The 576716-nt window shown below is 42.5% G+C and overlaps 8 protein-coding genes and 4 long non-coding RNA genes across 40 annotated transcripts in view; 6 read left to right on the forward strand and 6 right to left on the reverse strand.

Annotated features, from left to right (window-relative positions):
- Window positions 1–17671: 17671 nt before the first annotated feature.
- LOC120401380 lies at window positions 17672–36627 on the reverse strand. Its single transcript, XR_005596419.1, has 3 exons — window positions 36557–36627; window positions 18858–18977; window positions 17672–18138 (listed from the first exon to the last, which is right to left on the reverse strand). It is a non-coding gene; the product is annotated as an uncharacterized LOC120401380 (long non-coding RNA).
- A 1155-nt stretch (window positions 36628–37782) lies between these two features.
- On the forward strand, window positions 37783–289556 carry MCF2L (MCF.2 cell line derived transforming sequence like). Of its 19 annotated transcripts, none has more exons than XM_039531149.1 (36): window positions 37783–37801; window positions 54108–54306; window positions 181958–182041; window positions 194256–194370; window positions 219192–219305; window positions 231025–231115; window positions 246741–246860; window positions 248157–248273; window positions 248786–248935; window positions 251361–251485; window positions 256931–257045; window positions 257688–257807; window positions 258567–258758; window positions 259046–259237; window positions 260729–260888; window positions 261034–261110; window positions 261597–261673; window positions 264395–264461; window positions 265288–265403; window positions 267167–267236; window positions 271193–271285; window positions 271404–271496; window positions 272798–272923; window positions 274744–274965; window positions 275727–275819; window positions 277217–277295; window positions 277413–277479; window positions 278659–278774; window positions 279866–279958; window positions 281134–281193; window positions 281552–281626; window positions 285811–285891; window positions 287088–287215; window positions 287912–288030; window positions 288176–288279; window positions 288399–289556. In XM_039531149.1, exons 2-36 carry the CDS (start codon window positions 54129–54131, stop codon window positions 288476–288478), a joined length of 3909 nt encoding a protein of 1302 aa, XP_039387083.1. In that variant the 5' UTR covers window positions 37783–37801; window positions 54108–54128; the 3' UTR covers window positions 288479–289556. The 19 variants fall into 19 exon arrangements, 18 of the variants coding, with proteins under 18 accessions (XP_039387083.1, XP_039387093.1, XP_039387075.1 ...); XR_005596398.1 differs by lacking the exon at window positions 37783–37801 and adding an exon at window positions 38798–38949 and having other exon boundaries at window positions 287912–287918; window positions 288399–288426; XM_039531159.1 differs by lacking the exon at window positions 37783–37801 and adding an exon at window positions 38805–38949 and having other exon boundaries at window positions 246741–246854.
- LOC120401385 lies at window positions 170824–176980 on the reverse strand. The gene is made up of 3 exons (XR_005596422.1): window positions 176719–176980; window positions 175700–175846; window positions 170824–171642 (listed from the first exon to the last, which is right to left on the reverse strand). It is a non-coding gene; the product is annotated as an uncharacterized LOC120401385 (long non-coding RNA).
- Window positions 274764–308685, reverse strand: LOC120401375. The gene is made up of 3 exons (XR_005596418.1): window positions 308406–308685; window positions 278492–278681; window positions 274764–274892 (listed from the first exon to the last, which is right to left on the reverse strand). It is a non-coding gene; the product is annotated as an uncharacterized LOC120401375 (long non-coding RNA).
- A 6086-nt stretch (window positions 308686–314771) lies between these two features.
- Window positions 314772–328702, forward strand: F7 (coagulation factor VII). Its single transcript, XM_039520378.1, has 8 exons — window positions 314772–314881; window positions 317767–317927; window positions 318281–318305; window positions 318397–318510; window positions 321712–321852; window positions 325428–325534; window positions 326637–326757; window positions 327841–328702. Exons 1-8 carry the CDS (start codon window positions 314779–314781, stop codon window positions 328380–328382), a joined length of 1314 nt encoding a protein of 437 aa, XP_039376312.1. The 5' UTR covers window positions 314772–314778; the 3' UTR covers window positions 328383–328702.
- Window positions 328703–331569: 2867 nt separating this feature from the next.
- On the forward strand, window positions 331570–351136 carry F10 (coagulation factor X). Of its 3 annotated transcripts, XM_039513478.1 has the most exons (8): window positions 331570–331738; window positions 335525–335685; window positions 338023–338047; window positions 342149–342262; window positions 343566–343697; window positions 344831–345126; window positions 346549–346666; window positions 350096–351136. In XM_039513478.1, exons 1-8 carry the CDS (start codon window positions 331660–331662, stop codon window positions 350641–350643), a joined length of 1473 nt encoding a protein of 490 aa, XP_039369412.1. In that variant the 5' UTR covers window positions 331570–331659; the 3' UTR covers window positions 350644–351136. The 3 variants fall into 3 exon arrangements, with proteins under 3 accessions (XP_039369412.1, XP_039369422.1, XP_039369430.1); XM_039513488.1 differs by lacking the exon at window positions 343566–343697; XM_039513496.1 differs by lacking the exons at window positions 335525–335685; window positions 338023–338047.
- A 6434-nt stretch (window positions 351137–357570) lies between these two features.
- On the forward strand, window positions 357571–384819 carry PROZ (protein Z, vitamin K dependent plasma glycoprotein). 3 transcript variants are annotated; one of them, XM_039509775.1, is made up of 9 exons: window positions 357571–357652; window positions 367492–367695; window positions 369595–369758; window positions 371523–371547; window positions 372660–372773; window positions 377100–377231; window positions 379338–379426; window positions 382171–382294; window positions 382750–384819. In XM_039509775.1, the coding sequence occupies exons 2-9, from the start codon at window positions 367626–367628 to the stop codon at window positions 383265–383267; spliced, it is 1236 nt and encodes a 411-aa protein (XP_039365709.1). In that variant the 5' UTR covers window positions 357571–357652; window positions 367492–367625; the 3' UTR covers window positions 383268–384819. The 3 variants fall into 3 exon arrangements, with proteins under 3 accessions (XP_039365709.1, XP_039365716.1, XP_039365722.1); XM_039509782.1 differs by having other exon boundaries at window positions 357594–357658; XM_039509788.1 differs by lacking the exon at window positions 357571–357652 and adding an exon at window positions 366848–366903.
- A 627-nt stretch (window positions 384820–385446) lies between these two features.
- On the reverse strand, window positions 385447–405982 carry PCID2 (PCI domain containing 2). 4 transcript variants are annotated; one of them, XM_039509737.1, is made up of 15 exons: window positions 405857–405982; window positions 405166–405252; window positions 403057–403146; window positions 400070–400143; window positions 399379–399444; window positions 398789–398830; window positions 398151–398205; window positions 394179–394282; window positions 391896–391971; window positions 391641–391782; window positions 390001–390101; window positions 388129–388202; window positions 387851–387976; window positions 387505–387628; window positions 385447–386360 (listed from the first exon to the last, which is right to left on the reverse strand). In XM_039509737.1, exons 2-15 carry the CDS (start codon window positions 405199–405201, stop codon window positions 386271–386273), a joined length of 1200 nt encoding a protein of 399 aa, XP_039365671.1. In that variant the 5' UTR covers window positions 405202–405252; window positions 405857–405982; the 3' UTR covers window positions 385447–386270. The 4 variants fall into 4 exon arrangements, with proteins under 4 accessions (XP_039365671.1, XP_039365692.1, XP_039365678.1 ...); XM_039509758.1 differs by lacking the exon at window positions 405857–405982 and adding an exon at window positions 405694–405738; XM_039509744.1 differs by lacking the exon at window positions 405857–405982 and adding an exon at window positions 405510–405664.
- A 3941-nt stretch (window positions 405983–409923) lies between these two features.
- CUL4A (cullin 4A) lies at window positions 409924–490805 on the forward strand. The gene is made up of 20 exons (XM_039509724.1): window positions 409924–410691; window positions 412372–412487; window positions 429251–429354; window positions 435550–435619; window positions 437057–437130; window positions 437387–437549; window positions 441930–442019; window positions 442895–442977; window positions 445013–445080; window positions 454221–454339; window positions 456697–456889; window positions 458384–458488; window positions 467656–467766; window positions 468676–468761; window positions 469753–469860; window positions 472753–472866; window positions 474166–474271; window positions 483599–483771; window positions 484953–485105; window positions 489287–490805. Exons 1-20 carry the CDS (start codon window positions 410535–410537, stop codon window positions 489380–489382), a joined length of 2289 nt encoding a protein of 762 aa, XP_039365658.1. The 5' UTR covers window positions 409924–410534; the 3' UTR covers window positions 489383–490805.
- On the reverse strand, window positions 487409–498349 carry LOC120388180. The gene is made up of 3 exons (XR_005590513.1): window positions 498135–498349; window positions 488565–488670; window positions 487409–487699 (listed from the first exon to the last, which is right to left on the reverse strand). It is a non-coding gene; the product is annotated as an uncharacterized LOC120388180 (long non-coding RNA).
- Window positions 498350–498596: 247 nt separating this feature from the next.
- LAMP1 (lysosomal associated membrane protein 1) lies at window positions 498597–527320 on the forward strand. The gene is made up of 9 exons (XM_039509762.1): window positions 498597–498754; window positions 513899–514017; window positions 517793–518012; window positions 518151–518309; window positions 521337–521542; window positions 523815–523937; window positions 525031–525100; window positions 525300–525470; window positions 526320–527320. Exons 1-9 carry the CDS (start codon window positions 498706–498708, stop codon window positions 526457–526459), a joined length of 1257 nt encoding a protein of 418 aa, XP_039365696.1. The 5' UTR covers window positions 498597–498705; the 3' UTR covers window positions 526460–527320.
- Window positions 527321–534088: 6768 nt separating this feature from the next.
- GRTP1 (growth hormone regulated TBC protein 1) overlaps window positions 534089–576716 on the reverse strand; it is a 75913-nt gene continuing 33285 nt past the window's right edge. For all 4 annotated transcript variants that reach the window (XM_039518734.1, XM_039518747.1, XM_039518742.1 and 1 more), the window contains exons 4-8: window positions 572409–572533; window positions 567677–567773; window positions 541939–542111; window positions 540918–541103; window positions 534089–534569 (exon numbers count right to left, since the gene is read on the reverse strand). In XM_039518734.1, the coding sequence (XP_039374668.1) occupies window positions 534465–534569; window positions 540918–541103; window positions 541939–542111; window positions 567677–567773; window positions 572409–572533 (686 nt within the window). In that variant the 3' untranslated portion in view covers window positions 534089–534464. The remainder of the gene's footprint in view (window positions 534570–540917; window positions 541104–541938; window positions 542112–567676; window positions 567774–572408; window positions 572534–576716) is intronic.

Below are 576716 nucleotides of genomic sequence, written 5' to 3' on the forward strand. Positions count from 1 at the left end.
CATAACCAATCTTTTATGCTACTCAAATAGGATTTTTTTTAATATCTCCATTTTTGGTCTTTGATTCTTATTTTAACTTAATGGCTAATGGATCCACTATATGTATCTTATTATGAAGAAGCCAGTATACGTTTGTTAGTCTTTTGAGACATAACCACTAGATGGCATGTGTCTATTACTGTGGGTTAAAACATATTTCTGGTAGAAATGAGTCTGACTACAAGATGTATGAATTATTTAAAGCATTACAGCCAGCTTGTGTTTCCAGTTTCTCTGCAGCATTAATTTTACCTTGCACTGGTTTTACTTAGATATGTATTTGCTTGTTTTTTGTCCAGTGTTTTATTTGGGGTGTAAAAATGCCTCAAGGTTTAATCTAACACTGATAAATTTTAATGTACCCATAGTTAATAACAGATTAATAAGCATTTCCATGAATGCTTCTGGCAGGCCATTAGTTAAAAGTTTATTTCTAAATGGAAACTAAGTTTTTGGGATGAGAGCTGCTGCCTTTATTAGAAAACTTGGCCAAGGCATTGTTTGCAGACTTTGTAATGCTGTAGGTAAGGGGAGAAAGGGGAGGCTTTCATTTTTCTGTAAAATAACTTAGAAGTACATGTTTTTTTTAAAAATAAAAGTAAAATCAATTCACTAGGAAATGTTTCACACAAACATTTCCAATGAACTCTTCATAAGAACCAGTGACCTACTGTTAAGAAACACTAGGAAAAACAGCTAGAATTTTTAAAAAGTGAATTGTGAAAACTTCATTATACCAAAGATTAGAGAAAAGTCTGACAACCTCATTCATTGTCCTAAAGAATGATATTAGGGCATCTTTACCATTTAATATGTAGCAGTTTTCGGTTTCAAACAATGCCATCATATTGGTCACATACTGTAATATTATTAAATATAAATATATTTATATTTGCCATTGCATACTTGAATGTCGGTCAGTTAGAACTGTCCCCTACATAAAACACTGGTGTATATATTTTTTAAATAATCTTATATGGGTATAAGTTTTATACCAGTAGTAGTGACAAATTTCCTGTGTGCAGTTAACAAATTATTTGTATTGTATTTTTTAGAAATCTTAAAATTGCCTTTGCACTGAAATATTTTTCATACTGTAGCTATTTATAGATCTGGTTTATGCATACATCTGTTAACACCATTTTTATTATTTTTAAATATCTGTTTTGAAGGCTCTTTTATATTTATGAGTTTTGGCCACTTAAATTTTAGCTGACAGAGGAATTGTGGCTGAATGTTAAAATTCTAAAGAATGTTTAAATTAGAAATTTAGGTCTCTTGCTCTATCAGTCTCACCCAAACTACTGATGCTATTTATTATAGTAGTGATTAGTGTGATACATTTTCTGCTTATATACTATTACTCTCACTTTTTTTATTCTGTAAAGCCTCATCCTTTTTGATATTTTTCTCATTTCCATCCTTCAGCCTTAAATAAGAAGACTCTTGCTTGATCTTGAAAATGCTTCATTCCTGCACTGCTTACTAACAAAACAGTTTAGCAACCTTCTTCCAGCCCAAATCTTACCTAGAAATCATTGACAGAGATTTTATATAGGCTGAAACACTTTGTGTTTGGGGAGTTGTTTAAAGGACAAAATAGTTTTATTTAAATATGTCATTTTCAGGAGAGAGAGAGATGTTTTGCATTTACTAAGTCAAAGCAGAAATATCTATTTAAAACTTTTAATTAAATAATTGTACTATATTTATCTGCAAAAATAAGCCATCTAAATGAAAAAGGCATATGTTCTCAAAATTAATTGACACTTGATACATCTTTGCTTCAGTCCCTTGTTACTATTGCCAACCTACTCCAGTGCAGCAGATGTTAAACTCAAGAGTTTCATTGTAAATGGATCAGATAGGACACACACATGTAAATGTAAGTTATATCTAAATAACATTAGAAGGTTGTATTATTAATGGGACATGGTCATTTTATGGACTTTTGTATGATGAAAGAAATTTCAGGAAGAAAATAAGAACAATCTATATAACTTCTTCACTTGCCTTGTTTAAATTGTTGCAGCTTTAACAACAAAATATCTCCATAACTGCTTTTATAAATGTATTGGAATTGGTAGGCACCAATCAAATGTTTGTGAAGACTTAGAAAGTATTTCAAGCTTCTTAGCGACTGAAGTTCATGTATTCCTGCAGTGAGTAGTAGCAAAATAGTGGAATCATTTTCATTGTATGGCACACAATAATTAATATTGTTTGTTCAACCGCTTAATATAAAAGCTTGCAGTTTACTTTCTTGCTTGCATTAGCCTGTTTGTCTTGATCCCACTGGCTGCAAGTATAAAAGGAAACAAGTTAAATTGAGGAACTGCCCTATTTTGGAAAGCCAGTGGGATCATTGTGATCATGCTATTGTCTGTTAACAAAGCTTTAATGGAAATTTGTCAAAGTATTATGAAAGTGTAAGTATACATGATTCTACTTTGCAGAATAATCTAAAAATCAGTTTATGTAGCTTTAATTTTTTACCATATGAAAATATACAGACTTTAAAATGTGGTGTTCTGACTTGTTATATTGTATGCATATACTGTCACTTAAAATGTCCTCATTATATAATGTAAAGTAGAATCTGCAAAAGTGCTGTTGGGAATGGGGGGAGTTATCAGTGCATTAAACATTAAAGATGTCTGTAGTTATCTGCACCAAATACTGACATTTATTTTTAATTGTACAATGATAGGTGCATTTATCTGAAAATAAATCAACCTTCAAATCTAACGTTTAGATTATCCTATAACACTTCATTCACCTGAGCTAAACAGTCAAATAATCATACATTACTGTAAAGTTTATTTTCAATGCTATTTTTAACTTTCATTTCTATAGATACCCACACATAACTTGTTTATGTATACTCATTCATATTTTGGACATTTCCATAGACTATATAAGCAGGAGATACAAATCTGTTTGCAATAAAATAAAAATTAAAGACTGGTTTAGCTTGTTGATAAGCAATTAAAATCATTTAAGGGTCAATATGAAATGATTTCTTATTAACCTGTAATAAACTGTAAGTAGATAATAGAATAATAAAGTAGTGTTTGAATCTGTTACTGATATGTTTGTACTCACATTTTATTTTAGTCATCTGATTGTGCCAGCTTCAGTGAGCTTTGTTCATCACGACCAAGACTTTTTTCTTTCGCAGTAGTTTGAAAAAGGTGTTACATTTTTAGGAAGTGTATGTAGCCAGAGGAGGAGCAGAGTGATAAAAGTGAGAGTTCACTCGAGGCTTAGGTTTAAACACAAAATCACTCACTCTGGATTGGTTTTATTGGAGAGGTTCTGGGTTAATACAAATTGGCACCAGTTTGGCAAAGCTTCGTTCCTTCCATGCAGTTTTACAGCCAGCAAGCTTAAAAAATATTTGAAACCGACAAAAACTATAAACCCCACACCATGTAGCATATATTTTTCCCTAGAATTCCTTGCCCTGGAAAATGCCAGTTTTCTACCCCATGAGTAAAACCCTTCTTTTAAGATAGGTAGGGTACTACCAAATTCATGGTCCATTTTGGTCAATTTCACAGTCATAGGATTTTTTAAATCATAAATTTCATGATTTTAGATATTTAAATCTGAAATTTCACTGTGTTATAAGTGTAGGGGTCCTGACCCAACTCTGAAGGCAGGAGCACAGAAGTAAGGGTGGCATGGTATGGTAATGCCACCTTTACTTCTGTGCTGCTGCTGGCAGAGGCTGCCTTCAGACCTGGGTACCCGGCTAACAGCTGCCACTCTCCAGCTGCCCAGCTCCAAAAACAGTGCAGAAGTAAGGGTGGTAATACTGACTCCCCCCTAAAATAATCTTGTGAACCCCCCCAACCCTCTTTTGGGTCAGGACCCCCAGTTTGAGAAACGCTGGTCTCCTCCGTGAAATCCGTATAGTATAGGGTAAAAGCACACACAACACCAGATTTCATGGTCCGTGAGGCGTTTTTCATAGCATGGAATTTGGTAGGGCCCTAGATCAGCTGCACTTAATTAGCTCTCAAATAATAGTTCCTCCCTGAGCTGTTTCTGAACTATGGTTGGGAATTAACCCCTGAAGTCCCAGGCCATTGTCTGGCTTGTCAAGGACTCCTCTGCAAAATGCTCCTAGGGCAGACAACAGCAGGGACTTGAAGTTCCTACCCAGGACCACCAAATATTTTTATGCACCATCATAGTGTAAGGTAGAGAATATGTTTGTAGACTGCTAGTGTTAAAATAGGTGTATTATTATTATAGCCATGACATCAAAATAGCTCATTGGAAGTCTGAAAGACAATGATTAATGAGCCAACAGCAGAACGTATGGGTCACATCAAGTGTTCAGGAAAACTTATTTTTATTGATTTATTTATCATGTCAGAGGGTATTGTTAGGACCATTTCTTCTCTTTTGATCAGATTTTACTTCTGCATAACATTTAGTCATAATCCTGGACAGTAAAAATTAGAGATTTTTATGAAAGCTGAAGATTTCCCTCAACCCCATCACAAAATGTGAGGTCAAGAAATCCCATAAAAGTTTTATTGTAAGACACAATCATTCAGAAATATTCATTAGTTTAACTGAACTGTTTCTGTTGCTGACCCAAGTTTTAAAGAAAAGCTACATCATAAGACTTCATCTGACGGTACTTTAGATTATAGATATCCCACTCCTTTCTTCAAAATGAAATCTTGGTAAGAATGAATTAAATACCCAGCTAAACAGAATTCTTACTGAAACATTTTAAAGATCAATATTTAATATCAGAACAACAGAAAAGTAGAAGAGCTGTCTAAAAACTGTAATTCTCAAAACAATACCTAAATTTTTCATAAGTATTAATATTGCATAAGATACAATATTGTTTAATAATGTCTAATCTGCCTAGTCTTTGTTTCAGTATTTATGCACACTGAGCTGTGGAGAGGCTAGAGTAAAAATCATTATGCAAACTAACTCCCTGATTGTAGTCATTCACAACTCTGAAACTTTTACCTTTTGATGTTGATATTTTTTGTACTAGGTCGCTGCCTCAAAGTGAATTTATTTAGGAAACTTTGAGCAAAAATAATTAAATTTTTCAATAGAAGGGGAACGGAAAAAAATATACACTTCTCCCATTATTTTATTTTTTTTAAATTTTGTTTGACTTTGTTTTGAACAGAGTTACAGTCAAAATGGCTGGGGCTGAAATTTGGAATAGAAATAGTCCTCACTGAAAAGAAGTGTTTTTGTGTTCTGCAAAAAATTGTGAACTTTCGTAAATTGCATACTGAGCATATGCAGTAGATATTTTTGCTAAGTTGGTAAAGTGCAGAAAAAAATAAAAGTTCACTAAATGTATGTATGTTCCTAAGTTAGCTAGAGAATGAAATGTGTCGTGAAACATTGCTTTGTATCAGCAGGGACACCTATAACTGACACTTCATAAGTTATGCAAAATCTCCTTGTAAGGCATGCAGAAATGATGGAATTCTTGGAGAATGAAGTTCCTTTTTGTTGTTTTTTAAATCTTTTTGAGTTAAAACCCTAGGCATTTCTGTACCAAAACTGTTATATATATATGTTAACAGAATATTAGGGTTCAGTTATGATTTATGGCCACAGTAAGCAGCCCAGGCCCCCTCTTGGCCGTAGACCAAATTGTTCCCATAAACCCCCATGTTTCCATTCAAACAGTTTGGGCTGTTCAGGGTATCATGGCTTTGGATTCCACATGTCCCCCACCCCCATCCCTTTGCTAGGGGAAGTTGGAAACTGAAATACAAAAAGTTAAGATTTTCTTTGTAATGTTACTTTGGCTAATTTGTGGTATTTTATAGGCCGATAGTTCTTACATATGTATCTTAATATATTGTTTATATTTTAAATCCCTAAATTATAAGATGCAGAATACAGCAGAGGTAACATTACTATGAGAATTTTTTCATTTCCACATTTCTGTGTATTTAAATTCATAAACATAACACTGGAGTCCCAGACAAAAAGTATGTTAAGATAGAGTTATGGTTGAGGGCACATGTTCATATTTTAGAATACAACACCAGAGTAGAGTATTTTAATTATCCCATAACAAAGCATTAGAAGCCTAGGAAATTCAGAGTTAAGGTTAAACCTGAAAGAAATTATTAAAAAAAATATAAAGGTATGGTATGCTTAGTTAAGATACATGTGGTTTTCCTGTCCCGTGAACATTTTTGAGATTTCAAAATTTTTCCCCTTGAGCACTGGGGCCCCTGGTGGCAGATAATTTTTCTCTGACCAGAAGTTCCATCCTGGACCTAAGAAACCTGCCACCAACATTTTCTATAAAAAGTTTCAACAGATCAGCATTTTCTGCCATCCATGTGCTAAATTACTTGGCTACAACCTGTATTTGTTTCTGCCAAACATTTGAAATGCATTTTACTGCTTTGATAGTGTTCTGACTATTGGGGATGATGAGGTATATCTACTTAGCGTTTCAATTGCTTTTAAACCTCTAACCAAAGGGGTTTACTCCATAGGAAGAGGGAAGAGATCATCACAGTGTATAAATGAAGGAGCTTCCACTGCTACATAACTGCACTCCAGAATAGATACATTTTGTGCTTTGCTGGAGTATGTTTAACATAGAAGCTCAAGAGGAAAGAGCAAAATATTAACTCCTCCTCCTGCAGGTATCACAAACTAAAAATGGTTGTATAAGGATATAACAAACTGCAGCAAATAGGGATGTTGGGGGCTTCAGTAAAGACTCGTGCATAAGCTAGATGGAATTATAGCCTCATCCTTCAAAATGTGGTTTGTTGGACTGCTGGTCATGTATTCCACACGTTGGTACACATGTGCTTCATGCACCTGAGACCAGAGATTTGTAGCAAATAGTGTCTGTTGGTCTGGGCATCTGCAGTTGCTCTCTGAACCAAGGGCATAAACAGTGACACAGACTGATGCCTCTTCAGTCCCTTCTTACCACCACCTGGTCCGAGGATTCTCTGTGTCCATTTCGATCTTCCTCTGCTTTTAATACCTGTAAATAGTTTTTAGTAAACTATAGTATTTTTATAGTTGGTATAGTTAGTTCTCCCTGCCTCAGGGAGCCTCTCCCCATGGAGGATCATGCCAAGACTGTATCTCCTGCCCCTGTTCCTTCTCCATCTGTGATGAACACCACCGCTGCCTTTACTGCCTTGGAGAGCTCACACTGCCACCAAGTGCAGCATCTGCCACTCCTTCTTGCCTCAAACCCTTGAGGGATGAGAGCTCCACCTGCAGAAGCATCTCATGAAGAAAGCCCCGAGACCCCAGTCGGAACCAGGCCAGAGAGACCTCCCAGGACAGTGGCCTCAGACTGTGAGTAGCACCCTTCTGAGCACAAGTTCCAGAGTAGACACCAAAACAGTTAAGTCTAAGAAACTTTCTCATGAGAGTAGGGGGGTGACCATAGCAATAAGGGCAGATCCCAGTACAGCTCTGCCTGTAAAATAAATAAATGAAAAGGATCCTTCCTCATTTTGGTCCGAGTCAGGTGAATCCTTGTGCACAGGTCCTAAAGAATTAGATCTGGATAAACCACCTGTCCAAAAAGGTAAGGTGCGGATGAAGAAGCCCATAGTTCTAGCTGCATCCCACAGGCCAAAAGATCAGTGCCCACCAGTCCCATCTGGGAGCTCCATGTTGGACCCCTATTCAGAGGTCCCAGCATACTCTGCGTGGGATCCTCTGCAAGCTCCAGGAAGGACTGAAACCTTTATCATGCTGGAGCATATTTTCACTCTGCCTTATCCACAGTCTTCTCTTCTGTCAGGCCTGGTCCTCCTTAAAGATATTTCAGTGCCATAATCCACTTTAAGAAGAGGATCCTCCCCTACCGCGTGCAAAAGTCAGAGCATTCTTCCACTGGTACCAATGGCACCACTGGTAGAACAGGAACCTACCTTTTCATTGGACGTATCTGATGCTCCAGACTAGTCTCCCAGGCCCTCTAGGGAAACAAGCCCCAATAGAACCCATGGGCAGTCTTGGACCATCCTCCTTCTCCAGGTTATGACTATTTAGGGGGACTGTTGGTACTCTGTCGTGGGAGCCCCTCTGAATGCTTGATCCTTCCTACTGGCCTTACTGGGACCCAGGGAATCTATATCACAGACAACCCAGATCCGTGCAAGAATTGCACCAACCATCTTCTCCTAGCTGATACCAGCTATCAGAGTTTGCAGAGAAAAAAGTCAAATGGGTCCTAACGAGTGTCATTCTCCTGACTTGATGAGGCAATTGCTCCATCATCTCCCCCCGCCCCTCTGATGACCATAGGCAATACCAAGAATCATTACAGAAGGTGGCAACTGAGCTCCAGGTAACTCTTGAGGAGGTCCAAGACACACAGCATGGTCTACTGGACATTCAGCAATCCTCTGGCGCTAGTAGTGTGGCCCTCCCAGTCAATGAGGCCATTATGGAACCCATCAGGTCTGTGTCATACCCCTGCCTCCTCTGCTCCTACTGTGAAAAAGGCTGACAAATGTTTTCATGCTGACTAAAGGGCAGAGGTTTTTAGTTACACAAACAGTGCCCAAATCCTTAATGGTGCAATAGTTACAGATGGGTCCAGGATGCGGCACCCCAAGACTGCTCCAACTGACAAGGGTGCTAAATGCCTTGATCTCTTGTGGAGGAAGGCTTTATCATCAGCTAGTCTCCAGTTCACAGTTGCTAACTACCCTTTGTACTGTTAGCAAAGTACAATTTCCTAAATTATTCTAAATATTTGGAATTCAAAGACAAACTTTCCTAGGGAGACATGGCTCAGTTCCAAGCCCTCATTGATGAAATCAGGTTGATGTCTAAAACATCATTCCAAGCAGCAGTGGACACAGCGGACGCTACATCTAAAGCCATTGCCATAGTTGTAGTCATGAGGTGCGAATCATGGCTTCACTCCTCAGGCTCCCTATGTTGGGCTAGATTAGGCCCAGAGGCCCCTTCTGGAGGCCTCAGGATCCTACCATACCCCATCCCAGAAAAGAGGAGTAGAGATGTCCTCCAAGTGGCCTAGAGTGGCTGGGGAGAAGCAGCCACTCAAGCTGCAGGGAGTAGCCAACCAGGGCCCAGGAAGGCCATATAAAAGTCACTGCAGAGCTGGAGACAGTGAGTTGCTGCCTGGAGCTGGAGGAGTGAGGCCTGTGTTCCTGGCTGGCTGGCTGACTGAAGGAGCAGCAGGACCATGGACAGCTTAGTGAGGGCAGGGACCAGGGCAGTGAAAAATTGCTCCTGGCTGGCTGCTGGGCCTGAACACAGAAGAGCACTGAGTGAAGGGTGAAGCATCAGTGAAGGCCGGGACCAGTCCAGGCAACTGAAGGCAGTTTTGTTAAAGGGACACAATGATGCATGGCTGCTATTGTTAGGGTCCCTAGGCTAGGATCTGGAGTAATGGACAGACCTGGGTTACCCCCATGGGCCACTGGGAAAGTGCCCTGCAATTGGACAGTGATAATTCCCCAGAAGGGGATCTGAACTACTTAGTGACCCAGCTGGAGAGCTGGGCCCAGAGAGGGCAAAACTGTTGCCTGCAGAAGAAACCCTGATACAGCCTGACACCAGGGCCAGAACTGTTTAAAGATTTCAGGCACACCCAACCCAAAGGAGTGCTTGCAATAAGTGCTTGCCATGCTGTTACAGTTGCCCCGGGCGGGGGGGTCCAGAATACCATCGAGGAGTTGCCCTTCGATAAATTTAATTTCTTGAGTGAGAAAACCAACAAGTCCCTAGATTCTCTTAAGGATGCTAAGACAACTCTCCACTCAGGCATTTGCACCTTGTCCCAAAGAGAAATCACCACAAGGAAACCTACAGATCCAGCTGTACCCACCAGGCATTTTATCACCAGTGCCCTTATAAAACACCACACAAACAACAAAGGGTTCAAAGACCCACTTTTGCAGCTTCCTCTGCTTCCATGACTGCTGCCAATCCGCACACGCTATCCAATGGTTTCTTTGAGGGATGCTCGAGAACCGCATATTGATATTGATGCCATGCCATATTGCCCCCCAAACCTTTGGCTACCTAACCCACTTTGCACACAACTGGAGGGCAATAAAATGGGTACTAGAGATCATCCACTCTGGTTACACAATCGAGTTTATCTCATCTCCCCACCACAAGCTCCCCTCCCGGCCTCTTCTCAAGGATCACTCTCACAAGGAGATCCTTCATCAGAAGGTGAATTCTCTCTCCTCCAGTGAAGGTCTATTGAGCTAGTTCCATTCCAACCTTAAAGGAAGGGGTTCTACTCCTGCTATTTCACAGCTCCCAAGAAAAATGGAAGATGGAGACCAATTCTTGATCTACACCAACTAAAGATCTTTATTTGCAAATCAAAATTTCTCATGGTAACACTGGCATCAATAATTCCCTCCCTGGAGGAGAGCACATGGTTTGCAGCCCTGGATATGAAAGATACTTGCTTTTATGTGGCTATTCACCACTCCCACAGAAGGTTTTTCAGATTCATGATAGGACAACAGCACTACCAGTTTGGAGTACTCCCATTCAGGCTGGCAACAGACCCGGGTTCTTCATGAAAGTGTTCTCTCTATTGGCAGCCCAAATAAGAGGCAATGGCTACACCATCTTCCTATATGTGGACGACTGGCTACCAATGAGCAGATAAAGCTAATAGGTCCAGTCAGCAGCCCTATTCTTACTCCACCTCTGACATCACTGGGGATTTGTATAAACAAAATTCCACTTTGACTCCCATAAAGACTATAGATTTCATAGGAACAATCTTAGACTCATCCTCAGGAAAGGCCTACTTCTCTATAGGTAGATTTCAGACTGTGGACATATAGATAAATCAAGTCACCCTCAAACCACAATAAACATCTGTCTTTTCCTCCTAGGCCATATGGCTGCATCTCATACATAACGCTGTTTGCCATGCTCCATCTCCATTGCCTGTAGGCCTAGGTTTGGTCTGTTTACTCATTAGACAAGGAAAACATGAATCCCACAGAAGGTCAGAGCCTTTCTCATATGGTGGACAAAAGTGGACTAGGTGTGAGTGGGAGTTCCCCTTCTTCCAACCATACCCAACACCAACCGTAATTACAGATGAATCCCTCATAGTATGTAAAGCCCATATCAACAGTCATACTGCATATGGTCTCCCTGGGAAGCCAGAATGCATATCAATCTGCTGGAGATGAAGGCAATTCACCTACCCTGTAACACATTCCTCCCCCTCATATGGTTCTGGCACATCCAAATGATGTCAGACAACATGGCAACAGCTTTTTATATAAACAGGAGGGATCAAGATCTAAGGTAAATTAAGTTTGAGACCCCTGTGATAGCATCTAGGAACCCTAGTCCCAGACCAGGACCCCACTGTGCTACACACTATACTAACACAGAACAAAAAAAACAGTCTATTAGATGTCTTCACTCACCAGGGAGTTGTGTTGGATTCTGTGTAGCTGCTCCAACTCCACACATATAAACACTAACATGCACATATTCTCTCTCTTTCTTTCATTCTTATGGGTCCCTCAAGAAGAGACACTGCCTCCTGTAATGCTGCAAAGAATTTATTGAGTGGGGGAATGGAAAGGGAAGAGTAGCCCTCCATGCTGCCTTCACTCACTCACTCTCGCACACACAGCAGCAGGTGCTGGGAAAAGTCCTCAGGAAACTTTCAGGGACAGATCTCTTCCTTACTCCCTACAGCATAGTTGTAAGTATCAATCCTAGCATATATTTGCTGGGAAGCTCATGGGTGGAGAAGCCTTTTGTGATGGTAGGGGCTACCTGCCCCTGCTTGGTTCCTCAGTGATTGCAGTCGGACTAGCTTCACACACGTGTGTGTGCTGCCACAGAATTTGGGGTGCAATCCAGACCAGTAAGGGGTTGTCACCTCTTACCCTGTAACCTTGAATGCCTCACAGTGCTTTGCTACTGTAGCACCTGCCCTGGGACACTAACAGTCAGCAACAAACATGCAGGTCACACCGCGTGTCTGTGTATGACTGCACCCCTAGTCCAGCAACTATGACCCCAGCAGTCTGCCAGCAACACACCCATCACTCTACTAGCCTTAGTTTTACTACTTGCAGGGTATCCCCAACTCACTCCCAGTCCCAAATTTTCCCAAATGTGCTCTAATGTCTAGTCCTCTCCTGGACAGTTTGTTCCTCAAAAGGCACACAAGCACATCAAAGCTTATTAACGTCACTTAGTTAAATACACCCTTCCATTTAAACAAAGCACTGAGTTAATTTATAGTAAAAATAAATGTATTAACAATAGGACATAGGTTAAGTGATGCCAGGTAAAAGGAATAAAGTCAGAAAGGGTTGCAACCAAAATGCATCTAATAGTCTAAAACTTAATCTAGCAAGATATAGCCTTTATCCAAGATGATTTATCTCACCAGTCATTCTTCTTCCCAGCCATGACTGACTTTGCATCAGTCTGGACCTTCCACAGAAGTACAAAATGCTGGTTTCCCCTCTCCGTTCCAGGTGAAAAATCTTTCCCTAAGCAGGGTTCTGACCTATTTTCAGTTTCCAAAGACTTCAATCCCTCCTTGGTTGAAGGAGACCATCTTTCTCAGCTTGTCTGATGCCAAAGATGGCTTCTGTCTTTGCTCAGACCTTCTTAAGTTCAATTACTTTATTCCAAGAGGCAGGATGATCTCATGCTGTTCTTACCTTCCTGTGGACTTCTCATCCCTTTGCTGATTTCTATGTAAATGAGGTTTCCATTGTTTTAGTTTACACCTTGCTTAATCTGACAGGAGGGAACCTGTTTGGCCATAGACTTTAAAACATAATATTATTAAGTATCCATAGTTCAGCGTATAGTGTTCATACGAACATTTCACAATGATATTAACCACCAGTATGGCATTAACATTCAGAAAACACTGCACTCTATACATTTTTATAACACAATAATATTGTATACAATCAGTTGGTTCTATTGCTTATCACTTGAGGTTCAGCCTCCTTGTCTTTTATAGAGCAATAAACCTTTGCAATATATTCTTTGAAAAGTAAAACCTAGACCAAGCTCTTCTCTCCTGCTGGGGCATAGACGCCACGTCGTCTCCTCCCTCACTTGTTGGCTTGATAACTTTGTTTACCTAATATGTAAAAATGGACCTTCATTGTCTTTGCCTGGAGACTGGGCTAGTCAGGGAAAGAAATACACATTCTTCTTCGAGTGCTTGCTCATGTCGAATCCATTCCAGGTGTGCGCACACCCACGTGTGTGGTTGTCAGAGCTTTTTACTTAGCAGTATCTGTAGGGTTGGCAGTGGTACCCCCTTGAGTACCGCACTCTTGCACCAGTATATCAGGCACCACTGACCCTACACCCTCGTGGTTCCTTCTTACCATCTGTGGTAGTTAGTTGGAGCGCCTTCTCTTGCATTGCAAAGGCTAGCATTTTTTGTCTATTTTCTTTGAGCCTTAGGGCCTTGTAAATAGTTTTGTTCATAGTAGTTAGTGTTAAGTAGTTAAGTGTAGTCAGTAGTTAGCAGTTAGGGTCCCAGCAGGGACTTCTCCCCAGGTGAGGCATGCCCCGGTCTCCTGGGTTTAAGTCTTGCGCAGACTGCAACAGGGCAATGCCTGTAAATGACTCCCATAGCAGCTGCTTCAAGTGCTTGGGGGAATTGCACGTTACAGACAAGTGCCGAATTTGCAAAAACTTCTGGTCCCGCATGCAAAAAGAGCGGGATATTCGGCTTTGGGCTTCTCTTCATGGACTCTGCCCTGAGCCCGGCCTCCATGCAGCCCCACCAGGACTTGCTGAGTGCCTTGGCCTCACTGCGCAGTGTGCCCCGTCACTGGGCTCCGTGTGACACTGTTCCCAGTTGTCGGTGCCCAAAATGACGAAAAACCTGGCACCAAGCAAAAAGGGACATAGGGCAAAGGACCCACTTCGGGCCGCCCAGCTGCTCCAGAGCCGTGCACTCGCATCCCTCCAGCCAGGGCCACCCAGAGAATTCAGGGGGCCTGGGGCAAAGCAATTTTGGGGGCCCCTTCCATAAAAAAAATTGCAATACTATAGAATACTATATTCTCGTGGGGGCCCGGGGCAAATTGCCCCACTCCTCTCCCCCCCCCCCCACACGGGCGGCTCTGGGAAAAATAAACCTTCTGCATCTTGGCACAAACCCAGTTTTGAGAAAACTTCTTTACGAGGTATCACTGGTTCTCAGCATCAGCTAGTGCTAAAAGGCACAAAAGCTCATTAAAAGGGTTGGACAAATATTTTCCGTCAAAACTTTTTCTGGATTGAAAACTAGGGGTTTTTAAAAAGCAGAAAAAAATCACGAACAATGTCTGCTTTCCTTCAATATTTGTTGTGGTTTTTTTAATTGAAAAGCTGAAAATAGTCTGCCAAAACCTGAATATGATTTGGGGTTTCAGAAATGTGTTGCCAAATATTTGCTGCTTGCTGTGTGTGTTTGTTTAAAGAAACAATTAAAAAAATCTGCTTAAAAAAAATTCAAAACTTTTGAACCACCTCAGCTTGTGACCAAACACCTGAGCCCATCCAGTCAGAGATTTTTCCAGGTTTCTGATACTCTGCTGGCTTCCTTGACTCATATCTGTCTCCATAACTTTGGGTTCATTTAGGTTAGAACATAAGAACAGCCACACTGGGTCAAACCAAAGGTCCATCCAGCCCAGTATCCTGTCTACCAACAATGGCCAATGCCAAGTGCCCCAGAGGGAGTAAACCTAACAGGTAATGATCAAGTGATCTCTCTCCTGCCATCCATCTCCACCCGCTGACAAACAGAGGCTAGGGACACCAGTCCTTACCCATCCTGGCTAATAGCCATTAATGGACTTAACCTCCATGCATTTATCTGTTTCCTAGAGACTGGCTCCATGGGGTCCCTCACAAACTGGAGACGGTTCCTGTGGGTTTGTCTTTAGTATAGCTTATGCACATACTCCACGAACTGAGCATTTGAGCTTGTTCCAGAATCTTGGATAAGCCTATGTTGTGAAAACCGAAATGCTCAAAATAGCACATGCATGTGAATGGACACAGGGTGCGAAAATTAAATTAAGCCAGGGGTTCTCAAACTGGGGGGTCAGGACCCCTCAGGGAGTCACGAGATTATTACTGGCGGTCACGAGCTGTCAGCCTCCACCTCAAACCCCACTTTGCCTCCAGCATTTATAATAGTGTTAAATATATAAAAAAAGTGTTTTTAATTTATAAGGGGGGGTCATACTCAGAGGTTTGCTACGTGAAAGGGGTCACCAGTATAAAAGTTTGAGAACTGCTGAATTAACCCCTCTGGAGCCTCAGGGAATGTAGGGGAGGGGGGTCTCCTTTGGTAGGGTTGGGAAGGATATTGCTCTTCTCATGTGATCCCTCGCCCAATGGCTAATTTTAAATGAAGCTACCCTCCCCTGACATGAATCTCCCTATGGCACTGAAATTAAATATAGACTATAATTTGGCATCTGAGAAGTGAAAGGGATGGTAGCCCAAATGGAAAAGTTAACAGCTTGGCTCTTCTGCAAGCCTCAAACTGCTGAATGAGCTTTAGGGTAGGGAAGGCTGTACCTCCCAAACAGCCTGGCCCTGCCCCCTACCCGACCACCACCTACTTCCTGCCACCCTCAGAATCCCCGACCCATCCTGCTCCTTGTCCCCTCACTCCCCAGAAACGTCACCCCCAACCACCACCCCGGGAACCCACCCCTGTCCCCTGACTGCCCTGACCCCATCCACCTCCCCCCGCTGAGTCCTGACAGACCCCCGGAATGCCCACGATCCAACCCCCCATTCCCTGTCCCCTAACCACCCCCCTCACCTCTGCCCCCTCCTTGTGCCCTGAGTGTCCCCGGGACTTCCTGCCCCTTAGCCAATGCCCCCAGCCCTGGCCCCTTACCCCCGTCTCCTCCCTCACCCGGAGCCTCAGTGCATCCAGGAGCATCCCTGGACAGCGGCAGCGTGGCTCCAGCAGGACCCCTGAGCTCCTCCCCGCTCAGAGCCGGGTGGTCAGGGGGTGGGGCTGCGAGCTCCAGGCTGAGCGGACGGAACTCAGGCCCCGCTGGAGCTCGCAGCCCCGCCCCATTACCACGTGGCTTTGAGCGGGGCGGAGCTCAGGGGCCCCACCGGAGCCACGCTGCAGCTGTTCAGGGACACTGCTGGATGCACTGAGGCTCCGGGAGAGGGGCGGACACGGGGTCGGGTGGAGCCAGGGAGGGAGACTCAGCCATTCTCGTGGGGGCCCCTGTGGAGCCTGGGGTCTGGGGCAAATTGCCCTACTTGCCCCCCGTCTGGGCGGCCCTGCCTCCAGCCAGGGCTCTTAGTCCCATGAAAGGTCCACCACTGACTTCCAGGAGCAGCAGAGGGCCAAAAACCCTGGTGGCACTGACCCCTTCACAGGCTCCCGCAGCACCAAGAGCACAGGCCACCCATGCCACCAACACAGCATGTACCCCAGGAACTGGCAAAGGCTCTCCACAAGGACAAGCCAGCCACTAAGACTCTTCAGGGGACAGTGGAGCACCGCTGATCCTCCAAGACGAAACAGTACTCTCCACCTCTGCGCTGCAAGTCACCGGAGCCGCAGCCCAGATGCTCAGGGGCTCGTCCTCAGTCACTGGCACCACATTCCCAGTCACCGCTGTCTCATCGTGGAACTTGTAGAACAAGACACTGGTCTATGTACTACCCATGCCACTTACCCTCCCGTAGATTGTCTTCTAGATGCAGGTCCTGGTCACCCGTATCATGGGAACACTCCCCATCACATCTGTGGTTCCCCTGATACCAGCACCCATCACCTTGCTCCTGGCACCGCTTCCTGATGGCAATGGGCAGCAAGCAGACCCAGGCATCAAAAGCCCCACCGTGGTCATCAGAAGGGGAGTCCTCCAGCATGGAAGCCCAGTTCAGCCCCTAGCCTAATCTGCAACAGTGAGAATGGGCACCCGAGGCTGCATTGACATCAGCACTGACTTGGCAGCACGGCCAGTGGCTGCCGCGGTAGCCTTATTGGGGTGCACGGGGAATGCCACTTGTGGCAATGCCCCCTTCTCACCATTCATTGGCTGCCGCCTCAGAGCAGCAACTGACGGCATTGGGCTCCACGCACAAGCCATTGCCCAGTGGTCAAAGCAGAGGGAATGGTGGCCACCCCTAAGCCTCCCCATCCTCATGGGGGAAGATGCCCCGGAACCTCCGCCGGAGGTATAATCATCATCCTCTTCCCCGGATGAGGGGGTTGCAAGACCCTCAAGGGCAAGCCCATGGGACAATTTCAAAGAACATCAGCCTCTGCTGAGTCGGGCAGCTGAGAACTTGGGTCTGGAGGCAGAGGAAATGGATGAACAGACAGATACCTGGTTTAACATTCTGTTAGCCTCCACCCTGACCCGTGTCACACTACCAGCGTCCTTAAGATTGCCAAGCATCTCTGGCAAAACTCCATCCCTCCCACCTCAAAGAGGGCTGAAAAGAAATACTTTGTTCCAGGCAAGGGGTTTGAGTACCTCTATATTCCCCTCCCCCGGGCTCACTGGTGGTCTCTGCAGCGAAGGAAAGAGACAAACGGGCATACCAGTTCGACTCCCAAAAATAAAGGCCAAATGGTTGGATCTGTTTGGGAGAAAAATTTATTCGCCGTGCAGTTCCGGGCGGCGAACCATCAGGCCCTGGTTGAGCTGTTACAACTTTAACTTATGGGACTCTCTCCATAAGTTCAAGGAGTCCCTTCCACAGGGGTTGGCCCAAGAATTTGGCATCTGATGGAGGAGGGCACTGCAGCTGCCAGGTGCTCCCTCCAGACAGTGTGGGACATGGGCTTGGCATCCAGGATGGTCGCAGTGGTGATGAGGCACAGCTCCTGGCTTCAGACTGCAGGTCTCTCCCAGGAAATGCAAATCTCCATCCAAGACCTCCCATTAGATGAGAATGGTCTCTTTTCAGACCAGACTAATGCAATGCTGCATGGGCTGAAAGACAGCAGGGCCACCCTTCGCTTGCTGGGAATGCATTCACCACAGCCTGCGAGGAAGCAGTTCTGGCTGCCACTGCTGCCTAAGTCTTGTCAGTCTCACCAGGCACCTGCAAAAAAGAAGGGACAGAGACCCTAATTTCAGCTGCCATTGCCCTTCTTCCTCCTGCTCACCCAAGCAACCCAGCCCAGCAAAACATTCTGGGAGCCAGAAACGCTCATTTTGAGGACTTGGTTGAGAGTGACACCCCAGTCACCATCCAGGATCCATCCCACTCTTTCTTCACCCATCTGCATCCCTTTCATTCAGCCTGGTCCCAATTCACTTTGGACCATTGGGTGCTGGACATAGTGTCTCACGGTTACACTCTGCAATTTTGGGCCGCCCCTCCCTCCCGTCCCTCTTCAGGGACCCTTCTCATGAGCAACTCCTCGTTCAGGAGATCAAGAACCTCCTGCAGATGAGGGCAGTGGAAGAAGTCCCACAGGACATATGGGGAAAGGGGTTCTACTCCTGCTATTTCCTAATCCCAAAGGCAAAAGGGGGCCTCAGACCCATTCTGGATCTCCAATGCCTCAACAAGTCTCTCAAAAAGTTGAAGTTTTGCATGGTCTTCCTGGCCTCCATCATCCCTCTCTGAATTTGGGAGACTCGTATGACGCCCTCGACTTGAAGGATGCCTATTTCCACATCGCCACATTCCAAAGTTACAGGCATTTCCTCCAGTTTACAGTGGGCGAATGCAATTTCTAATTCACAGCACTCCCCTTTGGCCTTTCATCAGCTCCAAGGGTTTTTACCAAATGTATGGTCCAGGTGGCCATTTACCTCAGACGTTGAGGGGTCCAGGTATTCCAATATCTCGACAACTGGCTCATCTAGGGTAGGTCCTGGAACCAAATTCAGAGAAGCCTTGATCTGGTGTGTTCCACCTGCCATGACCTGGGCCTGTTGATAAATGAGAAAAAATCCTCCTTAAGGCAGGTCCAGTGCATTGAGTTCATAGGAGTGGTTCTTGACTCCACATGAGCCAGAGCCTTCCTCCTGGAGGCTCATTTTCAGGCCATATCAGATCTAATCTCCCATGTGAGGAGCTGCCGCTCACCACAGCTCACATCTGCCTGCAATTGTTCGGCCATGTACGTGATCAGTGATGCCCGGCTCCACCTCCAGCCTCTGCAAGCGTGGCTGGCATTGGTTTACACCCCCCAACAGACATGATCTAAACTGGGTGGTCAGGGTGCCGGATCACATCCTGTCATCCCTGGATTGGAGGTTGGACACTGAGGGTCAGTATTGCAGGGAGTCCCCTTCATGACCTCCCCAGGGGCCCTGATGTACGCCTTCCCGCCAGTGCCACAGAGTCGTAGTGAAAATCAAGCGGGCAGGGTGAGGGTTATCCTGATAACTCCCGAATGGCTTGCCAGCACTGGTTTGGCATGTTGCTCGACCTTCTTCCTGCAAAGTGTCTGAGCTCAGGGCACTTATGTCAGAACCATCCTATACAGTGTTCTACAAGGACAAGCTCTAGTTGCGGCTGCACTCGGCATTCCTGCCCAAGTTGGTTCCCAGTTTCATGCCAGCCAGGACATTTTCTTCCCTATCTTCTTTCCGAAGCCACATAATTCCGATCAGGAGCGCAGGTTACACGCTCTGGATGTCTGGAGAGTGCTGGCCTTCTATATCAACAGGACACAGCTGTTCCGTAAGTCAACACAACTGTTCATTGCTGTGGCAGACAGGATGAAAGGTCACCCAGTGTTTGTTAAAAGGATTTCATCCTGGATCACAACCTGCATCCGATACGGCTAGGAGCTCGTTCATGTACCTCCGCCGGGGATAATCAGAGCACACTCGCCTAGAGCGCAAGCATCATCAGTGGCTGCCTTGGCTCAGGTCCAATCCAAGAGATCTGTAGAGCTGCTACCTGGTCGTCTGTCCACACAATTACATCATATTACGCATCAACCCAGCAGGCCCCTGACAATGCTGGCTTTGGCAACGCAGTGCTGCAAGCTGCAAAACTGTGAGCTCCGAGCCCATCTCCATTGGCACTGCCTGTGAGTCAGCTAGAATGGAATTGACATGAGCAAGCACTCAAAGAAGAAAAAGCCTACCTTTTGTAACTGTTGTTCTTTGAGGTGTGTTGCTCATGTCCATTACCTTCCCTCCTGCCACTCTGTCGGAGTTGCCAGCAAGAAGGAACTGAGAGGGCATAGGGTCAGCGGCACTTGATATGCCGTGCTCATGAGCACGGCCCTCAAGGGGGGACCACTGCTGACCCTACGGATACTGCTAAGGCAAAAATATCTGACGACGGCACACGTGGGTGCACGCACACCAAGAATGAAATGGAATGGAGCTGAGCAACACATCTCGAAGAACAACAGTTACGAAAAGGTAGGTAACTGTTTTTTCCTTTGTCTAAGGCAGACTGCTTGCTTGCCAAACACATTTTAAGAATATAATTCTAGCACATATTCATAACTTTTTGTACACACCCTGTGCATACATCATATAAGAATATTAATCTGTTAGTTACTAGTTTTCCAATCAGATTTTACATGACACCTTTTAGATGCAGTTTATAACCATAGTGAGTTGGGGTACAATGTGTTGGTCGGGCCAGCTGAAACTCTTTACTTGATAAAAGTGAGCCCCTTACCCTGTAGCTCTGGGATGCTCTTAGTCACAAACACCCCTGTTGACAACAGGGGGCACTACTACCCCTGAAATGGATCTTTACTGGCTCCCGGTGGAGCAGATTACTGTCATACCAGTGAAAAAGGTCTACAGTAACTATCTGCAATACACAGCAGTTTATTGAGAAGGAATTACACAAGCAGTAAAGGATTTTGGCTACTCAGTTTAGCAGCATTGCTTCTTCAAGCGTCATTTAAGGAATCCCAACCACGGTAATTTACTTTGCTTGATTCTTATACTCTTTCTTCCTCAAAGGAGTCACATGTCTTAAAAGCATGCCTAGTGGGTGTGTGGTTACTAATTTTTACCTAATTAGTATTTTAGAACGGGGGCTGGGGGTGGTGGTACCGAAGGAAGATCACCCCACGTTTACTCACTCAGCAATCATTCACTCTGGCTCTCTGCCTGGTGTCCTTGCTGTAAGGTTGCTAAAACCATGTTAACCTGTGCTTCATGCTGGAACTTTATACATGTGATATTTACTTTTGCATGGGCCCATATTTGCCGACCAATTGGTTCAATATCGATCCTACACGCAGACTTTGCCAGTTCTTTATCAAATTTGCTTCTGCTTAAAGGGAGCCTGTAGTGCAATCTCTATTCTGAAAAATGTAACTTACAAATGAGATTTTTTTTTGTTACATAATGTGAATAATTTGATCAAGAGTATTGTCAAGCTTATTCAATGTTAGGCCTAAAACTTCCAGAAGCCTCAAAGATCAAGCATAGCAACCAGAGCGAGTGAAGCAAGTTCAAACTAGGAAATATTGTAGACTTGTGGTCAGCTTCAAAAAGCAAGCTTTACAGAATTAGATACGGACTTGTGGTCAAGGTGTAAAGCAACCAAGCACTTCTTTAGACTGATTCAAATGTTTTGAGTCTGACACATTAACCACAATTAGGACAATTGGCTGTATTTGGTTAATATAAGCTGTGCACCTGTGCATAGATCATAATTTCAAAGTAAACACAACTACCACAGTGAACATTTGGCCTAACCTGATTGGTTGACCTGCTTCAAAATACAGTGGGAAGATGAGAGAAAATGTGTAGAGCCTCAGATGGGTTTGTGTGTGTGTCTTGGTCTAAGAGGTCATTCTCTTTGATCGGTCTGACCCACACCCCCTGAACTGAGGAAACTTGAACTACACCAACTATCTGTACCTGGCCAGTGCAAAGAATGGTCGACTAAAGAGTAACATATTCTCAGCAGGGTAAGGTTTTGAAGTAAAAAAAAGTCTGGTTACATGCAGTATAAGGTAATGGAGTAAAGAAGTCTGGGTTGCTCGAGCTGATTTGATCTCAAGTTGTATCGGTGCTATTGTGTTAAAAATAGTAGCGTCGAGCCAATTTGATCTCAGGTTATATCAATGCTGCAGTATTAAAAGTAATATTAGAAGTTTAATAATAGTATCAAACTGCTTAGGAATAGTAGTAAGTTGTTAATATATAAGGTCTCTATTTTTACTTGTGCTTACTGAGGGCCGGGACAGTACATGTTAAGTTAGTAGTCAATAAATAATAGTAGCTTTGTATGCACTCATGCCTATCATCAGTATAAACTGCCAATGTCAAAGACATGATTTTATAGTAGTAAGTAGCTAATGCATAATATTACCTGTACTTGTGCTTGTTTGCAATATAATTTGTCATTTATATAAATCCTTATTCAATGATGGTATCTATTTCTCCTTTTCCTATTGTCTGTATTGCATTTATAGCTGTAAGTCATTAAACTCCTTTTTTAAGGAATAATCAGTAGTCTTAGTTTTCTCTTATATGGACACTGCTCAACCTCATTACAACTGTGTTGGGTGGTGGGAAGGAGCGATCACCCGGGGCCCCACTGGGGTCCTGACGTGTGCCTCCTCCTTCCTTTATCTCCGCACATAACTGCGCTCAAAAACAAAACCATGTAAAACTTCAGAGCCTACAAATCCACTCAGTCCTACTTCTTGTTCAGCCAATCGCTAAAACAAGTTTGTTTACATTTACAAGAAATAATGTTGCCTGCTTCTTATTTACAATGTCACCTGAAAATGAGAACAGGCATTCGCTTGGCACTTTTGTTGCTGACGTTGCAAAGTATTTACGTGCCAGATATACTAAACATTCGTATGCCCCTTCATGCGTCAGCCACCATTCCAGAGGACATGATTCCATGTTGGTGGTGGTGATTAAAAAAAACAGTGGGTTAATTAAATTTGTGACTGAACTCCTTGCAGGAGAAATGCATGTCCTCTGCTCTATTTTACCCACATTCTGCCATATGTTTCATGTTATAGCAGTCTCTGATAATGATCCAGCACATGTTGTTCATTTTAAGAACACTTTCACTGCAGATTTGACAAAACACAAAGAAGGTACCAGTGTGAGATTTCTAGAGATAGCTACAGCCTCGACCCAAGGTTTAAGAATCTAAAGAGCCTTCCAAAATCTGATGAGTACGAAATGAATTCAAATTTATTTTATTCAAATTTCCTGAATCGAGTTCATACATTCGATGTTGTGTGTCCCCACTAAAGCGCGTTAATTCAGCGGAGTGCATTCACAGTACCGAGTCTAGCATTGAATGGCGGAGCATTGCACTGTGGTAGCTATCCCACAGTTCCCGCAGTCTCTGCGCCCATTGGAATTGTGGGTTAAGCTCAAAAACATGGGCAAAAACATTCTCACAGGTTTTTCTCGGTGTGTGCCGTCACTCGCTCCTCCCTCCGTGAAAGCTACGGCAGACGCCATGCTGCCAGCAGACAGTGCAGCACAGTGCACCGCCTATCTGCTGGTATGTTGAATCCACTTTGAATGTTCTCTCCTCTTTCTATCTACTCTTTCATCTAACCATTCCCCACCGTTTCTCAGCCATCGTGAACAGAGCTGCACAGCTTCCGCTGCTTTTTCCATGTTGTCTGTCCTGGGCTTCCATGGAAGCTACAGAAGACAACTATTTACTGTCTTTTATCAGCCATCTTGAACCGAACAACTCATTTCGTGCCCTTTTTCAAGGATTACCCGTGTAGACGTCATTGCGCGGCAAACATGGAGCCCGCTCAGATCTCTGCTGCAGTTTTGACCATTGTAAATACCTCGCACATTATCCAGCAGTATGTGCAGTACCTGCAAAACCGGGTGAGGAAGCGACGACAGTGCAATTACTATACTGATGAGGATATGGACACAGACATTCCTAGATGCACGGCATGTGGCGATTGGGAGATCATGGTGGTATTGGGCCAGGTTCATGCCATGGAACGCTGATTCTGGGCCCAGGAAACAAGCACAGACTGGTGGTATCGCATAGTGTTGCAGGTCTGGGATGATTCCTAGTGGCTGCGAAACTTTCATATACAGAGGGCCACTTTCATGGAATTTTGTGACTTGCTGTCCCCTGCCCTGAAGTGAAAAGACACCAAAATTAGAGAAGCCCTCACCATTGAGAAGTGGTGAGTGGTGATAGCCCTGTGGAAGCTTGCAAGACCTGACAGCTACCGGTCAGTCAGGAATCAGTTTGGAGTGGGCAAATATACTGTAGGGGTTGCTGTGCTGCAAGTAGCCAACACAACCATGGAGCAGCTGCTATCAAGGGTAGTGACTTTGGGAAATGTGCAGACCATTGTGGATGGCTTTAATGCGCTGGGGTTCCTTAACTGCGGCAGGGCGATAGATGGAACATATAGCCCTACCTTGGCCCCGGCCCACTGTGATGGCCAGTACATAAACCGCAAGGGGTACTTTTCCATGGTGCTGCAAGCACTGGTGGATCACAAGGGATGTTTCACCGACATCAACGTGGGATGGCCGGGAAAGGTGTATGACACTCACATCTCAGGAACTCTGGTCTGTTTGAACAGCTGCAGGAAGGGACTTACTTCCCAGACCAGAAAATTACTGTTGGGGATGTTGAAATGCCTATAGTTATCCTCACAGACCCAGCCTACTCCTTAATGCCATGGCTCATGAAGCCGTACACAGGCACCCTGGACAGTAGTAAGGAGCAGTTCAACTATAGGCTGAGCAAGTGCAGAATGGTGGTAGAATGTGTTTTTGGATGTTTGAAAGCACACTGGCACAGTTTACTGACTCAGTTAGATCTCAGCACAATCAATACTCCAATTGTAATTGCTGCTTGTTGTGTGCTCCACAATATCTGTGAGAGTAAGGGGGAGACTTATGGCAGGGTGGGAGGTTGAGGCAACATGCCTGGCTGCCAATTTCTCACAGCCAGACAACAGGGTGATTAGAAGAGCGCAGCAGGCCACACTGTGCATCAGAGAAGTGTTGAAAGCCAGTTTCCTGACCAGCCAAGGTATGGTGTGACAGTTGTGTTTGTTTCTCTTAAAGTTACCCACACCCTCTGTATATAAAGTCAAAATTGTTTAAAAACTGTTCATTATTTTATGCACAATGCATTGAGAGAAATTATAAAGGTATAGGGGGGGGGGGGGCGGGTTGGGTTAGGAGGGTGGAGGAGGAGGGAAGGACAAGTCCAGAAACCAAATCAAAAGTTCACATATGCCAGCTTTCTGGTGCTTGGGCGAGCCTCTGGGGTTGAGTGTGTGGGTCCCATAGCTTCCCGCCTCATGTTCTTGGGTGTCTGGGTAAGGCGGCTATGGAACTTGGGGAGGAGGGAGGGTGGTTATTCAGGGGCTGCAGCGGAAGTCTGTGGTCTTGCTGCCTTTCCCACAGTAGATCCACCATACAGCAGAGCATATCAGTTTGTTCCACCATGAGCTTGACCATAGCATCCTGCCTGCTCTCATTGCGCGCGTTCCTCCTCTCTTCATGTTCCTGTAATGCTTTACGGGACTCCACAATTGTTTGCCTCCATGCATTCAGCTGGGCCCTATCAGTGCAAGAGGGCTGCATGAGCTTGGCAAACATGTCGTCCCGAGTTTGTTTTTTCCACCTTCTAATCTGGACCAGCCTCTTGGACGGAGTAGATAGGGGCCATGTTGAAACATTTGCACCTGTGGGAGGAGAAAAAGGGAGGGTAGTATTTTAAAAAATACATTGTAGAGAACAAAGGGGGCACTTTGGTATGAATAAGCCATCACACAGGACCGAGCAACAGAATTCATCTTGCAGGCAACCCCTAGGGGCATGTGAGGTTCTGCTTTTTCTACATTAATTTCAATGCTTTCAAACTGCTGGGCCCTCTTTCCCACAGCAAGCAATGCCTGGTGAGTTTGCCATATAAAAGGAGGGCCTGAGGGCTCTCTGGGATGATCACAACACCCCCCCCCACACACACACACACATCAGGCTCAGAGCAGGGATGAGCCATTTACTCTAAAACACAAACAACCCAGTGTGGCTGGGTTCCACTCCTCTTCCCCCCACCGTGTGGCTCCGATCAGGCTCTCACCAGAAGTACCTTCTCCAGGATCATGGAACAGGAGCCTGCCTTGGGTGTGAGGGGAGGCTATTGGATCCAGCGTTAAGATTAGTTTCTGGCTAGGGGGGCAAAACAGATTCCCCACTTGCTACCTGTGCACTGTCCTCTTCCTCCAATGTCTCTTCCTCCTCACTCCATGCAACTCCCTCTTTGCAGGTGTCCATGGACAGTGATAGGGTAGTGGTGGTGTCACCCCCCATAATTGCACGCAGCTCATGGTAAAAGCAGAATGTATGGGGCTGTGACCCAGAGTGCCCATTTGCCTCCATGGCTTTTTGGTACGCTTGCCTGAGCTCCTTGATTTTTGTACGACACTGCTCGGTGTCCCTGGAGTAGCCTCTTTCCATCATGGTCCTGGAGACTTTGGCATACGTATTTGCATTCCTTTTTTTGGAACATAGTTCTGCCATAACACACATCTCCCCAGCATGCGGTGAGAGCCAGTACCTCCCGTTCAGACCATGCTGGGGCTTGTCTGTGAATCCGGGACTGCGTGATCTCCTGTGTTAGTGGACTCTGCGTGGTTGCCTGTGATGGTGGACTGTGCTGATGATCACCTGTGCTGCTGGTGACCAAACAGGAAATGAAATTCAAAAGTTTCCGGGGCTTTTCTTGCCCACCTGGCTAGTGCACTGAAGTTGAGAGTGTTGACCAGAATGGTCACAAGGGAGCATCCTGGGATCACTCCCGGAGGCCAAATAACATCAAATTGCAGCCACAATACCTTTAACCCAGGATTGTGATTGCGATTTAAGCACTACTTCACTTGCCAAGGTGGAGTACAGAAATCAAATTAAAGGGCCCTTTAAATTGAAAAAACCATTTGGTCATGTGGAGGGGATAATTTTTTTCCTCAAAATAACTCGTCTAGTTCTGAAATAACAGGCTACCGTAGACCAGGCCTGAGGGGGACGAGGTATGGAGAATGCTTTCAGAAGTCTTAAAAAAGCAACACAATGTTGCAGAAACTACACAACCCAAACCACCAAAAGAGGAAATCATCCTTCTGCTGGTGGCATCTGACTCAGATGATAAAAATGAACATGCATTGGTCCACTCTGTTTTGGATCTTTATGGAGTAGAACCCATCATCAGCATGGATGTCTGTCCTCTGGAATGGTGGTTGAAGCATGAAGGGACATAAGATATTTACGTGCCAGATGCACTAAAGATTCCTATGACACCACTTACAACAGTGCAATGCGAATGCCTGTTCTCACTTTAAGGTGACATTGTAAACTAGAAGCGAGCAGCATTATCTCCTGCAAATGTAACCGAACTTGTTTGTCTGCGTGATTGGCTGAAGTAGGACCAAGTGGATTTGTAGGCTCTAAAGTAGGGCTGTTGATTAATCAGTTAACTCATTTGGTTAACTCAAAAAGTAATTGTGATTAATTGCAGTTTTAACAACACTGTGAAACAATAGAATACCAATTGAAATTTATTAAATATTTTGGATGTTTTTCTACATTTTCATATATATTGTATTCTGTCTTGTGATTGAAATCAAAGTGTATATTTTTATTACAAATATTTGCACTGTAAAAATAAGAGTATTTCTCACTTCACCTCATTTCAAGTACTATAGTGCAATCTCTATCCTGAAACTGCAACTTACAAATGTAGTTTATTACATAACTGCACTAAAAACAAAACAATGTGAAACTTCAGAACCTACAAATTCACTCAGTCCTACTTCTTGTTCAGCCAATCGCCAAGACAAACAAATTTGTTTACATTTACAGGAGATAATACTGACCTTATCAGAAAGCAAAAACGGGCATTTCAATGGAACTTTTGTAACCAGCATTGCAAGGTATTTATGTGCCAGATATGCTAAACATTCATATGCCCCTTCAAGTTTCAGCCACCATTCCAGAGGACATGCTTTCATGCTGATGACTCTCGCTTAAAAAAAAAATTGCATTAATTAAATTTGTGACTTAACTCCTTGGAAGATAATTGTATGTCCTCTGCTCTGTTTTACCCACATTCTGCCATATATTTTGTTATATCAGTATCTAATAATGATCCAGCACATCTTCGTTTTAAGAACACTGTCACTGCAGATTTGACAAAAAAATACAAAGAAGGTACTAGTGCGAGATTTCTAGAGATAGCTACAGCATTCGACGCAAGATTTAAGAATCTGAAGTGTCTTCCAAAATCTGAGAGGGATGAGGTGTGGAGAATGCTTTCAGAAGTCTTAAAAGAGCAACACTCCAGTGTGGAAACTACAGAACCCAAGCTACCAAAAAGGGGAAAAAAAATCAGCCTTCTGCTGATGGCATCTGACTTGGATAATGAAAATGAACATGCATCGGTCCGTACTGTTTTGGATTGTTATCGAACAGAACCCATCAGCATGGACGCATGTTCTCTGGAATGGTGGTTGAAAAGTGAAGGGACATAGGAATCTTTAGTGTATCTGGCACAGAAATATCTTGTGATGCCAGCTACAACAGTGCCATGAGAACACCTGTTCTCACTTTCAGGTGACATTGTAAACGAGAAGCAGGCAGCATTATCTCCTGCAAATATAAACAACCATATTTGTCTGAGCGATTGGCTGAACAAGAAGTAGGACTGAGTGGACTTGCAGGCTCTAAAATTTTAGAGTGTTTTATTTTTGACTGCAGTTTGTGGTACATAATTCTATCATGAAAGTTGAACTTACAAATGTAAAGAGATTGCACTACACTACTTGTATTAGGTGAATTGACATACACTCTTGCTTTTTACAGTGCAAATATTTGTAATCAAATATAAAGTGAGCACTGTACACTTTGTATTCTGTGTTGTAATTGAAATCAATATTTGAAAATGTAGAAAACATCCAAAAATATTTAAATAAATGGTATTCTATTATTGCTTAACAGTGCAATGAATCACGATTAATTTAATCACTTGACAGCCCTGAAATATATATGTGCCTATGCACGTGTGGGTATAATATATGCAACATAGAATCATAGAAGATTAGGGTTGGAAGAGACCTCAGGAGGTCATTTAGTCCAATCCCCTGCTCAAAGCAGGACCAACACCAACTAAATCAACAGTGCATATGCATATATGCAGTAGTAGTAGACTGGTTGCAGCTTTCCATCTCCCAGAATAAAGCAAATAACCTCTCAACATTCAGTTTCTGAAAGTGACAATCCAAACTTAAAGATTTGGAATGAAGTGAGAGCTCTTGGGCCATGCAACTAAACTGATATTTTACTGCATATCTGTTCTGTTTTTAAAATTCATGCCTGTATATTGCTTTTTGTTTGTGAAATGGGGTCAGGAAAGGCATTTGAGGGCAGTTTTCACCGCTAGGTTTTGTTCTTGCAACTAATCAGTTTATTGTAACCCACTGATACATTTGAGTCAATTGTCCATTTGATTCTTCCACTCACAGTGCACTTCAATACCATAACAAATCGGATTGTAACGTCCCTTGTTTCATTAGGGACTTGCATGGGTACCAAAGCAGTCTGGTGAAACACCAGGGTTGTCCATCTATAACAAGTTAAATCTTCAACAGCACCCTCTTGATGGAAACTAATTTACTATAGGCTAGAATGTTTACTATAGGCTATTATAGTTTATCTGAGTCATTCAGTCTTGAATTACTCAGCTTTAGAGTAACCCTGAAATCAAGAGCCTCCATTATTAATAGAGAAATGGCAGTTATTTCCAGTGAATTCTCAGGATTCATATTCTTTTCTTTGTAGCACCCTGTACAGAAGCTCAAAGGCTAATGTTTTCATCCCACAGAAAGGATTTCTAGAGTTACTTTGACCCATCAGAGAGCAGTGCATTTATTGTATGGTGCCTTCTAACCCTGTGAGTCATGTTTGTGCAGCATTCTAGTACATTGTTTAATAAAAAGGCAGACTAGTATCATGATGAAATTAAATTTTGTGCACATCTTGCTTAAACATAGGGATTTCAGGCTAGAATGTTCTATGAGCAGGATTGTCTGTGAGGTCACTTGTTTTTCCTCTTATTTTGCTGCCTTGTAGTGATTGTAGCTGCTAATGCATCTTTCATCTAGTGCTGCATTATCCATCTCTCTTTTGCTTGTATTTTGTTACTTTCGGCTTATTGTTTAATCAAAAATAATTTGATGCCACTTACTAGTAATAATTTCTCTTATAAAATCATATCACTACTCAAAATCAATTCACAACTTAATGAAAAAGAAATTGATAATATTTTAAACTATAACATAGAATCATAAGCATGGGAGAGACCTTGAGAGGTCTTCTGGTCCAGTCTCCTGCACTCAAAGCAGGACAAAAGTATTATCTAGACCATTCCTGACAAGTGTTTATCTAACTTGCTCTTAAAAATCTCCAATGACAGAGTCCACAACATCCCTAGGCAATTTATTCCTGTGCTTAACAACCTTGATAGAAAGTTTTTCGTAATGTCTAACCCAAACTTCCCTTGCTGCTACTTAAACCCCTTGCTTCTTGTCCTATCCTCAGAGGTTAAAGAGAACAATTTTTCTCTCTTCCTTGTAACAACTTATGTTTTTGAAAAAGTATGTCTTCTCTTCTCCAGACTAAACAAACCAGTTTTTTCAATCTTCCCTCATAAGTCATGTTTTCTAGACCTTTCATCATGTTTGTAGCTCTTCTCTGAACTTTCTCCAATTGTCCACATCTTTCCTGAAATGTGGCACCCAGAACTGGACACAATACTCCACTTGAGACCTAATCAGTGTGGAGTAGAGCCAAAGAATTACTTGTTCTGTCTTGCTTACAATACTCCTGCCAATACATCACTGTGGACAGTCATTAACATTGACCCTCTCATCCTCAAGTGTTTCAACAAAACAAAATCTCCCGCACACACCTTGGTGCTTGTTTCATGAAAAACTGATTGTTGCCTTTGTTGCTTAATTTTCCTGTTACTCTTCTCCTGTGTACTATGAATTCTCTGGTATATTGGCTCTTCACTGGATAATAATTACAAGTTCCAGTAGTGTGATAATGCTCTACAGTTATGGTTGTATGGCAGATGGGCAGTTTCTGGTTTTGGACAGGATGTAAAATAATAAAAATTATGTCTGAAGTCTGCAGACAAACATATTTCCTATAATTTCACTTGAAAACAAAAACTTAATATCATAAATTGTAACACCAGTGATGAGAGAAGCTGCTTTTTATTCCTATCTTTGTTTTATAGCCTATATGCTATCCATTCATGGCATGTTGGGCTAGCCCTACTGATTTCAGCAAGCATTGTTTACATCAGGCTTACCTTTCAACTAGTCAGGTTTCACATGGAATGCAATGACCTAAAACAAGACTTAACAGATACAGATCACACTAACAGAACTTCTTTCCTAGACATCTTAATTGTATAAGCACCTTACTAATATTACTAATTCCAGCATGCCTTTACAACGTATGCTTTTGGAATTGTACCACCTGGACAGCTAAAAATACAAATATACTCTTAATGTATTATAACATTGTAGACTACACCTCTAGAATATTTTTCTTGCTCCTTATCTGTGTAACTGAGCTTTATTTTTTTCAGATGAAGGAATTCTCCAAACTTCTAATATATTTAATTGCTCATTTCCATTTTTGCAGGGTCCTTTTTGTGGTAATGTAATACATACCTTGTTTTGGCCCTTTTAAAGTCTACAGAATTGTTGCCATGGACTTCAGTGTTGTCTGGTTTTCTCCATCCTCTTCTTATTGCAGCTTAACAGCATGGTGAGATTTTGACTTCTGTTTCACATGCTGCAGACATGTGCATCGAGATATCGGGCATATCTACAGTGACTTCTTGTCTGTTTACTTGAGAGATCACAGTTAATGCAGAAACCTCCTTGTACAGTTATTTGAAATTGCTTCTTCCGACATGATTTATCTTGCACTTCTGTCAAATTTCATCTGCTGTCTTGTTGCCTAATTACATATTTCTTTATTTATAAAGAGATTTATGTTGCACCATTGTCACAGTCTCTGGACACATTTATAATATAAAACAATACTTTCTCCCAAAGGCAGCTATAATCATCAGCCACCTGCTGATTAGCCACCCTCCAGGCTTGAAAACACAGCACTCTAATCCAAATTCCTGAAAATGTGTGGGTAAAGAGGCCAGCATTGCATCAGGCTCTGGTGGCTCAACAGAGGAAGTTAGTGCTAGAGCTGAGGCCTCCCCACTGGAAATACTGCTGCCTGTCCTCTACCTCAAAGAAAAGGCCTAGCAGCAAGAGTACATCAGCTGCTTTCGAACAGTTGGATGGCAGAGTGCATGTAAAGTCTGTACAATAGGTGGGCAAGTCCATCATGGTGTGTTTTTTAGCTTTGTCTGAAGGTTCTCACCCTTATCCTAACTCTTGGTTGTGCTAAATAATTCTGTCTTCTGCAAAAGTCTGACGTCTTGTTCACCAAATTTTCTGTTAATTAATACAGATATCGAACAACTCCTGTCTTAGTAATAGTGCACATCCCAATATTAACCTCTTTCCACATGGAGAATTAGCTATTCGTGACCACACTGTGTTCCTTACCTCTGTTTAGGCTAGTGTTTGAAAGGACTTTACCTCTCACCATGTAGTAATGATATTTAATAATACTGAGTACTTACAATGTTTATGTTTAAGAGTAAACAGCTATCAGTTATTGACTTCAGTGCAGTGTTATGAAAATCATAGGTAAGTATCCTGTTCATGGCCCTATATATTCCATGGCAGCAACCCCTAAAATTTGTGGCAATGTACAATTATGCTATGGCCATGAAATAACCTCCAGTTCTAATCCCAAAGCTCCACACAAACACACACAGCTAGGGCGAATACTCAAAAATACTCAACATAAATGTTGATTGTTTCAGAATGAGTTTTTTGTTACACTTCCTATGCAGCCTGGCTCTATGCCCTGAGTCTCAACTCTCACAATGTAACCAGTTGACCCAATTGAGAATCATCTTCCTCATGTTTTTCAGGCATGAGGAGCTTGTAGCTGGCCAGGGCAGCTCATCTCGCTAACTCCTTTGACCTAGATGGCTTTGCTGGTCCCCAGACTAAAACCAGCATTTATTTCTGGCTCCCCCAGTTTCCTGTTTGCATGTTAGATTATTCCAGTTCAGGCTCCTCAACCACTTGCTGCCTATGTCCAAGGAATGGTGCAGAGAGCATGGATTGTGATCAAATTAACTCCCGGTTGTGGGGAAAATGGGAGAGCAAGAAGCAGCTGTAAACAGGTCTTGGCAAGACAAGGGAAGAGCAAATAAAATGGTGACTGCATGGCTGAAGCAAAATGGTGAATTTAGCAGGTGTAAATTTATATTCCGATTCCTGATGCAGAGTGACTCAATTGCTCACTCCTATCCCAGCTCAGGTTCAAGAGCAGCTGCTTTTGTCTTCCAGAACAAGCTTTTTCAAGAAGAAATAATTTGATAGTGAGAGATTGTTTCTGTTCTGTCAGGGAATAGTTTACATTGAGTCACTTCAGAGTAGGAGAGTGTATGGATAGTTGTTATGAAAACATCCTGTGCCATTCAAATACTAACATTGGTTCCTGGTGCCCCCTCAAACTAAGGAGTGGAGGGTGCAAAGAATGCCTGTGTAGCTGCTTACTAGCCAGAGAAGCAGCTTGAGTGAACTCATGCTGCCCAGTCATAGATGTTATAATTTTTAGGCTCTGGAGACTTTAGTACATTCTGGAATGCTATTATCAAGAGGTTGAAAATTTTCAACATGAACATGTGATCCAGTAATCAGACATTTAAAACAACACTATTGGGAAGTGAGTAGGGAATAATAAGTCTGGAAGCAGGGCTGGATTAGTGATTTTGCCACCCCTAGGCCCTGAAATAATTGTCACCCCGCCCACCCCTGGCCCCGCCCTGACTCCACACTTTCCCCACCCCCATTCCAACCCCTTCCCCAAAGTCCTGCCCCAACTCCACCCTCTCCCTGCCCCTATTGGATCCATTCCCCAAATCCCCACCCTGGCCCCACTATTTCCTCCAGCACGCCGTGTTCCCCCTCCTCCCCGAAACAGCTGTTTCACGGCACAAGCGCTGGGAGGGAGGGGAGAGAAATAGGAGGCAGCAGCACGCTGGCAGAGGAGCTTCTCCATAGGTGCTCAAATTTGCTGCCCTTGGCCTAGGCCTTGTCGGCCTAGGCAATAATACGCCGCTGTCTGGAAGGCTGCTGGGCAGGAAGACTGATTTTTGATAAGTATGTACTTTCTGAGCTACCCAGACATGGTCAGGGCCCCTCTCCTGACATATTTAGTATGTAGTTTTCAAATATTCATAAACCAATACGTTCAAGCTTATGAAAGCATGTACTTTTTACTGAAGACTTTCATTTACATTCAGCAGGGTTTGGATCTTTAGAGCTACAGCATCGGCTTCTACCATTTGAGCTAACAGAGTAGCTGGTAGTAGTAGAAGGCTATCTTCTCTGTGAACCTGCCACTAGGAGGAATGTGGTCACATTTTCCAGCAGGTTTCATGGATATTTGAGAGACGGCAAATGAATGATGAGACTCTCAATGTCTTAACGATTCCCTCCAGAATCGGAAATTTATCTACTGGTTACAGACTCTGCTGTGCCTGTCCCCCTAGCCTCTCCTGCTCCTATCCCCAGCTCTTTCCCTGCCCCCCACCACCTTCTGCTACCCACTTTTGGCTCCTGCCTGTTCCCTTCTCCAACACCTGTCCAATCCTTTGCCCTGCTCCTATTCCCCACCATTACCTGGCTCCTGCTCATATTCCCCTCCTTTGCAGCTATCACCACCAATCCCTAGCTCCTACCCCAATCTTGTTTCTTCCCCCCCTCTGCTCCTAATCTCTCATCCCCTCAGAATGCCATTTGTCATGTCCTGCATCTCTCCCCTCTCTCAATCCGATTTCTTAACCTCTGCATGCTGTCACTCCTCAGTGCCTGGGCACTAGCAGGAGGCACTGAGAGCAAAAGGTGAAAATCTCCCTGTTCTCAGTTCTGGTGCCTAGTGACATAGCAGCCTCAGTTGCCAAGTGAAGTAATTTCAAGGAAGTTCAGCTGTATGTCCAGGATTGGGCTATGGTCAGTAGCATGAGGATGGTCCATGCGCCTTCTGGCTGCATGTAGGAACTATGAGGGGGGCGGAGCATGCTCAGTGCAGATGGAATCTTCAGAGAACTTAGTTAGCAAACTCCAAGAAGTTTCTGCTGAGCTTGTGCAAACAGATATTTTGGAGGCTTGTAACTTTCCCAAATGTAGTGAATTTTCATGTGGCTGGCAAAAGGCTGACACTTGGATAAATACCAAATTTCAAGTCCTTGCTCCAAAGCTGGGAGGCACTAGAACATCATCAAAAGATGTAGGTAGTAACATGGACAAAAGGTATCTTTCCCTCATCTCACAATACCTAGGGCTAAACTATTTTAGCTGAAAGGTCCTTAAAATATTCAGCCTAAGGCAAACATCTGGCATGGAAAATATCAACCTGCACAATTTAAGTCTGGCAAAGTTACAAGCAACTTTAAGAAAGATAGGTATAATAAACCTCAGTTACACAGATTACTCATACCACCTTTCTTAAGGTTCTTTGGATACCAATTGCTTACCCAAATTAAAAGGACACGTGATTTGATTGTATAGAGTTTTATCATCTGCCCCTAACAGCAATCATAGTATAGGATAAAAAAAAGCAAAACAACATTGGATTATGATTGGACTAATATATACTAGAAAAAAAAACTGGTAAACATGATAACCATTCAGCCTTTAAGAATCTCATAACACAACCATGAAAGAATACACCATTACTATTCAACAATTATCCTGAGAAAAAGTGACCTTGTTTGGAATTTTGACTGAGCCCCTCAGAACAGATCCTCACTTGTGCCAATTAGTTATAAATGCCAGTTATTTAACACAGCAGAGGAAAATACCCAAAGCTAAAGCATAAGTCAGTGTGGTCAATTACTCACATGCCACTTCACCAAGATTGCCTTCCCAATGGATTTATGATTTGTGTATATGTTAAAAGGGTCGACTACTATATTATCCCCAGGATATGGTTAACACTCTTAAATATCTAACATGAACTTCTATATTTTATTCACAGATTCTATACACAGTGCAGTTAATGAGGTTTTCACACTTAATCTTAGTTTATGTCCATATATACTGTGACAAAATTCCTCCTCTACCTTGGTTGGTCCTGCGCTTATTGGCGGATTTGCTCACCTCAGTGATCTTTCCCTCTGGTAGAACCCACAGTCTGGGTCAACTCCTCTTGTGTTGAATCAGGAGTTGGGAGATTTGGGGGAAACCTGGGCCCACCCTCTACTCTGGGTTCCAGCCCAGGGCCCTGTGGATCACAGCTGTCTATAGTGCCTCCTGTAGCTATCATACAGCTATTACAACTCCCTGGGCTACTTCCCTATGGCCTCCTCCAAACACCTTCTTTATCCTCACCACAGGACCTTCCTCCTGGTGTCTGATAATGCTTGTACACCTCCATTCTCCAGCAGTACACTCTCAGCTCCTCACATATGAATCTCACTGACTAACTGGGAGGCATTTAACTAGTTCCAGCCAGCCCTTGATTGGCTTCAGGTGTCCCAATCAATGTAGCTATCCCCACTGCCTTCTACAAGGATCTTAATTGGCCCCAGGTGTCTTGATTAACCTGGAGCAACTGCCATTTGGTTACCATGGTACTAGGGATTCTTTACTGTAGCCATCTGGCCTTGCCCCATCACAATACCTAGAACTCAAAATACAGTATCTAACCCTTAATTTATAATAGACACGTGGACAGTTTGTTACAATCCTAGTTAACAATAGTAACTGATTCAGTTTTAAACTTCCTCCATAACAGTCTTGATTGGAACCTGTTACCAAACAACAACACTGACAATCCTTAAAGCACCTACACAAGCATGTACATTTCCTTACTAATTAGGCACCTGATTTCAGGCCCTATTCAATTGACTGATCTAGGTTGCCACCCAAGAGAAAGTCTGCATCACCAGAACTTTGATCAGCCATTCAGATGAGTATCAGGAGGGGGTAGTGTGGTAGTCTGTCTAGAGAGCAAGCAAGAAATCCTGGCACCTATAGACTGTTAGTCTATAAGGTGCCACAGGATTCTTTGCTGCTCCATTCAGATGAGTTAATCCTGCAAACACACACTTGCAAGCTATCTAAACTGCTGGAAAAAAAGACAAAGTTACCTATTCACGATAGAATGCATCTGACAAAGTGAGTATTCACCCACGAAAGCTTATGCTCCAATACATCTGTTAGTCTATAAGGTGCCACAGGACTCTTTGTTGCTTTATTCAAGATAGGTACTTGGTAACACCAACACACTTCCAGATTGTCAGCCCAGGACCTCAGTCTTCTCCCTTTGCTTTCTGAAAGTAGAGGACCCAGTGTGCTGAATGAAACAGGTCATTTTATCCCATTCTGCTGAGCAACATAACTTCTTCCTGGAGAAGCTGGTGTATCTAAGACTGACCCATACGCTATTGTAGACTTGAAATGTCCAACCCAAATGATTGTTGTGTCATCTCCAACCATCCAGCCAGAGAATGAGGCATCATTTTTTAATTCTTACAACTGTCTTTTGAAAATTCTAGTCTTTTTGTGTAAAAGACTTGTGTTATACCAGTTTGTGGAAGAGGAGGAACAGGACTGGCAACAGCTCTGATCATGGTAAGTATTAGGCAATCTCAGCTATAGGTGGTGCTATCTATAATAAGTAATAGTAACAGAAAACGTCAGCCCCAAGCACACTCTTCAGAAAAGTTATGAGTGACTGAGTTTGGGTTAGAATGGAAAACAAAAACTTATCACCATCCACCTGTCCATTTGTTCAGCTATGTAGAGCTAAATCTAAACAAAAATCCAGAAGCCTTTCAACAATTTTAAGTTTTGGCCAGACTTTGAGACAAAAAACCCCACGAGATTATCTTCTCCCACTGATCATGCCAGGGAGTCCTGATGGTTCCGTGGTTTCCCTGGAGCATTAGAGTGTTATAACACAGCAGGTGCGGTCACAGGCCCAGCAGCAAAGCAAGGGGAAAGGAAGTTTGCACTGACTTAAGATCTTTTGTGTAAGGAAGGAGAAGCTGCGGCGATTGTCAGCGCAGCGCAGCGTGGGTGGCTGAAGTGGACAGACTACGCTTGCAACCAGGGCGCAGGCTGGCGGGGGGGTCCAGGGCTGCGAACAGGAGCCTGGGACCTATTCCCCGCGAGCTCGGTCCCGGCTGGCTGCGTGACCTCAAGCAAGCGGGAGACCTCTCCCCGCCTCAGTCCCCCTCCCCAGGGGTCCGCCCCACGGCAGTGCTGGGAAGGGCCCCAAGAGCCTTGGAGGACAGACGGCAGCTGATGTGCCTTTGTACTGTTCTTATTCCTGTCACCAAGGGAGCCCACCCCCGCGACTGGAGGCGGCTGCGTTACCGGGCTGGCCCAGGTGCGCCAGCTGCTACCCACGGCAAGTGCCTGAGCCACGGGCCGGCTGGAGCGCGCCCAAGGCGGGGGTGGGCGGGGCGGCTGCTCCCACCCCGGGAACAAAGAAGCGCGGCCGCCACCCCCGCGGCGAGGGGCGGTAGGGGGCGGAGTTGCTGCTCTCGGCCAGGCGCCTCCCGGGGCTGCCCCCGCCCACCACGCCCCGCCTGGGCGGGGAGGGGGCGGCCGAGAGCGGCGCTTATTTCCCCTCCCTCCCGCGCCGGGGCCGCCTGCCCGCTGCCGCCTGCGAAGCGCTGACACCAGCCGCGGGCGCAGGGGGACGCGGAGCCGGGCGGGTGGGGTTGTGCTCGGCGCTCAGCCCCCGGCAGCAGCAGCACTAGCCGCGCTCCCAGGTGAGTGTGCTCGGGGCGCGCCCCCTCCCCGTGCGCCGGACTTGGGGCTGGTCCCTGGGGGGCAAACAGCGGAGCCCACCTCCCCTCCCCCCCTTGTGGCCGCGCAGACCAGCCCGGGGGGTTAAAGCCCCGCCCTTGGCTCCCCTCCGTGGGGCAGGAGCCGCCGCTGCGGGGATGTGCTGGGGGCTCCCGGGATGAGAGGCGCGGGCGAGGAGCCGCAGCGCACGCCGAGGTCTCTAGCCTGGGTCCGGCCCGTTCATTCCCCTGGGAACACGGCAGAAGCCTGCAAGTGCCCCAGCCCGGCCCGCGCTGCCCCTTTCGGGGCTAAGGGCGCTCCGCCTGCCCCTGGATGGAGCTGCCCGGTCTGAGCTGTAGCTTAGGGTCAGGGCTGGGACCAGCGCTTCATCTCCGGTCGTGGTGTGGGTTAAAGCAGAAGTGTGGGGATGGTTCCGGGGGAAATCTGATCGATATTGCAGGGTGTCCTCTTTTCAGTGAGAAGAGTGAGAGTGCTAGGAAAAAACAAGCCTTGTATTGCTTTTTCCGTAGTTGAAAAGAACAAAGAATTTTTCACATCAAGGGACACTTAGATTAACATTTATATTTAAAAAATCTCTTTCGTGGTGTTGCTAATAATACCTGATATTACTAAATGTGAAATAGATATCTGTCTAGATATAGAGATGTCACTTTTTTTTTTTACTGCTTGTGCTAGCTGTTTGCATTTTATATTTCACTCAGTTTCAGTTTGGACTTTCAAAATAGATTAGCCAGGCTTCCTTTTGTTTGTAGCCCTTTTCTAATGAGTGTTTCATTCTGGTTTCCATTTAGGAAAAGGGTTATTTACAACCCAAAGACTACAGGGAAAGATGTGTTTTAAAACACCTTTTACTGACATGTTTTTAAAAAATAGAAAAATTTCACCTGTTAGGTGTTGCAAAAGATTTGCAAGTCCTAAACTTTGGGCCTATATAGATCTAAGTGTCTCTTTTAAGGCCCCAATCCTGTAAGTAATATGTACCTGAATGAAAGTACTGCATTGCTAGTGGGTTCAGTGGAATCAGCATTGCCAACTCTTGCAACATTTGGTTCTGTCTTAAAGCCCCAGTCCCTGGATTCATTAGGTTCATAAGGTTATGTGATAATCTCAGTTTTTGTTTATTGTTTAAGTAAATTTCTAGCCCTTATTATTGCAGAGGAAAGGTTGAAAATGTGAACCATTAAGGTAAATAGAACCCAACATTTATTATTTAAACACAATCTCATGGTTTTTAAGTCAATCTCATGAATCCTTTGAATGGTTGGGGCTAACTACTGGGAAGTATTTGAATACATAAGATTAATCACATGGCTGTTTGCAGGATCAGGGTATGTATAAAGAATAACTCATGACAAACAAAATACATTGCTAATGTCAAATACTGTAGTAAAAGACAAAACCAACTACTATTGATTTAATTCACAATTCAGGAACATACTTGAGCACTGGCTTAAATCTTGTTTATTTCAATGGGATTTAACCTCATGTATAACACTAAGAATATGCTTGTGTTCTTCCTGAATTGGCATGCTTTACTGACTCAAGAATCTACTGTACAAGAACAACTGAGCATCCATAGAACCTTTTTTTTATTGACTTCTGTATCTTTGGTGGAAGAAGGGCCCACCTATGCAACACTGAAGGAAGTTGCATATGTGAGTAGCTGGGGGAGGAGGGGGACCCACAGGAGATACTAGGCCAGGCATGGCCAAACTGGCTTGTGAGCCGCATGCATCTTTTACAGTTAAAGTGCAGTTTGTGGAGCCACCCCCCACCTCCTTTCTCCTCCTACTGGGTGGGTGGGGGGGAGTGAGAAGAGGGAGGTGGCAGGGCTTGTGGCTTCTGCCCTGTGGGGAGTGTGGTTTCGGGGCTTTAGCCTTGGAGGGGGCATTAGGGCAGAAGCTCCGTGCCCCAGCAGGTACCACCCAGCAGCTCTCAAACTTCTGAAGATATTGTATGCAGCTCAGAGGGTCAGTAAGTTTGGCCACCCCATACTATGCTGCAATATTGTAAGCTTATTAATTTGAAATGTTAATTTTCCTAAATGCTTTTAAGTAATTTCTGTAGTTCTATTTTAATGCTGAAAAAATGTTGTCAATTACCATCTGTTACAAGGTAATAGAACCTGCCTATTAAATCTACACAAGTTTCCTAAACAAAGTGTTCAATATCCAGTTACTTAATTGAATTGAAAAAAACAAGCAGATCAGAAATCAGCTAACTGATTTCTTCCTAAAGGAGCAGAGTGCATGTTTTCCTCTGATCCTGCTACAGCAGTTGGATGCTGTCGAATGAACTTTATGCAGGGGAGGGTCCCTGACATTCAAACTTAATTTTTCAAGATAAATAATTCTGATATCTCCACAATAAGTAAAATACCAGTAATAAATAATGCGATATATACATTAACATTAAGGAAAGCAGAATACATTTTACATCAGCGTATTCAATAGGCAGACCACAGGCAAATCCAGACTGCCAGATGGTTTTGAATGGATCGCAAAATCTTTTATTTACTTCTTATTATCGTTGCTGTTGTTGTTGTTCTATTTTCTCGGGATTCCACCTCAACCTAGAAATTTGGACTTTGATGAAAAATAATTGGTTACCCTTGCTCTATGTTCTAAACTGAAGGCAATCTAGTCTGGTTTTTAGGATTCACGTACTTAGCCATTGGTGAGCCTGGGTTAAACAAATCTGTGTATAGAATATTGGCAGCATCCTATTTTGGGTATTATGTTTGTCATATTTTTTACATAAGAATAATGTGCTATTGGTAGAGGTGTTCTTATGACAAATTATAACTCCTATCTGGAGACTTATCAGTGTTTCAGACAAGTGTCAACCAGCCAACCCACTTGATTTACTTAATTGATCTGCATAGCAAATTCAAATTCTGCAGTATTAACGTTTACTATTTAAAATAAGAAGTAAATTTCTAAGCCTCCTAGTTGTCAAGATAATGTCCAAAATGTGAACCAAGTGTAATCTGATAGTGTTTATCTTCCTGAGTCTACACACAGTTTTAAAGAGAGACTTGTAGAGGTTTAAACCAATGGTGGGCAATCTGTGGCCTGCCTTCCGCATGTGGCCCGTCAGGGTAATCCACTGACAGGCTGCAAGACAGCTTATTTACATTGACTGTCTGCAGGCACTGCTGCCCGCAGCTTCCACTGGCCAGAAACGGCGAACCATGGTCACTGGGAGCTGCGGCGGTCAATGTAAACAAACTGTCTCGTGGTCTGCCAGTGGATTACCCTGAGGGGCCACATGAGGCCCGCAGGTTGCCCACCACTGGTTTAAACTGTCTTCCTCTTTCATCTCATTGGGGTGTAGACTCTGAAACCTAATGCTATGTAAATATCAGTGCAAACTATTTCATTGCTAATAGATTTTTGTGGGTGAAAGGAGGTAGGAGTGAAGTCTGTGAGGTGGGAATTGGACAGAGTTGCAGAGAATAAAATAGAAGAAGAAAGGAGACCAAGAGGGGAAGGGATCAAAAAGGAGGATGGGGGAATAAAGAGAAAACAATGGGCCAAAAAAAGCAGCACTCCTAAAGGGAGAACTCATTTTCCCAATGAGTGAGGAGGATGTGATGCTTTGGGGGTTCACCCAGATCAGTAAGGGATTATGTCACTACCTGCCATGTAACCCTGGCTGCTTCTCTGCTGTGCAGCTTTGGCTCAGAACACAATGGCCTCATCTTGGTTTTCACAGCCTGGTTACTCCTTGCCGGGTGGCCCCAAAAGCCCTTCCAGACCCAAGTTTCCCCCAGATGGTTTCCCCTGAAGTGTTCAGTCCCTCTCACTGGACTCTCACAGAAGTTATTCAATTTGCTGTCTCCAAAGAGACACAGAGGCAGGAAGGTGTCAGAGGGAATGGACTGAACAGAGCATTGAGTGATCCATCCCATCATCCACTCCCAGCTGCTGGCAGTCAGTTTTGGAGACCCCTGACACAGAGCATGCATTTGCATCCCTGATCATCTTGGCTAATAGTTGTTGATGGACCTATCCTCCATGAACGTATCTAGTTCTTTTTTTAACCCCATTATACATTTGACCTTCACAACATCGCTGGCTAGGAGTTCCATAAGTTGACTGTGCGTTGTATGAAGAAGTACTTCCTTACATTTGTTTTAAAGCTGCTGATTATTAATTTCATCGGGTGACCCCTGGTTCATGTGTTTATGTGAAAGGGTAAATCGTACTTCCTTATTCACTTTCTCCACATCATTCAAGATTTTTATAGACCTCTATCATATACCCCCTTAGTTGTCTCTTTTCTAAACTGAACAGTCCTGGTCTTTTTAATCTCTCCTCATATGGAAGCTGTTCCATACCCTTAACCATTTTTGTTGCTCTTCTCTGTACTTTTTCCAGTTCAATATCTTTTTTCAGATGGGATAAATAGAATTGTATGCAGTATTCAAGATGTGGGCGTACCATGAGTTTATATAGTGGCATTATGAAATTTTCTCTTATCTATCTCTTGGTTCCTAACACCTTGTTTTATTTACATTGGAGATAGTCAAGCCTGAAAAAAATAAATTCCTTTGTCTAGGACCAGTTGGGCTTATGCACAGTCTGCCAAACTCATTTGAGGATCATATTTCCAGCAAATATCTATAATTATTTATACATGGCCCATAGATACATCACATTATAGTATTAATTACCATTCTGTTACCAATTTTCTAATGAAATATTATAAGACAACAGTAAGCTAGTCAGGTCAGCTGAGACTCACTGCTACATACCAGGGAGCCCTTGCCCTCTGGCATTGGGGTGCTCTTAGGGTCACAGATGTATGTGACAATACTGAGGAAATCGTTACTAAGTTTAGTTATTATGTAACTAGGTCTTTCTGCAAATCTCCCATTGGCATCAGTGGAAGTTCTGTTTATGGGTTGTGGTTAGCAGGTAGTCCGTAAAGTATACCACAACCCTGAACCATAGTTAAAGATGGAATTTGGCCTTCTCCAAGAAATTAATTTGGTGCCCCTTCTCTAATGTTTTAGGGTGGGTACAAGCAGCATACTCCACTCAGTGTATGCAGGTAACCTTTGTTAATGTTAGGAAATTGCACAATAAATTCACAACTTAGCACACAACTTTCCTGTGAGGACAAGCCCTAAGTTTTTAAACCAATATATTTATACTGGTATAAACCCCATTTAGGCACGTCTATTCCAGTGCAACAGCAGGTTTTGTCAATTTAGCTTATGTCTTTTGGGAATGGGTTTAAGTTAAGCTAAAATAAGGTACTCTTATACTGGACTAAGGGTCTTCATGGGCTGGGTGGGGAAATTATACTGGTATAATTGATGAAAACTTTCCCATCGTTTCTTAAATTTTTAGAATAGTTCTGCATGGCAGGATGCAACATGGTGGAATTCTAGTGTCTGTCAAGGTATTTCAACATTTCTTAAAGATCTATCCATGGAAAGTGAATTTTTTTTGGTAGGAGACGGAGGGCATTAGGCAGTGGGGGCACAGCACATTAGGTTTGTTAATAATGCTCTAAAGGTAAGTACAAATATTTGGCATACCCAACAATTTAATTGGTATATGCCAGTTCAAGTCCAAGCTGCTTCTGTGACGCACTTGTGCGAGTGCCACAAGACCCACACGGGTTCTACAAGAATGAAAATTAACACAGATCTTGAGGGCAAGCTCTCTCCTTGAGCAGCCACCTCTCATTTACACATCGATCAAATCTCCTTTTTAACTAAGGGGCCCTGATTTTTTTTTTCCCCCTCTGCTGGAGCCATGAAGAAAATATTTCCAAATCTAGAGATCAAGCTTGCGAGGGAGTTAGGGTCAAATTCATGTAAGGCTGCTTGGGAAGTGGGCAACTTGTTTACATAAACTCACTGTCACCTGAGCAGTTTTGCATCTCCTACCTGCATGACAATGTTGATCCCTTTTGTGTTTCCCTTGCCTTGCGCTCTAAGCGGACTGTACTTAGTCACATTGTGTGTAGTCAGTTTGTGACTGTATAAAATGGGTGCATGTTTTGACCTCATATTTTCAGTTCACAAGCAAATTATTTCCCTAGCATATGCACTATACAAATGGGTTTCCCTGAATTCAGAATGTGCATGTCCATGCTCCTGTGTTGTGGATGTTGCATTAAAAAAAAATTCTTCTCCACAATTTTGTAATAGTTTGTCAGGTGTCTTAAACTGTCATATTTTGGATTAATTTGCAAAACATGTAATTCGCTTGTGGGGCTGTCCTCGCTAGGTAGGAGGAGAGACTGAGAAATAATTTTAATGTATAAATATTGTCAATTTTCATACTAAAAAGAGGCAAGGCTACCTGAAAGATGAAAAGATTAGCATGAGAGAAGCTTTCTATTACACACAATTACACTTGATTATCTTAATCCCCTTTGAAGACTTGTGGGGTCTCAGTTTTACTCGCCCTGTAGCTGAGACTGCTCTGAGATTAACTTTCCCTTCTTAAAATCATAATGGGAGGTTGATAATCCTCTACAGGGGATTTTTTTAATAGAAGTTGAAGTTTATCTTGGAGGACTAGAAATCTCTGGTAGTTAGATTAAAGTGATGATCACAGTAAACTTCTGAAGGAGAAAAAGCTCTTCAATCTTAAAGTATCCTACACCTTTTAAAATCAATTTAAATATACCTTGGAGATAAAATATGCTCTTGCCCCCCCCCCCAGAGCAAAAAGTAAAATAAATATCCTTAGGAAGAAGGTTGAACTTAAGAAATAAAGCTTTCCAGTAGTTTAATTGGCCTCTTTTTGCTAATAGTTCTAAAGTGCATTACATTCCTTATTGGAATTACTACAGAAAGATGACTGACTTTTTCATGTATGTCATACTGCATTTAGGCAGATAGTTTCTATATTGTTTTGTGTACAATGCAACCTTCCTAATTGAGAATCATGATTTGTAGACCCATTGTAAGGAAGCAAACAAATATGAATGTGAAGGATATTGCATCATGTGTTCATTAACTTATTTTGACAAGTGTACTTCAGTTTTATTTATAATGCTTCATAGTTTTAAATAACAGTGAATGTACTGGAATATATATATTGGAATGTTAGTACTGTTAAACCATGTTCCAGCAATGTACTATTAAATCTTTGCTGAAGATTGGGTACAAACTCAAAATTATTTGGGAGAATTACTGGGTTTGTAGGCTCAGCGGGGAATTAGACACATTAATACTTTAAGTGTAAAATGTTGCACTTACATAGAAATAATGCACAAAATAAATGTCATCAGTGAAATAGCTCATGCAATATAGATCAGTTCAACATGAAACAGCAAACAAATCCAATAGCATGTTGGCTTGTAATAGGAGGGATATTATGGAGTAACATAAGTGATCCATCCCCTGTCGCTTATTCCCAGCTTCTGGCAAACAGAGGCTAGGGACACCATTCCTGCCCATCTTGGGTAATAGCCATTGGTGGACCTCTCCTCCATTAATTTATCTAGTTCTTTTTTGAACCCTTTGTAAGCACTATATCCAGATGTACACATACCCTTTTCTTAACCTGTGTACTATATACTTTTTTAACATTTGCTTTAATAAAGTCACAGCCAATGAAGGTTGATGACAATAGAACATTGAGTTATGTTAACACACTGAAAGACCATTCAGATTTCATTTACCGTCTGGGTAAAACAGACTGGACCAGCTTTACCTCTTTGGGTGAGGATTATGAACTCTCATGTGTCCTATCCACAGTGTGCAAGTCTTTGAGCACAATCTTCATTAACCCAAGGTGCACATACCCACATTTTCTCTCCTCAAAGCATACTGTATATAACTTTCATATATCATATACCTCCTGCAATAAACATGTTACATATACCCCCAAAATACTTGCATTCATTGCACACCTTGCTGCACATCCATTATAAATGCTGCAGGCTGGCTTTCTAGACAATGGGCGTGATTCACACATTTCTTGACACGGAGATGGAGGTGCAATTTGCAGCTATGCCTTCGGGGATGGATTCATCCCCTCAGGTTTGCACTAGGTGGAATGGTTAACCAGACCTCACTGCTAACCCCTGCTAGCTGCAGGGACCCCAGCCCTAGGTTGGGGCTGGTCCAGGTGGGACCCTAGCCAGAGCCATCCCGGTTAAACAATATAATTTTAATCGTTTAACCGGTTAAGTTTTTTAACTGGTATTTACATCCCTAGTTTGTACCCTTCTCCTGGGGTTCTGCCAGGGAAAAGCAGCCTTAACTTATGGTTAGGGCTCTATAGGAGCTCTACGAGCAGTAGTGGTGCACTGAGTCATTGCGTCTTCTGGAAGCCCTGGCTATGTCTCTTTCCCAGCCAACAGAATCCACTTACAATCTCTAGGTAACCTTGTTAGAAGACATTTATATTCTGATTGTTTGACTGATCCGAGAACCAAACTTTTATTGTGTTGCTTCGTTGACACATTGACAGATGGTTCCAAATTCTGCCCAGACTTCTCCCATTTGCAACAACATTGAAGTCAATGGGGTTGTTTGCAACAGTAGACAAGTCAGGGCAGCATTTGTATGTAGGAACTCAGAGGGCAGGCAGAACTTTGGAAAGTGGAAACGTTTTCATTCTATTACATTGTGTCACGAAACAAAAATCACATATCACAGCTGGTGAGTACTGAGCTGAAAATTAGTTTTTTTCCAAAATGATAATCTAGTTTTGTGCCACTTTTCTGGGTTTGACTAAATCCCAAAACTGTTATGAACACTACGTGACTGGGGATACTTCAGTATCTTTGGAATGACCCTCATGGACCTCATATCTGCCAATGGCACAGTGAATGATGCAGGCAGATGATAATAGCTCTAACGTCCCAAAGAAATTGCATGTCCCTTTTCCTCCCTTCTGCCCTTTCCAGTCCACCCCAAATCTCTCTCCAGCGTACACATGACCCTCCACCAGGGCTACTTATCCCTCCATGAACTACATCCACCTAAACTGTTGAAGCCCACACTTCCATCTCCTTTAGTCCCATGGTTATGCTTCCTTCCACTACAACTTCTCTGCCTCCTGAGTCACTGAGCCCATAACCCCCAAATTAAGTTTACATTACTTACTTTATGTTGTTTAAAATAAAATAAATTAACTGGGCAAACAACTTCATTAAGGTGAAGTTAAGGTTGTAAATGTGTATCTCTTTAGAAGTTTCTTTTTTTAAAAAAAGGAAAGGCAAGAAATCCAAAGTGAAGGTTAAACTAATATTTATGAAGTAATTTCTGATCACTGAGGTGTAACCGTGACACTCTGTCTCTCAGGGGAACACCCTACACCCCCATGTTGATCCTTATATGATTGTGTGATATCTAATGCAAAGTTTGTCATGTTGTGTCTTCGGAAGGCTCATGGTGTACTGAGCATTGTTATAGTAATGTTATAGGTTGTAATTTCATATATATAGTTATGAGGCTGAAAACGCGTCCTTGTGGCTTAAAGCGAGTCCAGGCAAAAACTCTCTAAGAGCAGAAGGGCAATTCACACCTTATCAGGGCATGTATGGGACAAACCCAGCCCAGCCTCACAGGAACAAAGGACATTGGCCTAGGCAGCAACCAAGGATCTGTTGGACTCTCCCCCCCCACCTTCCTTTGGTCAGTTTGGGATTTCAATGAGGTAATGCTCACCTGACTCTGAAGGTGGGGGCAAAGCCAAGAGGGAAGAAAGAACATGATAAAAGGGAGAGATGTTTGCCATGCTCTTTCTCTCTTGTCTGCCTAGGGTGACCAGGTGTCCTGATTTTATAGGGACTGTCCCGATTTTTGGTCCTTTTTCTTATATAGGCTCCTATTACCCGCCCACCCCCGTCCTGATTTTTCAAACTTGCTGTCTGGTCACCCTCCATCTGCAGACATCACCACCAAGCAACTGAAGCACTGACCAAAGGGGAGAGCCTGGCTGAAGGGCAACCAGACAGCCTGTGGTGAGAAGAATCTAAGTTGGTAAGGACACGAAGTGTCAAGATCAGCTTAGAATGTGTTTTGCTTTTGTTTCGTTTGACCATATCCGACTTGTTGTGCTTTGACTTATAATCACTTAAAATCTATCTTTGTAGTTAATAAATTCATTCTACCTCAGTGGTTCTCAGACTTTTGTACTGGTGACCCCTTTTGCACAGCATGCCTCTGAGTGTGACCCCCCACTTATAAATTAAAAACACTTGTTTATATATTTAACACCATTATAAATGTTGGAGGCAAAGTGGGGTTTGGGGTGGATGCTGACAGCTCATGACCCCCCACGTCAGGGGTCTGCAACCTCTGGCACGCATCTTGCCAGGGTAATCGCCCTGGCAGGCTGGGCCAGTTTGTTTACCTGCTGCATCGTTAGGTTCGACCGATTGCGGCTCCCACTGGCCACGGTTCGCTGTCCCAGGCCAATGGGGGCAGCGGGAAGTGCGCGGGTGAGGGATGTGCTGGCCATGGCTTCCTGCCACCCCCATTGGCCTAGGACGGCGAACCGCGGCCAGTGGGAGCCGCGATCGGCCGAACCTGCTGATGCAGCAGGTAAACAAACTGGCCTGGCCCGCCCGGGTGCTTACCTTGGCGAGCCGCATGCCAGAGGTTGCCGACCCCTGCCCCATGTAGTAACCTTGCGACTCCCTGAGGGGTCCCAACCACCAGTTTGAGAACCCCAGTGCATTTGGTTTGAAGTGTGTCAGAGACTCCCCTTGGGATAACAAGCCTGGTACATATCAATTTCTTAGTTAAATTGACAAACTCATAAGCTTGCAGTATCCAGTTATGCCTGATGGACACTGCAAGACGGAGGTTCCTAGGGTTGTGTCTGGGACTGGACATATTGGCTAGTGTCATTCGGTTACACAATTCAATGAGCAGTTTACTTCCCAGAGGCTGCACGTGAACAGCCCAGGAGTGGGGGGGTTCACAGAGCAGGGTAAGGCTGGCTCCCAGAGTCCAGGATTGGAGTGACCTAGCGGATCACCGGTCTGGATAACACCAGAGGGGAACATCACAGTAACTCTACTTCATTTCACTTCACTTTTGAGAAGGAAAAACTCTGCTCTGTGATGGTGTCCTCCTCAAAGGATTTTTTTTTAATTTCTCTTGATTAGAAAATTCCAAATATTAGCCAAGAAATGAGGGAGAAATATTTCCTTAAATATACCCTGTGAGATAATCAAGAGAAACAATGAATAGTACCGTATCAACAAATAAAGTACAAAATGCTGTTACACTTTGTAGTATTTATCTTCTGCTAAACTTCCAGCATTATATGTTACATAGTTATCTCTGCATGTGTAGTCTCTTGTTTTCATTGTTGCCTGTGATGGTTTGAACACCTGCAGAGTTAAATACAAATTAATTTATCATAATATTCATTTTTGTGTATCTCGCTCTTGTAATGCTGCACACGCTACAATAGAGATCTCCTAGAGAGGAACCATTTACTTGTATTCTTTTACCGGTGGGAATGGCTTATTGCTTTTTAAAAATGTATTTATTTCTTGCTCTCGGAGTACAAAGCATATGCAGCTTCCATTAAAGTCAGTGGGTGCTATGGATGCTCAGCACCTTAAAAAATCAGGCACTCTGCTTTTTATTTTAAAAGTAGACTTAAAAGTACAGCAAAGCCTATAATATTTAGAAATGAGGCAGGGGTGGGAGAAGGGGAGAGTTGTCATGTTGGCTGCAAATAAAACTGAGAAAATACAGTTTATAACAGTGTTTAGAGCAGAAGGGCTTCGGTAGGAATGGGAGGGGTGTGGGGGTGTGTGTGTGAGTGAAGTATAGTAATTAACTCTAATTAGATAATACTTAATCCTTCTCGGACTGTTCCTGAAGGATTCATGGTTAAAACATTGCTAGTTTCATTCTTTATTTACAAACAATCCTTTTTATTCCAAGCTACACTTGCTGAGTCAGTTTTCTTTAAATCAGTAAGATTGTCACTTGCACATATAATGCAGATAATCCCTAAGTATACCAGTACTACCATCTATACTCTTGGATAATAATTTTATTCTGAGGCAGTCAAAGTCAGCATTTGGAAATATGGAGAAAGTTAAAGTAAAAGAATCAATGAATATTTTCTTGCTGTAAGTGGAGAGTAGAATATATGGCAATATACCCATCTCATAGAGCTGGAAGGGTCCCAAAAAGGTCATCAAGTCCAGCCCCCTGCCTTCACTAGCAGGACCAAGTACTGATTTTGCCCCAGATCCGTAAGTGGCCCCCTCAAGGATTGAATTCACAACCCTGGGTTTAGCAGGCCAATGCTCAAACCACTGAGCTATCCCTCCCCAGTAATCATCATAGGTCACATCCTTGTCCAGTGCATACTAAATGTGAGTGGAGATGTCATCACATGTCCCTTCTTCCCTCTTGTTCACTTGCACAGAGTTACTTAGCAAAGCTATTTGGGTCTCCAGCAGCTTTGTTCCCTGTATTTTCTTTGGCCCTATATTGACTTAAATCTGCAAAGGTGTTTATTAGACTGATAGGAAAAGTCTGTCTCAGGTTGCTTCGCTGGTGTAATGTGATGGATGTTGACAACAGGGGGCTTTACTACCCCTGAAATGGATCTTTACTTGGCCCCGGTGGATTACTGTCATACCAGTGGAAAAGGTCCACAGTAATTATCTGCAATACACAGCAGTTTATTGAAAAGGAATTACACAAGTGGTAAAGGGTTATATTAAGCATATAACTCCGTGTAAGACATTAAGAGCTATACATTCCTCTTTTCCCCATGCTTATTCCCCTCCACAGTTCCTCACATCTCCTTGTCAATTGCTGGAAATGGGCCATTTTCATTACCACTACAATTTTTTCTCTCCTGCTGATAATAGCTCACCTTAACTGATCACTCTCCTTATAGTGTGCATGGTAACACCCATTGTTTCATGTTCTGTGTGTGTGTGTGTGTGTGTGTGTGTGTGTATATGTATATGTATGTATATATATACATATATATATATATATATATCTTCCTACTGTATTTTCCACTGCATGCATCCGATGAAGTGGGCTGTAACCCACGAAAGCTTATGCTCAAATAAATTTGTTAGTCTATAAGGTGCCACAAGTACTCCTGTTCTTTCACAAACATACACAATCAGGACCTGTGCTAGCCTCCCACACTTCCTGCTTGGCAAACAGAGAAGGTGGTTACCAATTTTATAGACTGCTTCTTTCCTCCTGGTCTGTTTTTCTTAGCCCTCTGGTCTTTCTTGGATTCCCTTTGAATCAAGCCTTGATTGCCTTGAGACCCCTCTGTTCACAGTCTACTCGAGCTCACAGAGCAGAATTTTGGCAACTGTCTAGCAGCGTTGCTTCTTCAAGCATCAATTAAGGAATCCCAACCACAGTAATTTACTTTGCTTTATTCTTATACTCTTTTTTTCCCTCAAAGGAGTCACATGTCTTACAAGTATGCCCAGTGGGTGTGTGGCTACTAATTTTTACCTAATTAGTGTTTTAGAAGGGGGATGGTTCCGAATGCAGATCATCTCACATTTACTCAATTAGTCATTCACTCTGGCTCTCTGTGTGGTGTTCTTGCCGTAAGGTCACTACAACCATGTCGACCTGTGCTCCATGCTGGAACTTTATGCATGTTATATTTACTTTTGCATGGGCCCATATTTGCTGACCAGTAGGTTCAATATCAATCGTACATGCAGATGTTGCCAGTTCTTTATCAACATTTCTTCTGCTGAAAGAGAACCTGCTCCCAGCATCCTCTGCAGCCATTCAGCCATGTTTAAGTCATGTCAAGTTAAGCTCACACCATTCATTCAGTATGGCCACACCAATCTGGCACCATCCCAACAATGGAGGGGAAACTTCCTCTTGCTAGAGCCTTGTTTCTTTCTAGACTTTCTCAATGAAGAGCTCTGTGGAGGTTGAGTACTTGTCTTTTTCACTAATGGAATTTGGTCCAATAAAAGGTATTAACTCGCCCACCTTGTGTCTCATATCCTGGGATCAACTCTGCTACAACACTACGAACAAATAACTTGGCAGTTATAAGTCTCAGGAACTAAGAGATGTCTCCCGCAAAGTTAAAAATCCTATATGAAATAATATAGCTTTATTCCCCAGTTAATGATGATTTATCTTTGATTTCAAGAACAAGTGACTTTGAGGTCAATACACATTATTTCCACTCATCTATTTCTGTAAATGCACAAACCTGTCTCTCTCTCTCTCTCCCATCCATAAACACACAGTTAAAGCTCTCACCTTTTGTATAGAGAATTAACTTTTACATCTCTCCCTGCCCCCCAGTTCTTCCCTTCCAGGAGTAGGGCAGCCTCAAGAGGCCCATACCCTGTGTTAGAAGCCAAAACAAGTTACTTATATAGCATTTTTTCTTCCCTGCCTTGGTCCTCCTCCCACCACCAAAATGCCCTCAGAGTTAATTTGTTTCCTAACACGTACTTTTCAAATCTGTAACAGTCATTTTACCTTTCCATGTTGCAGGAAATATTTAAATATTTATATTGTTTTGCTTTTTGCAAATCTTGTATTCCTGGGCCATTTTCTTTTTTATCTAAGCTACCTTGTTCGAGAGATTTTTATATAAGCATTGGTCTCTCACATTGAAAGTACCCCTCTACCCGGATATAACACGAATTTGGATATAACGTGGTAAAGCAGTGCTCCGGGGGGGAGGGCACGACGACGACTGCGCACTCCAGTGGATCAAAGCAAGTTCAGTATAACGTGGTTTCACCTATAATGCGGTAAGATTTTTTGGCTCCCGAGGACAGTGTTATATCGGGGTAGAAGTGTATATAGAAGTATCTTTGGCTTTCATGCACTTGTTTATAAGGTTGTATATTGTTTTCCATTAGGATGTTACAGTTTGTAGTTAAATTGACTTAATCTGTCTCAAGGCCTCTGGTTCAAGACTCAGTGAAGGGCCTTTTCATACAAGGAAACCTGATGTTACTTTTGGATGAAAGCTAGTTTCACTCATCTGATATCCTGGATACGCACCTGTCCTCTTAAGTATAAAGTAGCTTTGTTCTCTTCCAAAAATCAAAGGTGCTGGTAATGTGTGTAACTATCACTGTTTTTAAACTTACCTTGAATAATGCTAAATGTTTTAATTTGTCTCACTTTTGGCAGAAGTCAACATAAGGCATTTTAATGTCTGTCTATTGGCACTGGAGGGTGATCCTATGTAAGGAAACTGGCAGCTGCAATTGTTTCGTAACAGAGAGCCAGTCGAATGAGGAGAAAGAAGAAGATATTGAGCCACAAATTGTGGTATCGGACATCATCCAGCTTGTGCGAGAGAAGCAGCAGGTGCCAGCAATGCACGCAGGTGAGAAAATCTACCAAATATTGCAAATGTTTCTTGCTGGTGCCAAGCTGTTGAAAGCCTTCATAACATACTAGCCAAGTGTTGGCTGGTAGGATGGCATAGCTTAAAAAATTGGTCGCGTTCAGCAAGGATTCTTCTTCAAGGGTTAGTATTTATTTTTTAAAAAAAAGTTAATTCTGGAAAGTAGACTGGAAAAAATATCTAGTCTGGGGTTCAGCTTGACTGTCCTATGAGCTGCCACTTTGTTCTCCAAGCAGTCAGTCTGAAAGCTCTTCCTCTCAGCAACTGCTCACAGCATTTCCTTGTCGAGGTCCACAGTAAGCAGGATCCAGTCGATTTGGTTAACTGGTTGCAGCTTTGATTTCCCCCAAAGGGTAATCAGAGGGAACATGCTGAGAACATAGGTGCATTGTACCCCAATGTGTGATGATGGTTAAACTCTGCCCACACTCGAGTAGTAGACACTCATCTTAATCATACCATGAGAAATATCCCATGCACTTGGCAATATTCCTCCACTTAACATCCAGTGTTAGAATGCAGCCAACAAACGGATCACCAAAGCACAGCAAATGCCACGCGTACCACTGTTCAGGGATATACCCCACTACTGACTGCATAGCAGAAATCCTGTCTGGGCAGGGCTGCCCACTTTCCATCCAACTAATAACATCATCAGTTCTCAGCGATGGACAGAATAGGAGAGAGCCTCTGCCACTCCAGGAACTCCAACATCACCACCAGGCTGCATGAATGGCTACCTGGTACTGGGCTCCCACGCCACCTCTGGAGCCAGCTTAACAGGTTCAGGTTGGTGTGGTTCGCTGTGCCAAGATCAACCACCATGTCCGGGGCATTCACAACAGCCCCCTGTGCACCTGTGGTTCTGTGGAAGATGTTACATGCATGCTGTATGGTGGTTCTTTGTGTTGGGCTTCCTGGAGGTCTTCCCAAGCTGAACACTGCTGACTCAGAGGCCATTGACTGGTTCAAGACCACTTAGCTGTTTTGTTTTTGTTTGCCTTGCTTGTCTTTTCCGCACGCAATTGAATTATATGCTGCTCAAGGCAAGTGAGAGACTGAAGTGATATTGACTGTTCACCAGGTAGAGCCCCTGCATCCCTCATCCCACTTCAATTACAGTACTCTGTGTCCGCTCTGTAGGGAATGTTGTAGCTAATATCAACCTCTAACAGAGTGAGACTAGGAAAAAACTTTCTCTGACAGGTTATTTTATAATTAGTTTCTTGTACCTTGTTCTGAAGCGTGTGATATATTAAGTTAATTTTAACTTTAAAAGCAACATTTTTTCTTAAAGAAGAGCCTACTATTTTACTGAGAAACCTAGCTTATATGTGCTGCTTGGCTGCAAGACCTAAAGGATTGTAAACAAACATTAAGTGTGGGGTGATCAGGCTGGGGCAGGAAAAGAGAAGAGAGGCAATTAAACATTTTCTCTACCCACTGTTTTTTGTATTTGTTACTTTTACTAGTCTAGAAGTTTTTATAAATTACTATTAATTTAAAATGTTTAAACGTCAATTTCTAGTAATTTTAAGCAAGAATCTTATGCTAGGTTTGCACAGAATACTTTTGCTTTAAATATCTTGTTAATTTCCTAAATTGAAACACTTCATTGGCTTCAAGCCTGGTGGGTCGGTTTTTGGTTTTTAAACAAGGCTTCAGAGATTTCTAATTGTTTCTGATCCTTTGGACACTGTGGATATCCACAATTGCATATACCGATGTCTGGATATCTCTGCTTGGTGTACTTAAGCCAGTAAGGAAAACTATGTACTGTGCATTCAAGACCTATAGTAATTTCAGTTGTTAACATTGGTTCCAGTGCTGCACTCAGTGACGTTTAATGCAAAATTCCTACAGACTTCAGTGACAGCAGGACTGGGCCCTTCTTCATCAATATTGTCAGTTCAGTACATAGCAGATTCTTCACTGAGGACTATAGCTATCCCAAGTTTGACATGTGAGTTCCAAACTATTAATCACAGTGCAAAAAAAGCACCTTAAAATTCATAGTTGCAACAAAAATTGTTTTCATTCTAAAAAGTCAAAAGATGTAGGAACGTATTTTCTTGAAACTAGATGGTGGGCACAGCCATTAACTTAATTTTTTTTGGAGGGCGGAAGTTATAAGATTATAAAACTAAGAGCTCAGCATGAAAGTTCCTTCTCCATCATAACTAACAATGTTGCTGGCAACACTAATCAGACCAAAAGAAATTGGATCATTTGTGTTTGTGGCCATTTTTAGTGAGTTTTTATTTTAATAAATTAGCCTCATTGATAATAGAGTTCTATGACTGTTGTCAAGGGATTGCTTAAAGATCAGTTCTAGAAAGAATGACAATTGCATAATATTTTACATATTTAAAACTAACCGTTTTTATATAGTGAGTGGGTTGCGTAGGAGGTGGATGATGGATTAGCAGTTTCAATGCTTGTTCAAATGATTTCTTCAAGACAAATTAACCTCATCCCTTCGTGAGTTCTGCTTTTAAGAAAAGCAGTGTGAGCATAGCCCATTGAAACTGAACACTTTTTGGTCGGGGAGTGGGGGAATAGTGCTATAAAATATTGCTGTGGGGAATAAATTACAGAACTTGTGATGCAGTATTCGCTTTTCTGTGGCCATTTTTTGGTTCTCATAACACATCAGGTTTTTAAATCTCTCATGCAGCCTAGTAATCTGTGATAGATCACATTAGAGAGCATTCTCACTGCCTTTATTTGTTTAACCATCTGAGGGTAGTGTTTTAACCTCCTGCCTCTCTTTCAAAAGTCAACATCCCTATTGTATTAGGCATTATTTATATTGGAATACCTCCCAGGAGACCCAGTCAGGATTGGGGCCCCATTGCGCTAGGTACTGCACAAATGTAGAGCGAGGGACAACTTCCGCCTCAAAGGGTTTAGAGTCTAGATTAAGATGTGACGTGGGGAAACAGTGGCAAGAATAGAGGGCAAGGGTAACAAGGACAGAAGTGACGTCACACAGACAAGTTGTGTGTACAATTACTTTGAAGTAGCATCTGTAATACTCCCTCTTTCCTCTGTTGCCTTTAGAGCTGGTTCTGGGGAAAAAAATCATGATTATTTGTCCCTGTTCTTTTATGAAAGAATTTCAAAGCTTTCAACCGATACTAGTCAACCTGCCTCCTTTCCCTTAGGGCACAATGTCTTTTTAAAATGGCACTGCCTCCTCCCACTGCAGCTCAGCCTGAGTCAAGCTCCTGAGTGCTGTGCTTGCAGGTGAGTGTCAACTGCCGCCACCTCCTGCAAATTATGTTCCAGTGTATGCTCATGTAGCAATGGTGTCTTTTGAGCAATGGGCTGATCCAGCTCACTTCTGTGCCCGCAGGCTTTCTGGAGCCTGGTCTTCCTGCAGTTTTTTTGTCCCAGTCTCCTCCTATGACTTAGTGAGGTCAAGGTGGCTCTAGAACTTGCAGAAAGGTAAATGTGCTACTATGGCATACTGGTGATAACCATCGTGAAAACAGCAAGTAGGAATGCTGTGGCAAGCCGCATCCAAATGAGGGTGCTACAGACAAAGCTTTTACCAAAGTTAGGACCTAAGGACAGCTCAGCTCGGGGGCTTAAAGAATCAAAACAAGCAAAGATCTGGAACAGAAAATAAAGCTTGAGAAATCCGTCTGGTGCAAAATTAGGCAATAAGAGATACTTGCCAAACAGAAAATACTTTTAAAATGTAAAACTGAATAAAATGGGTTTATTTTCTGTTAGTTTTTATGTGGAAAAATTACAAGAGAACTGCAAGCAGCTGAATGTACGTGTGTATCAGCAATTCCTATAGAAGCACAAAAACTTGTTACAAGAGTAATTAAAAACCAATTTAACGATTGTTGTAAAGCTGTAATTCAGACTCTTGAAATGCTCAGCTGTTACATTCATAAACTCTTTGAAGAATGTTTCTTGGCCTCAACTAAAAATGTTAAATTGCATAGCTTTCTGTGCAATAGTTTTTCAGCCTTAGATTGCTGAGATTGCTTGCTTTGAGATGTTCTAGCAGGTGTAATTTAATAAATCTGAAACAGATTTTCAGCTAACGTTGTATTACCAAACCACTGGTATGTACTCATCTTAATAATAGCCTAATGGAAGTACAAGGCCCCCCCCAAAAAACATATACCAGTTCTACTAAGCATTTATAAATTCTGCTAAATCTACTTATGCATTGCACTCAAATCATTCACCAGCAGCAAAATCAGGATAAATGTGAGACGTGGTAATGTTTGTTGTTGCTTACTAAATAGTGATCTACAACTGTTTTACCTTATATTATCCAGAATTGACTTCCCTCTCAAAAAGGGATGGGAAGTAATGCATTTGGATTAAATCCATTCTACTTTTGAATGTCCTGAATGTAACAAATTTCCCCCACCACTTAAAAAAAAAAAATATAGAATTGGAATGCTGAGTGTGCAGGAAAGATAAGTTAGCCAGTCTAGCTAATCCTTTATTTGTTCTTGCACTTTACTGGAGAACATCTCCCAAGAAACTTTCGTGGAACAGGTGCTATTCCCCAAGAAGCTTTACCATACTCAATATTTCATTGGCATTAACCTTGGTTTTATTTGGAAGGCTGCAGGGGACAATCTGAAAGTTTTTTTCAAAGGGCTTATTGCAACAAATACAACTGGCATGTTTACAGAGAAAATATTGATTAAAAACAGTAACCAAAATGGATGACCACTTCCTCGTATATAGAAAGAAATGTAAAATTTGTATGTATGTCTCAAAACTGTTGACATTTGTGGCTTGGTTTTATATTAGAAATCACTATGTGATATGGCATAGCAGCAAAAGGATTGTTTTTACGCTGATGAGTAGAAAACTAAGAGTACCAATATATTGGCCTTTAATTTGGCCTTTCACACTCGTTTAAAAATGTTGGCATATCTTTTATATAACAAAACAGGTTTGTGTGTGTGGAGCTGTGCAGATAAGCGCTTATAAACCTAGGTACTGTAGATGGAAAATATCCCATTTATATTATTTATATAAATTTTAAGACTAGAGGCGTGTGCAAATATCTGTGGGTGAAAATATCTCTCATCTCCCCCACTCCACTTCATCTGTGTGCCAATGATCTGTCCTTCATCTAGGAGTGGTCGAATTTCATTGGTGAGACTGTATGTATGTACATTGAAAAGTTTGATAATTTGCATTAATGACTAGAAGACATACTGTGGATAACTGAATCTGGTAAGTGAACAAGTTTGTAGATTTGGGGCAATGGTGATTGACTAATCTGGCCACTGGCATAACACAGGGCAGAGGGACTAGCACTGAGCCCGGTGCAGGGTAGGAGCCACCAGGTAAAGCTGGGGAGAGCCAGGTGCAGAGTTGTGAGGCTCAGGGGAGGCGGGGAGCGCTCTGGATATGGATGCATGGAAGTTAGGTCTGACCCAGCATGCTGAGGCATCCCCAGCCCTGCCCCCCGCCCCCCAGGTAGTGATTTACCTGTTTGCCAGCTGCTCTGTCTGTCTGCAACAATGCGCCTGTGGTGCTGGGGAGAGGGGCATCGCCTCATTTGCAGTTTCCCTTTGTTTTCCTGTCAGTCTTTTTTTGTTTTTTCTGTGGGGAAGCAAAGAAATCTGTAGTGGACATGAATTCTGTGTGCATGCATTGATGCAGAATTCCCCCCGGAGTAAGCCATTGGATCTTATTACACCTTTCTGTGTTTAGATTATCAAATTTCAGTTTCCTGTGTAGGTGTTTCTAGACCGTAATCCACTCATCCCTGAACCTTCTCTTTGATAATCTAAATGGATAGGCTCCAGGAGCACAGTTTTGCTATAAGGCATGTTTTCCAATCCTTTAATCGTTCTCGTGGCTCTTCTTTGAATCCTCTTCAGATTATAACTATACTTCTTGGGTATCAGAACTGCACACCATTTCCCACTAGAAGTTGCACCATTGGGGGTGAAAAAGAGGCAAATAGAACTGTAATGGGGAGCACAAACCCCACACAGGCTGGGAAAAGGTAATTGAACTGCAATGGACTCATTAAGCCCTGTCTTGCTACACCTGCAGTAGGTGTCAGGCTTGGAGGGAGGAGTTTAAGGGGGGATCCCAGCTCAGTTGGGGGCTGGCTGGGAGGGAGAGTAGACTTCCACCTCTCACTCTGTAAGAGGAGCCTGGCAGGAGTCAGGAACTAACTACAGACTGCTGCCTGCCAGAGCATCCATGAGGAAAGGTAGGCTTGACATGGGGCTACTGTTTTGAATTTGCTACCAGCAACTTGTCTTGTGTTGCTGACTGAGTGCTGCAGGTGTTGCCCTGCCTGAAGGGGGTGGCACTTGAATAAACTACTTGTCTTTTTGCACCTGATTGGGGATGCAGCAGTGGTTTGTTGCAAACTCAGGACCAACCCTGTGACAATAACATCTCTCTTTCTACTCCATATTTCCCTGTTTATGCATCCAAGGATCACATTAGCTCTTTTGGCCAGTGTTGCATTCAGAGCTCATTTTCAGCTGATTATCTACCATGGACCTAAAATCTTTTTCAGTGTCACTGCTTCTCAGGATAGTGTCTCCTGCCCTGTAAGCAAGGCCTAAATTTTTTGGGCCTAAATTTATGACTTTCCGTATGGCAGGCAGTCCTTGACTTTACGACACTCGACCTACGATGCTTCTGAATTGACACCCTGATTTGACTTATGACAATTGGTTTAGACTTTACGATGCTCGGTCCTGCAGTGGAGTGGATTGCAGTTCCAAGTTACAACGTTTCGACTTAAGACGCAATTTTCAGGAACCAATTGTGTCGGCAGTCCTCGGACTTCCGTGTATTGAAATGCATGGTAAGCTGGGCACAAGCAAAGAAAGTGATCCAGATACTCTGGATCACTATCCTATCCTCTTCACTATTTACTAGTGTCCCAATCTTTGTGTCATTTGCAAACTTCTAGTAGTAATTTCCTCCCTCCCCACCAAGTCATTGATAAAATTGCTAAACAGTGGTAGGGGCAAGAACCGACCCCTGATGAATCCCACTAGAAACACAGCTGCTCAACAGTGAATCACTGTTAAATTATCTCAATGTAATTATAATTTTGCTAGTTTTAATCCATTTAATGTTAGCCATATTGATTTTGTATCCTCGTTTATGAATCAGGATTTCTTGCAGTACCAAGTGAAATGCGTTACAGAAATCTGTTGCATCAAAACTATTACCTTTATCAACCAAACTTAACGTATTAAAGAAGTTACTTTGGCAAGACCTATTTTCCGTAAACACATGCTGATTGACATTACTTATATTATCCTCCTTTAATTCTGTATTAATTGGGTACCATATCAGCTGTGCTTTGTGTGGCATGTGCGCATGCAAGATCCTATATATGATATATACATACACATTCATCATACACACAATGTACAGGTGGAGTTGGTGGTTTTCTAGAATATTATGAAATGTTACATAGAGTGGTGTGATATATTTATAGTAAATATATAAGTCATAGTAATATGAAATTCATTCTTGTTCTCTGCTAAATCTTTACTGTGAAGCTGGGTGATAACATTAGGTTTTTCTTGAATTTTAGCAGGTTTGCAGACTAGTGAAATGACAACTAGCAGGTCACATCTGAGTATTTTAGGATCCTTTGGGCATGAGAGATGCAGTTTTTAACTTATATTACACTCATATAGCAAATAGTTATAATTTATGTCCTGAATAATTCATAAAAAATTAAGTTTAAAGGAAAGAATATCCTATTTCCTTAATAGGATGCAGGTTTTTTTTCTTTATTAAGATATTCTCATGAAGACGGTGAAGAGAAGTGCCAGTTGGCTGACTGTTAGTGGACTAGATTATGTCTTTTGATATGTCTATGAAAGCTCTTTTCAAGTTGGATTGGAAGCGTGCTTATTTGTCACTATTTATCTTGAGGAAGGTGGCAACACTTTTATTGAAAGGAGATCTCATGACACAATGATGAATTCTAAACTCTGCCACTAAGAGTGGTTTTGTACTGATATGTTTGCAGCGAAGTCTGGTAGCAAAGTAGCCACTTTTAAATCTTAAAGACATAATAAAGAATTGAATCTGGAAACTCGTTACTATTTAAAAAGCTGTTTGTTAAAGTAGGACTACAAATGTTGTTTGTGCATCAGCCAGTGATGTCGTTACCGACAAAACCCTGTCTTCACAAGATTAAAAATACATTACTTTATTAAACTGTGCAATTTGACAAATGATGAACTTTTATCTGGTAAAAGCTTTGTTCTGCCAAATAGATGTATAGTAGAAGCTTATATCTTCAGTTAGAGATATTGTTACGTTACATTAATAATGCATTTTTAAACCATTGATTGTGGCTGAGATTTAAGAATTATACATCACTTCTGAACGTATTTTTGTCACACGGCTCAACATTATTCACATTTTTTCTCTCTCTCTCATATCTACAGAGCTTGTTTTGTTTGTTTGGTCCCTCCTGCATGGGTATCTCCATCACAGAGGTGCTAAGGCCTTTTTAAAAAAAACAAAAAAAGAACTTACTATACTTGCTTAATTCTTGCTGAATAAAAATAGCCTCTTAACTAGCCTGTTCCTTTTTTGGTATCAATTTAGGATGAAATTCACCCTGGTGAAGAGGGCCTCTTCACCAACATCTTCCACAGTTCATACTACTCAGTCCCTCAAAGTGTGTGTGTTTGTTTTTTTGCAGATGGATCAGCTATGCATGTATCTGGCTTAAATGTAGGTAAAGTGAATTTCACCCTTAGGAAGGTGCACATACCACCTTTTGTAGTGGAGTATGTGTGATGCTAACTCAGCTTCTAATGAACTTCACATTACCTGTTGGTATACTGGAAGTTAAAGGAAGACATATTGTGTTTTTAAAATCTCCATGCCCAGCTATCAGTTTTAAGGCAATTGCACCTGTATACCTCTTCCATGGTCCACCCAGGGTACCCACTTCTAGATTTCTGGCTCCTTAGCTGTCACTCTCTTGGGCAGAGACCTGCATCTCTCTCCCTTCTGACTGGGTTGTTAAGGCTGCTTAATGTCTTGATTCATGCTGTGATATTTCTAGCAAGCCTGTCTGTCTAAACAGGCCAGCGTCTGCACTTTGCTTTCTCTCCAGAGGTTATGAATAGGATAATTGCAGGCAGTTAGGAGTTTCCACACAGGTCTTTCTAAGCAAGCACATTTATTCTTAAGGTGAAAACATTACAGGTCTGTCACATCTTAGGTGCATTTAACATGCATGATTTCAGCTTTATGCGGTCAGCAAAAACAAGAAAAACAAAAAAAGAACAATTTAAATACTGTTTCCGTAGTGCAGGTGATTCCGCCCGCCATTACACTCAATGTAATTTTGACTATACACGATTTTTGCTTTATGCGCTGACTGTGGAATGTAACCCCAGCGTAAGACGAGACAGACCTGTACAGAGAGAACCGCTGAAAACAATAAAAGAATCTACATATGTTAAAAAGCTTCCCAAAGGTCACTCCAGCTCCAACCTTGGGGTCTTGTAGGTGTCAGTCCTTCAAATCTACAACTGGGTTTTTCGCATGGTTACAAGTTCATGACTGTCTTCAGATTCAGAACCAGAACCCAGACTGAGCAGATTGGCAGGTTTCTTCATGTAGCTTGGGCCTTTGAACTCTAACCTCCAGGAAGAGGTAATTGGCAGACAGTCCCCCTCATCTCAGCCCTTACACAAAAAAAGCCTTTTGAAGCTATCTGGAGAGGGGAAGTACCTCCACCTAGGTATTCCCCAGGAAATACACTTTATTCTTATTATCCCAAAAGTCCATTCTTGTCTGGCACAATGTCAGTTGAACTCCCTGGCCTAACATTACATTACCCCCTAGAGAGGTTACATACAATCGCAGCCCGCAATAATACATAAACTTTGTATTTAACTGTTACATGCCAGGGTGCTATCAGGACCAGTGGGAGGCTGTCTCACCCCTGCCTCGCAGCCTTGGGTGCGTTACAATGCCTTGCTGAAATAGCTTGCACCTGGGATGCTCACAAACAGCCTTCTGGCATGCAAGCTACACCCTGCGTGTTTGTGGGTAACTGCAACCTGCCAGCCACATTTGGGTTACACTTTGGATTTTACCAGCCTGGGTTATACTGCAGGGTGATGCCAATGTATTCAGAGTCCCAGGTTTTCCCTCCCAGAAATGTAAGTCTTATGCTGCACAGCCCTCTCCTGGACGGTCCAAATATACTAAGTCCTATTATTCCTGTAAGTGAATAATACACAATAGTTTGTTCCTTCAAGTGGAGGTACCCAAACACTTCAACTTGAACACACTGGATTAGATAAAACAAGTTTATTAATTACTTGTACTCAATTTCGCTTTGTAATGATCCATAAAAGTCAAAAGTGGTTACAAGAAAAATAAAGATGAAAACATTCTCTAGTGCTTCACTTTTAACAAACTATGTTAAATTAAAGCAGTTTCTCAACCCATGCTTCGAGTAGCATTACTAGCCAAACTCTTCAGATCAGGACCCTTCCCCCAGAGTCCAATGGCTGTTTCCTTTGTCTTCTCAGGTACAGAGAATGAGATGGGCGGGGAGAGAGAAGGGGTTGTCTTGGGGTGTTTACTCCTCTTTTAAAAAAAACACAAACCCAAACCTATTTAAAAAAAAAGTCCCTCTTTGCAAAGCATTTCCAGCTGAGAATCAGGAGACAGGCAGTCTGCTGGAAGGAGGAGACTCCATGCTGTTTCTTTGCCAAGATGCAGCTCTCTTTGCCCTGCCCCCCTTCTTTGCCAAAGAATGGCCACTTTGTAGGTAATGGCCCGTTAGCTTTGTTGACACTTAGCTGATTGTCAGCTTGTCTTTTGTCTTTGGGAAACTGGTTGAACCAATCCCCAGACTTACCTGGAAAACATGCTTCAGTCATGATTTCAGCTTGTGTTTATAACATTACATCTGATGTTGCTATATGCATTTTACCCAGATAGTACTGATCAAGTTGTGAGTTTTCAAATGGTATTACTCACATGGTGCACTTTGTACAAAGATTATTACAATAGCGTGTAGGGTGTGAATATGGATGTATTGTCACATTAATACAATAAAGTTTTTCAAGGATATTGCGGGAAATTGCCGTATCTCACTAGGTACCCCTTTGAAGGATCAGGGCTCCATTGTACTTGGCATTATACAAAGAAGAAAGTCCTGAATTACAGAGCTTGTAATAAGTATGTGTTTTTGCACAGACTCTGTGTGCGCATCAGGCATGCTCTCTTCTATATTCATCATAATATGCTGACAGTCCTTTATTATAGGTACTACTGACACTATTATAAAAAGATTCTACAGTCAGTAGTAAAGGGACAGACTTTATAGATTTTTACCAGTCTGTTCCTTTACTGACTATAGAACTTTTCTGTAATGGTGTCAGTAGTGCCTATAGTTTAAGGAGTTTGTCAGCATGTCCATTATGAGCCAATATTTTCAGAAGTTTATCAGCTAATGGTTTTTCTGCTGTTTAGTATAAAATAGTTTAAAATTTTGGAACATTCTTAAAACTCTAGATCCTCAGGGTGAGACATGCTTACTGGCTAATTGGAGCTATGTATTTAATCATATGGAAATAGACCCACCATATGGTTAGTCTGTGTATTGTCTCATTGCTTCAAATAATAAAAAAGGTTGAAATCCTGGTTCCACTGAAGTCAGTAGAACATTTTTTTGACAGGACTTCACCCAGGATGTTTAAACTGTGCAGGTTAAATCACACCTTAAAACATGGTTTTCGAACTTTTTTTTTTCTGGTGACCCATTTGAAGAAAATTGATGTCCGTGACCCAATGACACTGGGGATGAAGGGTTTGGGGTGTGCGAGGGGATCAGGGCTGTGGAGTGGGGCTGGGAATGAGGGGTTCAGGGTGTGGGAGGAGGCTCTGGGTAGGGGGTTGGGATGCGGAGGAGGCTCTGGGCTGAGGGTACAGGCTCTGGGGTGAGGCCAGGGCTGAGGAGTTTGGGGTGCAGGGGGGGCGTGGGGGTGGGTGCAGGCTTACGGTGGGTGGCTCCCAGTCAGTGGTGCAGTGGGGGTGCTAAGGCAGGCTTCCTGTGCTGCACCCTGTAAGTGGCCAGCAGCAGGTCTGGCTCCTAGGTGGCGGCAAGTGGCTCTTGCATGCCACAGGGCTCCGCACACTGCCCCGGCCCCAATAAAACTAATAAATAAAAAATGAAGGTTTCTGGTGCATCAGATGCTCTTAAATGTCATCTGTGCAATTTCTTGTCACTTTTTTCCTGAGTGGTAGATCAGCACTTATAAGGGTATGTCTTCACTACCCGGGTAGTGGTCGATCCAGCAGGGATCGATTTTTAAATCAATCCCTGAGCGCGCTCCCGTCGACTCCTGTACTCCAGCGCCATGAGAGGCGCAAGCAGAGTCAATGGGGGAGTGGCAGCAGTCAACTCACCGCGGTGAAGGCACCACAGTAAGTTAATCGAAGTACGTTGACTTCAGCTACGTGAATAACATAGGGATCTAGTCTCCTCTCCCACCCCCCCAGTGTAGACCAGGGCTAAAAGAGGCTAATGAGGGGGAAGGTCCCCCACTATATCTACCTGCTCATTTCAAAGGCAATAGTTTAAAATGCTCTGTCGTCACTGATTCAGAAAGGGGGTTAAACATTTCTGGTTTGCTTCAAAGTTGGCCTAGGACAGAATTGATTGAAGGTTATCTGATTACTGCTTGAAATGAGTTTGTTGTCTTGAACTACTTCCTCATCACATAAAAACCATCAGCACAATTGGAGTCCTTGTTAGAAGCATCAGTAGAAAGACAAATACTGAATTGTCTCACTCCTGCAGGCAAATTGGGAAGGTCACTGCCTTGGGTGTGGCCAGGGACCTCTGAGCTGTGGGAGCTATTAATCCAGCCACTGTCGCATGTGCTAAAATGTTAAGAAATGCCAGTTTATTTTTTTTTTAAATCCTGTTGTTTTATACCAATTTGGCATAAAATTTTCCTTTTTAATCAACTTTAGGTATAGCTTTCCTTAAGTTTCTTCATGTTAGAGAAGTAGGTGGTTCTTTTGTTATGTACTGTATAAAATATATATTTTTAAATGTGGAAGGAAAAAAGCAAGTCATTTTCTTATGTAAACTGGTGTAGCTTTCATGGCAGCAAAAGCTACTATAATTAAGATTACAGTGCAATTTCTGTTATAACCCTTCACTTTAATTCACTTATCAGTTTCTCAGATATTCACCTTGTGTTCTGAAACTTTTGATGCTTGTTCAGAGGTGAAATAGGAATATTTCTGGAAGCTTTACCAAATCCATGTAGCCACTTGGCCAGATTTTCAAAGGCATTTAGGCACCTAAAGGTGCCTAGTGGGATTGATAAGTGCCTAAGCAGGTTGTGCCTGACTCCCATTGATTTTCAAATCTGTAAATCTGGCCCACTGTCTACTTTTAGAAGGCAGAGGAACCCATTCTTTCTTGTTCTAAATTTTTATTTTTGTGAATGCGTAACGTATAGAACTTTAAAACTTTATACCTCAGATGTGACTCGTCTATAATGACAAATAAGTACATGGTAAGTTTAGGATTTTTGATGTAGTTTATTAAAATTAAGTGATTAAAAGTGGTTTCTTTGTGTAGATTGAGTTTTATTATTGCTTAGGAGTTGAAACAGTGTGGTTTTTTTGTAATTATTTTTTTAAAAACTCAGTGAAATACACTTACATAAAATTTATAATACTAAGGTTACAAACTTGGGCCCTAATCCTGTATCTATTTGCTGGAGTGTTCCTGTGCAGCATTCCACTAAGTGACATGAGTCAAACTCTCACCACCTAAAGGGAGAGAGAACTATATTATATAAAATGCTATTTTTGTTACGAAAATAGGAAAGAGTTGTGTGGAAAAACTATATTTTTATAGTTGAAGATTGATAGTTCTTTTTTTTCATCCTGTTGGACAAACTCCAGACAAAATGCATCATTGAGTTCTTTGTCTCTTAAAAATATATGCTATAGGTTTTTTTAGAATTGTAGTTTAAAAAATGGTCATATGTCAAATATACTTTTTGCTAGAGGAAAATGTTTTTTGTTTTAATTGTTAGAAGTTAAAAGCAGGATATTTAATCTGCAGAGTCATTTAGTGAATTGTATTATTTTTTCAGATCAGTTTATCAGATTGGTTTGAACCTATTTGATTATAAGGTACATTAGAAAAATTGTGATTCTTTGAAATTAGTTTAAATTGTTCATAATTAAATTACTGTTTTCTTAAAATGCAAGCTAAGCTAATCAGTGAACAGGTTATTCTTCAAAACAGATAAGTTTAGCAATTGCACATGGAAATATATTTCTTATGTGGAGGAGATCCTGCTCATATTATATCTGTTGTTTTGTTGATTAAGTTTAATCCTGTCAAAAGTGTATGACCTGTTTTTGAAGAAGCTCACCTGGTGAGAAGTACTTTCATAAATTACTAAATGCATTGGAAGAAAAAATAATCATTGTAACAACCCTCTTTGTGTGTGATTTTCAGTCAGGAAGCACCTCAAGGTAGAGTTGTTCCTAGCTATTGCCATGGAGATGGTGATTCATTTCTGCTTTCTCTTGGGACCCTGCACTAATAAACGATGGGTCCATGCTGAACTGCTGCTGGATGATCCCGAACTCCAGCAATCCAGAGAGGATTGTCGATGATGTAGGGTGGTGAAGGCACTTCTTCGGTGCTGCCAATTAAGTCTGTGGGAGGTGGAGTGCTGGTCCCTAAAAGACTGGGCAGTTGTGCTGGTAGAGGTTTCCCCAGTCATGCCTCAACAACTGATGTATGATTGGGCTGTGTGTGGAGGTGGTTTGGCCACCTTTGACAGATCTCAGTTTTTACATCTGAAGGATCCAGAGGCAGACTGACCCATCTAATATAAGAAAAGCCATACTGGGTGAGACCAATGGCCCGTCCAGCCCACTGTCCTGTCTTCTGACAGTGACCAATGGCAGGTGCTTCGGAGGGAATGAACAAGTAGTAATCAAGTGATCCATCCTGTTGTCCTTCTGGCAGTCAGAGGCTAGGGACACTCAGAGCATGGGGTTGCATCCCCAACCTGGCTAATACCCATTGATGGACTTAACCGCTGTGAATTTATTTCATTCTTCTTTGAACTCCATGATAGTTTTGGCCTTCACAACACTCCCTGCCAGTGAGTTGCACAGGTTGTGTGAAGAAACACTTCTTTTAAATCTATTGTCTATTAATTTCATTGGGTGGCCTGGCTCTTGTTATTTATTCTGTTGCATAAAACATGTCCTGACTCACTTTCTTCACACCATTCATGATTTTATAGACCTCTGTCATATCCCCTCTTAATCATCTCTTTTCCAAGCTGAAAAGTCACTTTTTTTAAATCTCTCTTTATATGGAAGTTGTTCTACACCCCTAATAATTTTTATTGCTCTTCTCTGTACCTGTTCCAATTCTAATATATCTTTTGAGATTGGGCCTGGATGTACCATGGATTTATATAGTGGCAATAAGACAGAAAATATAATCTATCCCTTTCCCAATGGTTCCTAACATTGTTAGCTTTTTTGACTTCTGTTTCACATTGAACGAATGTTTTTAGAGAACTATTCACAATCACTCCAAGATCTTTCTTAAGTGGTAACCGCCAATTTAGAGTACATCATTTTGAAAGTTTGTCTTTAGTCATCCTTTATAAAGGGCCAGGGGTGACAGATTCTTCCTAAAAGTGGGGGGCCATGAGGCCCTGGCCCCTCGATGGCCCCACCCCTGCCTTTCCTCCCCTCCCTTCCCCTCCCCTCCCCTCGTTCTCCCTCCCCCCCCCCCCCGGTCCTGGCCAAGCAGGAAGCTGGAGTCACGCCGGGGAGCTCAGACCTGTTGATGTGAATTTGATGGGTTAGTTCACGGTTTCTCAAACAGGGGTCGCCGCTTGTGTAGGGAAAGCCCCTGGCAGGCCAGGCCTGTGTGCTTACCTGCCCCGTCTGCAGGTCCGGCCAATTGTGGCTCCCACTGGCTGCGGATTGCTGCTCCGGGCCGCTGGAAGCGGCAGCCAGTAAGTCCCTTGGCCCGCGCCACTTCCAGCAGCTCGCATTGGCCTGGAGCAGTGATCCGCAGCCAGTAGGAGCTGCGATCGGCCAGTCTTGCATTCAGGGCAGGTAAACACACTGGCCCGGCCCGCATGGGGCTTTACCTACACAAGTGGCGAACCCTCTTTGAGAACCCCTGGGTTAGTTGTTATGGCTCGCCACTGATCACATCTGACCAGAAGATTTACAGGTTCTTGTCCAATTCAGTCTACAGAGTTCAATAACTCAGAGAGCTCTGTATCGGGAGAGGACTCTCAGGGTGCTTGGCAAGAATACATACACTGAGGACAATACCAAATTGATAAAACCTTTATTGAAATGAACATAAAAACAAGGAATGCAATGAAACTTATAACTGCAAAACAGTAAAAATTCCAAAACTGCTGGTGGTAACATTTCTATTAGAAGTACCTTAACCTAACATACTCACACCCTTCCTTGAGGACCCAGTAATAGGAGGTGAAGGACCAGCCTCACTCCTGGCATGCCCAATTACGCGATGGTGCTGGCTTCCCCAGTGGTTAGGAATGTTGAGTAGTTATACTATACTGCACAAGCTGAGCTGATAAGAGGATAGAATAGCCTATAGAGTATAGGAGAACTAGAAAACACTCAAAGAAACTGAAGCTTCAGGAGTTAGAGCCTAGAACAGCCCTCTTACAAGGTATTTTATAGGATCCTGACCTAAGTAGGTTGGGCCTGAATTACAATATCCAAATTTTATTTCCGTACCCTAAGAAACTTGTGGGTACCCTTCTCCTATAGGTTAGTGGATTATGACACTTACTTTCTAAATATACTAATAAGGATGATCTCACTCCAAAACTGCCAACCTAGGCTCTCTTGGTGCCTTCCAAGTTGTGGTGTATCCTGCGGTTACCAACTGGTTGTAGATGCCAGATAAACCTGTGATGTGATGTGGATAGTCCCTCCCTTTGGTTCCCCAAAGTTCAGGGATTATTCTTATCTGTGCCAAAGGTTGCCAGCTTTTATGCTGACATTCATAACTGATTATACTTTTTGCTATATAGCAGATCTTACAGGCTGGTAGGCATCTTGCATTTCAGCAAATCTTATTAGGAAACATATGCCTCAACCCATCCTAAATTCCAGGGAATTAATACTAATGAAATATAAGAATAAAATGGATTAATTTCAGAAAAAGAAACATTAATTAATACCGCTGGCTGAATTAGTAGGATATAATAGCTAGCAAAATAATCTTATGGGACATGCACACAGAGAGAGAGAGAGAGAGAGAGAGAGCAGGTGGAGGGTCTGCAGCTCCGCACAGCTGCCTGCACGGCTCTACCCTGGCCTGGGGGTGGGATCTCATGGGTTAGAGATGCAGCCTGGCTATGGGCCGCCCCACCCTGGGCAGGTGGAGGGTCTGTGGCTTCTCACAGCTGGCTGGGCTCCCCAGACCACTCTTACCTGGGCCAGGCTCTAGCCTCTGGTCTGGCCAAGGGGTTGGGCTTCAGGGAAGAGGAGGAGTAGGGGGCGGGGCCTATGGCAAGAAGTGGACAGGCTAGGCCCATCCACTTTCAAAAGTGGGAGGGCCATGGCCCCTTGCTTCTCTGCTCTCTTCCCCCCCCCCCCCCTTTGGTTCCGGCATGCCTCTGAAAAGAATGTAAAGAGCAAGCCTCCAAAAATAATGCCCTTTTTTTTTTTGAGAGAGAGAGCTTGTTCATTTTGCACATAGGGAAAGAAACACTCATCTCAGGCATTCTGCTGGCATTGCAAGGGATGTTAAGAGGTATGCTGATAAAGCGGCCTCCTTTGTGTGATCTCATTTTGAACAACATTCCTTGTATTTCATACCAATTTGCTGTTCCTTCTCTTCTGTTGTTGAAAAGTATTTTAGAAATAAAGAATTGTGAAAGTGACGTTATAGAAAGCAGCATTTACACTAAATGAATGCATCCCACCGCTTTTAAATTTCATACTTAAATATTTTCTCTGTCCCTTATTTTGGGGCTTTTTTCATACATTATAGCCCATATTTGAGCTTTGGCACGTGACAAGTTTGTCAGTTCACTTTCTACCCCCTTCAAGCAGTTAGCCCTTAATGGACCTGCACATAGTGGACTTGCTCTCTGAGATGTTTGAGAACCTTTACTTGATATGACGGCCTGTAGTTGAGGCTGTACTTTTTGTATCACTGTCATAAATATAAAGGGAAGGGTAACAACCTTTATGTAGGCAGTAACATAAATCCCTCCTGGCCAGGGGTAGAGACCCCTTTTACCTTTAAGGGGTTAATCAGTTCAATTAACCTAGTTGGCACCTGACCAGAAGATGCTTTCAAATCTGGGGGTGGGGGTGGGGGGAAGGTTTTATTTGTGCTCTCTTTGTTGTTCCTTCTGGATAGAGGGAGAGACCAAGCAGGTAATCCATCTCTTGAAAAGATACCTTGAAATGATCTGTCTAAAATTACAGAAATTGTAAATAAAGGCAAGGAAATGTTAGATTCTTTTGTTTTAGCTTGTGAATTTTCCCTATGCTAAGAAGGTTTATTCCTGTTTTTGTAACTTTGAAGTTGAGCCGAGAGGGGAATCCTCTGTGTTTTAAATCTTTAAATCACTGTGTAAAATTACCTTCCATTTTGATTTTACAGAGGTGCTTCTTTTACTTTTTTTCTTGATTATAAAGTTCTTCTTTTAGGAACCTGATTGATTTTAGTGTCCTAAAAATAAAGGGTCTGGTCTGTACTTTTATTAAAGGCAGTTGGTTGGTATATTATTCTTAAGCCTCCCCAGGGAAAGGGGTGAAGGGGCTTGGAGTTCTTATTTCCCCAAAATATCCCCAAGTGGTCCTTTTCCTGAATCTTTGTCTAAATCACGTGGTGGTGGCAGCAATCTCATCTAAGGACAAGGAAGAGATTTGTGCCTTGGGGAAGTTTTAACCTAAGCTGGTAGAAATAAGCTTAGGGAGTCTTTCATGCGGGTCCCCACATCTGTACCCCAGAGTCCTGAGTGGGGAGGGAATCCTGAGAATCACCCATTTAATTAGCCTAGCTATGGGGAAGTTGAACTGAATAGCTAAAAGGAACATAATAGTAAAGCTCTCCATTGCCTACAATGGAGACTGTTCAAATTTTTCTATTTGTGCAAAGTTCGCAGGTTCTGCTTAAGGACAATATTAAGGACCAATGGGGATAATTCATTGCACTCTTTGCATCTGGATATGAAGAGTCTGGGGGCTTAACCATAATTCCTTCTCATTACTCTGAATGCAAATCTCATAGCCCAGCAAATCTATCTTCCTAAAATCTGCACTGAGTGTTTTTTTTTTTTCAGAAATTGAATCCTACTTCTGCTCAGCCAGTAGGTGTTGCTGTTGAATCAATAGGACTGAGGCAGTGTAAGGGTGATAGGTTTTGAAATACTCTGGAAACTTGGATTTAACACAAGGGGGGAGAGAGAGTGAGAGAAGGCATTACTGTAAAACAGCAAATACAGTGTACATAATGTTTCCAGTAAGGTATGAAAACATAGCAGATTGGGGATCTGTTTAAGACATCTGCAAGTATATTTATGGAATTGAGTTATGAGCTGAATGCCCCAGCAGTAAGATTGAGCGGTTGTGGGGGGGGGAGAGAAAAAATAACTTTAAATTTGCCTTCTTACTGTATGATAGTTTTGCCAAAATTTTAAAATTATATTTACTTGCATCCTAAGAAATTCAAATGTTTCCTCACTGATGATGACTAACCTATGAAACAACACAACTTTGCAAAACAGTCCAGGGAGATGACCGATGAATCTAGGAAGCTGAGTAGCACATACTGTCTCCTCAGCTGCCCCAGAACCCGCGTGGCATAAAACAATAAGCAAAAACTTTTCTGTGCAAACCCTGCAACTGGCATCTGGCGTCGGCAGCTCTGCTGGGGGGTGGGCTTAGCTTGCCGGGGGGGATTATACTTGCTGCTGTTTTCAGAGCTGAAGTTTTCAGAGAGCTATCCACACATGTACTTCAAGATCTTTACTGAGTGGTAACAGCTAATTTAGAAGCCATCATTATTTATGTGCAGTTGGGATTATTTTTCCAATGCACATTACTTTGCACTTATCAATGTTGAATTTCATCTGCCATCTTTCATCTCGTCACCCAGTTTTATGATATCCCTTTGTCACTCTTCACAGTCAGCTTCGGATGTAACTATCCTGAATAATTTTGTATCATCTGCCATCTTTGCCACTTCACTGTTTGCTTTCTTTTCCAAATCATTAATGAATATTGAACAGCACAGGTCCCACCACAGATCCTTGAGGGCAGGGCCGGCTTTATGAACTGCAGGGCCTGATTCAAATACCCGGTGGTGGTCCAGGGCTTCAGCGGGGAGTCAGCTCCGGGGCTACTGTGGCACTGAAGGACCCCCTGCTGCCAAAATGCCGCCGAAGACCTGGAGTGGACCTCCCCTCCCCCTGCCGAAATGCTGCTGAAGACCCGCCCCAGGGGCAGATGGAGGTTTAAAAAAAAAAAAATTAAAAAGGCGCCTAGGATGCGGGGCCCAATTCCGAGGAATTGGCCTAAAGCCTGCCCTGCTTGGGGGATCCCACCGTTCACATCTCTCCATTGTGCAGACTGGCTCTTTATTCCTACCCTTTGCTTTCCTATTCCTTAGCCAGTTACTGATCCATGGGAGGACCTTCTCTCTTAACCCATAAGAGCACAGGAGCCACTTCTGTAGCTAGCAATGAAAAGACACCAGTGTCTAAATATTATTTACAAATTCTTGTAGACCCTGAATGAAGAATTGTGATAGAACATGCATGTTGATTAATTCAGGTAAGACATTTTATTTTTTAATTCCTCCAAAAAATTCACTTCTATCAACTTTTACCTAAAATAAGAGAATACGTTTTCTAAAAATACTATCCATCACACTGCAAATCACCAAGTTGACATTCTGTATCATAGCCTTTCTTTTTCTTGGCACAATTCACGTCAAGAGAAACAAAGTATGCTGCTCCTAATTACAAGGTGTAAAAGTGAAGTGATGAATTTGGTGCTCACGACAATGAAAGGATGTAAGGGTATGTTTATGCTGCAATAATAAACCTGCAGCATGAAGCTTCAGGGCCTGGGCCAGTTGATTTTGGACTCAGGAAGCTCAGGCTGCCTGGCTAAAAATAGCTGTATAGATGTTTGGGTTCAGGCTGGAGCCCAAGATCTGAGACCCCTCTCTTCCTTGTGGGGTCTCACAGCCTGGGCTCCAGCCTGGGTCTGATGTCTACATTACACTTTTATAGTCCCATGAGCGAGCCCCATGAGCCTGAATGAGTTGACCTTGGCCAGCAGCCAGGGCGGTGCTGCAGGTCTTTTGTTACAGTGTAGCTGTACTCTAAAGTACATCAGTGTCTTTGTGCTGTTCTGTGTCTGCAGCACTGCCTGCAATCTGCAGAATGCTGCATGCTGCAGCTCTGCCTCTTTCAGGACCCCTACTTCACGGTTTGTTAGGGGATCCTTCCAATGCCAGATGGAGTGGCATAAAGGGACCCTAAAAACACTGCATGCCTTTTACCCAGAGTAATGAAGTCGGAGCGAGGATGAAGATCTCTCCCTCAGTGATTAGGGTAAATGGTGTTTGCAAAAAAATGTTGCAGAATTCTGTTTTGCAAGTAAGCAAGGATCACACTGCAGAAATGTCTTTCCCTGTTGAATGGCAAAGCATCTGCAGCCATTGGTTTCTCTGGAAACCTGTTTTTCTGGGAACGCACTGCACTAAACTGAATTTGTCAGTTTTACTGAACTTGAGATTTGTGTTCTCTGGAGTTTAACATTCCTGCATGGAGCTTCTTACTTCATTTGGCCCTCAAACGCTGTGTATTGTGCTTTTTTTTAAAAACTTACGAAATAAATGGTCAAAGGAAGAGATTAGCTAAATGCTTGGCATTTGTGACAAAGCAACAAGACAGGTTGGTAATTATGAAGCTAAAAGTTAGGGGTGTCTTGTTTTGGACTGACGGTTGCAGAAATATATTTTTGACTTAACCACTAAGTCAAAAGTTGCTTCTGTGTTAAACGTAAGTTAATTTTTTCTTTTTAGCAATATTAGTTTAATGTTGCTATTTGTACATAGCTATAGCTGCTTTGCAGAGTTTGGTATTGGAGAGTTGGTGGAAGAGTTATTAATGTGTTTGTTTCCTAATAAGATTTTGGCAGGAAGTTGGTCTGAATTGTAATTTGTTCAGATTCATTCAGCGTGAACTGCACGCACATGTGCTCTGACAGAATGGTATTTTGGTGTTGGTTGTAATGTAAGTTTGATTTTGCATTTCAAATAATGCTTGTTGCAGAGACTTATTTTGGCTTGGAAATTTGAGATGGGTAATTTATAAACACTAAAATATGCTAACTGAATTAGTGCGGTGTATTTTGCTTGACACTAAAAATATGTCTTGCAGAAGCTAACAAAATGAATAAAAATTGTTTTGAGAAGAGCTTGAAGAGTGAGTAATTGTATTTGTTTGTATATTCATGTTTTGACTAGAACATTTAATGTAGCTTCATGTGAATTACTGAGTCAGGGATATATGAGGTGGAAGTCAGTTTTGCTAACAGGAAGACAGACACAAATCTGTTTCCCATATGTAATTGGAAAATACTGCACAGTACTGAGAAAAGTATCCTCTCTATAGAAACACTTTCATAGATATGTTGATAAAACATTGGTTACAGCTTGGCAAATATGATGGAGGCACCTGGTCATAATTTCATAGCAGGGGTTGCATTTTAAAGTAGGCTTAAAATGGGGCATACATTTCTAGTTTTCTTTTAAAGGGGGCAATCAGTCAGTGTGAAATGTCACAGACGGTTAGTTTTTGTGCGCTTTGAACTTTTTTTTCTTTGTAAACTTTTAATAGGAAGCCTTTGAACTTTGGGTTTAGGCCGAAAATTTTCCTTGACCATTCCCCCTTTCATTGTTGATGATAGCTATCTCTCTAAGTATTGTCTGTCTACAAAGGACTTGATAGAGTAGTTGAACTGTTGCAATGGGGATGTGTGGGTTTTTGTGTTTTGTTTTTTAAATGTTTGGATTTAGGATTTTGGCAGTTAGTCATGTTACAGCTGAAAGGTTGTGTGCTTCGTGATTGTGTGGGTGAGGGTAGAGGGGAGGGTACACATGAAATCTTTTCCATAAGGAGCTAAACTTTTCTGTCACCTTCTCCTATGACAGGGAAGGATTCATGGACAGCTGCTGAGACATTTTAAAAAAAATATATTCTCCCACTGCACTTCTACCCCCAGGGCTAGTCTGTCCCCATCTCATCCAATGCCCACTATCAATTAAACATTAAAAAAAAAAATCAAATGTAATCGTGAAGCAAATAGTGTTGCTACACACACACATGGCTTACACAAATCCACAAATGTAATGAAAGGCCAGATTAGCAGCGCACATCTCTTCCATCCACAAGTGCACACCTTACAGTTACCACAGCTATCATACTATAGACCCTAGGCCTCAACCGTAACTGTCCCCCAGGAGTGCCAGCCTTCCATCGCCCCCTTTAGCTGCCCTTCTGCAGACAACCATTTTCCAATCTACTTTGTCCCAGCACAGCTAACTGCTATACCAGACATCCACAACTACTATTGTAGGTGAGGGCAAATGTTCTGGTGTACGAAGGGTGAAAACTGGGTGGAGTTCCTATGAGGAACAAACTGTTGGAATGGATATCAAAGTATCTGATCTCAGCTTTTAAAACTTTAGTTTAAGATCTTCCTTTCTAGGTTATTCACCTCTTTCCTTTCTAAAGTTTCTCTTTATGCCAGATTTAGAAACAGATAAGTGGTTTCTGAAGCAGATGCTAATGTACATCTGTACCTAGAGACCAAGCAGGTGACTGTCCTCTTAAATGATTTTATTACCTCAGTACAAATTCTGTGCATTTGGGATCCTGAGTTGTGCTTCCCAGTGCATTAATCAGCATCATCAAGCCCATCGCTGAATTTTTTGCCTTCATGATCACAACTTTTTAAATAGATTTTACGTTTGGAATCTCTTGAAAATATCTGCCCATGTTGTATTGTACACATTAACAATATCCAATTCTGAAAATGCTCTAACTCTTCCAAACCTGCAGCAAATTCACAGAGGAGCATGCCCTGTGTCTTGTGTTCTGGTGCAGTAGACAGGAAGCACCCAAGAGAGAATGCATTACCAGATAAAATTGATACGTGTCAGCTTCTATCATAGCTGTACAATAGTGGCACTTATTATGGATGAGGATGTGCAAAAAGGAGTCTGGGGGCATGCCCTCTGTTTGCCTCCTCCCAATAGTTCTTTTCTCTTTCCCCACACACGGTGGCCCACAATTGGTGCAATCACCTGACCTTCATTTTAAAGGATAGCTTTTATTTCATGTATAAGGTAAAGTCAATATAAGAGACATTTTTGCATGACTATTGCCATAAGTCATATGCTGAGATACAAATACATGTACCATGAAACATCATGATATATTTTATTTTGTCCTGTATTTTTCATACGGTTCTCTTTCATTTCATTGGAATGTAGATGGGCTTCTGCATATTCTGGTAAATAGTACTTGCAGGGCTGGCTCCAGCTTTTTTGCTGCCCCAAGCGGCGAAGCGGGAGGGGGAAAAAAAAAGATAAAGCTGTGATTGGTGGCACTTCGGTGGCAGCTCTACTGCGCTGCTTCATTCTTCGGCAATTCAGCAGCGGGTCCTTTGCTCCCAGAGAGACTGAGGGACCTGCTGCCGAAGACCTGGACGTGCCGTCCCTTTCCATTGGCTGCCCCAAGCACCTGCTTCCTTTGCTGGTGCCTGAAGCCGGCCCTGTGTATTTGATGAGAAAAGGAGTAAAACGAGCACTAGAAATATGCCATTTGGACATGACACAAATCCAGTGTTGTGTTGGAAGGAAATCATGATCTAGCGATAAAGTATGAATTGCACCAGAAGAAATGACATGACTATGAACTGTACTCAAAACTCTGGGTAAATAGTTTAAAAATTAACAAAAATAAATGTCATTTCAACCTATTTAAAACTAGACACCTTGAGAGAAAAAACTCTGTGCTCGCAAACCTTACAAAAAGAACAGAGACAGAGTTTAAATATCTGTTCAAATGGGAAAAAAAAGCTCCAGGATTGTGCCCTGGAAATGAAAACTTCAGTGACTTCCATAGATGGATTAAGTCTTGGTGGAAACACACACTGCCAAACTTTGATTACAATTGGACAACTAAGTTCAAAGGAGATTCCTCCACAGATATAGATATTGTTATCCTGTTTACAACAATATGATCTGAGACTGGAATATAGCCCAGGCAACATGTTGTTCATGGCAGCTAGCCTATCACAGACATTGCTCTCTAAGGGTACGTCTACACTACGGGATTATTCCGAATTTACATAAACCGGTTTTGCAAAACAGATTGTATAAAATCGAGTGCGCGCGGCCACACTAAACACATTAAATCGGTGGTGTGCGTCCATGGTCCGAGGCTAGCGTCGATTTCTGGAGCGTTGCACTGTGGGTAGCTATCCCGTAGCTATCCCATAGTTCCCGCAGCCTCCCCCGCCCCTTGGCATTTCCGGGTTGAGATCCCAGTGCCTGATGGGGCAAAAATCATTGTCGCGGGTGGTTCTGGGTACAGCCTCACCCCTCCCTCCCTGAGCAGCAGACAACCGTTTCGCGCCTTTTTTTGCTTGGTGAACTGTGCAGACGCCATAGCACAGCAAGCATGGACCCTGCTCAGCTCCATACCACAATCGTGAATGTTTTAAACACCTCGTGCACTCTCGTGCAGTCTATGGTGAACCAGGACCTTCAAACCGAGGCGAGGAGGAGGCGGATACGGCAGCGCGGCGATGACAGTGATGAGGACGTAGACACAGAATTCTCTCAAACCGCGGGCCCCTGTGCTTTGGAGATCCTGATGGTAATGGGGCAGATTCTATCCATTGAACGCCGATTTTGGGCCCGGGAAACAAGCACTGACTGGTGGGACCACATTGTGTTGCAGGTGTGGGACGATTCCCAGTGGCTGCGAAACTTTCGCATGCGTAAGGGCACTTTCATGGAACTTTGTGACTTGCTTGCCCCTGCCCTGAAACGCCATAATACCAAGATGAGAGCAGCCCTCACAGTAGAGAAGCGAGTGGCGATAGCCCTGTGGAAGCTTGCAACGCCAGACAGCTACCGGTCAGTCGGGAATCAATTTGGAGTTGGAAAATCTACTGTGGGGGCTGCTGTGATGCAAGTAGCCAAAGCAATCACTAAGCTGCTGCTACGAAAGGTTGTGACTCTGGGAAACGTGCAGGCCATAGTGGATGGCTTTGCTGCACTGGGATTCCCTAACTGTGGGGGGGCGATAGATGGAACCCATATCCCTATCTTGGCACCGCAGCGCCAGGGCACCCAGTACGTAAACCGGAAGGCGTAATTTTAAATGGTGCTGCAAGCACAGGTGGATCACAAGGGACATTTCACAAACATCCACGTGGGATGGCCAGGAGGGTTCATGACGCCGCGTCTTCAGAAGCACTACTCTGTTTAAACGGCTGCAGCAAGGGAATTACTTCCCAGACCAGAAAATAACAGTTGGGGATGTTGAAATGCCTGTCGTTATCCTGGGGGACCCAGCCTACCCCTTGATGCCATGGCTCATGAAGCCATACACAGGCAGCCTGGACAGTGGTCAGGATCTGTTCAATTACAGGCTGAGCAAGTGCAGAATGGTGGTGGAATGTGCATTTGGCCGTTTAAAGGCGCGCTGGCGGACATTACTGACTCGCTCAGACCTCAGCCAAACCAATGTCCCCTATGTTATTACTGCTTGCTGTATTCTCCACAATCTCTGTGAGAGTAAGGGGGAGACCTTTATGGCGGGGTGGGAGGCTGAGGCAAATCACCTGGCCGCTGATTACGCGCAGCCAGACACCAGGGAGATTAGAAGAGCACACCAGGAAGCAGTGCGCATCAGAGAAGCTTTGAAAATGAGCTTCATCAATGGCCAGGGTACAGTGTGACTGCTGTGTTTGTTGATGAACACCCAACCCCCTTGATTGACTCAGTCCCTGTAAGCAACTCCCCCTCCCCCTTCGAGTACAGCTTACTTATGCAAATAAAGTCACTCTCATTTAAAAAGCATGAATTCTTTATTAATTCATTATAAAAAGAGGGAGAGAAGTAAGGGTGTGGTTTGGGAGGAGGATAGGAGGGATGGAGAAGGCCATTAAAAAAAATTCACAGTAACGACAGCCTTCTGGTTGGGCTGTCCACGGGGGTGGAGTGGGCGGGTGCACGGAGCCTCCCCCCACGCGTTCTTACACGTCTGGGTGAGGAGGATGTGGAACATGGTGAGGGTTGAGGGTGGTTATACAGGGGCTGCAGCGGCACTCTGTGATCTGCTGCCGTTCCTGAAGCTCCACCAGACGCCGAGCATGTCAGTTTGATCATGCAGCAGCCCCAGAGTTGCATCCCGCCACCGCTGATCTTCCTGCCGCCACCGCTGATTTTCCTGCCGGTCTTCCTGCCGCCACCTCTCATCTCAGTTGTCCCTCCTGTCCTCACGTTCATCCCTCCTGTCCTCACGTTCACTGGCCTCTTTCCTGTAATTTGATACCACGTCCTTCCACTCATTCAGATGAGCTCTTTCATTGCATGTAACTTCCATAATATCCGAGAACATCTCATCTCGCGTCTTCTTTTTCCTCCGCCTTATCTGTGCTAGCCTTTGGGATGGAGGAGGGATGGTTGAAAAATTTGCAGCTGCATGAGGGAGATAAATATTTAGAAAGATACATTTTACAGAACAATGGTTATACTCTTTCACAGTGAACAGCACTATTCACCTAGCACATGTGATTTCCCTACAAGGTCGCATTTTTCATCTTAATAGTGAGTGCTTGCAGCCCTGGAGTTACAGATCTCACAGACACAGGTCCAGGCATCAGAATTCAGCTTGCATGCGGCCATGGTAAGCCACTGTCTTTCGGCTTCTGTAGTGATTTACCCCTCCCCCCCAACGCATGGCTAATACCACGCTAGCTCTCTGCTAATCAACAACCTTCCCACCCCCCCACCCACTGCGTGGCTGGTAGCTTGGGGAAGATCGCCGGTTACCAAACACAAAAAAGTTCATCGGCATTTCACTCCTCCCCTCCCCCCGCTTCGCTACGTGCAGGAAAGGTGTTTTTTTAAGCTGCTGCAGTCCACGAACCCAGTAGTAAAATCGCCACCCCCCTTACTTAAATTCCTGATTTTTAACCAGGTTATCCTGAACGATATCACTTTGCTGAGGATAACACAACAAGATAAAGAGCGGATGCTTCTTGAATGCCAGCAGTCACCAGGACCATACGCTGCTATGCTTTGCAACGCAATGATACCTGATTACTTGCTACATGCATGGCGTGGTAAAGTGTCCTACCATGGTGGGCGGAACAAGGCTGCCTTGCCCAGAAACCTTCTGCAAAGGCTTCTGGAGTACCTACAGGAGCGCTTCATCGGGATTTCCTCTCAATCCCCGGACATGTTAACAAACTTTTCTAAGTAACTATACTGTCTGCGAATGCATCCCAAGTCCTCAGGACAAATCAATCATTAAAAAAGGCTTGCTTAAAAAACAATGTTTGCTATTTGCAAAGGTACACTCACCAGAGCTCCCTTCCATGGCGTCATTGTCTGGGATAGTTGCTTGGGAGGGCTGGGAGGAGGGTAATTCCGTCAGGGTGATAAAAAGCTCCTGGCTGCTGGGGCTCACGGAGTGCTGTGTGCTCTCTGCTAGGTCTTCCTCCTCTTCTTCATCTTCATCTTCCCCGTCTGCATAATCCTCAGCCATGGCAGAGATTACAACCCCCACCTCGGAATCCACTATCAGGGGTTGGGTACTTGTGGCGCAGCCCCCTAAAATTGCATGCAGCTCAGCATAGAAGCGGCATGTTTTTCGACCTGCCCCGGACCTTCCGTTTGCTTCTTTGGTTTTCTGGTAGACTTGTCTGAGCTCCTTAACTTTCACTCTGCACTGCACTGAGTCCCTGCTGTGGCCTTTATCCGTCATAGCCTTAGAAATTCTTTCAAATACTTTCATTTCGTCTTTTGGAACGCAGTTCTGTTAGCACTGAATCCTCTCCCCATATAGTGATCAGATCCAGTACCTCCCGTGCAGTCCATGCTAGGGCTCTTTTTCGATTCTCAGGAGACTGCATTGTTACCTGTGCTGATGAGCTGTGCGTGGTCACCTGTGCTGATGAGCTCTCCACGCTGGGGAAGCAGGAAATGAATTTCAAAAGTTTGCGGGGCTTTTCCTGTCTACCTGGCCAGTGCATCCGAGTTCAGAATGCTGTCCAGAGCAGTCACTGGTGCACTGTGGGATACCGCCCGGAGGCCAATACCGTCCATTTGCGGCCACACTAACCCTATTCCGATATGTTAATACCGATATTAGCGCTACTCCTCTCGTCGGGGAGGAGTACAGAAACCGATTTAAAGAGCCATTAAAATCGATATAAGGTGCCTCCTAGTGTGGATGGTTGTGGCGTTAAATCGGTTTTACGCTCCTAAAACCGATTTAAACGCCTAGTGTAGACCAGGCTTAAGACAGGATCAAGGCAAAGAAAGGGGAAAATAAAACAGCAGTGCAGTTAAGTCTTAGTGACAGAGCAATGTTTGTTATGTGATGAAAGAAAATTTGCACCACAAGGTGAATTTGTTGGTGAAAGGAATTAAACCATAATTCTATCTTTCTTAAGATAATAGGTTTTGCGACATGGACAAGGACATAACAGTATAGGGAAAACTGATTGATTGAGAATCATGTATATAGACCTAGCTTAAACAAGAAGATATAGTAATGCTACAAGAAGAATAATTCAAAAATTCAGGGGAAGAAAAAGCAAAAAAGCGAAATTCTCTGCTCTTCCAACAGAGTTGTGGCAGCATGGGTAATTTGGAGACCTGCATGCCTATTAATTATGGGGTTGTTTTCAAATTTTCTTGAAGTAGCAACATTACCAGATACCAGCACAAAAACTCTCATTTTATAACCCACGTTTGCCAGACCTGGTGTACCATAGTAATTGTTGATAATGGACCACTATTCGAAGATCCATAAGGAATAGCTGACAAATGAGAACTCCAACAGCTCATTTCAAGTTAAGGCTGTCAGCAATCAAATGGATTGACAGTGTGTGGAATTAAAATAGTGAAACATCTCCTCAGAAAGTCTCTAGTTAGGTGGGGGGAAGATCCATACCTATGTTAAAGATTCAAAGCAACACTTTTTCAAAAACAGCAAACCTTCAGACTGCTATTTTGAAAGAACTCGAACAGTGAAGCCTGTTAAAACTCCCTGGGAGCAATAATCTGATTTTCTACTAAAAATGCAAGGCACAAAGTAGTGGTTGAGTGTGCCTTATATCAGGGGTAGTCAATTCCCCCCCTCCCCCCTGGTCCAAATTTCTTGGTCAAGGTATTGTCAAGGTCCAGACTCCAGAGAAAAAATTTTCACACCACAATAATCAAAAGTTTTCGTGGTCCATTCAAAAAGCATCTGGTACAGAATTGGCCTGCAGTCCACCTATTGACTACCGCTGCCTTATACTGCAAAAGAGGAATAAAGACATTTTTTTTTTCTTGAAAGATCTACAATTATAAAAATAGAGAGAAACTGTAATGTGATGAGCAGTTTCTGTCAGGGACATTTAGTAGGAAAGGTCTAGTGGTTTTTTTTTTGTTTGTTTGGCTAGTTGAAAAATGGCTGTTTTCTCCACAAAAAATATCCATCGAAACAAATTTCATTTCATATGAAAACTTTTACAGATTCTTTGATTTTTTTTAAATTCAGTTAAAATGAATTTTAGTTCTGAATTGAACACCTTAATTTTGTTTTGACAAAAAATGGAAAAATTTGAATTTTCTGCAAAAACAATCATTCCCTTAAAATGATTTTTTTAACCAAAAAGCAAACAAACAAAAAAAACCCCAAACCTTCTCCCTACCTTCCCACTCTGACCACCACACCTATTTGGACCGCATGTCCTGGCCACCGGTCGGGGGGGGGGGCTCTGCATTTTAATTTAATTTTAAATGAAGCTTCTTAAACATTTTTAAAACCTTATTTACTTTACATACAACAATAGTTTAGTTATATATTTTAGACTTACAGAAAGATCTTCTAAAAACGTTAAAATGTATTACCGGCACGCGAAACCTTAAATTAGAGTGAATAAATGAAGACTTGGCACAGCACTTCTGAAAGGTTGCCGACCCCTGACCTAGTCTGTGGATCCAGTGGCACATTTGTCCTTGTAAACAGCCGAGGTATTGCCAAAACTAGAATATTGCCATCGCTGTTTATGAATCCGTTTGAAAATAACATCCCAGTTTCTTTTCATAATAAAGCCAAACAGGGCTCAGTGCCAAGAGAATTCAGTTATTCAGAAAAATCAAGGGGGAAAAACCAGTTCCATGAAGGAAGAGCTGGTGGCTAAAGGAGGCTAAAATGGTTAGAAATGTACCAAACCATATTATACCACAAATGTAGTTTAAAATATCTGAAAGCTTATATCTTTCACATTGTGATCTTTTCCCAACCTAGAGTTAGGAACAAATATTGATGTTGACTAAGATGTGTTTTGGAGCTTGTGTTGTAAAACATGCCACAGGAAGAGCAAGGACGGTCCAGTGGTTTAGGCTTTAACGTGGGACACGTGAGATCCAGGTGCCATGTGACCAAAGGCAAGTCAGTTGGTCAATTTGTGCCTCAGTTTCCCATCAGTAAAATAGGGATGGCAGTACTTCTTTGTCCTCATATGGGTGTTTTGAGGATAAATATGTTAAAGATCGTGAGACACTCAGATACCATGTTAATGAGAACCATGAAAGTACCTATGATAGGGCTGCTCAAAGTAAAATTCAATCTAGGCTTGAGCCTTTTATGTCTGTGAAAGCGGCTTATGTCTTATGTTTCTTATATAATTTCATAGATTTTTTTTTTTAAGGCCAGATTGAACCAGTATGATCATCTACTCCTGACCTCCCGCATAACAAAGAGCAAAGAACCTTGCCCAGTAATTTCTGCATCAAACCTATAATTTCTGTTTAATCTAGAATATATGTTTTAAAAGGAGATTGTCTTGATTTGAAGACTTCAAGTGATGGAGAATCCACTAAGTCCCTAGATAGGTTATTCCATTGGATAATTAATGTCACTGTTTACAAAGTTGTGCCTTATTTTAATTTTTGTGTTAAGATAAATGTAAAAAATATCTTATATTAATCATAGCTTCGTCCATTGCTGCTGCTACTACTAACAGCTAATATAGGTTTGCCATTATATATTGCAGCTTGATAAGTAGAACTGTTTTTAGATCTGTGGGTCTCTTGTTCATTTTGCAGCAGGATGAATTCCTATCACTTGGCAGTTTATTACATGTGTGTGCAGTGCCTATTGTCACAGTTCAGGGTAACTGCACCTGTGTTCCCCCTCTATATGGTCCACCAAGGCCATTTACTCTCAGGATTCTGGCTCTCCAGCTATCACCTCTCTTGGCGGATGCATGTGTTTCTCCTCCTGAGCAGGGTATTTCCAGGCTTCATAGTTGTCTGTGTTGTGGATTCCCCAGCAAATCAGACTGCCTCAGCAGGCCTGGTTTGCCTTCCTTTTTCAAAGGCTATAAACAACCTAATTGTCTAAAGTTATAAGCTGCTGCACAGCTCTTTCTAAGCATGCACATTTATTCTTAAGGTAAAAGTATTGGAGAAAACATACTTAAAAGAACTTACACACGTACTAATAAGCTTACCAGAGATTATCCCAACTCCAACAAGGACTCTAGCAGGTGTCGGTTCTTCAAACACCACCAAGGTTTTTTCCCTGTGGTCACAAATTTGTAGCTCAGAACAAGCACCCCATGGGTCTCATATTCTCCTTCATACCGTTTGGGTTCTTGATTCTTAGAGACCGTCGGTTTCTCTTCGAGGCATAGCTTCAAAATCTTGTGTTCAAGGTGGGGCATCTGTGCATTCCCTTCTCCAGGTATTTTCTAGGAAATCCATTTTACTTGAAAAATTGATATTGTTTCAAAGAGTTCCTTGAGGCTCATAACACTTCCCAAGGTTTATATTAGTCAGGTCTCCTCCCTGGAGAATTTACGTACAATCTCTCAAGAATACATCAACATTTGCATTTCAATACAGTGAATTCCTAAAATACTTTAATCTTAATTCAGTAAGATTTGTCCAAGATATTACAGGAAAATGCCATATCTGTCATCTATCAGTGGGGCCATCAACTCTGATAGTGGTCTTTAGGTGCTGCCGCAATATATATACTGAATAATAATGATAATACCTAAACCCTAATTTCTGATTTGAATCCTTTTCATTAAGTCTGATGCAACTTAGTAGTTACTGCAGAAAACATTATCACTTCTAAAGATGGACATAAACTGGAGCACTTGAGTCCAGGCTCCCTTGAACTCTGGGGAAATTAGGTTCTGAATTTGGAGACTTGGACTCTAGTTAGAACATCTCTGTTGTTGTGATTTTTGAAGCTGAATACTTGGTTTAAGTGTGGGAAATACCTGATGTTATCTCTTGGAAGTAGATAGAAGCCTGTAAAGAGGACCTAAGTGCTGCTACTGCGGACAGATAATGGAGGTGGTTCCTCAGTTCAAGTGGTAGCAGTGCAACTGTTGAGCTTATATTTGAGGATCAGCAAATGTGGGTCCTGCAAGGCTATAACCCATACTTGGTCAGTGGCTTTTAAATAAATATTCATTTCTATATGCCAGCATTTCTGTCTTTGCATATTTGAAGTTCCTGTAATGTAGGTGCCATACAAAGTTCATATATAAAAATAAAATCGATGAGATCTGTCCTTTTGATTTAATTTCTTTTGCACTGGTTCTCTGGGGAATGCTGTGATGAAACAATGTATCTTACAGCATGATCTGAAGATAGTGAAGGACTCTTTCTGATTTCCTGGGGGAAAGCATTCCAGAACTTTGGGCCTGTTGTTGACGGCTTCCTGGAGTCTACATCTGAGCTCTTTCAAACAGTGTGCTGGGTAATTGCAGATACCATGGTGGCCCTGGAACAAGAGGTTGTTACTGAGATAGCATGGGGATATCAAGTGAAGGGCTTGGCAAATCCATATCAGAACTTTGAAGTGGATCTGGTAATACACTGGCTCTCCATACAAGTTGTGACATGCCAGTGAAATATACTCTTCAGCTCGCTCCGTTTAGAGGATGGGCTGCAGTGTTGTGTACCAGCTGCAGTGTCCTTGTGTAGGTTGAGGAAGAGTCAGTTTGACAGTCCAGCCTGGATGAGATTGAAGTGTGAATTACTATGGGTAGGCCATGATACAAGTGGAAGAGGTGGAATTGTCTTGCTAACCAGAGATGAAATCAGAGCCTTATGATGCAGGATCACTGGGTCCAGCAAAACCTGTGGAGAGCAGATGCCCCAACTTGGGGCAAGGTGTTGGTGCTTGTTGATTCCTCAAGTTAGAGTGAAGAGAAGCAAAACCCTGTATAAAACCACAGAACTTGTCCGTCCCATTGCTTATCTGCTAGTGCTGTAGGGCATGCAACTGTCGCTATTCTTTCTTCTCTAGCTTTTTGTCAGAGAAATCTTGGTGCTCTGAATGAAGAGCAAGAAATATTGATATTTCCTACATGTTTGCTCAGACAATCCAAATATAAGGATGGGAACATGGGATTGTAGCTAAAAATCTTAGATTATGATTTAGGAAATTTGGTTTCTGTTCCCTGCTCTGCCATACTCTTCCCGTGTGATCTGGGGCAAGCCACCTACGCACTGTACCTCTATTCACCATCTGCAAAAGGAGGATGACAGTACTTCCCTACCTCACAGGGATTTTGCTGCCTAAATAAATGAATACTTGTGAGGAATCAAAATACTATGGTGACAGGGGTCATCTAAGAACCTAGATAAGGTCAGATATGAGAGAGCTTATCTACAGAGCAGATGGAGGGTGAAATCCTGTCCTTACTAAAGTCAGGGCAAATCTCCCTTTGACTTCATTGGGGCCAGGATTTTACCTAAGTTTTTAGATATATTGTGGTTATGATTTTATTCCTATTCAAAACTCTTTATTCATGAACAGCTGGGTTCATAATCATAGTACCTTGTGTGACCCAAGGTGCCTATGGATGTTCTGATGTACATAATGGTTGCCAAACATTTTACAGGTTTTCCATGATCTCCCTGAATTCAGGTGAAGGCTTCTTACTAGTAGAAAACTTCAGGGATTCCTGGTTGCGCAAGAGTCTGATTTGAAACAGATGTAACTTCTCAAAGGGCAAGATATCACTCATTGCCTGGAACCATGTGAAAATTAGGAGGTGGTAACACACCTGCATTTGCACATGATCTACAGATGTATAAGCAAAGCTATAATTACAAATTGAATTAAATAGTGTCAGAGTGTAACAGGAAAGAACGGTACTAAAGAAAAGTTGATGACACTAATCTATGGCTGACAGGGCTCTTCAAAAAGTACCAATACTACTCAATCTCTATAAACTATGCAAGCTATTGTGCTGCTTCTTGAGTAAGCCAGTGCAGAGCCAGATGGAAAACTAGTTAACTGAACAAATTTTTTTTTCCCCTCAGCCCATTTTCAGCTCTAAGGAATAAAACTGCATTATAACGGATGCCGAATCTGTGTTTGTAAACAAAAGTGAACCAAAATACAAAGTAGGTGTAGAAAAGCATTGATAGGAAAAACTAATTCTCTTGCTGCTTTGAAACTCCACATAGCTTTAAGAAAAGTGTGTGTAAACCTGCAGAAATTGGGTCAGACGTAGCCCTCTGATGGCGGATCTCATTAAGATCAGCAATATTTTTTTTTATTCCTTGCTTATTAATTTTGTTGTTTTCCCTGAGAGTGTAGGAAATGGGAATGTAGATTAGATAACAATGTTTTCTGTCCACACTTACCAGCTAACAGAGAATGAAGGGCATATACTGCAGCGTACTTCATGTAACTGGCATTTTCTTGTGTAGCACAGCAGTTGGAGATGAATCCCCTTACTCTAATAGTCTTGCACAGGAGTTGTTGAACCTTTCTCACTAGTGGTGATGATGCACAGATTGGAAAGGATCCAGCTAAGCTCTCATAGCCTGGGCTGAGTTTGCAAGGCAGTCTGTTTTTTAAAATAATTTTAAACTTGAAAACAATACATTTGATCTGAAATAATTGAGAATGTGGAATCCCACAATGCCACTTTTCGGAGTAGAACTGCTCATTAAGATTTCCTTCAGACCCCAAATTTTGATATACAATGAGACCCGCTGAAGAATGAGTAAAAATACTACTAAATCAATGTTCTCTACTAGTTTTGCACAAGTGGAAACAATTTCACAAGATGCATGGCAGCAGTGGAGAATCAGGCCCATTATGTTTACTGACTCTGCCGAGAGCTAAAAAGTAACTTGTAAGCTGAGGGCAGACAACATAAGAGAGAGCCACTGCTGAAACAGCATGCTCTGCTCCTGTAAATGATTGTGAAATTGTGTACGTGTATCTTGCATTTCTTGCTACCCAGGAAATGGCGTAATCTCTAGGTGGCCTTCGTTGTTCAGTACAAACTATGATTTCTTATTCCTTTGTATCTTACTAGAAGGAGTCAACAAGTCCATCTGATCTCCTGAAATCTGGAAATCCTCATAGAGAATTTCTTGGACATGGTGTTCCATGGCACATCCTGTTTCAAAACAAACTTCAGATGTTAACAGACAAGCTGCGTGTGTGTTGTGTGCTCTAACTCATGACCTAATAAACTCAGAAACAGAACTGTTACAGAATCATACTATTACTATGGATCTTTTTCCCCTTGCCAGGGTACATTCTTAAATGGATGTCAGATATATGAAATATCTATCGTACAGCAAGCTTTATACACACAGTATTTATAATATAAAATCTTGCTACAAAAACTTGATAAAGGGAATAAAGTTAATCTGTTTAAATAAATAAACCCAAAGCATACATAACAAATTGAGATGTTGTAGGCCTATTGAACTTGGAATTTCTATATGCTGTTAAACTTTGAATAAATTTAATATCTAAATAAGGGGGAAAAAAATCCATATGACTGCTGAGAAAGACCTGATACATTGAGGGATATCTCTTCTCAATTCATTTTATTACTCCATGCCCTACTTACCTTTGTTGTATTAACTGATTTGTCAACACAGGGATCCGTGTATTTTCCTGGAAAGGCCAATTTTCTTCTTGCCAGCTACATGGTATTATAGAAATTAAATTATTTAGCACTTTGCTTGTGCTAAATAAATAAAATAAGCCACTTTACAAAAATGAATGTTTATTCTTTACTTATTATTTTTGAAGCAGAAATTTGAGAACCATTTTTTAAAAAAGTAGTTAAAATAACATGAACATTTTTGAGATACAGCAAAAAAGCTGGACATTCTCACTCTTATGAGAATGATCAGGTCACTGTTCTACTTTTTACTGTTTATAGAGGATCACATGAATGGCAATATCTAGGCAGTCGAGTTCAAGGAGGATGCAGTAACAGCTTTAATTCTGGGGTGTTCTTGCTCTATGTATAGTTAAGCCAGATCTTTACCACTTTAATTATTAAAGATCTTATATTTAATATTTAATGTTTTTACATGTGCAAATATTAGAATCTAATAATATTTTGCTCTTGCATAGCACTTTTGATCCATAGATCTCAGACTTTATAAAAAGAAGGTATCATTATTTCCCTTTCCTAGATGGGTAAACTAAGGCATAGGGAGGTGAAGTAACTACCCCCAAGGTGTTGTGTGTCAAAGTATGTCTAGAAACTAGACTAGTACAATGGGGCTGATCCTGGCCCAATGAAAAGCAAAACTCCCACTGATGTCAATAAAAGCAGGATTGAGTTCAGTGGAAAAAATATGGAAATTATTATATTTTTATTTGATTTTTATATACATCCATCCTAAAAAGTTGATACCCAGCTGAGAGGAATGCATTAAGCATGATGTATTAGTTAAAAAATGTGGTATGACAGTCACCTGCTTTTTCTTCAGGAACCAATACACCTATACAGATTTTCTTTAAACTGCAGGCATATGTGTGAATGCGATAAAAAGCAACATAGGTCTGGTAAAGCACATCCTATTATTACAAAGCAAACTTCAATTGAAATGTATCAGAAAAACTGGGAGAAAGTGCTAGTAGGTAATCTAGCATTTCTCATTACCAATGCAGAATTGCTCCCTTCAGTATATTCTCCAGCACTTTTGCCCCAGTTTTAAAAATGTCAGGTGATCAGGCATCTATCGTTTCCCTTGGGAGACCATTTCAGTTGAGTAGATTTCACCATAAGGACACCTAAAATAGGTGTTTGTAGCCTGAAAAACTTGCTGTGCAATATAAATTGTAATGTTGACTTGACACACGCTAAGGGCCTTATTTTGCATTCCTTGTGCAACCCAAACTCCTATTAGTTTAAGAGAGAAGCTGCCAGAAGCTGGGAGCAGACAACCGGTGATGGGTCTCTTGCCTGTTCAGAAAGAATGAACAGAAGCACCTGGCATTGTACACTGTAGAAAGACAGGATACTGGGTTGGATGGACCATTGGTCTGACCCAGTATGGCCATTCTTATGTTAGGAGTTGTTGCTCTAAGAATGTGCTGTCTCATCCTTATATTTTATAAAGTAAAGTAGTAGCTGCATATGCTCGATATTTTTTTAATAGTAGATTGAATCCCATTATGCACAATCTAGTCTTTTCAGAGTTAAGGTTGAAACCATGTTATATTATAAGCGTTAGTTTTAGCTATTCCGTCCCCAGCCCAATTGCTTTGGTTAGCAACATTGTTTTTGACTGAAAAATGCCAGATTTGCTCCAACTGCTAAAGAGAAATTCTCTGCAAAAATTTAAATAAATAAATAAAAATTGTGGTTTAGAAGACAACAGACTAATCTCATAATGATCAGAATTGGGGACAATTTCTTACTGATCTAGCTATCACTTCTAAAATAGATCAAAGATAAGAAAGACCCAGGGTAATACAGAAGTTTTATTGTAAAACCAGTACAGTATACTGTAACTTGAAATGAAATATATATTTTTTTCTCTGTCAGGAAAATATAAGTATATAAACAAAATTTTGAGATGTCATTATTGTCTTATTATTGTCTGTAGCTCAAAAGTTGCTTATTACTATTCCTTCAAATTTTCCACACAGCTACATCTCCTTTTATAATTATTGTATCTGCTTGTAGTTAATCTTTGAAAATAAGACTTTTAAAAAAAGTATCTAAAGTTTTAGGTCCCTCTACCCTTTAAAGAAATAAGCTTGATTGTAAAACTTCAAACTTTACATATTTTCAATAACATTAAAATCTAGGACATACGTTAATTGTTGTTTCTAAAATACTTATTTACGAAATTTGGTTATAATTTGGCACACTGACAGGTATCTTAAGTATCCTTAGGGCTTTATATGCAAAGCAAAGAGAAGTGGAGAAAAAATGTATCTACTGCAGCCTTTATGCAAGTTGATCTTTGTCCAGCTAGCTGGAAGAAAAGAGGCATTGTCCCTTTAAGGGCTCCCTGACAGCAGGTGGGGAGAAAATGCAAAGTTTATGGGGATGGACAGGGTCACTGCATTGCCCTTCCTGTTGACCAGAAGAGTGGAGAGGTATTTATACCCCATGTAGCCACAAAGAGGCCCTCTTGAGCAGGAGCAGGATTTGGCACACTAACGTATCTTACAAAACCCCAGGTCTTTATAATGCTTATGCAGGGCAAGGAGAAATGAGTCTTGCAAACAATTCCAACGCGTCACAGAGCAGTGAAAAGGCAATAGGAGCTGAAGGAGAGAGGACTGGAGAGAGAGATCAAGCCAGGAACTCCATGAAGATTTTAAGTTCTACACTGGGCCAGTAGTTTTAATAATAATGTATACAAGGCAATAGACTGAAAAATATGAGTAAAAGTTAAGGTTGCTACTGTGTGTGTGCATATACTGAAGAATGTACAGTTGGGGAGTGGAAAAAGCAGTTGGTTGGAAATGAACAGTTAAGAAAAGGCTGGTAAATATTCAAATGCACCATTAGGTCAGCAATCTCTTAAATGTACATATGTGAAATACTGTGCTGCACATTCCAAAAACCACCTAACTCTAGCCCCTTATAGCTACCCATTATCCATTTATTAGGGTTCAGTTACATCATAACTGAATACAGGTTGACTCCTTTCGTCTTCCTGTGGTAAATAAGTAACTTGATTAGACAGGCACTAAAGAAAAGCATCAAATACTTGTGATGGCACAAAGCAGTATACTTGCAATTAATAGGATGAAAGTAAGGAGCGAATTTAGCTGAATATCAGCAAAAGTAAGCATTCTGACAGTGAGATTTATTAAACTGTGGAATAGTCTCCCAAGGGAAGTAGTGGAAGTCATTGCTTGTGACCTTAAAAAGAAGACTGGATACATGCACCAAAAATGAATTTCAGGGAACAACCATATGGAGGTAGTGTAATGGACTAGGTGACTTAGATCTTGTCCACCTCTAACGTCTATGAATCCAGTGCCATAAAGTCAGACATTTTGGATTCCTGAAAATAGAGATGTAGAGGATAAATGGGCTGTTACAAACAGGATTTTAAGAGCTAAGCTCATCCAAACTATCTTGAAAATGGTTCTAATATCATTGGGGATTTTTTAAGCAAACAGAGGACGTCAGGCACAAATGCAAAAAGTAGTATTTTTAACTATAGAAGAATGTAAATATATTGTGGAGGCTAGTAAAATTTTATTGCCCTTTTATCTGCAATGAGTGAATTTTCCTATGTAGCAGTTGAATTGGCAAGAGGGTAAAATGAAGACTAATGCTCACTTAAGAAAGAGGATACTGCTTTGTTCAGGTTTGCTGAATTGCTTGTTTAAGCTCATAAGGCTTGCTGTTTCCAAAATGTGCTGTTGCTTCACTGAAGCTCTCCCCAGTGCTTGCTTCAGTCTGATGTAGAGATGTGTGCTACTGTCTCATCAGTGCTTCACATTAATTTTGACATTTAATAGTGACGCTGCAGACAAGCCAGTGCACAGAAGAGAGAAGTTTTAAGTGATCCTGAGGTAATTAACATTCATGGCTCTGGTTTTGAGCAGCATCCGCCAAGCCTGTGCGTTGCAAGGGGGTGGGGGAGTGTGCACTCACACCTCCTTTTGTGCTGATAGGGGATCTGTGTGGAGTAATTGAAATGCAGGGCTGTGAAGCACTGCTGTAGTGCAGGGTTTTTTCTTTTTTTTTTTTTAATTTCTGGAGCAGGGGGAAACATGTTTGCTGTGGATCTCTTTTGTTTTACCAGAGAATATGTTTGAGAACTGAAGAAATGGCCCTAGAAGAATTGGTGCAGAGATTAAATGCGGTTTTCCGGTGCACTGGTAGGAGGAGCTGCTGGTCTGAAATAATGTTTTGTTGATGCTGTCAATGAATTTATAGGTTTTTAGTAAATCCCTGTGACTTGAATAGCTTTATGTTCAGCTGTGTTAATGAGAGAGAAAATGTTTGAGTTATTCATATAAGACTAACTTGTGTTTACATTGACACTCATTATTTTTAGTAACATTTCATTGTGTTTAGAAAGGTTTTAGTTATTGGAAATTAATGAAGCCAGGTTTAGAAAGATCCGTTGAATAGGTTCCTATTCTTAGATAACTGCTAGCACAGTCAAATAGTATAAACCAGTCTTGAGTCTTTTGCAGTTCAGACCAAGCTGCAGCCACAGAGTGGGGGGAGCTGTAAAGCTGGCTTTAGAAAGCTGATATGTGAAACGAAAATCTAAGGCACGGCAACCTCTATTTTAGGTAGTTCTAAATTGCACTTCCAGGAGGATGAAGCCATAACTCCATTAGTTATAGCAAATTCAGTGGTGCATCTGAATAGGAATAAAACCTGAAGCAAATATCTGTACGTGGTTTTTAGGGTTATAAAAAGATTAGTATGATTTCTGACAATTGCTTAGTTTCTAAAGGTATCTGAAAATTTAAATATTTAGAGCTGAGTAGCAGCATATAATGTTTTGATCTGTGGTTGGCTTGAGGTCCAGGAGAACTTTCATGGGCAATTGTTTATGCAGAAATGTGAACACATTATAGAATCTACAGCATACACCTCTCCATAACAGATGTAATGGTTATCTTGAAAGTGCAGGGAAATATTTTTTACATCCTTTGAAAATACTTTTTTGCTAGGCAGTTGACAGATGTTGCAAGTTTTGCATCTCCTTGTCATCCAAAGTATACTGGTGGGTTCTTGATACAGAAATTTCAAAGTATCATTCCTTGCAAATATTCAAATTTGGAGGATTTATTTTCTTGGGATAAACAACACTCTCTCATTCCCAAGGAATGAATATAGTATTTTTCATTATTGCATATTGTCCTTTTCACTTTTAATCTGATAGTAGGAGATAATTTTCAAGATGGCTGACACTGTTTTCCAATGAAGAGATGAAATACCAAATTTGAAATATACAGATGAGCTGCATCAATTGTATTGACTAGAGGGAGTGCTAGTTTAAGGGAAAGATGTTTTGTGCTCATCTTATTAAACTATTACATTATAAGGAAATGTCACTATACCCATTGTTTTCTACTTGGATTGCTTTTCACATGCCTGTTTCCACCACATATCTTTATCATTTCTCTGTTTGGAAAAACTGGGTTCTCTCTCAAATTCACAGGTATTTCTTTTTTATTGCCTCTCTTGATTTAGTGGGGGGGTTTGATAAAAACAAAAAGCCTGTGACTTATTTTTGTGTACTAGTCATCTAATAGCATAAGATGCTATGCAGTAACAAAACTGTTAGCTTGAATAATTCCTATACTAAAAATGTTTCTTTCCCTCTCAGCTGTGGCTGTACTTTATCTAGGGTATGACCAGCTATAAAGCATACCTTACATCAGTGATGCCCAATGTTTACCAATATAGGTAACAGACTTGTGACTTGTATGGGAGGTTTTTCTTCCTGAACTTCTTTGAGTCTGCAGGCTGGGCGTGGGCAGCCTGCACACACTGACAGGCACATCTCCCAACCCTCCAGCTGTGTTCACCCTAACCCACAAGACTACAAGCCCTAGTTTCTCTCACTGGGGCAGGCACTGACTTGTGTTGCTAATAATTATTTATGCAAATATATATAATATCTCAAAATGGGGTGATACGTTGCATAGAATGACATCTTAATGGTTATATGATTTAGCTGTACTTGTGTGTGCGCACGGGTGCTCTCTCTTCCCCCTCGCCCCCTTCCATTTCTAAAGTGCCAACCATGGTAGTATCTAGGAACAGTCTTAGCAAAAAATACCCCTGCATCCTCTTTTCTGTCTGCCATGAGACTGCATTTGTAGTTAACTTTACTTCAGCTGTAGTACTATTTAAACCAAGCTTTGATTTATTTTTTTCATCCCCTTTTTATTTTTTCCTTGAGACTGATTTATTGTAGCCTTCTCGAAGGGCTCTGTTGGCCACCTCCTATTTTTTTGCATTGTGCTGCTTGAGTAAAGTCAACCACTCACATGACTTCCACTACCACCCTCTATTCACTGACAAACTTCATTACTGCAGAGTTAAGGTTGCACAGTGGTGGCTCATGCCCTTTCGGGAAGTCAAGTTCAGTAAAACTCAAACTTCTGTAAACCCGGAAATCTAAAGTTATGGTGCATACCCACGTAACTGTAACTCTGCCCCCTAGAGCTGGAAGTAGTCACCGGGAATTTATCGGCATCCACTCCAGCTACATTCACCATAGTAAGTGCAAGTGTATGGAATGGTGGAGGGATTAGCTGGAGCAGCTTGGAAGAGCTGTAACTGTGATATGAAGCAGTCTGGGGGATGGGGAATGTGAGGCCCTCTGTCTGACCCCTCTGTTTGTGATCAAAGGAAAGAGGTGGAAGTGTATCTTGAGAGATCTAGTATACCTTATTTCAGCACTGTTGTGTAGGTTGTGTCAGTAGCAGGGCACAGAGGTCTTCTTTCCCTGGGGATTGTCAGCAGTGATGTGGGTTTAATGAAGGGTAAGTGAAAGTATAGTGTTAGATGGCATCATGTCCCAAAGGGTGAGGGAGTTGTAAAATTTTGCAGATTTGGTGGTCTTTTTGTGGAGTAAGCTAAGGGAACGTCTACACTTCGAGCTGGAGGTGTAATTTCGAGCAAAGGTAGACATATGCATGCTAGCTTTGGTTGAGGTAACATGGTAAAATTACCAGCGTAGCTGCAGCAGTGCAGGTGGCAGGATTGGTTAGCCACCCCAAGTACAGTCCCACCCAGGACCCTAGGTACTCACTCAGGCGGCTATCCCATCCAGCTGTGTGCACTGCAACAGCTATGCTTCTGTTTTTAGCAAGTTAACTCTGTCAAACCCAACGTGTGCACATTTATCTAAGCTGAAATTTAGACCTTCACCTCAGTGTTACATACAATAAGAGTTGCTTGCACCTGTGGGGGTGCCCTGCCAGGCATCCTGACCCTGGAGGCTTCCACGGAGGCCTGGTCTTGACTTGCTGGGAATGTGGCCTGCATATCCCTGTCAATGAAAGCCAAGCAGGGGGAACCACCATGTGTGAGAAGTGTGTCTGTTGGTGGAAGCAGGCAAGAGAGCTGCAGGAAGAGGTGGCTCGTCTGTGTGGCATCTGGGAGTGCCAGGACTTCATCAACAGGACACACATGGAGACATGCGGGATGGAGGATACTAGCTGACTATAGATAGCTACAGCAGCATCAGAGGAGGAAGGAGAACTGTCTGCTTTGCGAGGAGGAAATCAGCTGCTGGTCACCTCAAACAGTAGACAATTCTCCACCCCACACTCAGGTCCCCTGTCCATCAAGGCGAAGGACTGTATGCCGCACTGGCAACAGGTGGTGAGGAGCAGACCCATTAGCTGAGGAGGAGGAGCTATTTGCCCCCATGACTGGGAGTCTGATGGCTGCTGCACCCAAGGGGAGGAGACAGGGTGCTGGTGGTCGGTGACTCCTTCTGAGGAGAATGGAGGCATCCATCTGCTAACCTGATGTGATGTCCCAGGTAGTGCACTGCATGCCTGGAGCCTGCATCCAAGATATTACAGAAAGGTTGCCATGGCTCATCCATCCCTATGATCACTACCCCATGCTGCTCACCCCCATGGGTACTAATGGTACTGCTAGGTCTGACCCTGAGCAGATTGGCAGTGACTATGGCCTCTGAGCTCAAGGGTGAAGGGGTCGGGGTGCAAGTTGTGTTCTCATCCAGGCCCCCAACTGCGGGTCAGGGCCCAGGCAGGGATGTGCTCATCCTGGAGGTGAATGCATGGCTGCACGGATGGTGTCTATGGGAGTGATTCAGCTTCCTCAACCATGAGATGCTATTCCAGGAAGAATGTCTGCTGGGAAGAAAAGGGGTCCACAAGACCAAGACAGAAAAGAGCATCTTCATGTACAGACTCGCCAACCTAGTGAAGACGGCTTTAAACTAGGTTCAAATTGGGCAGGTAAATATAAAAAAGGTTACCTTAAGAGAGTGTTCTGGTGATAAAGAGAATATGCATATCAGATAACAGAGAATCAGTAGGAAAGCGTAATCTTCAAGCCCTGGGCAAAATGTAGAATTTACACTGGCAGCACTCTCTTAAAGGCATTTATCTTAAGCTGACAAGCCAAAGGGAGCTAAAAGTAGGAAGAGTTCAGAAGGGACATGTGACATAGTGAGATGGAATAGACATACAATTTTGTTGCTGATGAGTCAAGACTTTTCTGTACAAGATTTTCAGGTATCTGAAACAATACATTTAAATGGGAGATTTGAACCTGCTTCATAGAATCTGTGACAAGTGTGTGTGTTTTTTTTTTAGTTCATGATTTCTTTTCTCTCATCCTACTGTGCCAATAAAATCCGCTTTTAGGACAACTTGGATACTGTTAAGTGGATCAGTCATTGGTGGGTCTCGTGGAGAGTGACTGAACTTAGACTTTGGGAAAGACAGAATCAGCAATGAGTTTTGGCCTGAGTACAAAGTCAGGAGCAAAGGGTTTTGTGATGTCCAACCCCAAACCGTGCTACCGTATATGGAGGCTGGCACTAGCCAGTGAGAGTATGGAGAGATCCAAATAATCTGAATAATCCAAATCTAGGCCAGAGTGTAATATTTCTAAGGTGCAGGCAGAGATTGATAGACCACTTCCTTGCAGAATGTCTTCCTCAGATAATGACATAACATTTAATGTAAGAGTAACCACTTTTGAGGATTACCGTTTAACTCTTTTTCTGTCAGTAGCCTGATTTCTTATTTAAATGTTGTACCTGGAGTAAAATAAGATTTGGAGAGTAAAACATGCTAAAATGATTGGTGTCAGTGAACAGCATTGTTACCATAGAGCACCTAAACTCAATCACCTTTTAGTCTTTGGGCTTTCAGTGTGCTCCATTTTTGTTGCAGTCACTGTATCTACAGCACTTCTTGTAGTGAGCCCTGCTTCCACATTTATGACTGACAGTGCAAGTTGGTGCCTTTTTATTCCTCACCCACCTCTCATCAGCAATTTTTCTCACACCCCCCCGCCAACAACTGTTCATATCCTGATTCATTTAAATGGAGGATTATTTACAATAGAAATTAGAGACAGAATCAAACTGAAGTGAAATGAAGCAGAGTAATAAACTTGTCTGATTCTAGAAATAACACTCACCAGTTAAATTCTTTGCATTTAAAAACATTACTTACAGCATGTCTATAAACATCCCTGTCTGACTTCCAGAGTGAGCAAAGTCCCTTATTTTGATTAGTATCTTATCCCAGCCAGTCTCATGTCTATCTGTGTATTACAATCCTTTAACCCATGCCACACCTCTCTTTCGCAGGCTGCTTTTCAAATCCAGTTTCAAACCATATTTTGGGCAGTGTAACGCTCTTGCAAAACCTGTTCAGTAGGTAACTCCTATCTCTCTTCTTTCTTGGTATTTCTACTGTACTCAGCACTATGGTGCCTGAGCGCCCTGCTGCTATGGTGGGAAAGCTATGCCAAAAATAAGGGTCTTGTATCTTGTCAGGAAGACAGCAAGTTTTAGTGATCATTCTTAGCATTCACATGAGGGAGTTCCATAGCCAAGCAGAGGCTCACTCTGCTTCCATTAATCTTGTTGTCATGGTCCTTTTTCTCTCCTAACTCTCAGTGCTTGTGCACCAGGAACCTGGCCAACCATCTTCTGTTAATGTCAGTGCTGAGATTAGCAACCTTGCTAATTCTATCTTGCTACTTAAAATCCACTGACAATGTTTTTTCATTTTTCTTTGCAAGAATTATGGGTTTCCATTATTTGTCTGCTCAATCACAGGTTTTAAATTTAAAAAAATGTAAACCAACACATAATGATTCCTAAGAGCTTAATATCTGGGCCCATTGAATTAAATGTTCAGTGTTAAGCTTCTTCTCTAGAATCTCCCCATCCTTCCCCCAAATTTATACAGTGCTTGATTTTCACTTTGATTTAGAAGATAATCCTATCTTTCTCTGCCTCAGTAGCATTATTTTCTCTTAATCAGTTTCTTTGAAAACTGTAGACTCTGAGCTGCTCTGAGAACAGACAAGACAGGAAGCAAGGTGGTTATTTTTAAGAACAGCTCCTGTCCTGTGCTGCTGGGGTGGGGGGAGGAAAGGAAGAGTTGTCTCAATATGATGGGTGAAGGTATCTTTAAATATAGACTGATTTTTTTTTTTAAATTGAGCGGTATGACAGGAAATTAAGAAGATTGTGTAAGGAATACAGCTCAAAGAAGAACACCATTATTTTCACATCAGGGGAGTGGAAACATTTACCAATTTCTATGTTGTTAATTTTGCACAGTGTGCTTCGCTGATTTCCAATTGATTGTATCAGTGAGAGATCCCTTCCTCCTGTTAAGAACTGACGGCATAGGGAACAAACGTTTCCTCCTCCTCCTCCTCCGATCTAGTATTTGGACACAAGAATGATTATTTTAGGGCTAGACTGATGTATTTAACTTCCTTCTTTATTTTTCTTTTAGTTAGCCATTATAAGGTGCTGATCTAGTACTGAATTAAATAAACACTCCAGCTGGCATCTGAGACTTTTTTTTTTTACGGCCCTGGAAAAATTGTTGCTCGGGGCTTATGTGAGCCCTATGTTGTAGAGCAGAATTCATTTAATCATCATAACTGCAAAGTTTTATGTAGCTCCATGTGCCACGTATTATGCAAGTTACTTAATTAGCTAATTTGCACATTTTGTTAAATTTGACTATGACCACAAACATCAGTGTTGAAAACACTGGATTTAGTGGTGGTGAGAGGGTGTTTGAGACTACATTTCCCGTACAGGGTTTCTCCCAAGAGATAGAAGCCGGTGTGGGGAGGCAGGACCTTTATCCTTGCCCCACTAAGTTTGGACAAGGATTTGAGGAGAGCCAGAAGCCGCTTGGGGGAGAAGTAGCAATAACTAGGGCAGTCTGATGCAGGGGAAGCACAGGTGGCTGCTGAACTACTTCCACAAGTAGTCCTTCATCTCCCCTCTCCCTTCCCCCCGCGTTGGGTCATTGATGCTGCCACTATGCCACCACCTTCTCTTGGCTGTTCCACGTGGACAGGAAAGTCAGGGGGAGCGGAGAGCACCAGAGGGGAGGCAGAGAAGGTCTCTGGACTCGTCTGGTGCCATATCAACCCCTGCTGGTGATCAGGCAGGACTGCAGCCCAAAACTGACTACTAGCTGAGTATGTGACATCCATCGTGTGCTGCAGGAATGATATTGGGGCAGCCTGCATGTCATTCTCTCACCAGATGCATGACACTTGGCAGGTCTGTTAAATTAGCCCTATGATCTTTATTAGGGACAAACCCAGAACCTAGAACTCTGCGCCAAAAAAAAAAAAAGGCATGTGGAGTGGGAGGGAGGGAGGGAAAAAGACACTCCCTACTGAAGGCAACAGAGCAGCCATGGAGGAATTCCATAGAGACTGCTTCAAGTCAATAGCTGAAGTAGCCTGTGTGGGGCCTTTAAAGTATGTTTGCACCACAACTTGAGCCCAAGGTTTGAACTCAGGCTCAAGCCTAACCCTCCCTTCCCTCTACACACAAATTGCACCAACCCAGGGCTCAAACCCATGGTCCCATGACCCCATGGGGATGGAGAGGCCAAGCCTGAGTCAAGCCAGGTCCCAGGATTCAAGTCCTATTGCTTTTCAGTGTAGACACAGCTCCATTGGACTCATGCTCTGGAAGTCCGCCCAAAGTATCTCTCAATCGTATGGGCCAACTTTTGGACAGTCAAGTTTTGTGGACAGTCAGATTTTCCCCCACTGCACCATCACTTTGCATAAAGAACCCAAAACTCGCTGTGCTACTGATTTATATTGGAGTATGAGTTAGTAAGGAAAAAGTTGTTAAAAGTGTCAAGGTTTGTTCTCTGACACCATTACTGTTGAAACAGAAGGCTGTGAACATGATCATTAAATGTATGACTTCCTAATTGAAACAGCTTCGTTTTAACCCTATGTAGCAATAAAAAAAGGTAGTGATTAAAGGATGTTCTCAGGATAAAATCCTATTTTAAAAAATATGAATGTGTCACAAATAACACATTAAATGAATTTTTTTTAAAAATCTTAATTTGCTTTTCACTCTTTGCTTGCTATTAGTTTGCATTTTGTATTTTGTGCAGACTGTAAACTAGGATGACCTGTTTCTAATTATTTTTGCTTTGATTCTGTCAACGCTAGATAATATGGGCATTGCCAGCATGGTTGCAATTGCCTAGCATGCTGTTAATGCACCATGTGTCCACATGCTGGTGTGTGCATTTGACTGAAGTGGAAGGAAGTGGTAGGGAGCAAATGACTGAATTCATGGAAGTACTAATAATAAAAGATAATTGTTCTAAAATTAAATGTGCATATGGTACGTGAGAGTGCCGGGACTAGAATTTCCTGAGGCACTAGCTCTTTCTCTATCCCTCTCCCCTCAAAGGGGGTACACAGGAGATGGGGGGTGATAGCTTTCCATCCCTCACACCAGCCAGTGGAGTTAATTACCATAGAGAGGACCGCTCACTGCATCCTTTTTTAAGGTTGCACAGCAGGCATGAACTACATGCTGGGGAGATTTGCAAGGCATTTTAACTAGAGCTGGTCAAAAAATGAAAAAACTTAACATGAAAATGTTTTCCTTTTTATTTTTATGTCAAAGGAAATTCCAAATTAACATTTTTATTTTATTTTATTTTGGACCTGCTGTAATTGTGACCTGAATGCAGATCAGAGCATATGTGGCACAATCCAGCTCATAAATAATTTTTTTAGTATAGCAAATGCTTGACTGACTTTACGTATGATATACTACCTGTCTTCCTCAATTTGTTACCTTTCCCCTGCCATGACTGTCCACTATGACCCGGGCACCTCAAGATAGATGTCCCTATTAGGTTAACAATTTAAATAACCAGGATTTTCAGGCAAAATGAGAAACAAATAAAAAATAATGGTATTATCATTCCATATGGGGTAGGACTTTCATAATGACTCACTTGAGACACAATTCTGATCCCACAGAAGTTACTGAGAGTTTCATCATTGATCTCATTGAGAGCAGAGTTGCACAAAACTGGAGCACTTGAAAATCCCATGCATTGTGTAATAGTGTGTTGTACATGTCATATTTACTCAGACAATTTATCACTGCTGAGTGCTGTCATCCACAGCATTATGAATATAGGGACCGTGTTTTTATACATAATTCTGTGTGTGTGTATTTTATATATTATGCATGGTACTTTCAAGATGAGCCATACTTGACAGGAAGGAAATTGAAATCTAAATTAGACACAACAAAAGGTGAAAACATCAGACATGTATGGTCTGGAAATGTAGCATAGTCGTCACATAAAATAAGGTCACGAGCATTTGATTTTACATAATATGCATTGTGATTTTGGTTTTAGGGTTTTATTTTTGTGAGGGTTGGAGATGGAAGGCTTCCTGAGTGAAGTGGGTTTCAAACAGGTATTTGAAAGATAAAAGAGAAATTAAGTGACACGTGGGATTAGGGAGGTCTAGGAATTGCAGTGGGCTACAGGGGATTAAATTATAGCAGTACCTGAGTAAGGAGGAGCCAAAGGAACCATAAAAGAAAAGAGGCACGGTGAATGTGTATGTCAAAAGATGAGAGGGGAAGGAGTTTAGGTAGCCCCACTCCACATCTTGGAAGTGGGAAATATGAGGGACATCTTCTCTAGAAGCACAGGATGGAGGGTTGGGAGAAGGATAGGGAAAAAAAGAATTTGTCAGTTTGTTCCCCTACCATCATAAAGGCCAGGTCTAGACTACTGTGGTAAATTGATCTAAGCTATACTACTGCATTATGTGAATAACGTAACTGAAGTTGACGTAGGTAGATCAATTTACCACGGTGTCTACACCGCGCTATGTCAACGGGAGATGCTCTCCCACCGACTTCCCTTATGCTTCTCAGGGAGGTGGAGTACAGAAATAGATGGGAGAGTGCTCTGCCATCGACTTAGTGGGTCTTCACCAGATCTGCTAAATTGATGCCGCTGCATCAATTGCAGTAGCGCTGATTTAGCTCCATAGTGAAGACATGCCCAAAGAAACTGATAAGCTCCTATCCTAAGGTGGGGAGGGTACAAGTGGATAAATAGCTTCAGCATTTCATGCTCTTTGTGGTAGTTCCTTTTGGCTCTGTATAAAGCTGAATAAAATAAAGAGTTTGTTGATATTGTCACTGTTGTGTCATGCCCCTTTAGGTTCCTCTTTATGTCCTCATTAGTCTTTCCATGACACCAGTTTGATGAAGATCACGTGGCCTAAACTGTTCTCTGCCTCGCTCAGGGTTCGAGTTTGGTCTTTCTTTGTCATCTTTAATAAGTCATGAAATAGAATTTTTGTTCCAATATTGCTATGCTATTCACCTTTGTGACACTTCTTTATAAAACTGAATGGAAAATGGCATAAAATAGCACCTTTTGAAATTGCTCAGTGTGATTTTTAGTACAACGTAGAATGGCCGGGTACAATGTGCTTCTGAAAATTTGGCCACTTCATTTAGGTTTGTAAATATGAACTGTGCTTTTTTGAAAATCTGGGTCTTGCAATCTACTTGTGATAATGTGCTAATGTGATCTACTGAATTTTCTTTAGCTAGCAATTAGTAAATCTAGAGAACTTTGAGGGTGGTAGGAAGAAACTTGTATTGCATTCAGTGTCCATGGTCTATAATGTTGCCTCTATTATCATAGAATCATAAAAATGTAGTCCAGCCTCCTGCTCTGAGACGAGGCCAAATGAACCTAGACTGCCCCTGACAAGTGTTTTGTCTAATGTATTCTTAATAACCTCCAATCATGGGGATTTCCCAGCCTCTCTTGGAAGCCTGTTCTAGTACTTAACTATCCTTATAGTTAGTTTTTTTTTCTAATATCTAACCTAAATCTCTCTTGCTGCAGATTAAGCCCATTCCTTCTTGTTCTACCTTTAGTGGACATGGATAACAATTGATCACATCCTCTTTATAACAGCATTTAACATACTTGGAGACTGTTATCAGGTCCACCCTCAGTCGTCTTTTTTCAAGACTAATGTTTGCTTTTTTAACTTCTCCTCATATGGCAGGTTTCCTAAACCTTAAATCACTTTTGTTGCTCTCTCCAATTTGTCCACCTCTTTCCTAAAGTGTGGAGCCCAAAACTGGACACAGTATCCAACAGAGGCCTCACTAGTGTCAGGTAGAGTGGGACAGTTACCTCCTATATCTTATTTACAACAGTCCTGTTAATACACCCTAGAATTATATTACCCTTATTTAGCAACTGCATTGCACTGTTGACTCGTATTCAATTTGTAATCCACTATAATGCCTCCCACCCCCATCTTTTTCTGGAGTACTGCTAATTGTCTAGTTGTTCACCATTTCATAGCTGGGCATTTGATTTTATTTTTCTTCCAACGTGTAGTACTTTAAATTCAATAAAGACAAGTTCAGTCTTGAGTAACTGGAACTGAGATTGCATGAAAGACTACTATGTCAAAAGATGTACAATTAAAGGAAAGAACAATGTAGATGGTTTGTTTTCTTAAGCACTTGGAAGAGAGGAAGGTGATCAGTGACAGTCAACATGACTTAACCAAGGGAAAGTCGTGCCTGACCAACCTGATTGGCTCTGTGGCTATGGGGAAAGTGGTGGACATGATATATCTCGACTTCAGCAAAGCTTTTGATAGTCTCCCACAGTATTCTTGCCAGCAAGTTAAAAAAGTATGGGCTGGATGAATGGACTATAAGGTGGATAGAAAGCTGGCTAGATTGTCGGGCTCCACGGCTTGATGTCTAGTTGGCAGCCAGTATCAAGCGAAGTACCCCAGGGGTCGGATCTGGAGCCAGTTTTGTTCAACATCTTTAATGATCTGGATGATGGGATGGATTGCATCCTCAGCAAGTTTGCAAATGACAAGCTGTGGGGAGAGGTAGATACGCTGGAGGGTAGGGATAAGATACAGAGGGACCTAGACAAATTAGAGGACTGGGCCAAAAGAAATCTGATGAGGTTCAACAAGTACAAGTGCAGAGTCCTGTATTTAGGACAGAAGAATCCCATGCACTACTACAGACTAGGGACCGACTGGCTAATCAGCAGTTCTGCAGAAAAGGACCTGGGGATTACAGTGGACGAGAAGCTGGATATGAGTCAACAATGTGCCCTTGTTGCCAAGAAGGCTAATGGCATATTGGGCTGCATTAGCAGGAGCATTGCCAGCAGATCGAAGGAAGTGATTATTCCCCTCTATGTGGTGAGGCCACATCTGGAGTATTGCGTCCAGTTTTTGGACTCACTACAGAAAGGATGTGGACAAATTGGAGAGAGTCCAGCAGAGGATAACAAAAATGATCAGGGGGCTGGGGCACATGACTTATGAGGTGAGGCTCAGGGAACTGAGCTTGTTTAGTCTACAGAAGAGAAGAGGGGGGGGATTTGATAGCAGCCTTCAACTACCTGAAGGGGGGTTCCAAAGAGGATGGATCTAGACTGTTCTCAGTGGTGATAGATGACAGAACAAGGAGCAATCGTCTCAAATTGCAGTGGGGGAGGTGTAGGTTGGATATTAGGAAAAACTATTTCACTAGGAGGGTGGTGAAGCACTGGAATGGGTTACCTAGGGAAGTGGTGGAATCTCCATACTTAGAGGTTTTTAAGGCCTGTCTTGACAAAGCCCTGCCTGGGATGATTTAGTTGGTGTTGGTCCTGCTGTGAGCAGGGGGTTGGACTAGATGACCTCCTGAGGTCTCTTCCAACCTATGAATCCTTCCCATATTTAATTGGCAGGCTGAGTTGTTTGTGTGGTTAACTGGATTTTTGTATGGCTTGTAATGTAGTTTTTATTCTCTATGGAAGCTGTTTAACTCTGTTTCAGAAGAGGCTTTTTATTTTCTTGGTTTACATTAAAACCTATACATTAGTGTTGTGTTGTATTTTTTGGTTTTTAGAGCTGATCTCATTTTCTTATTGCATTTAATATAGTGATTTTAGACCCAAATATTGCAACAGGCTCCGTGCAAATGGACTTCTGTGCCCACATGAAGCCAGTTGTGAGATCAGGGCCTTAGGCTTCTTTACAGTGCCAATCACTGGAAGGGTCCAATTCAGCTCCCATTGAGGTCATTGAGAGTCTGATGATCAACTTTGTGGGGAGTTGGATCAGGTCCTAAGTGCTTCCCTGGTAAAATAAATTTGCAACATGTGGACTTTGAGTTGTCTTGTTTTCTGCCAAACCTTTACGATTGAAGGAGACTCTAATTTTATAAGATAAAAGATGTCACTTTAAAATCATTTGCATTGGGATTTTATATCTTATAAACAAGATTTAACTTTAGTGTTACTGTATAAATTAATAATAGCTTGTTTTGTATAGCACCATTTGTCCAGAATCTTCCCAAAGTTCTTTACGTACCTTACACAAATACACAAGGGCAGTGCACTGTTTAACATCTCTGGCAACACTCTAAAGCTGGCTGTGAAGGTGAGTAACTTGATTCATTGAAATTACAGGGAGAATTTAAATGAACAGAATGTGGTTACCTAATTTTGGAATTTGCTAATTTACAGATTTGTACTCAGTGTGTGAGTAAATAGTGGGTGGGTGTAACGAGTAAGCTGCCTACTTTGGGTATTGTGCTTCAGCATCAGTATTCTTATCTGACAATCGTGGAGAATCTTAAATGACCTTGGATAAGGCACATTTGAAATCTTGTCTGAAGGAATACATCTGTGACAAGATGGTGATCCATGAAGACATGGCTGAAAGCTTTTGTACAGTGTTAGTAAATGCTTTATTTTTAGTAAGCACAATTTATTTATTTTTTTGTTCTGAGCCAGTAAGTTTCGCCCTCTTTCTCACCCAGTGGTGCTATTGTTTACGTAAACAGAATTTGTACAGATTGATACATTATTCCAAACCACAGAGATTTAATGGGAGAGAGAAACCTTGAAAGCATTAACGCCTAAAAAAAAAAGGTATAATTAAGAGTGGACATTAAAGTGTCTAATTTATTAAATTAGATATAACTTTGAAATTCATTTAAGCAAAAATGATCCTTGTGGTTTGAGATAACATGAAGAGGTATCTTGTTATAGAGCATGGTGGTAGTTGTTTCTATGTAACTCTGGTGCAGTCACACCTGCCATACCAATGCCAAAATGCACTGCTGTTCTGTCTGTCTTCTATGTGGGTGCAGGGAAAAGGCTGTCTTTAAACAGTATTCAGAGTACAGTATCCTTCCCACATGTCATTCAGCTATACCAGGTGACAAGTTTCTGAAAGCTTCGGTACATCAGCAGTAAATGAATATTCTTTAAAAGTCTGAATTTGTGAGAAATCACAGCAGGGGATCCCAAGCACGATAAAATCTCTTAATGAGAGAGGGATGAATTAATCATTACTTTTTCCCAGGGTCTTGAGAGAGGCAAGATATTTTTTGTCAAGGTGGTTTTTTACAAGGGGGGCAGATACCTACTCATAGAGCTGGTTAAGAAACTTCAGTTTACCCATATTGTGACAGAATATACAGTTCTTTTAAAAAGAAAAAAAATATGCAATTGGGTCAATTTCACCAGAATTTCATTTTTTTGAAGAAAACGGGAGTGAAAAGTTGTGACAACACTGAAACATTCCAGAATGGAACATTTTGATTCATTTTGAAGCTACTGTACATACTTGTTCATAAGCAGATTTTTTTAGTAAAAAAAAAAAGGGGGGGGAAGCACCAGAGAAGGGGGTTGGCTTATGAACGGGTATAGAGAGGGAGAGGTGGGACACAGCCCCTCCCCCCCCCAACAGAGGGAGCAAGGAGAGGTAACACAGCGAGAAGGGAAGAGTTGGGGCCAGAGTCGCGCCGCTTCTGGCCACTCTGCTCTCCCCCCAGCCTCTGAAGCAGCTGCAGCTCTGGGGCTAGCAGGCTGCAGCTGTGCCGTTCGGCCCCACCTCCCAGAGCAGGCTGTGCCCATGCCACTGGAACACGCTGCAGCCGTGCCACCCGGCCCAGCCTGCTGGAACATGCTGTGGTTGTGCCGCCCAGTCTGGCCCACTGGAGCAGGCTGCAGCTGCGCTGCCCAGCCTGCTGGAGCAGCTCCAGCCAGGTCAGAGACATCCTCCCTTAGCCCTCCCCAGACAACGTGGGAAGGGATGGGATGGGGAGAGTGTGGGGGTCCCGGGCTAGGGGTGGGGTCATGTGGGGGGTGGTCACAGAGGTTACTCCCCTGACTCCCAGCTTCCCCGCACCAGTTGCTGTCCCGGCCTGTCAGGGTAAGCAGCTGGCGAGCCAGGACACTTTGTTTACTTAGGTTTGCCTCCATGCCTATGGATGCTCGAGGTAAACAAACCATCTCGGCCCACCAGCGGCTTATCCTGATGGCCTGGGAGCCAAAGTTTGCTGACCCCTGAATTATAAGGTCGGCTTATGAATGGGTTATAAAAAAAAATTTCCATTTTTACTTACCTATCTTGAGGGGTGGGGGGTTGGCTTATAAATGAATCGGCTTATGATCGAGTATATATGGGTACTTATTTATTTGAATTTATTAAAAATGTGTATTATATTACAATACAAAATAAATAAAAAATCAAAACATTTTAGTTTTGTCACAATTAAATGTATTGATCAAACTAAAACTTTTTTCCCAGAATTTTCTTTCATGGAGAACTTTAAAATTTTTGTTTCTTTAAGTGCTTGCTTGTGTCAATTCCACGTTAGGTGTGTGCATGCTGCGTGCACTGTTTCCAGAGATTTTTCCCTCAATGGTACCTGTCAGGCTGGCTGTAGCGCCCTTTGGTGCTGCATGCATATGCATTGGTATAAGGGGTGTCACTCACCACACTCTGTCAGTTCCTTCTTACCACCCGTGACCGTAGCTGGAACTACTACTCTTCAGCAAGCCTTCTCAGTGGTTTTTGGACTCTGTTTTCATAGTTTAAATATAGTTTAGTGTGTGTGTGTATATATAAATAATATTGTTCATATGGAGAGGGATCTCTAACTATTTACATTAACACTATCGTTGAGGGGCTCTTTGCCCGCAGGGCCAGGCATGCCCTGGGCCTCAAACCTTGTCTCTCCTGTGGCAAGCCTAAGCCCATGAGTGACCCACACTCCAGTTGTCTGAAGTGTTGGGGAGAAACTCACGTGAGAGACCGGTGCCCGATATTTGTCAGGGCTTTCAACCCCACAGAGAAAAGGACAGCTATAAGACTGAAGGCTGTCCTAATGGAAGCCTCTGTCAGAGCCAAGCTGCTCTGATTCTGCACCGAGCACTTCAGCCTCGGTACAAAGTGCTCCTCCAGCACTGTGCATTTTCCAGCACCGTTCCCCATCTCCAGCGTTGAGGAAGAAGTACAAAAAGCAGCGCACTGACGGAGGGCGCTCACTGGTGCAGAAGAAGGAGAAACATGGGGAAGGCAGTGGAGTGCAACCCATGCTGGGCCACTCCTCCACCCCCGGTCCCATGGTGGTATTGTCAACTCTGCCCAGAGTGTCAAGTCCAGTACAGAAGACCGCCAATGCCTGGAAGAACCATGGCACCAGTGGATTGCTGGTACCATCAATCCCAGAGGCCTTTGTAGCAGCCAGGGGCTTATTGACACTTCCACTCCCACCGATTCTGATGGAACAGCCACTGGCTTCAACCACCATGAGCGGAAGAGTGTGGGGCTCTGAGCACCGGCACTGGGCCTTCCAGGACCTTCTAGGAGCAAGCTGACCATGATGCTATCTTCGATACCGTGTCTGATCCACTGCCTGCACCAAATGGAGGTAGAGAGGGGTACCACTCTACTGTGGTCACCCTGGGAGGACTCTTCATCTGAGTCTGAGGTGGCATCCTACAGCCAGCCTAAGGGCCACCACCGGTACCTGTCCTATGTATGGCTGTACCTCAGTATGGGTCCTCCTTGCACCTGTCCAAGTGGGCAGTGGCCATACTGGAACCTTTGGGGGTTTTCCCCCGGTACCGGGTCCTTCCTCCCTCTGGTCTTGCTCAGTGCCTTCTGAGAGGCGGGCTGCTGCTCCTCCCCACTTGGCACCAGACCCCGACTCTAGTACCAACACCAGTACCAATGTTCAAGATGTGGCGCTCTCGACATTGAGGCTAAGGAAGAGGAAGAAGTCCCTCCTCTGGTACAAGCCTCTTCCTTTTCCTCCCCGTACAAGGACATTTCGGGGCTGAGTAGCTCACTTCCACAGGACGACTTCAGGGTCCATCAGGACCTTCTGAAGCAGCTAGCAGCTAACCTGGGGTTAGAGACTGAGATCCTTCAGGAATCATCCCACCAAGTTAACATTCTGGCTGCAGCAACTCCTTCTTAAGTGGCCTTACCCATTAATGAGGCTGCAGTGGGTTTGGTCAAGGCCCTGTGGCAAACTCCTTCTCTGCCCCCCCCCCACCTCAAAGAGGGTGGAAAAGAAATATGTGCCAGCCAGCAGGTCTAGTCTTCCACCCGCCTCCAGGGTCCCTCATTGTGTCAGTAGCCAACAAACGGGCCAGACGGATGCTACCCTCCAAACAAAAAGACATGTAAAAACTGGATCTGTCTGGGAGGAAGGTTTATTCAACAGGTAGTCTGAAGCTGCATATCTCAAACCAGCAAGCCCTACTGGGGAGGTACAACTACTATCTGTGGGACTCCTTGTCCAAGTTCAGACTCTCTGCCTCAGAACTCGAGACAAGAATTCTCTGCCCTCTTGGTGGAGGGCAAGAACGTGGTTACTAACCTTCTCTATCTGTTGTTTGAGATGTCATGTCCATTACATGACCCACTCTCCAACCCCTCTATTGGAGTTGGCGGGCAAGGAGGAACTGAGAGGGTGTGTGGCTTGCAGGGGCGGCTCCAGACCCCAGCATGCCAAGTGCGTGCTTGGGGCGGCATGCCGCGGGGGGCGCTCTGCCGGTCGCCAGGAAGGCGGCAGGCAGCTCCGGTGGTCCTCCCGCAGTCATGCCTACAGAGGGGCCGCTGGTCCCGCGGGTTCGGTGGAGCATCCGCAGGCATGTCTGCGGGAGGTCCACCGGAGCCGCGGGACCGGCGACCGGCAGTGTGCCTCCCGCGGTGTGCTGCCGTGCTTGGGGCAGCGAAATCACTAGAGCCGCCCCTGGTGGCTTGCACTGCCCCTACCGGTGCATAAATGCTTTGCACCTGAGAGTGCTAGAGCTGGCCCGACAGATGCTACTGATAGAAAAATTTCCAGCAACGACGCAAGTGGTGCACGCACACCGAACATGGAATGGACATGAGTAACGCTTGAAGAAAAACAGTTACGGAAGGTTAGTAACAGTTTTTTTTTTAATTGCTTAGATATGAAATGAAGCCACGTTTTGAAATCCTTCACAAAACAGAACTTCCATCCTCTAGTCATCTCTACACATACCCCTTTATAGTAGTTCCTGAAATGGGGCTTTCTTATGATATAAAAAGAGTAACATGCACAATTGTAGAAATTTTAAATTTCTACATCACATTATACCATGATTGTTCTTCTATTGAAGATATCAAAATCTTTATAAGAGCCAAGAATATCTTTTGTATTTACTTCACAAATAACTTATTGTACAGTCATTGATATGCACAATTAATTTGCTTTTATTTTAGGTGTTTAAATAACTATTTTATGCTGCTCACCTGCAGAATCTCTGTTGGGTCCAAAATACTGTATTCATAGGATAGAATGTAACTTCAGCAAGAAGTATTTTAAAGGGATGCTGTCATGTATGTTAAATATAACGTGATTTGTGTTAGTTTAGTTTGTTAGAAACCATTTTGGATTATCATCCTCATTCTATCTCCCCTACCGCCTTGTTTACAAAAATAAATCAATACATTTCCAAGAGATTGAGGAGAAAAAGCTCAGACCTTGCTCTCGCTGCAAGGTTTTGAATCTGGATTCCAAAAGAAACTACTTCAACAATTTGGGATGTTCAGGTCCAGAGTTCTAGTTTGGGTCAGCGTTTTTAATTTTTTTTAAATCTTCAAAAAGAACATAAATACTTTGAATTTGCATAGCATCTTCCATCTGATTTACTTTATAGTACTTCTAACCATTAATGAATTAATGCCGCAGTAATTCACACCTTATGTATGTTGATTCTTGGTTGGACATTAGCACGGTTGTGGAATATTTTGGAGCTGTGCTGTTGAGTAATATATCAGTTATCTTTATTAAAATATTAATAATCTGAAAACCAGTTTTATGCCATTTCTGACAGCGCCATTGTTTGTGTTTTAGTCAGATAGAAATTGCATGGATGTTTTTATTGAATTGTGCCCTTAAATTTTTTTATAAAGGTAAGACAGCACTGTTGCGGGTAAAACTCTGTCAGAACTGTACTAAAATATATGCTTTAGTTCAACCAGAAGTTATGGGCTCAATATAGGAATTACTGGGTGAAATTCTATGACCGGTGTTATGCAGGAGGTCAGACTAGATGATCATAATGGCCCCTTCTGGCCTTAGCATTTATGAAAAGCTTCGATTGTTTATGAAGGCCAGGGAATAGCTAAGAGCTAACATCATGTGCATCAGACATGTGGATGTTTAACAGCAAGACATGTAAATTAAAGGGGTTTTGTATCTGTAAAGGTTTAATAGATTTTTGCCACGGAGTTTCTAAAAATAAATGCTACTCTGATGCACTCTACTATAGAGGAGCTCACTTCAGAAGAGAAAGGGGAGCTTGTTCAGATGATCCTTTAATGGAAGTAGGGGTGAAGGCGCTAGATAGCCAACTGATTGTTCACAGAAGGGCCTTTGTGTGGAGTTTGCAACAGTATATATTCTGAAAGATTAACAGACACTTAAGAGGAAATATTTTTTTAAAGCAAATTTCAAGTTATAAACCAGCAAATTTATATGAAGCGGTATTTTGTTCTATCCCAGAGTTTTATTTTGTATTTTCAAATAAGAATTCTTAACAATTTCAGATCTGTTTTCTGGTTCTTAACTTTATTTTTGGTTTAATTGTATGAGAGAAAAAGCTTGTTGAACTGCATGAATTTAAAAAAAAGACTAGCTTCATAAAGCATTATAAGGGTGTTTGTAAGGGGCTGGATATTGAGTAAGTCTGTTCCCAGCATTTGTCTGCATCATTTGTAGAGGTTCTTTGACTTTGTATGGAAGTTCAACAATTGCCTATTATTTCCTAAACCTTTGTTTCCAGAAAACTGAAAGAAGAATACATAATCCTGATGTTTAAGCAAGCTGAATGAAGTTGGTAAATGGGAGAGTGAGAGAGCAGACTTTGCATCTGCTCAGTATTTTATAGCGGTATCCATCCATTACAAATGAACTTTGAATTTACTCCTTTTATCTTTGATAACCTAATCAGCTGCTTGTGCTTGTTAGTACTGAGCACCAGTGACTTGTTCAGCTATGTTCCACTGAGATACTGAATAGAATCTTAATTGACTGTAGTAGAAAATTCTTCCAATAGAATTGTAAAATCCCATTACTTTACTTCCAGACAGAATTGTGTTTATAGACTAGTAGTGTTGAAGTTGGCTGTATATCTGCACTATCATAAATGCATTTTTCCGGCTCTTGCTAGTGTATAAGCTAATACACATCTGAAGACCATTTTTGTGTCTTTTGAAGGAGTTTGGCTGCCATGCTTAGAAATTGCTCTGTTTGTGACCAAATTGGTAAATATTTCATGATATTTCTACAGTGTGTATGCAAATAATTTAAATATTTTATTTTTCTACTCTTTCCTGTTATGTCACTCTAAAGTAAACAAGATATAATTTTATTAAATTATTCAGGGAGAAACTGAAACAGCCAAATAGCTAAGGGCCAAAAGTTTCTCTCATCCTTCTCTGTGGATGCACAAAACCCTGAATTCAGCTGGACCATAGTGGTACTGGTACATATGTGAGGCAGACTGCCTCTTCCCACCCCTTCCCACTCTACATCTTCTATCAGCTTAGGGCAGGGGACTCAAACACGCGGCCCGCGAGGTTATTTTGTGCGGCCCGCGAGCTCCTCGTGGCCCCCCCCCCGCCCTCCCCCAGCATTTACCTAGAGCGGCTCTGGCCTGACGCACCTGCCTGCCCTGCCCCCGCATTGCTCTGGGAAGCGGCTGGAACCTGGGGGAGGAGGGGCACAGGGGGTGTGTGTTGATGTTGCTTCAGGCACTGCCCCCAGCAGCTCCCATTGGCCGCGGTTCCCTGTTCCTGACCAATGGGAGATGCTGGAGGTGGTGCCTGAAGCAACAGCAACACCACCACCCCCGTGCCCCTCCTCCCCCAGGTTCCATCCGCTTCCCAAAGCGGGGCAGGGCAGGCAGGCAGGGAGCCCACCTCCAAGCCCCTCCTGCAGTCGAACCCTCTGCCCTGAGCCCCTTGCCACACCCTGCACCCCGACCCCCTGCCACAACCCTCCTGCACCCCAACCCACTGCCCTCAACCCCCTGCCGCACCCCGACCCCCTGCTGTACCCAGCACCCCTTCTGCACCCCGACCCCTGCCCTCGACCCCCCTGCTGTACCCAGCACCCCTTCTGCACCCTGACCCCTGCCCTGAGCCCCCTGCTGCACCCCGATCCCCTGCCCTGATCCCCTGCCGCACCCCTCCTGCTGCCCCTGGGGGCAGGGAGGGGCAGAGTTGGGGTGGGGATTTTGGGGAAGGGGTTGGAATGGGGGCAGGGAAGGGGTGGGAAGAGGCGGGGCAGGGGTGGGGCCTCAAGGAAAGGGAGGAGTGGGGGTGGAGCTGAGGGAGTAGGAGGGAGGTGTTAATAATGCAGCCCTTGGGCCAATGTACTAGTCCTCATGTGGCCCTCGTGGTCATTTGAGTTTGAGACCCCTGTCCTAGTTCAAATGTTTGAAGAGGGGGAAAGACATATTTGATTGTGGTAGAGGATGCTACTGTAAATCTTTAGAAATGTCCAGTACAGCAGCAGTGTCTGTGTAAACAGATAGTTAAAGAGCTAAAATGGGCCTGAACCAAACCCCCATTTCTTTGTACCTGGATTTTGGAAGAGTTTTTATCTAGATCTGCATTATGCAGACAAATTATCAATAAATCAGCAGTCTCTGATTTTTTTCTGATTGTGTATTAGCCACAAAACTTTTCCCAGCATGATGTTTGTTTGATTGATTGGGATTCACTGTACTGTATGTTGAAAACATACAGTCTGTATGTGGGCGCAAGCACGCTTATAATTACTGGGTATCTGTCATGGGAATTGCAACTTCGGTGACTTTCCCATTTCCCTTCCCTGCTTGGATACAGCTCTCCGGATGGATGAGGAGATCCAGTCTGATTTTGTAACGGGGGCAGGTCAATAGGTGTAGTGCTCTCCAGTTCTATTTTCTGTCTCTAGGGGTATAGAGCAGAGGTATTCAATGCAGTAATGCTCAGAGCTAACGGAGGATCCCCATGGTCACTGTCTCCATTTGTTACAAATGGGAGCAGAGACAGCTGATATGGCCAAGTCTGACTTGGGCTTTCTGATTGCACAATGCGGTGGAGGACTATTGCCCATCCCTGCTTCTCACATGATGCTTACGGCACAGCAGGGACGGCTGACACGGCAGTAACTTTGACTCGCAAATGGGAAGCACCACTTATAATATTGGAAAGACAGTCTGGACACAGCAAATGTGGCAACTCCCCTATAAGGCCTGATTTTTGCGGGGAGGGAGATATTTATTGGGATGGACCCTTAGTTTATGAAGATCTTGGGCATGGAGGTTCCCAATTTCCATACCATTTGTTTGTAGGCATTACTCATGTGAAGGATCTTACAGTAAAGTGTTCTCTTAGGATGTAGGATAAGATTTTTTTTGTAGGGATTCATGTTGTCCTTTCTTTATTGTTGCTCTCATCTTGCCTGCAAGGCTTCTTGCATAGTGAGGTCATTGTCATTTCATCATCTCCTATGTGCATTCAGTGTGTGTAGTTTATTGGTGTCCTTCAACATTCTTTGACTGGCCATTGTGTATGGACTGAGTAGTACAGCAAATCACTTAAGTGCACTGAACATCTGGGTTCTGGAAATGCCCTGGCACAGTCATAGACCGTGCTTAAACCTGATCTAGTGAATCTCTGAAGAAACCTCTCTCTAAAAAGTCAAAAATCCAAAGCCAAGAATTAGTGAAAGCACCACTGAATGCAAGAAAAAATTATATAATGTATTCAACTCTGGGAAATCAGTAGTCTCTTTATGTATCCAAAAGCTTGGCACATGACATCGAAACTGGTTGAAATGTGTTATGTTTGCTTACTGAATTAAAAAAAAAAACCCAAAAAACAGCACATGCAGGCAAATAATCCACTAAGGATAGAATGAGCTGCTCACTTTTTTGAAGAATTGTAACCATGGTAACAGCATCATAATCACATTTGTGCCAGGCTTTGAGAGATAGAAAGATGGCTATTGATTCCCAACTGTCAGAGCTTTTCATTTTTACACCTTGACTTAGTGACAATTCCAGATGATCTAAAAAGGCCTAGTCTCTTACTCTGTTCAGATCTGTTTGTGTGAATACCTTTCATTACCTATGTTTTTAAGAAGTGACTATGATAGTTCTCTAACTGATAAGCAGGCTGGAAAAAAAATTCTGATCATGCAGTTTAGAACTAAAGTTTGCTTGTCTGACTAGTAAACTGGTAGACCTCACACTGCAACTCCCTCCTTTAACGTTTCTCACAATTTTGTTTAATTATATGTTAATTTGCATAAAGACCCTGTTGGAGGACCACTTGAGTGGTGATTAAAATGAGCAGTTCAGAATGAATTCTGTGTTCATTATATTATGAAAATCTCATCCTTTATTCAAAGTTTTACATAGCCCTTTATGTCATTTGTCAATCTTGCATCCCTATAGACATTGCCCAGTGGAAGGAAAACACACAGTGCTGCATTATAACAATGAACTAAGAAATTCTTTTGTCTTCTGACAATTCAGAGATTTTCTTAGGATTTCCTAAAGATCTCTAAGATATTATTTATAACATGACCTCTTTATAAGATATTACAAGTAACACTAATTCTGTGAAAATGAAATATAGCTAATATTATACATTTGCAATCAATGTAATACTTGAAAAATATGAAGAATTTCTAAACATATACTTTAATCTAAAACAGTTGTACCTAACAATATGCCAGATAAAACAAGGGGGAAAAAAGAGGATGATTATTAAATGCAGGGAAAGGATTAGGACAGACAGTGGAAGAGGTGTGAATGGAATTCAGGCTCACTTGACTCCTAGGTCAGTGTATATTGTCCTACCGGTAACCAGAGGGAACATTTTTCTGAAGAAAGCAATGGTAGCAGCAGAAGCATCACTTTTAATACTCCCTGCATTTAGCAGCGAGTCCTGACCTGATTGGAGTAATTCAGCTGACTGAGAGGGAGAAACTAACTCAACTATGTACATAGCCACAAAGCAGCCATCCTCCACTGCATACTTTATTTGTGTAGATTTATACAAACAAAACCTATCCCAGATAAGGTTGCCAGGCGTTCACTGCTGACTGGGCCATTAAAAGTCCAGTTGGCAGTCTGGTGGGGCTAAGGCAGGCTCCCTGCGGCTCCCGTAAGCAGTGGCATGTCCCCAGGGGGACATGCTGCTGCTTTCGGGAGCCACCTGAGGTAAGCACCACCTGGAGCCTGCCCCCTCCTACACTCCAGCCCCTGTCCCAGCCTTGATCCCCCTCCCACTCTTGAACCCCTTGGTCCCAGCACCCTCCTAATCCCCAGCCCCATCCCTGAGTCTGTACCCCCAGCCGGAGCCCTCAGACCCCCACACCCCAACCCCCCCGCCTCAACCTGGAGCCCCCTCCCGTACTCCGAACCCCTCATTTCTTGCCCCACCTTGGAGCCCCCTCCTGCACCCCAACCCCCTGCCTCATCCCGGAGCCCCCACCCACACTCTGAACCCCTCATTTCTGGCCCCACCCCGGAACCCGCACCCGCAGCCCAGAGGCTGTATCCCCTCCCACACCCCTGCCTCAGCCCAGAACCCCTTCCCATACTCCAAACCCCTCAGCTCCACCCCCAGCTCAGAGCCGCCTCCTGCACCCCCAACCCCTCATCCCTGGCCCCACCCCAGAGCCTGCACCCCCTCTTGGACCCCAACCTGCTGAATCATCTTGGTGAAAATGAGGGAGTGAGTGAGGGTGGGGAAGAGCGAGCAACAGGGGAAGGGCAGATGGAGCGAGTCGGGGCAGGGCCTTGGAGGAGGGGCAGGGCAAGGGTGTTCAGTTTTGTGAGAGTAGAAAGTTGGCAACCCTATTCCCAGGCTCTAGGTGCTCCTGCCAACTATTTAAAAGTACAGATCCAACAGCAATCTACAGTATATACACCAATAACTAAATCTTACAGCAAAATAATTCTCTCCCTTCATAGTTATTACCCTCAAGCAGTATCTCTCTCCTGAAACCCCCTCAGATAATGATGGGCTTTGCAGTGTCCCTGACGCCCAACAAGTTTAGGCTTTTCAGAATAACTGGGAAATGTGTTCCAAAGTTGCCCTCATGGAGAATGCTTCGCCTCTTTTTAAATGAAGGAAGTGCCAGCTTGAGTTCCCTCACTAATCTCAGTTGTGACAGAACAGTGTGAGGAGAGAGGCAGTATCTTATCAAGTTTTACGAGCTTAGCAACAAAACTTGTGAAAGATGTTCTGTGCACCTGTTAAAAGCTTATAACTGGAACCTATTTACTTCAGAACACTCAAAGCCCCTTCTCTCCTGCTGTTTGTGTGTCAAAATTTGGCGTTTTGCACCCATCTTGTCCTGCGTAGTGCTGTTTTGGGAGGGTCAGAGAGAGTTGTTAAACAGCCTTATCTAGAGTGGCTTGTGACCAGTGCCTCCATTAGTTTGTGTAATAAATAATCTCCTTCAGCCCATCTCATTTCCTGTGTGACCAGTACGAACTGCTACCCATGTGCCATCTCCAATCATAGCATTAGCACACAGGTCATAACTTTCTTTTTTTAATCCAATACAATGCTAGAACTGAGAAATTCAGACCTACAATATGAGACAACTTTCAAAAAAGTTTGACAGCCTTTACCTTTAGGTATTATTTCAAGAAATATAAATATTGCCTGGTCTCTCTAGGATACTGTAATCTTTTTATGGCTAGAAGGGAAGATATATGATGGAATTGCATAACTTATGAAATATTTTGCTTCTGTTTTAAAACAAAATCATTAAACTGATCTTTAGTGATTTTTAGGGCATGGCTAAACAGTAATGTGATTTAAAAAAATAAAGTGAAGTGTTTTGAGAGCGGTAACTATTTAAATTCCTGAGAGAGAGGGATTGGCTGCTGGGCTATAGTGCATGTATAAATAGACATGTCAATTTACCTCAGTCCTGAAGGGCTTGTATTCATCTGCTATAACAGTCATGGTCCACCTTTAGGGATAGGCTGTCAGTTAGGACTAAGATTGGACAACTAACCTAATTTTCACATGCAACCTAATTCAGGGTTTGTCTGGTTTTCTAATGAAGTCAGGTGGTGCTTTAATAATATACTTTCTAACCTCCAATATTTACTGGCAATGTATCGGGGATTTGTGATAAATGAAGGGGTGGGGGGTAGCTCCCTTTTATGGACCCACCCAGCCAGTTAGCTATAAAATCCCTCTTAGTAGCTGTTCTCCACTTCCTTTACCTGTAAAGGGTTAAAAAGTCTCCCTGCATAGGTAAAAGGAAGGGAGTGGGCACCTGACCAAAAGAGCCAATGGGAAGGCTCAGAACTTTTTAAAATTGGGGAAAAAAGTCCTCATTTTCTGTCTGTGGTGTTCTCTCGGAAAGAAGGGTCAGAACAGTTATGCTGTAAGAGCTTGGGCCAGGTATAAAAAATCATCAAATCATACCTAGAAACTACTCATTAAAAATCCCAGACATGTAAGTAGATCAGGAAATGTCTAGGAAGATGCGATTTGGTTTATCTCTGTTTGTTTATTTAGGGCTCATGGACTCCTCTGTGCTAACCCCAAATGCTTTTCTTTTCTTGTAACCCTTAAGCTGGGTCTCAAGAAGGTTATTCTTGATGCTGAATTTTTGTCAGTGGGTTTTTTAAATCTAGCAATAGCCTAAGTTTTTTTTTTAATATTTTCTTTTTGTTTTTAATAAAATTTACCTTTTAAGAACAGGATTGGATTTTGTGTCTTAAGGTTTGTGCACATGTTTAATTATCTGGTGGCAACAGCTGATTTCCTTTGTCTTCTTTCTCAGCTCTTCCCTGGAGGGGGGGAGGGGGTGAAAGGGCTTGAAGGTACCCCACAGGAAGGAATTCCCAAGTGCGCCTTCCTGGGTTCTCAAAGGGGTTTTTGCACTTGGGTGGTGGCAGCATCTACCCATCCAAGGTCAGAGAAAAGCTGTAACCTTAGGAGTTTAATACAAGCCTGGAGGGCCTCTCTCAACCAATCTTTTGCCTATGGTATGTGTTCATCTTGTGAGTTTATTTAAAAAATATATATCTCACACACACACACACACACACACACACACACACACACACACACACACACACACACACCATCCTTTGAAAGAGTTATCACACGTATTTATAAAACAAATACAGCACAATGCAAGATAATTTACAGGCTCTATAGATAGCATACCTATATTCAGACACCTGAAACAAGTAAAAAATACGTAATAGGAATCACTTTACGCTAAATTTCATACATACATGCGATGGAACCAACTTATTGGATGATATAATAATTCCAGCTGAGATGTTTTTATTTGTATGTTGGTTTTTCAGCAAGATCAATGATCATTTGTGTGCTGTGAGCTAATTAACAGCTTGAGCTTTTTTTAATAAACATCTGCCCTTGTGTTGTACTTTCTCCTCCAGTTCATTGGTTCCTGATCTCATTGATCATGTGCTGCTGTTGAGGGACACACATGGCACCTTAACATTTTTTTTTCCAAATATACATGTAAACTGGCGTACACCCTTTAATTTAGAGTGATTGCAAAGCTGTGCTTGCAGCTCTGTCTGCAGAAGCACCTAAGGTGTCCCCCCTGCAGGAGGAGTGGGAAAGAAGATGGACTCATCCATAGAGCAGCAGATCCTTAAGCCCAGCCCACCACCTGTGTGCTGGGAGCTGGAGGGCATATAGGGTCTGTATGCCTCCTGTGTGCCTTGCATCCTCTTGTGCACCAGAACTGCACTGATGCTGATACCAGAACTTTCTGCACTCATGGAGGAGGATCATTTTGTGCTACATGTGAACTTTTCAGAGCTATGTAGTTAATACAAGGTTGTAGGAAATAACTTACTCATCAGTGTTGGGAAAATGACATCAGGGATTTCAAGATGTTCAGCAAGATAAGACACCTGTATGCACACACAGGTGAAGGAAATAATGAGTGTGTCAAACAGCAAATTAATTTCATGAGCTCAAAGAGAAACCGAACTTATTTTACTGGGGGGGGGGGGTGGAGGAGGAATGCTTGGACAGTCATAAATTCTCAAAGGAAGATTCAATGACAACTTATAAAATGCAAATTAATGGAATGGTAACATTCTTGTGTGCAACCGAAAGTAGAAATTTATTCAAATAAGTGGAAAAATTAAACTTGCTCCATTTCATGATTTTTTTTTGGTTCCACCACTCTGTGCATAGCCATTAAATGTAGTCACAGTGGTGTTCCCCTGTGCATGTTACTGTTTACGAAGTAGAAAGAGGGGATCAGGTGCCGTCTAGTTAGTATTGCCAATTAATGTTCAAAGAATATTGCTATCTTTTCAAACTGCTAATTAGCTTGTTGTTGCAGTACAGAGCACAGAAGAAATCCTGTCTGTGTACTTTTTTGTTATAGTAACCCAACAGTAAGGAAAATACTGAGATTTATTTTTTCTGGTGATATGAGGATGGCTGCTGTTTGGGAAATTGCTGCATCACACCATCTGTTTCCTTCTGATTGTGAATTGCCATGGACATTGTTGTGATTAATTTCTTTGCTGCTAAGAACAAATTTGAATGCATGAAAGAAAATGAAAAGCTGCTTGTAGCAATGTGATTGTGACTTAATGCTCTGATTTCATTGGGATTGTGGGTCCTTGGTACTTTTGCAGCTTGAGTTATAAAGCTTCATCAAGAAAGGGTACAATCCATCCTTTGTGGCACAGGGTACATAGGAGGTAGGTGGAGAGAACACAAAGAAGTTTTGCTCCTGCTTAAGTGTAATGATTCCCCACATGGGTCATCAGCAGAATTTGAACCATGAGCCTTCAGCAGCACAGCACAATCCAGCACCATTTGAACTAAGAGTAACTTAATTAGCTGGTAGCAGTAGACAGCTGTTGGTCTCCAGGGAGTCAGATGCTATGGGGGAACATTGACACAGATGGTTTGTCAGTGTTCTGCATAAGCATCAGGTGGCTCAGGAGAGTGCTCGGCTAGCACGCACCGGCTAGCATGCACCAGCTAGCACAGAGCCCGAAGACCAGCAGTGGACTACCAACTATGGGGAATGTCCAGTTGGCTGACATATACTGTCTGCAGTAAGTGCTAGCTGATCATGCACAGTGCTTCTGCTCAGAAGCTGAGTAGCAAGCTGTGACGTGCACTTGCTCTCCCTAAGCCACCCTGCTGTGTAATTGCATATGACCAGCAGCATCTTACTGCCCCTTCTAAGTCATTTACACAAGAAAAGGTGGACCTTTGCCCAAAGTTTAGTTTTTGTATCTGTCACAAAAATTAAATTCCATTCTCACTCGTTTTGCTATTGCTTAGGCATTGAACATCTAATGCAATGCAAATGTCCAAAACAATTAAATATGTACAAAACAAGCTGATTTTCCCCCACCCCATTTTCTGTTTTTGTGTGTAATGAGTCTTTGGTTGAGAGTAATCAAGCTAGCCCACCAGTTTTGTAATGGTCCAAGTATTTTTTGTAGCAAAATTAATAATGAACATGGAAAGGGAATGAAATTTGCATAAAGTATATCAGTGTGTGTGTTTGTTTCTCTTCTTAGTTGTCAGATTTTGCAACTGTCATGTTTATCAGTGTTTTGTTGAAAGTTTAGCATTCCACAGGCCACAACTGTAACAGTTAACCTTTCTCAGCAAGGCAGATTCAGCCTGTCCTTTCTTTTGTGCAGCAAAGATGCAATAGGAACTTTATGCACAGCACTTCACCTGTGGGGCTCCTGATTTCCCTATGCAAGTGGGGGTTTGTCAGCACAAGTAATTTGATATGAATTCTTGCTCTTCTTCTTGACACCCAGCCTCCAGCAGCTCTCAGGACTCAAACTGTGACTACAGGTGAAAAGTATGTAACCATTAAGAATGCCCTTTTCAACCACCCCTAAGAGTTCCATTGTGTCATAAATTTCACTTAAAATAAAAAACCCTCTGCAATCCTTATCACGAGTGAACAAAATTTTACTGGTCTATTAGTATATATGATAGAATTATAATAACCCCCACCAAGAGCAGAAACAGGTTTGCTGATAGGCTGCTGTTGGAGTGAAATACATGCTAGCTAGGTCCCTTCCACCAACAGAAATTGGTTTAAAAAATATATATATACCTCACCTGCCTTGTATCTCTACAGATATTCTAGGAAATTAATGATATTCAGCATAATGGGACTTGAAACAAGGATTCTATCTTTAGTTCACTTTAAAAATGTCATAGAGAGATTCCTTTTAAAAAGAGAGCTAGTTGATATGCTGTATCTCAGAATATTTTTTCTGATATATGTATGTGTATAATGGGACTTGAAAAACATACCACAGATTTACCACAATCCCATTTTTGTGTGTGTGTGTGTGTGTGTATAAAAATAATAAATGGGATTGTGGTAAATCTGTTACCACAATAAGATATAGTTAAACATAAGTCAGTGGAAAGAATTGACTGCCAAGTAAAGTAGTGTTATAAATTTCCTTTCTCCCACATTGAAAGAGACGCGGGAGCGGACAGTGCAGAATTTCCTGGTATGTTTTAAGAAAGCAGGGATCCGTTTCCTTCCTTCCTTCCTTTCCATTGTTAGCTGTTCATTAAAGTCCCAGGAAGTTTCAAGTTTTTCTTTAAGACCTTTCGGCTTGCTTAGTATGAAAACTCACTTTGACTTTGAAAGGCTCAGGTCTGTTCTATGCAGGTTTTCTGTGTGTTAGGAGGGATGGAAAGCCCAATCAGACTAGATTGGTGAAAAAGTACACCCTTTCTAGTGTACAGCATTGTATTGGCATCAATATTTTCTTCTGATTTGCTGATATCCTGGCCTCAGGGGGATACAGGCTGGTGCAGATGCGGGCACAGGAAATGTAGTGAGTGTCAGCATTAGATTTCTGCCTGGCTGAGTGCTGATTTGTGAATGCATGAAAAGGACCTCCAAGTGCCCTTCACTGAAAACCTAAGATGTCACTTTGCGACAGTGGAACATTCCTGCACTTCAGCGAAAAGGATGCGAACATAGAGCCAGTGTTACTTGGAAATGGAGAAACAACTCTTTGATACTGTGGGACAGTGCATGCTGCGGTAAAGAATTATCTAACTGGATGTGTCTTCTCGACTTCATCAAAAACAGCATGAAGTTGTTTTAAAAAGTTGCAGCTCAATGCAATGCCATGTTGAAAAATAGGTATTTTTGAACACTTTTGCTGTTGGTTTTTCTGCTAACCTCACCTGCATAAGTGAGAAGAAAAAAAATTATCTGCTGCCACTGAAGATGAGGAAGCTGTGAATGTATTCTGTATAAAGATGTCCTATGTTCAGTATTAAGGTGCTAAACGCACTTGAAATTGAAAGAATTTTGTAGCTTCATCTAGAAATTATCTTGGCATTTTCTGTTGGTGAGATACAACTGCAGTAGTTTTATATCCTATTTGCTTTGGTTTCTGAGGAACAGCATGAACAGTACAAATTATTGACCTGTACCTATTTCTAGTTCTTAAAACCTCTGTCTTTTTCACACCCTCTCTCTTTTATAGCATTTGAATGCCCCCCTCTTTCTCCCCCAACTGGGATTACTGGAGGAGAAAAAAGTATTGAGGTGCCATTGGCATAAAAAAAAACTTCTTTTGGACGTGTCATCAGAACACAGGTCTGAAGAATTAACTTTTTCCCCTTGTTGAATAACTTTGAAAATACAAGAATACATCCATGTCTCTACACGGGTTTTTAAGGGACGGACGAGAAGGTCATTACAGGTTAACAACAAGAGTCAGCCAAACCCTTCGCAATGTCTCATCCACAGTACTTCGTTCCCTTCCAAAGAGACACTCGCGAAATAACACACGTCGAGCATGGTCTGGTGAGATGTCTTCATGTTTGGGGTTTTTTTCCAGTTAAATATTGTATCTCTTATTGAATAATTGATTTCTAAGTTCCTGGTCCTAAATTATAGTGACATTTTACTAGGTTTTGCATTTTTCTTAAATACTTTAAAAAATGCATTAAAAGTTGGAAGTCAGAGTGAAGAAAAACTTTGTTTTGACAGTCCTTCCAGACTGAACAGAAACAAGTTGAATTGAGACGTGGCAAGTCATCCACTTGTTTAATTGTATTGCTAATACTAGAACCTACTTGTGAAAGAAAATAGGAAAATTTATGCTATGTTTTTATATTCTGCCTATGCCAGTTAAGGAGTATGAAGTGACAAAAGCAGCTGGATGTCTGGTGGGGGTTTTTTTGCTTTTTGTATTGTTTTTAAGAGCTGTAAGTGGTATTTAGGTAAGTTTTCATAGCTACAGTGATAATTCCTCCATTACTGATGTTTTTTCTTAAATATCAGAATACTGAATAGGCATTTTCTAAATTCAGATTATATACATATGTTAGAATCCAACAGCTGTTCAGAAATTTTGGATTTCTGGTGTATTATATACTATTTATTGAACAGTGTTTAGCCTCTTCTCCCCCCCCCCTTTTTTCTTTCTTTTTAGTATTTACTGGGATTAGTCCATCTCTTAGGAGACGTACAGGAACAAACCTATTGGAACATATGTGATTTTGTTTTTCCTTACAGTCCTGAGTGTATTATACAATTGATATCCAGATAACACAGCTTCTTAGTAGGGCTGTTGATTAATCGCAGTTAACTCACGTGATTAATTAAAAAAAAATTAATCGTGATTAAAAAAAATTAACAATTAATTGCAATTTTAATTGCATTGTTAGAGAATAGAATACCAATTTAAATTGATTAAATATTTTGGATGTTTTTCTACATTTTCAAATATATTGATTTCAATTACAACACAGAATACAAAGTGTACACTGCTCACTTTATCATTTTTACAGTGCAAATATTTGTAATAAATAATATAAACAAAAGAAACCATATTTTTCAGTTCACCTCCTGCAAGTACTGTAGTGCAATCTCTTTTTACCGTGAAAGTGCAACTTACAAATGTAGATTTTTTTTTTGGTTACATAACTGCACTCAAACAAAACAATGCAAAATTTTAGAGCCTACAAGTCCACTCAGTCCTACTTCTTATTCAGCCAATTGCTAAGACAAACAAGTTTGTTTACATTTATGGGAGATAATGCTGCCCACTTCTTATTTACAATGTCATCAGAAAGTGAAAACAGGTGTTCACATGGGAATCTTGTAGCCTGCATTGCAAGATATGTACGTGCCAGATATGCTGAACATTTGTATGCCTACTCATGCTTCAGCCACCATTCCAGAGGACATGCCTCCATGCTGATGATGATCATTACAAAAATAATGCGTTAATTAAATTTGTGACTGAACTCCTTGGGGGAGAATTGTCTTCAGCTCTATTTTACCTGCATTCTGCCATGTATTTCATGTTATAGCAGTCTCGGATGATGACTCAGCACATGTTGTTCATTTTAAGAACATTTCACAGCAGATTTAACGGAACATAAAGAAAGTACCAACCTGAGATTTCTAAACCTAGCTACAGCACTCGATCCAAGGCTTAAGAATCTGAAGTGCCTTCCAAAATCTGAGAGGGATGAGCGTGGAGCATGCTTTCAAAAGTCTTAAAAGAGCAACACTTAGATGTGAAAACTACAGAACCCGCACCACCAAAAAAGAATGTGCTGGTTGCATCTCACTCAGATGAAGAAAATGAACTTGTGCCAGTCCGCACTGTTTTGGTTTGCCATCAGCATGGACGCATGTCCTCTGGAATGGTGGTTGCAGCATGAAGGTGTTATACAGACAAAACTACACAGGATCTTTTCAAGGGGGCAAGACAAAAATGCCACATTTATTATAACACAATTTGATTTATGACCAATAACCAATACCTACACACACCCATCAGATGTCTGCAGCTGCTGTATAGTTACCAGTCCTGATCATAGCTTCAGTCCGTGGCTTGATTTTACAGCTTGGGTTCGTAGCTTGTGGCGGCTAACTGGCCAGTAAAGCTGGGCACAAGGAAGGACTGGGTCTGCCCTCCCATGTTGGCAGCAGAACGTTACCCTCCCAAAGTCTTCCATTTCACCCATCCTTTTTGTAGGCTTTAGTTTGAATCCAGAGTCTATAGGTCTTGCTGTGTCATGCTGCTTCTGGGTTCGGTGTGATTGATCACCCGTCAATTGCAGACGTGACTTTCAGCCTCGGACTTGGCTTTGATCTTCCCTCTATTGTACCTTTCGTTCTTTTCTTTTAGGGTGGACTCTTTTTTTTACTTTGTTAGGGCTGTTGTCTGCATCTTCAGCCATTAGTGTTTGAACTCTATTTCATCAGGACAGGCTAGCGCTGGAGCTTGATTCCATCATCCATACGTAGCTCATTCACACATCTAAACCCATAATAAAATTACAGCAGAGTTTTGCAAAAATAAAGGTTGCAGCAAGCTTTTACAAAATGGAGTAAGCATTGTAAAATGGAGTTTTGAATTACAATATGGCAAACAGTGAACAGAAGTAGACAAGTGTAATGAATGGCAAACAATGAACAGAAGTTACAATACTGAAATGGTGCCAGTCTCAGGGATTTAAGCAGGAATTGGATTGATGGTGAAACTTAGAAGGGCAACTGGCTGAACAGCTATGGCTCTTAACAAGCATTTTAATTGTCAATTAGCCAGTTATTGGGGTAACCGGTTTTATGAATGAATGTTTCATTCATAAAATTTTACGTATGAAGTTACATTAATAAAGTGAACAATTAAACAATTTCATTCATCAGTTCTACAAAAGGACATATTAATCTTTAGTGCATCTGGCATGTAAATATCTTGTGATGCCGGCTACAAAAGTGCCATGAGAACACCTGTTCTCACTTTCAGGTGACGTGAACAAGAAGCGAGCAGTATTATCTCCTGCAGATGTAAACAAACTTATTTGTCTGAGAGATTGGCTGAACAAGAAGTAGAACTAAGTGGACTTGTCGGCTCTGAAGTTTTACATATTTTTGGTACATAATTCTACATTTGTAAGTTCAACTTTCATGATAGAGATTGCACTACAGTACTTGTATTAGGTGATTTGAAAAATACTGTTTCTTTTGTTTTTTACAGTGCAAATATTTGTAAAATAAAGCGAGCACTGTACACTTTGTATTCTGTTATAATTGAAATCAATATATTTGAAAATGTAGAAAACATTCAAAAATATTAACAGCGCAATTAATCGCAATTACTATTTTTAATCGCTTGATGAAGCCTAAGAAGTAGGGCTATGCCTGATTTGCCTTTAGTACTCATTTTCTTAAAGACCTTCATTGATTGCTTCAGTCATAAAAATACAACTAAAGCCACTAAGAAAAGTTTGTATAGAAGAATAATATGAATAAGAGAACATATGTTTATTATTCAACCAAATGAAGGGTGGGTTTTTTAGTATATGGAACATGCTGAATTTACAAGCTAGCCAGTAAATGACCAAGATTTAACTGTCAAACAGCCCAATTTAGTTCAGATTAAACAAGAGTTGTGTTTACTGGCAATTTACAGCAATATAAGGAAAGGTCTAAAATCTCATTGAACTACATTTTAAACATGTAAGATTGGACAGTTTGGATTAAAAAAACCACCTTTCCTCAAATTTAGGTCTTGTCTGTACTTGGGATTCAGCAATCAGTGGTCAGCAACTAGCATAGCTGCATTGGGACAACCTGAAGCATAGACCGAGAAGCAGCCATTTGCACTGGTCGACCGTCTTCCAGTTTCAAGTAGTTGTAAGCTCTGCTAGTATAGAAAGCTACACGTTCTAGGATAGTAAAGTTGTCTCTTGATTTTAGCTTGTCTGAATCTCAAAGATATTCCTACTATCCCTCAGAGAGATGTTGTAATGTTATATAATCCTCTCTTAGTTACAGAATTCTTTTGTTATATTATGAGCAGGTGTTGTAGTTACAAAACTTGTCAATTTCCCTAATGGAGTGTCCCTCTTCTATCCCACCCAAATTTTGTTGTTGTTCCAAAATACTTTAGATTTTGTTAGAGCAGTCTTTCTTTTTAAAGTCTTCCATTATACAAAAGTTCAATTTCCTTTTCCTCAATTTACGCTGAGTGTGGAGCAACAATAACTTCCTTGTTAATGGTAGCCGTGTTTGTCTGTATCAGCAAAAACAATGTGGGGTCCTTGTGGTACCTTAGAGATGAACAAATGTATTTGGGCATAAGCTTTAATCGGTTAAAACCCACTTCATCAGACGCATGGAGTGAAAATCAATTTACAGCATATGAAAAGATGGGAGTTGCCTTACCAAAGGGGGGGGGTCAGTGCTAACGATTCAATTAAGGTGGAAGTGGCCTATTCTCAATAGCTGACAAGAAGGGGTAGAGTCTGTTTTTGAAATCAGGCCCGAATAGTTCCAGTTTGCAAATTAATTTCAGTTCTGCAGTTTCTCATTGGAGTCTGTTTTGCTTATAGACAGCCCCCCAACCTGAAGCAAATACTCACCAGCAACTACACACCACACAACAAAAACACAAACCTAGGAACCAATCCATGCAACAAACCCTGTTGGCAACTCTGTCTGCATATCTATTCAAGGGACACCATCATAGGACCTAACCACATCAGCCACACCAACAGGGACTCGTTTACCTGCACATCTACCAATGTGATATATGCCATAATTTACCAGCAGTGCCCCTCTGCCATGTACATTGGCCAAACCGGACAGTCTCTATGCAAAAGAATAAATGGACACAAATCAGACATCAAGAATTGTGATGTTCAGAAACCAATAGAGCACAATTCAATCTCGCTGGACACTCAGTGACAGACTGAAGTGGCAATTCTTCAGCAAAAAAACGTCAGAAACAGACTCCACCCCCAGGGGCGGCTCCAGGTACCGGCGCAGCAAGCACGTACCAGGGGTGGCCTGCTGGTAGCTGTGAGGGCGGCAGGCAGGCGGCTTTTGCCGGCACACCTGCGGGAGGTCTGCCGGTCCCATGGCTTCAGTGGCAATTCGGCGGCGGGGACGCTGATGGCGCAGCACCAGCGGACCTCCCGCAGGCATGCCACTGAATCTGCGTGACCAGCGAACTGCCCGCAGGTGTGCCGCTGAAAGCTGACTGCCTGCTGTGCTTCGGTCAGCAAAAAACATAGAACCGCCCCGTCCACCCCTTTTGTGTCAGCTGTTGAGAACAGGCCACTTCCACCTTAACTGAATTAGCCTTGTTAGCACTGACCCCCCATTTGGTAAGGCAACTCCCATCTTTTCATGTGTTTGTAATATTTATACTGCTTTCTGTGTTTTTTCACTCCATGCATCTGATGAAGTGGGTTTTAGCCCACGAAAGCTTATGCCCAAATAAATTTGTTAGTCTCTAAGGTGCCACAAAGACTCCTAGTTTTTCCTTTTTTAATGTTATCTGTATGTATTTTATAAGGTTTTATACCATTGCTCTTTAGTCAAACAAGCCACATGTATTGTTAAAGGTTCCCATAGCTTTCTAGTAACAGACGTGAATTAGCGTGTTAGCTGCAATTCCAAAGGAAGACATCAGCCATGTATTGTAAAAGGAAAGTCTTGGTTTATGGATTGAGAGAATATCAGTCAAATCATATATATCTCGTAACTGTCAGGTAACATTCATATTGAACAAATGGGCGCTTGTCAGAGTCATAGTAACAGACTTAACGTGGTTTCAATGAAAACACCATGCCACTGTTTGTGAAATGCAGATGATGTCTGACAAAGCCTCAGTTGTGTCTTAACAGTAATTTATATCAACGTTTACTTTTCTATCTTGTGGGCCCTAAGATTTAGAAGTTGGTTAGTTGCTTTCAACCTTTGTCACAAAATTAAACCATCTCAGAATCCTTTGAGAATGGGGTAGGTATCCACTCACTTTCACTCCCATGTTGGCTACTGGGAATGGGGGAGCTCCACTCTTACTCCATACCCATCGAGGCAAACAGTCCAGAAATCTGGAGACTTTGTGCAAGTGATTTATGCCCTAGTTTGTATATTTGACTCCGCATTAGGTTGTTCACATAAATGACAGCAACGGTTCAGCCTCACAGGATCTGAATGTCTCAAACAATCAATTCATTTTCTATTCACATTAATGAAGAAGCAGGTCTTCTGTCCCCCCCCGGAAGGGTGGGTCTCTCCCCTAAGCCAAGGTCCTAGCTACTCCCTCCCCTCTGTCAATGGTGGATTGGAAGAGTCATTCCCCTGACCTTGACCATTTTTCCTTCTCCCTCTTGCCTTGGGGGGTCGCACTACTACTAGGTCGGTCCCCTGGAATGCAGAGACCCAGCCTTGAGTGCCGCTCAGCCCTACACACGACTCTTTTCCAACTGTAGAGCTAGGGCCTAGATCACTGTCCCCAGCCATAGTCTCGGATATACAGAGGGCACAAGTGTTGCCTTGCATAGTACTTTTCTATCTGTAATTCTGATTATGGGTGGGTGATGGCAGCCATCAAAGTGAGGGTTCTGGAGGACTCCAGCCATGGAGATGTGTGGCCTAAAGCAACTCCCCACAGGTCTGTGGCTCTCCCATCTCCGTGGCAAGCATCCCCTGCACACTGACCTGCCTCAACCCCGATATGGGTGACTTCCTCAAGTGGTGCCAGGGGTAGATCAGTCTCCATGGCCCATGCAGTGTGTTTTCTGAGTCTGGCAATAATGGAAAGCATGGTAGCAAGTTTGTGATGGGGAGCTGGAATGGAGAACCTCAAAACCGCTCTCATATAGGGGCCCCCAAACATCCACTGGATGGGAACAACCATCAGTCTCTAATAAATTTTGCATATATTCAAGCTGACCTACTGGTGAAAGACCATAGCTCAGTAGCAAGGCCTCCAAGCCACTTATTTATTAGTTTATTGATGACGATTGATACAGCAGTGGTGCTTAGAGGCTTCAGCCCTATTGTGCTATGCACTGTATAAACACGCAATGAAGGCAGCCTGTGCCCTGACAAGCTTACAGTGAAAGTAAATAAATGCTAACTTAAGGTATAAATAAGCACTATTGTAATACAAGTATTTATTAACAATAGTAATATATTACCTATATTAAAATAACACTACGTTTGCAAAGACAACCACTTAAAAATTAGGAAAGGCCAGAATTTAAGATTGCCCTTTCTGTCTGTGCATATTCATTATACTAGTATTTAATTACATGATTCCTTTTTCTTTCCATCCCTTTGTGGATTGTAAACAGAATTTGGATCCAGGACCTTCAGGCCCACAATACAGACCTCTGCCACTTGAGCTCAAGGAGTATAACCAGTTGATAGCAACAGAAAGCTGTTATAGTCTCTACTTAAACAGGCCACTAGATGGAGATGTGACACATGCTTTGCCAGTAGGTTACACAGGTATTTGCTAGACAGCAATAGAACGTTGGAAATGGACTGTGGCCTAATGTTTGCAAACGGAATAGCCAAATACTTAGATTTGGCAGATTATTTCGGAAAGGCAGCGTGCTTCAGATTTGGGTCTGCCAGATCAGAAATCTGGGTTCTATTACCAGCTCTGCTAGAAGTGCCAGAACCGTGCTACCTTACATGTAAAATAGTGGGACAGTATAGATAACCTTGCTCGATAAGGGTTGGGAAGTGTACAAGAAACATTGACAGCTGTCAATGTACAAAATGAGACCTGAAGACGAGCTCTGTGTTGCTTACAATCTTGTCTCTTTCACAAACAAGTTGGTCTAACAAAAGATATTACCTCACCCACCTTGTCACTTGAACTCATGGTCACCTGACTTCAGTGCATCTTCTGCAAGAGTACAGGGTATTTTGTGGGTCTCGCTTGCAGACTACCAGCATATGCTCATTCCTGTCAATGCTTAAAATAGTAAACAAAACCCAAAATATTTTCCTGAAACAAGTACTAAGACTTCAAGGCTTAAGTCTACTGCCAAATGTCAGATGTTGAGTATATCTACAGTAGGTAAATATCTAGGGTGGAGGTAGAGAATATTATGATTAAAGAGAGAATTGCAAGAAGCAGTGGAATCACTGGAGGAAAATGTTTGAGTAGTCATCTTGTCCCTCCTCTTGCATTTACGGAACAAAGTCCAATCAATAATAAAACTTTGTGCATAGCAGGATAGTGTGATCTGAGCATAAGAAGGGAAAAGTGGAGGTTTTTTCCCTTTATGATTTTGCATCATCATAGAGATGAATGATGTAAGAATTTCTATAGCTGAAATGAAGAGCTATTATTTTTTCTCCGAGTGGTGTTCTTGGTTGGATTCTCTGGCTCAGGGTAAGTCATCTTAACTTTAAAATAAGTCCCTGCTCTTGTAACAGTAAATGTACAGGTTTCAGAGTGGTACAATCTGTTTAGTAGAGCTGTTTGATGTATGTGTCCTGTGTGTGTTGCAGGAAGAATTTTGAGGTAAACAGCATGGTTTATAGAAGCCATAAAAATACATGTTCAAACAGTCCTTCCTATAGATTTTTCTAGTTCATTCTTTGAATCTTGAAAACACATCTATTTATAGAATGCATTGTTTGAGGAATCTAGACAGCTTATGGTACTGATCAGAGCTTTAAAAATCCACTCTTCTAGGAAGAGTAGGGACCCTTCCTGGGCAAGTACCATCAAATTCTGCAGGATCTAAACTTTTTCGTTTAAAAAAAAAAAAAACACACCCACACACACAGTTTCTAACACTTGTATTTGGAAAAGACTGGTTAGGTTTCACTGTTGCTATTTAGATTCGTGTGGGCAGCAGTAACCCTAACAAGAATCGCAGCTTGAGAAAGCTGAGCAACTGCAGAGGTAGGAGGAATTGGAACTAATCTCTGACGGGGGCGGGGGGGACCAAAAATAAAGGCTGCAGGAGAGGTAGACCCCTGGCCCCAACCACCCACCCATCTCTGTGGTAGGAGTGGGGGACACTCCTACAGCCCCGTCTCCTGGTGATTTGAGTGTGAAGGTCTTCACGTTTATCAGACCTATTAGCCAAAGGCTTCTGTAAAATATGGACACCCCCCTCCCACCCTGAGCAAGGTCCAGGGACAGCACCCTGATAGAATCCCTCCCTTTCTCAATAGCTGTGAGAAGAGCTGGTGATTTCTTAACTGAGCATTGCTCTTGGACAGTGGAAGATATCTGGACTGGAGGATGTCTTCCCTGTCAATATGAGATTATTAGTGTTTGCTAATGTCCAAGCTGTGAATGGATGTGTGGATTGGTGTGAGGGTAAGCATGTGATGGGAAGGGAGATGTGATGGGGTAAATTTTATTAAAGAGAAGCATAGCGAGAGATGTGAGGACACCAATTTTCTATTTAGTTATATATAACATTCTTTTAATGTAGATTGTAATTCTTAAAGTCAAACACTCTGAAGTCAGGAAATGGTAGAGTTTTGATCAATAATATGCTTCAGTTGGACACAATGTATAGTTAACTATTTTACTCATTTTAGTTGATGAGGCATGACTTTGGGGAGGCATGGGGTCGTAGACTTTGTCCTCGGGCTGATGCGTGTCAAGCCCTGGGGCTGCTTTCCTCATCTCTAGGTCACCAGTAGCGAGAAAAAAAGTTGTTGCCATTTGGGAACTGAGTGTTTACGTAAAATGATGCATCGATCTCAGTCAAGTTCTTAGGAAGTGGATACATAAAACCAGCACCACAACTGGCATCCTTCTGGCAGCTTGGAGGGCTGCCCAGGGTACTGAAAATTTAGGGGCTGGAATCTGAGTGTTTGAGTATTTATCTCTAGTTACTCAACTTTTGTCTTGCCAAGGCACTTCTTGACAAATAACCAGCCTTGATTGGAATTTTTTTCCACTGCTGACGATTCTGTTAAAATTATATGATTCATATACTCCTGTAATATCCTTTTCTTAATCGGCGAGTAAATTCCAGTTTGAATGGAGAGTTTATAAACTATTTCAGAAAAGTTAAAAGATCTCTAGGTGAACTATGCAAAAGAGATGTCGTACAATATATGGTAAGTGACTGGGATTGATTTAACACATTATCAGTAGAAACAAGGACTGACCCTACTTATTTGGAACTGAAGACATTTAAGAGGTTTGTTGTATATAAACAGTTACTATGTGAAACTTAATTTCAACTCACAATTAAAATGTTCTTTTACTATAATAGTTATGGTGTTTCATTAATTATTCACAGTGTGGTTTAACTATTCCAAGAGTTTGTAAAATGGTTTGATATTGTCTTTTAAATAATAGAAATCCAGCTTTTAGTGCTGTAGCATTGTGTGAGATGTCTAAGTCATGTAACTGTTTTGCAAAGCGTGTATGGCATTTTTTTGTAATTAAGTTGTAACCATTGAAATACTAACCTATGAGGCTGCCATTTCGATCCAGTCTGATGATGATCCATCCAAGAAAACAGATGGATTCAGTGGAGTGCTAGGTCTGATGTTGCTTGTTCACTGAAACTTCTTTACAGTGATGGCTTAATATAATAAGCTGTCATCTAAATGTTTTACTATAGGAAAGTGAAATCAGTTGCCATTTCCAGTGAGAGTTTTCTCTATAGTATAATGTTGAAATGAGGAAGCAGAAATTCATTGTGACCTGTATCTGCATTTGATGCATCAGGCCTTTTCTTTCTTTATTTTTTAAAAAAAGCCCACAACTAAACACTTTTTAAAACACATTATTTAAAATTAACATTTAACTTAAAATATTTGCTTTTACTACAAACATTTTGAAAATGTTTTGTTCACTTTTCAAATGCAAAATCACACTATATTTATATCTGGGTTTGTCCTGAAATTCTTGAAATTGAAGATAGACACATCCTGTTTGATGAATCTGGATTACTGCACTTTTAAATTCTCATCCTAATGAATGGCAATAATGTACAGTGTCTAAGCTGATATAAGTAATAGGAAATTAGCTTCTTGTACATTTAGTTACTGAAAAAAAATAGCCTGTATTAGGAAGGGAAATGGAATTGCAGAAAATGACACTTCAGTATCACTCTTATTCAATTACAAGAGAGATGTTTAATTACTTTAGAATTTAGAGCAAAAGCCACTTGCCAGTAATCTTAGAACAGGGTTTTTGTTTTTTTTTCCTGTGTCACCAATAAGCGAAATCACTATTTACATTGTGGGCAGGGCTATTCCCAGACCTGGAGTATAATTTTACTGGTACTCTTTATCTCTTTCGTTGTTTTTACATATTTGCAATCTTTTGTGATTGTTGCAAGCTGTTTAAGTTATTCTCCCTATCTTAAAGCAGTGTTTGTGTGGTGGCCGTACCTACTTCCTCCTACTATATATACTTGTTATGCATAACAAAACCCCATGTGTTCATGAAATATGTTGTACAGATCTCAAAAGGTTCTCAGGTTCACTATACCCACTGGGCTGGAAACAGCAGTCTTTTTGGTGAGGTTTCTAAAATTTAAACTGGGCCAAATTACCACAAGAACAGCCTGTCTTCTATTTTAGTATTTCTACCTCTGTTCCAAGCCAAAATCAGGAAGTACAGAGCCACAAAACTTTCATCAATTTGTTTGGTTTTTATTAAATGGCATTTTTTTAAGTCCCTAAAAATATTATGCCTTGGACAATTGTGTATATATTATACACAACTTAAATTTCTTGCTGTCTGGTTTTTGGATTGGCTATGGCATGGAGGCTCCATTAGTCTTCTAGGCTGGTTAATTTTTTCTAAAAACAATAGGCAAAGGTCTGTTGTACATAGAGGGGTGTGTGTGTGTAGGAGCGGGGTTGTTTTGAGTTTGTTTTTTTAACATCTGTTACCAATAGTGTTGCCAACTTTCTAATGGCACAAAACCAAACACTCCTGCCCCGCCCCTTCTCCGAGGCCCCACCCCCCACTCACTGTGTCACTCACTCTACTCCAACCTACTCACTTGCTCATTTTCAGGGGGCTGGGCCAGGGGAGTTGGAATGCGGGAGGGGGTGAGGGCTCTAGGTGGGGGTGTGGGCTCTGGGGTGAGATCAGGGATGAGCTGTGGTTCCCGCCAGTGGGAACTGGTGTGCGGAGTGGGGGCGGTATGCGGGGTGGAGGCAGCACGCGGAGAATTCCTGGCCGCTCTTATGTCTAGGAGACAAGGGACATGTCGCCACTTCCGGGGAGCCACGTGGAGCCAGGTAGCGAGCCTGCCAGCCACACGCCAACCACACTTTAAACAGCCTGATCAGCAGTGCTGACTGGAGCTGCTAGCGTCCCTTTTCAACCGAATGTTCCAGTTGAAAACCAGATGTGACGGGTTGGACCCCCTATCTGGGATGCCATCTGATATATTGTGGTCCCACTGAGCCCACCAGTTCCACCAGCCTGGACTGCCTCACCCTGTCCTTGCTGTGCTAGGCCCTCAAGCCTTCTCTAGCACAAACACACAGGTAAAGCTATACCCAGTTACAGACAGACTGAAATCAGCTCTGTGAGGAAGGTTTCATCTTGGGGATTTACCCAGCACTCACGTGCACGCCACCTTTGGGGTGTAAACCCAGAATTATAGTGTCTTGCACAGCGCAAGCTCATAAAAATTGCCCCCCTCAATTTGGAGGGAGATACAGCTTTGTGCCCCCCCATATAAATTGTATAAACTGGCTTATAGAAAAAGACAAGTTTATTAAGTATAAAAGACAGATCCTAAGTGATTATAAGGGATAGCAAACAGATCAAAGCAGATTACTGAGTAAATAAAAGAAAATATGCAAACTAGGCTTAATACATTAAAGAAACGGGCTACAAATAGTAATTTCTCACCCTAAATGTTTTATGCAGGTTGCAGAGTTTCTTGAAAGTAAACTGCACTGCTTGCAGCTTAAATCTCCTGGTGTATACCCTTCACAGGCTGACCTTTCTCAGTCTGGGTCCCAGTCCTTCTCCCCAGATCTGTCTTAGGTGTTTCCAGCAGTTGTTCTGGGCAGGGATTCAGTGAAGAACCTGTGATGTGATTAACACATTCTCCAGCCTTAAATAGAATTTACATGTGGTGGGAATCTTTTGTTTCCCAGTCTGACTTCCCACCCCCCCCTTAATGGAAAAACACTGGAAGCCCAAGATGGGGGTCTCGTTCCAGGTGGCATGATCACTTGACCCTGTACTGTCAAAGCAGCAACCCAAGAAGCTTCTCAGGAAGATGGGAGATTAGTATCTTCAAAGTCTAATTGTTCTTCCTAATGGCTAATTAAGGCTAATTGCCTACTGTTTGGGCATTTCCCAGATGCGAACACTTTTGCAATTGATACAGAGCTTATATTCCTAACTTCAGATACAGCAATGATACATGCATACAAATAGGATAATCATATTTGGTAAATCATAACCTTTTCAGTGATGTCTCACAAGACCCATCTTGCATCAAATACAACTTAGTTATGCCATATTCATATCATAAACATATTTCCATTAAGAATATGGGTGTGATGTGACATCGGACACTTGGCAACCCTTGTTATCAACCTTTGGTCCCTTTGACCACACGGTTTTATTAACTTGTCTGCAGTCCTTAACTGGATGAATGCTGTTGCTTTTGTGCATTTCAGCTCTTTCCTTCTAGAGGGTAATTTTAGGCCAGTGATTATCTGCCTCCAGGAATCTTATATGGGGTTCTACAAAGTTTTTATTCTCCTCCTCCTCCTTTACAAGTGACTGTGAGATTGTTTTCTTTGATCTGAGGTGTCATCAGCATGCAGTGACATTCATCTCAGTCTAACTTTTTTAATCAGATGTGCATTTGTCTTTAATTTCCTAGTATTCGGCTGAGATTAGGAGTTGAAGGAAGGTAAAAGGACTGAACCTGAGTGCAGAGAAGATGGAAGTGATGGTAGGAAGGCAGTGTCTACACGGCACACTTTACAATGGCGTGGTTGTGTGCCGCCAAAGCCATACCATTGTAAGATGTGCTGTGTGTCCACTCTTTATCCCTGGGAGAGCACTCTCCTGGCGACAAAATAAAACCTCCTGCAATGAGGGGCAGTAGCTTCATCACTGGGAAAGCCTCTCCGACCAACAAAGCGCTATCAACACCGGTGCTTTTGATCACTAAAACTTTTGTCATTCAGGGGGTGTTATTTCACACCCTTGAGCGACAAAAGTGCCAGTTCAGTCATAGCCTAAGTTAGTAAAGGAGTCTGGGAAAGACTCTGGTTATGGCTGCCTGAGAAATCACCCCCTGAAGTCTCCACAACAGTTGAGAGACAGACAGACCATGGAAATAAATATCAGAGGACTGGTTGTTGGGCTTGTGCTCTGAAATGGGCATCAGATATTGGTCCAATACAGTCTGTTGACTGTTGCCCCTTTTTGACCCAAGCAGCTAGTCAAACTTCAGGGCCCAAAAGATGTTCCAGATGGAAGCAGAAATTAATGGAGTCTGGTATTTAATTTGATGCAATATTGTTTATTTACAAGGAATGTACAAAATCCTGCCCCTCCGAACACAGGCGGGACCAAGAACAAAAGAAGCAATTTCTCAGCTTACAGCCCAAGTCTCTTTAGCCAACACCAGACCCAAAAGCTCTTTCTAGCTTTTTCTGTGGTCACACCGTATTCACAAGCTGCTTCTTGGCTTTTTTGCCCCCACCTCCCTTTGTTCTTCTCTGTTCTTGGTTTCTGTGTGTTCAGTGTATGTACATGTGTGTGTGTGTGTGTGTGTGTGTGTGTGTGTGTGTGTGTGTGCGCACGCGCACACACACACACGTTCTGTATGTTCTGTGTGTATGCACACACCTCCACAAAAGCCTCTGTCCATTCAGTCCAAAACTCCTGGGTGCATTCACATAACCCTTTTGTCTTAGGTAGGGTCTTGTGATTAATTTATCCTTACCATTATGTTAATTGAAGGGTGAGTTCACACCTGTCAATCTCTGCAGGTTTTGACTTATCCCATAAATAAGGTTTCACCCAACTCATAACTCCTCTTTGAGCACAATGCATGATCCGTCACCTTTATTGATGTTGCCCTTTGTACTTTTAGATGAAAGTTGTAAATATTTTATTTTTATTAAAAATTGTCAGGGTCTTGTGTTCTGTGATTCTACAGCTGCAGAATTAGTCTGCAGATTCTTAGATTGCATGATAAAATAAATACATTTTCTCCTACGATTCCCCATTTTAGCAGAAAATCCAGCTAATGTGCTTACCTATCTTTGTTGGATCCAGGGGTGGATATTGGGAGGTGAGCAGCCAGCAGTGAGGCATCTGTCTTGCTGATAAGGATTTCTAGGGTATATAACTAAGAATTTGAGACTTCCCCAAATATTTCATCCTACAAGGAAGATGCATTTCTTCCCCAGTGCAGAAGTGTTAACCACCTCCTTTGTGCCAGAAACTCCAGGAAGACCAAAGCCCCAACTGTCTCCAACCAGCTGCCAAAATCTGCAGGTCCCTCTGCCCCAAACACCAACAACTTCTATACTGTGCTATTTATGCTTTAGGTCATAGCTAGACTATAAATTCGGTGGGTGCAGAGAATGTTTTTCTATACGTTTTTACAGCACCTAGCACACTAGGGCTCTGACTTTGAGGCCTTTGGGTTTTACCACAGTACAAAAAATATCCACCACATCCCTTAGTAAACTTATCTAATATTCATTGTTAAACATTTACACTTTCTTTTTATTTTTGAATTTGTCACTTCCACTTCCAGTGGTTGGAACTTGTTACGTTTTTTGTCTGCTAGATTAAAGAGCCCTTTAGTATTGGATACCTACTCCATTTGTAGGTATTTATAGGTACATGAGTGATGGAGTAACAAGAACATTATTCAAGTACTTCCAAGCAACTGGTAATAAATGTTAATATATTAACATTCCCAGTATCACATTTTATTTATACCACATTGGTTATATCTAATAATTCTTCTTTGCCCTTTTTGGTCCCCTACATTTTTTCTTCTTTGAAGTACATTCATTATTTTGGAAACAATGACATTTGTCATCGGCTTGCATCCGACGAAGTGGGTATTCACCCACGAAAGCTCATGCTGCAAAACGTCTGTTAGTCTATAAGGTGCCACAGGATTCTTTGCTACTTCTACAGAACCAGACTAACACGGCTACCCCTCTGATATTTGTATTTTAGCTTCCCCTCAGAAGGGAATTCACATACAGTAATATGGGGTTTAGGAGAAGGCCTAGCTTTTTTTGCAATTCCAGCAATTCATAAGCACACTTGGTACAGGGATAGGTACGTTGAACAAGCATCTGATGTTAAAATAAAATTGTAACAATAATATGTTTTGGAGACTCTTCTATATGAATTTAGCTTTAAATATTCTTTTAAATATACTTTGAAAATCTTTTTTTCACATGATAAAAACCACACTGCAAAGCTTTTTAATGCTTTGTGTATGTTTTAGAATAGATGGTTATTTCAAGATTGGAAAGTAAAATCCTGTAACATTATGTAAGCAAAATCTTAAGCTGTGTTTTCCCTTTAGAAATATAAAGTGATTTCTTACCTGAATCAGACTGGACATAAGAAGCACTTCAGATGCATGGGCTGACTAATGATAAAGGACATTGATCTATTTCATGCAAATAAAGTCAGTTCAACTAGATGAAATGTATATGTGTCTTGCTATGAAATCTTGTCATGCTTCACATTAGACAGTTTGTAGGCACAACAGAATGCCTTGTGGCAGAAAACCCGTCAGTTGGAAGAGAATTTAGATCTAGTCATCTTTGTTTAACTCAAGCAGTGAGACAGCACATTTTAGCTTACAAATAACCTAAGGGGTTGCCTTTTTTTTTTTCCTGATATGAATTATAAGGGTGACATTGTCATGCTGAAAACAATTGCTTGTTGCCATCAGAAAGGAGCTGGGCTGGTTTGGTCAACTTACACAATGCCTTAATACAGTACTGTAAGTCACTAATTTACTAGCTGAACTACTGGAATTTGTCTAAGATATTGGGGTTAAAACTCCATCTCCTGTGAACAGAGCTATGGAATCTTTAATATTCACAAGAGGTCAGAATCTTGGTTTTAAATCTTCTCCATCAGAAGCACCTCTGATAACAGAGTACCTATTCATGGCATTCTGGACAAGTGTGATGTAGAACTGACTCATAAAACAAGAACATTATTTGAATCACCAGTACTACTTCTACAGCATCTGGTGATATGTTTGGACGTTTAGGATTTTTTTTAAGACAGCAGTGGGGTCATGGAGGTGGCCCCTTTGTTAAAATTCTGCTACCAAATGGAAGGCAGGGTTTAGTGATTTTCTTGCCTAAAGTTCATCTGGTCTTTCTGGATAATACTAAAACATCTGTGCTGAAAATTACTTACCTTGGGGACATAAAAATGATTCTGAAAAGCAATGGATGTTGCTTTCTGGTATTGCAGAATGCATTAACTGGCAGATAACTTTGAAAATATTTCCCTGAGGAGGATACTCCTGAAATCCCCAACATGGCTTTCTGTTGTCTGCCCCCAGTTTCCAATTTCACAGGTTGAGCGCTGTACTTTACTATTAATATACTCAGCATATTTTTCAGGAGGCAAGAGCTATAAACATTTCCACTAAAGTGAATGCAATATAAACTTATGTTGCGTTGCCTCCCTCCTTGGTTATGAGTGTGTGCATTTTTCCCTATTTAAACAATCAGATTCCCCAATCCATCCCCCTCCCCATGTGAGCATACTCAGATTTTATGCACAGTATTTATCACAAGCTAAGAGAGTGAAGTTTGTGGGAGACCCTTGTTTAAATATTGATGGTACCCTACTGCTTTGAAGTGTCCTATACAAAAAGTGGCCATGGCCAATCCTGGTTAGTTTGAGGTTTTTTTGGCACAATTCCCCTCCACACTCCCAAAAACTGTATATTTGTTACTTTTTTATTTATTTTATTTACTTACTAGATTCAAATTATTTGTACCTAGGCTCCCTAGAACAAGAACTTCAAATACAGGCAGACATACTTTATAACATTTTGGTATTGCCACCAGCTAAGCAATTGGGGTAGACTTGTGATTTAAGGCAAATGAAGTAAAATGCATAAAACAAGAACAAAGCACACATGATTTACAGTTTGCCAGATTTTGGCGTACCTCAGGAGTACATTGACTAGGTTCTCTTCTTGGTTACTGGTGTAAATTTAGGATAATTCTATTGAAGGCTGTGACTTCAGTGGGGTTGTCCTAGATTTGAACTTGTTTAACTTGGATCAAAATCTCTGTTGCTTGGCATTTTAAGGTTCCAGTAGAAGTCTCAGCAGTTGGTTTTACATCCTCTCTTTTGGGGATCTGCCTGAAGATCAGGGTTCTGTAGTAGAATTGAATGCTGATATCCCTCATTACCTGCTAAATGATTATTCATCCGCTTGTGACTCTTTTTTTTTAAATTAGTCACAGCTGGGCTTTCTGAAGCCTAAAGATAGTTGTCGGGAAGTAGATGACAGATTCACACTTCTCTCTGGATAAGCTGAAGAGGGAACAACTATTTTTTTTCCCACTGCCTTCCCCTCAGGGACAGTAAGAGCTTCTACCTTCTTGAGCTGAGGAAGCACAAGAGACACAAGCTAAATTAATGAAGGCTTTCTCCACAGGAGGAGGAGTTCAGCGTGGACACAGGGCTACAGGAGAATATCTTCAGAATCTTAGAGGGGAAAGAATGGAATGCTCTTGGCCCCTCCCACATCCTCTTCCCCCAGTGCATGTTAAGAGCTCTGTTCTAGGGACTTCTTCATCAGAAACCCTGCAACTTGCCATACAGTTCCTTGGGAAATCACCTTCCCTGAGCTCCGAATAAGTCAAAAGCAGAAAAAACACTCTTGAAGAGACTACTCTGCCACCTTTTTCCTTTCCCAATGTTTCTCTGCTCTACTCTCTCAATGTCACACATTTTGGATCCTGGTTATGCTTTACAAATTAGATACATGCAACAGCAAGGAAATAAAGTGAGCTCAAGAGTGATGGTGGTAGTCAGGTGAACCAGACACTACTGAACATTTTCGAGGGTGGATTTTAGCCAATGACACTATACACCTTCTCTTGGATTTTCACTGTCTGTGAAGGAGAGACAGGACTTTAGTTATCAAGGTCATGTCTGAGGGATCCAGGCACAGAACTGGAAAGAGTTCAGTTTTACTTATCTTTGTTGAATTAAGAGCTTCCATATTGGAAGGCTGTATGCTAGTGCGAACACTGCCGTGTTTTGAACCCGTGGTTTCAAGGTTTCTTCCATAGATGGCAAAGCCATCCCTTTTGACTTCAACATAAACGTATTCAACCAAAGTAAACAAGCCTCAGCACCATGATGACCATCACCACTGATGGATAGAAAACAAGTCATCTATTCAACTAGGTTCTTTCTTTGGTATGCATCATCAAAGTAAAGGACAACCTTAATATTTTTTTTTCAGTTCTAGAGCAAGACTATAACTATACCACTACTCCAGTACCTCATCCCCGATTGGCTTACACAGTCTTTGTCTTACCACAGTAGAAGAAAGTGATTCAAATACATTGTAACTGATCAATGATGCACCCTATAAGTAAGTTTACATCTCTGAGAGCAGAGTTGTAGAAAACAGATTTTGCTGGTGCTGGGTGGAGTCCATGGAACTGAAAAACTTCTGTAAATGACTGGTTTCAGAGTGGTAGCCATGTTAGTTTGTATCAGCAAAAAGAACAGGAGTACTTGTGACACCTTAGAGACTAACAAATGTATTTGGGCATAAGCTTTCGTGGGCTAAAACCCACTTCATCGCATGCATGCAGTGGAAAATACAGTAGGAAGATGTGTGTATATATATATAGAGAGAGAGAGAGAGAGAGACACACACACACACACACACACACACAATATTCTAGACCTAAAAGTTGCAATTCTCCAACAAAAAACTTCAAAAACAGACTCCAACGAGAAACTGCAGAATTGGAATTAATTTGCAAACTGGACACCATTAACTTAGGCTTGAATAAAGACTTGGAGTGGATGGGTCATTACACAAAGTAAAAACTATTTCCCTATGCTAATTTTCCCCCTACTGTTACTCACACCTTCTTGTCAACTGTTGGAAATGGGCCATCCTGATTGTCACTACAAAAGTTTTTTCTCTCCTGCTGATAATAGCCCACCTTAATTGGATTAGTCTTGTTATAGTTGGTAGTGGCAACACCCATTTTTTTCATGTTCTGTGTGTGTGTGTAATCTTCCTACTGTATTTTCCACTGCATGCATCCGATGAAGTGAGTTTTAGCCCATGAAAGCTTATGCCTAAATAAATTGGTTAGTGTCTAAGGTGCCACAAGTACTTCTCGTTCTTTTTGTAAATGACTGGCGGTTCAGATGCAAATTCTGGTATAGGCAAGAAGATGCAGTATCTATTAGCGGATTATTTCTTTTACTTTTCTCCTAGCACACTCTAAAGAAATAAAAACTTTCTATAAATAGCAAAATAACTCTTCATAGAATTTAATTTTCCCTTTTAATTTTCATTTGAACCTGGGGGGGGGAAAAAAAGTAAGCACATTTGTCTGTTATCTTTCTGAGAGTCTGAAGCCCTGTGATAATGATCATGACACACATAAAATGGAAGAAAAATGTGGTAGTGGTGGGAAACAGAGGATAGAAATAAAATATCCCCCTTTTACTAGCACCAACAAAGCATGTTAGGTTTCTTTCAGTTTGTTTGGGGGGGGGGGGGAAACAGTGGGTGGGGAGCCAGAGGCAGGAAAAGATGAGTGCAAATGCTAAAATCTTTGCAGAGTAAACAAGAAGAAAAGAGGCAGAGGGGGGCATTTGACGGTTGTCCCGCACTCATATTAGTCACATGCTTATTGTCTCAAATGATGAGCATGTGTCCGAGCACATAGAATTCATTTTGTGACCTTTGACTCATCCTGATTGTGGCAGTCAAAAGTTTTTTTGCTTTGCATTATGGAGAAACACAGCAACACAAAACCAATTCATAGAATATCAGGGTTGGAAGGTACCTCAGGTCGTCATCTAATCCAACTCCCTGCTCAAAGCAGGACCAGTCCCCAGACAGATTTATGATTCAGTGGACTTTTTGTTGGTGCGGAGGGAGTATTCAATGTCTGAAAAAAGGCAAACTGCCAGTTTTGATTTATGTACAAAAAGTTTATTACAAATCTATGATCATGAGGTTAGGGGATTTTATGGTGGTTTGCCAAATCTTATTTCCTTCCTCCACCAACCCAACAGATTTGCGTTATATTTCCCTATTGGTAGTAAGTTTACACTAATTACTGCTTAGCTGGACAAGTTGAACTACAAGGATTTTGATGCATATGTGGGAATGTTGTGAAATTAAAGCTTTTGACTAACTAGACTGCTCTTCAGCTGACGTTCTGCCGTCTGAATCACAGCAAGAGTCCCGCCCACTCTGTCACACACAGTGTAAAAGTAAACAGTGTAACAGTGCAAATAGCAGTTCTTAAAGTGGTAAATGTTAGCTTGTGCTTCTGTGAAAAAGCTTTGTCTCCACACTTCTACCTTGGACTGGCCAGGAAACACCACAAGAAAACAAAGAAAAATGTCCTTTGTTTCAGGGTAATTACACGGACTGGCTGCTTTTTCAATCAGGTAAAGGTATATGCTTCCTGTTTGCCTCACGGAGAATAGGCGTGGGACACAGTGACAGCTGCTGTGTATCTTTTGTTATAATGTCCATAAACAATCCAAACGCTTTGCAGGTTTTTTGTATTTTAAACTGTATGCAGCGATCTATATTCATGGGATTTTATAGCTTATTCAAGTGGTTCTTTACAAAGACGGTGTCTATAAAGAAGAAGAGGGGTAAGTATTGTAGGTGATCTTGTTTTTATTTCTATAGTATAGCTGCCATGAGCAGCATCAGTTTGGTTTCTCCTTGTACTAAAGAAATATAGTAACTGAGATGCAAATTGTTTTCCAAAAGCAGAAAAAAGGATTTTAATTAGTTTGTTATACTGGGATTGTCCTTCCAGGGAAGAAACCTGAGCTTTGGCCTCAGAATCTGAAGAGTCCTCCTAAAATCTTCTGGAGGACAGAATTATCCGTGCTCATTTGCCGCTGCTTCCCCGCCCCGCGCTCCCTGGCAATACTGCTCCAAATGAGCCCTCCGCTGGCCTTTTGCTGATTCTGGGCTCCCTCCCCCTCGTGTGGGGACTGTGGAACCTACTGAAGCCCTGGAGAGGGAGGGCAGGGCAATGGGAGGAATTCAGACATGGCTTTTGAAAACGTTAGCTGGTGCATGGCGAGTTTTGGGGGACCATGTGGGGCTTGTGCTTCCCTTTTCACCCTTGTCTACTGCTGGACTGGTTAGGTGTGTGGTTCTGCCAGCCTCTAGGATTCCAAATCATGAGTCAGGTCCTAAAATTGTTGTTTGGCTTAGGAGAAAGAAATGTGGGGTTTTTTTATTTGCCTGCTGGTTTTTGAGCCTTTACTACTCACGTTTTCAAGCTTTTCTATGCAACTATGAGAGCTAGGAAACATAATCTTTTTATTTTTCTTCTGAGATTCAGCAGGAGATGGGCAATTAAGAAAAACTCCAGATAACATGAGTTTTGTGATTAATGTTGACAACACAGCAGTGACAGTGGTGGGGAATCTTGGACTCTGGGTGCAGGGTTGAGTGGCCTCAGAGCAGGTCCACAGTTGAAAGGAAGCTCCCTGTTCTGGATGTGACTAGCATACCATGGGCAAGGAGCCTAATAAGGCTGGAGAGCTCTGGTGGGGCCCACTACCCACTAAGCCCCAGACTCAGAATTTGGCCCATGATCCCCATCGTACAGATTGCCAGGTAACCGAGGCAGGGAAGTTAATAGGCTGATTTTTCAGGTCCTTTTACCTCCTGACTACATAGTTATTGTGTAAACGCTGTGAAGGGTGTAATTTTGCATCCCAAGGAAGGCTCCGTTAGTGAAAGGCTTGTTTCTGATTGATTTGGTTCATTAAAGTGCGGGGGAGGGTGGGTGGAGAGAGGGGAGCTGCAGTTCCTCTGTTTTAACAGATCTGTGTTTTTTACTATTGTTCATGTCAAATAATATGTACATAAATATTTTTGAGATCAACACATCTTATTAACCCTCTTACAAAAACAAAACAGGTCAACTGTACTTTCTATCTTAGGTTCCCTCCTGTTACCGTTCTGACCTAAGACCTTTCTCTCTCCCATTTCAGTTTCCATTCAACTTTCTTTCCAGTGCAGATCCATATCAAAGCCAAATCTTTTTCTGGTCCCTTTCAATGGCTCCCAACCTGTTGCCACTGTAATCAAGGATACCATCTGTCTCCATTTCATTTGAACTTCTGGCTCCCACTTAAGACATTTGGTGAACCTGCTTCCATCCAGACCTGCCTCCCTCTCATGAAAGTATCCAGTTCCTGCTATCACTTCTTCTCCTGCTCCTTTATGTTAAATGATCCATAGAATCCCACAAGTCTGGCATCCTCTATACTTGGGCGAGAGATGCATGACAGAAGGATGTTGAGTGTAGTAGTGGAGGAAGAATATTTGCTTGATGATGATCTCAAAGGAGTTTGGGCTTGAATCAAAATATTCAAAGGGAAGAGAAGATTTGGATAACCAACTCAGCTTTTGTATGCTTAATCATACTGAACCTGTGAACCTATTAAGCTTCACACATCACTGCTGATAATTTCAGCACAGCCCTAGGAGTCTTCTCATGTGATTTCTTCCACTGGAGTTTCAATGGCCACCTTTGGTAGTAAACATTTCCTTGTGCTGTTGTTCATAACCATGAAACATCACCCCTCGTAGTACAATATATGGACCAAATTAAATTAGATGTGATAAAGGTCTATTTTGCTGCTGGGATGAAATAACTGTGACCAAATGTCACTTGATAACATAACATATACAACCAAATGTTGCATGATAAATTTGGCATGAAGAAATGTTCCATTCTGCGAACTCTTTGCAGCCTCACCTCTTAAGTGGAAAATCCCACAGTGAAAATCCTGCAGCAAGTAGAGGTAGATCTAGGCCTAATTGTGTATTTTTCTAGGCTTAAATACTTAATAACCTGTTCAGTGGGGGACATAAATAGGATCCTTTGATTCTCTTGATTTTAAATTTTAAGCATTTTTTCCTATCTGAAAATTAGAAATGGATTTGGAAATGTACTTAATGAATCTTGAACCAACTATACCTTTTATATCATAAAAGCTAGAGACTGCTTGTGCTTTATTTTGTAGGGGAGGGCCTAGTGGTGCAGCATAATCCCTGAAGGTGGCTTTCTTCTTCTGTGAACCTGGAACAGGGAAGTACAGTCTCTAAAATAGTGTCTTGCCTCATTCTTTAATTATCTGTTAGCAATGATAGAGTTTATGCCTTCTCTTGAGAAACACCGTTTTTAGTGCTCTAATAATTTGCAAGGACTTTTTGTTTTTATCCAGAAAAGTATCAATTAACAGTCAAAATATGATGCTTAGTAGCTTCCCCTGCAATGGTAGCATGTCTCATCAGTGGGGTCTAGATTATTGCAGGATTCACCCTATTATTTTAACAGTGATCTTTATATTGTGAAATGTTGAAATAAGTATTGATAATATCAGCACCATCATTCTCAAAGGCGTAGTGTTATCACTCAAAGATAGATTTTTCCCCTCCATAGTTTTATCAAAATTTCTGACTGAATTAAAACTAGGTACAACAAGCAACACTTTCAAACTTCGATGCAGTGAAGGACTTTATTTAGATGTTTCGCTTTAAACAACCAAGTTTGAAAATTGTTGTTGCGGTGTCAGGGTGTGGTAAACAGCTCACACGGGTTAGCAGATAATTATTTCGACATTGGACTTGTATGTAAAAACTGATTTTCTTAAAGTGCTTTGGGATCCCTTGTAAACCATATAAAATAAATGCAAATTATTGCTTAGTGGTATGAAAGAATAAATACTTTTTTTAGTTTTCATTCTTTTAAATACCATCACAGAATATTTAAAATGTTTTAAAACCCCTATTAATTTTGTCCTTTTAAATCAACCATTGCATTCAATTACAGTTTGCAAGAGGTGGCACACTAAATCTTTTCATCACTTTAAGAATCAACTCTATTATATCTCCTCCTGAGACATTCATTGTCAGGAAGGTGTGCCAGAATGTATTTTGCTCATTTTTATACAATCTGACAAGTTTACAATATACTTCCTCAGTGTATTCTATAAATGACTCTGTGGACATATGATGTGTCATGTCAAATCAGGCAATTTAACTAATCATTTTTTTTTAACAGGCGCCTTCTTCTGTGTACCCATTGTGGGAAGAAACACATCTTTAACTGTAACATTTTAATATTCAAGTTTCATTAATATTAAGGCCCACATTCTGCAAACAAACACGCTTAACTTTACTCACATAAATAGTCTCGTTGACTTCAATGAGACCACTCACCTGAATGATGTTAAGCAAGTAAATTTTTTGGAGAATTTGGGCAGAAATTAGTATTTTCATGGCTGACCTTGACCCCTGGGGTTGGCTACCTCTGTCAAGCGCTTCTTCAGTGGCTCAAGAACATGAGTACTGACCTCAGCACACACAATTATGAAGCAGGGCACAAACCCAAAATTGGCTGGGAGTTCTATACTTAAATTTCACCAACCAAGTATCGAGAATAAACTCCTCGGACACTGTAGCAGCCTAACCATGGAGTCACAGACAATCCCCTTGGGCACTCTTATCTGTCTTGTCACCTAGGCAAGCTTACCTTTGTGATTGATGGTCCCTTATACCAAAAAACAATGATATTCAGGTTACTCCTAGTCTTCCTCCTCCCCCCAAAAATTACTTACCCCACATCAGTTGCATCTCAGATCTCACACCAAAGACAACGCTTGCAGCCAATCCTATAATAATCTACAGATTTATTAACTAAGACAAGGAACTAAAAGTTATTTACATGGTTAAATCAGGTAAACGTACATACACTTGTATGAGTTAGTATCAAGTTTCAAAAGGTAATAGAAGCTTCTATAATAAGCAAGCTTTATACGTCCTTTAGGGTTAACCCAGGGCAAGCACTAGGGATCTTTTGCTTATGCTTAGTAATCCTTGTCCCTCAGAGCCCAAGCAGCAAAAAAAGATGCAGTTCCTCCTTGTTAGGGCTTTTTATTCCTTTCTCCTTCCTGTTTCCAGTTGCAAAGTCAGCTGTTGGGAGGAATTCAGTTGTAAGTTTCCTCTTCATGGCAGGAGGGGGGAAAAACGGGGGAGAGAAGCAATCCACAAAGCCTTTTGTTTTCTGACGTTCCACAGTGGTCCGTCTGGTATTGATGGGCCTCCTTTTTGTTAGGCAAGAGATAACATCTCCTGTTGGAAACTTGTATTTAATGCCTCTCTCCTGTCTGGTGATTTACAGCTACAGAGCAAACATTCACATATTTCCTTACAACATGGGACAGAGGTAATATAAGTGAGGTTAATGCATGCAGCAACTTACAAATATTTCATAAAGTCTAAACATGAAACTCATTTTTGTAACTCTAATACCTATTCTAACAACATTCATACTACAGGTGAGCCTGACTGGTTCCAGCTATGTGTTTGTCAGTATTCAGTTGAGACCTAGGGGCCTTGGCATGAGCTAGCACCTGGTCTGCAAGCATGACCACTTCTTTGGGCTTCTTGTTGGACTACTTTAAAAATAACACAACTTTCTCTCTCCCTTGACAGTCCACACATCTTTATTAAGCCCTTTTCCCCTTTCTTCAATAGTGTGACTGATGAATTTTGAACCCTTCTCTTTCAGGACATGCTGAGGTGTCGGGGGAGCTTGATTTGGGTTTTGTATCAATCTGATCCTTTTTTTCCCTCTGAAGCACACAATCTATGATCCTATGAATAGGAAGCTGAGTCAAAAATAACATTTAAAAAGGCAACTTCTTCTTAGTGCACCCTTACCCCTTGGTTGTCTCCCTCCCACAATAGGATACATATTTCTGTTTTTGTGACAGTGGTTTAGCCCCATCTTTCACTTTACTTCTGCTGTTTTTCCACAGATGTCATTAAAGGCAGTCTGTGTCTTTCCTTCACATAATCTAAAAGGAATGTCATCACTTCTGTATAGTTAAATACATGGTATACGAGGACTCAATTTTCAGCATGCTGTGCAGCAGGTTAGACCAGTGGTCCCCAAACTTTTCACATGACCCCCCACAACCTCTGTCTACACCCACCCGCAGGAGATGGGGCCAGGAGCAGGGTCGTGGCTGTGGTCAGGGGAGGGTGTGGACAGGAGTAAAGAAGCCAAGGCTGGGGCCACAGCTGGGTGGGAGTAGGTCTGGGACCAGGAGTGGAGCAGCCACTGGGGGCCAAGGCTGTGGGCAGGGCCTGGAATGGAGCTGAGGTTGGCGGCAGGGCTGGAGCAGAGTGGGGCTGGGTGGTGCTCCCTCCTCACCCCTTGTGAGGGCTGGCCCAGGCCCAGCAATGCCCTCCTGAAGGTTCCTCCATGCCTGCTTGGGGGGGTGGGTGCCCCACAGTTTGGGGACCACTGGGTTAGATTCTTGACTCCCATAGCTGTTAGTAGTTGTCTAATCAGCCAGATACAGTGCTGAGTTCACTCTAGCTGTTGCATCTGAGTGACTGTGTTGCTAAATAAGAAAAAAAATGGCAGCATGTGCCCATGCATATATTTTAAGATTAATAGAATTTCTGATTTCCAAAACACTGTTTAGATGTCCTAATAGGGAAGAGGAGTAGCCCTGCCTGGGAACATTTTATACTGCAAAAACTGTAAATAAGGTAATTTTTAATTAGAATTGCTGTCTGAGGATTGGAATTCAAGGTCTTGATCCAATGTATAAACTAATCTCTACATGCCATTCAGGTGGTATCGGGTGATAATCTGTGGCAATCTGTTAAACTTCAAGAGGGAGTGGGTATGGGCAGCGTATGAACTGTTGGCTGGGGGAGGCTAGTCCTCGAGCCCCACCCCTTCTCCCCAAGGCCCTGCCCCTTCTGTGCCCCCCCTGCTGGATCCCAGAACCCCCCCACTGCGGCCACAGGCCCCCACCCCAGGCTAGAACCTGGAGCGCTGGAAGGGAGGGTGGCGTAGCCCAAGTCCTCTCAGTCTCAGAGCGCTGGGAGGGAGGGCGGGAGGGCGGGCGGGCAGGCAATGTGGCCTCAGCCTGAGCCGGGGCCGCAGCAGGGGGAGATGCAGAGCAGGAAGCTGGGAGGGCCTGGGGTCGGAGAGTGGGCGGGACCGCACCTGTCTGTCTGTTTGTGGCGGAACAGCCTCCCCAGCCTATGATACCTTCCGCCCATGGCAGTAGGGTCTTATGCTTGAGGCAGAGTACAGAGAGTCAAGAGATCTGGGTTCTGTTTCTGACTTTGCCAAAGATGTATAGTGTGACATAGAACGACTCACTTGAATCTCATTGGTTCAGCTTCCACATTTGTAAAATTGAGATAGTATTTCACAGGTGTGATGTGAAAATTAATTCACTAATGTTTGTAAGATGCTTTGAGTTTTTCAGATGAAAGGCACTATGGAAGTCCAAAGAGTGTTATGTAAGATCTAGAGCAGTTAAAATATTTTCTGTGAGGTGGCTGGTTTTTTAGTCTAACTGTAACTTTTTAAAAAAACTCTTTAGGCTCCAGCCACATTTAGTCTTTATAGATCCAGGAAGCATAATAGCGAATGCTAAGAACGAAATAGCTGCATTTCTTTAGTTGTTGTTTAGTTACTCTCTCAAGCTGTATTTTAATGCAGTGTACTATGCCAGCTTGTTTGATATTTATATTTAAGGTATATTTATTGTAATAAATGTTGTGGGTTTGAGATTATAAGCATTTCTGCCTTGCTAAAAATGGATGTATGAAAGGCAGACGAATAAAACTTTTGCAAGTACACAGTTAAAATATTCCGTGCAATCCATTGGTCACTTGTTTTCTGCTGGTTCTGGATGTATAGAGTTGGTTGATAGCCTGCTGAATATATAACTGAACTTTTCCCCATGTGAATGGATTGTTGTGGACAGATATAAGCATCAATCCAATTTGTTTTTCCCTGCTGTTCTATTTTCTTGACCTCTCTTGTTGGAAAAGAGCTCTTATAAAAACAAATCGGGGAGGGAACCCAGGAATTTTCATATAGGACATCTAATTACTGCTGCCACTCTCATTTATCTTCTTGCTCTTCATATTAGTGAGTCTGGATTGCAGCTAAATAATCTTGAGACCATTAATTAACAGATAATCTATCCTTCAGCAATTACTTTAAAGGCTCAAGTAAAGCAAAACTGCTAATATTAGTGTGTGAAAGGTCATACAAAAATAATTGGTTATAATTGATTTTCAAAAGATTGCCTTTTGTTTTTAAGGCCTGATGTACGTTTTCACCAGTGTGACTTTGTAAGTAAAATAGGGCTCTTTTTAGAGAAGGGAGCTGTTTGTAGCACATTTGGTGGATTTATACATCTTCATAAGGAACAGATGCTTTATGGATTTACTACAAGGCAAAATATTCTGATCTATTTCAGTCAAAGATACAAGGGTGAGATTTCCCTACTTATTTTATGAAATGCCCAGTTAAATTCCAAAGGATTTGCTAATCAGAATGGTCTTTGGGGAAGACAGCTGTCTGTTGGACAATCTATTTCCTTGTGTTGGGAGGGAAAAAAAGATCGTTTTACTTGAGAGGTTACCATTTGTTAAATGTAGGGCTCGTAAAGGGAGGTTTTTGACATGCAACATTGAGAGCTTTAATTTTTTTAACACATTCTTGTTCTGACAGTATTTGAACAGCGAATGTGTTCATACTCTTAGTAAATAAACTGAGTGTAATACATGCCAGTTCTTTATACAATAAGACTGAAACTGATAAATAGCCAGTAAACAGCTAACCTTTTGCCAGACCTCTGATCATGTTGAAAGGCACACTTGCTTTGCATGTAATTTGAAGAAAGGTATTGTATCCCGTGGAGCTTGGCTTTGACTGAAAGATGGAATTTTGTGCTTGCTTTGTGTTCTGAAGGCAGGCTTACAGATAAATAGGTCACTCTCCATGGAACTGCTTTGCACTACATTGATTTGTGGCAATATGACCTTAAGTCTGATCTCTTTGCTGTACAAGGATGTTGCAGAATTGTGGCTCCTTCTGAAGAAAAGCACAGGTGTGTCTAGCTTTATATTTGTTTTCCATTTTTTCCTAGTGACTTAATTGCATTGAAATTATGTCTTACTCAGTAACTTTGGCAAATAACACTATCCTATTGAGGAACATGTCATGGGGTGGAGTGTAAGGGCACAAGAAATTGAACTCTTATGTTTTCAGCGTGCATAATATTGTATAAATATACTGTCGGGGGTGGGGAAGAGATTATGTATATGTAAATTTGCAATGTATCCTTCTATTTTTATACGTATTACATAGTATATCACACTTATCAACTACATTGCTTTGCAGTTGTTGCAAAAAAACAGTTTTGCTAGAGATACATTTAGTAAATTTTTATAACAATTAGAACCACTGTTATAGCTAGTGGGAAGAGGGTGCTATCTTGGAAAGCTATTCTGCTCTCCTTAGACTACACTGCTTGAGCTGTAATTTTCACTCTGACAAATATATTTATTTTTTTTGTACTGATCTCTATGAGAAGCCCTGTGCAATAAGGAGGCGGGGGAGGGAAGACGGTTGCTTTTTCAGGGGGCATTTGTAATTCTAAAACTGTTAGCATTGGAGGCTCAAACAAAAATAAATTATGTTTTAAATTCCTTAATTAAAGATTTCAACAGAAATCTTGTTTCACTTGGGAGGTAAATAAAACATGGAGATATTATTTGCTATAAATAGTACAGCTGCAGTCCACTGGAAAACTGAAAAGCATGTTTTGTGGAAATAGTGACATCCAAAAATTGCTTCCTTATTCTCCTTCTTCAATTCACGTTTCCAGTTCCGTTTTCTATTATTTGGTGTGCATGATTGTTGTTGAGGAATACCAGAGGAAGGACTGTAACTTGCTGGGATGGCATTTTAGATTCCAATGTTGCTGCTTTTCAAACGACATATTTAAATAAAACTGGTATGCGTAAGGGGTGGCTTTTCTGTTTAGAATAACTAATTAAATTATCTGTGTGTGAGCATTCGCTGCACTGTGTTCATCAGTAGCCATTCCTATTACTGCACTTGGTATGGAGGAACATACTACAAGGCATGCTGCATGTGAATGAATATAAGGAATAATCAAAGGTAAGGCTAGAAAGATTAGAAGGCTGGGAGGATTAATCATTAGATAAAACTTTTTCGGTATTTGTGTGTGTTGTGGGGAGGTGTCTATATTTAAGAACATGCTGTGTATTAGAATATATTTTATCTTGTAAGATCAGTGAATATTCTAGGTAGAATAAGATCATTTTATGAACCGTAGCTATCCAGCCTAGCCATGACAGTGGTGTACGAATTTAAATGTATAGGTCTGAGTTAAGTGCTAAATAATAGTGAGAGTTTCTGCATATCACATCACTGAGCTCCCTCTTTCAGTAAGGTTTTATTAAAGTTGGACAAAATGTAAACACGTTAGCAGGCAGCTTTGACTGGCAACTTCCAGGGCTCAGTTCTGATCTCAAATATGTAGCTACATATTGTGAGCCTGCTCATTATGGCCCAGATCATCCCTCCCTGGGATCCATGTATGATAGGGGTCATTCCAGAGACAGGTGGAAGGAAGGGTCAGCTGTCTTCATGGCACTGTTACCGCCCTCCTCCAGACCCCATGGGAGGAGTTATAGGGTCCAGGGTCCATGAAGGGGAGGGAATGAAGACGAGGCAGGCTGGGGCAGAAGGAGGAGAGAGTTAAGTGTGTGTGTGGTGTTTTCCCCTGCTGAGCTTCCCTGGTGGGGGCAGCCCTGGTAGCAAGGCTCCAGTGGAGGGGGCAGAAGGACAAGGGCAAACAGAGCAGAAGGATTGTCTGGAGGATAGGACACTATTTCTGGGACTCAGGAAAGCTGGGTGTAATTCCCTGCTTTGCCTGCAGCTTTCTTGTGTGGCTTTGGGTAAGTATCTGTCTCAGTTTCCTCTCTGTAAAATAGAGCAGTCATAGTTCAGTACTTCAAAGGGGTGTTGAGGACAACAGTAAAGATTGTGAAGTGTTCAGATACTACAATAATGGGGGCCATGATCAGCCCCTTTGATAGGACCATGGGGCAGACTGTCTGGGATTAAGAGTTGGTGCCTCCTGCATCTCCCAGGGGAGCCAGGCAGATAATTGGCTATGGGGGAGGGCCCCTAAATGGGACAGTGTGAAGTGATCCTTCTGCAGGTTTTCTCCCCAGTGGCAGGGATCTAGGTCACGAGAGCGGCTACATTCCTATGTATTTGAAATCAGTATAAAGCCCTACAAGCTGTAGGTAAGGGCAAAGCCAATGGCAAGGGCTAATTTGGAATAAAAATAGGTATGTTCCAGTTACTGATACATGCTACAGAAAACAAGGAAGGTCACATGTTGGGGAGCAGCGTGCAGGCTGAATCATCCATTTCTGCTGTAGCTCAGCATTTTGAGTGAACTAAGGCCCTTCTCGTAAAGGAAGAAAACAAAACGGAGCCATTTCTCTGTCTTTGAGCGAGAGATTCAGTGGAGTGTGGGGTGGCCTGGTCATTGACAGAGCCCTCCTACTGTGGCTATGTGGGAGGGGCTGCATCCTGCTAAGCCATGAGCTCTTAATGTGAGGACACAACCCCAGAGAGTCATGAACAGGCTTCTGAAAGCAATCTGTTTATAAGCTTTCTTTAAGAAATATTTTCTGAAGTTACCTGATTGTGGCATTTGAATATTTTCTCTTTCCTTGTTTTTTGGCAATATCAGCTCTTCATTTGTTTTTTTTTTAAATCCTAGGTCTATACCAGACACTTGAGTTGTTTTTGTTGCAGTTGTCATATGAATTTTGTTAATCTTTAAGGCAATTTAAGGCACATGGACCTAGATAACTGAATTTTCTGTATCCTATTATGGATGGATTTTTATATTATTTTTACAGTTTTGCAGGCCAAACACCTGTAGTTTAGGTTGCACATGTTTCATATCAGTTGCTTGTATTTATCATAACACTGCTTTTGCATGTTTTTTCTCAACCCAAGAGCATGAGTGGTTTGGTTTCTTTTTTTTGTTTTAATTAGAGTTTAAATGGTTTAGCCATTTTCAGTAAGGAAAGAGAACAGAAAACAAATACATGTTTGCTGTCATAAATGTTTGTTTACTTTTTTGAATCTCTAGCACCTGAGCTGGGAGATCGTTGGAATTTGAAATTTGGCAGGGAACTGGTCCCTAGGGAGCAAATGTGTCTTTCGATGATCTAGTGAGTCTAATGATCATATTTAATTACAAATATAGCTCAGACAAAATCCCAAATCTGAACACCCCTTACAACTGAGGAAGTTCAAATCTAAAGTTTGCTGTTACACCTCTTAACTACATTTGATCTAGGAAAGGTTCTGCCTGTCATCCATGTAATGTTATCTGGAAAGAAGGGGACTCCTGGAGAAATGAGTTTTTAAATGAGTTTTTCAGGCAGCTCTGAGATGGGCCTTTGGGAGGTTGATGTTGTCATCTTTTGCTCTCTGACACTTTTTAAACTATTTGAGCTGGCTTGCGCAACCTACATGATCTTCTGAGAGCATTTCCTCTTCAAAGTGCGATCCCAATGCAGTGTCTTGGGTGCTCTTTTCTGTGCAGACAGCCAGGAGCCTTTGAAACTTAGGGAATGTCTACATAGCACTTAGACACCCACAGCTGGCATAATAATAAACTGCAATTGGTTTGTTTTCAAGCTTTGCTCTGTAGGTTTCACACACACACACGCTTGGAATACTCAATGAACTTTCTTCCTGTTACATATGGAAGGAAAACTTTGCGTGTTTCCAATTGTGGGTAAAAAGGAGAGTCAGAGAACTGAGAATCTCTCCCCATTAATTTGCTTTTCACAGTCAGCCCTCAACAAAAATAACTTGGAATCCTTGCTCAGAAGTGTGGAGTTTATGGCTGAAATCCATACAATACAGTGTACCTTCCATACATCATCTTTTTTGTTTTGTTTTAAGTTTTATAAAAGGCCATATGCCAGATCAGATCAGACACTGAGCAGGTGCTCATTTTGGAACCCTAGAGAGGGGGGAGAAAAGAGAAATCCTTCCATGCCCAACGTGCCAATCCATCTCCAACATGCCCTTTGTGCTGAAGAATAGGGAAAACTTGGAGTGTGTGGGATAGAGCCAGCGTGGTTGGCTACTTCAGCCCCTGGGAATTCTCATACATCAGGGGAATGCTTAAGTGTTCCATTAGAGAAGCTAGACTAGGGATCCTGTATCTGCCCCTCTTTCTTTAACCTATAACAGTTAAAGATGGGCAGTACTTTACAAATGCATTCAGATGGGTCAGGGAGAGCTCATGTATTTAATTGGATTTTCATAGGCTCAGAAACAGGGCTGGCTCTAACTTTTTTGCTGCTCCAAGCGCCAAAAAAAAAAAAGCACCACTCCGCCGAAACAACCCCCTCGAGCGCCACCCTGCCCCGCCGAAACAACCCCCCCCCGAGCACTGCGCCGCCAAAACAACACCCTGCCCCGAGTGCTGCACTGCCCCGCTGAAACAAACAACCCCTGAGCACCGCTTGGCCGAAACAAACAAAACCAAACCTCGAGCGCTGCCCCGCCAAGCCAAAAAAAAAAAAAGCAGCTCCGAGCACCCCCCTGCCACCCGAAGATTGGCTGCCCCTTACAAAGTGCTGCCCCAAGCACGTGCTTGGTCAGCTGGTGCCTAGAGCTGGCCCTGCTCAGAAATGCCAGAAAAGCTTGCTGTACTAACTATAGCAAAGAAATATGAAGGAATGACTAAAGTTACTTAGTAACTGCTTACCTCTTCTTTCACACATCCAAGCTGCTCTTTATAAATTAATTGGCTATTCAGCTAGACAATTTTTTTTTAAATAATTGGAGATAGGTATATATCTCCTAGAACTGGAAGGGACCTCGAAAGGTCATTGAGTCCAGCCCCCTGCCTTTACTAGCAGGACCAAGTACAGATTTTTGCCCCAGATCCCTAAGTGGCCCCCTGAAGGATTGAACTCACAACCCTGGGTTTAGCAGGCCAATGCTCAAACCACTGAGCTATCTCTCCCCCCATTTAGAGTGGCGTTCTTGTAGATAGATGCGTGAAGCACAAGTACCACAAAATATATTGATCAGCAGTGTTGTTTTCATCCATTGATTGAAATTGTCATGCTTGTGAGTATACAGGAACATATCCTGTGATCAACTTTCACTGAGGTAAATACCCCACATCTGCCTTCCCAAGTAGAATACAGCAAAAGTTCACACCGGAGCAGTATGTGGTGGTAACCTGAAAATTACCTCAAATTGTAGGGGGGGAAGAATATTGCATTTTTGCAATTTTGCACTTTGGCTCAATGTATTTTTCTAACCATGTAAGATTCAAAGTTTAAGGCAGACTGCCAGGTGGAGAACCACATGGCTGTGGTGCCAGGGCTTCCAGGCTGCAAGGGAGCCTGAAAGTCCTGGGAGCCCCCAGCTCTGAGACAGGCCTCCTGGTGGACTGTCCGGGAACCAGCGAGCCTGGAAGTGTGGGCTCCCCAGCAGCCTGTCAGATGACCTGCCAAAGAGAAGGGGATCCCCAGAGCTGGGAATGATTTTTCCAAATAAACAAACCATCACAATTTTCAAGTAAAACTGAAATTTTCCTGCAGAAAGTGCATTTTCTATTAGAAAATCATTCCAACAGAAAATTGACTTGTTCCAATTATCTGCTGTCACTGATGTACCACATGTACCTTCTGAGGCCACCTTGATGGTACCTAGGGTGACCAGATGTTCCAATTTTACAGGGACAGTCCCGATATTTGGGTTTTTTAAATATGGGCTCCTATTACCCCCCTCCTCCCCAATCGCTATCCCAATATTTCGCACTTGCTATCTGATCACACTAATGGTACTTGATACCATGATACATTGCAGCTGAGATCCTCCTAAGCACCTAACTCAGCCGTTTCCTGGAGGAAGCCGGAGAAGGAATTTTCAGAAATTTTGGAACTTGCTCCCCTAGCTGGTCCTGCAAAGCCTGAGGCTGCCTCTCAGGGCATGCTGCAAGGAATGTGCGTTCCCATTGTTTTGTTTTTCTTCGGGGGAGCTCTGTTGATGGAGGGTGGAAATAATGTTGGGGTGTTAGGCTGGACAAGACCATTTTGAACATATTTTTAAACATAATTGTGCAATTCCCTCAAGTTTTAAAGGGAGATGTTGTTTTTACCAGGATTTAAAAAAATACACCCTATCATTTTGATAAGGCTCTTATCCAATTTTCTTAATACAGTAGGTCTCTCCAAATTCAGTAGCTGAGGTACTAAGAATTTTCTTTCCTCTTAATTCTCATTTTAGACTTTAATATTCAGAAAGCAGAAAACTGTATTAACTTTGTTTGAGTCTTAAATCCGACTACAGCCAGTCAGTTAGAAAAGTGTAATATTCCATTCAATCCACAGAGGCCTGTTTGATAAAGTACTAAATCAGACACATTTGGGTCAAGTTCCATTTTTCTCATTTAAGAACTTGCTAATGAAACAATCATGTTCAGTCTATCACGCTTTTTCTATGAACATGTTGTTTCTCTTGCTTCTTCAGAAATGTCATACGTGATTGTCATATGCAATTATAAAGACACTCATGTACTTAGAATAATAAGCTGAAATTGCTAAAATTAAAAATGAAAATTTCAGAAATGATTTTAATATTCTACACTGTCTGCACATATACCCAATAGTAATTCTTTAAAATATTGTCTATTTCAGAAATGTTCCAGCTTTTATTAACTTTAACTTTAATTTTGTGGTGGCGGTCCTGAGGAATCTGAAGTTATAGTACTGATGTAGATAACCAACTTTGAGATGCACACAATCAGTGCTCCCTCTCCTCCAACCGCTCAAAGAGAATGAATGAATGATTTCTAATCTCTTGATATGCAATTTCTTTTTGCTTCAAATCTGGGTCTTCCATGCATCAGTCTTACTATGCTGGGTCATCGTGAAGGTCTTGAGCACAGGTCTGTCTGCTGCTGACATACTGCAGCTACCGTACACAATAATGTATATGCGATTTAGTTCATGGTAGTCTATGAAGTAATCAAGAATCCCTGCTGTCACCTCACATTGGCGATAACGAGCATTACTTGGAACAGCATAGGGAGCATCTGAAAGTGTCATCAAGACAGTGTTGGGATACTTGAGAGCAGAATAAAAACCAGAGTATTGAAGCACGTTATGACCCAAACTGTGATTACTAGACTCTGTATATATGAAAGAACTGGAAATCTTCTGTAAAAAGAATTCCCTTTTTTCCTCATTTTCTATTTTTTTCTCTTTTTTGTTTTGTGTTAAGAAAAAAAATCTAAGTGTTTGGGATAGTAGAAGCCATCTTGGATTTCCTCAGTACAGGAAAAAACAATAATTAAAGGAGTTTTGTTTCTGATCTCTAAACTGATGTGTCCTTGTTTCTTAGAGACTTTCCTTAAACTAGACATTGATTAGTGTTTGGACATGTTCCCTTGAATGACCTCATTTTAAGTTTGTTCTGAATTACTCAAGAACTTCAGCATGTTCTGCTGGATGGACGTGGGTGAAGTAGTAGAACTGACATGGTTTCTTCTGCCAGGATATGTGGTGTGCTGTTACACTCAGAGTATCTTGCAAGTACAGTTAAGTTAAACTGTAGAGCCTAAGGAAAAGAGCAACCCTGAATCAAAAAGTGCCTCAAAGGTGCAACGCCCACATGTGCCTGGAGATGAAAGTAGTTAGACAAGGTGAAGCTAATGCTCCAGTATCTGGGGCTCAGTATCGCAAAGAAAAATAGTAAAACATAAACAAGCATTTCAAAACCGGTTTTAACACTAATTAAGTGTTTGGATTAGAGGCCCTTAGAGAAGCATTTGGAAGAATCCAAAACCTGAGTTGGCTACTGACACTGTCACGACATACATGTGAGTGACTGGAAATATCAGAACAGTGGGCATCTCGTGCTGCATTGAGTGCTGCTGTACTGGCACACTGCCATCAACATGCACTTCAGCAAAATGTTTGCAAGAATGATCAGTGCGTAATCGCCATGTACGAAAGATGACTGTTGTCATGCTGTGAACGATTCCTTGCCAAAGCCTCAATTTATGATTTTAATGAAGACCCAGATGGAGATGTTAAAAGGAAAAAAAAAAAAAGCCTTGTGCTCATGGTAACAGGAAGCCGTAGTTGGTGTGAGCAGAGCAGGTGGCATAATCTGTATCTGTGCAGTGTCCTTCTATTTTTTTTTCCCCTCATTACATGCTTTGCAAGTGCCTGCCCTGGAATGTATTTTTATTGCTGGTACAGTTGTCTCCAGGAATTAAGCCGTGCGGTTAACATATAGTGAGAACAAAATAACACAAATTTAAAACGCGCATTTGGTGGGAATTGTTTAAATGATAGCACTGAAACTTAGTGCATCCTGACTGCTGAGTCTGTAATGGAAGGGTAACTGTTTGGTTCATTTTAGTTTGTATTCACTTATAGCATTAACCATTTATCTTTAATCTTCATATCTTCCTTGCTTGCGTGGTGTGCTGAAGTTACTGCTGGTGCTGCTCAGCATAACTGCTGGCAGTGCTTTCACTTGAGATGTAGATGAGCCTTCAGAAGGTGTTCCATGATCAGACTCCTCAGTTAACAAAAATATCCCTCTTGTTATAATTGAGCCTACTAGAAGGTTCTGCACCATGCCTGCCATTAATCTCTTTCCACTGCTTAATCACACCAAAACCACTCTATTTTTAATAGAACACTGGTGTCAAGCAATGCAAGATACATTTTGACTGTGTGGTTGTGCGTGTGTGTGCTTTGAACATGAAAAGTGCTGTGTAAGTGCTAAGTGTGAGGGAGGAAAAAAGTAATGGGGTTCTACTCATGACACCACGTGCTTTCCCCACTCCCTGGATGACTGTTCCCTTTTCCCTTCTTGGGTCAGCTGTGCTCTTTCACAGATGGTTGCTATTTACTTCCCCTTTCACTATTAGCTGTTGACTCCCCCCCCCCCCCCAGCCTGCACCCTACCTTCTTCTCTTCCCTAAGGACTCTCTTCCCACCCCCTGCCCTCAAACACTGGGGACCTCCATAGCTAAAAGCATGAACTGCTACATCTTTAGCTAAAGAGCTGGACTCTATTTTAAAAAAAACCTAGAAGTATGTGTAAGGGAAGGGAATCTTACAGGTGCATCCTCTGTGCGGATCTGCAGAGGCTATGATCCTGTTGAAGCCCCGTTTATAAACAATATCCAAACAAATGTGAATAAATTCTAACTGAATTAATATTGATATTATATGGGTTCAAAATGATCTTGAATACCATAAATAACATACATGTATCATTATTTAAAAAATCTAATTTATCCTTTCACCACCCTCATTGAAATGCAGACATTTCTAAAGGGAAGACTGAATGACTGCACATAGCAATAGTAGCAGTATGTCGCAGTTTAAGAAATGAAGATAATGAGAATTCCATATCCTGTTGACAATGGGAACTTAGGTGGCCAGAAGGTAGTTGCTCAAATTAGAACTCATCCAAGATGCAAGGACTAGCACCTGTCATCTTGAGAAGTGTCATGGAACATTTTAATGACTAAAAGTGGTCATATAAAAGCTGTTCAAGCAATAAAGTGCCTCATATCACAGTGCTCGGGCTTATAAGGGAAGGAATGCCACTTACTGAATACCCAGTACCGCTTCCTCTAGCAACCTGTTTACTTTCTGAGTATTGATAGGGCAAAGACCTTGATTAGCTTGTACAATTTTACATTACTGCTCCCGGTAGCATGGCAGCGGGCTATTTCAGTCCTTTATAAAGGACATCCTTCCCTCCTGTGATGAAGCCCTTAATTGTATACTTCTCAACACTTCAACTGACTAAAGCAGGGATAGGCCCTGCTGCTGGGGGTTGGGAGGTCTGTGAGCTCACCCTGCAGTGGCAGCTCCTGTCCCAGCAGGCTGGCTGGACTTGGCTTCCTGCTCTGGGTGTCGCCACCTGGCCTCTGGCACGCAGTTGCAGCCCTGCTCAAGTTTGAATGAGTAGTGCCGTGACCCTGTGCATCAGGTTGCAATGCCACTCACTTGTAATTGACTCAGCCTCCCTGCATCAGGAGCCAAGTCGCAACGCCCAGAGCAGGGAGCCGAGCCCAGCCAGCCCTATGGGACATGATCTACATCAACCACAATGGGATTTGGGGGGTCAAAGCAGGACAGTCCTGTGAACCCTAGACTGTTGGGAGGTATGAAATTGTGATGTTTCTTAATGTGAAGTTAATTAGAAGCTATGTATCAAATAGACTGATATTCAGGGTAGGTTTAATACCATGGAAGTGGAGTTTCTGTAAAACATGATTCTATTTAAAAAACTCAGAATGTGAAGATCTGTTTTATTCATCATGGTTCTAAAGAGGAACCTGTTTCTCCTGAATGGGTGGAGAAACATGAGCTGTCTCCTAACAGTAAGCCTCAATCAATTGTCTAGTTTCAAAAATAAGACTTTAAATATTTAAATGATTCAGCTACGTGTCAGATACCTAAAGCTGAATTTGAACTGACAAGGCTATTTATGTTTTCCTTAGTAGCTGGCGTTTAAAGATACTTTTCAGGTATATAACCTGGCTAATTTGATGGAATGTTGAGGAAGATGAAACATTAGTGTTTTTAAGTTTACATGCCACAGCCTGACTTCAGTGTACTAGAAACAAGCTATTTCTGATGGAGCTGTTTTATATAACTTACAGCTTTCCTTCTCATGGCACTTCATAAATTACTTTCAATGGAAAGAGTCCCATTGTGGGTAAAAATCTTGGGGGACTGGTCACTCACAGTTTCTGATCCAATAACAGAAATTTAGGTTGCAGTGGAGCTAGAATTGGGTGAATAATTGATTCAATGGCAGTTATGAAAAATGGGGCGGGGAGTGGTTTGTGTTGAACCCAATCCGAAATATTTAGCAGTTTTTGCTGAATAAAAAATGTTCATTGCAGGTCTCTTCCAGCGCAGGGATTTGAACTTGGGTCTCCCACATCCTCAATGTGTGCCCTAACCACAGGGCTAAATGTTATATTATAAGGGATCTTAGAGCATCACCACTCCTCTGGCCATTTGGGAGTGACCAAAACTATTTATTTCAAATGCAAAATTAGCTTTGGGTCAACCAAAACAGCTGTTTGGGTCATCAGATGAAATATTCATCCTAAAAATTTTGTCCAGCTCTAAATGTACCTTAACATTAATTCTAGAAAAGTTCATTTCTATTGGCCTAGTCAGGCTAGTACTTTAACTGTGAAACAATTCAACATGGTTACAAACAGCATACAAATCAACCAGGATAATGCACTACACGGTCAGGGATTGGAGAGAGAAACTCCTGTTGAATACTGGCTTAATGGTTCAAAACAACTTCTTAACTTGCTTTATTTGTGGAGCTAGCAAATATCAAGACCGCTACAAACAGCATTTCTAAAAAGAGCTACAGTCCATTTCAGTAAACAAGAGCTTTTTGAGAGAGTTCCCTCAGTGTCTTAACTGGTTAATTGGACCCAGTCCCTCACTTTTAGGGCTACACAAAGAAATTGACTGGTGATGGGGGAGGCAGAAATGACGACAGAATGGGAAATGAAAGCTTTTCCTACCTTGGGGAGTTGAAGGGAATGCTCTGCAAGTCATTATGTTGAATCAGCAAAGAATCCTGTGGCACCTTATAGACGAACAGACGTTTTGGAGCATGAGCTTTCGTGGGTGAATACCCACTTTGTCGGATGCAAGGGTATTCACCCACGAAAGCTCATGCTCTAAAACGTCTGTTAGTCTATAAGGTGCCACAGGATTCTTTGCTGCTTTTACGGATCCAGACTAGCACAGCTACCCCTCTGATACTTGACATTATGTTGAATGTATAATTACTAGACTGGATGGTGCTTTAATGAAGATTTTCTGTTGAAGACTTTATTAGTACAATACTGTTTGTGTAACTTGGTCCAGAGGGGACACAACAAAATCAAAAGTGGGCTAAGCAACAAAGTGTTTTTTTGTTTGTTTGTTTGTTTTTTAAAAGAGGGGAAAAAAATCAACCCAAAACTATTTACAGTTTCAAGTATCAGAGGGGCAGCCGTGTTAGTCTGGATCTGTAAAAAGTAACAGAGTCCTGTGGCACTTTATAGACTAACAGATTATATTATGGAGATAATGTTAGTCTATAAGGTGCCACAGGACTCTGTCGCTATTTACAGTTTGTTTTCAATCACGTTGGACTTGGTTCAGAAGGACCATAATAGTTTCCAAGAGTTGTACAAAAGAACTTGTCTTTAAATAAAAATAAAGGGAGAAACAGGTTGGCTTTCAACTCCGTATAAAGTAAAATACCACAGCATATTGCAATTGATTCTAAAGAGTCTGAACCAATTCCCATTGATTAAATGGGAATGGGATCTGACCCTAAACAAGGGAAAACAGATTGTGATAGGATTATCTACAGATCCACCTAAATATTATTTTCAGCCTCTCCTCCTTGTTCAGTTGTGTTGTAAGAAAAGATTTTGCTTTCTCCTGTTAGAAAGATGAATTCTCTTATCTGCAAAGAATCTGAGCTCGATATGAAAAAGCACAGAGGCCTTTGTACCAATAGATATAAATTCTAATGCAAGCACCATCATTCCTTTCTTCAAATCTTTGTTGTTCTAGCTACTGGTTTTGGCCTTCACAGCATCCCCAGGCAATGAGTTCCACAGGTTGATTGTGCATCGTTGAAGAACTTCCTTTTTGTCTGTGTTCTGTCACAACGATGCCACTCAGGGGTGTGGATTTCTCACACTCTGAGCAATGTCATTAAGCCAACTTTTGATTTTCTAGTGTACACCTGGCCTTAGGCTCCAATTCCCAGATCCTACAGACTTCTGCATAGGGCCTCTGTTCTGGTGAAAGGATCTGCACTGTTGCATCTTCTGGCAGGATTGGTGCTCACAGCACTCTGTACATATATGCAGCATGGTTTATTTCACCTGAAATATTACTTCTGATTTTAAGAAGAGTTCACTCTGTTTATATGAGAGGACTTTTGGCACTGTTAGATAATTTGATTCACCCTTTAAGATGACCTCAGATAAAGATGAAGAGCTTTCCAGATGGAAAGCAGCTGTAAATTGCTAGCGATTAATGGGACCCATGGTCAGGACAAACTGAACGAAAGAGGCATGCTGATGGAGTTGGGGGAAAAAAAATCTGAGGAGAGAAACCTTCCCTTGGCAGAGCTTTATCTCCCCAGTCTTTTTCAGTGTACTCAGCCTCTCCAGAGAGGGTTTTGCTGCTTTTCTTTTCTTCCTTATACTGTGGCATGAGAAACAAAATAAAAAGAAAACCGAAATTGATTAGTGGGTGGTCCCTTATCTCCTGGAGACGTACCTTGACCTTTCCAGGTCTCTAACTGATCTTAGGGAAGGGAATTATTTATATATGCAGCTACATTCCCAGAAGACCCTGCCAGAAACCCAGATTACAGTCCTGGCTTCCCTGGAGACAACTCCTGGCCTGCCTTGCTGTGCTGATCTTCTGTGTGAGGGGGTCAGCTTGAAGACACCCTTTGATCCTCCCCCACAATGGGGTGGGAGTCTTCAACTCCTCTCTCCCCACCCCCCCACCGCCTTTGGAATGTTGGTCCCCAGCCCTAGACCAGAGTCAGCAGTATAGACTTTCACACACTGTAAACTGAGACTACATCATCCTTCCGACCCGTGACTGCATCCTCTGTCCCAAAGGCATTGTTAGAATGGCTTGAGAGGGAGTGGCTAGGAGTCCCCTCTCAAGCCTTAAAAAGGCCAACACACCCCATTATAGGACTTCTGTCAGTTACTGTAGCCCCCTTACTTGTAGTAACCAAATGAGGCTTCCCAGACTCTGAGAGAGACACCTGTTTCTAGAATTTCTGGAGTAAAGCCTCTAGTAAAGGGGGGGAGGGGTAATAGCTCTCCAGCGCACACAGTCTAACTAGGTGACCTGTGACAAATAAATGCTTGTTTCTCAGTTGGCTCCAGATTTTTTTTCCTCTGTAGACATACCCTAAGTTTCATTGAAAGTCAATAGAACTTAGATTCGTAAGTCTCTTGGGTACTTTTGAGAAGTTTTAAAAACATCTTTTAACTTTCTTGGTTTACTTTAAGTCAAAACTGGAATATATTGATCACAGATGGTTTTAATGTCCTCTTTTTAATGATAGGCCTAAACACCTAGGGCCAGATTTCCAAAAATGCTTAGCACCTGAAGTTGGGGCTCGATTTTCCAAGAGGTCAGATGTTGTTTAGGCATCTACTTGAAGTAGTCAGATTTTCAAATGAGCTCAGCATGCAACAGGTCCCATTGTACTCACCATTGGAGTGCAATGGGATCTGTTGGTTGCTTAGCTCATTTGGAACTCTGGTCTCTCCCTCATTAACCCTATCTAGCTTTTTATCAGTATGGGAAAGACAGAGTGGCCAGAAATCCCTCCTGTGATGTAATTCTCCACTTCCTGCTCCCTTTGATAAATTTATCTAAAATTAAGCTTTGCGGGGCATATGTTTTTGAAAATCAGTAGCCCCTATAAGAAAGGGCTGTGCTATGACAGAAGAGTGCATCCAGCACTTTAATTATATTCAGTCACCTAGTCCGTTTTGTATTTATTACATTTAGTACCTTTTCAAGTATAGGCTTAGCAGATAAATATCTAGAAATGGGAATCTGATCTACAGCCCAAGGCTACTCTAAAGCTGATGTTTTTGACAATCTCTATCAACACTTGTTTTTAGAATTTAAATTTTTTCTAGCTACAATAAATGCATCATGGAAAATCCTCCCTTATTGCTGTAAAAATCTGTTAGCTGAACCACAGGTTTTTTGGTTTTTGGTTTTTTTTAACATCCCATACCATTTTAATTGATGTAAAAATAAGACAAAAGATCTGGGACTCCCTTCCAGGGCTAGGGTTGATGCTGTATTTGTGGGGGAAAGTACCTGACCATCTTTCTGTCCTAAGGTGAAATCCTGAACCCATTGATATCTATGGGAGTTTCCAATGACTTCAGTAGATCCAGGTTTTTACCCCAAGCGTTTTGTCATTTTTACTGTGTTTGGTCTCCTGATGGAATACATTATGGAGCTGAGATTTTGTGCTGCTGGGTGAAAACATGGATGTTAATGAATAGTAGCATAATCTGATTCCTACTCTAATATAGCACAGGCTTGATCGTGTTGCCGTACTGAAAACCTGAAGCAGCTTGTGGAGGTAGGATTCTGGCATGTGGTGATATTATTTATTATTTTTTATTATTATTTTGCACTGCTGAATGGCCTCACTTTTGTTACCATGTTAGTGCAGCCAGAGGAGCTTCTGATTTTATGGGAACAAAGTGCTGCAACATAGTTTATTTGGAGTGTTTCTGTTGTAAACTGAGCCAATTAGACTGAGCTTTTCAGGTTGTTTTGTCCTAGGGTACTTTTTAAAAGTAATTTTACCACTGTTTGATCCCGACTCTGGTCTGAAGAACTGTGGGACAGGACTATGCTTTCGGATGGCAAGTAGAAATCACACCTCTTTCTATATTTAATATAATAGGTATATCTCCATATATTATATATCTCCTAGAACTGGAAGAGACCCTGAAAAGTCATTGAGTCCAGCCCCCTGCCTTCACCAGCAGGACCAAATACTGATTTTGCCCCAGATCCCTAAGCGGCCCCCTCAAGGATTGAACTCTCAACCCTGGGTTTAGCAGGCCAGTGCTCAAACCACTGAGCTATCCCTTTTCTTTTGCAATGTCACAAATGACATTTCCTATTTTTTATTCTCATGATTTTTCTATAATATCTTCTCTGGTGGTCCTCTGATCTATAAGATACTTTGAACCATTCAGCATAGGTTTCTATGAGCTTTGCCTTTGCTTTTTACTGCATTTTGGCCTTTGTTCTAGTGGTTCATTGCAGCATTTTCATGGAAGGGTATGGATGCATCAGGAAGATCTGATATAACAAAACATGTAAAATAACTTCTGTTTACCCATTCAAACAATTGTCTAAACCAGTGGCTCTCAGCCTTTTCCATATTAGGATACCCATTACATCCATCAATATAGAATGGACAGAGTGGTCATAACCCCACATGTCAAACTTTAAAACTAAATTATGATTTTTTTTTTGAAATTCTGTCTTTTTGACAACTAGTTAGGCTTCTGTTGGTAATTCAGAGAACTGTACTCTAGCACATTTGTACAACATTTGATCGTTTTTTTCTTTATAATTCATTCCACCTGAAGATCTCAATGTGCTTTACAAACATTAATTCTTCTGTACTACTTATGGGTGTTAAAGCAGTAGGCAAGTATTACCATCATTTAACAGATGAGGATGCTGCAATATAAAGAGGATGTGTGACCTTGGGAAATTCACAGCACTTATATAGCAGAGGCAGGAATAGAAACCGAACATGCTGATGCAGTCCTATGTTTTAACCACAAGACCATCCTTCCTCATATGTCATGGTGGTTCTTGATTTCTAAACTGATTGTTTATGATGTTCACTGTTCCTCTTTATTCTGTATTTGGGCACCTGTATTTGTCTGTCTTACCTTTCTTTCTTAAGATGTTGGTCTTCTATTTTAAAGGGACTTTTTTCTTCTTGCTTAATTCATTTGTCACTGAGAATGGCTTCAATATCGACTGTGAGGCTTCTAAATATTGACTTTGAGTTACTAAAAATAACTTTTTATGCCATTTCATCCTTGCCTTACAAATACTGGTCCCAATCCAGCAACTTCTATTCCTGCTTATAGTCCTATTGATGCCAATAGGGCTAGTGGCATGAGGATGAACAGAGGTGAAGGATTATGCCTAGAGTAGCTATTAGATCTACATTTCTGATAGTTTATGGGCATTTTTCCTCATATCAGACCATCTATTGTAAATTTAAGTTTGACCCGAAATTTAGGCGGCTTTAAATTTAAAGAGAGAAGTTATAATTTTTACAAAGCTTATATGAATGGAATTTAAAATTTCCTGTGTGCTATGCAACTTGACAGCATCGTTCTAGTGCAAGAGAACCAGAAAAGGAAACTGACTAGACGCAAAATTGAACTTGATTAAAATAAAAATGATGGTATTTTATCTTACTGTCTGACTTCAATTAAATGCAAAGCGTAGCGTATATTAAATTTAAAAAAAATTCTTTCTAATAGTCTTAGGTTCGGATTCTGCAAGGCACTTTGTGCAGCTGGGCCTCTACACCCTCACTGACAACCTTGCCAGATTGGGGTCAAAGATGTTTAGTTACTCTCTAAACATGTTTTTAAATTAATTAATCTTGATAGCGTCCCTGTCACTTAGCAGTTTGTCCCATCATTTTAAGCCATATAGTCACCGCTGTCAGTCTTTGATCTGCTTGCTTTCTTTGTCAACTCTTTCATTCTCATTTACTAACTGCCGTCCACGTCATCTTTTGAAGTATTGGAGCATTCATTCAATCACATCTTAAGCACTCTAGAAGTAAGAGCTCCCTCGTGCTTCCCTGGTATACAAGACAAAGATGAAGGCCAGTTAGGCAGCCCATGCATCATTAGAAGCCTAAACCTCACATAATCTGGAGATGACTTGAGCTAAGATGTACTTCTCCCTCCACCAGCATTTCTGATTTTAATTATTCTGCAAACAGAATTTTCCCTCAAACCTGTTCTGAAGTATTGAATAATTTACATTCAATGTCATAAATCTATAATGTGATATAATGAGTTTTGTTGTTACTTCAGATAAAATTAGTCTGAGGCAATTTTGATTACCAGTGATTTGCCTTTGCAGTTTTGATGTTCCCTTTCTTGTTTTCTCCTAGCAACCTTTGCTTTTATAAAGGCCTGGTCTACAATGGGGGTGGGGGGAAAATCAATCTAAGTTATGCAGCTTCAGCTACGTGAATAACGTAACTGAAGTTGATGTACTTAGATCGACTTACTGTGATGTCTTCATCATGGTGAGTCGACTGCTGCCGCTCCCTCGTCGACTCCGTGTGTGCCTCTTGCAGAAGAGGAGTACAGGAGTCAACTGGAGAGCGCTCGGGGGGTCGATTTATCGTATCTAGTCTAGACATGATAAATCGACCCCCGCTGGATCGATCACTGCCTGCTGATCTGGCGGTTATTGTAGACATATCCAAAGAGTGATATTTTATTACATTCTGAAGTATATTAACACGATAAAGTGCATGCAGGAAATAATTTTGTAAACCAGGTAGTTATACAAATTATGCATTATTGAAAATGCTATTGTGCATTGAGTATGTTACTTTAGACAATACTTTTTGAAATTTAGGAACAATAGTAAGAAAAAGAGAGAGATAGGAAGAAGAGGAGGCGGGAGAAAGAACTACCAGAGTCCAAAGTAACATACCTGAGGTTGTTAACCAGATAACGTATTGTGACAAAGTTCTGTCCTTGACTCCGTCGGTCCTGTGTTTCCTGGCGGATTTTGCTAGCCTCAGAGGCTCACTGTGACCCTCCAGATAGCCCTTCTCTCTCTAGAGGCAAGGGTCACAGCTTACTGAGCCATTTTCATTATAAGCCAACAACGGAGGTGAGGAGAAGCAATCCTTCCTCTTACAGTCTCGGTTGTCTCCCAGTCTCAGTGATTAATCATGGAGGGGAGGGGGGAGCCCGGGCCCACCCTCTATTCGGGGCTCCAGCCCAGGGACCCTAAAATTAGCAGCTATGGTAGCTGACTTTTTGGAAATAGGATGTGTACAATTCCCTGGGCCACTTCCCTACAGCAGCCCCCACTCAATATCTCCTTCACTGTTACCTCAGGGCCTCCTTCCTTACACCTGATATGGATTTGTACTGCTTCATTCCTCCAACAGCACAGCTCCCTCCTATAGCTCCTGACACCTACACCTCACTGACCAATGGGGAGGCTTTTAACTAGTTCCAGCCAGCCCTTGATTGGCTTCAGGTGTCCCAGTCAATCTAGCTCTCTCCACTGTGTTCTAGAAGAATCTTAATTGGCCCCAGGTGTCTTGATTAACCTGGAGCAACTGCCATTTGGTTACCATGGTACCAGGGATTTGTTTAGCCTGGGGCTAACATACCTGTTCCTCACTACTTTACTGTAGCCATCTGGCCTTGCCCCATCACAGTATATACAGATCAGAATGGAACTAGCTCTACTTATGATGTTCTGTGGAAAATGCCAATATTTCACCGAAGTTTTTTGTTCTGATTTGGAATGAGAACTTGAAATTTTGAAATTTCCCACAGAAAAAAGCATTTCAGAATTTTTGAATTTGGAAAAATCTGATGGTTTTGGTTTGTATTTCCCTCCCACACGCAAAAAAGGAAATGGAACAGCTGGCTGCCCCAAGTCCAAGGACATCCTCAAGCTGCCCCATAGTCAGCGGGAGTCAGAAGAGTGCCCTGCCATGGAGCAGGAAGTCTAGAAGCCCTGAAAGCCCCATCTTGAGCTTGTGCTTCCAGGGTTGCCAGGCTCCTGGCTGTGAGAGTCCTACTTTGAGTCTCTGCCTTTATGGTATGGCGCCTGGAAGCCTTGGGGTCCCCAGTCCTGGAGCAGTCAGCCTGGTGGGTCTGCTCCAGAGCCACAGACCCTGCATATGTTTCCATAAAATGTTTTGGGTTGGTTGAATCTGCATTTTCTGACAAAAAAATTCCCAACCAGCTTCAATTATAAGTCTTATTGTGGTATGCATGATTTAAATGATTAATGTATCAATTTTGTGATGAAACTGACCAATTTAATGGTTGTATGCAGTGTTGTTGTAGCCATGTCAATCCTGGGATATTAGAGAGACAAGCTGGGTGATGTAATGTCTTTTAGTGGATCACACCTGAGAGAGAGCTCTGTGTAGCTCAAAAGCTTGTCTCTCTCACCAACAGAAGCTGGTCCAGTAAAAAGTTATTTCCTCCTGCACCTTCTCTCTCCAATTTAATGATGTAATCTGTTGATTTATCTGTTGTCTCTAGGCATGTGTGTTTGCATATATACATATACGTGCACACAAAACAGGTGACATGACAAAGCAGAGAATGAGATTTGTCCCTCTAAATATTTACCTGAACACCAGGATTTACAGTGCTGATGGTCAGAAGAGCAGGCAATAGGAGAAAGCCATGGAGTGATCTATTTCCACAATGTTCCTGTGGAAAGACTTTTTCGAAAAGATATGCAAAATATTTTTAGAAGACCCTCATATATCCTCATCCTCACCCTGTGTGTTCGGAGCGAGGAGGGGGAGGCGGAACAAGCAAGAAACAAGGGATTCATCTGCTGGTTAAGTAGGGTGCAATGGGAAACTGTTTTGAATGTTTTCAGAGTATGTAATTTGGTATAGGTTTAACCAACTAAGGCTCTCATTCACTGATGGGACTCAACATAGGCACTAACGTTTTGGTCGTAGCATCAGTGAAATTAGGCTGTCTTCAATTTTTTCTTAGGCTTCAAAGGCTGTTTGGATACAATGAAGAATGAGCAATCAAACTCCTTTATATAATGCAAACAAGGGCACTAATAGGATTGTTCACATGTGGGGGCATAAAAATGTTTCCTTGAATTTTATGAAAAATGATACCTTGGATGCTCAATTGCGTGCTGGACTCCTCAATTTGTCAAAAATTGGGCATGCAGAAACTTTATTTTCAATTTTACTAGGAGCTTAAATTTCTGTTTGTTTGTTCCTGCAGATGTGGGATACCTTACTGTGTCTGTATATATTTTTGGAAAATGTAGGCTTTGAACCTGTAATTAGATGGGCAAATTGGTTCACCTGTGCCCATCTGTTTGCAGGGCCAGAACCCTAGGTTTTAAAGTATGTGTGACACTGCAGACGAAATCTACATTATATTTCTGTTGGCCAACAGTAAAAGTTGGACTGGATTTTTCTTCTCTGTGGGAAGGCTGATCATCCAAGACAGATCTTTCAAAAGAAATTAAAGAACGTAATTCAGTTATCTCCTGTACATATCAGACACTTGCATAACAGGAGGCCCCAGAGTTAAATCCTAGTTAACTGTTAAACACATCTTGTGGATTTGAAAGTAAAGTATGCAGAGGTCTTTTGGCTAACTAGAGGTTCGCCAGTTACAGAAAGATCGGTTAAATCGCTGTGTGACCTTGAAAGAAGTTGTCAGTGCTTCTTCTGGCAAGCTGCCAGAAAGAAAACAGTAAAGTTCTGTTTCAGAAAATAAGTTGCTACTTATCGGGAAGAAATGAAACTGATAATTCTTTGGCTTCTCTTAAAAATAGCACTTCTCAGAATTCTGCTTGGATGAGATTCGTTCAATTAAAAAATTTCTCTCTCTCTCATTTTTAGTCTTCCACAGATTTCAATCAACCTATTGTTGCTGTTTGCCACTTTACTAGTCTTTAGGTTCACTTCTTAAACATTTTTCTTTGATGGCTGAGATACTTATAATTTTCTACTCCACACAGTGCACTTTTGATCTATTGCCAAGCATGATCCAATTGTAAGAAGGAAATTCCAATGATCTACACAGGGTTTACTTTTCTGAAGAGAAATGACAAAAAATACCTCAAATGCTTAAAAATTTAACCAAATGAAAATGCCAAGTTAGGATTGAAACTCCATCCTTATGTTGCCATCAGTGCTATTTGAGCACCAAAAACATCCAGGTGGTTAGCACTGAGTTAATTATAAACAGACAGATGAAGATGAGCCGTAGCTGTCAAATTTTAATCCAAAATCCCAAGTGTGTTTGAACTGAGATTTTGGTTTGAACCATTTATGTAGTGATAAAGGTTAGCTGTTAATTTTGATGTAGCTTTAGAGTTGATAAAGGTTAAGGATCCTTCAGATTTGAGGTGGTGTTACAAGCCCATTTCTCGTTTCTGCTCATAAATCAAAAAACATTTAGAAAATCAGATCACTAAATTACATCAGCGGTTGTCTCTAAAGTTGCACTTAAATACCATCCAATCCACAACAGATGACAGAATAGATGCATACTCAACATGGCTTTTAATTACCAGGCTACCTGCAGGATATATTATTCTTGTGAAAAATATTTCTCATTGTCCTATAGTGTTGCAGTGGCAGACTACGTGCTTTCCTCCATTATTGTTAGCTAAATAGGCCCAAATGCTGTTTACGTGGCAAAAGCATACTCCAGGACTGGAAGCAGAAACATCTGGACAGTCTGAGTGTAACTGTTTTCATCCCTGTTCAACTCTTCTCTGCTGGCTTAGAGATATCAGGAACCAAACATATGTGTGGACCCTGTCACAGTGAGCATTCAATAACCGCAGGTAGTACTAGACTGGCACTATTCTATTTGATCAGATCTACATTTTAAAATGGATATTGGCTATAATATTCTTTAGGTATTTTAATTGAAAACTCACTGTCTCACATTCTCAGTTCCGTCTGTCAGACTGTCATGTGCTGGCAGTGGTATTTCAGTGCATGTTAATATGAGGGCAAAATGAAATATAAAAGACCAAGTGAGAGTCAGACACATTAAAAACAAGTGGATGAAACATGGTGGCACGGTGGTCCACAACAAAACAAGAACAATGCAGAGAAATACTTTCGTACAATCACAGGAGCAACAATATTTAAATTTTAGATTACCTGAGAGAATGAGACCACAGCTGGAATAAAGAAACCACAAATCTAAAACTGGGACAGTCACACTTCCTTGTCCAACAACCAAATTTTGACGTTTTAGCTGTCCCAGGTCAAATACTGTGGCAGGAAATTAAATAATTGGTAAAGTTTGGTTATATTTGTCATTAATACCTGCTATCTTAACTTGATTAAAATCCTGTGCTTCCAGGAATAATTTGATCACTGAAGGTATCAGGAAATATATTCTTCCACGTTTCTTATAGCTCAGTTAACCCAGGTGCATTACCTGTGTGGGAGACTCCTTCCTCTGAAGTATGTCTTACCCATCTGATATGATGTGCCAATAATCATCCTGCTATTTAGACACCTGACTAGATGGACCAATGGTCTGATTTGGAATAGTAAACCTTATGTTCCTATCATAAAGAATATTCATTGTAAAAACTTGTATTATTCTTAAAAGTATTCATTCAACTACATTTGGATTTAATAGCTAGTGTAGTGTAGTGAGTGCAATTCTGAATGTACATGTTGCTTCTTCATGAAAACCTTTAGACATATTGACAAGTCTGGAGATGCCTGCATAATTGTATACAACATTCTGAAAAGATTACTCTGTGTACATTACAGGAGGGTTTCAGGAAGAGTTGACTGCATATGAATAGCACCATTTTCTGCTTTTTAAAAAAATGATCAGAGCAGGCTGTAATGAAATTTGAGTTTGAACTTCAAGTGCAAAATCAGATTTACCTCTATCCCATAGTATAATCACGTCAAAAAATATTGGACTCAACAGCCATCCTATCCTCCTTACTCTCGGCAGAGCTATGTTACTTGTAATCATTTGTGAATATATTAGTCCTGCTGCATATGGAAAACCAAAGGATTGCTCTTGCCAGAAGACTGAATGACTTTTCCAAACTTGTGACAGGTGTTTCAAAATTTGAATAGCTCTGTATGTCGCTGCCTTGGAACTGAGAGTTTGTGTGGACCGTGATTCTCTGTAAAATGACATGGCATTGTTTTTTGTTTCAGAAGAAATCATGCATCAGGATATCATTCCCCTCTGTGCTGCAGATATTGAAGACCAGTTAAAGAAGCAATTTGCCTATCTGTCAGGTAAAAATTGGAAGTTCCTACTGTATCTGTTGTTCAAATGTGTGGTTTCAGCTGTTGTTTCTATCCACGCTTTCATATAGTCACTGAACACTATTATCAGGGCAGCCATCATTTTGCGATCTGTATTTAGAATGATCATAAAGATGCTATTCTGGAATTTACCAAAAAATGTGTTAAATATGATTTAAACTTGAATTATTTATATAATCTCTAGTAGTGCCAGCTGGCTGGCTTAGTGGGCAGCATCACAGTGCTCTCTAGATCTATAGATAAGGAGACCCAGGTCTGAGGCTAACCTCAGATAATCACACATGGGGTCAGTAGGAGATAACGTAAAAAACTGAAGGAGAACTTCAGGATTTGGCCTACTGTATAGAGGACTTTGTGAATTGAGACTTGAAAAACTCTGTATTCGATTACTCAAAACCCAGTTACAGAAAGAGCTTTTTTAAAAAAACCCTAAATATGCATTAGATCAGGGGTCGGCTACCTTTCAGAAGTGCTGTGCTGAATCTTCATTTATTCACTCTAATTTGAGGTTTCACGTGTTAGTAATACATTTAAACATTTTTAGAAGGTCTCTTTCTATAAGTCTATAATATATAACTAAACTATTGTTGTATGTAAAGTAAATAAGGCTTTTATAATGTTTAAGAAGCTTCATTTAAAATTAATTTAAAATGCAGAGCCCCCCCGGACCAGTGGCCAGGACTGGGCAGTGTGCGTGCCACTGAAAATCAGCTCGCGTGCCGCCTTCGGCACCCGTGCCATAGGTTGCCTACCCCTGCATTAGATTATGTTGCAAACTTACTCACCTAGGGTGGGTCAAGAAAAAGGAAAAATATGTTTTTTTTTACCCTTTGACATGCAGAGAATGTAATGGTAGGTATAAATGTCCCTAAGGGATTACACTGAAAAAAACACCCCATTAGTTTCTCTTTACCCCACCCAGCTGTTCCCCGAACAGAGCTAGACTTCCTTTGCTTTCTACCCATTTCTCAAACCACCCACACAAGATTGAAAACTAGCCATTCCTTTCCCTCAAAAAAGGCCAATTCATTCCTAATCCCATCCTGTCCCCAAATCTCCCACTTTGTTATTAGCCAACCATCATGATATTGCTTTCTCGGTGTCCATGAGGGTTCATTCCTAGACATAGCCTTCCTATCCTCCAACTATAAGAACAGAAGAACAGACATACTCGATGTTGGAGGGGAAAGTTGGAAGTGAAGGACCCTCTGGTATTTAATGTAAAATTCTCTTGTCATGCGTGAGGTCGGTGATGCTCTAAGGGCTTGTCCTATGCTTAAAACAAAATTACGGTGTCACAGCTGTGCCACTGCAGTGGTGCCGCTGTAGCACTTCAGCATAGACAATACCTACGCTGATGGGAGGGGTTCCTCCATTGCTGTAGTTGGTCCATTTCCCCGAGAGGCAGTGGCTAGGACGATGGAAGAATTCTTCTGTCAACTTAGTGCTATCTGTGTTGGGGACTTAGGTCTTCTTAATAACGCCACTCCGGGTGTGGATTTTTCATACCCCTTAGCAACATAGTTAGGGCCCTACCAAATTCACAGTCCATTTTGTCAATTTCACGGACATAGGATTTTTAAAAGTCAATAATTTCATGATTTCAGCTATTTATATCTGAAATTTCATGGTGTTGCAGTTGTAGGTGTCATGACCCAAAAAGGAGTGGGGGGGTGTCACAAGGGTATCGTAGGGGGAGTTGTGGTACTTCTACCTGTACTTCTGTGCTGCTGCTGGCAGCAGTGCTGCCATCAGAGCTTGGATCTTAGCTCTGAAGGCAGCACTACCAGCAGCAGCACAGAAGTAAGGGTGACATGGTATTGTATTGCCCCTCCCTATTTCTTCACTGCTGATGGTGGGCGCTGCCTTCAAAACTGGGTGTCCGGCCAACAACCGCCGCTCTCTGGCCGCCCAGCTCTGAAGGCAGCAGAGAGGTAAGAGTGACAATACTGCGACTCCCCTAAAATAACCTTGCGGACCCCCCCCCTTGCAATTCCCTTTTGGGTCAGGACCCCCAATTTGAGAATCATAGACTATCAGGGTTGGAAGGGACTTCAGGAGGCCATTTAGTCCAACCCCCTGCTCAAAGCAGGACCAATCCCCAGACAGATTTTTGCCCCAATCCCTAAATGGCCCCCTCAAGGATTGAACTCACAACCCTGGGTTTAGCAGACCAATGCTCAAACCACTGAGCTATCACTCCCCCCATGAAATGCTGGTCTCCCCCCATGAAATCTGTATAGTATAGGGTAAAAGCACACAAAAGACCAGATTTCACAGGGGGAAACCAGATTTCACAGTCCGTGACATGTTTTTCATGGCCATGAATTCGTTAGGACCCTAAACATGTTCATGCCGACCTAATTTTCTAGTGTAGACCAGGCCTAAGTTTCTGTTTTCTAACTAGGGGCAAAAAAGTGTTCATGATCATGTTATATAAGAAAGTCTTACTAGATAACTGGAAGAAGAATTTACTACTTTTCCCCCCACTGTGAGTTAAACCCTATTATGAATAGAATAGATGCAAACCAATTGAATGCAATTTAAGCTTCCTTAGCCCCCCAATAATCTTTTTCACACAGCCACAAGCATATTCAGCACTCATTATGTCAACAGTGCAGTGGATCTCAACAAGAGCAGCCATTTCTCATTCCAGTTTATTGAATTTGTACTTAACCCCTCAATCTATTATGAGAAGACATTTTTGTTTTAAAAGCTAGTGCAGCTGTTTAATGAGGGGGTTGTGATCATTATTTACCCTTTTTTGCAGTTTACCATTATAGTGCAATTTGACTTCTTATGCATTTTGTCTATTTTTGCACTCCATATTTATCCTAGTGTTCATATTAAAGTGTGTTAATAGTTAACTTTCAGTGCTGTACTGTACAGTGTTGCCCTGGGTTCTGGGAACACAAGAGCAGTGTTACATAACTTCAGTGACAGAATATTAAACAGCTTACTCACACTTGCATTGTGACTTTGCTGCTCAGCTGTTTAGGATATTTATTTTTGTCCATGAGAGTGTTGGGGTTTTTAATACTTGTTTGACCTTGTAATATAAAATAAATTACAATTAATGGAAGTATATAGATTAAGAATATTTTTATTAAATAATTTCCCTTTAAGAGTTTTTAGGCTTGGTGCATTATTTATTGCCTTAGGTAGATACACTTAAAATGTAGCAAAAATAGCAGTGCTGCATATAGTTGAATATGCAGTATTTTCTCTAACAAAAGATATTATTTATTTAGCTTTGTGAAATAGTTGTCTGCATGTAGGACCACAGCAGGAAGTCAGTGAACCTCAGCACAAAGCCCTATCCACTTTGGGCACCCAGGGCCGCCCAGAGGGGGGGGGCAAGTGGGGCAATTTGCCCCAGGCCCCGCAGGGGCCCCACAAGCACGGCCCAGCAGCAGTCCGGTTCTCTGGAAGCATTTTGGCGGCGGGGGGCCTTTCAGTGCTGCTGAAGAGGTGGAGCAACTGAAGGGCCCCCCACCGCCGAAATGCCGCCGTGGACCCTGGCCGCTGCCAGGTGAGTACAAGCACCGCAGCTCCCCTGCTTTGCCCCAGGCCCCCTGAATCCTCTGGGTGGCCCTGTGGGCACCTCTTATGGGTAGGAGACCATGGCCTTTTCCAAACCTCTCTTTGTGACCGTGGGTACCTCTGGATCAGTTAACTCTGTTGTCTCTTTTTCCCTTAAGGGTAACAATTATTTCATTTCCTGTGGTGGGCAGACAGCATTTCTCTCCCTATGTCAATAGCCCCATCCAAGTTATACTTGAAATTAAACAAAATACTTCATATTTAAGAAATAAAAAAATGAAATAGTAAAACTAAGAAAAGCTTTTAAATGTAACCCTATTTAGTCAGAAGCTATGGAAAATCATGCTAGTACAGACTGAGTTTAAAGACTGTAGCTGTTGCTCTTAGATATGTAGACATTTGTTCCACCTAATCTATGGGTAGCAGTCCGGCCAAATACCAGTTTAGCTCCAGACGGGTCCAAGTGATCCGTTTGTGTAGCAAGTTCATGCCCGTCCCCACAATTAAAATGATGTTCCTTGGCATGTCCCTTTAGTCATTGTTCTCTCTACAGAAGAACTTTTCTTGTTTTGGAAAGCATGTAACATTTTCATTAGAATGTTCAGACATTAGGTCAGCTGTTCTTCTCAGACATCAGTTTGAATAACTCACTCCCTACAGTGGTATTTTTCTTTTACTTTACTATCTTTTCTATTTTACTTGGTATTTTACTCTATTTTTATCTTTGTTACTCTTTGATATACAATCTTCTAATTTCCTTCTGTGCTTCAAAGAGTTCTCTCGAGCCTTTGTTACCTTTTCCAAGGACATTCTCTCCCTCTGTGGGTGATCAACACCATGCTTAGGGCTTTGTTCCTTAGCACTTCATGTTGTTTTCTCACTCACTTGCTCAGATTTTTTTTTTCTCCCTTGAGTGAGAAGTTGCCATATTTTTTTTTATATTCACTCTTAAACTCCCTGCAATTGTTTATGCACAGATACGTTATAATAGAATATAGATGAGTAAGAATACACAGACAAGTGTATCTTATCAAAATGTTATCTGCCCAAGTTAATTGTCACAAGCATCTTGAATATCATAAAACATGATAAAATACAAATGACTTCTGGCCATCACGAATACTGAATCACTCATTCCAGCCCCCTTTTCTATGTACTGTTCTCTGGTAAAACATGTAATGTCAAACCGTAGATTAGATAATCATGGTAAGAGATTCACTATCTCCTTTAATGTAACTTTTATAATACACATTTACGCCTTTGTTTGTAATTCCCATGTTACCTGCCTTTTCTGATAATTATGCATACTTTTTGCAATTGCAACTTGAAAATTAGTACTTGTTTCTGAAGTACTTGATGCTCTTGGTCCTTGAGATTTGTATGGCAAACCCATGTATTATGTTCCTACTTTGCACCTTTGTTTTATATTTGACTTTAATATTAGCAATACTCTTCCTTTATACAGTATGCAAATAACCGCATTGCAAGCTTTGCACACTAACTGTGGAACTCTTTTCTACAGTAGCCACAGGAATGACACTGCTTTTAAAGATTTGTTCAAAACTTTTGGCCAGATCCTTTCTCATGTTCCAGGCCCTTTTTACTGCCCATAAACTGTGCAGAGAGCCCTATAACAATTGTGTGGGTGAAATGAACTCACATAGGAAAATAAGACGTAAAAAACCCCTGGCACCTTTTGGGTGAATTTTTTCACAAAACAGTCACTCCATATCTGACCTCTCAGTCCTCATCCTCAAAGGAAACCTGCACAACACCTTTAAAAGACAAACCTGGGAGCTTAAATTCATAACTTTTGCTAATACTGCAAATCATGGGCTGAATAGACACACTGGATTTATGTCAAGTATCAGAGGGGTAGCCGTGTTAGTCTGGATCTGTAAAAGCAGCAAAGAGTCCTGTGGCACCTTATTGACTAAGAGACGTATTGGAGCATGAGCTTTCGTGGGTGAATACCCACTTCGTCAGACATCCGACGAAGTGCATATTCACCCACGAAAGCTCATGCTCCAATACGTCTCTTAGTCTATAAGGTGCCACAGGACTCTTTGCTGCTTTTACTGGATTTATGGTTTATTACATCAATCTGTAATCCATTAACCCTACCCCACTTTTTTTTTTTGGTCCTATGACTGAAGAGGGGTTAGAGGTCTCTGTTCAACATAAGGAATTAACATATTGTAAATCTGTTCCAATTTGTATTTAGCTATGACACTGAGTACATATCCCAGACCTGAACAAGAGCTCTGTGTAGCTCAAAATCTTGTCTCTTTCACCAATAGAAGTTGGTCCAATAAAAGATATTACTTCACCCACCTTGTCCTGCTAGTATCCTGGGACCAGCACAGCTACAACAACACTAAACAGATCTCACCAGTTGAGGATTCCCTTACCATGACGGATTCCCGAGCAGATGTACAGCTACGCCTCTCCCATTGCAGCCCCAGGATAAGGAGGGGGTGTGAAGCTCTGCTGTACTCTGGCAGTTCTTGGCTGGTGGACAGTCCCTTGTGGGGCCATATCCAGCCAGCATACATTAGTCGTCATAGAACTAGCCACCAGATCAGCAGCTGGCTCCTTTGCCCCAACTAGCTGCGGACAGAGGGTGCACTGTAGAATCTGTGCCCTTATTTTCATGTTCTTTGTATTCTCTTGTGACTCTCCTGAACAGAAGGAAAAGGTGCTTTACAAATTACAAGAAGTGACTCAAAACTATTTATTAAGCCTCTAACTGGTGGGAAGCATAACTGATTTATAGCTGTACGATTCTCTACATTTGATTGTTTGTTGTTGTTCTTTTTGTCTATTAAAGTAGACAAAAGGCCTGGTCTTGCAAAACTCCTATTGAACGTGTAGCCATGTTGAACCTGTTTTATAGTATATGCTTTCAACAAAATAAAAAATATAGTATGTTAACCCCTCGGCAAAAGAGAGAAGACTAGAAACTACATGTGTTCGGACTAACCAGAGGAACCTTAAATTTTGGAATTTTGTGCTTTGATTTAACAGTTTTAATATTGTATTAATCCTGTTTTCAAGGGGGGGCGGGAATAGAATGAATCTAAAATTTGGAGGTCATCTTGGATATCTTACAGCTTCTGCTGGTTTTCAGAAACCAGGTAGGTGGTATAACTTAATAAGCTGAAATTTTGCTGATAAAAACCAGGAATTAAACAAATATATCTATAGAGATAGATATAGTGTACCAGATTCTCAGGTAGTATAAATTGGCATAATTCCTTTGACCAAAATGGAGCTGAAATGCCCAAACTGAGGCTCTTAATCAATATTTTGTGGGGCGGGAGAGGGGGAGGTTAAATCCACATTGCCAGTGGGACAGCTGTTACCACTTCCCTTGCATTGTTCCAGCTGCAGACCAGAGTTTTAAAATTTTAAAATAAAAAGTTACAGTACTAAACTTATTTTTGGTGCCATACACAATTTTTTTTTAATTTATTATTTGTCCGTAAAGTATTAGATCTCAAATACATTCTCAAATTTGGCTAAATTGTAATCCAGTATAGTTTGTAATTACAGATACTTTTGAATCCCTCTGGATTAAATACAACCCTAAGAAGAAACACAATATGTGTAAAACTTTTCTTGTTCCAAAACATGTTTCAACACGTTTTTTGTCTCTGATCTTTTTGCTCTATAAGGAATGCAATATAATGAATAAGAATAACGAAGATTTTAATCAACCCCATACAGTTAAAATTGTTCACGAGTATGTTGAGTACTTCTGTTAATAAGTCAATTTTTTCTTTATAGAAAAAGGAAATTCCAAATCAGGAGGAGGGTTATTTCCAAACACTGTCTCTTCAGGCTTGCATTGACTTAGGAGTTAGTTATATTAGTCCCAAGCGCTTGATTTTTGGCATCGCTCAGTACAGAGAAATGGAATGCAGCCAAATTAGGGCTTTTAAACTACTGGTGTCGATCTGGGCCACTTAATCATGCTAATTCTTTTGGGTTTTGTTTGCTTATATCAATCAATGGAGAGACACCATCCATTTTTGGAAAATATGAATATCAGTTACAACTTCCCACCATGGATTTAGGCCTGACGATCCCTGTCCTTACTCCTTTTAACTAATACCATTTGCCTTCTAATTACCCCTTGCCATATCGTGTCCATTACCCTTTCTGACCAAAAGGACTGGAAAAAGTGCTTTTGAGAATCCATCAGTACCATCCCTTACTCAAGTGGAATGGTCACTACTGAATGTTGAACAGCTGCCCTCCATCTTTCTCCTGTCACTTCCCCAAAAAAATCTGAGAAACCTTCTTCACTATTCCCAAAACCTTCTAGCCCTAAGAAGAAGAATCTGTGTGCAGCTTATCTGTTTGGGGGCGTTTTTCTTTCTGTGAAATGATTCTAGACGCTAGCCTATGCTGTTCTTCTGCTGTGACTGAATCAACAAGTGTATTAATCAATGAGCCAAGCAGAGAATTCTTCTTTACTTTGTCTTTTTATTCATTTTACTATAGTGCAAGTAATTCAGTCACTTTGAGATTTCACATTAGCACCATACTGAGATGTAAACGTTATTAATCATTTCATGTTTGAGATAGCACATCAGATGATGATTGGCAACATGCTCAGATACCATTGTATAAGAACCTGAATAGAGCAGAACGTCATGAAGCACTCATTTGCCATGTCTGTATCCACCCCTACAAGTCCTTCTGTAATCACACTTCTTCTATGACATTTGCAAACCCTCCTCCGCCTTTCATAAAGTGCTACATTAGAGAAAATAGTTACAGTATGTGTAGAAAACACCACCACTTTGTCACCCATATGTTGTCTGTTTGGATTGTAAGTTTTTCAAGGAAAGGACCTTGTCTTTACACTTACCTGAAAGGTGCTTAGCATGGTTTTTGGTAGTATATCAACAGTGAGAGAGGCTGGGATTTTCAAATGAGTCCAAGGGAATTAGGCACCAAAGTCCCATTGGATTTGAGTGTCTAGCTCTTATAGCCTCTGTTGAAATCCCCAGCCCTGGCGTACCATAGTTCTCAAGTGAAAACAGTTATCTATCTATTTTGATTTAAATAATTAAAACATGCCTATACAAAGTTCATGGTGCTTTTGTGCATAATTAATATTAAAATTTAACCCCAGCATTATTAAAACAGTCAAACAGGAACTTTGCCTGCAAGCCACCTACCAAAAAAAAAAAATCCTTTCTACCTCTTTGTTGCTGCAGGAAATATAGCTTCAATTTTCTTTTAAAAAATATCTATCAAATAGATGGTGTTTGCAGCCGGACTGGAAGATTATCAAATTCAAGCCACTTCAGACTGAGGAGGAGGAGTCCGTTCCCGAGTCCCAGACTCCTCTCAGAGAACATTCTGGTGGCAGACCCCTCTCTTTTAAAACAAGAGAGATCCGGCTCGAGCACCACAGCTGGCTACAGCTGGGCCAGTGTGTCACAAAGAGAGAGTGTCCCTCAGATAGGCAGGTCCAGGCAGGCTCAATTAGCAATTGAGGAATTGTTTGCCATTCAAAACTGTTAATAGTTGAGAAATTTAGGACACCCGGGTTTATAAATGGAAGAGAGACAAATGTATTCTTATCTTTTTGCTTTTATTCTTCATACACATCAGAAATAAAAAAAATCTCGCAAGTCAACTGCTTGAAAATGTGAGGCTAGTTCTACAGAATATTCCTCTGCTGTTTTTTTCCCTTGCTCTAAGGGCTTGTCCTATGTTTAAAACAAAATTAGTGTCACAGCTGTGCCACTGTAGCACTTCAGCACAGACAATACCTACACCAATGGGAGGGGTTCTCCCATTGCTGTTGTCAGGGGCAGCTCTAGACATTTCGCCGCCCCAAGCACAGTGGCATGCCAGGGGGGGCGCTATGCCGGCCACCAGGAGGGCGGCAGGCGGCTCCGGTGGACGCCTGCGGAGGGTCCGGTGGACCCGCAGCTTTGGTGGACCTTCCACAGGCACGCCTGCGGGAGGTCCATCGGAACTGTCTGCCGCCCTCCCTGCGGCCGGCATAGCGCCCCACGCGGCATGCCGCCCCAAACACGCGCTTGGCATGCTGGGGCCTGGAGCCGCCCCTGGCTGTAGTTGTTCCATTTCCCTGAGAGGCAGTGGCTAGAACGATGGAAGAATTTATAGATTTTAGGGAGTTATGCAGAAGTGAATTAGGGCCCAAAGATCTAAATTGCAGCTAGCTTCAATAGAATGGGCTGCTTATATGAATCAATCTTATTCATGTGAGTAATGTGTCTTGCACATACAAATCCCAGTTTTGGGAGTTACCTATAGGTAAATTGAAAAGGTCAGGGAAATGTTATCTGCCTTTCCTTCATATACCTAGGATCATGATGATCTGTACTCACCTAACCTAAATAGGAATCGGTTCACGAGGATGCTTTCAGGCACGTGCAAGTAACAAAATAATCATAACACAAGTTAAGACTTATTAAAAGGTAGATGAATTTATGCCTCATTCATAAGCAGCTTCACTCAAAGAAGCAAGATCTATGGAACATCAACATTTTAAAAAAGACGAGATTACCCTAGAAAAATATATGGCATACAAATAATAATTAGTACTTCAGGTCAAATGACTCCAAAATTGTTTTCTACATTATGGCTCTGAAGCAGAAAATCATTTAATCACATGCCTAGCTTTAAGCATGTGGTGATGTGTTGCTAGATAAATGAGTGTTACAGAAGACTGTGATAGTTTTAAACTTTAAATGTATATTGCAACCACATTACTCTTTTTTTGGTTTATTTGCTTGCGTCTTTGTTTGCTTATGTTCTAGGTTTCTGGCTTTCTGATTTGTAGAAATCAATTGGGGCAAAGCAAGCAGCCAAGAGGAATGCCACAGATTATTTATAGTGGATGTCTGTTTAAAACTGCTACATTTCAGACTTTGGAAAGAAGACCCTCCTATATTGAAAAAGTATATTCTAGAGCAACCCGAACACTCAGAGTTTGGTATCGGGGAGTAGCCGTGTTAGTCTGGATCTGTAAAAGCAGCAGAGTGTCCTGTGGCACCTTATAGACAGTCTATAAGGTGCCACAGGACTCTTTGCTGCTACTCAGAGTTTAGGATTCTCTGAGGTGTAGATATAAACATTATTTTGAATAGGAAGAATATTTTTAATAAAACTAATAGAGGAAAATGTTTGCCCTCTTTTTTGGGAGGGGAAAAAGGAAGAGAGATTAAGATAATCAAAACTGACCTTGACTTACGTTTGTTTTGAATATTTATATGGCTAAAATTAACTTTCATATTCTAATGCTCGGCTGTGTCATAAAGGGTGTGCTGCTAAGCCATGCTGTTTGCACAGTAGTTATAATTTTTCCTCTTGGAATGCATCCAGGATGATTCATTTTTAGTACAATTTACATTCAGGAGTTTTACAGAGATATCCCCATGTTGCATGAAAGTAAGCAAAGCATAGTAACACAAAGTAACCAGAGTAAAACACACAGTGGTGATATATATGCTTTTCTGATTATGGATGGTTTGGAGCGAAAAGTTTTTTTTATCAAAATAACTCTATGAATGTAGATATTTCTGAGTTAATGTCAGGTGCACATATATTGTTTCTTGTATTATCCTAAATTTTACAGCAGTATTCTAATTCTTAATATTGTTGATAATATTGTTAGAAATAATATTATAGCTAATTTATTCACATTGTCAGCTGTGATGCTGGGAAAGAATTTCCCCATGGTATTGGCAGGGACCTTATTGATTATTTTGGTCTCTCCTCCTTTATCCCTGCTCAGTGCTACAAATCTTTTAGGACTGGGTGGGTCTATCCCACACTATTAACTTTGTGCAGCTGCAGGGGGGTTAGAGAACCTTGGCTCTTTTTATATATTAATTAATCATATTTTTAACTGCAATGGTGATGTATGTAAAAATACTTATCTACAAAACCTGTGGGAAATACATTTTAAACTATTTCACTTCCCCTTTTCTTAATTTAGATTCTTTGTAGTTATGGACAAGTCACAAAAGGTTCAAATAAACACTCTGAAGCTCAGATGTTTAATTATACTTTATCTCTTCCACTTCTGTCTGCAGAATTGGACAGGAAATCTCACCAGAAACAGACTCTTGTTGTTCTGCCACTTCTTCCAGACAAGAGTGGAAACTGAAAGTGTAGAGCCTTGCAAAAAATAACACAGCAGGGGATTACATGAGCATTTTCAACCCTGTGAAAGGTTTGGCTCAGCTCTGGGTGAAGGTTCCAACTGACACTAATTTGAGTGATTTGGTTTTGAATTGACAGATTTTATTTTAAATAGTTTGTCCATTTCTCATTTTATGTGGCGTATCTTTGCATTCAGGTAAAGTAAATTGTATGCAAGGCGCAGAGCCATCAACGCGGTGTTAAAACCAGTTCACAATGGGAACAAAGACACTTTACCCTTTTATTTATTTATTTATTTAAAGTTGGAAGTACTGGATATGGTGGATTATATTTCCTAAATGGTACTTGAAAACTAGATTACTCAGAGTAAATATCCCCATTTCTGAGGACTACATAAAAATTATTACAATAATTGGTTTGCCAGGAAATATTAACTACATAAGGTGATTAATTACATATTGACACTTTTGCTTGTGCTTTTTAGGTGGCAGAGGAGAAGATGGTTGCCCTGTTATCACATTCCCAGACTACCCAGCTTTCAGCGAGATCCCAGAGAAAGAGTTTCAGAATGTCCTGACATATCTAACTAGCATTCCAAGGTAGGTGCTTGTTGTGCCAGAGAAAACAGCAATGGTTATCAAATATGTTTACATTCAAACACCTGTGTCACACAGGTTGCAAAGTTCAGACTCTGTGACCAAGTAAATGGAGAAAAGGAATAGTACAATGTGTCTTATGATGGATTATAGTCATTAAGAGTTTTTATTGGTAAGATAGCTCAAAACGAGAATTAAGAGGTAGTATTTATGCTTCATCAGCACAGTCAGAGAAAATAATTCTCTGCTGCAAGCAAATGCAGTTTTTGAGCTATGCCCCTCTATTCTGTGAAAAGAATTGGCTGGGTCCTGTTGTTTCACTGCATTCACTATTTAATTAAAAATGTACACATGCTTGGGGGTGACATCTCATTCTTGTTAACTAAACCAAACTTGGAAAAGCCTGAATTATTCTGTGGGATCATGTGTCTCCTGTCTGGACTTCTGAGGATTCCCTGTTTCACCAGTCACTATTTTACACCCTGTTACCTTGTTGAGGCCCCAGAATGGAACAGCAGCCTTCCAGCAAAGGAAACGCTGGGCAGGACACCACCCAGAGCGTGAGAATACCACTTAGTTATTCACAACTTCTTCTACTGATCAATATGTGTATTCTCTTTTTTCTCCCAGCAGCTGAGCACACTTTCGCTGCAGCACTTTCATCTCCTTCTGGTTGTGGTGCACAAAAACTGGCCTAGCAATTTACCATGGTTCTCTTACATAGCAGTGTGGCGCATTTCATTAAGTCAATGGGCCAGCGCACACAAACCATGTTTTATTGTAAGCTTATTGTGGAATCAAGATGATTCCAATTTTTCTGATCTCCAGAATGAGAGGAACACATTTTATTTTATTATTTTAAATTTTAAAATCTTCTTTGTTGCAAGGGTCAGATGTAGGATTTGACTTTTTACTTGATCAACCTAAGATATCTTAATGATGGCTAGGTTCTTTCTGTGCAGAGACTGCCTATCATGTTGACCAACATTGTCGTCTTGTTGACTTGTATTCCCCCATCCATCTATGTCCATCTGTCGTCTTTTGTCTTATACTTCGATTGTAAGCCTCTTTGAGCAGGGACCATCTTTTTGTTCTGTTTGCAAAGCACATAACACAATGAGGTCATGGTCTATGACAAACGTCCCTAGGCACTACAATAATACAAATTATCAATAACAATAAATAATAGGGTAGAATAGGGCACTACAAATATTTGGCCAACATACTGCACTACCCCAAGGTGTGTTGTTTTGTTGCATTATTACAACAATGTAGGAGAAGTGTAATTATACTATACGTAGCTCTCTGAGTTAGAAACAGCTCACTTATAAAAGCATGATTACCTAGTATTGTCCCTTAAGCAGTGTTCTTTCCCTTTTGCATCACAATAACAGCAGTATGTGAGCAGGGGAGACCAAAGTAAATTGTGTAGGTGCAGCTACTAGACTGTATTTGAAATAACTGTTGGTGGTAGGTGGCCTCTGTATAAACTGTTGTTTATCCTGTACTTTTTACAGACACATTTGTTTTCCCTTTTGCATATTATTGTTTGTTTAGTCTCACCTTTTTTCATACCTTGTTTGCTACTCTGTAAAGAAACACCATGACAGTGGTGGTCTGTTATACACACCACAGTGCTACTGGCTGTGGTCTGAGCTGTACTTGATGACTCTACTGTATACCAAACCATGGGTAGGCTATAAGTAGGTTTCAGTGGTTTGAGCGTTGGCCTGCTAAATCCAGGGTTGTGAGTTCAATCTTGAGGGGGCCATTTAGGGATCTGGGGCAAAAATCTGCCTGGGGACTGGTCCTGCTTTGAGCAGGGAATTGGACTAGATGACCTCCTGTAGTCCCTTCCAACCCTGATAGTCTATGATTCTACTCCTGTTCTTTTTGCGGATACTGACTAACACGGCTGCTACTCTGAAACCTGCCTAAAGCCAGTGTGCCCACACAACTGGAGTTCTGAAAGAGTGTGTAATTAAGCTACTGGAAGTCTAATGGTGGGGAGAGAAGCACTACCCCCAGGGGCCAGTCTGTTGGACCATGGGTCCCAGCTCTTAGGGAAGGGGGTGCTAGACAGAGGGTCTGCACCCCGAGAATATGCCTAGAGACGCCAAGCTTGGGGCAGTGCCTGAACTCTGTGACTCTAGAGGTTTAAAGCCCAGTGGATTTGGAGAGTGCCCAGCTAGAAGGAGCTTTACTGGGGCTGTGTGCATGACAGTCCTCTCCATCACAACCCACAAGTCCTGCCTGCCCAAATAGTGGATACAAACCTGAGCCTCCAAGGGAAGGGAATGGTGCAGATGAGTGAACCAGCATGATGCCGTGTGTATAGGTTTATATGTATAGATATTGCAAGCTAACAAAGGAAATGGGTTGGGGGGAGGTCCTCAATCCCTTAGCAGTTTGAAATATTCTCTTAATATAGTTTGTTTAGTTTAAAAAAAAATAAGTATTTTATTTAATGCAATGCAACTCCCTCAAGTGGATATGGTTGGAATTACAAAGTGTATTCATATTTTATAGATACAAGGATGTAATACAGTGACCAAAATCCTCTTGAGAGCATCATCTAACGTGCTTTGTAATCTTTGTAAATGTTAAATACAAAGCTCTTTTGTGATCAGTTTTATCAACCATATACATTTAATTCTTCCCACTCTAGCAGTGCAACTCATGGATTAAGGATGTGTGCGGTAGAGCAGTGGTTTTCAACCAGCGGTACATTACCCCTGGGGGGTACACAAAGAGCTTCCAGGCGGCACATCAATTCATCCTGATATTTGCCTAGTTTTATAACAGGTTACATAAAAAGCATTAGCGAAGTCAGTACAAACTAAAATTTCATACACACAAAATGAGAACGTAAGCAATTTGTCAGTAGTAGTGTGGCTATGATACTGTTGTATTTTTATGTCTGATTTTCGTAAGCAAATAGTTTTTAAGTGAGGTGAAACTTGGGAGTATGCAAGACAAATAAGACTCTTGAAATGAGTACAGCAGTGTCTGGAAAGGTTGAGAACCACTGCTGCATAGTGTAGACTATGAATGATTGGTAGCTAATCCCTTTACTGCTCCTGTTTTGATTAGATGCAGGGTGTATATCTGTGTTTTAAGTCTGTCTCTTTAAAGAAGACCAGTAAAACCATAGTTTCCATAGCAGCTACTAATGTTTTTGACAGATGATACTGAATAAAGTTGGGTTTTATCTTATGAAAAGGGTGGAGTTTCATGTTTTTGTTTTGCTTTGCTTGTAAAGAAAACTAAAGTTTAATCAAGCTGTATCACGTTGCTTTTTAAAAGTTTGTATAGTATTGTAATCCCCCAGCAACAATAATTCAAGCAACAATGCAGGGATAGCAACCTAAACTACAATGCATGGCAGTATGTAATTTACTAGGGAGATGCAGCCCAACAAAAATACTTAAACTAAGGGCCTGATACTGCAAACACTTATACAGATTAATAACTTTAGTCACAGGAGTTAGTTCCATTTGAAATCAATGGCACTGTCATTTTAGTAAAGTCATGCACACGCTTAAGTGTTTGCAGGAGTTAAGCTTAATGTTAATAATGTTACATTACTGAGATGTTGTTAAAGTACCTTGAACAAACTGGGAATCAGTACAGATCAGTGACCCTATGGGCTTGTCTTCACATACAGCACGACAGCGACGCAGATGCACTGATACAGTTGTCACTGTAGCGCTTTAGTGAAGACACTCCTACTGATGGAAGAGCTTCTGCCATCAGCATAGTGAATCCACCTCCCCGAGAGGCGGTAGCTATGTTGACAGGAGAATCCCTCCCATCAGCATAGCGCTGTCAACAAAGTGGGTTAGGTCAGTATAACTACATAGCTCAGGAGTGTGGATTTTTAACACCGCTGAATGACATAGTTATACAGACATAAGACTGTAGTGTAAACCTGACCTTAATCTTATACCAGTTAGAAATATTCATGGGGCTTAAAAATAATTCCCTCCAGGGCTACTCTCCTGGTCTGGTGGAGAAAGCAGAGAAGACTGTTTCTTGCTGTTCCACCTCTTTACAGGGTGGGTGCTGTAAGCATAGCTGCTGCTGAGCTATCGAGAGGAAGATGAGGTAGTACAGGACAGTGATAGTTCATAATTAATAAGTGGGTGAATGCCAGAGGACCCCAATTTGCATTGTCCAATGTCAAGCATCAATATCTTAAAGTGGTACAGGCACCCTTGGGTACTCTTGTGATATGTCTACACAGTAATTAAAAACCCCACAGCTAGGGTGACCAGATGTCCTGATTTTATAGGGACAGTCCCAATTGGGGGGGGAGGGTTCTTATGTAGTCTCCTATTACCCTCCACCCCATCCCAATTTTTTACACTTGCTATCTGGTCACTCTACCCACAGCTGGCCTGTGCCAGCTGACTTGGGTTCATGGGGCTGGGCTAAGGAGCTGTTCCAAGGAGCCGTTCCATTGCAGTGTAGACATTTGGGTTTGAGCTGCAGTCTGAGCTCTGGGACCGTCCTACCTTGCAGGGTCCTACAGCACGAGCCCAAACATCTACACTGCAATTAACTGCCCCTTAGCCCGACTCCCAGGAGCACAAATCAGCTGGCACAGGCCAGCCCTAGGTTTTTAATTGCAGTGTAGACAGACCCTTTGTAAGTTTCATCAAGCGGGTCACAGTAGAAAGAAAGAGGCTTCAAAACACTCGAAGTAATTTCAGAAGGACATAAATTGTTCTTTCCTCTTTCACTCTCTTTTGAAAGCATTTTTTTCTTTACTGTAAAATATGCTCTTTTTATCTCAGTAAGTTGACTTTTAAGATGTGGGATACACCCATAGGCAAATGCTATGTGTATTTATTCTGATCCAACACAGCTGTCATTTAAACATGTTTTGTTAAATTAAAAATGTGGACACATTCTCGGAATATAAATTTTAAAAAGATACGGTGCAACACAAGTCCTTAGTCCAAAGAAATGAGTAAATTACCCATTGTATAGAATTGACAGGATGTCTCAAACATATTGCTTTGTTTCTGGGTCCTTAGCAGTTTCTACTGCAGCCAGACTATTAACAATGGTCAGTAAGTTCTCTGCGAGAGAAAAAAAGGTATGCTTTATTGTTGCTGTATTATGGTCACCTTTTTTAAAAAAATAAATAAAGCTACAATTTCTGTTGATCCAAGAAACTTGAAGATTAAAACCCTACATACCTAACATGGATCCTCCTGCAAATTGGAAATTTCAAAGTTTGTATCATTCAAGAGAAATGGAAAAACTACAGTACAAAAATCTACTAAATACGGGAGCCCATCCTGACCTCCAAACTAACTATAATTACAATACACAAGATTTTTACCTGCACACAGAAGAAATGATATTGCACAGCAGCTTACTTTTCGTAATTCACTTGCTTAGCCACGTACAGGGGTCTGTCCCATTTTTTTCCCTTTCTGTCCTTTTAATTTTTATTTCATTGAGATAGATTAAAATAATAAGCAATTAATAAGTTTCTGTTGACCCTACCTTTTCATATGTGATAGCTATGGCACAGAGAGTTACTGACTTTTCTGGGGGACCCTGTAGCCTAGGGGAATAAGCATCAGATTTAACACTAGAAGCCAATGCCTATCTTAATATATTTTCTTCTTTGAGTGCTTGCTCATGCCCATTCTTCTTAAGTTCAGCATTATCGGAGATTTTTTCCCGCGGTGGTATCCTGAGGGCTGGCTCCAGTGCCTCTGAAGCCACACACTTATGCACTGGCCTTGCACCTTCTCAGTTCCTTCTTACTGCCCATGATGGTTGCTGGAAGGACCCTTCTTGCTATGTCAAGACTTCTTCCCAGGGGGTTTTGGACTCCTCCTTCATTCATAGTTATAGTTTAGCATATATAGTTTTTACAAGTAGTTTTAGTGTATATAGTTAGTGTAAATACGTAGCTCGTATCGTCAAGGGACTTCTTCACCCCAGGGGCCGGGCATGCCCTGATCCCTAGGCTTCAAGCCTTGTGCCTCCTGCAGCAAAGCTGTATGTGACCTGAGCTCCAGCTGCTTAAAGTGCTTGGAGAAAACCCAGGTGAACAACAAGTGCCAGGGGAGGGATAGCTCAGAGGTTTGAGCATTGGCCTGCTAAACCCAGGTTTGTGAGTTCAATCCTTGAGGGGGCCATTTAGGGAACTGTGTGGGGTGTGCTTGTTTTTTTTTTAAACTGTCTGGGGATTTGTCCTGCTTTGAGCAGGGGGTTGGACTAGATGAACTCCTGATGTCTCTTCCAACCCTGTTGTTCTGTGATTCTGTGGTCTGTCGGGACTTCAGACCCCACTCATGGAAGCTGCCTTTGGACCAATTTCAGAACTGAGGTGCTCCACTTGGTGCCAAGTACTTCAGCGTCGGTGCTAAGTGCTCCCCTGGCACCGAGCTCTTTCTGGCACTGTTCACCATTCCCTGTGTTGAGGAAGAAGCACAAGAAGCAGCGCACCAAGAGAGGGCGCTCGTCAATGCAGAAGAGAGACAAGTGGGGTGAAGGCAGCACAGTGAGACCCCCGTGGGTCATTCTTCTCTTCCTGGGCCCGTGTCGGCACCGTCGATGACAGGGTTAAATCTGGTGTTGGACCCTCTGCATTGGTGCTGAGTGAACCCCTTCTTCGGGGATGCTAGCCCACCAGCCCCGCCCCTTCTGCTCAAGACCCCCCTTCCCCCTGGCCAAAGGAGCCCTGGCCTTCAGGCGCCAGGCTAGCTCATCCCCAGTGCCACCCTTGTCTGCCAGCGGGCCCGAGCTCCAGGCTGCTGGCTGGATCTGAGCCCCCTTGGCTTCAGGGTAGAGAGGGAGGGAGGGCGGGCGATGCCTGGGGGCAGAATATGGGTGGTGGTGGGGGGCAGTCTGAATCAGGGGAGGCTTAGCCTGCCCTGGCCTTTGATACACACCGCCCATGGCCCTCCACTGACACCAGGAAGCCACTGCAGTGCTAGCAGTCTGATGGTGCCATCAATCCCAGAAGCTTTCCAGGTGGCTAGGGACATTTTCTTGGCCGGTCCCACCAACCCCAGTGGGACACCTGTTAGAGCCAGCGTACAGAAGCAAGAGGGAACAGAGTGTTGCCCCTCCATCCCCCCGGCATCTTCTAGAGGTAAATCTTCCCTTATCCCAGCGTCCCGATCTCCGGTGCATTGCTGGTCTCCAGAAACCCACTGAATGGAGGCAGAAGTGGCTACCACTCCACCGTGGTTGCTGACAAAATGCTTCTCTTTGGAGTCTGAAGGGGAACCTTATGTGCCACTGAAAACCCAGCACCTGTACACAGCATATGCACCACTGGGCTTTGGTGCCAGTCCCCCGACCGGCACCTGGTCAATGGGTCACTGGTGGATGCAGTGTCCTTTACTGGAACTCCTGGGGTTTTCCCACAGTACAGGGTCCTCCCTCTCACCGCTCCAACTCGCTGGTTCAGAGAGATGAGCTACCTGACCCTGACTCTGGTACCGACCCCAGTACCAATGTCCACCAGAGCCATCTCCAGGATGTAGTTGAGGACAAGAAAGGATCCCTCCTCTTCCTCCCTAGACGAGGCCATCATGGGTCCCAATAGCTTGCTTCCACAGGGTGATTTCAGGGCCTATCAGGACCTTTTGAAGTGGGTTGCTACGAACCTGAGCCTGGAAATTCAGGAGCTCAAAGAGACATTGCACAGCCTTGTTGATATCCTGGCTGCAGTAGCTCCATCCAAGATGGCCCTGCCCATCAATAAGGTGGTGATGGGACCAGTCAAAGGCCTGTGGCAAACTCTTTTTCTACCCCCCATCTCAAATAGGGCAGAGAAGTAGTAATATGTGCTGGCAAGCGGGTTCAGACACCTGTACTCACACCCCCTCTGGTCTCTGGTCGTATCTGCAGCTAATGAAAGGGACAGGCAGAGCCAGTCGAGCACTACCCCAAAACAAAAAGATGCAAAGAGATTAGACCTTTTCAGAAGAGAGGTTTATCTGATGGGTAGGCTTGAACTACATATCTCCAATCAGCAAGCTTTGCTGGGAACATAGGACTCTCTGCCCTCAAGAGGATGGATCACTCGGTTACCTGTTCCGTTCATTCCCTCTGGGGCACCTGGCATTGGCCACTGTTGAAAGACAGGATACGGGGATAGACGGACCTTTGGGCTGACCCAGTATGGCTGTTCTTATATTCTTAGGAGTTTGCGACCCTCTTGGAAGAGGATAAGAATGTAGCCAGGACCTCTTTCCCATTGGTTCTGGATACTACCAACTTGGCAGCCAGGACTGTGTCCTCTGCAGTTACCATGAGGTGCAGTTCTTGGATCCAGTCTCCTCCAGATGTGGGCTAGTATCAGTTTAGTCCCTGAGCAGACACCACTTGGACGCAGTGCTAACATTTCCTTCTCTGGTCCTCGCCTCCTTGGGCTGGTGGAAAGGCCTGAGATTGGTGATGAGGGTGTGCCCTTTGTAACCTCTCAGCCATTGGCAACCTTAATCTCAGACACGTTGGACCTAGGGTAGAATGCCCACCTCAACAATCTCCGTACTCGAGGCCTCTGGTCCCAAGAACTTCCCCTCTACATAAAGGTCAGGGAGCTCAGGGTGGTATGCTTAGCATGCCAAGTGTTCCTCCCCCAGATCTCAGGCGAGGTGGTGCAAGTCCTGACAGACAAAACTGTGGCCATGTTTTACATCAATAAGTAGGGAGGGGCTTGTGTCAGGAGACCATCCGTCTGTGGGACTTCTGCATGAACTCCGTTCATCTTGAGGCATCACATCTCCTGGGAGCCTGGAACGTGCTGGCGGATCACCTCAGCAGATCCTTCTCATCTTACCATGAGTGGTCCCTTCATCCAGAGGTCACCAAATTCATCCTCCAAAGATGGGGGCCTCCACAGGTGGACCTGTTCGCCACCAGGAAAATAGAAAATGCCATTAGTTTTGTTCTCTGCCTGGACACAGCCTCGGCTCCCTTTCTGACATCATCTTACTCTCATGGACAGGCCACCTACTTTATGCCTTCCCCCAATCCCCTTGGTTCACAAGATCCTCCTAAAAATCAAATGGGGCAAAGCAAGAGTTATTTTGACAGCACCAGTGTGGCCATGCCAGCACTGGTTCAGCACACTCCTGGATTTCTCGGAGTCATCTCCCACTCTGCCTCCCTCTTCACTCATAGACTCAGACTTTAAGGTCAGAAGGGACCATTATGATCATCTAGTCTGATCTTCTGCACAATGCAGGCCACAGAATCTCACCCACCCACTCCTGTAACAAACCCCTAACCTATGTCTGAGTTATTTAAGTCTTCAAATTGTGATTTGAAAACCTCAAGCTGCAGAGAATCCTCCAGCAAGTGACCCGTGCCCCATGCTTCAGAGGAGGGCGAAAAACCTCCAGGGCCTCTGCCAATCTGCCCTGGAGGAAAATTCAGACCTGATTTCACAAGGCCATGGCCGATTACTTCACCCAAACCTTGCCTCCCTGAACCTAACTACAGGGATGCGGCATGGCTGAACCCTGAAGAACAGGCCTGCTCAGAACAGGTTCAGCAGATCTTGCTAGGCAGTAGACAGCCTTCCTCCAGGGGTATCTACTTGGCCAAGTGGAAGTTTCTCTCTTGTTGGGCTTCTGAATATGCTCTTTCTATCTTAGACTATTTGCTCCACCTAAAATAGCAGTGCCTGGTCCTCTCATCCATTAAAGTGCATTTGGAAGCCATCTCAGCCTTCAACTTTCCAGTTAACAGCAGGTCAGTGTTCTCCCACAAGATGACTTGGTTTCTCATGGGATTGGAAAAACTCTACCCTCAGAAACACAAGTTGACCCTTCCATAGGACTTCAGCCTAGTTCTGTCGAAGCTTACAGGCCCCCTTTAGAGCTGTTAGCATCATGCTCCCTGACACTTCTCTCCTGGAAGGTCACCTTCCTGGTGGCAATCACCTCGTCCAGAAGGGTCTCTGAGATCAAGGCCTTTACGTCAGAGACATCCTACATAGTGTTCTTCCAGGATTCGGTCCCACAGTGCCCCCATCCGGCCTTCTTGCCAAAGGTGGTGTCACAATTCCATAACAACCACGTCATTTTATTACCAGTCTTCTTCCGGAAACCTCACAAAAACTCTGAAGAACAATGGCTTTGCCCGTTAGATGGGCTCTTGCCTTTTATATTGAGAGGATTAAACGCTTGCGCAAATCCACACAGTTCTTCATAGCAATAGCAGAAAGGATGAGAGGGCTACTTGTGTCAACCCGAAAGATCTTGTCCTAGATAACTGCCCTGTATTTGAGCTTGCTGCAAGCAGGTGAATGTCCCTCTTCCACCCATCTTAACCTCTCTATTACAAGAACCCAGGCTTCGTCAGTAGCGTTTCCTTGTGCAGGTCCCAATCCAGGACCTCTGCAGGGCTGCGACCTGTTCATCAGTGCATACCTTCGCACCCCACTATGCTGTCACCCAACAGGCCTGAGGTGACACCAGTTTTTGGGAGAGCAGTGTTGCAGTCAGCATGACCATGAACTCTAAGGCCACCTACTGGGGTACTGCTTGTGAGTCACCTAATGTAGAATGGACGTGAGCAAGCACTCAAGGAAGGAAAAAATGGTTAAAATCTAGCTATGAATCTACTTATGTGGGTCTCATCCCCATAATTTGAGCACCTGATGTCTAAATACATCTATCTTAATTTACCTATGCATGGAAACGATAGCTATTTAAAATAAAATAAAAATTCCAACTACCAAACTTAGTTTCGAAAGCTAGTTAAGGTTGCTAAGTAACAACTTGCTCTTCATTTCTGCCTCACTTTTATGTTAACTTGGTATGTTCTGCTCTTTCCCTTCTTGTAGACCATCTCTTTTTGGTCTCTAATTTAGGAGAATGCCATTGCCCCTGGGTCCCAATTGCTTTAACTCTAGAACTCCACTCTTTATTCCAGGAACCTCTCTTGAGTTCCAGGAACCTCCATTATTTGACATTTTTAAACCAGACATTGGGGAATAACCCTGCACTAGATCTTTTGCATCTCATATGTTCTGTTACTGCAGTTCTCCCAAACTTCAGGGAATCCCTGCTTTATTATCATTTTATATAGCACCACAGATGTACATTGCTGTACAGTGAGTCAAAGGCACCAAAAAGCACACGGCCTAACAGTTCAAGCTGATATGCAACAATTTTGCGGCTTCAGTGTCCGCTTCCTTCTGCTATGTTTTGGCTGCACTCACTCTCCATTGGTTTACAACTCAAGGTAAAGATGCAGAACCTACATCATTCTGTTACACTCACAAACCCTTTCCCAGAGTCACTGGCTAGAATGTCCCAGGGCTTCCAGTTAAATCTATTGTGCTTTGTATACTATTCCTTTCACATGGCACAGCTGCTGAGCTGTTGGAAATACCATAAGTTCCTATGAAAGAGAAAATAATCAACTTAGAAATTTGTTTCAAATGATTGCATTCAATCATAAAGCCGAATAAAATTCAAAAGTTTTTGTACCATCCGTGTGCCACTGGTTCAGATGTGATGACATTTTGGCAAACATTACTTAGAGCAGTAGCTCTCAACCTTTCCAGAGTACTGTTCCCCTTTCAGGAGTCTGATTTGTCTTGTGTACCCCCAAGTTTCACCTCACTTAAAAACTACTTGCTTACAAAATCAGACATTAAAAAAAAATACAGAAGTGTCATAGCAACACTATTACTGAAAAAATTGCGTACTCTCATTTTTACCATATAATTATAAAATAAATCAATTGGAATATTAACATTGTACTTAGATTTCAGTGTATAGTATATAGAGGAGTATAAACAAGTCGTATATATGAAATTTTAGTTTGTACTGACTTCGCTAGTGCTTTTTATGTAGCCTGTTATGAAACTAGGCAAATATCTAGATGAGTTGATGTACACCCAGAAGACCTCTGTGTACTCCCAAAGGTACATGTATCCCTAGTTTAGAATCACTGACTTAGAGAATGTCTCAGTTTTAACTAGGTTTGGAATTGTTTTGAGCTTGGTTTGAGTGGGTGAAATTCAGTTCTGTGCAGACAAAACCTATGTATCAATTAAATCCCACTTTTATAACCTCAGGTTTTAAGAGGGATTTAAGCAGTGCATGGCTCTTGTAATGGCCCACTGCCCACAGGTAAATTTTTTCACCCATTGAAAACAAAGGGTAAAGTGAGCATTGTAAAATGATGAAAGTTAATTATTAAAAATATCAGACATGGTACAGGAACTCTGACAACCACATTGTTACTCTTGTTTGAATCACTCAAGTATGTAACAAATGTTTTTCCTTTCTTATTCTTGTCCTTTACCATTTGACACATGTTGATTGGCTATTTTTCCTCCTCTGTTTCTAATGAAACTTTAACATAACTTTTGTCTTTTGGATTCACTGGCAACACTGATTATTGGATAGATGTAATTATTTCTGGGTTTTTTGTTTGTTTCATTTGTTTGATGTGGGTGCCACACACGTCACATTCCAAGATTTTTTTTTAATTACAAAACTAGGAATTTAAAATCTGAATGCAAAATAGGGATTTAGAATCTGGTTGATATTACTTGTTTATGACTTTTTTTAATTGTCATATTTTCAATCTAAATTATTAGTTTCTCCATAAACAGGAACTTTTTTGTTCATGTAAAAGATTCAAATAAGATGGTATTTGGTTTTAATTCTCTTTGGTTTCTACACTTTTTTTAAGCAAAGATGAGTATAGAAATTCTCCCTAAAACTCCTGGCTGTACACTTCAGTAGGAACAGTACTTGATCCCTGAAGAGTTGCTGTTATGATTGTTTATTTTGCCACACCTAGGAGTAATCTCAAAGAATTCCCTAACATATCCTGTATGTTCAGCTTGAAGATCCTGTGCTTCCGCTTTATTGTTTGATATACTCTTTGCTGTGTAAAGACAGCTGGATGTCAAAGCCAACTCCTTGCCTTTAGTAAACATTCTGTATTGTAAATCAGACTTTGTAAGGAGTGTGGTGCACCAATGAAGCAGCCCCATGCTGAGCCTAACCCCATAAATGCAGGCATTTCTTAAAATCCAGAAGCATAAGAGAAACAAGCATAGTGAGTTCCTCACAGCTCTGGAACTATAATAAATGCTACAACCTGAGCAGCTCCAGCATAAGATGAAGAGAAGCAGAATAGGACTACTCATTACTAATGTAAGGGGACTGTTGGCCCCTTACTAAAACTCAGTGGGAGCTTTTTGGTTGACTATCTCCCAGTACCAGAAAGAAAGGGGAAGGGTTGATAGGAAATCAGGACCCTAAGACTGACAGTCCCCAGGAGCAATGGGGAGATGCCAGTGCTCCAGGTCAGCCTGATTGTCAGGGCAGGCAGGCTAATGAGGGAGTCAGGAGGCTGGGTGGCGGGGTGTCCCATCCTATGTGTGAGCTGGAATTGCCTGGAACGGACATTCCAGAGACAGCTGATTGTGATATCCCTGTGCCACAGAGCGGGGTCACATATTTTCCTTTTACCTTGCCCATTTTTCCTTATTTTTTAAAAATTGGTTGATGTTTATTAAAGTGTATTTACCTGAAATATGTGCAATGATCAGTGGGTCAGGGAAGTGTCCTGTGCAGAGAGAGCACCCCAAAGTGGGGACACCCTAGCCCCTGTCCTAAGTGACCACAACAAGGTTGGGGGTTGAGCCCCTCAGAAATCCTGGGCCCAGCCTTGTTGGGGTTACGAGGACTCTGCCACACAGGAGAGTGGAAGGGGAGCCCTTGAGGTCAGGCAGGCCTCTGGGTAAAGGAAGTGGGAGCAAGGACTCAGATCCTTTTGGTAGCTCATTTTACCAGGGTCATTTATAAGCCAGAGAAGTTTCCCACAATAGCAGGACCATTCCCCCGCTGACACTAAGAAGCTTCACTGCTCCCTCTGACAGGGTTAACAAGGGTTTTTTGTTTTTTCCCCTCTCCGCATTTCTTTTCACGGTATGCCAATCTTAATCCTAAACAGGTTAGTCCCAGAAAATCCCATAACTTTCCAGCTGAATTAGAGCCCTTTAATGTACAGGGTGTACTCCATTTAGGGGGAGGAAAAATATTGCTAAAGAACGTTATAGTATCATTGTTTTTATGGATATACTTTTTAAGACTATCAGACTCATTTTTACAGTAGCATTTAAGGGGTGTGACAGATTTGGAGCTGCTCTGTAATTCATGAATTCTGTTTGGCCTACTTATTGGGATGTTTTCTTGTTCTCTTTTATCTCCACAGAACAGTTAATAATTTGGTACAGGAGAGTAATACCAGTTGGTGTAGGGTAAGAAAATTAACAAGGGTCAAATAGCATTAAGTTTGGGGGGGAGGGGCCACAAAACCCACAACAGTCACCACAACCACCTTGTTCAAAGTGTTACCTGTGAAAGTGCTGCAAAGCACTACAACCCATAAGGCGTAGAAGGTTTTTTTTTCCCCTCAAATACTGTTGCAAGACAAGGCAAGGTCTGGAAAGCCCCAGATGTGTACTGCTGTTTGTACCTGGGGAATACTTACGTGTGCAGCTGTAACGTCTTACAGGCAGAGTCGCCAGCACTTGGGTTCACTGTGGGGGGAACAGTCTCTAAATTGCACAGTTCAGTTGTGATGCTGGGACACTGGTAAAATAAAAACTGCCTGTGGTGGTGATAAGTATGGTGTGCTAGCTGAAGAGGACCACTCCTGGCATGAACCCAAGGAGTGTTATTTTACTTGGTCTGTGTTCTGTTAATCTAAATTTCCTGTAGTAATAAATAAATACTTCATATTTTCTACCAGTTTTTTAAATAATGTAATTAAAATAAAAGGCAAGTTAAAATCAGAGAAGGATGCTTTAAAGGGAGAGCCATCTTATACTGTAGAATTATACCCTGGTAGACTGTACCACAGAGGGTGAGCTTGCACCCCCATTTCGTACTTTAAGCCTAGTATTAATGGTGGTTCAAATAATTACAACTACTGAAGTCTTGGAAATGTGTTGCTGTGTAATGAACTTAAAAGAACACAAGAAGACAAATATAATACAAATAAACACATGCTAATGTAGAAAAGAAAAACAAAAGCAGTGGCATGTAAGCCTAGCTTGGCGTGAGTAATTGGACATGGGTGAGGCCTCATTTCTTGGGAGACGGAATTGAGACGGAAAATGGATCTGCAGGCTCGAGACAGAATGTCTGTACTAGCTCAGATAAGCGGAAACACCCAGGGCACCATATGCAATGGACAAGATAACAGTTGATAAGATAAGTTGGGAACATAAAGATGAGGTAAAGAGTAAGTCGTGCGTGGGCAGAGCATGCTGTACAGGGATTGGTTCCTACAGAAGCACCAAGCCAATCTCAAAATGCATAATGCAATGTATAGTAAGTGCAATGTAACTAAGAAATGCATATAAAGGAAGAGGTTTGTTTTGTAACTTTTGGTACATCCTATTCCCACTCCCTACACTTGAGTCTGATCAACTCAATGTAGCTTTGCAGTATGTCAAATAAAGTAACCTAAGTGGTGAGACGAGTTGAACTGAGTTCTTGGGGAACCAAGCGGAAGAGGTCTCAGCGTGGGACCCAAACACTGTATTGATTTGACATAAGAGTTTGTCTGGGTAAACAAGCAGAAAGGAAAAAAATGACTCGAGATCAGTGGTCCCCAACCTTTTTGTGGCCAGTAGCACATTCATGTTCTCAGAAGAGCGTGGCGGGCTCCAACAATTTTTCAAGGCTTATTTTGTATTTATACATTAAATAATACAAAAACCATCATATTTAATATTGCATAATATATGAATCCATAAGATTAAAAGGGTAATTTTACATGTCAAAGGTATTAATTAAATTATTTGGCAATGACTCTTTCACCTTACCATGCGAATTTGCTCTTTTTTTATCTACCTGTAAGCAAAATTAAGGAGTTTTTACAAAATAAATATCATAAACAGTTTTCATCTTATTTATTTAAAAAAAGTAAAACATTGTTGAACTGCTGGTCCAAATATATTTATTATTCTTACTTTAATACAGAATGAAGCCTGCAGCCCCGGAGTTCTCTGTCCCCAGCAGGGCTGGGGCTGCGGTTTCTCTCCGGCTTAAGCCATGGCCCTGCACCTACTGGGGACAGAGAACACAGGTGCCCACAGCCTGCAGCCCCGGAGAAGCCGGAGAGAAGCCGCTTCTCTCCCATGCTGGGCACTAGGCGGGCTCCGCGCCTGCTGGGGACAGAAAACACCAGCACCCGCAGCCTGCAGCCCCGGAGTTCTCTGTCCCTGGCAGGCGCAGGGCCGTGGTCTCTCTCCATCTTCAAAGCCGTGGCCCTGCCCCTGCCAGGGACGGAGAACTGCGCCTGCAGCCCTGGAGAAGCCGGAGAGAAGCCACAGCCCCGCGCCTGCCAGGGACAGAGAACACCGGCGCCCGCAGCCTGCAGCCCTGGAGTTCTTGGTCCCCGGCAGGCGCGTGCCCACGGCTTCTCTCCCCTGCTGGGCACTAGGCAGGCGCACATAAATGTCCCGGCGGGCGCCATGGTGCCCGTGGGCACCGCGTTGGGGACCACTGCTCTAGATAGCCACCCCTTGCAAATACTGAGCGTTGTTAAGGGACAATGCCAGAACCATTGGCGCTGAGGACTCGGCTCAGAAGGGTCAAAGCCTGGGAACACTAAAGAGCAAAACTGTAGCAGTGTTTGAAAGGGGCAGCAGCTGTTTGTGGGAACCAGACTGAGACAGGACCCTCTGGGCGGATTGAAGAAGTTAGGTCTGCCTAAGTTACCGTTAGGGGATGGTAAAAGTTTAGGTACGATAGATGTGGGTAGACTGTTTTTAAAAATCCTTTTTCTCTAATGCTTATTACAACTGATAAAATAAACTTTGGTGATAAGAAGGCTGTCTGATCACTGTATACTGCTGGTCATGCACTCCTGAAGAAAAGAACTGTTGGTACTGGAACTCAAGCTGAATCTGCAGCTTAGGAATAGTTGATACACAGGGTACCGTAGCCCTAGGCCCAGTCTAAGAGCGGGAGAATTGCTAAATTCCACCCCAGGATAGGTAAAGGCACCAGGCCTGACATCTTAGGAAAAAAGTACAGCTAGCTCTGGAACCATGACATGGTGTGTCAACTTAAAGGATCATCCTCACATCTGAAAATTGTGTACCTATTGTTATAACTAACACCTAAGATCATTATAATTGATAAATGAGAAAAGAAACATAGATATATTTTCAGTTGGCTTGCTCTTTCCTTTTTGACAGTAGTTTGTGCACAATCAATTTCACTGTTTCCGTGTATTAGTCAGTAATCCCTTATTTGATGGGAGTTTTTTACATATCTACAAGGGACATATCTCTCCTATCTGTTGGGATCTCTCTCCTATCTGTTGCTGGAAAAATCTTTGCTTATGTCCTCCTGAACAGACTGATTTCATCTGTCTGTGAAGCTAATCTACTGAGACTCAGTGCGGACATAATTTTCAGTATCAGGCAAATACAAGAAAAATATATCAAACCAAATCTGAATCTGTTCAGTGTTTTCATTGATCTCACAAAAGCATTTGATACAGTCAGTAGAGAAGGATTATGGATGATCCTCAGCAAACTTGGTTGCCCACCAAAACTGGTAAAGATCATTTATTTTATGAGGGGATGCAAGGTCAGGTACTTTTTAATGGAGATATCACTGACTCCTTTCCCATTTCAAATGGAGTCAAACAAGGCTGTGTCCTTGCCCCTGTACCGTTCAACCTCTTCTTCACTCGAGTTCTCAGCCATGCTACAAACTGGCTGAACAGAGATATATACATCAGATACAGACACGATGGCTCAGTCTTCAGTCTTACAAGGCTTAAAGCAAAAACAAACATAAAAAAACTACTACTAAGTGAAGTACTCTTTGTGGATGATTGTGCCCTCCTAGCATGCACAGAGGGGATCGTAGAGTGTGCTGCTGAAGCATCAAAATTGTTTGGCCTCACAATCAGCCTGGAAAAAACTGTGGTGTTGCACCAATCATCTTCACCACTCTGGCCATATCCCCAAGCGTATCCATTAGCGGAATCCAGGTAAAGCAAGTTGGCAGTTTTACCTACCTCAGCAGCAACATCACCAATGATGGATCTCTTGACAAAGATCACAAACAGGATGTAGAAAGCTTCTCAGGCATTAGGAAAGCTACATAGCAAAGTCCTGAAATCCCACAACACAACCCTCTCAACAAAAATAAAACTTTACAATGTTTTTGTGCTCACATCTCTCCTCTACAGCTGTGCGACCTGGACATCATACAAATGGCATATCAAACAGCTAGAGGCCTTTCATATGCGGTCTCTGTGCGCCATTATGGGGCTCTGCTCACAGGACAAAATTACCAACCTGGAGATTCTCCAAAAGTCAAATGCCACAAGCATTGAGGCCATGCTGATAAAAGCCCAACTACGGTGGGTTGGACGACGCATTAAGATGCCTGAATATCAACTCCCCAGAAAAATGTTCTGTGGAGAATTGACACGAGGACACTAGAATCAAGGCCACCCCAGAAAGCACTACAAGGACAGTATCAAGAACAGCATATGCTCCGGTGCAATAAAATCAGATCTTGAGATGGCTGCGTTAAATAGATCAGCGTGGCAGCACACAACACTCAGCTTTCCAAGCCTTTGAAGAGGACAGAAATAATTGATTGTTAGCTGCAAGGGAAAGGAGTCATACTACTGCTATAGCTACCAAGATGCTCACCAATTACTTTGTCTGCCGATCTGCTCATAAGCATGTGCGTCACGCTTTGGAGTTCAGTGTCACTCCAGAATCGACAAAAATAGCATGAAAATGTCACGTCGAACCGATGGACTAAACAAAGAATGAGAGAGAGGGGCGGGTTTTTTTTTTGGTTTGTTTTTTTTTAAAGATAATATTGTAAAAGCACAAAAATGGCCAGGGAACTAAAGGACATTTGTAGTACTTGAAACAACTTGTAATTTTTTTTGATTGATTAAATTTCAGACTGATCGTGACTAACAAAAATGTGGTAAACATTTCAAGTTTGACATCTTTCAGTAATTACAAAAATGAAGTCTGAGTTACCAGCTCTAAATGTAGTGTTGCTTCAGCTCTCTGCAGCTCCTGTTTACATAAGTTTAACCAACATGAAGCACTTTTGGTATAGTGACTATATATTTTTAGTTCTCCAGAAAATAGCCCCTCAAGGATAGTATGTCCTGCTTCAACCATCTGTACTTAAGGCACGTCTGTGTCTACTCTTCAAAAACACTGCAGTTCTTGGAATAGTTCTGACAAAGACAGAAGTTAATTTATGATCTGAAGAATTTATCTATTTTGCATGTACAATATGGAAACATTTTAAATTCCGTTTTTTTCAAGGATTCAGTCCACCAAAAAACAGCCACAGTTTATGTAATTTTTTTAAAAGATGGAAGATCTGTGAAGCAGGAACTCTTTTAATAGCTATTTGTTTGTGCAAACACTTGCTTAAATTTGCACATGTAAGAAGTCCTGTTGAAAACAATGACACTATTCACTTGTGTACATGTTTGCAAGCTTGCGGTCTCAAAGGACAGAACCAGACAGTGTGGAAAGAGAATCAATATGCACAATACAAGCAGAGTGATCAGGGGAATGCCTGGTCATGTTAGTTCTTTTATTTGTAATGTTAGCTTTGTATCCTCCACTTCATGGCACCAGTGTAAGCTTTTGAAAATGGAAACCATCCCTACAGATATGATGGGAAAGCATCTAGTGCTACTGTATTACAATTAATGGATAATAAAGTGAATATTTAGGAGGGATTTGAAAGTGGTTTGGCAAACAAGTTGGTAAAGGGTGGTCCAAGAATAAAGAGCAACATGGAAGATGTCAGAGAGACCAGTGAAAGAAAGACGTGCAGGATACTGATGCTATTGGTGGAGCAGAGGGAGTGAGGGGAACAAGCAAAAGAGGTGGTCAGGTCAGAGGTGTAGGCAGGGGCTGTGCACTGTTGTTGTGTGTTGCTGATGAATGATATAAGGGATTTATCAGTTAGATTGAGATATGGGAAGGCAGTATGTGGTGTGGAATAAGGTTCAGGTCTGAGGGCAGGGGGAGGGGATGATAATGATTAAGGTTCTTGTTCAAACTCATCCCTAAGACAAAAATCTCTCTTTTTAAATGATGTAAGTACCTGGCATTGAATGCAAAAATACCCGTCAAACCTAAATTAAATGCAATGTTAAGTAGTAACAGGCATTTAGAAATAAAGTTTCAAAGCAGCCTGCGAGAATATTAACCATGTGATACCTAGTACAATCCATGGAAACCATATGCCTAAAATGCTGCCCAGCTATTTTGAAAATGTATCCCTTAAATGTTGTTGCCATCAATATGAGTACATTGCTTTATTCAGTTGGATAATATTTAATCAATGAGAAACTTTTTCTCGATCTAGACCAATTAATTAGACCTTTGGCTAATTAAGCCAGGTGGTTGGGTGGAAGTGTATCACACAGTGATATTGTCAAAATCAATAGATACCAATTTGTGTTGTGGAGCAGTCCAGAAGTGCCTATTGCCCAGCTTAATAAAGAATTTGATCTCTCCATGGGGATTAAGAATAGCCATCCTCCTCCTTAGTGTCCTTGCCTTCTGATCTGCAAAACATAGATAATAGCCTGTCCTAGTTGTATGTTGTTGCTGGGGTGGCAAATACAGTAAGCTGCTTTTGCTATGGTGGCGGGTACAATAATTAGATGGGGTTCAGAAGGCAAAAAAGGTGGAGACTAATGAACTAACCTTGGGCATGTCCAGGGATGGAATATTGATGGACAAATTTCAAGAGTCTGAAAGATCTGGATCAGTCCTTACAAAGTTTTGTTTTCCTTTTTCTTTGCCTCTGCCATATCTGACCTCTAAATAGTCCTGCCACAACACAACCCCAGACTTAGCTGGCCTATCTATGTCTGTCCCATGATCACCTTCCCAAGAACAGTTTTGTCACATTGTTCTTCCTTTCTTCCCATGTAATCACAGCTGTATGACCTCCCTATTCCCACTTCCCACTGAGGCAAATTACAGCCTGATCCTTATTTATGCTATGCACAATGCAATATTGATGAAAAATTCCTCTGTTCCTGTGTGCTGCTCACACCTATGTTTTGAACTCCTGAACTATACCCATACACATCATAGGATATCCCTAATTCAATGAGATCCTGGAATACTGAATACTATGTGATTCTGAAAAGTACCCATGGGACATGAGCTCACAGTGCAGGACACCAATAACAAGCACAACAGCAGAGGGAGCAAATGACAGTTTTCATCAATGGTGCAATCAGGATAGAATGTAGGAACAGGAGAAGCATCAGGGGCAGGGAGGAGGAGGAAGGAAATAGTATTTTAAAATGTATATGTAACTTCTTATCTGAACCAATGAGAACATTAAAACAGGTTCCCTTTCCTTTTGATAAACAGGAAGGCCAAGGTTAGGGCTGGTTCAGATTTTTTCTGTGCTGCTTCATCCATGACTAGTAAGGGAAGGGCGTAGCTACCAAAAACAAAACAAAGATAAGGCCCCCAAGGCATATGTTTTTTTAAATTCACATTTCTAAAAAATACAGATACTTACATGTACAGGATTCTAGTATAGCATGAAAACAGGAAAGTATAACATGCACACTGTGCTGTCATAATACTATTCACTCAGACTGATTTTCTCCAATAGACTACTTTTATAACTTTGATTTTTAATATGACTGGCTCTGAGTTATGTGGATATTATGCTTTCCCTGTTGGCTGCTAGTTCATTAGTTACGGATGAAGTTTAGTATTTATTGCCAGGAGTAGTGTCAGCAGTTTTTTTTACTCAGTATTCTGTTTTTAGCATAAACCACTAGAGGCCACTATTGGACATACAGTGCCCTGAATGATCTGGTTTTAAATTTCTTTAACAAACTGGAATCTCTTCTCCCCTTTTTCTCTCACTCCTGTATATTTATTCTAATGGGAGTTCCTCCAGTACTTAAGGGGAGCAGATCCCCAGAACTGTTGTGACATTGATAAATATGCTTTTACCACAAGTTCATTGTAGATCATTTTTAGGTGGAACACTGCATGCACATCAATTGGCAACTTTAGGCTTGAATACGGATGTTTCCCAACGTAGGCAAGCAATCCATTTCAGAGCGCCTTGCATAACTTGAATTTTGCCTAAGTCGGGAATGTATTAACATTACACGTGCCAAGAAACCCCAAAACCTTATGGAACTTTTTCCGTAAGTGCAGATTTGCATAAGTCGGGTTTACATAACCCAGGGAGTGTCTGTAATGCTCTAGCTGTGGTTGTAGGTACGTCTACACTTGGAGCTGGGCCTAAAATTCCTAGCTTGAGGAGACGATAGCTTTAGCTCTGACTGAGCGCGCGTGCTAGAAAGAGTATAGCAGAGGCAACAGCAGCTTTAGCTGCCCTGAGTATGGCCCCATCTGAGATGCTGTGCATGTAGGAGGGGTAGCTGGACCCTCACACCATTTTGCTGCTGTGACTACACACTACAGAGCTGGTGGGGATATGTCTTTTCAAGCTGGGAATCACACACCCAGCTCATTGTAGATATACTCTGTGAGCTAAATTTTTCTTCTTCCCCTTTCCTTTGTTGATGTTCTAGAAGTGCTGCAGAAAGTTCTGAGCTGACAATGAGAGAGAATTGAAATGACCCAATAAGTGATTAATTATCATCATCCACTCACATTTGTATAGTGGTCTACTTGTTCAGAACATTTTATAGGCACTAACTAGTTAAAACTTACAACATACCTATGAGAAAGGTGGATAAGTATGTGTCACAGATCATAGGTGTCGACTTCTATTGGCGCCAGTGAGTGCATGACTCCCCTCTGCCCTGCCCCTCCCAACCCCTTCCCCAAAGTCCCCGCCCCAACTCCGCCCCCTCCCTGCCCCTATTCCAACTCCTTCCCCGGCCCCGCCTCTTCCCCTGAGCACGCCACATTCCTGCTCCTCCCCCCTCCCTCCTGGAGCTTGCTACAGCTGTTTGGCGGTGGCAAGCGCTGGGAGGTAGGCAGAGGAGCAGGGACACCGCATGCTCAAAGGAGGAGGAGGTGCAGTGGGGTGGGGAGCTTGGCTGCCAGTGAGTGCAGAGCACCCACTAATTTTTCCCTGTGGGTGCTCCAGCCCGGAGCACCCACGGAGTTGGCTCCTATGTCAGACTGTCACAGTTCAGGGGTGCAAATCTAGACCATTAAGGGGTTTTCACCTCAAATCCTGCAATCCTAGGTGCCTCACAATGCTTTGCTGCTGTAGCTCCCAACCTGGGCTGCTCACAGGCAGCCTACCAGCATGCGGGTCACATCCTGAGTGTCTGTGTGCTAGACAGCTCTGGGCCAGCTGCCTTGACCCCAGCAGCCTGGCTGCAGCCCCACTATCTCATTCTGGCTTCCACCAGCCTTGGTTACAACCAGTAAAATAAAATAAATGTATTAACAAGAGGACCTCGGTTAAGTGATGCCAAGTAAACGGAATTAAGTTAGAAGGGTTTACAAACAAATAAAAGTGAAAACAAACATCTAAAAGTCTAAACCTTAATTTAGCAAGCTACAGCCTTTGTTCAAGATTTTCTCTCATCAGTCATTCTTCTTCCCAGCCGTGGCTGGCTTTTCCTGAGTCAGGACCTTCCACAAAAGTACAAGGCATTGGCTTCCCTTGTCGTCTTAGGTGAAGATCTTTACCTAAGTAGGTTTCTCACCTATATTCAGTTCCAGGAACTTCAACCCCCCTGCCCTGGGTTGAGGATCCATCTTTCTCAGCTTGCAAAAACTGTGGCCTCAAATGTCTGTCTAGTAATGGATGTCAAAGGTGGCTTCTGTCCTCCCAGAGTTCAATTACTTTGTTTCAAGAGGTAGGATGATTTTATGCTGTTCTTCCCTTCCTGTGGGCTTTGCATCCCCTGCATGATTTCTGCATAAATGAGGCTTGCATTGTTTCTCATTCCACCATGCTTAATTTACATAGACAGGTAGATAGCTGTGGCATTCCCTCCTGCCTGGGCAGACTGTAAAGCCTAATACCAGTGAGTATCCATAATTCCTCATGTCATGTTTAATATAATTGTGAAATGTATTATTAATCACAAGCGCATCATTAGCTTTCAGAAAACACCTCACTCCATACACTTTTATAATATCGTAATGTAGTATACAGTCAGTCGATTCAGCTGCTGAACACTTGAGGTTCTTTCCCCCCACACCCCGGCTTTATAGACCAGTAAACCTTTGAAATGGATTCTTCTGGAAAGTAAAACCCAGACTAAGCTTCTCTTTTGTGCTGGGTGTAGACTCCATGCTGTCTTCTCCCCCACTTGTTAGTGTGATGGGTCTTTGCTTAGGATAGACCCACCTGTTTAACATCTCCCCCGACACACCTGGTTTGAACACATTTTAGTTCTCATTCCAGCATATCTCTATAACTCTTAATACCCATCGTGACATGTAAATATATGATGCAAGAATATTAATGATCTGTAAGTTATTTATTTTCAAATGATACCTCGTAAGCACGGCCCTACCAAATTCACAGCCCATTTTTGTAAATTTCAGTCATAACAATTTTTAAAAACTTGAATTTCACGGTTTCAGATATTTAAACCTTAAATTTCATAGTATTGTAACAAATCATGAATGTGTTTTAATATGGCAAAATATCAACATGTAAAGCCCTCAAGTTAACAAAAGCAGGGGGTGGGGGAGTGCTGGTTTCAAATGTCACTAATTGAATGTGAGCATGGAGCATCCTGAAACTCTGTCTTCATTCTCTGTCTTCGCTCTGAAAACACCTGTCCATGTTTAGACGTAGCTCTCTCTGCATTCATGAGTTTGTTGGAACTGTCAGACAGCGTCGAGCTAGTCTTGAGAGATGGGAGATTCTGCTTCCACTGAGTTCCAGAACTGCAGCACAGGCAAAGTATGGTCCACTTCTTTCTTGATATTTTTGTAAGCACGAATCTCTAGCCTACAAGTCTCATCAAAGCCAGGAATTCATTAAGCAAGGTTAAATCCATCAGTGGATTTGGGGTGTTGGGAGAGAGACATTGGGGATGGGGGGAGGGATAGCTCAGTGGTTTGAGCATTGGCCTGCTAAACCCCGGGTTGTGAGTTCAACCCTTGAGGGGGCCATTTGGGGATTTAGTTGGGGGATTGGTCCTGCGTAGAGCAGGGGGGTTGAACTAGGTGACCTCCTGAGGTCCCTTCCAACCCTGACAGTCTATGATTTTTTTTTTCTTTTTAAAAAAACAAAACAAAAAAAAACCTGCCAGCCTCAAGCAGGCAGCCTTGATGTGCAATAGAGGAGACAGACTGCTCCCAGCTTGCGCCCCTGAGTCAGGGAGTCAGAATTTTGTTTGCATGTTAGTCTGTATCAGCAAAAAGAACAGGAGTACTTGTGGCACCTTAGAGACTAACACATTTATTTGAGCATAAGCTTTCATGGGCTGATGAAGTGGATTTTAGCTCACGAAAGCTTATGCCCAAATTTGTTAGTCTCTAAGGTGCCCCAAGTACTCACAGAATTTTGATTAACAGCTGATTAAGATAAGAAAGGTCTGTTAGGATGTTTCCTAAAGTTAAATGATCTGTTCCAAGCTTGGTGAACTGCAAAAAGTAAGTAGCTGAAATGATTGAAAGTAATTGTAGATTTTTCTACAATTGTTTCAATTGTTATATTCAAGAGGTAGTAACAAAGTTACTAATATCTTTCTTTGAGAAGATAACTGAATTTTTTAGACAAAAGAAATGCAGTAGATCTTATCTACCGGGATGTCAGTAAAGCATTTGTTACAGTTCCACATGAGAAATTATTAAACTGGAGAAGGTGGGGATTAATATGAGAACTGAAAGGTGGATAAGGAGTTGATTAAAGGGGAGACTACAACAGGTCATACTGAAAGGTGAAATGTCAGGCTGGAAGGAAGTTACTAGTGGAGTTCCTCAGAGATCAGTCTTGGGACCAATCTTATTTAACATTTTTATTCCTGATCTTGGCACAAAAAGTGGGTGTGTGCTAATAAAATTTGCAGATGACCCAAAGTTGGGAGGTATTCCCAATAGAGAGAAGAACTGGAATACCATACAAGAAGATCTGGATGACCTTGTAAACTGGAGTAATAGAAATGGAATGAAATTTAATAGTGCAAAGTGCAAGGTCATGCATTTAGGGACTAACAAGAATTTTTGCTATAAGCAAGGGACTTATCAGTTGGAAGTGACAGAGGAGGAGAGAGACCTGGGTGTATCGGTTGGTCACAGGATGATTATGAGCCCTCAACGTGATGCGGACATGAAAAAGGCTAACAGGGTCCTGGAATGCATCAGGTGAAGTATTTGCATTAGAGACAGGGAAGTGTTAGTACCATTATACAAGGCACCGATAATACCTTATCTGAAGTATTGTGTGCAATTCTGGTCTCCCACATTTAAGAAAGATGAATTCAAACTGGAACAGGTGCAGAGAAGGGCTACTAGGATGATCTGAGGAATGGAAAATCTACCTTATGAGAGGAGACTCTAAGAGGTTGGCCTGTTTAGTCTAACCAAAAGAAGGCTGAGGGGAGATACGATTGCTCTCTATAAATACATCAGAGGGATAAATAGAAGAGGGAGAGGAGATATTAAAGTTAAGCACCAATGTGGACCCAGAACAAATGGCTATAAACTGGCCATCAACAAGTTTAGGTTTGAAATTAGGCAAAGGTTTCTAACCATCAGAGGAGTGACATTCTGGAGCAGCCTCCCAAGAGGAGCAGTGGGGGCAAAACACCTAACTGGCTTCAGAACTCTGCTTGATAAGTTTATAGAGGGGATGGTAGGTGCGGGCCACAGGGATGTGCTGGCCACTGCTTTCTGCAGCTCCCATTGGCCAGGAATGGCGAACCGCAGCCACTGGGAGCTCCAGAGGGCTGTGCCTGAGGATGGTCAATGTAAACAAAATGTCTCATGGCCCGCAAGCTGAAAGAATTAACACAACTTTTAAAGAAATATTTCTATTTTCAGGCTTCTCACATTCTCCATAAATTTGCTATATGAAATTATGATGGATTATATACAGTTAAATTCATGACGATTCACCAAAAGATTAAATTTCTGTTCAAAGATCAGGATGATGCTATACATCTTTTGGATTGTAGAGTTTGAGGTGACCGGTCACCAACATGAATCAGATTTGAAATATGAGGGTATAGTTTGCTTAAGGAGACAGCTATGCACATAGCTCTGTGGACCTGCCAGATATTTAAAGAGTTTATCTGGATCTTTTAATTTTATGCTGCAGTGACTCATTATTATTACTTATTAGAAACAATTTTGCCCTCAGATGTGTGACCTCGCTGAGTCTCATACCACACATCCATGGAAAGAATTTGGCCCTAAGTTATTTTCTGTCTAACCAGTTAAGTGTCATATCATCATACAGTTGTATTTATAGTTCGCACTGGGGAAATGGTTTCATTATATTTGCTTTCTACCTATATTATTTTTTTGCCACCAATATAATGAGATGTATACAAACCTAAAATTCTGTGTGCCATAAAAACAGTAATATTTGGGCAGAAAAAAATTAAAGAGAGAAGTAAATGTTTAAAATGGGTTCAGTAGTGTGTCAAAATTAGAGCTTTGGAGGCTAGCAGCAAAATTAGCTGTCCAAAAGGATGGATACCTTTCTGCTTTTGTTCTGAGGGTTAAGATACTGTACCACTCTTAATATATAACACCCCCCCGCCCCCAAAGGAGTGCGTGAAAATATAGAAGGGCCTATATTGATAGAAAATGTCCAGAGGCTGAAGATGCTAGCCAAAGAAGTGATCTTATAACCTTGTACAAGACAATCAAATAGCTCACGGGAAACTTTAGCAGTACTAGAGGCCCTATTAAAGATGCAAATGGAAAGACTCTTAGTACAGAAGAATAGCAAAGGAAAAGACGGGCAGAACGTTTTCTGACTATTTTAAATAAACTAAGCCCAAGCAAACTATTAGAAATATGATGAAGATCTACCACTCTAGAGCTTGATACAGATTTAGGAGATATTACAATGGAAGAAGTTAGAAAAGCCATCAGTAAGCTCAAAAATGGGGAAGCAGCTAGAGAGCAGGTCCATCCTTACCCATACACAAAGTATGCAGCTGCGTAGGGCACTAGGAAATATGGGATACCAAATTTCCTGGTGCCCTGCGCATCTGCATGCTGCTCCAGCTTTTCCCCAGGGCCCCCGCCTCTTCCCTGCCCCTGCCCCACCTCCTGCTCCTTGCCTCCCCCCCTGCTCCTCCCTGCAGAGGCCTGGGGTCCCACATACACACCCTGTGGGGGACGGGGGTGGGGCTGCGTAGGGCCCCAGAATAGCTAGGGAGGGCCCTGCTGGAGATGATAACATTACTCCAGAGATTTTCAACAAGTGATGAAACAGCCCTCCTGTCAATTGGGTAGAATATGGAATGAAGAAAAGAACCCCACCCAGTGGAAGAGATGCCTTATAGTAAAATTTCCAAAGAAGGGTGACCTTACCAACTGCAGTCACTGGAGATGAATCACATTACTGTTAGTGTCTTGAAAAATTTTGTGCAACATCATCCTGGAATGTATCAAGAAACAAACTGTCCTACTTAGAGAAGAACAAGTAGGTTTTAGACTACTGAGCTCATGTGAGACCATATTATTGTTCTCAGATATATGATAGAACAAAGTGAGGCATGGTAAGCACCTCTTGTGATAAATTTTATAGATTTCCATAAGGCTTATGACAGTATACACAGAGACAGTCTGGAAAATTAAGGCATACTATGGAATACCAGCAACAATAATTAGAATAATCAAGGATCTATATGATAATGCCAAATGTGCAGTCAGAGATGGTGACCATATCAGCCAATGGTTTGCAGAGACATCTGGAGTATGGTAAGGGTGTATTATGTCCTCATTATTATTTGCAATGGTCATTGACTATTCATGAGGAAAGTAACCACAGAAAGCAACCAAGGAATTGTATGGACAAATGATGATGAACAATTGGATGACCTCTTTTTTTTGCTGATGGCATTGTCTTGCTTAGTTCAACACACCACTTTATGGAAGAAAAGACCTACCCTCTGGCAGATACAGCAGAACAAGTTGGTGTATTCATCAACAACAGGAAGACAAGATATATTGCTATCAATGTTCCAAAAGTAACCATTCAAGTGGATGAAGAAACACTAGAAGATGTATGTCATTTTACCTGTCTAGGGAGGGAGATATGCAATGATGTCAGCAGGGATAGTCAATAGGCAGACTGTGGGCCTAATCTGGACCACCAGATGCTTTTGAACGGACCCCAAAATCTTTTTATTTACTTAGTATTTTCATTATTGTTTGTTGTTTTTTCTGGGGTCTGGACCTTGACTATACCTCGACCAAGAAATTTGGACCTTGGGGGGAAAAAATGGACTACCTCTGATGGTGACTCTATGCTAGATGTCAAGCAAAGAATATCAAAACCAGCAAACAACTTCCATAAACTTGAAAAGATTTGGAAAAGTAGTATGATTAGCACTGACACAAAATTACGAATTTTTAACATCAGCATTGTCTGTCCTCCTTTACAGAGCAGAGTCATGAAAATCTATTAACAAATGTTGATAAGAAGGTAAACTCATTTCAGAGTAAATGCTTGTGGAAGATCTTGAGTCCATTAGAAAAAGTTTCTTTTAACATCAGAAATTCTAAGGCAGACCAAACCAATCTAAAGCATCAAATATGGTAAGAAGACAGCAGATGTACTTAGGACCTGATTTAAGGATGCCACCAATATAACTTCCATGGAAAGTGAAAAGGTGGACACTACCTGGAAAGAGAAAAGGAGGGACTGAATGTGTGGGAGGATAAAAAAAAAAAATTGAAGGGAGCCACTTCATCAGAAGATGTCAAGGCCAGTCCTACACTTTCTCCTGTTCATGGTAAATGACAGAGAAAGAATACTGTATTTTGCTTTAAAATTATTTCATCATTTAGATATTTAAAAATTTTTAAGGTAGTTTTGAAACTATTCTAATATTTTGTGTCTCAGCCTATCCCTTAAGAAAACTGCTTAAACTTTCAATTAATACAGTTTTTACATGGTAAAGTGTCTAAAACGTCTACAGCATTACAAAGTTCAGTGTTCAATTTAGACTTCATATTTTAAAACATGCATAACATATCATCTTAGTAACTGACTCTAGAAAGTTTGCCTTACCCAAGTGAAGGACCAAAACAACATACATCTTCACCTAATAACATTACTTCTTAGTCCTTATTATTTCTAAAGTGAACCTAACTAGATGGTTTCTGCAGTGAAGCCAGAACTAGTATTATGAGTTATAGAACCATTTCCAAGGTCCAAGTCCTGAAGCATTCAAAGTAGAGCTTTATGGAGAATGCAGAACCTCATTATTCCATCATTTACAGAAGAAGGTGCAAGACAATTTCACTCTTTTGAAGCAATAATTTCCCAAGTTAACTGCCCTTGACTTTTGCCTGTTTTAGATGGTTATCAGTCCTACTTCACTGGATCAAAACATAAACTCCCAACAGAATGGAGAGGTAGAGAGCTAGATACAAGACAACTTACGGAGTTCACGTCAAGAAATTTGTTAGATACTCAAATACCACAGTGGTGGATGCAGTATAAGAACCTAAACAGGTTTTTTTAAAATAAAAAAAAAGCCAATTCTGAAGTGGTGGTGATCTTTGATGGAGAACAAATTAATAAATTTGTGAGACCTCTTCAGATGCAGTTGTTCAGTGTCTAGCTAGTGGTCTTGATCTTGCAGTTTGGGTTCTATAGTGTATTACCTTAAGGTATGAATTTCTTCTAATATTTTTAGTATGCTGCATAGCACCCTAGTATTTTCAATTAAATTACATAACACCCTAATGTCTTGCATCTGACCTATTTTCTTTAAGCTGAAGTTGCTGTAGAGGAGAGTTCTATTTTACCTAATTTATACCATAGTCATCTCCACGTTTTCAAGTGTTTTACAAAGCTTACATAAAGTGGATGAGTAGATTCTTGCTTCTCTTCTAGTTACTAGTACATATAAAAGGATTTATTTTAGTTGCTGTGGGCCCACAAAAGCTTATGCTCAAATAAATTTGTTAGGCTCTAAGGTGTCATAAGTACTCCTGTTCTTTTTCTAGAGCCACAAGCTGGCTGGTGAGAGAAGGTTTTGTCCACTGCTCCCAAGAGTCTCACACTTGTAGCCAATGCTTCCATTGTCTGAGGAATGCAGACATTTTAGCAGATCTTTGAGGTAGCTCAGGTCCTGCCCATTGAAACTTTTAAAGATCAGGACTCTTTATTCCCCCTGGAAACAAATCTTGCCAGTTATCTGGTTTCTAATCACCTATTCCTAAACAAGGCAAATGAGAGTAGTGATGCTGATTACCATTCCTAGTCTTCTCATAAGAAGCAAATGAAGAATGATCTCTGACTTCAGATAGCCACATGTGCTGGAAATGCCTTCTACCATCAAAGGTGCCAGGAGACTCTGGTATCTCTTGACACATGAAGATCTGCCTTGGCAATCAGTTTGTCCGTTACCTCCAGGCATTGCAAGGCATTGTATCTGAGAATGAAATCGGGGGTCCTGAGAGAGCTCCAGCTGGCTCAGAATATAACAACTCACCTGCTTAGGAACACAGATTGCTGTAAACATGTCACCCTGGTGTTCTGGTCACAGTACTGGTTCCTCATTGAATACCGCTATTATTATTTGTATAACTGTTGCCACTAGGCACCTATTCAGTAACTAGGACCCCATTGTGCTAGGTGCTGGTGAAACACAGAACAAAAGGATGGTCCTTGCTCACTGAAGTGTCACTGACAAAATGTTTGTTCATCTGTGGAAAGTTTAAATACCTAGCACATTAGTATAACCAGGCAGATATGGTAAGGGCAGGGAATAACTGACATGCATTGTCAATTAACTTCCATTTGTTTTTAATTAAAAAAAAAAGCAACTTGTCGATACTGAAATACACTTTATTAAATCCACATCATTTAGTTATGTAGGTAAAAAATGATGTAATCCTGTCCTCCGTTTGAAATGTCTGATCTCTGCTTTAGTGAGTTACTGTAGCAAGGCGATCTCTGTTGTTGTCAGTCTGAAGAGCAATATATGTAAGCAATACTCATGCAACAGTATAAAAGCAGCAGAAACTTTTGACATCTTAGATATGTACCAGTTATCACCACCCATACCTTGGAGAAATGTAAGGATCTTTCAAATGATGAATACATGATTGCTTCCACACGCCATAGGGGAAAGTTGCTTTGTGAAACAGCATGTGCTATAAGCTCTCCCACCCTTTCCCCTGGTACATGAGATCATAAATCTTACAACAGAAGACAAAGGCGGGAGATGTCCCCATAGCATAAAGCAGAACATTCACTGAATGAAAACTTCATCCATTACTGTACACTGTCTGAGATATGTGCTTGCAGGGAAGGGAGTAAGGGGTTATTTCAGTACCCCTCAGCCATCTGGCACTGCATTATGGGATACTGGCCTTGGAAAGGTGAGACCCAGCCTAGGGTATAATTTTTCTCCAATTTACTTTCTTCTCCCTCCCTTCACTCTTCCTTCCACCCCTTCCTACCTGTAGTCTGGGAGCACTACTAATATAGTTGATTCAGTGCCTTTTTAGCTACTCTTTTTTTCTAAGTCATATTCTGTTCTGTCTGCTTATAATTATGCAGAGTATAGAGAATGATGCAGACTTCCTGGTGTATTTTTTTTTTATTTTTGGGAAGGATGGGAGATGGAGCAAATTGTCTGCTTGGTGATTTTTTGAGTTTTATACGTTTATAAATTGCCTTTCAGAATACAAATAAAGTACATAAAAGAAATGTGTATAAACTAATATCAGGTTATATGTATATTCACTGAAAACAGGGTCTAACCTGCTCTGCCTGTTATTAAGGTTGCCCATAACTTCCTATTCTAATACCAGGTTCCAGTTGCTTATAATTTTCACAAATGTTAGGTTTTTTGGCTGAAATTTTCCATGCTTTCTGTTGAGTCTGTTTGGAAAATTTCAACCCAAATGGTTCTGCAGTTGGAGACCTAGATTAGGGGGAAATCAGTTGTTCTGTCAATGTTTAAAAAATATTCTATCAGCCTTTTATTTGAAAAACTCTAGCACCACCATGGTTTGGAGCAGTGACTTGGAATTTGGCAGATGGGTGGCCTTTGCCATCCCTGTGAAAATCCATTCAAATTTGGCTACATTATTAGCCTATAAAAAATTGCAGTTCATATATGCTCCGCGTAGATTTGCTACAGCTTCTCAAACTTGTTTGTCATGTACTTTTGACCATCTTACATGCCCTCTGCCTATTGATCCATCTTTCACTGGACTTAGTCTAAATTCCAAACCTCTGAGCCATTTCAAACAGCTGCCATTTTAAAATAAAATTGCTTAAGAAATGTATGTATTTTTCCAGATTATGTGGAATTTCCTCCTCAAAATCACACTGTTAGTATTGAGTCTTGAACCAGTGGCATGTGTAAGGTCTGATATCTTGCAAATCTTCAGAGCCATTAGGAGGAACATTGTTATGATTATTAGTATTTCCAGTTGTTGTTTGTTTTTGTGCCCACACATGATTTCCAAGAAGAAATGGTAAATTTTACACAGCCCCAGCTACTGCAGTAATAGACAGTTAATGAAAATTCTCTTGTAGTTCAAGTATTAAACCCCGCTACAGTGTTTTGTATCTGAAAGTCTGCGGGTGAATATTCAGCAAAAATAGATGCCCTGCATGGTGTATTGTCTGTAGAATTTTAAGATAAGAAGTTTGATTTGAATATTATGTTCTTCTGTTCTTAATAGAAATGTTATTGCTTTGAAAAACAGGGAAAATGGGTTTCCTCCAAAATAGAAAAAGAAACAAACTCCAACTGTTACAATACAAAATTGTAAACTGATAGTGGCCATACTATTGAGATGACCAATGTGAAAGCTATGTATGAGTGGTCCCTGTGGCTCCATGCAGGATTTGCATGTGCAGAACAGCTTGCAGGATCAGGGTCTTAGAGTGGATGCGGGAGCAACCCTGAGGTTCCTTGACTCTGATCTACTGGCATGTGTTGTGGAGATGACTCACTTGATCTGCAGCATCCTGTTGTTAGAACCCTCAGGTGTTTAGTGAGAGAGTTAGCCGCGTGTGGTATAGTGAACCACATGGCCTCAGGCATTAACAGAATTTTTTTATCCATTTAATAATTAAATGAATTAACATTCCGAATCTGACCTAATGGGATATCAGCATTCCCTAGGTGGAGCATATAGGTTAAAAAAGTAAGAATACTAATCAAAAATATAAAGGCATTGTAAAGCATCATGAACCCCAAAATAAGCTACAGCTGATTATTTGAATGTTTGCATATTTTGTGTGAGTTCATGTACTGGTAAATTTACAGGGCTAGAATCCACCTCCGATAGAGTGGATTGGTCAAGCTTATGAGTTAAATGCTCAAAAGCTGTATGTACCAGTGATACAGTTATCCTAAACCAGAAATATGAGTTAAAGGCTGCTTGTCTTGGTTCTGGGAAGCTCAGGGGCAGCGGAAGCCTTTCTGTGGTAAAATAAATGTTCTGTTTTGGTTGATACATATGTTGTTTAGGTTTTCCTTTGTTAGTTATTGTTTCTTTCCTTTCTCATTACTTTTGGAAGCCTAGTTCCACTTTTTGGCTCTGATAAATATGTAGCTCGCACTTTTGGCCAACTTGCAGTGAGGAAAAGGAGGATGGGATACTAAGACCTATAATAGAATCCTAGAATATCAGGGTTGGAAGGGACCTCAGGAGATCATCTAGTCCAACCCCCTGCTCAAAGCAGGACCAATCCCCAACTAAATCATTCCAGCCAGGGCTTTGTCAAGCCTGACCTTAAAAAGCCTCTAAGGAAGGAGATTCCACCACCTCCCTAGGTAACCCATTCCAGTGATTCATCACCCTCCTAGTGGAAAAGTTTTTCCTAATATTCAACCTAAATCTCCTCCACTGCAACTTGAGACCATTTCTCTTTGTTCTGTCATCTGCTACCACTGAGAACAGTCTAGATCCATCCTCTTCGGAACCCCCTTTCAAGTAGTTGAAAGCAGCTATCAGATCCCCTCTCATTCTTCTCTTCTGCAGACTAAATAATCCCAGTTCCCTCAGCCTCTCATAAGTCATGTGCTCCGGCCCCCTAATCATTTTTGTTGCCCTCTCCTGGACTCTTTCCAATTTTACCACATCCTTCTTGTAGTATGGGGCCCAAAACTGGACATATTACTCCAGATGAGGCCTCATCAATGTTGAATAGAGGAGAATGATCACATCCCTCGATCTGCTGGCAATGCCCCTACTTATACAGCCTAAAATGCTGTTAGTAAATTAATAGTAAATATTAATTCAGGAGACCACAGTTAATGACTGAAATTTTCATCCACCATAACACACAATATTTATCTGTATTGAATGTAGCTAACAATATGTAACTCATTTATGATAAACCATCAGTGCTAAATAAGCAAGAAATATTTCCATATCATTTTACAAACCTAGAATAAAAAAGGACCATCATTACAATATGACAATAAACAAACCACGATCATATGTAATTTTTACAAGCACAGCATGCAGAGCTTCCTACAAACTATATAATTCTGCATCAATTTATATTTGTTTTCTTTAAATTAATTATTGCTGTGTTCTGCTACAGTATATATTATAGCATATACAAGTTGCTAAATATACCAAAAAATAGCAATTCAAGTCAGTCTATCTTGTACTTGCCTGTCATTTTCATTCTGTTGTGATTGGCTGGCAGTCAAGTGCTGGCATTACACAATTGGTTTTGATAGGAAATCACGGAGCAGATCTCTTTATTTGTACTCCGTGACTGTAGCACACGAAGCTAAACAGAGCAGAAAAACAAAGCTCATCTTTACACAAGGATTCAAGTGTGATCTTTCTCACAGATGTTTCCATTTCAAAGAAGTGCATCTTATCTTACCTTTGTAGTGTATGACTTTGAGCTCTTAGATGCCTTAAGGATTTTTTGCCTTGGTGAATATAACAATTGCCCTAAGAGAAGATTTCTAACATGGACGACTATGAGAATTTCAGATGGAAGGACTAATGTAATGCATGGATCATAAAAGATTTAGTTTTTGAAGAGATTAAGACACAAGTAAAATAAGAAGCCAGTCCAGAAAAGGAATAAGAAAATGGATGCAAAAGGAAAATGATTTTGTTTTTATCCAGGAATAGTGATACTGAAAACTATATGAAAGATGGATTATATTGGCAACAAATCCTGAAAAATCAAAGGGGTTTATATTCCACTGAAATAATAATTGTTCAGGGTATGTGAAACCTTGCCTCCTGTGGATGAGCACAATTTACAGCTTAACTGACTGACAAGCTGCATGGAATCCTTTTGGGAGTGCTGCATCCTCCTAATGGTATATCAGATATATTCATGTGTATATTTTAAATAAACAACTTAAGGCTCAGCACAAGAAAGGTTAACCTACTATTTTTTTTAACTGTGAAATATTACTAGAGAATATCAAACAGTTTCATCTGTATGTTAACTACAGGTTTTTTTGCTCCCCCAAACTTAGTTTACAAGATGCTGGAATTGGATTTATCCTTGTCATAGATCGAAGGCAAGACAAATGGACCTCTGTGAAAGCCTCCATACTGCGAATAGCGGTGAGTTCTTTTTTCAGTTAAGGCCTTTATAGTGGTCCTTCCAGTTTGAACCTATCTCATATATAAAATGCTGTAAAAAAAATTTTTTTCTTCTACCAGCGTTACAGTATAACTTTTTGTTAAGGAAATACATTCTGACTGTTCTTACTTCTGTTTCTGATTTAACCCACCAAGACCCAGTGGTATGGTGTACAGCAGGGGTTGGTAACCTTTCAGAAGTGGTGTGCTGAGTCTTCATTTGTTCACTCTAATTTAAGGTTTCATGTGCCAGTAATACATTTTAATGTTTTTTAGAAGGTCTCTTTCTATAAGTCTATACTATATAACTAAACTATTGTTGTACGTAAAGTAAATAAGGCTTTAAAAAGTTTAAGAAGCTTCATCTAAAATTAAATTAAAATGCAGAGCTCCCCCCTCCCACCGACCGGTGGCCAGGACCCAGGCAGTGTGAGTGCCACTGAAAATCAGCTCGCGAGCCGCAGGTTGCCATAGGTTGCCTACCCCTGGTGTACAGTATGCTTATAATGTGGTCTGCAAAGTAGCTTCATCCCTACCTAGGTTCAAATGGAAAATAGCTTTTGCATTGGTAACCCAAAGCGAATAGAGCTGAGCCATGATCATTTCACTGATCAAACAAGCTTTGTTTTTTTTATGAGGAAGATGATTTTTAAAAAATGCCAGTTTTGGTTTAAATTGGAATTTTAAATTGAAACCGTCTCAGTATTTGTTTTAATATATGAAACCCCATCAACAAAAGTACATTTATAGGAGGAAGTTTTGTGGTTTAATATTTCAAAAGATAGATACTACATACATTTAAAATCTGCTAATTCTGGTAACATAGTTTTAAAACAGGCTTCAAAGAAAATTCAAGAGCAGGTGTTTTAAGTTGTTTCAGCATGCATTTCATAACTTTTTAAAAAAAATTACCAGAGCTTAACTAACATACCTTTCAGTTATTCATTTTTAAAAATTAAATATAAACAGAATTGTTAAACAATACAAGTTATTTTATTACATAAGCTGCAAAAGAGAGGCACGTCTAATAATAAAAAATGAATATTAACTTGTATACTGATCGGGTACTAATCATAACCCTTTCTTATATTTTTTGCCTCTTTCGATCTTGTCATGGTGGCATTAATTACCCTTATTTCAGAGTGTTTACCAGTAAGTGCAAAACCATAGAGCTGTAACCAGTTTCTGTGTAAGTGGTTCTCCTCCTGGGAGGTAAAAGCAAGTCAGAATCAAAGCTGCAAATTTGCCATCTTGGCATTGCTTCTTTGTTCTTGTGGCATTGCCACAAGGCTTCTTGTCCATTGTAGCATAGCAATTTGTTTAAATAGGTTTGACAATATGATATTCCCATAATAGGACTTGGAAATTTCTGGATGTTAAAATATGTTTAATAAATCATCAAAAAATGCTGCAAAAATGAATCCTGATAGTACTTCATGAAAATTTGAGATCCAGTATTGAGAAGATTCCACTACTGAGACCTGAAAAGAGCTGAGTTTGGAGTGGTTGGAGGTGATTAAAGAAATGGGATTCACTCTCCGGTAGTTTGTGAACTGTTCCCAAAAATCCAGCTTTTCTGCTTGATGTTATAAAATCACAGTTGGTTGCAAAATTGTCTTTGATGTTGGGTTCTTTAGCAGCCATGATAAAGTTTAGAGCTTACAGTAAGCTCTAATGTTGTGGTTTTAAGCACCAGGTACATATGAACTGCTCCATCTGTTGAAGAAATGGGAGATTTTTGTCTTTCACAGAACATAGAACCTGAATACCTACTCACTACGATACATATGAGAACTGTAATAGCAACGACTGCAATGGTAGCTGGCGTCTAAAGCTTTACTTCCTTCTTCAAGCAAAGAGGCAGAACCTGGCAAATATGCATAGGCTGTTGCAATAAAATCATAAATGTTTCCTTCTCTCGTTATGTACTGTTCTGCATACTATTTTAAAAAATAATTTAAAAAATCAACGATTCCTTAGCTGAAGTTGCACACGTGCTCAGCTTTGGCCTAATGCTGCTTCCATTGATGTCAGTGACATTTCAGCAACACCTATTGACATTGCCGCTTGTCGACGGCATTTCGGCGGATGCTTGTCCGCCGCCACGGTCCTCCGTGTCTCGTCGTCTGACACCCACCAGACAAAAAAGCTTAGGGACCGCTGAGCTAATGCCATTATAACAGGGCACACTCCCTGCTGGGGTGTCCTTTCAGGGCTGTGTCTAGGGGTTAGTTCTGCCCAATGTGATGCCCCCTTCCTTCTCTCAGTTCATGAAACAGCTCCTCATGCTCTCTAGGAGTTGCAGTGTTTCCTTTTCATGGCTTGGCCCTCTGACCAGGCCACTATACAGTTTTCCCCTTCTAGGGTAACACAGTCTCACCAGACCAGCTATCTAGTGCCATTCCAGATAGTCTTTTGATTCAAGACTGTGCCATTTTCCTAGTGGCTGGTAGGAGAACCTGAGTGTACCTGCTACTCTGGGTCCCAGCCCAGGGACCCTACTGTAAGTAGCCATGGTCTGTACTGTCTCAACTTTTGCTGCCGTTTCTCTGGGCCTCTTCCTACTCTGCCCTCCACAGGCTTTCTTCTACACCACCCCTCTGGGTAAACCCTTCCCTCAAGGTCAGGCTGCTAGGACTTCTGTTCCACCCCTAGCTTTCCTCCTTTTCTCCTCACTAGGCCAGAGAGTGACTGCAGACCTCCCCTCTACAGCCCCCTTCTGCTCTCACTTCCTGGCTTTATATAAGCCCTCTCCTACTTCTGTCCCAATAGGCTCCATCTCCAATTAGGTTTGTCAGTCAAGCCTAAATCTCTCTCCAGGTGAAGCCTACTGGGTTACGGTAGAACCTCAGGTTGTGAATACATCAGGAATGGAGGTTGTTCGTAACTCTGAGCAAAACGTGACGTGGTTCTTTCAAAAGTTTACAACTGAACATTGACTTAATACAACTTTGAAACTTTACTATGCAGAAGAAAAAAGCTGCTTTTCCCTTTATTGTTTTGGGGAGTTTTTGTTTAACACACTGTATTTGCTTTTTTTTTGGAGGGGGAGAGAGGGTCTCTGCTGCTGCCTGATTGTGTACTTCCAGTCCCAAACGTGATGTGTGGTTGACTGGTCAATTCGTAACTCTGAGGTTCTACTGTAATTGGTCCCTTCTGAGCCACCTTAACCCTATTAGGGGTGGTGTGAGGTGAACACCTCATCTCATACGTTTCCCCCTCAAGACTGCAACGCTTGAGGGTACGGACATTTTCTACCCTCCATCTGCTGAAGCTGGGCTCACAGATCATCCCTCTCCTGCTCTAGTTCACCCACCAAGTTCTGTTTGTTATGAGGACAATGCCTCCTCATCTACCCTGATTCCCCTCAGGAAAAACAGGTGCCTCCTCCTTCCTGCTCTCTCAACAGGTGGGATGCCTCTGGGCTTTTCTGCCTTCCCGCCTTCAGGGTAGGGCTTCTTGTCTCCATACCAGTAAGGGCACTCCATTTTTGTGTGTTCCCGCTGGCCACAGGCTTAGCACTGCCTTGGCTGGGCTTCTGGACTCCTGGCACTGGAAACACTTTTCCATTTCTCTCCTCTCTTCTCACTTCCTGGAGGATCGTAAGCTAACTTTGCCAAATAACTGTGTAGGTATACCAGTGCTTCCCATTGTCTCCCCTGATTCTGGAGGACCTGTGTCAGGGTTCCCTTCCCACTCTGAACTCTGGGGTACAGATGTGGGGACCCGCATGAAAGACCTGCAAAGCTTATTTCTACCAGCTTAAGTTAAAAACTTCCCCAAGGCACAAATCCTTTACTTGTCCTTGGACAGTATTGCTGCCACCACCAAGTGATTTAGACAAAAATTCAGGAAAAGGGGCACTTGGAGTCCCTATTTCCTCAAGCCCCTTCATCCCCTTTCCTGGGGAGGCTTGAGAATAATATACTAACCAGTTGGTTACAATGTGAACACAGACCAAACCCCTGGGTTTTTAGGACACTGAAAATCAATTAAGTTCTTAAAAGAATAATTTTATTTAAATAAAAAAAGGGAAAAGAATCACACCTGAAAAAATCAGGATGGAAGGTAACTTTACAGGATAATAAAAAGATTTAAAACACACAGGATTCCACTCCAGGCTTAGCCTCAAAGTTACAAAAAACAGGAATAAAACTCCCTCTTAGCATAGGGAAAATTCACAAGCTAAAACAAAAGATAATCTAACGCATTTCCTTGCCCTTACTTACAATTTCTGTAATCTTAGATGCTCATTTCAGGTATGTTTTCAGGAAATGTTTTTGTTGACTGGTCTCGCTCTCCGTCCAGAGAGGGAACAAACAAAGAGAGCACAAACAAAACCTTCCCCCCAGATTTGAAAGTATCTTCTTTCCTTACTGGCCCTTTTGGTCAGGTTCCGGCCAGGTTATTTGAGCTTCTTAACCCCTTGCAGATAAAGATTCAGTATATCTGCTCAGGAGGGATTTTATGTTACCCTTAGCTGTATGTTTATGACCACCTACATAGAGAGGATCAAGGCCCTACTTTGTCTGTCAGCCACCTTCAGTGGAAGCCTCAACTCTGGGGCCCAGCTCAAGAGAGTATATCTGCCCTCTGCAAAGAAGGCCTCCATACATAGTGGGCTACATAGTTTCCTTTCCCTGTCCTTTTCCTGCTACAGGCCTTCACACTCCCCTTGTGTTGAGGCGACCTTCGTGCCCCCATTATCCATCAATTTGTAATGGGGCACGCTTCCTGCTCAGGCATCATCTCATGGGTGCATCTGGGAATTAGCTCTGCCCATTATTCTCTCAGCTTGTACCTCAGCCCCCTCTTGCTCTGAGTCACAGTGCTTCCTTTTCATGGCTTGGCCCTCTGGCCAGGTCATTATACAGTTCTCCCTTCCGAGGTAACAGTCTTCCTGGACTAGCTGTCTGGGTGCCATGACATGAATAGGCGACTTTCCTAGTGGCTGGTAGGAGAACCTGGGCTCACCTGGTAGTCTAGGTTCCAACCCAGGGACCCTACTATCAGCAGCCAAGGTCTGCACCATCTCAACCTTTGCTCCTGTTTCCCTGGGGCCTCTTCCTACTCCACCCTCCACAAGCTTTCTTCTACACCACCCCTCTAGGTAAACCCTTCCCTCAAGGTCAGGATGCCAGGGCTTCTGCTCCATTTCTGGGTGTCCTCCTTTTCTCTTCACTAGGCCCACAGAGTGACTGCAGACCTCCCCCTACAGCCCCCTTCTGCTCTCATTTCATGGCTTTACACAAGCCCTCTCCTACTTCTGTCCAAATGGGATCCACCTCCAGTTAGGGCTTGTCAGTCAAGCCTAAATCTCTCCCCAGGTGAAGCCTACTGGGTTGATTAGCTCCTTCTGAGCCACCTTAACCCCTTCAGGGTAGCGTGGAGTGAACACCCCCATCACAGCCCTGTTTAACTATCCTGCTCTCAAAACCTGAGCAGTTGGATAAGATTGTGCAAACAAGGCAAGACTTCTGACTGGGGATTCAATTAGGAGCAAAATATTTCACCTGTGGAGTTTTATGTAACACCCCTGGATAGTCAGTGCTGAGAGAAGAGATTATCAATGAATCTCAGAAAAGACGGGCCCTCACACCAGAGTTGAAAAGTGGATCTCTCTTTTCCTATCGTATTTTAGGGTTTTATACTGCCATCTATAAGCCGCATATCTGAGGTGTCTTCCTCCAAAAGTCTGTTAGCAGCGGTGAAGTCCCTGATGGACTTCTCAGTGTCTCTGGCTCGCCTTCAGTTTATAAGAATATAACTTGCGGTAGGGTTTTTTTTTTTAATTTTTGTTGTTTGATGGGGTGGAGGGGAGTGACTGATGTGTGTGCCCTCTCTTTATGATAGAAAGGTGTTATCAAATAGTAACGCTTTGCAGCATTTCCTAAAGGTGACCAGACTCTGGATTCATCTAATCTGCTCTGGAAGTTTGTTCCATGTCTGGTTCCCCTTGACTAAGAATGCTTTGTATCCACTTCTTATGCCTTTCATATTGGGCTTTGTGAGCTGCATTGTCCTGTAGGAGTGCAGCTCTCTTAGTGGTTCATAGCGCAGTCTCCCATGTAACTGGGGCTTGATCCATTAATTAATTTGAAGATTAGGACCCAGGCCTTAAACTGGCAGCAGAAGTGGACTGGTGACCAGTGAAGGGACTAGAGCAGGGATCGGCAACCTTTGGCACGCGTCCCGCCAGGGTAAGCACCCTGGCAGGCCGGGCTGGTTTGTTTACCTGCCGCGTCCGCAGGTTCAGCCAATGGGGACTGCAGGAAGTGGTGGCCAGCACATCCCTCGGCCCACGCTGCTTCCTGCAGCCCCCATTGGCCTGGGACGGCGAACCGCGGCCAGTGGGTGCCGCGGTTGTCTGAACCTGTGGACGTGGCAGGTAAACAAACCATCCTGGCCCGCCAGGGGGCTTAGCCTGGCAAGCCATGTGCCAAACATTCCCAATCCCTGGACTAGAGCATGGATCTGATGTGCTGACCACAGCCTAAAAACCCATGGACGAACCTGGCAGTCACATTTTGTACTATCTAGAGCCTTTGCATTGTTTTTACAGTCAGCTTTGGATACAGTGAATTATAATAATCTAGATATTAATCTCTGTGGCCAAGGCCTGGCCCAGAGGGAGTGAAATTTCCTACTGAGCTGGAGATAAAAGATGATGTTTTTAGTAACTGGTGTTACATAGTCATACAAGCTTAGTGATGAGTCAAACAGGACTCGTCCTGTTGAACCATTTTGATGAGTGGGGGCTGTATGACTTCATGGGACTGGGAGTTGAGGGAAAGTGTTTCAGCTAGTTCTTCAAAGCATGTCCCCCCCAACCAACCACCATCACTTTGGGCTTGCATGGATTGAGTTTAAACCAGCTCCTCTCCATTCGGCAGCTGATATTTTATAGGCATTGTGGTATCTTAGGAGTGGCAGTGATTGTCAGCAGTGAAGAATACCATTATGTTCATTTTCTGTCTGTGTATTGTTTTGTATCTGTTGAGATATTTCTGATTGTGTAAAACTTAGGGTTTTTTAAAGATAAGATACAAAAATTTGTTAGGTACATTGAGAGAAGTAAAAGCAGCAAAGAATCCTGTGGCACCTTATAGACTAACAGATGTTTTGCAGCATGAGCTTTCGTGGGTGAATACTCACTTCTTCGGATGCAAGGGTATTCACCCACGAAAGCTCATGCTGCAAAACGTCTGTTAGTCTATAAGGTGCCACAGGATTCTTTGCTGCTTTTACAGATCCAGACTAACACGGCTACCCCTCTGATAATTGAGAGAAGTGTAATTATTATTTATTTTTGTTTGTTTACATTGTGAATTTAACAGCATTTTGTGTAGAGACATTTTCACTATTTCCCTGATATAGTCAGTCAGTTTTCTCTTATATTACATGGGTTTTTAACACAAAAAAAGAAGAGACAAAAATACTTCTTAAATGGGGTTGTAAAGCTACAAACATTATCAGGGAAACTTGAGGACAGACCTGATGCCTAGAACTACTTTTAATTATGTTTTTTAAACTGACTAGAATTTCAAATTAAAGATATTCCTCTAAGCTCATCTAACTCAAACTTCCCAACAATAAGCCCATATAAGAGAGCTCATCTTGTGCAGGAATCTGCCATTAAACCATGTTGGGTGATTCTGGCAATTTACACTGTTAATGTAGTTTCAACAGAAGTACCTGCTTGCTGCTTTATATACAGGAATTCTGGCATAGGTCTTCTGACTTGCTACATACAAGTGAATGTAGAAGGACTGAAATTGCATAACATTTTGGGTTATTACAGGGAAATGTAGATATATTGAGGTACTGTACATAAAATGAGATTTCACGACTACTCATTCTAGTCCAAATATTTTAAATAACTAAAATATGGGTCTGACCTTGTCATGTGAAATGTGTGATGCTAGTCAGTTTCTAGCCCTCTCTCATGTTGATGGTTCACATACTTGTCAGATGTCATCTCTGAATGCAGTTATTTATTCAGTTGAAAAGTGGGAAGTCTTAAAACCTGTCTTTTGGATTAGCCAATTGTCAGTCAGAGTAGACCAAAGAAAAGCAGTGGCAGCCTGAGGCTTTCTGAGCTCTTGGGCAGCAGATCAAGTTGTACTGTAGTTCCTTGGGGAAAACATGGATTGATGAACTGTGAACCTGTCAGCTATAGAAAGTGGAAATTCTGCTCTTCCCGGGTGATGTTTACTGTACCCATTCTACAGTAGCTCATCATCTTAGTATCCAGCATAGTAATGAAGCATAGAATGCTTCTTTATCAACCCTCCACAAGAGTTTCTTAATCCTAGGCTGAGTTTTGGTGCCATAGGAAGCTTGCATTTCAATAACTTTCCAAGCTATCATTAAGATTATATATAAATTTATCCACTTTAAATACTGCTTTAAACATAGCTGGATTTGATTTTTGTTTGTAGGTACTTTAGCTTTCCACAAACTGGAGCATAGTGGGAAGCTTCCCGTCACTTAAGAGGAAGGGAGCAGCTCAAAGGTGGCTTCTGCAAGTCTGGCCAGCTGGAGAGGAGCAGCCTACTTCCCAGCACTTAACAGAAGCCTTGGGGAAGGCAGTAAGTGGGCTGCTCCTCTTTCATTCAGCCAGCTAGCAGGTCTTCAGTGCTCCAGGTCTGGGACACTCAGAGGACAATAGAAAGCACGGTACAGTTCCTGGGAACATAACTTATCTTCATTTACTGGAAAGCTCTGATTTAGTGGGTGTACTGAATGTAAAAAAAAGAAAAAAAAATTCCCCAAACCAGAAAGGCCTTGCTGTTCTCCATTGGACTGGACATGGATGGTGTCAAAGCCAGGAATCTATAGATACACAATAAGGTAGGGAGATGGAGGTGTGTGTGTGTGTGTGTTTAAATGAACAAATGGAATAGATTATCCAGTGGGACTAAAAGTAGTATCAGGGGCTATGTTGACCACTGAATCCCTCAGCCAGTTTGTGTGGTTTTGCAATTTTTTTTATATTTATTTTTTCTCTCCTTTGCTATATGAAAAGCTCATACACACACACAAGCTGAAACTAACTAAGTCTCCAGTGCTCCATGTGGATGACCCCCACCATTGAAGCCAGTGGACTCCATAAGGGCCCACCCCAGCCACCTGCATGGAATCTGCTTGCAAGATTGGGACCCACCTAACTATACAAGGCTAACAGTTAATCTGTCTCTGTACAAAGTGCTGTCAAACAACCGCAGAGAGTATTTTTTTTCTCTGCTCTCTTTCACTTCTAGTCATCTTAGGGGTTATTTCTGACCATCAAAGATGATGAACATTTCAGCCAGAAGTATGATTTTTTTTAAAGGATTTTGCATAATCTGAAAAACTGATGACCATCAAGGTTATCCGAAGGTGGCGTGTGGGCCTCATGAGACCTCTGTATAATTGAGCTTTAACACGTGTGTGTACACATTCTGCGAGTGTATCTAACTTGTTTGTATTGATTCAGTGTTACAAATTGCCACTTTTTTTAACAGCTTCATAACTGTGGCAGGATCTAGCAACACTGACTCAGACATACAAGAGGAGATTCCCTTCATCTTTTACTTATCAAGAAAGTTGGCATCTTTTTCAGTATGATTTTCCTTCAAAACCTTCTTTTTGGCTTCACTGTGCATATAAATACTACAGGGAGTGGGCTGGTCCAGTGATGTAGCAGCTGTTTACTGTGGTAATAGGAGAGAATGTAAATCATGGAATGGATTCTGGATTCTTCTAGGCCAGTATAAGCTGTTTTATTGTAGCCTCTAGGGGTACATCAATATTGCAGCTGGGAGCGAGCCTTCCTGCTCTGTTAGACAGACCCACACTAGCGAGGCTCGAGCTAGAATGCTAATAATAGCAGTATGGACATTGCAGCTTGGGCTGGAGCCCATCTGACCCCCAAGCTTGAAAGCACAAGCCACAATGTCTACACTGCTATTTTTAGCATGTTAGCTCAAGCTCTGCTAGCACGAGTGTGTCCACCTCTGCTGGGAGCTATGGTTCTAGCTGCTGTGTAAGCAGACATACCACAAAATAAGAGCCACTCAGAAACGTCTGTGTTAGCCTACACAATGTAGAGCACAAACATGGATTTTGGAGAAGGAGTCTTGCACAGCGTTGCCATCCTAGTCAGAAGTGAGGAGCCACTGTGAGAATGTTAAACGTAAGAGATTAAAGAGATTCTGTCATGATTTAGTCATAGAGTAAGGTAATATCTTTTATTGGACCAGCTTCTGTTGGCGAGAGAGACAAGCATTCAAGCTACACACAGAGCTCTTCCTCATAGGTATTTTATAATGTTAACTTCATACAGAACAGATTATTAAAAAGAAATAATGTAAAATAGGTATCTTTCTTTTCATCGTGTTATGCTATTTGTTTACTTTGGGAATTTCACTCTGCTTGGACAATAAAATTAGGCTGGTCATTGCTATTTATGTTTGTAGGTACTTTCGACTTTTGGTTCTTCTCTACCAGCATAATGGTTAAACATTCCCTGCACTGTTGTGAAACTTTAAAAACAATAACTGTTCTCACTATGAATTATTTTTAATTTAATGAAATAAAATCAAATCAGAAATTACAAACCCTGAATTTTGATCCTAAACTGAATTGTGTCCCTCTAAAAGGGCTGCAGAGTATACTTCCTGAAATAATGTTTTAGGGGAAAATGTTAAACAGGTTAATTAAAGATTTTAGACTTGGAAGATACTATTTGTGGAAATTATTCCTGGTTATTTAGGGTTTCTTTTTCTTTTTCCTTATTGATAGCTGTGGGTAATAAGTGTGAGAATACCTTGCAAGAAATTGCAGATTCCCATGTACACTGAAACCGGTAACTCCTCGCTTAACTTTGTAATTATGTTCCTGAAAAATGTGACTTTAAGCAAAACAATGTTAAGCAAATCCAATTTCCCCATAAGAATTAATGTAAATGTGGGGGGTGGGGGTCAGGTTCTGGGGAAATGTTTTTCACCAGACAAAAGACTATATTATATAAATACAGTATAAGTTTTAAACAAACAATTTAATACCATACACAGCAATGGTGATTGTGACGCTTGGTTGAAGTGGTGGAGTCAGAGGGTGGGATATTTCCCAGGGAATGTCTTACTGCTAAATGAGGAACTAGCACTTGGCTGAGCCCTCAAGGGTTAACACATTGTTGTTAATGTAGCCTCACACTCTACAAAGCAGCACAAATGGAGGGAGGGGAGACAGCATGGTAGACAGAGACTCGTGTGTGTGTGTGTGTGAGAGAGAGAGAGAGAGAGAGAGAGAGATGCACATTGCCCCTTTAAGTATTCTGACCCCGCTCTAAATACACTGCCTTTTAAAGTAAATCAGCAAGTTGAGAGAGCCCCTGCTGCCAGCTAGCTCCTTCTGTCCTGAGCCCTGTCATGTCTCCTCCCTGTTCTATGGAGATGAGGTAGGCAGGGGGGCAGGAGCGGGGGGAAAGGGACACCCTGACATTAGTCCTCCTCTTCCCTTCCCCCTTGTACAGCAAGCAGGAGGCTCCTGGGAGCATTTCCAAGGCCGAGGGCAGGAGCAGCACATGGCAGTCGGGGGAGGGACAGCTGAACTGCCCGGCAATTGATAGCCTGCTAGGCGGCTGCCACACAGGGATCTTAGGGGAGCTGACAGGGGGACTGCCGGTCCACCCTGGTTCCAAGCCCCCACCAGCTAGCTCCAATGGGCTACTCTTTCTGCAAGCAGTGGACAAAGCAGGCAGCTGCCAAACAACGTTATAAGAGAGTATTGCACAACTTTAAATGATCATGTTCTCTAATTGATTAGCAATGTAACAGTGTTAACTGGGACGACTTTAAGTGAGGAGTTGCTGCCCTACCTTCAAGAAACATCACTTGGATCAATAAAACCATCTAATAAAAAACAACAACACCCTTTTTCTATGAGAAGGCCACTGTAGTGTGGGTTAAGTAAAGAGACTATTAGTAACAATGTACATTAGTTACAGAACATTAAGTACCTAATTCAACTGTTTGAAATACTATTCAGTGCAACCTCATTTCATGGTTTGTAGCATTCTGCTCGAGCACCACAAAAATGAATATCATACAGTCGGAATACCGCATTGCCTTCTGTGATGTTGAGAAGCACATATAGTAAATTCTTGGACATTCTGTATATTAACTTGTTTTACTGCTGCTGAGGTTTCGTTAGTGGTTAGGCATCAGGAGCCAATACTGCTTCTACTGAAGTCAGTAGTAAAACTCCAGTTGACTTTGGGTCTGATTCTGCTCCCACTGAACTCAAAGGGAGCTTTGCCATTGACCTGAATGGAAGCACAATGGGATGGGGTCAGGCCCTAGGTTTGGGAAACCTACGCTCCCTGGAATTGCTAGTTAAATTCTTAGCAGGTTGAGTCAGCTTTCAGACATACAAGACAGATAAACTGAGTACCATGCATTTTATTGTGCTTCAAATGAGACCTTGAAAACCGAGTTCCTGTCCATTTTGTGCAGGCGCTAAATGTTCTATGGCACTTTTTGTAAGAGTTGTCACATGCCAGAATGTCCTCTCCTATCATCGATGTGCAAAGTTTTATGCCCTGAACAAATCTGTAAGGTCACTATGCTCTCTTCATTCAAATCCCTCCATCAGACCCACTTATGTTGTAATATCCACAACATATCAGTGATGACTAGGTTGTTCAGCAGGTAATAGCTAATTTTATTTTTATTTATAACTATGGGTAGAAGATAGGTTAGCTGTTGCTCAGCTAGAACTCTGTTTAGCCACATAATCTTATGTTCATTGCCCTTGTCCTCCTTCCTTCCTGTAGTTTATAAGACTTCTTTGTTTCATCTTATTTCATATTAGCTTGTACGTTTTCAGGGTAGGAACTGTCTTCCTATGTATTTGTACAGCACCGCACATAATGGGCCAGCAATTCTGATTGGGGCCTTTGAACCATAATTTAAATAATAAGAATAGCTGGCTGCTGTCTTCCACTCCACAGGTGGCTACATTTCAGTGGAGGTAGATGTAGTATATAGTTTGGGAAGCATTGTAGGAGAGTCACTATATAAATGATTACTACTATTACACAAATATTTCTTAACACCATTGTAAATAATATGTACACATACAAAATGGTTTCAGTCACCTGCACACTGAAGGGGTTCTGGTCATGGAATATACTGTATGTGGAGGAAGTTTACATCAGTTGCACATGGATGTGAATATTTAGATCCTCTGAGGTCAAACGTTTATATATTGTGAATGCTGACTTTTTTTGGGCAATGTTTACCTTCCATTAGTGCTCTGATAGTGACATCACATCTTGGCTGCAGTAATTTCACTGCATCAATTGCCAGAAAGAGACGTGGTTCCAGCAAAATTTATCTTCTTAAATGACGGAACTGATGGAAATGTTGAACTGAAAAAGTTTCAGGAACCTTCTTCTGACACTTAGTGATGGACAGCAGAGGAAGATACAAGGTCTTTCTTTCACATGCCTGGCTATCCTACAAATATCCAACCTATCTATGGGAGGTTAACATTATTCCTGGAATGACTCACTTCATGGATTAATACTGCCTGTAAGGATGTTAATATGTGATGCTGCTGTTTACTGGTATTGCACTGAATTGATTGATATGTCTGTGTACCATTGCCATCTACTGGGTGGCATTCAAACTGTTCCACTGTGTCAGTTCCTTTACTGCTAATAGCTAATGGCGATTCAGTCGGTAGAGGGGTGTGCTTTTAGTCCCTTGCTCCAAGGTCTGTCCATGGTGCTGGTGTGATGTTCCAAATGGCCACAGCGGGCACCATAGTGATAACAGTGAAGTCCTAAGTTGTGAGCTGTTTGGGACAGAGACTCTGTCTTAATGTGTGTGTGTGGAGAAGACATACCATGTTGTGGGTACCATCACAGCATGAATAATAGCAGCCTGGATGGCCAAGGATTTGGTAGTGTCGTATGAAAAAGAATGTACAGTAATTTTTTTCCTGCATATTGTAGGACTCTTTCTACCAATTTTCTTATTTCCTGACCTGGAAATCCATAGCTGTGTCCTGAATATAAAATGTTAACTTTTTAAGTAAAATTGTTCTATATTTTTCCTCCTCTCTCTCTTACATTGTGAAAAATTTGACGTACAATAAATGAACATTAACCCATAGTAACCACACATTAAATTAATCCATGGTTTATCTTCTTAATAAGTTGGCATGGAGCACTATTAAGAAAGTACTGTGTGGTTTGTTATGTCTGCTTACTATACAGTGGGCTTTATAACAAATATGCTGCTGGAGTGGAGTGATGTGGGTTTTTTCTGTCCTTTTGTCTTTGCTCGTTCTAAAGTTGGCTAGTTCGCGAAGTTAAAATGTGTTTTAGGAATGTCTTATGTCATGTCCTTGTCTCTGCAAGTCACCAGGACTTTCTGAAAAAGGCATAAAAAGAGTGCGGTTACCTAGCTAGTGATGATATGAGCTCAGATAAAGAGGAACAGCAGGCACCCATCCAGCATGTTTACAATAGCAGTTCTCTAATGTTACCACTTCACATAGAAAGATTTACATATTCCTTCAACTACTACCTCCCGACTGATGCCTTCCCTGCTATGCGGAGTGCCATTTACAACTGGGAAAGGGAGTGTACAGATAGGAGAAATGGAGGCAAGTGGAGATTATGTAGGCAAAAGTAGAGTTGTACAAAGCTTACACTTAATGCAGAAGGAGAGGGGAAACTACTGGGCAGTTTTGAGTGTGGAGTGACTTAGTCTAAGCAGTAGGGGACAAAACTTATCTTGATAGCATTGTTTCAGATAGACTGGCTGTGGTGGTCTCTTTTAAGCTAATGCCTGAGAGAGTCAATTATGGTGGTAATAGTTCACATGGCTAGCAATAGGCAAGGTATACAAACAGACCAGAAAAGATAATCATGATGCATTCAAATGGCAATGGAAAAAGATAACTGTAAAAGAACTACACCTGTAAGTTTTAATAAGCCTCCTTTTTGTCAATCTACTGTCCTTGAACTATAACATTTATTTCAACTACATAGCCGTAATAATTGCTCTGGACAGTATAATTCATCATCCAAACACTTCACAGTCCAAGGTGAAAAATAGATGAGCGGGTTTTAAAATGTTCTGATTACAGGCCTTGATGAGTTTTTATTCAGTGAAGCATTTATGTAGGCCTTCGGTACAGTCAGGACATGGTTTAGCATGGGTTTCATATAGTCTAAAGCAGGGGTAGGCAACCTATGGCACGCATGCCAAAGGCGGCACGCGAACTGATTTTCAGTGACACTCACACTGCCCGGGCCCTGGCCACCGGTCCGGGGGACTCAGCATTTTAATTTAATTTTAAATGAAGATTCTTAAACACTTTAAAAATCTTATTTACTTTACATACAACAATGGTTTAGTTATATATTATAGACTTATAGAAAGATCTTCTAAAAACGTTAAAATGTATTACTGTGTAAATTAGAGTGAATAAATGAAGACTCGGCACACCACTTCTGAAAGGTTGCCGACCCCTGGTCTAAAGATACATTTATAGAACCCAGGAATACAGAAATTAATGGGACACACCTGTTTAATGATACTTACAGGCATCTTTCCCAGGAAACCTGCAGCTGGTCCTTGTTCTGCGCCCAACAGGATTTATCCACCGAACTCTCTCAGACCTCGCTTTCAAATTCAACAGAGATGAATTTAAAATGAAGGTACCTGTAAGTATTTCTGTGCCTCAACTATACTAGCAGTGATCTGTTAAGGTACTTAATCTGGACAATGTGCACATTAGCAAATGGAAAAGAAATGCTTACATGTTACTTTAACAATTTGTCTATGCTGTTCCATGTTGGTATTTTGTTCCCAGGGAGTCTTTTTAGACAAATAAGAGTATTTTAACATGTGAGTAAACATAAAATGAGTAATCTAATATCAAGCACTTAGCTAAACCCTAGAGTTAATAACATTTATAAATGTACAGCTTTGTTATGTAAAATATAGTGTGTGTACTTTTAAAAAACTATTTTGTTCATTTATATCTATTGTGTAGTGGCAGATCTTGTATGTTTACATCATTGAGCAGCAGGAGGATGATTTCATTCTCAGCTGTTTTCAAACTCATATTGCTTAATATTTGTTTGCTAACACTCCTGTTCCTCCTAACTAAAACACCGTATATGTAATTTAATTTTTAATGATACACAGCTACAGCGTCTGATTTTTCAACCCAGCCTCCATTGTTTTCTCGCCCATGATTATTTGTGGGAACAATTAATGTTACTTAAATGTCCAAGTACCTGAATGCAATCATAAAGTAGATATCAAAGCTGTCTAAGCTACATCAGTTTATAGCCATTGAAATTGTGGGTGAAAATTTGCACTCACAATAATATTTTCCTGAAAAGTGGAGCCTGGATTTTTTACGTCTGGCCCATAATATAGTATCACTTGACAATTTGTCATATGGCTGATGACTTTCTTAAACACCTCTTTCTTTTGTATAGATAATGACTCTTTTTACCCTAACTAGGGGGACATCTTCCTCAAAGTCAAAAACTGGATTATAATTGGGAACTAAAGCAAACATTCAAAACTCCAGTTGCATGTTGTAATTTGTGTCTCTCCCTTTCCACTCAAGTTAAGCCACATGCCTATGATGTCCTTGGTGTGACGTGAATTAACCAAATACCATAGCTTTCAGAAAATAGCCATATGTAGTGTGCCAAAAGCAAAGATTGTACGTTGTACAGTACATATGCCTTACTTAACGCGTACTGTTCAACCTGAATAAAATGCTGGTGGTTATGTCTGCAGTCATTACATTTGTAACATCTTCCAGCATAAACTACTATTGAGTTGGTGTGCTTTGTATCCTCAAAGGGAACAAATCCACCCTATGCTTCTTCCCTTGATTTCAGTGGCCTGAGTAAAGACTGCAGGATTTGCCCAAAAATTCCTAATATGAGTCTTGTCATTTATTTGGTTATATTAATTCTACTCCTTTATGGTTGCAGATCATAATGCTGGGCTCAGTAACAGAATTGCATGGTTATATTGACAAAACACAGCTAACAGAAGACCTTGGTGGCACTCTGGATTATTGTCATAACAGATGGCTCTCTCACCGCACTGTAAGCCTTAGTTGTTTTTATTTTTCGCAGTTTAGTGGGCCCTTCTGAGTTGTACTCTGTCAGTTATAAAACACATTATAATTAATGCAAGCTGACATCAACTGAGTGAGGAGATTATCTCAGTGGAACTTAATTATCTTAAAGAAATAACATAAGTAATAACTTTGGGAGTGGTTTTCTTAGGGTTTTGGAGCAAAGGAATATTGTTTGGAGGCTGGGGGGCAGGGGCTGGGTATTGTTACAAGAGAGGGGAAAAGCTCAAGTTAAAAAATGACTCCAGGTTATAAAAGTGTGTGGAGAATGCATCTGATGTAAGCATAGAGAAAATATGCAGTAAAGAAGCTAATGGTGAAGGTGTTTTATTTACAACTCTTTCTAGCAAAATATTATTTAAAACAAACTTTTTTTTAAGCCAAACTTTTTGTTGTAGTCTAAAGTTTGCATTTTACTATTTGGTGGGGTGGGGTGTTCAGAAGATGAAATGTCTTTAATGGTTTTATATATTCCAAAAGGCCATAGAAAGTTTCGCCCTAATGGTTAAGCAAACAGCTCAAATGCTTCAGTCCTTTGGGACCGAATTGGCTGAAACAGAACTACCAAATGATGTACAATCAACCAGCTCCCTTCTTGCAGCACATAGTGAAAAGAAGGACAAAATGAAGGTAGGTGTGTCGTATGAAAGTACCCCTGCTTTTAGTTAGCACATTATTTTCATTATAACTAGCAATAAAAATACAATAGAAAAATTGGAGAGCTTTTGAAAATATTTAGATAATATTAAGAATGTGAGACGTTTGAAATCTTCTTAAAGCTGTCTGGCTATATTTGAAGTTTAATAAGGATCTTTATTCCTTGCAAAAATAATCCTGGAGGCTAAGAAGATATAGCACATACAAATTATGATATGTTTCTGTAATGGAAATTGCTGTACAACCAAAGATGTAGTAATGGGAATGTTTAGATTTTCATTTTTTTATTTGTCGTAATGTGTGCACATATATATTGTGGCAGAGCTCTGACCTTGCTCCTGTGGGTCCTGCGCTTCTAGGCGGTTTATGCTTAGCCTCAATGGCTCACTGTGACCCTCCACGTAGCCCTTCTCTCTCTAGGGCCAGGGTTACAGTCTACTGAGCCCTTTTCATCATAGGCCTGCGAGGAGGTTGGTGAGAGAACTCCCACAGTCTCTGTTCAGCCTCCTGTCCTGACAGGGACCTGACTTCCCCTCCCAGGAGCTGTTCCTGTAGTGGTGGGTTGGGAGGAACCCGGGCCCGCCCTCTACTCCGGGTTCCAGCCCAGGGACCCTAAGGGTAACAGTTGTTAGCAGCCAACCTTTCACTGCCAGAGTTGCTACATTTCTCTGGGCCACTTCCCCACAGCTCTCCTGCTTCTCCCCTCTTCACCCTTACCTTAGGGCTCCTTTAACGATGGTTTTAGGGTGTCTTCAGTAACCAGCCCTTCAGCCACGCTTCCTCTCCTCTGGCTCCCTGGCTCTCCTCTGCCTGACTGGAGTGAGCCCTTTTTATAGTATCAGCAGGGCCTTAATTAGAGTCAGGTGGTCACATTAACTGAATGGCCTCACCTGACTCTTTACAGGTTAATTAGAGTCAGGTGTTCTCATTAGCCTGGAGCAGCCCCTGCTCTGGTCAGTCAGGGAACAGAAAAATGTTAATCCATTGGCCAGTATATCTGCCTTCTGCTATTCTGCTGTACCCAACTGGCCTGGGTCTATCACAATATGAAATTCTGATTATGAATGGACAACCCCGATAACATTTTTTTTAAACATCAATAACTTGAACCAAAACGGAGCAAAGAATCCTGTGGCACCTTATAGACTAACAGACGTTTTGCAGCATGAGCTTTCGTGGGTGAATACCCACTTCTTCGGATGCAAGTGGTGGAAATTTCCTGGGGCAGGTATATATAAGCAAGCAAGAAGCAAGCTAGAGATAACGAGGTCAGATCAATCAGGGAGGATGAAGCCCTGTTCTAGCAGTTGAAGTGTGAAAACCAAGGGAGGAGAAACTGGTTCTGTAATTGGCAAGCCATTCACAGTCTTTGTTTAGTCCTGAGCTGATGGTGTCAAATTTGCAGATGAACTGGAGCTCAGCAGTTTCTCTTTGAAGTCTGGTCCTAAAGTTTTTTTGCTGTAGGATGGCCACCTTAAGATCTGCTATAGTGTGGCCAGGGAGGTTGAAGTGTTCTCCTACAGGTTTTTGTATATTGCCATTCCTAATGTCTGATTTGTGTCCATTTATCCTTTTCCTTAGAGACTGTCCAGTTTGCCCGATGTACATAGCAGAGGGGCATTGCTGGCATATGATGGCATATATTACATTGGTGGAAGTGCAGGTGAATGAACCGGTGATGTTGTGGCTGATCTGGTTTGGTCCTGTGATGGTGTTGCTGGTGTAGATATGTCGGCAGAGTTGGCATCGAGGTTTGTTGCATGGATTGGTTCCTGAGCTAGAGTTACTATGGTGCGGTGTGCAGTTGCTGGTGAGAATATGTTTCAGGTTGGCAGGTTGTCTGTGGGTGAGGACTGGTCTGCCACCCAAGGCCTGTGAAAGTGTGGGATCATTGTCCAGGATGGGTTGTAGATCCCTGATGATGCGTTGTAGGGGTTTTAGCTGGGGACTGTATGTGATGGCCAGTGGAGTCCTGTTGGTTTCTTTCTTGGGTTTGTCTTCCAGTAGGAGGCTTCTGGGTACACGTCTGGCTCTGTTGATCTGACGTTTGTCCACATCTTTTCTGTAGTGGAGGGCCCAAAACTGGACACAGTACTCCAGATGTGGCTTCACCAGTGCCGAATAGAGGGAATAATCACTTCCCTCGATCTGCTGACAGTGCTCCTACTAATGCAGCCCAATATGCCGTTAGCCTTCTTGGAAACAAGTGCACACTGCTGACTCATATCCAGCTTCTCATCCACTATAATCCCCAGGTCCTTTTCTGCAGAACTGCTGCTTAGCCAGATTACTTTATTAAATTGTTCTCGCTATTCTTCCTATAAAGAACACTTTATCTATGGTGCTTGGCAAGATTTCTTTAGTAAGACCTCTAAAACATGTTTTTTGTTTTCTGCAGGAGGATTTGAGGTTAGCTTTAAAACAGGGACATGATATCCTTGAAAGTAATAGAAAGCCAGTTGCTGAGAACCCTGACTACAAACTCAACCAAGATCAACTTGACAATCAAACCACTGTGGAAAGGTGAGGTGAATGAAATATGGAGTGTGCATTAGTTTATATTTTACACATTTCTTTTATTTTCTAGTATTTAATTTTTATACATGTAGTTTGCCAGTTTGCTAAGTGATTCAAGGTGGTAAATATTTAGAAGGTGTTAGTGGGCAGTAGCTCGTCTGCTCCAAATCCTCTGTTGAGCAAAGTGCTGCAGGGTTCTATTTTGTCTCTTTTGTTGCTCAGTCTGCATGCGAGGGAGATAAGGATTCAGTTTGGGTTTCAGTGCCATCAATATACTGATGACACTCTGCTCTGTATCTCCATTTCATCTGGTTCAGATGATGCAGTTGATCACTGTCCCACTGTCTGAAGAAGATGGCTACTTGTTTGAGAGATGGCTGGCTGAAACTCAGTCCAGCTAAGATGGGGGATATTGTTTTGGGGGAAGCAGTAAGAGGGAGATCTTCTTTTGGGTTTATTCACCTTTTATGACCAAGAACTTAGGAGTCGTGTTAGGTCAACAGCTGTTTCTGCATGTCCATATAGCAACTAGCAGAGAGTGCTTTTCTTCCTTCATCATCAGATAGAAGGTTGTAGTCTTTCAGATACAGACTTTATCAGAAACATTAATGTTCTTGGTACCTCTAAATCAGTGGTTCTCAACCAAGGGTACGTGTACCCCAGGGGTTCGCAAAAGTCTTCCAGGGGATACATCAACTAATCTAGATATTTCCCTGGTTATGCAACAGGCTACATAAAAAGCAGTAGAGAAGTCAGTACAAACTAAAATTTCATCCTGATAATGACTTGTTTATACTGCTCTATATACTATACACTGAAATGTAAGTACAGTATTTTTATTCCAATTGGTTTATTTTATAATTATATACACTTCTACCCAGATATAACGCGACCTGATATAACACGAATTCGGATATAACGTGGTAATGCAGTGCCCCGGGGGGGCGGGGCTGCACACTCCGGTGGATCAAAGCAAGTTCAATATAACGTGGTTTCACCTATAACGCGGTATGATTTTTTGGCTCATGAGGACAGCGTTATATCGAGGTAGAGGTGTAGTAAAAATGAGAAAGTCAGCAATTTTTAAGTAACAGTGTGGCTGTGACACTTTTTTTGTATTTTTATGTCTGATTTTGTAAGCAAGTACTTTTTAAGTGAGGTGAAACCTGGCGGTACGCAAGACAAATCAGACTCCTGAAAGGAGTACAGTAGACTGGAAAAGTTTGAGAGCTGTTGCTCTAGATTGAGTGGTGCAATGTGGTCTGCTTGGGATAAATTAAAAGGCCACCCAGAAACTTCAGCTAATGCAGAACAGAATGTGGCGGTTCCTCGTTTAATAATGTGTGATGCATGGCACATAACATTGTTCTGTAATCTACTGTGACTGGCAATTCAGTGTGTAGGTTTTGACCATTAAGAACTTTATTTGATTCCTGGTTAGTTTAGACTTCCTGTCTCCTCACACTCATACCTGACAGTTGAGATTGGCAGGGACTATCCAGCTGACAACTGGCTTGGAGGCAAGATGGTCTCAATGGAGGGCTCATGACTCTGGAACTCTCACCCTTTGGGCTTAAGAGGCCAACTTAGCTGACCTTGGGGTACATAGAGCACACTATGAATTTCTCAGATCTTGTCTGAGAAGGTGATTGAAATGGAGAGAGTTCTTTTCCCTTAATTACCTCTGGGGGAATTCTGTGCCACCGCACAATGCAGAATTTTGCAGAATTTAATGTTGCGTGCGCAGAATTTCCTTTCTCCCACAGAAATGGGCTGCAGTGCTTCTGGGGGCCACTGGATCCAGCAGAGCCCAGCGTGCACATAGAAGACACTGCCAGGGGGAGAGGGAGCTAGAGGGTTCCCATCAGCTGCAGTTCCCAGCACACCCTGAGGAACAGAGACTGAAGTGTGCAGGAAACTCCATAAAGTCTGGGTCCCAGCATCAGGCTGTTTCTCCCTGGGCTCTGAGGAGTAGAGGGTGTCTAGGCGGGGTGGGGCCCAGCTGGGTTCTGGGGAGTAGGAGGGCGGGTGTGTGGGCTGGGCTTTGGTGGGGAGTGGGTGTGGGTATCTGGGAAAAGGGGGGCCCTGGCTGGGCTCTGGGGGGAGGGTGGATATCTGGGCTGGGGGGGGAGCCACATCTGGGCTCTGGGGGGTGTAATCTGGGTTCTAGGGTGGGAGGAGTCCTGGTGTCTGATGTTCTGGCTGGGCTCTGGGAGAGGGATGGGGAGGGGCAGAGAAACAGGAACAGGGTTTTCATAGGGGGTTTCTTTAGCTCTCTACTTCTGGGGGAATTTTTTGTGTGTCTGTATTGTTACAGCAACAAAGAATCCTGTGGCACCTTATAGACTAACAGACGTTTTGCAGCATGAGCTTTCGTGGGTGAATACCCACTTCTTCAGATGCATCTTGCAAAACGTCTGTTAGTCTATAAGGTGCCACAGGATTCTTTGTTGCTTTTACAGATCCAGACTAACACGGCTACCCCTCTGATGTATTGTTACAGACATACCTGCTGACAGGTATTTTGAAAAAAATTACCAAAATAATTAGGGCTGTTGATTAATCAAAAAAATTAATTGCAATTAAAAAAAACCTTAATCTCGATTAATGGCAGGTTTAATCGCACTGTTAAACAATAGAATGCCAGTTGAAATGTATTCATATTTTGGATGTTTTTCTACATTTTCATATATATTATATTCTATGTTGTAATTGAAATCAAAGTGTAGTTATTTTTATTACAAATATTTGCACTGTAAAAATGATAAACAAAAGAAATAGTATTTTTCAGTTCATCTCATATCAGTACTGTAGTGCAATCTCTTTGTCATGAGAGTGCAACTTACAAATGCAGATTTCTTTTTTTTGGTTTCATAATTGCATTCAAAAACAAATCACGAAGACAAACAAGTTTGTTTACATTTACAATAGATAATGCTGCCCTCTTCTTATTTACAATATCACCAGAAAGTGAGAACAGGCATTTGCATGGCACTTGTGTACCCGGAATTGCAAGGTATTTACGTGCCAGATATGCTAAACATTCGTATGCGCCTTCATGCTTCGACCACCATTCCAGAGGACATGCTTCCATGCTGAATGTGTAATGCTCATTAAAAAGGCAATGCTCATTAAAAAAGCAATGCGTTAATTAAATTTGTGGCTGAACTCGGAGGAGAAATGTATGTCCCCTGCTCTATTTTACCTACATTCTGCCATATATTTCATGTTATAGCAGTCTCGGATGATGACCCAGCACATGCTGTTCATTTTAAGAACACTTTCACTGCAGATTTGACAAAACGCAAACAAGGTACCCATGTGAGATTTCTAAAGATAGCTACAGCACTCAACCCAAGCTTTACGAATCTGAAGTGCCTTCCAAAATCGGGAGGAGTGAAGCATGCTTTCAGATGTCTTAAAAAAGCAACACTCCAATGCAGAAACTACAGAATCCGAACTACCAAAAAAGAGAATCAACCTTCTGCAGGTGGCATCTGACTCAGAAAATGAAAATGAACATGCATTGGTCCTCACTGCTTTGGATGGTTATTGAACAGAATCTGTCATCAGCATGGATGCACGTCCCCTGGAATGGTGGCTGAAGCATGAAGGGACATATGAATCTTTAGCGCATCTGACACATAAATATCTTGTGGCGCTGGCTACAACAGTACCATGAGAATAATTCTTCTCACTTTCAGGTGACATTGTAAACAAGAAGTGGGCAGCATTATCTCCTGCAAATGTAAACAAATTTGTTTGTCTGAGCAATTGGCTTAACGAGAAGTAGGACTGGGTGGACTTGCAGGCTCTAAAATTTTACATTGTTTTATTTTTAACGCAGTTTTTTGTACATAATTCTACATTTGTAAGTTCAACTTTCATGATAAAGAGAATGCACTACAGGACATTTATTAGGTGAATTGAAATACTTTTTTTTTTTTACGGTGCAAATACTTGTAATCAAAAATAAATATAAAGTGAGCACTATACACTTCATATTCTGTGTTTGTAATTGAAATAAATATATTTGAAAGTGTAGTAAACATCCAAAAATATTTAAATAAATGTATTCTATTTAACAGGGCAATTAATTATGTTTAATTTTTTAACGCTTGACAGCCCTAAAAGTAATTGAAACTGGCATGATCATGTAGTGTTGTTTTGACAAATAAAATTTTCAGAATTTTGCAGAATTTTAAAATATTGTGCACAGAATTTTAAATTTTTTGATTCAGAATTCCACCAGGAGTACCTTTTATGCATGAGTGAGGGCAGAGCTTTTGGTGTAACGCTGGCCTTTTTACATGGGCTTAAACATTTTTTAAGCAATTGCTAGGTGCCTGATATAAAAAATAGAATCAAACCAGTAGAGTTAAGTATTAGATATTAAGGCTTTTCCTCTGTGTTTTGTCTTAATTTACTGCCAAATTGTAAGCCCTTATATGACCACAACACAGAGATACAAATTTGAACAGTATTATAAAAACAGAAATAATTTCCCCAGGATGATATTTTAAGTTGTTTCTGTGTGTCATTTTGTGTTCCTATATATTTGCTTTAGTTCCAACATTTTCCATTTTCATTTTGAAGAGCTTGGCATTCCAACTAACAGAGTTTGGCAGAAGCAACTTCATTTCTCCCATCACTGCAATTAGTTACCTACAAGCCATCTGTTCATTGTTTTGAGTAGTTTATCCAAAATGTCCCACGTAGCTGTGATATCAGAGGAAACCTGGAGTGAACTACAGAGTCCATATAAACTCCTCTTCTGAATTAATTTTAATTTTTTAATTCATCCAACTCCTAAATGCTTTAAAATCTTTTTTTTTTTCAAAATTCTGGTGAATTTTTGTGATGCTATAAGTGAGGCAAAATACACCTCAGTCCTGACCTGATGCCATATTGTTATACCCTAATTACAGAAATGTACATTGTGAGGATAAGTACTCAGATACCATAGTGCTAAGTGCAATATTCACGTCTATATACATAGGTAGGTTGAACAGTAAAATAGGCATAAAACATTTGGGTTCAAACCTGTCAAATTACAAGTGGAACAAGTTCTTATTTATCACACTTGTAAACTGCAGATTGATCGTCTCTGCACAGGAGAGAGAAGTATAAAGGGTATCACAAACCAGAACTTAGATGTGGGTATGTGCCGCATCTAGATCTAGCCATTGCTGTCAGTTTTCCATAAATGCTAACATTCATGGTGGATTTCTGTTTTACATCAATATTATTCAAGAAACCACTTACATGCAATATCAGAAATGAGGAAAAGCTACCTAGTAGTATAGGAACACTGGCTACTGTACTGCTAACAATAGTACATCTGATTGCTTAGAAAAAGATTTACTTAAAGGGAAGCTTTGAGTTGTCCACTAAAATATGCTATTGTCTCTTAAACTGTAGCCATCACTTTAATCCTGAACTTTCTTTTAGGCTTCTGGCTCAATTAGATGAAACAGAGATTGCCTTTGATGAATTTTGGGCTAAACATCAACAAAAGCTTGAGCAGTGTGTACAGCTTCGGAATTTTGAACAAACTTTTAGAGAGGTGAGAGTTTCTTGATGGTGTTTTACATTTATGTCACCTCCTTCATTCCCAAAGGATCCAAAAACACTTCCCAGATTATTTACATTCAACACCCTCTAATCCTTAAGGCAATGTATTTTTTCCCTTACCTATTTATGCATCTTTCACGTGCAATTGAAAGTTTTCTTCCAAACTGTTTTCTTGTACTTGCCTTGGTCTTATCACAGTATGTACCCTCTGGGCAGTCAATTACTGTCAGTGATACTTCAGGGATTACCATTAGGGTGTGATGTTTGCAGTGTTGTTGCAGCCATGTTGGTCCCAGGGTTTGAGAGAGACAAGGTGGGTGGTATAGTATATTTTTTATTGGACCAATGTCTGTTGGTGAAAGAAACAAGCTTTTGAGATACACAGAGCTCTTCTTCAGGTCACTAGGGGATGATAGAAGTAGGAGCCTCATTGGTTTGAATGCTTCTCTCTAAAGACACAGTGTATTCTCCTTGCAATGTTCTGATCTCCACTGACCAATGGGCACAGCTGTTCAGTGGTTCCTTCCAAACCAGTTCTCTTGTAGCAGCATATTATGCTGGCTGTATAGCACTAGTCTTATTACTGAGGCAGTTGAAATCACCCTCTTGGATATACAGTTGTCTCTCATTTCAGGTCAAAGCAGCTTTGAGTATTGCATCCGAGAGGTTATCAGCTTTCACAGATGTGGGAAACAGCGTTTCACATGTGGAGCACATTCTGAAGGATCTTGCCAACTTTGAAGAAAAATCACGTGTATGTTCTTGTAATTTCTCCGTATTTCTTAGTCTACAGTATATTTTTGCTTTTTGGGGAAAAAAAAGTGCAGAATTAGTGAATATATATTTTATGACCCAGAGCCAAAACTCAGAACTGGATAGAATGAGTGTCTTTTCCTCCCAATGATTAAAACAACCAATGTCATTAAAATTTAGAACTGATAAGACTATCAAAAACATTAAAAATGTGACTGGCAAACATTTCTAGTGTGGACACACAAATGGAGAACATTTTTTTTTCAGTTTCCTTATGTATATTTTGTAGTGGAATAGTTATATCCATATAGATAACCATTGTAAAGCCTTGTGGTTAAGGCACTGGTCTGGGATTCAGGAGATGTGGGTTTGATTCCTGGCTCTGTCACAGCTTTCATATGTGACTTTGAACAAGTCATTTAATCTGTCTGTGCCTCAGCTCGCCATCTGTAAAATAATGATAGTATGTCTGACTGCACAGGTGTTGAGATTAAATCCATTCATGTTTGTGAAGCACACAAGTACTATATTGAAGAGGAGCACCGAAGTATTTGGACATCTGGAAAGACAGGAAAACACCTTTATTTATTAGACAATGCAACAGTTAACAATTTAATAAATGAAATTATTTGCATAGCAAATAAATGCACTTTTTCATAGCAGAATACATGTTTGAGTTTTATTTTGGGAGCTTTTTAAAGAATGTTAACCCTAACATTCTAACTAAATCTAGTATTTTAAAAATGTTTTGCTTTCTTAGGAATCCTTAGGAAAAGCTAGGGTGCTAGCTTCTCAAGGTGACCAGCTTGTTCAAAACAACCACTATGCTGTGGACTCCATTCTTCCAAAGTGCAATGAGCTCCATCATCTCTGTGATGCATTTGCTACAGAGACAGAAAAGAGGAGAGGTCTTCTTAACAAATCTCTGGAACTGCATAGTCTATTGGAGAAGGTAAATTTTATATGAAATAGTTCTGCTTCCTATCTCACTTGCTAATAATATTGCAAACATGTGATGACCCCATATGTTTGAGAAGTAAATAATGACCAGTAAAGGAAGAATGTTTCCAGTGTAAAACAGGTATTTGCTAATAGGGAGGAAAAAAATCAGAAATCTGACTTTTTCCCCCCCTCACATAACTGAACATTTTGTAAATGTGTGAAATGTATTCTGCTAACCATTCACTTAAGTGTTTCCACTGATGTGTGTTCTTTCCTGTTTTCGTTGTGTGTTTCCAGTCCATGAGGTGGTGTGATGAAGGCATTTACCTGCTAGCGTCACAGCCTGTAGACAAATGCCAGTCCCAGGACGGTGCAGAATCAGCTTTGCAGGAGATTGAGAAATTCCTGGACACAGGGGCAGACAATAAAATCAAGGAACCGAATAAAGTTTACCAACTATATGAACCCGTTTTCAACCAGGACCTAATGGTACCCTTAGGATTTATGCATGTGCACATATGTTTACAGTCACTGTTAATTTTAGATTTGGTTTCTTGCAGGGCTGATGTTAATGGTAAACCGCATAGCTGGCCTCCTAGGGCACTGAATTGTTATTGGCACTTTGAGCCTGATTGCTCATTCTACTCACCAGCTCCACCTGCAGTAGCAGGTAGCAGCCCTGGGGGGCCTCTGGGAACTGCAGCACCAGTATTACTCTAGCCCAGCCCTACTTTTATGTGGACCCAGGACTGCTTTTATTTATTGGGGTATGGAGGAGGAAGGGATGGTCTTCCCCTTTAAAGACTTCCCCTGCAGCAGCCAAGGCCAGCCGCTATGACAGCTTTAATATAGGATAGTTAGCAGTTCTACCTCTTCTAGGGCACCGTGCACCAGTGGATGTGACTGGGAGTCACAAGACAAACATGCCTCTAGCTTGATTGTGTTCCCCCCGCCCAACTCCTGCCTCTGGTTTGCTGCCAAATACATCAGGGATATGTAGCAGTGGCCCTAGTTTCTTGGATAGTAGTGTTCAAAAGATATTCTTTCAAATGAGTTCTTGTGATGTGTTACATGTTAGCAAATACTGATTCTGTGACGTGTATGCTCTTTAGAAAAATGAATTGTTCTAAATGCAATGTCACTCTCATGTGTGTCTCTTACCATTCTTAGCTATTCTATTATGTGATGTAATTAAGTTGTCCTAAATCCTTAAGTGACATAGGAGTATAGGTCCCATTTTCAAAAGTGACTCTGGCACTTAAGAGTCTAAGGCTAGGTCTACGCTTGGGGGTAGGGGAGTCGACCTAAGATACGCAACGTCAGCTATGCGAATAGTGTACCTGAAGTCAACGTATCTTAGGTCGATTTACCTGGCCATGAGGACGGCGGTGAGTCGACCGCTGCCACTCCCCCATCGACTCCATTTCCGCCTCTCGCCGCGGTGGAGTTCCGGAGTCGACGGCAGAGCGATCAGGGATCACTACACTACACTAGATGCGATAAATCGATCCCCGATAGATCGATCACTACCCGCCAATCCAACAGGTAGTGTAGATGTACCCAAAGCTCCACTTACTTTCAATGATGATAAGCTCCTAAGTGCTGAAGTCAGTTTTAAAAATAGGAACTTAGACTCGTATGCCACTTACGTACTTTTGAAACATTTACCCTTAATGTGGAAGTTTGAATCAATCATAATTTATTTGATTTCCCTAAATTTACAACCTGGTCAGCAGTGAAATGTTTTGATGGTGATGTACACTAATGTAATTGGAACTAAATATCTCAGTCTGGCATTCTAAATTATATTTTAGTTAGAATGAGGGAAGAATTTCTCTTTAAAGTTTAGAACATTATTTCTACATGTTCCTTTTTATATGCTGTATAAAAGCTGCACATATTGGAGGTTATTGTACCATAAATGACAGCATGTCTTGTAAGTTTATTCAGAATCGTGATAATTTTATGCTATTTCTACAGGAACATGTGCAAAAAGTTTTTCAAAAGCAGGAAAGCATGGAAGAAATGTTTCAAAAGAGACAAGTGAGCCTTAAAAAACTGGCAGCTAAGCAGACCCGTCCAGTTCAGCCAGTGGCACCAAGACCTGAAGTCTTTGTAAAATCTCCTTGTGTCTCTCCAGGTAAATTGCTGCAAAAAGCTATTAAATCAGGTTCCTGCACTACACCAATGAACTTGAAGAGAATTTAAGTTATTGTCTGTGGTTATACAAAAGACCTCTGTCAAACCTGCTCCAGTTTAACAGCTGCTGTTTGATTCTGTACCAGGTCTTCGAAGAGGCTCTGACTATGTGTCCAACACAGAAGATAACATGCTCCGGAGAATGAACTACAGAAGACTAAAAGTAATTCTGAATTTGTTTTATCTTGATCATTCTCTCCAGTGTGCAAGCGCACACACAGAGAACTAGAGAAAGTCAGTGCTTTGTGAAGTCACAGAACTCAAAGAAACACAGAGCCCCAGACGAGAGCTCTGGTAAATCAATTTGTGGTGAAAACAGAGTTCCATTTTGTCCTCTAGGTTGGTACCATTGCCCTGAGATCATTTTTGCTTGGAAGAAAAGCAAAAGCAGGACCTTTCTAAGCTGGTGGGCTGGCTTCCTCTTTTGTGGGACACTCCATTTATCCAAATGTTCTGATGTTCCCCAAGACCATCTGATAAACTTTCATTCTTTTGTCCTTGAATTTGCCTCATAGTTTCCTTCATTGTTAATAGTTGCAGCCTCTGTTATAAATAAAATAATAGTTCCATATGTCAGTGGTATAGCAAATAGATTGGAAGTACATTTTCCTATTTTCTCTCTGACATACTTTTTCATGTTGTGTTCCAGAATGAAATGAGTGAAATCCGTCAAAGCAGAGGTGGATCTGTGATGGATGATGAAGAAAACCTAGCTGTGTTACGAAGGTGGGTACAGCTTGGTAGACAACAGCCAGCATGTTATTCTGATTGGACTGATCAAGGTCTACCATTACCATTTGGTTCAGCAGATTCACATGACTATGATGTAGCCATGGAAGTGCGTAAAATGGACTTCCATCTTGCATGCTCCCTTACAAGTTGTCTTCCTTCAGCAAGAGTGATATGGGTGGATTTAGATTTCTTAAACTCCTCAAAATTGCATATTCCAGCCTCATTCGTGGTTGGTTTTGTGCTCTGCTTCCTTTAACCAGCTGTATAAACCTTCTGTAAAAGCATACCTTCGACTGCACATTGAGCATGACACCCCCAGCATTGCAGTTGTCATCTTCTCCCCTGGCGCAAGACTGCAACTTGCTGGGATTATTTAAGTATCCCCTTGTTTATGACAAGATTAAATCAACAGATATTAAGACGATGCTGTAACTTTTGAAAAGTGAACCTTAAGAAAACTGTTTAGTTTTACATTTGGTTACGATTCAGAAGAGCATCTGAGCTTTCATGGGTTTCTCTGAATCAAGCCTCCAGACCAGGGATCAGCAAGCTTTGGCACATGGCGTTCCAGGGTAAGCACCCTGGCATGCCGGGCCGGTTAGTTTACCCTCTGCGTCCGCAGGTTCGGCCGATTGCGGCTCCCATTGGCCGCGGTTCACCGTCCCAGGTCAATGGGGGCTGCGGGAAGCGGCGCGGGCTGAGGGATGTGCTGGCCGTGTCTTCCCGCAGCCTCCATTGATTGCTTACCCTGGCGAGCCACGTGCCGAAGATTGCCGATCCCTGCTCCAGACTTGTGGAAGGTAATCTAAGCTAGTGGAAGTGAATCAGTTGTGCTCTGTGGGCTACATTGGATGATATTTTCCCATTTTTAGTCTGCAGATTGTATTTTGGTTGTACCATGTACCTAATGTTACTTCCTCCAGGCCAACTTTCCATGATAAATGCATTAGTGAAAGGGGATATTAAAGTTTCAGTTCAGATAGGTATTAGAGGTTTGAATAGTTATCAAGCCTTAAATAAACTACCAAAGGTTTTGGTCACCATACTTTTTCCTGAAATTTGTGTGGCTGGTTGATCTGTGTTTAAACTGAAGAACAAATGTGTAAAAACTGGCCATCAATACATTTAGGCTGGAAATTAGAAGAAGGTTTCTAAGCATGAGGAGTGAGTTTCTGAACAGCCTCCCGGTAGGAGTTGTGGGCAGCAAGCAACTTAATCAGTTTTAGGAGTGAGATTGACAAATTTGAGTGGGACTGTATGATGGGGTTGCTTGTGGTAGTAGGGTTCAGGGCTCAGCAGACCTGGGGGTCACTTCCAGTTCATGTTGTTTGTTCCTAATATCTGATTCTTCAGGACTTCAGCTAGTCCCCTGCAGGGGTCAGGAAAGGTTCCCCTTGCCCCAGTGTATTCTGGTGGGTGTTTTTCTCCTTCCTGTGAAGCATTAGAGATGGCCACTGCTGGAGATGGGGCACTGGATTGGGTGAGCCAGTGCTCTGAGGTGGTGCTGAGAATTCTCTCAGGTGCTTGGCTGGCTAGTTCTTGCTCACATGCTCAGGCTCACGTGCTGAGCATATGTGGGATCACGAAAGAATTTCTCCCAATTTTCTGCCTGACCTAATGGTCTGGTCTCCTATGGACTGTGGTGCTTCGTTCTAATTTTGGCTCTTGGGTGTGATGTTAGTGGCCTGTGCCATATTTTATTATTCGAATTTACAACCGGTTTAACAAAACAAGATTAATAAAAATGTGTGCGCGCCACACACAACAACACAAATCGGTGGTGTACGCACGTCGGTCCGAGGGCGCCGATTTCTGGAGCATGCATTGACTGGTGGTAGGCAGCCGTAGATCCCCCATATAGTTCCCCCCCCCCCCCCTTGGAATTTCGGGTTGAGATCCCAGTGCCTGATGCGGCAAAAATCAGATGGTTAAATAGGCTGATGACGAGGACAGATACCAGTCATTTTGTACCATCACCTGAGATATACAAAGGTCAGACTATATGAGCTGTCAGTCCCTTCTGGCCTTAAACTCTATCTTGGGGAAATCTCAAGGAAGTCCCTCGTATTCCTTTGTCCACATCACAGAACCACCATATGAATTCCAAAATTAGTAATCTTGGTCCGGTACAGATCTGGGGTTGGCGTAGCAGGGTTTGCAGACTGAACTGTATTGGCTCACCGATCTGAAAAACCCTTCATTATAGCCGACTCTAGCCATCACTGTTAGTTCCATGTGTTCACGAGCATGTGACACTACACTCACCCAAAACCATAGGGAGGAAAAGAAATCCATGTTAACTGTGGGAAACAAATGTGACAGAGACATGGCATGATATTTCTTCATCATATGCCATAAATACTGATGCATAAAATGGCTTGAATATCAAATGACCAACTGAATTTAAAATGTAAAAATCTATCTTCAGTAGCACATTGCAGCTCTGACTCCAGCAGCACTTGAAAATGAAGCAGAACTCAGGCTTAGAGCATTTGATGTCACAATCTGCTGCCTCAGTATATAATCTTCTGATTTAAACAGCATCCACCACCCCTCCCATTTTTGGGAAAGACATTTTGACATAAAATATGGATATGCAAATATATATGATATTTATATTCAGCATTAATTGTGTCTGTAAAATAGGCTAAGGAATTTTATAAGGAGATTCATTAGTCTGTGAAATTAACAGTCCTTAATAATCTCTGTTAACAGCCATGTAATTAATGAACTTATTGAAACTGAACGAGCATATGTGGAAGAACTTCTTTGTGTTCTTGAGGTAAGTCTATTTATCCATATATCTGTTGGTGGAGCTACTCATCTGAGGAGCCGACACCTTCAGTAGTTTATCCTTTAATTAATAAATTCTAGCAAATGTACAATACAAAAAAAAAAAACCTTGTTTGCCCTATGTATTATCTGTCTGGAAATCATTTTGGGTGGACTACCCCAGTGTCCCCAGGGCTTAGGGAATAGCAGTGATGGTCTAAAGCCACCTTTGCATTCTCCCCTCCTGAACTATGCTTAGTGATTAGACCAGAGAATCTGGCTCATAGTGCCCAGTGGATAATGTCTACATTTGAAAGTCAGACTTAAAACAACTTTGCATGCATTTTTTTATGTGTTAAAATGGACAGGATCTGCAATGATTTTTATTACCTGCAGTAGCGTTATAAATGTGGGTGAGCAAGAACAGTCGTCTGAAATATCGGTGTTTAAGGTTGCATAGACAACCTTATAGCTAGCCTTTATACATTTCAACTGATAGTTTCAAAGAGTTACGAAAAAATTGCAAATTACATACGAATAAATGATGTGGAAATATGCTAGTTTTGCCTTGAATGCGGTGATTGTGTAAATTTAGTTGCATTCTTATTTAACAAGAACATTTCAGTAATTCTTCAAATTAACTCTTTAGAGATTATGAATGTGTGTGTACAATCCTTCTGAGCATTTGTTTTGATAGCAGTCAAAAAGCAATGTTGGAAGTGTTAACATTACATAATTGATGCAGAAATCTTCTGTGTTATTGGCTGCTAGCAGACTGATTTGTGGAAGGGAGACAGGTGTTGGAACTAATTAATCTGCCTCTCTCCATGTCACAGGGGTATGCGTCAGAGATGGACAACCCTTTAATGATGCATCTCATTTCACCAGGGCTCCTAAATAAGAAGGATATTTTGTTTGGGAATATGGAAGAAATTTATCACTTTCACAACAGGTTAGTGTTTGTGTTCAATCAAAAAAGCTGAGAGTGAATGGGTGGGTGAGGGTAAGAGAACGAATGTTTTCAGTTATGTTATACCATTTTATGTAGTACTGCTTGGGTGAGGGAGGGGTCTCAGATTTTTTAAATCATATTGAAGGATGCTGACTTAGTCCATCCTCAGTATCTGATACATTTAAATCCATATTGCATAGGAAAAAGAAGGCAAAGTACCTAAGGAAGACAAGGAACCTTGCATAGAGCTGTGTGAAGCTATCTAATATCTGCAAAAAGCATAAAACAACCAGCGTTTTGCTGTGTGCAGTCTGTCCTTTCACTCACCCAATTAATGGAGGAAGTTAAACAGTTTCAAATATAATACAAACTGTCTTGCAACCATTACAAAGTTACTGTCGTCACTCCATAATAACATGACCGATCCCTGGATATGGGTCTTTTCTTCCTGCCGCTAAGTATTAACTTCTTGCCTCAGCCACTAACCATTTTATCCCAACCTTGATATTCTTCTGTATGGTTATGGCTGCTGAATTTACACTCTATTAGGGAAATTGACCTTTCACAGGAGTTTGAATTAATGGCTACTGTTTAGCAGATCTTCCCCCACAGGGCAGAATTGGAACTGGTATCGGAAAGATAAAAATATAATTTAAAAAGTTAAGTATGAAGGACAATTGTTACATTCCTTATACAGTCATGTAGGATTTGGCCAACAATTTTGATTAGAAAATTGCCAACATGTGATCAAGTTAGGTTTTTTTTTAAAGTAGTTTCACATACGATACTTGCCCTTGGGCCAATGTATGTGGTTTTACAATCACATTTTTCTATTTCTTTAAATGTTTTTCTCACTCTTTTTGGGTGAAAAGTCCACACACAATGTGAAACTATCTAGAGGAAATAGCACAAAATGCTGCCAGATGCACAAAGTAAACAAACGGAAAACATTTTTCTCCAATCCCATTCAGTTATAGTAATCTTCTGTACCATTTCTAACAGTAGGTTAAACAAAAATTTCAGAAATGTAGTTTTTAAATTGGTGTCCCTTTCAAATAATGAGATGGGTGAGCATGTTTAGTTTTGTAGTACAAGTTGAACCTCTCTAGTCCGGCACACTCAGGAATTTGCCGAACCATGGGAGGTCACTGCAGAGTGCCAGCGGGTCTCCATAGGCATGGGAAGTAGGGTGCAGTGGGGTGATACAACACCCCCAGGCTTTGCGCCCAGCATTGCCCCCCCACCTGGGGGACCCGCTGCCACCCAGCGTCCTGGCTGCTGGCCCCAGGTCCCAGCCACTGGCCCCATGTCTTCCAGGGTCCCAGCTGCCAGCCCCAGGTCCTCCCCCTCCCTCCTGGAGCTTGAACGCTATGAATCTGCTGTTTGTGGCGCTCTGAAAGTGCTGGGAGGGAGGAGGAAGAGTTGGTAAGCGCGGAGCCACTGGCATGCAAGAGGCGCAGAGGGAGGGGGGCAGAAGGGAGAGCTTGGTGCCGGTGGATGCTCTGCACCCACTAATTTTTCCCCATGAGTGCTCCAACCCCAGCGCACCCACAGAATCGGCACCTATGCCGGACCATGAATTTTGCCAGACCAGGGAGTGCCAGAATAGAGAGGTTCAACCTATACAATATTACAGCTCTGATATTTTCTAAACTTTAGGAAACGAATTCTATGGAGAAAACGTAGACTTCCTTAGGCTATTACAACTGTTTTTTATTTAGGGTATTTTGTCATATGACCTAACAAAGTTATCTTCTTTGTAGAATATTCTTGAAAGAACTAGAAAATTACATAGAATACCCAGAGCTGGTGGGAAGGTGTTTTCTGGAAAGGGTATGTATCATGTATACAGTGCGTTTTACTAGACCGGGGTGGGCAAACTTTTTGTCCCGAGGGCCACATCTGGGTATGGAAGTTTTATGGTTGGCCATGAATGCCCACAAAATTTGGGATTAGGGAGTGAGGGCTCCAGCTGGGGGTGTGGGCTCTTGGGTGGGGGCAGAAATGAGGAGTTCAGGGTAAGGGAGGGGGCTTGGGCAAGGGGTGGGGGGTGAGGGGGAGGATGGTTAGGGCTCCAGCTGGGGGTCAGGCTCTGGGGTGAAGCTGGGGATGAGCGGTTGAGGGTGCAGGAGCATGCTCCTGGGACTGAGGGGTTTGGAGGGCAGGAGGGAGATCAGAGGTGGGTCGGGAGGTTGGGGGACAGGAGGGGGTCGGGGTGGTCCTTGTGGTCATTTAATGCCATTTATCATTCTGGAACTGAGACTGTGATGATACTCCCTCGTAGGGAAGTCATAGTGCCAAATTCAGGCCTTGTAAATGTAACCCAGCTCTGAGGTCTGGCTGCAGCCTTCTCCATTTTCTCCTCAGGGTTCTTGGTTCACCTACAAGGGCATCACCCCAGGAAACCCATCATAGTGAAGAGAACATAAATGGGCTTTAGATGCTGTAGTGAATGAGCCAGTCCACTAGAGGCCCATTATGGTATTTCAGGAGCACTCCCCTCTAAAGGGGTTACATAAAAATAGGTGCAATGCCATTGTAATTTACTGAGTGCCCAGACTAAAATTGGGCCATTGTTTGCTGCAGCCATTAATACTTTATAATGCATTTGTGAGGGTTTTTTACAATAATATTTTTCTTTGTAAATGAGGACAAATATCCATTTTTAAAATCAATGCAAATTCTTCAACTCAGAGGTCAGAATTGAATGACCCATTAACTGTTCCACTGAATGAGCCAACATGACTTTTAAAGCAGAGGTGGGCAAACAATGGCCTGCGGGCCACATGCGGCCTGCAGGACCATTCTGCCCAGCCCTTGAGCTCCTGGCCGGGGCAGGAGTTCTGGGGGGCAGTCAGGGGACAGGGAGCAGGGGCAGTTGGATGGGACAGAGGTTCTGGGGGTGGTCAGGGGATGGGGGGGTTGGATAGGTGTGGGGTCCTGGGGGGGCCTGTCAGTGGGCAGGGGTGTGGATAGGGGTCAGGGGACTGGGAGCAGGGGAGTTGGATAGGGGGTGGGGTCCTGGGGGCGGTTAGGGATGTGGGGTCCCAGGAGGGGGCAGCTAGGGGACAAGAAGCAGGGGGGTTTGGATGGGGGGGCAGTCAGGGAGTGGGAGGGGTTGGATGGGGGCGGGGGCCAGGCTATTTGGGGAGGCACAACCTTTCCTACCCAGCCCTCCATACAGTTTTGCAACCCCAATGTGGCCCTCAGGCCAAAAAGTTTGCCCACCCCTGTTTTAAAACATTGAAATGTTAGCTAACATAGTGATCCATGTGGGTGAATGTTTTCAATGCTATTATAGTTACACATGTGACTTAAAGCAGTTGTTTAACACCAGCGTTTGCTCCCAAAATAGTGGGCTAGACTCCATAAGTGTTGCTTTTAAATATATGAATAGGTTTGCTTGATTTAAAGACTAGCTTCTTCCCCAAGTTAAACCCAAACATGATATTCAAGATGCTTGCCACAAAGAAACTGGGCTATCTCCACAGGGGAAATAGAAGAGAAACCGAAAAGAGAGTAGAGCTGGTAAATACTACAATAAAAAAACGAATAGCAAATATTCATTAAAATAAAAACTTGCATTTGCTTTCATAATATTCACAACCTGTAGCACTTTTGGTCAGAAAATGAAACTCACTACTCTGCAGAGGGCCAATATGAAGCCTATGTAACATGTAAGCCCCATTTAAACTATTTAGAGGGCTAAAGTAGAACTTAGGCTTTGTCTTGGCCCTCTCTACAGGGGCAAATTTGACTCAGAAGATGATAGGTTCATAAATGCCTATGTGAATATAACACAAACGTTTCTCTACTTTAAAAAGTTTCAATCGTACAGTCAGAGAGCAGAAATAATACCACATGGCTTATGTGATCAGACATACCCTTGAATAACAAATAGTAAAACCCAATGAAGACATTGACTAATGCACAACCAGTTGGGGGATTTAATGTACAAATTCATCAAATTCAGATCTGTATGCAGATAACTCCCAAACAGAAAAACTGCAAAAGTATTTGAATAAATTATGTGCTACAAAGACTTTGCCCCACTCCACAGGAGTATACCACATGAGTCTATTGATGGCAGTAGCACTGATTATTTCTGGATGGATAGCAAAGGTTGTTAAGGATTAGCCATCAGCAGCATTTACCACCTGGATGCAGCTGGTGACATAGCAACCTACCTCTAAAGAGCACCTCTCTATTTTATTACTGTTTGCTTATACTTATGGTTACTATTATAATACTATAGAGACTTATTTCTTTTTAATATATTAGTTTAAGTAAGGGATATATATATATATATATATATATATATGGCTTGTACACGAAGTCGGCTTTACAATGAAACACAGGGTGCCCTGGCAGGGGGCCCCAGGGCCGGGCATCTGCAGGGGCAGAAGCTTGGTTCTGCTGGTCCTGGGGTTCTGCACCGACCGGCAGCCAAGCTCTCCCCTCCCCCGCCTCTTCCCCTGAGCATGCTGCGTTCCCACCCCTTTCCCTCCCAGCGCTTCCCCCACCGTCAAAGAGCTGTTTGCTGGCACTCGGGTCGCTCTAGGAGGGAGGGGGAGGAGGCCGAGAAGAGGCAGGGGTAGGGCCTTGGGGAAGGGGGTGGAATTGGGATAGGGCAGAGCAAAGGCAGGGGCCCACGCTCCCCCTACACATACCCCCATGCCATGAGCTGCTCAGGGCAGGGGGCTGAGGTGGGATGGGCCTGGGAGCACCCCCATGATCCCAGCCCCCTGCCCTGACATCTGCACCCCCTCAGACCTCCCCCAGCCCTGTGCCCACCCTGACTCCTGCACTCCCCACATCCCCACCCTGAGCACCAAATGGGAGCTTCTGCACACTCCCCACACATTCCCACCTGCACCCCTCACACCAAATGGGAGCTTCCCCAGGTAAGCGCTCCACGCCCCAACCCTGAGCCCCCTCCTGTACCCTAATTCCCTTCCAGACCCTGAACCCCCAGCCCTGACTCCTGCACCCCCTCGCACACCTCCAGCCCCCTGCCCTCCCTGACTCCTGCACACCCCCATCCCCCACATCCCCACCTGCACTTCCCACACCAAACGGGAGCTGTCCCAAGTAAGTGCTCCACACCCCAACCTCCTTCCCCAGCCCTGAGCCGCCTCTCACACCCTAAATCCTGGCCAGACCCCGCATCCTAATGTTTTTTACCTTTTATTAAAGTGCTCTTATCCAAAGCGCTTTACAATAGTTAGCTAATGGTACAAACAATATTTGGAAAAATCATTAAGTGGTCCGCCAAGACTCCCAGCGATTTTCAAGTGGTCTGTGGAAAAATAAGTGACTACAAAAACAATCAAGGTACCTCACTTTATTTTGATTTACTTCCTATTACATGTAGGAGGAGGAAGAATAAAAAAAATGAAAAATTGGGGCGGGAGGGGAGATAAGAGAGAAGATCCTTTTTCTTGGCTGGGTCCCAAGGAAGGGCCCCAAAAATGAAACTGAGCACAGGGCCCCACTAACTCTAAGTCCGCCACTGCTTGTCCATATTTAACAGACATTTAAACTGAAGCAAGAATTAACAAGAAAATGTTGTTTTGAAATTCTGCAATACAATGTGCAAATTCATAATATCCTTTAAAATGATAGTGAATATTTTAACAATATTTTTTGTCAATAAAGTTCCAGGGAATTTTACTGTTGTTTGTCTTGGTTTTTCTTAGTCTCATAAGCAGGCATTCCTAAGAATTGTAAGTACTTTTTAGTAAAAGCTCAGCACTTGAATTCACAACAACCTTTTCCCCAAAATTCAGATGGAAGATTTCCAGATTTATGAAAAATACTGTCAAAATAAGCCCCGATCTGAAAGCTTATGGAGGCAGTTTTCAGATTCTGCATTTTTTCAGGTATATTTATTTATTTCTTCAAAATATTTGTATTTGTAAATTGATATATTTTCTCAATGTTTCTAAGGCTGAAAGAAGAAAGACTTTATGTATTAACGAAGTGCTAAATTCATTTTAGGAGTGTCAGAGGAAACTGGATCACAAGCTGAGTTTGGATTCCTACTTACTGAAACCTGTTCAGAGAATAACCAAATACCAGTTACTGCTGAAGGTAAGGGAGACAGAGTGGTATTCATGCTTAGGCTTTTGAAGGTTGCACATTTTTAAAAATTACATTTTGTAATTGTGTGTCACTACTTGTCTCATCCTACCCAGAGAAAAGCCCAAAAGACAGCAGAAATAAGAACATACGTGTACTTTCAAGTCATGATGGCTAATGGACAGATCCCAGTCTGCCGTCTTCTTGTTCCCTTCTCTTGTTTCTCTGATTCTAATGATAATGTTGAATTTTATAGTTTTATATTAGAAGCCTGAAATTTTTGAAAATGCTACACCAAATTTCCAAACATTTAAGACGTCTGTTTTTTTCCATCATAAATTATTTAATGGACATTCAAGACCTAACCTTTTCCATGCATGTAGATTACTTGTTTTAACAAATGCTTCACACACAAGCAAGTTAAGATTCCAAAACTAGTTTTTAAAATTATAGTACACTAATTATTTAAAAATAACATTTGGATCAAATTTGCCCTGGGCACAAATCCATTGAAGTTTATCAAGCTATAACAGGGATGAATTTTGCTGACTGTTTAAATATGAAGAGTGGAATAATCAAATGATTTCAGAAGTCTCTCTTAAAATATCCTTAATTCCTGCAATCTGACCTGCCTGAGTGAACCCTAATTCCTATGTGATCTCCCCCTGAAGTTAGTGGAGCACCACATGGGCTACATGGATCAAACTGCAGGACTGGTGCTGTAGAAAAGAAAAGAGCATCTTCACTTGGATTGTAAAGTCTTTGGTGAAGGACTTCCTCCTTGTTACGTTTTTGGGCAGTGTCTAACACAATGGAGCTTCAATCTGTGACCAGGGCTCCAGTCCGCAATATAAATAATAACAGCTTAAAATGAGCATGACCTATACTTCAGTTTTAGAGCTAGATAACAATAGAAAGATTTTCCACAAAAATTCATGCCAATTTTCCACCGTTTTAATAGTAACGGTTTGCAAGATTGGGCTGCATAAGCCTCATTTACAGAGATTTACCTACTTTATCATTTACTAATGTTTGTAAAGTGCTCTAAGTGTGAATTAAGTCCTGTCAGTGGTAGAGGTTAGAAGTAGAATTTAGACCCTTCTGACTTTTTCAGATGTGGCAAGTGGGGAATTTTTGATTGAAAATGTCACAAAGGACCGGATTTTTGGTTTGGGGTTTTTTTGCACAAAATTTCATCAGCTAACTTTGAAAATTTGCCTCAAATGCAGTGTTGAAAGTACACTCATCTTGAGTATTAATAGTTATCTGTTTACAAAACTGAATGAGCATTGCATCATTGTTTTTTTCCACAGGAAATGCTGAAATACAGCAAAAACTGTGAAGGAGCTGAAGATCTGCAGGAGGCATTAACCTCTATACTAGGTATTCTCAAAGCAGTCAATGATTCCATGCACCAGATTGCCATTACTGGCTATGATGTAAGTGACAGCACTTCTTAATTATTTTTATTCAGATACACACACCTCATTTCGTTTTGTATAATAATGCAAATGGGATTACGCAACTGTTTCCTTTTAACTAATATCTGAACTGTGTTGTCAAAAATAATGGGAAAATGGATTTCTTACATATTTCTCACCAATCTCATTACTAATACAAACTTTTAATAGATTTTATTACAAGTCCCAATCCCACTTTGTAGATCCCAATTTTCCTCTTCAAATACAAAGTTTTATTCAGCAGTGTACCTCAGAAAGAAGAAAATAAGAATTGTCATGTCAGTTGTCCATTTCTAGTGTTGTACACTGCCTGACAGTAGACAGTGCCACATGTTTCAGAAGAAAGCTTTGTTAACCCATGCCTAATACTTTATCCTTGGAGGGAAATTTCCTCTAGAGATGAACTGATGGGGGAATTGTGTTGTAAAACCAGCCCCAGGAATTATAGCATCCTTTATCCTGGAAAACAGTGACTTGGAAAAAGATTTGAGGGTCATGGTGGATAATCACGAACATGAGCTCCCCGCATGACTCTGTGGCCAAAACAGCAAATGCACTCCTGGGCTGCATAAACAGGGGAATCTTGAGTAGGAGTAGAGAGGTTATTTCACCTCTGTACTTGGCACTGGTGTGACCACTCTGGAATACTGTGTCCAGTTCTGGTGTCCATTATTCAAGGAGGATGTTGATAAATTGGAGACAATTCAGAGAAGAGCCATGAGAATGATTAAAGGATTAGAAGACATGCCTTAGAGAGAGAGAGACTCAAAGAGCTCAATCTATTTATCTTAATAAAGAGAAGGTTAAGGAGTGAACTGATTACAGTCCATAAGTACCTATTTGGGGAACATTATATTTAATAATGGGCTCTTCAGTCTGCCAGAGAAAGGTATAACAATCCAACAATTGGTAGTTGAAGGTAGGCAAATTAAGACTGGAAATAGGTGGAAATTTTTAACAGTGAGGGTAATGAAACATTGGAACAATTTACCAAGTGTCATGGTGGGTTCTCCATTATGGACAAGTTTTAAATCAAGATTGAGGTTTTTCTAAAAGATCTGCTCTAGGAATTATTTGGGGGAAGTTCTGTGGCCTGTGTTATACAAGAGGTCAGACTAGATGATTACAATGGTTCCTTCTTGCCTTAGAATCTTATTCTGTAGGGTTCCCATTGATTTCAATAGGGCCAGGATTTCACCTCCAAGTTCCATTTTATCTGGACCATCAAAGTAAAGAGGTTCAGATAAGACTTATTTTTGTGTTTGGCTAATCTCACATCATTCTATATCATATTTCTCTTCAGTATTTGATGTGCTGTTGGGTATGTATAATGTTACATATGATTTGTTGATGTGAATTTGCATGTAATGGTGGATTCCTCATCCTTTCTTTGTTGAGGATGGTTAAACTCTAAATAAGAAACCACATTGCTGCTTCTGTTCTCTTTAGGCTAATTTGGACCACCTTGCATCACATAACTTGGTGTAAATTCTTCCCAGTTCAAGATTAATAAACCAAACAAATTATGTATAAAGGAACAATGTCAACTGTTTTTTATTCAAAAAAAAAAACATTTTGATAGAGCACCTTTTTTACAAACACACTCACTCACTCTACAGGGGTTTTCTGTTCGCCTATCTAATGCTATCAAACATTCTTGGGTCCACCTTCCCTTACTGATTGTGGGAGTTTCGGGCAACAACAACAGTATTGCCAGAACAACATTTTCAAATGGAAATGTGTTTTTAAGTTGATGTTTACATTTTGAAAAGACACTAACTTCACTGTTCTTGTTTCAGGGAAACCTGAATGAACTAGGCAAGCTTTTAATGCAAGGATCCTTCAATGTATGGACTGATCATAAAAAAGGTCACTCAAAAGTGAAGGATTTGGCACGTTTCAAGCCAATGCAAAGGCACCTGTTCCTCCATGAGAAGGCAGTGTTGTTCTGTAAAAAGAGAGAAGAAAATGGAGAGGGATATGAAAAAGCACCTTCCTACAGTTATAAGCATTCCTTAAACGTAAGCTATTTAGTAATCATAATAAGAATAAGATAAGTCGTACCTAAGCCTTTGAGCTGCTTTAATACAGTATATTACGTTCACACACTGAAGACATTTTATACCTATAACTTTATTTGTAAACACATTATGGGCCCAAACACATTATGGGTTTGCTATCTTAAACCCTCTAAGAATTTTTTGCAGCATGGAATTTGCACTTTGAAGCAAGTCTGGCCAATATTGCTATAATCTCTGCCTTTTATGCTATTTACTGTGTCCTTTCTGTCATCCCCATCTCTCCATAGCCTCCCTTTTTTAACTCCAGTATCTTCTGTTTTGAGATTACAAAACCATATTAGGCTAATGTAGTCCAGATTGCGATCCCTTTATCCATGTTAAATTGGCAATTGGGACTACTGGGGGAACAAGGTCATCCAAAATGTAAAGGAGTCCAAATCTGGCCCTTAAATAAGAGATAATTTATGGGTCTTCCTTGATTAATTTACAGAATCTCCCCTTTCATCCTGACACATTGGTGACAGCTGAGAGTAACGCCCTAAAACTCTCCTGCTTCAACTGCATAATGCACAGATTGTACATGATCAATATATTCTTTTGTCTTGAGTGCAAAACCTCAGATCAGTGATGAAAAGATTACTCTGCTGAATAGGTTTAAACAGTTCAATGTACTGGGATAAAAGAAGATGACTAATGGGCTTCTGTTACCATTATTTTAATTGATATTAAGCATGTCAACATCAGTTTGTTGTGTTTGCCAGATGACAGCTGTTGGAATAACAGAGAATGCTAAAGGTGACTCAAAGAAATTTGAAATCTGGTATAATGCGAGAGAAGAAGTTTACATCATTCAGGTAATGGTGCTTCACTTCAGTTTAAATGAACTCATTGGCTTATATTTCTGTTTTACGTACTGATCATTTTTAATTTCTGAGCCATGCACTTTCACAGAATAAATGGTGAGGTGCTTTCCACACCTGCTCTGTTTGGAAGTGTTGCTCCTACTTACAGAAATTGTTTGTCTTAGCAATGTCACTTGGACAAGGAGCCTAAGTAGAGACATGTGCAGCAAGTCTTGTGTAGCCTGAAGAGGGTTAAAAGTTGAGACTCTTTCCTGGTTTGGGTATGAGCCAGTAATGCTTTCTGACTTCCAGTAAGGGAAGTAAATGGAGCCTATATACATCGCTATACAATCCAGATTCATAAAAAAGTGCCTGGTGAAGCATTTTTCATGTTTATGCATAAAGGTCTTTGAATATGTGTAAGATTCATTTAACCAGATCCTCAATATGTGCAAATCGCTACTGCTCAGTCGAAGTCAATGGAGCTACAATAGTTTACACCAGTTGAGGATGTGACCCATTGGCTGTAATAGAAGCCATTCAGCAGAAAGACAGGAAAGAGGAAAAATATAACTCTTAATTTCCCTCCTCTTCTGATAAATTATGAAGGTAAAAAGTGAAGTATTATTCAACAATATAAAGCTTTTTGGGACACAATATGTAAGATGTTACAAGGTGTAATGGGTTTTTTACTGTATTACTGTGTACTGGTATAATGAGAGGAAAATAGAACCCACACACAGAGATGAATGCAGAAGGACTTTAAACAGAAGAGGTGCTCTTTAAAAAAAACAAAACCAAAAAAAAACCACACACACAAAAAAGAGAGAAAGTGTTCTCATTTTATAACCACCTAATCTACAGCTTGCAGCCCAGTAGTTTTGTGACACAGTTCCGATATCATTGACCGAAAAGTGGAGTAAAACTGTGTGAACTTATCCCCTGATCCTGCAAGAACTTACAAATGTGCTTAACTTTACTCACCTGAGCTACCCATTGATTTCAGTGACACTGCTCAGGTGTGTAAAAGTCAGCATGTGTGTGTTTGCAGGATCCAGACCTTTCTGATGAAAAATGTAAGATTCCCAACATTTCACAAAAAACAATTTGCATAAAAAAAAGTCTTGTTAATTTTCTTATTAGAGAAATGAAGTCTCTGACAGTGACAAAACTCCAGTCTCCCTCTCCTTCTCCCCCCCCCCCCCAGACCAGCTAAAAACTTAAAATAATTCCCCTTCCCCCCAGGCCCTGGGAGAGAGTTTTGTTTCTTTTCTTTAGGGCTCTTCCTAGGTGTGTGGTGGTGTTGTGGTTTTTTTTTTTTGTTTGTTTGTTTGTTTGTTTTTTTTTGCAGGCACTGTTTAGTGCAACTAGCTTTCAATATTTGATCACTGGTTTCTTTTTTGTGATAGGCACCAACTCCTGAAATTAAAGCTACCTGGGTAAATGAAATTAGAAAAGTGTTAACTAGCCAACTGCAGGCATGCAGAGGTAAAACATTATCTTTATCTCTTTCCTTCTCCCTTCTATACAGTGCAGTTTTAAATTCTGAATACAAAGGCTCCGAGTACAAATAAATTATTTGATAGGTATTTTTCTTTCTCGCAGAAGCTAGTCAGCACAGAACACTAGAACAGACACACAGTTTATCTATACCTGCACCAACTTGTACAAGGTAAGTAAATATGTCGTCAAATCAGTTTGGTGGGCTAAGACATAGCAGATGGTTACAAAATACATTAGGTTCACCAATGATGTTCATCTGTAGTTCTTTTGTCCACTTGCCTCCTACTATACATTTTACTACTTAATTTCTCTTTGGTGCTGCTGCTTTTCTACACAGTAGAATTACAGACCTGGGGTTTTAAATAGCTTTTGAACTTTTACGTATTGTTTTAGATGAAGAGCTAATAGCAGTGGTATGAACTAGAAAATAGCTCGGTCTAGCACACCTATACGTGTCAAAAACATACCAGATTGTGTGCATACAGAATAGCATTATTTATATATTTTATTGTAAAAATTTGTATATTAAACACCAAGAAATAAAGAAAAATGTACTATACATCTTTGATTTGAATACAGGAGTGAAATGACAACTAACACGTGGATTTTAAACAGCAGGCCACAACTTTTATTACACTGACACAGAGGAGGGGCACTACCCACCCATCACCCACACTATACTTCACCAGGCATTTAATTGGTTCCAGTGCAGGGCTTAGAGGGCTCCTACCATATAACCCATAACTCAGTGATAGGCTCTCTTCAGCCTACTCCCTAGGACTCAACTCGCTCTGAGTCCTAACACCTTCCCCTCCGCAAGTGGAATAGAGGGTGCAGAGAGATGGGGACCTCAGCCCACAAGGAAAATGTGCCAGCTGTACAGGGTTCTAGAGACAGCCCTCTCCTCCCCAGCCTGGAATCTAACATTGAGATGGGAACCCCTTATGGTTCCACAACTCCATTTGTGTTTCCTCCTTCACCACTTGTCTGTCTGCCCAGTGGTAACAGCTAGCAAGCCGACTTCATTCCATCATTCTTAGCAGAAGGGATGTTCAGGGCTCTGCTAAGGCAGAGATCACCAGACTTGGGGCGTGGGGGGAGGAGTCCTGAATCCTTTCTCAGCCACAGCAGCAACCATAACACACATGGCTGCAATCACTGGGTGACCGTCCCCATCCTACCTTTCCAGGGAGCGGATGCTGTGGTCCTTGCACACTCTTCAGTATGCATGTCTGCAGGAAGGAGCAATAGCAGCCTTGTGGCCTGCAGAAGGGGCAGATATCTGCCATCCCTGTTCAGACTTAGAACTACAGGAGGTTTATTGTCTTAATTTTCTTCTGATAAACAGTCCTTCAAGGAATCAGGGAAGAACTGTCAAAAAAGTAGAAGAGAGAAAAACTGATCCCACAAGTCCAGAAGGTTGTGTCACCTCAGTAGCACCAAAGTACCCCGAGAAAGGCAAAGGTGAGTCTTAGTTACAGTTAAATTATCCATGGGCACAGAGTATCTTACCAAGGGGGAATGGAGAGTGTCCAATGTAAAGTGAGAGCTAGGAGTATGCTCTTGGGCAGGGGTGGGCAAACTACGGCCCGCAGGCCGGATCCGGCCCCTCAGGGCTTTGGATCCAGTCCGCAGGACTGTCCCCCTTGGCGCCACTCTCCAGAAGCGGCTGGCACCATGCCCCTGCGGCCCCCGGGCGGGGGGGCAGAGGGCTCCGTGCGTTGCTCTTGCCTCCAGGCACCACCCCCCGCAGCTCCCATTGGCCAGGAACGGGGAACCACTACCAATGGGACCTTTGGGGGAGGTACTTGGAGGAACAGCAAGGGCAACACACAGGGAGCCCTCCGCTCCCCTTCCCCCAGAGGCCGCAGCGCTTCCTGGTCTGATGTGGGGCCAGGGACAGGGCAGGCAGGCAGGGAGCCTGCTCTGGCCCCGGTGTGGTGCCGCTGCCACCCCGGAGCCCGAAGCCCTCCTGCACCCCACCCCCCAATTCCCTGCCCTAAGCCCCCTGACTGCACCCCACACCCCTCCTGCACCCCAACCCCTCTTGCCCTGAGCCCCTTCCTGCACACTGCACCCCCTCCCACACCCCAACCCCCTGCCCTGGCCTTGCATACAATTTCCCCACCCAGATGTGGCCCTTGGCCCAAAAAGTTTGCCCACCCCTGCTCTTGGGGCTTTTTTTGTTACAAGGCCAACATTGTAGCTAGACCCTGCAGATTTGATTGTTTCCCAGATTTCCCTTTTACTGGACAAATGTCTTGACACTACCTCAAAACTCTCTTAAAACTCTGCCGAGAGTATTCTGATGAAGAGTCCTTTATTCCTCTGATTTGGTTCCCATCACTGAGTTCAGCCGCTAGACCACTTCTAAATGTAAAGGTCTGCAAAGTGGTGATAAACTGTTGCTTGGATTCTTCTGCAATGCGTGAACTTTCTGTCTTTTATTTCTCCCTCAAAATGCTAGTTCCCTGGCATAGTGTTGGATGATTTTGCCTTGACCTTTTCATGTGTATCTCCCCTTTCTCTCTTTCCATCTCTCTCTTCATTTGTAGATGATACAGTAATTAGTTCTACCTCAGAATGCTCTGCACTGTCAAAAAAGCGCTTTACACTTCAGGGCTTTACTAACCTCAAAAGTCAGAAAGGTAAATTTTTAACAACCTAGATTCTGTTTTCCAAGCAAGGATGCAGTCGGTCTGTTGAGTGTGTGTTTCTGTGTGAATATATACATGCATATAGGGATATATAGCTTAGCTCCTCTACTAAGTTTAAGTTAGTTTTTGCTATCATAGACCCTCGCAAAGGCCCTACCTGAGGTAGAAAGTCCACTGGGGGGGTGGAGAGTACCAAGTGCCTATAATCTCCCTTACACTTGGTGATAGGGTGTTTTAGAGCCTGGTGCTAGCCAGGACAGTGGAGTGGTCAGAGTGACACGGGGGGCATGCTGAATCCAGTTTATGTACATATCCGTTCCCTCCATGGAGTCCCCAGAAGGTATTTAAGCTGCTCATCTCCAGTTGTCCCGATTTTATAGGGACAGTCCCGATTTTTGTTTTTTTTCTTATATAGGCTCCTATTACGCCCCACCCCCGTCCTGATTTTTCACATTTGCTGTCTGGTCACCCTATCTCCAGTGGAAACACTGAAGGAAGGTAGCAGTGGAAAGCTCATTTGCCTGCCTCAGAGTGAATGAGCAGCAACATGCTCCACTTTCAGTGAATCTGCTCTGGGTTATCATCTGTATTAAAACCAGTAGGGAACCAATATTTTGTTAGAAGTGTTTTCTTATTGACTTCTTATTACTCAAATCTGCAGTACTTAATGCAAGGCTGTGCAAGGAGTGCTGCTATCTTCAAGGATATAAGGAAATAAGAATTCAGTTCTTTTTAGGGTGACCAGATATCCCAATTTTATAGAGACAGTCCCAATATTTGGGGCTTTTTCTTATATAGGCTCCTATTACCCCCCACCCCGTCCTGATTTTTCATACGTGCTGTCTGGTCACCCTACTTCTTTTCAGAAGAGGTCTTCAGTTTTGCTCTGAAACAGGAGCTGGTCTGAGTCAGAGATACTTCCTTGCTTCCTGTTGCCAAATAAATGCATTTGTAGAGTTGTAGAGTCCTTCTTGCTTTGGATGACTCCCTTTAAATAATCTGCATTGCACTAGTATGACAACACGTGACTTTCAAGCATCCTTTTAACATGTCTTTTTAAACCCTGATTACCTTTGAGTTCTTTCTGGAGAGACTTTATCAGCATAGTGTATAATACTCAAAGCACATATGAGGTAAGCACTAATATTCCATGCTTGCCTTGACAGAAACTCCATCTCCTACTGCTAAAAACCAGACATTGCCAATGATCCTTCTGACAGGACCAGGTATTGCTGTAGAATTAATTTTGCCAAAATAAAATGATCATGTTCATATGATGTTTGCACCTAAAATGCAGATTAACTGTATTCTGTTGATTTACAGTTTTTAGAAAAAAAAATCATATATTCATATCTGTAATTGTAAAAATATCCTTGCCAGTTTAGCACATAACGGATGTAATACCCAAAAAATTAATTCCTTTTGTTATAATCAATCAATGGCAACTAAAATAAATTAATCAGAAACCATTTACTGTATTCCAGTTTAAACTCAAAGGTATTTAGCATGCAGTCTACCTATTCTGTTTTTTCCAGTTCTTCAATATCTCTCTTCTGTGTTTTTTGCCTATTCATCCTACTGCAGCTTCTCCTACCAGCCCTGACAAAAAAGCTAAACGACATGAAGTAAAGAGTGATCCAACTCCTTTTGGTTTAAGAGGTAGAGTGATAACACCTTTTCTACTCCACAATAAGCCATAGATCTCTAATGTAATATTCATATCAAATAAGTGTAGGTGCACATATGATAGTGCCTGGAAATTTCCACCACTTGCATCTGAAGAAGTGGGTATTCACCCACGAAAGCTCATGCTGCAGAACGTCTGTTAGTCTATAAGGTGCCACAGGATTCTTTGTTGCTTTTATATGATAGTGTGTGCACAACAATATTGTCATCGGCTGTTTTTTCCATGACATTGGTTCCACACCCTTCTTGTACACACTCAGGCAATATTTCCCTTACAGAACAGTCTCTTCTTCCAAACCCCACTTTCCAAGGCTTCTTCAACCGTATCTTTAACCATGTGAAAGCCTAGCTGGTATTGCAGGTTTGGGGTGTGGCATTATCCAACAGCATTGGGGAAGCAAGTGGATGGGAACCTGGGAGGCAGTGACCATGAGATGGTCGAGTTCAGGATCCTGACACAAGGAAAAAAGGAGAGCAGCAGAATACGGACTCTGGACTTCAGAAAAGCAGACTTTGACTCCCTCAGGGAACTGATGGGCAGGATCCCCTGGGAGAATAACGTGAGGGGAAAAGGAGTCCAGGAGAGCTGGCTGTATTTTAAAGAAGCCTTATTGAGGGTGCAGGAACAAACCATCCCGATGTGTAGGAAGAATAGTAAATATGGCAGGCGACCAGCTTAGCTTAATAGTGAAATCCTTGCTGATCTTAAACACAAAAAAGAAGCTTACAAGAAGTGGAAGATTGGATGAATAACCAGGGAGGAGTATAAAAATATTGCTCAGGCATGCAGGAGTGAAATCAGGAAGGCCAAATCACACTTGGAGTTGCAGCTAGCAAGAGATATTAAGAGTAACAAGAAGGGTTTCTTCAAGTATGTTAGCAAGAAGAAGAAGGTCAAGGAGAGTGTGGGCCCCTTACTGAACAAGGGAGGCACCCTAGTGACAGAGGATGTGGAAAAAGCTAATGTACTCAATGCTTTTTTTTGCCTCTGTCTTCACAAACAAGGTCAGCTCCCAGACTACTGCACTGGGCAGCACAACATGGGGAGGAGGTGACCAGCCCTCTGTGAAGAAAGAAGTGGTTCAGGACTATTTAGAAAAGGTAGACGAGCACAAGTCCATGGGGCTGGATGCGCTGCATCCGAGGGTGCTAAAGGAGTTGGTGGATGTGATTGCAGAGCCATTGGCCATTATCTTTTTGAAAACTCATGGCAATCGAGGGAAGTCCCAGATGACTGGAAAAATGCTAAGGTAGTGCCCATTTTTAAAAAAGGGAAGGAGGAATATTTGGGGAACTATAGCCTCACCTCAGTCCCTGGAAAAATCATGGAGCAGGTTCTCAAGGAATCAATTCTGAAGCACTTAGAGGAGAGGAAAGTGATCAGGAACAGTCAGCATGGATTCACCAAAGGCAAATCATGCCTGACTAACCTAATTGCCTTCTATGATGAGATAACTGGCTCTGTAGATGAGGGGAAAGCAGTGGACGTGTTATTCCTTGACTTTAGCAAAGCTTTTGATACAATCTCCCACAGTATTCTTGCCAGCAAGTTAAAGAAGTATGGGCTGGATGAATAGACTATAAGGTGGATAGAAAGCTGGCTAGATCTTCGGGCAGTGATCAATGGCTCCATGTCTAGTTAGCAGCCGCTTTCAAGCGGAGTGCCCCAAGGGTTGGTCCTGAGGCCGGTTTTGTTCAATATCGTCATTAATGATCTGGAGGATGGCGTGGACTGCACCCTCAGCAAGTTTGCAGATGACACTAAACTGGGAGAAGCTGGTAGATATGCTGGAGGGTAGGGATAGGATACAGAGGGACCTAGACAAATTAGAGGATTGGGCCAAAAGAAATCTGATGAGGTTCAAAAAGGACAAGTGCAGAGTCCTGCACTTAGGACAGAAGAATCCCAGGGACTGCTACAGACTAGGGACCGAATGGCTAGGCAGCAGTTCTGCAGAAAAGGACCTAGGGGTTACAATGGACGAGAAGCTGGATATGAGTCAACAGTGTGCCCTTGTTGCCAAGAAGGCTTAATGGAATATTGGGCTGTATAAGTAGGGGGCATTGCCTGCATATCGAGGGATGTGATCATTCCCCTCTATTCGACATTGGTGAGACCTCATGTGGAATAGTGTGTCCAGTTTTGGGCCCCTCACTATAAGAAGGATGTGGAAAAATTGGAGAGAGTCCAGCGGAGGGCAACAAAAATTATTAGGGGGCTAGAGCACATGACTTATTAGGAGAGGCTGAGGGAACTGGGATTGTTTAGTCTGCAGAAGAGAAGAATGAGGTGGGGGGATTTGGTAGCTGCTTTCAACTACCTGAAAGGGGGTTCAAAGAGGATGGACCTAGACTGTTCTCAGTGGTAGCAGATGACAGAACTAGGAGTAATGGTCTCAAGTTGCAGTGGGGAGGTTTAGGTTGGATATTAGGAAAAGCTTTTTCACTCGGAGGGTGGTGAAGCACTGGAATGGATTACCTAGGGAGGTGATGGAATCTCCTTCCTTAGAGGTTTTTAAGGTCAGGCTTGACAAAGCCCTGGCTGGGATGATTTAGTTGGGGATTGGTCCTGCTTTGAGCAGAGGGTTGGACTAGATGACCTCCTGAGGTCCCTTCCAACTCTGATATTCTATTATTCACTTTGCCTATGCTGCAGGGTGTTCAATGCACTCTAAGTGTGTGTGCAGCCTCTACACATGTGGAATCTGAAGGTTTGTGACATCTGAGCTCTGTAGGAAACCAGCCAAACCTGCTAGACTTCCCAGCTAGTGTGGAAAGGTCTGGACTTGGAGGATATTACAAGGAAGAAAAGTTTTGCTCAGGAGTCTTTGCAAGGGTCTGGGAACTCTAAGAGGGGGGTTCCCTGAGAAGATGCAGGGAAAGGTGAAGACTATCCTATGGGAGTCTGTTGCAGAGTCAGAATGGAAATTGGATGTCCAGTCCAGTACCTTATCCTCTGTAGAGCTCTATATGGATTTGGAGAAAGAATGATTTTGTCCTGGTGGCTCAGATAATCCAAATCCAATTCACGTGACAGCTTCTGCTTTTTGATGAAAAAGCTATTTTTAATTCATATATTTGGGTGTGAGTTAGATCCTACAGCCATGTTTTTAGAAAGCACATACCTTAGAAAACACTCAGATGATGATACTGTTATATCATTGAGGTTCTCTGTCCTATGAAGTTTGTTCATTTCCATTTGTACCATTACAATACAAGCTGCTTATCCTGAGCTCCCAGCAAAGATTTCAAATACAATCCTTGAATAGACTGTTGATTTGTGAAAGCAAATAATCAAGAAACTAAATTTAAAATGTCCTGACATTCGCCCTGTCATGCACCTCCTTTCCACCACTCTGCCTTCCCTCTGCCCACCAAAGCCTTGGGAGGATAGATGGGCTGTGCCACTCAGTTGAAATGACTGGTGTAAAACTGGTGCAAGTTTAGTCAAAATCAGGCCCTGTAACTGAATTATACCCTCCTACTGATTTCTTTTCTAGCAATCTCTTTTCTCATAGGTTCTCTGCCTTTTTCTTTTGCTTCCTTTCTAATGTTCCTCAGGTAGACAGTTATTTGGGAAAAAAGGGCATTTTTTTGTAGTTTGGTGTTTTGTCAGCGTTGGGCTAGTCCTGCTTGAAAGTAATAAGAAATCACTCTTGGAAATTCTGTGGGCTTTTGTGTTTTTTCCCCAATGTGGATGTAGAATCACTTTTGACTGTTTTTTTTTATTTTTAACTCAAATGCTACCCTTCATGAATAGTAACACTACTGTTATCTGAATTCCGGTAGTGTCTAGCATCCCAACCAAGATTTGGGGCCCAGTAGCACTGGGCACTGTATGAACACATGGTAAGAGGTGGTCAATACCCCCAAAGAGTGGGAGAAACAGGATGCAACATATGAGCAGAATGATAATTGGCAAACACCAAGTTTAGTCCCCTGTTTTTGTTCTGTTTTTGTAAACGATAGCCTGGAAGAATTGAGCACCAGGAACAGACCGCAAAATTACTTTCCTCTATTATATTGGTTTTTTAATTTAAAACTAATGAAAAGGGTTCTAGTTGCATCTCACAAGCCCAGCAATAAAGGTAACTTTTAAGCTAAAAATGAAATTTGAGTGGAATGAAGCTGGAACTTATTACTCAGTTCTTTCACAGATGCAAGTTCAGTATTAACATTGGACAGGGCCAAATGGCTCAGTACTTCTAATCTTCTACCAGCAGCCCAGCGCAGGCAAGGTAAAGTATCAGTCCTGGGCCACATGAACCTATGTTTTTGGTGTGCTGTGGATTAGAGATTGTTTTGGCTTTACTCTGCCAGTACTAGAACACTTTTTGTAACATGTATTGTCTGGGCACATGGTGCAGGAAATAGAAACTGCCTCGTAGATTCCATGGAAAGCAAAAATGCTGGGTCCCACCACCACCAACATAACTGATTATTATCGTGTTTTTATATTTAAAGTTGGCTTGGGGAATGTTCCTCCTGTCATTCTTTTCACTGGGTATTAATGATGTAACCATTTGTCCTGAACAGAAATTTATCATAAAAAATTAATTCTGAAACTTTCCTAATCTGTTTTATCATGATTTGCTTTTATGGTTAAGAACCACATGCATACGTTTGTGGTTACTTTGTTCTTTTAAGGACCTGTTGACCTCAGTGAAAAGCAACCTTAGTTTGATTTTATTTGGAACGGCAAATTGTGCACCCTGGATGTGATTCAGCATCGTAAATAAGTTAAATGGGTTAGCCTGCATTACTTGTCATGAGAAAAATAACGCTTTACAATGTGATACATACATCTTTGTTCCTGGGATGATTACTGCAACAGTTTTAATCATGATGAATTCTCGTAGTATTACTGTGCAGTTTGTCGTCCCAGTTTGGCTTTGAACAATAACAACCTGATCTACCGAGGTGCTGAAGTCAGTGACTTCAGTGGGAACTGCAGGTACTCAGCAATTTTGGAAAATCAGGCCACTATTGCCACCATCTGATTATCCAGTTACGCTTCTTTGATTGTCACACCTACCCACCAGCCCTCAGCAACACACAAATTGGAAGCAATTTCCGTTTCTACTGCCTCCCAAGAAAAACAGCTGTACACCGTGTGTGTGTGTGTGTGTGTGTGTGTGAAAAAAAAAGAGGGATTTTTTTCTTTTCTGCTTATTTTCTTTTTAAAAACATTAAGGCCCAAATTCACCACTGCCATAAAATAGCACAACTTCATAGGAATTGTGCCAGCAGTGAATTTGGCCCCAAGGGTATAAATATTTTCCAACCTAACATTTTCCTCCCATTTCTACTTGATATGTAAGTAACTATTACACACTTTGGGTGCAATCCTGGTCTCATTGAAGTCAGTGGGAGTTTTTCTTGTTTCTGGGACATTTTCGCAAAGTTAATAACTATAGGCTATTTGTTTACCAAGGTTGGGCTAAAACATCTCATTCACTTGATGCCTCTGAAGAAAATGATGGTTGGTCTAGTGCTGAGGACCCACTTAATTCATCAGATGCAGAGGAAGAAGAAGGAGAAGATGGAGGAGAGATTAAGCTGGTAACCAGAAATATTTTCTTACCAATTTAGTGAAATTTGTATCGCTAATTAATACAGTAACTGTATCTAGTACATGGGAATTTTGTTTGAACTTGCAGCCAAAAAAAAAAAAACCAAAAATCCCACTTCACGGTGATTTCAATTTAAGGTTGGGTTTGCATAAGTGCCTTGTGAAAGTTTTTTGTCATTTGGACTCATAGCATCTGCAGTTGTTTATATTACGTACAAAAGAACTGTGAAAAGTAACTCAGGTGTCTATTGTTTACTGCCTCAGTAATGAATAATAGTGAGTTAGAAAACCATATTATCCAATGAAATAGCATATATAAATCTCTGGTTCCCTGACTGGTTCATCTGAGCTTTTTCTGGACTTTAAATTTAATCTCCTGTTTAGAACCTGAATGAGGGTGGTGGTTGTTTTTTTGTTTTTTAAATTAATTGATATAATGGAGAGATGGACAGATGTTTCTCAGGAAGTCATTCATGATGTTTGTGAGAATACATATACTGACTTCACATTTTGGGTGAATAGCAACATTTATTGTCCCTCAAGGTAAATATTCACCTCAACTTCACTGTGGTTTAAAAACAAAAAACAAATTACCCCTGCAGTACAAAAGTCAATATCTGCTTAATATCTTTTATTTTTACTGTACAGTTTAATTTGTTTGTTTTGTTTTTCCTCTGTGCATTTAGACTCCTGGTAAATACACCGTTGTGACTGATTATGACAAAAAAGGTTCTGAAGATCTTGCAGTGAAAAGTGGAGACCTCGTTCAGCTGATCCGTGAAGGGGATGGGGAGGACAGAATTTGGTATGGAAAATTGTGTGTAGCTGCTTGAAAATGCACACAAGTACCTCATCAATTGTGATGTCATATACTTGGAAGAATTTGTGTGTGTGTATAAAGAATATATTTTAAAAAATTAATCAGTTTGACAGTAAAATTCTTTTCTTAGGTATGTGAAGAATCTGAGCACGGGGAAAGAAGGTTTGGTGCCAGCGAACAATTTATTGATGCTCATAGGCAACTCAAAATCAGCTCAGTCTTTAAGCAGCTCTGGTAAGAGATTAACTGTAAATGTGGCAATGGTCAGTTTAGCTAAACATTTATATAGTACACATTTTGAAAGAACAAAAGACATAGCATGTTTCTTGTGATTGTTTTCCCTCCTACTCCAGAATCAGGCACTGGATGCAGTACTTTGAGTTCATCATCAAGTTATAATGAAAGTTGCAATGCTGGCAGCACCAGCTTCTGAGACATCAAGGGCTAATGCTAACATTTCCCCAAGTCGCCTGTGAACTTCCAGCATCTTATGCAGACTTCTGAACGTTGGACTGAAATGGAGATCCAGTATCTATGTGTTGTCTGTCTCATGTTTTAAATGGTGATTTACGGAGCCATCCCTAGGAAGAGCTCAGTGAAAAGTATGTGGAATCTGAGATTCTAAAGAAAAGTAAATGATCTGAAATGGGATCTTCTAGAAGCTTCTGATCTGAAGTCTGAATCTCAACATACATTTTCCCATGGATATTGCCATCAGATTTCTACAGACACACCATTTTACCACAACCAGAAGAAGAACAGGACGAGACAGGAATGTGTTCCTCTGTGGTAAATCCTATTGTAAAATAATGAAATAAAAATAATTGTATAATATAGAAATAAGGATAAGAAATCCGAGTTTACAGTTCACTCTCCCAAAAACCTTTCTGTAAGGATACTTCTGGGTTAATGCAGTATATGGAGTGTCTTTTACAATAACCGGGAATTAAATGTAGGTCCAGCCATTCTCTTGTCTTGAATTTTTAGCACTCTGCTTTCTGCAGTAAAATGCATCTTCACAGGCTATGGTGCAAAAGAAATGGACAATTCACTGACCACAACATCAAAAGAAAAGACTATTTTATCTTTTCCAGCATTTTTTACTGTGTCCAATGGCCATTTTTGCGGTATTTTGGCCTCTGAACCGAGTTCTTTACCAAGGATCACTGTGTTTACATAACATTGGCAATTTAATAGCATGTTTGATACAAAATTATTTTTCATTACTAAGGTACACATTGAAACACAAAACGTTTGTATTACTTAAGTGATTTCTTAATGATTTGTAATACAATGTGGTTATCTTCAGTTCTAACAGTTAGAAGATGGTTGCAGGCAAATGAAACTATGCTAGCTACACTGTAATGCTGAAGATTTATTGTGAGAATTAGAAACCTGAACCTTTTAGCTAAGGATGTATGTTTGTAGATTTACTCAAAAGGATTAAAAAATTTAAACAATTGTGTATTTTTTTCTATAAAATGGGAGGGTGGGGGGCAATAACTTTATTTATTTAAAAAAAATCTGGACTGTGTTGTGGACAAATATTTTAAATCCTTTTTTTAAAGGGAGGGAAATCATAAACATACAGTTTTTCAGGGCATAATGTAAATACTGTAAATTATCACCTCAGATATTCTTTGCAGTTCAGCCTTACAAATGCAAACAGTGTATCAATTTTAAAAATGTTTTGCTTATGCTGGAATATCATTTTTTTCCTGGTCTCTGTACTGTATTACTTAAAATAATCTGGAGTGTTGAGGGCTTGATTTTCAGAAGCACTGAGCGCAGTGAGCTTCTATTGCAATCAATGGGAGCTGCTGGTGCTCAGCACCTAGAAGTCTATCTTAATATAAGAAATCTAGATTTTACACTTAATGATGTGAACAGCTAAAAGAGAAATGCCTCAAAAGAATGATCTTACTTTTCTAGTTTCCTGAAGCGGTTCCTATCCCAGTTACAATCAAAATGCAGCTGGCTGTGGCCAGTGCATAAATGTGTGTATAAATACATATATATGTGTGTGTCTGTGTGTATGTGTGTGTGTGTATATATATATATATATATATATCTCAATGTAAAAGATGTATTTATAGTCTTCATGCTGCTGAAAATGTCACTTTACAATTCATAAATACTTAGTTTTCTTGCAATACTGCAGTATGAAGGCTGGTCAGGGTTTTTACTTTATGCATCATTTCCAAAAAAGGATTAATCTGTTTCTTCTTAAATTATCTTAAACTGCTAGCCAGGACTGTTTAGCCTGATATGTGATAATGAAATAACAATGTGCAGAGATATTGGTTTGCCTTCTTGTTTGTAAGTTATTTTGTAAATGATCTGTAACATAATTTACTTAAATATGTTGCTCTCAAACAGTCCTGTAATGAAACTGTGTCCTTTCAGCTGTCTCATTGCAGCATCCTTTCCATTATTTTTGTGATCTTATACACATCATTGCACTTTAATACAGCACATTTCACCGTTTCCTTTTCTACAGCTGTTTTAAATTATAAGTACAAAATCAGAGGTCTTTATTGGATGTATGAAAGTTTGATGAATAAATTTCAGCATTTCTTGCTGGATATCCTCAATATGGAGGTGGTGTTTGCTTTATTGTCTCAAGGTGCTCAGACACTGTTGTGATGTGCGTCATATAAGACCATAAATACCTCAGTAGAACTCAATAGGGCTGTAATGGCTGGCTCCAAAAGCCAGGTTAACACCTTCTGAGTAGACCTCACAATTCTACCAGAATGAGCCTTTTGAAAGATAACCTTTGTGTGTCCAAACCGTTTGCTCTCTTCATTTAATCCACCTCTCAGAATTCCATTCCTACTTCTCCCCTGGTTTGCTCTTCCAACTCTGTCACTTCCACAGGGCTGGGGAGATGGGACCAGCCTGCTGATTGGATAATAAATTTAAGATGCTGCCAGGTTGGTTTGACAGTAGCCAGATTTCTTGGCTGCTTGTTGCAAATGTTTGTTTTGGTTTAATTTTGGGGCGTGGAAGGGGTGTCTTTCACAGATCTGGTTGAGCTCCCCCTGCTGGACACTCACCAGACTGGTATGAGAGGATCCAAATGCTGACTCCCACATGCCCTTAGCTTGCTGGGGCTGGGCAGAGTTGAGATACTGTCCCTGGCTTTGGGCCTGTAGGCATGCACTCCAGGTGCAGGACTTGTGTTTGATGCTCTCGTGGCAAGGGGGTACCCTGAAGCCTGATTGCCTAGTTCCTGGAATTAGTGTCATCTTCCCCTAGCTTCCCCGCATCTAGTGCGTATTCCCCAGGATCCCACCAGAGGTGTGAGCTTTTGGGTTTACAGTTTGCCTCTTCAGGGATACACAGTAGTGAAATCCTACAGACACTCTGCACAGGTTTGTAAAACTCTATTACTCTTTACTTAGTAGAATGGGAAATACACAGAGCTATACAAAATAACAAATATACCTAAATGCATTTCCCTGGCTCAGGTTTCTCACCACTCTGTGGAGTTCTTTGGACTTGGGCAGAGTCCTCTTCTCCACGTGGGCAGAGCCAGATTCCATCTCCTGCACGTGGCTTCTCTTCATAATCTTGGTGCCCCCTCTCTCCTGTAACTAGCTCTTTCTGAGCTTGGCTCATCCTGCACTTAGATCAGACCACACCGTTGCTATGAAAGCCTGCTTATCTCTTTCCCGAATGCTTCCTGTGCCTCCAAAACCCTTTTCCCTTTCTTCTTCCTGAGAGTCCTTTTTAAAGCACTGCTTTGTCATCTTTGTACTGTTTGGGAATTTTCCACTCTGTTCACTTCACCCTCCCTGCAGACTAATTGCAAAAGCTAGCTTCGGCCAATCTCCTTAGCATACCCATTGTTTGGTTAGTTCACGGTCGTTAATGATTCTCCATTGTCCCTGGTCTGGGAGATACTGTACTGCAGCCCATGTCAGTAAATGGCGGATTCCACATCCACACACAGGCATTCCCAGATACAGCAATTTCATAACAACCAGAATTCATAAGTTGTATATAGACAAATCACCCAAATCGTCATGGGGGGGCACCATTGGGAAGTCTATCTTGAGGAAGGTGGAGGTCCCATGCTACCTCCTCCTTATGCCTGTCATGATAGCAGCCAAGGTAGGAGAGATTGGTTACTAAACTCTAATTTACAGCATCTGAAGAAGAATATACTTTAGTGCTCTAAGAGTTAATGGTATCTTCAGGGCACTCCACTGTGTCTAGGTATTGGAAGGCAGAAGGTGATTTCACACTAAATTGACATATTCTAGGCTAGACCTGTGGTCAACCACTGCCATGTGTCAAAGCCAGGTTTAATTTCATGCCCTCTCTCCCCCATCCTGGATATGCTGCTGAGACAGCACTTCAGTCCATTGGGTCAAAGAGTGTATCTTGTGTACTCAATAGTGGTCTCTGTGTAGCCAATTAGAGAGCCCCAGTAATTGGCTCCAAGAGTCCAGTGCTCCTGAGCTACAGACTGGCAGCCACAACATGGGTTCTGCAGCATTAAAGAAACATGTTCCTAGGCCAGTTTTAGTCCAGTGGAATGTGAAAAAAATCACGTTTTTATACAGAACTTTGAATAATGACAGAGACAGCTATTTAACTCGTTTCCCACTGTAACACCATAGTTTCTTTTCATGTTTCCTGTATTCTAGATAACTGGCTCAAAGTAGAAGCACTCTCCTCTAGTGGGTACCAACCTGGGTTTCCAGGGAAGACTTCAGGATGAGTTCATTGTACTATGTAGAACTATATTCACTGAACTAAACTAACTTTTCAGATAATCAATCTCCAATTCTTCAAAGACTACACTGGCTTCCAACCTTCTTCCAGGTGCTATCTAAGGGGTTTATTTTGAAATATGATATAAAGTTCTATCTGGTACACATCCTGGCTACCTGAGAACACTACCTCCCTCCATAAGCGTAGACACAAAAATTAAGATTAGATTTGTGAAGATCTGGAATTTGCTTCTCCCACTCACTGTAACAAAGCGGAGTTTGACCTTCAAGACTTGGTGTCAATCCCATCTAGATACTGTACTACCTCAATGCAATCAATAGGGTGCAATAGAAATACCTAAGATGTTGAAATAGCTCCATTTGTTCAGGCTTTCATCTGTGGGAGACAAGTGGGAGGTTGGCTCAAACTAAAGTGAGCCATTTATGTGGACGATAGTCCAGGGGTAGGCAACCTATGGCACGGGTGCCGAAGGCGGCACGCAAGCTGATTTTCAGTGGCACTCACACTGCCTGGGTCCTGGCCACTGGTCTGGGGGGCTCTGCATTTTAATTTAATTTTAAATGAAGCTTCTTAAACTTTTTAAAAACCTTATTTACTTTACATACAACAATAGTTTAGTTATATATTATAGACTTAGAGAGAGAGACCATCTAAAAACGTTAAAATGTATTACTGGCACACGAAACCTTAAATTAGAGTGAATAAATGAAGACTCGGCACAGCACTTCTGAAAGGTTGCTGACCCCTGCGATAGTCAATATGTGTTTATTATTTAGCGTGTGACAGTTGTCAATATTGTGGTTTAAAAAAAAAAAAAAAAGGCCTTTTCCGGCAGGATAAGAGGACCAAGATGCTCTCTTGGGGATCCATAAACAAGGAATAGAAAGGCCATGTTATGGCTTCCAATGAAGAAGCAATTTTCAGAGCTGTTGTAGCAGAGTGCTTGGTAAGTGATCTCTGTCCTTCACAAACAGCTTGAAAGGATAAGGGCCAGCTGCTGCATGAGACTAACCTCAGGCCTTTTACCAGAGATATTAACTTCGCTCTATTTGTTTTTGTTCTAGGGAACTTCCAGAAACCCCCTTTTAATTCAATTTTTATCTAATTATTTTTAGAATTGATCACTGACCAGTCAATTTCAGAAAAAAAGTTAGGACCTTTCAGACCTTTTAAAGTAACACTGGTCTACAATTTTTGAGAAGTCATCTGCTTCAGAGATAAAATGTGCTATTTATTATGTATTTTGATGTGCTGAATTCAAATATGACAATTAAAACAATTGATTGGCTACTGTTTCTAAGATATTTAAGTTTTTACATTTTATGTCTATGTGTATTGTGTAAATAGTAGAGTTTTAATCATAAATTGTAAACCTAGGTCTTTTCATGGTTGCTTTACATGATATTTCACCTGTCCTGTTTATGTAACACTTTAAAAATCAGCAAAAGGGTTATCTAAATAAAATTTATTATGAAACAAAAGGCAAAAAACTATTATGTACATAGTTTAGTCCTATTCAGTGTCTACTCAGCGCTTCTTGGCTTGTCTCTTGTATTCATTAAATGGAGCATCTCTTGTCACTGTCCAGCAATAGTCTGCAAGCATTGATGGACTCCATTTGCCCTGATAGCGTTTCTCCATTGTTGCAATGTCCTGGTGAAATGGCTCTCCGTGCTCGTCGCTCACTGCTCCGCAGTTCGGTGGAAAAAAATCTAGATGAGAGTGCAAAAAATGTATCTTTAGTGACATGTTGCAACCAAGGCTTTTGTATGCCTTGAGGTTGTTGGTGGAAAACCTCCTGTAGTTGTCTGCCTTGTTGTTTCCGAGAAAATTTATTGCCACTAACTGGAAGTCTTTCCATGCCGTCTTTTCCTTGCCACGCAGTGCATGGTCAAATGCATCATCTCGAAGAAGTTCACGAATCTGAGGACTAACAAAGACACCTTCCTTTATCTGAGCTTCACTTAACCTTGGAAATTTTCCACTGAGGTACTTGAAAGCTGCTTGTGTTTTGTCAACGGCCTTGACAAAGTTCTTCATCAGACCCAGCTTGATGTGTAAAGGTGGTGGTAAAATCTTCCTTGATTCAACAAGGGGTAGATGCTGAACACTTTTCCTCCCAGGCTCCAATGACGGTCGGTGTGGCCAATCTTTCTTGATGTAGTGGGAATCTCTTGCACGACTATCCCATTCGCAGAGAAAACAGCAGTACTTTGTGTATCCAGTCTGCAGACCAAGCAAGAGAGCAACAACCTTCAAATCGCCACAAAGCTGCCACTGATGTTGGTCATAGTTTATGCACCTCAAAAGTTGTTTCATGTTGTCATAGGTTTCCTTCATATGGACTGCATGACCAACTGGAATTGATGGCAAAACATTGCCATTATGCAGTAAAACAGCTTCAAGACTCGTCTTTGATAAATCAATGAACAGTCTCCACTCATCTGGATCGTGAATGATGTTGAGGGCTGCCATCACACCATCGATGTTGTTGCAGGCTACAAGATCACCTTCCATGAAGAAGAATGGGACAAGATCCTTTTGACGGTCACGGAACATGGAAACCCTAACATCACCTGCCAGGAGATTCCACTGCTGTAGTCTGGAGCCCAACAGCTCTGCCTTACTCTTGGGTAGTTCCAAATCCCTGACAAGGTCATTCAGTTCACCTTGTGTTATGAGGTGTGGTTCAGAGGAGGAGGATGGGAGAAAATGTGGGTCCTGTGATATTGATGGTTCAGGACCAGAAGTTTCATCCTCTTCCTCTTCCTCTTCCTCGCCTGACTCAAGTGAGAGTGATTCTGGTGCATCAGGAACCGGCAGTCCTTCTCCGTGGGGTACTGGGCGTATAGCTGATGGAATGTTTGGATAATGAACAGTCCACTTTTTCTTCTTTGACACACCTTTCCCAATTGGAGGCACCATGCAGAAGTAACAATTGCTGGTATGATCTGTTGGCTCTCTCCAAATCATTGGCACTGCAAAAGGCATAGATTTCCTTTTCCTGTTCAACCACTGGCGAAGACTTGTTGCATAAGTGTTGCAGCATATGTGTGGGGCCCACCTCTTGTCCTGATCTCCAATTTTGCAGCCAAAATAAAGGTGATAGGCTTTCTTAACCATAGTGGTTATACTGTGCTTTTGTGATGCAAAAGTCACTTCACCACAAACATAGCAGAAGTTATCTGCACTGTTCACACAAGTACGAGGCATCTCTGCTCACTTTGGCTAAACAGAAATGTGTCCCTTTGCAAAATCAAACACTGACAAATAAGAGAGCACGACACTGTATGATTTCTAGAGCTGATATAGGGCAATTTGTTCAGCAGAGTGATGTAAGCTTCGTTATGATTGCATCATGCATGACTTCTAGAAATAACATGATGCAATTCATATCATGTATGACGCAATACCAGCTTCAGATTGCATCATTCATTGTTTTGCCTAAAAAGCAAGTACTGTCCGAACCCAGTCATAGATTTATTCATAGATCCAGTCAAAGGGTATGTCTACACTACAAGAACTGGGTCTGTTTTAGATGCCTGCAGAAGGTAGTTTCTTCCCGGACCACAAAATAAGTCTTGGGGATGTGCAGTCACCCACACACACCCATACCAAACCACCAGGACTGCAGTGTGTGTGACCTGTGTGTGATCCCTGCCCCCCTCTCTGCCCCCCTTGCCTGTGGTTCTGTACCTGATGAATTACCCTGTTGTCCCCCCCCCCCCCCCCCCTCTCTTCAAAGAACATCTCTAAAGAAACATTAGAGAACAGTTATATTATCAAGTATTTTTTTATATCAACTAGACAGTTAGGGGATGAAACTGGGATGGGGATTGCAGACTGGGGCTCTCCTGTCCTCTGCCTGAGTCCTACAGAACATGCACAAAGCGCAGGAGCATGTCTGCGCTCACCCTAGTCCAAGTCCAAGCAGTGAGTGCCTGCTTGTCTTCCTCACGCCCACCTCTCCTCCAGTTTATGATGATGCAGGAATAAGACAAGACAGTGAATTGAGTGAATGAGAGTGGAGTTCAGCTCCAGAGAGTAGTAGAGTCAGATAGGAAGGAAAGGGTGGGGAGGGAGGGGAGGACAGCATCCTCTGCTGCTAGTCAGGGGGCTATTGAATCTTTTTACATGGGGGGGGGTGGCTGGGGGCGCTCAGCCCCTGTTGCTATGATGACGATGGGTTGCCAGCCACTGCACCATCTACCAAAAAATGGGTTTTCCTGACACTGGGGACCCTGACAGATGGTAGTCGGCATGGTTACAGTCCTTTTTTGCACCCCCATGTGCCAAGGCTGATGGATGATGAGGGATACCCAGCCATATTGTACCATCAGCCATCCATAGCGTGGGGCAAGGATGTGATGTGTTGGAGCTGCACCATCCGCATCTATCTGCAGCATTTTCAGTAAAGAGGGTGACATGTAAAAAGTCGAGAGGATTGTTTTCCCTTCACTTCTGGGGGTGGGTGGGGAAAGATGTATTTTAGTCATTTCTGGTTTAAATTGAGATCCCTTCCCTTTATAACTCACTTATCCTCCGCTATTCCCAAGTCAAGGGTTGTATATACTGACCCAATAGCATAACTTGAAAACTAGAGCCAATCAACAATTTTAAGCATCATTTTCGTTCTCAGTGACCCAGAATTAGTAAAGTTTGACTACATTTATTTCAGAAGCATTTTGGCTGTAGAGCAGTGTAATCTTATTGCAATATTGCATGTGAAATTACATCTGGTTAGAAACAAGGACCAAGATATGCTGTTCACTTTATTCAGAAGGGTTGTGTTTGACCTTTTTAAATGGCATCAAAATCTTTCAATCACTTTTCACATGACTTTGATCGGCAGTAGTTGGAAATCTGGTCAAATAAATTGTTCTCTTAAGATTTCCACCATCCTAAGATTTTGGCCTGATCCAAGCCAGAAATAAATGCATACCATATGTCTAGGGTCTTCTCCAGAAAAAAACTAACAAGCTGGATTCAGAACAGAGCTTTGAATATGTGAAATTGGAAGTCAAGGTTTGGCCAAAATTTTTATTCAATGTGTAGATCACCTCTGAGATGGGCTCAAACAAAATCCCAGATTTGAATGGTCCCCTCCCCCAATTTTGGAGTGTTCAGCATACAGATCTCTATTTTGCAACTTGAGCCCACTTCTTATACAAATACTAGACCAGTTAAGTACTAACAGTAAAAGGATGGGAGGATAGAAGGGAGAGACCCAGTACATGTAAGAAGTTCAGGTACCATCCACTAATACCTCTTTCATCAGGAGAGTCCTAATGTTATCTGTAAAATGTCTCTGAAAGGGCTGCCATTGAGTTAATTTAGCAACAAAGCATCTGCAGTGAGAGAAGCTAAAGGATTAACGACAGGACAGCTGCAAGGGGAAGTAGATTGTGTTTCAAAACAGTTTAACAGCAAATGTTTTCTGGCCAAAAAAAAAAAAAAAGCTGTAATAAGATCAAGTTTTGTGGAGTTGTGACATTATCCAGGACAATGGTGTCTCACAGAAGGCGGCCGTGCTCCGGTGATACAGCTCAGCCCACTGTTAGTATAAATTTGAATGTTTGCCCTAAAGTCTCTATACATGCAGTGTCTGTTTCCAAAATTAATGTAACATTTGATGTTTACATATATTGGCTCTCTGATCTATTTGGTTCTTTAAAAACAAGTAGCTAGTAGCTCCTTTGTCCTCCTAACAAGATGGTGAGCATACATGAGAGGGAAAAACTAAACCCAAAATAACAAATTTCAGTTCCAAGAAGCCAGAGTAAGTCTGTTTTACTAAAAAAAAATGTCATTTTAATAGAACTGGAGCTAGATGCCAGAATCGTTAGGCCACACTCAAGACTAATAAAAATCCAGTGGCACAGTGAGCCAGGACCTGTTTTTGACTCCTGGCCAGTCCCTACAGTCCAGTACGGGTGAGGGTGATACAGAGGAAGGAACCTCTGGTAAGTTTGCGCTTTGCTTTGATGTTGCAGGGACATATCTGTTCATTTACTCTTTTATAATCATGCTAGAAGAGGTAGTGAAATAACCAGTAGAGGAAGAGTTACTATCTGCTTCTCACTCCCCCCTACACTTAGGCAGAGGGGACCCTACAGAATAGTTTATGTGCACTAGGATGTCCAGTGACTCTTCCATAGAGATCGCAAGGAAACTTTCCTGGAGGTAGTCTGCCATCTTCTGCCAAAGGTTGCTGGGGAGGGCTGCCCTATTTCTTCTGCCATGGTAGGACACTTTTCCCACACCAGTCAGCAATTACTTCAGCAGGCACCGATGCAGCACACAGGCTAACAGCATACTGACCCGGTCTGCAGCTGAATGCATGCACTAGCCTCTGTTACCCTCAGGAGTGAGATATCAGCTAAAATCACCACCACCTGTGGAAAACAGTGCCAGTATTCAGTTCAGTTGCCCTATCCACATATACTCATGCCTGTGAGGTATCACCCTACCTTATTGTCCCCACTCACCCCCTTACTCACCATAGCTGGGACTGCCACCATGCTCTATGAATCCCAAGAAGAAATGTGAATTCAGTGCTTTGAACTTGTGTGCATCAAGGGGAGTGAGTTCAGTACAGCACGTTTCCATTTACCTTGTGAATACACTCACAATAGAACCTCGTTTCCAGCTGCAAAGATGCACAGTGTCCTTCAGGGTCTCTCCATCTACACCAGTGGAGCAGCTCAGCCAGATGAGGAGGAGAAGGAAGAGGAGGCAGGATGACATGTTCCAAGAGATCCTGCAAGCCTCTGGTGCTTCAGATACCAAACACAGGGCTTGGAGGATCAGCCTTACAAACAGCATGGATGGGGATCGAGCAGAGAGGAGAAAGGCCCAGGAAAAGGAGAGAGACGTGTAGCAGAAGATGCTAGCACCTCTCAAGCGGCAGATAGAAATGCTGGAGCCTCTTGTTGATCTTCAGATTCAACAATTCCATGCTTGCCTCCCTCTGCAGCCCATTGAGAACTGCATTCTAGGACCTCCCTATACACCCCCGCCACACATTCTACCTGCCATCTGGGGCCGCTGCACTATCCCTATCACTCCATCCCAGGAGAGAGTACAGGCAATCACAGCCGCACATACACTGACCTGTGAGAGAGAAGGCTGATCTGTGTGTTTGTGAAATGGAAATGTGTTTTTTCCCCTTCAAAGGTTCTTTTTCCTGTATTTATAAAGTTTTATTCAGTTATAAATGTCTGTTTGGGTTTGGAATAAAAGTCTATTTATGGAAACTTAAGTCATCTATATTAGGTCACAACATCTGTCTTGGGCTGAAATCATTCACAGATAATAGCAATGGGCGCATTTGCAATGTTATTACTACACACGCAGCACTCATTATAAAATTCATACTGGGGTGCAAGGTGGTCTGGTACCAAAATAGGGATATGCGTGCCATCTATTGCCCCACCACAGCTTGGGAACCTCATAGCTGCAAAATCACAAAACTCACATGACTGGAGTACTGTCAGGGATAGATATAAACTGTTCAGGAAGGACAGATGGGGGAGAAAAGGTGGAGGAGTTGCACTGTATGTAAGAGCAGTATGATTGCTCAGAGCTCCAGTATGAAACTGGAGAAAAGCCTGTTGAGAGTCTTTGGGTTAAGTTTTTAGAGGCAAGAGCAACAAGATGTTGTGGTGAGCATCTGCTATAGACCATCAGACCAGGAGGATGAGGTAGACAAGGCTTTCTTTGGACAACTAACAGAAGTTCCTAGATTACAGGCCCTGGTTTTTAATGGGGGACTTCAATCATGCTGACATCTGCTGGGAGAGCAATATAGCAATGCACAGACAATCCAGGAAGTTTTTGGAGAGTGTTTGGGACAGCTTTCTGGTGCAATTGCTGGCAAAACTAACTAGGGGCTATGGTCCTCTTGACCTGCTGCTTATAAACAGGAAAGAATTGGTTGGGGAAATAGAAGTGAGTGGCAACCTGGGCAGCAGTGACCCTGAGATAGTCAAGTTCAGGATCCTGACAAAAGGAAGAAAGGAGAGCAGCAGAATATGGACCCTGGACTTTAGAAAAGCAGACTTTGACTCCCTCAGGGAACTGATGAGCAGGATCCCCTAGGAGGCTAATATGAGGGGGAAAGGAGTCCAGTAGAGCTGGCTGTATTTTAAAGAAGCCTTATTGAGGGCGCAGGAATAAACCATCCCGATGTGCAGAAAGAATAGCAAATATGGCAGGCGACCAGCTTGGCTAACAGAAATTTGCAATGAGCTTAAACAAAAAAAGGAAGCTTACAAGAAGTGGAAACTTGGACAGATGACTAGGGAGGAGTATAAAAATACTGCTTGAGCATGCAGGGGTGTAATCAGAAAGGCCAAAGCACAATTGGAGTTGCAGATAGCAAGGAATGTGAAGGGCACCAAGAAGAGTTTCTACAGGTACGTTAGCAACAAGAAGGTGGTCAGGGAAAGTGTGGGACCCTTACTGAATGCGGGAGGCAACCCTCAGTGGTGAAAGAACAGGTTAAGGACTATTTAGAAAAGCTGGACATGCACAAGTCCATGGGGCCAGATGCACTGCATCCGAGGGTGCTGAGGGAGTTGGCTGTTGAGATTTCAGAGCCATTGGCCATTATCTTTGAAAACTCATGCCTTCAGGGAAGGTCCCGGATGATAGGAAAAAGGCAAATATAGTGCCCATCTTTACAAAAGGGAAGGAGGAGAATCCGGGGAACTTCAGACCGGTCAGCCTCACCTCAGTGAAAAATCATGGAGCAGGTCCTCAAGGAATCCATTTTGAAGCACTTGGAGGAGAGGAAGGTGATCAGGACAGGGCCACCCGGGGGGGGGCAAGTGGGGCAATTTGCCCCAGGCTCCACCGGAGCCCCCATGAGAATGGCTGAGGCTCCCTCCCCCAGCCCGACCCCGCCTCTGCCCCTCTCCCGGAGCCTCAGCGCATCCAGCAGCATCCCTGAACAGTGCTGCAGCGTGGCTCCTAAGCTTTGCCCCGCTCAGAGCCACGTAGTCAGGGGGCAGGGCTGTGAGTTCCCTCCGCTCGGCATGGAGCTCGCAGCCCCGCTCCTTGACCACGTGGCTTTGAGCGGGGTGGAGCTCAGAGGCCCCGCCGGATCCACGCTGCAGCTGTGGAGCGAAGCTCCTGGATCTGCTCCAGGTGAGGGGGGGAACCGGGGGTAAGGGGCCGGAGCTGGGGCCGGGGGGGTTGGCTAAGGGGCAGGGAGTCCCGGGGATAGGGAGGGGGCAGAGGTTGGGGGGCGGTCAGGGGACAGGGAATGGGAAGGTTGGATTGTGAGCGTTCCAGGGGTCTGTCAGGACTCAGCGGGGGTGGGGGGTGGATAGGGGTCGGGGCAGTCAGGGGACAGGGAACAGGGGTGGGGTCCTGGGGTGGTGGTTGGGGGTGAGGTTTCTGGGGGACAGTGAGGGGACAAGGAGCAGGATGGGTCGGGGATTCGAGGGGGTGGGTAGTCGGGGGCAGGAAGTGGGTGAGGGTTGGATGGGGGCAGGGGCAGGCTGTTTGGGAGGCATAACCTTCCCTACCCTAAAGCTCATTCAGCAGTTTGAGGCTTGCAGAAGAGCCAAGCTGTTAACTTTTCCATTAGGGCTACCATCCCTTTCACTTCTCAGATGCCAAATTATAGCCTACATTTAATTTCAGTGCCATAGGGAGATTCATGTCAGGGGAGGGTAGCTTCATTTAAAATTAGCCATTGGGGGAGGGATCACATGAGAAGAGCAATCTCCTTCCCAACCCTACCAAGGGAGACCCCCCTCCTCTGCATTCTGTGAGGCTCCAGAAGGGTTAATTCAGTGGTTCTCAAACTTTTGTACTGGTGACCCCTTTCACATAGCAAATCTCTGTGACACCCCCCCCCTTATAAATTGAAAACGCTTTTTAATATATTTAACACTATTATAAATGCTGGAGGCAAAGCGGGGTTTGACGTGGAGGCTGACAGCTCATGACTCCCACTAATAACCTCGTGACCCCCTGAGGGGTCCTGACCCCCAGTTTGAGAACCCCTGGGTTAATTTAATTTTAGCACCCTGTGTCCATTCACATGCATGTGCTATTTTGAGCATTTCAGTTTTCACAACATAGGCTTATCCCAGATTCTGGAACAAGCTCAAATGCTCAGTTCGTGGAGTATGTGCATAAGCTATACTAAAGACAAACCCACAGGAACCGTCTCCAGTTTGTGAGGGACCCCATGGAGCCAGTCTCTAGGAAACAGATAACTGCATGGTGGTTAAGTCCATTAATGGCTATTAGCCAGGATGGGTAAGGAATGGTGTCCCTAGCCTCTGTTTATCAGAGGGTGGAGATGGATGGCAGGAGAAAGATCATTTGATCATTGCCTGTTAGGTTTACTCCCTCTGGGAGTAAACTTGGCATTGGCCATTGTCGGTAGACAGGACACTGGGCTGGATTGACCTTTGGGTTGACCCAGTGTGGCTGTTCTTATGTTCTAAGCTAAATGAACCCAAAGTTATGGAGACAGATATGAGTCAAGGAAGCCAGCAGAGTATCAGAAACTTGGAAAAATCTCTGCCTGGATGGGCTCAGGCGTTTGGTCACAAGCTGAGGTGGTTCAAAAATTTTGGATTTTTTTTAAGCAGAATTTTTTTATTGTTTCTTTAAACAATCAAACACAGCAAGCAGCAAATATTTGGCCACACTTCTGAAACCCCAAACCACATTCAGGTTTTGGCAGATTAACTTCAGCTTTTCAATTAAAAAAAAACAAACATAAATTTTGAAGAAAATCAGACATTGGCCATGATTTTTTTCTGCTTTTTAAAAACCCCCAGTTTTCAATCCAGAAAAAGTTTTGATGGAAAATATTTTTCCAACCCTTTTAATGAGCTTTAGTGCCTTTTAGCACTAGCTGATACTGAGAACCAGTGATACCTTGTAAAGACGTTTTCTCAAAACGGTTTGTGCTGTGATGCACAAGGTTTATTTTTCCTACAGCCGCCTGTGCCGGGGGAGCAAGTGGGGCAAATTGCGCCAGGCCCCGCAGGGGCCCCCACGAGAATATAGTATTGTATAGAATTGCAATTTTTTTCATGGAAGGGGCCCCCAAAATTGCCCCAGGCCCCCTGAATCCTCTGGGTGACCCTGGATCAGGAACAGTCAAATGGATTCACCAAGGGAAAATCATGCCTGACCAACCTGATTGCCTTCTATAATGAGATAAATGGCTCTGTGGATATGGGGAAAGTGGTGGACATAATATACCTTGACTTTAGCAAAGCTTTTGATGCAGTCTCCCACAATATTCTTGCCAGCAAGTTAAAGAAGTATGGATTGGATGAATGGACTATAACATGGATAGAAAGCTGGCTAGAATATCGGGCTCAATGGGTAGTGATCAATGGCATGATGTCTAGTTTGCAGCAGTGTGCCGCAAGTGGAGTGCCCTAACGGTTGGTCCTGGGGTCGGCTTTGTTCAACATCTTCGTTAATGATCTGGATGATGGTATGGATTGCACCCTCAGCCCGTTTGCAGATGACGCTAAGCTGGGGGAGAGGTAGATATGCTGGAGAGTAGGGATAGGGTCCAGAGTGACCTAGACAAATTGGAGAATTGGGCCAAAAGAAATCTGATGAGGTTCAACAAGGACAAGTGCAGAGTCCTGTACTTAGGATGGAAAAATCCCATGCACTGCTACAGGCTGGGGACCGACTGGCTAAGCGGCAGTTCTGCAGAAAAGGACCTGGGGATTAAAGTGGACGCGAAGCTGGATATGAGTCAACAGTGTGCCCTTGTTGCCAAGAAGGCTAACAGCATATTGGGATGTATTAGTAGGAGCATTGCCAGCAAATCGAGGGAAGTGATTATTCCCCTCTATTCGGCACTGGTGAGGCCACAGATGGAGAATTGCATCCAGTTTTCGGGGGGCCCCCCCACTACAGAAAGGTGGCAACTGCTGTCAGTGCCCTAACCTCTGTCTTATCTAGTTAAATGGTCACAGGTCACCTGCATACCACAGTGACCTATGAGGATGGCTGGGAGATCTCAGTGGTCATGGGAAAGAAATGCTCATGATAAGCCACTGGGCAGTCAATGGAATGGTCCATTGGTCTGTGCAGTGGGACTAGTATAACACGTGTTTATGTGAAAAGGCTATGTGATACCCGGCTTTAACTGTACTGAGCCATAGAATAGCCTGCCTGTCTGTCCCCATGGCATTCTCAGACTTTGGTCCATAGATATGTCCCTAGGCTGGGCGCTGGCTAGCCATGACATTAGCTCACCCTAGTCTATTGAACTGCAATATACCCCTGTAGCTCCCCAGTCTGAGGTAAATCAAAAGCTATTCACTCTCCTCAAATCCACTCTGGCTCAACCACTGACATACCTTGCAGCACTAATTCCTCCCTATCTGACTTGGGCTGCCATCTGGATCATTCATCTGCTGTTTCCAAACCTGATAATAGGCTCTGCCAATGGTTGCCCTTCCTCAAGGGCTTTGCAAAAGTCACGGGGGGCGTTCTGTTTCAAAGCTGGCACAGCTCAGAATGGGTTTCATAAATACCGTTTTGCTGAGCTGTCTTAAAGCAGAATTGAAGGTGAAACCACGTATTTAATCGGAATGCTGACCGGTGCTCCTATCAGTTGTCAGATGGATATAAATATGATCAGCAGGAATGTTCTAAAATCAGGGGAAGCTCTAGGCATTTTGCTGCCCCAAGCATGGCAGGCAGGCTGCCTTCGGCGGCTTGCCTGCGGAGGGTCCGCTGGTCCCGTGGCTTCAGCGGACCTCCCACAGGGACGCCTGCGGGAGGTCCGCCGAAGCTGCGGGACTAGCAGATCCTCCGCAGGCAAGCCGCCAAAGGCAGCCTGCCTGCTGCCCTTGCGGCAACCAGCAGAGCACCCCGAGTGGCTTGCTGCCCCAAGCATGCGTTTGGTGTGCTGGTGCCTGGAGCTGCCCCTGTCTAAAATACTAGTTTCTTTACATGTATTTTAAGTTATCTGACATGTTTACAAGGGACAATTTTTGACTGGCCTTCAGTTGAAGGTATGGGCTACATTTAAGTGGACTGCTCTAATGGGTGATAAATAGCTAGCCAAATTCTGCCCTCAAATAGGTGGATGTTTTTAAAGAATTTATTTTACAGATCTAATATGAAGAGGTGCCCTGCATCTCTCCCCATTCTCCTTGGTTGTCCTGTGTTGCTCTATTAGTGTACTGCTCCAGCAGTAGCCTGCTGGGAGTCATTAGTCTGGTCTGTATGCCCCACTACTGTTGTCACTGATTCCATGCAACTTCCTCTGCAGTCTCATTGGTTGTTTCTCAGAGTGTAGTTCTACTGTAAAAAGCATGGCTCTCTAAAATGGCAGGTTGGGTTCCATGCTGTTTCTGTCTCAATGATTCTAGATCAAATGTTCAAGCTGCCTGGCCTGACAGTGCAACCAGAGCTCTGAAAGTCAAGCTGAGTCTTCTGGTGTGTGCATCGCCACCAAGAATGGCTTGTACTCTGCTGAGCTGGTGGGGGCTGGTGTGTGGCGGTGGGAGGAATAGGCAATGAAAGAGCGTCTCAGACTTTATTTAAAATAAATAAAGCAAAGTTGCCATTTTCAAACCTAGATGCCCAAAGTGAGGTGTCTAAATCCATATTTAGGCAGCTAAATAGAACTGGTCTTATTTTTAAACCTGATCAGTTCTCAGTCAATTTCCCATTGATTTCAGTGGGAGCTGGATTTGCTCTGCACCTTTGAATACCAGGCCCACTTACATTTAGGCATCCAAATACTTATTTAGGCACCTAGCCAAAGGAGACTTTCCCACTTCAAGAAGCTGGAGGGATTCCATCACAAACTAGCCATCTAGCCCATGACCAGAGAATAGCTGCTTCCACCAACACCATCCTGCCCCCAGCCAGCCACCCTAGAGCCAACTCACCCTATCACCACTTCTTTACTGTGAGGAGCAGGTGCCAGATAGAGGCGCCACCTCGTGGTACACCCGTGAGTTACTGAGGTAAGGAAATGTGGTGGGTCTAAAGGTGTGGGGCCCAAGATTGGGAGGTGGAAGAATTGATGTATTTGGGAAGGACATTATAGAATTATGGGATATTTCTTGAGGGGAGAGTGTTAAACTGATGGATTGGGGTGGGGTGAAGGGAGACACCAAAGTTTTACCCAGAAAATGTCTTGTACCATTGATTGAGATGGGAAGTTTTTCGAGGGAGCCCATTGTTTAAATTTTGGTAGCACATTACTGTCCTTTTAGTAATAAAAAGAACATCTGCAAGCCAAGTCCTAGCCTCAGTCACACCCGTGCAAACCCAACGGGGAGGGAACCACGGGCAGAATTTGGTCCTGCAGTTGGAACAACAGGCAGGTTGACCCATGAGCCAGAACAGAATCACTCTTCCACAACTTAACTATCACTAAAGTCAGTCGATTGGACTTGTACTATGCACAGTGAGATTAATAATTAGTTTATAATTAACTAATAAGGTGCCTTTTTTTACAGTCGTGCTTCACTTGAGGTCGCTCAGTAAGGTTTGTACTATTGTTTACCTGTACGTTTATTCACGTGCCCATTCACGCCTGCTAGCACACAATTAGCTGAAAATGCTTGGGCACGTCATGGCTACCTTTATGTAAAACAAAAAACTCCGCATGAAATAGCGATGGACTCACACTGACCTGACAGCTGAATCAAACCTTCGTCCTTAACTGCGGGAATTATTTTCTTCCAAAGACTACACGTATTTAAATGAATGTTGATATACATAAATGTACTAAAAGCTTTGTGTGTAACAGACCCACCTGCAGCAAAAAAGAAGAGTGATTTCTGCAAAGAGCAGGGTAAAAAATGGAGAAAGAACAAGAAGCTGTTTTTCATTCTCTTACACCTCTGTAAAAACAAAATTAAGTCAACAGAAATCAATGGAATTATTATGGATTTAAATCAGTGTAACGGGAAACAGAATCTGACCTTGATTATCTGCTCTTTAAGAATGATTTATATAATCGAGTTAAAACCTTGAAACCATTTCAGAAGCAGGAACTTCTTTATCCACAATGCAGTGCAGCTGAATGATCAGACCTCTGGAGTGTTAAAGTGATGGGATGGAGTGACATATAAAAAACAGACTACACTTTGCTGGGTAGAAACATAGGACTGGAAAGGACCTACTGGATCATCAAGGCAACTTCTCAGGCAACCCTGTCATATAATCCCCATGTGTGGATGTGAGACCAAAAACAGGACATGAGGAGAATGCTAAACTCTTCTGTTTCCTTAGCTTGTAGTCTGGAGGAAGACAGACCATTGGCCACACCCTACATGAAGTCGCTAGTATAACAAGAGGCACGTGTAGCTCTTTTGTCAGGTACCACCGGCAGCAACAAGGGGCAGGTTCCGTATCAAGGGGTTCCACTTAACATTACCAAACAGAACCATCTTGAGCCCTAACCCAGAAATCTGGAAACACTAAACATCACCCTGCCTGCATCTGCGAGGCAGTACTCCTTCCCCCAACCCCGATGCAAGCACCATGTCTCTGTATAACCAAAGAAAATGTTTCTTAAAAGGAGAAGGAACACAGTACTAATTTGGAAAAACACTCCAACAGTGATTCAAAAGTAAGAAAACACCTACCCCTCAGTATCTTGGGGCAGCAGTCCTATGCCTCAGTTTCCCACCTTGCTTTGTGAAAGTCTCTGATGGACTAATGTCCCTTTAACATACCACACTCCTTTGCCCTCTGCTGCACCCCTCTCAGAGTTGGTTGTTTGAGGTCAGTGAAGTCCCAGAATCCAGTGGAGTGTTCAAGTGGGATCATCTTCTGCCTCGGGGTGGTAGTCAAGTGATGTCTCCACAGCTGCTTGCTTCTGCTACCTCCTGCCACTGCCCACCCATGTCACTTCCACCGGTTCTTCATGAGTTCAGCTCTTTGTGATGTCACTGGCTAGTGAGGAACCTCACAGCTGCTGCATCCTCTTCATTGCCTTTCTCTGTAACGCCATCCCCTGCAGTCATTCCACCAGCCTCCAGGTGTTGCTGGAGCATCAGGAATATCCATTTACATTGATAATTTGAAGGTTTTAACTAGAGAGGCAGTAGCTAGTTTGACATTGATTATATATTTGAACCAAATGACTGCTTGTCAGCTGTCCATGTGTGTCCTTCATGGTCACTTTATCGTTCCTTTTTATGCAGAATGTGATTGGACAGCAGAGACCCCACAAGAGTTTAAAAGAACACTTCTTTACTTTTTTAAATCTGTTTTTGCTGTTTTTCCCATACTGCTTATTTCCTATATGAACGGTGTACCTCACAGGTTTAAGGGATACCAACATAAAAATATCAGAGGGGTAGCCGTGTTAGTCTGGTTCTGTAAAAGCAGCAAAGAATCCTGTGGCACCTTATAGACTAACAGACGTTTTGCAGCATGAGCTTTCGTGGGTGAATACCCACTTCTTCAGATGCATCTTGACTTGCATCTGAAGAAGTGGGTATTCACCCACGAAAGCTCATGCTGCAGAACGTCTGTTAGTCTATAAGGTGCCACAGGATTCTTTGTTGCTTTTACAGATCCAGACTAACACGGCTACCCCTCTGATACTTGACAACATAAAAATGGCCATACTGGGTCAGACCAAAGATCCATCCAGCCCAGTAGCCTGTCTTCTGACAGTGGTCAATGCCAGGTACCCCAAAGGGAATGAACAGAACAGGTTATCATCAAGTGATCCATTCCCTGTCACCCATTCCCAGCTTCTGGCAAACAGAGGCTAGGGACACCATCCCTGCCCATCCAGGCTAATAGCCATTGATAGACCTATTCTCCATGAACTTTTCTAGTTCTTCTTTTAACCCTGTTATAATCTTGACCTTCACAACATCCTCTGGCAAGGAGTTCCACAGGTTGACTGTGTGTTGTATGAAAAAATACTTCCTTTTGTTTTAAACCTGCTGCATATTAATTTTGTTTGGTGACCCCTAGTTCTTGTGTTATGAGAAGGAGTAAATAACACTTCCTGATTTACTTTCTCCACATAATTCATGATTTTATAGATCTCTATCATATCCCCGCCCCCTTAGTTGTCTCTTTTCCAAGCTGAAAAGTCCCAGTCTTATTAATCGCTCCTCATATGGAAGCCTTTCTGTACCCCTAATCATTTTTGTTGCCTTTTCTGAACCTTTTCCAATTCCAATATATCTTTTTTGAGATGCACATCCACACACAGTATTCTAGATGTGAATATTTTCTGTCTTATTATCTATCCCTTTCTTAATGATTTCCAACATTCTGTTTGCTTTTTTACTGCTGCTGCACATTGAGTGGATGTTTTCAGAGAACTATCCACAATGACTCCAAGATCTTTCTTGAGTGGAAAAAGTTAAATTAGACCCCATCATTTTATATGTTTTGTTGGGATTATGTTTTCCAGTGTGCATTACTTTGCATTTATCAACATTGAATTTCATCTGCCATTTTGTTGCCCAGTCACCTAGTTATGTGAAATCTTTTTGTAGCTTTCACAGTCTGCTTGGGACTTAACTATCTTGAGTAGATTTGTATCATCTGCAAATTTTGCCACCTCACTGTTTACCCCTTTTTTCCAGATCATTTATGAATATGTTGAATAGGACTGGTCCCAGGATAGACCCCTGGGGGACACCACTATTTACCTCTCTCCATTCTGAAAACTGACCATTTATTCCTATTCTTTGTTTCCTGTCCTGTCCTCCTGATATATTTTGTACCCTGGTATTACTGTGTCCCATTGATTATTGTCATTCCACCACATTTCTGTGATGCCTCTTATATCAATATCCTCATTTAATACAAGGCACTCTAGTTCACTCACCTTATTATTTAGACTTCTGGCATTTGTATAAAGGCACTTTAAAAACTTGTCACTTTTTAGCTGTTTGCCATTACATGATGTAATTGAATGGGCCTCTCTTTCATTTGTCTTGCATCCAACGAAGTGGGTAGTCACCCACTAAAGCTCATGCTCCAAAATGTCTGTTAGTCTGTAAGGTGCCACAGGATTCTTTGCTGCTTTTACAGATCCAGACTAACACGGCTACCCCTCTGATACTTTCATTTGACTGTTTCTTATTAGATCCTGCCTGTATTTTATCATCTTCCATTCACAGGAGCGGCACCACGGTTTCTGGTGCCCTAGGCAGAATTGGGGGGGCGGCATTTTGTGCGCTCCCCCTGGGGCGTGCGGGAGCTTCCGGTTCCACTCCCATTGCGCCACCGAAGAAAGACCTTCTGCCGCAATGCTGCAGGTGACAGCAGCAGTCATTGAGCTGCTCAATTGCTGTTTCCTGCGGCACATCAGCAGAAGGTCCTTCTTCAGTGGCGCGACGGGAGCGGAACCAGAAGCTCTTGTGCGCCCCATGGGGCGCGCACAAAATGCTGCCCCCCGATTCCTGGCGCCCTAGGCAACCACCTAGTGTCGCCTAATGGAAGCGCTGGCCCTGTCCATTCTCTCCTCTTTACTAGGACATAAAGAATCTCTATTAATAGATCATCCCCTAAGGGGTGTGTCTGTCCAAACCATGTACTCCTTCGCACCTGTCAGCTTGCCCCCAGCCCTTAGTTTAAAAACTGCTCTATGACCTTTTTAATTTTAAGTGCCACCAATCTGGTTCCATTTTGGTTTAGGTGGAGCCCATCCTTCCTGTATAGGCTCCACCTTTCCCAAAAGTTTCCCCAGTTCCTAATAAATCTAAACGTCTCCTCCCTACATCCACACATTGGGACCCTGCAGTTCTGCCTGTCTAACTGGCCCTGCACGTGGAACTGGAAGCATTTCAGAGAATGCTACCATGGAGGTCCTGGACTTCAAATTTAGGCAGCTAGGTAAGCGATGGTCTCCAGGACTGCTGTCCTATCCTTCCCTTTGTCATCAGTACCTACATCTACCACGACCACTGGCTCCTCCCCAGCACTACACGCAAGTCTGTCTAGATGTCTCAAGAGATCTGAAACCTTCGCACCAGGCAGGCACGTCACCATGCAGTGCTCCCGGTCATCGCAAACCCAGTGATCTATATTTCTAATGATCAAATCCCCCATAACTATTGCCTATCTCTTCCCGATAACTGGAGTTCCCTCCCCTGGAGAGGTATCCTCAGTGCGAGAGGACACCACAACATCATCTGGAAGGAGAGTCCCAACTAGGGGATTGTTTCCCTCTGCTCCAGTTGGATGTTCTCCTTTCCTGAGACTTCATCCTCCTCAACAGCACAGAGAATGTCAGACTGGTGGTGGGACCGTTCTACTATGTCCCGGAAAGTCTCATCTATGTACCTCTCTGTCTCCCTTAGCTCCTCTAGTTCAGCCACACTGGTCTCCAAAGCCCATACATGGTCTCTGAGGGCCAGGAGCTCCTTGCACCGAATGCACACATACATCACCTGCCCATAGGGCAGGTAATCATACATGCTGCATTGGGTAAAATAAACTGGATAGCCCCCACTCTGTTGCTGAAAATGAGAAAGCAAATACTGTAAATGTCACATCAATCGCACAGAATGTACAAAAGCCGTGACATGCCATTATATGATGTTATAGATTTTTTTAACAAAATCTAATTTAGAAGTAAGTCAAATAAAGTAGATGGGAATCCATATAGTCTTAGTACACAGAAGTATATAGAAATGCTGGTTTGTGAAGCCAGCTTCTTTTTTTAATTAAAAGTGTTAAGAGGGAGCTATATACCTAAACATCTATATTTTCTTCCAACTGGCCCATTACGGAGGGTTAGCAACAAGACTAAATGTGGCATGAAGCAAGTGCTCCAGCTAATATATGGTAATTAATTCCTACCCTAGGGCTTTTTTATGTAAGTCCCATCATTTTTACAGGGTGAGTCAAAGCAGTCAAAAAAATGCCATTGCATGTGGTGCTAAATATAGAGATGTCAGATACATGGCCCTATGCTCTCACTTGCATGACAGGAGGAGACTCGCTCAGACAGGACAAATGGCTTTTCTGCTGTAAGAAGATAAGATGAAAAAAATTGCAAAGTGGCTCTGACAAACTTATTCTTATCTTAACCCTTGGAAAACTGAGGCTAAGAATATGGTCTTGCTACTCTACACTGAGAGCTGCAAACAAGTAAACACAGCTTCAGTCTCTACTCCTATCCCCTGACCCACCCTCGGTGGAGACAGATTTCCTTCCCAGTTTGTTCTCCCTCCTCTGTCCCCTCATCTCTTTCCCTGAATACAAGGCCTCTCCCACCCAGTCTACCCACCCCAAGAGCCCACAGCAACCTCCCCACTAAGTAGCAGACCCCTCCACAGGCTCACCTCATCTCCTACTCCTCACCTGCCTTGCTTCTGCCAGCAGCCCCAATTCCCTGCTGATCAGCACTTCTCCAGGTGGTTTTTCCTCTGAATGCCTACCATGCTTTTCTCCCCCTTGATCTCCCCAGCTAGTTCCAGGCCAAAGGAGACGTTGGGAACTGGAAGGACAGGGAAGGGATTATATTAGGGGAGGGAATGGGGCATGAAGGGGACTTCCAATAGTGGAGCGGTGGAGTATTTTGGGACTCATTCTATGTTATAACTTCTCATGTCTTCCAGCAGTCAAACTCCCTCCTTCTTCCCTGGAACACCACCCATGATTAGCCCCCGAAAATCCCAGGAAATGAGCTTTCCAGGAATTAGCCAGATTCCAATAAACAAAAGATGCCCTAAAAGGGCAGTTTTTTCTGTAATGTAAACCAGATGTCCAAAAAGACTGTACAGCACTGTACATAAAGGCTAAGTTAGAGGAACAGTGTAAATAATATGCAAATAGATGAGCTGGCATCTTAGACGTCTCAGATGAGAGAGATTTCTTCTTTGCTAATCATTCATGACTTCTGCGGGGACATGATGATGAGAGCTGGCAATAGTATAAAAACTGCTCTTCCCTTCATTGCTGTGATGTGCTCGGAAGAGCCGCTTTCCTTTATCCTAAATAAAGTGAAGAATCGACTGGAAAATATACAGGGCCCTGTGAAATGCTCCAATCCCCACTGACAAACATGCTCCTAACCTTGCTGATATCTTAGTCAAATCTTTACTCAAGAATTTTGTAAACTATGTGTTCTGATACCACTAGCCCTTGATATACGTGAATTCGTAGGAATGCTTATTTTCCGATACAACTTTATCTGTCGATTCAGTCAAACCACTACAATTATTAATGAAATGGAATTTTGCTCCACTCCTCTTCTTTTCTTTCTAATATAACTTAAGTCCTTTGTGTGGTAGTACATGGTGATAAGGTACACAGCTCCTTCACTGCAACAACAAGAGAGCAAAGCACAACCTGGAATTTCTTGCTAGTTAATTAGTGTCGCAATATAAAGTCAAGTATCAGAGGGGTAGCCGTGTTAGTCTGGATCTGTAAAAGCAGCAAAGAGTCTTGTGGCACCTTATAGACTAACAGATGTTTGGGAGCATGAGCTTTCGTGGGTGAATACCCACTTCGTCAGATGCATATAAAGTCAGTCAGCGGTTCAGGGTTTCCACTGGGGACCAAGAAGAAAAAGAACGTGGTACATTTTAAAGCCTCAACAATGTGACCACATTCAAAGATACTGCAAATCTTTACCCTGACCCCAATCAGCCTAATCTTGGCTTTCTGATTCGTGTGCAAACTTCTCAGATGGCTCCGTACAAAAAGCAATGTTGTGCTATTCAGGCTGAGGCTTGTAATTTGGCACTTAGGTTTCACATTTAATAGCCTTCTGGATTGTTAGTAAGAACACACTGCAACATTCACAATAATCAGCATGGCCTTTTCACACTATGAATGGGAATTCCGCTCAATCAAGCTCTTTGCCTATTTTTAAGAGAATGTATTGAGGGATTTGTTTGTACGTTTCTTCATGAATAGAATTATTTGCATGAGTTTCAGCTCGCTCTGTTTAATGACTCCCCAACCCCTCCTCTGGGTCAAAGCCTTTGAAACAGAGATCTTTCGCCATGCAGTTCTTGCTGAAATGTCAACATGATATTGGGACACTGGCTTTTCAGTGTCATCATGGTTTCCAGACACTACTTGGTTTTGCTTCTCTGCTTTTTGCTGCTGCTTCCTCTTTTGCCAGCTACAGGTATGTCCCGGAAACTGCTGTAATGGTGATTATTATATTGTTAGTCAAATGATTTTCTTGTGAAGAGTGCTGGATTGTCCACAGCAATGGCTGTACATAAAGATTACTAATGAATGTATTCAAGTCTGCACAGTGTTGTAATGTGCTCATTGTTTTGACTGGCGATTGTGTTCACGCGTTTATTGTGTCAATTGGGAAAAATTGTTTCTAGGCTCATATGTGTAAGTTATCTCACCATACAGAAAGCTACAGACCATCAACTGCCTGCCTACTAGATGAAGCCAGCAGGAATTCAAGCCTATATGTGGTATTTTAAAAGCAGAGAATCAATGATCAGTCGTTCTCATTCAAGCCACAAGAATTTATAAAGGAGATATTACAAACAATGTAGTGTAATATGAGGGTGAACCAAGGCAACTGAAAATCAGGTGCCTGGTCTTTAATATGTGCCTCAAAATCAGCTCCTAGGGAACCAAAGGGCACTAGTGATCATAGAGCTCAGACTATCCACAGACTGACACTCTTCTGTGGTGGTCAAACATTTTAGAAAAAATACAAAAAAGAAAATTCTCAGATGATTCCAATACATCTCCATAGTATAGAGGTATGGGGGTGTGTGTGTGCCCTTAGATAGATAGGTATTCCTTTACTTTAATAAATTAACAAGGACAAATGCAGTAAGAAATGCAAAGAATTAAAAATAACAATACTCAACATACTGAAAGGATAAAACCTGACATGAACATAAGCAAAAGACATTGTGCTGCGTGTAATGCAGCAAATACTATATAGAAAGTAATTATCGTGGTAGGGGATCTATTGCAGGGGGTCTCAAACTGGGGGGGTCAGGACCCCTCAGGGGGTCACAAGGTTATTTCATAGGGGGGTCGCGAGCTGTCAGCCTCCACCCCAAGCCCTGCTTTGCCTCCAGCATTTATAATGGTGTTAAATATATTTTAAAGTGTTTTTCATTTATGGGGGGGTGGGGTCGCACTCAGAGGCTTGGGTATGTGAAAGGGTCACCATTACAAAAGTTTGAGAACCACTGATCTATAGTAATCCCTTCTGTGTTTTTAAAGGAATATATATTTTAATGACGTTAATGCTGATGCGGAGGCTGGTAGAGCAGGAGACTGAAGTCCTCTATTATAAGTATCATGATCAGTGCAAACTTCCCCACCCCTATCCCATCCGTGTGGCTTGGCACTGCCCTGCAGAGATATCTCCAAGTGCAAGACAGTTCATTCTCCATTAGGAAGTATCTTGGTGAGGGAATGGATTGGAAGTACTCTGCTCAAGCTCCAGCCTCTATCCCCAACTTTGCCCACCATCCCAGAGTAGGTGCATCTTTTTGCCAAAATGCTCAGAAGTGGAATAGTGAGCAATATTGTCATTTAAATTGTCATCACAAGGCTTCAGAATTGTTTGTTTAATATATGGTAGAATATTATACACCTCACAGACTGATTGTTTTTACAGTCTACTGTGTAGATATTCAGAAATACACTGACCTGCATTATTTATTATCAGTTATCATTATATATCAATTTAGGATTTGTTTAACAATAGTGCCTAAAGGCACCAGTCAGGACTGGGTCTCCACTACACCACAACCATAACGCTATTTTAAAAGAAAGTTCACATTATTCACAAACTGGTGTAGACAAGAGATGTGCTGTCTTGCGTACCACTCCAGTCCGACTTCTGCTCTTCTTGCCCATTAACCCTGGCTGAGACTGCCAGGAAGAGTGCCACGTGGTACTGGTTTGCCACATACAAGCACCTCTAGCTGGTGCAAAGGCATGGCAATGACTGGCTCAGAATGGAAACTCACCCTGCTCTCCTTTGCCGGCAAAGGTATTGCCATGGCCCAGAGTCTTTTCAGAAGAAAAGTAAGTGGGAATAAATTAGCACTTGTTCTCAAGCTATGCTTTATGGACCATTAGTGGCCCGTGGACTCCGTCCAGCTGGTCCAAAGAAGGTAAGAGTAGATGAAAGCAGTGGGGGAATGGAGTGGGGGTAGTGGTGGAGGGGATTGGGAGTCTGGAAAAGTTGTGATCCATCCAAAGATCTTTATCTTACTACGTGAGTTTATATGGAAAATATAGTAAAACACAAGGGTAGGCAGATAAATTGGGTAAATATGAGAGGCTGCGTGCCACTTGTCTAATGCTCAGCAGTGTTGTTTGGCTGCCAGAACTAAAGGAAATCCTGTTCTACTTTTGTTTAAACCTACCATGTGGTCCATGGTAAGTCTTCGTGAATTATTTGAATGCAGAACTGCTATAATTCTAGAATCACTACCATTTTCTCAAAAGCTTTGGCCTACATAAAAAATCTAGGGTCTGTCACTTTACTTCATGTGCAGCAGGGTAGGTAAATAATGTCTCTACAAAATTGTGCAATGTTGCACAATGGAAATGTGCTTGGCCTGGCCTGGCCTGCTCTAAACATTGTTGCAAATAATTTAAAAAGTAAAGGAAGCTGAAATCTCATTGGCTTACCCTAGAACTTCAGCGTTGCAAACACCTCAGGAATGGAGGTTGTTCGTAACGCCGAACAAAATGTTATGGTTGTTCTTTCAAAAGTTTACAACTGAACATTGACTTAATACAGCTTTGAAACTTAACCATGCAGAAGAAAAATGCTTTTTTCCCTTTATTTTTGTAGCAGCTTACATTTAACACAGTACTGTATGGTATTTACTGGGGCGGGGGTTGTTATTCGCTGCTGCTGCTTGATTGTGTACTTCCAGTTCCAAACAAGGTGTGTGGTTGACTGGTCAGCTCGTAATTCTGGTGTTCATAACTCTGAAGTTCTACAGTACTTTATTTCTGGAGAGAGAAAATGTGTATGCAAAGTTCCAATTATTTCAATTTTTTCAGTCTTCTTAAAGCAGGAGCAGGCAAACAGCTTGCTGAAAAGACAAAGAAGAGCAAATAGCTTCCTTGAAGAGTTAAAAATAGGATCACTACAACGGGAGTGCTTTGAAGAAAAGTGTTCGTATGAGGAAGCCAGAGAAATCTTCCAAGATGATAAAAGGACAGTAAGTAATGGGTAGTACTGGCTCATGGGGTCTTCTGTTGGCCTGATTTTTATCTTGCATCTTCCCATCTTATTAGTAGAAACATAAATGGATTTTGATCCTTAAGCCCTGAGAGCTGAAAAGTGTCTAATATAGTACTTTTGTCTTACAGAGAGCGGCAAATTAATATTGTGGTAAATTTTAGGCATGTTTCCTAAGTAGCCACAACTTTATTCACCCTTCAACTATCCATGTGCTAGACCTCTATAATTTGTTTGTTATGGTATTAGACAATGTATTTATCCTTTGTACATAAAATGATGCATAATATTGTCTGGATAATTCCTTATGCCCTTTTTGCCTCTTTCTTCCAGATGGAATTCTGGCAGAATTATGTTGGTATGAGAATTTCATGTGTTCTAATAATTACTGAAATTGCACCATTGCAATCCTTCCTGTGAGCCTTACTGATACTGCGTGTTTTTTCCAGATGCCAACCAGTGTGACTCTGACCCCTGTCAGAATGGTGGGACATGTGTTGACCAATTTCAGGCCTATGTTTGCCTTTGCCCTGAGGAGTATAAGGGCAAAAACTGTGAAAAAGGTCAGGTATTAAATCTTTAAAAAACAAACCACTATGCAAATGCAAGCTGCTCCGATAAATACATTGCTACCCGTCCTTTTTAAAATTAACAAACACTATTACTGGGCATCGTTCTAGCAGAGAAGAGGTTGCTGCCACAGTTAAAACTGCTATGTTTGATAAAGCATTCAGCAAACAGGTATTGCAATCACTCTACACAGTAGACACATAATCATTAGAGTAGATCTTCTAAGAAGTTCACTTTTTCAACCACCTGAGAGAAAAGGGGCATTTTTCTAACTGAATTATGGTAACCTTTTGGCTTAGAAATATGGTGTCATATTTGCAAATGACCATCTGCTCAGGATTAAACAAAGACTGTGAAGGGCTAGCCAACTAGCAGTTTCTACTCCCTTGTTGTTCACACCTCAACTGCTAGAAGAGGGCCTCATCTTCCCTGATTGAACTAACCTTGTTATCTCTAGATTGACTCTTGCCTGCATACTTATACCTCCCTTGGAAATTTCCACCACATGCATCTGACGAAGTGGGTATTCACCCGCGAAAGCTCATGCTCCAATACGTCTGATAGTCTATAAGGTGCCACAGGACTCTTTGTCACTTTTTACAGATCCAGACTAACACAGCTACCCCTCTGATACTTAAAAACTAAACAGACATTCTAAATCCTAAATTTTATCAGGCTGTGCAAGATTTGAATCAGTTTTTCTTGGCCTGCTGGACTTTGAAAGCAGTTTTCAGTTCACAGTTCATTCTAACTAGTTAAAACCATCCCTTCCTCCCACTTCAAGGAGACTTCTCTTTGTCTTCCAAATGATTTTGCTTCCAGGTGTTGAGATGGGGAGGAGAGAGAGGCCCCGTGGTGATGCCACTGTCCCTCATTTATACTTTTCTCCAGGTGCTGGAAAAAATCCATGCTGTGTCATGGGATTTAGGTAGCCTTCATGGTGTAAGTGCGCTACTGACCATCCTTCATTATGAATTGCAAATTTTTGCTTGCACCTTTTGTCTACCTAAGGTTTGGCATGTAAGGCCTCTGTGTTTGCAGTTTCTTTGTCCTCTCTGAGGGGCTAGTCTGTGAACATTTCCCAGACTCTCAACATGTTTCAGTAGCAAACATGTAGCAAAATCTCATAACAATATCAACATGTAGCAAAATCTCATAAGATCATATACAATGATGATGCATACAGTTCAACAGGACAGTAATGGTCAGCAGATTATGATTTTCCAGTGATACTCACAAGGCATATGTCATAAACAGTTAGTTAAGGGTTAAGGTTTGTTTTTTACCTGTAAAGGGTTAACAAGCAGTACCTGTGAACACCTGACCAGAGGACCAATCAGGGACAAGATAATTTAAAATCCCTGTGGAGGGAAGTTTTTTTTTTCCTGTATCCTTTGTGTTAGAAAGTCTCTCTTGGGAGTTAAGGGAGTCCAGACATCTTAATCAAGTCCTCCCAGGTTTCTGCAATAAATTCTTCTATTCAAGCTAGTGAGTATTAGCAAGGAACTAGTATTCTTATACTTTTATTTCTGTATTTGCAATTCTGTGTTTTGCTATAGAATTTCTTTAATTCTGTACTGTTATTGCTTTTACTGAGAAAGAAAGGAGGGGCGATTCTCTCCAGAGATTGATAAGTTTAGACCCTGTGTATTGTTCCATCTTGGTATTACAGAGACAGTTACTTTCTTTTTCTTCTTTAATAAATCTTTTCTGTTAAGGACTTGGTTGATCTTTCCTTGGGTGAATTCTCAGAGAAAGGGGAGGAGGGAGGAGGAAGTCATCCCTCTGTAGTTGGATCCCGGTATCTCTCCTAGGAAAAGGGAGGGGGAGGAAGCAGGGGGGGATGGTTTATTTCTCCTAGGTGTAAGAACTCCATGGATTTGGGGCTCTTGAGATCCCCAAGAATTTTGGGGAAGGACTGTGTCCCAATACACGTACATTATTGGGTGGTGGCAGCTTTTACCAGATCTAAACTAGGATTTTAGTTTAGGGGAGTCCATGCAGGTCCCCATTTTGGAACCCAACAGCTCTAAGTGGGGGTGAGACCTATGACATGGTTGGCAGCGGTGACGAACCTGAGAGCCATACAGAGGCAAGGCTTTTCTACCAAAAGGGGTTTAAAGCAGTTTTTCAGGGTTAGAAGGAATTTTCAGCTACGTTGGCTGGAGGGAATGAGGGTTTTCTGGCAAGGCTTTGTTACAGGAGACCCCATACTGAGAGCTACTTAGCAAGGGCGAGAGACACTGGTTAAACCAGTTTGTCTTGCTCTTGGGTGGAAGGGGAAAAAGTTTTTTTTTTTCTTTCTCGGTCAAAAGCACAGTCAGTGGCTGTGAACAGTCACTCCCGCAGAACACAATTTGCAAAACAAAAGATTTGATTTCTCTTTGTTTAGTCGATGATAGACAGGGTTAGGAACTGAAACAAACAACACAGTACATTCCCTGACTGCAGAGGGGTGTGGCCAGCACCAGAAAGCAACACCAGCAAGCCACACAGAAAATTCACTGACTGCAGAGGGGTGTACTTTTACAATTATGATAAATCTTGAGCAAAGGGGTGACCATGATATTATAGATGGTAACAGTGTGTAAATACATGCACATGAAAACAGACCTTGCCTACACCTTCATTAAAAGAACAATGGGCCATATCCAGTGCCCGGTGACATCAGTGGGAGTCTTTCCATTGATGCATCTGACGAAGTGGGTATTCACCCACGAAAGCTCATGCTCCAATATGTCTATTAGTCTATAAGGTGCCACAGGACACTCTGCTGCTTTTACAGATCCAGACTAACACAGCTACCCCTCTGATAATTTTTAAATAGACATATTTGACAACAGTTACCAGATGGTTACTGCAGTGATATCCTATTCTAATTATTGTGAGTATTGCTCTATCTCAGATACCATATTGTGGTAACTGTTGAGAAATGCTAATTATTTTGAATGGCAGTCACTGTATGATTTTTGGTGCATTTTTTGATCTCGTTAATTTGTGCTGGAGTATTTAGTTCCCAGTTCTGTACAGCTCTGTCATTAATATTTGCCTACCGGAAGCAGCTTTCTCTTTCAATATATCAACTCTACTGAGTTGCAGGTCACTCTCTTGGTCAAAATGTACGAGCATAATTGACTGGAGTTAAACACAAGACACCACATTCAGGAACTAATGTGGTCTTTTCCCATATTTAGGTCTGAATGACAAACCGACATGCATTAATGAAAATGGTCACTGTGAACATTATTGCATTGACAGTCCAACCATGATACGACAATGCTTATGTGCAGAGGGTTACATACTAGCAAGTGATGAAGTGTCCTGTACTCCCCAAGGTAAGGTTATGCAAACCAAGTCACTACAGCAACATATTTGATGGGTCACTTCTTTTTACAGTTGTCTCCAGGAGATGTCAATTCTTATCCGATGAACAGATGCTTTATTTCAACATATGAGTCAAGACAGGAATAACCCTAATAAAACCAGTGAGAAATCCGTGCTCTTTTTTACTACTGAATAAGACCAACAAACTTGGGTACTCTTCTCTAGGGAATAGCACTCATCTGAAGAGATAACAAACTACAGCTGGGTTTTTAAAGTCTGGGGGGAAATTAATGGGTGCCAAACTCCCTTGGAAAATCCCTACCTAAATTATTTCATCAGTGGAGCAAGGGATTAAATGCATCAAATTGCCTCTTCGAGCACAGGCCTGGGTACCATGAGATTGTGGCCTCATGAATAACTGCATCTATGCTACCTTTTTTTCAAGTTGCTACATAATTATGCTCCAAAATAATATTTTGAAAATAAAAGCTGATAAGGGGGAGATTTTCAAAGCTGAAATGGGAGCCAGGCACCTAACTCCCATTTACTTTCACAAGGAGTTAGGTGTCTAGCTGCCCTTTATGCGTTGGTAAATGTCCCCCTGTAGCTTTTATGACCACAATGGAAACCTTTAGAGTGTGAACTGAGCACAAACTGCTGCAGTGGTGCGTGCTTGAGTCTACAGAATGCCTGGACCAGTAGTTCTGAGAGGAGTGACTTGCTCCCATTCATCTCACCGGGGTATTGACACTGAAGACTAATGGTAACAATTGAACAATTGGGGTGTCAACATTGGAAATGATTTCACTAAGAAACATCAGTCCAATAGTATGCTTCTCCATTCTTGGTGGTTGCAGCAGGTATTGGAGTGGGGCAGTTGGTTTCTGTTTAGGGTTGTCGGGATGAGGACCAAGGAATTCCAGACTCACCACAAACCTCTGACCCAGCCAAAATGGGGAAGAAAATAAGATGTTTCCCTGCCTCAGTGCCTAAATCATCAATTGTCTCCTTGATTCCAAAAAAATCAAGACCGCCTTCCTTGCCTTCCCATGTAGCAAAAGTCCCTACCCAGCTGTCAGACCCTCCAGCTCCCTCTGACAACTTCTACAATGCCATTATGCATTTTCAATACCAAAATCTGCATCACATTTTATTGTTTATAAACTTCATATGCCCCTCAGTATATCTGAGAGTATGTCTAGATTGCAATTAAACAACCGTGGCTGGCCTGGATCAGCTGACTCGGAGGCGGCTCTGGCTATATGGTGTAGCCATTCAGGCTAGGGCTGGAGTCCCAGAATCTTGGCTGCAGCCCGAGCCCCGAACAACTCCACAGCAATTTTATAGCACAGCAGCCTGATCCACAGTGAGTCTGTCAGCTGACCCGGACCAGCCCCAGGTGTTTAATTGCTGTGTAAGTGAGCCCTTGGTGACATTACCCCTCCTGAATGATTAGAGTTGGATGAAAAGGGGTTGTTAAAGGAAGTAGGCAGGAAAGGTAAAAGGTAAAACAATGACCTAGAAGATGCACCCCAGAAAACACTCAAATACAGGAGCCGGGTTTATGGCCTATACTGGCTACAGAGATGTTTTACAAAGGCTGAGAATCTGGAGATCAAAAGACACCAATCTGTTAACAGAGCTACCCTACAGAAAGGGAAGGGGAGAAAGGGCTGTCAGGTGCTGCAGGAAGACCCAGGCAGACTGAGAGTCAGGGATCTGCAGCAGGCATGCTGTAACACAGTCCTCAAATACAATGGGGAGCACCATGGCTGACTCATGTCTACTTACGGCCTTGAGGGGAAGGCCGAGTATAGGTGAGGCAGTTGGGGTGTAGGCCTCCGTTCTTGTAAATCCACTTTTCTGAGTACTGTGCACCTATGGGCAAAATAAATCCTACTTCTTTTGGGGAAGCTGCTTCTGTGGCCCTACTTACAGGTGCCCAAGGGGAACTCGTGCAGATGCCAAGCCCATAGGATGTGCTAGATGTCAGGGTTGGCAACCAGAGGGGTGCCACCTGGAGACCCAGTCAGGGAGTGATTGGATCGTGGAGCGTTACAATCCAAGAGAAGAGGAGGTACAGGCCTGTCACTTAAAAGGGGAAGTGATGAAGCTACTAGTTGGAGGACAGGGGGACATCTCTCTCCCCTCCTCCCCCCCGGCTGCCTTTAGGTGTGTGTAAGTGTGATGCCTTTTCAAGCATATTATGCACTTGACAAGAAGCGTATGACCCAAATTTCCATATGCAGCTGGAGAACGAGCCCACCTCACACTCACCTGTCAGTGGCAGCTCCTGTGCGGCAAGGCTGGGCATGGCTCCCTGCTCTGGGCATTGCAACATGGCACAAAGGGTTACATAGTGTGGTGACCCCACACACCATGTCACAACGCCACTCTCTCAAATTTATCCTGGCTGCCCCTCCATCATGACGGAGGGGTGGCTGGGCCAGACCCGAATGGCACTGTGACCCTGTATGCCAGGTTGCAACTCCTGTAGTGGGGAACTGGGCCCCACCCCGTGGGCCAGGACCATCACTGCACAGTGAGTGCAGTGCAGCCGTGCTCTCTAGCCACCTCCCCACACTGTCCCCTGTGGCTTCCCTTCTGCTCCGAGCCAGGTTTAGGGTTGCAGTGCAGGGGGAGAGAGTGCAGCAGGCATGATAATGTGTGAAATGAGCAAGCCACCGGGTATAGCTGAAGGTGGCAACACCAATGACCCATCACGTATGCCTCACCCTAGCTGCAAAACCTGGCTGTGCCAGTGGAAAGGGGTACACTAGGGGGACTGGAAGGTCTCAGCTGGGTCAGCCTACCCAGGGACTGTGACAACACTGATCATCTGGGGGCAGCACAAATTATATTGAATTTAATGCTCAAATAAATCAATGAGATACTAATCGTGTTATTTATGTTCCTATTTAATTCACTAACAACCTAATTTACCTGAGTCTGTCATGGAATTTCCTGTCTGCTGCTTCAGGGACCAGAACTGCCTTCAGTAGGATCAAGATTTCATCCTCAGGGTGCTGCAGAATCCTGCAGGTTTTAGATGCCGCTTGTCATAGAGGACATGGGACCTTGCTTTGTAAGTGGGTGGGAGACTGGACCTCTCCATGTCTACCTCAGGAGGTCAGCAGTTTTGGAGCGGGGAGGGACAGAAAGTTTAGTAGCAGCACATCAGGTGTCATGGAGGATTCAAAGAGAGCCCCTTGTCCTGCCCGCTTTAAAAGATCATCATGAAAACCCTGGAGGAATTAAAGGGGCACTAAACTCACTCTATCTATGCCTTTTTTGGAGCCTCCTGTGGTACCTGAGTGCAACTTCTTAACCAACTGGTCTATGTTGTACGGTAACACCACTTGTGGGCAGTGTCCGGTCAGAAAAAAAACATTTACTCACTGGGCGAGTTAAAATACGCTGTGATTAGCAACACCACTAGACTATTGGCTGAATTCTTTGCTGACATGTCTCATGGAGGGAGTTTTCTGGAGTAACCCTAGCAGAGAATTTGACCCTGTGTGTTTTCCAGTGAATTCACTGTATTTATTCACACTTATTACTGTGATTTATTTATTATTTTTCACAGTGGATTACCCATGTGGGAAAATACCTGTTTTGGCAAAGCAAAGCACAAGTCCGCGGGGGAGAATTGTAGGTGGTTATGTCTGTCCTCCAGGTGAATGTCCGTGGCAGGTGAGTTCTCTATTTCATTTTTTTGTCATCAACTGAGTCCCTGGGAAAGGTGCTGGATGGACAGTGCTGGATAACAAAGCCCTCTGTTCAGCCACAGAACAGCTAAGGCACAGCGAAAGGTAATGCAAGCTCCCCACCCACTGCCACCTTCTGCTGGAGTGACTGCATTTCCAGGCATGAAATGGCAATTCAGCCTCCTCCATGCCCTTCCCATCCAGTCCTTGGCCCTATTGCTGAGATTGCCCACAAGCCTGTCGTCCGTAGTTACTGGGATGTGAACTCTTGGGCAAAATAGGCAGAATCAATAACATATGCTAGCACAATTGTCCCATGGAAGATTTTTTTCCCCTCACACTTGCCATGCAATTGGTGAGAATGGTGTGTTCAAGCATGAGGGAATAAAATAAAGAGGGAGAGAGAGTAGCAATGCAAAACTCTCCCTAAATTCTGTGTATAGAGTAGCCAAGCTGGCAACTGTCTACTTTGGCGCCAGGCACGAAGTTTCTGTTTCAGCAAATAGGACAATAAAACCCTTTATTTCAGGACTAATAATTTTAGTAATTTAGACGCAAACACATTCCTGTGAAAGATTTAAATTCTGAAGAGGCACAGCACAAGACATACAAACATTGCCAAGATGTCAGATGCTGATATCTTTACTCTCGCAGTGTACCTTCTTCCATGAGTAGTCCTGACGTGATACTTTTGCTTGTAGATTAAGGAGCTACTCAGAATGAGCATTTACAGCCTACTTATAAATGTGTTTGCATCTGAGGCTGGGATTTTCAAAGAGCTCTAAGGGAGTTATGTGCTCAACTCCTGTTGACTTTCAACAGAAGTTGGATGCCTAGTTCCGGTACCCCCCAAAATTACTTTAAGCCTGAGTTACTAAAATGATTAGTCTAAAAACCTAGATCCCCCTGGGCTATGCACATTAGTCCCTGCCTTGAAGATCAAATGGTAACTTCACCAATCAGCAGTTAGGAAAATGATGACTACACATGGTCCTTTCAGGCTAAGTAAGATGAATGTTCTCTGTAAATTCTATAGAATTTCAGGTCAAACAAATTGGTGTAATGTAAGTTTCTTTTGCATATTTCAGGCTCTGCTAATAGAGAATGAGAAAGCAAAGTGTGGGGGTTCCCTGCTGGGACCGAGCTGGGTGGTTACTGCCGCTCACTGCTTAGAGAACACACATCCCAGAGAGCTCCGAGTAAAACTGGGTATGTCTTTCGCTTGCCTCACTTTTTCAAACTTTGTGCCCCAAAATTTGTTGTCAGCTTCGCTTGGGTAAATCCAGAGTGATTCCTCCCAAGTCAGTGGAGTTATGCCACATTTACATGGTGTGACTCTGCAAACATTTGGCAGGGTTAAATACAACCAATATCTGTCAAAAACTGATTACAAATACAATGGCCAGGAGCAGTTAGCAATTCCTAAATGTCCTCTCGGCCATAATGTAACTCTCAAAAACCAGAAGTCTTACAAAATGACAGTTCCACGGTTGGGATCAAAGTTGATGAATTACCCCCATTGTAATGGGGATGGGCGAACAGATTAATTACAGAGCAGAGTGCAAAGGTGTGAATGGCATCTGCCTCTGCACCCTGGAACCCAGTCTTGAGAAGGGTTTGGGGGCAGTGGCAGTCAGGGCCAGTTAGCAGCGTGGCTCCAGGAGTGGTAGAGGAAAGGTTTTCTCCATGGACAATCAGCGTCAACTCCTCAGTCCCTCCTGTTCTTGACCGACTCCCTCATTGGCCCATGGATCCTTCAGGGTGTGGGGGAAAGTGGGGTACATGCTGTGGAGGTGGCACTCTGATTTCTTCTCTCCCACTGCTGGGAAATGCAGATGCCAGTGGAGTTACACTCAGGAAGAATTTGGCTCCCAGTGTCTGGTACTTAGGTTTATATATATATATAAAACCTTGTCATGGAACCTAGTCTAGTCTTTTCTGTGCTAGGATTTAGTCCTGGAACAGCCAAGATGGTTAGTTCTAATGCAGTAATAGGCCCTCTTGAAGCTGCACCCTTACTCTGCTTGCTTCTAATGCAATTCTGTCACTGAACCCTTTTCTACGTCTTCTGTCAAGGGAAAAAGCTGGAATGAAGGAAGAGGCTCTAGGAGAAACAAGTACTGTCTCGGCTGAACCACAGAAAAGCATTAACAATGCAGGATTCAGTCGTGGCCGTGGAAATGTAGTAAGAAGAGAAGAAATGTCAGCTTAGTGATCTCCTTCCATAAGAGCAGTGTGGAGTTAAGGAGCTTACTATTTATGTGAACCTGACGGATTTAATTCCATTTCTAGGTGAATACAGAATAGATCATGAGGATGAAGGGGAGCAAGAAAGGAAGGTTTCTGAAATCATAATGCATGAAAAATATATTCCACAAACAACTGACCATGACATTGCCCTTCTGCACCTGGAGGCACCTGTTAACTTCAGTGATTATGTGGTACCGATATGTTTGCCTGAGAAACAGTTTGCAACATCTGAGCTGTCCTCCATTAGGTTCTCCACAGTGAGTGGATGGGGGCGTCTAATAGAAGGAGGTGCTACTGCTGCTGTTCTTATGAGAGTTGATCTGCCACGTGTAAAGACACAAGAGTGTGTACAGAACACCAACTTAAATATTACAGAGAACATGTTCTGTGCAGGAGACCTCAGTGGGACTAAAGACTCCTGCAAGGGGGACAGCGGTGGACCTCATGCCACAAACTACAAAAACACCTGGTTTCTGACAGGGATTATCAGCTGGGGGAAGGGGTGTGCTACCGAAGGCACTTATGGGGTTTACACAAGGGTGTCTAAATATCTCGAATGGTTAAACAATCACATGGATTCATAAGCTGCCAGGCTTCCTCTAATCAGAACGTTTCCAAATTGCAGAGTTGTCTTTGCGTCTCACCTGGGACACTTCCCTGTTTACCATTCTTTCTGGATCTTAAATAAATTATCCACACGCTTATGTAATGATTTGAAACCAATCTCTTTCCTGTTCAGTCACATTAAACTCATTCACCTGGCTGCATTGTTTTGTACATTATTTTAAAAGAGGAATTACTCTGCAGCAACCTTTTCGAAGGTTGTAACATTTATAAATTATATTTCCATAACCTCACCTTACATCACAGTTGCAAATGCAAAAGTCAAATCTTCATACGAGTGATCTGTCCTAAGACTCCAAAACCAAAGAAATGGGGAAAGATTCTTTCCAGGTTTCTAAGTCTTTACTGAGGGCTTAGTTTCATTTTTCTTACATCAAATAATAAAGTAATATTGCTAACAATTATAACATTGACCCATATTTGTGACTGGTACGTCTGACTTTAAGGTAACTTTGCTCTGGTATAACATTATTACATTATGAGAACAAGGGGAATTGTAATACTTATTATGCTGCCCCATACAGCAACAGTGTTCAATCTGTGGCTTTTGTCATCTGTGTGTGTAGAATGATACATTTTAAGGCCAGAACCATTATGTTCTGACCTCCTGCATAGCACAGGCTATTGCTGGTTGCATGTGCCAATATTTGTTTTCACATGCAATTGATAGTATATGAAAAATTGTGAATGAGCAATGAGAGGCTGCACTGTGGTCTCTTTGAAAATATGTCTCCATATGTCATTATGAAGACAACATAATATATTAAGGAAGAAAGGTAGGTATAATAGATCTGAATTTTAAAAAATAATTTACTCTCCAAATTAATTCAAATCAGTCTGAATAGCAGCACTGTCACAAGGACTGGCTGAAGAACAGTAAACTAATGATACATGGTAATTCACTGAGACGGGAAGATATTTAGGGGGGTTCTGCAGAGATCCATACCATGTTGGGTCTCATTTTATTTAGCATCTTCATTAATGATACAGTATATGGATCATATTCAAAACTGCAGATGCCGTTGAATTGGGAAGAGCAGCAAATTCCAGTAAGGACAAAGAGATAATGTAAAGGGACCAAAAGAGATTTTTAAAAATGGAAGAAAATAATGAAGGAAGATCCATCTTGGAAAAATGAAAACTAATACATCTAGGGGAAAAAATAATCCAGATCACAGATATTTAGTGGTGGGTGAGAAATCTGGAAAGTAATAATGCAAAACAGGCCTATAGTGACCAGCAAAGAAAGCACAACTTTGCAATAAGGCAATTAATAAAACCAACAATCCAGTTCATTTTGAGATTCTAGAGATAGGATGTCTTGGAGCAGAGCGTTAATAGCTCCTCTGTGTAGGGCTCCATTGTGAATGTGATGTTAACTTCTGGCCCGCTCATTTACAGAAAGATACTGACAAACTGGAGGGTATTCAGAAAACAACAAGCAGAATGACAAGGGGGCTAGATGGACGGCTTTACAAAGGATGTTTTAACTACAATTTTAATAGGTGTATCTTGGCTAAATAAATGATTGAGGCACAGTGTGAAAGTGGGCGCCTAAGGTATCAAAGGTGTGAACTCAAAGGAAGCGATTGTTTAATGGGATGCTACCTAGGTGCAATGGGGTGAAACTATCAAAAGGAAGATTGAGGCAAAATATCCTGACAAATTTCCTGACAGTGAGATTTGTTCAGTTGAGATATAGTCCCCAAAGCATATAGTGGAAACCCCATCCCTTGTGATATTTAAAGCTTGACTGGACAGAAGTCTAGAAAATAAGTGAGGAAGTATAAGAAACAATCCTGCACAGCCAAGAGTAGAGATTTCCTTGAGGACCAACAAACTCTGGGGGATCTATAGCACTTCTGCTTCTGATGCTGGAGAACAGAAGGAAGGGCTCAGCTTTAAAAGATCCTTTCCTGGACTGGGGGATGGGGCAACCTGCTACTCCCCCGGCCCCAAATACTGAAGTTGTTGAAAACAGATCAGCTGGGTCCAGTCCTTCACCCTGAAGATGTTGGAAGAGAAGGGTGCAGAAAGCAACTGAAAACTACTAAAGGTAACTGGGTGGACACCTCAGGGTCTGATTCAGGAGGGGGGTCAATTTCTAGACTCCACAGGAGTCAGGGAATTACTGAGCTCTTCAACCTTCCTCCCCACTGGACCAAGAGAAGGGAGGGGGCACTCTTATCTCCTGCCAAATGGGAGTGTTGGACCCAGTGTAGGCAAACCTAGCTCTGCACACCTCTTGCAGCTAGCACGGATGACAACAGTGGCCTATTAAACAAAACCATCTAATCATGAATATTAGCTGTAAATATTCAGCCTTATTCAGATAGCCAAATATGGCCTATACTGTTGCCATCCCAGTCATTTTTATTCAGTTTGCTTACTAATAGATCCTTTCCATCTCTAGGCTATAAATAGCCTAGCTATAAAAGCTTTGTCTTATTATACTGAAAAATTACAAAGCACCCGATGAGATTTATTTTAAAAATATTTAGCTTTTATTACAAACAGAAAAGGTTTCCAAGAAGTTTTCCGATTAAAATAGCCAGCTTCTAAAAACTCATCTACTCCAGCATCCCCAGCTCTTCTTCTGCATAACTCTCTCCAGAGCATATAATTAAGCAGACGTGCAGATTAGAGAATCAGTTGCAACAGCGTTTCCTCTTCAGTTTGTACTCAGACCCCATCTAACCAATAGAAATGCAACAGCTCACATGGATCCTAGGCTTTTGTGCACGTACTTTGGAATAATTAACATGTTAATTAGTGAATGAGCAGCCTGCAATGCACACTGTTAAGACCCTGCAGGACATGTTTTCAATTTAGATTCAAAATGCAACATTTGCTAGAAAAGTGCTTCAGGGGAGGACTTCCTTCCCTTTGGTGTTCCTTGCATGGAAATCTATAGGTGATTATTCCCATAAATACAGTCAGCTTCCTGCTTCCTGTATGTCAGGGCCAGAGGAAAGCAGAACAACATTTTATTTTTCCTGGGGTTAGGGCTCCAGATTTCTCTAATTCAGTTCTGTCTCTGACATTGCCAAGAAAGGCCCAATCATCCAATCAGCACGTTGAGTTGGACAATCCACGTCCAAAGATGCATAAACACTATTTGTTGTGATAAGAAGTACAGCACAGTAAAGCACATAACAGGAAGTCTGGTACTGATTAACCCTTGGTCAGTGACAGCCCTGCAGTGTGGGGGGAGAGAGAGAAAATTGTTTTCTACAGATGAGTGTCATGGCTGGCCAGTTGCTCCTCATACTGCTTTCCACTTCCCTAGCAGGTCTCCTGCAAGCTGAAGGAAATGGTAAGAAAACCTTGACTTTTTGCCTGTGAGGCTGGTTTGGGGTTTTACGTAAGGAATGAGCTCTTATGTGGCAGGATAGGAGCAGAGTAAGCCAAGGGGAGTCCCCGCTATGCTTGAGTGTCTCAGACATCTTACTTTTTCAGGTATCTAAAAGGGTGTCATAAGGAGGAGGGAGTAAACTTGTTCACCTTGGCCTCTAAGGATAGAACAAGAAGCAATGGGCTTAAACTGCAGCAAGGGAGGTTTAGGTTGGACATTAGGAAAAAGTTCCTAACTGTCAGGGTGGTTAAACACTGGAATAAATTGCCTAGGGAGGTTGTGGAATCTCCATGTTTGGAGATATTTAAGAGTAGGTTAGATAAATGTCTATCAGGGATGGTCTAGACAGTATTTGGTCCTGCCATGAGGGCAGGGGACTGGACTCGATGACGTCTCAAGGTCCCCGCCAGTCCTAGAATCTATGAATCTATGTTGGCGTTTCATACATGCAGTGTGTGTGTGCTCGGTTTCAGCCCCATGTACTGTCGCTGTGAACTGGTTTCCCTAGAGTTTTAAAGTCATGTCCATACTTTCAGTTTTCCCAGTCAAGGTGTGGGGCAGATAAGGGTGGGGCAGGGGCAGGACCTGGAAATACAGCCCTGTCTGTGGTGAAGAGAAAAAAGAGAGGAAATATCTTTTCCCACAGAGATGAGGGAGGCAGAAAACAACCCTTCCCATCTTGGAGAAAAACTACTAATCAACCCAGAAGCTAGTGGGGTGGGAGGGTAGCCTCCTACCACCCAGCAGCCTTGAGGAGGGGGAATGGAAACATAAAAGGGAAGGGGAAAATTCCCTCAAGTCCAGGAGAGGGGGAGATGCATGGGGGAGTGGAGAAAGGAAACCAACAAGAAATGAAGAATGCAGCTCCAGTCAGTAGAAAGAGAAGTCTCTACCCCGACCCCTCCACCTCCCCTACTTCTTCAAAGCCTGTGAAAAGCAGTCTGAAGAGAGGCAGATACACTTGTGAGAGAACACTACGGGGAAAAGAGAGACAAAAACCAAAATGGAGTTGGGGTGGGGAGGAAAAGGAATAAAGATCTGTATAAGATGGGGGAGAGGAAGAAGAGACAGACATTTTAGGGTTTAGCGTTTACTGTTATTGATATTTTAATTTTAAAAGGGCTAGTGTCAAACTGCTTATGCCCCCAAAGCTACAGTACCATCTTGTGCGGAATGTACATCCTCTGCACTTCCTGGGAACGAGATGCCAGATAGGTGGATAGTTTCCTGAATCAAATGAGGCAAGAGGGAGCTAGTGTGGGACTCCAGAAGCCGGGGCTTCAATTCCCTGCTCTGTCACAGGCTCCCTGTGTGACCTTGTGTAAGTCATTCTATGCCATAGTTCCCCATCTGTAAAATAGCACTGCCCTCCCGCACAGGGCTCTTGTGAGGATAAATACATTAAAGACTTGAAGTGTTCAGATCCTATAGAAAGGGGGCCATCCTGGGGACCTTAAATAGACCAGAAGGTTTGCTTTTCCTTTATCCATTCTTTAAGTCGTCAGTGCTATTGTGTTTGGCTTGTTTGCGACTGCGGTACTGCTTAAAACAAACTGCCACCCAGTAGTTCCTAAGTACAAAATCATCCTCCAAGGATTCTGCCCTGGAGCAATTTCTTTGCCAGCCTGTTTAGATTCCCAAAAACCCCTCTTTGCATGTTTCCCAACTATTCTGCTGTACCAGGCAAACATCCTACCGCTCGCTATGTTCTGAGGCAGGAATATTTAGGGAAGCAAGAGACCAGCCTCACAGGCAGAACAGGCTGGGTCATAAACACTCCATTCCTAGCTGTGATAATCGGCGCGGCAGCATTTAGAGATTAAAACCGCACTATTACATTGCTGCCTCCTGTCACTTCCTCAGAACTACAGAGCAGGAAAACGAATTTAAGGATAAGCAAGATAATGAGTGAACTGTGAGCTGTAAATCATTTAGCCAGACACTCGCAGCTACATTTACAAACAAAGAGTTAGACGAGACCTCATCCTGGTTGTAGGTCTATTGAAATCCATGCAGCAGTAAGGTACTACCCAATGTGAGTAACACTGGCAGAATCTGGCCCCCTGAAAACAAAACACCAACTGTCTCAAATCTAATTAATAGAATCTTAGGCCTGGAAGGGCCCTAGATAATTCATCTAGTCCAGCCCCCTGCACCCATGGCAGGTCTAAGTACTATCTAAATCATCCCTAACAGGTGTTTGTCTAACCTGCTCTTAAAAATCTCCAATGACAGAGATTCTATAACCTTCCTGGACAATTTATTCCAGTAATTAACCCCCCTGACAGGAAGTTTTTCCTAATGTCCAACCTAAACGGTCCTTGCTGCAATTTGAGCCCATTGCTGCTTGTCCTATCCTGAGAGGTTAAGGAGAACAATTTTTCTTCCTCCTTGTAACAAACTTTTATTTCCCCTAGTGATCATTAAAGTGCATAGTTAATAAAAATAATCAATTAATTAATAGTAATCAGGTGTACAACAAAACAGACCAGGAACTGCATGTTCTGTGCCAAGGGAGGCCGCATGGTCCACTGGATAGGACATGAGGCTGTAAGACTTGGGTTCTAGCCCCAACTCTGCCACTGACCTGCGGTATGAAAAACACTCTTTGAGTTCAGTATGTTTAGCAAAACCCACCAGCATGTCAGCATTTACAGCACAGTAACTGATGACGATTAGAATACTCAATATTTATCCCTGTATGGTGGGATTTTTGACTCTGGTATTAATATAATAATTTATGTGTATGTATCGCTGCCCTCTGCTGGAAGTAACAGCACTGTTCATGCATGCAAGTGGTTGAGATGGCCCTGCTAGAACTGCTTCTCCAATTTAATTCAATAGCACCTGCCCTTTTAACCTATGGGGCAGCAGTTCTCAAATTTTTACCATCATGCCCTACTCTTATTAAAAGAAATAAGCTCAGGCCCCCACCTGCACTAGACACAATATTCATATGTAGCCAGTGTTAGCTAAATACCAGAATGCAATTATAATCATCTTACCCTGACATGTTTAAATTAGATGGGGATATTATTGAGGGCAACCTGGGTTGCTGTTGGGGCTGAAAGGAGAGTCTGGGGCAGCACAGGGGCATTTAGGAAGATGGGGGATGGGAGCTTGGAGTCTTGGGGATTGTGTTGGCTGGGCGGGGAGGGCAGCTCCTGGAACAGTCTCAGCCTGACTTACCATTTCGTCCCTCCTGGAGTCCCTGTCCCGTCCACCTCCTGGCCAGCTTCTGCTGCTCACCAGCTTTCAGAACAAAGCAGATGGACATGGTCTTCCTGACTGTCAGTGCCACATCAGCCCCCAGCGGCCAGGAGGACTTGCTGTGTAAGGAAACCTGGCTGGGGCCGTGAAGCCCTGGTGGGTGTGGGAGAAACTTTATTTGGTGCTAGAGCAGGGTATCAAAAAGCAAAGCGTAAGCAGCAATTTGCATTTTCTTATTTACAAGATTACGTGAAGTAAGACAGAATTCCAGGGTCCATCCACACCCTGTCAAGGGGAAACTGTTTGAACAGGCTTTTTGGAGGGATACCGGGATGTACCTTGCCGGCACAAGAAGTTGATAAATATGGGCCAGAATCTTTTATTCTGCTTGGGTTAATGGTGCCTAAAAATAGATTAGGGTTTGTTATGTGGGGGGGGTTGTTTTTTGTTTTTGGGTTTTTTTGACTGAACTTATTGAATCCTTTCTAACGGAGTTCTTTGGCATCCGTTTTAAATTGTCGCTTCCTTTCCATTTAGTGTTTTTACAGGAAGAAAATGCAAACAAGTTTTTGGGAAGAACAAAGCGTGCTAATTCCTTTTTGGAGGAGCTGAAGCAAGGGAATATTGAAAGAGAATGTTATGAGGAACGCTGCTCAAAAGAAGAAGCCAGAGAAGCCTTCGAAGACACAGAGAAAACAGTAAGGCCAAATCAACATGAAACAACTAGGCCTTCATCATCCAAAGTGAAAGGCCCCTATGATCAGTAGTTACTTTTGAGCATTAAACCCGCAGAGTGATTTCAAGCTCTTTCTGTTTTAAATATTAGAAGTAGGCAGACTGGCAAAGTTTGGTTTTAGAACACCAGAGGAGCAGAGCGAAACGTACAACATCTGAGAAGGCATCCAGTCCTAGTTCAGGTCTTGCCAGATCAGATCATGTTAAAGCCGCCTGTTCACTTTTACCTGGTTCTGATCTGTTTAGTTTAGACAGTGACCTACTTAGAGCATCTCTAACACTGTTAGTATAAAATACTTAAAGGACGGATTCTCAACCCCTCCTGAGCTCTGTGTGTGTTCAGTGGAGCCCCTTTCTGCATTAAGAAGTACAGGCCAGGCAGAACAGATGTTTTCACATGAGATTTGAAATGAGATGGAGAGAGTACAAGAAGGCTGATTGAGATGACAACCACTGCTGAGGAGAAAGTTCTCATAAGATATTAACCAAACTTATCTCAAGGTGCCTGGTACGTCTCAGATATTTAAGGGCTGGATTCGTTATTCCACATGGAACTTGTGTCTGCGGTGTAAGCTAAAGCTGCTGATGTGCAGCTCTAACTTAGATTGAGGCTTGTCAGCTGAGGATCAGGGCCCTTGTAGCAGGCTGGACTGGATGATCTGATGTCTTTTCACGAGCTCAAATTGAGGTAGTCGGTGCTAATGGCAGTTCTTGTCAGCCTGGCTTACTGACTATCCTGGATGATGACCTCCTTTCAGTGTCCTTATGTGATATTCTGATTCTCCTGCTGGCTTTCTGCCTGTGCAAAAACAAAGCATCCCCTTAGGTCCTGGAGAGGGAGAGTGGGTGGGAAAGAGGCAGGTCTGCCAGCTTTGAAGAGGTATGTTCCGGCTGCAGAAGCATCCTTCAGCATTGATAGCAGTAATAGTATGAAGGAGGGCCTTGAAGAATATACTTCTTTGGGCAGCAGAAAGGTTACCAACCAGGCTGGCCTTGAAGAGTCCATGTCCCCTTCTCACCAGAGAGGAAGCTTATCCCAGCGCTAGTTTTAGAGCCTATGTTCTGAGTCCCAGCCTTGCCGTGACTCTTGGTAGCAGGAAGAAGGCTGAGTCAGCCAGAGAAGAAATAGGAGGCCAGAAGTGGGGAAACCAGGAGTGAGAAAGGCAAAGGAGCAGGAAAGAGATGTGGGAGTTAAGGGGAGGGTTGGAGAGATGGGGATCAGAGAGACTTCAGTGGATTGGGGTGATTAGAGAAGGGAACACAAAATGTTTGGAAGGCAAAGAGTGAAATTTGGTGGGGAGATGTATTTCAAAAGGTGGGTGAGGAATTGGGGGAGGAGCACAAAGAAACTAGAGGAAGGGAAGAGGCAAGATGGAATGGAAAGTGAGATAAAAATCAAGACAGCAGAGCCACACGGCCTGAAGGTTAGTAACTTGGATGTAACATTTATATTCCCACATTTTATACTGTATCCCTGGGAAAAAATAGGGAGTCTGCTCTAAGCTATAGGGCATGGGGGATTTAAAGGGAAGATTGTGGTTTGGGGTATGGATTGTAAATAGAGTGTAGGGGATAATCTTCAAGCTGACTGTGACCTAAACGTAGGTGGTTGTCACTTTTTTCCTTATAGTTTGAGCATTAGGGCCTTATTCTTCCACCGCAGGATTCAATTAACTTCCATGAAGTCAAACAAGTTCATTTCTTATAACTATTCTTCTCCTAAGGCAACAAGGTCTGTTAAAGCATTGTTAGGGTTGCACAAAATATTAGGAAGTGGACTAATTAAGAAATGTTAGCTCAGCTGTGGTGAACATCTACAAGAAGCAATATATGATGATAAGCTATATATCTAACCAGGAAAACTGAAAGAAAAGAGGCCACAAGAGAGAAAGAGGGGGAAAAAAGCACTTTGCCTTCTTTCAGTGTTAACTTCATATAGGATCATAGCTGATTGAGATACAAAACATCACCAGGGCCCTATTCTCCCACCATAGATTGCAGAGTTGCCAATTCTCCCTATAGATGGTCAGTTTTTTTTCTTAAAACCCCCTCTGGGATCAGGTTATTAGCTAAGTAGCTCAACTTTCACTGATACGAAAATGGCTAGACTTCATGGTTTTGTTTAAAGACGCAATTAAAGTAGAACATTGCACTGCAAGGGCCTGTATTTACATCCAACTTAAGAAGTTCCACTTTAACTGTATCTTTAAACAAAACTATCTTTAGTATATTTGTATGAAAGCTTCTGTGTTAGAGTTTGATTCACTAATCTCTGTCTATCCGTTGTTTTTCCCCATTAGGACGAGTTCTGGAATAAATATATAGGTAAGGAGTACTTTAAATTGTACTTTGTTCTTAAACCTCAGAGAAAGTATATTATAACATAATGGACACTGAGGCCTTGTCTACACTACAGGGAAAAGTCAATCTAAGCTACACAATTTGAGTTACGTGAATAGCGTAACTCAAGTCAATGTAGCTTAGATCTACTTACTGCGAGGTCCACACTATGCAACGTCGAGGGGAGATGCTCTCCCATTGACTCCCCCAACTCTTCTCAATCAGGTGGAGTACAGGAGTTGACGGGCAAGTGATCTGCGGTCGATTTAGTGGGTCTTCACTAGACCCACTAAATCGACTGCCGACGCATCTATCACCGCAGCATCGATCCTTCGGTAAGTGTAGACAAGCCCTGAGAGAAATACAGTTATAAAAAAAAATTGTTGGCTGATAAGTAAACAACACTGCTGTGTGACCCCTAGAAGCTTCAGTTTGCAATGGTATTTGCATGGTGACCATTACTGATTTAGTAATGTATTAAACCGGGACTGTGGAGTCCAGTACCCAGGGATTTCACAGCAAATTGGCCCTTTTGCTTAGGTCTGGACTTTCAAGTTCCCCAAATTCAGACCTAAAGGACACATCTCACACGCACACCACTCCCAAGCCCTCGGACACCACTACTTTCCTGATTTTAAAAGGAGCCCATTGGCTTCCTCCATCTGCTGCCACCTGCACCCTATCACTCCTCTCCTTTGTTCACTGAGTCAAACCTTCCCCTAACCAATTCCGAGGGTCTTTTTTCCTGAGGTCAAAGAAGCACCTGGCCTTCCTCATCACTCCTAACCAGTATTAGACCAGCCTGGCCAGGTTTTTTTAATGGATTTGCCAGTTGCCAGAAAAATAATTTAATCTGCCAGGTTTCTTTTACGTGGGTCTAAAGATTTACATTATTATCACAATACACTGGTATATCTAATGTTAAAGGTTTCTGTGTCCAGCTAAAGATGCTGCAGTGTTCTCACTTGCACAGTTTAAGCAATAACAGATCAAAACTGTTGAAAATATGGCAGCAGTCTGGCCACCAACACAGAAGCGCACTGCGCATGTATGAGAGAGAGGGTTTGAGTCATGTGAGAGCATGGAGAGGTGTAATGTGATCAGTCTTATCTATGTGTGTGCTCTCTAGATATTGTAAGTGACTGTAGAAGGGGGGGATTGTGGAGTTGCCTTGTGGTTGGGGTTGAGGTGGACTTCCATGGAGGGGGGTTGCCTTTCTTTTGCATTTCAAAGGTGGTAACCCTAGCCCCAACACACACACAATAGCAAGTATGTCTTCACTGCAGAGTTAGCCCAATCTAGCCTAGCCCAGCCCAGCCCGGGTAGAGCATCCCCGGTGCAAAGCACCAACTGTGCCAGACCCGTGTGCTGGGATGGGTTTCTGGTGGGATATTTCATGGTTCTTAACGTGCATTAAATGAGCTGCTCTATTAATTCATTCACAGGGTGAGCATGCTCTTTCTCTCTGCCCCTCGCATGGAGCTGCTGTCTGGCAGTGACATGAGAACAGTACTGTATGCAAATAACTTTCAAGCGGAGCTATTCATTAATACAGACAGTTCTGAAAGGGAAAGCAAACAGCATGTGGCAGCAGGCACTTTTAACAAGAATGTCATTATGGAATTCACTCTGCAAACCACAATGTGATTCGTAGTGCAGCAGGCTGACTTCTCTGTTCCTCTGGTTCTTTCCTGTCTGCTAGACATAAAAGTGTCATTTGGGGTACATTTCCCCAAACAATGGGTCTTACTGTTATCATATCTTTACCAGAAAGCCAGTGTCAGCTTCTGGCCAACTGGCAGTGCAGGAGGAGGATTTCTTGAACTGCATCTCAGTTCAAACACAGTGGAAATGCAGCAGAAATAGAGCAGACTAATGTAGGGTTAATACGCTGAGCCAGTGTAGGTGATTTACAGTGTAGAAAGAGGGTGGGAGGTAGAAGAGAAAGTACAGGCCAGGTAGAATTGTGGATAAGCTTGGAGGTCCAACAGCACCTGGGTTTGATTAGCCTGCATTCTCACTGCAAAGTAGGTGGGTTGCCAACCCAGGCTGAAGCAAAACCCAAGCTCAAGCCTATATATTCAGTCATGCCTGCTAGAGCAGGCCTAAAACACCTTCGGGACCAAGTTAGAGGTTTTTCTGTGTAGACAGAACGGGGGTTGGGGCAACACTCAAGCTATAGCCCAGGCTAACTCTTCAGTGAAAATGTACCCTATAAATGGGAAACAAGTTAGCTGTGGTTATGACCCTGTGGCAGATAAGCCAGAGAGTCAGCTGGTTTCCTGGTTATCCTGTAAGGAGGCAGCCCAAAGAGAGGAAGACAGGGAATAATGGTGGCAGCCCAAGTTCAAAGAGGCACAGAGGGGAGGTAATTTAGTACCTGACCTTAGCTAAAGCACTGTAGCTATACCACACTACTCCCATGTTCTTGGTTGTCCTCACCTCCCTGCTGCAGAGGTGTCAACTGTCACAATATTTAGTGTTTTTCTTTAAAAAAACAGCTCCTGGAGTCATGTGATTAGGCAAGAATCTCAGTTATCATTTTTTTAAAAACACTGTGGCTGTAGAGAAGAGTTTGAAATGTGACCCCTAAAGGCTCAATGGCTGGAAGGCAAATAGGAACACCAAATTTACTATTTTTTTTAAAATCTCATGAATTTTAAGCCAATCACATGATTTTGTAGTGGCCTGACTCAAGATTTTTGATTGCTTGGGGACTGCAATTCCACTGCTAGGTAAATACAAGAAAAAATACCAGCAGAATAGGGGACACTCATGAGACATCTCTCCTGTTATCTGAAGATTTTGGGTGTCCCCTAAGACCTTTCAGGTTATCTGGCCTTCACAACCCTCAGCACAAATGTTGCACTCTCTGATAATGCAGTAATACTGAAGCCTTCTCTATAGTAGGCTGAGTTATGCTCCGCTATATGTGAGTAGAGCTGGTCAGGAGTTTCTCGCAGCCTTTTGTCAGAAAATACCAATTCTTGGAACCCCAAATGTTTTGCGGAAACTTATTGTGTTTGATGAACTTTCAATGAACCACATGTTTGAACCACAGCTCACCTGGTGGACTGCTGGGGAGCCCAGGGCTTTCAGGCTCCTTGCCATGGAGTGCAAGCCTCGGAGCACCTGCTGCAACCTGGATCAGCTCTGCATCAGGGATCCTGGAAGCTCTAAGAGGCTTGGCTTGAGCCAGGGTTCTCAGAGACTCCAGGCTTTCTGCTGGGGAGCCTGTAAACCCTAGAAGTCCAGGCTCCTCCAGACAGGGGATCTCAATCTAGGTTCCTGAGTCTAAGTAGGGATTGTGGAAGGCCTGGGAGCCCCATTTCACTTTGGGGTTCTCCAGGCTTCCGGACTCCATGCTGCAGAACTAAGAGCCTGAAAATCCTGGGACATGTTTCAGGAGCTGCAGTTCTGGGGCAGCCCTGGCATGTGGTTTATCCCTGGGCTGGGGGCCCCAGGGCTTCCACACTTCTAGGCCAGCTGACTGCCTGGACTGCCCAACTCCCCCAAAACCCCAGTGATCCAGCTGTCCTGACAGCTGGGCTGCCCAGGAAGCCAGCTGGCCTGGGGCAATCTGTGTGGTGGGGTTGCATGGGAATTCTGTCAGTTTCACAATAGCTGTTCAGTGCTGGGCATCTGTGACACTGGCAATAATCATGTAAATTTCAGTCAGCAGCAGCCAGGGTCCACAGGGAGCATATTTCATTTTGATACACCGCGTGGTGGTGTTTCCAAAATGAACATTTTAAGGAATTTCCATTTTGTGGGAAGTTTTGAACATTTTGGTTTTGTTCAGAACATGATCCATTACATACTAATGTCAAAGCAGCACAAAATGTATGTGTCTGATGATAAGTCTAGTGCATGATATTAAACTGTATGTATACATGTCATTGTTTACTGTTGGTCTAGGACCCTTTTGGAAATGCAGTATTAAATCTCACAGGGTTATCCTGAGATAACATTTTAAATACAAATAACAAAAAGGACAGTAACAAAATTCACCATCCAGGAAAACTTCAAATCTCAATGAAAATGTTTATACTGTATCTTAAAAGCTGCTGTGGCCTCTTTTTGCAGACGGGGACCAGTGCAAACCCAATCCTTGTCACTATGGTGGAACGTGTAAAGATGGAATTGGCACATACACTTGTACATGCTTGGATGGATATCAGGGCAAAAACTGTGAATCTGGTAGGTCTCTGTTTTTACTGTAGGATGGTGATGAAATATTCAAAGAGCCAGTGAGTAAACAATATTTCTCATTTCCTTAGAGTTAAGGAATAAATGACAAATATAGGGTTGGAAAGTTTTGACATGTCTGAAACCAACAATACTTGGCTTAGGAGGCCAGTGCAATAAGGCATTAAACTACCAAGTCTCTGCAAATAGATAAGGTTAATAAATGCTCAAAAACTTCTGTTAATGTTACAAACCAGGTGCCCAGTCCTACAACCCTTATTGGTGTGGGTAATACTTACCTCACAATCAGCCTGAACTCAGTAAGAATGCTCAGATGAGTAAGGGTTGCAGGACCTAACTAATATAAATGCACCTTATTTGAGCTCCCAGATATTATTCTTCTGGTATTACACCACTTATTGTCTAGAAAGAGGAGGAAGAGGCAAATCAGGGGAGAATGATTTACAGTAGATAATGCAGTGACTTTCTACCCTCCTGGGCACCCCATTCTCCTTGGGATTCCCTCTCTTCATCTAAATCCTTCTTGAATACCCACTTCTACTGGGACAGCCTCAAGAAACGAACAATATCTCTGTACGTACAGCGCTTCAGCAGCGCAGCTGTACCCATACAGCTGAACTGCTGCAGCATATCTGGCAAAGACGCTCTTTCGTTGGCATAAAAAATAAGTGGTATAAGCTATGTCAGCAGGAGAATTTCTTCCACCAACATAGCACTGTGCACACAAATGCTTATGTCAGGGTAACTTCTGTCACTCAATGGGGTGGAATATTCACACCCCTGAGTGACATAAGTTTTGCCAACATAGGCTGTAGTGTAGAAAAAGTCATCCACTTATTTATTTATCTTGTGAGCGAATGGGTAATGTTTATCAAATGCTGGGAGAGAAGGGTGAAGGCATTGGAACTGAGGCCGGGAATTGGGTTGGGGAGAACAATGAGGGATATGAATTATACAAGGAGGGAGGAATGGAGGAATAACGTGCCTACCAGCACCCTGATCTCTTTGCTTGTATGTTATACTCCTTTCCCCCACCACTTGTTTGCATTTTCCTTTTTAAACTATCCATTCTTTGGGGCAGAGACTATGTCTTCATCTGTGGTTTGAAAGTGCCTAGCACATTTTGGGCACTATTGCAACATGAGGAATAATGCATCTGCCAAAGGCAGGCTTGAAACATTGCAAACAAAAAGACAAAGGCTCTGGTCCAAGTTTACAAGCATTATCAACTGCATGCGCCTTTATAAAGTCACCATTTCTTTGTCATTTTCACACAAATGTGTCTTTGATGTAGTTATACCAAAATACTGCAAGCTGAACAATGGCGAATGTGACCACTTCTGCAGACCCATAAGAAACAGTGTTGAATGTTTCTGTGCCACTGGATATGTTCTGGGAACAGATGAAAAATCTTGTACTCCGACAGGTATGAAGCAATGCACTGATAAGGATGGATTCTCCCATTGCTTTGATGGTGACAGAAAACTAGACTTGCCATCGTTTCTCATTTAAACAGTTTTCCCTCAAGTACAGCTTGCTCTATTTAAAAAAAAAAAGTGTACACAAAATACTACATTTATAAACTGTTTTTGTCATACTAATATAGATTAACCTTATATATTAATATACGGACATTATTTATAAAACAACCAAGCTCTGCTTACATACAATGATGGTATTCGGTTCCTCATGTATTATTAATCTTTATATTAAAAAAGAATGTATTTAATAAGTATAAATGATTGCACTTGTTATGACATCCTTTATAAGTAAAAAACAAAAAAATCCTATGTTTAAAGAGTCATATGAATCATAAATATAGCACTTTGCCCAGATACTCATTTTTTGTAAGAGTGGATGCATAATCATATCAATTTAAATAATTGAAAACATTTCATTTTAAAGATTTTGAAAGCATACTTTCAGTGAAATTGTTTGCTCAACATTGTCTCTATAGAAATCAAGCACTGTGCATCAAACTTAGCACTGTGGACAAGCCTTAGGACAACAGAAATGCAGTTGGTTTTGGTCCAATCTAGTCTTAGGCTCTGTGGTGTCTGCCAAGCCCCTGCTGGTGTCTTGAAAAATTTCATGGAATCTGCTATTGTAAAGATAACTGGGTAAATGATTCAGCTGTAAAAGGACATTGTTACACTATTATTATTTTTTTTTGTCATTTGTAGAGTATGTTTTCTCTTCTCTCTATTATTTATACAAACATTTGAAACACTGAATGTGACATCTATTTACTTATAAATCATTTTCCTCCCTCCTAGGCACATTGGTTTACTTTAGGGCTTCTTATAAATGATGGGGTTCTAGAAGTTTAAAAAAAGTGCACTGAAATTGTTTGTTCAGGATAAAAAACAAACATCAATAAATGTACTTGGACATTGCAAATGAATAGACGCACAAGAAATGTCACATAATGAGCTTTCTAATCATGAAACTCTCCACTCAACTTAGCTGTCCTGAAGGGACTCTAGTGTACGTTTATATGTCTAAAGTTACCGTATTGTTAGGACATCAAATATTAACTCTTTGTCGTTGTCCTTACAGAGCCTTTCCCATGTGGGAAAGTTTACGTGAAAAGAAAAAAGAGGTCAGTGGGTTCATTTGGTAACAGTAGCAGTGTTACCAGTGAACAAGATGGCAAACTCAATGAACTGTATAACAACAATGGGACAAGCCACAAGAACATCACCAGTATCACAGACAGCCCAGACCTTCATCTTCAGAATGAAACAAAAGCTCCCGATAGAAAAGAGACTGATCCTAAAACTAATGTGTCTCTAAATCCTCATACGAGGATAGTAGGTGGTGATGACTGCTTGCCTGGTGAATGTCCGTGGCAGGTAAATAAGTATGTTTTATATCTTACATATAAAAAGATGTGCAGTGTTGTTGTAGCCGTGTTGGTCCCAGGATATTAGAAAGACAAGGTGGGTGAGGTAAAATCTTTTATTGCATCAATTTCTGTTGGTGAAAGACAAGCTTTCAAACTCACACAGAGCTCTTCCTCAGATCTGAGAAACATACTCCGAGTGTCACAGCTAAACACAAGGTGGAACAAATTGTTTAGCATAAGTAGTTAACACATATTGCGAGGGACCATTCAAAGTGAGGTGGCCTGTTAACAGCTCTCCAGCCAGAGGGGGGAAAGGAACAAAAAATGCTGGGCTGAAGGTGGTGGCGCGGGGAGAGATCAGGGGTTAGTGGGTTACAGATTATAGCGAGCCATAAATCTAGTGTCTCTGTTCAGTCCACGATTTTTAGTCTCTAGGAAAGTTATGAATTTAAGTCCTCAGGCTCATCTTTTGAAGGTGTTGTCTAAGTTTCCATTGAGCATGAGGACTGATAGGTCAGATATAGAGTGAGCCCTTTGTGGAAAGCATTCACCCAGAGCTGATGTGGTATTTTTCCCCATAATTATTTTTCTGTGTGTTCATTCAAGAGAGTAGTGATTGTCTTATTTCACCCACATAGTTGCTATCATCCTCATGGTGATGGACAGAGGTCAAATTACTATGATGATAGAATAGTATCTGCCATTTTTGGCACCATGAACCATTGGGCACTGCTGCTCTGACTGAATCCTGGCAGAAATAATGCAATCACACTGGAGTGCACTAGTTCCTCTGGGAACTAGGAATTGATGCACTGCACTGGATGAGGTACACCGCATGTTGTGATAGGCATGTGTAGGACCCGTGGATCTTGAAAGGTGTGTTGTGGGAGATATTGATCATTGTAGCAGTGGGGATGCATCTGCAGGTTTGCATCTGTTGTTCTGGCAGGGTCTGGGGCCGGTTTGAGTTGGTGTGTCCTGGTCTGTAGGGAGCTTGCTTCTGATGATGGCTGGAGAAGTTGGGGGGTTGTTTGAAGCATAGAAGGGGTGTATATATACTGTTGCTGGGCAGATACAAATACAGGCAATCCTCGACTTTATGACCTTTGAGTTATGATGGAACAGTACTTACGACGTTTGTAAATTGACATCCTGTTCCGACTGTACAATGTCGGTTCAGACTTTATGACGCTCAATCCCAGAGTGTTCCTATAGGATTTGAGTTATGACATTTTCAACTTACAACGTGATTCTCAGGAACCAATTTGTCATAAGTCCAAGGACTGCCTATATGTACTGTAGTTGTATGTATGTACAGTACGTAAAAAGCTATTACCTATGAAGGAAAGGTTCCTTTAATTTTAATCAGTTATTTATTAATTCTTATGTTTTTGTATCTTCTGGAGTCACCCATTTTCTCTCCTTGCAGGCTCTTCTAATAAATGAAAATAAGGAAGGGTTTTGTGGAGGGACAATTTTGAGCCAGTTTTATATACTTACTGCAGCTCACTGCATAAACCAATCTAAAATCATTAAAGTTGTTGTCGGTAAGTGACTGTTATTATTTTATTCCTTTAGTATAAGAACAGATATTAATGACAAACAACACGTACTCTAATCTCTATATGCAAGATGCCTTCTGTCTCTTTCCCCATAGCTTTTCATTTGGTCTTGTCAGCTATCATGATTGCCTCAATTTTTCCCTGGACTGGTATGGAAATGAGTGATTCACTTTGTAGCTGGCATCAGTGGAAATTCTTTTTCCTGTTGGTGAACTATGGGAACATGATAAAGAACAATAGTTTTAGCATTCTTACCCCTTCTTTTTCTCCCCAAGATACTAAGAATATTGCCTGTTCCAAAATCTCACTCTCTTTACCAGCCAGAAACTCTGAAATCTCAGGCTTTAGCTACACTGGGACATTCGGGAAAGTTAAGATGAATTAACTGAAAGAGGTTTAAGCTAAAGGAAACTTAAGCCATGGCTACACTAGAGAGCTTACAATGGCACAGCTGGACTGATGCAGCTGTGCCGCTGTACGGTCTCTCATGTAGCCGCTCTAAGCCGACAGGAGAGTTCTGAAACTGCATTGGTGAGACGGACAGGTGATCTCCTTGTGGTGATGGAGAGAGGTCAAATTACTATGATGATAGAATAGTATCTGCCATTTTTGGCACCATGAACCATTGGGCACTGCTGCTCTGACTGTGAATCCTGGCAGAAATAATGCAATCACACTGGAGATGCACTCGACAGAGTACCACTTTAACAGCTATCCTTGTGTATTTCAAAAAACCAGCACAGCAGTATCTAATCTCCAGTTCACACACAAAATCACCTCCAAGACCTTGGAACACTCTCCAAAAGAAAGCAAGAAAGAGCACTCACCTCACCATATTTAGATCACGCTCTAAAACCTTGTATTGATTCTTCAATATGAAAGTCTTCAAAGAAACAAAGAAAAAGAAGCAGCCCATTCCAAAACAGTAGCTACAAATTAAACCAAAGCCAGACTGGAGGAATTGTCTGTCCCATCTGAACAGACCCATTTTTCCTGCAAGCCATATATAGTACATAGGTGACAACGATAAGCCAGTGCTCTGCCCCAACCCAGCTCTTTCAGAGATTACATCATCCCAATGAACTTCTGCAGCAGCTGCAGTCAGTGGAGGTGTGCTGACTCAAAGCTCCCTGGTGTTGGAGGATATGTCTACATAGCCACTGAGAAGTGTGACTCCCAGCTCAGGTAGACATATATGCACTAGCTCTGCTCAACCTAAGGCGACCAGACATCCCAATATTAGGGGCTTTGTCTTATATAGGCAACTATTACTCACCACCCACCCCCTCCAAAAAAAAAAGTGTCCTGATTTTTTACACTTGCTGTCTGGTCACCCTAAAGCTAGCACAGTAAAAATAGCAGTGTAGCTGTGGCAGCACGAGCAGTGGCTTGAGTACATACCCAACGTGTTAGGAAGGATTGTACTCAGGCAGCTAATTCATGCTGCCGCAGCCACGATACAACTTCTACACTAGTTCAAACAGAGCTAGTATGTCTATCTCTGTCCAAGCTGGGAATCACACCTCCTCCCAGCTGCTGTGTAGACATGCTCTGAGAGTGATAGGGGCTAGGCAGTCTCCATAGACACCTCAGTATGAAATTCACCCCCGACAGAGATAAACCAGGGTCTAGGTCCCATCATCTTCAGGTTGTGATGCAGGACACACAATGCTCTTTTTGAAAGCTTGCTCCAGCCTCTAAGTATTGGTTACCCTCTGGTGACTGACTCCTGTTTGGTCGACCATACCCTCCCCCCATTACCTGAGAGATGGGCCCTGCACAGTTAGTAGATTTGGAGGACGCTGGGGAGAAGAGGATTATTCCAAAATTTGAGAAATGTTGATTTCTGTTAAATAAACTATAAAAAGAGCCCCCAAATACTATGGCAAAAGGTTCTTTAGAAATACACACAAAAACGTGAAAAGTACAAAGGTGGTCAGTTCAGAATTAGGTTATTTGCATTGTTATCCATCTTTCTTTGTTTTTATGGGGGCTTTTCTCAGTTTGAGTCTTTATATATAATAAAGACCCTGTGAACAAAATTAAACAACGGATATCTTTATTTATCTAGAAATGATTAAAATCATATTTCAGGTTCCCATGGCATTACATAAATATCAGCTCTCCATCCGCTTCTGCCCCAAAGTCAGAATCCTAATGCCAATCTACAAAGACATCAACAGAGTAGGAGCTGATTATCTTGGAGAATTTTTGCAGCCAGTTAAGACAGTCATATTTCCCAGGAATGCTGCAGCTGGGGAAGCTCAGACCAGACTTACAGACAGTGGGCCAGAGGATCTTGGCAGAAAGACCAAAAGCTGTAGAACCCCTTTCTAGAGGACTTCATATGGAGTCCAGGTCTGAGAGACATACCTTCTTAGATGTAGAAGAACTGGCTTGACTGTGGATGAACCCCTCTCTCTTGGGAGTTGTCTACGTACAAAGGTACACCAAAAGGTGTGATTTTAAACCAGTTTGGCTAAACTAATACAACTTTGCGTGTGGACAGTATTACATTTGTTTAGACTTAACTTGAACTTGTTTAGTTTGCCTCCTATATAAATTAGGTTTAAACCTGAGTGTACATACAATAAGATGCACCGCTTTAGCTAAATCAGTTTAATTTCTCACCTTTACTTCTACTGGTGTAACTTTGTGCATAGACCAGACCTCGGAGAGTTAATGAAATAGCATCAAGGCGGTGGTAATATCTATATTTGACAACATTTAGATATTGGTCTGAAATACGTTGCAAATTTGGAAAGGCCTAAAAATGACCAGTTCAATGGTTGCTTTAATTTTTCAAAAAGAAAACATCACAAGCTTTAGGCACCCAAAAATACAGTTTGTAGTTCTACAACAAAAGCAAATCCTACCCTTTGTACAACAGCAAGCCAGAAAATTTACAAATATTATCAAACCCAAAGTCCCAACCCACCCAGTTCCCAAAGAAACCCCAGGCAACAACACTGAAATATGTGGGACACTGTTCTTTTTTGCTGTTAGCGAGAATGTTAAAGAATTTTGAAGCACAAAGAAGCTCTGTTTCCAAATTATTGTGTGTGTTACCAAATAAAGGGCCAAATTCCATTCACACTTGTGAGCATGCCTATCCTATATGGCCCAAGTGGTAGGCAATGGAGAACAAAACATTCCTACATGAAATCACCATTTTAACAGTAAGGTCCTAACTCAATACTTGTTTAGCACTTTCTGTAGTCATCTATACCTGTGCAAAGTGCAAGGAAAATGCTCCCAAATCAGGATGGTAGGATTGTCCATGTGATTTGCACAGTAGAGAAGACTACACAAGGTGCAAAGCCATGGAGTGTTGGTCCCTTAGTTTTTCTAGGAACTGTTTATATTTGTTGTATTGTGTCTCATGATAATTATATTTTTAATGATTTTACACAGGGGAAGTGGACAGAGATAAGGAAGAAAACACTGAAATGATGTACTCTGTGGAAAAAGTGTTTGTACATGGTAAATTTGTTTCGGCAACTTATGATTATGACATAGCTCTTATAAAATTAAGGGAACCTATAAAGTTTTCTAAATATGTTATCCCGGCATGCCTTCCTGATGTGGAATTTGCTAACGAAATTCTGATGAATCAAAAATCTGGAACTGTTAGTGGTTTTGGACGTCTTCATGAACAAGGACGGGTATCCAACAAACTTAAAGTGCTTGAAGTCCCCTATATTGATAGAAATTCATGCAAGCAAACCACTAACTTTGCGATCACAGAAAACATGTTCTGTGCTGGCTATGACAATATAACAAAAGATGCATGTCAGGGAGACAGTGGGGGTCCACATGTAACTAAGTACAAGGACACCTATTTTGTTACTGGTATAGTCAGCTGGGGAGAAGGATGTGCAAGGGAAGGCAAATATGGAGTGTATACAAAAGTGTCCAAGTTCCAAGGCTGGCTAAAAAGGACATTTAGACAAAACTCTTAATTTTATTAAATTAATGTAGCATTATGTTTCGTACACTCAGCAGATTCTTAAATAAAGAGTTCAGTCTCTTTTAGCACTTCTGCTGAAATTCTTTCCTGACAGCTTACTATTTCCTTTGGGAGTTATAGTACTCTTTCTTCATGAGTTAACACATGGTTTTCAGCATGCGTACTTGCACTTAAAATAATGCTCTGTTTGATCTAAGGATTTTCATGAAACAAGATGGTTTTTTAGATTCCACTTTGGGTTCCTGATTTACAGTTTTCCAAATTGGTCTGTAGGAAACTTAGGATTGTTGTGGGGTTGTTGTTTTTTTTGATGAACACTCTCCAGTACTTGAGTTGGAGAGACAAGACAAATGTACAAATAGCATTTATATCGAAATAGGCATGGGACATTACTGAAATTAAACAGAGCATCTACAAAGCCTTATGGCCTCAGGACAAACTGTCTAATCTTCCAAATGACTCTTACACACATACATACACACACATTAAAAAGCTAAAGAAGGCAGAGAGGTTCCTCACTGCTAAAACTGTGCAGCAAATAAATCCTTTGACATTTGATACTAAATAACTGGGTATTTCATAGAAACAAAATGTCTGGTTGGTTTTAGAAAATTAATTTAGAAAAAAACTTGATTCTTATCAAGAAATCATATATTCATCATATATCTGTTTGTTTCTCTTTTTAAAATACTTTATCACTCTTGTTTCTTTTGTGGACAATAATTAATGAATTTAGTATTAATGTGGATGTTTTAGATACTTCTATAGAAATGCAATATTGTTGTACATCTGCATTTACCAACAAAATAAAGTGTTATCTATATTTATTTAGTAAATAAGTGTTTGCAAATATATATGAACAAAATCTCTTTGAAGACTAGAAAAAGCCTGTGTCCTCCCAAACAGCTGAGTCTGACACACTGCATCTGCTTTATGCCAAGTTGGAGAATAAATATGGGCCTTTTCCCTCAGCTTAAAAATAAGTCATTACATAACAAGATGATGAGCTCCTTATAAAGAAGTGAAACTCTGTTATGGCCTTTGATTTATTTGTTTAATTTGTAAAATCCATAGTTATGGGAGTTCAATACTTTTTTCATTCCCTCTCTTCAAAATATTGAATTTTCTAGTATTTTGTTCAGCAAACATTTTGAGCTGTAAGTTGCTCCATTTGAGATAAAACCTGCGGCAGAGGCCTTCATGGAGTTCCCATCAAATTGTTCCACCTGAGGTAGGATTTGACCCACACACATAATGATTCATGGGAGCATTAGGGTCTCTGCACCAGCTCCTTCCCTCCTATTGGCCTGCCCTCTGCTTCCTGGCAGTATGGCTCTAAAGGATGCTCCCTAGTTGGCTGCCCTGAGGATCTCACTTAAAAGGACCTACACAGAGGCCTTCGTGGGAAAGGTAATACTCTAGGTAAAGCCCTAAACTGTATAAACTTATTGCTGTAACTTCAGTGGGAGTGGTGTGCAGGAATGCTGTTCCCACCCAGCCATGTCCCCACTCAATGTGGGGTGCTGGTCATACAGTCCCCACCACAGACGCTGACTCCATGGATGCTCTGGGGCTCAAGTACCCACTGAAAAAAATAAGGGGTGCTCAGCACCTGCAGGGCTGAATTAATCTTTTGTGGCCCTCGACGCCTGGACCAAGGCCCCGCCCACTGCTCCGCCCCGAGGGCCTGCTTCTCAGCCTTCTCACCACCACCACCCCCCACCCGAGGCCTTGCCCACCACTTCACCAGGAAGCCCTGCCCCGGTCTGCCTCCCCCCGACACACAACGCCCTGCCCAATGCTCACGTGTGAGGGGAGGGGGCGGAGAAGAGCACCCACCAGCAAAAACGAAAGTCGGTGCCTGTGGTCCCCACCACTTCTGCATAGATCCCAACCCTTCAGAGAGCCCTGTCTGCTGGGTCCAGAGACGGTGGTGGAGTGGGAACAATTCTGCAGAGTGCTGATCCCTAGTCTCCAGGCAGGAAGGGTGAGACTCGGTAGCATCTAGCTCTGAGTCATGGAGCTCATTGGCAAATGAATTCAAACCTAGTCCATGTTAAGAGGGTTTTATTTTCTATATAGAAATGGATTGCTTCATAGCGATGGCGTTCAAATTAGACTTTTGAACGATTTGCCCAGCTGCAATACCAACAATAACCAAACTGAATGTGGACCATGGAAACTGGGATGATCACTAGAAATTAATTCTAATATGCACAACACCTCGTCCTCTCTCCCATCTGCAGACTTTGTTAAAAAGTCTGGACCAAAACCTCTTTTTCCCTGTTAGGCCCATGCTGAGTTTGTGCAGAGCTAGATTCAAAAAATGAAAACCCTACTTCTGAAGCCATGAGACTCTTTGTGGCGGGGTCAGTGAGAAAATAAAATAAGCACAGTTCTTTGTAGAAGACATGGTCATAGAAGGGTCTCAAGCTACCAGAAAATGGGAAATTATGTGAGAGTTGCAGGTGAGAGGGGGATGGGAGAGAGTTCAGATACCTAGGGGAAAGATAATAAAATGGATCCATTGTAGTGACAGTCACGGGGATGCAAAGAGAGAATATTAATCAAAAAGAAATCATCTAACAATCTGCTTGCTGGGCCTATTAGGTGCTACAATAATACAGATAATAATAATAGAATTACTGGTGGAGGCGAGGAACTTCTAAAATCATTTTCCAAAGACTTATATATGGAGTTTGAACAGGTGTGAACAAGAGAGGGGCAGTTTTGTCACAGAGGAGAGCCCTCTTGCAGAAAAGATGGCACTGGCAATATTGTATTGGTTGGCTCTTATGCCCTCATCTTACTGACATAATAAGTTGTGAGCAGGCAGATTGCCATTTCAACAAATGAGCATGCAAGCAGAGAACCAAAAGAACGTGTATGTGCATGAAATTAATGTGCTTGGAACAGCAATGTCAGCCTTCTGTGGCTGTGTGTAAGTGAATGTAGCTCTTGTGTTCAGAGCTTAAAAATCCAAACATAGTTCTGAGGGTCAGCTTTCATCCTGCTCAACGGAGTCAAAATAGTTTCTTGTCTCAAGCATTTACCCCACCCTGCAGCAGCTACACACTGCAGCTGTCCAGCCCCACCACTGCAAAAGTACTAAATTACTTGTACAAGTCCACCTCCCACCCATCTTATTTCATATAATCTCCTGCAAAACCTACAATGAGCTCTAGTGCCACAAGAATAAAACAGAAATGAGGAAAGTGCTACAGTAAAAACACGTTTACCTAAGTTAATGTTTTGTACAATCTCATTTAGCAAAGTTTAAGCAGTTCAAGACCAAAGCCAATCAATACAGCACACACTAGCTATGTAAATTGGCAGATTTTAAAATACTGACAATGATCAAGGTGAACAAATGAACTAACATTAAGCAAACACTGGATGGACTTAAAGCTCAATCCTTAGATGGATTTAGAACCCACAGAAAGCTAAGAAAACTACTCCTCTGACTTTAATGGGTACAGGATTTTTTTTAACATTTTTAAAACGTAAACACCAGAACTGGATGCAGTATTTCAGTATCTCTCTCACCAATACCATATACAGAGGTATAATCACTATCTTACTTACTATTCTACTATTTATACATCCAAGAATCACACTAATCTTTTTTCCACTACCACCCCTATATCCTTTTCAGTGACTGCTTTTCAGGATATGATTCCCCCCCATTCTGTCGGTAGGGCCTGAATTTTTTGGTCCTAGATGTATAATTTTGCATTTGGCTGTTTGAATGGGTCCAGTTTACCAAGACATCCAGGTCACTCTGTTTGACTGCCCTGTCTTCATCATTTTTAGCACTCTGCCAATCTTTGCATCGGCAATCAATTTACATTTACTTCCAGATCATTGATGAAAAGATTGAATAGCATCAGGCCTAGTAGTAATCCCTGCAGAATCCCACTGGAAACAGCCCCATTCAGTGATGATTCCACGCTGACAACTTTTTTTTAAAGATCTGTCAGCGAGTCAGTTTTTACTCCACTTAAAATGCCCTCAATTGATACTGTGTAGTGCTAATTTTTAACAAAATGTTGTGTGGTACTAAGTCAAACACCTTACGACAGCCTAGATATATTACATCTACGCAAAAAAAAAACAGGAGTACTTGTGGCACCTTAAAGACTAACATGTTAGTCTTTAAGGTGCCACAAGTACACCTGGTTTTTTTTGCGGATACAGACTAACACGGCTGCTACTCTGAAAATACATCTACGCAGTTACCTTTATCTCATTATTTTTAAAATGTGAGGCGTTTTAATTTTTAATGGCAAATCCTACACTAGGGCATAGTCAAAGGTGGATCCTGGGCCAAATCTGGACTTCCAGATGCTTTTGAATGGATTCTGAAATCTTTTTATTTACTTATTATTATCATTACTGTGATTTTTTTTATTATTTTCTCTGGAGTCCGGACCTTGACTATACCTTGACCAATGTGGACCTCGACAAAAAGTAATTGATGACCCTGTCCTACACCTACCCCACCCTGCCACTTTTATGGCCACAGTGTGGTTTCACTGTATAGGAGGGGGCAGGATTTGGGGAACTTGTGCACAGCATTTGCAATGAGCCAGAGAGCCCAGCTTTCGTGGAAAACCAAGTTTTGGATGGGTTGAGCTGTGAGATGAACTGGCTTTGGGGTAAGTAAATCTACTGCTCTAGAGCTCTGCTGACCGTTTCCCCCTGCAAAGCACAGCTGCTGGAGTGGCAGGGTCTATTACATTCACAAGGCTTCACTGCTGCTCAGTTTTCTGTGGTGGATTCCTTCCATCCAAGCCTGGTGCCAAGGCTTGTTGATCAGTTCTTGGTGCCCAGGGGAGGGGAAACTGTTCCAGGTGTATGGACTAGCATGGGAAAATACACTGTCAAGAGTGCAAGGATCCAAAAAGAATGGAAAGGTGAGAGAAGTGGACAGAGCAAAGGGTACAAGATGGGGAATAGGTGGATCGAGAGCTGAGATGTAAACAAGACAGAACTCTGAAGAACCTTGAGGCTGATGGCAAACAGTTTAAACTCCATTGTAAACTATTGCTTCATGTTGCAAACATTGTTGACAGAACTTCAAAACTTTATGATAAATATTTTTAGAACGTTTAAGTGGCTTTGGTAAAATAATAATCAGACCATCAAAATAAAACACCACTGGTATCCAATATTTGGGTTTTAGATGGGGGCAATCTTTTGAGGGTCTGATCACCAGCAGACTTTTAAATGCAGCTTTAACATTTTATTAAAGGTAAAGACCTAACAGCTGACTACTTCCAGCACCACTAGCAATCTACCCCAAATTCACCAAATGGCCAGCATCAACTGCTTCTCATGAAAAACCTGGGATAGGTTATTTGAGAGTGTCTCTACATAATTTGTTCCAAAGTTCAGGCCGGGAACACAGAGGAGACCTTTTCCAGGGCATTGCATAACCATAGATCGAACAGACTTAGCCAGCGAGCAGAATTTTTTGGGCTTGAAGCAATGACCTTTGCTTATGCACACAGGCAGATGCGCACCTGTGTTGAAATTTACCACTGTGCACAAGGCCTGCACAAGACCCTATGTACCATTTAAGCCTCATGTTAACGGTTTCAAAGGTACATAATTCCTTGTGTAGGCATGATGTAATCAGGTCAATATTGCCCATAAGGCCCAATGCACTGAAGTTGTTTGGAAGTTGAAGTTGCTCAGCAACTCGGACCAGACCCAGCAAAAAGGATTAGATACAAATGTTCTTAAGTAAGGATAAGCTTATTCAGTGGAATTACAGGTCTATGTGCTTTTCCAAACTTTTCTGAAAGTTTTTCAGACCTACCCAACACATTTAAGTTTTGTGAATCCTTTTGTCCCCGTAAAGGAAATTCATGTTGTTGTCAACAGCGAATCAATTAAAAAACACATTTTTTTTATTAGGGGACGGTGGTAAGTAAAACATGTATATAATCATGAAAGATAATTGTATGCTGCTGTATTTCTCTACAGGCCTGACTAGCCACCAGGTGGTCTACAGATGAGATAATGTAATGGTTTACACTGGAAATCAATTTGCCACACAAAGAATGTGAAAATAAATAAATAAAATAAAAGGCTGGCAACAGAGCTATTATCTTGTTGCCTGCACCAGTCATTGCCTTGCTGGTCTATGACACTTAAAGAATATTTCTGCCCCAAAGATTCTCTGTGTGCTATATGATTTTATATATACGCACCACCTGATAGGCACCAAGAAATTTCCATTGCACCTAAGAAGTAGTCTGTAAATGATATTTTCTTCCCTGATGTGGAAAAACTAGAATCCTTTCCTTTGTTTCTGATGCTCCTTCTTCCATTTTCACTTCATCTGCACAAACAATGGCAGGTGACTACACAACAAAATGGTTCTATATAGTCACTGACAAAAAACTTCATTAATGCAGAGTTAAGGTTGCCCTGTGTTATCTCATGCCCTTCCAGAACACTGAGTTCAGCAAAACTCAAAGCACTGACAACCAGGCTGTAAGGAATGAAGGTAAGTAAATTTAAACTTCTAAAAAACAGAAAATACAGAGTTGAGGTACACACCCACACAACCTTAACTCTGCCACAGGGAGCAGGCAATAGCCACTGGGAATTAGCTGCATGCATTCCAACTGCATGCACTGTGTTGTGTGTAACTGTACTGTGACAGGGCAAGGCCAGATGGCTACAGTAAAGTAGTGAGGAACAGGTATGTTAGCCCCATGCTAAACAAATCCCTGGTGCCATGGTAACCAAATGGCAGTTGCTCCAGGTTAATCAAGACACCTGGGGCCAATTAAGATCCTTCTAGAACACAGTGGAGAGAGCTAGACTGATTGGGGCACCTGAAGCCAATCAAGGGCTGGCTGGAACGAGTTAAAAGCCTCCCAGTTAGTCAATGAGGTATGGGTGTGAGGAGCTATAGGAGGGAGCTGTGCTGTTGGAGGAATAAAGCACTTTGAAGCCATATCAGGTGCAAGGAGGGAGGCTCTGAGGTAATGGTGAAGGAGATATTGAGTGGGGGCTGCTGTGGGGAAGTGGCTCAGGGAATTGTACACATCCTATTTCCAAAAAGTCAGCTACCATAGCTGCTAATTTTAAGGTCCCTGGGCTGGAGCCTGGAGTAGAGGGTGGGCCTGGGCTCCCCACTCCCCTCCCTGATTAATCACTGAGACTGGGAGACAACAGAGACTGGGAGAGGGAGAGTTGCTTCTCCTCACCTCCCTTGTTGGCTTATGATGAAAATGGCTTAGTAAGCTGTGACCCTTGTCTCTAGAGAGAGAAGGGCTATATGGAGGGTCACAGCAAGCCTCTGTGGCTAGCAAAATCTGCCAGGACATGTGGGACCCATGGAGTCAAGGACAGAACAGAATAGTGGAGGGATTTAGTTGGAGTGGTTTGAAAAAGCTGTGATTGTGATATTAAGTGATCTGGGAGGCCCTACCTTTCTGATCCTGTTCCTGTCTCTTCTCTCCTTTCCTTTCCCCTCCACAATATGTGTGATAAAAGGAAAGAAGTTCATGTTTACCTTGAGGGATCCAGTGTGTCACCCAACACAGCAATGTGAATGTAGGTTGTCAGTAGCAACACACAAGGATCTTCTTGCCATGGGGATTGTCAGCAGTGAGGTGGGAGATAAGAGTGGTGTCTGCATTGAATGAGGGGGAAGTGAAAGTATACAATTAGATGAAACTGTGTGTGCAAGGGTGAGGGGGCTGTGAAATTTAGCAGGTGTGAGGTTATTGCTGTGGAGTAGGCTAAAAGTTTGATTGTAGGGCAGATGTAGGTATCCCCTATTCAGTCCAGCTCCCCTAAACACAGGTTTTGTCTGAGCAATGACAAGGCATTAGAATCTGTCCTACAGCAGTCACATCACCTATCCCATGAGTGTTCTGGCCTATCTGTAAGGGGAGTATGTGTGCTATAGGCATATTGGCTCATTGCTGAAAGAGGGCAGAGTGGTCAGTGAATTTCCTTCTTTTCTGAACAGAAAGAAATGGTGTTTTAGGCATTAGTGGTCATTTAGGCAGTTGTAGCTATCACATACATTTGCAGCTGAGACTGTACTGAGGCCAGCTTAATACAAAGGATATCATGTGATTGCTAAGTGCTCCTCCCACCTCCTGTACAGTTTCTAATAATAGAATGGGGATAATGTTTGTGCTTTGCAATCTTTAGAGGGTGGAACTGCCCAGTACTAGGTTTACCATGGCACCAGAGTCAGAAAGGGCCCTGACCAGCTGAGCCAGCCAGGAAAGCTGCCCCTGCCCTTGCTCCACCCCTTCCCCTGAGGACTGCAGCAGGGGTAGAGCCTGCCTTGCACTCACCAGGCAGCAGTAAGTGGAGCAACCTGGCCGCAGCCTGCTCTGCTCCTCTGGCTCCCAGCTGTGCCACCAGTGAGTGCTGGTGGGTGGGTCCCCTGTGTCCCCGCAAGGCTGGGAGCCAGGGCAGTGGAGTGGAACAGGCTGGGGCCAGGTCACTCCACTTCCCGTTGCCTGGTGACTGCAGGGTTGGCCTGACCCTGCACTCACAGGGCGGCAGGAAGTGGAGTGACCTGACCCCAACCTACTCCACTGGCTCATGTGTGTGTGTGTGTGGGGGGGGGGTGGTTCCCCCCCCTACCCCCCAAGCTTAGGGAGAAGATGGAGTGGTGAGGAATGCCCATGGAATGGGGAAGAGAAGGAGATGGGAGAAGGAAGGGCATGGGATGGGGAAGATAGGGGAATGGGGGAAGCTGGAGCCCAGCATGCAGCTTCCCCTTGGCAGAAGCTGAGGCTCCCCTGTTAAGCAGCTCCATCAAACCCTCACCCCTGATGATCTCTACCTCCCCTGCATCTGTACCACACCGATGAGCTCACCTAGACACCTTCCCCACTGAGCCTCTACCACCTGGACCCCCACCCAAATGAACCTTACCCCCCCCCCCACCGAGCCCCAAACATCTTCACCTGGATCCCCTGCAGATTCCCATTGTTCCTGCACCTGGAACCCCCAATGAGCTTCTGTGCATCCAGATGTTGGTGTCACTAGGCCTAAGTAAACCAAAGTTGTGACTGTAGGCCTGAGTGAACCAAAGTTCTTCCATGCTGTGAACTTGAACCAGCCTAAGATGCTAATAAACAGCAAGCAAAATTTGTAAATGTCAGCTTTCTTAGCTTGCAGCCGCAGGACAGTTTGAAACAGCAAAAAGCGGTGGGGAGGCAGGGGATAAGGGGGAGGAAAGTCTGCGTGCATCTGTGCTGTGAAGGCCATAGATAAATATGCGAATGAGAACAGTTCTAACAAGCTACATTATAGTGTTAAGTGTAACTGTTGCAAGGCGGGGGGAAAAAACAAGGGGGGTATAAATGCTGGGACCCCGCCTGCACGCGGGTGTGCAGGATTTGAGAATGCTTTTTCTCCCTGGCACCTTTTTTGAGCTCAAATAAACTTGGTTTGCTTCTCCACCCTGGTGTGTTAATTAGTGCGATGCACACCGGGCAACGAACCCCCACTGTTGCTCCTCCTCGGGCCCTTTGGGCCGGCAACACAGATGTCACACTGAGCCACCTGCAGCCAGATTTCCCCACAGAGAACTTAACCCCACCTGGATCCCCCCATACTAAGTATCTCTGCACTTGGATCCTGCTGCCAGGCTGAGCCTTCTCACCCACACCTGGTAAACCTGGCACGGGGGCCAGGGCCCCATGGTGTTTCTGGGGCAGGCCTGGCCCTTGCACTGTGTCAGGGTCGGGTGCAGCCACACTGAGTTCTAGCTGTGGGGTGGGGGAAGGCTGCACCTCCATGCAACCAGTGGCCTGTGCTCCCCACTGCCATGTTGGAGCCTCCACATTTATTTATTAACAAATACCATTTGCAGAATTTTAAAATATTGTGTGCAGAATCTTTGTTTTTTGGTGCATAATCCCCTCAGGAATATGGAGTGCTGTGCAGCTATGATGGTGGGACTGTGAGGAAGGTGGTGTGTAGTGGGGAGGTCATTGGACATGGGGCACTGGGCAAGTGGTGCGGTGTTCAGGGTGCTGTGCAGTTGTGGTTGGAGGCCAGCAGGGGAGGTCTCTGGGCAAGGGGGCGCTGGGTATAAGGGTGGGGCACTGGCCGGGGGGCGGTGTGGTGCAGGCCCACCCTCAAGGGAAAGAGGCATGCTGACAGCACAGGGCTGGGCAGGCCAGTGTGCATCTGGCAGCTGCAGGTTCGTAAATGGTGCCCTCCTGCTGGGCTGAGCAGAGCGGGGCTGCTCCCACTGCACTCTGCCTCATTGCACAGCCCTGCCCTTCACTCTGAAGACTGATCATCCTGCCCCACTCCACCTTGCCCCATGTGGGCCCACAAATATGTTTGGTGCTGGCCCTGGGCCCACAAAGTTAAGCCAGCCCTGGAACTGCTAATGGAGCAGGGAGAGCCATTGCAGACACAGTCGATATCCCAAAATGTTGACAGTTTTATTCTGTGTTGGTTACAGTGACTTTAAGCATATGACAGAAAACTGGTATGTGTATTTCCTCCACCCTTATCCCTCACCATCCCCTGCAACATATACTGTCCTTGCCAACATTTCCGGTTAACACTCCCATTCCTGTTTCATTAAGCCCTTAGGACCTTAGAAGCCATTAGCACATACAACACAGCTTTTTCCTCTCTGGTGGCCTCTGCTGCAGCTTACTAGGAGGTTGCACACTTCCTTGGTTAAGGAGGCTGAGCTGTATACCAAGGTGTGCTCTGTGCCCAGCCAGTTCCAAACAGTCCCTGCCCTGACCCTGGTCAGGCCTCTCCAGCCATAATCTGGCCCACCCAATCCATCTCCTCTCCAAGATGGCCCTCTTCTCCTGCAACCATTCTGGCCAGCCCTGCCCACCTCACATGGGGGTGCAACATATTTTAATTTTATTTCCTACTTTTCAGAGGTTTCAGTTTAGCCACTCTCCACATTCTGGAATGGCAGGAGGCACCACTGGGCAAATGTAACAGCATTAACAAAGTTTGAGGGTATTAAATTTCTTTGGTTTAAAAAAAATAATTTCAGCATCCCCATTTACTACAGCCTAGCTCCGCCTCAACTGCATTTGGACTGCCTTTGGCTCCTAGGCAATGAGTTCCTCAGCACACAAATGGACTTGCTACGTGTTAGTCCCTTCACTGACTCTGAAGCAGCTCCTTGATGCCCTGCTCTCTGCTTGCCCAACTCAGCCTGCTTCTCCCTCCCCACAGAGAGGCAGACCCTAGCATAGGACTCACTGCTTAAGGAGCTGGGAAGTTGATGCAAGAACAGTGCAGAGACTAGCATGGAGTCAGTGGGGACATGTTTTTAAGGGGAGCAGGAGAGATGGCAGAGCAGGGGACATGAAAGGAAAGCTGGTCCAGTGGTTAGGACTCTGAACACGAGAGGCATAGGCTGAATTTAATTCCCTGCTCCATGGCAGACCTCCTGTGTGACCTCAGTCTCTCTGTGCCTTAGTTCCCCATCTGTAAAACCAGGATAATAGCACTGCCTTGTCACACAGGAGGATTGTGAGAATAAAATACATTAAAGACTGAGTGGTTCAGATATTACAGTGATTGCATCCCTATATATGTAGCAGCAGGATTTTATAATTGTACTACGAGAACTAATGTATGATTTGATTTTTATCCTGTCAGCCACCCTTTTTGAATAGCAGAAAAGAATGTCCGATCAGAACAATCCTTATGACTGATTATGGTCACCCTTTTGTTTTAAGATGTTAATGTCTACTATGGTTTCCTATATATTACAAATTAGGCACTCTAGTTAAATATACACTTTTGTTTTAAGGTTTTAGTAAGTAAGAGACAGGATCTTGTATTGTATCTATGTTGAGGAGATTAGAGGAAAGTTGAGGGCCTGAAGCCCCAATGTGAATTGTTATAAGATTTTAGCAAGGCTTGATTTACAATTGAAGGTTTCTGTAAGATTTTTTTGTGTGTGTGAATGAGGAATGCATGCAGCAGGAAAAGAGAAGGTGTGAAAGCCATCACAAATGTCCAGATGGTCAAGAAAAAGTGACAGACTTGGAAAGACCAGGAGACAATCAGAAAACATCCATTGTATCCAATGCTAAACATGTTGGCAGAATTGACAACCTCAGAGGTGAGGCAGGCACCCTCGAATATGAGACAACAAGTAGGAGATAACGATGGGAAGCCTGACAATAACCATCAAATAACTCCACTTAAGGACTAATGATTACAGGATGACATTGCAAAATGCATGGACTCAAATGGGAATTTACAACTATAAAGTTGGGGTGTTTTTGCCATGGAACTCTGGGTTCAGTCCTGCAAAGCATCAGATGGCGACCGACAAGAGCCCAGCTCCTCACTTGTGATCAATCTAACTGGCCATTAGATTGACTAGAGCTACAACAGACTAGTAACTATATAAACATCAACTGGCAGGACTGTGTGTGTGTGTGACTAAAAAGCTTATGCTAACTGTTGTATTTTCAATAAAGGCGGTATTTTTGCCTTCTCTATAAAGATCCCTTGTGCTTCTTAGAAGTATAACATAAGTACCTATAATTGACTTGGGGGGACTGGAGCTGAAGCATCCCCCAACATTCCTCACTGCACAACCCTGATCCCTCTTTTCCACCTCATTCTTCCCTGCACCAACACTCTCACTGCTGACCCCCATGTTCACTCATAACTGCACAGACTCTCATACCACTGCTCCATCTTCTCCAAAATTCCCTCTTTTGTGCCCAAGGCTCCCCCACCCCTCTCCAACACACCCCCACACACCAGCTCCCTCCTGCCACTTCATGCCCTTGGTAAGCTCAGAGGGCCATTGGGAAGTGGGAACATACTGGGACTGTGAGGACTCCACATACTAGCAGAAAGGAGCAGGAAAGTAGAGGTGCAAAATCCTAACCCCAGATCTGGGCCTCATTTGTGAGGAGGGGGCATTATACATCCATCTATAGCATAAGGGGCTCAGACAGCTGTGCAGTGGCTGAGTCATCTCAATGCAATGTTCTCAACTGAATGAGAACAACTCATGGATGTGAATACAGCCTGAAATAATGCTATGAATAGAGCAGTTCAGGTCAGTGGGTTGTCCCTTCCCCAGTGGAGTACTTGTGAGCCTGTGACAGGCAACAAGCATGCTTGTTCTCACCACCTCACCATAGTCACAGCAACCTGTTTGTGGTGCCTGCTCCAAGTGTGTCTGTACCCAGCTTCCCCAGATGTGAGTTCACATGGAGGGATGGGGGTACAGGGAGAGGGGCTGAGAGGGACCCAGAGAAGCAGGCCCTCCCAGACCCTGGCTTATGTGGATGTCCTCCAGAAGGGCAAGAAGCCCCATGATCCACGCTTACATTGAGGGAGAGAGGCAGGGACCCCAGACATCAGCTCCCACATGGCAGGAGAGAAGGTGGGACTGACAGTTGCTCAGACCCTAATCCCCCTGCTACCCATCACCATGTTCCTCCTCCCAGTGTCCTGTCCCACTCTCCTCTAGTCCCATCCACATTTTACCCCCTCTCCTGCCCAAAATTCCCCCTTCCTCTCAGTCCCAACCCCCTTTCCTCCAGTTGATTTTACACTCCTCTGTCCCCTTTCTCCCCCACCCATCCCTGCTTTCTCCCATCCCTCTCAAACACACCCACATCCCCCCCACCCCTCAACTGCTCTGCCCTCTACTCCTATAGCTTTAGTGCTATGTCTACACAAGCACTTTTGTTCGTAAAACTCCTGTTGATCAGGAGGGTGGGGGGGGGGGAACACCACATATTCTGACCAACATAAGTTACACCAACAGAAGCACCAATGTAGACAGCACTATGTTGTCAGGAGATGCTCTCCTGCCAACATGGCTACCACCACTTGTTGGGAGTGGTTTAATTATGCCAACAGGAGAGCTGTCTCTCCCATCAACAGAGCAGCTACAGGGGAGACCTTGCAGTGGCACAACTGCATTGGTACGGCTGTACCACTGTAAGATCTGTAGTGTAGACACGTCCTAAACACTTAAACCATTTTTGAGCACATCACGTTAATGGGCTAGCTAGGATAAACCCCTGGACCTTAAGCACACTAAGGTCTGTTATTGAGCAAACATGATTACATTAGCCATACTGTCTTTCATCTTCCTTCTAGTTAATCAGTGCTAATTGATTAAAGCAGATTTCCACCTGAGGAATTAGTAAGGCTGGCAAAGTAGCACCATGCCCAGCAATCCTTCTCACATATCTGCATAAAATGTATGTAATACATTCTCATTCAGAAAACAGTTAGTGCCACTTCTAAATTAGCTGTGCAAATAGGCAGGGCACATTTCCCAAAAGGAAACAAAAACCCTTAAGAGAGGCAGATGGTAGCAACATGCCTACAGATCATTTCCGTCAATGGTAGGCTTTGAATTTACAGTGCATGGGTCTTGCTCAAGTTTAATGACCATAGCATGTTCCTTGGAGCCATCCAGCTACTGTGACAATGGACTGTCTGCAAACCCTCTGGCTTTGGCTTGCTGCACGTTCACATTTCAATCTCTTTGACTTGTGAATGTTTGGCACATACCATACTAGCAAACCAAACCTTTTAAGGGACAGTGGGTGCCATGCACTAGCTGAGCTAAATGTCAAGTGACTGAGATCAGTAGGAGAATGGGGGGAAAGAGGGAGCATTTATTTATTTTTGGGGATTGGATTGGGAGAGGGGTTTTATCTTGAGCTATTCCTTGCTCAGATGACCCCAGATTTGGACCAGCATCCCCATAAGGCATGACAGATTTGAAAATGATCTGAGAGAGCCTGTGGATTTTAGCACACATTGAAGAGTTCTTCTAAAGAGAAAGCACTTCTCAACCTTCACTACTGCAGAGCTGGTGCTCTGCCCTAATTGAAAAGGGAAATACCCTTTGGAAGAGGGGGTTATAGATAATGGGGTCTCTAGGTCCCCATTAATGTGCCACCTCTCTAAGTGCTCACAATGTTATTTATGAAAAAGAAATCCAAGTGAACAAGAATAAAGAAGTGCCATATTTGGAGATGCTAGAAGAGTGACTCTTTTAAAAGCTTTGTTGAATTTTCTATAATATGAAAATACCAAGTACAGATTGCTGCCTTTTGTAGCTGGATATTACTGCAAAGGCAGTGCTATATGTGAGTGGATCCATTTTGATTGATGTCCAGGGAAATAAAGGCATAGGACAACTACTCAGTAGGTTTTCTTTTAAAAAAAAAACCAAAACCCAAACAATAACATAAGGAAAGCCTAACATGCAACCTAAACTGCAAATAATGTAGCTTCTGACTCACTGTTTTGTTAACTTGATTGGAATAATCTTTGTATCCAGAGTAGATTCTTCATTGACCTTAATGTGCAGAAAGAATCAGCTTGTAAAAAACATATATTTACAATTTCCCTTTAGTTTCACAGGTGAGTCCTGTGAATATGGTGACATCAAGTGGTGACATGTTTTTAAGCTAACTCCATTAAGCAAGCCAAACTTTCTGTACTGCATTACTAATTATACACACAATGCCCAGTATTGTGAGAGAGCGAAGAGGAACGAACCAAACCCTGAATACTCTTAGCGTTGTTGTTATAAAGTTAAATATTGTGTGGGGTTTTAACAGTGAAAATTTACACCTGTTTAGCTCAATTTAGATGAATCAGAAAAAGTCTGTCAAACTATAGCAATTGGGAATGCAGTACACCCAAGAACTATGAAATATTGTAGGACTCTAACCAGACAAAAGCCTGATGTTTTCCCCTTTTTATGCTGAAATGCACATGCTTTTTTATTTGACTACTAAGGTGTCTGTCTAATCTGGGAGCCAACCTTTCTCAGACTATTGGCCAATCCTCAGATGAACTGAGCTCAATGGGCGCAGCTGGGTGGGAGCCAAAGGCCCTAAACCACCTTTATGCTTCCCTTGACCAGGTGGGGGCCAGACTTGCTCCTGGTACATGTAAGAGTAGCCACAGTGTTTGTACAGATGTGTTTGAGAAGCTACTATAGATTATAAAAAGAGATCCCATGACCCAGTTCCCACTCCACATAAAACAGAAAGTGGAGAGCTGCTAAAGTTGGTTCTTCCTCCCATCTCTTCTGAGGGTGTAGTACTGCCATTGGCAGCTGACAGTGAGAATGGAGATGTCATGAAAATACAGCTCTAAGGAACAAATTCTGCCCCTGGTTAATCAATACAACCCCAATAGTCAATGGAGTTTGATTGGTACAATGGAGCTGAGAACATTTTCAGAGATTCTGAAAGGCAATGTAAGGAATTTCCTTAACCTGTTATTGCCCTGGTAAATAGTTTATGGGAACAGTCTTTTTACTAAATCCTAAACCAGTCTTAACTGGTAGGAGGAGTACACAGTATCTTCCAACTTCTACCTGTACTGCACTTATGTATGGTACTAGATCAGGGGTTCTCAAACTGGGGGTCAGGACCCCTCAGGGGGTTGCGAGGTTATTACATGGGGGTGCCGCAAGCTATCAGCCTCCACCCCAAACCTCGCTTTGCATCCAGCATTTGTAATGGTGTTAAATATATAAAAAAGTGTTTTTGTTGTATAAGGGGGGGGTCGCACTCAGAGGTTTTCTATGTGAAAGGCATCACCAGTACAAAAGTCTGAGAACCCCTGTACTAGATGTCAGCTTTTTAGCAGCTCTCCCCTTTTTGTGTCATGCAAAGTGGGGACTGGGATATGGGATGGATGTTCAGAATGTGGTGCTGCCCAGCAGTTTTCAGGATAGCTGGCAAACCTGCTCCACCCCATCTGTCCAAAGGATAAGGGGTTGCCTCTTTCCTCGAATGGGAGCATTGTTGTACCACTACATTTTTCAATTTTTTTTTTATAGGTTGTCATTTGTTGACTTTGAGCCCAGGCATTGACCTTAGAGTTACTGAACTTTAAACGTGAACATTTCTCAACTTCCCTGAAAGCTCTGCAGGAATGCAGGCAAGCTACAGTTAACTATTACAGTGGATCAAAATGGCAACTCACTTTTGGACAATATGCTTTCTTCTTTTTGTCCTCCTTTTCCTTCAGACAGAACAGACAGGTATGGCATTTGCTGCTTTGTTGTTTTAATTTGGTTTTGTGGTGATCTTCCTAAAACACAAGAATATTATTTGCCTGGAATTGTTTTAACTTTGTAGTACAGGCTATCACTGAAGCTAGCAGTTCCTCATTTTCACCCACATTTCTCTTGTGCACTTTAGCAAAAACTACAATTCAGTTACTGATGCAAAAACCTTGCTTTATTTCACAGTATGTTATCCTATTAACATCAGTACAATGCTTTCTCTGTACTCTGTACTTATCATCCATAAAGAGTGCCCATATGTGCGGTAAAGTGCCTTGTCACTTGGCCTTTCTAATCATCGTTCTGATGAAAATTGAGTTATGGTAGAAGGCCAAAAGACATTGCTTTTACGTGATTTGCATAAATGCACTTTTCTGCATTAATGCTCTAGAGTATCTCAGGTGGCTGGGGAAAGGATGGGAGAAGGAGAAAGAAGCTCTGCATTTATGCATTACGCTCACAGTAATAATAGTAATGATTTTCACTGAAGTTCATCAATCATGTACCACAATATGATTTTAAAAAGCTATTTTAAATGCACCAGAAATCAAACTAATGGCAAAAATACACTATCAATCATGCAAGAAAAATGAGACACATTTTTTTAAATATTATTATTGTGGGACTAGATAGCTTTTTTTAAAAAATCATGGAATTCATTTTTTAAAACAGTGTAAACGGTGAGTTCAGTCCTTGAGGGGGCATTTAGGGATCTGGGGCAAAAAATCTGTCTGGGATTGGTCCTGCTTTGAGTAGGGGGTTGGACTCGATGACCTCTTGAGATCCCTTCCTAATCGATGATGAAGACTCTCAGTGGAGTCAGTCTGAATAAGGAGTGGAGGACTGGGCCCTTAAATAACAATTGAGGCACAAATCATTCCCTCCACCTCTGCAGAAGAATTAAAAAAAAACCCATGGATCCTCTCCCAAGGGCTCTAAAGTGAGGAGTATTGCCTTTATGGTAACATTTCTCCTCCCTTCCCTGTCCTGTAGAAGCCCCTTCCACAGGTTTGTGAATTTGCATTGGAGAGGTGGCATGAAGCCAGGGTGAGAGAGGAGGTTGCTAGAGGGTCATGCCTAATTCTCCCTCCAAGAAGAATTCTGCTGGCAATTAAATACGGAGTTGGCACTAACTTTACCATGCACCCTGTCTGTACTGCAGATCTCCAATTGAAGAAAAGAGTTCTGGATGAACCAGATTGTCATGGAGTCCAGGACAGAGCAAGGGGCAATGGAGGCAGGGTACGGATACAGGACTGCCATGTGGATGGCCCTGCCTCTGGTGGACTCCCTGAGATCTGGGGATTGGCAAGGCTGAACTAACTTCCTATTCTACAGGGTTCAAATCTTGCACTTCCCAATGGAAAATAAAGACAAAAACAGTGCTTAATTTGTGCCAGGTCTTTCCAAGGCTGAGCCCTGGCACCTCTAGGCTTGGCAGTTCAGAGGCCTGGCACCTCTGGGCTTGCTGCATCAGTTATGAAAGTAAAAAAAAATTGCACCTCTTTCATTACAAATTAAGCACTGGACAAAATTCCGTGATTTCCCAGTTCAGTCTGGGCTAAGAAAGAAGTGCTGGTGCAGTATATGCACTCGTACAACTTTGACATTGATGCAATTCCTTAATATTTCTCTTCATATTAAAAACTGCCTGCTTCCTGGCCTGTTTTAAGAAGAGACAGAAGTAGATAACGAAAACCATCTATATATTTACATTAGTGCTAGGGCAACCAGATGTCCCATTTTTAAAGGGACAGTCCCATTTTTTTGGACTTTTTCTTATATAGACACCTATTACCTCCCACCCCCGTCCTGTTTTTTCACAGTTGCTATCTGGTAACCCTAATTAGTGCATCTTGTTATACAACTTTTCAGTCTTTCTATCGGCCAACAATGCGAATCAAGTTATCTCAAGACATAAGCGTGGGTCTTTCCTAATTATTGAGGAGTTCTTTCAAGGCAACTTGGAAAGAGAGTGCCTAGAAGAAAGATGCACATATGAAGAGGCAAGAGAAGTATTTGAAGACAATGAAGACACTGTAAGTATTTTTTTATTGTTTGTTTTTCTAAGAATTGCAAAACTTGCTGCTTCTTAACTGGTCAAACTGTCTACACTGTGGCAGAGTTCGATGCTTTGCAATCTAACCGCATTGCCTAGATTTCTCTGCAATGTGAAATCATCTTGCATTGCACGGCTTTGCACACTTGTTTTTGCTACAGTGTTCCAATAAGGGATTGATGATGGGAGAGGGGGCCAAGAAAGAGGCGGTGACTCCCTGGCAGGGACAATCAGCAGCAGCTACGAGGGGAGCTTCCTCCTCCTCTCCTGAGCAGTAGGCAGGTGCCTCCAATACAGCATTGTGTAGCGCAGTACCCCCCTGCAGAGCATGGGGTGCATTTTAGGGGAACCTTGCCAGGGGCCCTATCTGCAGGGAGAGTGAGGGAAGCAGCTGGGGGAGGGGGTGCCAAGGCCAGCAATATGGGTAGTGGGGCTTCAGGGGGAGTTTGGGAGGGATTGGTGATGTTGAGAGGCTGGTGCAGCTGGGGTGTGTGTTGGGGGGTGAATCCAAGAGCAGTGTTATATATATATACACACACACACACACACAAAAATCTCTGCTCCCAACTGCATCTTTCCTGGCTGGGAAGCAGCAGAGAGGAGGCAGAAAGGAGGCTTGCTCAGCAGGCACCACAACACACCAGTGGCCAGGAAGAACAGCAGCATGGAAAAGTTCACTGCCTGCCATGAGATTCCAGTGGGCCTGAGTGTCTGGATGGAGGCCTGAGTGCCATGTGAGACATGTGACCGGAGGGCAGGAACAATGCATGTAGTGGGGTGCTGAGAGCCACTGAACCAAACTGTAAACCCTGTATAGAATGGAAGCCACTTCAAGCCATGGGGTGCATCAGCACCCCCAGAGCCTCTAGTTCCAACACCTATGGGTGTGATACTTGGCAGCCCTGTATTTTAATGCTGGCTCCAACTCCATTAATGTCAAGGGGAGTGGTCCAAAGCCTGAGTCCTATTCGACTCTCCAATTAACTAGCAGAATCAAAAGTCAGTATTGCCAATTCTGGGAGAGCAAACATGAGAGGGACCAAATAAATCAATCGTGAAATTGGCATAAATATCATAAGATGTTTTTCAAATTATATTTTTTTCATTTGTTCTGATGTTTGAAATGTTTGGATGTTTTATGCCTGCACTTCAGGAAACTCAGCCTGAATGTACAAAAATGCACACACACACTGGGGGAACTCCACTCTTTTCACATCTTTAAAACGGATTTTATGTTTAAAAAAAAATTAACATCTGTGACTGATGGTGCAATATACAACAAATCACACACATCCGAACTTTCTGCCATTTGGGGCTCCAGTGACAGAGCTTGGGGCTCCCTTCCCAGGCTGATGGTGTTGGGGGGGATTTCAAGTGGTGATCACTGCCAGACTTGGGGACAATGGGGTTAAGTATTGTAATTTAGACATTGTCACATCATTGTCCAGATGTTTCTTACATGCCACACTATTTCTTCTTCCCTCCCTAATATTTTTTCATAAGAAATATTTATTTTGGAATAAAGCAATAGGTTCTGATCCTGTACTCCTGACTCAAGGAAAAGTCTCATTGCATTCAGTGGGAAGTTTGCCTGAGTAAGGTCCAAAGTTTGTGTGACTATTTAACTTTTAAGTATAGACTATAAGATTTTGTTCTCTTGCACATTTTATGTTGTGACAAAGTATTTGTGGGAACAGGTATTAACCAAGAGTTGTAACAAAAGATTTCTTTTTAATTTTTTCAGAAGAAGTTTTGGGCTGGCTATTTCAGTAAGTTGACTGTTCAATCTCTTTTTTTCTAGAATGATTTTGTGAATGGATCATTACACTTAAGATTATGGAATTTAAAAAAACTCTCAAGTAGTTTATTCAACTTGCACATTATTTTAAGTATCCTACTACTGTTTAGCAAGCATCTGGTGAAGTGGGAGGAGGAGATGTACACAAAAAAAGAGCAGAAGTGGAGTCATTAAAGCAAGCCATCTGAGAAATAATTAACAGTCAAGACTGTAAATAAAAAAAAATAGTGTTGGAATACTTGGCTAGACGCAATGATATTAAATAGGCTATTTCTTTTGTTTTCCCTATGCAAGACTGGCCTACGTTAATCTGGGACTCTGGGCACTCCACAACATGGAGCCTTGTGTGACTCCACTCATCTAGCACCAGGGGCGGCTCTAGGATTTGCGCTGCCCCAAGCACGGCGGCACACCGCGGGGGGCACTCTGGCAGTCGCCGGTCCCGCGGCTCCGGTGGACCTCCTGCAGATGTGCCTGCTGAGGGTCCGCTGGTCCCGTGGCTCCGGTGGACCTCCCGCGGGACGCCACCCCAAGCGCGCGCTTGGCGCGCTGGGGTCTGGAGCAGGCCCTGCCTAGCACCATCCTATACCGTTGTCTTGTTCTCTACCTTTGAATGGCAGTGGTAAGGGGCCTCTTCTTTCCCCCAGGAGCAACAGCAAGAGCCCTTATTCTGTCAAGAGGAGCCAGAGTTGTAGTAGGGGTCCACCTCCCCCACCCCAGAGATGTAGGGATGGCAGCAAGGGGATGCAGGCAGTACTCGGCACAGCACCCAGGATGTATCTGCATGAGTGGGTAGTTGGGCCAGCCTTGCGTGCACCCTCCCCGCCTGCTTCAGACACACACACAATCCTATACCGGGGTGGTGTTGGCAGGGCATTCCCAGAGCATGGGTCTTAGACCAGATCTACACTACAAACTTTTGCGAGCATACCCGGGTCAGTCAGAGGTGTAATGGAGTGTGATTTGTGACCAACACAGCTGTGCTGGTAAAAGATTCCATGCTGGGAAGAAAGCTCTGTCATTAATAGGCATTTGTCCCTGTTGATGACTCCTATAACTCTTACTGATGCAACATTCATTCAGGTGGCAGACAGTGCTCCTCAAACCCATGCCAGCATAATGGTGTGTGTCAGGACAGCATTCGCGGCTACACCTGCACCTGCACGGATGCCTATGAAGGGCCGAACTGTAATTTCGGTAAGGCAACATTTCCTCTAGAGGCTACAGTGGAAACTGTATATGGACCTCATGCAGTCTATATTGTTTGTTTTATGTTAAAACATGTGATTCCTAGTGGAGGATGCATGACAGTGACACATGAGAAGAGAGGTTATGAATTGTTCATCTCAACAACCTGGGGTAAATCCACTACAATGTTAATGCAGTGTGTGGCTGCATTAACTTTACTGTGCCCTGTCACCTTCCTTCTATCCTGGAGAGACTGAGGAGGCAGCAAAGGGCATGAGAAACCCTGGCAGCATGGCACCAGTGAAACCACAACGGAGGCAGGGTTGAGAGCCTGGAGCCAGGGCAGAGGGCCTCTGTGTGGATGGCCCTCTGCTCATCATCCAAAGGTTCTCAGTGTGGTTAGCTGGTCACATGGTGCTCTCTCTACTCCTTGTTTATTCAATGCAATAGCATCTGGAATCTAAAACTACCTTAAATATGTTCCTAATATTACTTCTCCAGGTAAGCAATCGCTGTAGTTGTCAGAGGGAAGCTGTATGATTGCAAATATCAGGGAAAATTTCCCCCACCATCATGAATGAGAGGTCAGCAGGTGCCCTCACACGTCAATCCATTAAGAAATGGTCCAACTTCTGAAAATGTTTGGCAACCCTGCTGTAGTGGATCTCTCTCAAGGGACCCATGGAGTGAGTATGGGAGCTAAACTACTGCCCATCTGATCAAATGATCTGGGGGAAACTCGATGAGGGAACTTTGTGGAGGTTTCTTCCATGGGTCCCAGGATGCTTTTTCTTTGGGTTTTTCTGTTAGAGGGGGCAATACAGCTCAGTTTTACTCCGTTCTGACTCAGGCAAACATCCACTGACTTCAGTGGGAGTTAGCCACAGTAAGAACTGCATAAGGACCTCAGGTACTAGTCCCTGGGACGAAGGAAGTCTATCCTAAAAAGTGAATTTCTCCATGTTATCCTTAAGAAAAAACTGAAAGATTCAAAGCTGAAATATTCTGGGTGCCAAGGCCTCTTCCAGTGTGAACAGGCTAATTAGTTATGAAGATCTAACACTTTAGAAAGTATTTTGTTGGGATTCAGACTCAGACCCCCATTTTCCACATCAGATACACAGCTTTTTGATGTACGAAGATAACGTAAATAATACTTGTGCTCTTCTTAGGTCTACTCTGCATATTACAAGCGCTTTTGAGCAAATTGCTCAGAACTTGAGCACATACTTTATAATTAGTCAATTGTTACTATTGACTGTTTTATTTACCTAACAAATTGGAGGACACAGGCAGTCTCATTCACATGGAGCTGACTACTCTTTTTAGAATTCCCTATTATAGAAAGTCCTTTACACCAACAAACTGACTGATAACAAAGCTTAAATGTTTTTTCTGGTCTACTTTAGAATGTGAATGGATATCAATTCAACTAGACAAGGATAGAAAAAGTCATAGTACTTACAAACACATTGGGCCGGGTCCTTGAATCTGCTGCTTAGTGCTACTTCACCAGCCTTAAAACCAGTGCAGCTGGTTATTTGAAGATTTGCCCTGGTATGGAGGAATCCCTGGGTGCTGTGGGCCAATTTAGCCCCTCTGGCATAGGTGGTGTAGCTGGGAAAAGGGGCAATGGGTACCATAGGCTAGGGGAGGTTGTGCCTCCCCAAACAGCCTGGTGTGGCCCTGCCATGCTCTGCCCCTAGGAGGCCCCTCCTGCTGTGCCTGATGTTCTGCCTTGGCCCAGGCTGACTGGGGCTGGGCAGCCTATCGTGGGGACTAATCGCGGCTGGCACTGTGCTGCCCGCCTGGTGCTTGGACCATGCTGCCTGGCACTCCAGGGCTGAGGGTGCTGCTGCCATGCCACCCAGCCTGGGGGCAGGGGCCATGGTGGGGGTGCTCTGGGTTCTGGGGGGGGCACAAGGGGAGGGGAAAGGGGTAGGGCCTCAGGCAGAAGGGGAGGGGCCAGGGGCTGGCTAGCCTCCCCCAATGGCTAGGTGACCAGTCACTAATGAGCAATGCCCAGTCATCTTTAGCTCTGGCAGTCTCCAACCATGGAACGCCTCCTTGGGGACCATTGCCACTGGCACCAGGGCCGGCGCAAGGATACTTTGCGCCCTAGGCAAAACTTCCACCTTGCGCCCCCCACCCTGCCCCCTCCCCCCAGAGCATGGATTATAAACTTTAAAAAATGAATACTGCATAATATGGCATTCTTCATTAGAATTAATACACGTTTGGCTTGAAAATTTATTAATTTCATTATTTAGTCTACATATTTAATGAAAATAAATGAATAACCTGACAGGGTGTGGGGCTGGCTGGCTTTGGGCAGGGGGGTGCGGCAGGGGTTGGCTGGAGACAAGAGGGTGCGGGGCTGGCTGGAGGCAGGGGAGGGGGTGCGGCAGGGGTTGGCTGGAGACACCGGGTGCGGGGCTGGCTTTGGACAGGAGATGCAGGGCTGGAGGCAGGGCAGGGGGTGCAGGGGTGGCTGCGGGCATGGCAGGGGGTGCAGCAGGGGTTGGCTGGAGACAGGGTGCGGGGCTGGCTAGGGGTAGGGCAGGGGGGTGCAGCAGGGGCTGGCTGGAGACCGGGGGTGCGGGGCAGGCTGCGGGCATGGCAGGGGGGTGCGGCAGGGCTTGGCTTGAGACAGGGTGTGGGGCTGGCTGCGGGCATGGCAGGGGGTGTGGGGTTGGCTGGAGATAGAAGGTGTGGGGTTGGCTGGAGGTAGGGCAGGGGGTGCAGCAGGGGTTGGCTGGAGACAGGGTGCGGGGCTGGCTGGCTGCGGGCACGGCAGGGTTGTGCGGGAGGGGTTGGCTGGAGACGGGGTGTGGGGCTGGCTGGCGGGGGGCAGGGCAGGGGTGGGCGGCAGGGGCTGGCTGGAGACAGGGTGTGGGGCTGGCTGCGGGCATGGCAGGGGTGTGTGGCAGGGATTTGCTGGAGATGGGGTGCGGGGCTGTCTGCGGGCAGGGCAAGGAGGTGCAGCAGGGGCTGGTTGGAGACAGGGGTGCAGGGCTGGAGGCAGGTCAGGGGGTGTGGGGCTGGCTGCGGGCAGGACAGAGGGTGCGGGACTGCGGGCAGGGCAGGACGGGGGTGCAGCAAGGGCTGCCTGTGGACAGAGTGGTGGGTACCCCGGCTGTCCCTAGATATTCTGGGGCCCTACGCTGCACCTCGTGGGGGGAGGGTCCGGGGTGCCCTAGGCTTCCATAGGTGGGGGCAGGCAGCTGGGAGGGGCTGGCTTTGAGGGCAGGGGAACCACCCCCCAACACTCCCTCAGGGGGGTTGGGTCGGGTCTCTGCCCCCCCCTGGTGGTGAGGCGCGCCTGCTGCTCTGCAGAGCTCAGGGGAGCGGGGGTGTTGCTGAGCAGGGGCGGGGGCTCTGGGGAAGAGCCAGAGCAGCAGGGAGCAGTGCAGCGCCCCCGGCGACGGGAGAAGGAATTACATCACTTCCCGGACAGATGGACGGACGGAGCTGATCAAAGCCGCGGCGCTGGGTGAGCATCCCAGACATTTTGGGCACTGCTTTTTGGCGCCCTCAAATCTTGGCGCCCTAGGCAGCTGCCTAGTTTGCCTAATGGTTGCACCAGCCCTGACTGGCACAATTTAGCTCATCCCTTGCCACTGGACCTGCACAGCCCCAAGCCTCACAGAGCCGCAAAAATGGTTTAAAGGCAGCTTTGATGCCTCCTCATCCCTGAGCTGTGCCAGGTACCAAATGTCCAGTCCTGGGGATCTATTATTTTTAATATTGTTTAGTGCCCAAGCAAATCTCAAGTATTTGCCCAGCTATGGGAACTGAAGAGCATGGCACTGTTTCCGAGGCAAGAAGTGCTTCTTTTATTTTCTCTTCTTTTACATTGGTTGCTATTAAGTTTAAATTTTCTTGGCATGAGCATAAAAAAAGCCAAAAAAGAACAGATTAAGTCCTTTATTTTTTAAGCAACTCCTGCCTCCATAAAAAGTACAATCATTCTCTTCTTTCAAAGATACCGAGCACTCAGTGCAAATACATGCAAATATGTGTCATGGCATTTTCCATGCGGAGAAGAGCTAATGTTACTTTAGCTAGTACGACCTACAAACACAATCCTGAAATACATCCTGCCTGATCCAGTGGGGTAGGGAGCAATTCACTTTACAATGACTTAATGGGAGTTGCTGCAGCTCAGTACCTCTCCAAGTTAAAAAGAGGGAGTAGCAAGAATTGCTTAAATGATGAGCTCAGAAGAGCACGGAAAAGTGAGCAAATGTTATTGCTTAGCAAAACAGGACCCAGGGGTGCAAGAAAATCCCAGTTTATTGTTTCTTAGTGCTTTGCTTTTGTTATTCTCTTTAGCTAAAAATGAGTGTCAACACAAAACTAGAGAGGGATGTCAACACTTCTGCTATCCAGGGTCTGAGTCCTACCACTGCGCATGTGCAAAAGGCTATGAACTTGGGGAAGATAAAAAATCATGCATTCCAAAAGGTATGTATAAAAAGAAGTCAGAGAGCATGCTTAGTCCCAGGGTAGGCAGGCTGGGGGAACGGTATCAGTAGGAACTATTATGACTGCACTGAGACCATTAGAATGACCCAAAAGGAGGTGTCCTGTGGGCTCCAGTAATGATGAATTTCCAGAGAAAAAATAAATAAAAGGTTGCTCAAACACAGCTTCAGAGGAAAGCAAATCCTAAAATTCATTCAGTGGCCCAGATTTTCCAAACGCTTCCAGTGTAAAGAGTATCTCCTCTGAAGTCAATTGAGCTATGTCTTTAAAAAAGGTGTGAGAGGAGAATCAGGCCCATTGTTTTTATTTTGGCTGTGTCTTTTTTTGTGGTTGCTACCATGAGATCAACACTCCCTGCTGCAGTGAGGGTAGCACATGCCTATGCAGTGAATAGCTGTGAGAGCAGCCCTGATCTTCCTACATCAGTGGGCCAGATAGGGGAAAGGACAGTGCCTCAAAGGCAGCTGAGCTCCCTTCCATGTGTGGAGGCCCCTCTATACATGTATCAATGGGGTTATGGCCTGGCACCAAGATTTAGGAGGCACTGCTCCTTGGCAGGTAGGGCACTTTTTTCTCCCTTCCAGTTGGCACACTCACACTGCTCAGTATCAAATAGCCCTCTGATCCCTCTTATTTAGGGTGACCATATGCCCTGTTTTGGCCGGGACAATCCCCTTTTAAAGCCCTGTGTCAGATATTTTGTTTTGATGAAACTGGGCATTTGTCCCATTTGCTCTTGCCAACTGATCGTCACATGGCAAAAGCAAATGGGACAAATGCCCAATTTTGCAAAACAAAAAAGTGGGGCGTTCCCCCCCCCCCGAGGTGCTGAGGAATGTTGGGGGGGGGCAAATGGCAACACCAGCTGTGCACGACCACAGTGATGCCAGGCATCTTCAGCCAGCCCCACATAGGAGGGTGGGGTGGGGGGAGAGATGGCTTGGGCAAGCCCCATGCGGTGTCCCATTTTCCCTTTGGGAAATATGGTCAGTCTAGTCCTACTTCCATCCCTCTCCTTTCCCCAGTAGTAACGCGTCACACCCACACCCACTCTAGACCTCTCTGTCTGAGGGCTGGTGAATCACAGATTTGATGTTGCCCTCAGCATAGCTCCTAACTGACATTTATAGCTGTACCTCAGAAACAACACACTTTAGCACAACTGGCAAATTTCATAGGCAGACAAGCACTGGGAAAGCAAGAGGCAAGGTAAGACAGTTCTGTGGTGATTATAGCAGCGGTACTTTGTGAGGCTGGAGGGACTGGGGAGATGGGGCCTGCACAGCACCTGCTTGCTCTTTGGAAGCCATGAATAATTTGACTCTGGTTGGAAAGGATGGGGGTCTTTTTAGGGCACATCGTCATTTTTCCAACTGGAGGTGGTCTCATGTTGGGCCTCCCTATGTAGGCTAGAAGAGCAGGGCCACACTGCTTATGAAAGGGACTTATGCTCCCCCAATCCAGAAGATGGCTGGAGTCCGTTTGGGAGCAAGGTTGATGTTTCACTGGCTCCCCAATTCAGTATATCTAAGCCCAATCCCTGCCTCTTATTAGGCAGTTAAATATTTGACAGGGTAGGGGAAGCGCCTGGTGCAACGTATTGCAAATGTTCACTAGTTGGCAGCGGTGTTACTGCTTTAAATCTTGTAGTAGAGGAACCTTTTCTCCAAAACTGTACCTGCCAGCAGGAGATGGTAGTATATTCATAATTACTGTTTTGAATTGCTTTGACCATAGCAATAAGAGAGTATTATTTTGTCCAGCCAAATAGTGAAACAGGGTCCCTACCCCCAAGAGCTCAAAGTTTCAAAGGGTTGAATTTTGTTTGATATAAATATCAAGCACTTATTGCAAGGGAAAATTATGAAAGAAGCAAACAATAAACAAACTATTGATCTTCCAAAGTCATTAGCAAGCTACTAGAAACTGAGGATCTGGCCCTCCATTTTGCGGGGTTGGCAGGGGAGGGGAAGAACCAGTGATCTTAAAGCATTAATATGGGACCACCACAATATGTTCAGGATAGTGGTTATCTTCAAACATCGCCACAAAAATTTTGCACATTTTTCTTTTAACCATTACTAGATCAGTGTGCATGTGGCAGACTTGATGACGTTAAAATAAAGAAGCTGAAGGAATTTAAGACGACTTGCCACAGAGGATTCCCTTGGCAGGTATTTATAGAGATCTTTGGAAATACTGTTGTTGTAGAAAAGTCTATAGTAAAGCTGTGTACTCAGATGCAACATACTTCTTATCTTTGAGTACTTAAAACATTTTTTTGAAGGTTTAACTAAACAAGAGGTCAGATAAGTAGAAACAAAGAGGTGATAGACAGTAGAAGACAGCAAGACCCATTATTACAAACTGTTGTGGTCAACCTCCTTGAAAAATAAAAATAACTTACTGTATTTAAATGTCACAATTTATAAATTATGCTTGGAGCATCTCATTCCTTGCACTTACCTTTGCCCTATTAGAAAACTTACTAGTGCATCAAGTATCAATATATCAGGATTCTACCATTTTTTTCAATATAATTTGAAAGTCCTATGACTCAGTGCTTATTTAAGGGGAGCCCCTTCTGAACTGTGAGTTTCATAATACATAGTATATTATTAGATATTTAGTGCTACCTTCTTCTCCCTTCACTACTACAACCCTATTTGATTTCTTTGCAACTGCAGCTGTTGATAGGCCCTATCCAACTCTCATTTAAATCAGTGGAAGGTTTTCTGCATGCATATTATCCCCGGGGCTAACAGGGCAGAATGTGGACATTTCATTTGCAAGATAATTAAATTACAAATCTTAGCTGCTTACAACAATTCAATATTTTGCTCTTATTCATTCCATCATACTACAAATCCAGGGCCGTCCTTAGGCATATGCAGCATACACAGCTGCATAGGGCACCTGAAAATTTGGGGCACCACTGGGTCTTAGTGTCCACCCTTCCAACTCTTCCTATCCCTGCAGCCTGGTGACTCTGACTCCTGAGGTGATCTAGTAACTTTAAAAGTGAGAAGCCAGACCTATTAGCACAACATTGAAACTGTTACAGAACCATTGAGGTGGTAATGAAGCCATTTAACAGGCATTTGCCAATCCCCAGGTATATACTGTGGCTTGGCTACACTGGCGCTTTACAGCACTGCAACTTTCTCGCTCAGAGGTGTGAAAAAACACCCCTCTGAGTGCAGCAAGTTACAGCGCTGTAAAGCGCCAGTGTAGACAGTGCCCCAGCGCTGGGAGCTAATCCCATCGGGGAGGTGGAGTACCTGCAGCGCTGGGAGAACGCTCTCCCAGCGCCACGACCACAGTCGCATTCCAAAGCGCTCCCGCGGCACTGCTTTAGAGTTTCCAGTGTAGCCAAGCCCTGTCAGTTTCTGCATTTAGTGACAAACAGTTGTGCATTACTGTAATATTTACTCAGAATATGTTAGTCTACAGGACCTTAGTTTAAAATTTGCCTTAAAAATATTTCATTAGTGAGCTGCTGAAGATTATAAAAATCACATCTCTAAAAAATCCTTGCACAGATTTTTAGATGCATAATCATCTTTAGCCTTAAATGCTTGGATCTTCAGACATATAGTTTTTTAAATACATCCTTCAAAAGACCACCCTTATCTAAAATACACATTTTAATTTCTATAGTTAAAAAAAACTTCCAGAATCTTCCTGTCCTTTCTGTCTATCCCTTTCTCCCTTCACTGCACCCCCACCCCACCCCAAGAGAGCCCTTAAAGGGACAATACCCCTTTCCTTCCAGATAGGGACACTTTGTCGAGCTTTCTTTACTTCTGACTATCCGATGAACTAGTTTTAAGAGAACCCTCCAGCAAAATCAGTACCTCGTAAGATATAAAATCCTTTCTTATGCCTAAAATCTTTAGAAACTATTTTTTAAAGTTGGTGAAATTTCATAAACATGTCTATTGTTATGGAGATCACACAAAGTAAATTAGTGTTCCTTTTTTCTAAAAGCAATTAACATTGTTATGAACACACTAAACCTGTGACTAATTTAAAATGTCTTTGTTTCAGGGAGTTAAGTATATAGTAATCTGAAATTATTATTTTATGAAGGCATAAGCATACATTTAAAATATAAACAGCTTAGAACTGCTGATAAAAAAATGTAAAATAGAGAAGAGTTGCAAATAAATCTGACAAACTTCTGAGCATAGCAAAGAAAAAAAACCTGTGACTGACACTTTTTAGTCCCAAGTTTAATTTTTTAATTAGGTACCTTCTGCATGTCCAGTCTTCACCATCTGGCATGCAGTGGAAAACATGCTCCATTTTCTTTAGAAAGAAATTGTGGAAGAGTGGTTGTTTTTTTTTTGTTTTGGGTTTTGTTTTTTCCAAATGTCATTTGCTTCATGGATTTGGCTGGAAGCGGGTGAGCAGGGTGCGGGAGGGAGGAGGGAGACAGTGGGGAGAGGGAAGGGCCTGGGCAGAATAGGGCAGGGCTTGGGGCAGAACAGGAGTGGGATATGGATGGGGCCACAGGCAGAAGAGGCGGGCTGGGGAAGCTAGCCTCCCCAAGTGGCAGCTTCAACCAACTGCCCATGACCGCAGGTAAGAGCGGGTTGGCTCCCGCACACCCAGCACGCACTGCAGTCTCCTTAGGCAGGGGCCGTATTCACAGAGCCGAATGTGTCAGCGCTGCGCATTCTGCGTGAGGGAAAGGGTACGGGTGTCTCTGTGGGGAAATGTGACTCTCTGCCACCATGAGGCGGGCTGGGCATCTCAGTATCCTTTGCTGCCTTGTCTCCCCCCTCCCCCCCCGGGTCTCCCCCAGCTGCTGTCGGGCATAGGGGCACCCCTTTAATAATATGGCACAGGGCCCCACCAATCCTAAGTTAAAAGTTAAAGACAACAGCAGAATTTACTGGTTTTTGTTTTATAGGTCCTGTTGCTAAATTCGGAAGGAAAGGGATTCTGTGGAGGGGTTCTTTTGAAGAGCAACTTTGTGTTGACTACAGCTGAGTGCGGCCTTCTGCACAATCATTCTGGTATCAGGGTTAGGACTGGTAAGTGATCAAGCTTCCCCCGACCCCTTATGGTCAATCTACATTTTTGTGTTGTCAAAGTGTACTTTCAAGAGTTCACACCTAAAAATTGCCATTTCAGGACATTCTACAAAATGTCTGCATTGGCAATGTTTGTTCACCATCATTCACCCCATTTTTCTTGTGTTTTACATTGTCATCCTGAAATTAGTTTCTTCCTATTCACTCACACCTATGTGCTCCTGAAGAGTTAAAAAGCATCTTCAAAATTTGTATAACCAGGATCTGATATGCTTAATTGCTGTAAAATCAACACCTACTACTGGTTTCTGTCTTTCAACATACCCTCATTTCACAGTAATGGTGGTAGCTATGTTGGCAGAATAGCTCCCATAACTATTAGCAATTTGTGTTCACCTTTGGTGACAGATGCTAAAACTATTTCTAAGAGCAGTGAACATGTCATAACTTCACAGGGAATAACAGGATGCATGGAGCTGGACAGGTAGTAGATGTGAATCAGAAACACATACATATGCGGTACGATGAAGCTACTGGTGTGAATAACCTTGCATTGCTACAACTCGGAGAGCACATTGAGTGCAACAACTACCACCATCCTATATGTCTTCCTGACAAAGACTTTGCAGAACATGTTTTGATTCCACAGTTGGCAGGTACTGTCAGTGGCTGGAAACTGGAAGAAAGCGAGGTAAGAGGTTCACTAGTTGAGTTGCAGGTCTCCTACCTTCCTGAAAGAGAATGTGAACAAATACTCAATACAAGTCTTACGAACAGACAGTATTGCGGACATCACCCAGAGCCTGTGGATGGGCAGCTGGCAGGAGGAAACTTTATCGCCCACGACTACAAAGGGACTTGGTTTCTGACAGGTATTTTTGGAGCTTGGCCCACTAATGTAAGTAACTGGGAACCATTTATTTTCGCAAAGACTTCAAGATATATAATGTGGTTCAAACAAAAAACTGAATAAAAGTCCCTACAGCACCAAATCCATAACAGCAATTACAAAGACTACTTGGATGCAGCAATTGGACTGGTTTCAGCAAGGTCAGCCTGTATTGTGTTGTAATGCTAATACTGTAAATATTTATCTGTAGTTCATCCCTCAAAAACAAAATCCATTGTCCAATCTCTTTCCAAAGACAGGATTGAGGATTATTGTAGTAGACATGTGGCTACTTCACTTTGAAAATAATGAGTTTGAATTTGTACAGCACTGTTCCTCTAAGCTGATCTTAAGACACCATAACATTTTTACTGATTATTAAAAATAAATGAATCACTTTCCCTACTCACTGAAATGTCCCTATTGCTAGGGAGAAATGCAGCTACTGTTTCAGGGAGCAGTGACACTTACTGTGGTATATGGCCACATCCTGCACAACTTTAATCATGTAAGTACTTGCAAAGCATCCCCCTGCCCATTCCCTTGACTTTGCTAGGATTACTTGAGTAAAGATTTACTGAATCAGCTCCTAGAACAGGAATAGTCTAAATCAGACATAAGTGAAGTGATTCCTCAAGTAACAATCACCCAGGTAGTCTGTCCCAGGGGCAGCAACAGTCTGGCCCTTGCTTTGGCCCAGATTGCTAATTGATGACCTTGCCCCATTTGAGCAAAATCAAAATAAAAAGTTAATGCATCACTACCACGTACTTTGTTCACCTGACAAGTATAAATTTAGCTTTTAATTATCGCTGATGTTTTGTTGTATGTTTTGTAAAAGTAATGAAATCGCTGCAAAAGAGCAGCTCCCTGCAGTGCTCTGCTTCTACTTCCACATTCTTGCTATTGAGTGGGAACAGTCACGTCAGAACAAGACAGCTGAAACAAAGTACTCCATTTTGATTCAAATCCTTCTGAAACTGTGCTATCAAATGTCACTGGATGTACCCTTGTGAAATGTAATGATTTTGATGAAACAGCATTTTTCTGACAGGAAACTCTTCCACCTAAGCTTTTTGACCATCTTTATTTACATTGTAGTAGGGCCTAGAGCTGTCCAGTGAGGTTGAAGCCCTGCTGTGCTAGGCGCTGTACAAACAGATGGTAAATGATGATCCCTGCCCCAGAGAACTTATATGCTAAAGACAAGACAAACAGGTAAATGAGACAAGTGGGCTGAGGTGGAGGCCAGGGGAGATGGAGTTACAGAAAGAATACGCAGTATGCTACTCTTAGCCAAATCAGGAGCAGTGATCACAACCCAGTCCCTGTCTCAGTTTTCTCTGTCCTACAGGAAGAGGAGCATTTTGAATAGCACACATCTATTTTCCTCACTGATGCTGCAGCACTATAGTCAATGGGATGAGATTCAAAAATAAAGAGGCTTGGATCCTTTTCCCAGTAATGCATGTTTTAATTATCCACACTCAAACAATCATTAACTATACACTGTTCATACTGGTACAACCTGCTTGGGACATTTTCAAAAGGTGGATCTATGAACCCACACTCCTATAAGAACGACTTAAGGCAGGTCTCTACTTAGAGCGACATGTAGAGTACAGCTACTCCACAGCCAGCTCTCCCTGGTATAAATAGCAGTGTAGCTGGTGAGGCATAGCTTAGGCAAATAGAGAAGCAAGCCAGAACCCTACATGCCTCTCTACACACCCAAGCAGTGTCTCCCTGTTGACACTGCTACTTTTAGCAGTGTATGATCCCCCCCTTCTGGAGCCTCTCTCTGCCAAAGACTCTAGCAGCAGGAAAAGTGACTTCATATTTGAACTATGCAAAATCATTTTCAGCAGAAACAAAATAAAGTGAATGACCGTTTCACATGTTAACACTAAATCACTTGAACACCATTAGAAGCAAATTGCTCAGAAATCAGAAGTACAGTTCTATTTTTCAAGTGCTACTGAAGTATGTTGTACGCAGGTGGCAAAACAACCTAGGTTTGTAACTTTCAGTTCTCCTATGGTACAGAATAAGTCATAACTTAATAGAACAATGAAAGCAGGCTGAATATCCTATTAAAATAATACAAATCTAGGAAACTACTTACCTCATAGGTGCTTTAGTATTTTTTTAATAAACCTATAATAATTTGATTGAAACTTTAATTATAAAGACTGTTAAATGTCTTAGTGTGTGCTGGTGCTAAAACAGTCTGGAATAAAATTGTCACTCTGTCACCACCAAGAGAAAAATATCACATTTGGTTTATTATTTTACAAAACAACCAGCATGAACAACAGGTATGCTGTGCAAAAATAAAGAACACTTAAAAGACTGGACCCACAAAATCAGAATTAAAAGGGAGTAGGACTAGGTTACCTCAATAAATTCTTATGCCTCAAGGGGAAACTCTAACAAGTGTTAAGTACAGTTACCAAAGGCCCAATTCTGAGCAGCAATAGGTAACCACACCTCAAACCCTATTGAAATTGAAGTGAGGTTCCAGGGGTGCAGCACCTATCAGCCATCGGTCCTTAATTTTTAGAGAGGGTTTGAAGAGCGTCGTATCCAACCAAGCTCACTAAAAAAACCCGAAGTTTCACATAACTAGACCTTAGGTCAAGAACAGGTGAAATAAAACCATTCTTTCTGCCCATGAAAAATGATTAAGTGCCACCGCTGGACACTTGCTTTTGACAGATGAGGACAGAAATAGTTATGGGAACATAAATGGGGGTCAGTACACAGTACATTTGAGACAGGTGAGGCAGGCTTTTTAAAGATTGTAGCTGAAAATGTCCCAACATGAATTGGGAACATTCTTGTTTCTTTTCCAGCCACTATACTTCAGAGTTTGTAGAAACTAACTTTAAAAAGGGAGCGTTTTGTTTTCTGTGCTTGGTCAAGCTGGCAGGCCCTCTCCCACTGGGAAAGGAGTCATGAACAGTTTTTTTGTATTCCAGTACTGAACATAACCAGGTCATTAACAGTTTCCACTGAGCGACTTGAGAAACAGGTCCAGTGACAAGTAGAGTCTTTTATAAATACTCCATCTAAGGTGCAATAAACTCAACACACTGTAGAAAGTGGAGGGAATGGGTTCTGCTTACTGACCACAAGCTTCTGATGTTGATGAGATATATATCCTTTAATATGACCCTGACAGAGTTAAAAAGAAAGACGTTTTAGTATTGGAAATTGGAAATACATTTTTGCTACCTTCAGTCTCGATCAAGCAAAACATGTGTGCGTGTGCACGTGCCCTTAACTTTCAATTCATGAATAGTCCCACTGACTTCAAATAATAAAAATATATCTTCTATTTATATTAAGTCAATCACACACTAAAGTTTGGGGGGAGGAATAGCTCAGTGGTTTGATCACTGAGCTACTAAACCCAGGGTTCAGAGTTCAATCCTTGAGGGGGCCACTTAGGGATCTGGGGCAAAAATCAGTACTTGGTCCTGCTAGTGAAGGCAGGGGGCTGGACTCAATGACCTTTCAGGGTCCCATCCAGTTCTACAAGATATATTTAATATAAAGAGAGAGAGAGAGAGAGAGAGATACCTATCTCTCTCTCACACACACACATAAATAAGTACTCTGCTACATAGGAACCTTAAACATGCCCATGAACTTTGAATTTGCTGTTACTGACAAGCCTTCCTAGTAGTTGCCAATTTACATTTTGAGCTCTGTCTCTACAAGAAAAAGGACTATAAATTTCCAATCTATTCTGGATTACCCAATTTTAAAACCAAAGTTTTAATAACCTTTAAACATAGAGCTTAATTAACTCATCTTTGTTCATGTGCACTAGAGACCCTTACAAGAGTCCAGTAAACTAATTTGTCTCTCTCCTGTTTTAACATCTTTTCCCGATTGTTCAGCTTGTGAACTTTTATGAGTACCTCTAGTTTTAGCATGTCAAATCAGGAATCCCATGGCCAAGTAAACTCAAATTTAGTATAAATTCAGCCCTAGTCATAATTTACCAATTTTGTACCTGTGTTCATAGATTTTAGCAAAAGGGCAAAGACTGGCTTTATAATGGAAACTCAATTGCAGTCCTTACTGTTTTGCAAATAAAAGGCAAGAATCAGAGCATAAGAATCTTCACTGTAGTTAGATACATGAGAGGAACAAATGAATGCAAGTATAACACACAAGCAGCCCCCCAAAAACATAATGCAGTACTGTACACCTCCTATTATTACCCTTCTGTAATTAACCTTCCTGTTGTGTGTAGTCATTTCTACCAACTACAGTTGCCAAGGCAAGCTAATGAATGGTGAACACATACCATGTATATAAGATTAGCCAAAATACACTGGACTTCATCAATATCAACATCTTCCACCTGCATGAATTTCAAGGCAACCAGAAAGGCATCTAGAGATAGCTGATGGGTTTTAAGTAGCAAATATCTGAAAGATGCAAACAAATACATTTCAGTTATTTCAGCACAATTACCTCAAAATTCTGCTTCTCTGAGCAAAAGGGCCCTTCTACCATAATTTACTTTGCTTAAGCTCTAGCCTCTAAGGGACAAATAGGGAACTAGGGACCCTGGATGTTTTAAATTCAATTCTGTGGTGAAACCAAATGAAGATCTCCCTTCGACAAAATAGGATTTCTACTTCGCTTACACTTTCTTAAACAGGTTCCTGTAGGTGATGATTTTCAGCTTCTCGAGGATCAGGAAGATACCACAACGAATGAAGAAGGTCTCATGTTTTGTCAGAGCATCATTCAATAGCAGAAGATTTCCTTCACTAAAATGACAGTGAATATGGAAGTATCATGAGATGGTATGACTCTGGGAAGACGAAATATCTAACTCAATAGGTTTTTATAGTATGTGAAAAATACCTTTCACTTAATACTATTTTGAACAAAAATACATGATCCAATAAATACACTGTACCTCACAGCCTTTGTTACTTCGGCAAACTGCATAAGCTCATATTTTTTCAAAAGCTGAATTGTTGGCATATGGCCCTGAAAAGCAAGCATAGTTAAAAATTTTCAGGATAAGTTTAAATATATTTCCAAATCAATCATCTATAAAAACAAAAATACAAATACAAATATTTATCTCCTTTACTTTTTCAGAAAAAAAAAAAGGAGGTGAATTAAGGTATTTTTAGGCCCCCAATACACAACATCACTTATGCCAACAAACATTTGGCGTACTTACAGGAGTGTGGGTTTTAAAAACTTTAAAAATATGGTAGTGTGATCAATTATAAAACTTGTATTACAGAGTAGGTCATGCTTCACATAATCTAGACTGTTACAAATTTTATACTTGTGTTGCACTCCACTCTGCAAACAGAAAACTGTTTTAGAACACACCACTAATCATGACAGGTGTGTGTCAGAACAGTTAAGATTATTGATTGTCTAACCAGACGTACTTTCCTTAATTTCTCCTGCTGGATTTTTAATGTCCTTTCTTTAATAAATAATAATAATAAATAATAACAAAGTTAGTCTGAAGAGATAAAACTCATTCTCATTGTATCCGGCCTGAGGAGACTTTGAACCACGTACCGTACCAGGAAGGAATTTGTGTTTTTTTAATTTACACAGCAGAGATTAGATTGCACATCAACCCAGTCAGCACTGAAACATAGCTACCTGGCTGCTATGCCAGTGGTAGCCCCTTTACTGGTTGGAGAATCAGATGAGATGCGAAGCAGAACTCTGCGTTCTATGTTTCTAGCTAACTCTCAGAGAACAAACAGCCACTTGTACTATTTTAGTACATTTTTAAATAAATTTGGAAGCTTATAATCTTGCTAAGTTGGGCTTTCTATATGGCAAAACGCTCTAGAAGAGAGAAGACAGTAATTTAAGGTACTAAATGATTTGGTATAATTAGTCATGACTGCTCCAAAGAGCTCCAAGACTGGGGCGGGGGAGGGGAGGAGGAGAGTAAATTCATCAAACATCAGGATTGAAGTGCTCTACCTGGCAATTCCTCTAGCACCCAGCTTCAGTGGGTATAGACACACCAGGTAAGGGAGGGACATGAAGGAAAGACTCCTTCCTCTTCAGGCTGTGGACCTGCTCAAGTAGACTATGTAGGCCTTTACATACACTCTTCCTCTCATGGGGTGAGAAAATAGAAGGATCTGCCCTGACGGACCTGTACCCACTCTTCGGGGGGAGGGATAGCTCAGTGGTTTGAGCATTGGCCTGCTAAACCCAGGGTTGTGAGTTCAATCCTTGAGGGGGCCATTTTGTCTGGGGATTGGTCCTGCTTTGAGCAGGGGGTTGGACTAGATGACCTCCTGAGGTCCCGTCCAACCCTAATATTCTGTGATTCTCTTCCCGCCCCCCACACACACTTACACAGGGGACTGTTATGGAGCTACAATACTACATTCCTCTTATACACTGAAATAGCACCATTTAAAATGCTATGGGTGCCTTTGTTGCTATGAAGCTAAGAGCAGAATTTGGAATTAGGAGGTGTGTGGGGAATAATGCTTATTATTATTATTTATGGAGGTAATTTACAAGTTCAAAAAAAATTTTAGCGTTGTAATTCTCCCCCCCGACCTTTTTCTGCAGTTACAAAAATTACAATTCACCAGTTTCAAGTAAGTGCTTGACAAACCATACTCCTTGGCCTTGACCATACAAGGGCTGCATGAGCTGATGCCTGTGTCTGGATAGGGCTCCAGAGAGCTCCTAAATAAAAATCAGGAGCCGTCATGCCGTAGTGTGTGTCAGCTTGGTCATTTGTCCCACAGAGACTGATTTGGAAGTAGAGAGCTAAACCACTCACCAATAACATTTTTACTGGCAAAAGGTAAATCAAAATCATCCTTTTGTTTTTCTGACTTGAACGGTGACAGTGCTCAAAGGCGAATGACAGATACTCTTCAGCTGTAGACACAGAAAGAGGATCAGCACTGCTGTTGGTAACAGAGACCAACAGAAAAAATGAGTTAAACATATAAATAGTCAAACAATAATGTGTTTAACTGAGCCTGTCAAAACATTTTCTCCCATATTTACAATAACCTAGAAGTATTCACACAGGAACTAAGTCAATCTAAACTGCACACTAACTAAAAGGGTAATATAAACATTAATGCCTTAAGAATTGCTGTATTCACTGAAGATGGGGCATTAGCATAAAAACTGTTTCCTTTTTAAAAGAGATGCTGACACTACATTTCAGATGGAGCAGTTGCACAGTCAAACTACATTATGAAAAGAATTCCAACTCAATATAGCAAGGTTATTGTGTTACTGTTATAGGAGAGGGAAAATTTCAAGATGTTTACGTTTCTACATGCTATGACATTTTCCAAAATTATGTGTTAGGGCTCTTCTTCAGGGGAATCAGATGGCATATAATGTGTAAACATACGCCCAAGTTGTGCAGTGACTATGAAAGACTGACGAGCAGAGGACTGGAAATGTCCTGACTTGCAAAGGGCTACATTGTGCAACCTTACTCATGGGGCACTCAAGCAAGTAGCCCCCGCACTCACCAACATGAGTGAAGGCTGCACAGTCTAGCCCTAAAGCAGTGGTTCTCAACCAGGGGTATGTGTCCCCCATGGTCTTCCAAGAGGTACATCAACTCATCTAGATATTTACCTAGTTTTACAACACGCTACATAAAAAGCACGAGCAAAGTCAGTACAAACTAAAATTTTATACAATGACTTGTTTATACTGCTCTATATACTATATGCTAAAATGCAAGTACAATATTTATATTCAAATTGATTTATTTTATATGGTAAAAATAAGAAAGCAAGCATTTTTTTCAGTAATAATGTGCGGAGACATTTTTATGTCTGATTTTGTAAGCAAGTAGTTTTTAAGTGAGGTGAAACTTGGGAGTATGCAAGACAAATCAGACTCCTGAAAGGGGGACAGTAGTCTGGAAAGGTTGAGAGCCACTACCCTGAAGTATCATATAATATTATTACTGAGAAAGGTTAAATAAAGCTACAATGTATCTTCAAAATCAATGAACCAAGAAGCTAAATTGTATGGTAGTTTGTTGAAAATATGCTGCACAAGCAACATCCAAAAGGGCAAGAAAGCTGTAAACATCTCTCATATACATATATCACAAAGTATCTTGCTGGACACTCACCCAGAAAACACATTTTAGTAACATGTGCACCAAATGTATAAAGTGTATGCTAAAGAAGAGTTCGGAGATGTAAATAGTTCAAGACTGACTACATGTTGCAATTAGAATTGTAATGTAATCCATACTCTAATCTGGTTCAGCCTGCAGCAAATTCCTCTGGATCTTGTCTTTGCACTGACCGAACGAAAGTCACGCTTCACAACAACTGTACTTTCCACAACAGGTTTTGAGTCACACACATAAAACACGTCAGCTGGTGTTCACTCCCAGCAGGGAGAATATAAATCTGTTCTACTGGCATATAGTACCTTGCTTAAAATCACTGTCAAACATCGCCTTGCGTCCAACGTAGTATTTGAATGTAACTCTCTGTGCCATGCTGTAGTCATCTTTCAGATTTGAGCTGTCAATAGCTCTAATTAATGGTTTACACAGATGAAGTTTATTAATCTGAGAAGAAAGTCACATGATTGAAAGGTATATCAATGTGGCACGTTGTGAAACGGGACTTGAGTTAGAACATGAAATACAAAGAAAACAAACTTAGTAGGCTTGGATCATACCTTAAAATAGATTTTAAACAGCTGATTCACCAGAAACAACATGCCCCACTTTTTGGAGTCATCAATGCCAGCTCGACTGTTACAAAAGATAAAACATTAGAAATGAATGTGTTAGGAAAATACATATTTTGCTTTTAGAATGAATTCCCTTCACATGCCTTTTATCCATATTTTTAAAACAAATGGTCTTACATTAATATCAAACAAAAACAAGCCAAAAATTCCTTGTAAATTTTAGACCATACAATCTTCATCAAAACAAAGCGTTCAATCCCATTTCCATTCTATAATCCTTGTTAATTTTAAGATTGCTCAACTGTGTTCCCCCATCAATGCAATCACTTCAAATCAAGAAAGTCGCTTGGTAAGACAACAAGGGTATCCACCCCAATTTCGCGTCACCTGTCTTACCATTCACACACTTCCAATATATATAGCCACGAACAATGTACACGTCCACCTCCTCAGAATTTCACTCAATGCACAACCTTAACTCCAATCACAGCAAGATGAAAGATACCTTAGAGAGAGACATGATTTTACTCTGCAATTCTACATAGTGTTTATTTATTTTTAAAATACTCAGACTGGAGTTAAGTTTGTATATTTAGATGAGATTTTGAAGAACATGAGGTGTGCATCTGAGTGGTTGCACACTGGAACTGAAAGGGAGCTTGTTGTACAGGAGAGAAATCTAAGTGTGCTTTGGTATTATGATATCTGGGAGGTCTGAAGAGTAATTTTAGAGACTTTTGTGTATGCTAATGCTACTTAGCTGGAGACTTCCTTGTTTTCTAGTGATTTTGTTGATAGGAAATATTTGAGTGATCTTAAGTTTTGTATTTAGAAGTTTCCCTGGATTTTAAGCTAATGACAGAAGTTTAAATAACTTTAGCGTGTAAAGTCTGGAGGAGAACAGCCTTGTTATGATAGAGGCTACAAGACATACTGTAATAGAGATAGACTGAGTTCACTACAGTGGAATTCCCCTCCTGTGGCCTTCTGCACACCTGTATGCGCCTGAGAGAGTGAAGAAGCCTTTTCTCCATGCTGAGAACATTAAAAATCTTAAGAATGGAAGACTGAAGTAAAATTCCCTCTCTCCCAGTCCCACTGTGATGGCATGTACAAACGCCACACTGAAATAGGACAAAAAGAGTTAATTGTTTGCCTTGGGAGACCAGGATGTAAATTAGTCTCTTCTGCAACACCTGTTAAGAATATCAAGCCTAAAGAGAAGCCTCTCCAGCTGTAGTTGATATTCAGGAGAGAACACAGCACAAAGGGAAGGAGGCAGACAATAAAAGTGACTGCCTTGACCCAGATATGGTCTTGGTTAGTGGAGAGAATTACCGTATACACTCGTTCATAAGCCAAAATTTTTTAGTTAAAAAGGGAAGCATCAGAGAAGGAGGTTGGCTTATGAACGGGTATAGAGAGGGAGAGGTGGGACACAGTCCCTCCCCGCAACAGAGGGAGCAAGGAGAGGCAGCACAGCCAGAAGGGAAGAGGCAGGACCAGAGTCTCTCTGCTTCTAGCCACACTGCTCTCTCCCCAGCCTCTGAAGCAGCTGCAGCTTCAGGGCTGGCAGGCTGCAGCTGTGCCACTCGGCCCCACCCCCCCAGAGCAGGCTGTAGCCACACCACCAAAGCACACTGCGGCTGTGCCACCCGGCCCAGCCCATTGGAACATGCTGCGGCTGCGCAGCCCGGTCTGGCCTGCCAAAGAAGGCTGCGCTGCCCCGCCTGCCGAAGCAGCTCCAGCCAGATCAAAGACATCCTCCCTTGCCCCCCCCCACCATAAGGTGGGAAGGGATGGGATGGGGAGAGTGTGGAGGTCCCAGGCTAGGGGTGGGGTCACGTGGGGTTGGTCAAGGGGATACTCCCCTGACTCCTATCTTCTCCCCCCCACCAAATTTCCCCACCAGTTGCTGCCCTGGCCCGTCAGGGTAAGCAGCTGGCGCGCCGGGACACTTTGTTTACTTAGGTTTGCCTTCATGCCTGCGGACGCTCGAGGTAAACAAACCATCTCGGCCCACCAGAGACTTATCCTGATGGCCTGGAGCCAAAATTTGCTGACCCCTGAATTATAGGGTCGGCTTATGAATGGGTTATAAAAATTTTCCATTTTTACTTATCCCGCTTGGGGGGGGGGGGGGTCGGCTTATAAACAAACCGGCTTATGATTGAGTATATACAGTAATTCTTATGCTTTGCAAATGGGTAAAGTTATTTAAATTTCTTAATGATTCAACACAAGATTGAGAAAGGATCTTTCACTCACGTGTCACTGGCACAAACACGAAAACAGCTCATCAGCAATTCTGCTGCTTTTTCCAACATGTCACCAACTTTGCTTTTCCCTTTTTTCACCAGCTGTTGATCGGCCTAGCATGCAAGGTGAGAGAGACATCATGTATTCCTACATCCAGGCTCATTTTTTAAAAGCAGCAAGTAGACTAGTTCTTTAAACACAGTATCTTGTAAAGTAAAGAGGTAAGTTCCTTACACCTGTCACCCCAACATACTGTACGTATTAAAATATCTCTTGGGAGGTTCTGAACACCCTGCGCTCATTAACCTCAGGCTGGCACTGCATGGACAGGAGGCAGGGAGGACTCAGATCAGCCCAAGTGCGGGGAGGCGAGGGGTGGCCTCCAGCAGCCCTGTGCACAGGGAGGCTGGGGGACCTCAGGGAGGGCTTGGGCCGTCCCACAGGTGTGCCGTTTTCCTGCTGGGAAAATATGGTCACCCTAAGTATTGCCAACCACAAGCCTTCAAAAAAGCATGACTCAAGCTACCCCCACTCCCCAAAAATAAAAGTTAGTTAAAAAATAAATTTGGATTCTTTTAATTTGTCTTCTGCTGTATGAGCCTTCAGGGTTCACTTTTTCAAGCTCTCTCTGCAACTATGAAGGCCAGCAATTTTTCTTGTAAATGAAAGCTGAAATTTCAGGCATTCACAGGACTCCAGGTGTTGGGACTTAAAGAAAAACACCAAATATTGCTAAGCTCACAATAAAATCATGAGTTGGCAACATAACACGCAAGACTGGAGAGATCTGAAAGGTAGATTAGCTAATGTACAACTTTATCTCCGGGTACGGATAAAGACAGACAAACCAATGGCCTTAATATGAACTGGAATTTGCCTTGTGAATTAAGTGTTGTTTTAATTTTGACTTTTGTTTACATTCTCCCCACTTTTAACTACCCTAAAAAAATGCAAACAGGCCAAAAAAGAAATGGAGATATATCTACTCAAATGCCCAGTCAGCTCTCATATAACACCAATCTAATCAGTGTACAAACTTCTCCAATCCGATAAACCAAAAACTCCCATACAGACCTTCCAATTCAGGTGGGCCCAAATACATAAACGGCCTTATCAAGATTGGATCTTGAACAAGGAGTAATGGTTTCAAGTTGCAGTGGGGGAGGTTTAGGTTAGATATTAGGAAAAACTTTTTCATTGGGAAGGTGGTGAAGCACTGGAATGGGTTACCTAGGGTGGTGGTGGAATCTCCTTCCTTAGAGGTTTTTAAGGTCAGGCTTGACAAAGCCCTGGCTGGGATGATTTAGTTGGGGATTGGTCCTGCTTTGAGCAGAGGAGTGGACTAAATGACCTCCTGAGGTCCTTTCCAACCCTGATATTCAATGATCCTCACGCTGGATGTGATCATAAGTGTAGGATCTACTTACTATCCTGTTCAGACCATTTCCTACTCCAGGCAGAAATAAAGTTTTTCCCCATTGCAACATAAACTACCACCATGGTCCACCACGGAGAGTTTTTAAATCCAATCTATTTCAAAAAAAGTTTCTTGGAGAAAATTCTATCCAATCATGAAGCCAGGGAGTAAAAGCATTACTGAGGCAATTAAGGCATGTCCCACAGAGCTTTTCTGAACCATAAAACCCAAACTGACATCAGAGAGACTTGTATGTTTTCAGCACCTCCCAGGATTTGGGCCAAAAATAAGAGGTAGTTAGAATAAGCAACTTATATTATTGCAAGTGTAAGATTAACTTAGTAATGGGTGAAACTGAGTATATATAAATTTTAGGTCTGTTGATTAACTGCAATTAACTCATGCTATTAACTCAAAAAATTAATTGTGATTAATCACAGTTTTAAATCCCACTGTTAAACAATAGAATACCAATTGAAATTAAATATTTTTAAATGTTTTCCTACATTTTCAAACATATTGATTTCAATTACAACACAGAATACAAAGTGTACAGTGCTCACTTTATATTTTTTATTACAAATATTTTCACTGTAAAAATGATAAACTATTTTTCAATTCATCTCATACAAGTACTGTGGTGCAATCTGTATGGTGACAGTGCAACTTACAAATGTAGATTTTTTTTGTTATGCAACTGCACTCAAAAACAAAACAATGTAAAAGACTTTAGAGCCTACAAGTCCACTCAGGCCTATTACTTGTTCAGCCAATCGCTAAGACAAACGTCCTCTGGAAAATGGTTGAAGCATGAAAGGGACATATGATTCTTTAGCACATCTGGCAAAAATATCTTGAGATGCCAGCTACAACAGTGCCATGTGAACACCTGTTCTCACTTTCAGGTGACATTGTAAAGAAGAAGCGGGAAGCATTATCTCTTGCAAATGTAAACAAACTTGTTTGTCTGAGCGATTGGCTGAACAACTAATAGGACTGAGTGGACATGTAGGCTCTAAAGTTTTATATCGTTTTATTTTTGAATGCAGGTTTTTTTGGTACATAATTCTACATTTTACTCCTGGTGGAGTTCTGCGCCACTGCATAATGCAGAATTTTGCAGAAATTAGTGTTGTGCATGCAGAATTTCCTTCTCCCATCCCCACAAATGGGCTGCAGAAATGTTGGTTGCCACTAGGTGTGGCTGTACCCAGCAGAGCCCAGCTTGCAAGCAGAAGACATTGCCAGGGAAAGGAACTGGAGGGTTCCCAGCAGTTGCAGTTCCCAGCATATCCTGAAGGAGGCGGCGGTGCACAGGAAACTCCATGCAAGCCCAGGACCCAGCATCACACTGTTTCTGCTTCTGTATCCCTGGACTCTAGGAGGACAGGGGATGTGACTGTCTGGGCCAGAGAAGGCCCTGCAGCTGGGCTCTGGGGGGAAGGGAGTGCAAGTGTCTGGGCTGGGCTCTGAGAGGAGGAGTGGGTGTGAGTGTCTGGCCCCCCAGCTGGGCTACTGGAGGAGGGGGCAGAGAAACAGGAACTGGGTTGTCATAGGGGTTTCTTTAACTCTCTACTCCTGGAGGAATTTTTTGTGTGTTTGTATTGTTAGACATACTTGCTAACAGGTATTTTGAAATAAATTATCAAAATAATTAAAAACTGGCATGATTATATAGTGTTATTTTGACAAATAAAAATTGCAGATTTTTAAAATATTATGCCCCGAATTTTTTCTAGCAGAATTTCCCTCTGGAGTAACATCTGTAAGTTCAATTTTATGATAAAGAGATTACACTACAGTACTTGTATTAAGTGAATTGAAAAATACTATTTCTTTTCTTTTTTACAGTGCAAATATTTGTAATAAAAAATAAAGCACTGTACACTTTGTATTCTGTGTTGTAATTGAAATCAATATATTTGAAAATGTAGAAAACATCCAAAAATATTCAAATAAATGGTATTCTATCATCAGGGGCGGCTCTACAAAGTAGGCTGCCCCAAGCAGCAGCGCGCTCAGCGCGCCGCGCGCCGCGCCGTCCCCCCTCTCTTCCCCTCCCCCTCTTCGGGGGCTCGGCGGGAGGGGCATTGGGCTCCGGGAGCGATGGCATGCCATGCCTGCAGCGTGTCCACGGGCGCGGAGCGCGACGCGCGCTGTGCTGCGGCGCCTGCGGGAAGCGGACCGGACCGGGGACGGACCCGACGCGCGGGCATGGCAGCGGCAGGTCCGCGTCCCGGGGCCCGTGGACCCCGCAGGCATGCGCCGCGGAGCTCCACCGAGCCCAAAAACGCCTCCCCAGGATGCCGCCCCAAGCGGGCGCTTGGCCCGCTGGTGCCTAGAGCCGCCCCTGTCTATCATTGTTTAACAGTGCGATTAATCGAGATTAATTTTTTTAATCACTTGACAACCCTAACTATTTTGTAACACCTCCTTACATAAAAGGTAGAACACAGATAAGATTAAACAAAGGCTGAGTTAAAGACACTTCACAGTCAAATAAATTACTTATTGACAGATAGAGTATATGAAATTGTTAAACTGCAAGTTTCCTGTCTACTTACATTGTTAGCAAAAATTCGAAGGTCAAGTGCTACAGCATACATAATAGGCAAAGCCCTACAAAAGCAAAAAAAATCCAATACATTTATTATGCATGAGCAACTAAATCCATACTGCAGGTTAAGCCATACAAGTTATTTTTTAGTCCATATGGAGGTAAGTGTTCCTGGTGGATATACAATTTCCTACATATCCAGTTTTCCTTTCCTTAAATCTTACAAAATCACACTTTATAGGAAAATGTCTTTAAAGGTCAGTGTTTCACACATCATTACTTGTAGTAAATGAATAATGCATTTAATTAACCTCCAGGTGACAAACTGTCAAGCAGAACATCATCCTGCAATCAATGCTTTACTTAAAGGGAAACGAAGTAAGTTTGCTAAACAATTTGAATAGAGAAATGAACAGATTTTGGGCTTGAATCCCTTATACAAAAGGGAAGAGTGACATAACAGTTTTAATTAGTAAATAACTGGTGTACATAACTGAAACAAATCATTATAGATAAATGAAAGTTATTTTTATAGTGGTATCCTAACTGAACTATGGTTGCATTTTGGGATGAAAGGTAGCATTAACAATCATCTAGATCTATTCACCTGCCTAGTTACTAACATTATATTTATAAAGTACTTACCAGTTTTCTTCTTTATGTGCTTGAAATGCTCGCAGGAATGATGTGTTATATTTAGGAGAACACAACACACAATTTACAAAGTGACACGTGAAGTAAAATGGGATAGGTGTAAGAGGTTATATGGTATGCCCTATTTCTGAGTGTAGAAGACTGCAAAAAAGGCAACAGATCAGGAATTGGAGTGTAGGGGAAAAGGGGATGAGTCCAGCTCTATTGCATGCTACCTCCTTTACCCTGACTGAGGAAGCCATGGGAGTGGGAGAGACCCAAGGAAGGGAACAGGATAGTGGCGCTTTGCAATATCATCCTCCCCTCTACATTATGTGGAGGACTCCGGGAGACTAATTCTCTGGCTTGGGGGCAACTGGTACTTTTTTTTTTTTTACCCCTGTGGAGAGGAGAAGGGGGGGATTTTATTTGGGTTTCATGCGTTACAAGTCTAACAAGCTTTTATTTACACACACACACCCCAAACCACATTTATATTTTGTAATTCCATCACATTTGAAAGAATTTTCCCCTCCTCAAACATGAAGTTATCCCAGATAGTTTATTTAAGAGCTCTCAAATGAGCTGATGGAAAAGGATATTGTACTATAACTGTTTGGCATTTGTAAGCTTCAATAAAGTCATGGTTTCCAACAGCGTAAGTACATCTGTCAAAAGAAAAAGCATTAAGGAGGACGCTGAAAAGTGTTTTATATTTAAAGGGTAGCTTAATATATTAGTCTCCTTCTCTATAGCTAAATTAAAGCTTTGCAGTTTTTTTTAGTCACAGGCTTATTAGAAGTATTCTTAAACAGCCATAAATATTGAAATTGAATATTGAGTGACATTATACAGCAATAGATCTGAACACATCAGTTTTAAATGACCTCTCTACAACTGTCATTCAATATAACCTAGATAGATAAATTTGCAAGATTCTTGAAATATGAGAAAATTAAAAAGACAAAGTCAACTTGACCTCTATTTAATTTTAAAAAAAGCAGTAAAGAAATACTTTGGATACTAAAGATGCATGAGAGAGCTCTGCCAGTTTTCACAGGTTTACAATCACTTTTTCCTATTTAAGAAATTTCTCTTTCCCCTGTTGTTGTTTGTTCACTTGTGTGTCTGCTATTGCTATTAAAAGCAAACACACTTTTGCAGTGCCTGGAAAAGGGCATGCATTATCAATAAGATGGTGACATGGACTATACATGAAGTACTATCAAAATCCCTTCCTCTTTCTACCTGGATAGAACAAAATTCAAACTCTCATTCTGAATCCATCTTTACCTTAAGTGAGCAGCAAACATTTCATCGTATGGTGGCTCCAGAACTTGTTGACATTTGTCTTCTGGAGATGGAAGCTAATTATAGAACAAATCAATGGAACATTAAATGTATAAAATTCCATAAAAATATGCATTTTTTATCAAGCATACAAGCCTTAGCTATATATTAGAACATTAACAGTCATACTCATTGTAGAGGAAAAGTGGAAAATTAAGGAGAACCAATGTTAAGGAAATGGGAGGGAATGGAAAGAACATGCGGTAGAGCAAGATAAAAGGATAAACAAAGGAAAGAGAGAGTAACCAAACCAGAAAGGTGTGCTGCTCTGGCTTGTTAAACAACAATTTTTTCAATAAAAAGGAGACAGATGACAGAGTAAAAAGATACAGTACAGACAAAAAGGGAAGGGGAAAGAACAAGAGACATTTAGATTAGTGACAGTGATAGAGGTCACTTCTCAGATACTACAGTGAAGTATAAAAACCTGAACAGAATAGAATTTCCATGTTTCATTGTATTTCTCTGGACAGCATCCTACAATTGTGTTGTGTTGTGGCAGGAAAGAGGAGAGAGAAGCATGCTAATAGCAATAGTCGCTAATGGGATTCATGTCATATTGCTGCTTCAGCTGACCTTGGGTTAAGTGCACAGTTTTTAAAAATTGCATATAACACCACTAAGTCTTATAGAATTTTAAAAGACATTTTAAACCAACCGAAGGAATTTTATATGTCATTCTCTGTTGAAGTCTATAGCTTATTTTAAAAACATTCTATAGATAAATTATAACTTGATCAAACTCTGTAATCTTTTGAAGAGGTATTTTCTACAGAACTGTTGCTCGCTTTTACATTTTGTAGGATTTTTTTTCCCCCTCTATAAGAGTAGTGGCAGAAAATTGTTTTTTCCCCTAACTAGGCTCTCCTTTCTGGAGCAAGAGAGTTTGGGTTTTTGTTTTGTGGGGGATTTTTTGTCTACATACTTGTTATGCACACTATTCTTCTCTGTGTTAATTTCTTCAGAACTACCTGAATATTTCCATCTAAACCCACAGAAATTTCATGCAAATAAGCAAATTCCTGGACCCTTTCGGAGCCTCTCTGAAGCTAATAGAGGTCTGCCTGTGCACCTCACCTTTCAGCATAGGTTCTGAGTTTTGGTTTTGCTGGTGGGTGCCCCATCCTGGCCCCACCCCCACTCCACCTCTTCCTGCCCCTGCTCTGCCTCCTTCCAGTAGATCCCCTCCCCTGAGCGCCTCCCACTCACTCCTTTCTGCCCCCACCTTCCTTAAGGGCAAGGCATGTGTGTTGGGGGGGGGGCTCAGCCTCCCTCCCCAAACTGGCAATTTTCAGCATATTTATACACTTCTTTCATATTCTAGTTACTGACTGTTTGTCTATCATTGGTATCTTAATGTAATCATTTTTTAAATAGTAATGAACTACATATTTACATTATCATGAATTACAGTATATTAAAATCATTACACTCAGCGACAAGCTGTCTTCACTAACATCCCAGTTTACAGACACTACGTTCGCTCTGTGCTTCACACCTGCTTAAGGCCAGTTTGGGAGCTGAGGGCCACTGACGGCTGCGGGAAGAAGGCATATTGGAGGGATAAGCTGTGGGGAGTCTTTCCCCTCTCCCTTCCTCTTTCTTCTCTCCTTTCCTATCACTCTCCCTGCACTTCTCCCTCTCGTTTCTTCTCTAAGTCCTTGCTCCCCTTCCTGGTGTTCCCCCTTCTTGCTTCCCACCCATGTCCCTTTTCCTATCTCTCTCTCTGCTCCCCACCTCCTGGTGGCTCTGTCTAGTGCCTGCCCTACCCACGCACTGAAAGCAGCAGAGGAGGTTCCCCCTCCTTGAGGTAGGAAGGTTGCCTAGTGGTTAAAGCACAGGCCTGGGACTCAGGTGTTCTGGGTTTGGTTCTCTCCTCTGCCACAGACTCCCTGCTTAGCCTTGGGAAAGCCACTTCACCTCTGTGTGCCCTAATCCCACCTGCCAAATGGGGCTAATACTGATCCTGCCTCCTAGAGTAAATCCAGTCACAGCTGTGTGATGATGGGGGAAAATGGAGATACCAAGGTGAGTAGATTTTCTCCACAACCTGACAGTGAGAGCCAGTTCCACACAGGGCAATTGGGAGAGAGGGGCTCAGGCCAACTCCACACCTCAGCCCTGCAGCTTCTGTCACTAGGGTAGCTGGGGCTCCCGAGCTGGGGGCTTCAGCACTGCATCTTCTGCTGGGGTCCAGGGCTTCTCCGCCCTCCCCTCTCTCCCCAGCACAGCTCCTGCCAGGGTTGGGGAGGTAGGGTTTTTCCCCCACCCAGCACAGCTCCTGCCATGGTTGGGGGGGGGAGGGAGGTTTCTGCCCTCTCTCTTACCCAGTGTGGCTCCTGCCAAGGTCAGGGGGGCTTCCCCCCCCCCCAGCATGGCTCCTGCCGGGGTCCAGGGCTTTTCTCCCCTTAATCTGCCACTGCACCCATCAGCCCTAGCCTAGTGGGGCTCCCTTGGGTCACCTAATGCCTGCTGTGGCCAGAGTCGAGTCTGACGGGACGGGAGAAACCATACAGGTGGATACCATGGCCACCAGCCAAAGAGGTGTGTGCGGGGTGACCTCAGGTGAGCAGAGCCTGGCTGCACTGCTGCTGATAGTCTGGCCACCCACCCCAACCCTAAGGCTTTTTTTTTTTTTGGGGGGGGGAGGGGTGAGGCTCACTCAACCCCTGCTGAGTGCGAAACAGCTGATCTGAGCCTGCCTGCCAAACAGCTGATTGCAGCTGCACCCAGGCAGCCCATAACAAACAGCTCATCTGCAAAGGCACCCCCACAACAGCTGATACCTGGCCACCAACAACTAGTCATCCCAGTGGGTAGTGAGCACCCCCTATTTTTTTCCATGCTCCAGCCCTGGAGCTCCCATAGAGTTGGCACCTGTGCCTTGCAGAGTTGGGGCCTTAGTTTGTTAGTGCAACTAATTCTTGTACCTGAAGCCTGGGGTTTGCAACATGAGGATGCTTAAATGACACCAATTCTGCACAAAACAGTCCATCTCTGGAATCAATGGCTTCTAGAACCTACACAAAAAAAATAAAGAAAAAATTACACACAATTAAGGAACAAGATATAGCCTTAGCTATGTAACACATATTGCCAGCTAATAAAAATCATCCTCTTGTGATGACATTTGCATTCTTGTCAATGACTCTGCAACTATTAATTTCTCATATGTTATTCCCAAGAAGTTTTAGTTTGGAAGACGCACATTAAAATTCAACAGGAAAAAGCCAGACACCTTTATTTTTTTCTTAGTTGTACAACGTGTCTCAGATCAGTGACCTCACAAGGCAATTATATGGGTCCACTGTCTTTCATTGGCAGTAGTTATACATAATTTAGAAACTTTGTATAATAACTAAAGACAGACTTCAATGAAGAAAAAGTACACTTGCAGTCATAAATCAAGTTTTGAATATTTTACACTGGAGTTGCCGAAAGGAAGGATAGTTTGGATTTCATTAATAAGGATTCTTAATTGTATTTCACATACATATTAGTATTTAACAACACAGCCTAATCATAAAAAGACTAATCCTGCCTTCCCTAATCAGAAAATCTTTCCCTTTAATTAAGGGGGAAGTTTTTCTGAAGTAGGCACTACAGTACTGGACCCAGAGCATCTTCATGAACTCACTTAAGTCAAGAGTTTTGGGTATGGATCGGATACAGGATTGGGCCCATGGCATTATTCTTGTCTACACTATTCAGTGAAATGTATTCCCACTTCTAAATCAGAAGCAGAAACCAAATTAGTAGTAAGATTAGCTAAGAGTTTCAGTAAAGAAATAAAGCATTACTAAACAGTTAAGTCTAGTCCGCATACAATCAATGAGTTTAGTTCTATGTTGACTTTATCTTCAGAGCATGCTTTTTAAAAAAAAAAAAGACATTTGATGCAGAATTCTCAATAAATAGAAAAATCTAAAAATATCAATAGAATTTGGACAAGATAGCATAACTTTGTTATTGCAGTCAAGAAGCCTTATGACAGAGCTAGAGATTTAAGGTTCAAGAATGTCCTATCATGATCAAATATACTGCAATGCAAGGATTATTTAAAGGGACATGATCAAGTTAAAAAATCACACAATGTTTTGCCTTGTATTTCTATGAATGACATTTTAAATAACAACAGATTACATACTTTCTTTTTACAGTATTACTTCATGCATTTGACAAAAATGTTGTAAACAGTCATTTCACTGATTATTATATTAAATTTCCTATGGTTTCGTGGGTCTGTCACTCAACAACAGATAGGGGAGAAACCTTTTCTAAAGATATAAAAACATAACTGATAAGCCACAGAAATTGGGAAAGGGATCTGTACAGCCAATATATAACTTTTGCGGCACTGACCAAGTGTGACATGTCTCATTAAGGTGCTTAAATAAGAGTGTGTATTACATTTGACAAGGAAAGAATCTTTATAGCAAGTATATTTGGGCCTTGATCCTACAATTGCATCCATTAATGCAGGCCCCTGCATCTGTGCAAAGCCTCACTGGGTATGTTTACACTGCAGCTGGGAGCAAATCTCCCAGTCAGGGTAGCCAGCCTCAAGCAAGCAGAGCTTGAGGTATCATGCTAAAAATAGCAATACAGAAGTTGTGGGTCCAGCCGAGAATTGGGCTAGCCTCCCCATCTCAGACGCAGGTGGGCTTGAGAGCCTGGACTACCCTCTGTGCTGTACCAGCCACGTTGGTGTTTTTAACGTGCTAGCTTGAACTGTGCTAGTGCGTGTGTCTACTTAGGCTGGGAGGCTCAATCTCAGCTGCAGTATAGACATGCCCACTTCCTAAAGATGCCAGAGCCCACACTAACAGATCCTATCGCACGACTGGGGGCTACATATTTATATAGGCCCTGCATTTTTAAGCGCCATATGAATGTTACTTTGTTTTCATAACAGCCTTAGGAGAAGCTTCCCTGATTATCGCCTCCCATACCCTCGGTTGCCTTTTCTTGAGCACGGTAACTTATCTGTAGTATGGAGAAAAACCTGGCAATGGTGATGGCAAATAAAACCCACTTACCTGCTGCAAATACTGGTTGATGGTGATGTGCGCCATGGACAGACCAGCGGGCCAAGCAAGTGCTGGAGACCAAGCGCGGGGCGTGTCCTGTGCGGCCAAGGAAGCAGAACCGTCACCGCGAAACCAAGTTATCACGACAGCTTTAAACCCACCCGCGTTCCCACCTCCCCGCGGGGCCAGCGAGGGGCTTCCAGCCACTCAGCCCGGAGCAGCCCCCGCAGACCAACCCGCCATGCGCGGAGCCAGGCGCGGGCGGCACCAGGCACGGGGACAACCAGGAGACGGGGGAGGGGTCCCAGGAGGCGCGTCACTCTCCTCCCCGGGACTCCCGCGCGCCCACTGACCAGGCTCGCAGCGCCGCCGCCGCCGCCTCACTCCATCACACCACGTGGGCGGGGCAAACGCCCGGCACTTCCGTCTCGCGCACGGCGCGCCAGCCCTGCGTGCGTCACGTGACGCTGGCCGGGCCAGCCGCTCACGTGATGACCCCCCGTCCCGCCCCTGGGGTAAAAGCAGCGCTGTTGTTACTGTTCGTCCCGCAGAGTGGGGCCCGATTCTGCTCTCGCGGAGAAGGCGGGACTGGGAGAGGAGCGTCACGCGCCCCAGCTGAGCGTAGCGTTCCGCCTGCTGCGGGCGGGGTAGCCCGGCCGGGCTGAAAGCGCCCTTGGGCCGCAGGGGCGGCTGTGCGTGCCTCGGTGCCTGGGCTTGTGTCCGGCGCTGCTCCCGCACGCTGCCGGGAGGGCACGTCTCTGCAGCGAGCTGGCTCCAGGTGCTGGCTATCTTCCCCCTCTGTTATATGGCATTTGTGAGTGTGGGCCCAAAGCTTTCCCTTGTCGTGATCCAGTGACATACACAATGCACAATCTTGTGTTGTAGACCAGCGCACTGTGCATGCGTGGCAAACAAGCATTGTGATAAATTTTAAGCCTACGTGACATGTTCTTAAAGGTTGTATGCAGTCAGGGGTGCTGGAACGGGGGGGGGGGGGGAGTGTGTGTGCAGGAGCACCCTGGCTTGTAGTAGTAATAACCAAATACATGGTTCACAGTTTTGTACAGTGGCTTTCAGCACCCCCCGCCCCATAATAATTGTTCTAACATCCCTGTATGCAGTGTTGTAGCCATATTGGTTCCAGGATATTAAAGAGAGAAGGTTAAGAGAGAAGTTAAGACAGTGGCTATCAGACCAGACTACTGTACTACCCCTTTCAGGAGTCTGATTTGTCCTGTGTACTCACAAGTTTCACCTTACTTAAAAACTACTTGCGTACAAAATCAGACAAAAATACAGAAGTGTCACAACACACTGTTACTGAAAAATTGCTTACTTTCTCATTTTGACCATATAATTATAAAATAAATTGGAATATAAATATTGTACTTAGTGTATAATTTATAGTGTAGTATAAACAAGTAATTATATGAAATTTTAGTTTGTACTGACTTTGCTAGTGCTTTTTATGTAGTCTGTTGTAAAACTAGCTAAATAGCTAGATGAGTTGATGTACCCTCTGGAAGACCACTGTGTACCCCCCCATTGAGAACCACTGAGTTAAGTAATATCGCTTATTGGTGAGAGAGAAGCTTGTCAGCTACACAGAGCTCTTCTTCAGGTCTGGGAAATATACTCAGAGTGTCACAGTTTTATACAAGGGGGAAACATATTGTTTAGCATAAATAGAACATATTTCAAGGGACCAATCAAGGTGAAATGGCCTATTAACACCCTTCCAGTCCTAGGGAGGAAAGTGGGGGGAGGGGAGTGGTAGCTGGGGTACTTTAATGGATTACAGATTGTTGTAATAAGTAGGGCTGTCAATTAATCACCATTAAATCATGATTAACTCAAAAAAATTACAACGAAATTACCAGTAATCTTGATTAATTGTAGTTTTAATTGTACTGTTAAACAATAGAGTATCAATTGAAATTTATTAAATATTTTGGATGTTTTTCTGCATTTTTGTATATGCTGTATTCTGTGTTGTAATTGAAATCAAAGTGCACATTATTTTTATTACAAATATTTGCACTGTAAAAATTATAAACAAGAAATAGTATCTTTCAATTCACCTCATACAAGTTCTGTAGTGCAATCTCTTTTGTCTCTCTGAAAGTGCAACTTACAAATGTAGATTTTTTTTGTTACATAACTGCACTCAAAATTAAAACAATGTAAAACTTCAGAGCCTACAAGTGCACTTAGTCCTACTTCTTGTTCAGACAATTGCTAAGCCAAACAAGTTTACATTTACAAGAGATAATGCTGCCCTCTTCTTATTTACAATGTCACCAGAAAATGAGAACAGGCGTTTGCATGGCACTTTTGTAGCTGGCATTGCAAGGTATTTACATGCCAGATATGCTAAACATTTGTATGCCACTTTGTGCTTTGGCCACCATTCCAGAGGACATGGTTCCCTGCTGATGATGATGTTAAATAAATGGTGTGTTAATTAAATTTGTGACTGAACTCCTTGGGGGAGAATTTTATGTCCCTGGCTCTGTTTTACCTGCATTCTGCCATATATTTCATGTTATAGCAGTCTTGGATGATGACCCACACGTCTTGTTCGTTTAAAGAACACTTTCACTGCAGATTTGACAAAACACAAAGAAGGTACCCATGTGAGATTTCTAAAGATAGCTACAGCACTAGACCCAAGGCTTAAGAATCTGAAGCGCCTTCCAAAATCTGAGAGGGATGAGTGTGGAGCATGCATTCAGAAGTCTTAAAAGAGCAATACTCCAATGCGGAAACTACAGACTCCAAAGTACCAAAAAAGAAAATCAACCTTCTGCTGCTGGCATCTGACTCAGATAATGAAAATGAACAAGTGTCAGTCCGCACTACTTTGGATTGCTATCGAGTAGAATACATCATCAGTATGGAAGCATGTCTTCTGGAATGGAGGTTGAAGCATGACAAGACATGAACCTTTGGCGCATCTGGCACATAAATATCTTGCAATGCTGGCTACAACAGTGCCATGAGAGTGCCTTTTCTCACTTTCAGGTGACATTGTAAAGAAGAAGCAGGCAGCACTATCTCCTGCAAATGTAAACAAACTTGTTTGCCTGAGCGATTGGTTGAACTAGAAGTAGGACTGAGTGGACTTGCAGACTCTAAAATTTTACATCTTTTTTTTAATGTAGGTTTTTTGTACATAATTCTACATTTGTAAGTTCAACTTCCATGATAAAGAGATTGCACTACAGTACTTGTATTAGGTGAATTGAAAAATTTGTTTTTTACAGTGCAAATACTTGTAATAAAAAATAAAGTGAGCACTGTACACTTTGTATTGTGTTGTAATTGAAATCAGTATTTTTGAAAATGTAGAAAACATCAAAAATATTTAAATAAATGGTATTCTTTATTAACAGTGCAATAAATCATGTGATTAATCTTTATAATTGCATGATTAATCACAATTTTAATGGCTTGACAGCCCTAGTAATAAGCCATAAATGAAGTATCTCCATTCAGTCCAAGATTTTTAGTCTCAAGTATAGTTATTAATTTAAACTCCCAGGCTCATGTTTTGAAAGTTGTGCATGTTTCCTTTGAGGGTGAGGACTGATAGGTCAGATATAGAGTGATTGCCTTGTGAAAAGAGTTCACCCACAGCTGATGTGATGTTTATGTCTTTTATCATTTTCCTGTGTGAGTTCATTTGAGATCTTAGCAATTGTCTGGTTTCATCCACATAGTTGCTAGTGGGCAACTTATCTCTCACAAACAGAAGTTGGGCCAATACAAGCTATTACCTATTCATCCACCTTCTTGCTCTCTAAGTTCTTAATGGCACATTTGGGTAAAAGATTTCACAAGTGATCATTAATATGAAAAAAGACATGTCCAATTCTCCACTGTTACTACTGGGACAGCTTCTTCTATGGTAGGAGTACTGATTTTAAAGAGTGTGCTGTCTAGAGCTGCTCTGAGTAGATTTAGATGACATGAGGATGGTCAACACCTGTGCACCTATGACATTTACCACCATTGGAGCTGCTGCAACCATAGCAAGAGTGGGATGTTAAAAACAGCTAGTGAAGCCCTGGGCCCTTCTTGTCAGAGGCACCATTTAATTTAATGGTTAACGTTCATTGCTCTGAAAATAAGGATGTGTTTTGGGCTAGGAAGAGGAAACTAGGAACACCAGGAAATGATGGTCTTTGTGTTTAGGTATAAACTTTTAATGTCTTGGCCTGTTTTCTTTGTAAGAAGATGTGTGATGTTACATAGTTACCCAAGATATCTATCTTGACATAAAGGTTGAGCAGAAACAAGCCACTGGTAGATTCCACCTTGATTGTAGCTCCTCAAGGGCAACATTATCCCCCTGACCTGGGTTGACTGCTGCTACAAACAGTGGCAGATTAGCCAATGGGGTCCGGGCCCAGGGGCTGGGGCTGCTGGAAAATTGAGTGCACCCACTCCACCTAGCACTCTTGCCAGGGAGCAGGGTTGGGGTACTGGGGCATCCCCCACTCTGCCCCTTGCTCCTGTCCCCATGTCCTGACCCTGCTCCGCAGCAGGAGCACGGGGAGGGGCTCCCACTTGCTCTGGCCCAGGGCCCCAGAAAACTGTAATCCACCTCTGGCTACAGAGAGATGAAAAATTAGTGTCTTGTCTCCACTAGAATTATGTACCTAGGTAGGTGCCCATCTCAGCGTGAAAACTACACACTTTTGCAGAGAAGACAAAGCCTTGATGGGCCAAAGTTGGGCTTTCCAATGGCGTTAGTTTAACATAATAGCAAAATAATGGCGAGGCTGAAGCACGTGGTCAGCTAAGGCCATGGAGCCCCTCAGGGATGTGACGCTAACGTGACTGAAATCGCGCGGCTGGAAAACAAGCCCCTGTAGCTCTGTGGAGACGGGCCGGAGACAGACCCTCCGTCGCTCACCCCGTTCGTCTCGGGCCCCCGACCCCGGCCTGAGGCCGCTTCACTTTCTTGCTCGGCCTCCCGGTTACCCCCGCGGGCCGGGGAGCGGAGCCGCCGCTCTCCCGCCCCAGGGAGGGGCCCGAGTCCGGCCCGGGGCCGCCCCGCAGGCGCTTCAACCCCTCGCGTCCGGCGCGGCAGCAGCGCCAGCCCCAGCCCCAGCCCCGCTCTCGGGAGCCATCTTGCGAGCGGGGCCGCGCTGCCTACACGGCGGAGCCGGCTGCAGCCGCGGCCGGGTGACGGCCTGTCCCCCTCCCCTTCCGCGCGGGGCGGGGTTGATGGGGCCCCCGGAGCCGGGGCGCCGCGGGGGGAGGCCGGGCTGGCGGTGACTCTCCGCCCGCCGGACGGAGCAGCAGCCGCTCCCAGCAGGCGGCCGGGCTCGGGGGGGTGGGAGCCGCGCTCCGGCACGAAGGGGGCGGCCATGGCCGGCGAGCCGCAGAAGAAGCCGCACCTGTCGGCCCTGGTGGGACACACCAACGGGCTCACCAAGCCCGCCTCGCTGGCGGCCGCCGCGGGAGCCCGGGCCGGGGGCGCCGCCGCCGCCACCTCCAAGAAGCTCGTGATCAAGAACTTCAGAGGTGGGCCGGGGCCGGGGGCGGGCGAGTCCCCAGCGCCGGGTGGCGGCTCCAAGCGTCCCGTGTTTGGTGCCGGCCCCGGCCCATCCTGCCGGCCGCAGCCAGTGGCCCCCGCGGCCCTTTCCTGACTTGAGTTTACTTTGCTCCTGGCCCTGCTGCCCCCGCCCCTTCCCCGGAGAGGGAGGCCGCTGGGCCCGGCTGGGAGGGGCCCTGACTGCGGGCGGCTGCTGCTGCCGCGAACAGTGACGGGCAGGGTGGGGAGCGGCCGCCTGAGGACCCTGCCCTGTGGGGGTGTCAGTGTAGCCTCTGAGCCGCTCTCCAGGGGCCCGTGGTGCACCCTGCACCCCTGGAGGGCAGCCCCCGCCCAGCCGCCAGCGCCGCTCCTCTGGTCATGTGGTGGTGGGGGTCTGCTCCAGTTCCTTCCTCACCAAGAGATACGTGCCAGGCTGGGTTTGCTCTGGAAAGGGACTGTGAAAAGGCCTTAACTCGGCGAACTTGCTCTCAGTGCCTCCCTCAACAGCTACAAGGGCCGCTGCTCCGTTAGCCTGTTCACTGTGTATAGCCAGTCACTTTTTTTTGGCAAACGTCCTGATCCTCCAGCCGCAAGGAAGTTATTTCAGCTTACTTACATATATGAAGTTCTGAGCACAGGGGCCCTCGTGTAGCTCTCATCTGCAGGTCTCAAAGACAGGCCAGTATTACTGGGGTGCTGATGATGGAAACCATGTATTTGGTATTTGTTGTTATTACTTCAAGCAAGGGATGCAGCAGCACCCCCAGCACCTTTAGTTCCAGCACCACTGAGTATCAGCACCACTGTTTTACAGATAGGGGAAATGAGGCATAAAAAAGTGTAGTGATTTGCCCATGGTCATGCAGCACATCAGTGGTGTAGTTGACAGCAGAACCCAACTCCCCTGTCTAACCAGTCCTGTGTCTGGCATCTGTACTGCCTTAGTATTCCCTTTCCTCATCTCAGCTAAGTGATGCAGTTTCTATATAGATAACAGTTTGTGTTGTAGTCTTTCTAATGTTTCAGTTAACAGCATGTTCTGTAATAAAATATGTGTAAAAAGTTCTATTACACACAGTGTAGTCAGAGATAATGTACATCAATGGTTTGGTGGTCAGTTACTCTTTAAAGAATATATAGAAAATAAATCTAGTATAGATAGTGTTGAAACTAGAGTAGTGTCAAAGATCTTGCAGTAGACCACATTAGTTTGCTAGTGTTTGGAATGTTTAATTAAGCTTTATTAAATAATAAAAAAGAACACCTTAAATTGCAACACCTACTTCTTGAGTGCATTCTGAGATAGTATCTTTGCACATGTTTTACAAATTTTATCCAGGATCATGCAAGCTGCTCTGTCTGGGCAGATATTTTAGTAGGGATCTGTGCATGTGAAGAGGGGCAGCCCATGTGAAGCTTCTTGCAGGAGCAGGGCCTTTATATGCCACGATTCAGAGATAAAAATGGCTCTTAGTGGCTTTTGCCATATTATATGGTATTACAAATATTCCTTTATTTTTAAAAAAAATATTTCAAGCTTAAAGTGTGAAAGTGGAATCCAATGTGTCTTTCACTTTATTCAATTACTCCAAAAGTATTTTAAAAGATATAGCTATAAGTAATCTTGTATTGCGGGTTCAGTTTCTACTTACTTGTATCTGGTTTTACAGAAAGACCTAAATTGCCTGATAATTACACACAGGACACATGGCAGAAGCTTGATGAAGCAGTGAGAGCTATACAAAGTAGCACCTCCATTAAATACAACCTTGAAGAGCTCTATCAGGTAAGAATCAAGGTTTTGTTTGTTTGTTTTAAACTAGTAAAGTGGTAGAGCAGGGGTAGGCAACCTATGGCACGTGAGCTGATTTTCAGTGGCACTCACACTGCCTGGGTCCTGGCCACCAGTTCTGCGGGCTCTGCATTTTAATTTAATTTTAAATGAAGCTTTTTAAACATTCTAAAAACCTTATGTACTTTACATACAACAATAGTTTAGTTATATATGCTAGACTTATAGAAAGAGACCTTCTAAAAACGTTAAAATGCATTACCGGCACGCAAAACCTTAAATTAGAGTGAATAAATGAAGACTCCGCACACCACTTCTGAAAGGTTGCCGACCCCTGCGGTAGAGCATAATACTGATTGCTTTGGGATTTTCATTGTCATAAATATGTAAATAGGATTTTTGTGTTTGCAATGTATATCATCTGGCTACTGATTAGGTCAGTATTCTGTTCCTAATATATGTTTGCCATTTTCTGGATCAGTGGCTCCCCAAATGTTGTCCTTGGAAACTTTCTGATGGTCCATGGAGAGAGATCTAGCAGGATTGGGGCCTGTGATAAATGAAAAGGGGAAGGAGTACCTTCCTTTTATGGACACCCAGCTAGCCAGTTAGCTATAAAATCCCTCTTAGTAGCTGTTCTCTACTTGCTTTACCTGTAAAGGGTTAAAAAGTCCCTCTGCGATACATAGGTAAAAAGAAGGGAGTGGGCACCTGACCAAAAGAGCCCACAGAAAGGCTAACACTTTTTAAAATTGGGGAAAAAACTTCCCCTTGATCTGTCTGTTTGTCCCTCTCTGGAGAGAGGGAACAGAGCAACTATGCTGTAAGAAGCTTTGGGTCAGGTCTGAAAAATCTCCTGAATCATACCTTGAAACTACTCACTTGAAACCCCCAGATATGTAAGTAGATCAGGAAATGTTTAGGAAGACACAATTAGGTTTATCTCTTTTTATTTATTTATGGCTTGTGAACTACTCTGTGCTAACCCCAAATGCTTTTGTTTTGCTTGTAACCTTTAAGCTGGACCTCAAGAAGGTTATTCTTGATGCTTAATTCTTTTTTTTTTTTTTTAATCTAGCAATAGCCTGCCTTTCCAAATTTATTTTCTTTCTTTTTGTTTTTAATAAATTTTATCTTTTTAAAAAACAGGATTGGATTTTGTGTCCTAAGAGGTTTGTGCACATGTTGTTTAATTAGCTGGTGACATCATCTGATTTCCTTTGTTTTCTTTCTCAGTCTTCCCCAGATTGGGGGGAGGGGAGGGCTTGAGGGTACCCCACAGGAAGGAATTCCTGAGTGTGCCTTCCTGGGTTCTCAAAGGGGTTTTGCACTTGGGTGGTGGCAGCATCTATCCATCCAAGGTCAGAGAAAAGCTGTAACCTGCAAAGTTTAATACAAGCCTGGAGTGGCCAGTATTAATTTTTAGAGTCCTTGCGGGCCCTCGCCTTCTGCATTCTAAATGCCAGAGTGGGGAATCAGCCTCGACAGGGCCATCTAACTAGCTAGTCATGTTGAGGACTGTGGAGGATGCATTTTGGCGGGGGTCAGAATGGGGGAAAGAGAGGCGAATAAGTGGTCATACTCTCCCAAACTCTGCTGGTTCTAGATGCTGAAATGGGATGTTACACTCACTAGATTATGCAAATACTCATAGTATAATTGGTTCTCTACCTTGCATGATTTGGTCTGCAATGAAATAGTTAACAGTGTTATAATATTCATCATCACAATTAACCTTCAGAGTCAACACCCCTGGTTCAAACCTGGGTGGGCAACAACACATTTATTACATTTACATGACAGTTAGAGACTTTAAAACTCTTGTTTAAAATAATGAAAGAACATTGCATGAAGGGGTAAAGGACATATCCATGACTCGTTTCCTTCTTTCTTCCCTTTCTATTTTGTTTTTAAATATGGTCAGTTTTCAGTTGTTTTCCTCAATATTCTTTTTTATAGCTTGTGTTTTTTATGGCACATAAAATAAGAATATTTATAAATTTCAGTAACTGCAGCATTGCAAAATACACAAAATGTGTTTTCCTTAGTCCTGCAAGATGCACCACCTCTGTGTGCAACTGAAATGAGTGAGTTTCTACATGGGCATGCATGGAACTCATTGCTAGAGCCCTGTGAGGATACAAAACTTGTATCCGAATCCAATTTACAAACATGGTCTGCAGATATCTGCATCCACATCTGTGGATATAAAGCGGATATCCTCATTTTTGCAGAGCTCTACTTGTTGCAGTATTGGGGCCTAAGAAATTGTATATCCCCAGAAGTGGTCTACGAGTTTCATTGGAGTTCTGTGGTGGGTTTGGGGTCATTAGCAGAGAGCATGCTGGGAGTTAGCAGTCTGCATTGGGTGTGAATATTAAAGACCTAAAAATAATAATTATTGGTAAAGGCTTGATTGCCCTTTTCTCCCTGATCCTGTGGGGGCATTTAACGTATAATTCTAAAAATACTTTCTTTTTTTATTCAGTACTACCTTTAAAATAAAGGGACGTAGCTTGTTCTTTTAAATAGACAACTTGACTTGTATTATTTACATTCTGGGCATTGTAAGACAGCAATATTCCAATTGAATAACATTGATCCCTATTTAAGGGTTTTAAGCTCAAGGCTGAAAAATCATAACTATTTTTTGTGCATTCTTATTTGAAAAAAGTCCAGATGTTTGTAATTTTGTTTGACTTGCTTTCAGAGTTTGAGATGAGATTATAGTAGCATGAGCATGAAATTATCAAGGCCCGAACAAGAATTTTGGTGGGTGGGAAGGAAGGGAAGGGATGGGGTGGATTTTTGGATACATCATAAAAGAAAAAGCAAGGAAATTGCCAGTTCACTTGTTTTCACGCTAATTTGCAAAACTTAATTCATAATGGCAATTCATTAATTCATAACAGATCTTCCAGTCATCAGTGCTAATTAACAAGGTTCCACTGTGTGTTTCTGTGCACACTTATTTGTTCACCTATAGAAGGAGAGAGAGGATAATTCAGGCTTGACTAGAAATGTGGTTACAGATCATTTTAACTGCCTTGTATTGTGTATGAAATCATGCACAGGGAGGAACCTGTGTGTATAGGTTCTCTTTACCCTCTGATCTTTGTGGTCTTTATTCATCATTATGAAAGGAGGCCAGCAGGCCTGCAGAAACCCATGTGTAAAGTAGGTTGGTCTGCCACATAACCAAAAGCTATAATCATCTGTCATTTCCCATGTTGTTATTGAGTACTGTAAATAATTACTGGTGAGTAAAATCTAATTAAAATAATGGAGTTTTGAAATTTGGGAAGCATTTGCAATAATGATGCATAAACCTACAGTGCTTGCTAAAACATTTAGCTTGGAGATTTTTGAAAAAAGTAGTGGTTTGTAGAAATAATAGTTGTGCCATATCTGAAATCTCACTCTTCTTCACCGATCTGAGCCTTCAGCTAAGCTAAAAGTAAAAATAAACAGAGCAATGCTTTTCAAATGCTTTGTAATTCCTTTACTCCAGGGCTGCTGATTTCCTAATATAGGATCATAGACATGTAGGGCTGGAGGGACTTTGAGAGTCATCTAGTCCATTTCCTCTTCCCCTCTCTTCCCATCCATCCCTGCCTCACGGTGACGCAGGGTCAAGTATACCTATACCATCCCTGACAGGTGTTTTTCTAACCTGTTCTTAAAAACCCATCATTGGTTCATCTATGGGCGTTTGAATAGCAGTGCTCACCAAAGTGCTGCACTGTAAATCCTGTGTGGATGCCACGGGCACAAACTAAAAGGTTCCTAGTTTGTATTAACATAGTCCAAATTGCATGGTAATGTAGACAAGCACTATAATTCTATAATAGAAAATAACCAGTCCTAGGGTGAAGGCATTACAAAGCATTTGATAAAACATAGCTTTGTTTATTTTTATACATGATGCACTAGAGAGGAAATGCACTGCTTCTTCCACTGGCGATGATTTATCTTCTGGCTCCAGTGGATTAATTGTATTCTCTTTTCCCTTTGTGACATACTCAGGGTACACTCTAGACTAATGAGTAGCTGTGTCACTCCTGTTCTCTTATCTGGGGTGCCCTTTATACTGCTTTGCTACTTAGTCTCCAGTCTGGACTAGCCTCCAGCATGTAAGTCACTCCCAGCTATGTCCATGTGTGAGCTGTAGCTAGACAGCCGCACTGTGTCTCTGACCAGTAGGGTGACCTTAACTCACTCCCAGTCTTAGATTTTCCCTCAGAAATGTATGTCCTGTACTGTCCAGCCCTCTCCAGGACAATACAAGTTAAGTACAAGTCCATTATTTCTTTACGATAGTAATATGCCAGCTTATTATTTCAAATAGTTCTTCAGACACTACAATTTAAATGCACTGGATTGGATGAAACAGTAAAACAAATGTATTAACTACAAAGGGAGATTTTAAGTGAGTGCAAGTGAGCGTAATAGTCAGAAATGGTTACAAGAAAAATAAAGATAAAACACAACTGATGCCTAGCTTAACAAACTATGGTAAATTTGAAGCAATGTTTTCTCACCACATGTTTTCAGTAGTCTTACTGACCAAGCTTCTTAGGTCAGAATCCCTTGGTTATCTGCCCCTTTCTATAGTTCTGTCCCCCCTTTGAGAAGCATTTCCAGCTGGGAGCAAGGTGACGGGCAGTCTGTGTGGGTGGGAACTCCATGCTGTTTCTTGGCTAAGATGTAGATTTTTTTTTTCTCCTGCTCGCTTTCTTGCCAAAGAGTGGCCACTTAGCAGGTAATGGTCCATCAGCTTTGTTTACACCTGGCTGAGGCACCAGCTTGTGATCTGTTTCTGAGGAATTGGATTGGCCAATCCCCAGACTTCTCTGGAAAACATACTTTTAGTTACAATCTCAGCTTGTTTATAACTTCACATATAACCCTGCTATGTGCATTTTACCATGATATTATTGATCAGCAAATTATGAATTTTTAAATGACATCTCACAAGGTGGTGTTTGTACAAAGATTATTTACAATAGTATGTAGGGTGTGGACACAGGTGTAAATTCTGTCACACCCTTGCATTTCTTTTCTGAATAAAGGCTGCTTACAGACATTATAGAGCGGTGAAATCATGTGATACAGTTGCTTCTGAGTTTTCATTTTAAAAGGCTCAGGGTTTGTTTATGCTCAAAATGCTACGTCACTACTGTAGCACTTCAGTGTAGACACTACCTACGTCGATGGGAGGAGTTCTCCTTTCAGCATAGATAATCCACTTCCGCATGGGGTGGTAGCACTAGGTCGATGGAAGAATTCCTCCATTGATCTACCTATCTATCAGGGGGTTAGTTCAACTTAATTATGTTGCTCAGGGGTATGGATTTTTCATGCCCCTGAGCAACATAGATGGATTGACCTAACTTTCTAGGGTAGGCCAGCCCTAACTTTTCCATCTGAAGCAAGTCATTTACTTTAGGCGTCGTAAAACCAGTCTTTCAGCTTCTCTACATGGGGACACTCGGGAAAGTAAATCTTAATTCAGACTTTAAGTTAATTCAAAGTGGATTAGTTAAACTGCATTAAGCCCCTCTGTGGACACTCTTAGAATTAAAGTAGCCTTATTTGGAAACTAACTCCGAGAGAGTTTGCAGCTGAGAATCCCAAGTGGAGAGAGGAACCTCTCTGAGGTGGGCAGGGTTTAGGACACAACCCTCTCCTTTGCATCTCCCATTGGCTAGCTTACATGGGGAGCCACCTACCATGCTTGCTTTGCTGAATCCCATTCTGAGATGTGTGTTGAATCTCATTCATTGTACAAGGAATTTAGGCACTTAACCCAGGCTTTTGAATCCCAGTGATTTTCTAGGTGTTTACAAGTTAGGCATTTCGTTGTGAATCTAGCCCACAGTGTCCATGCTGATTCTTTTAAATCTATTGGCAGCATTTAGTGCTGCCGACCATGAGGGACTGCTGGTAGGTGGGGTTACTCTTGAGAGCCCTCCTTCTCTTCCTTTTTTTTTCTGTAGGAGGACTCAGCATATAATACTTGTATCATTGTGAATCTTGGGGTTCTAGTCTGTCATCCTGCTCAATACAGTAGAACGCCGATTATCTGACCCTCTCCTAAACGTCTCTCCACATTTACTAAACAACTAGGAATCCAGGGCCGGAAGCGGGTGATTTCTCCTGTGGCCATTTGATGGTGCTGCAGCATTGCATTTTCCCATTCTCCAGTTTATCTGGGGTTTTGATTATCTGATCTGGTCCCAGTCCCAATTAAACTGGATAAACGGGGTCCACTGTATATATGTGAGGCAATGTGGATTGCATTACAGTACAGACCTGTTGATGCGCGAATCCGCTTAACGCACGGTAGCGCCGTGCCTCCCAGTGCTACCTATTTAACTTGTGAGACTCGTTAACACATGGTACAGGAACTTGCTATGTACCGCTACAGATTTGCTCACTAACTCACTGACATAGAAATCGACAGGAAGTGCGGAGTGGAAACATGTTGTACATCTTTACCGCCAACGGGAGGGAGAGAGGGGGGAAGGGGCAGCAACGTTAAAGCACTGCCACAGCAGCGCTTTAACATTGCTGACCCTTTTTCTCCTGCCCCGTTGGTGGCCTACCAGCAGGGCTGCTGATGGGGGAGGTAAAAAGGACAGGGACATTAAAGTTCTGCTGCAGCAGCGCTTTAAGGACGGTCCTTTGCCGCGGCGGTGCTGGGCCGCCGATGGGGGGGCACAGCAACATTAAAGCGCTGCTGCAGCAAAGGACCCTGCAGCGCTTTAAGGTCCCTGCCCCTTTTGCCCCCCCACCCCTCCCGCCCAGCCGCCGATGGGCGGGGTGGGCAAAGGGAGCAGCTGCCTTGGGGCCAACGATTTAAAAGGGCCTGTGGCTACAGACGCTGCTACTGAAACAGTGGCGTCCAGAGCCCCAGGCACTTTAAATTGCCACAGGAACCCCGGGTGGCATGGACCAGGCGGCCTGGAAGGGCTGGCTGGCGGATGCTGACCCCTAGCCCCGCCCCTTCCATCCAAGGCCCCGCCCTTTCTGGGGGCCAGAGCCGCCCCTTACCGGTAAGTGTCCTGAGTTACTTTCACCCCTATGTAGTAGTAGTAGTAATGTTTTTATTAGATTACACATTTGAATTTATATTCTTGCAAAGCACTGTTAACAGGCCTGCAGTATTTGGGACGCTGTGAATACGTATGTAATCCTAGATAATTATACATTTATATACAGTATAGATATCTTAGGATATTTCAGCATGGCCCTCTTAACCCGCGGTCCGTTAACATGCAGTCGTGACGGCTTGACTCCCAACATCTGCACGTAAACAGGTTTGTACTGTACCTTTATTGTGCAAGTGACACCAATTGTATATCTCTGTTTGATCATTTCCAGAAGATAACTAAGCAGCATTCTGTCTACAGAATGTCTAATACAGAAAACATGTTTGGAGGAAATTAAAGTAATTCCTTTTCCTCTTGATGGAAATAATTAGTGTGCCATTTGTCACTCATGCTTGTTACTTGGTGCTCTTGTCAGACCCACAGTTGCTTCTGAATGTTCAGGTATCAGCAGTGGTCCAACATATTTTTCCTTGAAACCATGCTTGGCAATGACATTGTGATCATTCTTGAATATGAAGCTCCCCTTGGTTATCCACCCCAATGTCACTTCCAAATTGGGTCATTGCAGAGCATTCTACTTGTGTCTAAATAAGCCTGTTCAGAATATGGCTGCTGAGTTGGAGTGCTTCCTTTGGGGAGCACAATGCACTTGTGCTTCACATACTGCACTGGTTACCAGTTTATTTGAGTGAAATTCTAAGGGTAGTTTTGCTGAGTTCCCAAACAATATAGTTAGTTAATGGTTAAGGATGAGAGGTAGTCAGGGGCGGCTCTAGGAATCCCACCGCCCCAAGCAGGGCGGCGCGCCGCGGGGCGCGCTCTGGCGGTCGCCGGTCCCGCGGCTCCGGGGGAACTCTTGCAGACATGCCTGCAGAGGTTCCTCTGGTCCCGTGGCTCCGGTGGAGCATCCGCTGGCATGCCTGCGGGAGGTCCACCCGAGCCGCGGGACCAGCGAACCCTCCGCAGTCATGCCTGCGGGAGGTCCACCGAAGCCGCGGTACCAGCGGATCCTCCGCAGTCATGCCTGCGGGCGGTCCACTGGTCCCGCGGCTCCGGTGGACCTCCCGCAGGCATGACTGCGGAAGGTCCGCTGGAGCCGGCTGCCGCCCTGCTGGCAAAATGCCGCCCCAAGTGCGCGCTTGGCGCGCTGGGGTCTGGAGCTGGCCCTGGAGGTAGTACTCCAAACAAAACGTACTATTATAGACACGTTATTCAAAACTATGGGTATGTTCAGATAAGTGCATAATTCTGCAGCAAGGTTCATACCACTGATTAACACACCTACAGAATTTTTGTCTGAGTAACAACAACACTAATTCTTCCTCTAAGGGTACGTCTACACTACGGGATTATTCCGAATTTGCATAAACCGGTTTTGTAAAACAGAATTTATAAAATCGGGTGGAGTGCGGCCATACTAAGCACATTAAATCGGTGGTGTGCGTCCATGGTCCGTGGCTAGCGTCGATTTCTGGAGCGTTGCACTGTGGGTAGCTATTCCCTAGCTATCCCATAGTTCCCGCAGCCTCCCCCGCCCCTTGGAACTTCCGGGTTGAGATCCCAGTGCCTGATGGGGCAAAAATCATTGTCGCGGGTGGTTCTGGGTAAATGTCGTCAGTCACTCCTTCGTCTGGGAAAGCAACGGCAGACAAGCATTTTGTGCCTTTTTCCCCTGGATTGCCCTGGCAGATGCCATAGCATGGCAATCATGGAGCTTGTTTTGCCGTTTGTGACTCTCACCGTATGTGTACTAGATGCCGCTCACAGAGGCGATTCAGCAGCGCTACACAGAAGCATGCTTTTGCTTTTGCATGACAGCAGAGATGGTTACTAGCCATATTGCACCATCCAAACCCTTCCATAAATTGGAACTGAGGATGATCATGGCTACCAGTCCTTTTGTACCATTTGCTGCTAGTGCCCCTGGCCGATCAGCCAGGGGCGCAAAAGCCAAGATTGGTTACTAGCCATATTGCACCTTCCATCGTTTTGTACCATTAGCTGCTGTCATAAGTGCCCCTGGCCGATCAGCCAGGGGCGCAAAAGCAAAAATTGGGAATGACTCCCTGAGTCAATCCCTCCTTTTTGGTATCTAAAAATAGAATCAGTGCTGCCTAATATAGGCAAGTGTACTAGAGAACCACCGTATCATAGAGAGCACAGCTGCTCTGTGTCAGAGCCTGCAGAAATTATGATCTGTATGCTATTCACAGGGGGTGCTCCTGTAACAACCCCACCTGTTGATTCCGTTCTTCCCCCAGCCTTTCTTGGCTACCGTAGCATTGTCCCCCCACTTGTGTGATGAATTAATAAAGAATGCAGGAATAAGACACACTGACTTGTTAGTGAGAAATGAGTGGAAGGCAGCCTCCAGCTGCTATGATAGTCCAGACAGGACATTAAGCAGTGTGTAGGAGAGAAGCCCAGCATCCCACTGCTAGTCCAGGGGCAACTGAATCTTTTCTTTACACATGAAGGGTGGGGGCTGATGGAGCTCAGCCCCCTGTTGCTATGATGAGGATGGTTACCAGCCATATTGCACCATCCATCCACCAGAAAAAATTAGGGCCAATAGGCTGATGCTGATGATGAGGATGGATTTCCATCGTATTGTACCATCAGCCGCCCATGGCGGGGGGGGAGCAAGGATGTTGGTGTTGAGTGCTGCACTATCGCGTCTATCTGCAGCATTCAGTAAAGATAGGGTGACATGTAAAAGAGTCAGAGGATTGTTTTACCTTTCGCTTCTGGGGTGGGTGGGGGGTGGGTGAGTAGATTGCCAAGCTATGCCCTGACCCGCGGACACTGTGTTTGACCCTAGAAGCATTTGGAGCTCAGCCAAGAATGCAAATAATTTTCGGAGGCTGCAGGAACTGTGGGATAGCTTCAGTCCTCCAGTCCATGCGCATCCATTTGATTCTTTGGCTTTCCGTTACGCTTGTCACGCTGCAGTGCGCTGAGTCCCTGCTATGGCGTCTGTCTGGAGATTTTTAAAAAAGGATTCTGAATTTCATCTTCTGTAACGGAGCGCTGATAGAACGGATTTGCCTGCCCTTACAGCGATCACATCCGCATGGTCCATGCGGGAGCTCTTTTTTTATTTTGATTTCGGACTGCATCGCCACCCGTGCTGATCGGAGCTCCACGCTGGGCAAACAGGAAATATTCAAAAGTTCGCGGGGCTTTTCCTGTTTACCTGACCACTGCATCCAAGTTCAGATTGCGGTCCAGAGCGGTCACTGGTGCACTGTGGGATAGCTCCCGGAGGCCAATACCGTCGATCAGCGTCCACACTAACCCTAATCCGATATGTTAATACCGATACTAGCGTTACTCCTCTCGTTAGGGAGGAGTACAGAAACCGGTTTAAAGAGCCATTAAAATCGATATAAGGTGCCTCCTAGTGTGGACGGTTTTGGCGTTAAATCGGTTTTATGCTCCTAAAACCGATTTAAACGCCTAGTGTAGACCAGGCCTTAGAGACACCACCCTCCAGTCTTTACTTTTTTGCCTGACCCTGAGAACCCTTATTTGTGTGATTAATGGTTTTCAGGATCAGGCCCCTGTATTGAATGATTTGTGTTATGAGATGAAGAACTCTCTCTCTCTAAAGGCTATAAAAAAGTCTCTCTTGATGGTTGTAGGCATATGTAATTTTAAAATAGAATTATGCTGATACAGTAACTATACTGGTACTATTTTCCCTTCACTGTGCTTGTCATAAGAGATTTACCTAGTCTGCAGTGTCTGTAAGATGAAAACTTAAACTTTGAGAGTGATCTAGACCTAGGAAGCATACGCATTTGGTTACACTAGATCTTTATTTAATGTTGCTTGTATGCATGTCATGTCACTTGGTAACAGTGCTTACTTAATGATAGTGCTTTTTGTGTCTATGTATGTTGAGGTTATAATCTTATTAAGGAATGGAAAATGATGTCTTTCTCTGTGCTGATGGTCCAATTAGAAATTTGTAAAATATGCATTTTTTTTTCCAGAGGACTGTGTGTGGAAGTAAAGTAGTTGCTCCATTACTGCCCAGCAATCAGTTACTCCTGAGGGAATTCTGCACCTAAAAATTCTGTGCACAATATTTTAAAATTCTGCAAAATTCTGTGTATTTTATTTGTCAAAACAACACAATATAATCACACCATTTTCAATTATTTTCTGACAAGTATTTTGAAATAAATTATCAACATAACTGAAAGTGGTGTGATTATTTTGTTGTTGTGTTTGTGTTATTTTGACAATTAAAATATGCAGAATTTTGCAGAATTTTAAAATTTTAAATTTGTCGGTGCAGAATTCGCTCAAGAGTATCAGGGTTCTGTGTGGCGCAGTCTGGGTGTGGGCGGCCTGTGGGGGGTCTTGGTGCAGCGGGGAATCTGGATGCACAGGGGCTCGGTGCAGAGTTCTGGGTGCAAGGGGAGTGGGACTTGGCAGGGGAGTCCAGGTGAACGTGGTTAGGGCTCAGTGGGGAAGGGCGGGGGGAGTGGGGCTTGGTAGGGTGGGGGGGTCAGGGTGCAGCTGGTTGGGGCTCAGTGGAGTAACAGTCTGAGTGTGGGGGGGCTCCTGATGCAGGGGGTGAGGCTCAGTGGGGTAGGGGTTTGGGTGGCTCAGTGGGGGTGTTAAGTGTGCAGCCGGCAGAGTGAACAGAACCCCAGGCCGGCAGGAGGCTGAGCAGGGCCGGCGGCAGTGGGGGGGAACCCAGACTGGCGGTGGGCGCGCCCTCCGGCTCCCCCTCCAGCTTCCCCCTCACCGTGCTCGGATTCTGCGGCTCTCGGGAGTGTGCGCTGCCAGGGCGTGGGGCCCTGAGCCTGCTGTGGGAGGGGCGGCGGCTCCTCACACTCTCGGGAGCCGCAGAGCCTGAGCACGGCGAGGGGGCAGCCATGGGGCGCACGGGGACCGCTGCCCGCATGCATCTGCTGCAGGAGCCCCCTCCCCCCCCGCGGGGGGGGTGTCACTGGGCCACAGCCTGGGCAGGCGTGCCCCCCCGGCTCCCCCCTCACCACGCTTGGGTTCTGCGGCTCCTGGAAGTGTGAGCTGCCGCTGCTGCCCCTTCCCGCAGCTTCCCCCCTCAGCTCTCACGCTGTTGCCAATCCTTTAGTATCTAAAATCTAAAGGTTTATTTATAAAATAAAAGAAAGGTGAGAGTTAAAATTGGTTAAAGGAATCAAATACATACAACAATTGCAAAGTTCTTGGATCAGGCTTGTAGCAGTGATGGAATAAACTGCTGGTTTGTTAAGTCTCTTGTTGCTTCCAAATCATTGGAAGGTCCTCAGTCCCTTGGTTAGAATGCTCCCATTAATATAAGTTCATAGTCTAGAGGTTTGAGCGGGAAAGAGACAAAATTGAGATGTTTCCAGCACCTTTTATAGCAGAGGTGGGCAAACTACGCTCTGGGGGCCATATCTGGCCCCCAGCCTGTTTAGTCCAGCCCTCGAGTTCCTGCTTGGGGCTTGCCCTGCTCCTGTGCTCCAACCGGGGAGCGGGATCAGAGACTGCTCCATGCGTCCGTGCCAAGGCTCCCGGAAGCAGCAGCATGTCCCTCCTCCGGCTCCTATGTTTAGGGGTAGCCAGGGGGCTCCGTGTGCTGCCCTCACACCAAGTGCCACCCCCGCAACTCCCATTGGCCGGGAACTGTGGCTAATGGGAACTGCAGGGACAGCACCTGCGGACGGGGCAGTGTGCGGAGCCGCTTGGCCGCATCTCCACGTAGGAGCTGGAGGGGGGGATATGCTGCTGCTTCCAAGAGCTGTTTGAGGTAAGCACCGCTCGGAGCCTGCACCCTTGATCCCCTCCCGTGTCCCAACCTCTTGCCCCAGCCCTAATCCCTTTCACTCATCCCAACCCCATGCCCCAGACTGGAGCCCTCTCACACACTCTGAACTCCTAATTTCTGGCCGAACCCCAGAGCCTGCACCCCCAGCCCTCACTTCATATTTCTCCATATTTCATTTCTATTGATTTCAGCTACCCATGCGTCTGTATCTGAAATACTGTGATCTTCAGAACAAATATGTTTTCCATTGAAATCACATTTTAAAACATACTGTCACACTTGTTTTGTTCTTGGTTTCATTTTCACCTGTCCTTTCTTTCATTTCACACATTTTGACTTAAAATTATTGTACGAAATCTTTTAAACTTATTTTTCTCCTCTGTATTTCACACTGTCGTCTATAGCCTTTTGCAGGTTTTTCTCTTCTTCTCAAATTTTTACTCTTTGTTTATTCCTTTCCTTTTACTCCCCACTATATTTTCCGTTTTAGTTCTATTAGTTTCTACTTAATTTTTCACTTCTTGTTAAACTCTGTACTCCTCATCTTCCCTCTGTTCCTGCTGTTCACTCTTACCACTTTCTTCCCTTTCCTACCTGTGTGTTCCTCTCTCTACTACTCACCTTCTCTCCCCCATTTTGCTCCACGTTCCAGTTAGGTATTTCCCAGGATAATGAAACTGGCTTATCTAGCATGACCCCTTTCTACTCTCCATTACTACAGTCCAAAAGAGTTATAAATCATTCTCCTCTTCAAAATTTTTCCTTTCGTGTACACCTATAATTTTGGATAAGTGAACTTAAAACATTTAAATAACCACTTGGTAAAACTTACTACAGATCTTACTTAAAATTATGAAAACTAATTTAGAGAGATAAGGTGGGTGAGCTAATTTCTTTTATTGGACCAAATTCAGTTGATGGTGAGAGAGAGAGATAAGCTTTCAAACTTACAGAGTTTGAAAGCTTGTCTCTATCACCAACAGAAGTTGGTCCAATAAGATACCTCTCAACTACTTCATTATATTAATTTTATTTTATATCTAAATTTCCTTCTATCCCACAGAAACATGGTGTTGTCTCCATGTTTAATAAAACTATCACATATTTTGAAACTGAGGTTAATGAAACACTGTATACTTGTTCACCCCATGTCATTTCATGCTTCTGCTCCTATTTTCTTTTTATCTTGTATTGGGTCTTTATTACACATTTTGGATTATGTTGTAGGGGAGAGGGGCTGAGAAGTGCTGTCTGAAGCCTCCAGATATGCAGTATGCGTTCCTAATTAAGGGGTGATTTTATGCCACCAAACCTTCATGAAAATGACAGATGACAGAAAACTTTAAGTGATGTGATCTTTTAATTATGCCAATAGTTGAGATTTACGTTTCTTTTACACATTCCTATTCTCTATCAATGAATGTAATACTGTTCCTGATAGCTAATCATGCTCTGCCCCTTGCCATTTTTATCAATATTATTCCAAGAATCGACTACTAGCAAATATTTAAGAGAGAGTCTTGAAGCATCTTTGCCCTGTGTCCTTCAGTAGTCTGTTTAATCTAACACCTTGTTAAATTCAGAATTATGTCTGGCAGTCATGTTTCATGGGGGGGGGTCAATATGAGTTTTAAATATATTAAAGGCACTATATGAACCTTAGTCTTTTTCCTCAGGAAAAATGTAGCAGAAATTTAATATGTTCATACTTACGTTAACTATCAGTCTAACTCACTACTTTTGTGTCTTCAGTAAGGCCCGTTAATCTTAATAAATATTTCAGGCACATAATAACCTTCCACACATTTTACAAATAAATTGGAAAGTATTTCATACGCAGTTTGCGGGGACTTCTAATTATATACACATGTATATGAGACTCACTATTTTGATCGCTACTTAGATTGTTGAGCCTACATGGGTTGTCAAAGCATACAGAGGAGCTGATGTCTGAAGTGGCCACAGTTTGTATGTGTCAAGACCAGGGGTCGGCAACCTTTGAGAGTGGTGTGTCAAGTATTCATTTATTTACTGTAATTTAAGGTTTTGCATGCCAGTAATACATTTTACATTTACGGGGTCGGTGGACGGAACCTCAGACTGGAGTGGGGGCGGCGGACGGAACCCCAGACCGGCAGCGGGCTGAGCATCTCAGCTCGCTGCTGGTCTGGGGTTCTGGCCGCCAGCCCCTGCCAGGTGGGGTCCTGGCCGCTGACCCCGCTCATCCCGCTGCTGGCCTGGGGTTCCGTCCATCCAGGCAGGCAGCAGGCTGAGTGGGGCCGGCGGCCAGGACCCTGGCTGACAGCAGAGTGCCACTAAAAATCAGCTCATGTGCCGCCTTTGGCATGCGTGCCGCAGGTTGCCGACCCCTGGTCAAGACCAATGATCCACTCAAGAAAAACAAACCACGCAAAAGCATTAAGGAAATTGACAGTAAAAGGCTAATAGACAAGTTATTGCAGCAGCAATTTCAAACTGAACTGAAGAACAGATTTCAGGTGCTACAAGAGTTAGATACTGTAAGAAGTCAACATCCATCTGTCAGGATGTGGCATTAGTTTTACACAGCAGCCAACAACTGCAGCTGGTTTCCAGGCAAACTGGATAAGTAAATCTGGATAAGTAAGGATATATGGGACTGTGGAAAAAAAAGAAACAAGTCAAAGCAAACATAGATACCTCCAGAAGAAGGAGCAGCAAAAAAAATCTATTTTTTTTTTTAAAGGACAGAGCAGTGAAAAGCAGTGTGAGAAAGACAAGCGGAAGTACATGAGTAATGTTACCAGTGACTGCTGAAAGAGATGATGATAAAAACACTTTTTTTCATTGTCTCAACGAGGTCCTAACTGGCAAATTTACAGTAGCAGGAGGACCTGTCAGGGATAAACCAGGAAAGAATAACATAAAAAGAACATAAAAAGCAAGTGGCAGATCACTTTCAAGAGGTGCTCACACCTTCTTGTCAACTGTTGGAAATGGGCCATCCTGATTATCACTACAAACGTTTTTTTTTTTCTTCTGCTGATAATAGCCCACTTTAATTGATTAAGTCTTATTATAGTTGGTATGGCATCACCCATTTTTTCATGTTCTCTGTGTATATATATCTTCCTACTGTATTTCCCACTGCATGCATCCGATGAAGTGGGTTTTAGCCCACAAAAGCTTATGCCCAAATAAATTTTAGTCTCCAAGGTGTCACAAGTACTCCTGTTCTTTTAACAACATTGAGGACATTCAAATTGTGGCTCAGGATAGATGGGTGTCAGAGTCTAGTTTGTGCCCTAAGCAACATGTGATGGTGTGGGAAGGATTCAGATTTAGGGTACGTCTTCACTACCCGCCGGATCGACGGGTAGCAATCGAATTCTCGGAGTTCGATATATCGCGTCTCATCTAGACGCGATATATCGAACTCCAAACGCGCTCCCGTCGACTCCGGAACTCCTCCACCACGAACGGCGGTGGCGGAGTCGATGGGGGAGCCGCGGACTTCGATCCCGCTCCGTGAGTACGGGTAAGTAACTCGAACTAAGGTAGTTCGACTTCAGCTACGCTATTTGCGTAGCTGAAGTTGCGTACTTTAGTTCGACCCCCCCCCCCCCCAGTGTAGACCAGGCCTTAGAAATGAAAAATTCCATGAAATGTTGATTTCTCCCCCCTCCCCCCGGTAATTTGATGATAAACACCTTTTAACAGTAGTTCTTTTTTTAGTTTAGATGGATACATTTGATGTTTTTTCCTTTCATCTGTGATGTTTTTTCCTTTAGCATCCTTCATTATGTTAATTATGCTGGAACATGCACTCTGGACAGGATATCGTTTGCTTATTTGTAACTGCCTTTGTTTTTTAGGCTGTCGAAAACCTCTGTTCTTATAAAGTGTCCCCTACACTTTACAAACAGCTCCGGCAAGTCTGTGAAGATCATGTGAAAGCACAAATTCTTCAGTTCAGAGAATATCCTTTTCTTGTGCACAGAAATATAGTCCAATAATACTTTTAAAATTATATTTTAAGGTAACACAACAGCAATTGATAAAACAAATGTGTAGGTGTTATATAAGCATTCAATATAGATCCTTAAATCAGTCTCACAAAATTCTAGTTACCTGCTTGCCTTAGTTGAATAATTTTTGTGGACAATAAAATATGAATAGCATTTCCATTGTCATGGTAAGGGTGCATGAGTAATTTTATACCTGGTCTGAAAATTTTCATGACTGTAAGCAATGCTTTGTTAACCTCTTTTGAAACAGCTATTGCATAAGGAGGAGAGTGGTTACAGGGGGAAAGTTGTACAGCAGTCCTGCTCCTTGGCTTTGAGATAAGGTGTTGGATATTTTTACCTTCTAAACTCTCTACGTGCCACTTAGTCCTGGTTTACACTACAAAGTTAAGTTGATGTAAGCTGTCTTGTGTCGTCCTTGATGTGCATGTGTCTACACTTACATTTGTGAAGTGCCCCGTTACAGTGATAATGTAACACCAACTCCCCAGGCGGTGTTGAGCCATGGTCAATGTTCTGAGGTCAACGCAGCATGAGTGTTGAAACTGAGAGCTTGTCTTCACTACCGGGATAGGTTGACCTAAGTTACGCTACTCCAGCTATGTAGCTTAGGTCGACTCTTCCCTGGGTGTCTTCATTACACTGCATCAATGGGAGATGCTTTCTGGTCGACTTACCTTACTCTTCTCAGAGAGCTGGAGTACTAGTGTCAACTGGAGAACACTGCTGTCGATTTAGCGGGTCTTCACTAGACCCGCTAAATCGACACCTGCTGCATTGATTGCAGCAGCATCAATCTCCCTGGTAGTGAAGACACGCCCTGATTTGCCTATGTCAGCCCTAATAGTCCTACAGCAGCTGTGTCCCGTAATGCCCAACACTGACCGCTCTGGTTACAGTTGTGAACTCCACTGGCTGGGGTCACAGAGACCTAAAGCCCGGTACATTTTTGAAATGCCTGCTCCTGATTATCCAGCTTGGCAAGCACATCAAAGGAGAGCTGCTAGTTGTGTGCAACTGTCCAGCCGACCACGCCAGCTACATTCTCCAGATGAGCTCCAGCTTGGAGTATAGGATAGGAGGTATAGGATTTCCTGGGCCTATAGGAGAAGAGGCTGTGCAGGCACAGTTGTGGACCAGCTGTGGAAAGTGAACATCTACGAGCAGATTGCCTGGAGGATGCAGGAGAGAGGCTCTGATAGGGATCACCAGCAGTGCCGGGTGAAAGCGAAGAAACTGCGGCAGGCATATCAGAAGACTAGGAGGCCAACAGTCAATCCAGTTTCGAGCCCGCAGACTAGGAGGCCAACAGTCAATCCAGTTTCGAGCCAACAGTCAATGCCAGTTTTACAAAGAGCTGCATGCCATACTCGATGGAGACCCCACTGCCACCCTGCACATCACTGTGGATACCTACGAGGAACCTGAGTCGCAGACCCCTGCTGTGAACAGTGAGGGCAAGGAGGAGGGACATACAATCAGCAGGGATCCACCTATGCTGCAAGCCAGTACCTGTCTGAGAATCTACCACAGTCCAGTCAGTCCCAGCAGTTGAGCATGGGAAAGCCTGATACAGGGGAAGAAACGTTGGGTAAGTATGTAATTGTATTTCCCATTCAATGATGTACTGATAGTTTTGTCCTGTTAAGTTGGGGTACTATTGACCTTTCATTAATTTACTCATACTAGAAGAGGTAGGGTTACAACAAAGAGAGAGCTGTCATCTCTGTACAGTTAGGTGGGGGGACGGACATGCAGAGCAGTTTATGTACAGAGGGATGTCCCTTCAATCCTCCTGAGAGATCTCAATGAAACGTCCATGGAGGTACTCTGCAATCCTCTCTCAAAGGTTTTTAGGGATGGCAGTCTTTATTTCTTTCTCTGCGATAGGATGCTTTCCTGTGTCTATTGGCAATAACTTTGGCAGGCATCATTGCAGTAAACTGGCTAGCAGCATGTGGGCCTTCGGGGCTTCAGGACCCTAGTGCTCTCTGTGCCCTTGTCACCCTCAAGAGCGAGATACCCGCTAAAATCATCACTGCCAGTGGAAAATGGTGCCAGCATTTAGTGCCATTGTCCTATATGCATAGTTTCATGCAACCGAACAATTCCCTTGCCTGTGGTGGGTCATACTCACCATGGCTGGTGCTCCTGAGCGGTGTTGTGCACAAGCACTCTGAAGCAGAAGGGTCAATAAGCATGCGTTGTTTAAAACTTTAGGGGAGCAAGGAAAGGGAGTTCTGAATCTTAATTTTCACTTTCTGTTATGACTGTTGTGGCAAAGGTACCTCTGTGTATTTTATTTGTAGTTGCTGCCATTGCAGCCTTGAGGGTTTCCCCCTCCACACCTGCAGGATGCCTGAGCCAGATCAGGAATTAAAAAAGAAGACGCGGGAGGACATGCTTAATGAGGTCCTGCAAGCCAGTGCTGCATCAGACCATGAGCAAAGGGCCTGGAGGGTGAATATTGCAGACAGCCTGGAGAAAGAAAGTAAGTGGACAGGGGAAAGGCCCAGGAGTCCTAGCAGGAAAAAGAGAAGGAGATACACCAGGACCTAATAGGGCTTCTCTGGCAGCGCAAACAGATGCTGCAGACCCTTATGGACCTACAGGTTCAATAATCATGGATTCCCCCAGCAACTTCCTACATCTTTGTTCAACATTCTTCATGACATCAGAAGCTGCATCCCTTCCCCTACCATTCTATCCCATGGGACATTAAGAGAACCACAGTTGCTATGTGTTTAGCTAAAATGGGCATAAATGTTCTTTCTGTTCCATAACTTAAGTTTTTAACATACAGTAACTCCTCACTTAAGGTCCTCCTGGTTAATGTTCTTTCGTTGTTACATTGCTGATCAATTAGAAAACATGCTTGTTTAAAGTTGTGCAATGATCCCTTATAACATCGTTTGGCAGCCACCTGCTTTGTCCACTGCTTGCAGGAAGAGCAGCCCGTTGCAGCTAGCTGGTGGGGACTTGGAACCAGGGCAGCCCCCCACATCAGCTCCCCTAAGTTCCCTGTGCGGCAGCTGCCCAGCAGGCTATCAATTGCCAGGCAGTTCAGCTGTCCCTCCCCCCACTGCCATGTGCTGCTTCTGCCCTTTGCCTTGGAGCTGCACCCGGGAGCCTCCTGCATGCTGTGCAGGGGTGGGAGGGAAAGAAGGGGGCTAATGTCAAGGTATCCTCCTGCACACTGCTTACCCCATCTCCATAGAGCAGTGGAGGGACACGACAGGATGGAGGGAGCTTGCTGGCAGCAGCTGCTGTCTGAACTTGCTGATCTACTTAAAAAAGGCAGCGTACTTGGAGTGGGGTCAGCATACTTAAAGGGGCAATGCACATCTCTCTTTCTGTCTCACACAGGGTGTGTGTTTCTGTCTCTGTCTGCCATGCTGTCTCCCCTCCCTCCATTTGTGCTGCCTTGTAGAATGTGAGGCTACATTAACAACAATGGGCTGAATGCTAGTTCATCATTTATCAGTAAGGGATTCCCTGGGAAATATTCCACCCTCTGACTTCACCACCTCAACCAAGCTTCACAATTATCATTGCTGTGTACAATATTAAATTGTTTGTTTAAAAGTGTGTGTGTGTGTGTGTGTGTAAAAATAGTCTTTTGTCTGGTGAAAAAAAAATCCCTGGAACCTATTTACATTAATTCTGATGGGGAAATTGGATTCACTTAACATCGTTTCACTTAGTCACATTTTCAGGAACATAACTACAACGTTAAGTGAGGCGTTACTGTATTTGCTTTTAAATTGCAGAAATTTTTCTTTGCACTGGTTTTGTTACTGAATAAAATTTTAATCTTTTGGAAAATATTTCATCTTTATTAGTTCACGTCATATGCTGCAGCACGCACTAAAAGCACGCACTTGTGTCATACTGTGCAATAACAACTCATAGGATCAGTGACAGTGTAATAATCATAAATGTACAGCAAGCACCACAAAATTAACAGGTGAATAGACAGTGTTGTATTTATAGGCTTGCACCAAGCACCACACAGTTCCTAACAGGCCCCCAAAACAAGGTGGCCAGGTGGAGCACTTTACATCCCAAAGCACTATTGTGGCTCACTGTTAAAATATTATTTCAAAGCCTCTCTGAGCCATATAGCTCTGTATTGAGCTCTTCTGGTAGCACTTGTGTCTGGCTGTTCAAACTCAGCAGACAGACATTCCACCTCTGCCTTTCACCCTGGCAGCAGCTTTTTCTTCATTTGTTTCACAGATATTACGTAGGACAGAGCAGGCAGCTATAACTTTTGGGATTTTTTTTTTTCAATGAGATCCAATCTTGTGAGTGAAGGGATGCTGGTGTCCCTTCAGTCTACTAAAAGCATATTCAACTGTCATTCAGCACCTGCTGAGCTGGTAGTTGAATCTTTCTGTGGTGCCATCCAGGTGGCTGGTGTACAGCTTCACGAGCAAGGGTTACACCATGTCCCCCAGAATCACTATGGTATTTCAACATTGCCAATGGTAATCTGCCGATTGGGAAAGATAGTCCCTACTTATAGCTTTCTGAACAGTCCTGTGATCTTAAAGATGTGAGCAATCATGTACCTTCCCTGACCAGCCAACATTGATGTCAATGAAGCATCCCTGGTGATCCACCATCGTTTGCATAACCATAGAAAAGTAGCCCTTTCTGTTGGCAACGTGATCTGATGCCAAAACAGTGTTATGCATGCCGTCTTTTGGTTGACTGCAGTTCGGGAACCCCATTGCTGCAAATCTATCCACGTCATGCATGTTGCTGAGTCACAGTCCTGCATACTAGGAGATGATCGGCCATGCACGCTTGCATGACAACAGCCTCCACAGTGCATTTGCCAACTCCAAAATGATTTCCCATTGACCAGCGATCCTGCGTCACAAGTTTTCAGTGTGATTGTCACTCGCTTCTCCATTTCGGTACAACTGTCATTCTGGTGTCCCTTCGCTGGAGGGCTGGAGCAAGCTTGGTGCACAGATCCAGGAATGTGACTTTGCGCCTCCAAAATTTTTGCAGCCACTGCTCATCATTCTAAGCCTCCATTCTGATACGATGTCACCAGTTAGTGTTCATTTCTTGGGCCCAGAAGTGGTGCTCCACCATCTGCATCTGCTCTGTGAATGCCACCAACAACCTTCAATTGTTTCTTGCTGTGGCCTACAGCAGTTTGTCCTCCCATGAAATTGTCGTGTTCCCTGCTGATTCGGTTCACTTGTGGCTCTGCAAATACCGGAGGATTATGAGTTCAGTGCTTGAACCCGATCTTGTGGGTGTGGGGTTGGTTTTTTTCATTTTGTCAAAAGCTATCTATTTATCTTCAGTCAGAATTATATATAAACCCTGTCTTTTTTCAGACTCTCAGACTTCATCTGATCTTCTGAATTGAGTGCTTTTAAATTTAGGATTTTCTCTGTCTGATAAATGATTTTTAGAGATCTGAGATTTCTATATCTGACAAGTATACTTCTTGTCCTGTTCCACTGACACAAGATGGTAGTCATCAAAATTTGGCTTACATAGACTTGAGTTGCTATTGTATTTGAAGGGAAGAGTAGCCACATTTGGATTTCTTCATAAATGGTTTAATGAAACTCAGAAAGCTTGAATCACAGCTAGAGTCTGCTGTTGTGTGAAGTAGCCACCACAATTCATGAAGATCTGGGATTTTAGGTGAACCCTATGGGGGGTTTAATGAGGATTATTTAAGCCCTTGGAAGATTTCTAAAAGAATACAGCTATTTGAACTATGTCTGATGTAAACCAGTTTAATGAACAAAATTGCTTTTCAGACACTTCCTCCCAGCTCTCCTCAATGGGAAAGAGAGTTGCTTCTGATTTAAGTCAGACGACTTCTTTAACCTGTCAGAGTTATGTAGTGCAGATGGAGGTGCAGGAGAGCAACGTGAGGTATTCACTCAAAAACTGAGTCATGCTTTTGGAAGAGTTCCCAGCCCTCTGCTCGTCCAGCACTTTTTAGCAACTGAACTCTGATCCCTAACTTCCAGTGCAATTTCATTTGTGTCCATAGAGCAACTTTACTGAATAACTTGCTGAACAAAAATGTACTAAATAAAGATAATCACTAGTATCTGGCCTCAAAAAGGGGTTGGTGAACTAATTTTCCTTAGCAGGTGCTGTACAGATTCTCTGGACAGTCTTTTATTTTTAAAGAAGGTAAATAAATGCTGGCAAGATCACTGCAGACAAATGGTAAGTTGACTATTTGTTCAAAATGCAAATCCCTGAGACATCAAAGATATCTGGTAAATAAATGCTGGGGACATTTCAAAAAATCAGAAGTGGAGGGGGAGTTCAAAGAGTCCTCAGCCTTGACTGAAAAAGAATTTTCTTAAAAATCAAAACACCTCTTCCCAGTTTTTTTAATTCATTTATTTATATATAATGTATAATTTCACTCCAAACAGTAAGGGGGTCTGCACTTATCCTCCACTTGCAATTTTTTTTCTGGGTACTTCTTGGTTGCTTTTAGACAGCATTTAACAGTGCTTGGGTGCTTCTCCAACCTATAAAATCGGAAGGGTTCAAAGTTAACATTGAAAGAACAGAGAAAACATTAAACTCACAAACACTTGAATAATTTCACTCAAATTGGTTTTGATATATCACGTTTTTGCCTGCGAAGATAGGACATTGGGGCATGAATCACACACTAATACAATATTCTTAATGCTCCATATCACTCATAATGTTTAAAAGACAAGATGATGGCACCTTGCAGGGATGGCAGAGGGGCAGTTAGGAAGATTAAGGAACAAACTGGTTGGAAACTCCAATCTCTGCACTCCTACCCCCCAAATTAAAAATGTTGCAGGAAAAATTACCCTTCAAAGATTTTCATGGGAATTTTCTAAACAAAAGTATTTAATTTAGTTTTCACTAGTATTCTGAAATGAAAATTGTCATTTCAACTTAAAATGTCATTTTGCTTTGGTTTATGAAAACTAAAAATGTTTGGATTTTCCTTTTTTTTTTTTTTTTTTAATTTGGAGGTTTTATTCTCCTATCTCTCTTTTACTTTTCCCTTTTTCCACTGGTTTAAAAAAAGAGAAGGTAGAAGGGGAAGACCCCCAACTTATTTACTGTTTCCCTCTTTGAAAACATTAATAAAGTATGTTTCTAGTCAACAGAATTAAAAAAAAAATTCCAGTCAGAAAATTGAAAAAATTTGTTGAAATTGGAGCTTTCCTGTGAAAAGATGTTTAGACTAAACCACATTTTCCAGTGGGAAGATTTTTCAGTCAATAAATATTAACCACACATATAAGAAAGTGAAGAGAAAAGAAGGTGTCAGTATTAAACTTCTGTCTCTCTCTCTCTGGTGCACTTCTTGAGTGGTTGAAGAGTAGAAATAATGCAAGATGATATACAATCTTAATAGCTCTTACAGGGTTTGGAATTATTTGGGATATATCTTATAATACAGTTTATGCTTAGGTAGTATTGCTATCAAGGTCTACAATTTTAAAAAACGTTTACCTTTATACAAATCTGATTTAATACATGCAAAAATTAAGTTAATTGACTTGTAAGACATCTTAATTACACACAAACAGATTCTAATATAAAATAAAATCCCGTGTGCTTGTAAAAGGCAAATTGGTTCAATCAGTGTTTTACATTTTGCAGATCATGATTAGAAGCATTTTCTTATTTTTGGATCGTACATACGTGCTTCAGAATTCATTGCTTCCTTCTATATGGTAGGTATCTGTGTAAATACGCTGCTAACATAATTGTTGAGTGTGAACTAATTGTTTTTGTAAAGATTAAACTTTACTTTCCCCCCACAATTATTTTGTTTTGTGTATGTAACACATGTACCATATTTCATTTCTGTAAAATTCCCTATACATGTATGGAGTTAAATAATGTGTGAGATCAGTTTTTGTCTGGGAATATTATATAAATCAAGCTGTATTTCTGATTTTTTTAAATTAATTTTCAATATTTATACAGGGATATGGGGCTAGAGCTTTTTAGAAAGCACATTATTAGTGATAAACTAGTTCAAAACAAGACCATTGATGGAATCCTCCTCCTGATTGAACGGGAACGGAATGGTGAAACTGTGGACAGAAGCCTGTTACGAAGTCTGTTAAGCATGCTGTCTGATCTACAGGTAAGAATAGCAAACCTTACTAATAGCTGCCACATTTAAAGACAGACACAAATTGTGGACCTTTCTAATTTTTTCGTGTCCTACAAGAGTAACTTTTTTCTAATTAACATGTGCTTTGGAATTAAAACCATATTTACCATATTTTTAGGATCATGATTAAGTTTAGTAGCTGTGTGTGTGTGTGTGTGTGTGTATATATATATATATATATATATATATATATATAAACTGTTCAGTGTCTGTTTATAGCTTGCTTAATTTTCCACTAAAATTATATTGTAGTAATTTATTCAGTAAAATAAAACCGAGCATGTCATTTATTCTTTTTTAATACCAGTGGCTAGATTGAAGTTTTAGTTCAGTGAGATTTTTTTCCAAAGAAGGTTAATTCATCCTGTAGTGAGGCTCTAATAATACACTTAAAAATACTGTATCTGCATTAACGTGCCTGTATCTGCTGGCTCCTCCTTGTATTTATCACATAAACACAATATTGCTACAAGTGTATTGGGTATGAAGTAATTTGGATGGCTTGACACACATTTATAAAAGAAGCTTAAATAGGGATGCTCCTTTGGGTGATACAAGTAAGTGGCTGTATTAGCTGCAACACCCATGCCTGTCACTCCTCTCCAACCAAAAAATCTGGGAAAAATCTAGTACTGATTTTTCTTTCAAAAAAATGAGTTGCATTGTATTGAAATGCTCCTTTTTGTTTTTCAGTGTGTCAGTGTTTCAACAGCAAATCTAAACTTGTCAGTTGAAAGTATTTGAGAACTCATTATTACGATAGACAAAAAGTTATCTCCTTGAGACACATGTGGCTGTGTCCTGCTTTCGCTTACTCCGTCATTCTCTTCTCCTTTTGTCCTCTAAATGAGGCCATTTTGCTTTCCCTTTTTTTCCAGCTGTAGGCAATGACCAACATAGGTCAGCGGAGGTTTTAAATTGTAATTCTTAAATCATGGATATGCAGCTCCCAAATAAAATATGTCCACTGTAAATTGCTATAAATGAGACCAAATCCTTCTCATGGAGCATGTACCCAAAGGCAGGTCTCAGTCCTGGTAGTGAGAAAATTGACTTTGCTTCCAGACCTGAGTTTCTAGCATGAGACAATGTTGCAATGTTCTCCAGCTACTGGATTGACTTCAGATTTGTATTTTTAAACAGTGTAATTCTATATTAAAATATATCGCCTTTAATTGATTCAAAAGTCTTTTTTTCCATTTAATCCTGACACAGATTAAATGTAGTAACAAAAATATATACCATTGGCATAAGTAAAAGAATTTGGGCTTAGTCCAGACCCCAGTGGAAAAGGGTCTACATCACAAAACCTATCACCACATTCTGGCCTCTCTAAGGCCTGGTCTACACTGGGGAGGGGGTTCGAACTAAGGTACGCAAGTTCAGCTACGCGAATAGCATAGCTGAACTCGAACTACCTTAGTTCGAACTACTTATCCGTCCTGACGGCGCGGGATCGAAGTCCGCGGCTCCCCCGTCGACTCCGCCACTGCCGTTCGCGGTGGTGGAGTTCCGGAGTCGACGGGAGCGCGTTCGGAGTTCGATATATTGCATCTAGATGAGACGCGATATATCGAACTCCGAGAAGTCGATCGCTACCCGCCAACCCGGGCGGGTAGTATGGACGTACCCTAAGAGATTACCAAAAAAGATTGGGCGTGAAGTCCAAGCATTCGCTATATGGATGCAGTCAAGCTGTAATTTCATGGATTTTCACTTAGATTATACTTGAATAGGCATGAGTGACCAAATGGACTAATAATTTTTGCACATTTTATTCAAGTAAACTTGAGCCTCCTGTCAGCATTCCAGTCATGCTGTCCATTCTGGTTTTGGTAGAACAAAGGTCATGAGCCTCCTTTCATCCTTCCAGGAAATTCTTTAGCTTGGATTGCCTTAGTTTAGTTAGGTATTCCCTGTTCACAGGGCGTTTAAATATGTCTGAGATATTAGGGGAAGGGTAAGAGAAAAAACAATAACTTTCATTTTCTGATAAGGCACTGCAAAGCCAGTCTGACTTTCCTGCTAAGCCTCCTAACTGTCATCCATAACGGGCTCTGGTATAGCTGGAAAATAAATATGTAATACTCCTTCTTTGAGGTAGTTACAGTGGGTGAAGATAAGCTTCTGTCAGTCATTGTCTTTAGACAATGTAATGCTCCATGAATGTCCATGCTGAAAGATGTGGATCTGGCTTGTGTGTTCTCTTTGCCAGAGCTTTCCCCTTTATTAGCCCAGGTATTCATAGCTGCATCACCTTTTTTATGTCTGTCAGATTTTTAAGAGGCGAGGGTTTAACAGTAGTTTTTTTTCTCTCTGCTAAACAAAGCTAAATATACCCCCTTTCCTGGTTTCTTCCGATCATGTGTGCATTTAGATACAAGTTTCTCCTTTGAATTATTTCGGACAGATACTTCTAGTTCTACGCTAGATAACCTATAATCTAGGTATTTTTACCATGGCTGCTGCAATAGTAGGTGAAATCCTTATAGATTCTCCAGTAAATAAATATGGATTGCTGTTTCTCCCTCCACAGCCCCACAGAAAGAGGTTGGTTATTAAGTGAAAGCCAAGTTAATGAAATGAGTTTTACAATTTGTTTGAAAGCAGTGAGGGCTGCTGTTCATCCTGATTTCCTTAGATATCAGTTTTGTAGTTGAAGACCAGCTGCTGAGAAAGTTCTGTCTTCTGCTCACATGACTCTCATTCTTGAGGCTTACTGTTCCAAAGCAGTGTGACTGCATGAGGTCATGATCCCAGAAAGTGGGGGTATCCCTTTATATAGTTTGGGCCAGTTCCTCTGGAGGGTTTTGAAGATAAGGAATGAAACCTAGAATTTGAGTCGCTCTTCAATTGGGGAGCCAGTGTAAAGAACTGGAGCTGAGATGATGAATTGGTGGGCTGCTGCATTCTCAACATTTGTAAGTAGTCATTTTGCAGTAGTCAAACTTAAAACTTATAAAATAATGGATTCCTTTGATCAAGTCTGAATTTGATCAGAGTGAGCTTCAGTCTGTCTGGCTATCTGTAGATACAGAGGGTGTTTTTCACAGCTGTGGCAACTTCAGTGTATATTATAGAGAGGAGTCTGACAGTCTGAGGGCAGATTCCCTCCATGGTGGATTGATGTTACAGTGGCAGCAAGTTTTCAAAGTGCTTTTCTCTCTCAACTGGCATTGCCCTGTCTTGCCTGGGTCTAGCTTCAGCCAGTGGCACTTCATCCAGGTGCTGATATCTCCCAGGCAATACGATAACTAAACTCTGAAGCATGAATTTAATTTCACTTCAACAAAATTTATCATTCATTTTCATAACTAGATATTTTTGATATCCATACAAATCTTGTTAAGCTTCAGCAGCTTCCTGTGGCAGCGAGTTCCATAATTTAATTGCACGTTATATGAAAAAATTTCCTTCCATTGGTTTTGAATTTCTCACCTTTTTTAATTCCAGTGAATGCCCCCATGTCTTGTTATGAGGCAGGGAAAACAGAAGCTCCTGATCTACCTTTTCCAGGCCATGAATTATTATGTATACTTTTATCCTGTTTTCTCTACTAGTCTTCTTTCTAAAGTAAACAATCCCAGTCTTTTCAATTTATTTTAATATGACAATGTTTCATTGCCCTTGATCATTCCTGTTACTCTTCTTTGAATCCCCTCTAGTTAGACATTGAAGAGGGAAAGGATAGTCCAGTTCATCTGCACCTCATTTATCTCAGTGAGCCAAAGCAAGATGACAGACCCCAAATTTCTTGGATTAAGATTATTTTGGAGACGGTGTTCCTGATTAGTCCAAGCATTTCACCGAAAAGGAGTTACCGGTTCTTTGCAGTGATTTCACTAATTTGGAGCTATTGCATTTGCAGCAGGAATGCTGGCAGGAGGATCAAACTCAACTGGACTGGAGTCCCATAATTGTGTGTTGTTGGCTGCTGGTGCTTGTCTGTGTGATTTTTAAACAGAAGCCCATTGATTTAGACAAATCATACACTGAATCCCTGATTGAAGCACACTTACGATATGGTGTGGGAAAGCTCCCATTGCAGTTGGTCATTCATACAGACATGAGTGCAGTTTATCATAGAATATCAGGGTTAGAAGGGACCTCAGGAGGTCATCTAGTCCAACCCATTGCTCAAAGCAGGACCAATCCCCTTCTGTACCTATTATACAAATAAACCAGGAACTTCATTATCCAGTAGTGTCAGTGGCACTTTTCTTGAGGACAGACAATTTTGTGTCATGGGATATTTTGTTTGTCTTTCATCTTGACAACTAAAAATAAAAAAGAAAGCCTTAAGCATGAGGTTAATAAGTAACTAAATTAATAATTTCATTTTTTACCTAGGTTTACAAGGAATCATTTGAACAAAAGTTTTTGGAGGAGACAAATTGTTTATATGCGGCAGAGGGCCAAAGGTTAATGCAAGAAAGAGAGGTAAATATACAGTGTTAATGAGCACTAGGAATTAATTAAAAGACCATGGGGCCCAATTCTGTGCTAAGGTACACCCGTACACCTCCATGTACTGCAGTGTGAGCCGCATTGGGGTATCTGAGAGGGATAATTGAATCCAGTGTGTTGAAGTATCTTTAAGTCAGTGGTTTAAGTCAATGGTCCATGGATGTCTAAGATTTCCAGACGGGACCACACCTCCTTTTGAAATTTTTTAGGGGTCTGCAAATGAAAAAAGGTTGAAAACCACTGCTTTAAGTGCATGACTAGAAGTGAGATAACCCAGTGAAATTTGGGCTACCTACAATCATGCTGCTGGAGAGCACAATATAGTAAGAGCTATGGGGGTATTGTCAACATTACTTCATCCAATAAATTGTAATGTGCGTCCTTTAATGTCATTCCAGTTTTTCTTTGATTAATACCTAATTAAGCAGTTGAGTTTTAAAAAAGGCTTATTTACTCAATAGACTAAGACAGTTGTGTTTTCTATTCTTTTGGGTTAAAGCGATACTGTCCTGTTGACAGGCCACAAATTTAGACACTTCCCAAAATGTAAAACAAATAAGTGTCCCCTAGTTAATATAAATGTATTGGCTCTCCCAAATGAGAGCTGTGAAAGTTAACTGACTCACCGCAAATATTCTGAAAGCAAGTGTCTACATGACACTGATATAAATTTCCATGTCACACGCGTGTCTCTTAGCATTAGAGAAGAAATTAAGGATGGAATAATTTTATCTTGTCAGTACTCTGCTAATGTATAGTTAAGATAATTGTCATGATAAAAAGGTTATGCATATGTCATACTCCTTTGTGTTCACTAATTAAATCATTGCATTCTTTTCTTTTGCTAGGTTCCAGAATATCTTCACCATGTTAACAAACGTTTAGAAGAAGAAGGAGACCGAGTGATAACATATTTAGACCACAGCACGCAGTGAGTACAATTTTTCTTCCATTTTCGCTATAGGCCAAACCTGCGTGCCATCCATTCATAAAGTAATGTGATTATCCATGGTTCAAAAGAAGGCAGGATTATTTCAATAGTATCTAAAAGGGTAATAATGAGATTATCTGTAATGAACTTTGTTTTACGAAGGCTATGTATCTTGATTAAAATTAAAATACACAATAACAAGAAAAAAGTGGGAGAGAGAAAGGTCTAGCAATATGAGTTTGAGGTTTTTGAAATTTTTGAGTTATTATATAATGTATCATTTGGACTTTCAAAACAGTAGTTCAGGTTAACCATTCATGCGCTGATAATGACATTTAGCTCAAACTTCCTGAGGGAAGGGAATGTGGTTTTTGCCTAATGAAACAGTTAGGTATCCTCACTCATGAACTCTATTTAAAATGGCAGTCCACTTTTATTAACAGTGTTCTAGGCTATGTTTGGCATTTGATTGTGTTACAATGATGACTTTATTAAAGTATATCTGTTATTTCTCATTACTTCAAATTATCTACTGCAATCTATGTTGTAATGTATGTATAATGCAAACAAAAATATTTTATATTATAAAATTCTAACTGTGGCTCTGATCCTGCAAACTCTTACTTGCAGGTTGATTAATATTTACTCCACAGTTAGTCTCATCAAAGTCAATGGAACTAACATATATGAATTTAAGAACATGCATAAGTATTTGCACAATCATGGCTTTAAAGTGCAGCTCAAATAAAGAGTAGCCTGGAATTCTAGTGAGGCTAGTCTGTGCAGGGACTTATTGTGGGTCCTGACTTCTGTCTCGGCTCAGGATGAAAGTCTGGGCCCACTGGGGGCCAGAGAGCTCTGTGAAGGCAAAATGAGAGAGCCTTGTATAAATCATCATCACTGATTTCCTTTGATCCTTTTAAGAAGCAGCATTTACGGGATCTGAAGTCAGTCTCCTTTAGTGATCCTCATATCTCACAGTTTACCACCCTTCTAGATATGTGAAGGGGACAGCAAGAATATTTAAAAAAGTAAAAAATTTAACCTATTAGATTTGTACTTGGGATAGATATGATCCTTCAGGGACAAAAATGACATCAGAAGTAATAGAGGACAAGGTAGGTGAAGTGCTGATAGAGTATTCTCTTAATATCCTGGGACCAGCATGACTACAACAACGCTGCATATCAAGAAAAATGTCAGGTTAATTTAAACCCTTAAATTAGGTTTTGTAAAAAACATATTTTCTAAAACTTAAGACCAATATAGTTATTCTGTGATTTGTCAGCTTACAATATATTAGTGTAAAGACAGGATTTGGGTATTTTGTTTTGCTTCAGGGTATTTTTTTGTTGAAAAATTGCAGAATATTGCTCTGCAATATTTTCAACCTAAGCATTGCACCACCTTACTAATACATAAAAGCCAGAAAAGGAAACTGACCAGTCTTAGTCAAATGCAGTAAGTAATCTGCATTATAGGTGGAAAGTAGAGATAAGCCTACATTGCAAAATTCAGAACCAAGTTTAATATCTTCTCCCAGAGTTTGGTGGTCTGATATGGGGTTCTAGTTCAGCTCACAAGCATGCTTCTTTAACCATGAAACCTTAGTTCAGAATTTGGGTTTGAATTTTGAACCACACTAACCTGGATTGTTTGGTTTTGAGGTTCCAGCTTAGAACCATCTCTTTTTCTATCAAAATAAAAAGTAAATAAGAATCTTTAAAACTGTTCTAATTTTTAATATCTAATTTTAAGGTGTTATGAATAATAGCAAGAGCTTGTTTTTTAAAGTAACATTTTAATTAGAATCTCCATTTCTTAATTGCATATATTTTTGCAGTATTTTATCTTGTTTATTCCTGTTAGAATTTTTTTGTTTATGTAAAATACAGACTGCAAAATCAGAATAAACTGTAAATGTTCAATATTTTGTCATGTAATAATGGGAGTTATTCACACTTGCATCCTGATAAGAGAGTAATTGCCTTAAACTGTGCAGTATTTCTTATGTGCTCTTTCTTGCCTTACACAGGAAACTACTAATTGCTTGTGTGGAAAAGCAACTACTAGGAGAGCACTTAACAGCTATTTTGCAAAAAGGTATATCTTTCTTAGTTCTTTTAACCTACACTGAAGGACAGATTCTCATACTCTGCAACAATGGTAGATTGTACAACTATTAGAATGTGAGCCATAGCAGCGACTTCCACGCATACTGAGAGTGCCACTAGTCATCTTCAAAATAAAAACTGCTAATGGCACAGGATTGTATAAACTTCCAAAACAAGCACCTAAATTACTGCAGTAATTCTGTATAAATTACACAGCACAGGTGGAATTAACTTCTAGTTTGCTTGTCACTATATAGTTAAAGAATCTTTGTACGGTCAAATACAGTGAAGTCCCAGTGAGGTTACCTGTTAAGCCAGTACAATATATATTCTCTCTTTGCATCCTTTGGTGTGTCTCTGGAAATCTCAGATTTGTCTTAGTCTTCTTCAGAAGTACTTGTTGAGTGATCAGTGCCTCTGATATCCTCTTGGTTTTTTAAAAATTAACAGGAACAGTCATGTCAATCTTCTTCTTTTACTGGATTTTTAGGCTTCATTGATGTTTCCTGATCTTGCATATGTTTTGATATAAAATATCTTCTCTGTTCTTAGCTCTGGGTGAGCTTTAGGTTCTGGGTGTTCTAGTAACTTAGCCTCACCCCTCTTTGTTTTCTTCATGTTGCAGAAAATGTCCCTTCCCCACCACTTATTCTTCCTTTATTTTCCATAAAATACTTGGGATATTTTTCTCAAAACTTCTGGCGCTGGGTTCTTTTAGTTGTCTGCCTGATCAGATGGAAGATTATATGATTTGGTCTACTTTAGCAGTCTACCTCTTTTGCTAACTGTCTCACATTTCAGTAACTTACCCTCAGGACCTATGAGTATTGCTGACTAGAGGTGAGTGAATAGTTGATTTTTTTGGTTCGAGGATGAACCAAAATATTCAGGAAAAAAAATTGTTTGGTTTGAAGCGAAACTAATTCTTTTCTTTTCTTTTTTTCTTTTTTTTTTTCTTGCTGAAACAAAAAAAGAAAAATATTTGATTTGGGTGAAACAAAATTATTAGTTCAATCCAAAACACTTTTTTCTCGGTGTTTTATTTCAGGTGTTTTTCACCCATATTTTTGTTCTCTTTTTTTTTTTAAATAGCAAAATTTCCAAATGAAATGCTATTTTTGAATGAAAAGTCAAAATGCTTAATTTCAAAATGGGCAAAACAAAGTGTTTTGACATTTTTCCATTCTGTGGACCAAAATTCAACCTGAATTCATAAATAGTTTTAGTAACGCAAAAAAAATAGCCCAGCTCTGTTATTTGCTGTCAAGCTGCCTGTAACTGACCAGCTGCCATCTCTTCCAGAACCTACTTCTTACTGTATCTATCTTACTCTCTGTTGAGAGGGCTTCTAGCACCAAACTTCTATTGTTTTTTAAGTCCTAAACTGGCTTTAGCAGCCCACACTCAATTCTCTACTGTTTTCTAACCTCCATCAGTGTGTGATTCTATCAAGGTGGCTTGCTGTGCAACAGCCAAACCATCATAATGTTTGTGTGATGAATTAGACATCTTACTACTTTTCTTCCTTTTTCTTTGTCCCTATTTTAAATATATAACTATACTTGTACAATCTTCGGCCTTCACTGATGTGCTTCATTTTATTTTAGCTGTTTTATTCCGTCTTAAACTTATTTTGAAATAGAGGGGTTTAGATGTATATCAACAAGAGAATGAACTATCAGTGGAATTGATGTCATTTGTCAGTGTTATTTTTAAAAGTTTTTCACAGTGACATTTTTATGTAGCAGACATCTGAGTAAGAAATGGTATGCGGTCTTGTTTTAATTATGAATTCTTTCCTAGTTTATAATATATCTCCATATAGATATGTACAGTTAATATCTACACCTCTACCTCGATATAACGCGACCCGATATAACACGAATTTGGATATAACAAGGTAAAGCAGTGCTCTGGGTGGGGGCGGGGCTGTGCACTTGAGTGGATCAAAGCAAGCTCGATATAACACGGTTTCACCTATAACGCGGTAAGATTTTTTTGGCTCCCGAGGACAGCGTTATATTGAGGTAGAGGGGTATGTGCAACTTTCATAATAGAATTGGTTTTCATATTTACATTTTGAGATTGTGATATCTGTAGATTTAAACTAGTTCGGCTTTCACATTCTGTATCTGCACTTAAAAAATTAAATGTGAGTAAGTCTAACACCTGTTGATTTGCATAACTTTTTCCATTCGTTTGATCTAGCGGCACATTATAATCCACTTGACATCCAAGTGTGCCATGCAAATAGAAGAAGACACTACCTTTTGTAGGTTTTGTTCCTTAGGAGAAGGCATGTGGTACAGTCAGTTTGATACAGGAAAATAAAAGCTTAAAAATGCTTTGAGTATGTATAAGAAACTTTTATTGTATTATGACAGCTGCCACTGACCAGCTGTTGGGTTTTTGTCTTGTGAGTGTAATAAGGCATTCAAAGGGTATGGCAGTACTTTCAAGAAGTTGGGTGCAGCCTTCCTGTTACAGAATAATTTCACATATATTTTCCTTGCCTATCAAATGTGTGATATAGTAGAAGTTGTGTGATTGGTCCAAGCACATGAGATGGAAAGAAAAAGGGAAGTATTACTATATTGGCTTGAGGGAGCAGGGGAGGTTGTCACCATCTTTGACTTTCCTTTTAACTGACAAATATTGAAGAAGAGAGCACTACAAGATGAAATTGGTTGTTCATGTGCTGGAAAAAAAAATAGATGGGTGTGAGACTTCCCTGTACTGTTTAGTTGCTGCTATCTCTGACTTAGTAGGTGCCTACCTTCTGATGCAGCGAAGTATAATTTTCTACATCGCCCACAGCTCACCACTAGAAAACCTACCATATATTTTCAAGACATTGTAATTTATCTATTTTAGGTGTTTTTATGGTGTATGTTGCTGCAATAACTAAAGACCGAGCAAGCCAGTTTTATTTGCATTTTCTTATCCAGCATCATCCTTGAATTGCTTCTCTTGTTTGTTTATAAAAGTAGAATAAGTTCCTGGCTTTTGCAAAAGTAGACTTTGGGCTGGTCTACACTAGGGTGGGGGATCGATCTAAGATACGCAACTTCAGCTATGTGACTAGTGTAGCTGAAGTCGAAGTATCTTAGATCAAGTTACCTACCCCCCTCACGGCATGGGATCGACGTCCACGGCTCCCCCTGTCGACTCCGCTACCGCCGTTCGGGTTGGTGGAGTTCCGGAGTCGACAGGAGCGCAATCAGGGATCGATATATCACGTCTAGATGAGACGCGATATATCGATCCCCGAGAAATCAATTGCTACCCGCCGATACAGCCGGTAGTGAAGACATACTCTAAGTTACAGCACAAAATGACAGTGCTGGTAAGAATTGGATGATTTGGATTTTCAGGAATTGATCTGAACATGAGATAATTCAGCACTACTTGGAGTCATTACCAGTCATCCAATTAAATTTCAGAATTCATAAATAGAAGTGTATGTGTAATATGTTAGAACATGACCCAAAACCTGAGTGTAACATCAGCTAAATTGGTGACATGAATTCTGTTCTCATATGGGAGAGGCTGCATTAGTAAAGGCAAAAGTTGAGCGTGGAAAGAATTTGTGGTAATTTGTGTTGATGCTATTTAACAGAGAGTTTATGCTGATACTTAACACAGGAAACATAAATCACCACAGCACCCCCAAAGAAACTCTCACAGGATATATATTTTTACTGCTCTAGAGTTGGGGCAGATTTTTTAGTTTACTTACTGAGCTCCTGTTAGTTGTGTGAGATCTCCCGATGAAAAGTGCTATATTAAAGCTAGGTGGTATTATTACTTTACAGCAAGCTCTCAGTAGGCAGCAGCTGGTAGGAAAATGTAAATACTTCAGTTCAAATTGTTTGTTTCTTTCAAAAATATTGTACCACAAACTGCTTAAGCCTGTATAAATACAGACCTAGATCCATAAAGGGGACTTAGGCTCAGCTTTGAAATGTCTGACTTGAGGCTGTTAGGTGCCCTGCCACTTAGGGGAACCAAAGTTAGGTACGTAGGCTCCATATACAATGCATGGGGAGAATTAGTTACTTAAGAACGGAGTTCCCAAAAGCCAGAATTCTTATCAAGGAGCCACCTAAGCTAGTCAAGAACAGAGCGGTAGCCTAAGCCCCAATCCAGAGAGACTTAGGCACCTCTCTCCACTTGGAATTCACAGACATATATCCTCTCCTGGATTAGGGCTGATCTTTCATGCAAAAAAAATGAGGTGGTAGGGTGCCCTCATTAGGTTCCATAATGTACTGATTAGAGCACTCACCTAGGATATGAGAGACGTGGGTTCAAACCCACACACTGCCTTATTTGGAATAGGGATTTGAACCCTGGTCTCCCATATCCCAGGAGAGTATCCTAACCATAGGGCTTTGGAGAATTCTGTGGTGGGCTTAGCCCAATCTTTCCTGTTGAAGCTGTTCCACTTTGTATAAAATAACTAAATGTTCTTTGAGGAGTGTCCCGGTGCATGTAATGGGAGATTTGTAGTAGCAGTGCCTGGTTGGGTCGCACATGCGTTGCCCCCATCTCGTGCTGTCTTAGGCAGTTACATAGTACTGTATGACCAACCCCACTCAGTCTCTTCTCTGCCCTCGGTTTCAGACAAAGCACTTAGCCGCACCTCTGTACTTTAGCTTCTTTAGTCTAACTTAGATTTCTAGTTGTTTAGTTAATAGCTAGTTGTTAGCTAGTTTAATACTTACTTCCCCTTCACAGTTTACTTTTTCTTTCTATAAAAAACAATTTTTTTCTCTTATATTAGGAAATTAAATTTCTGTTGTTAGTCACCCCTTAGAATAGCATTGTTACCCTCCCTCATGGGAGAAAACCCTTCCCTGAGGGGCATGCCCAGCTCCCCAGGTTTTAAATGCTTCCTTACTTGCAGACTCTCTGTACTGGTCTCTGATGGGCATTCATAGTGTGGCTGCTGCCTTGGCGATACACACATTTTGCAGAAGTGCTCACATTGCCACAACTTGAAAGCCCAGGCCAGGAAGGTGAGAAACCTGCATTTGAAACGCCTCATGATGGAGAGGTCTCTGCGCTCCCCTCCCCAACAATGGTATTCTATGGCAGCATCTGACAGAGGTTCCCCTCCACCCACTCTGGCAAAAAAAGTACTCTGCCAAGAAGGCGACTAAAAAGCGGGCTCTGAACTCCCCTTCTCAGCCAAGAAGTGGCATTCTCCGACTTGGCAGACCCCATCAGTACCAACTGCGCCAGGACCTTCCACCTCCAAGGTACATAAGAATGGCCATCCTCGGTCAGACCAAAGGTCAATCTAGCCTCCCAGTATTCTGTCTTTCGACAGTGGCCAATGCCACGTGTCCCAGAGGGAATGAACAGAACAGGTAATCATCAAGTGATCCATCCTCTGTCGCTGATTCCTAGCTTCTGGCAAACAGAGGCGAGGGACACCATCCCTGCCCATCCTGGCTAATAGGTCCATCAATGGCTATCTTCCATGAATTTATCTAGTTCTTTTTTGAACCCTATTATAGTGTTGGCCTTCACAACATCCTCTGGCAAGGAGTTCCACAGGTTGACTGTGTGTTGTGTAGAAAAAATACTTACTTTTGTTTGTTTTAAACCTGCTGCCTGTTAATTTCATTTGGTGACCCCCAGTTCTTGTGTTATGAGAAGGAGAAAATTACAGTTCCTTATTTACTTTCTCTACACCAGTCATGATGATTTTATAGACCTCTATCATATGCCCCTTTAGTCATCTCTTCTCCAAGATGAAAAGTCCCAGTCTTTTATTAATCCCTTCTCACATAAAAGCTATTCTATATCCCTACTCATTTTTGTTGCCCTTTTTCTGAACCTTTTCCAATTCCAATATATCTTTTTTGAGATGGGGCGATCACGTCTGCACACAGTATTCAAGATGTTGACATATCATGGATTTATATAGAGGAAATATGATATTTTCTGTCTTATTTTCTATCTCTTTCTTAATGATTTCCAACACAGTGTTTGCTTTTTTGACTGCCGCTGCACATTGAGTGGATGTTTTCAGAGAACTATCCACAATGACGCCAAGATCTTTCTTGAGTGGAAAAAGCTAATTTAGACTCCATCATTTTATATGTGTAGTGGGATTGTTTTCCAATGTACATTACTTTACATTTATCAGCATTGAGTTTCATCTGCCATTTTGTTGCCCAGTCACCCAGTTTTGTGAGATCCTTTTGTAGCTCTTTGCAGTCTGCTTGGGACTTAACTGTCTTGAGTAGTTCCATATCATCTGCAAATTTTGCCACCTAACTATTTACCCCTTTTTTCCAGCTCATTTATGAATATGTTGAACAGATCCTTGGGGTACACTACTATTTACCTCTCTCCATTCTGAAAACTGACCATTTATTCCTACCTTTTGTTTCCTATCTTTTAGCCAGATGAGAGGACGTTCCCTCTTATCGCATGACAGCTTACTTTGCTTAAGAGCCTTTGGTGAGGGACCTTATCAAAGGCTTTCTGAAAATCTAAGTACATTATATCCACTGGATCCCCCTTGTCCACATGCTTGCTGACCCCTTCAAAGAATTCTAGTAGATTGGTGAGGCATGATTTCACTTAACAAAACCCATGTTGACTCTTCCCCAAAAAATTATGTTCATCTATGTGTCTGACAATTTTGTTTTTTACTATAGTTTCAACCAGTTTTCCTGGTACTGAAGTCCAGACTGTAATTGCTGGGATCACCTCTGGAGCCCTTTTTAAAAATTAGTGTCACTTTAGCTACTCTCCAATCATTTGGTACAGAAGCTGATTTAAATGATAGGTTACAGACTACAGTTAGTACTTCTGCAATTTCACATTTGAGTTCCTTGAGACGTCTTGGGTGAATACCATCTGGTCCTGGTGACTTATTACAGTTTAGTTTATCAATTTCTTTCAAAACCTCCTCTAATGACACCTTAATCTGGGACAGTTCCTCACATTTGTCACCTGAAAAGAATGGTTCAGGTTTGGAAGTTTCCCCCTCATCCTCTAAGACTGATGCAAAAAATTCATTTAGTTTCTCCGCATTGGCCTTATTGTCCTTGTGTGCTCCTTTAGTATCTCAATTGTTCCGTGGCCCCACTGGTTGGTTAGCAGGCTTCCTGCTTCTGATGTACTTCAAAAAATGTTTGCTAATACTTTTTGAGTCTTTGGCTAGGTGTTCTTTAAATTCTTTTTGGGCCTTCCTAATTATATTTTTACACTTCATTTACCAGAGTTTATGCTCTTTTTTTTTTTCTATTTTCCTCACTGTTATTTAACTTCCACTTTTTAAAGGATTCTTTTTGTGTCTCACTGCTTTTTGTACTTCGTTGTTTAGTCAAGGTGGCACCTTTTTGGTTCTCTTACTATGTTGTTTAATTAGAGGCATACTTTTACGTTGAGTGTCTATTATGGTGTTTTTAAAAAGTTTCCATGCACCTTGCAGGGATTTCACTTTTGACACTGTACCCTTCCTCATTTTTGTGTAGTTCCCCTTTCTGAAATTAAATGCTATTGTGTTGGGCTGCCGTGGTGTTTTTCCCTGCTACAAGGATGTTAAATTTAATTATATGATGGTCACTATTATCACGCGATCCAGCTATATTCACCTCTCGGACCAGATCCTGCTCCAGTGATGAATATTTAATTATATGAAGTAAAACAGCTTGAACAGGAGAGAGAGACCCTGTAGCCTGATTTATAGGTTATGTATTAATTACATTTATTACTTAAGAATTTCACCGTCACCTTCCCCCTCATCACCAGCAGCCATCATTCTGGCACATCCCAAAAGCTACGTCTTTCTCCTACTACCCATAGGCTGGGATGCAACTTTTGTAATATTTTATGCTGATGCCATTATGTCTGGTACATATTCAGTAGGGGTTTCTTCCCTGTTCCTTATTTGTATTTCCTTACCTTACTAATGTTGGATTGTCTTTCTCCTATACGTTAGTATATTAATCTCAACTTACTATCATATACGTCAATTTGTTGCCATGAGCCTCTTGTTGTTAGGTATCTGCAGATGTAGCTAATTTACCTTTTGTTGTTGCTACGTACATCAATTTGTCTCTATGATGTTCTTGTGGTTGGACCCATGTTCCTGTGATTGAAAATTCCCCTTAAACACTCTATTTTCAGCTCCCCTATATTTGGGATTTTCCATTGGGCCTTCTATCTATGCCAAAGTTCATAGGCCTCAAGCCTTATTTATGCCAGCTATGCTCACTGCTGTGTCTTACAGGATACAGGCCTGTAGGCAAAGGTTCTGAATTCAGGGTGCAGAGGGTGCTGCTGCACCCCCTGGCTTGAAGTGGTTTCCATTATATACAGGGTTTACAATGTGGTTCAATAACTCTCAGCACCCCACTATACAAATTGTTCTAGCACCCCTGCCTATTAGGTTCCTTGCATTACTGCTGAATATAATAAAGTCAAGACAGTGATTATAATAGTGGCAAGCTAGCTCTATGGGCTACCACCCTCACCCACCCAATACCCATTAGCTCAGTGATCAGGACACTCACTTGGGAAGTGGGAAACCAGCGTTCAAGTCCCTGCTCCAAATCAGACAAAGTAGAGTTTTGAACCCTGGTGTCCTTCATCCTGGCTGAGTGTAGCCCCATGGGTAAAGCAGGTCATAAGGGGGGACACCTCTTCCCCTGCATTGGTGGACCTCACAGGTGAGAGAGGCAGGGGAATTCCTATATTATTAATCCTGCTGGGATTTAGGTGTGAGCTAGTTCTGGGCAACAGGACTTAGCTGTGTTGACGTCCATCAGCAGAAATGTAGGTCCTATGGGGACTTTATCGGTGGAAACATAGGCTCTTAGGGCATTTAGATGTGTGCAGGATTAGGTGGCAACTGAATGGGGTGTTCCAAGGATCTAGATTTTGGACTTTGCTGCCTAAAGTGGCAATTGGGTGCCTAAATCCCTTTGTGGATCTAGTCCATAGACACTTGTCAGTACTGAGCATAACTCTTCTTTACAAAAGAAATTGTAGCTGCCATAATGTTATAATTGTATTGATTATTTCATAGAGCCCACATACCCTCTAGTCTGTCTTTAACTGCAATTATATCACTACATTAAAGTTGGTTTATTCTTATTTTAGGACTTGATAATCTGCTTGATGAAAACAGAATATCAGATCTCACCCAGACATACCAGCTGTTCAGCCGGGTAAAAGGTGGGCAGCAGATCCTGTTGCAAAACTGGAGTGAATACATCAAGGTATTTCAAACTTTATTGCATCTTACTGTCCTCATATTTATGCTGTCCACAGTGGAGTGACTGCTTGGCCTTTAAAAACAAGTAATGAGAACCAATTAAACACTCAACTGTGTTCATGAAAACTATATTTTAAGCAGGTATGTGGGTTTTTTATTTGTTTTGTTAATGCACTGATTTTGTTCAGCAATATTCTGAAAGCTCATGTGATGAGAAACCACAGTGCATACACATTTTGATTTAAAATCATATTTAGAAACTGTTTATTTTACAGGACTGAACAGTGCAAACAGGTTTTTTAAAATCAGAACTTCATATGAGTTGAGAAAATGTTGGGCTGGAAAGTTGGCTGTATTTGGTTCAAAATAAATAGTTCTCAGTTCCTCCTGACACTCTACTCACACTCCTTTTGAAACTACTGGAACATCAGATCTCGGCTGATACTTCCATCAGCACTGCAGATTTGTTATGCTATAAATAATTGCTGCTTGTTGTAACAGTTAACAGGCTAAAGGTTTTTTAAATTATTATTTTGAAAGTGAAAAGAATTCTCTCAAGAATCTATTCTGGTGGCACTTAGAGGTCTCTTCTCCATTGTGCTAGACATTGTACAAACATACAACAGTTTACTCATCCTGAAGAACTTGCAGTCTAGTGGAGATGCTTTCAAATTGTAACCTTAAGCTGGGGCTGACTGTATGATAAGAAAACATTCTAGTGCAACTCTTGGAATCATGTGTCTTGCATCGTGAGGTAGTATTATGGAAGGCATGTCCGAAACATTATGCCCTTGGTTTCCCAAATGCTAGTCATATCATTTGTTGTAACCACTCAGTTATCGCTTTCGAGATAGGAGAGAGACTGATGGGATTTTCTCTCACTATCCCTTGGAGTACACAGTCTCAAATGCCCATGTGAATAGGATGACCTGATGCCCCTGAAAAGTTGATACAGTCCAGATTTTAGGACTAGACTCCCCTTTCTGGTCAGGTTTTAATTAACTTGTACATTTCCCAGTTTTGAGGACTCCTGGAGGTGGAGTCCAGGGAGCCACGAACACCAGGAGGAAACTGGTCAAGTGTTGGTGAATAGATGGGGGAGGGGTCAAGTCACAAGGAAGGTTTGACAGCTTTGGAGAGGGAGAGTCCTGGGGGTATGAGAGAGTGTATAGGGCAAATTAAGGTACCTGGGACCAAATCTCTGCTCTGCCACAGACTCTCTCTCTATGACCTTGGGTAAGTCACTTAGTCTCTCTGTGCCTCAGGTCCCCATCTATAAAATGGCGATGGTACTTCTCTGCCACTCAGGGTGTTGTGCGGATAAGTACATTAAAGATGGTAAATTGCTCAGATACTACAGTAATGGGGGCCACGTGAATACCTAGAGATGTGGAGTATGTGGACATTGGGAGCCAGGGGTTGGATTCAGGCAGGATCAAGGCAGTGTATCAAGTATCATATCTATGAATTATTGCTATGGCTAGTTAAATGTTAAGAGGGAGGTCTGAGTTGTCTTGCCTTTTTTGGTTTTTCAGCTGTTACAGTGGCTAAGATAGAAGCAAATGTTAAAATATGGAGCTGTCATCCTGCTGCGTCTGAGCGGTTGTCCCAGTTTTTCACTTTGGAAATCTGGTCACTCTCCTTGTGACAAATACCAGATAACATTCTTAAGCCATCTTAAATAGTAGGTCAATTAGACACTGGTTGTGTAGACTGTCTGATTCAATAGACAAATAGTGTTGTTATTCCACTGGAGAGCTGGGCACAAGTAGAAACAAGATAAGAATAAAAAATGATAAAGCAAGAATTTTGTCCTTACGAATCAATAGCTCCCACCCACCCCACCCCAACCTGATGACAGCTCTGTTTTTCCACTTTTGTAGCCCTTGTTGACATTAGAATTTTGGAGTGACCAGAAGCAGCTAAATCATATCCAGTTATTTCTGCAAATAAACAGTTCAGTGGGTTTAAAAAAAAAAAGTCATGCAAAGTTTTTCATTACATTGAACATTCTTGCTACACTTTTCCACATACTCTTTCACGTAAATCCTGTATTTAACTGTAAACTTGTGTATGTACAGTCTTGTCTAATACGTAATTTTTGTTTAGTTTCTGTTTTAAATGTAAGTGATCTCTTAAACATTGTTGTTTGAAATCCATTAATGTGTGTTTGGATTTTTTTGGTTTTGTGTTTAAATTTCAGTGCATCTCATCATTTTTAATAGCTTTAAGATTTCAATTATTATTAAGCACCTCTATGATAAATTTTTCCAATTGCAAAATTTCATAAGGTGTATGTGTCTGTGGGGGGAGATAGGTAGCAATGAAGTATTTGATTATCAAAAGTGTTTGTTTTTACAGAACTTTGGGACAACAATAGTGGTTAATCCTGAAAAGGACAAGGATATGGTGCAAGAGCTACTAGATTTTAAGGATAAAGTGGACCATATCATAGAAGCGTGCTTTCAGAAAAATGAGAAATTTATAAACTTGATGAAGGAATCCTTTGAAACATTTATCAACAAGAGACCAAATAAGCCTGCAGAATTGATAGGTACAAAATACTTTTCTGTAAAATATTTCTAAAACCTATAGAAAGCGTAATAATATAAAGCATACTGAGTATGCTAGTATAATAGCAATGCAATGCATAGCTCACTGGAAGAATTGCTTTTGGGATACCAGGCAAAAATTAGTCTGGATATGTCATGGGATCCAGGTAAAAGTCTGGATGTGTTTATGTCAGGTGTGTGCTCAGTCACGTGAAGGAGCATGTTAACTCCTGCTATTGCTGCAACCCCATTTGCTTACATTGTGACTGATGCTGACAGTTGCTTAGAAATCCGTGTGGCTAATTTCCTAAAGCAAAGTAAGTTGCTAAGGGGGAAGAGTAGCTATTAGAAAAAGAAATTTAACTGTATCTTATGGATGAGGCTTATACTGGTGTTAAACTTCAGTTTCCCATACAGTCTGACAGTCATTGCTAAGATAAATGTGCCTAAGAAGGAAGAAGTAGTGGATTTTTTTTTGGTTGTCTAGTTGTTTTTTCCCCTGAGCTAAACTCAGGAGAACACCAATTTTAAAAACATTCAGTTACAGGAAGACTGAGTTGTAAAGAAGAAAATTGTTCAGCACCTCAGAAGTCAGGAAAGGGAAGCTTAATCAGTTAGTGTACATTAGACAAAGAGTATTTAAAATGTTTCAGAATAAGTAGTATGGGGACAGATCCACAGGTGGTGTAAATTGTCGTAGCTCTGACTTTGAAGTCAATGGAGCTACTGCAATTTACATTAGCTGAGGATCCGCCCCTTAGTTTCTGTCTATACCACATTCTTTTGCTTTTGCCTGCTAACCTGAAAAATGGCTTTCTAAAAAATAACCTTACATAGGAAAGGTGACTGAATACCATTTGACACATGCAAAGCAGTGATATGGGCTTATTGCCACTTGTGGGTACTGTATCCTCAGCTGTTGCAATGGCTTCCTTCTCATCCCACTGACACGTAACCTAGTAAGACCCAGAATAGGGATATTCATATGGCTTTCTATACCTTAAATTAAAATTCATTGCGTAATTATATTTTTTTCTACCATTATCAAGCTACTAATTCAAAAGCATCGCTTCTGTTTAAGTTTTGGTGAGGGCCAGAGAGGTCTACAAAAATAGTCGTCTGTGTTGTTTATTTTTGTTTCTCATATAATACATTCATATGCATTGCATAATTCCAAAACATTGTCTATCAACAAGTAATGTTCTTGTAGTGAACATAACGTGAAGATTATTGTGTTTTAATATATTAATTTTAAAGCTAATTTGTTGCATTAATCTTTATCTTGGTCAGTTCCTTTGTGGCATAAATTTTTCCACTAATAACGTAATACTTGAATATAATTCCACTGATTTTGGAGGAGGGAAAATTGATTATAAAACAGAACATTTGGCATTTCACCAGTGTTTTAATATCTAATAATATTAAAAGTGGAAACATTACAGTAATTTTAGAGGGATTTTTATTTTAAGTGCCTCAATTTTTTTATTTATTTGTAGCAAAACATGTGGATTCAAAGTTAAGAGCTGGAAATAAAGAAGCAACAGATGAAGAGCTGGAAAGAATCCTTGACAAAATCATGATAATATTCAGATTCATTCATGGTAAGAAGGGTTTAAAATTGATGTGATTAAAAGATGATCTTCAGTGCTACTGCTAGAATTGTTAATTGATTTAGTGCAGCAGTGACAAACTTGTTATGTGTTTGTTAAGAGTCTATAAACTGGGTCTACAAAATTAGAGACTGATGTTAGTGGGAGTTCTGCACAAAGACCACAGGTTAAATGTGGCCTCTGACCAGGAAGCTGATAGCATTTTCCCCCCTTCATGGTTTCCTTCCACTGGGGAGCCCAGCGAACAGTGGCTCATCCTTTTCATCCCCAATCCCTCCCTTACATAAGGATGCAAACAGAATGGGTTAAGGTAGAGAGAAGAGAGGATGTCACTGTAGTGCTCGACAGCGTACTGCAGTGCACTTTCCAGAAATGACCCTGTACCAAATAATAAAAAAGATAAGCACTTTAGCTGGACATTTCTGCTAAAATGAAGAGCAGGAAAAGCATATCACCATGTCTAATTGAACGACCTCCTGGCTGTGTTTTTTTTTTTTTGGGCGGGGGGGGGCAGATGTTCACCATAAAATAGAACTGTGTGCAGACTGATTTTTGTTTGTCAAAACCAAAGAAAATCCTGGCAGAGGTGATGAAGGAAGTACATATTTTTGAGGCTAAGAGATTAATCTTTCCTAATTTGATATGCTAAATATGAAACTGAGACTAAATTTTTTGTTTATCTTTCTTTTAATATATGTATATGTATAATTTTAAAATTTTTAAATGAACTAAAAGGCTAGGTCAAAATACTAATTTTTGTGAAATCTAGTACATAGGTCATAGCAGGACATTAAGGGCACGTGTTGCTGAGTACTCAAGTTTCTGGGTCTTGGCCCTTTAAGGACAGATATTCTGGGACTTACGAAGGGAAATAGCTGGTGACTATATCTCTTAGCAGAGACTCCCAAGCTCTCCCTGCTCTCTCCTGGGCTTCTCACCCACTAATAAAGTGGCATAGTTGTTCTATACATCCAAACCACTCTATCAGTGGGAGAGAGGCCCAGGAGGTGCTTGGGAGTCTCTGTGCTGGGAAATCTGAAGTAGAACTCCTGTGGTAGCATTGGGTTCCTCTTGGCAGATCCTAATGAAGGAGTCTGCTATGCTTTGGGGGGGTAGAATACTTTGAAGAAGCTATGTATTGCCTGGAGGAAAAGTGAACCCTGCATCTGAAACATACTCCTGATACCTCTGCACCAAGGGGTGGTGGACCCTGAAACTTAAGGAGAGGATCTGGGGGAGCCCTGATGGAAGGGGTGAAGGCTTGTGGATATTCATATATATCTTATGTTTCAAAGGACTATTTGCAGAGCCCAGTGAGAGGTATACCAAAAGCCTGAGGAGGAAGTGTGTACAGAATGGGTTTTCTGAAACATATAGAGAGGCGTATTTTGTGTATTAATAAACCAGACTCCAGGAGGGAAGACGATGATGTTTTTGGCAAATACAATTTTGTGTGAGTGAGTGATAGCAGTTGACCAAGGGGGGGAAATAAGTCATCAGCTGCATTTGGACACCGAAGAGGGAAGCAACCATATCACAGTGAATTAAGGAGAAAATCCAAACTACAAAATTGTTGTGTGCAACACTGTTAACAATGTTTATCAGCATGGTTCCATCTGTTTCTCTGGCTTTTTCATTTCTGACGTCAAAGCTCCATTGGCACCACTGGCACCTGTCTATCTTGGTGTTCCAGCTGTCTTGCCCGCTGCCACCTGCTCCCTCAGATGCTGCTTCTGTGTGGGTGCTATTGGGGCAGCACCATGTTTCTCAGCACAGAGACCTACACAAACACCAACAGAGACTGCTCCTCTATTTACTGGCGAGAGTTGCATCTTTTCAGACTCAGACCATGAGACACCAAGATCCCCTTCAAGGTCTTTTTAGATCATTTTACCGACCTTGTTCCAGAGAAACTAAATCTGAAAGTCATGACTGGCATTCTTACAAGGAAGCCCCAGCATGGTGGAATACCTCCACTGGGCTTATGGGCCATCTTGAACTGTGATGGAGGTCTAGACCAGGAGTGGGCAAACTTTTTGGCCCGAGGGCCACATTGGCGTTGAGAAACTGTATGGAGGGCCAGGTAGGGAAGGCTGTGCCTCCCCAAACAGCATGGCCCCTGCCCCCTATCAGCCCCCTCCGACTTCCGGCCCCCGACTGCCCACTTCAGAACCCCTGACCCATCCAACCCCCCCTGCTCCTTGTCCCCTGACCATGCCCCAGGACCTCACCCCCTATTCAGCCACCCCCACTCTCTGTCCCATGACTGCCCCCCCCCCCCGAACCTCTGCCCCATCCAACCGCCCCCTGCTCCTTTTCCCCTGACTACTCCTGGGGACCCCCTGCCCTTTTCCATCCCCCTACCATGCTTTTCAGAGCAGCAGAAGCTTGCAGCCAGCCACGCCCCTCATGCTGCCTGGCAGGAGCGGCGGGCCAGAGCGCTGGCAGCGTGGCAAGGTGAGGCTGTGGGGGAGGAGGGACAGCAGGGGAGGGGCCAGGGGCTAGCTTCCCCAGCCGGGAGCTCAGGGGCCGGGCAGGACGGCCCCGCGGGCAGTAGTTTGCCCACCTCTGGTCTAGACCCTCTCAGAAGAGTTCAATCTACAAGATCACCTTTATCCATACCATTCACTTCTAGGGAAGCTTCTTCTGCTGTCCCTCTACCTCTTCCTTTGTTGGAGCCTACAGAAGAAGGGAAGATAATGGGGGAATCTCTTCATGCCCCCTGCCCCAGATATTTCCTTTCTTCTCTGGATGAGGCTGTCACTCTGGAATCAACATCTCTTCTGGAGGATTTTAAAATTCCAGGGCTTTCTGCGAAGCGTGGCCATACCTTTGGGAGTACAGGTGGTGCTTGTACAAGATAACCCACACAAGCGCCTAGATATCTTACAGGTCCCTTCCCCGAGAACGATCACCCTTCCCATTAATGAAGCCTTTGCTGGAACCAGTCAGTTCCCTCTGGCAGATGCCAGCCTCTATCCCACCAACTGCCAGCAGGTGACCAGGCGCTATCATGTTCCTCAGCAAGACTTTGATTATTTCTTATCTATCCTACTCCTGATTTCTTTGAGATTATGGCCACTACTAAGTGTGCCAGGCAGTCTCACCCCAGAGACACTAACAACAAGGAGTTTAAAAGACTGGACTTGTATGGCAGAAAGGCCTATACCACTGCCAGCCTTCAGATGAGCGTCAAATTACCAGGCACTGTTGTTTAAATACACTTTTCTTAATTGGTCGGCAGTGTCCAAGTTTGCAGACAAGTTGCCTGAGGAGTACAGAGAAGAATTCTTGGCCATTAGTTTCTTAAAACCTCACTGCCTGAACATCGCTTCAAGCAGCCATTGATACAGGTGATGCTGCCTCATGCTCCTTGGCTATACCTATCTTGATGAGATTCTCCTCTTGGCTGCAACCCTCTGCCATCCCAAGGAAGTTGCAAAATACAATAGGAGATTTAGCATTCAAAGTGTTTCCCCAGAAAATGGATGACGCCATGTGCACCTTACAAGATCCCTGAGTGACCTCCCGTCATTGGGGGTTTACACCCCAGTAACAAGAAGAAACCATTTAAACCTGTCGTCCTACAAGACCTCTTAGCAGATGTCTCAGGATACTTCCAAAGGAAGGTTTAAATCTCCTAGAGATGTCTTCAGTCGGATTCATCCATAACAGGCCCTTACCAGACCACTGCAGCTTTGAACCAGTTGTTTTGACTACTCCATTGAGGACAGTACACTGACCATATCTCATCTCCCTCCCTTTGAATTCCACCTCTCTCTCGCTCTGTCTCTCTTACAGTCTTAGGAAGCAGATCACATCATACAACTGAGTGTACAGCTGTAAAAGAAGCAAAGAATCCTGTGGCACCTTATAGACTAACAGATGTTTTGCAGCATGAGCTTTCGTGGGTGAATACCCACTTCTTCGGATGCAAGCAGTGGAAATTTCCAGGGGCAGGTATATATATATAAGCAAGCAAGAAGCAGGCTAGAGATAACGAGGTTAGATCAATCAGGGAGGATGGGGCCCTGTTCCAGCAGCTGAGGTGTGAAAACCAAGGGAGGAGAAACTGGTTCTGTAATTGGCAAGCCATTCACAGTCTTTGTTTAGTCCTGAGCTGATGGTGTTAAATTTACAGATGAACTGGAGCTCAGCAGTTTCTCTCTGGAGTCTGGTCCTAAAGTTTTTTTGCTGTAGGATGGCCACCTTAAAATCTGCTATTGTGTGGCCAGGGAGGTTGAAGTGTTCTCCTACAGGTTTTTGTATATTGCCATTCCTAATGTCTGATTTGTGTCCATTTATCCTTTTCCTTAGAGACTGTCCAGTTTGGCCGATGTACATAGCAGAGGGGCATTGCTGGCATATGATGGCATATATTACATTGGTGGACGTGCAGGTGAATGAACCGGTGATGGTGTGGCTGATCTGGTTAGGTCCTGTGATGGTGTTGCTGGTGTAGATATGTGGGCAGAGTTGGCATCGAGGTTTGTTGCATGGGTTGGTTCCTGAGCTAGAGTTACTATGGTGCGGTGTGCAGTTGCTGGTGAGAATATGCTTCAGGTTGGCAGGTTGTCTGTGGGCGAGGACTGGCCTGCCACCCAAGGCCTGCACCATCTACTCAGGACACTCCCTACACTAACACCGGAACAAATCAACATACCCTTAGAGCCCCGACCAGGGTTATTCTATCTACTACCTAAGATCCACAAACCTGGTAATCCTGGACGCCCCATCATCTCTGGCATTGGAACTCTCACTGAAGGACTGTCTGGATATGTGGACTCCCTACTCAGACCCTATGTTACCAGCACTCCCAGCTATCTCCGTGACACCACTGATTTCCTGAGGAAACTACAATGCATTGGTGACCTTCCAGAGAACACCATCCTAGCCACCATGGATGTAGAGGCTCTCTACACAAACATCCCACACACTGATGGAATACAAGCTGTCAGGAACAGTATCCCTGATGATGCCACAGCACAACTGGTTGCTGAGCTCTGTGCCTTTATCCTCACACACAACTATTTCAAATTTAATGACAATATATATCTCCAGATCAGTGGCACCGCTATGGGCACCCGCATGGCCCCACAATATGCCAATATTTTTATGGCTGACCTGGAACAACGCTTCCTCAGCTCCTGTCCACTCACGCCCCTTCTCTACCTACGCTACATTGATGACATCTTCATCATCTGGACCCATGGGAAGGAGACTCTAGAAAAATTCCACCATGATTTCAACAGCTTCCACTCCTCCATCAACCTCAGCCTGGACCTATCTACACGGAGGTCCACTTCCTAGACACCACGGTGCAAATAAGTGGTGGTCACATTAACACCACCCTATACCGAAAACCTACCGACCGCTATGCCTACCTTCATGCCTCCAGCTTCCATCCCGGGCACACCACAAGATCCATTGTCTACAGCCAAGCACTGAGGTACAACCGTATCTGCTCTAACCCGCAGACAGAGACCAACACTTAGAAAATCTCCACCAAGCATTCTCAAGACTACAGTACCCACATGAGGAAATAAGGAAACAGATCAACAGAGCCAGATGTGTACCCAGAAGCCTCCTACTGCAAGACAAGCCCAAGAAAGAAACCAACAGGACTCCACTGGCCATCACATACAGTCCCCAGCTCAAACCCCTCCACCGCATCATCAGGGATCTACAACCCATCCTGGACAATGATCCCACACTTTCACAGGCCTTGGGTGGCAGGCCAGTCCTCACCCACAGACAACCTGCCAACCTGAAGCATATTCTCACCAGCAACTGCACACCGCACCATAGTAACTCTAGCTCAGGAACCAACCCATGCAACAAACCTCGATGCCAACTCTGCCCACATATCTACACCAGCAACACCATCACAGGACCTAACCAGATCAGCCACACCATCACCGGTTCATTCACCTGCACGTCCACCAATGTAATATATGCCATCATATGCCAGCAATGCCCCTCTGCTATGTACATCGGCCAAACTGGACAGTCTCTAAGGAAAAGGATAAATGGACACAAATCAGACATTAGGAATGGCAATATACAAAAACCTGTAGGAGAACACTTCAACCTCCCTGGCCACACAATAGCAGATTTTAAGGTGGCCATCCTACAGCAAAAAAACTTTAGGACCAGACTCCAGAGAGAAACTGCTGAGCTCCAGTTCATCTGTAAATTTAACACCATCAGCTCAGGACTAAACAAAGACTGTGAATGGCTTGCCAATTACAGAACCAGTTTCTCCTCCCTTGGTTTTCACACCTCAGCTGCTGGAACAGGGCCCCATCCTCCCTGATTGATCTAACCTCGTTATCTCTAGCCTGCTTCTTGCTTGCTTATATATATATACCTGCCCCTGGAAATTTCCACTGCTTGCATCCGAAGAAGTGGGTATTCACCCACGAAAGCTCATGCTGCAAAACATCTGTTAGTCTATAAGGTGCCACAGGATTCTTTGCTGCTTCTACAGAACCAGACTAACACGGCTACCCCTCTGATAGCTGTAAAAGAGGAATACTTCACCCAGTTGAGCTCCTTCCTCTTCCCCAGTCCACCTTCCCTGTCATTTTTAGGGACCCATTTCACAAAACAGTATTGATTCCAGAAGTGCAGTCTTTTTTTGGAGCTGGGAGCAGAGAGGAGGTTCCTTACCAAAAAGTTTTTTATTTCCAGTACTTCCTGATTCCCCAAAATCTTGTGGTCTTTGTCCCATTCTAGACCTCAGAAAGCTAAACCGGTTCATCAGTAAGATCAAGTTCAGGACAGTCACCTTTGCTTCCATTATCCCTTCCCTAGAGATTGGTATACTGCCCTTGGTTTGCATGATGGTTACTTTCATGTGGCAATACATCGTGGCCACAGAAAGATTCTTCGGTTCATAGCAAGCAACAATAACTACCTTTACACGGCGCTTCCCTTCGGGTTATCTTCGACCCCAAGAATCATTGCCAAGTGCATGATGGTGGTGGTAGCCCATCTGCACTGCGTAGGTGTTCAGATATTTCCTTACCTGGGCAGTTGGCTAGTTCGGGAAAGATCAAGTGCCCATGTCCAAAACAGCATCTTTGTCATCAGACCGCTGCTCTCTGGTCCAGGCCTGAAATTGAATATAGACAAACTGAAGTTATGACCACACAATGAATAACTTTTCATAGGGGCAGTCCTTGACGCCATAACCGCTGTGGGTACCTTCCTGTGGTCAGGATTCAGTCCATAGTTTTTCGGTCCTAAAACCTCACATCCAAGTCAAAGACAAGTTTATTTTTGCTTACAACTATTGGGGTATGTGGCTTCTTGCACATGTGATTCTTCATGCCACACCTCACCTCCACTGTCTGCAAGCCTGGCTTTCTTCAGCATACTGACTGAGTGGCATTCCGTAGACATGTTGGTTTGCATACCTGCGTAAGAGCTTCAATCCCCGGACTACTGGATGGACCCTCTGAACGTCTGCAGTGGGGCTCACTTTTTGCCACCAGAACAAACTATGACTCTGGTAGCAGATGCATTCACCAAAGGCTGGGAGGGTCATCTTGGTCAACTCCAGGCACAAGTTCTTTGGTAACCTCAGGAGGTCTCACTCCGCATACAAGTGTTGGAGCTCTGTGCTATTCATCAAGCCTGCAAGATATTTATATCCACCATCAGGAACCAGTTGGTTTAAGTTCTGATGGACAATACCACTAGCATATTTTATCTGAACAAGCAAGGGGGTTGCAGGGTCATCTCAGCTGCTCCAACAAGCAAATTGTCTGTGGAATCTCTGTATAAGAAACAAGGTCTCGCTAAAAGCTTTCCATTCCAGGAGTGAGGAACACTATTGTAGATACCCCCAGTAGGAACATGACCAACACAAGTGGTCAGTTAGGATGTTCTTCTCCAGATCTTCCAACAGTGGGGGTACCCAATAATAAACTTACTTGTGACCAACCTCAACAACAGATGCAGGGGATTTTGCTTCAGAATGGGCTGCAGCCCAAGTTCCATGCTGGATGCCTTTCTTCTTCTCTGGTCCAGTCATCTGCTCTATGCATTCCCCTCAGTTCCTCACATACCAAGAGTACTCCAGGAAGATGAAAAGAGACAAGGCAACATAAATCCTCGTTAAACCAGCTTGGTCATGACAACATTGGTTTATGGACTTACATCAGCTCTCTATCAGGCCACTGATAATTTTACCCTGGTCAAGGATCTCCTATGTCAAATCTTGGACAAGTCTCTGAATCCTAACCTTAAATCTCTCCACCTCACTGCATGGATAATTTCTGGTTGAATATGTGTGAGAGATTATGGTCCTGAGAAGTCCAAGCCATCTTGATGAGCAGCAGAAAGGACTCCACCAGGGCCACAAACGCCACACAATGGAAGAAGCTTTTGATCTGGGTGCCATCCCACCATTATTTCCTCACTATATAAAGATTACGTACATACTGGACTACCTACTGCATCTGAAATCATCTGGCCTCTCAGTTAGTTCATTAAGAATCCACTTCACTTCTCAGCAATACAGAATGACTTTTCTATCTTCTTACCTTTTGATTACCTTACTGAGCAATATTCCTAGACATCTGCAAGGCAGCAACATGGTCCTCTTTACATACCTTCTACACATACAACTATTTCTCAAGCTTCATGAGATGACACCAACTTTGGAAAGTCAGTGTTGTGATCTCTTGTTCAAATAATCCAAAGTTGAATGTATATGCACACAGTCATTCAAAGGAGAAAATATGCTTGCTTTACCTGTATGGTAATTGTTATTCTTTGGGATGCGCTGTGCTCGTATACCTTCCATAATCTCTCCTACTTTCCCCGCTGCTTCGGATGTTAGACTATGGTATGAGGGAACAGAGGGAATTGGCAATAATCCTCAATTTGGTGCATGAGGAGAGCAGGGGGCATGTGTGCAGCCTAGTGCAGGCAAAAATCTACAACTCAAGTGTGTTGGGAGCACGTACAACTCTAGTGAAACTTATATGTGCACAGCACATCTCGAAGAACAGTTACTGTATAGATATGTAACTGTTTTCCACTTTTCAGCAAGTCAAGAGAAAGGACACTTCTGTAAAATTGAAGATAAGTAGTAAAGGTGTAATGTTTGATTTCTCAGGATTTTTTGTTGTTTTCTCTCCATACAGGTAAAGATGTGTTTGAGGCATTTTATAAGAAAGATTTAGCCAAAAGACTGCTGGTTGGAAAAAGTGCATCAGTAGATGCTGAGAAGTCAATGCTGTCAAAGCTTAAACATGGTGAGCAACTGCAAATGTTGAATTTTTTACTTCCTTTAGGTTTTAAACCTGAACCTTTATTTATATTTATGTTTAAGTGACTGGGCCAGATTTTCAAAAGATCTGAGCACTCTACGGCTCCCACTGTTCAGAGTAGGAACTGCTGATTGCTATGTACTCGAGGAAATGTGGAAGTTTAATTTAGGTGCCTAAATGGGAGTGGAGTTCTTTTGGAAATCTGTGACATTAAGCTGTACTGTGCTTTTTGGACTTTAGAGAACAGACTAACCTTATAATTTCTCTGATCTATCCAGAAGAGGGCTGGGCATTACAGAGCACACGGTCTGGGGAAAATTTGGGACTGGCAGTGTGTTGGGGTCACCCTGAAAGTGTCATAACCAAAGCTGGTGGAAGCCAGAATGGGGCTATAAATGGGCTGCTGGAGTCAGAGGGGCTGAGTTAGGGCTGTCTTAGCACACAGACACTCAGAGTGTGACCTGCATGCTGATAGGCTGACTGTGAGTGTCCCTGGTTGGGAACTACAGCAGCAAAGCATTGTGAGGCACCCAGGTTTGCAGAGCAAGTGGTGATACAACCCCTCACTGGTCTGGGTTTGCACCTGAACCCTGTCACAGTGGTATAGTTATGCAGGATTTGCACACAGCTTGCTATTTTAACTAAGGTTTACACTTCAAGCACTAGTAAAATAGTTTGAAGTAATTTTCAAGTGAAAAGGCTGCGAACAATTGTAAGGGAAATAGAACAAAGGAAATTGTAAAGATGAATAAGAAGCAGAAAAGGCAGGAGCCTCAGCTTATCTGGATTTGCATCCCAGGGACCGTCACACTAGCCCAACATTAAGCTTAAGCCTTTATTACTTGTTTTATGTTTGTTGTAATTATGGAAACTTTGCTTTAATTTATGTGACAGAATGTGGTGCTGCTTTCACCAGTAAACTGGAGGGAATGTTCAAGGATATGGAACTTTCAAAAGATGTCATGATTCAGTTTAAGCAGGTAAATTTAACTTCACTTATGCATCGTATATTTACACTAGCTAAGATGATGCCACATAATTGTATTGAATTAAACAGTGACAAAACAGATTTTCCACAGATTGTTTATAGTTCAGCGTATCTGCTGGGACGTTATCTGACCCTACATTTTCATTTGATTTTGTTTTGACACTTAATAATAAAGCCTGAACGTAGTATTGCTACTAAATTTATTATTAGACCCATCTCTAAAATTGATTTTAAGACTCCATTTTATCATGTGAGAATTATTGCCAGGTTGTGACTAGTTTAGTATGAATGACCTACATCTGGTGATGAATGTTCTTGTGCCATACAGACTGGATTGTTGCTGTTATGTTCTCTGGATGCCCAGCCCAAGTGCTGACTAGACTGCATTTCTTTCAAAATGTACTATCGTTTATCATCTTAACATCCCTCAAGTGTTTTTGTATGGATTCTTTAAAATTATTTTGACTTTGAAGTCCTTTAGAAGAACAGATCTGATAGATAATCATATTGTCTGTTTTGTTCCCAACCATTCACTATGTTCTGAATTGCCTACATATGTAGTGTAGTGTGCCTTTGCATGACTTTCAGACAGTGGGAGTTAGAGCATTTTTCAGCTGTGGACATCACCTCTAGAAAACTTCCTGATACTGTCCATAATTTCCAACTGGAATCAGTATTTTAAAAAATTAAGAGTGCCTATGTTTGCTGTAGGAATTATCACAGATTTTTATATTGCACAGTGTTCCAATGAGAAATGCTTTATAAATTCAACTTTGGTTTATAGTCAGCTCTTTGGGTGTTTTAATGACTTGCCGGAATTAATTCATTGTGCCAAAATTAATTCACTGTTTAAAACAAAAAAAATCAGTATTCCAGATATTAATAAAGCCATATATTGATTTACTTTTCCAGGTTTATTTTTAATTTATTGTGTTAGCAGGATTTTTAACAGGTTTGGGTTTTTTAATTTTATTTTATTTTAGTATATGCAGAACCAAAGTGATCCAGGCAATATAGACCTGACGGTAAATATACTTACTATGGGATATTGGCCAACCTATACACCTGTGGAAGTCCACTTAACTCCAGAGGTGAGTCTTTTAGAACTAGAATTTGCAGTCTATCATGGCGGAGGGCTAGGAATCTCAATATTTAGGTTGCCCTACACATCCAATTATAACGGTTTTCAATTCCGTATAACTAGACTAGTATTCCTGAGGGAATTGTGCACCAAAAAAATTAAAAATTCTGCATACAATATTTTAAAATTCTATAAATTTTGTCAGTAAATGTGGAGGCTCCAGCATGGCAGTGGGGAGCACAGGTCACAGACTGCACAGAGGTGGGAGATCACCCTGAAGCCCCTCCCTCCCTCAGGACCTGGACTCAGTGGTGAGGCTGCACCTGACCCTGACACAGCACAAGGGCCAGGCCTGCCCCAGAAATACCCTGGGGCCCTGCTCCTCCATGCCAAGAATACTCGATGTAGGCTGGCAGGCTCAGCCCAGCAGGATCCCAAGTGTGGAAGGGCTTAGTGTGGAGAGATAAGGTTCTTTGTGGGGCAATCTGGGCATGGGCGGCTTGCTGGGGGGGATCTGAATGAATAGGGGCTCATGCGGTTCTGGGTGCAGAGGCAATGGGACCATGCAATGGGGTCCAGATGAAGGTGGTTGGGGATCAGCAGGGGGGTCTGGATATACAGGGCTCTGCGGAGGGGGATCCAGGTGCTGTCTTGGTGGTGCTCACTGGGGTGGGGGTCTGGGTGCGGGGGGCTAGTCGGGTGGTCCAAGTGCAGGTGAGGCCTGTTGGGGTGGGGGTTTGAATGCGGGGATTGGTCTGGGTTCAAGAGTGGGATCCAGATGCAGAGGGTGAGGCTTGGTGGGGTGTGGGTTCAGGTTTAGGGGGTTCTGGGTGCAGGGGGTGAGGCTTCAAGGGGCAATCTGGGCATGAGGTGGGTCCAGATGCATGGGAGTCAGGTGGATGGGGGAGCAGCTCCCTGTACAGTGATCCCTCCCCGCTATGGCTGAGAGAGAAGAGGGGGGGGTTGCGGAGTTTCCTGCAGCCGGAGAGGTTGCTGGGGATGGGTCTGACCCAGCTCTAGGGGAAGAGGAAGTCCTGTCCTGCCCAGCTGGGACTAGCTGCTGAACCTTGCACAGAGTAAGAGCCACTGTCCGGGCCATCCCCAGCCCCGTTCTGCGCCACCCTCTTCCCCCCCCTTCCCCCCCACAGCTGCTCCAGATGCCCGAAACAACACACCCACGCTGCTGGGGAGCAGCGCATGATTATTTTTGCAGCTTCCTTTTGCTTCCCTGTCAGAAAGTCATTTTTCTTCAGGGAAGCAAATAATTCTGCGCACATGCAGTGATGCAAAATTCCCCCAGGAGTAAACTAGAATAGGTCAAAACTTCTCACATTTCAAAGGTGTGGGGGGGAAAGGAAGTGGTTGAAAATTCACAAAATGGTTAACCAGCCAGCCTTCAGAACATAAAATATTTAGGAAAAAGATTATGAAAAAAACATTTTGAAAACAATAAACAGCTTATATACATGCCTGTTTTACCAGATATAACCCATCTTCCACGTGGAGAAACTGGTAGGTCTTTCAAATCCCACCAGTTGAGGTTCTGTGGCCTGCAATGTGCAGGAACTCGGACTAGATTGGGGTGGGCAAATTTTTTAGCCTGAGGGCCACATCTGGGTATGGAAATTATTTGGTGGGCCATGAATGCTCACGAAATTGGGGTTGGGGTACAGGAGGGGGTGAGGGCTCTGGGCTTGGAGGTTGGGCCAGAAATGAGGAGTTCAGGGTGCGGGAGGGGGCTCCAGGCTGAGGTGGGCGAGTAGGGTGCGGGGTGGGGTGAGGGCTCCAGCTGCGGGTGCAGGCTCTCGGGTGGGGCTGGGGATGAAGAATTTGGGGTGCAGGAGGATGCTCCAGGCTGGGACCGAGGGGTTCGGAGGGCGATCCGAGCAGGGGGTTGGGGTGCAGGCTCTGGCTGGGGATGCAGACTCTGAGAAGCAGTTGGGGATGAGAGGTTTGGGGTGCAGGAGGGTGCTTCAGGCTGGGATCGAGGGGTTTGGAGGGCGGGAGCGGGATCAGGGTTGGGGTGTGGGGAGAGACTCAGGGGTGCAGGCTCCAGGCAGCGCTTACCTTAAGCAGCTCCCGGAAGCAGCGGTCATATCCCCACTCCGGCTCCTGCACGGAACTGCAGCCAGGCAGTTCTGCGCACCACTCCATCCACAAGCGCCGCCCCTGCAGCTCCCATTGGCTGCAGTTCCCGGCCAATGGGAGCTGCGGGGGCAGCGTGTGGAGTGGAGGCCCCTGGCTGCCCCTAAACATAGGAGTGGGAGTGGAGCTATGCTTCCACTTCTGGAAGCAGCGTGGCGCGGCCCCCCGACCCCGCTTCCCGGCTGGAGTGGCTGAGCGGGGCAAATGCCAGACCCTGCTCCCCAACGGGAGCTCGAGGACTGGCTTAAAACGGTTGACGGGACGGATTTGGCCCGCGGGCCATAGTTTGCCCATCCCTGGACTAGATGGTCACTATGATCCTTCTGGCCTTAAAGTCTATGAGGACTTGGGAGCAGAGTGCAAAATGGGAGTGGGGCTTTTCAGAACCTTCTCTCCTCCTCTTCCTCTGACTTCGTCGCATGTGGGGAACAGATGATAGTAGGCCTAGGATGAAAACTCCACTTTGGTATATGTTCTTATTCTTTTAATGGGAATTTGGTTTTATCTTAACTAAAATTTATTTCGTTTCAGGAAAATTATATTATTTGAATGTTTGGCATCAATTTTTGCTCTGTTTAACCTGGCACCAATGTAAATGAGGGCAGATTTGGCCCTTGAACTTAACTTTTGTGTAAACTTTGATTTTAAATATTAAGATGAGCCTAACACATTACTGTGAAAATCAGTCTGATCGATTACATTGGTATAAGATAGGTTAACTTCCCCCCCCCCCCCTCTTTTTCTTCTTTGTTTACAGATGGTTAAGCTTCAAGAGGTATTTAAGACCTTTTATCTTGGAAAACACAGTGGTCGAAAGCTTCAATGGCAGACCACTTTAGGGCATGCTGTCTTGAAAGCAGAATTTAAGGAAGTATGTTTGCTTATTTAATGCTTAATCATCTGCTTTTAAATAAAATAACTTATTTGGCATCTCTTGCCTTTTTAAGCAGTACATTAATAAAACAATTTTTTTTGCAGAGAAGACTAGAATCTAACAATAGTTTATATTAACTATTTATAAAAGTGTTTGTTTTCTTTGCCATTTATTTAGAATGTGGTATCTTAGTTAAACATCTTAAAACTCCAGTGTGAAACATCTTTCAGCAGTTACTGTTGTGGGTCAGTAAGAAGTCTCATTCATTGATGAAGAGAAGCCTGTAGCAGGCAGGAAACTAAAAGATTGGGGTGGAAATATTTTTAATAGTATTTTGAAGGAACTAGTGATTGAGTATTAGCTTTAGCTATTACAAAGCCATGCTAAAAAGGTATCAGTGGTATAATTTAATGAATATTGTTAAATTTAAATGCTTTTGAATTATTAAAGAATTAAATAACTGAAATGTTTCTTAACATAGCTTTTGTTCTGTGTCATGAGATATCTTCATCAGTAACATAACCTCATTGTACTCTGATGTTAATGATGACTAGTTATAAATGCAAACTTTAGAGCCATGGGATCATGTGAAGTTAAGATGACTGACAAGTTTGTAATTGACAACAGACTTAAAATGTTTGTGCATGGAGATCTTGAATTATTAATCTCCTTCCCATTGCCTAATTTTACAAACACCACACTTCTGTTAACGCTGTTGCTGCAGAATTGCATGAATTAGAGAATTTGTTCATGTTCTGTCAAGTTTTATCTGACACTGATATCTTTCATGTTAGTTTGCTTATCTCTATTATCTTAACACACTGGGTGAAATTCTGGCCTCATTTAAGTCAATGAGAGTTTTGCTATTGATTTAATTGAAGTCAGGATTTCACCCAATGTGTGTACCTAGAAGAAAATGCTGTTAGGTGAATATTGGGCTATGCAGGTAACCTGTTGGTGCACTACACTACCAATATAATGTCCAGGATTGGTTGGTTGGGAGTTTTTTTGTTGTTTTTTTTTTGCGGGGAGGTGTGTTTTTGTAATTTGTCTTGCTATTGTTACAGTTCCTTGGCACCACATTCTAGGATACATAATCAGGCAGCAGAATCCTTTTTAAATACACAGTTCTCTTCATCTAGAAGCTATTTCTTGACAAATTGTATAATCTATAAATTATTTATCAGTTGTTTTTGAAGTTTGTCACTCTATAGAATACAGTTGATACTCTAAATGTTGTACATAACTCTAGAAATCATTTACAGTTACTTGTGGTTTTTTTTGTTCCCTTTGTAGGGAAAGAAAGAGTTTCATGTGTCACTCTTCCAGACATTAGTGCTGCTTATGTTTAATGAAGGAGATGAATTTATTTTTGAAGAAATTAAAATGGCTACTGGTGTAGGTATGAAAACTTACTTCATGCATCCATTATTTTCTTTCATTTGAATAGCTTCTAAATATGACTTTGGATGTAAAAGTCTAATTTTAAGTACAGCAGAATGTTGCTCATTTCAGTAACTTGCACTGGCTATTAAGACACTTTTGTGAATCAGCGACTATGTAAATACTAAAAAGATGAGCAAAACATATTTCTACTACTACTTAGATAACATTGATACTTCATAAATGTATTAGTAAATGATCTGTAGTATATTTTGTAAAACTGATGCATTCTTACTAACAAGACCTCACTACAGCTTTTTTAATTCTTTGAGAAGTAGAGAGAGACTCCATTTTTTTGTGTGCAGATTATTAAGGTTCTATTGTAGTTTCAAGTATCATACTTTAAAATGACCTTTTTAGAACAATTGCATTAGTTTTGGTTTGGAGAGGGGTTTTTGAATTAATAATGTCCTTGCGTGATTGTCCATGTGTATTCCGCTTCTGGTGCGCATGAGCACCCAGAGCACAAGATCAATTTTTTTTTTTTAATTCCAATGCCTGTTGAGACTGTGCCTGTAGCCCACATGCCCTCTGGCATTCCATAGCTGAGGGCATAAAGGGCAGAGCAGCTGCAACCCCCTTCCAGTTACTTTTTACTACCCAGGGCAGCAAGATGGAACCTCTACGCTGTCCGCATCTCTGCACACTGTGCACTTGTTTTCTCTAGTTTTTAGCTAGTGTTCCTTAGTATACTTCAGCTTATAGTTAAGTCTGTTGGCATACTTTTTTAAAAAAAGGAAGAAAAAATGAGAAGACAAGCTCTTCAGCTTCTGAGATATTCCCAGTGCCAGATCCCCTGGATATGGTGCAGTTGAAATCCCCAGGATTCAAATCCTATCCCTCTTGTGAGGTAGCTATTCCAATCAATCCTGGACACTCCATGTGCTGCTTCTGCCTCTATGAAGCATAGACACAAGATAAATGCTTGATATGTTTCTCTTTTTCAAAGAGAACACACAAAGAAAGGGAATCCTGCCAAAACTTTCCATCTTGGAGAGATGCGTAAGGGCATTATCTGAGCCTGAGAAGAAGACAGCCAAACTAGACCAGTCTCTGAGAGTGCTCCAGTAAGTCTCGGGTCTACCTTGAACTTCAGGGCTCACTTGTTGCCTAGAGAGAGCTTCTAACCCAGCCTCAGTTCAATCTTCTGAGGCGAGAGGGAGGAAAGAATACTGGTTTCATTGGAGAGACAGATTTCCCTCATCAGCACTGAGTAAATCCACACCAGGGGGGCAGTTCAAGGCTCAGATTAAATACTGCTAATGTCTCTGCACCATATTGTCACCAGATGACCTCAGCATTGCTTTTGGAGCCTGTTTCTGACTCTACCAATACTGATCGATTGACCACAAAACACCCAGCATTGATACACCCGTCACTGACATCCAAACACCTTGCCTTGGCACTAGAGTGCTCCATACCATCATTCATAGCACCCACCACACTACCAGCTGATCTGGAGGACAAGCTCGCAGTCCTAATGAGATTTGCAGTATTGATTGACTTGACAGTAGCCAATCTGCTGGAGTCACCATTGCAGACAACTACTAGGAAACTCCTAGCCCTGGTGCCATCTGGATCCACCATCTCAATTTCTGCACAGGATACCCTTGGGCCCTGAACCCATTGTGGTATCTTCCTTCTCTCCATACCCCTAGTTTAAGCAATAATGGCCATGCTGAGCCTGTTTGGGGATGCCACCCAGTAGAAAGACTTCATTGGTTCTCCTGCCTCCAAAGCCAGGTCTGTGTCGCCTCTTAATCCATCTCGGGAAGGTCAGCTGGTCCACTATACATCTCAACATCAGTACCAGGACATAGAGCAGGATAGTCTATGTGAGACAGATGTCCAGCCTATCTCAACAGTGATATTGTCATCTTCGCTTGATGCTGCTGCCCCCCTTACATCTGGCAATGCTGAAACAAACTATCTGATCTTCTAGGAGCTTCTCCAACAAATGGCAGTTACCCTGGAAATTGCAGTAGAGAGAATGCCAGAAAGGTCTCACTAACTTCTGCATCCTGTGTTCCTTGGGCTCTGATAGATTGGCGATGCCAATAAATGAAGCCTTGTTGGAACCAGCAAGAGACCTATGATAGACCCCAGCTTCAGTGGAACCCACTTCAAATAAGGCAGATAGGTGCTACCAAGTCCCCTTAAAGGAATTTGGTTACTTCAATAATGACCTCCACATCTGGGTCCTTGGTGGTTGCAGCCATCCATGGGAGGTCCAAACAGCAGGGACCACCCAAAATGACACCATGGCACAAGGACCTGAAGAAACTTGAATTCTTTGGCAGCAAGGCCTGTTCCTCAGGCTAGCTTACAAATGCCCATCTTGAGCTACCAAGCATTCCTAGCTAAATAGAACTTACTGAATTGGGACCAAGTGTCAAAGTTCAGAAGTCTCACAGGATCACAGGGAGGAACTCAAAGCTGCTGTGGTAGAAGGGTAAGTGGTAGTAAGTTGCCTTTGATGCCTCAGACACAGCGATTACAGTAACTCCTCACTTAAAGTCATCCCGGTTAACGTTGTTACGTTGTTGATCAATTAGGGAACATGCTCGTTTAAAGTTGTGCAATGCTCCCTTCTAATGTCGTTTGGCAGCCACCTGCTTTGTCCACTGGTGGCAGGAAGAGCAGCCCGTTGCAGCTAGCTAGTGGGGGCTTGGAACCAGGGTGGACCGGCAGCCCCCCATCAGTTCCCCGCTCCCCTAAGTTCCCTGGGCAGCAGCTGCCCAGCAGGCTATCAGTTTGCCGGCAGTTGAGCTGTCCCTCCCCCCACTGTCATGTGCTGCTCCTGCCCTCTGCCTTGGAGCTGCTCCCCGAGACTCCTGCTTGCTGTGCGGGGGGGGAGGGGAGGAAGACGAGGGCTGTCAGGGTGTCCCCCTCCCCTGGCTCCTGCACCCCGCTTACCCCGTCTTCCATAGAGCAGGGGACACACACAACATGGTTCAGGACAGGAAGCTTGCTGGCAGCAGCCAGGGTCTCAGCAAGCTGATCTACTTAACAAAGCAGGGAACTTAAGAGCAGAGTCACTGTACTTAAAGGGGAAATGTGCATCTCTCTCTCACACACAGGGTGTGTGTCTCTGTCTGCAATGCTGTCTCCCCTCCCTCCATTCCTGCTGCCTTGCAAAGTGTGAGAGTTAACCCTTGAGGGCTCAGCCAATTGCTAGTTCATCATTTAGCAGTAAGGCATTCCCTGGGAAATATCCCACCCTCTGACTCCTCCATCTCAACCAAGCTTCACAATCATCATCACTGTGTACCAGTATTAAATTGTTTAAAACTTATACTCGTGTGTGTGTGTAGTCTTTTGTCTAGTGAAAAAAATTTCCCTGGAACCTAACCCCCTCATTTACATTAATTCTTATGGGGAAATTGAATTAGCTTAACATCGTTTTGCTTAGTCGCATTTTTCAGGAACATAACTACAGTGTTAAGTGAGGAGTTACTGTACTATGCATAGAGCCTCTTGGTTGCAGTCGTCCAATATTCCAAAGAATTTCTAAACAACCATTAGGACCTGCTCTTCAAAGGCTGTGACCTTTTCAATATCCACACAAAAGATCTTCAAACTTCAAAGGATGCAAGGGCCACCTTATATTTTTGGGGGTTCTAAGCTCCGGCTCCCAGGACAAAGCAATACAGGCCACAGAATTACCCCAACCGAAAACAATCTTCTTCCTATTACTATCCCCAACACACACACTTTTTCAGCTTCCTATCAGCAGCTTGATGGTACAGTTGAGAGTTGCATAGCACTGTAGAATATTTTCCTCTCCCATCATTTGGGAACAATCTGTTGTTTTTTTTCAAGGAAGCCTGAAACAGGTAACCTTGGCTCAATGGGTCCTGGAAATCATGAACAAAGGGTACTCCATCCAGTTTCAGGGACCCCTCTTACAAGATACTGCTAAGGAGGGAAGAAGACTCCCTTCTGCAACTCATAGTAATGGGAAATGTGTGTGTGGGATTCCAGGCCAGGGGGGTTCATTCACATTACTTCTTAATCCCAAAGAAGAAAGGGGGGTGGTGTTCCATTCTGGACCTCAACAAATGCATCCATTGTTTCAGGTTCAGGATGGGAACACTAGCTTTTATAATTCCTACTTAGATCCTCAAGACTGGTTTGTGATTCCTTCATTTAGGATGACTGTTTCCATATTGCAATTCATCCAGCCCACAGGAAATACCTCACATTCCAGGTTACCTTCAATATAGAGTGCTTCCCTCCGGTCTCCACACAGTTCCAGCATATTCACCAAGAACCTAGCAGTGGCAGCTCACCTAAGGAGACAAGAGGTGTAAGTCTACCCGTACTTTAACTGGTTGATTTGGGGCAGTCACCTCAACAAGTGATCAACTCCATCCATTTGGAACTCTTCGCTACTCTGGGTTTCAGAGTCAACAGAGAAAAGGCCACGTATACCTCTACTCAAAGCATAGAATTCACAGGAGCTTTATTGGACTCCCCAGTGGCAAATCCTGCCCATCACCGGACAGGTTCCTCACAAATGAACGGCCATACTAGGTGAGACCAAAGGTCCATCTAGCCCAGTATCCTGTCTTCTGACAGTGGCCAATGTCAGGTGCTTCAAAGAGAATGAACAGACCAGTAATCATCAAGTGATCCATCCCCTGTCACCCAATCCCACTTCTGGGAGGCAGAGGCTCTGGACACCATTTTCAACCTTACTGAGCAACTTGAGAGTTATCCAAAGACATCAGTCAGGACATTTCTCAGGCTCATGGGACAAATGGCCTCCTGCACTAAATAATGCAGTTTGCCAGACTTCACTTATCCCCCATGCAGGCATGGTTATGACCTGTTTATCTTCCCAGCAGACACCTCATAGATATGACAGTCATGGTCTCTCAAGAAGCCCTCTCCTTGTTAGATTGGTGGAAGGATCCTGTACATGTGCACAGCAGAGTGCCATTCTTACTGCCTCTATCCACTAAACAGCTGGTGACTAGATGCATCCACTCTTGGAAGGGGAGCTCATCTGGACCATTTTAAGATGCAGGGACTATGATCTGTCCCCCACAAGAAGTAAATCTCCACATAATATCCTAGAGCTAAGAGCTGTTAGCCAAGTCTGCCGGGCATTCCTACCCAACGTATTCTGAGGAACCACAATCCAAGTACTGAAGGACAATACTACAGCAATGTACTACGCTGGTAAGCAGGGAGGGACACTCTCATTACCTCTCTGACAGGAAGCAATCCATCTCTGAGACTGGTGTATCAGCCTCCAAGTAACACCTTTTGGCCCTACATCTTTCATGCTTGCAGAACACCCTTGCAGATCAGTTCTGCACATGATACACAAACATAAGCGTTCAATCAAGAACACATTTCTGCAAGACAGCTACATCTACAAATGAGGATGCCCAAGGATAGACCTGTTTTCCATAGATTAGAACAAGAAATGCCAAGTATTTTGCTCTAGAGGAGGATCTGGCCTTCTGCATTCCCCGGATTTTGGGACTCATATTTACCCACTCATTCCACTGATACAGAGGATCCTGAGAGAGCTAAAAAAGGATGATAATGACAATGCCAGCATGGCCCAGACAGCTCTGGTAGTCTGAGCTGATGAGCCTGTCAACACAGCCCCCAATCACACTTGTGGTTCAGCCAGATGTAATCATACAAACTGAGGGCCAGATCCTACACTCAAACCCAGCATCACTGCACCTTGCAGCCTGATGCTGGCTGGCTAACAGCCACAGACAGAATCTGCTCCATGGAAGTCCAGAATGTTTCAGTTTGTAGCAGAAATGATTCCATTCGAGTAACTTATTCAGCTAAATTGAAGAGGTTCTTTTTTGGGCAATGCAGAAGCACCTACTCCCACTAGAAAACCCAGCAGCAACTATTACTTGCTGGCTCTAATGCATTTGGGACTCCACATTACGTCTGTGGAAGTCCATATGATGGCATTTTCTGCTTATCCTATTGAAGATCTGTCTTCACAACAGTTGCTAGGTTCCTCAAAAGCTTCATGTCTTTCCTCCAGTCTGAGAGACCCTGTCCCTCTGGAACCTCATTGTGGTATTATCAGGGTTAATGAGGCCTCCCCCTGAAACTTTTATTTACCTACTCTTTATACTACCTGTCTGTGAAGACCACCTTCTTAGTGGCTAAAACCTCATCCAGAAAAATAGGACAGATCCAAGCCCTCATAGCAGGACCCTTTTATACAGTATTCCATAAGGGCAACGTGACATTAGGACCTCACTCAAAGTTCTTTCCTAAAGTTGTCTCAGATTTTCACCTGAATCAGGTGATCCACCTGCCAGTTTTCTTTCCCAATCCTTGTGCTAATCTGAGGAAAGTTAAATTTCACTTTAGATGTTGTTGGGATTCTCTCATTTGGACAGAACAAGACCATTCGGGAGCTTGCCTAGACTGTTTCTGGCCTTTGCTGAGGGGATGAAAAGTCAGCCTATATCCACCTAAAGACTATCTAAATGAAACTCGGACTGTCTTGCTCTGAGTGTGTGTTTGGACTCACCTGTGCAGATAGGAGCCATTCCATCAGAGCTCCAGCAGCCTCTGCTGCTTCTCTAATAGGCATCCCAATATCTGAGATTTGCAGCAGCTACCTGGAATTTTGTCCACACCTTTGCCCAGCACTACTTCTTGGTATAGGACTCCAGGTCTTACACACACTTTGACAGAACTGTCTTACAGACATTCTTTCAGTAGACTGTGATCATCCACTTTCAGAACATATCACTGCTTGTGAGTCACCAGAAGTAGACATATGGACATCACTTGAAGAGTAGAGTCGTTACTTACGCTATAGTAACTGGTTCTTCAAGGTATGTTGTCCATATGTACGCCATGACTCGCATGCTATATCAGCTGGATTCTGTTTTGGTGAAGAGTGGTTGCAGCCATTCCCCCTTTACATTCTCTTCTATGCAGCACCAGAGAGGCTATGTCTAGACAGCAATGTAAGCCTAAAGTTAGTGGGACTCAAGTCAGCTGACTTGTCAGGGAACCCTGGGCTTTAGCATCTACACTGCATTTTAACCCTAGATTAAGAATTTTCTGACCCGTGCTCAAACCTAGGACTCTGAAGTCCACTCTGTAGTGCACAAATCTGAGTCAAAGTAACCCTATCTCAGTAACCCTATGCCTAGCACCCCCACCACCAGTGTTGACACTCTAGCCCTTCAGTGTAGCACTGTGGACAAACTCTCTTGCCCACCCTGTTTCCTAACTGCGGTGGTGCTATTAACGGGACTCGGGTGCCCATAAGGAGCACCAGTTCATAAACGGCATAAGTAGCTCCTTTGGTGGCTGTCTCAGTAGAACAACTGCAGTTTGAGAAGGCTTTCTGCTGAACTATCTAATCTGAAAATTGGGCTCACCAGCTCTAAGCTGCGTCATATGGCAGGAAAATGCCCATGTGCATCTGTTCTGAGGATAATTAGAACATCAGTTTCTCCAGGACTGTCAAACTATTAAAATACAACTTTGCCATTCTTAATTTTTTAAAGTAGGAAGTCTGTTTGTTTTGAAGTCTGACATAAAATGAAGTTATCAGAGGAAAACACACACGCACACAGCCTGGCTGCTGCCGGCTGCAGAGTCATGAGGTGCATGCCCAGGGCTTGGGGTGCAGTATGCTCCAGTAGCCCCTGAGGATCCCCTATCTCTGCTCCTGCCGCACCTTGTGAAACAGGGATAATAGATCCCCAAGAGGCTGCGGGAAAGTTTTGGGGTTGGCTCCCACTCACCGCCCTCACAGTGCATGCTGCCTGGCCGTCCCTGCCACACAGCGCAGGTAGAGGGACTCAGGAGCAAGGGCCAGTGCGCTGGCTGCCTGCAGTGCTGCTCCTCTGCTGCCAGGAACTCTGGGATATATCTGGAGGACTTTTGGGACCTAAGTCAAGCTGGGGCCACATACCCACAGGAAACCAATAGGGCTCGCCCCTAGGTCCCAGCTTAACACAGGCTTGGACCCTCCATCCTGGCAGGGTCCTGGGACCTTGGGTCTGAGCCCTAGGTTAGCACATTTGCAGTATGGATACAATGGGTGTTTGGCTTGAGCCTGGTTTCAGACCTGGGCTTAACTTGCTGTGTAGACATACCCAGAGTGTACAGGATACATCTGTGGCCTCAACAGACACTGCTATTCAAAAACAATCCCGTTTTCTGTGCCTGGGATGCATGCACACCAGAAGTGGAATTACATGTGGACAATACATCTTGAAGAACCACAGTTAATGGAGAGTAACCATTCTTTATAGTGCTTCAAATATAGTGTTTCAAAAATATAAAGCATATAGGTGCTTATTGTTTAATTATTGCAATCTAATATTTTTGTAAATTTAATATCTTTGTAAATAATTGTACATCCACTCCCTTACATCAAAAGAAGGAATAAAAAGGGTTTTCTTAATGGTGGTGTTGCAGGAATGTGAAAGCTAAACTATTCTCTAACTAATAGGGCTAATTTTAGACCTAATAATGTTAGCATTTTACTTAACTCTTCCAATGCACATCAGCACTAGCTTGCGAAATCTTTGCTGTTTCAGTTCACAGGTCTACACACAGTGCTATCCTAACACATTTTATTGTGGTTTTTATATTTCCGGTAATGGTATTCAAGAGATTAGGCAGAGAACAACAAAATGCACATTCACTTTGAAATTTTCAGGGCTTTCACAAAAGTCTTCACAAAGTTGAATGTTTAGTGTATTAATATGTTTGTTTTGCCTAACGCCAAAGTTGCTTTTGACTTTGTGCTTTACGTATTAAGATTCATTATGTCATTCCTTGGTTTCTAGTTCTTCCATATTGTATTGTTTTTAGTGCATAAATGTCTTCCTGGTAGCATGAACAGATGTCCACTTTTTCTTTTAACATAATATTCACCTTAGAACATACTCATATCACAGTAGCCACTGATGAAGCACAGGGTAACACAATTTACTTTTAAGAGATTTAAAAAAAAAAAAAGTCTCCAAGTACATTCTTGTCTGATCTTTGGGTTTTTTGGGGGATTGTAAACTCCTTGAGGCTGGGGCCACGTCTTTGTTCATGTCTTGTACAATGTTGAAATACTGTTATTTCTTACATATAAGATCTGCAGGATTGGGCCTTTAAAGTTATGAATTACATTGCATAATTAGGAATGAGTTAGAAGAAATTATTAGCAAAGGAGGAATGTTCTAAATTGTGTATATATAAATTAACAATTTAATATTTCAAATTTCAAAGTTCTAGTCAGCTTTTTATTGTATTTTTAACCTGTTTACAGAGGACAGTGAATTGCGAAGAACCTTGCAGTCTTTGGCCTGTGGGAAAGCACGAGTATTGATTAAAAATCCAAAAGGCAAGGATGTAGAAGATGGAGACAAGTTCATCTTTAATGGTGACTTCAAGCATAAATTGTTTAGAATAAAGATCAACCAAATACAGATGAAAGAAACAGTATGTATTAAAATACTCTTACTCTTTCCATCTATTTTGATACTGTTCCTTGCTTTCCTATATGTCCTGGCTGAGTTGACACGGTCTCTGCATTTTCAGCAATATTTTTCTCATCCTGGGAGGCTTGTGTCCTAAATTGGTATGATCTCACATACCTTTCAATACATATTAACTGTTTGGACAATGCAGTTGAAGTATTGACATTACATTGATTGAGCAGAACAAAAGTAATGCTGTTAACACATCAACTGTTTTTATTTGGAGATAAGAGAGTTATTGAAATAATTATCGTCCCCTCTGTTGCTGTTAATATCTTTGGGAATGGATCTCAATTCTTGGGGTCAGCATGACTGATGTGTTTTAATTAGCATGTCCAGTTGTTTTCCTTATCATAATGAAGGAAGGGAAGATTGACGACCCTGAGGTGAAGGCTGGCACCCCTAAGGAAATTGATTAAATCTAAACCAGGACAGGATGACCCTCTTCTTCCTTGACCATTTGGCTATAACAATGGCCTCCACACCTTATCTTTTCCTGATGCATACGTTCCTCATTCACACAAACAATCTCTTACAAAAACCTTCAAAGGTATACAGACAGCAGTATTTTATATTCATCAGAATACATTGTAAATCAAGCCTTGCTAAATCTTATAACTAAAACAATTCACATTGGGGCTTCAGGCCCTCAACATTCCTCTGATCTCCTTAACATAAATACAATACAAGATCCTGTCACTTACTTACTAAAACCTTAAAACAAAGAAATGTATATTTAACTAGAGTGCCTAATTTGTAATACATATGGAAATCATAATAGATAATAGATATTATAACTTATCCTAAAAAAAAAAATCAGTCATAAGAATTGTTTTGGTGTCTCATTCCTTTCTGCTATTCAAAGAGGGTGGCTGACAGGATGAAATCAAATCCTACATTAATTCTCATAGTACAATTATAAAATCCTGCTCCTACATCCTTAGTTTCCTTTAACAGCATCAGAACATCCCAGAGCCCAGGTTTTAGGTGTGTGTGCTTGTCTGTCAGAAAGAGAAGAATAAATGAATATTGTTTCTTTTTCCACACATTACTTGTATATTTCCCTAAAGCTTAACCAAACATTCCGAGACAGAAAAATTGGCAATGAAAGATGGCTTTGATGCATATTGTCTTGTCCTTTAGGTTGAAGAACAGGTTAGCACAACTGAAAGAGTGTTTCAAGATAGACAATATCAGATTGATGCTGCTATTGTACGAATAATGAAGATGAGAAAGACGCTCTGCCATAACCTTCTTGTTTCTGAATTGTATAATCAGCTGAAATTTCCAGTAAAGGCAAGTGAACTTTAATTTCCTTTAAATCCATACTAGAATTATTGTAAACTACCTGGTTCTTCATCGATTGCTCACTCACGTCCATTCCATATTAGGTGTATGTGCTCGCCACATGCACCGGTGCTGGAAGTTTTTCCCTCAGTGGTATCCATAGAGGACCGGCTCTGGCGCCCCTTGGAGTGGTGCACACATGCTGCGGTATAAGGGATGCTGCCAGCTCCCCCCACCCTCAGTTCCTTCTTGCCGCCAGTGACGGTGCTGGAACGTCTGCTGCTTTGGCTAGCATTTTGTTTCGTTCAGTGTTTCTTCTGAATGTTTCCTGTAAAATAGTCGTAAGATAGTTAATAGTTCCCTTAGTATTTAGTTCTAGTTCAGCAGTCCTGGACGGGACTCGGCGTAGGGACTGGGCATGTCCCAGTCACCAGGCTTTAAGCCTCTCGATCATTGTAAGCGGCCTAAGCCCATCAGTGACCCGCACACATGTTGTTTGAGGTGTCTAGGTGAAGGAGACACAAGCGACAGGTGTCACATCTGTAAATCCTTCAAACCCCAAACAAAAAAGGAGAGAGAGACATCCGTCTCAGGGTGCTCCTGATGGAGTCAACACTGACCCAGGCACCGGAGCAGAGGTCCGACTCAGCCCCAAGCACCACAGCGTCGGTGTGGAGCGGCCCTGCCAACGCCATCTTTGAGCCAGCACCGATCCCCCTCCCCGGCTCTGATCAAGAAGCTGAAGAGAGCCACGAGGGGAAGATCCCTGCCCCCCGTGTCGTCCCCCCTGCGCTTTCTGTAAGGAAAAGGACAGGGCTGGAGGAGAGCCAAGACCCGTGCTGAGTGGCTTGATGCCTCTGTCAGGGAGTCGGGCCCTAGCTCAAGATCAGCGGTCCAGCCCATCCCACACTGTGCCTGCCACCCCAGACAGTGACGAGGGCTTCCGTCATCTAGATGTTCTGTTGACACCGGAGGTCCTGAAGGCATCACGGGAGATCCTGTCGCTCCCAGTGCTGCCCACATCGGCTTCGGTGGTACCCCGGTCAAAGGGTAAACCTGCCTTGGTACCTTACCATGTGTCCGCACCTCAGCGACACCGCTCCTCATCGTGGGGGACCTCCCGCCAGCACTCGCCTGCTCTGAGCTGTCATGTCTCAGAGGCAGGCTCAACAAAGCCCTTTTTGGTCTCCAGACCCTGTGTGCTGACAGTGGGATTCGAGGTGTGGCTCACCGGTAACATGGTGCAGACCTACCGAGGCACGTGCCCCCTGGCAAGAGCATTGAGACCAGCCTTTCGTGTCGCCAAGGCCTCGGCACCGGTCACATGAACCATCGTTTGAACGCGGCCACCAGTCACCAACCCACCCATGCCAGTTGCTGACACATGGATCCCTGCAGTTGGGGAGATCCTCCTGGCGACCGGCCCACTCCAGCTCCCGGTCCTGTTCCATGTCCGATACCAGCGTGAGGCATAGATCACCCATTTATTAACACAGAGTGCTGACGGTCCCCGAGTTTCCACATGAGGGACTCATCTCGGTCAGTCAGGTCAATGTCGAGGCGTAGCAGCCGGCATCGCATGAAGAAGGAATGCCGGTCCACTCAAGCATGGTCACATGCCAGTGAACACTCCGCCTCCAGCTGCGGAACTGTGCAGGAGTCCTTGATAGCGGGACAAGCACTGGCAGTACCGTCCATGTCGTCGGCACCGCAACCAACCCCATAGGCCCAAAGCCGGTGGCCTGGTACCCCTGGAACCCATGGGGATTTTCCCAGCCCTCGCAGACAGTCCCCTCAGTGGGGGCCTCAGATAGGCCATCGGCCTTATCATCCTGCCTTCCACCAGAGGTGGAGGCCCCAGAAGGCAGAACCTCCCAGGCCCATGAACAGACAGGGAAACAGCCTGCTGGACCATCAGGCGATGTTGTCGTCATCTTCATTGTCGCTGGATGAAGCCATCACAGGTACCCTTCACCCAGTTCCACAAGATGATGCCAAGGCTCATAAGGAACTACTGAAGACGAACTACTACATCCTCTGCTTCACGGCACCTGCCCCTATGCAAATCAAATATTATTAATGCCCTGTGGCAAACCCCCTCTTCCCTGCCCCCCATTTCGAAAAGGGCTGAACGTAAATAATTCGTGCCAGCTAAAGGCCAGGAGTATCTCTACACCCTCCCAGCCCCAAACTCTCTTGTAGTTGAGGCTGTTAATCAAAGAGAGAGGCAGGGGCAACCCAGGCCTACGCCCAAAAATAAAGATTCAGAGACTGGATCTGTTTCGGTGAAAGATTTATTCATCTTCCAGCCTTTAGTTGAGAATGGCCAACCACCAAGCCCTCCTTGGCCGCTCCGATTACAACATGTGGCAGGCAATGGCCAAGTTCGAGGTTTCGCTTCCCGAAGGGTCCAAGAAGGAATTCTGGGTGATCCTCGAGGAGGGCACCAGGGTGCCCCTCCAGGCAGCTTCAGATGCGGCTGACTCCGTGGCTCACACCATGGCCTCGGCCATCTCCATGCTGTGGGCATCCTGGCTGCTCCTCTCGGGTCTGTCGACAGAGGCTCAGCCGTCAATGCTGAACCTTCCCTTCGACGGCAGGCCCTGTTTGCGGAATAGAGAGATAGTAAGCTGCATGGGCTCAAGGACTCCCATACTACCCTGAAAACTGTAGGGCTTTGCGTCCCTGGTCAAGTCCGTAAGTGGTTCAAACCACAGCCAGCTCATAGCCAAGGGAGTCAACCCTGGCAGGAGCCACCCCACAAAAAGAGCAGGGGCTACAAATGCCGCCCGAGCCACCCACTCCCTCCCTCTGCCTAATCAGGCTCGACCCACAATAAGCAGGGGGGAGCAAGCGGGTATTTTAAGGGTGCACCCAAAGGCAACCTACCAGACTATACCCCAGATCTATCTTTCCCGCCTTTCTCCAACTGCCTTTCTTTTTTCCTCCTGGCATGGACCACCATAACCTCGGACTGCTGGGTCCTCAGTACAGTGGCGCAGGGTTATATCAGGGTTACTGTCTACCCCCACCCCCTTCACCGTTCCTCTTTAGGGACCCCCTCATGAGAGTCTCCTCGCACAGGAGGTAGAAGGGTTGCTGCAGCTGGGTGTGGTGGAAGAGGTTCCCCGTGAGAACAGGAATAAGGGGTTCTATTCCCAGTACTACTTAATCGCAAAAGCCAAAGGTGGTCTACACCCCATCCTGGACCTACAAGACCTCAACAAATACCTAAAGAAGTTGAAGTTGTGCATGGTCTCTCTAGCCTCTTCCATACCCTCCCTGGATCCAGGAGACTGGTATGCCGCCCTCGACTTGAAGCACTTTCATATAGTGATCTTCCAAGGACACAGGTGCTTTCTGTGCTTCATGGTGGGATCAGACCACTACCAGTTTGCAGTCCTCCCTTTCGGCCTAGCGACAGCACCAAGGGTGTTTACCAAGTGCATGTCGGTGGTAGCAGCTTACCTCAGGCGTCAGATCTACCCGTACCTCAACAACTGGCTGGTCAAAGGTCAATCCAGGTCAAAAGGGCTGTTGTGGTGTTGCAGGCCACATACCGATCCTGGGCCTGCTGGTAAACGACAAAAATTCGATGTTAGTTCCAGTGCAGATAATAGAGTTCATTGGCGCGGTGCTCTACTCCACCTGCGCCAGAGCGTTTCTGCCGCAGGAGAGGTTCCAAGCATTGGTGGACCTCTGCATGGGAGTCTCCGTGTTCCCCCAGGCCACGGCCAGAGTTTGTCTGTGCGTGCTGGGACACATGGTAGCATGTACATATGTTGTCCGCCGTGCCAGGTTCCTAATATGGAATGGACATGAGCAACACATCTCAAAGAACACCAGTTTCATTAATTTTTCTGTTCTTTTCTATCCTTTTAAAAGATAAGAAGAATAAGTAAGTAAATAGTGTAGGATTTAATGGTTGAATCAAAATCAGAGATTAAAATGTTAAAATACGTTTTCTTTAACAATGGGGGGGAAAAAGTCAGCAGGCTTTATCAGGAGTTTTTATATATATATATATATGCATTTTTAATTTGATGTATTTTGTTATACAATGTATAATGCCAATTTTTAAAATAAGGATTATTGTCCTCATTTTACTATAGTGGGATTGAAAATAAAAAGTTCTTTTTATATTTCATTTATATTACTAAACATAATACCAATTTGATCTTTTCTTATAGCCTGGAGACTTGAAAAAAAGGATTGAATCTCTCATAGATAGAGACTATATGGAGAGAGACAAAGACAACCCCAATCAATACCACTATGTTGCATAATGGAGAGAACTTTCTTTTTTTTCCTAAGAAAACACCAGAATAATGTATTCAGGACTTTGAATACCTGTGCTGTTTCCAGACTTTACTTTTAGCAGATCTCAAGTTGATGTATACTATTCAACCAGCTGCATGCACTGGAGTGGATGAGACAGAAAGGAAATGTTTCTTGGATCATCCTTATCAAGACTCCTTAGTGATTTTTAAATGGCACGTTTTTTAGTTCTTTTAGTTCTTCCTTTTTTTTTTTTTTTTTGAGTTCTTCAAGATATGTTTGTTCTACTTTGTTTAAAATTAACTTTTGAAGTTGGAAGGGAAGGTAAAAAATACTCTATTTTTCTGGCTTATTTATGTATGTGTTCATGACTGCACATCCATAAAGACCCTTAATGCTGCATTCTTTAGCTACAAAAATCCCTCGGGTATCTTTTAAAACCCCTTTTAATTAATTAACCCTTATGTACAAACACTTAGTGAATTTTTGAAATTATGAAATTATGCACCATGATACTGTTATATTCATGTTTGTTTAGTTTTTTTTTCAAAATAGTTCTAAACTTCAGTCTGGTTTGGATAAATCAGGTTTTGAAATGAAATCTTTGAAGTGCCAAGAGGACAACTGTGTTAAAATGTCTGTAGTGAGCTGTCTGATTACGTAGCTAAGGTATTCATTTGTGGAATTTTTTGCTCTCGGGCAAGTGATTTGTATCACTGTTTATGTAAAACTTCAGTATAATTTAGTTTTGTCTTTAGAGACAAATATAGGATAATTCCTGTACAGTGCACTCAATACAAGAAGAGAAGAGATTTCAAAGGCTTTACAGTCTCGATGTTGTGAAAGCACAGATTTATGGATTTTGTGAGTTCCCTGTTACATATTGTATATATGTAAGTTGATATGAATTAAAGAATGAAGGACATGTAGATCTGTTAGATAATTGTAACTATAAGGAAGATACTTTTTTGTGGTAATATTTACAAGCCTCTGTTTTATTTTACAGGATTTGCATAATGGTGTTTCATTCTGATTAAAAGCTACCAAAGGAATTTTGATCATGGCCTAATGAGAATTTAACTAAGCAGTATATTCTTGAAAATAACTTACTAAATTTATATAATATGATTTTTGTGCATAAATTATAAGACCATGACCCCTTCTTAAGAATCCATTGCTAAAAGCTGACATCTTCTGGGTTTCCATATTAAAGTCCTCATTCTGTCATCTGGTCTCATGAATTGTATTGCATTCTTTGAATTATTTTTATTCCCTTTCCTTTGTGTTAGAAACTAAACCCCCTATCATATGTTTAGTACAACAAATGTATTTAAAAGCTATTTAATATTGTAATTTAATGTAGACTTCTATTTTAACTTGCTTTAATATTTAAATCTTTTGTTAAATCAAATAAAATCTCATTGATATGTATTAAATATTAATTTCTTAGCCACCATGTGAATTTGGCACTTAATCTCAATCTGTCATTGAAGATTAATTAACAGACCTAACTTTTAACTAATTGATTTATTCCCTATTCACATCACAACCAGCCAAAGTCAGTTTGCTAAAACATACTGCTGTTTTTGGTGATTTAAAATAAAAAGATTTATGTAATAAACACACAAATGTAATAGGGGCAGAGGTTTTATCAGACTAAGGACTTGTGAATGATAGGCAGTAACCAATAATCTGTGCTATTTGAACAATGCTCTCTGCAGTAGCATAGCTAGCGGGGTGCAGGGGAAGCAGCCGCTTCCCCTCAGCACATTTCCCAAAAGTGGCGTCTGCCGGGCTGGTGCTGGGGGTAGCATGGCTAGAGGAGCCAATGGCGGGGGGCGCGCGGCAGGCATCTAAGGAACACTTTTCAGTAGTGTCTGAATATGAATCTGCAGCAGAGGAATTGGAGCCTGAGTGGGAATTACTGTTTGTGCTAATTTAGGGACAATTTAGATCATGGGTTGGTTTTAATTTACATGATATTCCACTGACATATCATGGGTGAATAAAGAATGTTTGGCCTCTAATACTAGAGATGTGTATATCTGGTACCATAATAAGACAATTACAGTATTATTGTACAATATTACCATACACCATTTATATTATAGTGGCATAGAGACTGTACAACCTTCAGTCTCAGTCACTGCAACAAAATTCCTCATTGTGATGTAAACACAAGGAACTGTACTAAGATCAACTCATTTCACATAAGCCACTAAACAGTATGACGACTCCGGTCACTAATGACTTGGGTGCAAATGTATTAGTTTTAAAATGCTTAGCCATTTGTTTGGGCTGCAAAAATTCTAACAAAAAAAGATTCTAAAGAATCTTTTATTGCTATACAAGTGAGAGTAATTTGGCTAACAAATACCAGTCTCTGGGTAGGTTGTTTTTTTAATTACATAGCTCAGAATTCTTGTCTGTCAATTACCTTGCTTCCACAGGGAGAGCCACTTCATTATTGATGAAAATATGTAATAGCATCAATTTTTGTTAACAATTTGTTTTTAATCAAACACTAGTCAGAAAGTTAGAAGAGTTTATTTTTTGGGTGGAGGGTAGGAAAGATAAGGTAGAGCAGTGGTTCTCAATCGGGCCCGGGGCCTCCTGTGGGGGTGGGTTGCAAGAAGGTTTCAGGTCTGCCAAGCCCCCAGCCAGCATTAGACTCGCTGGGGCCCAGGGCAGAAAGCTGAAGCCCCACTGCATGGGGCTGAAGCCTGGGGCCCTGAGCCCTGTCACCCAGGGCAGAAGCCAAAGCCTGAGCAATGTAGCTTTGCGGGGGGGGGGGGAAGGGGACTGTGGCGGGGGGCCCCAGGCAGTTGCTCTGCTTGGTACCCCCACTGCCGGCCCTGGCTTTTATATGCAGAAAAACAGTAGTTGTGACAAGGTGGGTGGTGGAGTTTTTATATGGGGAGGGGCAGGGGGGAGGGATCAGAAAGAAAAAGGTTAAGAACCCCTGAGGTAGAGAGCCAGTGGCATAGCCAGGTTCTAAGTGTAGGGGGAGCAAACATAAAAAAGGTGCCCCCCTTGGCTCCTTCTCTAGTCTTGCACCTCTGCCCCCTACTTCCCCCATTGGATCCCTCCCCAAATCTCGCCCCCAGCCCTGCCCCCTCACTGCCCCATTGGATCCCAAGCCGGGCCTGGGGAGGAGACGCCCCTGTGCAGCAGCCTGGGCACACGGGCCATGGCCGGCCGGGGCCGGGAGCGCTGCAGTGCAGCGTGGAGGCTGCTCCAGCCCTGCAGCCCGCGGGGCAGCGTGGTGGGTCTGGGGGCAGTGCAGAGCAGGCAGGGCCCGGGTGGGCAGCGCGGCCCGGGGACATAGGCCGCCCACTGGAGACACGTGGCGGAGAGGGGCTGCGAGGTGAGACTTGTCGCAGGTGGGGTGGCCGGCGGACAGGGGCAAGGAGCCGGTCGGGATCCCCCGAACCGATAAACTTCCCCGGCGCTGCCAGGGAGCCCCGCACCTCTCCCTCGCTAGTGGTCCATAAGAGGAAGAGGAGTGCCCCCTGAGGACTTCAGTGACGATAGCAGTGATTTCTACCACAGTGTTTTAGCTTCTTGCAATGGCGGCTAGAGATAAAGGCAGATCCCAACCAACAATGAAAAGTTAAATACTGTATGTAGCTGGGCTCGGGGAGGGAGAGGGAGAGGGAGGTTGGAGTGGGAGACTTTTTGTGGGGTTGTTTTGCCTCTTTTTTTTTTTTTTTGTGGGGAGGGGAGGAAAAAGAGGTAACTATTTTTTTCATGTACAGTAACTCCTCACTTAACATTGTAGTTATGTTCCTGAAAAATGCGACTTTAAGCAAAATGATGTTAAGTGAATCCAATTTCCCTATAAGAATTAATGTAAAAGGGGTGGAGGGGTTAGGTTCCAGGGCAATTTTTTTCACCAGACAAAAAACTATATATATATATATAATACACAGAGTACACGTTTTAAACAAACAATTTAATACTGTTCACAGCTATGATAATTGTGAAGCTTGGTTGAGGTGAAGTGAGAGGGTGGAAGAAGGTGGGATATTTCCCTGGGAATGCCTTGCTGCTAAATCAGTGGTTCTCAAACTTTTGTACTGGCGACTCCTTTCACATAGCAAGCCTCTGAGTGCGACCCCACCCCCATATAAATTAAAAATACTTTTTTTTATATATTTAACACCATTATAAATGCTGTAGGCAAAGCAGGGTTTGGGGTGGACACTGACAGCTCACGAGCCCCCACCCCATGTAATAATCTCATGACCCCCTGAGGGGTCCCAACCCCCAGTTTGAGAACCCCTGTGCTAAATGATGAACTAGCACTCGGCTAAGCCCTCAAAGGCTAACACGTTAATGTAGCCTCTCACTCGACAAGGCAGCAGGAATGGAGGGGAGAGAGCATAGCAAACAGAGACAGAGGGTACGTCTATATTACCCGCTAGATCGTGGGTAGTGTTCGATGTATCTGGGATTGATTTATTGCATCTCGTCTGGACGTGATAAATCAATCTGCGAATTGACACCTGTACTCCACCTCGGCAGGAGGAGTAAGCAGAGTCAATGGGGGAGCTGTGGCAGTCGACTCACCGCCGTGAGGACGGCCAGGTAAGTTGAACTAAGATACTTTGACTTCAGCTACGCGAATAGCATAGCTGAAGTTGTTGCGTATCTTCGTTTGAACCCCCCCGCTAGTATAGCCCAGGCCAGACACACACCTTGTGTGAGAGAGATTGAAATGCACACTGCCCCTTTAAGTAAGCTGACCCACTCTTAAGTGCCCCAGGCTCTCTCTCTCTCTGTCCCATAGGTGTCCCCACCCTGCTCTATATGCAGAAGATGGGGTAAGTGGGGTGTAGGAGCAGGGGGAAGGGGGACACCCTGACAGTAGCTCCCCCTCTTCTCCCCTCCCCACCCTGCACAGCAAGCAGGAAGCTTGGGGAGCAGCTCCAAGGCAGAGAGCAGGAGCAACACATGGCAGTGGGGGGAGGAATAGCTGCAATTGATAGCTTGCTGGCAGCTGCTGCACAGGGAACTTAGGGGAGCGGGGAGCTGATAAGGGGGCTGCCGGTCCACCCTGGTTCCAAGTCCCCACCAGCTAGCTGCAACAGGCTGCTCTTCCTGTAAGCAGTGGACAAAGCAGGCCCAAATGTTAGAAGGGAGCATTGCACAACTTTAAACGAGCATGTTCCTTAATTGATCAGCAACATAATGAAACAAGTTAACTGGGACGATTTTAAGTGAGGAATTACTGTACTAGGAAGAGGTTATGTTGAAGCATGCTGCCCCTAGCCATCACTTATCTAAAAGACCCCAAGTAAGACTACAGAAAAGCAGTTTAGGACATAAAAGTTTCTCCCAGGACTGATTAATGTAGTGGGAGCACCCATGATGAGGAGAGTGACCAAGTGATGTACCTCCCTGATGAAGGGTCAGGCAGTAGAGCTGACCCTCCTTCATTCTCTGCACCATGAAACGTAAATGTTCTCAGGTCTGGGGCGTTAGAAGCAGAAAAACCCTACCACAGTGTATTGAGATACTGATTTATAATACAAGATATTACTAGAAGCAGAATTTCAGTGGTAAAACAAATAGTTCTAAAGCATGAGCGAGAGGATATCCTTTAACCAAGCTGGGCAGGAGAAATAATCATATTACGACGTGATTGAATGTCCTGTGCTCCATACATTTTCCTCTACAGCATCTAACTATCTTTATGACAACACATTTTAATGGACTAAAAGGTATAGCCAATAAATTGACTATACTTGCAGTTTGATATTAAGAACATTCAAGAGACCGCATAGCCCAGCTCAGCCAAATTTATTGTCTAAAGACAAAACACACTACAGTGCATGAAAAAGTTAATACATCACCAATCCTTCCTGGGAACAGAAGTTCATCTTAGGGTATGGCTACACTTGCAGCCGTACAGCGCTGCCGCGGGAGCGCTCTGGTGGCAGCACTTTGAAGTGCGAGAGTGGTCGCAGCGCCAGCGCTGGGAGAGAGCTCTCCCAGCGCTGCAGGTACTCCACCTCCCTTTGGGGATTAGCTTACAGTGCTGGGAGCCGCGCTCCCAGTGCTGGGGCACTGTTTACACTGGCGCTTTACAGTGCTGTAACTTGCTGCGCTCAGGGGGGTGTTTTTTCATACCCCTGAGCGAGAAAGTTGCAGCGCTGTGAAGTGCCAGTGTAGCCAAGGCCTTAGACAGAGAATGTGTGCTTCCCAAGTGCCCCTTTAAACTGGCCATCTTTTATAGCATAGCTGTTTACAAGTAACAGCACTTAAACTTTAACAAGCCAGCTTTTGTCTTTGGTGCCTCCTTGTACTTTCCCATCTTTCATTTGAATATTAAATATCAAATGTTACAGGGCATGAAGATACTCCCTAATACAAAGCGTTCATACATCTTTCATTATTTCCTTGTACTACATTGTACCTTTGTTTCATAATGCTCATATCCAGCTTTTGACAGTTTTTTGTATTTGCTTAAGCCAAGTGCTGAGCTATATGTCTCCCAAGGCCTCATGGGATATATGCCTAAGCATAAATGAGCAAAAATATGCAGTGTACAACTTAGCATAATTACCCAGCAGACATGTATATAATATATAGCTATTCATGTGGTGTATATAAACATAACCTAAATGCACTGGCTAACACTACTTTGCTGCTTTTCTGTACCAGGTTATCCAAAGAAGTCTTAATAGAATTTTCTAGTTTTCTCAAAACACATGAATGTTAGAAAAATCAATAAATCCTAAACTATTTATAACCCCTTCTCCCCTTTTTTTAAAGTATGCAAAAGTGCAGTTAACTTCACACAAACAACCTCAACTAGGTTCCCTTAACCTAGAACGATGAGGCATATCTATCCATTATATGGTCATCTTCAGTGTCTATTGAAACTTTCAATACCTTTTAATCATACAGTGATTGTGTAGACTTGACCTTCATTAGGGTTATCTTTTAACAATTTCTGATTAGGCAAAAGCAGACTGAGGCATTTCCCATAGCTCACAAAGATTCCATGTGGGTGAGGTAATCTCTTTTATTGAACCAACATCTGTCAGTGACAGAGACAAGCTTTTGAGCTTTCACAAAGGTTGGTCGAATAAAATGTATTGCCTCACCCACCTTGTCTCTCTAATATCCCTGGGACCAACATGGTTATAACAACACTGCATACAAAGATTCCATGGGTTGTACAAAGAGTTAGTGTATCTCTATATCCAAACAACTAGATCATGTGAGATTAAATTATGGTACTATATGGAAACTTCAAAGGTTATGTTGATGAACACAGAGATATCAGACATGTATGAAACAAAATATGAATGCTCTATAGCTCACATTTCTAATATGCCACCTGTGAAGTATAAATATTGTGTCTTTAAATTTAAAGCTAGAAGGGAAAATGAAAGGCTGACAGAACTCAGGGGGCTCAGTTAAAAGTTGTGATTTTCCATAACTTCCAACATGTAGTCCTTTTGTTTTTATAAAGTGAAATCAATCTTAAAATGAACCTCAAGTTTCTACTGAGTTTTGGGAGCTGATGCAAACCTTCTCTTAAGGAAGATTTTTGGCTCAAGAAGTGGCAGATAGTTTCAGCTTTAACTTCAGGTTAAATATGAGTTCAAGTGATTGGTCATGTGCATTCCACAAGAGGTGTGTGTGCTCGCCACGTGCACCGGTGCTGGAAGTTTTTACCCTAGCAGTACCTGTAGGGGAGTGCCCCAAGCGACCCCTGGAGTGGTGCCTCTATGGTGCAGTATAAAGGGTGTTGCATGCTCCCCGCACCCTCCATTCCTTCTTGCTACCAGTAAAGGTGCATCGGAACTGCTCTGCCACAACGTGGCTGCAGCTTCCCTCTTGGACTCTGTTAGTTCATAGTTAGTAGTACCTGTAGTTAAAGTAGTTTAGTGTGCCCAGGTAGGGGCATGCCCCATGCCCCATGCCCTGGGCTTTAAGTTGTGCAACACTTACAAGCTGCCAATGAACACTTCAATCTCTCTGGCCACTGAATAACAGACTTAAAAGTGGCAATTCTTCAATTAAAAAAACTTCAAAAACAGACTCCAAGGATAAACTGCGGAAATGGAATTAATTTGCGAACTGGACACCATCAAATTAGGCCTGCATAAAGACTGGTAGTGGATGGGTCACTACAGAAACTAATTTCCCCATAGTAATTTCTCCCTACTGTTACTCTCACCTTCTTGTCAGCTGTTTGAAATGGACCACCCTGATTACATTGCCCTCATTACCACCACAAAAGTGATTTCCTCCCTTGCTATTCTGCTTTTGAGAATAGCCCACTTCACTTGCATCCGAAGAAGTGGGTATTCACCCACGAAAGCTCATGCTGCAAAACGTCTGTTAGTCTATAAGGTGCCACAGGATTCTTTGTTGCTTTTACAGATCCAGACTAACAGGGCTACCTCTCTGATACTTGACACCACTTCACTTGAATTGTCTCATTAACACTGCCTCCCCCCCACACTTGGTAAGGCAACTCCCATCTTTTCATGTGTTGTGTATATATATCTGCCTACTGTATTTTCCATGCCCTGCATCCAAGGAAGCGGGTTCTAGCCCACAAAAGCTTATGCCCAAATAAACTTGTTAGGCTCAAAGGTGCCACAAGGACTCCGTGTTGGGTTTTGCTGATACAGACTAACATGGCTCCTACTCTGAACCAAGCGGTTTTCTCAGCTCGCTGCTGCCCAGAGGCAGACACAGCCCCTGCACTTCTAACCAGCCCCCAGTGAGACCCACCTGCCCCCATCACCGGGCTTGCGGAGCAGCCTAGCAGGTGCCCTGCTCTGTTTCGGGCAGCGGCCCCTAGTGCTCCAACGCTCCGCCGCCACCAAGGCGCTTCATCGCTTCTCGCCGCCCTCTGACGGGCCAGCCCGGGCCGGCCTGTGCTCGAGCCGCCGGGGGGGAAGGGGGAGTCAGTCCGGCGGCGGCTCGGGCTGCACGGCCCGGCCGGTACCATGCCCGGGCGGGGAGGAGGCGCTGGGTGTGTCGGTCCCGCCCACCCTTTCCGCAGCGCGCGACACAGCGGCACCGAAGGGAGGGTTGTACCACGTGGGTGCCGGGCAGGTCCTCGGCCCGCCTAGGAAACCAGCCAAGAGGGGAGGGGTGGGGAAGGGGAGGGAGCCTCTTCCCCGCCAGCTCCTGCCCTCTCGCGATATTCTCCCCGCCCCCTCTCGTTGGCGACCGAAGCACGTGACGCGGTGGGGCGGTGACGTCAGCAGTCATATGACCTGACGAGGGGGGGTGTCTCTCGTGCCCGGCGGCAGTAGCAGCAGCAGCCGTAGTGCGGAGTCTCCCCTGCGCCTCCCCCATGGCTCGGCTCGGCGGCCGCGGGCTGCTCCTGGCCGCGGGGCTGCTCGGTAAGAGGCCTCGGGCCCGGCCGCGCGCGTCCAACCCCCCCCCCCCCCCGGGAGGGGCCCGGGTCTCCGGCCGCGCGGGGGCGGTCGCGGTCGGGCGGCTGGCCCTGGCGGCGCAGCCCGGCGCGGGCGCCTGGTGCCCAACCTGGGGGCTCCGGGCCCGTCCCGCGCTGGGGCCGGGCTGTGACAGGCGGCTCGGGGTGGCGCAGACAGCGAGCAGCGCAGCCCGCCGGAGGGGGGGGTTCAGCGCCTTGGCCAAACCCATCCCGGCCCCCGGGGAGCCTGAGCCAGCAAATCCGCCCTTCAGCGCTGGGGGGGGCTTGTAGCGTCAGGCCAGAGGCGTTTGGGCTGGATGCGGGGCTCTGTTCCTGCCCCCCACTGAAAACCGCCTTTGCTCTTACCTTGCTTTCCTCTGCAGTTTTCTGTTTTAATGTTGTAACTTCAAACTTGTTGGGGTTCAGGTTTCTTGGAAAGATGCTCAACCTTGTGTGTGGTCCTTGGATTTGCCAGATAAACGTACACTACAATTTAAGGGCAAACTTCTTTCCTGTGTGGGGATGGTGGAGGAGTCCTTGGTGGGCCCTGTATCCCTGGAGGATAAGCAGAGCAGAATCCACCTCCCTTGCGTTCCCTGGGCCAGGAAATGAGAGGCAGAAGTGCAAACTTGGAAGTAATGTAGTAACACCCAGCAGAGCTCCCCTGCGTGAGAGAAGTTCTTTGGACATACACAGTCAGATTAGCCTTTTATGTTGTTTGGCCCTTAGATGTCTTAAAATCAAGTATCTAGGGGACTTCACTGCTCTACAAAGTTCTACTGCCTGAATATGGCTGTGAACCATTAAGTTAAATGACGTGGTGCTGACAACTTTAATGGTCAGTGTAGATGGGACAAATATAGTCAATGTTGTGTTTGTAATGCATTCAGAGTGTCACCAATGCATTGATATCTGGCTGATTCTGCAGACAGATGAAACAGTAGCTCTCAGATGTAGTGAACTTTCCCATTCGTTTTAGTAGCTTGTGGCCTAATGTGACTGTTTCAAATGACAACAGTAGTTTCCTGCTGAATACGTTCAGCAGAAACAGGGGAGGGTGCAGTGGGGAATGCAATTAAACTTCCAGCCCTCAAATGTAGCTGCTACTGCTGATAGGTGGAGGGAAGACTTGCAGGGAGAGTAAAACGAAATTCAGTATCACTAAGTAAAGGATCCTCTATTGGGGAAGCAGTGAAAGGAATGGGTTTGTGAGGGAAATGTGGCCTACTTTTGGAATTCCTGTTGCATGTTGTAGGCAGGGCTGTCCTTACCCATACGCAGTGGCCCCCGCCCCAACCCCACCTCTTTCCACCTTAGCCCCACCCTTACTCCTCCCCAGCCCCACCTTTTCCCCAAGGCCCCTTCCTGCCCCTGCTCTGCCCCAGACCCGCTCCCACTCCCCTGAGAGAGTGCAGCAGGGCTGGGCCTGTGCTCACCAGCAGCAGGAAGTGCAGCAACCTGGCCCCAGCCGTGCTGTCGGTGAGTGCTGAGGGGGTGGTTCCCCCCTGCCCTCAAAGTCAGCCCCCCCACCCCCACAGAGGCCTGGGCCTCACCCCCCCACACATGGGGGGGGGGGCTGCGTAGGGCCCCAGAATAGCCAGGGACAGTCCTGGTTGTAGGTGCTGCTTTCACCTAATTCCAATCTAAGGTGCAGCTTTGAACCTTGCCAGTGATGTCTTGGCGCTCAGTTCTTGCATTGGGTGTGCTGATTAAACATGGTCATCTGTCACTTGCTGAAAAGCACTAACTCATAAAGGCAATTGAGGAAACTTGCATAATCTAGAATAAAGGCCAGTAAATACTTTTCAGACACAATAGATGCAAGAACTATGTAGTTAATCTATTTGTTTCTCTTTATAATGGGCATTGGTCATACTGGGGGACAATACAGGAATTGTTAGGCTAGAAAACTATTGTCATAGGTTCATAACTGTATAGATGGGCTGGATACCAACACTGTAGAACTCTGGTGTTTGAAAACGCATATCTGAATCTTGCAGCTTTGGTTCTTTTTGAAAACTTAAGTTGCAGCGAACTTGTATGTGAATGTTTCAGATCAGCTTTGCACTGTGCTAATCTTATCTTCACTGATGGCTTGTTGAAGCATCAGAGGGGTAGCCGTGTTAGTCTGGTTCTGTAGAAGCAGCAAAGAATCCTGTGGCACCTTATAGACTAACAGACGTTTTGCAGCATGAGCTTTCGTGGGTGAATACCCACTTCTTCGGATGCAAGAAGAAGTGGGTATTCACCCACGAAAGCTCATGCTGCAAAACGTCTGTTAGTCTATAAGGTGCCACAGGATTCTTTGCTGCTTGTTGAAGCATGCTGTTCTTGAGATAAAAATCCTGTATGGCTTACAATGTCCCCTAATATATCAAATCCTGATGAGCCATTCAGAATGGACTTCTATAGCTTTTCTGGCTTCTTCTGAAGAAACACGGTTCTGGGACAATGTACTTGGCAAAGTGAAAACTCCTTGAAGGTGTAATAAAGTGCAAATGCTAAGTGGATCCTGTAATCCTCCTCTTCCAACTGAGATGAGCTTCCTCTGTGTCTGTTCAAAGGCAGCTGAGTTGTGGTGGTAAGGTTTTGGCCCCTGACTAAATGGCCTTACTAAATTTTCATGGGATGCATGGCATTGGTTACAAGTAGTACTACATGGTCTGCTGGTGAACAACTTGGTAAAAACTGTTTTGATTAAGATGCCAGTACTAGGAGCTGAAATTAAACCTCAGAGGGTACGTCTACATGGCATGTGGGAGCAAGCCATCCAGCCCAGGTCAACAGACTTGTGTTAATGGGGCTTATTTTAGTGCTCTAAATAGCACCTCTGGCTCTGAAACTATGGGGTGGGGTTGGGCTTAAGAGCCTGAGCCCCATCCCGAGTTGTAACTTTAAAATCAGCCATATAGACAGTACTTTCGAGTGGTAGCCTGCTCTCTCGACCCTGGTCTGTCCCTAAGTGCCTCAAGTAGCCCACAATGAAAATGCTACAGTCAGGGCAGGCTGCTAAAAGGAGAGCAGATTCTGCCATAACTGGTGGTTAACACTGTAGTTAGTGTTAACTAACTGTTAAACAGTGTGGGGGTGGTTATCAAGAAACAAAGAAAAATAAATTGCACAGCCCCCTTTATTGCGTTCCAGTTCTCTGGCTCCCAGTCAGCAAGTAAGTCCATAAGAGTGGCTGTACAGGGTCAGACCAAAGGTCCATCTAGCCCAGTATCCTGTCTTCCGACAGTGGTCAATGCCAGGTGCCCCAGAGGAAATGAACAGAACAGATAATCAGCAAGTGATCTGTCGCCCATTCCCAGCTTCTGGCAAACAGAGGCTAGGGACACATCCCTGCCCACCCTGGCTAATGGCCGTTGATGGACCCATCCTCCATGAATTTATCTATCTAGTTCTTTTTTTGAACCCTGTTAGTCTTGGCCTTCACAACATCATAATAGATGTCCAGTAAGGTGGGGAGTTATTTAAAACTCTACTTACTATACAAAATGTTCTTCTGATCCCCCAAAGGGCCATCCACGTTACCAGATCGATACTAGTTTGGACCTTACCCAAAATATCATGCTGCCAGCCAATCCTTTAGTATCTAAAACTAAAGGTTTTATTATAAAAGAGAAGAGAGCTGTTAAATGGTCAAAGCAGTGGTACATATGACAGAGTTCTTAGCAGCATTGGTGAGTTTGCTGGCTTGTCGAGTCCCTCTGGAACACATCCATGTGGATGGGTCTGTCAGTCCTTTGTTCAAAGCTTCAGTTTATAGAGAAGTTACTCCAGAGGTGAGAAGCAGGATAGAAGGCAAAATGGAGAAGATGCAGCTGCCTTTTTTAATATCCTTGCCATGTGGCTTATACATTGTTTGTCCCAAACACAAGCTCACAGCACATGGGCATGGAAAAGCATTTGGAGTCCCATGTCCACAGACATGTACCTATATGTTGTCCTGCTGATTCATAGGTGTAACCCCTGCCTTTTCTCAGTGGGCTCATTGTATAGCTGATGGGCAGGCTAGATAGAGCTGATGTCACACTGTCTGGGAGTGTCACCCAGAAACACAGCACTAATTTGATATACAAATATACCACACATAATTATAACTTGCAATACATACATAAACCTGATTATCATATTTTGCCCATCATAACTTTCCTACTGATGCCTTACATGGCATATCTTGTAAGAGGCCTTGTAATTTTGTAATACAGATAGCAATAATATTATAAGTGGTCACCCATATTCCATACAATGTCACACTGGGCTGGAAGTCTTGCTGCAAAATGCTGCATAGATGTACTCTGAAAAGACAAAAAGCATAAAGCTGCAGAAAAGTTACCTTGCTAGAGAGGCAACTAGCATTTTTTTCAGCTAAACTAGATGCCCAAATTTTGATGGGATTATGGCTGTTTCTGGTACTAACGATGAACACTTTTCCAGTAGCTATTTTCATTTTAACTGCTGTCAGTTGTATTCTTTCCTTCCAAGTCACATATAATCGTTTTAAAATGATCAGTGGCTTCAGTGAGAGGTGTCGTGACCGGTTCTGCTGTAGCATGTAAACGAGTCCGCTACCAACCATAAGACCACAAAACTTAGTACCACTTTTAAAACCTATCTGAATACTTCATTGCACTACCTTTATACTGAACTGTACATATTTCAAACTACTCTTTATTCATTTGGTGAGACTTTGGTGTGCCAAACATGATATTTGAAACTTTTTTAATGCTTTTACTTAGTAACTTGGAGGCATGTTTCTAGTTTAAATAGCCTTGGTTGCGATGTGGATCACAAGGTGAGGATGACTGGGTTGTTTGGTTTGTTTTCTTTGCTCAGCTTTTTCTACCCTTCATTGGCAATGAATAACATAGTACCAGGTAGTACTGACAGCCTCACTTTTAATGAAAATGTAACAAGTGTAGTAGCTCTCCTTCCCTTTGATCCTAGAACATTCAGTTGCAAATGTGATGTAACATTCCACAATGGGTAATGCATAAGAAAACAAAGACAATCTTTGGCATTCAGGCTTGGGCACAGAAATCTGCATTTTCATCAACTGGAAGAAAAATAATTAAGGGTATTAAAATTCAGTTCATTTCTGATTAAGTGGGTTCCAGCCCACAAAAGCTTATGCCCAAATAAATTTGTTAGTCTCTAAAGTGCCACAAGGACTCCTCATTGTTTTAGTTCATTTCTAGTTTGGTCAGATGGCCCTTTCTAAACAGCCATCTTGAAAAGAGCGCCTAGGGAAGGCATGCACAATTTCTGTATGGAGGCTGAAGGTGCACCGGCTCATTTTGTTTAGATGAGAATGTGAAGATGGTTCACTGAACCAGTTTGGTCTGCACCTCTTCCATCATCTGTTTTTCTTAGGGGACTTTTCTGTTTAGTTCACTCTCAGCCCTGAGTTTGAGGGTATTCCCCACCCCATCCCAAAGAAAAAATGTGATTGTGGGCTATCAACCGGACAAACATTTTTCACTATTTATCTGCCCTTTTAGAGGGAGAGAATCCTGGTGTAAAACTCTTGAATTGAAACTTTTTAAGTTTCAGATACCAAATGGAACTTGATGTAACTTCACAGTGACTTTTCAAGCCACACTTGCAGCTGCTAAATGGCCTTTTTCTTGTTTTATTTAAGCTGGAAAAGTTGAGTGAGTAAACATTGTAGCAGACTTTGAACTTGTCTTTATAGTGAACTGGACAGCTAAGAATCTACGTAAATATTTCCCCCATTACTGATGTGAAACATTTATTACACTAACATGCTTGAAAATCATGAGTCAAAATTAAAAACTGAATCCTTTGTAAAACTTGCACTGCATGTTGCTATTCCGCATGAATTCTGTGGCGAGAATACATTTATTTAGCTCTGTGTGCAGTATGATGTAGTCCTCTCTGCTTCATACTCAAACTTTTTTACCTTTTACCTTTTGGCTAATAGTTTGGTTACCTTTTGGGTAAAACATTGTTGGCGAGTATTTACACTAGCCTTTACAAACCTACCATTAGCTTAACAGCCAATTAGCTCATGGTAATCAGTTAACTAATGGTGGAAATCTAATACAGACTGCTAATTATTGGTATCTTTATCTGACACTAGCGTGAAAAGTATAGCATAACCCCCGCAGTGAACTATATTCAATATTCTGTTTACATTTAATATAAGCTGTAATACTTCAAACTGAGTTTCAAAGACCCAAATACCTATTAGCATCAGTACACCACTTGGGATTTCAGTTACTCATCCTTCCTCAGAAGGGAAGCCTGACCAGGCTGGGTGCTGCAGAGAATTCTCTCTGACTCTTTAGGTTCATCTACAGCAGAGAGAAAAAAGCTGTTGCCACTGCAGCTTCAGGCAACTGCAATGACTGCAAGATACTTCTGTGTCTTTTGTCCTAATGCAACACAAATATGGTCCGTGTATCATTGTTGCATCTCAGGGCAAGTCTTAACAAAGTTTGCACCTGCATTGGCCACTGCATTTACTGTAATGCCCGTGTGGACTGAAATGGTTGTTACAGCTGCATGGTGCAGTTGGTCCCTCCCTCCCATTCCCTGTTCTAATTGGGTCTGAAGGCAGTTGATGTGGGTCTACTCTTGGCTCTACCCCTTGCCATTCCCTGCTGTCCTTCTCCCCCTTCCCCCACCCCAAAAAAACATGGAGAGAGGTAGACTCATAACTTCATGTATGCTTGTATTGATTCTAACTTACATGTCACAAAACATCAAACCTAACCAGGTGTTGTGCTGGTCTCATCTCCTGAGAAACAGGAGAGTTAACAAATGCACATTAAACACCTGCTTAAAATAAATCTTGCTGTTTATTTGATGTCCTGTGATCCAGATACTGCTGTTCTCTCACATCCCTCTCTTCTGTCTCCTCAGTCCTTTAACAAAGGGCTTGTACTGGATGTGCCCCTGGGATGCTATTACTGGGGTGGGGGACTCTTCTCTCAACTCTGGTATGGACCACTCCCCTGCCTGCATGTGGGAGGCAATGTTAAAGAAGCTGTTAGTTCAGCTGTAAAACAGGGCCTAGTCAGCCATTGAAGTGACTGTGGGTTGTAGGTTCTAACCCACGACCGGAAGTACAATAAGACTGACAAACACCTGAATTATTTAGACAAAAATCAAACCAAATTCCTTACCTCCTTGGCACACTGTTCTACCAAGAAGCACCACACCACTTGGAAATATGCCCCTGACCCAGAGTCTGTCTGGCAGAAGGTGCAGGCGACTTCCTGCTATGCTCAAGCCATGATATCTGCATGCACAGCTCTTGCATGGTGGTAAGCAAATGATAACAGGTTCGAAGAACATACTACCAACTATCCAGCAGCTCCAGAGAGCTGTACAGAAGTTATGGGACAGGCACCAACTTGCACTGGTGGTGTGGCAAGTATTGTGTGTGCAGTGCCTTCATTGGCACACAGACTGGTTATGGCATGCTGAACCATTGCAAGGTCATAGTGTTCTGGCAACGTTTAGCTATGCTACCTGGAAATCTTTTTCCATAGCATAGAGCCCTTAAGTGACACTTGTAATGGGACTTTCATACTGTAGTTAAAACAGATTACAATGTGAGATTTCAGGTGAGGTGAATTCTGGTGGCTAACCCTCTTCCTCCCCCTCTCTGCCCCCCCCAAAAAGCATAAAACTACTAGAGGGAAACCCCAGCTGTGCAGACAATGTGAATCCAAGCTAAACAAAACTATGTTACGTAAACACTAGTTCTTTCAAAAACTAATCTGCTGGCTTGAGATCTCTGTGTGCCAGGCAGAACTCTAGAATCATGGAACAACCCTAATAATGAAACTGCAGCAGCAGAGTAAATCATTAACTCCTGCAGGCAGCAATCTGGGCAGTTTTCTTTGGGAACAGATACACTAGGGTAGTCAGTAGGTGGACTGTGGATCGAATCCAGACCTCAAGATACTTTTGAACTGACCCTGAAAACTTTTTATTTACTTATTATCATTTATTCTTTATTTTTATTTTCTCCAGAGTCTGGACCTTGACTCTGGACGCCCCAGCGGCGGCAGAGGCGGCAGGCGCCGGCGCGGCGGGGGGGGTTGAGCTCCGCCCGCTCCGCCCCTGCGTGCCTGCGGGCCCGAGCCGAGCCACGAGCGCCGGACTGCATGACTGCGCGGCGCGTGTCTTCCCGCGGGCTGAGCTCCCGCGCCCCGCCGCGGCGGCTCGCGCATCGCCGGTCCCAGGCTCCCAGGGTGGGCCGCGCTGCTGCCATGCATGCCGCAGGAGCCACGGGAAGGGGGACCGGCCCCGACCGCGAGGGGAGAAGGCGCGGCGCGCTCCCGCGCTGCTTGGGGCAGCGTGATTTGTAGAGCCGCCCCTGTCTGGACCGTGACAAAAAATAATTGACTACCTCTGGCATACACTGTAACAACTGAAAACATGTTTCAACAAACATCTCAGTTTCAGTAAGCGCTAACCACTCCACCACCACCACCACCACCCCGCGCGCCCCCCCCCCCCCCCACACACACACTTAAAAAACCCGCTCTCTGTCAGAGGCTGGATATTGAATTTAGTGCACCCAATTGGAAGGGTAAATCCTATGTTACAACCTTTTATAGATGTAATTAAGTATTATTTGAAACTTTCTCTGAGGGTGAAGAAAAGGGAAATCCTGACATTCTATTTGAGCATCAAGTGAAAGTTACTTAGTTATTTAACTTTTCACTGCTAATATTGTTTCTCCTAGTGAATTGCCTGGTGGCCTGTGTGTCTCCACATGATTATTGTGTATTTAACAGGGAACTGAAATGGTAACTTGTAACATAATACTCCACCAGCATGTTAACTTGTGGTCATAGCAAAACAAAGGCAGTTCTGGAAATAAACGCTCCTTTAGTAAGAGATTCAACATACACATGGAAAAACAGACTTCAGGTAGAAATATGTTGCACTGCTTTGTTCAGATAGGCAACTGGTCAACAGGTAAAGATTCACAACTGGGCCTTCAGAAAATCATTCCTATTTATCACTTGCATGTTTACTTGCATTAAGTCACAATTTCTTGAGTATTGTATTTATCCAGCTGTGGTGTAAATCAGTCCTTAAAATTACAATGTTTCTGAATCTACTTTACAAAGCTGTATCACCTTGCTCTGTACAGTAGTAGCAGTGCAAGGAAAAATATTTCCCATGGAGTTCACTGGCCTCTCTTCGCTTTCAATTATCACGGTAAGGTTACTCATAAACACTAGTGTCTCGAGCTACTTAATTATATACCCTGAAAGTAACCACCAACTTTATGGAACCAATGCTCTATTGGTAACAAATTGCAACAGTCTTCTTTGGTGCTGTCAACTATTAAACTAAAACTCAGAAGGTCACATCACCAATTGCTTAAAGTAAACAGGAAAAAATAAAGGTCTGCTGAATCAGCCTGTACTACAGTAAGCACAAGCAGTGTTGCAATTGTATAGTATTCTTTAATGAGATACATTAAGGCTCAGTTCTATAATAGAACTTCTTCCTAGCACTGACTCTTTGTAATACATTGGTGTTGGTGTGGATGTACAGTCCCGTCTTCAGCATTTGACAGTTTATAAATTCTCTTACATCTTGTAGATGAGCTGAGACTTTCACATGCTGTAAACGGTGACGATCTGTACTGAAACTGACCCCACAAAATCCACAAACGGCTTCTCTCTTGCAGACTCAAGGAACTTGAGGCTGCCTTCTTTTGGTTTCCTTGACTGTTCTTTCCTAACTCCCCTCCTTTCTGTCTGGTCCTTTTGGTATGTTCTGTGCTCTCCCTTCTCTCCTGTTCCCCTGTCACTGATCATCTTATACATCACCGTGCCCCTTCAATGACCTAATCAGCTCCTGTGGTCTTGAGCCTACACTGTCTGCCCTCAACCTATTTCTGACTTCTTCCCCATGCTTATGCTTGCATATCCTTCTGCATGTCCTGTTAATGCCCTAAATTAAACACAACAAAAGCTGAACTGTACGTTTCCTCCTAAACTACCTGGCCTCCTCACTTCATCAATAACAGCTCCACTGTCTTCTGTCAGTCTCGTAATGCTGGAGTTGCTCTTTCCCTCTCAGTAAATCTAGTCACTTCCCATGGGTTCTCACTGGTTAAAGTGCCGATTCATGCCTTGGCATGAACTCTTACAGGGGCTACAGTAAACTGCTTTTCTCATGCAACTTCCTCCTCCTACCTTGACATCACCTAGCAACTAAAATAATCCTCTCCTGCCGCTTTAGCAGTTATGCCTCCTCCTTTTGGCCTCACATTCCTCTTTGCTTAAAGATCAGACTCCTCCATCTTTGCTAAGGTTCCACTCCTGTCTCGTCTTCCACTCCATTGGTCCTGAACTCTCACCTTCTGGGGCTCTCTCCTTTCATTGTTGCTTCCTTAATCTCTGACTCTGACACTCATTCCTCTCTTCACATTGCTCTTCTTTGGCCTGGAATGACATCCTCCCAGTTTGCGAAGCCTTCTCTCCCCCTGCAATCTCCTATCAAACCTCATTTCTTTCCACTACTGGCTTCTGTTCCTGTGCTACCTGATCTTAATTCTAATAGCATCATGTTTGTTTAAAGGCTAGAAATCCAGCCGTCTGACTGCAGCTCAGTGGCACCTAAATATACTGTAGATTTTCAACCCATAAGTCTTCACTCTTTTCATTTGTGGCTCTCAAAGCACTTTCAAAGTGTGGGCAAACCCAGTATCCCTGTTTTACAGATGGGCAACCTGAGGTATAATTTTAATATAGTGCTGGATCCTCAGCTAGGTTAAACCTGAGCTGTTTCACAGCATTCAATGGAGCCACATAGAATTGGTCAGCTTTTTCCCAAAAAAGGCCTTTTTGACTAAAAAACTTTCATGGAAAAGCCTCCAATTTGGTCAAATCTTCCTGATTTTATTGAAAAACAGAATGTTCATTGTTGCTTTAAAAACTTTGAGTTTTTGGAAGCAGGAGTAAAATGTGAGCCCAGTGCAGGGCTTCCTTCAAAATCACAACGGCTACAGACCTTCTTCCCCCTCCTCCCCCCCCCCCCCCAACAAGGGTTTAGGAACTACCTCAAGGTGTGTTTTGTGATGAACCCTGATTGTGGAATCATGGAATAATGGAAATCCTGAAATATAAACACAGCTTACAAAACCCTACAAAAACTCAGGACTGGTGCTTCCATTAGGCAACCCTAGGCAATCGCCTAGGGTGCCAGAATGTGGGGGGTGGCATTTTGCGCGCTCCCAACAGGGCGCTCGGGAACTTCGGGTTCCGCTCCTGTCACGCCGCCGAAGAAGGACCCTCTGCCCACGTGCCACGGAAAACAGCTGCAGGCAATTGAGCTACTGCTGACATTTCGGCAATGACTGCCACTGTCGCCTGCGGCATTTCGGTGGAGGGTCCTTCGGTGGTGCAACGGGAGCAGAACCGGAAGTTCCTGCGCGCCCCGTGGGGTGCGTGCAAAATTCCCCCCCCACCCCGAATTCTGCCTGCGGCGCCAGGGTTTCTGGCGCCCTTCCTGCAAAAACTATCAATATTCAGTGTGATCAAAGGCAACTAACGATGTCCTTCACCCTGCCAATCCTCACTGTGCCAAGTCATGTTGATGAAACTTGCAAAATAGTCATCCTGGTGAGATGGGATCAGATTGCTGCTTGGCTGTGTGTCGGTGCCTGGCTTTATCCCTACAGCTCTTTCCCATCATGGGGAAGGGAAGGAAAGTGACAGATTTGTGTTTTGTCAAGGGCTGCTGGGTTGGGAAATAATGAAGAATCCCCTCATTCTCAAGCAGTGTGAGGGAAAGGAGGTGTCATTCTTATCCTCCTGCCCTCTTCCTAACTAACCAACCATTCACCCATTTTAGCACTGACTTTTGTATGTGTCAGCTGCTCCAGGTGAGCTGGACACATATTGGGGAAGATATGTTTCCACTAATAAAGGCAATGGAATGGGAAACGGACCACTGGTAGCTTACAAAGGCATTCTGTGCTAAGATCATGGGAGAGATGGCTTCCACGTGGAAGATTTAAAGTAGGGCTGTGAAGTGATTGCATATTAAATCACAATTTTTTTAATCACCCTGTTAAACAATAATAAAATACCATTTATTTAAATATTTTGGCTGTTTTCTACATTTTCAAATATTGATTTCAGTTATAACACAGAATACAAAGTGTACAGTCTCACTTTATATTTTTATTACAAATATTTGCACTTTAAAAACCAAAATAAATATTTTTCAATTCACCTAATACATGTACTGTAGTGCAATCTCTTTATCATGAAAGTTGAACTTACAAATGTAAAATTGTATTTTAAAAAAAACTTATTTTTTAATTCAATATAAAACTTTAGAGCCTGCAAGTCCACTCAGTCCTATTTCTTGTTCAGCTAATCGCTCAGACAGATAATTTGTTCTACCTTTGCTGGAGATAATGCTACCCGCGTCTTGTTTACAATGTCACCTGAAAGTTGTTACCTGAAATTGGGCCAGCTAGTAAGCGTAGGGAGGACTAATGACCCACCAGAATTTGGCAGAAAGCAGCATGTTTATTATACTGATAAGCTCAAAAAAAGCGGGGAGGGAGCTCCCAGGACAGGCATGGCACTGGAGATGTTACGATCCTTGAAGGTAACTGTCCCACAGCGTAGTGATGGACGGTGTGATGAAAGTAACTCTTCCCAAGGCACAATGAAATGCAACGGGGTGAACCAATGGCGAGGTGGTCCAGGCAAAGGGCCTTTATGGGAGGTATAATCTTGTGAGTGCAATACCAAGCACATGGCCCCTTCCCCTTTTAACCCCCTTTTCATGGCCTGCGACTAGAAAGGACGTGACCACGTTTGGTTGGTCACACTCCATCTCACACAATGTCCATGCATTGGGTGAGTGAGCGCTGCCTAATTAGAGTCCCAGACACCTTGTCTACCTGGGAGCTCTTATGATCTTCCAGCTGTTCAAGCAGCCCATTCATTCCACAAGCATTTCGGAGGGAAGGGAAAGGGGAGAGCCACTTCACAAGTATTCAGAGGGAGAGGAGACAAGGGCGGGGAGTGTAACAGACCTTTTGCTAGGGTGACCAGATGTCTTGATTTTTATAGGGACAGTCCTGGTATTTGGGGCTTTTTCTTATATAGGCTCCTATTACCCTGCACCCCCCGTCCTGATTTTTCACACTTGCTGTCTGGTCACCTTACCTTTTGTGCATACAGATCACTGCTGCTCCTACAACAAAAGTGAGAACAGTGTTTGTATGACATTGTGTTAGCCGGTATTACAAGATATTTACATGCCAGATGCACTAAAGATTCATATGTCCCTTCATGCTTCAACCACCGTTCCAGAGGACATTCTTCCATACTGATGACGGGTTCTGCTCAATAACAATCGAAAGCAGTGCAGACTGACGCATGTTCATTTTTGTCATCTGAGTCAGATGCCACCAGCAGAAGGTTGATTTTCTTTTTTGGTGGTTCAGGTTCTGTAGTTTCCGCATCATTGTGTTGCTCTTCTAAGACTTCTGAAAGCATGCTCCCTACCTCGTTCTTCTCAGATTTTGGAAGGCACTTCAGATTCTTAAACCTTGGGTTGAGTGCTGTAGCTCTCTTTAGAAATCTGGTATTAGAGCCGCCTTTGTGTTTTGTCAAATCTGCAGTGAAAGTGTTCTTAAATCAAACATGTGCTGAGTTGTCATCCTAGACTACCATAACACACAATATTGGGAAGAATGCAGGTAAAACCATAGAGCAGGAGGTATACAATTCTTCTCCAAGGAGTTCAGTCAATGAAATGGCATATGAATGTTTAGCATATCTGGCACGTAAATACCTTACAATGCTGGCTACAAAAGTGCCATGTGAATGCCTTTTCTCACTTTCAGGTGACATTGTAAATAAGAAGTGGGCAGCATTATCTCCTGTAAATGTAAACAAACTGATTTCTCTTAGCGATTGGCTGCACAAGAAGTAGGACTGAGTGGACTTGTAGGCTGTAAAGTTTTACATTGTTTTGTTTTTGAGAGCAGTTATGTAACAACAAAATCTACATTTGTAAGTTGCACTTTCACCATAAAGAGATTGCACTACAGTACTTGTATGAGGTGAATTGAAAAATACTATTTCTTTTGTCATTTTTACAAGGCAGATATTTGTAATCAAAAGTAATATAAAGTGAGCACTGTGCACTTTGTATTGTGTTGTAATTTAAATCAATATATTTGAAAATGTAGAAGAACATCCAAAAATATTTAATTTCAATTGGTATTCTATTGTTTAACAGAACGATTAAAACTGATTTATTGTAATTAATTTTTTTGAGTTAATAGCATAAGTTAGCTGCCATTAATCGACAGCCCTAATTTAAAGTACTTTTTTTTTCTCTGAAAGTACAGAAGTACTAACTAGTGTCTTCAGGACACACCCACAGATCTCGCTGGAGATAAACATGAAACTGTTTTCATCAGACTGTACGTTGTCACTTCAAGACTTTTATCCAAAGCTTTTCTTGTACCAAGGGGGAGGGATATCTCAGTGGTTTGAGCACTGGCCTGCTAAACCCAGAGTTGTGAGTTCAATCCTTGAGGGGGCCAGTTAAGGATCTGGGGCAAAATCAGTACTTGGTCCTGCTAGTGAAGGCAGGGGGGTGCACTCAATGACCTTTTAGGGTCCCTTCCAGCTCTATGAGATAGGTATATCTCCATATATTTTTTATATTGTATTTTATTTTATTTAATTGTATGTGTCAGTCCTTCTCTTGGAGTCTAAAGTGAGCACTGTATGGATATGTCTGTACATACAGTGCTGTAATCGTGCAGCTGATAAAGCTGTGCCATTGCAGCATGTGTTGAAGCTGTTCTATGCTGACAGGAGAGCTCTCCCGTCGGCCTAAAAATGCCACCTTCACAAGCGGCTGGAACTGTCTGCCAGAGAAGCTCTCCCACCAATGTAGCAATGTGTACGCGAGTGACATAGTTAACCAACATAAGTGCTCAGGAGTGGAATATTCTCAACCTTGAGCGATGTGAGTTTTGTTGACCTAGGCTATGTCAACTTGAAGAAACAGGCTGTTTCTTCAAGTAACACTTTGTTTGAAACTAACTACTTTCCACTCTTAACAGTGTTTTTACAGATGTCCTCGTCAGCATTTGAAGTGAAAGATCAGAGTGGTAAAGTCTGCATAATAGCTAATCTGTCAGCGTCCTTCTTAGTGGAATACCACACCAAGGGTGGTCAACAGGTAGGAGCAGTAGCTCAATGTTTACTTCCGATTTGCATTTTAAACAGGCAAACTGATGTTGGTGCAGGTGGGTTCTGTTAGAAGTTAAAGCAAACATTAAGCCAGAAAAGCTCCTTGCACAAACAGTGCTCTTTAAATCTTTTATTCCTCCTTGCTTCTGGAATAATGGCTCTCTGACACGTTATTTCCTGAGTAGACTTTGGGAAACACTAATAGTACTAAGACTGCCAGCTGCTGCATGAACTTGAGTGATTTAATTTGTCAATTTGGGGTCCTAACATCAATACTAGAAGCTGCTGCTGAAAGGTGCATTTAATACTTCAGGTTACATAATACACTAGACCAGTGATCCCCAAACAGTGGCCTGCCCCTCTAGTGGGCATGGAGGAATGTTCAGGGAAGGGGGGAATGCAGCAGGGCCCAGACCAGACCCCGCTGGCGCTGCCCAGCTCTGCTCCCAGCCTGGCTCCTGGGGGGGTGTAGACAGGGGTAAGGGGAGGTGCAGCGTGAAAAGTTGGGGGACCACTGCACTACACCAAGAGCAGCAACGCTTAGTTTGCCTTACCTCAGTATAGACAATCTCTCAAATCCTGCAGCTATTGCTGTTGGCTCCTTTCTTAAATTGTGGCCTTCAGTTCAGCAGACTGTGTGCCCTTCGTACTGTGATTCTCCTGCTTTGTGTATGCACTTAGTCTGCTTTTATGCCAATAAAAAATTTAGCCCCTATGGGCCGCTTCATGAGACTTCTCTAGATGTCTGTCTGCCAGTTGCATAGCTAGACTCCACTTGAATCTGCTTGAGAGCTCCAGTGTACTGGGATGATTGCTGAAGCTGCTGGGGTTGCATATCCAGTTTGTAGCTCAGTTATTAGGTCAACAAATGATATGTGCTCATTAAATACTCATTTGAGTATTTAAATTGTCCGCTCCTTTTAGTATTCTGATGTAGTGGTCTTCCTTTGGAGATGGCATGGTACAGCTAGTGTTGCCACCTGGCCAGGCTTTCCCAGCATTGTCCCTTTTTTTTTTTTTTTTGGTAGCTGTCCCAGGAAATCTGTAAAGGTGCTTACTACGCACTGCAAGCTGTCTAGTCTTGTGGGCTCAGGATTATCCCAGATGTCTGTTTTTTGTATCTCAGAGGTGACAACTCCAGGTCCAGTGGACAGGGCACTGGGTGGGGAGTTCTATTGGCTCGGCTCTGCTACTGACCTGCTGTGACCTTTAGATTTTTGCCTTTGTGCCTTAGTGTCGTCATCTGTAAAATGGGGATGATACTTTAGCCCTTGTATCTAAGGAGCTCTCAAAGCATTTTACAGAGGAAGGGAACAATTACCCAAGCCAGTCGCTTCCATTTATAAAGCAACATCTAAAACACTGCATCGTCTGCATTATGCCGGTTTCAGTACAGCACTGCCAATTGAATCTGCTCATTTCAGTTTAAATGAAGAGCTCTTCAGAAGCAGCCGCAAACTGTTTCTGTAAGATTATTTTTGCTTCCCTTATTCTGAAACTTGGAACACTCACCTTTGAGCATACTATTACCTTAGCTTAGTTCCTATGTCTCATAAATATACTATCACTAAAGCTGAGAGTAAGTAGCTTTTGAAATTTAAAACCTTTTGCATGACATACGAAAAAGTCTTCAGCAATCTCAGTGAGGAGTTAGTTGGTTCAAAGTCTGTTGTCCACGTTCTTCATCTATGCCAGTGGACTTTATTTGAAATGTTGCTTTAGTTCTAGAATTGAAAGATAGTTAACTTGTCTGCAAATTAACTGCTTAGTTAATTTGTGCTTCACTTGACTTGATACAGATTTTACACTAGCAAGTTCATTATTCCTAAAGTGTTGCAGTGATCATGCCAGATAGTGAAATACAGAAGTTCAGATCTTGAATTATTTAATTTTTATAGAGAAAAGTCTAATAAAATCTCCATAGCTATAAATAATAAATTATTAGCACCACTGATTTAAATCATATTGCACCAAGTGTCAGTGATTATCATCTTTAGGTAAGTGTCTACTGGAAATCCATTAAGGACTGATTCATTGCACCTGCTGCTTTTTCTGGCTGAAAAAAATATAGCTTGTAGGCAAGCAGCTCTTCAAGTTTCAAGTCCACTGATCTCACTTGTTTAAAACTGACTTGGATTTAAATTAATTTATTTTAAAACCACTGCAGTTAAAGTTGTAACTCTTAGTACTATTGCAAGTTGTAGGGATGTATAATGAGTAAGATCTTGTCTGCCCTTCTCTCCCTGCCCTCCAGGATACCACCCTAAATTCACTGCATATCCTAAGGCTAGGAATCATGCTAAAAATCTCGCTCAATCATTCAGTTGAATAAATTGCACATGCCACGGGTGAAGAGAACTGGGAATTGCTGTATACTTCAGCACTGAAAACTAAAAGGAAATCCTTATGCTGATTGGTAGGATGTCTATGTTTGGGCTGCCTTCACGGTAGATAGCACTTGGGCTAGGGCACTTAACTTTTAAAAACAAAAAAACCTGTTGGTTGCCACTTAATCAGTCTGGAAAGGAATTAAAAGGTGAGCGTAGATACATCAAAGTGTATGCATAGAGAAGAGGAATGCAAAATGAGATGGCTAGTAAGGGGGGAGAGAACAGAATACACCCCACAGGATAAACTGCTCAATGGGCAGAAATTACTGGATTGTGGGATATGGTGGAAAGAAACAGAAGAGAGAATGAACGTAAAACTGGAGATGACTTCCTGTTGTAAGAGATTGAGGAAGAGTATTCACACAAGTTTTATTATATTCTAGGGAAATGGTTAGCACAGACGAGATGGAGTCAAATGTCTGCTTATACATGTGTATAAAGTACCTTTTTGAGCAGCGAGCTTCTCTATCAATCTGTAATCCCTTGAGTTTCATGCCTTATTAGTAGACAATGTTTTAGAATGTCAAGCTCTGGCCTAGCAAGATTCCCGTTTATGGCATGTATGAGGAATGAGCTGTGGAGGGCCCTAACATTCTGAACTATCTAAAAATTGCACCCGGGTTAAGTTTGGCATCCACTAACATTCAAATGAAGCGGCTTTCTTAACTCAAGCCAACTGGCCCTTATAAAAGATCAACTACACAGTGTTTCTCAATGACTGGTCCATGGATTGGCACCAAGCCCTGAGATCTCCCTGAGACAGTTTAAGAAGGCAGCAAGCCAGTCCCTGGTATCAAAAAAGATTGAGAAACATTCGTACAGCTTGTTAACTTTCCATTGTTCACTTTCGCCTTCAGTGCCAATGTAAAACCTTGTCATAACTCCTCCTGTTGCTCCTTTTCAGAAAGTAAGTAAAATAAGATTTCTAAGAATCATAGACAAGCAAGAGTTGTGCAAACTGTACTGCTTAATTTAGTCCTTGTTACCTAGATGTATTAGAACATCAGAGAACAAAGCTTAAATTCTCCAAACTTCCACTTTCTATCTGAGTTCCTGTACCTCAGCTTCTTTAGTTCAGGAAGTCAGGTACAATCCGACTCATGGTGCTAGTTTGGAGGAAATTTGGGTGTGTGGGGGGGGGGGGGGAGGGGGTCCTTAATTGTTCATGGAGCTAAATGCTATTTAAAAAATTTTATACCTCAAACACTAAAGTATTTTTTGAGGGTTAAGTACTTGAATGCTAAGAATGTTCACCCTGTGGTAATGGACTCTGGCTGAGCGTGCTGGAGTAATTGCCTGGGATATCTGAAAAGTAACAGTAGGGAAGGTGTTTACTAATCCCATTTAAAACTCTCTTGATTTTACCCTCTTTAGCTGACAGCAAGTTTCACACTTGCACAAAATGCTGAAGTACTGGCAAACAAAAGCAGTTGTGGTAAAGAGAATGTATCGGCTCCTATACTGGCGATTGGATTTGGAGCAGGACATTTGTTACAAATGAATTTCACAAAGACCTCAAAGCTGTACATCATTGATAAGCTAACGTTCTCTTACAATTTGTCTGATACAACTGTGTTCCCCAACTCAACTGGAGGTGAAGTAAAAATTTTATTGACTTTCTGTTGTATGCTCCTGAATTGTTATACATGTGGAATAGCACTTTTTATTTTTCTGTGCAGTGCTATCTGGCAACATCCTAATCTTTGCACAACTGTAAATTTTTTTGTTACAGGAGAGAAAAACGTTTCACAAAAACCTAATATTCAGGCAGACTTGGACACAAGATATAGATGTTTCAGTACCAACCAGATTAATATGTTGAATGTGAACATAACTCTTAGCAATGTTACGCTTCAAGCATATCTTGTGAATCATACCTTAAGTGGAAATGGTAAGTATATCTGGTTTATTGAGAAAATATACTGAGACAAGCGAACCTACCTTGTTTGTGGAGGCCTGTGTGACTAAGTAATCAGAAATAGAAATATCCTGTCACCTCAAGATGACTTCTGTTCACTGCCAGCATAGGCTGGACATGAAAGCCACCCTCTGACAGCTGTACAGTGAACTCATGTGGCTTCAGTTCACTTTCTCCTGGATAGGTACCCGCATCATGACAAGCACACATTGGCAGCCTTGGTACAAGCAAAGGATTGTATCTGCTTGGACATTGTAAGTATTACAAAAGGGTCCCTGAAGCATATTAGTTGTGCGATATAGGAGGCAGTGGCAGCTGCTGCTGCCTGTTCTGCACCTGATAAACAGGACCAGCCATCAAGAGAGGGTGAAGTGAAAATCCTACTCCAACTGATGTTGATAGCAAAACTCTCTCTCTTCAATAGAGTCTGGATTTCACTCTAGCTGTCTAGTACATTCCATGAAAATCAAATCAATTAAATTAAAAAAAAAAAAAAAGTTGATGCTTTCAGCATGAATTCTCCCTACCAGGACATTATCAGCTGGGTCCAGTGTATTCCATGGGAAACTGGGAAAGGGATTTCAGGGGACGACGACTGTACTGTCCCATAAAACAGATCTTTCTAGTGCAGGAAACTAGTCTGCAGTGTCTGTATGTCTCCAAAGCCCTCTTTGTTCAATGGGAATTTCTGAAAGGGTGCTGAATGAGGCTCGTCCTTGTGTAAATACAAGTGTAGACTGTGTTCTTCACTGGTTCAGCCACACCTGTGTTCATTCTCCTCAGTGTGCAATTCTGATCGTGTAGTCACCAGTTAGACCGGAGATTTTCACTGTGCTGGTCCCCTCCCAAGAGTGTGTTGATTTACTTAGTTATATATTCCTGGCTCTTCTTTCACATGGGGAAGTGGGAGCTGCTGCTGCAGAAAGGGAGACCCGACTCTTACCTGCTGGTAGCAAATTGCCTACTTTCCTGAAGAGAGAGGTGCGGGAAGTTTACCTGTTCAGATTTTGCCTTGGTCTAAGATGATACTGAAGGATCCAAGCTCGTGTTCAATATTGCTCTCTGGTGACCAGAGAGCTTGGCATCCTTGCTTTAAAAAGGTGGTTAGTTATTATGGGGAACCATCTTTTATAAATCAGTGAAAATAACACATCTGCACTGTATTTGGGACTTATTCCCACGTGCAAATGGGATCCTTTCTTCTGCAATACACAGGCTAATCAATTTCCCCATACATACTAAAGGCCTCAATATATGGGGCCCTGTAGCTGCAGTAATTGTAGGAAGATCTTCTGTATGGCACCAGAACCTACTGAATAGCACTCTGGCTTGTCCTTTGGCTCAGACGGGAAATGATCTCATAGGCCAGGGCCTTGGCTCAGAGAGCAGAGCCAAACAGGGCTTCCATGCAGCATCTACATCAAGTCCACTGTGGACCAGAAAGGCTGGTCCAGTCTCCCATTGAGATGTAAGCTCCCTGGCATACCTTACCCTGAAATGGGCAGGAGATGCCAAAGAACATACAGGGCTCTGTGTTACCGTGTATGCTTTGAGGGTTTAATTAGCTTGAAGTTTAAGTACATTCCTTCTTGACCTGCAGCCCACGATAAAACTTAGAGGCAGAAATTTTGGAGCATATTTATTTAAAACCACTGCTAAGGGGTTAAGTAACCAAAAACTACATGCACAGCATGGAGACTAAACTCTGAGTGGTTCCCCCAGACACAGAAGCCAGATCTGCAGTACAGTGTTTGCTGCATGGTCTCTTTTATCCACATAAAAACAGTAAATGTGACACTTTAAAGGGTAGCATTCTTGGAATGGGACATAATCATGGCTCAAAGCTTAAGGTCCTATACCACAGGGATTTCCTTTCTCTGACTGGCGTGCCTGCTTTAGAAAAGGAGCAGAATGCAGGAGCCTTGGGTGAAGAGTTGCTAAAACAAGTCAGGAACATGTGTTAGGAGACCCCTGGCATCTCTTGGTAAACAATAGAGATGGGTTGGGTCACTGCTCCCCTATGACAACTTTTCCTTCCCATTTACCACGTGGATCCTGGCTTTGAACTGGACAAGAACGGAAGCTAGGCTGGCCAGCTGAAGGTGCATAAACCAGAAATTGTTCCCTTCAGAGAAATGTCAGGGGCGTGGCTACTAGTGCAAGCAGGTCTGATGTAGGAATTCACAGAGGAATGAACCTCACAGGTTGTGCCTGTGCTAGAGGGGAAAGGTGTATTTTGGACAATCATTAGAAGGAGCAATACAGAGCAGCCTGTGAACAAGCTCTGTAAGAAGCTAGATCAGATGTGGGCAAACTTTTTGGCCTGAGGGCCACATTGGGGAATAGGGAGGAATCAGGGCTGGGGCAGGGGATTGGGGCATGGGGAGAGGCTCAGGAGTGCAGGTCCCAGAATGGTACTATACTAGAAAATGGCTTTCAAGGATAACACAAGGACCAGCTTCTGCTTTCCAGTGTGCTGGCAGCCAACAGACTAGGGTTGCAACATGAGCCTAGCTATGTATATGCCGGCAGGGGGCGCTATCTGCATCTTGATAAATCAGGGATAAGTGTAAATGTTCTTGATTTGGTGAAAAGACATTAATGTCAAACTAATGGATAGATAGCTTCTGTTTCACCATAAACAACTGTTCTGCTAAAACTAATAAGGGTAGGCATGTGTCATCTTGACAACAAATAGAATGGGTTTTGAGAAACCCATCATGTTTTTTCCATAATGCCTAGTACAAAAATGGAAGAAAGTGAAGCTGACCAGTTCTGTATTGAATCTAACCAGTAAAAAGTAAATGAAAAATTCAAGAGTCTAATTTGTTCTTAATAGAAGGTATTAAGACTAAAACTTCTTAAAATAAGGGGATGTTCATTCTCTCCTCTCCCTCAAAGATCAATTACAGTCTTAAAATCTTTGTTGGGTGAATGACTTCCTTGTAATTCTGTGCAATTGTACTTGATGTTTATCACCTTGTACTTCTTTTGTTCCAGAAACTGTGTGTGCTGCAGATAAGACACCCACTACTCCTGTAGCCACTACAGCTACTAGCCAGACACCTACAACAAGCCAGGCACCAACCTCACCTCCACAAAATCCAATGACTGGGAAATATAATGTGACTGGTACAAATGGAACCTGTGTACTTGCTCATATGGGTCTGCAGCTTAATGTCACGTATCTAAGAAAAGATGGAAAGGTATATCTTGTTTGATTTGTACACTAAGAACTTACACAGAGAGCTAGTGAAAATATTGCTTCCCTATGCTTCGTAGGCTGGACTGGGTGTTAACCGTACTCCATTATGGTTCTCCAGTTTAATTGTTCAACATTTTAACTTGATACAGTGAATATTCAGACAATACAGAATTAGTGTAAACTTGCTGCACTGGGAGCTGTCCTGGATAAGACCCTTAAATGTGTCTCCATTACGTAGCAGGACTCTACAACTTGAATGTTGAACTTCAACTGAAATATATTTGTTCAAGCCATAGAAACAGTTGAAAACATCAAAAGGAGAATCTGGAAAATGAAGATGCTACTTAAATGCGTTTGCGTCATTTAGACACACAAATCAGTCTGTTTGAAAATGAGGCATCTGAATATGAACAAACTTTCAAATTCTGTGCAGACAATTGACAGTCCTTCTTTGATATTATGATATTGCAGTTTGAGTTTCACAGTCTCATAGTTTCACAGTCTCAGCCAATGTCAAAGGCCAGCACACCCTAATTTTGAGGGGGCAGAACTGGTTCATAGACTGACTTACTAGTCTTCCCTGTAAATATTTTTTTTTGCAACAGAGTCTATTGGCTCTTTTTCAGTCCGCCTCTTGCCTACTCTTGTTTCTTGGCTCTATACTTTTGCTGCAAAGCTCAGCTCACCAGCTTTAGTGTCAAGCCTGTACCTTCCTACACACATACTTGGTTCATTAACAGGTCTGCTGGAGGGGAATAATTGGGAAACCCACTCTGATAGATTGGGCTCTTTCCTGGCAAACCACAGTAAGGCTTACTGGAAAGACCAAAAGCTCCCATCCTTAGGGGAGTTTGGTTGCAAGATCCCTTTTGCTGGTCCATGATTTGGATGCAAGTCAAAGGAGATGATTGCAGTCATATGTTGGATATTGTGATGCCCAGAAGGTAAGGCATGTGAACTGGTCTGTGGATGTTAACATTGCTGGGGGCTTGCTTGAGCCCTAATGATTGTATTGATGGGAAATGCATTTCACCACCTTAGCTGTAAGTTACAGGTCTCTTGTATGGAATCTGGTAAGCCAATTCCTGCAACATGAACTTCTAGCCCCTCTGAAATGGTTCACTTGTCCCCTAGTGCAGTGGCTCTCAACCATTCCAGACTACTGGACCCCTTTCAGGAGTCTGATTTGTCTTGCGTACTCCCAAGTTTCACCTCACTTCACAACGACTTGCTTACAAAATCAAACCTAAAAATACAAAAGTGTCACAGCCACACTTACTGACAGATTGCTGACGTTCACGTTTTTACCATATAATTATGAATCAATTGGAATATAAATGATGTACTTACATTTCAGTATAAAAAGGTCATTGTCTGTATGAAATTTTAGTTTGTACTGACTTCACAAGTGCTTTTTATTTAGCCTGTTGAAAGACTAGGCAAATATCTAGATGAGTTGATGTCCCTCCAGGGGTATGCCTAAAGAATAGTAGGAGTTTATAAAAGATCTCTTGTAGTGCCAGCCAACCTGTAAAATTCTACTGGCAGTCTACTCCCAAAACCTGGTTGGTAGCACTTCTAAGTATTGCTGAGACAGTTTGGTGATTCCTCCTTACCCCTAGGTTGGGCATTTTGTTCTACATCAGTCAAGACGGGTGTTTAGTCTTGCCAAATTAAAAGAAAGTTAAGTTATTTTATCAGAGAGCTTGTATGTGCAAATTTCTGATTCAGTCCAACAGGCTTAAAACCTTTACCCCATAGCACTCTGCAAACAGGATTGTCTTGAAATGCTGAGATGTTAGCGTTGTGTAATAAAGCCTTTCAAACTCTCTTGCCTTTACATGACTCAGTAATCGGCAAGATAATCCCTTCTGGCCTTTCTCAGTTTTCCCTCATGTGGAAGCAGAAGAGTGTTCATATGGTTGCTTTAATCTAATTTAATAAGCCTTAGTGCATTGGTGGTGGTGGCTGATGGTTTCCATCAGGCTCTTCAGTGCAGTACTAGCTTCCTTATCCGCAACATGTTTTAGCTGGAAAATACAGTTTGACTGTAGCCAAGGATCTGGGCCTTAAGGAGAGCACAGCAAGGCTTGAATGGTGGTGTAAGCACAAGGAACCTGTGCCCACATAATGAGCACTTTTACATGCATGTGTGCATCCACATGCAATTTTTCATGCATCTGAGCAGAAGCCAGGTAGCAATGAGCTGAAAACCGAGGTAGCGTTAACATCTTGCTGTAAGATGTAATAACTAGCCCTTCTCTCATCCATAGACTGGATTGGATGTGCTGAATTTTGTTCCAGTGAATACATCTTTCTCTGGGAGCTGTGACCATTCCTCTGCCTTTCTGAGCCTGACTTTTGGGAGAACCAGACTTGTATTCCAGTTTCTACTGGTAAGGGTGTTTAAATGTAGTATCTTGCACAGCTCTGGCTTGCTTTTTAGATGTGACTAAATTGTTCTGGACTCAAGATAGATTTATTTTTTGTGACAGTGAGTTTTATTCCAAAAAAGTTTGTTACATCCCCTACAGAATGTATAACAAATGAGGAGGGAGAGGATTTTTGTAAGTAGAAGAAATGGTGGGGAATGAAGGGGAGCACTTCGTTATTAATATGTTGTGCAATTGTCCATGAATGAAACTGATGGTAGCTCTGTTACTTGGAACAGCCTTTAGGGGAACAGACTTCTGTAAATAGGTGTTTCATCTAATTACATGACAAGCTTGCAGAAGGAATTGGATTAAAGTCCTTAGTAATACTGTTTATAAAGCATGACCGGTACCTGCTGCTTCACTGTCTTCTGCAGTGATTTGTTAGGTACCGTGCTTCCTTGGTTGCATCAGCAGCACATGTGACAGAAGAGTTGATAGCCCTTTTATTTCCCTGGGAGAGTGTGTTCAGGATATAGTATGTTTGCTCACTGACTTGAGCAATTATGATCAACCTGAAATTTCTAATTGTCAGCCTTTAAATGCTAACAGTATTGATGTTGGCTTGAGTTAAAGCCATTAATGTAGACCCTGGCTTTCTCTAAGGCCTTCCAGTGAGCACTTGTGCTGTATCCTTGCCTGTATTCTACAGATCCCCACCATCCTGGGTCAGCAGGGGATTGTGGTTTTGATGTGGTATTGAGAGTATTTGTCTTGTTTACCATTTTCAAATGCTAACTTGGTAGCTCTTTAAAAAGTCTCAGGGCATTTTTAGCCTGACTGCCATTGACCACTTTACCTGGCATATTGCTCCCTGAGTTGTATCCCTCTCCATTGTCTCCCCCCCCCCCCCCCAAAAAAAAAAAAAAACTGTAGTTGGTATCACATTCTAGAATGTCTTGGGGTTTTGTTGTGGTTTTTTGTTTTGTTTTTTTTGTAGTGACCTCAGCAGTTCTAGTGAGGATGTATTAAACTCTTCAATGGTAGAACTACATTGTATTTCAACTGTTTAAAACATGTCTGAATGCCAACTTTTTTGTTTTTGTGTTTTTTTAAGAATACAAGTACTGATAAGTTTTTCCTGCAAGGTGTCAATGTGACCACAACTTTGCCTTCTGAAGCGAAAGGTAAGGATTTTTGTTAAATAAAGTCATAGATGAGCTCTATAAATACTAAGGAGCCTAGATATATGCCCACTAATACTGAGGGTGAAGTCTGGGGGAGTGAACATGTGTTTTATGTTTTAACTACTTGAATTTTCTTAAGCCTTTGCAACTTCTGTTTCTCAAACCTATTTTGTTATTTATGCTGCGTTTTGTTGCACAGAAACAAAGGTTGACGTTTCTAACAGCAGCATGAGCGAACTGAGAGCTAAACTGGGGAACTCCTATAAGTGTAATGCAGAGGAGAAACTTTGGGTCACAGACCATGTCTTTGTCAACTTATTTGATGTTCAGGTCCAGGTTTTCAAGATTGATGAAAACAAATTTGGAACAGGTAAAAAACTGCATACATCTACACTTTAAAGTGTTGTTAAAGGTTTTAATGAACTTGCATGTTTTACTGATTTAAGCATATCTGAATATTTTTTTTCAGAATCTAGTCTTTAGAGTTAGTGGCCAGTTCAATAAATTCAGCTTGGTCTAAAGCTCACAGTCACAGCATGCCTCATTACAACTGTGACAGACCACCAAGTACAGCTAGCTGAGTGTCTGAATTAAGGCTAGTGCATTACATGTAAATAAATGTAATGTTTGCTTGGAATAGTGCATATAAAGACACAGCGCACCATTGTAGTGCGCAGAAAAGCTTTGGAGGATCTGTAGTTCCACTTTCACACCAGTGTTCTCTTGGGCAATCGTACCAAAGGAGCAAAGATCTGAGAAGCTGAGTTCCCAACTGGTTAAGTGATCTCAATGGCTATAGTCACAAGGGAAGGTGTTAGGTGAGAGGAGTTTGGGTAGCTAGGAAGAGAAGCTGCTTGTGGGCTCCCGTAGTATTGACTCTATTAATGTGTGGGGAACTTGTGTATATATAAATCCACTATTGCACTCTGTGCAGTAAATCGCATGTTGTACACAGTGAATACTGTTTATCAAGAGGGTACACAACAAGCTGTTCAATCATTCTTTACTGAATCATCTTGAAAAGCAAGCTGACTTACAGTAGCTGTGGTGAGAGCTCCTTCCATTGTTGCTGCCAGGCTACAAGTTAAAAGTTAACTGGCTCAAGTTTAGCATGCATCTGTATGCTAGAGTAGAATCTTCCAACATGAAATCAGCTGAGAGTTTGGTACCTTTCCTGTCAATGGGCCAGTTCCTAATGTGAATTTTGTCCTCTTTACAGTGGAAGAATGTCAACTGGATGAAAATAACATGGTGATCCCTATAATTGTTGGCGCAGCCCTTGCTGGACTTGTCCTGATTGTCTTGATTGCTTATTTGATTGGTAGAAAGAGAAGCCATGCTGGATATCAAACTATCTAATAACTTGCACTTAAATGAATCCAGGGGTTGAGCAGTTGCAAGAAGTGGAGAAATTAATTTCCCCTAAGCTGAGATTCCTTATTATAAGGGAGCACAGTCTTTCTTGCAAAATGCTTGTTAAATTCTGCTTTATTAAATGTGAATCCATCTTGCAGCATTTAACTATGCACAAAGGAATAACCTCTCAATTCTGGTGTTTAATGTTGCTAACTGGTTAAATATTTACCTACTTAGAAACAAGCTAAGAGTGCTTTTCTGAATTGGCATGAATTTAATGTCAGTTAGAAATATTCCAGACTGGTGTGTAGCTAATTCATTCACTCAGATTTAAGTCTAACAAAGGGAAGCTTTCACTGCTGGTACTACTACCCTCCTGTGATGAAGTTAGTAATTCTGCTGATGATTACTTACTTTAAAGGTATGTCAGACCAATCAAAATGTAAACATTGATTCCCCTGCCCCCCCAAAAATAAAAATAAAAAAAAAATCTGGGTTTTTTACTGAGCTTTAAACACAGCATGCCTGGCATCTGCAGGGTATGAACAATACAATACTCAAACATTATAGGAACTCATTTACAATTGGGCAATTCCCTATTTGATATTTTTGATGCTCTGCCAGCTTAAGAGCTGGCCCTTTTTAAAATATAAAATGGGTGTTTTTATTTACTTTTTTTGGTAAAGTGAATTTCAGTCTCTTCTGGTGGCTGTGTCAGGGCAATCCTGTTACTGCAGATATGTACAAGATCAATTTAATCTGCTGACTCTCTTGCTTTAAACATGGCTGGGGTTGTACACTTAAGGATCAATTCTTATGTATGCATTGCCTATAACAATGCTAATAAAGACACATTTTTCTGTATAGTGTCAATACCTTTCTCTACAACATTGTTCTTGCTTTAAAAAAAAAATCTGATCAACCAGTGCAGCTGCATGTACCACTTGCTTTAAAATAGTCAGACTTTAAGGGTAGGTGTACTCTTTCAGCAGAGATATTACACCCTGGACTAGCATGCCAACTGAGCTTTGCTAAAAATAGCACTGGAGCTCTGGTGGCATGGGCTTCAGCACAGGCTAGCAATGTCGGAACATATTCAGGGTCACTGCCAGGTGTGTGATGCCATAGCTTCACTGACACTTCTACGGGCAGGTATACCTACTCATGCTATAGTCCCACTTCGCCTTGCAGTGTGCACATAAACTCTGAACCTCAGTATACCCATCAGGTTTACACAAACTAAAATAGCACTTGTAACTGACAGATCACACACCACTGTTATGCTGACTGGATTACTACTTCAAGGAGTAGTATAGTATTGTAGGGGGTCTGAGAATAGCTTGACTTTCTACATTTTTCTCTGGCAGGAAGATGACCAAAAAATTTTAAGAGATGTATCCATGGCATAGGTGGAATCCTTTGCCATTTGGCAAGGGCGGCCAACGTTTAGCAACTTACTACATTCAAGCAGAACAGAGCTAGTTTTCACTGGCCTGCATTTCTTCTCCTACAGCAGGGCATAAAATCCTCAAAGTATGCAGGGCCATCCTTCTTTCTGTGGAGTCTGATGCCTGTGGCAGGAGCAATGGGGTTGTACTAGCAGATGCTGAGGTCTTGTAACACACAGTTCTCCCTTAAGCCTGTGTCTTTGTATTTTATTTATTTATTTTTAAAAAGAGTTGGAAGCTGTTCATTCTGCCCCAGTTCAGGGTTGGGTCTGAGCCACCTAGAAACTCCCACTGATATGTGGGAAGAGGCAGAAATCTGACATTCAGCTGCACCAGTGCTGCCTCTTGCAAAGGAAGCTAGGATTGTGGGCAAAAGGTCTGTTTCTAATGCACTACTATGCTACCATTTGTTATCAAGCTGGTCACTTGCCCACTGGTATATGCTCTCAAAACCAGCATTGACTCCAACACACCCTTTGCCAGCACTCTACCCTAACCGTCTAAAAGCTTTACAGTTTAATACACTCAGGAAGCCCATTGTAGAATCCTGTGCAAAGTCTGTTTATATGCTTTACCACACTATCATGTGTTACCTATTTAGTGTGAGTGGTAATACGTTGGAGGTCAATCAGTAGTCCCATGGGGCCAATTCGGAATACTAAGGACTCAAACCTGCCAGCATGGGGTGGAGAGAGGCTTTCCCTCACACAGCCATTTCATTTTTTTTGTAGCTCTGCCATAGGTTCAAAGGTAGTAGAGAGGCCTGTTGCTTAGGAAATACATTTAGGTCTAGCATTAATGGTAATTTCTCAGTTATCTAGGAAGGAAGGAAACTTGCCATTTAATACATCCTGTTAACTATGGGAGTAGAACACAGTTAAAGCTTGAAGTCCAATGAGCCACCTGCTGAAAATACAATGGGACCTGTATTGTATACAAGAGTTAGAGGAGTCTCCCCTGCCTATGCCTACACTGCTCTGATGCCAAGTCTTACAACAGCCCACACTCAACACCCTCTCCTACTTTGCTCCCTAGCATCAGTCCATCTGAAACCTGGAAGGGTTGAGGTCAGTCTCACATGAACCACACACACTTTGAAATACCTACATCTTACATATGGTAATGAAGCTGCTGAGTCCCACCATACTCTCTCAAATACAGTAAAAGTTCAAGTGATGGTCCCTATATGTAATCCAGTTGCAGGTGTGCCCTGGACCAGAGCTGGAAGGCTTTCCTAGCACATGCTGCATTGCTGGGGTAACAGACAGTCTCCCCTCAGCCTCTGCACTGAGGTTATAATAGACCATGTGGGTTGACACCTCTTCTGTTCCCTCTTACCACTGCAAGGCCTGGGTCCCAGCAGGAAACAGAGCCTGGCTCTGAGCAGAGAGCCTGGGGGCAGTTGAGCTCCCCCTGGAATCTCCCATTGTCCCCAGGGTGACAGTGCCACCTGTGAAATTGACAAGAATGACAGCCAATGGAAGCAACCTGGAATGTCTACATGGACACTGCATCACCCTAACTACACCGACATAAGCCCTATGCCTCTCCTGGATGTGGAGTTATTATGGCTGTGTAGAAGAACACATCAGCAGGGCTTGAGATAAGCTGCTTTAGGTCAACTTGACTCAGTAGTGTAGAGCAGGCCTAAGAAAGTAAGCTATTCCCTTGTGTCTAGTTTCTTGTTGGTGTTTTTTGAGCATAATTAGTGTATATAAAATACATGTACATGTAGTTAGTTGCTAATCAGAGGCATTCCCTCCCCAGAAACTCTGCCCTATGTTCCAGGTTTTAAAAACTGTGTGTTGTGCCTGTGCTCGTTCTCCATGAGCAGTAAGCCCGAGAGCCGTCGGTATTGCCTCAGGGATGCTTGTATCACCACTCACTGTGCGTCCCTGGACTTGGGAGGTAGAGAAACATCAGCTCAGGGTACATCCAGAAGTGAAAGTAAGCCGGTACACCATATCAGCAAGAGCCACTGCGCTGTACTGAGGCAGATCAGTTTCCCCTGGCAGCAATTTAAAGGGCCCAGGGTGCCTACCACAGCTATGGCCCCCAGAGCGCTGAAGTAGCAGTGGCAGGGCTCAAACAGCTATTTAAAGGATCCGGGGCTGTGGCAGCCGCTACCACCCCAGCTCTTAAAATAGCCACTGGAGACCTACTGCTGTCTCCCCAGGGCTCTGGCAGCAGGGCTCCAGGGACGATTTAAAGGGCCCAGGGTGGTAGCGGCAGCCAGAGTCCTGGGCCCTTTAAATCACTGCCTGAGCCACCAGCAGCAGCTGCTATCCCAGGGTTCAGGTGGTGATTTAAAGGGCTCAGGGCTCCCACTGCCGCTATTCTTCAGGGCCCTTTAAATCGCCACCCGAGCCCCACTACTGGAGGCCTGGGGTAGCAGCGGCAGGGCTCTTGCAGGGATTTAAAAGGGCCTGGGACTCCTGGCTGCCCCTACTGCAGCAGAGCCCCAAGCCCTTTAAAGCTCCGCCAGAGGCTGGGGCCCCCTCTGATAGTGATTTAAAGTGCCTGGGGATTTAAAGGCCCTGCCTCTTCCAGCAGAGGCCACACCTCTTCCAGTTAAGGCCCCTCCCCTCCCCAGGGCTCCAGAGTACCAGTAAGTCCTTTAAGTTACTTTCACCCCTAGATACATCTCATGGAGGAAGCCAGGGGTCCGCATGCCCATGCTGAGCTGGGACCTTCAGAACCGGCAGTGCAGTATCTGTCCCAGCACTTCCCACATCCCGTATTTGGCCCCACTGGCACTCCCAGACAGGGTAGGAAGCACTCTCATGAGTATAGAATTAAGTCCCCAGCAAGAGCTGCTTCTAAGCGCAGTGTTTCCTCCCTGAGCCATGCCAGGTTGGGGGAGATGTTGTGCACCAGCACCCAAGCTTGTCTGCCTCAAAGGTAAAGCAAAACACAAAAAGGATCTGCGGGTACTGTTAGTAACCCCAGTACCTGCCCCTGTGGAGCTATCCCCTGCACACGCAGCGCCTGTTCCACCACCACCTCCATGCCCTTCAGTATATCCAGCCCACAGACTCCATCTCGGTCTCTCTTCATGCTCTCCTGCCCTCTCTGGGTGTCTGCATCAATGAGAAGTCAGTGCTTGTGCCTACGCAGATGATCAGCTTCTTCAGGGCCTGGCTCGACTCAGTTGCAGAACGGGCCTTCCTTCCAGCCGACCGCTTTGCAACACTGATAGCCATAGGTAACGGACCTATGCCACAACCCTCGCACCATGGTCTGCTGTTGCCTCTCCCTCCTCGGGCATATGGCGGCCTGCACCTATGTAACACTGGATGCATGTCTCCACACACATTGCCTCCAACTGTGGTTCCTCTCCCTTTACAGACATCACATGGACCATCTGGAGGCAAGTCATTGTCACCCAAACAATTTTGGCTTCCCTCACCTAGTGAACTGACACCTCCAAAGTTTGATCAGCACCCCATTCACCTCCCCCATCCTGCAAGGGAGGTGTCCGTTGTGATGGCCTGCAGGATGGGGGGAGCTACACAGACCATCACACAGCACAGGGCACCTGTATACTGCAAGAGGCCAAAATCCACAAAAATGTCCTAGAAGTGTGGGCAGTTCATTTAGCATGCCAGGCGTTTCTTCCTCTGATCCAACCACAGCAGTCAGCTACTCTCAGATACGATAGCAGTGATTGTCCACATCAACGCCAAGGCTCCATTCCTCTGTTCAGGGTCCATCCACCAATGGAACTGGTGCATCAAACACCATGTGATGCTCCAAGCCACGCACCTCCTGGCCACCCAAAATTCCCTGGCCGACACACTCAGCAGGACTCCCTACCTCAATCATGAGTGGGAACTCACTGATGTCACTCGCCACTACCTCTTCCACACATGGGATCTCTTTGCCACTTGCGAAAACTGCAAGTGGCCTCTTTATTGTTCCCAGGAAGCCATGGGGGAGGACTTGGGCAACGTGCTCCTCCTATCCTGGATGGGTGACCTCAACTACGCCTCCCTCACCCCCTTGCCCCGCTCTGCTCCTCCCTCAAGTTCTCTGCAAGATTCACCAGGACCGAGAGCTGTAATACTCATAGCCCTGTTCTGGTCCTGTCAGTTTTGGTTCACAGACCTCCTCAGACTCTCCACCCGCACCACACTCCCAGATCTCCTCACAGAAAAATCGGGGGAGAGTCAATCTGAGCATCCCAATCCAGATCCTCTTCACCTCATAGCCTGGTTTTGGATGGGGCTCAAGGGTAGACAGAACATGCTCCACCCCGATGCGACACATCTTTACCCGAAGCAGGAGGGCATCCACCAGGGCCTGCCACTGAGCTAAATGGGAACATTTCACTACTTAGGCTCACTGCCATCACTATCATCTGAGTGAGATATCCCTACCTATCCTCCTCGATTACATCCTCAAGCTCAAAATGTCAGGCCTTGCACTCAGCTCTATACAGCTCCACCCGGCAGCACTTAGTGCCTTTCTCCCAGCAATTTCTCCCGTACTGCATCTCCTCTTGCATCCTCACATCCAGCTCCATGCTGATTACTGCTCACCCATGATTGGAATACATATAGGGATCACCACTTGAAGAAGAGGAGATTACTCACCTGTAATTGAAGGTTCTTCAAGAGATGTGGTCCCTATTTGTATTCCAATACCCTCCCTCAATCTCCTCTGCTGCGGACTGCACTACTCATTGGTAAGAGGGTCACTGGAGAAGCATCGACCTGCATGACCTATTATAACTTCGGCTGGGAGCATAAGGATACGTACAATGCATGTTCGGGTCAATGGGCACTGCTAGGAAAGGACACCCATGATTGGAATACAAATAGGGACCACACACCTCAAAGAGCCTCCAGCTACAGGTAAGTAATCCCACCTCTTCTATCCTGAGGGCTGAGGGGAGTAGGCTGAGCAGAGGCTACAGCAGGAAAGCGGAGAACCAGGCATAGGACCAACCTGTTGCTGACAAAGAACCAGCAGTTACCACATCAGGAAATGAGGGATAGCGGCACATGTGGAGGGCAGGATGAGACTGCAGATGGGCTGGCAGGCTAGAGGACTGATGACTGGCAGGCACTAAGTCTGAGGAACCCCATGTGCTATGGTTACTTTTCTGCCTCTCTCCTGGTCTGGCCCCAAGGGCTGGCTTAAGAACACTCAGGCTGATCTTTTAGAATAGTGTTTAAAGAAAGGTGAGTGTAGCTTAATGGCAGCCCTGCTAAAGCACTCCTGTTGCTTCCTCAGAGCACTGACGGAGCTGCACCAGGCCTAAAGCTCACTGCTTGAAGCAGCTGCAGCACTTGTCTCCAACCTTGTGGCCGACAGCACCATATCACACACCTAGGGGGCGACCGTTGTAACAGCTCAGTGACAGTAACATGAGCGTGACTATTCCTTATTTTACTGTGATTCATCCCCCTACCTTATCCCTCTCTAGCCTCAGAAGGGTGATGTAACCTACCCCTACGGTGACCTAGAGGTGGGACTGCAGTCCCTAGCTAACAGCACCAGGGTTGAGTGCAGGCTGCTATTCCTTCCCTGTGTCTTATTCTTGAGTTCAGACTTTCAGTCTCTATGCCTGCCTGTGTACTCCTGTCCTTCACTCCCACCCTTTCCTCTCTTATCGGTTCAGCCCCCCACCCATTCTTCCACCGCTCACTCCCCTCCCACTTTGTCTCAACCATATAGAAACTTCTTGTAATAAGAGAACATGCTGCAAATGGCCAGTAACCTCACTGTTTTACAACTGCAACCCCCCCATTTCTCCTCCCTCTCTTTCCTCCCGCTCTTTGGCGTAGAGGGCATGCCTATTTGTCTGAAGTACCTACGAAATTGCTGAAAGCTATTTAAATAATGGTAAGGTCTGGTGAAAATATCAGGCCACTGCTCCATTGATATGTATTGGTGCGAGACTATTTCAGTTTTTTAAATGCTTCTAGGAAGCAGCCAACTCATTGCAGGCCAGCACCAAGGGAAGAGTGAGAAAAGAGAAAAGGAAGGTAGTCCAGAGGGAAGCAGTGAGCAGACATGTAGTGGCAAGTACAGGTAAGATAAGCAGCAAAGAGCAGTTCATACTTAGGGGAAGATTGAGATAGTGGGGCTGTTCATTTTCTGAGAAGGCCTGCCACTCCCAGACCCTGGGAGTCAGATACCAAGGTACATATAAGAACACTGAACTCTATAAAACAGATTTCAACTAATAAATAGAATTTATTTTGTACAAATGGCTGTGGTTTTATGATTAATATACAGAATTGTACATACAGCTCTATCCAGCTATTTACTCAGACATTACAAAATGCCCTGAAGAAAAACAAGGGTAGTGATTTTTTAAAGAAGTATCCCACATTGGTCACATTCTACTCTGATAACATTCTAAACCATTTGTAAAAGGTTCAAGTTACCAGATTACTGACAGATTACAAAATGTTTGCAACACTTACTTGAAAGGCAGGAAAAATTGGTCAAGTGTCAATTGACACTTATGGAAAGTTTAGAAATTGGGTTTCCGTCAGTGCAATTAAAGTAGAGGAATGTGTTAATTTCTGTGGTAACTGTCCATCTGTTTAAATATTGTTGGTTGATCCCTGAGCAACCAGCTTTGCTCTACAAGTCTCTCGAAGTTTGTTAACTGTTGCCATGGACAAGCTTCCAGGTTCTGTAAATATTTTCTAAAACAAAGAATAGTTAGTTAAAAACATGATCCCAGACAAAGTGTATGAAAGTCTTCCTAGATTTCACCTACCGATGAAAGGAGCACTAATTAAATGCTTAGATCCCTACTGTAAATATCAGCACATAGCACTGTTTAGGACTCTTCAGCCATAGATCAGAGTGCTTTTGTAAGGTGGGTAAGTATTATCAGCTGCAGAGTTGGGAACAGAACCTAAGTCTCCTGGCCAAACCACTCACCGTTATCCAGAAGATCTTAATTAGTGGCAACATTCAAGATAAGTGTGAAAATAAAATTCCAAATAATGTAGTTACTTCTGAGAGACGTTCCGTAGTAAGACAATAAGCCAACTGAAACCATATTATGTTGTCCTTTATTTTACACACTGTAATTCTGCCAGACGCTATAAAGTTTCTCAATGGTTCTATGATGAGTAGCTCAGTACTGAACATAGATGTGTCAGGCTGGAAGGGACCTCAAGAGATCCACAAGTTTCGCCCCCTGCACTGAGACTGAGCCAAATAAACCGAAACCACCCAGGACAGGTGTTTGTCCAACCTATTCTAAAAGATCTCCAGTGATGACAAATCTCTTGGAAGACTAATCCAGAGCTTAACTACTTTACAGTTAGGAAAAATCTAACCTAGATCTCTCTTCCTGCACATTAAGCCCATTACTTCTTGTCCTACCTTCAGTGGACATGGAGAGCAACTGATCAATGTCCTCTTTATAACAGCCCTTAACATATTTGAAGACTTATCAGGATCCCCTCAGTCTTTAATCAAGACTAAACGTGCCCAGATTTTCTAAATCTTTTATCGTTTTTTGTTGCTCTCCTCTGGACTATCTCCAAGTTGTCCATATCTTTCCTCAAGTGTGGCACCTAGAATGGGACACAGTACTCCAGCTGAGGCCTGATCAGGGCCAAGTAGAGTGGGACAATTACTTCCCATGTCTTACATACAACTCTCCTAACGATATTAGCCTTTTTCATAACTGTAGCACATTGTTGTTTCATATCAGTGTGATCCACTGTAACGCCCAAGTCCTTTTCAGCAATATTACCGCCCAAGCAATTATTCCCCAACTGATAGCTGTGCATTTGATTTTTGAACATGTATCTAAAATTCACCAAAGCCAAACTGTAAATAAAACCAAATCCATTTTATGTAAAAACAAACAGTAATCTGGGCTCCGTGGTTCATTTTAGATCTTTTCACTATGTCATTTCTACCCCATTTTTACTATAAAACACCTGTACATTTACTCCTGCCCTAAACTATACTTTTAGGGAAGTATTATGCAAAGACAGTGTTACAGAAGGGGCGTAACATGATTCTAGACAGAAATAATATTTCATATGCTAGCAAACATACACAATAGTTGTTGCTTCAACTGCACTGTGAGCTTTAAAGACACAGTAGTCAAACATGAGCTGGCTTAAACATATTATTTAATAAAATTTTTGTCTCATAGCCCACATCAACCTTCAAACTGTTCAAATGGGTCATTTATAAGCTTGCCAGAGATATGGCATTGTATTCCTTTAGAAAGAGAGTTACCTGTTTTGAATAGGGAGAAGGAAAAATGAGAAGCCCACAGAATTGAGCTATGAACTCTAAGTAAACTTTAAAAACCATGCTGCAAGTTTTGTTCAGCGCCATGGTGAGGACGTTTGTATGGCATTATACCTCAAAATAAAAAACAGCTACTCCTCTGCAGTAGCTCTTGTTCTTTGAGATGTGCTCTGCATGTATTCGTTACACGTTAGTTGTGTGCCCAATGCACTCAAGTCACAGACTTTTGCCAGCAGTACCAGTAGGTGGCACATGCGCCCCTGTTCTCCTCATGCACCCAGCCAAGAGCATAAGGGGGGGCAGTTTGTTACTTCTCACCACCTGTGAAACACTGGCCAAAATAGTGGGAAAGGAGGGAGGGTTGTGGAAGGTGTATATGCACAACACATCTCAAAGTATAACAGTTACTGTACAGGTAAGTAACCATTTTTGGTGTATTGTGCACATATATATTCACTTTGGGAAGTTACAAAGTTAACTAAACAGGTGGTGGGATTTCAGATCATTGGAAGAGAGACTGCAGCACTAACTTGCCAAAGCTGGCATTGTCTCAAGAGGCTTGAGTGATGGGATAACACCTTGAAACAAAGAGTCCAAAGACAACCAGGTTGCGGATATGCAGATGCCTGTAATGGTACATTACTCAGGAAAGCTGAAGAAGCAAACTGAACTCTGGTAGAATAAGCCATTCTTCTTCTTCGAGTGATTGTTCATAGCAATTCCAATTAGGTGTGCACGTGCCGTATGCACAGTTGTCGGAAAGTTTTTCCCCTAGCAGCACCCATCGGATTGGCTGTGGAGCCCTCTGGAATGGCACCTCCATGGTGCTCAATATATGACCCTGCTGACCCAGAACCTCTTCAGTTCTTTCTTACCACCAGTGGCGGTCGTTGGAACTGCTGTGACGTGCATAGCAAGCTCTCCTCGTTTCCCTAGCCTTTCCGTTTACTGTAGTTTAGAGTTATCCCTAGTCTAGTCAAGTTTAGTTTCAATAGTTTTCTGTTGTTACAACAGGTAGCTGTTGGAGTGGGGTTTTCCCCTCCACCCCAACCGCATTCTCCCCTTGGGGACTCAGGGTATGCCTAAGTCCCAGGAGTTCAAACCCTGCAAGTCCTGTAACAAGCCCATGCTGACGGGGACCCCCACAACGCTTGTGTAAAGTGCCTGGGTGAATCACACCAAGCAGACAAGTGCATGATTTGTAAAGGATTTTGCTCCAGAACAAAAAAAGGAGTGAGACTTTCATCTCAAGCAGCTCCTTATGGAGGAGGCACTTAGACCACAACCCACATCGGCGCGGCAAGACCCGGCACCAAGCTCATCGGCGTGCAATGCCCCCGCAGCAGTGGCAGAAGCGGCACCACGGAAGGACTGTGGGAGAGACCCGCGGCACCGCCACTCACCAGCGGGAATGGACCAGCACTGGTCCCATTCCCCGTAGCAGAAGCGGCACCACAAGCAGGGAAGAAGCAGATCTCCAAATCCGAGTCCCACCCCTTCGGAGCCTGCCAATGGTGCGCGTCCCAGGGAGGAGCACCCAGTGCCAAGAACTTTGGAGCCAGCACCGTCGACTTTGGCCCTCCAAGGGGGACAGTCGGGTCTCCCCGAGCCAGGTGATTGAGGAGGTGGAACTGCTGCTGTCCACCCCAGACACTTACATCTAAAGGTGTAAATTTTTTTCCATAGCTTTAGATGCATGGTTTTGGAAAGAAGACGAGAAACTGAACAGATTGGTTCATGTGGAAAGCTGACATCACCTTTGGCATGAACTTAGGATGTGGCCTGAGAGAAACCTCATCCTTATAAAAGGCTAGCAGAGCTTCCAACTCTGAAACACTTCCCGCAGAAATAACTGCCACTAGAATGCAATTTTCAAAGATAACAGAGAGAGTCGTATAGTCACCATGGTTTCAGATGGGGAAACCCGTTAATTTGGATAGGACAAGGTTAAGACCCCATGCTGGTATTGGGTGAGATACTGGAAGGTAGACATTGACTAAACCTATCAAAAATATGGACACAGAGGGAAAGGGGAAAAAAAAAAAAAACAGAAAAACCCTGTAATGGTGGATGAACCACAGATAAGGACACTAGGTAAAACTCTTACAGACCTAACTGAAATGCCAGATACTACTTAGATAATGTTTTCACCCCTCTTAGCCACGAGGTATAGTATATGACTAGTGTCCATGCAATGGGGTGACAAGTGCTGAGATCGCACCCAAACAGAAAATCTCTTCCACTTTTGGCATAGTAGAACATTTGGTCCCAGTAGAATCTTTCCTGCTGTTTAGCAGATACCCTGGACATTTCCAGAGCAGTTTCTCATGATCATTTAGTCAGAGCTCATCCACACAGTAAGGTTCTCCTCGCAGAGGAGAAGCACTTTTAAGAGATTCGGAGTGAGTCTGTTCATAGTCAGGGTCTGGTTCTGACACTGGATGCACAGGTCTCATTGCCTCCTTCATCAGATGGACTTTTAAATGGCAGTCTCTCTGCTTTGTCATTCTACTGGGGAGGGAGGTACAAATTGGGCATTTGTCCCTCATATGCTCTCCCCCTAAGCATCTTTTGTGTCTATCCATAACAGGGAACACAGCCCTGCATATGGCACAAGGTTTGAAATCCATGGGTTTCTTCACAAACTCCCAGGAGTTAGTCTAAAACTAAACTAGCTAAACTAAAACTAAGAACTAACTAAACTAACACTAGTATAAACAACTGTTATAAACAGAAGTATAAACAGAAAGATTCCTAGAAAGCTGGATGAACTGTTAGTAAAGCACTGGGGAGCTCAGACTCTTGCCATGGGCGATAAGAAGGAAGTGAGAGGGAGGCGGTGGACACATTCCTTTTATGCTCTCAGCAGGGCATATGAGGAGAGCAGGAGTGCATGCACCACCTAGTGGTACTGCTGGTGAAAGTCTCTCACTTGAGTGCAGTGGGCACGCACACACATCCCTAAAGTGGAATGTAATGTACACAATCATACAAATATATTTAAAGCATTGAACTGCCACTGAATCTACTACTGCAGGGTCTACATTACTTAAAAAACCAAGCACTTGTGACAATGGCAGTGCAAGGGCCTAATTTAAATACTTAGAGGTAATTATAGTGTCTTAAGAGCCAGTTCATCCCAACTAAATAAGCAACTCCAGAGGACAGACGTGACACAAACAGCAACATGGCTAATTTTTCCTACAGCAAAAGTGAGGATGATTAGGTAGCTTTCCTTAGATCACCCACTCCAGGGAGCCCTCCAAACACAGGGTATAATACACCTCTATCCCAATATAATGTGACCCGATATAACATGAATTCAGATATAATGTGGTAAAGCAGTGCTCCAGGGGGGAGGGGAGGGCTGCGAACTCTGGCAGATCAAAGCAAGTTCGATGTAACACTGTTTCACCTATAACGCAGTAAGATTTTTTTGGCTCCCGAGGACAGCGTTATATCGGGGTAGAGGTGTATTCCTCTATTGAAATCTATACAGTTACCAATGAAGAGGGGATAAAAAGGACAACAAATATTTCAGTACTGACACGTGCTTCTACCTCTCTCTGCAGTGATATTCTCAAGGCAGCTGGAAAGGCTGCTAATATCACTTCCCAACGGCAATGTTTTTAACAAGATTATTCTGCAGCATTGCTGGACAAAAGTGTTTGTGGGAGTCAGTGAATGACTCAGGAACTTTCATTTAGATTTTGGTCTTTCGCTTCCTTAAAAACTAAATTGTATTTATTTATGAGCATTTCTGTGGTGCTTACCCCACCACATTATCCAAGTGCCTCACAAACGCAAATAAATTAAACTTTGTTGTCCCCATTTTTACAGATGGGAAAACCAAGCAACAGTTTAAGTGACTTGTCCAAGGGAAGTCGGTGAGAAAATTGGGAAGAGAACTGGGCATTGGGCTCTGAACTCTGTCTTAAATGCAGAATTGTTCTGGGGACATACATAAATTGGTAGGATGTGATTAGTGTACCCAGAGAGATTGACAGCAGAGGTGCGAAAAATTCACAACAAACCTCTTCTCATTCATGATTTAAAAAAAAATATTTTGTGGCATCTCTGTTATTGGAGCTTATTTGCTTCACTCAGGTTTCAGTCTTCTATAAAACTGCAAATTCAAAGCTCTGGACATCCCTGACTTACATTGACAATTTCCAAGAATAATCCTTGGTCTGCAGCATATGAGCAGTTTGTTGAGAGATTTTACGTTCTAAACGCCAGCCATTTTGAATGGACAGACCACGTGGTGGTATGGTTTTGTTCCTTGACTAAGTGTATTTTTGGAATCATATTGGTGGTGTGAATGCTTGTGGAAAAAAATAAAAATTTCTCTTTGATCATTCTGGAGCGGTAACGTAAAATTCACCACTGAAAACTCATTTGCTTGGAATATTTACAGAAATCAAAACAGAATCAACCCACAATTTACTGAATTGTTTGGGGGTTTTGCCATCCATATTTGTCGGCTCACATTGGCACAGAGTGGGAGGAATCTCATTTAGTATAATGCAGGTGATGTAAATGAATGGTAGTTACATATAGGTTTATAGGTCATTTCTTTAAAATAGCTTCTTAAAGTTTAAGACAAGTACATTGCCAAGTACAAAAGTTGATTTATACCAGAAGTGCTGTTCAGCCTTTTGAAAATGCACATGGACTCAACTCAAATTTTAGTCACCTTTTGGGCCTTTCAAAGTCTATTTGGTTTCATAACTTTTACCTGTTCTGCACTGTAAACTGGAAACACTTACCTGCATAAAGGTGTGGCACTCTGTTACAAATGTCCCTCTGGTGATCTGCTTAAACTTATCACAAATGTCAGGGAGATTTGTGGCTTCCAAAATAAAAGCTTGGTGTTGCTTAATTAATGCTAAGGCCACACGAAAGATGATTTTTGATCCCTCATAGAATATACAGTCCCAAATTCGGAGAACAGTCTGTAGAAGAAGAAAGCTGTTAGAAAGGTTACCTTGCTGCTTTGTAGTCAGTAATGATTATTAAGGCATTATCAGTGGGATAATGATCTAACATATCAGTTACCAGGCAAATCACACCTTAAACCCCTTTTTGTCCCTCCTTCAGTACACCCCTCAGATCAAAGGACTGGCTTGCTGTACTTCACTCTGGGTGGAAACCCAGTCTAACTACTTCTAGACTGGATCTCTGAGCTGTAGCCCATTTCCCCACCTTATTAACCCAACAGGCCCACTGGGTTTGGTACCGGTGATTCCTCCAGGAACCTGCAACAGGGATTGATTAGTGACTCAAAACCAGCTTCTTCAAAACAAAGCATTATTTATTTATTCATCCACTGAAGGTGCACAGCTCACAGAGCAAAGGGTCTATATGGCATATATCCTCTTAACTAATCCTAAATCTTTCCTTGCCAGCTTTGGTAAATTCCCCTCAGCTGTGGGAAGCAGACTGTCCTGTTCGCAGCATGCTCTGTTTGTGTGCGTCTCCTTGATGCTCCCTGGGTTTTTGGTCCAGGAAGAATAAAACTTGACAGAGTAGTGGAGCCAAGCAAGGGGTATTCCCCTAATTAATGGTATCCCTATTATTTCCTGGGGACTCTTGGTATACCTTATAATAACCCCTTATCTTTGCCATTGTTTCATTTCCCGTTAGTTTCTCTCTCACAGAGCTCTATGCGTTTAGGCAGGAGAATAACACACCGGTAACCTAGGGGCATATGACATTTTAAAAAAATACTGCACGTAACTCCCCTGTTCTCCACTCATGTATATTAAAATATCTTCAAGTTATACTTACCTCTACTGGAAGAATGTCAATAAACAAGCATATAAACCAGCGTGACACTATCAGAGTCCACATGACACCATGTCTATCCATTAACTCTGCCACTGCTGGAACTTTCTTTCTCACAAGTTCTCCAAGGACCTCCTGATCGGTCTTCAACCCCATCATTGCTGGACTATAATAATCTTTAGAGGAAGAAAACAAAAATTTGTCAGAAACCAGTTTGAAAACTCCATAACATTAATTTGTAAATTTCCTGTAAAGTTTAAGGTACTGAAGTTGTAACTCACTTTAACCATTTGAGCCCTGAGCACATGAGTTAAATAAATTACACTGAGAAACAAGGGTATTTGCATCCTCCGCTCATCAACTCTGCCTCAGCAACCTCTGATCCCTCCACACAAAAAATTACTTCCTGCAAGTCTGCCACAACCACCTCCCTATCCCAACTCCCTAACAGTTCATTCCTCAGCTTTGCTAAATGTTTTTGCAACCTCAGCCAGAGCTGATCGTTCCCAATCCAAGCAGAAGGCGCAGTTAAAGCCAATGTGGGGGGTGGTAGCTACCCCATCTAAACGAGAAACCTAAAAAAGCCTGTATGCACATATGCAGACACATACGTGTGTGTGTGTCTATTGTATTAAAGAGAGTTAGTGTTCATAGGCACGGGTCTAACAAGACCTAAGTTATTAGTATTATTCACTCATAGCGCAAAACAAGCGCACCAACTGGTAATGCAAGCATCTCACTGTGCCTTCACTTACAACTTCATGGGATAAGAGGACTGATAGTTAAGTCTTCATGTCATTTTTGTTGGTCTCTGCCAAGACTCACAAACACACAGGACAAGGACAGAGATGGTTTAAGTGAAAATGAAGTAATAAGGGGGGGGAAAACCCACTAGCCTTAAATAATTTTATAACCCTATCAGCCCCTACACAGTAGATTTCTAAGTATCCTTGAGAAGCTCAGAGGCAGCAGAGGAACACCACAAATTTCCACCTGCAGAAATCTGAATTCTAGAATAGCAAACTATAATGGAGATTTTATTATTAAGTTTAAAGTGTGTGCTAGACACTTTACAAAGACTTACACAAACAACCTCATCCTCCCCTGCTTGCAACCCAATAATATTTCTCTCTACATTTCTCATATCCAACTTCCAGAACCACTCTCATGGCACTACAAAGCACAACACACTACCTTTCGGACTCTAGCCCTTTATTTGTAATCTATAGTTTCTTCCTTCTCACCCAAAATTCACCTGCTTCTGCAGAAAGCTTTATCCCTTTGTATTATTGCTACTATATACATCCCTTCAGCCTCCACTCTAGGATCAGCCATAGGAAAGCTCTGAGTACTGAAACAAAACAGTCAGTAAGATGTATATGGACGCCTCTGAAAATTCCAGCTGCCAGAGTGGAGTAAAAAGGAATGTAAAAAGCATCAAGTCTTAGCACAGACAAACAGTCAATATAACAGTTCTCTTCCTTCATGTTTTCTCTGAGTCGTTTGCAACTTTTGTGACTTGGAACATAGGTAAAGAAAATAAATCAAAACACTCAAATGTACAGAAGCATTAGTTTTCTGTAAACCAGGAATTTAAAAAATGCTACTTCAAAGAAAAGAAATAAGCACTTTAGCAATGGGAAAAGGAAGCAGGAAAACAAGCAACCCGCCCCAAGCAATTAAACACAAAGCAACTTCTCTTTTTGAGCAAGTTTGAGATACAGGAACATTAAATAGACTCTAAACACTGGAGAGTGTAGTGGTACTGAAGTTCCACATGCTCTCTGCTATGTATTGCTGTGATCATCTGATATGCTGAAATCAACAGCAGCTGCTCTTTTCAATCTTTATGGTACTGCAACAAAAGGAATGTCAGGATCTCAGTGAGTGTGTCAGGCCACCAACCCAACTTATTAGAAATACCAGAGTAAAGTTAGATAAGTCATTCCTCAGCTACTGGGTCGTCTGAATTATAAAATGCTGATTAAACAGTTGCAGGAAAGCCTTGTTTAGATTAAAAATATATTATAAACTATAACTAAACTGTTACATAACAGTGCTACATGGCTGAGCAGTGTCTTCCTTTTCTAACTAGGGCAGCCTGGTTGTTCCTAATGTAACAGTTTCCATGCTGGCCTTCATAAGCAGAAATGGAATATTAAATGTAAAATGAAGAGAGGGTTGCAAGACAACTGAAAAAAATAAAGATTCATATTTTTAAACAGACTTGTATCATAGATTATCCCTTTTCCAGGATATTATAGCCAATACAGAAAAGAAAAGCATATACTTGAAGTTTCAGGGACTAAGGTATTTATTTTTTATATATCAAAATTGGGAGCACAGTATTCAAGTACAACCCAGAAGTGTTCCTGAAAGTTCCTTATGTAAAAAACCTACCTACAGATTTTCAGTCATTTACAGTGATTTTTATGACAAATGTAATAGGTTGGTGAAAATATAGCTTTGATGCAGGGTGGATAAAAATCAATGATTTTTTTGATAAAATAGTTTTAATTAAGATACATTATAGCTCAAAGATATCTCATCATGGAATAGGGATTATAAATTCTAATTCTATAGTATGAGACAATATATTCATGTAATGTTTTAGAAAAGTTTTGTAAATGAGTTCCAACAGTACCTGGATTAGGGACCCAATTTTATGGGGTTCCAGGGGCTTCTGTATAGATTATTTAGGTTAATCTTTCTATCTACCCAATGGGACTCAGTGCTCAGTCTAGAAGATACCATCAGAGATGCTTAGTTTTGCAGTTCTCAAACTGTGGATTTGTGTCTCCAGAGATAACATGCTTGTTAACAGCAAAAATGTTGTTAAATAAAATAAAATAAAATAAATAGAGGTGAGAAATAACAGACCTCAACCCTATTGACTTTCTGCAGTCCCTTACCTCTCTCTAAAAGGGCAACGTTTCAGAAAGTTCAATGAATAGAAGATTGTTGGGGGCGGAATAAAACTGGACAAGGAGAAGAAGTCTGGAGATAAATGTGAGAAAGGAGGGACAGGCAGTGGAAACAAAAGTGAAACTGTTTGAGCAGCATATTCCAGAAGTCTTGAGGTCTTTGAGTGTAGCCTTCATTGATTTGAGATCTACCATACCATTCTCTCACTAGAAGGGAAAACCTATGATGGCCAGTTTGGGTCTCATCTATCTCTGAGTTGTGAAGAATGTGTGTTAAGGTTATAACAACCAACAAGAATGCACTTTAATGTAGAAATCCATGATTAAAATGGAGTCTTCCTGACTAGTGATTTAAAGCATGATTTAAATCAAATCAAATCCACCCTGCTTTGATGTTAACATTCTAATTCTAAAAAGATACGGCATTAAAATAAACAGCAGTTTGTCACAGTAAAGCCTAAATTCTATAGGTGAACTTTAGCGACCACAGAGTAGAGAGAGGTCTCCGCATATAGCCAACTGGACTATGCAGCCACAGATGCTCCATACGAAATGTCTTTGGTTTTCACAGAATCATTTGGGTCACAGAGGACCTGTAGCAGGTCTTCTGTACTCAAATGACCTTTTTGCATCACAGCAGGATTAATCTCATTGTCCATGCCATCTTTGACAGATGGGCATCTAGTCTCACCACAGTGAAGGTGATTTTCCAACCCTCTGCAGCTTGTTCCAGTGCTTAACTGTTTTCATGGTTATAAAAATTCCAATATTTAACCTAAATTGCTCTATTTTGGCATTGTTTACTAATGAGAATTCATAGAATCATAGAATTCAAGATCAGAAGGGACCATTATGATCATCTAGTCTGACCTCCTGCAAGATGCAGGCCACATAAGCCGATCCACCCACTCCTTAGCAAGCGACCCCCCCCCCCCATGGGGAGGAGGCGAAAAACCTCCAGGGCCATTGCCAATCTTCCTGGGGGGAAAAATTTTCCCAACCCCCCATATGGGCGGGTCAGCTGAACCCCGAGCATGCGGGCAAGACTCTCCAGCCAAACCCTCTGGAAAAGGTTATATTCATCCCTGGCCTTTTCTGTAAACATCCCGTCACATGTTTTTAAGAGTTCGGTCTCTTCTCCATTTCTCTTAACTTTTCCCCATGTGCCTTATTTCCCAAACTTTCTATAATTTGCTGCTTCGCTCTGAACTCTCCCCAAGACTTAAAAAAAAAAAAAAAAAAAAAAGTAAACAGTATTTCAATGAAAGCAAATTACAGTTTATAAGCAGGACACTACTATTTATAAAAGGCAATATAACGTGTCTTTCTGCACCCCCCCCCAGTACTATTTTGACAAAAATATTAATGAATCATCAATATACCACTCACTAAAATATTTAATCTTTCTGTGTACAACTACCCATATTACCCCATTATATATCATCTTATTCCTTCCTGTAAGAATCATTTATATTTACCCATAACCAATGTAACTGATGTTAAACTCTTTTTAAAGTTTATTATCCTTCCATATGTTAATATTGTACTCCAAAGTATTTGAAATTCCTCCTAGCTTTATACTTCCAAATTTCTTTAGCATACTCTCTTATTTGCCCTATAAGTCGTTTACAAAAATATTGATTAGCAAATGACCAGAATGACCTCAGTCAAAATCTCCTCCCAGTTTGATACAGACACTAATTATACTATGTTAGATTTTTTTTTTTATTAGCATATGGTGTAATTTCATGAGGAGAATTAATCTTGATAGGTCTTTGGAAGACAAAGACATACTAGGCCATCTGGGTTCTTTATCCACTAAATTTTCACATGAAAGAAAGTAAGTTGCATGGTAAAATTTATTAGATGATGTCGTCTATTATTTTTCAACATTTCCCCTTTAGGTGCTGACAAATTCATCGCTTTATTAACAATTCTAGGAATTTACTTGGTTTGAAGTTAAATTTACTGATCTGCAATTCATTCTCCCAACTCATCTTAAAATACAGACATGATGTTGACCCTTTTTTCCAGCCCTCTGGGACCTCACTTGTCCTCCAGGAGTTCATGGTTCCAACACTGCAAATACTAGTAGTTCCTGTAGTACTCTAGGGTGTAGACCAATTTGATTTTAATGCCTTCAGGTTAAACAGATCTTAGCCAGCTCTTTCCCCATTTTGTCTAATAGCTTCTCTCTTTTCATTACTTACTGCAAGTATCTCATTACTAATTTAGGTAATTTTTACTGACTGTTTGACTTGAAACCACCATCAGAAGCTGCTAATCTTAAAGTTATGATGTAGTATAGTGCTCCCAATTGTCAAGACGGCACCCAAGTTCACTTCATTCACAGTGATCAAACACAGAGCCATCCACTTCATGCAGCATCTGTTCTTAATCAAAGATATAAAGTACTGATCCTGAGAACTGCTGAGTTCCCGTTGCTCCATTGGAGTTAATGGGAGTTGTGGGGCTCATCACTTCTCAGGATAAAGATTTTTATGAGTAATAAAAAAAATGTTGAAACCATCTTCACAAACTTCCCACACATTTTACCATTACTATATGCTGCTGGTATGTGTATTTAGACATACATTTAAGAGAGAGAGATCACTTTTAAATAATGCTTTCACCCCTTAGCTCAGAGAACAAGGGATGGTCCCAAGCTATTTTTTTTAAGTGGTCGTGTTAATCCTGGGGTATGGTGAACTATCAAAAAAAATTTTTTTTTTAAATTGCAAAATGTTCTAGTCCAGTTAAGAATTTACAAAACAGTGGAAACCTGCTTTAAATTGTATTTCATCTGTCCCTATCATAACCATTTGTGTTTACTTGAATCCTACAAGTAATGTGTCCAATACAAAGTTGCTGAAGATGGAATTGCCTGCTAGTGCTATAGAGCAGTAATGAGATTTGCAGGAAAAAAGGATAAAGATTGTAAGGACTCTATGACCTTGTTCTCAGTTACAAATAGATTAAGAAGATCCAAAAATAAAAAGCACCACATATATAAAAAACATTTATATCCTTAAATCACTAACCTGGGGGGGGGGGGCAGATAATAAAAATGCTACTCCAAAAAGTAACTTGATGTGAATTCAAAACTGTTGTGGACATGGTTGCAAAGAATACAAAGTTTCCACACTGAAACTTTACAAGTGTTTAAACTATTACATGTATATTCCAAACACATACACATCACAGGAGCTTTGAGGCATCACTCATGTTCGGAATTTGAGGCAGTAGCCAACACCTGTGACAGTACTGTAGGTTCAGTTGCATACCCTACATAACTTCTGATCATTATTTCAGATGTACATATCACCCCAAGACTGGGAGAAGACATGTCCAGCTAGGTGGCACAGTTTTGATGCATGAAGTAATTAAGGAATTAAAATCAGGTTTTGCAGAAGACCTTAAAAGATTTTGTTCATAAGAATATTTTTACTATGTTCATGACAAAGGGGAAAAAAAACTACCACATTTTGGGATACTGAGCTATTTGAAAATGACACCTGATGTGTGATTAGCAGATAATCTGATGCATAAGGTTCTCAGAACAGTATTTTAAGACTATATGCCATATGTAAGAGTCACAATCCACAGAGGTGCTAAGCACGAGCCTGATTTTTAGTCCTTAAACTTAAGACTTACTATATTTCTTTAGTTTTGTGTAGAAATCCATCAAAATAGACCACCTCTATTTCCAAACCTTTGCATGGGCAGAACTATGAAAGTTACTTTGAAAAACTACTACTACAAACTACCAATTACTAGTTTCAGAAAGTGTTCAGTATTACTGATTACTTCTATGTTTATTACCACCAAATTATTTGTCAGAACGATAAAAATCAAAGACAAAGATTACAAGTCATTCAGGTCACTCTCTAATGTTTATTCTAGTCTGTATGTTAACTAGTAACAGACTTCTAAATTCTACCTCATTTAGAATTTTTCTATCATAACAAAAACAATTAGGAAAGAAAGATATTCAATGATCCCTTTGTTAAATGTAACAAAACAAACTTTTCAATTCACGCATCAGCTAGCTGGCTTCTCAAAGATGTTAGCCCCCAGGCCTAACCTCTACCTTCCCCTGCTGAACCCTTTTAGAAGTGTTGCAAGTGAGAATAACTTGCTTTAACAAGAGGTACTTGAAGAAATGAGAAAGGCTCTTGCCCTTCTCCTCTGACACTGAACGTTTCTCTAAAATTTCCATTACTGAAATTGTCTCGATTGTCCAATATTGTTACATCCACACTCTCCAGCCCTGGTTTTGGGTGTGTCTGATTTGTTTTATTGAGGTTGTGGTTGGTACATGCAGGACTCACCACCCATCCCAAAATGGACAGGATCATCACAAAATTTAAAAAAGTCATGTCTATCATTCCAAAACATTAGCTGAGTCGTATTTAGTACCGACCCCCCTTTTTATATTATATTATATATTGTGGCAAAGTTCCTCCTCTCCTCTAGTAGGTCCTGCGCTTATTGGCGGATTTCTTCCCCTCAGTGGTTTTCCCCTTGGATGAAACCCATAGTCTGGATCAACTACTCCTATGTCTGATTAGGAGTAGCGGGGCTAGGGGGGAACCCGGGCCCGCCCTCTACTCCGGGTTCCAGCCCAGGGCCCTGTGAATTGCAGCAGTCTCTATAGTGCTACTTGTACCCGCTGCTTGACCGCTACAGCTCCCTGGGCTACTTCCCCATAGCCTCCTTCAAACACCTTCTTTATCCTCACCACAGGATCCTCCTGGTGTCTGACGCTGCTTGACTGTATGGTGTTTTCCTCAATCTTCCAGTAGTACCCCCTCTCAGTTCTTAGTTCCTTGTGTCTCTTGCTCCCAGCTCCTCACACACACTTCTCTCCTCTGGCTCCTCCTCCCTAGACTGGAGTGAGCTCCCCTTTTTATACCAGGTGCCTTGATTAGCCTGTCCTGATTGGCTGCAGGTGCTCCAATCAATGTAGCTCTCTCCGGTGCCTTCTAGAAAGTTCTTAATTGGCCCCAGGTGCCTTGATTAGCCTGGAGCAACTGCCATTTTGGTTCCCATGGTACTAGGGATTTGCTTAGCCTGGAGCTAACATACCTGCTCCTCAATACTTTCCTGTAGCCATCCGGCCTTGCTCCATCACAATATATAAATAAATATAAACATTGTCCCTGCCTGTCTTACCAGAACAGGTGAGATTGGAGCTAGGGCTGCCTCTGCAACACTGAAAGAAGGCTGCTTGGTGCAGGGTAGGGGCTGATGTTTGAGGCTGGACTTCCCTGTACTCCATATTCTGGGATCCAGGGAAGCACTCGGTGTCAGAGAGAATTAGCAGGAGGCAGTAATTGGCAAAAGTAGTGGAAATAAATTATAGTTACTTTTTATGTAATGAAAAGAATAAGATCCCTCGAAGTTAAGTTTTTATAAGTAACTGCTTTAAAATGGATAGGATTACATCTTACTGAAGACTGTGATCCATTACTTTAACAACCTGGCATGGAGAATCTTTCCTTTCTAAGAAGATACCTCATAGCTCAAATAGAAGTTATAGGTTTGATGGAAGAATCACTGGGTAAAGTTCTACGGCCTGCATTCTGTGCAGAGTCAGACTAGATGACAAAGTAGTTCCTTTTGGACTGTTAGATTAAAAATCTATTAAACTTGCTCATGCAGCTCCTACATGGCTCGCTCACTCACTGAAGCTCTCTGGTTGGCAATGCATGGCCTGCTTTGCCCAATATGGCAGAGCAATGTTCTACTCCCTGATCAGCTGCATAGGAGCTGAATAAGTAATGCTCCAACACCATCATGTTTGAGAGGAAGTGGGAGAATCACAACAGGAGTGGGAGGAGGAAGACTTAAAACTTGTCAACTCATGTGGCAATATTTGGGGTTTTACTTAAAGCCCTAGTTCTTGAAGACATCGGATTCCGTGATAAAATCATCACAGCTGAGATTTTCTTTTTTAAGTAAGTTTCTAACTCTCTGGGTTGTAGAGACAAACTTGAAAACAATGACCTGAATGCACCGGAATGGCTTAAAACCTGGAAGGCAAATAAAAAGAACCCAAAGTTTGTTATATTTAAACAGTCTCATAATTTTTAAGACAATCTCATGGGGGCGGGGTGTCTAACTCATTTTTGAACATTTGGGGTTGGCAGTACTGAGACTAAGACAGACTACACAGACTAAATTAGTCATTTCTCCCTAGACAGCACAACAGAGAGGTGGAAGCCTTATATTTACATAGCTGCATTGTGTATGCACCTAAAAAATACAGTCTGTGTATGTCATAAAAATGAAAAAAGCTAAGAAGTTGGCTTGCCTCCACATCCTCAGTAGTGCAGCACATAGAGCCTGGTACAAGGACATAATAAATAAAATCACCCACACATTTTACAACGCGCCTGATTAATGATGTGCCAAGTTACTATACTTAGGCAAAGGGTGTCTTAAGGGATAAGGAATAGAACGTAATTTTCTACTCATTCCGAAATAAAGAGACAGACATTCTATAGCTCAATGCTATAAGTGAACATTCTCCCAAAATGTTACACAAAAATACTAACCAAGATTCTCAATAAGGATTAGTTTTTAATTATGGATACTTTGAGGGAAGGTTAACAGTCAACTCCTTTTTAAACAGCCATGTCCTACTGGGTGAGGAGAGGTAGAGAAGATTGTTTATCATAAAGATAGTAGAGTAGGAGAAAAGAAGGGAAAGATAATATAACAAATTGTATTTCATTTTTGTTTGCTGTAATAATCATGCCCAGGCTAAATTCTAAAGTCACCTTGCAGATATACATTATTTTATGTAGTAATGATATCTGCCAGCATTACAGATATTGGAGAATGTGACCTGCTGTTTTGACAAAGTCTACCTAGGATAATTCTAACCAGATTAATAAACCCACTTCTTTTCAAATAATTGAAGGTCTGAATTAAACTACTTAATTTACATATACCAGCTACTCACGTCATTGCTATGTCCACGTCTAGTTTGATAAGTTTTGGCTACCACTTTGAAATAGGCTGTACAAAGTTTAGGAAGGAAAGAGGGTAAGCAGATGCTCAGCATCTCCTCCTCCATAAATAACATGAATAGCGCCTTTCCTAAACACGATGCTTTTCATAATACTGAGGAGCTGGCAGATACAAGGTTACACAGATTATTCACTCACTGGATGTTTCCAAATAGTCTGGCATATCTCCAGCCACTGAGCCTTTGTCACTCATACAGTGTAAATAAGTGAACACTTTACAGTAAGAGAGTTTAGGGTCACCCAATTGCTAACTTCTGAAATGATGTTTAAGTAATTCATTCATAAATCATTTTAGTCTCGTACAGCATTTTAGCCTAAACTACCCAATTGACTGGAATTATTCAAAACCAATACAATATAGCAAAAACTTCTTTAACTGCTCTTTTAATGAATTCACAGCTGTACAATTAAGTCTTAAGGACTGATGCCTTCTACTAAACAAGGATTTCTGGATTTCTATGTTTGTTCATAGGAGGACAGCTATATTGTCAGTTAAGTATCAAGTACAAGAAGAGTACCTATTCTTAACATAGCTAAGTGAAAAATGCTGTGCTTCTAATCAGATTATTTTGTATTTAAAAATAACCCTACAAAGTTAAGTTTGCTTTACAAGAGTGCTATAGTCACACTGAGACATACACAGCATGCAGTGTTCCATAAAAGACTTGGATGGAGGGATGAAGTTTAAAATAGAAAGTTCAACACACATACACACTTGACTCTAGTTTGAAATTTGGTGACGGGAACCAGTTCAGTTCTTCAAACTCTTATTATGTAGCAAAGTAACATAATCCACTTATTTCAAGATTAAAGAAGCAATCAACAGAATTAATTTTGATCTCAAAATACCAATTTCCAAATATAGCAGGCACAAGTGAGATTTCATTACCAGCAGCAAGACAGAAAACCTAGTATATTAAAGACTTCTAGCAAATCAGATAGATAATCCATAAACCAATTAATAAGTTCCTACATGATGCTTGATTCTCCTAACTTCTCTTTGGTGGTAAATAACTAAGAATTTCTAATACATATAAGAGGACAAAAGTTACATTACATACTGTTTAACAAGTTCCTCATATTCTTCCATAACACTGAGCACAAACATGTCATTTATGTATAAACTATATTGACATCAGTTCAGTAGCATCTATTGCTAACAGTTTAAATTTATACAAAATAACTGACCCAACTACATTGTGAAACAGTAAAACAGTTTTGCAAAATTTTAAGTTACAAATATAATGAATCCCTAGTAATCCCTACCAATTACACAGCATTTCCCCAACTTTTGAAAGTTGAGCCCACCTTCAGGAAAATGAAATTAATTACTCTACCACCACCCACTAACACCCCTTCAGCTTCTCCATCTATAGCAGAAGTGGGCAAACTACGGCCCGCGGGCCACATCCAGCCCGTGGGACCCTCCTGCCCAGCCCCTGAGCTAGGCTAGCCCCCAGCCCCTCCCCCACTGTTCCCCTTCCCTCACAGCCTCAGCGCGCTGCGCTGCCGGCGCAATGCTCTGGCCTGACCCAGTGCTCTGTGCTGCGCTGTAGCATGGCTGGCTCCAGTGCCGCCAGCCACTGGTGCTCCAGGCAGCACGGTAAGGGGGCAGGGAGGATGAATAGAGGGCAGGGGAGTTCGGGGAGTGGACAGAGGTCGGGGCGGTCAGAGGGCAGGGAACAGGGGGGTTGAATGGGGGCAGTCAGGAAGGAGGGGGGGTTGGATGGGGCATCGGGGGACAGGAAGTGAGGGGGGATGGATGGGGCAGGGGTCCCGGGGGGGCCCCCATCAGGGAACAGCGGGGTTGAACAGGGCAGGAGTCCCAGGGGGGCATCAGGGGGCAAGAAGCAGGGGGGGATAGGGGGCAGGGGCCTGGCTGTTTGGGGAGGCACAGCCTTCCCTAACCGGCCCTCCATACAATTTCTGAAACCCAATGCGGCCCTTAGGCCAAAAAGTTTGCCCACCCCTGATCTATAGGCTTTTAGCACCAGAGACAGAGTGATCACTCAGAGTCCTTGGCATTTGAGTTAGCAGCTACTGTACTGTCAGAGTAGTTTGAGTCTCTCTGCAAATTATGGCAGATAAAAGTGCATTAGTTACACTTGGTCACATTTCCAAGCTTTTCTTCAGACTCATAACAACACAGACTTTTAAAAAAATTAAATCAGAGTCTCTGGAAAAAAACTGAAAAGCCTATTCATTCCCTGCCACTCCTGAAATCCCCAGGAGGGATAGCACATCCCATGCTTGGGACAGACTGCTGTGATGCTTCCCAGGGGCAAGAGCACCGAACCTTTGTAGAAGTAGGGGACCCAAGGCCAACGTGCCCCCTCCTTCTCCAGGGCTGGCTGCTCAGGTGGTGAGCCAGCTGACCTCTCTTCTGGCACTACAGCAACCCCTGGTGGGAAAAACGTGTAATTGCAGCTCCTCCCCATCAGAATCTATTGGGGGAGGGAGAGAGTGGCGGAAGGAGATTTGTGAGGGACATGTATTCTGCAGTTATATTTCTTTTGTTAAAAAGTGGGGAGCCTCCTGGTTCCAGCACTGGTGCCCAGAGATACACAGAGTTGTGAGGCACCTCCCCCCACCTGCCCTTAGTGTGAGGAAGTCTTACCAGCGTCTGCTGTGGATCAGCTCCCTGACTCCACCAGCCACTGGCAACACAAGCACTACTTTTCAGGCCTCATACTCTCTGTACAGGTTAGTAACAGATACACACCAACTACTGAGTCCTCCAAGAGTTCCTCTGGAGTGCTCAGCCTTTATTCCACTGAACACTTAAAGAATTCCTAGATCCACTATTCCCATACAAATAGTACACACCAGATTCAACTCAGGATCACCACTTGACTTAATGCACAGCACTTCATGTATATTCTCTCTCTCTCTCTCTCTCACACACACACACACACACACAAAACAAGAATCAGTTTGTTATTAAAGAACAGATTCAGAGAGAGTGAGAATACTGTACACAAATGGTTACATATAAAACAAAATCATAACACACTTTCTGAACATTCCTCTATCTCCTACAAAATAGCTTACCCCACATCCTCTTAGCATTCTCAACCAGTTTGGCTGAGATCCCTTCTTATCAAGCCTGCTGGCAGGTTGTCCTCACAGATCAAGGAATAACCCAGGGTTCATCTACACTCCAGATATAATTTCAAAAGTACATTGTCTTACTCCTAAACAGGATGACCCCTGCTATTTTTGTTTTTCCTGCAATTGCTGCAAGCTCCTCATTAATATTTGACTTAGAGAGTGTAAATGGACATCCATTGTAAAGCTTACAATACTTAATTTACATGTTGCCAGAGAGATAAATGATTGTTACCTCCTGTCTGGGGGAACCAGTCTAAGCAGGTCACCAAATATATGCTTTAAGAACATAATTTTTGTATAGATCTTAAATATCGCCCATACATATATCATGTGATGATTAAGAGGACCGTATGACACAGGCTTTCATTAGAGACTCTACATAACATCTCTAGTAAACTAAAATGTAAATACCAGATCCAGGGGATTCTTGTAACACCAATACACCCCTTATGTATCAAGAGGCCCCTGGGTCACAACTGCATTTAGGCTAAGTCAAAGTCTGAGCATTTAATGGAAAGTATAAGGAAAAAAAGATGGGACGAGGGAATCTACACTGTCTCAGTGGTCCCACACCAATACCATCTCCCACTCATCCCCATTCTCTAGAAATCTTCTTTATATTCCTGCAGTATTTTAAATCAAGTTTCTCCACAATTAATTATTTTATTGTAGTTGCATAGTAGAAAAAGCTGTATTTAAGGTTCATGGTATGTACAGAGTGGTTGGGTAAAGGTGGTTCTTTGGAGTGTATTTGGAGGATGAAGTGTCTGACCCTTAGTAGAAGAGTGCATACACTAAATTTAGTGGAGTTGCCTCAGGGTTCAGAAAAAGTGGATAAGGAAGTATGACCTGTTAAAACGCCACCTAAGCGTATGTCTACACTACCTGCCGGATCAGCAGGCAGTGATCGATCCAGTGGGGGTCGATTTATCGCATCTAGATAAATCGACCCCCAGGCACTCTCCCATCGACTCCTGTACTCCACCGCCACAAGAGGTGCAGGCAGAGTCGACAGGGGAGCGGCAGCAGTCAACTCACTGCAGTGAAGACACCGCGGTGAGTAGGTCTAAGTACATCGACTTCAGCTACATTATTCAAGTAGCTGAAGTTGCATAACTTAGATCAATCCCCCCACCCAGTGTAGACCAGGCCTTAGTAATAGTAATTTTGCTTGGTGTGGGTTTGTTTGGTTTGTTTTAAATTATGGAGACACCAGTCCCAATTCCACAGTTAAAATTGAGTTCTGTTTTGAAAGGGGATGTGAAAAGGATTTAGGGATCATAGTGGAGAAACAATTCAACATGAGCTGAGAGTGTGATGCTGTTGCAAAAAAGAGCCAATGCAATCCTTAGCTGTATAAGCAGGTTACTGCTGAACAAGAGTAAGGGAGGTTCTTTTACCTCTGTATATGGCATTGGTGTGATTGATACTGGAATACTGATGTCCACCTTTTAAGAAGGGTGTTGAAAAATTGGAAAGAGTGCTGAAAAGATTTAGGGCTATAAAAAAATGCCTTACAGTGAGAGACTTAGAGAGCTCAATCTGTCTAGCTTAGTGTGTAAGTACCTTCACAGGGAGAAAATACCAGGTGCTAACAGACTCTTCAATCTAGTGGGAAAAGGCTTAAGCAGCAGCAATGGCTGGAAGATTAAGCCAGACAAATTCAAAATTAGAAATGAGGCTTTAAAAAAAAAAAAAAAAAAAAAAAACCACAGTGAAGGAAATTAACCATTGGAACAAACTACCAAGTGAAGTTGTAGATTCTCCATATCTTGATGTCTTCAAATCAAGACTGGATGCTTTTCTGGAAGACATGCTTCAGTCAAACCCAAATAACTGGGCTCAATGGAGGGGTAACTGGATTTAAATTCTATGGCCTATGTCATACAGGGGGTCAGACTTGATGATGTAATGTTCCCTTTTGGCCTAAATCTATGAATATTTGTATCTAAAACAGGGATTCAGTGTTTTATGTTTGAAATACACACACAAACTTACAGCACTTACTGAGAGTATATAAATGAATTTTCTAAGAATTTACAAGTAAATCAGTAAATTAGTCTGAGTTAAAATTATGTTTAGAATAGCCTGGCGTTAAACTTTAACCAATCATCTGTAGTCTCACTTTATATTCTGCCAGCACGTGTTCTATATTTCTTGGGTGACCTGTCCAAGCAATATGCTTAGAAAGGTTGCATCGATAAAGCTGTAACTCAGACTAATGAGCAAAACAAGAGGGAGTTTTTAATTAACCTTTTTCAGAAGTTTACAATACCATAAGTCAGCTGAAAAATAAAAATATTAATGATCATTTGTTAACAATGCGAGGAATAGATAGAGACTAATGTTTGTTTGGAAATATACCACAGAACTCAACCAGGAACACTCTCAGATCAAAGAAAAAAGGCGGCATATTGACACAAGGTTGAGATAATCAAAATATAGCTCAAAGCAGTGGCTAGTAACATCAAAGACTAGAGAATTCTAAAATGAGCTGTTTAGGAAGATGCATATATACATTCATATGTGCATAAGGACATTACATGGAGCCCCCAAAGTGGAAGTTCTGCTGTTAGAAAGTCAAGAGATGTCTGCCACAAGGAACAAGGTAAATTATTCATTTTGGCCTTGTCCACTCTAGCAAGTTGTATGGCTTTAACTGTACCAGTATAATTAAAGCGACAACCCCTTAGTGCGGATGCAGGTATACCAATACAAGGTGCTTTATAGTAGTACAGATATTCCTGTACAGAAAGGGGAATTACTATATTGATAACGGGTACTATATTGACATCTTTATACAAGTGTAACTGCATCCACAGCAGGACTTTTACTGATATAACGATTAACATATCTAGGTCATGGAAACAGCTGTGGCTCTCTCCAGAGTAGTGCCACAGAAGCAGGGCTGACTCCAGCTTTTCTGCCGCCCCAAGCAGCCCCCCCCCCCCCACAAAAAAGGACGAGCGGTGGCACTTCGGCGGCAGCTCAAAGAGGAAGAGAGGGAATGAGGGACCCGCCGCCGAATTCCCACCAAAGACCCGGACGGGCCGCCCCGATACCGGACGGAGTGCCACCCCTTTGAATTGGCCACCGCAAGCACCAGCTTCCTTAGCTGGTGCTTGGAGCCAGCCCTGCACAGAAGGCTTAAGAGGTTCAACTCAAGCCTCAGGAGTCACTAATAGAGGCAGCTAACAGGAATTTCAGGGACAGTAGCTAAAGTCTGTGCTTGGAGGTCACAGGACATAGTGGGCAGTGCATTTGGTCTATCTGTGGGCTGCTTGGTTTGTTCTCTGGGTATAGGCTGCATAGATAGCTAGACCACGGGCCCCTGAGTAAGCAGAGTTCCTGCTAAAGGCCACAAAGCTCTGGCCCTCAGATGGTTCGTATCCGCACTAATGACATTGTACTGTGAGATATCTCACAGATAGATTATTTCAGGGTAATCAGAAGGATGCTGAAGAAAAAGAAGAAGAATGTCAAAGCAATCGTCTCTGAGGTTGTTCCTGTCCTAGAAGCAAAGGAAGACAGAAAACAGAAGATTCTGGAAGTGAACTGCTGGCTAGGTAAGTGGTGTAGGGTAGGGGATTTTGGTTTTGTGGCACATTGGTCCACCTCCTACAGGTAGAGAGGACTGTATAGTTTGGATGTCCTCCACCTCAGTAGAAGGGAGACCAATCTCCTCGGGGATAGGCTGACTAGATTAGTCAGGAGGGGGTAAAACTAATAGCAAAAGGGGAGAGTAAGAAGAGGGAAGATACGAACACTCAGCACAAAACTGAGATGTTGAAAACAAAATCCATCAAAGAGCCAAAGGATATGAAGACAAGAGATTCTTTAATTGTCTATACACCAATACTAGGAGCCTGAGTAACAAACAAGAGGAACTGGAACTGCTCATTTGTGAGCATAAATTTGATCTAGTTGGTACTACTAAAATATGACAAGATGTTTCGCACCACTGGAATGTTAAAAATCTGAGATCTCAGAAGAAAATGATCTTGAATGATTATGGATCAATGTCCTCACAGATAAAGCACAAGATGGGGCATTAATTGGTACCTGCTACTGACCACCAAATGACACTAAGAAACAGGATGACTGCCTCCTTATGTACTTATGTATGGGGGGGGAAACTGGGCAATCATGGGGCACTTCAATTTGAGTGACATATGCTGGAGGTCTCGTGCTGTCAGCATTAAAACCTCCTTGGAATTTCTAAATATTTTAGATGACAATTTCGTAACTCAAAAAAATGTAGCCACCAACAAGAGGGAATTCTGTGTTATACCTCGTCCTAACAGATAAAGAAGAACTGATCACAGAACTAAAAATTAATGGTAGCTTAGGTACAAATGATCATGACTCGAACACACTTATAACATGCAAGCAGAATGAAAGTCCAGACCAGTAATATATAAACGTGATGTTTAATAAGGCCAATTTCACAAAGCTAAAAACAATAAATAGCCAAATCAGGTTAATGGAAGAATTTAATTCAAAGAGTGTGAATGATAATTGGGAATAATTTAAGAATACCTTATTGTATTCCCCCGCAAAATTGAGAAAGAAAGCCAGGCTGATTTTAAAAAATGACATGGTTTAGAGGGGAAGTGAAGGCAGCTATAAAATATACAGATAAAACAAAAAGGAAGTTGATAGTAATGAATATAAATAGGAAGTTAGAAAATTGATAAGGAAAGCAAAGGGAAACCTGAAGAAATTTATGGCCAGCAGAGTTAAGGACAATAAGGAGTTTTTAAAATATATTAGGAATAAAAAAAAATCATGACAACAGTATTGGTCCATTACAAGATGGAAATGGTAGAATTATCGATACCAATGCAGAAAAGGCAGAAGTGTTCAAAACATGTTTCTGTTTGAGGATCCAGATCACTTGGCAAACTGGGCGCAAGCAAACAATATGCATTTTAATAAGGCTAAATGTAAATCTATATATCTTACAGGATGGGGGACTCTATCCTGGGAAGCAGTGATGCTGAAAAAGATTTGGGGGTTGAGGTACATAATCAGCTGAACATGAGTTCCCACTGTGACGCTGTGGCCAAAGAAACTATCAAGATCCTGGGATGCATAAGCAGCAGAATCTTGAGTGGAGAGGTTCTTTTACCTCTATATTTAGCAGTGGTGTGACAGCTGCTGGAATACTGTGCCGAGTTCTGGTGTCCACAATTCAAGAAGGAAGTTGGTAAGTTGGAGAGGGCTCAGAGAAGAACCATGAGATTGATTAAAGGATTTGATTTTGAAAGCTTGTCTCTCTCACCAACACAAGTTGGTCCAATAAAAGATATTACCTCACCGACCTTGTCTCTCTAAAGGATTAGAAAATATGTCCTATAGTGATAGACTCAAAGAGCTCAATATATTTAGCTTAAGGAAGAGAAAGTTAAGGGATGGCTTGATTACAGTTTATAAGTAGCTATATGGAGAACAAATATTTATTAATGGGTTCTTCGATCTAACAGAGAAAGGTATAACATGATCCAATGGCTGGAAGTTGAAGCTAGACAATTTCAGACTGGAAATAAGATGAGAGTAATTAACCATTGGAACAATTTAGCAAGGGTCATGGTGGATTCTTCATCACTGACCATTTTTTAAATCAATATTGGAAAGATATGCTCTAGGAATTGTTTTGGGGAAGTTCCATGGCCTGTGGTATAGAGGAAGTCAGACTAGATAATCACAATGCTCCCTTCTGGCCCTGGAATCTATGAATCTATAAATGATATTAATATAAAACCCTTAACAAGGAGACAGGCATGCTTAACCTTTAGGGGGAATAAGCCACTTAGATCTTGCCTGCAGTATAAACACAACCACATCGAGGAACCTGACTCAACACAACAGTCCTCAACTTACTACCGTTGTGCAAGTTTGTATTGTGGACTGGATCTTAAGTATATTTCATAGCCAGGCTAAACCCAAGGATTTTTTACATTCTAGCCTCCTCATGTCCATAGAAAACTGGGTTTAAGACGTAAGAACAGCCATACTGGGTCAGACCAATGGTCCATCTAGCGCAGTATCCTGTCTTCCAACTGTGGCAAATGCCAGGTGCGTCAAAAGGAATGATTAAAACAGGTAATCATCAAGTGATCCATCCCGTCGCCCAGATTCTGAGAAACGCAGAATAGGGACACTTTAGAGCATGGTTTTGCATTCCCCTGCCAATCCTGGCTAATAGCCATTGTGGGACCTCTACCCTCCATGAACTTATCTAGTTCTTTTTTTAACTCTGTTATAGTCTTGGCCTTCACAACATTCCCTGGCAAAGAGTTCCACAGGTTGACTGTGCGTTGTATGAGGAAATAGTTCCTTTTGTTTGTTTTAAACCTGCTGTCTATTAATTTCATTTAGTGACTCCTAGTTCTTGGGTTATGAAAAGCAGTAAATAACACTTCCTTATCATGATTTTAATAGACCTCTATCATATCCCTCCCCTTAGCCATCTCTTTTCCAAGATGAAAAGTCCCATTCTTATTAATCTCTCCTCATACAGAAGCTGTTCCATACCCCTAATCATTTTTGTTGACCTTTTCTGTACCTTTTCCAATTCCAATACACCTTTTTTGAGATGGGGCAACCAAATCTGCATGCAGTATTCAAGATGTGGGTGTACCGTGAATTCATACAGAGCCAATAGGATATGTTCTGTCTTATTATCTATTCCTTTCTTAATGATTCCTAACAAAAGTGTGGCACTCTCTAACAAAATATATTCTCTTACTATTGAAGTATTGTTTGATTTTTCAGAGTTATGCACAGGAAACAAAATTGGTCCAAGAATAAAAACAACAAAGGAGTCACATTAAAACAGAGAATGTAAGTCAATGATCTCCCACTGTCCAAATCTTCTGAATTTTCTGGCAGTTCAAATTTAGAAGTAAGTAGTATTTCAGGCTCATCAAGATTTCTAAATATATACCTAAGACCTCATGCCACCTTCAGCTTAACAGGACAACATATTTAACTCCTAGATAATACAACTGCCCTGTAATGTTCAAAGAAACTTGCTTTCATTTCAGCTGCTAAAGGCTAGTAATCAAATATGTATGCCTCCTTGCACCTGGTTTATAGACCATAATCTGATCTATAAACCATGTATGCCTATCTCCCCTTGTGATAGGCCTTACATTAGGTTTCAGAGACAACTACACATGGTTAGTGTCTCACTTCTGAATAAACAGCAGCTCTCAAAACAGGAAAGTGAGGCAACTTTGCCAGCAGGCAATCTTGTAGCTCAGTAAAGCTGACCCAGCAGGTTCAACCAGCATCACAGAACAATTCAAGATGTGCAGACTCTCTGTTTTTGACTTTTGCCTTCTTTTCCAGGCCATTTTACCAGTGGTGAAAAGCCTACTTGTCATTAGTGACTTTTGTAAACATAGCATCATAGCCTCACAAGGATCCTTCTATACCACAGACATCCATCTCTGGTTTTCAAACCTTGTCTGAGAAGGACCACATTCCTTCAACACATTATACTCTCCTGAATGCCACCCAGCTGCTTGTGAATTCAGTCTAGAACTTGTGCTATTCAGGTCTAGCAAGTCTTTTTCCTACCCAGCTGAATGAAATGTTCCATGAAGACTCCACTTCCCTTTTGAGGAAGATATTTTAAACATACAACTACTTACTCACCTAGCTCTGTGCTTAGGGATTTCACAGTGCTCTGTCCAAGTATTAACACAAATTTGCTAAAAGGAGGAAATAAATGTGCAACTAATTTTAGTTCAATAAGGTGCTGAATAAACATTAGGATTATTATTTTACACCATCTACAGGAATGCTAAGTGTTTCAGAAGTGACAGGTCCCGGCTCTGAAACGTTTAGAACGTTGATGATGGACTTGAGAAGTGAGGATTTTATGACACTAGGAAGGCAAGGAAGTTGCAGATTATAGGTATGCAATTATGCAGTTACTCAGTTTAGTGTTTAATATATGCATAACTAAACTGAGTAACTGCATAATCTGCAACTTCCTTGCCTTCCTAGTGTCATAACATTGTATCCAGCACCTCTGCTGTACATAGGCGTTCCACTCAATCTAAATTGATGTTGTCTCATGCCACATTTTCTGCCATAGCAAATAACACAGGTTAGCCTCACCCCTCTCTCTCTCCTTCCAATTGGGTGATCATTCCATAGTTTGAAACATATCTTCACAGGGCATAACAGATGAAATCCCATTTTTCGTTGCTCATGAGGCAAAATTTCAATTCTCCCAGGCCTATATTTCATAGCCACCCCTGCTTTCAGAAAAAGGACCATAGGAAAATCAAAACAATCACAGCCAAACTTCTGTTTTCAGGGAGTATCTGAAATCCCAGTGCAAGTTTAATGCGATCTCCAACATCACATTTATTCATGAGCACAGAGAAAGAAAACTAGTCAATATGTCACTTTGTATTTGACATCAACTACTAAGGTTAGCAAAGTTAACCACTACCTGATGCTTTCTAAAGTGAAGACTCCAATATTTCTCAACAGCACGAGTAGGCATAAAAGAGTATGCAAAATACTAAATTCAAACTAAGAGAGTACTTATGCTCGGTCTGAGTTTGAGTCAGTTGCTTGTCAACCCACAGTGGTTCCTTGGAATATTTAGTCCACTCTCCGTCATCAACTGCTCTAGGCATATGCTTGCATACAATATTGCAAAGTGAATTTGTAGATAAAGAACTCTCCATACCGGGATACTTCAGTCTGCTAGAGTTTTACTCCTAACCCCTGAACTTCTAGAATTTACTCAACGGGCTTGTCTTCAGTAGAAACTTCAATTGTTTATGCTTCATTTGTTTTTGCTTATGACTAAGGCTAAGATTTTGTCATGGTTATTTTTAGCAAAAGTCTCAGACAGGTCACAGGCAATAAACAAAAATTCACGGGAACCTGTGACCTGGTCATGACTTTACTAAAAATAACCGGCGGGAAGGGGGTCTGGTAGGGCTAGGTAGGGGGGAGGAATGGAGTCCCAAGGCAGAGGGGACTGATAGGCCAAGCCCCTCACCATGGCAGGAGGCTCAGCCCCCACTCTGGAGCTGGCCGCAACTATGTGACTGGCGGTGCACGGCCCCAGCTGCAGCCCCAGCCACAACCGGGCGGGGGGGAGGCACACACGGCCCTGGGAAACTGCGAGGAGAGTACATGGCCCCGGCTGCAGCCCCAGCTTCAGCCCCTGACAGCTGAAGCTGAAGACATCATCGAGGTGCAGAAAAGTCATGGAATCCGTGACTAAATCATAGCCTTACTTGTGATCCATAAATGACTCAATGACATAGGGTATCAGGAGGACACTAGTAGAGGGGAAGGCATTTCCAGGATTACAGGGAAGGGCATGATCTGGAAGCATTTCTGGTGTGATGCAGGGGGAATAGAGGTAGATTAGATGGAGTGGAGGTGGTACAGAAGAGGGAGGAACAAAGAGTGAATTCTCAGCTGGCAAACTAAAGGAGATTTGCCAGATGTTAGAGTTGCCAAAATTAACAGCCCATCATCTGTGCCAGCAAGATGCATCCACACTGGTACTCGATCAATTTGATCTGCAATGAGCGAGACTCAGTTACTGCTTACCCCTACAAAGTCCTGGAGTAAATGCCATGTTAATTTGGTTACCTGACAGTCAGCTGAAGCACTTTTGCTTGAAATATGCCTCACTTTAACATCCAATTGAGGGGGAGCAATCACTTATCAGAGTAAATTTCTCCAGCACATACACGACCTAAGACACTCATTACACTTCTGTGCAATTACTCCAATTATTTTACCTGTTATGCTTTAAACTTTTATAAAGAGAACAATTCAATTTCTGGTAGTCAGGGTAAATGCCAGCACTGATATAATCAAAGAACTGTCTTGGAAATCCGCAGCAAAGCTGTGCAACCACTGACAAAAAAAATCTTAAAAGAAAGTCTTGCATTACCCAATAACAATGATATTTTAAAAAGATAAAGTCTGTAGCTAGAACCCAGATAATGTATAAATGTGTCTATATTTATTTTAAATACCCTATTTAATGTGATTTGTCCCATTGCCTCTCACACTATGAGTCTGTACTAATCAATGCCGCTACTAGACTAGGAAAAGGGCCATAAAAACAAATAGGAAAATGAAACAAGAGTGCCTTTTCTCATTAACATATTTGCCAAGTTTAGGAGCAAGGTGCTGAAGAGCTACAGGCTTCATGGAGTCCTATCAAAACAAATTCCATAAAGGGACGGATGAATAGAGTCCTGAATCTCCCAGACCTATGAATCCACTCCTCTATCCCAGAGAAAAATGAAAAATTATAAATGACTAAAAACAAAATCATGGAATAAGTGCTAAACTTCACTGTACAATCACACTGCCTTTCATCAGGTGCCTGATCCAACGTCTACTGAAGTCAATGAGAAGACCCCCATTGGATCACATCCTAGATAACTTCATTCTTCTACACGTTCCAACAGGGGGCTTGCTATATGCAGTATAAGCTATAAAAAATAACAGTAGCCAATTTCACTGTATTCTAGTGACTGTGCTGTAATTACAAATAATTAACAAATCTGATCATAAGTTTTATAGCAGGGGTGGGCAAACCTTTTGGCCCAAGGGCCACATCTGGGTATGGAAATTGTATTGTGAGCCATGAATGCTCATGAAATTGGGGTTGGGATGAAGGAGGGGGTGAGGGCTCTGGCTGGGGGTGTAGGGCTCTGGGGTGGGGCTGGGGATGAGGGGTTTGGGGTGCGGGAGGCTGCTCCAGGCTGAGATCAAGGGGTTTGGAGGGCAGGAGGGGGGGGAATCAGGGCTGGGGCAGGGGGTTGGGGTGCAGGACGGACTCAGGAGTGCAGGCTCTGGGAAGCGCTTACCTCAAGCAGCTCCCAGAAGCAGCGGCATGTCTCCCCTCTGGGTCCTATGTGGAGGTGTGGCCAGGCGGCTCTACGCACTGCCCTGTCCGCAGGTGCCACCCCTGCAGCTCCCATTGGCTGGGAACTGCGGCCAATAGGAGCTGCAGGAGTGGCGCTTGGGGCAGGGGCAACGCACGAGCCCCCGGCTGCCCCTAAACGTAGGAGCCAGAGTGGGGACATGCCACTGCTTCCGGGAGCCATGCAGAGTGGCCACCAAGCCCACTTCCTAGCTGGAGTGCAGGAGCGGGACAAGCCCCAGACCCAACTCCCCAGCGGAAGCTTGAGGGCCGGATTAAATTGGCTGGTGGGCCGGGTGTGGCCACCCATTTTATAGTCTCAAATTTCTTATGTTGATTTAGCCAGGCTTCTATATGCTTTCTACATTTGTTTCAGAAGTAGTTTCTATCCACAGTCTTAAAATAGGCCTTTTATGAACTGAACAATTCTGATCATCTCTACATGCAAGTAAAAATTGATTTAGTTTGTCACATGACTTATTTAACCTCGAGAATTATTTTTTGCTGTTAGTGCCATCAGCAACAATTACACCAGTTCTCTTTCCTTCCTCCTCAAAGTCCTTCCTTTGAACAAAAGAAAAATTTAATTTTATTTCTTTACATCTTAAATGAGAATAGCTCTAGACATCCAAAGCTCTGGCAAAAAGTCAAGCACAATTCTGGATGTTACTGTTATGCAATAATTTGATATTTTAATAATATGTTCAGCCTCCAGCCCTTCAGGATAGCAGTTCAAGAAAGCTCTTGAACAGCAAAAGTAGGCCAGAAAAGGGAATGTCAAAACCTACCCTTGGTAAGCCACTGTACGAAATTTTAGGCACCATATACACCTGAATAAAAGTGTGCACTGTACTTATGGGATTTCATGGGGCATCCATTCCTCCTTCATGGGCTTTAGTGTTAAATCCCTAGTTGGAGTGCTCATGCAATCTATTAAAAAAAAATTGAGGGAGGAAATGTCCACTTGGTCACATCTGAATAATTTTAAACTCATGGTTTCTACACATAGGGATCATGACCTCCAGGAAGGTTACAAACCACCCTCCTTTTCTTTACAGCCTGATGGGAAGAGGATCCTGACATTTTTTTTTGTTGAACAACGGGGTCACAGTATGGAAAAGGCTTGGAACCACTGACTTAACAGTTCCTCGGCGCTAACACAATCTTCTTGCAGACCTTATCAACTAGCTGTAAAGAAAGGCCAAGCTGCCTCCTTTCAGTAGCATCATAATCTGCTACTTTATGTAATGGCCAGCACAAGATGCTCACACTGCAATGAGACTCCTACCCTTCCTTCACTTGAGACCAATTGCTTCAATCTTTCCATCATATTGTTTCCCACAGGCCAAGGAAAACTGCTAAAGTCCCAGGCACTCCCATAAGCCCTGGCCTCTTGCCTAGCATTGAGCCCCTGGAAATATAAAACCATGGTAGTGGTGGGTGAAAAGCAAGATATGTGTTACAAATTAAAACAATTCTACACCAGCTGATCAGATTTCAGTTTCTTACTACTTTGTTGTCAAAAGACCAGCATTTTAGTTTCAATTTGTTTCGACTTGCATCCTGTACACCCACACTGAAATCAGGGCAGAATTAGATCCCTACAAACTAAGCAGACCATTGAAGTTAAACAGCAAGGCTTATCTTGCCACATAGGGCTTCTATAAATAAAAATGAATACAAAGGGAAAATAAAACCCAAGCTCTAATGTACAGATAAAATCAGAGCCACTAGCATACCAGGCAATATTCGTCCAATGAGAGCATCTAACAACCAAAAGGATTCCTCTTCATTCTTTGTAATAAGAATCAGGTATCCAGCTATGAAATTCATGCCCTGAAATAAAAAGAAAGCTTTTATAAATTTCTCCACTTACCTCAAAAGCTTCCTGTTTAACTTCATAATACCAAACATGAATTTCAAAGTACTGATCGAGTGAAATAAAAGGAAAAGCATTGTGCCTGCATCTTCCTTGAAAGATACCAGAGACAGGATTATTACAATTCACAAAATGGACAGCATAGAGGAAATCTATTAACACAGTCTACCAATTGATTAACGCTGCTACTCCTGGGCAATGAAAGCCCATGGAAGCCAGGGGAGAAAAAAAAAATTAAAGCACTAAGAAATTAAAAAGTAATGTATAGACTTTTTATTTTAAAAAATCCCAAAGCCCTTTCCAAACAACAAAATAGATTATTACTTTGACCAACAGTGAAATATGGCTGCTGCAGCAGTGCGCTCTTGGGCGCCGCCGCGCCGCGAGCGCCGCGCCAGCGGGAGCGGCATGGCAGCGAGGAGACCTGCAGCCCGACCGCTGCCGACCTGGCCCGGACCCCGCCGCCCGCTGCCGCGGCGGCGTTCGCGCTGCTGCGGCGCGCGAGGCTGCCGCGTCTGCCAGCCGGCGGCGCCTCCAGCGCGCGCCGCCGCTCCCCGTCCAGTCGTGGCGGCAGGTCCGTCTCCGGGCTGGGACTCTCCCGCAGGCATGACTGCGGTCCTGCCGCCCAGCTGCCGCCCGCCCAGCAGCAGGAAACGCCTACATTCAGCTTGAAATGTAGCTATCTCTGGAGTGAAACTCACAAAATAGGTGCTTAATAGTGTGCAGTAACACTACCTTACAACTATAGGTGGAGCATGGCCCATCCAGTTGAAACTACAAATGCAGTTTAGGAAAGCAAATAGGAAGCAGCAGAGTTGTAATTCCACCAGGTTTTACAGTGCAGTTTATGTAGCTATTTAAACTATTTTTGTCCAGAACTAACAAACAGTATTTATTGTTTCTATTTGCACCTACATTATGCTAGATGCCTTTCAAATCACCAAGGAAGCCATAGTTCCTGCCTTACAACCTACAACAGGCAGACACACAAAGTGTGGGAGTTAGAGCTATATACGTAAAGCATTAATTGGCCACATCCTGATAGTACCATGTGTTGGGCTTTTCATGGCAATGTATCAGTGGAGAGAAGATGTATAAAATATATACGCCCTGAATAAGGAATAGCATGTGTTTAAAATTAAGCATATGCTTAAGTAATTTCCTTAGAGACTCTAAGTAATCCATAATATTACTTCAGTCAACCAGTTAGTTTTAGCAACATTAGGATGATTTACATTTATAGCATTTTATGCAATTTTGGCTTTTAGAGAGGATTTTTTTAAAAGTATATTTATTGTGATATAAACAAGATGACATCTAAAACAGTACATAGTGCACCAGCATAAGAGCACACAATTCCCAACACATTTTTTTAAAAGCCAATGTAAAATTGTCTTTAAATATTTATAGGCTGTGGAGGCTCGTGTCAGTTACATTTGTTTAGTGCAAATCTTAGAAATCCTCTCCAGTTTCATCCTCTCTTTTGTATTCTCCCAGACCTCTTCCCCCCGAAGCTCTCCACTCCAGGGTTGTCTATGGGGACAGGCAGTAACATTGTCTCACTGTACCCAATAAGCAATGCCAGCTACAGCTCAAGCAAGAAAAGCACTGCCAGAACTGAAACGCTCAAAGGATTTTGGAAACCAAAAGTTCTTGTCTTGACTGACATCCAATTTCTTGGATTCAAGTGGCTTTACTCACTTGTCTTTTGATATACAATGCCAAAACAGTCTCTGTACATTTGAATTTTAAAATATTCACTCTATTCTAGACATTTATTTTCAAATCCTTAAACTTCTATATTAGTAGTTGAACTTTTACAATTGCTGAAGTTGCCTGGGTCTGTATTGCATCTGGGGTGCTTGGCCTTCTGCCTGTGAAGACAGCTATTCAGTTCCCATGCTGCCAGATAGTTTGATAATCGCATCTATGGTGATAAGAGACTATTTAGCACTTAACATAGCAGGCACAAAAGCCTAGTCTTTAGAAAATATTCACAAAGCAAAGAATTTCACTAGCTGTACACACATTGGTGAGAATTCCATAGGACTACGGTACAGAATGGCAATTTGAAACTTGACTAACTCCCTGGTTGGGAACTTTTCAGTGGTGACTCTCCAGAGAAATGTTTTGAGAATGCTAGTGCGGTGTGGAGGATCTACAGTTAGTATATAGTGCAAGCCAGGAAGAAATACACAAAGAATTGGGGGTGGGTGGAAGGGTTCACCTTAATTGTCTACTGTTTCAGAGGATTCCTAGTCCCATTATGTGGTGCACGTCACCATTTATCTTGATGAAGTTTGCTGCTTTACTAGGACAATAGCCAGTTTTCTAAGACATACACTGATTTATCACAAGTATAGGAGGGGAGGCTCCAGCCCTTAGTTTATGTAGTTATAACCTTGATGGATAACCCATCTTTTGAGGGAACAAAGGGGGGAATAAAAAGTCCCTTGGCCTCTTTTTAATGAGACTTAAATGGGTGTTTCTGTGCAGAGTAACAAGGTTTTAATGTAAAGTAATATGCATCTCTTCATATATCTGTCTTGCTTTATTTAGAGGCCTGATTCTGCAAATACATGGATCAGAAATTGACCCTTTGCATTTTTCTGAAAAATCTTAAAAGAATATAGTTTTAAAAGCTTTGTTCTCTTTGGATGAAATGTTATATGTGGGAAAAAAACCACAAGGAACTTTTACTGCCACATTTCAAAATTACCATTATTAACCTCAGTACTGCAATATGTCAGGGCCAAATAGTAAGTCAGATTTCAGCGACTTTGATAATGATTCTTAAACCTAGATCAATCTCCTTCTATACTAAATTAAATGAGCCGCAATTCAATAAATGTAATTTATATTCTTTAATAAAGGCTTGTTATTTTTATTTTATTATACCAATTTTCTTGACTGGTACAAGACACATGTAAGTGCATATAACTGCAATGCAATAGGGAAGGAGAAAAGGGAGATTTCAAAGCTGAATTGAACAGAAGAGAGTTTTTGATTGTGCCAGTTACTGTTCCTTTATTACATGCAAAGATAGCCACAAAGTTATTTCTATTTTTAAAAGGTTTTTCTGCTTGTTTTTTAACCTTAGAAACACCAAATATTTTCCTTCCTTGTATCTTCCACAGGAACCTGTAAAGGACTAGAGAACTGGAGCAGGAGCATTCTCAGTTCTCTAAGAGTTATGAGGTTGAATTTTACACAAACAAATTTTCCTCCTACATGTTTGTCAGGAGTTTGAGTTTAATGTTACAACCAAATCCACGAAAACTAGATTTAGACCATTTGTTAATGTCATATGACCACTAGTTCTCCTCTACCCAAAAAAGTTCTCCAGAAAGACAATGGAAACCAAGACCATGCCTTTCTAGAATACCAAGTAGCAAAACAGGACACCATTTTTTTAGTTTACTGTTCACCTTTAGTGAATGAAACTAATTAATTCACTTGAAAAGGAAGGAAATTGAGTAAGCACACATTGCTACTTGACCTTGCTTAAAATTATTACATTTAAAATGGCTCAAATATGAGATCGGAAAGATACTATTAGCAACTGTTTATATGACTATGTTTAGCCTTCCCCACAACCTTGCCTATCGCCCAAAAATGTACCATATTTTCCAGTGTATAAGACGACTTTTTAAACTTAAAAAAAACCCCAACAATCGGGGGTCGTCTTATACGCCGGGTATAAACAGCTTCGGCTGAGCCAATCCTGGGAGGGGTCTCACTGGTGTATGCTATTAATGCATACAAAGCCTGCTCGGATTGGCAAAGGTTGTAATAGCCTGCCTCTCTGACTCAGCCAATCCGAGCAGGCTTAATAGATGACACCACTCCCATGAACGCTCCGCCCTCCTTCTCCTCCCCTTCCCCGGCTTCCCGCGAATCAAATGTTCACAGGAAGCCTGAAAAAAGGAGTGGGCAGGTAAGCCGGGCCCCGCGGCCGCGGTGCCGGTCCCGGTGTCGGCCCGGGGAGTCGGGCCCCGCGGCTGTGGCTCCGACTCTGGCCCCCGGCAGGGGTCAGAGGCCAGGGCCAGGGCCGGGACTGGGGCGGGGGAGGAGGGGTTGGATCGGGCAGAGGTTCTGGGGGAGCAGACAGGGGATGGGGAAGGGGGGGTCGGGTAGGCGCCGTGTGGGAGTTCCTGGGGTCTGTTGGGATGGTGGTGGATGGAGTTGGGGCAGTCAGGGGACAGGGAGCGGGGCAAGTTTGGCAGGGGGTGGGGTCCTGGGGGGGAGTTAGGGTTGGGGGTCTTGGGAAGGAGTGGTCAGGGGACAAGGAGCAGGGCAGGGGGGGTTATGGGTTGTGGTTTCTGAGGGGGGGGGCAGGACGTGGGTGGGAGGTGTACTCACTGGGCGGTTCCCTACCGGGTCTTCGGTGGTGGGTCCTTCAGCCTCGGAAGGGGGGGTAGTCTTATACGGCGAGTATAGGCCAAAACCTATATTTTAACTGGAAAATTAGGGGGTCATCTTATACGCCCAGTCGTCTTATACGCCGGAAAATACGGTACTTTAAAATTAGCAACAATGATATTGTGAATGTCTTGGAGTATCTTTTTAAATGTCTATAAGAAGTTACATACCTGGCAGTATCCCACTGTTTTATTATGGTGTCCATACGCTACTAATACATTGTAGAGTGTCTGCTGTAAACAGGGGTTAGCAGTTTTGCGGAACTGTACATTATCTGGAAATGTTCTGTTCATGTCTAGAAAAAAAAATCAAAGGACCAAATTTAAGCCATGTTGCCATGCTCCCTAATAATTCTTAGCCTTGTAAGATGTACAACTGAAATCTGACCATGGGCTCAGAGAAAAGGAGTCTGGTAGATAAAGTTAGCAAGAAACGACCTCAAACCCCTATTTTAGTTCATTGGCCTACATTCAAAAGAGATCCATTCCTAGAAAGAATGATCTCTCTAGGCTCGGGGTGACTTACAGTCTCAAGCAGAATTCAAGGCAGAGACTGATTTATGGCAAATCGCAGGAATTTATTACATTTCACGTAACCCTCTTCAGCAATTTAAACTAACACATTACGTTCCGAATTTATCTAGCGCAGTTGCTAAGGTATTAGCTGCAGCACTGAGAAGTGATATTCTCACAATAGATCAGTTTAGTTTTCAATGAATCAGAGTTGCCTTTTGCTGAACTTATCTATGTGGATTAGCCCTAAACAGTTCATTTTTAAAAGATTCTGTTCTCATGACTGATCATGTGTGTTTGACTCTAACCTAAAAATAAAAAAAAATAAAAAAAATAATGCAATTACACATTGTTACATCCTGGGGAAAAAAAAAATCTGTTTCTTTACTCATGCAAGGTCTCACAGAAGGAGATTTTTCAAAGAGCGCAGAGATGCCTACCCATGTACTTCAAGTTTAGTCTTACATCTGATCTGTGATTAAACAATTTAAAAGCAATAATTCCTGAAAGAGGCACTGTCAGGTCAAATTTGGTCCAAAATTTAATTCTATGAAAATATGCTCATACTTTAAAGGAAATAAATATATATATATTTTAATTCTAATGGAAAAACCTAAACCTGTTTGCTGCAATGTTTGCTATACACATAAAACAATGAAAGTGTCTAGAAGTGGATTAAATACAAAAGTGAAGTGGTCTATTGTTTAAACAGAGAGAAAAGAAGGACAATAACAAGCAGCATGAATAGTGAAAAATAAATTTAACTTTTCAGGGCTATTTAAGCAAATAAGGCAGTTTGTATAAATTAAATGAATATATAATTACACATGCAAACTTATGAGTGTATGTGCACATGCATCTATGTATAACTGCACATATTAGAGACACACACACACACACGTGTCATCAACTTGTTGCAGGATCTTTATTACTCTCTGGAGCACAGTGCACATTCATCCATACAGATTTTTAAACTGATACTGTCCCTTTAATCAAGTTAATCACCACCTACTCAGCTTTAAGGACCCACGACCTAAAGTTGCAAAAAAGTCTCACTTTCTGAAAAATCAGGCCACTTTAAGAGGTCTCAAGTTGAACACCTAAAAATCACTACTCACTTTTGGAAAATAGAGGCCACTATGCAAAAACTGGTCAATATTCTGGCAGCTGGATTTAATTTAAAATGATAACAAAAGCAACTTCACTTTTATGGTGTTCAATACCCAAGGCTACACTAAATTATTTAAATATAACCAAAATGTTTGAATATAAGCAAGTCTAACTATAGCATCCCACACAGATATGCCTGACCTCTGTACATCCTAGGAGATATTTTATCTTACTGCTTTTCCTTCGTAAAGGAAACAGTTTGTTATGACTGGCTTCCATGACAAAAGCTTAAACTGGGAGAATCTAAGAAGAAAACCGGTAAAAATCATGGTTTGTGCCAGGGAATTCACAGCCAAGATAAATTCACTGCCCTAATCACCACTTCTTCCTTTTAAAGTCAATAAATCAGTTATGGAGTCGTGGGACAGGGAAATACTGTAATTCACTTCCCATGCAAATTTAAAAATCAAGGAGAACAATAACCCCAACAAGCTTGTGTGACAGTCTGATAGTTATAGGCTACAGAAAACTTGTTTTGTTTCTGTTGGTAGAAATAGCAATGTGGTATCTGCATAATCAGAATACTTAAAAAAAAACACACCTCTTTCTTACAGTAAAGTTACAATAAAATGTTCACACACTACACTGCACATTACTGATTAATTTTTCAGGATCAGGTTAATATCCAAAGAACCAGGCTAAAGACTCTGGCTTGCTGGATGAGGAGCCCTTTTCCTCTGGGTATGCTAAAAAGGGTGACCAAATTTCTAAATACCTATCCTTCACATCCTAACACATCTCCTGTGAACGTACTTGATGTGAAAGCTTTCCCACCACAAAGACAATCCATATTTTACTAAACCACACACATTTTTCCAATAAAGTGCAATATAAAATCTTATTACTAACAATACAAAAAAGGAATTTGTTGTTGTTCTGTTTAAAATGTTGATCCTTTACTGGAGCATTAAGTAAGCAGGTCAGGGGATCTCTAGGATGCTGGCTTTTTGTCATATAACCAGAATAAGTTTATTAAAGTACACTTTGGAAGTTGAGGGAGAGATCAGAACTGACATTTCAGATATGGTGTTTCCCATTCAGTTATGTAGATTAAAAAAAACTATATCAGAAGCTGATTCAAACAAATGTATTAATTGTACAACTTGAGGAAGGCCCCATGATTAAAGTATCAACTCCAGTTGTATTTTCCATTGCCACAGCACATTTTACAACAGAGGTGGGGGAAATTTGCCTGATTTTTTGAAGGATTTTAACACATCACATTACATTTAGTAACAACTACATCATCCTGAGGGCTAAGGCCTTTAGAATATTATACAGTAGTTTAAAAAGGAACCAGAGTACAATAGCTGAAGTGTCAGTGGGAGTGCAGAATTTACCCACCTTTTCTAGAAAGGCCAAAACCAATCATCAAGAAACACTGCAAGTTTTCTAGAAGGATGTAGGAAAACTTCATATCCAAGACAGAATTTAAAAAAAAATCAGTTTTCCATTAACCTTAATTTGTTTTTTTACATACAGATGGGAAGGCAACATTTAATTTTTTTAAAAACCAAAACCCTACAGTTTGAAATAAATTTGACCAGGCAGTGAAGACAGTTAAGCCCCAATCCTGCAAGCCCCAGTCCACGCCATCCTCCAGATCAGATTTCTTTTGGCCCAATCCTCTAATTTGTCTAGGTCCCTCTGTATCCTATCCCTACCCTCCAGCGTATAGTCAGACCCTGTGGCCAAGCATAGCCCCAGTGACCTTAACAGAGCTGCACAAGGGACTGAGGTTGAAGAGGGTGACAGCAGGAGAGGAACGTTGGGAAGAGGCTAGCCGCCCCTCTGCAATCTGTTCCTAGTAAATGTTCTAAGTCATATTTTTTAAAAATTAAAATAATGGTGCATTAATAATACAAGCTGGCACAATGGTGTTATCAAATGCAGGAAACAAATCAGCGAAATAATTTCTCTCTCAATTTATTTCTTTGTTGGAAAACCCTTTGCACGTTTCTCTCTCCTTTGTCATCATTACAGCATTTTTGACACCTCATTCAGAAATAAATATTGAGGCCCAGGACCGTGCAGCATGAGATGATGAAATGTTTTTAAAAAACTGGAATAAGAACTGTAGAAGCAATTTTTGCAGTAATTAGATACAAATATTCAGACCTAAAGCTGAATGCCTTTCTACAGGATTCTGACACATCTGGGGGATTTTGACAACCAGACATGCATTCTTTCTTCATCTCATTGTTCCACACTTTTCCAGCTCATCGTAATACATGGATCCTTCCCACTTCACACACAATACCCATTATCATACTGGACCATCTGTCTAGTTTAATGACAAAAAAGTTACAGGATTAACGTGATGGATGCTACATTGTTCTGTTCATTCATGATGCTTTTGGTTGCTCTTCTTCCCCATCCTTGCATTTGGAAACGGCTGCCATGTCCAGCCCCTAGGTGGAGGCACGGTCAGGTGGCTCTCCGCAGTGTGCACTGCCCATGCCCACAGGTGCCGCCCCTGCAGCTCCCATTGGCCACTGCTCCCAGCCAATGAGAGCTGCGGAGGCAGCGCTTGGGACAGTGCACAGAGCTTCCCTGATCGCACCTGTGCCTAAGGCCCAGAGGGACATGCCAGTCACATCCAGGAGCTGCACGGAGCCAGGGTAATCAGGGAGCCTGCGGGTATGTCTACACTACGGGATTACTCCGATTTTACATAAACCGGTTTTGTAAAACAGATTGTATAAAGTCAAGTGCACGCGGCCACACTAAGCACATTAAATCGGTGGTGTGCATCCATGGTCCGAGGCTAGCGTTGATTTCTGGAGCGTTGCACTG

The sequence above is a fragment of the Mauremys reevesii genome, linkage group 1 (genome assembly GCF_016161935.1).
Source record: "Mauremys reevesii isolate NIE-2019 linkage group 1, ASM1616193v1, whole genome shotgun sequence".
In the NCBI taxonomy this organism is placed as follows: domain Eukaryota; kingdom Metazoa; phylum Chordata; order Testudines; family Geoemydidae; genus Mauremys; species Mauremys reevesii.

Bases quoted from the DNA above. Each gene is read 5' to 3' on its own strand.
- MCF2L (XM_039531149.1), top strand. From the start codon at position 54,129: ATGTCTGTCTATTGGCACTGGAGGGTGATCCTATGTAAGGAAACTGGC. The intron at 251,486-256,930 runs GTGAGGTGAATG...ACTTTCTTTTAG, and splicing joins AATCAAACCACTGTGGAAAG to GCTTCTGGCTCAATTAGATG. The intron at 260,889-261,033 runs GTAAATTGCTGC...ATTCTGTACCAG, and splicing joins ATCTCCTTGTGTCTCTCCAG to GTCTTCGAAGAGGCTCTGAC.
- F7 (XM_039520378.1), top strand. From the start codon at position 314,779: ATGATATTGGGACACTGGCTTTTCAGTGTCATCATGGTTTCCAGACAC. The intron at 314,882-317,766 runs GTATGTCCCGGA...CAATTTTTTCAG, and splicing joins TCCTCTTTTGCCAGCTACAG to TCTTCTTAAAGCAGGAGCAG. The intron at 321,853-325,427 runs GTAAGGTTATGC...TATTTTTCACAG, and splicing joins AGTGTCCTGTACTCCCCAAG to TGGATTACCCATGTGGGAAA.
- F10 (XM_039513478.1), top strand. From the start codon at position 331,660: ATGAGTGTCATGGCTGGCCAGTTGCTCCTCATACTGCTTTCCACTTCC. The intron at 335,686-338,022 runs GTAAGGCCAAAT...TTTCCCCATTAG, and splicing joins TCGAAGACACAGAGAAAACA to GACGAGTTCTGGAATAAATA. The intron at 345,127-346,548 runs GTAAATAAGTAT...CTCTCCTTGCAG, and splicing joins CTGGTGAATGTCCGTGGCAG to GCTCTTCTAATAAATGAAAA.
- PROZ (XM_039509775.1), top strand. From the start codon at position 367,626: ATGGCAACTCACTTTTGGACAATATGCTTTCTTCTTTTTGTCCTCCTT. The intron at 369,759-371,522 runs GTAAGTATTTTT...TAATTTTTTCAG, and splicing joins TTGAAGACAATGAAGACACT to AAGAAGTTTTGGGCTGGCTA. The intron at 372,774-377,099 runs GTAAGGCAACAT...TATTCTCTTTAG, and splicing joins AGGGCCGAACTGTAATTTCG to CTAAAAATGAGTGTCAACAC.
- PCID2 (XM_039509737.1), bottom strand. From the start codon at position 405,201: ATGGCGCACATCACCATCAACCAGTATTTGCAGCAG. The intron at 387,977-388,128 runs GTACAGTGTATT...CTGTCATTTTAG, and splicing joins GAAGTAACAAAGGCTGTGAG to TGAAGGAAATCTTCTGCTAT. The intron at 386,361-387,504 runs GTATGTGTTCAC...TAACTCTGTCAG, and splicing joins TGGCTAATCTTATATACATG to GGTCATATTAAAGGATATAT.
- CUL4A (XM_039509724.1), top strand. From the start codon at position 410,535: ATGGCCGGCGAGCCGCAGAAGAAGCCGCACCTGTCGGCCCTGGTGGGA. The intron at 445,081-454,220 runs GTATATCTTTCT...TTCTTATTTTAG, and splicing joins AACAGCTATTTTGCAAAAAG to GACTTGATAATCTGCTTGAT. The intron at 483,772-484,952 runs GTATGTATTAAA...CTTGTCCTTTAG, and splicing joins AAATACAGATGAAAGAAACA to GTTGAAGAACAGGTTAGCAC.
- LAMP1 (XM_039509762.1), top strand. From the start codon at position 498,706: ATGGCTCGGCTCGGCGGCCGCGGGCTGCTCCTGGCCGCGGGGCTGCTC. The intron at 521,543-523,814 runs GTATATCTTGTT...TCTCATCCATAG, and splicing joins ATCTAAGAAAAGATGGAAAG to ACTGGATTGGATGTGCTGAA. The intron at 525,471-526,319 runs GTAAAAAACTGC...TCCTCTTTACAG, and splicing joins TGAAAACAAATTTGGAACAG to TGGAAGAATGTCAACTGGAT.